General features: G+C 42.4%; 17 protein-coding genes, 4 long non-coding RNA genes and 3 gene segments (V, D, J or C); 13 read left to right on the top strand and 11 right to left on the bottom strand.

Moving 5' to 3' along the window:
- Window positions 1-16,139: 16,139 nt before the first annotated feature.
- Window positions 16,140-60,474, bottom strand: RNF31 (ring finger protein 31). Of its 2 annotated transcripts, XM_058853186.1 has the most exons (21): window positions 60,436-60,474; window positions 59,711-59,758; window positions 57,747-57,899; window positions 51,546-51,704; window positions 48,305-48,460; window positions 46,844-46,897; window positions 46,404-46,455; window positions 44,799-44,905; window positions 41,863-42,297; window positions 40,717-40,989; window positions 37,045-37,224; window positions 35,805-36,035; window positions 31,600-31,773; window positions 30,516-30,614; window positions 29,711-29,800; window positions 26,774-26,882; window positions 24,969-25,087; window positions 22,672-22,785; window positions 21,339-21,396; window positions 18,712-18,808; window positions 16,140-16,433 (listed from the first exon to the last, which is right to left on the bottom strand). In XM_058853186.1, the coding sequence occupies exons 2-21, from the start codon at window positions 59,753-59,755 to the stop codon at window positions 16,196-16,198; spliced, it is 2,943 nt and encodes a 980-aa protein (XP_058709169.1). In that variant the 5' UTR covers window positions 59,756-59,758; window positions 60,436-60,474; the 3' UTR covers window positions 16,140-16,195. The 2 variants fall into 2 exon arrangements, with proteins under 2 accessions (XP_058709169.1, XP_058709170.1); XM_058853187.1 differs by lacking the exon at window positions 18,712-18,808 and having other exon boundaries at window positions 60,436-60,461.
- Window positions 60,475-60,769: 295 nt separating this feature from the next.
- Window positions 60,770-80,606, top strand: OXA1L (OXA1L mitochondrial inner membrane protein). Of its 2 annotated transcripts, XM_058853196.1 has the most exons (10): window positions 60,770-60,852; window positions 60,951-61,034; window positions 62,822-63,020; window positions 69,738-69,881; window positions 71,223-71,308; window positions 73,412-73,576; window positions 75,180-75,284; window positions 76,160-76,337; window positions 80,281-80,361; window positions 80,455-80,606. In XM_058853196.1, the coding sequence occupies exons 1-10, from the start codon at window positions 60,793-60,795 to the stop codon at window positions 80,559-80,561; spliced, it is 1,209 nt and encodes a 402-aa protein (XP_058709179.1). In that variant the 5' UTR covers window positions 60,770-60,792; the 3' UTR covers window positions 80,562-80,606. The 2 variants fall into 2 exon arrangements, with proteins under 2 accessions (XP_058709179.1, XP_058709180.1); XM_058853197.1 differs by lacking the exon at window positions 80,455-80,606 and having other exon boundaries at window positions 80,252-80,362.
- A 1,023-nt stretch (window positions 80,607-81,629) lies between these two features.
- Window positions 81,630-89,165, top strand: MRPL52 (mitochondrial ribosomal protein L52). 2 transcript variants are annotated; one of them, XM_058853210.1, is made up of 6 exons: window positions 81,664-81,820; window positions 82,042-82,111; window positions 83,930-83,997; window positions 86,181-86,245; window positions 88,344-88,424; window positions 89,071-89,165. In XM_058853210.1, exons 1-5 carry the CDS (start codon window positions 81,721-81,723, stop codon window positions 88,416-88,418), a joined length of 378 nt encoding a protein of 125 aa, XP_058709193.1. In that variant the 5' UTR covers window positions 81,664-81,720; the 3' UTR covers window positions 88,419-88,424; window positions 89,071-89,165. The 2 variants fall into 2 exon arrangements, with proteins under 2 accessions (XP_058709192.1, XP_058709193.1); XM_058853209.1 differs by lacking the exon at window positions 86,181-86,245 and having other exon boundaries at window positions 81,630-81,820.
- A 489-nt stretch (window positions 89,166-89,654) lies between these two features.
- On the top strand, window positions 89,655-90,089 carry LOC131586374 (uncharacterized). The gene is made up of 3 exons (XR_009279122.1): window positions 89,655-89,706; window positions 89,802-89,853; window positions 89,905-90,089. It is a non-coding gene; the product is annotated as an uncharacterized LOC131586374 (long non-coding RNA).
- A 98-nt stretch (window positions 90,090-90,187) lies between these two features.
- Window positions 90,188-118,938, bottom strand: RBM23 (RNA binding motif protein 23). 7 transcript variants are annotated; one of them, XM_058853190.1, is made up of 16 exons: window positions 118,805-118,938; window positions 117,998-118,087; window positions 117,801-117,875; window positions 116,055-116,101; window positions 115,018-115,068; window positions 114,447-114,494; window positions 113,011-113,145; window positions 111,589-111,639; window positions 110,738-110,855; window positions 107,822-107,974; window positions 103,446-103,583; window positions 101,385-101,450; window positions 97,152-97,392; window positions 93,046-93,144; window positions 91,155-91,224; window positions 90,197-90,383 (listed from the first exon to the last, which is right to left on the bottom strand). In XM_058853190.1, exons 2-16 carry the CDS (start codon window positions 118,031-118,033, stop codon window positions 90,380-90,382), a joined length of 1,332 nt encoding a protein of 443 aa, XP_058709173.1. In that variant the 5' UTR covers window positions 118,034-118,087; window positions 118,805-118,938; the 3' UTR covers window positions 90,197-90,379. The 7 variants fall into 7 exon arrangements, with proteins under 7 accessions (XP_058709177.1, XP_058709173.1, XP_058709176.1 ...); XM_058853193.1 differs by having other exon boundaries at window positions 90,199-90,378; window positions 91,151-91,224; window positions 114,447-114,491; window positions 115,018-115,064; window positions 116,054-116,101; XM_058853192.1 differs by having other exon boundaries at window positions 90,199-90,378; window positions 91,151-91,224; window positions 114,447-114,491.
- LOC131586371 (uncharacterized) lies at window positions 95,608-97,057 on the top strand. Its single transcript, XM_058853208.1, has 5 exons — window positions 95,608-95,762; window positions 96,134-96,278; window positions 96,559-96,785; window positions 96,858-96,878; window positions 96,940-97,057. The coding sequence occupies exons 1-5, from the start codon at window positions 95,618-95,620 to the stop codon at window positions 97,050-97,052; spliced, it is 651 nt and encodes a 216-aa protein (XP_058709191.1). The 5' UTR covers window positions 95,608-95,617; the 3' UTR covers window positions 97,053-97,057.
- Window positions 118,939-121,448: 2,510 nt separating the features above from the next.
- Window positions 121,449-149,528, bottom strand: PRMT5 (protein arginine methyltransferase 5). Of its 2 annotated transcripts, none has more exons than XM_058853259.1 (17): window positions 149,405-149,528; window positions 147,932-148,050; window positions 146,254-146,339; window positions 144,746-144,880; window positions 143,562-143,665; window positions 141,874-141,923; window positions 140,152-140,315; window positions 139,280-139,441; window positions 137,367-137,444; window positions 135,900-135,958; window positions 133,915-134,037; window positions 132,120-132,295; window positions 128,589-128,698; window positions 127,201-127,294; window positions 125,307-125,423; window positions 123,840-123,904; window positions 121,449-121,663 (listed from the first exon to the last, which is right to left on the bottom strand). In XM_058853259.1, exons 1-17 carry the CDS (start codon window positions 149,509-149,511, stop codon window positions 121,511-121,513), a joined length of 1,902 nt encoding a protein of 633 aa, XP_058709242.1. In that variant the 5' UTR covers window positions 149,512-149,528; the 3' UTR covers window positions 121,449-121,510. The 2 variants fall into 2 exon arrangements, with proteins under 2 accessions (XP_058709242.1, XP_058709243.1); XM_058853260.1 differs by having other exon boundaries at window positions 121,449-121,660.
- Window positions 132,454-133,888, bottom strand: LOC131586446 (uncharacterized). The gene is made up of 3 exons (XR_009279148.1): window positions 133,733-133,888; window positions 132,815-133,011; window positions 132,454-132,638 (listed from the first exon to the last, which is right to left on the bottom strand). It is a non-coding gene; the product is annotated as an uncharacterized LOC131586446 (long non-coding RNA).
- Window positions 149,529-150,048: 520 nt separating the features above from the next.
- On the bottom strand, window positions 150,049-164,261 carry HAUS4 (HAUS augmin like complex subunit 4). Its single transcript, XM_058853267.1, has 8 exons — window positions 164,246-164,261; window positions 163,416-163,497; window positions 163,150-163,295; window positions 161,547-161,651; window positions 160,074-160,160; window positions 157,101-157,192; window positions 156,942-157,010; window positions 150,049-150,257 (listed from the first exon to the last, which is right to left on the bottom strand). The coding sequence occupies exons 2-8, from the start codon at window positions 163,453-163,455 to the stop codon at window positions 150,062-150,064; spliced, it is 735 nt and encodes a 244-aa protein (XP_058709250.1). The 5' UTR covers window positions 163,456-163,497; window positions 164,246-164,261; the 3' UTR covers window positions 150,049-150,061.
- A 1,362-nt stretch (window positions 164,262-165,623) lies between these two features.
- MMP14 (matrix metallopeptidase 14) lies at window positions 165,624-192,839 on the top strand. The gene is made up of 10 exons (XM_058853261.1): window positions 165,624-165,734; window positions 171,951-172,099; window positions 173,743-173,865; window positions 175,241-175,551; window positions 179,401-179,562; window positions 183,431-183,573; window positions 186,627-186,765; window positions 188,391-188,541; window positions 190,823-190,935; window positions 192,504-192,839. Exons 1-10 carry the CDS (start codon window positions 165,660-165,662, stop codon window positions 192,824-192,826), a joined length of 1,689 nt encoding a protein of 562 aa, XP_058709244.1. The 5' UTR covers window positions 165,624-165,659; the 3' UTR covers window positions 192,827-192,839.
- Window positions 192,840-196,785: 3,946 nt separating this feature from the next.
- Window positions 196,786-215,282, bottom strand: LOC131586441 (dehydrogenase/reductase SDR family member 4-like). Of its 2 annotated transcripts, none has more exons than XM_058853263.1 (9): window positions 215,096-215,282; window positions 209,745-209,862; window positions 208,744-208,803; window positions 206,818-206,919; window positions 203,367-203,428; window positions 202,659-202,710; window positions 201,308-201,442; window positions 199,849-199,904; window positions 196,786-197,030 (listed from the first exon to the last, which is right to left on the bottom strand). In XM_058853263.1, exons 1-9 carry the CDS (start codon window positions 215,215-215,217, stop codon window positions 196,916-196,918), a joined length of 822 nt encoding a protein of 273 aa, XP_058709246.1. In that variant the 5' UTR covers window positions 215,218-215,282; the 3' UTR covers window positions 196,786-196,915. The 2 variants fall into 2 exon arrangements, with proteins under 2 accessions (XP_058709246.1, XP_058709245.1); XM_058853262.1 differs by having other exon boundaries at window positions 203,367-203,437; window positions 215,096-215,281.
- A 1,879-nt stretch (window positions 215,283-217,161) lies between these two features.
- PSMB5 (proteasome 20S subunit beta 5) lies at window positions 217,162-230,038 on the top strand. Its single transcript, XM_058853268.1, has 3 exons — window positions 217,162-217,708; window positions 224,756-225,062; window positions 229,700-230,038. The coding sequence occupies exons 1-3, from the start codon at window positions 217,205-217,207 to the stop codon at window positions 229,978-229,980; spliced, it is 1,092 nt and encodes a 363-aa protein (XP_058709251.1). The 5' UTR covers window positions 217,162-217,204; the 3' UTR covers window positions 229,981-230,038.
- A 3,108-nt stretch (window positions 230,039-233,146) lies between these two features.
- NGDN (neuroguidin) lies at window positions 233,147-250,703 on the bottom strand. 3 transcript variants are annotated; one of them, XM_058853265.1, is made up of 9 exons: window positions 250,580-250,695; window positions 250,430-250,501; window positions 242,365-242,449; window positions 242,214-242,266; window positions 241,046-241,145; window positions 238,134-238,287; window positions 236,207-236,333; window positions 233,723-233,789; window positions 233,147-233,223 (listed from the first exon to the last, which is right to left on the bottom strand). In XM_058853265.1, exons 1-9 carry the CDS (start codon window positions 250,625-250,627, stop codon window positions 233,204-233,206), a joined length of 726 nt encoding a protein of 241 aa, XP_058709248.1. In that variant the 5' UTR covers window positions 250,628-250,695; the 3' UTR covers window positions 233,147-233,203. The 3 variants fall into 3 exon arrangements, with proteins under 3 accessions (XP_058709248.1, XP_058709247.1, XP_058709249.1); XM_058853264.1 differs by having other exon boundaries at window positions 241,046-241,157; window positions 250,580-250,692; XM_058853266.1 differs by lacking the exons at window positions 233,147-233,223; window positions 233,723-233,789; window positions 236,207-236,333; window positions 238,134-238,287 and adding an exon at window positions 238,644-238,996 and having other exon boundaries at window positions 241,046-241,157; window positions 250,580-250,703.
- A 2,173-nt stretch (window positions 250,704-252,876) lies between these two features.
- Window positions 252,877-299,068, bottom strand: ACIN1 (apoptotic chromatin condensation inducer 1). The gene is made up of 17 exons (XM_058853144.1): window positions 298,802-299,068; window positions 296,140-296,205; window positions 293,627-293,723; window positions 291,047-291,120; window positions 289,376-290,008; window positions 287,146-287,189; window positions 280,477-280,528; window positions 273,581-273,620; window positions 270,491-270,612; window positions 267,207-267,324; window positions 265,736-266,017; window positions 264,628-264,779; window positions 263,316-263,423; window positions 260,323-260,430; window positions 256,312-256,717; window positions 255,543-255,643; window positions 252,877-253,191 (listed from the first exon to the last, which is right to left on the bottom strand). The coding sequence occupies exons 1-17, from the start codon at window positions 298,937-298,939 to the stop codon at window positions 252,925-252,927; spliced, it is 2,808 nt and encodes a 935-aa protein (XP_058709127.1). The 5' UTR covers window positions 298,940-299,068; the 3' UTR covers window positions 252,877-252,924.
- Window positions 273,647-279,178, top strand: LOC131586438 (uncharacterized). Of its 7 annotated transcripts, XM_058853257.1 has the most exons (7): window positions 276,064-276,143; window positions 276,751-277,173; window positions 277,255-277,409; window positions 277,533-277,736; window positions 277,810-277,829; window positions 278,028-278,109; window positions 278,499-279,178. In XM_058853257.1, coding segments are annotated over exons 1-7 (930 nt in total). In that variant the 5' UTR covers window positions 276,064-276,142; the 3' UTR covers window positions 278,544-279,178. The 7 variants fall into 7 exon arrangements, 1 of the variants encoding a protein (XP_058709240.1); XR_009279147.1 differs by lacking the exon at window positions 276,064-276,143 and adding exons at window positions 273,647-274,905; window positions 275,085-275,979 and having other exon boundaries at window positions 276,310-277,923; window positions 277,965-278,109; XR_009279144.1 differs by adding an exon at window positions 273,647-274,905 and having other exon boundaries at window positions 275,085-277,247; window positions 277,320-277,923; window positions 277,965-278,109.
- A 4,543-nt stretch (window positions 299,069-303,611) lies between the features above and the next one.
- LOC131586435 (uncharacterized) lies at window positions 303,612-304,551 on the top strand. The gene is made up of 2 exons (XR_009279140.1): window positions 303,612-303,820; window positions 304,380-304,551. It is a non-coding gene; the product is annotated as an uncharacterized LOC131586435 (long non-coding RNA).
- A 2,660-nt stretch (window positions 304,552-307,211) lies between these two features.
- Window positions 307,212-338,244, bottom strand: LOC131586315 (large neutral amino acids transporter small subunit 2-like). Its single transcript, XM_058853143.1, has 10 exons — window positions 338,008-338,244; window positions 332,558-332,762; window positions 330,276-330,427; window positions 324,252-324,377; window positions 318,713-318,866; window positions 317,151-317,274; window positions 313,949-314,052; window positions 309,601-309,697; window positions 307,408-307,600; window positions 307,212-307,237 (listed from the first exon to the last, which is right to left on the bottom strand). The coding sequence occupies exons 1-10, from the start codon at window positions 338,126-338,128 to the stop codon at window positions 307,212-307,214; spliced, it is 1,302 nt and encodes a 433-aa protein (XP_058709126.1). The 5' UTR covers window positions 338,129-338,244.
- Window positions 338,245-342,703: 4,459 nt separating this feature from the next.
- PABPN1 (poly(A) binding protein nuclear 1) lies at window positions 342,704-354,182 on the top strand. Its single transcript, XM_058853256.1, has 7 exons — window positions 342,704-342,881; window positions 345,254-345,368; window positions 347,202-347,269; window positions 347,397-347,503; window positions 348,437-348,524; window positions 350,466-350,614; window positions 353,856-354,182. The coding sequence occupies exons 2-7, from the start codon at window positions 345,287-345,289 to the stop codon at window positions 353,893-353,895; spliced, it is 534 nt and encodes a 177-aa protein (XP_058709239.1). The 5' UTR covers window positions 342,704-342,881; window positions 345,254-345,286; the 3' UTR covers window positions 353,896-354,182.
- A 3,086-nt stretch (window positions 354,183-357,268) lies between these two features.
- On the top strand, window positions 357,269-380,158 carry DCAF11 (DDB1 and CUL4 associated factor 11; the record flags this gene model as incomplete). The annotated part of the gene is made up of 13 exons (XM_058853141.1): window positions 357,269-357,422; window positions 358,335-358,432; window positions 358,973-359,025; window positions 359,731-359,831; window positions 363,290-363,436; window positions 364,606-364,660; window positions 367,558-367,684; window positions 369,410-369,586; window positions 372,353-372,506; window positions 374,972-375,118; window positions 376,494-376,600; window positions 377,505-377,582; window positions 380,147-380,158. Coding segments are annotated over 13 exons (1,410 nt in total), but the record flags the coding sequence as incomplete, so codon positions are not given.
- A 1,080-nt stretch (window positions 380,159-381,238) lies between these two features.
- LOC131586432 (uncharacterized) lies at window positions 381,239-385,248 on the top strand. The gene is made up of 2 exons (XM_058853255.1): window positions 381,239-381,532; window positions 383,712-385,248. Exons 1-2 carry the CDS (start codon window positions 381,309-381,311, stop codon window positions 385,231-385,233), a joined length of 1,746 nt encoding a protein of 581 aa, XP_058709238.1. The 5' UTR covers window positions 381,239-381,308; the 3' UTR covers window positions 385,234-385,248.
- Window positions 385,249-390,721: 5,473 nt separating this feature from the next.
- Window positions 390,722-400,980, bottom strand: LOC131586313 (immunoglobulin heavy constant mu-like). The segment is given in 6 exon segments: window positions 390,722-391,078; window positions 392,457-392,581; window positions 395,262-395,612; window positions 397,843-398,166; window positions 400,642-400,847; window positions 400,895-400,980. Coding segments are annotated over 6 exon segments (1,146 nt in total).
- Window positions 400,981-401,661: 681 nt separating this feature from the next.
- LOC131586436 (uncharacterized) lies at window positions 401,662-402,093 on the top strand. The gene is made up of 3 exons (XR_009279141.1): window positions 401,662-401,724; window positions 401,757-401,932; window positions 401,999-402,093. It is a non-coding gene; the product is annotated as an uncharacterized LOC131586436 (long non-coding RNA).
- Window positions 402,094-412,062: 9,969 nt separating this feature from the next.
- On the top strand, window positions 412,063-426,511 carry LOC131586433 (Ig mu chain C region-like; the record flags this gene model as incomplete). The annotated part of the segment is given in 5 exon segments: window positions 412,063-412,198; window positions 419,317-419,601; window positions 420,537-420,869; window positions 422,306-422,626; window positions 426,075-426,511. Coding segments are annotated over 5 exon segments (1,470 nt in total), but the record flags the coding sequence as incomplete, so codon positions are not given.
- A 9,280-nt stretch (window positions 426,512-435,791) lies between these two features.
- On the bottom strand, window positions 435,792-463,052 carry LOC131586312 (Ig mu chain C region-like). The segment is given in 10 exon segments: window positions 435,792-436,385; window positions 437,321-437,653; window positions 440,142-440,471; window positions 440,916-441,059; window positions 441,523-441,666; window positions 442,494-442,637; window positions 443,767-443,910; window positions 444,997-445,290; window positions 454,897-454,985; window positions 462,862-463,052. Coding segments are annotated over 10 exon segments (2,217 nt in total).
- Between the last annotated feature and the right edge of the window lie 1,230 nt (window positions 463,053-464,282).

Raw genomic sequence — 464,282 nt, 5'->3', positions numbered from 1 at the left:
CAAAAACCCCAAATTTTACCCCCAAACCCCTCAAATTTTGCCCAAAACCCCCAAATTTTACCTCAAAAATCCCAAATTTTACCTCAAATTTTACCCCAAAACCCCAAATTTTGCCCCGAAAAACCCAAATTTTACCCCAAAACCCCCAAATTTTACCCCAAAAAAACCAAATTTCACCACAAAAACCCCAAATTTTACCCCAAAAATCCCAAATTTTGCCCCAAAAACCCCAAATTTCACCACAAAAACCCAAAATTTTACCCCAAAAACCCCAAATTTTGCCCAAAACCCCCAAATTTTACCTCAAAAATCCCAAATTTTACCTCAAATTTTACCCCAAAAACCCCATCCCCCCCCCCTTTCCCGCCATTTTCTTCCCCCCCCCTCAGCCGCCGCTCGCCGCTAAGCCCCGCCCCCCTCATTAGCATAATCTCGTTCCCTACCCAGCAGGCTGAGGCATTGCCGGCCGTAAACTCTCGCGAGACCAAAAACCAAATGAAACCCCAAAACCCCTCAATTTTTACCCCAAAAACCTCAAATTTCACCCCAAAAACCTCAATTTCCCCACAAGAAAACCCCAAAAATCCCAAATTTTGCCCCAAAACCCCCAAATTTTGCCCAAAATCCCCAAATTTCACCCCAACCCCCCCCCCTTTCCCGCCATTTTCTCCCCCCCCCTCAAGCGCCGCTCGCCGCTAAGCCCCGCCCCCCTCATTAGCATAATCTCGTTCCCTACCCAACAGGCTGAGGCATTGCCGGCCGTAAACTCTCGCGAGACCAAAAACCCAAAGAAACCCCAAACCCCTCAATTTTTACCCCAAAAACCTCAAATTTCACCCCAAAAACCTCAATTTCCCCACAAGAAAACCCCAAAAATCCCAAATTTTACCCCAAAACCCCAAATTTTACCTCAAAAACTCCAAATTTTGCCCAAAAACCCCAAAATTTACCTCACAAATCCCAAATTTTGCCTCAAATTTTACCCCACAAACCCCAAATTTTACCCCAAAAAATCCAAATTTCACCCCAAAAACCCCAAATTTTGCCCAAAATCCCCAAATTTCACCTCAAAAACCCCAAATTTTGCCCAAAAACCCCAAATTTTACCTCAAATTTCACCCCAAAACCCCCAAATTTTGCCCACAATCCCCAAATTCCACCCTAAAAAACACCAAATTTTACCCCAAAACGGCCAAATTTTGCGCCAAAAATCCCAAATTTTACCTCAAATTTTACTCCAAAACCCCAAATTTTGCCCAAAATCCCCAAATTCCACCCCAAAAACCCCAAATTTTGCCCAAAATCCCTAAATTTTACCTCAAATTTTACCCCAAAACTCCAAATTTCAACTCAAAAAAACTCAAATTTCACCCCAAAAACCCCAAATTTTGCCCCAAATCCCTCAAATTTTACCCCAAAAACCCCAAATTTTACCCCAAAAACCCCAAATTTTGCCCAAAAGCCCCCAAATTTCACCCCAAAACTCCCAAATTTCACCTCAAAAACCCCAAATTTCACCTCAAATTTTACCCCAAAAACCCCAAATTTTACCCCAAAAATCCCAAATTTTACCTCAAATTTTACCCCAAAACCCCAAATTTTACCCCAAATTTTACCCCAAAAAATCCAAATTTTGCCCAAATCCCCCAAATTTCGCCTCAAAACCCCCAAATTTTACCTCAAAAATCCCAAATTTTACCTCAAATTTTACCCCAAAACCCCAAATTTCACCCCAAAAAACCCAAATTTTACCCCAAAAACCCCAAATTTTACCTCAAAAACTCCAAATTTTGCCCAAAATCCCCAAATTTCACCCCAAAAATCCCAAATTTTGCCCCAAAACCCCCAAATTTTACCCCAAAAATCCCAAATTTTACCTCAAAACCCCCAAATTTTACCCCAAATCCCTCAAATTTTACCCCAAAAACCCCAAATTTCACCTCAAAAATCCCAAATTTTACCTCAAAAACTCCAAATTTCACCTCAAAAATCCCAAATTTTACCTCAGATTTTATCCAAAAAAAAACCAAATTTTGCCTCAAAAGCCCCAAATTTCACCCCAAAAACTTCAATTTCCCCACAAGAAAACCCCAAAAATCCCAAATTTCACCCCAAAACCCCAAATTTTGCCCAAAATCCCCAAATTTCACCCCAAAACCCCCAACCCCCCCCCTTTCCCGCCATTTTCTTCCCCCCCCTCAGGCGCCGCTCGCCGCTAAGCCCCGCCCCCCTCATTTGCATAATCTCGTTCCCTACCCAGCAGGCTGAGGCATTGCCGGCCGTAAACTCTCGCGAGACCAAAAACCCAAAGAAACCCCAAAACCCTCAATTTTTACCCCAAAAACCTCAATTTCCCCACAAGAAAACCCCAAAAATCCCAAATTTTGCCCCAAAACCCCCAAATTTTGCCCAAAATCCCCAAATTTCACCCCAAACCCCCCCCCCCTTTCCCGCCATTTTCTCCCCCCCCTCAGGCGCCGCTCGCCGCTAAGCCCCGCCCCCCTCATTAGCATAATCTCGTTCCCTACCCAGCAGGCTGAGGCATTGCCGGCCGTAAACTCTCGCGAGACCAAAAACCCAAAGAAACCCCAAAACCCTCAATTTTCACCCCAAAAACCTCAAATTTCACCCCAAAAACCTCAATTTCCCCACAAGAAAACCCCAAAAATCCCAAATTTTACCCCAAAACCCCAAATTTTACCTCAAGAACTCCAAATTTTGCCCAAAAACCCCAAAATTTACCTCACAAATCCCAAATTTTACCTCAAATTTTACCCCAAAAATCCCAAAATTTACCCCGAATTTTACCCCAAAATTCCCAATTTTTACCTCAAATTTTACCCAAAAAATCCCAAATTTTACCTCAAATTTTACCCCAAAACCCCAAATTTCACCCCAAAAAAACTCAAATTTCACCCCAAAAACCCCAAATTTTACCTCAAAACCCCAAATTTTACCCCAAAAACCCCAAATTTTGCCCAAAATCCACAAATTTTACCTCAAATTTTACCCCAAACCCCCCAAATTTTGCCCCAAATCCCTCAAATTTTACCCCAAAAACCCCAAATTTCACCTCAAAAACCCCAAATTTTGCCCAAAAACCCCAAATTTCACCTCAAATTTTACCCCAAATCCCCAAATTTTGCCCAAAATCCCCAAATTTCACCCCAAAACCCCCCCCCTTTCCCGCCATTTTCTCCTCCCCCCTCAGGCGCCGCTCGCCGCTAAGCCCCGCCCCCCTCATTAGCATAATCTCGTTCCCTACCCAGCAGGCTGAGGCATTGCCGGCCGTAAACTCTCGCGAGACCAAAAACCCAAAGAAACCCCAAAACCCTCAATTTTTACCCCAAAAACCTCAAATTTCACCCCAAAAACCTCAAATTTCACCCCAAAAACCTCCATTTCCCCACAAGAAAACCCCAAAAATCCCAAATTTTGCCCCAAAACCCCAAAATTTACCTCACAAATCCCAAATTTTACCTCAAATTTTACCCCAAAAACCCCAAATTTTACCCCAAAAAATCCAAATTTCACCCCAAAAATCCCAAATTTTACCTCAAATTTTACCCCAAACCCCCCAAATTTTGCCCAAAATCCCCAAATTCCACCCCAAAAAACCCCAAATTTTACCCCAAAAACCCCAAATTTAACCTCAAAAATCCCAAATTTTACCTCAAATTTCACCCCAGAAATCCAAAATTTTACCCCGAATTTTACCCCAAAAACCCCAAATTTTACCCCAAACCCCCCAAATTTCACCCCAAAATCCCCAAATTTTACCTCAAAAACCCCAAATTTCACCCCAAAACCCCCAAATTTTGCCCCAAAATCCCCAAATTTCACCCCAAAACCCCCCCCCTTTCCCGCCATTTTCTTCTCCCCCCCTCAGCCGCCGCTCGCCGCTAAGCCCCGCCCCCTCATTAGCATAATCTCGTTCCCTACCCAGCAGGCTGAGGCATTGCCGGCCGTAAACTCTCGCGAGACCAAAAACCCAAAGAAACCCCAAAACCCTCAATTTTTACCCCAAAAACCTCAAATTTCACCCCAAAAACCTCAATTTCCCCACAAGAAAACCCCAAAAATCCCAAATTTTGCCCCAAAATCCCCAAATTTCACCCCAAAACCCCCAACCCCCCCCCTTTCCCGCCATTTTCTCCTCCCCCCTCAGCCGCCGCTCGCCGCTAAGCCCCGCCCCCCTCATTAGCATAATCTCGTTCCCTACCCAGCAGGCTGAGGCATTGCCGGCCGTAAACTCTCGCGAGACCCAGCTGCAGCAACGCCCCCAAATAGAGCGAGCAGCGAGGGGGCGGGGCCCCGGGGGGAGGGGGCGGGACTTCCCAACCGCCTCGACCAATCACGAACGAGGTGACGGCGGCGCTGGGCGGGGCCAAGAAAAGAGCGGGAAAGCGTGAGGGGGAGAGGAGTTTTTGAGGTAAAATCGGCGGATTTTGGGGTTTTTTGGGTGGAATTTGGGGTTTTTGGGGTGGGTTTGGGGGGTTTTGGGGTGAAATTTGGGGTTTTTGGGGTTTTAAGGTGAAATTTGGGGAGTTTTAGGTGAAATTTGAGTTTTTTTAAGGTGAAATTTGAGGTTTTTTGGGGTGAAATTTGAGGTTTTTTGAGGTGAAATTTGAGGTTTTTTGGGGTGAAATTTGAGGTTTTTTGAGGTGAAATTTGGAGTTTTTTGGGGTGAAATTTGGGTGAAATTCGGGGTTTTTGGGGGTGAAATTCGGGGTTTTTTGGGGTGAAATTCGAGGTTTTTTGAGGTGAAATTTGGGTGAAATTCGGGGGTTTTGGGTTTTTGGGGTTTTAAGGTGAAATTGGGGTTTTTTGGGGTGAAATTGGGGATTTTTGGGGGGATTTTGGCATTTTTTGGGGTGAAATTGAAGATTTTCAGTAAAATTCGAGGATTTTGGGTTGATTTTGAGGGATTTTGGTGCATTTTTGGTGGTTTTTTTTAGGGATAAATTCAGGGATTCCCCTCAGGCCGCCATTTTGAATTTTATATTTTTTATATTTTTTAAAGTTTTCTGAGGGGATTTTGGGGTTTTTTGAGGGGATTTTGGGGTTTTTTGGGGTGAAATTGAAGATTTTTAGTAAAATTCGAGGATTTTGGGTTGATTTTGAGGGATTTTGGTGCATTTTTGGTGGTTTTTTTTAGGGATAAATTCAGGGATTCCCCTCAGGCCGCCATTTTGAATTTTATATTTTTTATATTTTTTAAAGTTTTCTGAGGGGATTTCGGGGTTTTTTTGGGGTGAAATTTGAGGTTTTTTGGGGTGAAATTTGGGGTTTTTTGGGGTGAAATTTGAGTTTTTTTAAGGTGAAATTTGAGGATATTTGGGGTGAAATTTGGGGTCTTTTTTGGGGTGAAATTTGAGTTTTTTTGAGGTGAAATTTGGGGTTTTTTGGGGTGAAATTTGGGGTTTTTGGGGTTTTAAGGTGAAATTTGAGGGGTTTTGGGTAAAATTTGAGGTTTTTTGGGGTGAAATTTGAGGTTTTTTGGGGGGAAATTTGGGTGAAATTCAGGGTTTTTTGGGGTGAAATTTGAGGTTTTTTGGGGTGAAATTCGGGGGGTTTTGGGGTGAAATTGGGGGTTTCTGGGGTTTTAAGGTGAAATTTGGGTTTTTGGGGTGAAAGTGGAGTTTTTTGGGTGAAATTTGAGGTTTTTTGGGGTGAAATTCGGGGGGTTTTGGGGTGAAATTGGGGGTTTCTGGGGTTTTAAGGTGAAATTTGGGTTTTTGGGGTGAAAGTGGAGTTTTTTGGGTGAAATTTGAGGGTTTTTGGGGTGAAATTTGAGGTTTTTTGAGGTGAAATTTGGGGATTTTTGAGGTGAAATTTGGGGGTTTTTGGGGCGAAATTTGGGTGAAATTTGGGGGATTTTGGGGTGAAATTTGGGGCTTTTTGGGGTGAAATTTGGGTGAAATTTGGGGAATTTTGGGGTGAAATTTGGGGTTTTTTGGGGTGAAATTTGGGTGAAATTCGGGTGAAATTTGAGGTTTTTGGGGTGAAATTTGAGTTTTTTTGGGGTGAAATTTGAGTTTTTTTGAGGTGAAATTTGAGGTTTTTTGGGGTGAAATTTGGGTGAAATTCAGAGATTTTTGGGGTCAAATTTGAGTTTTTTTAAGGTGAAATTTGAGGTTTTTTGAGGTGAAATTTGAGGTTTTTTGAGGTGAAATTCGGGGTTTTTGGGTGAAATTTGAGTTTTTTTGGGGTGAAATTTGAGGGTTTTTGGGTGAAATTTGAGGTTTTTTGAGGTGAAATTTGAGGATTTTTGGGGTGAAATTTGGGGGTTTTTGTGGTGAAATTTGAGGTTTTTGGGGTTTTTGGGGTGAATTTGGGGTTTTTTGGGGTGAAATTGAAGATTTTTGGGGTGAAATTTGGGGTTTTTTGGGGTAAAATTTGGAGTTTTTTGGGGTGAAATTTGGGGGTTTTTGGGGTGAAATTTGGGGATTTTTGGGGTGAAATTTGAGGTTTTTTAAGGTGAAATTTGAGGTTTTTTGGGGTGAAATTTGGGTGGAATTTGGGTTTTTTTAGAGTGAAATTCGGGTGAAATTTGAGGTTTTTTGAGGTGAAATTTGGGATTTTGGGGTGAAATTTGAGGTTTTTGGGGTTTTAAGGTGAAATTCGGGGGATTTTGGGGTGAAATTTGAGGGGTTTTTGGGGTGAAATTTGGGTGAAGTTCGGGTGAAATTCGGGGGTTTTTGGGGTGAAATGTGAGGTTTTTTGGAGTAAAATTTGGGGGATTTTGGGGTGAAATTTGGGGATTTTTGGGTTGAAATTTCAAGTTTTTTGTGGTGAAATTCAAGGTTTTTTTAAGGTGAAATTTGAGGTTTTTTGGGGTGAAATTTGAGGTTTTTGGGGTTTTTGGGGTGAATTTGGGGTTTTTTTGGGGTGAAATTTGGGTGAAATTTGAGGTTATTTGGGGTGAAATTTGAGGTTTTTTGGGGTGAAATTTGGGGTTTTTTGAGGTGAAATTTGGGGTTTTTGGGGTGAAATTTGGGTGAATTTTGGGTGAAATTTGGGGTTTTTTGGGGTAAAATTTGGAGTTTTTTGGGGTGAAATTTGAGATTTTTGGGGTGAAATTTGGGTGAAATTCGGGAGATTTTTGGGGTGAAATTTGGGGATTTTTGAGGTGAAATTTGAGGTTTTTTAAGGTGAAATTTGAGGTTTTTTGGGGTGAAATTTGGGTGGAATTTGGGTTTTTTTAGAGTGAAATTCGGGTGAAATTTGAGGTTTTTTGAGGTGAAATTTGGGATTTTGGGGTGAAATTTGAGGTTTTTGGGGTTTTAAGGTGAAATTTGGGGTTTTTTGGGGGGAAATTTGGGTGAAATTCAGAGATTTTTTTAAGGTGAAATTTGAGGGATTTTTTGGGGTGAAATTTGAGGTTTTTAGGGTGAAATTTGGGTGAAATTCGGGGTTTTTTGAGGTGAAATTTGAGGATTTTTGGGTGAAATTTGAGGTTTTTTGGGGTGAAAATCGTGGTTTTTGGGTTGAAATTTGAGGATTTTTGGGGTTTTTGGTGTGAAATTGGGATTTTTGGCGTGAATTTGGGGGTTTTTGGGGTGAAATTTAAGGTTTTTGGTGTGAAATTGGGATTTTTGGGGTGAAATTGGGATTTTTGGGGTGAATTTTGGGGTTTTTGGGTCCTTACCAGGTTCGGGGAACGTCCACACCCAAATATTCGCGACGGAGCAGCCGGGAGTGGCAGGTGGCTGCCAACCTGCAAAAAAACCACAAAATTCACCCAAAATTCACCAAAATCGGGCAAAAATTAACCCAAAACCATCCAGAATCTGAAATGATCCAAAATCCGAGGAAAATGACCCAAAATTGGCTGAAAATGACCCAAAATTGACTGAAAATGACCCAAAATTGGCTGAAAATGACCCAAAATCGGCTCAAAATTCACCAAAAATGGATAAAAGTTGGAAAAAAAATGGATCAAAACTCACTAAAAATGAATAAAAATGCACCCAAAATGAAGCAAAATTGACCCAAAATGACCCAAAATGGAGAATATTGCCTGAAAATGACCCAAAATTGGCTGAAAATGACCCAAAATTGGCTCAAAATGACCCAAAATTGGCTGAAAATTCACCAAAATCGGGCAAATTAAATTAATTTGGGAAAAAAATGGGGAAAAATTGGAGGAAAAAATGGGAAAATTTAGAAAAAAAAAAGGGAAAAAATTAAATTAATTTGGGAAAAATTTGGGGGAAAAATGGGGAAAAATGGGAAAAAATTCGGGAAAAAATTAGGGAAAAAATGGGGGAAAATTTGGGAAAAAATGGGAGAAAAATTGGGGAAAAATGGGAAAAAAAGGGGGAAAAAAAGGGGAAGAAATTAAATTAATTTGGGGGAAAAATGGGAAAATTTGGGGAAAAAAAAAGGGGAAAAAATTAAATTAATTTGGGAAAAGTTTGGGGAAAAAAATGGGGGAAAATTTTTTCCCCATTTTTCCCCTATTTTTCCCAATTTCCCCCAATTTTTTCCCAAATTTTCCCTCAATTTTTTCCCAAGTTTTTTCCCATTTTCCCCAAATTTCCCCCATTTTTTTCTTCAATTTTTCCCCATTTTTTTCCATTTTTTCCCCCATTTTTTCCCAAATTTTCCCCCAAATTAATTTAATTTTTTCCCCTTTTTTTCCCCCAATTTTCCCTCATTTTTTTCCCAGATTAATTTAATTTTTTCCCCATTTTTTTCCCCATTTTTTAGCAAATTTTTCCCAAATTTTCCCAATTTTCCCCTATTTTTCCCCCAAATTTTTTCCAAATTAATTTTTTTCCCCAATTTTTTCCCAAATTTTTCCCATTTTCCCCCAAATTTTTCCCAAATTAATTTAATTTTTTCCCCTTTTTTTCCCCAAATTTTCCCAATTTTTCCCGCAATTTTTCCCCATTTTTTCACAAATTAATTTTTCCCCCATTTTCCCCCCATTTTTTCCCCAAATTCTCCCAATCTTTCCCCAATTTTTTCCCCATTTTTCCCAAATTTTTCCCATTTTTTCCCCATTTTTCCCAATTTACCCCAATTTTTCCCCAAATTTTCCCCCATTTTTTCCCCCATTTTTTCCCCATTTTTTCCCCATTTTCCCCCAAATTTTTCCCAATTTAATTTAATTTTTTCCCAATTTTTTCCCCCATTTTTTCCCATTTTTTCCCACATTTTCCCAATTTTCCCCCAATTTTTTCCCAAATTTTCCCCTTTTTTTTCCCCAAATTTTCCCATTTTTCCCCCAAATTTATTTAATTTTTTCCCCTTTTTGTTTCCCATTTTTCCCCATTTTTCAACCAAATTTTCCCCAAATTAATTTAATTTTTCCCCCATTTTTTCCCATTTTTTCCCAATTTTCCCCCATTAATTTAATTTTTTCCCATTTTTTTTCCCCCAAATTTTCCCATTTTTTCCCCATTTTTCCCTTTTTTTTCCCCAATTTTCCCCCAAATTTTTTCCCATTTTTCCCAATTTTTTCCCAATTTTTTCCCAATTTTTCCCCATTTTTCCCAAATTTCCCAAAATCCCAGGAATTCTCCCCAAAATCTCTCACCAGATGGTCCCGAAGCAGCCGCTGCGACGCCGCAGAACCTCGGGGTAGTAGAACATTCCGGAAGCTCTCCCCCAAATTCCAATAAATTTGAATAAATTTGAATAAATTTAAATAATTCAAAACAAATCTGAATAATTTCAAATTATTTTTAACAAATTTTGAATTATTTTGGGGCAAAAAGAGGCGATTTTAGGCCAAAAAAGGAGAAAAATCCACTTTAAAAAAACCCTAAAAAATTATTTCTTTTTAAATATTAATTTGCATAAATTTGCATAAATTAATATGTAATTAACTGTATTTAATATATTTAAATTTTAGATCAAAAAAATGAAGTTTTGAGGGTGAGAAATGACCCCAAAATGAACCAAAAACAGCGAAAAATGGGAATAAAATTTAATATTAATTAGTAATTAATAAATAAAATAATTATTACTATTAATGTTAATAAACACTACTTTTTTAATTTAACAATTATTATTAATTGTAATAATTGAAATAATTTAATAATTACTATAAATATGTATTAAAATTAATTGGAGAACTGATTTTAATTATATTAGAATTAATACATCCAAATTAATTGCATTAATATAAATTAAAATAGGAATAAAAATATATTAATTAATATGCTATTAATTATAATTAAGTAATTAAACAAAGTCACAAAAATACTTAAATAAAAATTATTAAAATGAATGAAATGGAATTAAAAATTAATATTTTATTTGTTATTTACTAGAATTATTAAAGTTATTAAAGTTATTAGAATTAATAATTATTTTTATGGAATTAAAATTATACTCAATTAAAGTTAAATAAAATTAAAACCGAATAAAATCAAAATTATTTAAAATTAAGAAAATTATCTAAAATTACCTAAAATTGAAATTAATTAAAATCCAAATTATTTACAATTATTTTAAATTAAAATTATTGAAAATTATCTCAAATTAAAATTAATTAAAATCCAAATTATCCAGAATTATTTCTTTAATTAAAATCATTTAAAATTAAAATGATATAAAATTAAAATGATATAAAATTAAAATGATATAAAATTAAAATGATATAAAATTTAAATTATCCAAAATTTATAATTAATGAAAATTAAAACTAAACAAATTTATAGCCCCGAGATTAAACAATTAAAAACCTCAAATCTTTTAATAAACCAATAATTTAATGAAGATTAAACAATTAATTAAATATTAATTAATTAAATATTAATTAATTAAATATTAATTAATTAAAAGGGATTTTTTAATTATTTAGGAGAAGAAAAAAGAGGAAAAATTGCCCCAAAACGCCTCAAAAAAATCTATAAAAATGAAATAAAACTTTCTTTAATTTTATGTAATAATTTAATTGAATAATTAATAAATACTAAATAATTTAAACCTTCAATAAAAACTTTAAATATTTAATTAATTATTTTATAAATAGATTTTAAATTAACGCTTAAAAAGGGAATTTTTAATCTTAAAAAAGAACCCGAAACTCCTCAAAATTTGAATAAAATTTGCCAAACCTGACAAATATTAATAAATATTAATTAAGTGCTTATTAGTTATTAAATATTAATTAAATATTAATTAAATATTAATTAAATATTAATAAACTCGGCTAAACCACGGCAAAATTTAAATTATTTAAATATGAAACAGGATAAAAACTCCAAAACTTCCCCAAAAATCGAATAAATTTCGGAAACAATAAATAATTTAATACCGGTGAGTTAAATAATTTAACGCTAATAAATTAATAAATAATTTAATACAGATAAGTTAAATAATTTAATGCTAATAAATTAATAATTCAATATATCTGAAGGGAAAAATTGCTTAAAATCGAATAAACCTGAGGCGATTTGAAGAAATTTAAGGTAAAAATAAGTTTAAAATGCGATTTTAGCGCTAAAATTATTTTAATTGCTTAATAAACTTTAACGTATTTATAGCAAATTATTTAATCTATTTAATAAAACTAATTCAAAACCGGAAACCCCTCAAAAAAAAAAAAAGCGGCAAAAAAACGCCGCGATTAAACGAATTGAGCAATTAAACAATTAAGTTAATTAACGGATTAAATTTAGAAGAACAGATTAAAATTAAAAAGAGCTTTAAACGTCCCCCCCCGGATTTCCTCCTTTAAAACCCAAAATAGCCTCGAATCGCCCTCAGGGGCGCCAATTAGCGCCTTAATTGAGCTCCTCGCCGCTAATTAAGTTAATTAAATTAATTAAATGAAGAAAGGAATCGATTAAACCGCCCTTGGAGCCGCCGCGCCTCGACCGCCGCCACCTCCGGACTGAGCCTGAGGGCGCCGCGCCGCCCCTTATATCACCTCGGTAGCCCCGCCCCCTTTCCCGCCTTTCAGCCAATCACCGCGCAGCTCGCCTCAGGAGAGCCCGCCCTGTTTTAGCCCGCCTTTTTCCCCGTCAGCCAATCAGCGCGCGGCTCTCATCCCGGAGACAGGCATTAACCAATCAGAGAGGGGTTTGGAAAAGGCGGGAAACGCTGAGCCAATGGGAGCGCCGGGTGCCTCACGGCGTGCGGCCAATCAGAGCGCGGCGGCCGTGAGGGGAGAAGGAGAGGGAAAATGGCGGCCGGAGCGAACCGGGGGAGGTTTGAGGGGTCCCGGGTGGATTTTGGGGTGAATTTGGGGGATTTTGGGGAAAATCTGAGGGATTTTGGGGGAAATTCGAGGAGTTTTGTGGTTTCCGGGTGGATTTTGGGGGGATTTTGGGGAGATTTTGGGGTGAATTTCAGGGATTTTGGGGAAAATTTGAGGGACTTTGGGGTGAATTTGGGGCATTTTGGGGAAAAATTGAGGAATTTCTGTGGGAATTTGAGGGATTTTTGTGGAAATTTGAGGAATTTTGGGGGTCCCGGGTGGATTTTGGGGTGAATTTCAGGGATTTTGGGGAAAATTTGAGGGATTTTGGTGTGAATTTCAGGGATTTTGGGGAAAATTTGAGGGATTTTGGGGGAAAATATCAGGAATTTCTGTGGGAATTTGAGGGATTTTTTGTGGAAATTTGAGGAATTTTGGGGTGAATTTGTGGGATTTGGGGAAAATCTGAGGGCTTTTGGGGGAAATTTGAGGAGTTTTGGGGTTCCTGGGGGGATTTTGGGGGGATTTTGGGGTGAATTTCAGGGATTTTGGGGAAAATTTGAGAGACTTTGGGGTGAATTTGGGGGATTTTGGGGAAAATTTGAGGGATTTCCGTGAAAATTTGAGGGATTTTTGTGGAAATTTGAGGGTCCCGGCTGGATTTTGGGGTGAATTTCAGGGATTTTGGGGTGAATTTGGGGGATTTTGGGGAAAATTTGAGGGATTTCTGTGAAAATTTGAGGAATTTTGGGGTTCCCAGGTGGATTTTGGGGTGAATTTGGGGGATTTTGGGGAAAATATCAGGAATTTCTGTGGGAATTGGAGGGATTTTTTGTGGAAATTTGAGGAATTTTGGGGTGAATTTGTGGGATTTGGGGAAAATCTGAGGGATTTTGGGGGAAATTCGAGGGATTTTGGGGATCCAGGGTGGATTTTGGGTTGAATTTCAGGGATTTGGAGGTGAATTTTGAGGGATTTTGGGGTGAATTTGGGGGATTTTGGAGAAAAATTCGTGGAATTTTTGGGGTGAATTTGAAGAATTTTGGAGCTTTCGTGTGGATTTTGGGGTGAATATGAGGGATTTTGGGGAAAAATTGAGGAATTTCTGGGGTGAATTTGAGGAATTTTGGGGTTCCCGGGTGGATTTTGGGGTGAATTTGAGGGATTTTGGGGAAAAATTGAGGAATTTCTGTGGGAACTTGAGGGATTTTTGTGGAAATTTGAGGAATTTTGGGGTTCCCAGGTGGATTTTGGGGTGAATTTCAGGGATTTTGGGGTTCCCGGGTGGATTTTGGGGTGAATTTCGGGGATTTGTGGGAAAATTTGAGGAATTTCTGTGGGAATTTGACGGATTTGGGGGCTTCCCTGGTGGATTTTGGGGTGAATTGGAGGGATTTTGAGGAAAAATTCGTGGAATTTTTGGGGTGAATTTCAGGGATTTTGGGGTTCCCGGGTGGATTTTGGGGTGAATTTGATGGATTTTGGGGTGAATTTGGTGGATTTTGGGAAAAATTTGAGGGATTTCTGTGGGAATTTGAGGAATTTTTGTGGGAATTTGAGGGATTTTGGGGTTCCCGGGTGGATTTTGGGGTGAATTTCAGGGATTTTGGCGAAAAATTGAGGAATTTCTGGGGTGAATTTGAGGAATTTTGGGGTTTTCCTGTGGATTTTGGGGTGAATTTGGGGGATTTTGGGGAAAAATTGAGGAATTTCTGTGGGAATTGGAGGGATTTTTGTGGAAATTTGAGGAATTTTGGGGTTCCCGGGTGGATTTTGGGGTGAATTTGGGGGATTTTGGGGAAAAATTCGTGGAATTTTTGGGGTGAATTTGAGAAATTTTGGGGTTTTCGTGCGGATTTTGGGGTGAATTTGGGGGATTTTGGGGAAAAATTCGTGGAATTTTTGGGGTGAATTTCAGGGATTTTGGGGTTCCCGGGTGGATTTTGGGGTGAATTTGGGGGATTTTGGGGAAAATTTGAGGAATTTCCGTGAAAATTTGAGGGATTTTTGTGGAAATTTGAGGAATTTTGGGGTTCCCGGGTGGATTTTGGGGTGAATTTCAGGGATTTTGGGGAAAAATTCGTGGAATTTTTGGGGTGAATTTGAAGAATTTTGGGGTTTTCATGTGGATTTTGGGGTGAATTTGGGGGATTTTGGGGAAAATTTGAGGGATTTCCATGAAAATTTGCGGGATTTTTGTGGAAATTTGAGGAATTTTGGGGTTCCCGGGTGGATTTTGGGGTGAATTTCAGGGATTTTGGGGAAAAATTCGTGGATTTTTTGGGGTGAATTTGAAGAATTTTGGGGTGAATTTCAGGGATTTTGGGGAAAATTTGGGGGATTTCTGTGAAAATTTGAGGGATTTTTGTGGAAATTTGAGGAATTTTGGGGTTCCCGGGTGGATTTTGGGGTGAATTTCAGGGATTTTGGTGTTTTCATGTGGATTTTGGGGTGAATTTGATGGATTTTGGGGTGAATTTGGGGGATTTGGGGGAAAATTTGAGGGATTTCTGTGGGAATTTGAGGAATTTTTGTGGAAATTCGAGGGATTTTGGGGTTCTCAGATGGATTTTGGGGTGAATTTGGGGGATTTTGGGGAAAAATTGAGGAATTTTTGTGGAAATTTGAGGAATTTTGGGGTTTTCGTGTGGATTTTGGGGTGAATTTGGGGGATTTTGGGGAAAAATTCGTGGAATTTTTGAGGTGAATTTCAGGGATTTTGGGGTTCCTGGGTGGATTTTGGGGTGAATTTCAGGGATTTTGGGGTGAATTCTGTGGATTTTGGAGCTCCAAATTTCATATTTTGATCTTCATTACCATAAAGGGCGTGGCTCAACCCAGTGACCAAACCTCATTTGCATAAAAGTGGGCGTGGCTCATAAATAAACTTTATTTTCCCCCCAAAAAAGACAATTAATCACTGTTAATTAATCTCTTTTACAGCCTTTATTTGCATAAATTGTGCTGGCCCCGCCCTCGTTTCCTTTTATGGTGATTTCTGCCATATATGGTAAGTTCATTTGCATAATTGATTGGCCACGCCCTCCTGGGGGTGTGGCCTGTCAGGAAGCTCCGCCCCCAGCACTGAATCTAAAATGACCCAAAAATGACCCAAAACATGACCCAAAAATAACCCCAAAATTCCCAAAAATTAACAACAAAAAAAAAAGACCCAAAATTCCCCAAAAAAGGCCCAAAAATTCCCCAAAAATTCCCCCAAAAAATCCCAAAAATTCCCAAAAAAATTCCCAAAAATTTTCAAAAACTCCCAAAAATTTCCCAAAACATCTAAAAATTCCCCAAAGATTGCCCCCAAAATTCCCAAAAATGACCCAAAAATTCCTTTAAAAATCCCCAAAAATTCCCAAAAAATTCCCCAAAAAATTCCTTAAAATTTCCAAAAATTCCCAAAAAATCCCCCAAATTCCAAAAAAAATCCCAAAAATTCCCCCAAAAAATTCCTTTAAAAATCCCAAAAAATTCCCCAAAAAATTAAAAAAAAAAGCCCCAGAAATTCCCTAAAATTCCCCAAAAAATTCCCCAAAAAATTCCCAAAAATTCCCCCAAAAATTCCCAAAAATTCCCCAAAAATTCCCAAAAAAATTCCCCAAAATATTCCCAGAAATTGCCCAAAAATTCCCCAAAGTGTCCCAAAAATTCCCCAAAAAATTCCCCAAAATTCCCCAAAAATTCTAAATAAATTACTCAAAAATTCCCCCAAAAATTCCCTAAAATTCCTAAAAATTCCTCAAAAAATTCCCAAAAATTCCCCCCAAAAAATTCCCAAAAAATTCCCAAAAATTCCCCTAAAATTCCCCAAAAATTCCCCAAAAATTCCTTTAAAAATTCCCCAAAAATTTCCAAAAATCCCCAAAAATCCCCAAAATCCCCAAAAACTCCCCAAATCATCTAAAACCCCCCAAATTCCCCAAAATTTCCCCAAATCCCCCCAAAACCCCCCGTCAAACCCCCCCTTTCCCATATAAGCTCATTATTCCCATATAAGCTCATTATTCCCATATAAGGCAATGCTCATTAACATAGGGGGCGTGGCTTAGGCGCGGGTGGGCGTGGCCTGAGCGGCGCCTGATTGGCCAATAGGCGGCGGAGGCGGAGCTCGCGGTGGGCGGGGCTTTCTCCGGGTAAGCTCCGCCCACTTCCGGCCGGGAGGTGACGAAGAGCGGCCGCCTCAAGCTCCGCCCCCCGGTAAAAGGGGGCGGGGTCAAGGCCGTGGAGGTTGATGAGGGTGACGAGGTACTCGGTGTAGTGGGAGCTGGAATTGACCAAAAACACCAGAAATTAGCCCAAAATAAATACAAAAAAAAATTTAGAATATTTAAAAAAAATTCCCCCAAAATTCCCAAAAAAATTCCCAAAAAAATCCCCAAAAAAATCCCAAAAAATCCAAAAATTACTCCAAAAAATCACCAAAAAATCCCCCCAAAAATCCCCCAAAGAATCCCAAAAATTCCCCCAAAAAATCACCAAAAATTCCCCAAAAATCCCCAAATAATTCCCCAAAAATTCCCCCAAAAATTCCCCAAAAATTCCCCAAAAATTCCTAAAAAAGTCCCCAAAAAAATCCCCCAAAAAGTCCCAAAAAACCAAAAAAAAAATCCCCCAAAATTTCCCTGAAAAATCACAAAAAAATCACAAAAAAATCCCTCAAAAATCCCCAAAAAATTCCTAAAAAAATTCCCAAAAAAATCTTAAAAAAATCCCAAAAAATCCTAATAAATTCCCGAAAAAATCTACAAAAATTTCACAAATTTTCCCAAAACTTTCCCCAAAAAATCCCCAAAATTCCCCCAATTCCCGGTAAAAGGGGGCGGGGTCAAGGCCGTGGAGGTTGATGAGGGTGACGAGGTACTCGGTGTAATGGGAGCTGGAATTAACCAAAAACACCGGAATTTAGCTCAAAATAAATATAAAAAAATTCACAAAATTTTCTAAAATTCTCTAAATAATTTAAAAAAAAATTACTAAAAAGTTCCCCCAAAAAAATGCCCCAAAAAATTCGAAAAAAACCCAAAAATACCCAAAAAAATCCCTAAAAAAGTCCCCAAAAAATTCCCCAAAAATTCCTCCAAAAATCACAAAAAAATTCACAAAAACCCCCAGAAATTCCCCAAAAAATCCCGAAAAAAACCCCCCAAAAATCCCTAAAACAATCAAAAAAAATTCCCAAAATATTCCCCCCAAAAGTCCAAAAAAAACCCAAAAAAATCACAAAAAATTCCCCAAAAAATCCCCAAAAAATCCCCAAAAATTCCCCCCAAAATTTTCAAAAAAACCCCAAAAATTCCCAAAAAATACTCCAAAAAATCCCCTAAAAATTCCCCAAAAAATCCTAAAAAAAATCCTCCAAAAATTACCCCAAAATTTCCAAAATTTCCTCTAAAAATTCCCCAAAAATTCCCCAAAAATTCCTAAAAATTCCCCAAAAAATTCACCAAAAATTCCCCAAAAATACCCCAAATAATTCCCCAAAAATACCCAAAAATTTCCCAAAAATGTCCCAAAAATTTCCACAAAAATTCTCCCCAAAATCCCCAAAAATTTCCAAAAAATCCCCCAAAAAAATCCCAAAAATTTCCCAAAAAAATCCCAAAAAATCCCAAAAAATCCCAAAAAATTCCCCAAAAAATCCCAAAAAATTCCAAAAAAATCCCAAAAAATTCCAAAAAAAAACCCCAAAAAAGTCCTTAAAAAATCCCAAAAAAATCCCAAAAAATTAAAAAAAAAATCCCAAAAAATCCCAAAAAAATTCCCAAAAAATCCCCCCAAAAATCCCAAAATATTCCAAAAAAATCCCCAAAAAATTCCCCAAAAAATCCCAAAAAATTCCAAAAAAAACTCAAAAAATCCAAAAAAAATCCCAAAAAAATCCCCAAAAATTAAAAAAAAAATCCCCAAAAATTAAAAAAAAATCCCAAAAAATCCAAAAAAATCCCCCAAAAAATCCCGAAAAATTCCAAAAAAATTCCCAAAAAATCACAAAAAATTCCAAAAAATATTCAAAAAAATCCCAAAAAATTTCCAAAAATCCCAAAAAATCACAAAAAAAATCCCAAAAAATTCCCCAAAAAATCCCAAAAAATTCCAAAAAAAATCCCAAAAAAGTCCCCAAAAAAATCCCAAAAAATCCAAAAAAAATCCCAAAAAAATCCCAAAAAATAAAAAAAAAATCCCAAAAAAATCCACAAAAAATCCCAAAAAAATCCAAAAAAATGCCAAAAAATCCCAAAAATTTCCCCAAAAAATCCCAAAAAATTAAAAAAAAAATCCCCAAAAAATCTCCAAAAATCCCCAAAGAAATCCGAAAAAATCCAAAAAAATCCCCAAAAAATTCAAAAAAAATCCCAAAAAATCTCCAAAAATCCCCAAAAAATTCCCAAAAATTCCCCCAAAAAATCCTAAAAAATTCCAAAAAAAATCCCAAAAAATCCAAAAAAATCCCAAAAAAATCCAAAAAAATCCCCAAAAATTCCCAAATTCCCCCAGCATTCCCAAATTCCCCCCAGAATTCCCGGAATTCCCCGGGAACGCACCGGCAGAGCCCGGCGTGTCCCGGCTCCGTCTCCTTCCCGCAGGGCTCGTCCCGGAACGTCGCCCCCAGCGCCTTCTGCTCCGGAACCGGACACCGGCCTGGAAAAGAGGGAAAAATCCCGGAATTCCGGGGGAAAAAACGGGAATTTTGGGGAAAAAACGGGAATTTGGGGGGTGAGTTTGGGGGGAAAATGAGGGGTTTTGGGGAAAAAACGGGAATTTTAAAGGGGAAATTTGGGAACTTTGGGGAAAAATTGGGGATTTTGGGGGAAAATTTGGGAATTTTGGGAAAAAATGGGAATTTTAAAAGGGAAATTTGGGAATTTTGGGAGAAAAATTGGGGATTTTGGGGGAAAATTGGGAATTTTAAAGGGGAAATTTGAGAATTTTGGGGGAATTTGAAGGAAATTTGGGAATTTTGGGGGAAAAAATGGGAATTTTAAAAAGGAAATTTGAGAATTTTGGGAAAAAATGGGAATTTTAAAGGGGAAATTTGGGAAATTTTGGGGGAATTTGAAGGGAATTTGGGAATTTTGGTGGAAAATTTAGGAATTTTGGGGAAAAATTGGGAATTTTGGGGGAAAAATTGGAGTTTTAAAGGGGAAATTTGGGAATTTTGGGGAAAAACTGGAATTTTAAAGGGGAAATTTGGGAATTTTGCAAGAAATTTGAGAATTTTGGGGAAAAAATTGGGAATTTTGGGGAAAATTTGGGAATTTTGAAGGGAAAATTGGGAATTTTGGGGGAAAATGGGAATTTTAAAGGGGAAATTTGGGAAATTTTGGGAGAAATTTGAGAATTTTGGGGGAAATTTGAGAATTTTGGGGGAAAAATTGGAATTTTAGAGGGGAAAATTGGGAATTTTGGGGGAAAAATTGGGAATTTTGGGGGAAAATTTGGGAATTTTGGGAAAAAATGGGAATTTTAATAGAGAAATTTGGGAATTTTGGGAGAAATTTGAGAATTTTGGTGGAATTTTGGAAGAAATTTGGGAATTTTGGGGGATTTGGGGAATTTTAAGGAGGAAAAATGGGAATTTTGGGGGAAAATTTGGGAATTTTGAAAGGGAAAATTGAGGATTTTTGAGGAAATTTGGGAATTTTGGGGAGAAATTTGGGAATTTTGGGGGAATTTGAAGGAAATTTGGGAATTTTGGGGGAAAATTTGGGAATTTTGGGGGAAAAATTGGGGATTTGGGGGGAAAATTGGGGATTTTGGGAAAAAATGGGAATTTTAGGGGAAAATTTGGGAATTTTGAAGGGGAAATTCGAGGATTTTTGAGGAAATTTGGGAATTTTTGGGAGAAATTTGGGAGTTTTGGGGAAGATTTGGGGAAAAATTGGGAATTTTGGGGGAAAATTTGGGAATTTTGGGAAAAAATGGGAATTTTAATAGAGAAATTTGGGAATTTTGGGAGAAATTTGAGAATTTTGGTGGAATTTTGGAAGAAATTTGGGAATTTTGGGGGATTTGGGGAATTTTAAGGAGGAAAAATGGGAATTTTGGGGGAAAATTTGGGAATTTTGAAAGGGAAAATTGAGGATTTTTGAGGAAATTTGGGAATTTTGGGGAGAAATTTGGGAATTTTGGGGGAATTTGAAGGAAATTTGGGAATTTTGGGGGAAAATTTGGGAATTTTGGGGGAAAAATTGGGGATTTGGGGGGAAAATTGGGGATTTTGGGAAAAAATGGGAATTTTAGGGGAAAATTTGGGAATTTTGAAGGGGAAATTCGAGGATTTTTGAGGAAATTTGGGAATTTTTGGGAGAAATTTGGGAGTTTTGGGGAAGATTTGGGGAAAAATTGGGAATTTTGGGGGAAAATTTGGGAATTTTGGGAAAAAATGGGAATTTTAAAGGGGAAATTTGGGAAATTTTGGGAGAAATTTGAGAATTTTGGGGGGAAAATTGGGGATTTTGGGGAAAAAATGGGAATTTTAAAAGGGAAAATTGGGAATTTTGGAGGGATTTTGGGAATTTTGGGGGAATTTGAAGGAAAATGGGGAATTTTGAGGGGAAAATTTGGGAATTTTGGGGAAAATTTGGGGAAAAATCGGGAATTTTGAGGGAAAATTTGGGGGTTTTGGGGGGAAAATTGGGAATTTTGGGAGAAATTTGGGAATTTTGGGAGAAATTGGAGAATTTTGGGAGAAAATTGGGAATTTCAGAGGATTTGGGGAATTTTAAGGGGAAAATTGGGAATTTTGAGGGAAAATTTAGATTTTTGGGGGGAAAATTTGGGAATTTTAAAGAAGAAATTTGGAAATTTCGTAGGAAATTTTGGGTGGATTTTGAGGGAAAATTTGGGAATTTTGGGAAAGAAAATGGGGGATTTTGGGGAAAAATTGGGAATTTTGAGAGGTTTTTGGGGGAAAATTGGGAATTTGGGGAAAAAATGGGAATTTTGGGAGAAAAATTTGGAATTTTGGGAGAAAAATTGGAATTTTGAAGGGGAAATTTGGGAATTTTGGGGGAATTTGAAAGGAAATTGGGAATTTTGGGGAGAAAATGGGGAATTTTGGGGAAAAATTGGCAATTTTGGGGGAATTTGGGGGGAAAATGGGAATTTTGGGGCTGTCCCAGTCCAAACCAGTAAAAACCAGTTCAAACCAGTATAAACCAGTACAAACCAGTGGGGTTGGGTGGGGCCTCAGGGGGCGGCTCCGTCTCGAACTCGACGTTCCCAGCCTGGGGCGGGAGAGAAACCGGAACAGACCAGTTCAAACCAGTATGGACCAGTATAAACCAGTATAAACCGCTCCAAACCAGTATGGACCAGTATAAACCAGTCCAAACCAGTCCAAACCAGTATAGACCAGTACAAACCAGTATAAACCATTTTTCCCTGTATTTTCACCATTTTTTCCCATTTTTCCCCATTTTTTCGCCTCCCAGTCCCTCCCAGTACAAACCAGTACAAACCAGTAACCCCAACCCCCATTTCCGCCATTTTTAACCCTTTCTTCCCCATTTTTAACCCTTTCTTTACCATTTTTTCTCCAATTTTTCCCATTTTTTCCCCCATTTTTCACTTTCCAGTCCCTCCCAGTATAAACCAGTATAAACCAGTAACCCCCAAACCCCCATTTCCGCCATTTTTAACCCTTTCTTCCCCATTTTTAACCCATTTTTCACCATTTTTTCACCGATTTTTGCCGTTTTTTCCCATTTTTTCGCCTCCCAGTACAAACCAGTACAAACCAGTAACCCCAAACCCCCAATTCCGCCATTTTTAACCCTTTCTTCCCCATTTTTTCACCGTTTTTCACCATTTTTTCACCGTTTTTTCACCGTTTTTTCCCCCGTTTTTTCGCCTCCCGGTACAAACCAGTACAAACCAGTATAAACCAGTATAAACCAGTAACCCCAAACCCCCATTTCCGCCATTTTTAACCCTTTCTTTGCCATTTTTTCACCGTTTTTTCACCGATTTTCCCCATTTTTTCACGTTTTTTTCCCCGGATTTTTTCCTCCCAGTACAAACCAGTACAAACCAGTAACCCCAAACCCCCAATTCCGCCATTTTTAACCCTTTCTTCCCCATTTTTTCACCATTTTTCACCATTTTTTCACCGTTTTTTCACCGTTTTTTCGCCTCCCAGTACAAACCAGTATAAACCAGTATAAACCAGTATAAACCAGTATAAACCAGTTCAAACCAGTAACCCCAAACCCCCATTTCTGCCATTTTTAACCCTTTTTTCCCATTTTTAACCCTTTCTTCGCCATTTTTTCCCCCATTTTTCCTCTCCCAGTCCCTCCCAGTATAAACCAGTATAAACCAGTATAAACCAGTAACCCCAAACCCCCATTTCCACCATTTTTAACCCTTTCTTCCCCATTTTTAACCCTTTCTTTACCATTTTTTCACCGTTTTTCACCGTTTTTTCGCCGTTTTTCCCCCGTTTTTTTGCCTCCCAGTATAAACCAGTACAAACCAGTACAAACCAGTAGGGGACTCACCCTGAGCAGCTCCTGCAGGCGGGGCGGGGCCCAGTCCCGCAGGTAGAAGAGGCAATCGCGGGGGTGGTGCCCGTGCAGGGACCCCCCCAAAGGGCACTGGGGGGAGGGGCAGGTCTGGGGAAAATGGGGAAAAAATGGGGGAAAATGGGAAAAAAAAATGGGAAAAAATTGAACCGAAATTGGGAGAAATTCACCCAAAATTCGGCAAAAAATTGAAATAAAATTGAGCCAAAATTCAGCCCAAAATTGACCCAAAATTGAGATAAAATTGGGCCAAATTTGGCCCAAAATTGAGATAAAATTGAGATAAAATTGAGATAAAATTGAACCAAAATTGGGAGAAATTCACCCAAAATTTGGCACAAAATTGGCCCAAAATTGAGACAAAATTGGCCCAAATTCAACGAAAATTGGGATAAAATTGACCCAAAATTGCCCCAAATTCACCCAAAATTTGGCAGAAAATTGAGATAAAATTGAGATAAAATGACCCAAAATTTGGCACAAAATTGACCCAAAATTGAGATAAAATTGAGCCAAAATTGAGATAAAATTGAACCAAAATTGGGAGAAATTGACCCAAAATTCGGCCCAAAATTGACAGAAAATTGAGAAAAAATGGAGATAAAATTGAGAAAAAATTGGGATAAAATTGAGCTGAATTCACCCAAAATTTGGCCCAAAATTGAAAAAAAATTGAGATAAAATGACCCAAAATTTGGCACAAAATTGGCCCAAATTTGACCCAAAATTGAGATAAAATTGAGCCACAATTGGGATAAAATTGAGCCAAAATTGGGAGAAATTCACCCAAAATTCGGCACAAAATTGGTCCAAAATTGAGAAAAAATTGAGATAAAATGGAGATAAAATTGAGCCAAAATTCAGCCCAAAATTGACCAAAAATTGAGATAAAATTGAGATAAAATTGAGGTAAAATTGAGGTAAAATTGGGATAAAATTGAGCCAAAATTGAGAGAAATTCACCCAAAATTTGGCCCAAAATTGAAATAAAATTGAGATAAAATTGAGCCAAAATTGGCCTAAAGTCACCCAAAATTCAGCACAAAATTGAAATAAAATTGAGATAAAATTGAGATAAAATTGACCCAAATTCACCCAAAATTTGACCCAAAATTGAAATAAAATTGAGATAAAATTCTGATAAAATTCAGATAAAATTGAACCAAAATTGAGATAAAATTGACCCAAATTCACCCAAAATTGAGCCAAAATTGAGATAAAATTGGGTTAAAATTGAGATAAAATTGAGCCAAATTTGGGCCAAAATTCACCCAAAACTTGGCAGAAAATTGACACAAAATTGAGATAAAATGGAGATAAAGTTGGGAGAAATTGAGCCAAAATTCGGCAAAAAAATTGAAATAAAATGACCCAAAATTCAGCCCAAAATTGAGCAAAATTGAGATAAAATTGAGATAAAATTGAGGTAAAATTGAGACAAAATTGGCCCAAATTCACTCAAAATTCAGCCCAAAATTGACCAAAAATTGGGATAAAATTGAGCCAAAATTGGGATAAATTCACCCAAAACTTGGCAGAAAATTGAGATAAAATTGAGGTAAAATGACCCAAAATTTGGCACAAAATGGAGCCAAAATTGAGATTAAATTGAGATAAAATTGACCCAAATTGGCCCAAATTCACCCAAAATTTGGCCCAAAAAGGAGCCAAAAACACCAAAAAAAACTGAACCAAAAATGACCCAAAATTGGCTCAAATTCACCCAAAACTGAGTCCAAAATTGAGCCATTTTTCCCCTCCCAGTATAAACCAGTACAAACCAGTATAAACCAGTACAAACCAGTAACCCCAAACCCCCAATTCCGCCATTTTTAACCCTTTCCTCCCCATTTTTAACCCATTTTTTAATCATTTTTAACCCTTTTTTCACCATTTTTTCACCGTTTTTCCCCAATTTTCCCCCTCCCAGTCCCTCCCAGTACAAACCAGTATAAACCAGTAACCCCAGCCCCCAATTCCGCCATTTTTAACCCTTTTTCTCCCCATTTTTAACCTTTTCTTCCCCATTTTTCCACCGTTTTTTCCCCATTTTTCCCCCTCCCAGTCCCTCCCAGTATAAACCAGTACAAACCAGTACAAACCAGCCCCCAATTCCGCCATTTTTAACCCTTTCTTCCCCATTTTTAACCCTTTCTTCCCCATTTTTAACCCTTTCTTCCCCATTTTTTAACCCTTTTTTCCCATTTTTCCCTGTTTTTCCCCCATTTTCCCCCCTCCCAGTACAAACCAGTACAAACCAGTGCCCGACTCACCCCGGGCCGGTGGAACTGGGCCCCGCAGCCGGAGCAGAACTGGTGGTGGCACTGGGAGCACTGGAAATGCAAACAACCCCCCCGGGCCAGGGCGAAGCGCTGCCTGCAGCGGGGGCACTCTGAGACACCCAAAAAACACCAAAATTGACCCAAAATGAGCTCAGAAATGGAAAAAACGACCCAAAAAGTGTAAAAATCCACCCAAAATTACCCAAAACACACAAAATCCACCCAAAACTCAACAAAATTGACCCAAAATTAGCCCAGAAATGGAAAAATTGACCCAAAATTAGCCAAAATTGACCCAAAATCACCCAAAATTGACCCAAAATCACCCAAAATTTACCAAAATTGACCCAAAATCAGCCCAGGAATGGAGAAATTGACTCAAAATTACCCAAAATGGTCCCAAAATCACCCAAAATTTACCAAAATTGACCCAAAATCAGCCCAGAAATGGAAAAATTGACCCAAAATTACCCAAAATGGACCCAAAATCACCCAAAATTTACCAAAATCCACCAAAATTGACCCAAAATTACCCAAAAAACACCAAAATTGACCCAAAATCAGCCCAGAAATGGGAAAATCGACCCAAAAAATGTAAAAATCCACCCAGAATTACCCAAAAACCACAAAATCCACCCAAAACTCAACAAAATTGACCCAAAATTAGCCCAGAAATGGAAAAACTGACCCAAAATTAGCCAACATCGACCCAAAATCACCCAAAATTGACCCAAAATCACCCAAAATTGACCAAAATTGACTCAAAATCAGCCCAGGAATGGAAAAATTGACCCAAAATTACCCAACATCGACCCAAAATGACCCAAAATTTACCAAAATCCACCAAAATTTACCAAAATCAGCCCAGAAATGGAAAGAAATACCCAAAATTACCCAAAATGGACCCAAAATCCACCAAAATCAACCCAAAATTACCCAAAAAACACCAAAATTGACTCAAAATCAGCCCAGAAATGGAAAAATTGACCCAAAATCACCCAAAAAATACCAAAATTGACCCAAAATGAGCTCAGGAATGGAAAAAACGACCCAAAAAACGTAAAAATCCACCCAGAATTACCCAAAAACCACAAAAAATGACCCAAAACTCAACAAAATCGACCCAAAATCAGCCCAGGAATGGAAAAATTGACCCAAAATTCACCAAAATTGAACCAAAATGACCCAAAAAGCACCAAAATTGACCCAAAATCAGCCCAGAAATGGAAAAATTGACCCAAAATTACCCAAAATGGACCCAAAATCACCCAAAATTTACCAAAATTGACCCAAAATCAGCCCAGAAATGGAAAAAAGACCCAAAATTACCCAAAAACCACAAAATCCACCCAAAATCCCAATTTTTTCCCAAAAAAATCCCCATTTTTTCACTAAAAATCCCCATTTTTATCCCAAATCCCAAATTTTCCCAAAATCCCATTTTTTCCACCCAAAAAATCCCAATTTTTTCCAAAAAAAATCCCAATTTTCCCCCAAAAATTCCCATTTTTTACTCTAAAATCCCCATTTTTTCACCAAAAATCCCCATTTTTTTTTCCCCAAACCCCATTTTTTTCCCTTTTTTAATATTTTTTCCCAATATCCTATTTTTTCCACCCAAAATAATTTTTTTCCGAAAAAAAATCTGATTTTTCTCATTAAAATTCACATTTTTTGCTCTAAAATCCCCATTTTTTCACCAAAAATCATCGGGTTTTTTTTCCCAAATTCCATTTTTTTTACTCTTTCATTATTTTTTCCCAAAATCCCCGTTTTTCACCCCGTTTTTCTCTCACCGATGCCGGTGTCCCCCAGGAACGCCCCCAGCCCGGTCGGGGTCGGCTCCCGGGATCGGATCCAATCCCGGAACTCGGAGCAGGACATGGAGCCGTGCTGGGGCTCCCACTGTGGGGAATAAAGGGTTAAAAATGACCCAAAATCGGCCAAATTATCCCCAAAAATTCATCCCGAAATTACAAAAAAATCCAAAAAAAATTCGACCCAAAAATCCCCAAAAAATTCCCCAAAAAATCCCAAAAATTCCCCAAAAAAAACCAAAAAAAATCCCAAAAATTATCCCCAAAAAATCCCAAAATATCCCCAAAAAAATCCCCCCAAATCCACATTTTTTTCCCCAAAAATCCACATTTTTTCCCAAAAATCCCCATTTTTTACCAAAATTCCCATTTTTTTTCCCAAAAAATCCCCATTTTTCCCCAAAAATCCCCATTTTTTCCTAAAATTCCCATATTTTCCCTAAAAATCTCGTTTTTTACCAAAAGTTCCCATATTTTTACCAAAAATCCCCATTTTTTACTAAAAATTCCCATTTTTTATCAAAAATCCTATTTTTTTCCCCAAAAATCCCATTTTCTTACCAAAAATCTCCATTTTTCCCCAAAAATCCCATTTTTTCCCCAAAATCCCCATTTTTTTACCAAAAATCCCCATTTTTTCCCAAAATCCCCATTTTTTTCCCCAAAAATGAACTCCAGTCCCGGCACTCGGAGCAGGACATGGAGCTGTGCTGGGGCTCCCACTGTGGCAAAGAAAGGGTTAAAAATGACCCAAAATCAGCCAAATTATCCCCAAAAATTAATGCAGGAATTACAAAAAAAACCCCAAAAAAATCGACCCCAAAATTCCCAAAAATCCCCAAAAATTCCCCAAAAAAATCCCCAAAAAATCCCAAAAATTGTCCCCAAAAAAATCCCCAAAAAATCCCAAAAATTGTCCCCAAAAAATCCCAAAATATCCCCAAAAAAATCCCCCCAAATCCCCATTTTTTATCTAAAATCCCCATTTTTTACTAAAAATTCCCATTTTTTACCAAAATTCCCCATTCTTTCCTCAAAAATCCCCATTTTTTCCCAAAAATCCCCATTTTTTCCCAAAATTCCATTTTTTCCCCCCAAATTCCAATTTTTTACAGAATTCCACATTTTTTTACCAAAAAATCCCCATTTTTTCCCAAAAATCCCATTTTTTTAACCAAAAATCCCTTTTTTTTACCAAAAATCCCCATTTTTCCCCCAAAATCCCCATTTTTTTACCAAAAATCCAATTTTTTTACCAAAAAACCCCATTTTTTCCCAAAATCCCCATTTTTTACGAAAAATCCCAATTTTTTTCCCCAAAATTCCCAATTTTTACCAAAAATCCCCATTTTTTCCCCAAAAATCCCAATTTTTTTCCCAAAATTAAACTCCAATCCCGGAACTCGGAGCAGGACATGGAGCCGTGCTGGGGCTCCCACTGTGGGGAACAAAGGGTTAAAAATGGACCCAAAATTGGCTAAAATCAACCCAAAATTATTCCCCAAAAAAATCCAGAAATTCAAAAAAAATCCCGAAAAAATTCGACCCAAAAATTCCCAAAAAATCCCCAAAAATTCCCCAAAAAACTCCCCAAAAAATCCCAAAAATTGTCCCCAAAAATCCCAAAATATCCCCAAAAAAATACCCCCAAATCCCCATTTTTTACCAAAAATACCCATTTTTCACTAAATTCCCCATTTTTTCCCAAAAATTCCCATTTTTTCTCCAAAATAACCATTTTTTCTCCAAAAATCCCCATTTTTTACCAAAAATTCCCATTTTATCCCCGAAAATTCCCATTTTTTAACCAAAAATCCCCTTTTTTTACCAAAAATCCTCATTTTTTTACCAAAAATTCCCATTTTTTTACACAAATTCCCATTTTCTCCCCAAAACCCCCGTTTTTACAAAAATCCCCATTTTTTCCAAAATCCCCGTTTTTTTTCCCCAAAATTCCCTTTTTTCCCCAAAAATCCCCATTTTTTTAACCCAGATCCCCTTTTTTTCCCAATATCTCAGGTTTTCTCCCCAAAAACTCAACCAAAAATCAGCAAAAAATCCCCCAAAAAAATTGATCCCAAAAATGGCCCCAAAAACACCAAAAAAATTCCCAAAAATCCCCAAAATTTCTCCCAAAAATTTCCAAAAAATCCCCCCAAAAAAACCCAAAAAATCCCCAAAAATTGTCCCAAAATCCTCAAAATTTGTCCCAAAAATCCCCCAAAAAATTCTCCCAAAAAATCCCCAAAAAATTGTCCCAAAATTCCCAAAATTTGCCCCAAAAATCCCCCAAAAATTCCAAAAAAATTCCCAAAAATTTCTCCCCAAAATTCCCAAGAAAATCCCGAAAAATTTTCCCAAAATTCCATGAAAAGAACCCAAAAAAATTCCCAAAAAATTCAACCCAAAATTCCCCAAAAAATCCCGAAAAATTTGAACCCAAAACCCCCAAAATTCCCCCCAAAAAATTCCCAAAATTCCCCAAATCCCCTCCCAGTCCAAACCAGTAAAAACCAGTAAGAAAAACCCTCCCAAACCAGTATAAACCAGTATAAACCAGTATGGACCAGTATAAACCAGTATGGACCAGTTCAAACCAATATAAACCAGTATAAACCAGTTCAAACCAGTTCAAACCAGTATAAGCCAGTATAAACCAGTTCGAACCAGTTCAAACCAGTATAAACCAGTCTAAACCCATTCAAACCAGTATAAACCAGTTCAAGCCAGTATAAACCAGTTCAAACCAGTATAAACCAGTATCCCCAGTCCCTTCCCAGTCCCTCCCAGATTCCTCCCAGTCCAAAACCAGTTCAAAACCAGTTCAAACCAGTATAAACCAGTCCAAGCCAGTATAAACCAGTCCAAACCAGTATAAACCAGTATAAACCAGTATAAACCAGTATAAACCAGTACCGGCAGCTGGCAGCGGGGGCAGCAGCTCTGCTGGCACTGGGGACACCGGGCCGGGCCCCGCTCGGCCTCGAAGATGAACCCGAAGGAGCACTGGGGGCAAACTGGGAGTTACTGGTTTATACTGGTTTGTACTGGTTTGTACTGGTTTGGACTGGGAGGGGCTGGGGGAGGGCCGGGTTCGAACCAGTATAAACCAGTATGGGGAAAATGCCCTCCCAGTTCATCCCAGTTCATCCCAGTAACCCCTAAACCCCATCCCAGTACAAACCAGTTCAGACCAGTAACTCCCAGTATGAAACCAGTATAAACCAGTATAAACCAGTATAAACCAGTAAGGTGAAATCTCCCTCCCAGTTCATCCCAGTTCATCCCAGTAACCCCTAAACCCCATCCCAGTTCAAACCAGTTCAGACCAGTAACCCCCAGTATGAAACCAGTAAGGAGAAAGCCCAAACCAGTATAAACCAGTATAAACCAGTAAGGTGAAAATCTCCCTCCCAGTTCATCCCAGTTCATCCCAGTTCATCCCAGTAACCCCAAATTCCCATCCCAGTTCAAACCAGTAACTCCCAGTATGAAACCAGTAAGGAAAAAGCCCAAACCAGTATAAACCAGTATAAACCAGTAAGGCTAAAATCCCCCTCCCAGTTCATCCCAGTCCATCCCAGTTCATCCCAGTAACCCCAAACCCCTTCCCAACCCCATCCCAGTCCAAACCAGTAACCCCGGACCCCAAACCAGTATGAAACCAGTATAAACCAGTATAAACCAGTATAAACCAGTATAAACCAGTATAAACCAGTACATGGGGGCACCACAGGAACTGGGGGTCCCTCAGCAGCTCCAGCTCCGCCAACTTCCGGGTCACCAGGCCGAAGGTGTTGGGGTCCAGGCAGCGCCGCAGCTGCTCCCAGTATAAACCAGTATAAACCAGTATAAACCAGTATAAACCAGTATAAACCAGTACAAACCAGTACAAACCAGTATAAACCAGTATAAAGCGTTTTTACCCGTTTCTCGCCCGTTTTTAACCCTTTTTGCCCCGTTTTTTCGCCCTCCGATCCCTCCCAGTCCCTCCCAGTCCCTCCCAGTATAAACCAGTATAAACCAGTATAAACCAGTATAAACCAGTATAAACCAGTATAAACCAGAATAAAGCATTTTTTCCCCCGTTTTTGACCCTTTTTTCCCCGTTTTTTCACCCCAAACCCTCTCCCAGTATAAACCAGTAACTCCCAGTCCCCCTCCCAGTTCCCTCCCAGTATAAACCAGTATAAACCAGTAACCCCCATTTCCGCCGTTTTTAACCCTTTTTTCCCCATTTTTAACCCTTTTTTTGCCGTTTTTTCACCAATTTTTTCCGGGTTTTTTCCTCCCAGTCCCTCCCAGTATAAACCAGTATAAACCAGTATAAACCAGTATAAACCAGTAACCCCACCCCCCATTTCCCGCCATTTTTAACCCTTAATTCCGCCATTTTTAACCCACTTTTCCACCGATTTTTTCCCGGTTTTTTCCTCCCAGTCCCTCCCAGTCCCTCCCAGTACAAACCAGTACAAACCAGTAACCCCAAACCCCCATTTCCCGCCATTTTTAACCCTTTCTTCCCCATTTTTAACCTTTTTTTTACCATCTTTAACCCATTTTTTCACCGTTTTTTCACCAATTTTTTCCAGGTTTTCCCTTCCCAGTCCCTCCCAGTACAAACCAGTACAAACCAGTATAAACCAGTATAAACCAGTACAAACCAGTAACCCCAAACCCCCATTTCCGCCATTTTTAACCCTTAATTCCGCCATTTTTTACCCATTTTTCCACCGATTTTTTCCGGGTTTTTTCCTCCCATTCCCTCCCAGTCCCTCCCAGTATAAACCAGTATAAACCAGTACCGCGGGCTCCAGCGTGGACCAGTAGCAGAGGCGCTGGGCCTCGTCCCTGAGGTCGGGGCGGCCGCAGCTGGGGCAGCCCAGGGCCCCCACGCCCCTCTCGCGCAGCCCCACCGTGAAATGGAGCCGGAAACACTCGGGGCACAGCGGGCACGAGCAGCCGGGCAGCCACTGCATCTGCACCAGTACAAACCAGTGTAAACCAGTATAGACCAGTATAAACCAGTATAGGCTTTTTTTCCCGTTTTTTTCCCGTTTTTTTTACATTTTTTTCCCATTTTTTCCCATTTTTTAGTGATTTTTCCCCTTTTTTTCTGGTCCCAGTTTGGTTTCCTGGCAGAATTCAGAGAAGAAATCCCAGTATAAACCAGTATAAACCAGTATAAACCAGTATAAACCAGTATGAACCAGTATGGGCTTTTTTTCCCGTTTTTTTCCCGTTTTTTTTGCATTTTTTCCCAATTTTTGTGATTTTTCCTCATTTTTTCCCATTTTCAGTGGTCCCAGTTTAGTCTCCTGGCAGAGTTTAGGGAGGAAATCCCAGTCTAAACCAGTATAAACCAGTATAAACCAGTATAAACCAGTATGGGCTTTTTTCCCCTTTTTTTCTAAATTTTTTTACATTTTTTTCCCATTTTTTTCTCATTTTTCCCCATTTTTTCCCCAGTTTTTCCCATTTTTGGTGACCCCAATTCAGTCTCTGGGCAGAATTCGGAGAGAAAATCCCAGTATAAACCAGTATCAACCAGTATAAACCAGTATAAACCAGTATGGGATTTTTTCCCTTTTTTTTTACATTTTTTTCCCATTTTTTTGTGATTTTTCCCCATTTTTGGTGCTCCCAGTTCAGTTTCGGCAGAATTTGAAGAAGAAATCCCAGTATAAACCAGTATAGACCAGTATAAACCAGTATAAACCATTTAAATAGGAAAAACCAGTATAAACCAGTATAAACCAGTATAAACCAGTAGATCCCAGTAAGGGTTTCCAGCCCCACCGTGAAATGGAGCCGGAAACACTCGGGGCACAGCGGGCACGAGCAGCCGGGCAGCCACTGCATCTGCACCAGTACAAACCAGTATAAACCAGTATGAACCAGTATGAACCAGTATGGGCTTTTTTTCCCGTTTTTTTCCCATTTTTTTTACATTTTTTTCCCATTTTTTCCCATTTTTTAGTGATTTTTCCCCATTTTTTCTGGTCCCAGTTTGGTTTCCTGGCAGAATTCAGAGAAGAAATCCCAGTATAAACCAGTATAAACCAGTATGAACCAGTATGGGCTTTTTTTCCCCTTTTTTTCCCGTTTTTTTTCCCATTTTTTTTGCATTTTTTCCCATTTTTTTGTGATTTTTCCTCATTTCTTCCCATTTTCGGTGGTCCTAGTTTGGTCTCCTGGCAGAATTCAGAGAAGAAATCCCAATATAAACCAGTATAAACCAGTATAAACCAGTATAAACCAGTATAGACTTTTCCCTCCTTTTTTTCCCTTCTTTTTTTGCATTTTTTCCCATTTTTTTGTGATTTTTCCCCATTTTTTGCTGTTTTTGGTGGTCCCAGTTTGGTCTCCTGGCAGAGTTTAGGGAGGAAATCCCAGTATAAACCAGTATAAACCAGTATAAACCAGTATAAACCAGTATAAACCAGTATGGGATTTTTTCCAATTTTTTTTACATTTTTTTCCCATTTTTTCCCATTTTTTTGTGATTTTTCCCCATTTTTGGTGCTCCCAGTTTGGTCTCCTAGCAGAATTTGAAGAAGAAATCCCAGTATAAACCAGTATAGACCAGTATAAACCAGTATAAACCATTTAAATAGGAACAACCAGTATAAACCAGTATAAACCAGTATAAACCAGTATAAACCAGTATAAACCAGTAGATCCCAGGAAGGGTTTCCAGCCCCACCGTGAAATGGAGCCGGAAACACTCGGGGCACAGCGGGCACGAGCAGCCGGGCAGCCACTGCATCTGCACCAGTACAAACCAGTATAAACCAGTATAAACCAGTATAAACCAGTATGAACCAGTATGGGATTTTTTTCCCCTTTTTTTCCCATTTTTTTCCCTTTTTTTTTGCATTTTTTCCCATTTTTTTGTGATTTTTCCTCATTTTTTCCCATTTTTGGTGGTCCCAGTTTGGTCTCCTGACAGAATTCAGAGAAGAAATCCCAGTATAAACCAGTATAAACCAGTATAAACCAGTACAAACCAGTATAAACCAGTATGGGCTTTTTTCCCGTTTTTTTCCAATTTTTTTCCCATTTTTTCCCATTTTTCCCCATTTTTTCCCATTTTTGGTGACCCCAATTTGGTCTCCGGGCAGAATTCGGAGAGGAAATCCCAGTATAAACCAGTATAAACCAGTATAAACCAGTATAAACCAGTATGGGATTTTTTCCCATTTTTTTCTCATTTTTTCCCATTTTTTTGTGGTTTTTCCCCATTTTTGGTGCTCCCAGTTTGGTTTCCTTGCAGAATTTGGAGAGGAAATCCCAGTATAAACCAGTATAAACCAGTATAAACCAGTATAAACCAGTCCCAGTCCTCTCCCAGTCCAAACCAGTACAAACCAGTATAAACCAGTATAAACCAGTAACTCCAAACCCCCATTTTCCCCCATTTTTAACCCTTTTTCCCCCATTTTTCCCCATTTTCCCCCTCCCAGTATAAACCAGTACAAACCAATATAAACCAGTCTCCTCCCAGTCCCTCCCAGTCTCCTCCCAGTATAAACCAGTACAAACCAGTATAAACCAGTAACCCCCTTTCCCCCATTTTTAACCCATTTTTATCCCATTTTAACCCGTTTTTAACCCTTTCTTTGCCATTTTTAACCCATTTTCCCCCCTCCCAGTCCAAACCAGTACAAACCAGTATAAACCAGTCTCCTCCCAGTCCCTCCCAGTCTCCTCCCAGTATAAACCAGTATAAACCAGTAACCCTGAACCCCCATTTCCGCCATTTTTAACCCTTTTTTCCCCATTTTTTCCCCATTTTTCCCCATTTTCCCCCTCCCAGTATAAACCAGTATAAACCAGTATAAACCAGTCCCCTCCCAATATAAACCACTACAAACCAGTATAAACCAGTAACCCCATTTCCCCCATTTTTAACCCTTTTTCCCCCATTTTTAACCCGTTTTTAACCCTTTCTTTGCCATTTTTCACCCATTTTCCCCCCTCCCAGTATAAACCAGTCCCTTCCAGTCTCCTCCCAGTACAAACCAGTAACCCCAAACCCCCATTTCCGCCATTTTTAACCCTTTCTTCCCCATTTTCCCCCCATTTTCCCCCAATTTTCTCCCTCCCAGTATAAACCAGTATAAACCACTTCCCCCCCAGTATAAACCAGTACAAACCAGTATAAACCAGTACAAACCAATATAAACCAGTAACCCCATTTCCCCCATTTTTAACCCATTTTTTCCCCATTTTTAACCCGTTTTTAACCCTTTCTTTGCCATTTTTTACCCATTTTCCCCCCTCCCAGTCCAAACCAGTACAAACCAGTATAAACCAGTACAAACCAGTATAAACCAGTAACCCCATTTCCCCCATTTTTTCCCCATTTTTAACCCGTTTTTAACCCTCTCTTTGCCATTTTTAACCCATTTTCCCCCCTCCCAGTCCAAACCAGTACAAACCAGTACAAACCAGTACAAACCAGTCTCCTCCCAGTCCCTCCCAGTCTCCTCCCAGTATAAACCAGTACAAACCAGTAACCCCAAACCCCCATTTCCGCCATTTTTAACCCTTTCTTCCCCATTTTTAACCCGTTTTTAACTCTTTTTTCCCCATTTTTCCCCCTCCCAGTCCAAACCAGTATAAACCAGTATAAACCAGTCCCCTCCCAATATAAACCAGTATAAACCAGTACAAACCAGTAACCTCAAACCCCCATTTCCACCATTTTTAACCCTTTTTTCCCCATTTTTAACCCTTTCTTTGCCATTTTTAACCCATTTTCCCCCCTCCCAGTCCAAACCAATACAAACCAGTATAAACCAGTCCCCTCCCAGTACAAACCAGTATAAACCAGTATAAACCAGTACAAACCAGTATAAACCAGTAACTCCAAACCCCATTTCTCCCCATTTTTCCCCATTTTTAACTCTTTTTTCCCCATTTTTTCCCCCTCCCAGTCCAAACCAGTATAAACCAGTCCCCTCCCAGTATAAACCAGTACAAACCAGTATAAACCAGTACAAACCAGTTGCCTCGGCAGCCCCCAGCCGCAGAGGGCGCACTCGCAGCGCAGCCGCCTCCTCAGCGCCGCCCGGTCCGGACACGCCCCCACCGCCTCCACCAGTTCAACCAGTAAAGGATCCAAACTGGGAGACTCCACCCGGCCCAGTCCCAGCTCCCGGCCCAGCCCGGCCACCAGCCACGCCCGGCCCCAGCTGGCCACGGGGAGAGTGGCCAGGATCTGGCGGAGGAGAGCCTGGAAAAACCAGTATAAACCAGTATAAACCAGTATGAACCAGTATAAACCAGTATAGACCAGTATAATCTGTATTAATCACTATAAACCTCTTTCAAGCAATATAAAACAATATAAACCAGTATAAACCAGTATAGACCAGTATAGACCAGTATAAACCAGTATAAACCAGTATAAACCAGTATAGACCAGTATAAACCAGTATAAACCAGTATAAACCAGTATAAATCGCTATATACCACTATAAACCAGTATGGACCAGTATAACCTGTATTAATCACTATAAACCACTTTCAAACAATATAAACCAGTATAGACCAGTATAAACCAGTATAAACCAGTATAAACCACTATAAACCAGTATAAACCAGTATAGACCAGTATAAACCAGTATAAACCAGTCTAAACCAGTCTAAACCAGTTTATAAACCAGTCCAAACCAGTCCCTCCCACTCTAAACCAGTCCCTCCCAGTCCCTCCCAGTCCAAACCAGTATAAACCAGTTTAAACCACTTCAAACCAATCCCTCCCAGTATAAACCAGTCCCTCCCAGTCCCTCCCAGTATAAACCAGTATAAACCAGTATAAACCACTCCAAACCAGTATAAACCAGTCCCTCTCACTCTAAACCAGTCCCTCCCAGTCCCTCCCAGTCCAAACCACTACAAACCAGTATAAACCAGTTTATAAACCAGTTTAAACCAGTCCAAACCAGTCCCTCCCACTCTAAACCAGTCCCTCCGAGTCCCTCCCAGTATAAACCAGTTCAAACCAGTATAAACCAGTACAAACCAGTATAAACCACTCTAAACCAGTCTAAACCAGTATAAACCAGTATAAACCAGTACAAACCACTTCAAACCAATCCCTCCCAGTATAAACCAGTCCCTCCCAGTATAAACCAGTCTAAACCAGTATAAACCAGTCCCTCCCAGTCCCTCCCAGTATAAACCAGTATAAACCAGTCTTTCCCAGTATAAACCAGTATAAACCAGTATCCCCCAGTTACCTGCTGGTCGTCCCGGTTGAAGTCCAGCGCTGGCTCCTCCCCCCGGAAGTGACGTAAGAGGAAGGGGCGGAGCTTGAGCCGCTGCAGCTCCAGCGCCGCCTCCCATTGGTCGCCGCCGTGACGTCGCAGCGCCGGCGCCGCGGAGACTTCCGGAAAGCCCAGGCGGGATAGGAGAGCTAGCTGGGACCAGTATGGACCAGTATAAACCAGTATGGACCGGTATGGACCAGTATAAACCAGTATGGACCAGTATGGACCAGTATAAACCAGTATGGACCGGTATGGACCAGTATGGACCAGTATAAACCAGTATGGACCGGTATGGACCGGTATGGACCGGTATGGACCGGTATGGACCAGTATGGACAGGTATATACCAGTATGAACCAGTATGGACCAGTATAGACCAGTATAAACCAGTATAAACCAGTATAGACCAGTATAGACCAGTATAAACCAGTATAAACCAGTATGGACTGGAATAAACTGGTATAGACCAGTATTAACCAGTACATACCAGTATGAACCAGTATAAACCAGTATGGACCAGTATAGACTGGTATAAACCGGTATATACCAGTATAAACCAGTATAAACCGGTATAAACCAGTATAGACCAGTACAAACCAGTATGGACCAGTATGGACCGGTGTAAACCAGTATGGACCAGTATAAACCAGTATAAACCAGTATAAACCAGTATAAACCAGTATGGACCAGTATAAACCAGTATGGACCAGTATAAACCAGTATAAACCAGTATAAACCAGTATGGACCAGTATAAACCAGTATAAACCAGTATAAGCCAATCCAAACCAGTCCAAACCAGTATAAACCAGTAGGTTCCAGTTCATCCCAGTTTGTCCCAATTCCCGCCATTTTCAACCCAGTTTCCGCCATTTTGGATTTAATTTCCGCCATTTTGGATTTGATTGCCGCCATTTTGAATCCAAATTCCGCCATTTTGAACCCCAAATCCGCCATTTTGAATTTGATTTCCGCCATTTTGAATTTAATTTCCGCCATTTTGGATTTAATTTCCGCCATTTTGAATTTGATTTCCGCCATTTTGAACCCAAATTCCGCCATTTTGAACCAAATTCCGCCATTTTGACCCCAAATTTTAGACCCTGCTCCCGATTTCCGCCATTTTGAATTCCAAATTCCGCCATTTTGAATTCAATTAACGCCATTTTGAACCCAATTTCCGCCATTTTGAATCCAATTCCCGCTATTTTGAATTTAATTTCCGCCATTTTGAATCTGATTTCTGCCATTTTGAACCCAATTTCCGCCATTCTGGCACAATTTCCGCCATTTTGAACCCAAAATCCGCCATTTTGAACCCAAATTCCGCCATTTTGAACCTGATTTCCACCATTTTGAATCCATTTCCCGCCATTTTGAACCCAAGTTCCGCCATTTTGAATCCAATTTCCGCCATTTTGAACCCAAATTCCGCCATTTTGAATCCATTTTCCGCCATTTTGACCCCAAATTCCGCCATTTTGAATCCAAATTCCGCCATTTTGAATTCAATTTTCGCCATTTTGAATTCAATTTTCGCCATTTTGGACCCCAAATCCGCCATTTTGAACCCAAATTCCGCCATTTTGAATTCAATTTCCACCATTTTGACCCCAAATTTTAGACCCTACTCCCAAATTCCGCCATTTTGAATCCAAAATCCGCCATTTTGAACCCATTTCCCGCCATTTTGGAGCCAAATTCCGCCATTTTGAATTCAAATTTTTAGGCTCTGCCCTGAAATTCCGCCATTTTGAATCCAAATTCCGCCATTTTTACCCCAAATTTTAGACCCTGCTCCCAAATTCCGCCATTTTGAACCCAAATTCCGCCATTTTGAATTCAAATTCCGCCATTTTGAATCCAAATTCCGCCATTTTGAACCCCAAATCCGCCATTTTGAATCTGATTTCCGCCATTTTGGAGCCAATTTCCGCCATTTTGAACCCAAATCCGCCATTTTGGACCCAAATTCCGCCATTTTGAATTCAAATTTTAGACTCTGCTCCCAAATTCCGCCATTTTGAACCCCAAATCCGCCATTTTGGACCCAAATTTCGCCATTTTGAACCCCAAATCCGCCATTTTGAACCCAAATTCCGCCATTTTGAACCTAAATTCCGCCATTTTGGACCCAAATTCCGCCATTTTGAATCCAAATTTTGAAGCCCCACTCCCAAATTCCGCCATTTTGAACCCAAATTCCGCCATTTTGAACCCAAATTCCGCCATTTTGAACCCCAAATCCGCCATTTTGAATCTGATTTCCGCCATTTTGAATCCAAATTCCGCCATTTTGAATCTGATTTCCGCCATTTTGAATCTGATTTCCGCCATTTTGAATTTGATTTCCGCCATTTTGAACCCAAATTCTGCCATTTTGAACCATTTGCCGCCATTTTGAATCCAAATTTCGCCATTTTGAATCCAATTTTTGAAGTTCCGCCCCCAATTTCCGCCATTTTGAACCCCAAATCCGCCATTTTGAATCTGATTTCCGCCATTTTGAACCCAAATTCCGCCATTTTGAATCTGATTTCTGCCATTTTGAAGCTAAATTCGGCCATTTTAAATCCAATTTCCGCCATTTTGAACCCCAAATCCGCCGTTTTCAACCCAAATTCCGCCATTTTGAATCCAATTTTTGAAGCCCCGCCCCCAAATTCCGCCATTTTGAACCCAAATTCCGCCATTTTGAACCCAAATTCCGCCATTTTGAATCCTATTTTTGAAGCCCCGCCCCCAAATCCGCCATTTTGAATCGAATTTCCGCCATTTTGAATCCAATTTCGGCCATTTTGAATCCATTCCCCGCCATTTTGAACCCCGAATCCGCCATTTTGAACCCAAATTCCGCCATTTTGACTCAATTTCCGCCATTTTGAACCCAAATTCCGCCATTTTGACTCAATTTCCGCCATTTTGAACCCAAATTCCACCATTTTGAACCCAATTTCCGCCATTTTGAACCCAAATTCCTCCATTTTGAACCCAAATTCCTCCATTTTGAATCCAATTTCCGCCATTTTGAACCCAAATTTTAGACCCTGCTCCCAAATTCCGCCATTTTGAATCCAAATTCCGCCATTTTGAACCCAAATTCCGCCATTTTGAAAACAGATTTTGAAGCCACGCCCCCAAATTCCGCCATTTTGAATCTGATTTTCGCCATTTTGAATCTGATTTCCGCCATTTTGAATCTGATTTCCGCCATTTTTGACCCAATTTCCGCCATTTTGAATCCAAATTCCGCCATTTTGAACCCCAAATCCGCCATTTTGAACCCAAATTCCGCCATTTTGAATCCTATTTTTGAAGCCCCGCCCCCAATTTCCGCCATTTTGAACCCCAAATCCGCCATTTTGAATCTGATTTCCGCCATTTTGAATCTGATTTTCGCCATTTTGAATCCAATTTCCGCCATTTTGAACCCAAATTTTGAAGCCCCGCCCTCAATTTCCGCCATTTTGAACTCCAATTCCGCCATTTTGAACCCCAAATCCGCCATTTTGAACCCAAATTCGGCCATTTTGAACCCATTTCCCGCCATTTTTGACCCAAATTCCGCCATTTTGGAATTGATTTCCGCCATTTTGATCCCATTTCCCGCCATTTTCCGCCCCTCCAGCCCCTCTTCCTCTCACCTGCTGCCTCCTCCGGCCAATCAGAGCGCGTTGCGCCCGCTCCGGCTGCCCCTCCCCCTCCAGCCACGCCCAGGCGGCTTCGACCAATGAGAACGCTCCGAGTGAAGCCCCGCCCACTTCCGGCTCTGGCTCCGCCTCCTGAAGGGCCCTGAGGGCGGGGCCGAGGCGGCTCCGGAATTTTCGGATCCGGGAAGCGGCGTCGGAAGCTTCCGGAATTCCCGAGAGGGGGGAGGGGCCGAGAGATTCCGGGGGGAGACCTTGGGATTGGGCGGCCTGGAAAAATTCCCGGGAAAATTGGGGAAATTTATGGAATTTTGGGAATTTTCTAAAATTCAGCGAAAATTCCCATCAAAAATTCCCAACAATTCCCAAAAATCCCCAAAAATCCCCAAAAATTCCCAGAAAAATTCTGGAATTTACCAAAATTCCCGCAAAAAAATCCCCAAATTCCCAATTTTTTCCCCAAAATTCTTTAAAAAAATCCCCAAATTCCCAAATTCCCAAAATTCCCGAAATTTCCCTCAAACCCTTCCCAAAATTCCCCAAAAATTCCCACAAAATCCCCAAATTCCCAATTTTTTCCCAAAAATGCCCTTAAAAAATCCCAAAATTCCCAAAATTCCCCAAAATTCCCTCAAAATTCTCCCAAAATCCCCAAAATTCCACCAAAATTCCCACAAAATCCCAAAATTCCCAATTTTTTCCCCAAAATTCCCTAAAAAAAACCCAAAATCCCCAAAATTCCCCAAATTTACTTCAAACCCTCCCAAAATTCCCCAAAATTCCCCAAAATTCCCTCAAAATCCCCAAATTCCCAATTTTTTCCCCAAAATTCGCTAAAAAAATCCTAAAATTCCCCAAAATTCCCCAAAATTCCGAAAAATTCCCTCAAAATCCCCAAATTCCCCATTTTTTCCCCGAAATTCCTTAAAAAAAACCGAAATTCCCAAAATTCCCCAAATTTCCCTCAAACCCCTCCCAAAATTCCACAGAATTCCCAAAAAATTTCCAAATTCCTCAATTTTTACCCAAAATTCCCCAAAAAAATCCCCAAATTCCCAAAATTCCCCAAATTTCCCTCAAACTCCTCCCAAAATTCCCCAAAATTCCAGAAAATTCCAGAAAATTCCGGGGATTTTTCCTCACCCTCACGAGCTCCACCAGGCGCCGTCCGTCTTCCAGAAGCTTCCGTTGCCGCAAAGCATCACGGGAGGGGGCGGGGCCTAGCCCGGAAGTGCCTTTATCCACACCGGAAGAGGCGGAGCCACACCCGGAAGTGGTTGTGCCATCACCGGAAGGGGCGGAGCCACACCCGGAAGTGACCTTAACCTCACCGGAAGGGGCGGAGCCACACCCGGAAGTGATCGTTACCTCACCGGAAGTGGCGGGGCCAAAACCGGAAGTGTCATTTTTAAACCCGGAAGCGACCGGATTTTTGCGGGAAGTGGGCGTGGCCGCCTCGGCGATGACGTCATCGCGGTGGGCGGGGTCAGAGCCGCAGACGTCACAGCGGGGGGAGGGGCCTGGGTTGAGGAAGGTGCAGCGGGGGCAGGGCCAGGCCTGGGGGGGGGAGGGGCTTTCCTGGAACCCAAAAAAAACCAAAATCAGATCCCAAAATTCCCAATTTTTCCCAAAATTCCCAATTTTTCCCAAAATTCCCAATTTTTCCCAAAATTCCCATTTTTTCCCGAAATCCCCACTTTTTTTCCCAAAAATTCAGCAAAAATTCAAATTTTTTACCCCAAAATTCCCATTTTTTAATCTAAAATTCCCATTTTTTAACCTAAAATTCCCATTTTTTTCCCAAAAATCACCATTTTTTTCCCCATAATTCCCATTTTTCCCCAGAATTCCCATTTTTTTCCCCAAATTCCCATTTTTTAATCCAAAATTCCCATTTTTTAATCCAAAATTCCCATTTTTTAATCCAAAATTCCCATTGTTTAATCTAAAATTCCCATTTTTTAATCTAAAGTCCCTGTTTTTTAATCTAAAATTCCCATATTTTAACCTAAAATCCCCATTTTTTTTCCAAAAATCACCGTTTTTTTTCCAAAAATCTCCATTTCTGTTCCCAAAATCTCCATTTTATTCCCAAAATTCCCATTTTTTCCCCCTAAAATTCCCATTTTCTAATCCAAAATTCCCCTTATTTCCCCCTAAAATCCCCATTTTTTTCCCCTAAAATCCCCATTTTTTAATCTAAAATCCCCATTTTTTTTCCAAAAATCTCCATTTCTATTCCCAGAATTCCCATTTTATTCCCAATATTCCCATTTTTCCCAAAATTTCCTATTTTTTAATCTAAAATTCCCTTTTTTCCCCTAAAATTCCCTATTTTTTTCCCCAAATTCCCGTTTTTTCCCCAAATTCCCGTTTTTTCCCCAAAAATTCCCCTTTTTTTTCCTCTAAAATCCTCATTTTTTCCCCTAAAATCACCATTTTTTTTCCAAAAATCTCCATTTTTATTTCCAAAATTCCCATTTTTCCCCCAAATTCCCATTTTTTCCCCAAAAATCTCATTTTTTCCCCTAAAATCCCCATTTTTTAACCTAAAATTCCCATTTTTTCCCCAAAAATCTAATTTTTGACCCTAAAATTCCCATTTTTTCCCCCTGAAATCTCCATTTTTTAATCCAAAATCCCCATTTTTTTCCCAAAAATCACCATTTTTTTTTCCAAAAATCTCCATTTTTATTCCCAAAATTCCCATTTTTTCCCCTAAAATCACCATTTTTTAACCTAAAATTCCCTTTTCCCCAAAAATCTCATTTTTGACCCTAAAATTCCCAACTTATTTCCCAAAATCCCCATTTTTTAATCCAAAATCCCCATTTTTAATCTAAAATTCCGATTTTTTAATCTAAAATCCCCATTTTTTACCCTAAAATCACCATTTTTTTTTCCAAAAATCTCCATTTTATTCCCCAAATTCCCATTTTTCCCCAAATTCCCATTTTTTTCCCCAAATTCCCAATTTTTAATCTAAAATCCCCATTTTTTCCCCTAAAATTCTCATTTTTTAATCTAAAATCCCCATTTTTTTCCAAAAATCTCCTTTTTTTTTTTCAAAAATCTCCATTTCTATTCCCAGAATTCCTATTTTTTAATCCAAAATTCCCATTTTTTCCCCCTAAAATCCCCATTTTTCAATCTAAAATCCCCATTTTTTTCCCAAAAATCACCATTTTTTTTTCCAAAATTCCCATTTTTCCCCCAAATTCCCATTTTTCCCCAAATTCCCAATTTTTTCCCCTAAAATTCCCATTTTTTAATCAAAAATTCCCATTTTTTTCCCTAAAATCCCCATTTTTTACCCAAAAATTCCCATTTTTTTCCCAAAAATCACCATTTCTGTTCCCAAAATTCCCATTTTTTACCCAAAAATCCCCATTTTTTCCCAAAATTCCCATTTTATCACAAAATTCTCATTTTTCCCCTAAAATCCCCATTTTTTAATCCAAAATCCCCATTTTCTCCCCAAAAATCTCATTTTTGACCCTAAAATTCCCAATTTTTTTCCCAAAATCCCCATTTTTTAATCCAAAATTCCCATTTTTTCCCCTAAAATCCCCATTTTTTTACCTAAACTTTCCATTTTTTTTCCAAAAATCTCCATTTCTGTTCCCAAAATTCCCGTTTTTTCCCAAAATCCCCAATTTTTGCCAAAATCCCCAATTTTTCCCAAAAATTCCCACTTTTTTTCCCAAAAATTCCGCAAAAATTTAAGTTTTTTACCCCAAAATTCCCATTTTTTACCCTAAAATCCCCATTTTTTAACCCAAAATTCCCATTTTTCCCCCAAATTCCCATTTTTTCCCCTAAAATCCCCATTTTTTAATCCAAAATTCCCATTTTTTTCCCCTAAAACCCCCATTTTTTAACCTAAAATTCCCATTTTTTTCCCAAAAATCACCATTTTTTTTTTCCAAAAATCACCATTTTTTTTCCCCAAATTCCCATTTTTCCCCCAAATTCCCATTTTTTCCCCCAAAATTCCCATTTTTTCCCCCAAATTCCCGTTTTATTCCCAAATTCCCGTTTTTCCCCCAAAATTCCCGTTTTTCCCCCGTTTTTCTCACCGTGGGTCTCCGTGCCAGCCGGGGTCTCTCGCAGGCCTGGCAGAGCACGTGGGGGGAGGGGTTCCGGAATGTGCAGCTCCGACATTCCCAGAAATCCTCGGAATCCGCTGCGGGGGGGGGAGGGGAAATTCCCAAAATTCCCAAAATTCCCACAATTCCCACAATTCCCAAATTTCCCACCAAAATTCCCAAATTTCCCCCCAAAATTCCCATTTTTTCCCCCCCAAAATTCCCATTTTTTTCCAAAAATTCCATTTTTTCCTAAAATTCCCATTATTTCCCCCAAAGTTCCCAAATTTCCCACCAAAATTCCCATTTTTCCTGCCAAAATTCCCATTTTTCCCCCCAAAATTCCCCAATTTCTCCCCAAAATTCCCATTTTTTCCCGCCAAAATTCCCATTTTTTTCCAAAAATTCCATTTTTTCCTAAAATTCCCATTTTTTCCCCAAAATTTCCTTCCTTTTCCCCCAAATACCCATTTTTCCCAAAAATTCCCATTTTTCCCACCAAAATCCCCAAAATTCCCCCAAAATTCCCCAATTTCCCCCCCAAATTCCCATTTTCCCCAAAAATTCCATTTTTCCCACCAAAATTCTCATTTTTCCCCAAATCCCCATTTTTCCCCCAAAAATTCCCATTTTTCCCCCCAAAATTCCCATTTTTTTCTGAAAATTCCATTTTTTTCCTAAAACTCCCATTTTTCCCCCCAAAATTCCCATTTTTCCCCCCCAAAATTCCCATTTTTCCCTCCAAAATTACCATTTTCCCCCAAAATTCCCATTTTTTCCCCCCCAAAATTCCCATTTTTCCCACCAAAATTCCCATTTTTCCCCCCAAAATTCCCATTTTTTCCCCCAAAATTTCCATTTTTCCCCCCAAAATTCCCATTTTTCCCCCCAAAATTCCCATTTTTTACCAAAATTCCCATTTTTCCCCCAAAATTCCCATTTTTCCCACCAAAATTCCCATTTTTTTATGAAAATTCCATTTTTTTCCAAAAATTCCCATTTTTCCCCCAAAATTCCCATTTTATTCCCACCAAAATTCCAATTTTTTCCTGCTAAAATTCCCAGATTTCCCCCCAAAATTCCCAAATTTCCCGCCAAAATTCCCAAATTTCCCGCCAAAATTCCCATTTTTGCCACCAAAATTCCCGTTTTTTTATGAAAATTCCATTTTTTTCCTAAAATTCCCATTTTTTTCCCCCCAAATTCCCATTTTTTCACTTAAAACCCCCCAAAAATTCCTGAAATTCCCCAAAATTCCCATTTTCCCCCCAAAATTCCCGATTTTCCCCCCAAAATATCCATTTTTTGTTGCCAAAATTCCCAATTTTTCCCTTAAAATTCCCCAAAAATACCTAAAATTCCCCAAAATTCCCATTTTTTCCCAAAATTCACATATTTTCCCCCAAAATTCCCATTTTTTAAACCCAAAATTCCCAATTTTTCCCTTAAAACCCCCAAAAATTCCATAAAATTCCCCAAAATTCCCAAAATTCCCCCAAAAATTCCTGAATTTCCCCAAAAAATTCCCATTTTTTACCAAAATTCCCATTTTTTACCAAAATTCCCATTTTTTCCCCCAAAATTCCCATTTTTTACCGGCCGGGGGAGCCTCAGGGGGGTTGGGCAGCGCATCCGACACCAGCGGCAACTGGGGACACCAGTATAAACCAGTATGGACCAGTATAAACCAGTATGGACCAGTATAGACCAGTATAAACCAGTATAAACCAGTATGGACCAGTATGGACCAGTATAAACCAGTATAGACCAGTATAAACCAGTATAGACCAGTGTAAACCAGTATAGACCAGTATAAACCAGGGTAAACCAGTATGGACCAGTATGGACCAGTATGGACCAGTATAAACCAATATAGATCAGTATAGATAACATAAACCAGTATAAACCAGTATAAACCACTATAAACCAGTCCAAACCAGTCCAAACCAGTATAAACCAGTATAAACCAGTCCAAACCAGTATAAACCAGTATAAACCAGTATAAACCAGTATAAACCAGTATAAACCAGTCTCACCTCCTCCTCTCCCAGTAAGATCTGGGTGAAGAACTGGGGGTTGGGGTGCTGGTTCTGTGGGGGGAAGGGAGAGATCAGAGCTCACCAGTATAAACCAGTACAAACCAGTATAAACCAGTATAACCAGTATAAACCAATATAAACCAGTATAAACCAGTATAAACCAGTAAAACCAGTATAAACCAGTATAGACCAGTATAGACCAGTATAAACCAGTATAAACCAGTACAAACCAACCCCCATTTCCGCCATTTTTAACCCTTTCTTCCCCATTTTTTCTCCTATTTTTACCATTTTTTCCCCATTTTTCCCCTCCCAGTCCCTCCCAGTACAAACCAGTACAAACCAGTACAAACCAGTACAAACCAGTAACCCCAACCCCCATTTCCCCCATTTTTAACCCTTTTTCTCCCATTTTAACCCTTTTTAACCCTTTATTTACCATTTTTTCTCCTATTTTTACCATTTTTTCCCGTTTTTCCCCCATTTTTCCCCTCCCAGTCCCTCCCAGTACAAACCAGTACAAACCAGTAACCCCAAACCCCCATTTTCCACCATTTTTAACCCTTTCTTCCCCATTTTTAAGCCTTTTTTCCCATTTTAACCCTTTCTTTACCATTTTTTCCCCAATTTTTCCCCATTTTTCCCCTCCCAGTCCCTCCCAGTCCCTCCCAGTATAAACCAGTACAAACCAGTATAAGCCAGTAACTCCAAACCCCATTTTTAACCCTTTCTTCCCCATTTTTAACCCTTTCTTTACCATTTTTTCACCAATTTTCACCATTTTTTCACCGTTTTTTCCCGTTTTTTCCCCCTTTCTCCCCATTTCTCCCCCCCTCCCAGTCCCTCCCAGTCCCTCCCAGTCCAAACCAGTATAAACCAGTATAAACCAGTAACCCTAAACCCCCATTTCCCCCATTTTTCCCCCATTTTTTCCCCCATTTTTAACCCATTTTTAACCCTTTCTTCCCCATTTTTAACCCTTTCTTGGCCATTTTTTCACCGATTTCCCCATTTTTTCACCGTTTTTTCCCGTTTTTTCACCGTTTCTCCCCATTTTTCCCCCCCTCCCAGTACAAACCAGTATAAACCAGTACAAACCAGTAACCCCAACCCCCATTTCCCCCATTTTTAACCCTTTTTCTCCCATTTTTAACCCTTTTTAACCCTTTATTTACCATTTTTTCTGCTATTTTTACCATTTTTTCACCATTTTTTCACCGTTTTTCCCCATTTTTCCCCTCCCAGTCCCTCCCAGTACAAACCAGTATAAACCAGTAACCCCAACCCCCAATTCCGCCATTTTTAACCCTTTTTCTCCCATTTTTAACCCTTTTTAACCCTTTATTTAACATTTTTTCTCCTATTTTTACCATTTTTTCCCCGTTTTTTAACCATTTTTTCCGTTTTCCCCCCAATTTTCCCCCCTCCCAGTCCCTCCCAGTACAAACCAGTACAAACCAGTGCCAGCAGCTCCAGCTCGGCCCGCAGCAGGATGACGTCGGCGGTGACGGCGGCCACGCGGTGGGGGAGGGGCGCGGCGGGGGGGGGAGGGAAGCTCAGCCCCTCCCCCGACTCCTCGGTGTAACCCAGCAGCTTCAGCACGGCCCGGCCTCCCTGGGGGGGGGTTGGGGGTTACTGGTTTGTACTGGTTTGTACTGGTTTATACTGGGAGGGGGAGAAATGGGGGAAAAACGGTGGAAATCGGTGAAAAAATGGTGAAAAACGGTGAAAAAATGAGGAAAAAGGGTGAAAAAATGGCAAAGAAAGGGTTAAAAATGGTGGAAATGGGGGCTGGGGTTACTGGTTTGTACTGGTTTTTACTGGTTTATACTGGGAGGGACTGGGAGGGGAAAAATGGGGGAAAAACGGGGAGAAACGGTGAAAAAATGGGGAAAGAAGGATTAAAAATGGGGAAAAATGGTGAAAAAATGATGAAAAATGGCAAAGAAAGGGTTAAAAATGGGGGAAAATGGGGGGAAAATGGCGGAATTGGGGGCTGGGGTTACTGGTTTGTACTGGTTTATACTGGGAGGGACTGGGAGGGGGAAAAATGGGGAAAATCGGTGAAAAAATGGGAAAGAAAGGCTTAAAAATGGGGAAGAAAGGGTTAAAAATGGGGAAGAAAGGGTTAAAAATGGCGGAAATGGGGGTTTGGGGTTACTGGTTTGTACTGGTTTGTACTGGGAGGAGGAAAAATGGGGAAAAAACGGGGAAAAATGGGAAAAAATGGGAAAAAACGGTGAAAAAATGGGGAAAAAAGGGTTAAAAATGGGGAAGAAAGGGTTAAAAATGGCGGAATTGGGGGCTGGGGTTACTGGTTTATACTGGTTTATACTGGGAGGGACTGGGAGGGGGAGAAATGGGGGAAAAATGGGGAAAAACGGTGAAAAAATGGCAAAAATGGGGTTAAAAATGGCAAAGAAAGGGTTAAAAATGGCAAAGAAAGGGTTAAAAATGGGGAAGAAAGGGTTAAAAATGGCGGAAATGGGGGTTTGGGGTTACTGGTTTGTACTGGTTTATACTGGGAGGGACCGGGAGGGACTGGGAGGGAGAAATGGAGGAAAAATGGGGAAAAACGGTGAAAAAATGGCAAAAATGGGGTTAAAAATGGGTTAAAAATGGGAAAGAAAGGGTTAAAAATGGCGGAATTGGGGGTTGGGGTTACTGGTTTATACTGGTTTATACTGGTTTGTACTGGGAGGGACTGGGAGGGGAAAAAATGGGGGAAAACTGGGAAAAAACGGTGAAAAAATGGCAAAAATGGGGTTAAAAATGGGAAAAAAAGGGTTAAAAAGGGGGAAGAAAGGGTTAAAAATGGCGGAATTGGGGGTTTGGGGTTACTGGTTTATACTGGTTTGTACTGGTTTATACTGGGAGGGACTGGGAGGGGGAGAAATGGGGAGAAATGGGGAAAAAATGGCAAAAATGGGGTTAAAAATGGCAAAGAAAGGGTTAAAAATGGGTTAAAAATGGGGAAAAAATGGGGAAAATGGACTTTGGGGTTACTGGTTTGTACTGGTTTATACTGGTTTGTACTGGGAGGAACTGGGAGGGGAAAAAATGGGATTTTTGGGGAAATGAAACGGGGATTTTTAGGGAAAAATCCCAAGAATTTGGGGGAAAAATGGATTTTTGGGGGGAAAATTGTGATTTTGAGGAAAAATTGGGATTTTGGGGAAAAAAATTGAGATTTCTTAGGAAAAAATTGGGATTTTTAGGAAAAAATTGGATTTTTTGAGGAAAAAATGGGGATTTTAGGGAAAAAATGGGGATTTTTGGTAAAAAAAATGGGGATTTTGGGGAGAAAATTGGGAATTTTTTGGTAAAAAAAATGAGAATATTTGGGGAAAAAATGGGGAAAATTTCAGGAAAAAATGGGAAATTTAGATTAAAAAATTGGGGATTTTTGGGGAAAAAATGGGGATTTTTGGTAAAAAAATTGGGATTTTTAGGAAAAACAATTTGAGCGAAATAAATGGAACTTTTTGGGGAAAAAACAGGAGTTTTTGGGGAAAAATTGGTTTTTCAGGGTAAAAAAATGGGAATTTTGTGGGAAAAGAATTTGGGATTTGGGGGAAAAAAATAGGGATTTCTGGGGAAAAAAATGGAATTTTTGGGGAAAAAATGGGAATTTTTGGGGGGAAAAAATGGTGATTTTTTTGGGGAAAAAATGGGAATTTTGGGAGGAAAAAAATGCAAATTTTGGTGAAAAAAAGTCATTTTTTCACCAAAAAAAGCGGGATTTTTTCTGGGAATGTTGGGAATGTTGGGAATTTTGGGAATTTTGGGAATTCTGACCTGGATGTGGGCCAGGGTGGATCTGTAGACGGGGTTCCCGAAGCTCCCCAGGATTGGGAGGGGAAAAATGGGATTTTGGGGGAAAAATGGGGATTTTGGGGAAAAAAATTGGGCTTTTTGGGAAATAAAAGGGGATTTTGGGGAAAGAAATTGGGATTTGGGGGAAAAAATGGGAATTTGGGGGAAAAAACCAAAGATTTTTGGGGAAAAAGTGGAGATTTTTGGGGAAAATAGGGATTTTTGGGAGAAAATGTAATTTTTGGGAAAAAAATTGGGATTTCTTAGGAAAAAATTGGATTTTTAGGGGAAAAATTGGGAATTTGGAGGAAAAAATTGTGATTTTGGGGAAAAAAATGGGATTTGGGGGAAAAAAAATGGGGCAAATTTCGAGAAAAAAATGGGAAATTTTGATTAAAAAATTGGGGATTTTTGGGAAAAAATGGGGATTTTTGGGAGAAAAAATAGGATTTGGGGGAAAAAATTGGAATTTTTAGGAAAAACAATTTGAGCGAAATAAATGGAACTTTTTGGGGAAAAAGCAGGATCATTTGGGAAAAAATTGTTTTTTCAGGGTAAAAAAATGGGAATTTTGTGGGAAAAGAGTTTGGGATTTGGGGGAAAAAATTGGGATTTCTGGGGAAAAAAATGGAATTTTTGGGGAAAAAATGGGAATTTTTGGGGGAAAAAAATGGGATTTTGGGGGAAAAAAATGGGAATTTTGAGAGGAAAAAATGGGAATTTTGGGAGGAAAAAAAATGCAAATTTTGGTGGAAAAAATGCAATTTTTACCCAAAAAATGCCGTTTTTCAGCCAAAAAAAGCGGGATTTTTTCAGGAAAAGCGGGATTTTTTCAGGGAATGTTGGGAAATTTGGGAATTTTGGGAATTTTGGGAATTCCGACCTGGATGTGGGCCAGGGTGGATCTGTAGACGGGGTTCCCGAAGCGAACTCCTCTCCAGTGGGGCGGGGGCCGGGGGCTGAGCAGGTTCCGTCCGTATTTCTCCAGGATCTGCAGCGCCCTCCGGAGAGAGTCCAGACCCCGCGGGGGGCCCCGGGGATCCTGCGGGAAAACGGGAAAAAATGGGAATTAGCACGGGAAAAGGGAGGGAAAGCGTGGGGAAAGTTACAGGGAAATTCCTGAAAAAAATTCAGAAAAAATTTCTAAAATAAATTCCTAAAAATCAAAAAAAAAATGTAAAAAAATTACTAAAAAAATCCCAAAAAAATAAAAAAAAAAGCAAAAAAATTCCCAAAAAAATTACAAAAAATCCCAAAAAATTCACAAAAAAATCCCCCCCCAGAAATTCCCTAAAAATCCCAAAAAATCCCTAAAAAAATTTCCTAAAAATCAAAAAAAAAAGCAAAAAAATTCCTAAAAACATCACAAAAAATTCACAAAAAAAAGCCTCAAAAAATTCCCAAAAAATCCCTAAAAAAATTCCTAAAAATAAAAAAAAAGCAAAAAAATTCCGAAAAAAATCACCAAAAAATTCACAAAAAAATCCACCAAAAAATCACAAAAAATCCCTAAAAAAATTCCTAAAAATAAAAAAAAGCAAAAAAATTCCGAAAAAAATCACAAAAAATTCACAAAAAAATCCCAAAAATTCTAAAAAAAAAATCACAAAAAATCCCCCCCAAAAATAAAAAAAAAATCCATAAAAATCCACAAAAAATCCTCAAAAAATCCCTGAAAAATTCCCCAAAAATTCCCAAAAAAATTAAAAAAAAAAAAAATCAAAAAAATCCGAAAAAAGTCCGAAAAAATTCCCAAAAAATCCGGAAAAATCCCCAAAAATATCCCAAAAAATTCCCAAAAAATTCACAAAAAAATTCCTAAAAAATTTTCATAAAAACCAAAAAAACGTGTAAAAAAAATTCTAAAAAAATCACAAAAAATTCACAAAAAATTCACAAAAAAATTCTCAAATCCCCGTGGGGGGCCCCGGGGATCCTGCGGGAAAACGGGAAAACAGCGGGAATTAGCACGGGAAAAGGGAGGGAAAGCGTGGGGAAAGTTACAGCAAATTCCTAAAAAAAAATTTAAAAAAAATTTGCTAAAAATCAAAAAAAAAAAGTAAAAAAATTCCTAAAAAAACACAAAAAAATTCCCAAAAAATCCCTAAAAAAACTTCCTAAAAATAGAAAAAATATGCAAGAAAATTCCTAAAAAAATCCAAAAAAATCCACAAAAAATCCCAAAAAATTCATAAAAAAATTTCCTAAAAAATCACAAAAAGTCCCCAAAAAAATCACAAAAAATCTCAAAAAATTCACAAAAAAATCCCCAAAAATTCATCAAAAAAAAACCCCAAAAAATTCCCAAAAAAACCCCTAAAAAATCCCAAAAAATCCCCTAAAAAATTTCCTAAAAATCCCAAAAAAATTCACAAAAAAATCCCTAAAAAATTCACAAAAAAAATCCCAAAAAATGCACAAAAAAATCCTCAAATGCCCACGGGGGGCCCCGGGGATCCTGCGGGAAAACGGGAAAACAGCGGGAATTAGGGGGGAAAAGGGAGGGAAATCACTGGAAAAATTAATGGAAAATACCCCCAAAAATCCCCCAAAAATTCCTAAAAAAATTTAAAAAAAAGCAAAAAAATTCCTAAAAAAATCACAAAAAATTCACAAAAAATCCCAAAAATTCACCAAAAAATCCTCAAAAAATCCCCCCAGTATATTCCCTAAAAATCCCAAAAAATCCCTAAAAAAATTTCCTAAAAATAAAAAAAAAAGCAAAAAAATTCCTAAAAAATGACAAAAAATCCCAAAAATTCTAAAAAGAAATCACAAAAAATCCCCCAAAAAATTTCCTAAAAATCAAAAAGAAAATGCAAAAAAATTCCTAAAAAATACTCAAAAAAATTCACAAAAAATCCCAAAAAATTCCCAAAAAAATCCTCAAAAAATCTCCCCAGAAAATCCTAAAAAATCACAAAAAATCCCTGAAAAAATTGACAAAAAATCCCTAAAAAAGTTTTCTAAAAATAAAAAAAAAAAAGCAAAAAAATTCCTAAAAAATTCCTAAAAAATTCACAAAAAATTCCCAAAAAATTCACAAAAAAATCCTCAAAAAATTCCTAAAAAAATCACAAAAAATTCACAAAAAATCCCAAAAATTCTGAAAAAAAAAATCACAAAAAATCCCCTAAAAAATTTCCTAAAAATCAAAAAAAAAAGCAAAAAAACTCCTAAAAACATCACAAAAAATCCCAAAAAATTCACAAAAAAATCCTCAAAAAATTCCTAAAAAAATCCTCAAAAATTAAAAAAAATTCACAAAAAATCCCAAAAAATTCACAAAAAAATCCCAAAAAAATTCACAAAAAAATCCCAAAAAATGCACAAAAAAATCCTCAAATCCCCGTGGGGGGCCCCGGGGATCCTGTGGGAAAACGGGAAAAAAAATGGGAATTAGCACGGGAAAAGGGAGGGAAAGCGTGGGGAAAATTAATGGAAAATACCAAAAAAAAATTCCCCCAAAAATCCCCAAAAAATGCAAAAAAATTCCTAAAAAAATCCCCAAAAAATCCTAAAAAAAAATCCCTGAAAAATTCCCCAAAAATTCACAAAAAAATTAAAAAAAAAATAAAAAAATCCTAAAAAAGTCCCAAAAAATTCCCAAAAAATCCCGAAAAATCCACAAAAAAATCCCAAAAAATTCACAAAAAATTCACAAAAAAATTCCTAAAAAATCCCCAAAAAATCCCCAAAAAAATGAAAAAAAAAATCTAAAAAAGTCCCCAAAAAATTCACAGAAAAATCCCAAAAAAATCCCTAAAAATCCCAAAAAATGCCTAAAAAAATCTCCTAAAAATAAAAAAAAATGCAAAAAAATTCTTAAAAAAAATCACAAAAAATTCACAAAAAATCCCCAAAAAAATTTCCTAAAAATCAAAAAAAAAGGAAAAAAAGTTCTAAAAAGCTCACAAAAAATTCACAAAAAAACCCTCAAAAAATTCCCAAAAAATCCCTAAAAAAATTCCTAAGAATAAAAAAAAAATGCAAAAAAATTCCGAAAAAAATCACAAAAAAATTCACAAAAAATTCCCCAAAAATTCCCTAAAAATCCCTAAAAAAATTTCCTAAAAATCAAAAAAAAAGCAAAGAAATTCCTAAAAAAATCACAAAAAAATCCCAAAATATTCCCAAAAATTCTAAAGAAAAATCACAAAAAAATCCCCCAAAAAATAAAAAAAACCCACAAAAAATCTCACAAAATTCCCTAAAAATTCACAAAAAATCCCTAAAAAAATTCCTAAAAAATTCCTTAAAAAATTCCCAAAAAAATCCCCCCAAAAATTCCTAAAAAAATCACAAAAAATTCCCAAAAAATCCCAAAAAAATCCCAAAAAATTCTGAAAAAATAAAAAAAAATCCCAAAAAATCCCAAAAATTCACCCAAAAAATCCCAAAAAATTCACAAAAAAATCCCAAAAATTCACAAAAAAATCATCAAAAAATCCTAAAAAATCCCAAAAAAATTCACAAAAAAATCTCAAAAAAATCGTCGAAAATCCCAAAAAATTCACAAAAAAATCTTAAAAAAATCCTCAAAAATCCCCAAAAAATCCCAAAAAATTCACAAAAAAATCCCAAAAATTCAGCAAAAAATTAAAAAAAAAATCCCAAAAAATGTCAAAAATTCAGAAAAAAATCCCCAAAAAAATCCCAAAAAATGCCAAAAATTCAGAAAAAAATCCCAAAAAAAATCCCCCAAAATTCCCAAAAATTCAGAAAAAAATCCCCAAAAAATCCCAAAAAATCCCCCAAAAAATCCACAAAAAATCCTAAAAAAATCCCAAAAAATCCCAAAAAAATCCCAAAAAAACCCCAAAAAATCCCAAAAAATTCCTAAAAATTTCCCAAAAAATTCCCAAGAATTCCCCAGAATTCCTAGGAATTCCGGACTCACCCATTTTAGGTTTTCCCTGAGGATTTGTGTCCCCGGGAGGACGGCGAGTTTCCCCTGGGGGGGCAGCGGCAGCCGCAGCAGCGGGAGCAGCTCCGGGGGCTCCAAAACACCCCAAAATAACCCCAAAATAATCCCAAAATATCCCAAAATAATCCCAAAATAATCCCAAAATAATCCCAAAATAATTCCTAAAATAATCCCAAAATAATCCCAAAATAATCCCAAAAAAATTCCCAAAAATTCACAAAAAAATCCCCAAAAAATCCCCAAAAAATAAAAAAAATCCCTAAAAAATCCCAAAAATTCCCCAAAAATTCAGAAAAAAATCCTAAAAAATCCCAAAAAATCCCAAAAAATTCCCTAAAAATCCCCAAAAAAATCACAAAAAAATCCCAAAAATTCACAAAAAAAATCAGAAAAAATCCCAAAAAATTCCCAAAAAAATCTTAAAAAAATCAAAAAAAAAATCCCAAAAAATTCCCAAAAAATTCTAAAAAAATCCCAAAAATTCAGAAAAAAATCCCCAAAAATTCATCAAAAAAATGCCCAAAAAATCCCCAAAAAATTCACAAAAAATCCCAAAACTTCACCAAAAAATCCCAAAAAAATCTCTAAAAAATTCTAAAAAAATCCTCAAAAAATTCCCAAAAATTCCCAAAAAAATCCTGAAAAAATTCTAAAAATCCCCAAAAATTCACCAAAAAAATCCAAAAAAAATCACAAAAAATCCTCAAAAAAATCAAAAAAAATCCAAAAAAAATCCCAAAAAAATCCCCAAAAAATCCCAAAAAATTCCCAAAAATTCCCAAAAAATTCCCAGAATTCCCCAGAATTCCCAGGAATTCCGGACTCACCCATTTTAGGTTTTCCCTGAGGATTTGTGTCCCCGGGAGGACGGCGAGTTTCCCCTGGGGGGGCAGCGGCAGCCGCAGCAGCAGGAGCAGCTCCGGGGGCCCCAAAACACCCCAAAATAATCCCAAAATAATCCCAAAATAATCCCAAAATAACCCCAAAATAACCCCAAAATAATCCCAAAATAATCCCAAAAAAATCCTAAAAATTCACAAAAAAATTCACAAAAATTTCCCAAAAAATTACCAAAAAATTCACCAAAAATATCTGAAAAAATCCCAAAAAAATCCCAAAAAAATCCCAAAAAAATCCCCAAAATATCCCAAAAATTCACAAAAATTCACAAAAAAATCCCAAAAAATTCACAAAAAAATCCCAAAAAAATTCACAAAAAAATCTCAAAAAAATCCTCAAAAATCCCAAAATAATCCCAAAAATCCCCAAAAAAATCCTCAAAAAAATCCCAAAAATTCACCAAAAAATCAGAAAAAATCCCAAAAAATTCCCAAAAAAATCTTAAAAAAATCCAAAAAAAATCCCAAAAAATTCCCAAAAAATTCTAAAAAAATCCCCAAAAAATCCCAAAAAAATCCCAAAAACATAAAAAAAAATCCCAAAAAATCCAAAAAAAATCCCAAAAAATCAGGAAAAAAATCCCCAAAAATTCACCAAAAAATCCCCAAAAAATCAAAAAAAAATCAAAAAAAAATCCCAAAAATTCCCAAAAAATTCACAAAAAAATCCCAAAAAATTCACAAAAAAATCATCAAAAAATCCTAAAAAATCCCAAAAAAATTCACAAAAAAATCTCAAAAAAATCAGAAAAAATCCCAAAAAATTCACAAAAAAATCTTAAAAAACTCCAAAAAAAAATCCCAAAAAATCCCCAAGAAATTCTAAAAAAATCCCAAAAAAATCCAAAAAAATCCCAAAAAAATCCTAAAAAATTCTAAAAATTCAGAAAAAAATCCCCAAAAATTCACCAAAAAAATCCCAAAAAATACCGAAAAATTCCAAAAAATTCAGAAAAAAATCCCCAAAAAATCCCAAAAAATCCCCCAAAAAAACCAAAAAAAATCCCAAAAAAATCCCAAAAAAATCCAAAAAAAATCCCAAAAAATTCCCAAGAAATTCTAAAAAAATCTCTAAAAAATCAAAAAAAAATCCAAAAAAAATCCCAAAATCCAAAAAAAATCCCAAAAAAATACCAAAAAAATCAAAAAAAAAATCCCAAAAAAATCCCAAAAAATCCAAAAAAATTCCAAAAAATTCCCCAAAAATTCCCAAAAAATTCCCAAAATTCCCCAGAATTCCCAGGAATTCCGGACTCACCCATTGCAGGTTTTCCCTGAGGATTTGTGTCCCCGGGAGGACGGCGAGTTTCCCCTGGGGGGGCAGCGGCAGCCGCAGCAGCGGGAGCAGCTCCGGGGGCTCGGCCAGCGCCGGCCGCAGCCTCAGGGAACCTTCCAGAGCTTTCCGCAGCTCCTGGGGGGGGAGAGGGAAAAAAATGGGGATTTTGGGGGGAATTTGGGGAATTTTGGGGGAAATTTGGGGATTTTGGGGAAAATTTGGGGATTTTGGGGAAAAATTTGGGGATTTTGGGGGGAAATTTGGGGATTTTGAGGGAAAATTTGGGGAAAATTTGGGGATTTTGGGGGAAAATCTGGGGAATTTTGGGGAAATTTGGGGGAAAATTTGAGATTTTTAGGGGGGTTTTGGGGAGAGAAGTTGGGAAAAATGGGAATTTTGGGGAAAAAAACCAAAAATTTGGGGAAAATTTGGGGATTTTGGGGAAAAATTTGGGGATTTTGGGGAAAAATTTGGGGATTTCGGGGGGAAATTTGGGGATTTTGGGGAAAAATTTGGGATTTTTGGGGGAAAATGGGAATTTTTTGGGGAAAATTTGGGGAATTTTGGGGAAAAATTTGGGGATTTTGGGGAAAATTTGGGGATTTTGGGGAAAATTTGGGGATTTTGGGGAAAATTTGGGGATTTTGGGGGAAAATTTGGGGAATTTTGGGGAAATTCTGGGGAATTTTGGGGAAAAATCCAGGAATTTTGGGGGAAAATTTGGGATTTTTTGGGGGAAATTTGGGGATTTTGGGGAAATTTGGGGGAAATTTGGGGGGAAATTGGGGAATTTGGGGCAAAATTTGGGAAAAATTGGGGATTTTAGGGGGGTTTTGGGGAGAGAAGTTGGGAAAAATGGGGATTTTGAGGAAAAATCTGGGAATTTTGGGGAAATTTGGGGAATTTGGGGGAAATTCAGGGATTTTGGGGGGTTTTGGGGAATTTTACGGGGATTTTGGGGGATTTGAAGGGAGAAACTTGAGGAATTTTGGGGAATTTTGGGAAAAATGGGGAATTTTGGGGAAATCCTGGGAATTTTGGGGAGATTTGGGGGGAATTTTGGGAGATTTTAGGGAAGTTTAAGGTGAGTTTGGGGAAATTTGGGTGAATTTGGGTGAATTTGGGGGAATTTGGGGGAATTTGGGAGAATTTGGGTGAATTTGGGTGAATTTGGGTGAATTTGGGAGGATTTGAGGGGGAAATTTGGGATAAATTTTGGGATTTTAGGGGAGTTTAAGGAGAATTTGGGGAAATTTGGGGAAATTTGGGTGAATTTGGGGAAATTTGGGAGAATTTGGGGGAATTTGGGTGAATTTGGGAGGATTTGAGGGAGAAATTTGGGAAAATTTGGGATAAATTTGGGGATTTTAGGGGAGTTTAAGTTGAGTTTGGGGAATTTTGGGTGAATTTGGATGAATTTGGGTGAATTTGGGTGAATTTGGGGGGATTTGAGGGAGAAATTTGGGAAATTTGGGATAAATTTGGGGATTTTAGGAGAGTTTAAGGTGAATTTGGGTGAATTTGGGGCAATTTGGGTGAATTTGGGTGAATTTGGGGGGACTTGGGGGAGAAATTTGGGAAATTTGGGATAAATTTTGGGATTTTAGGGGAGTTTAAGGTGAATTTGGGGAAATTTGGGTGAATTTGGGTGAATTTGGGAGATTTGAGGGAGAAATTTGGGAAATTTGGGATAAATTTGGGGATTTTAGGGGAGTTTAAGTTGAGTTTGGGGAAATTTGGGGGGATTTGGGGGAATTTAGGGAATTTGAGGGTGAAATTTGGGGGATTTGGGGGAATTTTGGGTGAATTTTGAGGGTTTGATGGACTTTGAGGGAGAAATTTGGGGAATTTGGGAAGTCTGGGGAGACTCCAAAGATTTTTGGGAGGGGGATTTGAAGTTTTTTTCGGGGAAATTTGGGGGATTTTGGGGTTTGAGGAGAGCTCACCTGGAGAGACCCCAAATCTGGGGGGGCTTTGGGTGGGTCTGGCATCACCTGAGGAAGAGGAAAAAAAACAAAACTTGGGGAAATTTTGGGACTTTCCAGAGAATTTTGAGGATTTTAGGGAGGGCCTGAAGGTCTGAGACTCCCCCAAAATTGGATTCAGAGCGATTTTGGAAGATTTTGGGGCGATTTCAGCCAAATTTGGTGCATTTTACTTTGGATTTTTTTTAATCCTCTTTAAACCCCTAATTTTAAAGTTGTTTGCAGACTTTAGAACCTTTTAAAAACCCCAAATTTAAGGGGATTTTGGGACCCCTTTGCACACCCAATTTTAAGGATGTTTCGACGCTCTGAAGCCCCTGAACCCCCCCAAAATTTGAGGCGATTTCGGGGATGTTTTGGGGTGTCTTAAGTCTCCTCATCCCCCCAAATTTAGAACGGGTTTCCACCCCGTTAACCGCAAAAATTTGTGAAGCTTTTCGACAACTTTTGGGGCGTTTTTAGGGTGATCCGGAGCTGTTTTATGGACCTGAGGGGGCCAAATTTAATGAGATTTTTGAGGGGGGGGGGGGGTGGGGGTGATCTTTAAATGAATTCGAGGGTGAGGCGCCCCTTCACCCCCACCCCCCCTCCCCGCAAGTTCGTGATGATTTTTGGGGTGTTTTCGAGGATTTTGGAGTTTTTACAACCCTCCCAAATTTGAGGCGGGGTCGCCCCCCCGTTTTTACCTCAGGGAGCGGCGGCGGATCCAAAATGGCGGCGCCTCCTGAGGGAGGGGGGGGGAGAAAGTGGGCGTGGCTTCCCCTCTGTGACGTCATTCCCTCACTCCTGCCCTTACTTAAGATGGCGGTCGGCGCTTTCCTTGACAGTGCGCATGCGCCAGCTCAATCCGCGCTCCTATTGGCTGATTCTTTTCCCGCCTCTCTCCTCATTGGCCACGCCCATCTAAGGGCAGCCCTTCAGCAAAATGGCGTTTCCCGCCTTTCTAAACCGACCAATCAGAGCCGTCGCTTTCGGCGGGAAACGCCCCCCTCCCTCAGCGCCGTTTAAGCCCCGCCCACCTTCCCCTCATCCCTCAGGCCGCCATGATGGCGGCGGCGACCCCGCGGCTGCGGCCGCTGCTGCTCCGCTCCCTCACAATTCAGGTAAAGCGGGAGCGGGAATATTTTTTGGGAATGTTATGACGTCAAAAGGGTTTTGACGTCATCGCGTATCCCGGTTTTTTGGGGTTTTTTTTGGGAAGAGGTTTCGGGGTCCCCTTTGGAGCTGCGGAGCCGCCCCCGGGTTGGGCCCGGCCGTGAGGGGAGTGGCGAGCGCGGGAGAGCAGGTGAGGATTTAAAGGGGAAATTTTGGGGGGGATTTTGGGGTTTTTTGTGGGAATTTGAGGGAAAATCGGGATCACGTTGGAATTTTTGGGTCAAAATTTGGGGGTTTTGGTTAAATTTGGGGCGTTTGGGGTCAAAATTTGGGGTTTTGGGGTCAAAATTTGGTGTTTTGGGGGTTAAAATTGGTCGGGTTTTGAGGCTCTGAGGGGAAATTTGGGGTCTGGGGTTAAATTTTGGCATTTTTGGGTCAAATTTTGGGGTTTTTTGGGTTTTTTGTGGAAATTTGAGGCAAAATTGGGCGGTTTTGGGGTCACATTGAAGAATTTGGGTTAAATTTTGGAGGTTTTGGTCAAAAATTGTGATTTTTTGGGTCAAAATTTGGGGTTTTGGGGTCAAATTTTAGGGGTTTTGGGGGTTAAAATTGCTCGGGTTTTTGTCAAAATTTGGGATTTTTGGGTCAAAATTTGGGGTTTTTTGTGGAAATTTGAGGGAAAATCGGGATCACATTGGAATTTTTGGGTCAAATTTTGGGGGTTTTGGTCAAAAATTGGGATTTTGGGGTCAAAATTTGGGGTTTTGGGAGTTACAATTGGGCGGGTTTTGGGCGGGTTTTGAGGTCCTGAGGGGAAATTTGGGGTCTGGGGTTAAATTTTGGCATTTTTGGGTCAAATTTTGGGTTTTTTGGGGTTTTTTTTTGTGGAAATTTGAGGGAAAATTGGGCGGTTTTGGGGTCACGTTGAATTTTTTGGGTTAAATTTTGGAGGTTTTGGTCAAAAATTGGGATTTTGGGGTCAAATTTTGGGGTTTTGGGGACAAATTTTAGGGATTTTGGGGGTTAAAATTGTTCGGGTTTTGGGTCAAAATTTGGGGTTTTGGGTCAAAATTTGGGGTTTTTTGTGGAAATTTTAGGGAAAATCGGGCGGTTTTGGGGTCACGTTGGAATTTTTGGGTCAAATTTTGGGGGTTTTGGTCAAAAATTGGGATTTTTTGGGTCAAAATTTGGGGTTTTGGGGTCACATTTTAGGGGTTTTGGGGGTTAAAATTTGGGGTTTTGAGGTCAAATTTTGGGGTTTTTTGGGATTTTTTGAGGGAAAATTTGGCGGTTTTGGGGTCACGTTGGAATTTTTGGGTCAAATTTTGGGGGTTTTGGTTAAATTTGGGGGTTTTGGGATCAAATTTTGGGATTTTGGGGTCAAAATTTGGGTTTTTTGGGTTTTTTGTTGAAATTTGAGGGAAAATTTGGCGGTTTTGGGGTCACGTTGGATTTTTGGGTCAAATTTTGGAGGTTTTGGTTAAATTTGGGGGTTTTGGGGTCAAATTTGGGGGTTTTGGGTTCAAAATTTGGGGTTTTGAGGTCAAAATTTGGGGTTTTGGGGTCAAATTTTGATGTTTTGGTGAAATTTTGGGTCAAAACTTTCAGGTTTTTGTCAAATTTTTGGATTTTGGGTCAAACTTTGAGGATTTTGGTGAAATTTAGGTCTCAAATTTCATTTTTTGCCTCAAATTTGGGGTTTTTTTGGGTCAAACTTTGGGATTTTGGTCTCAAATTTGATTTTTGATCCCAAATTTGGGTTTTTTTGGGCCAAACTTTCACGATTTTGGTGAAACTTTGGTCTCAAATTTCATTTTTGCTCTCAAATTTTGTGTTTTTTGGGCCAAATTTTCGCGATTTTGGTAAAACCCGGGAGTCCCCTGCTCCGATTTTATTCTTTTCACCCCGAAAATTCACATTTTTTTGGGGTAAAATCCCCGAATTTTCTCATTTTAACCCTTTCATTTCCCCCCCCAGCCCCTCCCCCTCCCTTCCCCTCCCCCCTCCCCCTCCCCTCCCCCCCCCGCCCTTCCAGAAGCGCCGGAATTTTCTGGAAAAATCCCGAATTTGGAGGATCTGGGGCTGGGCGGGGCCACGCCCGTGGGAATGATCCAGAACCTTCTGGAATGGCTGCACCTGGAGCTGGGGCTGCCCTGCTGGGGGGCCATCGCCGCAGGTGGGGAACAAATGGAGATTTTGGGGGAAAAATGGGGGGTTTTGGGAAAAAAATGGAATTTTGGGGAAAAAAATGGGATTTTTTTGGAAAAAAATGGGATTTTGGGAAAAAAATTGGGATTTTTTTGGGGAAAAAAATCTGATTTTGGGAAAAAAATGGAATTTTTTTAGGAAAAAAATGGGATTTTTTGGGGGAAAAATGGGATTTTTTTGGGGAAAAATTTTGGGATTTTTTGGGAAAAAATTTGGGATTTTTTGGGGAAAAAATGGGATTTTTTTGGGAAAAATTTGGGATTTTTTGGGGAGAAAATTTGGGATTTTTTGGGAAAAAATTGGGATTTTTTGGGGAAAAAATGGGATTTTTTTGAGAAAAAATTGGGATTTTTTGGGGGAAAAATTGGGATTTTGGGAATGATCCAGAACCTTCTGGAATGGCTGCACCTGGAGCTGGGGCTGCCCTGCTGGGGGGCCATCGCCGCAGGTGGGGAACAAATGGAGATTTTGGGGTAAAAACGGGGGGTTTTGGGAAAAAATGGGATTTTGGGGGGAAAATTTGGGATTTTTTGGGGAAAAAAAAGGGATTTTTGGGGGGAAAATTGGGATTTTTTGGGGGAAAAATTGGGATTTTTTGGGGGAAAAATTGGGATTTTTGGGGGAAAAATTTGGGATTTTTGGGTGAAAAAATTTGGGATTTTGGGGGGAAAAATTTGGTATTTTTGGGGAAAAAATGGGATTTTTTTGGGAAAAAATTGGGATTTTTTGGTGAAAAAATTGGGATTTTTTTGGGGAAAAATTGGGATTTTTTGGGGGGAAAAATTGGGATTTTTTGGGGGAAAAAAAAAGAGATTTTTTTTGGGAAAAATTTTGGTATTTTAGGGGAAAAAATTTGAGATTTTTTGGGGAAAAAATTGGGATTTTTTGGGGAAAAATTAAGATTTTTTAGGGAAAAAAATTTGGGATTTTTTGGGGAAAAAAAATGGGATTTTTTGGGGGAAAAATTGGGATTTTTTGGGGGAAAAAAATGGGATTTTTTAGGGAAAAAATTGGGATTTTTTGGGGGAAAAATTGGGATTTTGGGAATGATCCAGAACCTTCTGGAATGGCTGCACCTGGAGCTGGGGCTGCCCTGCTGGGGGGCCATCGCCGCAGGTGGGGAACAAATGGAGATTTTGGGGGGAAAACGGGGGATTTTGGGAAAAAATGGGATTTTGGGGAAAAAATTGGGATATTTTGGGGAAAAAATGGGATTTTTTTGGGGAAAAATTTGGGATTTTTTGGGGAAAAAATGGGATTTTTTTTGTAAAAAATTGGGATTTTTTGAGGAAAAATTGGGATTTTTTGGGGAAAAAATGAAATTTTTTGAGAGAAAAAATTTGGCATTTTTTGAGAAAAAATTGGGATTTTTTGGGAAAAAATGTGATTTTTTGGGGGAAAAAATTTGGGATTTTTTGGGGAAAAGTTTGGGATTTTTTGGAGAAAATTTGGGATTTTTTTTGAAAAAATATTGGGATTTTTTGGGGGAAAAATTTGGGATTTTTTTGGGGAAAAATTGGGATTTTTTGGGGAAAAAATTGGGGTTTTTGGGACAAAAAAATGAGATTTTTGGGGAGAAAAAAATTGGATTTTTTGGGGAAAAAATTGGGATTTTTTTTGGGAAAAATTGGGATTTTTGGGGGAAATGTTTGGGATTTTTTGGGGAAAAAATTTGGGATTTTTTTGGGTAAAAAATTGGGTTTTTTTGGGGGAAAAAATTTGGGATTTTTTGGGGAAAAAATTTGGGATTTTTTAGGGAAAAAATTGGGATTTTTTGGGGGAAAAATTGGGATTTTGGGAATGATCCAGAACCTTCTGGAATGGCTGCACCTGGAGCTGGGGCTGCCCTGCTGGGGGGCCATCGCCGCAGGTGGGGAACAAATGGAGATTTTGGGGGAAAAACGGGGGGTTTTGGGAAAAATGGGATTTTTTGGGGAAAAAATTGGGATTTTTTGAGAAAAAGATGGAATTTTTTGGGGGAAAAAATGGGATTTTTTGGGAGAAAATTTGGGATTTTTTGGGGAAAAAATTGGGATTTTTTGTGAAAAAATTGTGATTTTTTGGGGGAAAAATTGGGAATTTTTGGGAGAAAATTTGGAGTTTTTGGGGGAAAAAATTGGGTTTTTTTGGGAAAAAAAAATCTGATTTTTGGGGAAAAAAAATGGGATTTTTTTGGAAAAAAATGTGATTTTTTTGGGGGAAAAATTCGATTTTTTGGGGAAAATATGGGATTTTTTGGGGAAAAAATTTGGGATTTTTTGGGGAAAAAATTTGGGATTTTTTGGGGGAAAATTTGGGGTTTTCTGGGGAAAAATTTGATTTTTTTGGGAAAAAATTTGGTATTTTTGGGGAAAAATTTGGGATTTTTTGGGGGAAAATTTGGGATTTTTTTTGAGAAAAAATTGGGTTTTTTTGGGGAAAAAATTGGTATTTTTTGGGGAAAAATTTGGGATTTTTTGGGGAAAAAATTTGGGATTTTTTGGGGAAAATTTGGGATTTTTTGGGGAAAAAATTGGGATTTTTTTGGGGAAAAAATTTGCGATTTTTTGGGGGAAAAATTGGGATTTTGGGAATGATCCAGAACCTTCTGGAATGGCTGCACCTGGAGCTGGGGCTGCCCTGCTGGGGGGCCATCGCCGCAGGTGGGGAACAAATGGAGATTTTGGGGGAAAAACGGGGGGTTTTGGGAAAAAATGGGATTTTGGGAAAAAAAAATCTGATTTTTGGGGAAAAAAAATGGGATTTTGGGAAAAAATGGGATTTTGGGGGAAAATGGGGGTTTGGGAAAAAATGGGAGTTTGGGAAAAATGGGGATTTTGGGGAACAAATGGAGATTTTGGGGGAAAAATGGGGGGATTTGGGAAAAAAAAAAAGGGATTTTTTGGAAAAAATTTGGGATTTTTTTTGGGGCAAAAATTGGGATTTTTTGGGAAAAAAATGGGATTTTGGGGGAAAATGGGGGTTTGGGAAAAAATGGGAGTTTGGGAAAAATGGGGATTTTGGGGAAAAAATGGGATTTTGGGGAAAAATGGGATTTTGGGAAAAAAATCTGATTTTGGGAAAAAAAATGGGATTTTTTTGGAAAAAATTTGGGATTTTTTGGGGAAAAAATTTGGGATTTTTTGAGGAAGAAATGGGATTTTTTGCGAAAAAAATTTGGGATTTTTTGAGAAAAAATTGGAATTTTTTTGGTGAAAAAATTTGGATTTTTTGGGGAAAAATTGGGATTTTTTTGGGGAAAAATTTGGGATTTTTTTGGGGGGAAAAATTGGGATTTTTGGGGAAAAATTGGGATTTTTTGGGGGGGAAAAATTGAGATTTTTTGGGAAAAAATTGGGATTTTTTGGGAAAACTTTGGGATTTTTTGGGGAAAAAATTTGGGACTTTTGGTAAAAAAATTGGGATTTTTTGGGAAAAAATTTGGGATTTTTGGGGAGAAAAAAATTGTGATTTTTTGGGAGAAAAACTGGATTTTTTTGTGTAAAAAATTGGGATTTTTTGGGGAAAAAATTGGGATTTTTTGGGGAAAAAAATGGGGTTTTTTTGAGAAAAAATGAGATTTTTTTGAGAAAAAAATGGGATTTTTTGGGGAAAAAATTTGGGATTTTTTGGGGGAAAAATTGGGATTTTTGGGGAAAAAATTGGGATTTTTTGGGGTAAAAATTTGGGATTTTTTGGGGAAAAAAATGGGTTTTTGGGGAAAAAATTGGGATTTTTTGAGAAAAAATTTGGTATTTTTGGGGGAAAAATTTGGTATTTTTTGTGGAAAAAATTGGGATTTTTTGGGGGAAAAATTGGGACTTTTTGGGGGAAAAAATTTGGGATTTTTTGGGGGAAAAATTGGTATTTTTTGAGAAAAAATTGGGATTTTTGGGGGGAAAATTGGAATTTTTTTGGGGAAAATTGGGATTTTTTGGGAAAAATTTGGGATTTTTTAGGGAAAAATTTGGGATTTTTTGGGAAAAAATTGGGATTTTTGGGGGAAAAATTGGGATTTTTGGATTTGTAAAATTGGATTTGTTGGGAGAAATTTGGTATTTTTGGGAGAAAGGGTTGGGGGATTTTGGGTAGGTGAAAATTTGGGATTTTTTGGGGGAAGGGGATTGGTGATTTTGGGTTGGGAAAAATGGGATTTTAGGTTGGGGTGGATGTGGTGGTGGATTTTGGTGTGTTTTGGCAGAAAATGGGGGATTTTGGTGCAAATGGTGATTTTTGTTGTCCAAGTTGTGTTTTTGGGGTTTTTGGGGATGTTTTGGGTGGAGTTTTGATGTTTTTGGGGGGGGATTTGGGAGGAGCTGGGGCTGGGCGGGGCCACGGCCGTGGGAATGATCCAGAACCTTCTGGAATGGAATTGGGATTTTTTTGAGAAAAATTTGGGATTTTTTGGGGAAAAAATTGGGATTTTTTGGGGAAAAAATTTGGGATTTTTTAGGGAAAAAATTGGGATTTTTGGGGGGAAAAAATGCGATTTTTTTGGGAAAAAGATTTGGGATTTTTTGGTAAAAAAATGGGATTTTTTGGGGGAAAAATTGGGATTTTTTAGGGAAAAAATTTGGGATTATTTGGGGAAAAATTTGGGATTTTTTGGGAAAAAAATGGGATTTTTTTGGGAAAAAATTGGGATTTTTGGGGGAAAAAAATGGGATTTTTTAGGGAAAAAAATGGGATTTTTTTGGGGAAAAAATTTGGGATTTTTTGGGAGAAAAAATTGGCATTTTTTTGGGGAAAAAATTGGGATTTTTTGGGGAAAAAATTGGGATTTTTTTGGGGAAAAAATTTGGATTTTTTGGGAGAAAAAATGGGATTTTTGGAGAGAAAAAAATTGGGATTTTTTGGGAGAAAAAATTGGGATTTTTGGGGGAAAAATTTGGGATTTTTTGGGGAAAAAATTTGGGATTTTTTTGGGGAAAAAACTTGGGATTTTTTTTGGGGAAAAATTGGGATTTTTTTGGAAAAAATTTGGGATATTTTGGGGAAAAAAATTGGGATTTTTTGGGGAAAATTTGGGATTTTTTGGGGGAAAAAATGGGATTTTTTTGGGGAAAAAATGTAATTTTCTGGGGGAAAAAATGCAATTTTTTGGGGAAAAATTTGGATTTTTTTGTGAAAAAATGGGATTTTTTGGGGAAAAATTTGGTATTTTTTTGGGGAAAAAATTTGGATTTTTGGGGGGAAAAAAGTGGGATTTTTGGGGGGAAAAAATGGGATTTTTTTTGAAAAAAAAATGACCATTTTTGGGTCAAATTAGATTAAAAAATCGAATTTTTTCCGTAACTCCCCCATTTTTTACCCAAATTCCGCCGTTTTTTTCACCATTTTTCACCAGATTTTTTTCCTTTTTACCCAAAATCCCAGAATTTCATCTTAAAATAGAATTTTGGGTCCAAAAATGCCAATTTTTGGTCTAAATTCGATCAAAAACCATAATTTTGTCCATAACTTCCACATTTTTTACTGGAATTCCGCCGTTTTTTTCACCATTTTTCACCAGGTTTTTTTCTACTTTACCCAAAATCCCAGAATTTCATCCTAAAATGGAAATTTGGGTTAAAAATGATGTTTTTTGGACCAAATGTGAGAAAAAAAATTGAATTTCGAACGTAGCTCCCCCATTTTTTACCCAAATTCTGCCATTTTTTCACCGTTTTTCGCCAAATTTTTTCCCTTTTCATCCAAAATCCCAGAATTTCATCCCAAAATTGAATTTTGGGTCCAAAAATGCCAATTTTTGGTCTAAATTTGATAAAAAAACAGGATTTTGTCCATAACTCCCTCATTTTTTACCCAAATTCCCTTGTTTTTTCACTGTTTTTAATCAGAATTTTTACTTTCTTACCCAAAATCCCATCATTTCATCCTAAAATAGAATTTTGGGTTAAAAATGACGATTTTTCGTCCAAATTCATTTAAAAAAATCGAATTTTGACCGTAACTCCCCCATTTTTTACCCGAATTCCGCTGGTTTTTTATCAGATTTTTTTCCTTTTTACCCAAAATCCCATCATTTCATCCTAAAATAGAATTTTGGGTTAAAGATGACGATTTTTGGTCCAAATTCATTTAAAAAAATCGAATTTTTACCGTAACTCTCCCATTTTTTACCCAAATTTTGCCATTTTTTCACCATTTTCCCACATTTTTTTTCTTCTTTACCCAAAATCCCAGAATCTCATTCTAAGGTAGAATTTTGAGGCAAAAATGCCGATTTTTGGTCTAAATTCGATCAAATACCAGAATTTTGTCCATAACTCTCTCATTTTTTACTCAAATTCTCTCGTTTTTTCACCAGATTTTTTTCCTTTTCACCCAAAATCCCAGAATTTCATCTTAAAATAGAATTTTGGGGCAAAAAATGGCAATTTTTGGTCTAAATTTGATAAAAAGCAGGATTTTGTCCATAACTCCCTCATTTTTTACCTGAATTCCCTCGTTTTTTCACTGTTTTTTATCAGAATTTTTACTTTTTTACCCAAAATCCCAGAATTTCATCCTAAAATAGAATTTTAGGTTAAAAATGACAATTTTTGGTCCAAATTCATTAAAAAAAATTGAATTTCCAGCGTAGCTCCCCCATTTTTTACCCGAATTCCGCCATTTTTTCACCGTTTTTCCCCAAATTTTTTTCCTTTTCCCCCAAAATCCCAGGATTTCACCCCAAATTTTGTTCTTTTTTTATCTTTTCCAGGCACGGTGGGCGCCCGTCTCCTCCTGCTGCCCCTGGTGCTGCGGGGCCAGCGCGAGGCCGCCCGTCTCTCCCGCCACCTCCCGCAGCTCCAGCGCCTCTCCCAGCGCCTGGCCGAGGCGCGGCGCGGCGCCGACGCCAACCAGGGTGGGCGGGGCTTCAGTTTTGGGGCGATTTCGCGAAGTTTTGGGGCATTTTGGGCGAAATTTGGGTGAAAAAAGACCAAAAAACGGGGTTAAAATGGCTAAAAATCGAAATAAGTGGGCGTGGTTTAAAGGATGTGGGCGTGGCTTAAGTGGGTGTGGCCTAAAGGGGCGTGGCCTTAAAATTTGGTGAAGATTTGGGACCTTTGGGGCGAAATTTGGGTGAAAAAAGGCGAAAAAATGGGGTAAAAATGGCTAAAAATGGAAATTTGGGGGCGTGGCTTAAGGGATGTGGGCGTGGCTTAAGGGATGTGGGCGTGGCTTAAGTGGGTGTGGCTTGATGGGCGTGGCCTTAAAATTTGGTGAAGATTTGGGGCCTTGGGGGCGAAATTTGAGCGAAAAAAGACCAAAAAAAGGGGTTAAAATGGCCAAAAATGGAAATTTGGGGGCGTGGCTTAAGGGATGTGGGCGTGGCTTAAGTGGGTTTGGGCGTGGCTTAAGTGGGTGTGGCCTAAAGGGGGCGTGGCTTCAATTTTGGGGCGTTTTCGTGAAGTTTTGGGACATTGGGGCGAAATTTGGGTGAAAAAAGGTCCAAAAATGGGGTAAAAATGGCTAAAAATGGCAATTTGGGGGCGTGGCTTAAGGGATGTGGGCGTGGCTTAAGGGATGTGGGCGTGGCTTAAGTGGGTGTGGCCTAAGGGGGCGTGGCCACAAATTTGGGGCGATTTCACGAAGTTTTGGGGCATTTGGGGCGAAATTTGGGTGAAAAAAAGCCAAAAAATGGGGTTAAAATGGTTAAAAATGGAAATTTGGGGGCGTGGCTTAAGGGATGTGGGCGTGGCTTAAGTGGGTGTGGCCTAAAAGGGGCGTGGCTTCAATTTTGGGGCGATTTCGTGAAGTTTTGGGGCATTTGGGGTGAAATTTGGGTGAAAAAAGGCCAAAAAATGGGGTAAAAATGGCTAAAAATGGAAATTTGGGGGCGTGGCTTAAGATTTTGGGGGCGTGGCTTAACAAAGTGGGAGGGGCTTGTTCTTAAAGGGACCTCACCCCATTTTATATTTTTTTCTTTTTTTACCATTTTTAATGTTTTTTCCCCAATTTTTTGTGGGCGCGGCTTGGTGAGAAAAGGGGCGTGGCCTCCCTTAAGTGTCCATTCCATATATGGGCACAGAGTGGGTGTGGCTTGTTCTTAAAGGGACCTCACCCCATTTTAATTTCTGTTATGTTTTTACCATTTTTTAATGGTTTTTCCCCAAATTTTTGTGGGCGTGGCCGGTCCGGGGTGGGTGTGGCTTGGTGGCCACGCCCCTTCCAGGCTGACCACGCCCCCTTTTTAACCCTTCAGTGGCCGTGGCTTACTCGGAGCTGGTGTCGTACCAGCGGCGCCACGACGTGAATCCGCTCCGGGGTTTCCTGGTGCCCCTCGTGCAGGTTTGGATAAAAATCCCCCAAAAAAATTCGGGAATCGACCCAAAAAATCTGGGAATTAACCCAAAAAAATTTGGGAATTGTCACAAAAAAAATCTGGGAATTGTTCTGAAAAAATCAGGGAATTAACCCCCAAAAAAACTGGGAATTAACCCCCAAAAAATCGGGGAATTAACCCAAAAAATTTGGGAATTAACACCCAAAAAAATCTGGGAATTACCCGCCAAAAAAATCTGGGAATTAACCCAAAAAATGTGGGAATTATCCCAAAAAGTTTAGGAATTAAGGGGTAAAAAATTAGGGAATTAACAGAGAAAAGTTGGGAATTTGCCCTGAGAAAAATTTGGGGATTAAATGAAAATAATTTGGGATTAACCCAAAAAAATTTTGGTAAAAACACTTTAAAAAAATCAAGAAAAAATGTTAAAAAAATCAGAAAAGATGAAAAAAATAATTAAAAAAAAAAATATAAAAAATCCCCCAAAATTCCCAAATTTTTCTGGATTTTTCCCTGATTTTGGGGGATTCCAGACCAAAAAAATTCCTTGAAAATTCAAAAAAACCCAGTTAAAAAATCAAGAAAAAACCACCAAAAATCAGGAAAAAACCAAAAAAAAATCAGAAAAAAATGAGAAAAAAGTCTTTAAAAAAAATTTAAAAATTATAAAAATATACAAAAAATCCCCCAAAATTCCGCAATTTTTCTGGAATTTTCCCTGGTTTTGGGGGATTCCAAACCCAATAAATCCCTTGAAAATTCAAAAAACATCACTTTAAAGATCAAGAAAAAATGTGAAAAAACCCAGAAAAAAACCCCAAAAAATCTGAAAAAAAACAGAAAAAATTCCAAAAAAAATTCCAAAAAAACCCCGAAAAATCCCCCAAAATTCCCCAATTTTTTTGGAATTTTCCCTGATTTTGGGGATTCCCAGACCAAATAAATCCTTTGAAACTTCGAAAAAAATCACTTAAAAAATCAAGGAAAAAAGTGAAAAAAAACCAAAAAATCAGAAAAAAATCAGAAAAAATTCCAAAAAAATTCAAAAAAAACCCGAAAAAGCCCCCAAAATTCCCCAATTTTTCTGGAATTTTCCCTGATTTTGGGGGATTTCAGACCCAATAAATCCCTTGAAAATTCAAAAAAATCCACTTTAAAGATCAAGAAAAAAATGTGAAAAAAACCCAAAAAAAATCAGAAAAAATTCCAAAAAAAATTCCAAAAAAATTCCCAAAAAACCCGAAAAATCCCCCAAAATTCCCCAATTTTTCTGGAATTTTCCCTGATTTCGGGGGATTCCAAACCCAATAAATCTCTTGAAAATTCGAAAAAAATCACTGGAAAGATCAAGAAAAAAAGTGAAAAAAACCAAAAAAAAATCAGAAAAAAATCAGAAAAAATTCCAAAAAAATTTCCAAAAAACCCGAAAAATCCCCCAAAATTCCCAAATTTTTCTGGAATTTTTCCCTGATTTAGGGGGATTCCAGGCCCAATAAATGCCTCGAAAATTCAAAAAAAATCAACTTTAAAGATCAAGAAAAAAAGTGAAAAAAACCCAAAAAATATCAGAAAAAAATCAGAAAAAATTCCAAAAAAATTCCAAAAAAATTCAAAAAAAATTCAAAAAAACCATAAAAAATCCCCCAAAATTCCCCAATTTTTCTGGAATTTTCCCTGATTTCGGGGGATTTCGAACCCAATAAATCTCTTAAAAATTGGAAAAAAATCACTTAAAAAATCAAGAAAAAATGTGAAAAAACCCAGAAAAAACCCCCCAAAAAATCTGAAAAAAATCAGAAAAAATTCCCAAAAAAATTCCAAAAAAGTACGAAAAATCCCCCAAAATTCCCAAATTTTTCTGGAATTTTCCCTGATTTTGGGGCATTCCTGACCCAACAAATCTCTTAAAAATTCCAAAAAAATCACTTGAAAGATCAAGAAAAAAAGTGAAAAAAAATCAAAAAAAATCAGAAAAAAATCAGAAAAAATTCCAAAAAAACTCCAAAAAATTCCAAAAAAATTCCAAAAAAATTCAAAAAAACCACAAAAAATCCCCCAAAATTCCCCAATTTTTCTGGAATTTTCCCTGATTTCGGGGGGTCCCCCAGACCCCCCTTTTTGTCTCTTTTTTCCTGGCTCTGCAGGGGATGGCGGCGGCGCCGGTGCCGTGGTTCCTGCAGGGGGGTTTGGGCTGGTTCCCAAATTTGGCAGCTCCCGACCCCCTGTACATCCTGCCCGTGCTGGTCACCGCCTCCACCTGGCTCGTCCTGGAGGTGAGAGGATTTGGGGGAAAAAACGGGGATTTTGGGAAAAAAAATGGGACTTTTAGGCGAAAAAATGAAGTTTTTAGGTGAAAAAATGGATTTTTTATGGCAAAAAATGGATTTTTTATGGCAAAAAATGGGGATTTTAGAGGAAAAAAATTGGATTTTTTAGGTAGAAAAATGGGGATTCCGAGAAAGGAGATTTTAGGGGAAAAAAATGGGGATTTTGGGAAAAAAATGGGATTTTTAGGTGAAAAAATGGAATTTTTATGGTAAAAAATGGAGATTTTAGGGGGAAAAATGGGGATTTTAGAGGGAAAAATCGGATTTTTTGGGTGGAAAAATGGGGATTTGGGAAAAGGAGATTTTAGGGGAAAAAATGGGATTTTTGGGTGAAGAAATGGATTTTTTATGGCAAAAAATGGAGATTTTAGATGGAAAAATGGGGATTTTGGAGGGAAAAATTGGATTTTTTAGGTGGAAAAATGGGGAATTGGGAAAAGGAGATTTTAGGGGAAAAAATGGGATTTTTGGGTGAAAAAATGGATTTTTTATGGCAAAAAATGGGGATTTTATTGGGGAAAAATGGGGATTTTAGATGGAAAAATTGGATTTTTTCGGTAGAAAAATGGGGATTTGGGAAAAAGAGATTTTAGGGGAAAAAATGGGGATTTTAGGGAAAAAATGGAATTTTTATGAGAAGAAATGGGATTTTTATGGCAAAAATTGGGGATTTTGGGTGGAAAAATGTGAATTTTAGAGGAAAAAATGGGGATTTTGGATGAAAATGAAATTGGGGAAAAATGGGGATTTTTGGAGAAAAAAATGGGGATTTTTAGGTGAAAAAATTGAAGTTTTAGGTGCAAAAATGGAATTTTTAGGTGAAAAAATCAGATTTTTAAGGGAAAAAATGGGGATTTTAGAGGGAAAATGGGGATTTATGAGGAGAACGGGATTGGGATAAAAAATGGGGATTTTTAGGTGAAAAAAATGGAATTTTTAGTGTAAAATGGGGTTTTTTGGGGGGTAAAATGTGAATTTTGGGGGAAAAATGGGATGTTCTGGGGCAAAAATGGGAATTTTGGGGAAAATGGAACTTTTTGGTTAAAAATGAGAATTTTGGGTGGAAAATGAGTAATTTTTGATAAAAGAAATGGGAATTTTTAGTAAAAAATGAAATTTTTGGGAAAAAAATGGGAATTTCGGGAAGAAATTAAAAGTTTTCAGGAAAAAATGGAATTTTTGGGTAAAAAAATGGGAATTTTGGGGTAAAAAATGGGAATTTTAGGGTGGGAAAATGAGATTTTGGGAGATAAAAAAACGATTTTGATAAAAAATGGGAATTTTGTCCAAAAAAAATGGGAATTTTGTCGAAAAAAAACGGGAATTTTGTGGGAAAATTGGGATTTTGGAGGGGGTGGGGTGGGCGTGGCTTAAAGTGGGCGTGGCCAAGTGGTTGAGAAACAAAAATAATTCAAAATTTGCTTAAAATATGCAAATTTTGGTTAAAAATTCCATTTTTGGGGGGGTTTTAATAGAAATTAAGCAGCAAAAAGGGGCGGGGCACCTTGTATGCAAATGAGGGGCGTGGCTGATTTGCATTTCTCCGCAGCTGGGGGCGGAGACGGGCGTGGCCGCGCCGGGGGCGGGGCCTGTCCGTCAAATCCTGAGGTTCCTCCCCCTCGTCTTCCTGCCCTTCATCATCCACTTCCCCAGCGTGAGTCGGGGGCGGGGTCACTTTAAAAGGTGGCGGGGTCACTTTAAATGGGGGCGTGGCCAAATAAAAATAGGGGCATGGCCACTTTAAATGGGGTACTGTCCCTTTAAAAGGGGCGTGGCCGTTTTAAAATGGGGCGTGGTCACTTTAAGAGGGGCGTGGCCACGCATAATGTGGGTGGGGTCACTTTAAATTGGGCGTGGTCACTTTAAAAAAAAGGAGCGCTTTAAATGGGGGCGTGGCCACTTTAAAAGGGGGTGTGGCCACTTTAAATGGGGCACTGTCTCTTTAAAAGGGGCGTGGCCTTTTAAAAACAGGGTATGGTCACTTTAAGAAGGGCGTGGCCCCTTTAAAAGGGGCGTGGTCATTTTAAAAGGGGGCGTGGCCATTTCAAATAAGGGTGTGGTCCCTTTAAAAGGGGCGTGGCCACTTTAAATAGGGTTACTGTCCCTTTAAAAATGGGGCGTGCCCCTTTAAAAGGGGCGTGGCCACCTTTAAATGCGGATGGGTCCCTTTAAGAGGGGCGTGACCACTTTAAAAGGGGGCGTGTTCACCCAAAATCTCGGGAATTACCCCCAAATCCACTTTCTGCTTTGCCACTTCCTGTTTCGTCACTTCCGGGTTCACTTCCGGGTTTGACACTTCCGAGTTCACTTCCGGGTTTTATTTCCTGATTTGGCACTTCCGGGTTCACTTCCGGTTTTTTCCTTTTTGATTTGGCACTTCCGGGTTCACTTCCGGGTTTTTCGTTCCTAATTTGGCACTTCCGGGTTCGCTTCCGGGTTTTCCCTCCCTGGTTCGGCACTTCCGGGTTCGCCGCGAGGCCCCGCCCCTTGTGGGCGTGTCCTCGCCTCTGATTGGCTCCTCCCCCCCAGGCCGTCTTCACCTATTGGCTGACGTCCAACGGCTTCAGCCTATTGCAGACGGGGCTGCTGCGAGTCCCCGCCCTCCGGGCCATGGTGGGCGTGGCCCCGCCCTTGGCCACGCCCCCGGCCACGCCCACCGGCCCCGCCCCCAAAGCCAAGGCGGGAATCCTGCAGCAGCTGCGGAAAGGTCTGGAAAAGGAGGGGAAAACGGGAATTTCTGGGGGGTTTTTTGGGAATTTTGGGGGGGATTTGGGGGGAAAATTTTGGGGGAATTTGGGGGAAATTTTGGGATTTTTGGGTGATTTTTTGGGAATTTTTTGGGATTTTTTTGGGATTTTTTGAGGTTTTTTGTGAATTTTTGGGGGATTTTTTTGTGAATTTTTTGGGATTTTTGGGGATTTTTTGGGGGAATTTTTGGACTTTTTTTGTCACTGTTTTGGCAATTTTGGGGGAAAATTTTGGGGATTTTTTTGGGGATTTTGGGATTTTGACAGTTTTGGGAATTTTGGGGGATTTTGGGAATTTTGGGGGAATTTGGGGGATTTTTTTTTAATTTTGGGAATTCTTTTTGTTACTTTTTTGGGAATTTTGAGGGGAATTTTGGGGGAAAATTTTGGGGAATTTTTGGGATTTTTTGGGGATTTTTTGGGGAATTTTTGGGGAATTTTTGGGATTTTTGGGGGATTTTTTGGGGAATTTTTGGGGAATTTTTGGGATTTTTGGGGGATTTTTTGGGATTTTTTTGTGAATTTTTGGGGGATTCTTGGGAATTTTTTGGGAATCTTTAAAGGAATTTTGGGGGAATTTTTTGGGAATTTTTTTGAATTTTTGTGGATATTTTGGGGAATTTTTGGGGAATTTTGGGGCAATTTTTTTGGAATTTTGGGGGATTTTTTTTGGAATTTTTGGGGGATTTTTTGGTAATTTTTGGGGAATTTTTTGAGGGAATTTTTGGGAATTTTCGGAATTTTTGAGAATTTTTGGGGATTTTTGGGAATTTTTTTGAATTTTTGGGGGAATTTTTTTGGGAATTTTGGGGGAATTTTGGGGAATTTTTTTTGAATTTTTGGGGATTTTTTGAGGAATTTTTTGGATTTTTTCCTGATTTTTTTCTGAATTTTTGTGAATTTTTGGGGATTTTTTTTGAATTTTTGGGATTTTTTGGGGAATTTTATGGGAATTTTTTTGGAATTTTGGGACTTTTTTTTGTCACTTTTTTAGGAATTTTGGGGCGAATTTGGGGGGAAATTTAGGGGGAATTTTGGGGGGATTTTTGGGGAACTTTTTGGGGAATTTTTGGGATTTTTGGGGAATTTTTTGGGGATTTTTTGGGGATTTTTTTGGGGAAATTTTGGGAATTTTTGGGGGTTTTTTTGAGAATTTTTGGGATTTTTTTGGGAATTTTGGGACTTATTTTTGTCACTTTTTTGGGAATTTTGGGGGGAAAATTTTGGGGAAAATTTTGGGAATTTTGGGAGAAATTTTGGGGATTTTTGGGGAATTTTTGGGATTTTTTGGCGGATTTTGGGACTTTTTTTTTCGACATTTCTGGGAATTTTGGGGGGGAAAGTTTTTAGGGATTTTGGGAATTTTTTGGGGACTTTTTGGGAGATTTTTTGGGGAATTTTTTGGAATTTTTTTGGGAAGTTTTGGGGAATTTTGGGGGAATTTTGGGGAATTTTGGGGCAATTTTGGGGGGATTTTTGTTTTGTTTTTTTTTTATATTTTGGGGATTTTGGGGACAAATATTTGGGAATTTTGGGGGATTTTCTTTGGACATTTTTGGGAATTTTGGGAGAATTTTTTTGGGGGGGAATTTGGGAATCTTGGGGTTTGGGGGGGAAATTTTGGGGGCAAATCCTGGGATTTTGGGGAGTTTTTCTTGAGAATTTTGGGGGAAAATCCCAAAATTTTGGAACTTGGGGGGGGAAAATTTGGGGATTTTGGGGGAAAATTTGGGAATTTTGGGTCGGTTTGGGGAATTTTGGGGTTTTTGGGGCCATTTTGGGGAATTTTGGGTTTTTTGGGTCATTTTGGGTCATTTTGGGTTTTTGGGGGTCATTTTTTGGGTGGATTTGGGGAAATTTTGGGACATTTGGGTCATTTTGGGGCTGTTTTATCTCATTTTGGGCTGAATTTGGGTTATTTTTCATAATTTTGGGTTATTTGGAGCATTTTGGTTCAATTTGGGTTGAATTTGGGTCATTTTGGGGCTTTTCTGCTCATTTTGGGTGGGATTTGGGCTATTTTGGATCATTTTGGGTCATTTTGGGGCTATTTTATCTCAATTTGGGTTAAATTTGGATCATTTTGGGTCATTTTGGGGTTGTTTTATTTCAATTTGTGTTGAATTTGGGTCATTTTGGGACTTTTCAGCTCATTTTGGGTGGGATTTGGGCTATTTTGGATCATTTTGGGTCATTTTGGGGCTATTTTATCTCAATTTTGGGTTAAATTTGGGTCATTTTGGGGCTATTTTATCTCAATTTGGGTTAAATTTGGATCATTTTGGGTCATTTTGGGGCTGTTTTATTTCAATTTGGGTGGAATTTGGGTTATTTTGGGTCATTTTGGGGCTATTTTATCTCATTTTGGGCTGAATTTGTGTTATTTTGGATAATTTTGGATCATTTTGGGTCATTTTGGGGCTATTTTATTTCAATTTGGGTGGAATTTGGGTCATTTTGGGGCTTTTCAACTCATTTTGGGCTGAATTTGGGTCATTTTGGATAATTTTGGGTCATTTTGGGTCAATTTGGGTGATTTTCATGCAACTTTGGCTCATTTTGGGCTATTTTGGGTCATTTTGGGTCATTTTGGGGCTATTTTATTTCATTTTGGGTTGAATTTGGGTCATTTTGGGGCTATTTTATTTCAGTTTTGGGTGGGATTTGGATCATTTTGGGTCATTTTGGGTTAAATTTGGGTCATTTTGGGTCATTTTGGGGCTGTTTTATTTCAATTTGGGCGGAATTTGGGTTATTTGGGGTCATTTTTGGGCTATTTTATCTCATTTTGGGCTGAATTTGTGTTATTTTGGATAATTTTGGGTCATTTTGGGTCATTTTGAGGCTATTTTATTTCATTTTGGGTGGGATTTGGATCATTTTGGGTCATTTTGGGGCTGTTTTATTTAATTTTGGGTTGAATTTGGGTCATTTTGGGGCTATTTTATTTCAATTTTGGGAGGAATTTGGATCATTTTGGGTCATTTTGGGTTAAATTTGGATCATTTTGGGTCATTTTGGGGCTGTTTTATCTCAATTTTGGGTTGAATTTGGGTCATTTTGGGGCTATTTTATCTCAATTTTGGGTGGGATTTGGATCATTTTATCTCATTTTGGGTTAAATTTGGGTCATTTTGGGTCATTTTGGGGCTATTTTATCTCATTTTGGGTTAAATTTGGATCATTTTGGGTCATTTTGGGGCTGTTTTATTTCAATTTGGGTTGAATTTGGGTCATTTTGGGGCTTTTCAACTCATTTTGGGCTGAATTTGGGTCATTTTGGATCATTTTGGGTCATTTTGGGTCAATTTGGGTGATTTTCATGCAACTTTGGGTCATTTTGGGCTATTTTGGGTCAATTTGGGTTGAATTTGGGTTATTTTGGGTCATTTTGGGTTAAATTTGGATCATTTTGGGTCATTTTGGGGCTGTTTTATTTCAATTTGGGTTGAATTTGGGTCATTTTGGGACTTTTCAGCTCATTTTGGGTGGGATTTGGGTCATTTTGGGTTGAATTTGGGTAATTTTGGGGCTATTTTATCTCATTTTGGGTTGAATTTGGGTCATTTTGGGGCTATTTTATTACAATTTTGGGTGGGATTTGAATCATTTCGTGTCAATTTGGGTTAAATTTGGGTCATTTTGGGTCATTTTGGGGTTGTTTTATTTCAATTTTGGGTTGAATTTGGGTCATTTTGGGGCTATTTTATTTCAATTTGGGTTGAATTTCGGTCATTTTGGGTCATTTTGGGTAAATTTGGGTTGTTTTGGCTCATTCCAACACCCCCAAACCCATTTTCCGGGTCCCCCCACCCATTTTCGGGGTCCCCGGACCCGATTTTGGGGGTTTTTGACCGGATTTTGGGGCTCCCAGACTGATTTTGGGGCTCCCCGAATCCCCAGAGTGGCGCGAGGCCCAGGCCACGCACGAGGCCGAGCAGCGCCGCTGGCGCCTCAAGAACCACCTCGACCTCGCCGCCAAAGGTGACCAAAAACCCCACAAAAACACCCCAAAAACCTCCCCGGACCCTTCCCCAACTTTAATTTATTAATTCTTTAATTTTTTTCATTTTCCAGGCCCGCTCAGACAAACCTTCGCCAAAAACCCCCTCCCCACACCCAGCACCGCCCCGGCACCGACCTCAGAAAGCCCAAAAAGACCCTGGAAAAACACTTTGGGATGAGGGGGGAGACCCCAAAAATAAAAACCGCGCGAAAAATAAAAAAAACCGAATTTTTTGGGGAAAAAACGGCGAAATTCGGCGAAGTTTGGGGTGGTTTGGTCGCTGGGGGTTGCCGTGACAAAATGGCGGCGGCCCTGAGGGGGCCGCGCATGCGCAAAGAAGAAACCGCGGTGGTTTTGCCGTACAAGATGGCGGCGCACAGTTTGCCGTACAAGATGGCGGCCGCGCATGCGCACAGATGAAACCGCGGTTGTTTTGCCGTACAAAATGGCGGCGCGCAGTTTGCCGTACAAAATGGCGGCCGCGCATGCGCAGAGAAGAAACCGCGGTGGTTTTGCCGTACAAAATGGCGGCGCACAGTTTGCCGTACAAAATGGCGGCCGCGCATGCGCAGAGATGAAATTGGGGTTGTTTTGCCGTACAAGATGGCGGCGCGCAGTTTGCCGTACAAAATGGCGGCCGCGCATGCGCAAAGACAACCTCGGTTGTTTTGCCGTACAAAATGGCGGCCGCGCATGCGCAGAGATGAAACCGCGGTGGTTTTGGCGTAATCCCAAAATCGCGATAAAATCGAGTTAAAATCGCGTTTAAATGGAGTTCAAATCGCGATAAATTCGCGGTTAAATTCGAGTTTAAATCGCGATAAAATCCCGTTAAAATCTCCTTCAAATCGCGATAAAATCGAGTTAAAATCGCGTTAAATTCGCGTTAAAATCGCGTTAAATTCGCGTTAAAATCGGGATAAATTCGCGTTAAAATCGCACTAAAATGCCGTTAAAATTGCGATAAAATCGCGCTAAATTCGCGTTTAAATCGCGTTAAAATCGAGTTAAAATCGCGCTAAAATCCCGTTAAAATCGCGATAAAATCGCGCTAAATTCGCGTTTAAATCGCGTTAAAATCGCGTTAAAATCGGGATAAATTCGCGTTAAAATCGGGATAAATTCCCGATAAATTCGAGTTAAAATCGCGTTTAAATCTCGTTCAAATCGCGCTAAATTCGCGTTAAAATCGGGATAAAATCGCGTTAAAATCGCGATAAAATCGAGTTTAAACCCCGCTTTTCCCGCCTTCCGTACAAGATGGCGGCGCCCTTCACTTCCGCATCACGTGACCACCAAAATGGCGCCGCGCATGTCTCCGACTCATTCCGTACAACATGGCGGCCGCCACCCCACTTCCGCCTCCTCCCGCAGCGTGCGTGCTGACGTCACTTCCGTCCGCCTCCAAGATGGCGTCGCGCAGGATCCTCCGGCTCGGTTCGACCTCGGGGGGTCCCTCCGGAGGGTGGGGGAGGGGCGGGGGGCGCTGATTAAAGGTGGGGGAGGGGTTTGTGGGCGTGGCCTCGGGGGTTTTTATCGCGATTCCGCGCGGTTTTATCGCGATATGAGGCGGAAAAAGGCGTGGTTTGAGGGAAAAGTGGGCGTGGCCTCGCTGAGGGGACGGGGTTTGATTGACGTGTCCGCCCCTCCCCCCCCAGCCGAGCGCCAGGCGCGATCGCTCCGCCCCTTGCCCCGCCCCCCTCCGCGGATTGGCCAATGGCGTGAGAGGTGAGCAAAGGGGGCGTGGCCTCAAAAAGGGGCGGGGCCTCATCAGGGAAAATTGGCGGGAAATTAAGGGCGGGGGGCTTTATCTTTGGATTTTGGCGGGAAATTTGAAGGGATTTGGCGGGAAATTTCGGGGTTTTCCTTGGATTTCGGGGAGCGGGATGGATTTGGAGTGAATTTTGGGGGAATTTCCCAAAATTTTGGGTTTTTTCCCTAAATTTTGGGATTTTTTCCTGAAATTTTGGGATTTTTTTCCTGAAATTTTGGGTTTTTTCCCTGAAATTTTGGGTTTTTTTCCTGAAATTTTGGGGGTTTTTTCCTGAAATTTTGGGATTTTTTTTATTTAAATTTTGGGGTTTTCCCTGAAATTTTGGGGTTTTTTTCCTTAAATTTGGGATTTTTTTTTCTTAAATTTTGGGGTTTTTCCCCTGAAATTTTGGGGTTTTTTTCCTTAAATTTTGGGGTTTTTTCCTAAAATTTTGGGATTTTTTTTTTCTTAAATTTTGAGGTTTTTTCCTGAAATTTGGGGTTTTTTTTCCTGAAATTTTGGGGTTTTTTTCCTTAAATTTTGGGGGTTTTTTCCTTAAATTTTGGTATTTTTTTCCCTGAAATTTTGGGATTTTTTTCCTGAAATTTTGGGGTTTTTTCCCTAAAATTTTGGGATTTTTTCTCTGAAATTTTGGGGTTTTTTTTCCTGAAATTTTGGGTTTTTTTTCCTTAATTTTTGGGGTTTTTTTCCTGAAATTTTGGGATTTTTTTCCCTGAAATTTTGGGGTTTTTTTTCCTGAAATTTTTGGAATTTTTTGCCTTAAATTTTGGGGTTTTATTCCCTGAAATTTTGGGATTTCTTTCCAGAATTTTTGGGGTTTTTTTCCTTAAATTTCGGGGTTTTTCCCTGAAATTTTGGGGGTTTTTTTCCTGAAATTTTGAGGTTTTTTTCCTTAAATTTTGGGATTTTTTTCCTTAATTTTTGGGGTTTTTTTTCTGAAATTTTGGGGTTTTTTCCTTAAATTTTGGGGTTTTTTTCCCTAAATTTTGGGATTTTTCCCTGAATTTTGGGGGAAATTTTGGAATTTTTGGTGAAATTCTGTGGATTTTCCCAGGATTTTGGGTTTTTTTCCCTAAAATTTGGGATTTTTCCCTGGATTTTGGGGCAATTTTGAGATTTTTGGAGGATTTGGGGTTTTTATCTTTAAATTTTGGGTTTTTCCCAGAATTTCGGGATTTCGGGGGATTTTCCCGGAATTTTGGGGTTTTTTCCTTAAATTTTGGATTTTTTTTCTGAATTTTGGGATTTTGGGTGGAATTTTGTAAAATTTTCCAGGATTTTGGGTTTTTTTCCCAAAATTTGGAATTTTTCCCTGAATTTTGGGGAAAATTTGGGGATTTTGGGGTGGAATTTCGGGAAATTTTCCAGGATTTTGGGTTTTTTCCCAAAAATTTTGGATTTTTCCCTGAATTTTGAACTCCTGAACGGATTTTGGGGAGAATTTTTGAGGAATTTCGTAAAAAATTTGGGATTTCTCCTTAAATTTTGATTCTTTTTCCCCCCAAAATCTTGAAAATTCCCCAAAATTTCGGGATTTTCCCTAAAATTTGGGATTCCTGGGGCGATTTTGGGCAAATTTGGGTCAAAATCGGGAATTTTGAGTCAAATTAATTCAGATTTTCCCCTTTTTTTTCCCAAATTTTGGCTTTTTTTCCCCAAATTTTGGGTTTTTTTGGGGGGAATTTTGGGTTTTTTGGGGAATTTTGGATTTTTGGCCGGATCTGGGCGGAATTTTGGGTTGAAATTCCCGAATTTTGGGGTTTTTTTGGCAGCTTTGGGCTCTCCCCCAGCCCCTCCGGGCCCGGCCCCCTCCGGGACCTCCCGGATTGGAGCTTCGCAGGTAACGGGGAAAAAAACGGGAATTTTGGGAAAATTTGGGGGAATTTGGGAAATTTTGGGAAATTTTAGGGGATTTGGGGAAATTTTGGGGAAATTTGGGGGAGTTTTGGGGGAAAAAATGGGAATTTTTTGGGAAAATTTGGGGATTTTTTAGTGGGAATTTTGGGGGGAAAAAAATGGGAATTTGGGGGAATTTTGGGAAAATTTGGGGGAATTTGGGAAAATTTGGGAGATTTTGGGAAATTTTGGGAAATTTGGGGGAGTTTTGGGGGAAAAAATGGGAATTTTTGGGGAAAATTTGGGGATTTTTTAGTGGGAATTTTGGGGGGGAAAAAATGGGAATTTGGGGGAATTTTGGGAAAATTTGGGGGAGTTTGGGGGATTTTGGGGGATTTTGGGAAATTTTGGGGGATTTGGGGGGATTTTGGGGAAATTTGGGGGAGTTTTGGGGAAAAAATGGGAATTTTTGGGGAAAATTTGGGGATTTTTAGGGGGAATTTTGGGGGGAAAAAAATGGGAATTTGGGGGAATTTTGGGAAAATTTGGGGGAGTTTTGGGTGGGGTTTGGGGGAAAAAATGGGAATTTGGGGAAAAATTGGGAATTTTGCCAAAATTTGGGGGTTTTGGGGAGTTTTGGGAGAAATTTGGGGGATTTTGGAAAAATTTGGGGGGAAAATGGGAATTTTGGGGAAGTTTGGGAATTTTAGGGGGAATTTTGGGAAATTTGGGGGAAATTTGGGAAATTTTGGGGGATTTTGGAGGATTTGGGGGAGTTTTGGGGAAAAAATTGGAATTTTGGGGGAAATTGGGGGAAATTTGGGGGAATTTTGGGAAAATTTGGGGGAGTTTTGGGTGGTGTTTGGGGGAAAAAATTGGAATTTTGGGAAAATTTGGGGGATTTTGGGGGATTTTGGGGGAGTTTTGGGAGAAATTTGGGGGATTTTGGGAAAATTTGGGGGAAAAAAAGGGAATTTTGGGGGAAATTTGGGAATTTTAGGGGGAATTTTGGGAAATTTGGGGGAAATTTGGGAAATTTTGGGGGATTTTGGAGGATTTGGGGGAGTTTTGGGGAAAAAATTGGAATTTTGGGGGAAATTGGGGGAAATTTGGGGTATTTTGGGGAATTTTGGGAAAATTTGGGGGAGTTTTGGGTGGGGTTTGGGGGAAAAATGGGAATTTAGGGAAAAATTGGGAATTTTGGGAAAATTTGGGGGATTTGGGGAGTTGGGAGAAATTTGGGGGATTTTGGGAAAATTTGGGGGAAAAAAAGGGAATTTTGGGGGAAATTTGGGAATTTTAGGGGGAATTTTGGGAAATTTGGGGGAAATTTGGGAAATTTTGGGGGATTTTGGAGGATTTGGGGGAGTTTTGGGGAAAAAATTGGAATTTTGAGGGAAATTTGGGGTATTTTGGGGAATTTTGGGGAATTTGGGGAAATTTGGGTGGGGTTCGGGGGAAAAAATTGGAATTTGGGGAAAAATTGGGAATTTTGGGAAAATTTGGGGGATTTGGGGGAGTTTTGGGGGAAATTTGGGGGATTTTGGGAAAATTTGGGGGGGAAAATGTGAATTTTGGGGAAATTTGGGAATTTTAGGGGGAATTTTGGGGAATTTGGGGGAAAAATTGGAATTTTGGGGAATTTGGGGGGATTTGGGGGAGTTTTGGGTGAGGTTTGGGGGGAAAAATTGGAATTTTGGGGGAAATTCTGGAATTTTGGGGGAAATTGGGAATTTTTGAGGGAATTTTGGGGAAAAATTGGGAATTTGGGGGAAAATTTGGGAATTTGAGGGAAAATCTGGGAATTTTTGGCGGGGAAAAAATCGGGAATTTGGGGAGAAATCTGGGAATTTATGGGGGGAAATTTGGGAATTCTGAGGGGGAAAAACTGGGAATTTTGGGGGGGGAAAAAACGGGAATTTTGGCGGGAAAAACGGGAATTTTGGCGGGAAAAAACCGGGAGTTTTGGTGGGAAAAAAGCGGGAATTTTGGCGGGAAAAACGGGAATTTTGGCGGGAAAAAACGGGAATTTTGGCGGGAAAAACGGGATTTTTGGCGTGAGAAAACGAGAATTTTGGCGGGAAAACGGGGATTTTGGCGGGAAAAAAGGGAATTTTGGGGAATTTGGGGAATTTGGGGATTTTTGGGAATTCTGGGATGCGGATCCGGCCCCTCCCCCCCCTCCAGACGGGCGCCCCTCCCCCCCCTGGCGGGGGCAGCTCCGGCGGCTCCGGGAGCAGCGAGAGCTGGTGGTGAGTGAGCAAAAACCAGTTCAGACCAGTTCAGACCAGTTTGGACTGGTTTGGACCCAAAATCCCCCCAAAATTCCCCCTAAAAAAAACCCCCAAAAATTAAAAAAAAAAATCCCTAAAAAATCTCTAAAATTTCCTCCAAAATTCCCAAAAAATCCAAAAAAATTCGCTAAGAAAATCCTCAAAAATTGCCCAAAAAAATTCCCAAAAAATTCCCCCCCAAAATCCTTAAAAGTTCCCCAAAAAAATCCTTGAAAATTAAAAAAAAAATCCCCAAATTTCCCTCCAAAATTTAAAAAAAATCCCCAAAAAATTCCCTGAAAAAAATTCCCCAAAAATCCCAAAATATTCCCAAAAAATTCCCCCAAAAAAATCCCCGAAAATCAAAAAAAAAAAATTCCCCAAAAATTCCCCAAAAATCGCAAGAAATTCCCAAAAAATTCCCCAAAAATTCCCCAAAAGTTCCTAAAAAAATCCCCAAAAATTCCCAAAAAAATCCCCAAAAATTCCTAAAAATGTTCCAAAAAAATCCCCAAAAATCCAAAAAAAATTCCCCAAAAATTCCCAAAAAAATCCTTAAAAATTAAAAAAAATATTCCCTAAATATCCCCAAAAAATCCCCCTAAAAAAATACCAAAAAATTCCCAAAAAAATCCTTTAAAAATTCCCAAAAAATCCCACAAAAAAATCCCAGAAAATTCCCCAAAAAATTTAAAAAAAAAACCCTAAAAAATCTCTAAAATTTCCTCAAAAATTCCCAAAAAATCCCAAAAAATTCGCAAACAAAATCCAAAAAAATTCCCAAAAAATTCCCAAAAAATTCCCCCCCGAAATCCCCGAAAGTTCTCCCAAAAAATCCCCGAAAATTAAAAAAAAAATCCCCCAAAATTTCCCCCAAAATTTAAAAAAAATCCCCAAAAAATTCCCTGAAAATATTTCCCCAAAATTCTAAAATATTCCCAAAAAATTCCCCCAAAAAAATCCGCGAAAATCAAAAAAAAAAAAATTCCCCAAAAATTCCCCAAAAATGGCAAGAAATTCCAAAAAAATTCCCCCCAAAAATCCCCGAAAGTTCCCCAAAAAATTCCCCAAAAGTTCCCAAAAAAATCTCCAAAAATTCCTAAAAACATTCCAAAAAAATCCCCAAAAATCCAAAAAAAAATTCCCCAAAAATTCCCAAAAAAATCCTTTAAAAATTCCCAAAAATCCCACAAAAAAATCCCAGAAAATTCCCCAAAAAATTATAAAAAAAACCCTAAAAAATCTCTAAAATTTCCTCAAAAATTCCCAAAAAACTCCCAAAAAATTCCCCCCCGAAATCCCCGAAAGTTCCCCAAAAAAATCCCCCAAAAATTAAAAAAAAAATCCCCAAAAAATTCCCTGAAAAAAATTCCCTGAAAAAAATTCCCCAAAATTTCAAAATATTCCCAAAAAATTCCCCCAAAAAAATCCCAAAAAAATTCCCAAAAAATCCCCCAAAAAATTTCAAAAAAATTCCAAAAAAAATCCCAAAAATTCCCCAAAAAATCTTCAAAAATTCCCAAAAACTTCCCAAAAAATCCAAAAAAAAAATCCCAAAAAAAATTCCCAAAAATTCCCAAAAAATCCCTGAAAAGACTCCCCAAAAATCCCCAAAAAAATCCCCAAAAAATTCCCAAAAAATCCCAAGAAATCCCTAAAAAATCCCAAAAAATTCCCAAAAATTCCCCAAAAAATCCCTTAAAAATCCCAAAAAATTTCCCAAAAATTCCCAAAAAATTCCGAAAAAAATCCCAAAAAAATCCCAAAAAAATCCCCAAAAAAAATTCCAAAAAATTCCCAAAAATTCCCAAAAATCACCCCAAAAAATCCCAAAAAAATCCCCCAAAAATCCCCAAAAAAATCCCCCCAAAAAATCCCAAAAAATCCCAAAAAATTCCCAAAAATCCCAAAAAATTCCTAAAAAAATCCCCAAAAAATTCCCAAAAAATTCCCCAAAAATTTCCCAAAAATTCCCAAATAATTCCCAAAAAAATTCCCGAAAAAAAAACTCCCGGAAAAAAAAAATCCCCGTCCCAGTCCCTCCCAGTATAAACCAGTAACTCCCAGTTCACACCAGTGCCGGGCCCTGGCTCTCAGCCGCTCCCTGGAGGCCGCCAAGGACCCCCCGAAGGCTCCCAGTACAAACCAGTGAGGAGAGGTGAGTGAACTGGGAGGGACTGGGGGGTTACTGGTTTATACTGGTTTATACTGGGAGGGACTGGGAGGAAAAAACCCCGAAAAAATGGGTGAAAAAACGGCAAAAAAAGGGTTAAAAATGGGGAAGAAAGGGTTAAAAATGGCGGGAAATGGGGGTTTGGGGTTACTGGTTTGTACTGGTTTATACTGGGAGGGACTGGGAGGAAAAAACCCCGAAAAAATCGGCGAAAAAACGGCAAAAAAAGGGTTAAAAATGGCGGAAACGGGGGTCACTGGTTTATACTGGTTTATACTGGGGGGGAACTGGGAGGGGAACTGGGAGTTACTGGTTTATACTGGGAGGGGGTTTGGGGTGAAAAAACGGGGAAAAAAGGGTTAAAAACGGGGGGAAAACGGGGTTACTGGTTTATACTGGTTTGTACTGGTTTGGACTGGTTTGGACTGGTTTGTACTGGTTTATACTGGTTTGTACTGGTTTATACTGGTTTATACTGGGAGGGACTGGGAGGGACTGGTTTGAACTGGTTTAAACTGGTTTAAACTGGTCCATACTGGTTATACTGGTTTATACTGGTTTAAACTGGTTTATACTGGTCCATACTGGTCCATACTGGTTTAAACTGGTTTTTACTGGTTTTTCCCCACAGGAGATCCGGCCCCGCCCCCTCCGGAGGCTCCGCCCAGCGCTGGCCCCGCCCCTTTTGCCTTATAAGGAATCGTCAATAAAGCTCAGAGTGGTTTATACTGGTTTATACTGGTTTATACTGGGAGAGGCTGGGAGGGGGTGGGACAGACCCGTTTGAACTGGTTTGTACTGGTTTATACTGGTTTGAACTGGTTTATATTGGTTTATACTGCTTTGTACTGGTTTATACTGGTTTGGACTGGTTTATACTGGTTTATACTGGGAGGGGACTGGGAGGAGGGCGGGGCTTACCTGAAGCTGCCTTAAAGGGCCAGCGGCACCTCCCAGTTCAAACCAGTATAAACCAGTAACCCCCAAAGCCCCTCCCAGTTCATCCCAGTAACCCCTGACCACCCTCCCAGTATAAACCAGTATAAACCAGTTCCCTCCCAGTTCATCCCAGTACAAACCGGTTTGATCCCAGTTCGATCCCAGTCCATCCCAGTCCCTCCCACTCCATCCCAGTATAAACCAGTCAATCCCAGTTTGATCCCAGTCCTTCCCAGTTCCTCCCAGTTCAATCCCAGTTCATCCCAGTCAATCCCAGTTCAATCCCAGTTCATCCCAGTTCATCCCAGTTCATCCCAGTTCAATCCCAGTTCAATCCCAGTTCAATCCCAGTTCAATCCCAGTTCAATCCCAGTTCATCCCAGTCCATCCCAGTTCATCCCAGTCCATCCCAGTCCATCCCAGTTCAATCCCAGTTCATCCCAGTTCAATCCCAGTTCAATCCCAGTTCATCCCAGTCCATCCCAGTTCATCCCAGTCCATCCCAGTTCATCCCAGTCCATCCCAGTTCAATCCCAGTTCATCCCAGTTCAATCCCAGTTCATCCCAGTCCATCCCAGTTCATCCCAGTTCAATCCCAGTTCAATCCCAGTCCATCCCAGTTCATCCCAGTTCAATCCCAGTCCATCCCAGTTCATCCCAGTTCAATCCCAGTTCAATCCCAGTTCATCCCAGTCCCTCCCAGTCCCTCCCAGTACAAACCAGTCCAACACCAAAATTCCAGAATTTTTTTATTTTTTTTTTTTTCCGATTCCCAAAAAAAACAAAACAAAACAAAAAAACCCAAAAATTCCCAAAAAATCCAAAAAATTCCCAAAAATTCCCCAAATTCCGGAGCCGGGAGGGGGCGGGGCCGGGAGGGGGCGGGGCCAAGGCCGAGGCCACGCCCCCTTTTCCCGCCAAAACCAGGGGGGCGGGGCCTGGGGAAAGGGGGCGTGGCTTGAAAAGGGCGGGAAAAGGAAAAGGGGGCGGAGCCAAAAATCTCACCTGGAAAAGAACAGAGGGGGGAGGGGTCAGAGGGGAACTGGTTTGAACTGGTTTATACTGGTTTATACTGGTCTATACTGGCTTGAACTGGTTTAGACTGGTTTATACTGGTCTAGACTGGCTTGAACTGGTTTATACTCGTTATACTGGTTTAGACTGGTCTATACTGGTCCATACTGGTTTATACTGGTCTATACTGGTCTATACTGGTTTATACTGGTTTATACTGGTCTATACTGGTCTATACTGGTCTATACTGGTTTATACTGGTCTATACTGGTCTATACTGGTCCATACTGGTTTATACTGGTCTATACTGGTCTATACTGGTTTATACTGGTCTATACTGGTCCATACTGGTTTATACTGGTCCATACTGGTCTATACTGGTCCATACTGTTCCATACTGGTCCATACTGGTCTATACTGGTCCATACTGGTCCATACTGGTCCATACTGGTTTATACTGGTTTATACTGGTCCATACTGGTTTATACTGGTCTATACTGGTCTATACTGGTTTATACTGGTTTATACTGGTTTATACTGGTTTATACTGGTCTATACTGGTCCATACTGGTTTATACTGGTTTATACTGGTCCATACTGGTCTATACTGGTCTATACTGGTCCATACTGGTCTATACTGGTCCATACTGGTTTATACTGGTTTATACTGGTTTATACTGGTTTATACTGGTTTATACTGGTCCATACTGGTCTATACTGGTCTATACTGGTTTATACTGGTTTATACTGGTTTACACTCACATGGTTTGGGGTGAGAAGAGCCCGGACAGGCTCAGACACTGCGAAGCCAAATTCAGCGCCGGGCTCAGGGCTGGGGGAGGGGAGAGAGAGAGGAGGGGGAAGGGTCAGGGGGGTCCCGAAATTCCCAAAAATTCCCAAAATTCCCAAAATTCCACCCAAAAAATTCCCGGAATTCCCAGAAAAAAAAAATCCCCACGAAAATTCCACCAAAGATTCCCAGAAAATTCCCGGAATTCCCAAAAAATTCCACCCAAAATTCCCCCAAAATTCCACCCAAAATTCCCCCAAATTCCCAAAATCCCCCAAAATTCCCAAAATCCCCCAAAATTCCCAAATTCCCCAAAATTTCCCCCCCAAATCCCCCGAAATTCCCAAATTTCTCCCCAAATTCACCCAATTTTAACAAATTCCCCCAAAATCGTCCAAAATTCACCCAAAATTTCCCAAATTCACCCCAAAATTCCCAAATCTTCCCAGATTTCCCCAATTTTCCCAAATTCACCCCAAAATTCCCAAAATTCCCCCCAAAATTCCCCAAATCTTAACAGAATTTCCCCCCAAACTTCCAAAATTCCCCAAAAATTCCCCAAAATTTTCCCAAAATCCCCTCAAAATTCTCCCAAAAATCCCCAAAATTCCCCGAATTCCACCAAAATTCCCAAATTTCCCCCCAAAATTCCCGAATTCCCCTGAAAATTCCCAAAATCGCCCCAAAATTCCCCAAACTCCTCCAAAAATTCACCCAATTTTAACAATTTGCCCCCAAATCCCCCAAAATTCCCCCAAAATTCTCGAAATTCACCCAAATTTCCCCTCAAATTTCCCCAAAATCCCCCCACAATTCCCAAAACTCCTCCCAAAATCCCTCAAAATTCCCCAATTTTCCCCAAAATTCCCCCAAAATCCCCCAATTTACCCCAGAATTCCCAAACTTCCCCCCAGAATTCCCGAATTTCCCCCCAAATTTTCCCAGAATTCCCGAATTTCCCCCAAAATTCCTTGAATTTTCCCAAAATTCCTCAAATTTCCCCCAAAATTCCCAAATTTTCCCAGAACTCCCCAAATTTCCCCCCAGAATTCCCAAATTCTCCCCGAAATTTCCTCCAAATTTCCCTTAAATTTCCCTAAAATTCCCCAAATTTTCCCAAAATTCCCAATTTTCCCCCAGAATTCCCAAATTTCCCCCCAGAATTCCCAAATTTCCCCCAAAATTTTCTGAAATTCCCCCAAATTTCCCCCCAAAAATTCTCCCAAAATTCCCAAATTTCCCCCCAGAATTGCCGGATTTTCCCGGAATTCCCGGATTTCCCGCAAGAATTCCCGAATTTCCCCCAAAAATTCCCAAATTTCCCCCAGAATTCCCCAGATTTCCCCCACAATTCCCAAATTTTCCCCCAGAATTCCCAAATTTCCCCCAAATTTCCCTGAATTTCCCCCACAATTCCCGAATTTTCCCCCAGAATTGCCAAATTTCCCCCAAATTTCCCCAAAATTCCCCCAAATTTCCCCAAAATTCCCCCAGAATTCCCGAATTTCCCCCCAAATTCCCTGAATTTCTCCCCAGAATTCCCAATTTTCCCCCAAAATTTCCCCAAAATTCCCCAAATTTTCCCAAAATTCCCTATTTTCCTCCCAGAATTCCCGTTTTTCCCCCCAGAATTCCCGGATTTTGCCGGAATTCCCAATTTTCCCCCCAGAATTCCCGGTTTTTCCCGTTTTTCCCCCCAGAATTCCCGTTTTTCCCCCAGAATTCCCGTTTTTCCCCCCAGAATTCCCGTTTTTCCCCCAGAATTCCCGTTTTTCCCCCCAGAATTCCCGTTTTTCCCCCCAGAATTCCCGGTTTTTCCCGTTTTTCCCCCCGGAATTCCCGTTTTTCCCGGAATTCCGTCACCTGTCAGCGCCGCCGGGTTCAGCCCCCCCAGGGGGGTCAGGGCCCCGTTCAGCTGCTGCAGCGCGGCCTGGGCGGGGGCGGGGAGCTGCAGCCCCGAACCTGAGCCAAAAACACCCAAAATCACCCAAAATCAACCCAAAATCAACCCAAAAATGGAATCAGTGACGTCAGAAACCCCAAAAACACCAAAATCCCCCAAATTGAGCCCAAAATCAGCCCAAAATCAGAATCAAAGACACCAAAAACACCAAAATTCCCCAAATTGAGCCCAAAATCGGCTCAAAATTGACCCAAAATTGACCCAAAAACACCCAAAATTAACCCAAAAATGGAATCAGCGACGTCAGAAACCCCAAAAACCCCAAAATTCCCCAAATTGAGCCCAAAATGGCCCCGTTCAGCTGCTGCAGCCCCGAACCTGAGCCAGAAACACCCAAAATCGACCAAAATCAACCCAAAATTATCCCAGAATTGAGATCAGCGACGTCAGAAACCCCAAAAACACCAAAATCCCCCAAACTGAGCCCAAAATCGGCACCAAAATTGACCCAAAATTGGAATTACAGACACCAGAAACTCAAAAAACCCAAAATTGAACCAAAAAGATCCAATATTGCCCCAAAATTTGAGTCAGAGACACCAAAAATCCCAAAAACTCCCAAAATTGACCCAAAATTGGAATCAGAAACCCCAAAAACCCCAAATTGAGCCCAAAATGGGCCCCAAAGTCAGACTCAGAAACACCAAAAACACCCAAAAAGCCCAAATTGAGCCCAAAATCGGCTCAAAATTGACCCAAAACCGCCCAAAATTAACCAAAATCGCCCAAAATTAACCCAGAAATGGAATCAGTGACGTCAGAAACCCAAGAAACACCAAAATGGGACCAGAACCACCCAAAATTGACCCAAAATTGACCCAAAACCACCAAAATTGACCCAAAATTGACCCAAAACCACCCAAAATCAACCCAAAATTATCCCACAATTGAGATCAGCGACGTCAGAAACCCCAAAAACCCCAAAATTCCCCAAATTGAGCCCAAAATCGGCTCAAAATTGGAATTACAGACACCAGAAACCCAAAACCTCCCAAAATTGACCCAAAATTGACCCAAAAAGATCCAAAATTGCCCCAAAATTTGAGTCCGACACCAAAAAACCTCAAAAAAACCCAAAATTGCCCAAAAATTGGAATCAGAGACCCCAAAAACCCCAAAAAAGCCCAAATTGAGCCCAAAATCGGCCCCAAATTGGCATCAAAGGCACCAAAAAACCCAAAAACACCAAAATTGGACCCAAAAAGACCCAAAATCGACCCAAAATCGGAGTCAGAGACACCAAAAATCCCCAAAATTCCAGTCAGGAACTTCAAAAATCTCCAAAAATCCCAAAATTGACCCAAAATCGGAATCAGAGACCCCGAAGACCCCAAAAACACCAAAATTGGCCCCAAAATTGGAGTCAAGGACATCAAAAAACCCCAAAAACACCAAAAAGTCCCAAAATTGACCCAAAATTCTCCCAAAATTGGAGTCAGAGACACCAAAAAAGCCCAAAAATTTCACCTGGGAGCTCCAAAAACCCCCCCAGGTGTGTCCAGGTGTGTCCAGGTGTCCCCAGGTGTGTCCAGGTGTGTCCCCAAACCCCTCCAGGTGTGTCCAGGTGTGTCCAGGTGTGTCCAGGTGTCCCCAGGTGTCCCCAAACCCCCCCAGGTGTGTCCAGGTGTGTCCAGGTGTGTCCCCAACCCCTCCCAGGTGTCCCCAGGTGTCCCCAGGTGTCCCCAGGTGTGTCCAGGTGTGTCCCCAAACCCCTCCAGGTGTGTCCAGGTGTGTCCAGGTGTCCTCAGGTGTCACCTGAACCTCTCCAGATCCTCTCCAGGTGTCCCCAGGTGTGTCCAGGTGTGTCCAGGTGTGTCCAGGTGTGTCCAGGTGTGTCCAGGTGTGTCCCAACCCCCCCCAGGTGTCCCCAGGTGTGTCCAGGTGTGTCCAGGTGTGTCCAGGTGTGTCCAGGTGTGTCCCAACCCCCCCCAGGTGTCCCCAGGTGTGTCCAGGTGTGTCCAGGTGTGTCCAGGTGTGTCCAGGTGTGTCCCAACCCCCCCCAGGTGTCCCCAGGTGTGTCCCCAAACCCCTCCAGGTGTGTCCAGGTGTCCTCAGGTGTCACCTGAACCTCTCCAGATCCTCTCCAGGTGTCCCCAGGTGTGTCTCAGGTGTCCCCAGGTGTGTCCCCAACCCCTCCCAGGTGTCCCCAGGTGTCCCCAGGTGTCCCCAGGTGTCCCCAGGTGAGCCCCAAACCTCTCCAGATCCTCTCCAGGTGTCCCCAGGTGTGGTTTTGGTGTCCCCAGGTGTCCCCAGGTGTGTCTCAGGTGTGTCCTGCTCTATCTCAGGTCTATCTCAAGTGTCCCCAGGTGTCCCCAGGTGTCCCCAGGTGTCCCCAGGTGTGTCCTGCTCTATCCCAGGTGTGTCCAGGTGCATCTCAGGTGTCCCCAAACCCCTCCAGGTGTGTCTCAGGTGTGTCCTGCTCTATCTCAGGTGTGTCTCAAGTGTCCCCAAGTGTGTCTCAGGTGTCCCCAGATGTCCCCAGGTGTGTCCAGGTGTATCTCAGGTGTCCCCAAACCCCTCCAGGTGTGTCTCAGGTGTGTCCTGCTCTATCTCAGGTGTCCCCAGATGTCCCCAGATGTCCCCAGGTGTATCTCAGGTGTGGTTTTGGTGTCCCCAGGTGTCCCCAGGTGTATCTCAGGTGTGTCACCTGTCCCCAGGTGTGTCCCCCCCTCACCTTCAGCCAGCTTTGCCATCAGCTGCAGCCTCCCCGCGGCCGTTCCCAGCTCGGGCTCCTCCCCGCAGGTGAGGGCGTGGCCCCAACCCCCCCCAGGTGTGTCCAGGTGTGTCCAGGTGTGACCCAACCCCCCCCAGGTGTGTCCAGGTGTGTCCAGGTGTGACCCCAAACCCCTCCAGATCCTCTCCAGGTGTCCCCAGGTGTGTCCCCAAGTGTGTCACCTGTCCTCAGGTGTGTCTCAAACTGCTCCAGGTGTGTCCAGGTGTCCCCAGGTGTGTCCTGCTCTATCTCAGGTGTGTCCAGGTGTATCTCAGGTGTCCCCAAACCCCTCCAGGTGTCTCCAGGTGTATCCTACTCTATTCCAGGTGTATCTCAAGTGTCCCCAGGTGTGTCCCAGGTGTCCCCAGGTGTGTCTGAAACTCCTCCAGGTGTGTCCTGCTCTATCCCAGATGTCCCCAGGTGTGTCCAGGTGTATCTCAGGTGTGGTTTTGGTGTCCCCAGGTGTCCCCAGGTGTGTCCAGGTGTATCTCAGGTGTGGTTTTGGTGTCCCCAGGTGTCCCCAGGTGTGTCCAGGTGTATCTCAGGTGTCCCCAAGCCCCTCCAGGTGTCCCCAGGTGTCTCCAGGTGTGTCCTACTCTATTCCAGGTGTATCTCAAGTGTCCCCAGGTGTGTCCCAGGTGTCCCCAGGTGTGTCCAGGTGTGTCTGAAACCCCTCCAGGTGTGTCCTGCTCTATCCCAGATGTCCCCAGGTGTCCCCAGGTGTCCCCAGGTGTATCTCAGGTGTGTCACCTGTCCCCAGGTGTGTCCAGATGTATCTCAGGTGTGGTTTTGGTGTCTCCAGGTGTCCCCAGGTGTATCTCAGGTGTCCCCAAACCCCTCCAGGTGTGTCTCAGGCGTGTCCTGCTCTATCTCAGGTGTCCCCAGATGTCCCCAGGTGTATCTCAGGTGTGGTTTTGGTGTCCCCAGGTGTATCTCAGGTGTCCCCAGGTGTGTCTCAGGTGTGTCACCTGTCCCCAGGTGTGTCCTGCTCTATCTCAGGTGTCCCCAGGTGTATCTCAGGTGTGTCACCCGTCCCCAGGTGTCCCCAGGTGTGTCCCAGGTGTGGTTTTGGTGTCCCCAGGTGTATCTCAGGTGTGTCACCTGTCCCCAGGTGTCCCTCACCTTCAGCCAGCTTTGCCATCAGCTGCAGCCTCCCCGCGGCCGTTCCCAGCTCGGGCTCCTCCCCGCAGGTGAGGGCGTGGCCCCAACCCCCCCCAGGTGTGTCCAGGTGTACCCAGGTGTATCTCAGGTGTATCTCAGGTGTGTCCAGGTGTGTCCCCAGGTGTCCCTCACCTTCAGCCAGCTTTGCCATCAGCTGCAGCCTCCCCGCGGCCGTTCCCAGCTCGGGCTCCTCCCCGCAGGTGAGGGCGTGGCCGGGCGTGGCCGCGGGGGCGGGGCCGGGTCCCTCGGGGAAGGCGACGTCGGCGGAGCCGTCGGGACGTTCGCTCACCTGCCCCACGCGCATCGGCCGCCCGGCCAGCTCGAAACCGTTCAGCTGCTCCAGGGCGCGCCGGGCGCACTCCGCCTCCGAGAACTGGGGGGAAAAACCGAGATTTTGGGAAAAAACAAAAAAAAATGGTGATTTTTGGTGAAAAAATGGATTTTTTATGAATTTTTTTGGGTTTTTTTATGGGGTTTTTTGGGTAAAAAATGGGATTTTTTATGTTTTTAAATGGTTTTGCGTCATGTGAGTACAAGAGAAGACGATTCTAGGGAAAAAATAGAAGATTTTGGGAAAAAAGGAAAAAAACAGGTTTTTTTTGGTGAAAAAATGGGGTTTTTAGACAAAAAAGTGGGGCTTTTTTGGTGAAAAAATGAGATTTTCAAGGGAAAATATGGTGGTTTTTTGGGGGAAAAAATGAGAATTTTTTGACAAAAAATTGGGGTTTTTTAGTGAAAAAATGTGAATTTTTGGAAAAACATTGGTGTTTTTAGTTAAAAAATGGGATTTTTAGAAAAAAAATGGGAATTTTCTCAGAAAAAAGGGGATTTTATTTGGGGAAAAAGTCGTGATTTTTTGGGAGAAAAAATGAGAATTTTGGACAAAAAAAATTGGCGTCTTTTTGGGAGAAAATCAGGATTTTTTGGGATTTTTTTGGGGTGTTTTTGGGGTTTTTGGGTCCCATCGGCCGCCCGGGCAGCTCGAAACCGTTCAGCTGCTCCAGGGCGCGCCGGGCGCACTCCGCCTCCGAGAACTGGGGAGAAAAACACCAAATTTGGGATTTTTTTAAAAAAAAATGGTAAAAAACGGACAAAAAATGGATTTTTTGTGAATTTTTTTGGGTTTTTTATGATTTTTTTGGATTTTTTTATGGGTTTTTTTGGGGTTTTTATGGAATTTTTTAGGGTTTTTAAATGGTTTTCTGTAATGTGAGCAAAATGAAGAAAATTTCGGGGAAAAAATCGGTGGTTTTGGAAAAAATGGGAAAAAAATTGGAATTTTTAGTGAAAAAATGAGGATTTTTGATGAAAAAACAGGGTTTTTAGGAGAAAAAAAAGGAGATTTTTTGAAGGAAAAATTGAGAATTTTTTGATAAAAAATTGCGATTTTTTAGTGAAAAAATAGGATTTTTTTAAGGAAAAAAAGTGAATTTTTGGTGAAAAAATGGGTTTTTTACTGAAAAAATGGGAATTTTTTGATGAAAAAATGGGATTTTTTTTGAGGAAAAAGTGGTGATTTTTTGGGAGAAAAAATGAGAATTTTGGACAAAAATATTGAGATTTTTTAGTGATAAAATTGGGATTTTTTTGGGGTGTTTTGGGGTTTTTGGGTCCCATCGGCCGCCCGGCCAGCTCGAAACCGTTCAGCTGCTCCAGGGCGCGCCGGGCGCACTCCGCCTCCGAGAACTGGGGGGAAAAACCGAGATTTTGGGAAAAAAACAAAAAAAAAATGAAGAAAAACGGATAAAAAATGGATTTTTTATGAATTTTTTTGGGTTTTTTATGGGGTTTTTTGGGGTAAAAATGAGATTTTTAAAGGATTTTTTGGGGTTTTCAGATAGTTTTGTGTCATGAGTATAAGACACAACGATTTTGGGGAAAAAAAGGAAAATTTTGGGAAAAAACAAAAAAAAAAAGGTGAGTTTTGGTGAAAAAACGGATTTTTTATGAATTTTTATGACTTTTGAATGGGATTTTTTGGGGCAAAAATGAGATTTTTAAAGGATTTTTTCTTAGGGTTTTGAAACGGATTTGTGTTGAGAAAATGAAGAAAACTTTGGGGAAAAAATGGGTGATTTTGGGAAAAAATCAGAAAAAACCTGATTTTTTTAAGCGAAAAAATGACGCTTCTTGGTGAAAAAATAAAGATTTTTTGGTGAAAAAATGGTGTTTTTTTGGGGGGAAAAACAGAGAATTTTTTGACAAAAATCTGGGATTTTTTAGTGACAAAATAAGATTTTTTTAAGGAAAAAAAGTGAATTTTTGGTGAAAAAATGGGGTTTTTACTGAAAAAATAAGATTTTTTTGATGAAAAAATTGGATTTTTTTGAGGAAAAAGTGGTGATTTTCTGGGAGAAAAAATGAGAATTTTGGACAAAAATATTGAGATTTTTTAGTGATAAAATTGGGATTTTTTTGGGGTGTTTTGGGGTTTTTGGGTCCCATCGGCCGCCCGGCCAGCTCGAAACCGTTCAGCTGCTCCAGGGCGCGCCGGGCGCACTCCGCCTCCGAGAACTGGGGGGAAAAACGGAGATTTTGGGAAAAAACAAAAAAAAAATGAAGAAAAACGGATAAAAAATGGATTTTTTATGAATTTTTTTGGGTTTTTTATGGGATTTTTTGGGTAAAAAATGGGATTTTTTATGTTTTTAAACGGTTTTGCGTCATGTGAGTACAAGGGAAAACGATTTTGGGGAAAAAGCCGGTGATTTTGGGAAAAAACGGAAAAAACGGATTTTTTTGGTGAAAAAATGAGATTTTTTGGTCAAAAAATGGGATTTTTACAGGAAAAAATGGTGGTTTTTAGGGGAAAAAAATTATAATTTTTTGACCAAAAATTGGGATTTTTTAGTGAAAAAATAGGATTTTTTTTAAGGAAAAAAAGTGAGTTTTTGGGAAAAAAATGGGTTTTTTACTAAAAAAACGGGAATTTTTTGAGGAAAAAATATGATTTTTTGGGGGAAAAATGGTATTTTTTGAGAGAAAAAATGGTGATTTTTTAGGAAAAAAATGAGAATTTTGGACAAAAGAATTGAGATTTTTTAGTGATAAAATCGGGATTTTTTGGGGGTTTTTTTTGGGGTGTTTTCGGGGTTTTTTTTGGGTTTTGGAGGAGTTTCGGGTTGTCTGAACACAAGTAAAGAAAATTTTGGGGAAAAAGTGAGTGATTTTGGGAAAAAACAAAAAAGAAAAAAAAGGGATTTTTATGTGAAAAAATTACATTTTCTTCAGAGAAAAAGCGGCAGTTTTTGGTGAAAAAATGGGATTTTTTAGGGGAAAAAATGGGGATTTTTTTTCAGGAAGAATTAAGGATTTTTTGACAAGAAATTGGGATTTTTTAGCGAAAAAATGGGATTTTTTGAGAGAAAAATGTGAGTTTTTGGGAAAAAATGGGGTTTTAGTGAAAACATGGGATTTATTTAAGGAAAAAATGGGATTTTTTTGGGGAAAAAAGGGAATTTTTAAAGGATTTTTTTGGGGGTTTTAAATGTTTTCGTATCATGTGAGTACACAAGAAGATGATTTAGAGGAAAAATGAAAGATTTGGGGAAAAAACGGAAAAAATGGCGATTTTTGGTGAAAAAATGAATTTTTTATGATTTTTTGGGTTTTTTATAAGTTTTTTCTTCTATTTTTATGAGATTTTTTGGGGTAAAAATGGAATTTTTAGAGGATTTTGGGGGGTTTTTAGAAGGTGTTCTGTCACGTGAGCAAAAGTGAGAAAAATTTTGGGGAAAAAAAGGGGAATTCTGGGAAAAAATGGGGAAAAAAATTGGTTTTTTGGCGAAAAAACGGAATTTTTATGGGATTTTTTGGGGAAAAAAATGGTATTTTTCTTGGAAAAAACAGGGACTTTTAGCGAAAAAATTGGTTTTCCCCATTTTCCCCTTTTTTTTCATTTTTCCCCATTTTTTCCCCCCTTTTTTCTCCATTTTTTCCCCATTATTATCCCTTTTTTCAATTTTTCCCATTTTTTGTGTTTTTCACCCCATTTTCCCCCCGATGACGTCACTCACAGCAATAATTCAAATTTTTCCCCATTTTTCCCCCATTTTTTCCCATTTTACCTCATTTTTTCCCCGTTTTTTTTCCAGTTTTTTCCGGGATTTTTCCCCATTTTTCCAGTTTTTTGATTTTTCCCATTTCTCATGTTTTTCACCCCATTTTCCCCCCGATGACGTCACTCACATCAATAATTAGTATTTTTTCCTGTTTTTTCCCCATTTTTTGGCCGTTTTTCCTCGTTTCTTCCCCGTTTTTTTTCCAGTTTTTTCTGAGATTTTTTTCCCCATTTTTTCAGTTTTTTGATTTTTCCCATTTTTGGTGTTTTTCAGCCCGTCTTCCCCCCCTGATGACGTCACTCACGGTGATGAAGCCGTAGCCCTTGGACTGCCCGGTCTCGGGATCGCGCATCAGGACGATGCTGTCAATCTGAAAAACATCCAAAATCACCCCAAAATCACCCAAAATCACCCCAAAATCACCCAGAATCACCCCAAAAACACCCAAAATCACCCAAAATCACCCCAAAATCACCCCAAAATCACCCCAAAAACACCCAAAATCACCCAGAATCACCCCAAAATCACCCAAAATCACCCCAAAATCACCCAAACCCACCCAAAATCACCCAAAATCACCCAAAATCACCCAAAATCACCCCAAAAACACACAAAATCACCCTAAAATACCCCAAAAACACCCAAAATGACCCCAAATCACCCAAAATTACCCCAAAATCAACAAAAATCAACCCAAAACCACCCAAAATCACCCGAAATCACCAGAAATGACCCAAAATGACCCCAAATGACCCAAAACCACATAAAATGACCCAAAATCACCCCAAAACCACCCAAAAACACCCCAAAAACACCCAAAATCATCCAAATTCACTCAAGTTCACCCCAAAATCACCCAAAAACACCAAAAATCACCCCAAAATGACCCAAAATCACCCAGAATAACCCAAAAACAACAAAAACGACCCAAAAATGACCCAAAAATGACCCAAAATCACCCAGAATGACCCAAAATCACCCAAAATGACCCAAAAATGACCCAAAATGACCCAAAATCACCCAGAATGACCCAAAATTACCCAGAATGACCCAAAATGACCCAAATTTGACCCAAAATTCCCCAAATTGACCAAAATTCACCCAAAGTGACCCAAAATTGACCCAAAATCCATCAAAAGCGACCAAATTCACCCCAAGTTCATTAAAATTACCCAAAACTGAACCAAAATTCCCATTTTTAACCCCAAAAATCTCCAAATTTCCCCTTTTTCTCCCGTTTTTTCCCAAAATCTCCTTTTTTCACCCCAAATCCACACTTTAACCCCAAAATTCCCATTTTTAACCCCAAAATCCCCATTTTTATGTCAAAAATCCCCATTTTTGACCAGAACTCCGCCATTTTTTGCTCGATTTTCACCAAATTTTCTCCATTTTTTTCCCAAAATCCCCCTTTTTCACCCCAAATCCACATTTCATCCCAAAATCCCCGTTTTTAACCCCAAAATCCCCATTTTTATGTCAAAAATTTCCATTTTTATACCAAAAATCCCCATTTTTGACCATAACTTCCCCATTTTTCCACCGATTTTCCCCAAATTTTCACCGTTTTTTTCCCAAAATCCCCCTTTTTCACCCCAAAACCCCAAATTTCCCCCCAAAATCCCCATTTTTAACCCCAAAATCCGCACTTTTAACCCCAAAAAATCCCCATTTTTATGTCAAAAATCCCCATTTTTACCCAGAACTCCGCCATTTTTTTGCTCGATTTTCCCCATTTTTTCACCGATTTTCCCCAAATTTTCTCCATTTTTTTCCCAAAATCCCCCTTTTTCATCCCAAAACCCCAAATTTCCCCCCAAAATCCCCATTTTTAACCCCAAAATCCCCATTTTTAACCCCAAAATCTCCATTTTTATGTCAAAAATCCCAATCTTTGACCAGAACTCCGCCATTTTTCCACCGATTTTCACCAAATTTTCACCGATTTTCACCAAATTTTCACCAGTTTTTCCCTCTTTCCCCCCAGTTTTCCTAAAATCTCCGTTTTTCACCCCAAAATCCCCATTTTTATAACAAAAATTTCCATTTTCCCCTCCAAAATCCCCATTTTTGACCCATAACTCCGCCATTTTTTGCTCTATTTTCCCCAAATTTTCACCGATTTTCCCCAAATTTTCTCCGTTTTTTTCCCAAAATTCCCCTTTTTCACCCCAAATCCACACTTCAACTCCAAAATTCCCATTTTTAACCCCAAAATCCCCATTTTTATGTCAAAAATCCCCATTTTTGACCATAACTCCGCCATTTTTCCACCGATTTTCCCCAAATTTTCACCGATTTTCCCCAAATTTTCACCGTTTTTTTCCCAAAATCCCCCTTTTTCGCCCCAAAACCCCCTCCTGACCTTCCCGAAGGGCTCGAAGATGCCCCTGAGCATCTCCTTGGTGATGTTGCAGTGCAGGGAGCCGACGTAGAGCCGCAAGGGGCCTCCCGAGCCCTTCTGCAGGGGCGCCGCCATGGCCGCCAGCCGGTTCTTCTCCGCCTGCGGGGGAGGGGAGGGGGGGAGGGGAGGGGAGGGGGGAGGGGAGGAGAAAAAAAAGGGGAAAAAAAATGGGGAGAAACGGTGAAAAAACGGTGAAAATCGGACGAAAAACGACCCAAAAATGACCAAAATTGACCCCAAAATGGCCGAAATCGACCCAAAAATGACCAAAATTAACCCAAAATTCACCCAAAATCGACCCAAAAAATACCCAAAATTCACCCAAAATTTGACCCCAAAATTGACCCGAAAATGGTGAAAATTGTCCCAAAAATGACCAAAATCGACCCAAAAATGGCCGAAATTGACCCAAAATTCACCCAAAATTGACCCAAAATTGACCCAAAAATTACCCAAAATTCACCCAAAATTTGACCCCAAAATGACCAAAATTGACCCAAAAATGGCTGAAATTGACCCAAAAATGGCTGAAATTGACCCAAAAATGGCCGAAATCGACCCAAAAATGACCAAAATTAACCCAAAATTCACCCAAAATCGACCCAAAAAATACCCAAAATTCACCCAAAATTTGACCCCAAAATTGACCCAAAAATGGTGAAAATTGTCCCAAAAATGACCAAAATCGACCCAAAAATGGCCGAAATTGACCCAAAATTCACCCAAAATTGACCCAAAATCGACCCAAAAATTACCCAAAATTCACCCAAAATTTGACCCCAAAATTGACCCAAAAATGACCAAAATTGACCCAAAAATGGCTGAAATGGACCCAAAAATGGCTGAATTAGACCCAAGAATGACCAAAATTGACCCAAAAATGGCTAAAATTGACCCAAAATCCAGCTCAGGTGAGCTCAGGTGAGGACAGGTAAGGGGGAGGGGAGGAGGGGGGAGGGGAGGAGGAGGAGGGGAGGGGGGAGGGGAGGAGAAAAAAAGGGGAAAAAAAATGGGGAGAAACGGTGAAAAAACGGTGAAAATCGGACGAAAAACGACCCAAAAATGGCCAAAATTGACCCAAAATGGCCGAAATCGACCCAAAAATGACCAAAATTAACCCAAAATTCACCCAAAATCGACCCAAAAAATACCCAAAATTCACCCAAAATTTCACCCCAAAATTGACCCAAAAATGGTGAAAATTGTCCCAAAAATGACCAAAATCGACCCAAAAATGGCCGAAATTGACCCAAAATTCACCCAAAATTGACCCAAAATCGACCCAAAAATTACCCAAAATTCACCCAAATTTTGACCCCAAAATTGACCCAAAAATGACCAAAATTGACCCAAAAATGGCTGAAATGGACCCAAAAATGGCTGAATTAGACCCAAGAATGACCAAAATTGACCCAAAAATGGCTAAAATTGACCCAAAATCCAGCTCAGGTGAGCTCAGGTGAGGACAGGTAAGGGGGAGGGGAGGGGAGGGGGGAGGGGAAGAGAAAGAAAGGGGAAAAAAAATGGGGAGAAACGGTGAAAAAACGGTGAAAATCAGACGAAAAATGATCAAAATAGACACAAAAATGAGAAGAATTGACCTAAAAACGGCTGAAATCGACCCAAAAAATGACCCAAATCAAGCCAGAAACGACCAGAACTGACCCAAAAATGACCAAAATGGACCCAAAAACCACCAGAATTGACCCAAAAATGACCAAAATAAACTTAAAATGGCTGAAATTGACCCAAAAATGATCAAAATCGACCCAAAAATGGCCAGAATTGACCCAAAAATGGCTGAAGTCAACCCAAACATGAGCCAAATAAAAAATGACCGAAATTCACCCTAAAATGGCCAAAATTGACCCAAAAATGACCAAATTGGACTAAAATAGACCAAAATTGACCCAAAAATGAACAAAATCGACCCAAAAATGGCCAGAATTGACCCAAAAATGGCTGAAGTCAACCCAAACATGAGCCAAATAAAAAATGACCGAAATTCACCCTAAAATGGCCAAAATTGACCCAAAAATGATTAAAATTGACCCAAAAATGACCAAATTGAACTAAAATAGACCAAAATTGACCCAAAAATGAACAAAATCGACCCAAAAATGGCAAAAATTGAGCCAAAAATGACCAGAATTGACCTAAAATGGCTCAAAGTGACCCAAAAATTGATGAAATTGACCCAAAATCCAGCTTAGGGGAGCTCAGGTGAGGACAGGTGAGGGGGGAGGGGAGGAGGGGGGAGGGGAGGAGGAGGAGGGGAGGGGGGAGGGGAGGAGAAAAAAAGGGGAAAAAAATGGGGAGAAACGGTGAAAAAACGGTGAAAATCGGACGAAAAACGACCCAAAAATGGCCAAAATTGACCCAAAAATGGCCAAAATTGACCCAAAAACGGCCGAAATCGACCCAAAATTTGTCCCAAAATCGACCCAAAAACTACCCAGAATTCACTCAAAATTGACCCAAAATTTGACCCAAAAATGACCAAAATTGACCCAGAAATGGCTGAAATTGACCCAAAAATCGACCCAAAATCGACCCAAAAATGACCCAGAATTGACCCAAAAATGGCTGAATTAGACCCAAAAATGGCTGAATTAGACCCAAAAATGGATGAATTAGACCCAAAAACGATCAAAATTGACCCAAAAATGACCAAAATCGACCCAAAATTTGACCCAAAAATGACCAAAATTGACCCAAAAATGACCAAAATTGACCCAAAAATGGCCAGAATTGACCCAAAAATGACCAAAATTGACCCAAAATTCATCCAAAATTCATCCAAAATCGACCCAAAAATTACCCAAAATTCACCCAAAATTTGACCCCAAAATGGCCAAAATTGACCCAAAAATGGCTGAAATTGACCCAAAAATGGCTGAAATTGACCCAAAAATGGCAGAATTAGACCCAAAAACGATCAAAATTGACCCAAAAATGACCAAAATCTACCCAAAATTTGACCCAAAAATGACCAAAATTGACCCAAAAATTACCCAAAATTTGATCCTAAAATGACCAAAATGAACCCAAAAATGGACCCAAAAATGGTGAAAATTGACCCAAAAATGGTGAAAATTGACCCAAAAATGACCAAAATTGACCTAAAATGGCTCAAAATGACCCAAAAATGACCAAAATTGACACAAAAATGACCAAAATTGACCTAAAATGGCTCAAAGTGACCCAAAAATGGCTGAAATTGACCCAAAAATTCCCAGAAAATTCCCAGGAATCCCCTAAAGGTCCTGAAAGGTCACAAAAACACCAAAAGGCCAACGAAAAGGTCCTGAAAGCTGCAAAAAAAAACGCTAAAAAAACAAAAAAAAAAATCTAAAAAAAATCCAAAAAAAATCGGAAAAATTCCAAAAAAATTCCCCAAAAAATTCCCAAAAATCCCAAATCATCCCATAAATCCACTAAAGGTCCTGAAAGATCAAAAAAACACCTCAAAACCACTTGGAAAAATCCTGGAAGCTACATAAAAAAAGCTAAAAAAAACCCCAAAAAATGAAATAAAAAATAGGAATAAAATTCCCCAAAAATCCCAAAAATTCCCAGGAATCCCTTAAAGGTCCTGAAAGGTCCCAAAAACACCAAAAACCCAATAATAAGGTCCTGAGAGCTGAAAAAAAAACAAACTAAGAAATCCAAAAATAAAGACAAAACAAAAACAGAAAAAAATTTGGAAAATTCCCAGAAAATTCCCAGAAAATTCCCAAAAATCCCAAATCATCTCTGACATCCGCTAAAGGTCCTGAAAGATCACAAAAACACTTCAAAAGCACTTGGAAAAGTCCTGGAAGTTGCATAGAAAACACCAAAAAACCCTCAAAAAAATAAAAAAAAAATCCAAAAGAAATGGGAAAAATTCCCAAAAAATTCCCAAAATATTCCCAAAAAAATTCCCAAAAAAATTCCCAAAAATCCCAAATCATCTCTGAAATCCGCCAAAGGTCCTGAAAGGTCAAAAAAACACCTCAAAAGCACTTGGAAAAGTCCTGAAAGCTGCATAAAAAACACCAAAAAACCCCCAAAAATAAAAAAAAAAATCCAAAAGAAATCGGAAAAATTCCCAAAAAATTCCCAAAATATTCCCACAAAAATTCCCAAAAAAATTCCCAAAAATCCCAAATCATCTCTGAAATCCGCCAAAGGTCCTGAAAGGTCAAAAAAACACCTCAAAAGCACTTGGAAAGGTCCTGAAAGCTGCATAAAAAACACCAAAAAACCCCCCAAAAAATGCGAAAAAAATCCAAAAAAAATCGGAAAAATTCCCAAAAAATTCCCAGAATTCCCAGAAGATTCCAGAAGCTCACCTGGGATGCCTGGACGATGATGGGCACCCCCAGGAGGCGCTGGCCCGTCAGGCCGATGGCCAAGGGCACCGATTGGATCTCGCAGAATTCCACGTAGGCGATGCCTTTGGAACGTCGGGAATTCCGGTCCGAGATGATCCGAACGTCCCGGACCTGGAAGGGAAACGGAACAGGAAAACAGATGGAAGGGGGTGGGAATTTTTGGGAATTTTTGGGGAATTTTTTGGGAATTTTTTGGGATTTTTTTGGGATTTTTTTTGGAATTTTTTGGGATTTTTTTGGGATTTTTTTTGGAATTTTTTGGGATTTTTTTGAGATTTTTTGGGGATTTTTTGGGATTTTTTGAGGGAATTTTTTGGGATTTGTCCGGGATTTTCTTGGAATTTTTTTGGATTTTTTTTGGATTTTTTTGAGATTTTTTTGGAATTTTGGGGGGAATTTTTTGGGATTTATTTGGGGTTTTTGGGGATTTTTTTGGGATTCTTTTTGAATTTTTGGGGGAATTTCTTGGGGTTTTTTTGGGTCTTTTGGGGATTTTTTTGGGATTTTTTTGGGATTTCTTTGGATTTTTTTGGGAATTTTTTGGGATTTTTTGGGGATTTTTTTGAGATTTTTTTTGGATATTTCAGGAATTTTTGGGATTTTTTAGGAATTTTTGGGGACATTTTTGGGGATTTTTTAGGAATTTTTGGGGATTTTTTGGGGATTTTTTTGGAATTTTCTGGAAGAATTTTTTGAAATTTTTTGGGGAATTTTTTTTGCGATTTTTTTGGGTTTTTGGGAATTTTTAAGGATTTTTCGGGATCATTCAAGAAATTTTTTGGGATTTTTGGGAGGATTGTTCTGGGATTTTTTCCGTTTGTTTTGGAGATTTTTCGGGAATTTTTAAGGACTTTTTTTTTTTATTTTCCTGGATTTTTAAAGGAATTTTTTAGGAATTCTTGGGGGGATTTTTAGATTTTTTTTTTTTGTACTTTTCGTGATTCTTCGGGAATTTTTCACGAACTTTTCCGATTTTTGGTGGATATTTAAGGATTTTTGGGGGGATTTTTTGGGGATTTTCCCAGAATTTTCCCGGCATTTCCCCTGGATTTTCCCTGGACTTTTCCGGAATTTTCGTAAAATTTTCCCGTAAGTTTTCCCTGGTTTTTTCTAGGATTTTTCCCAAGATTTTCCTGCTATTTTCTGTGGATTCTACTGGTATTTTTCCAGAATTTTCCCAGGATTTTCCCGGGATTTTCCTGGGACTTTTCCAGAATTTTCCTGGTATTTTCCCAGGATTTTCCAGGAATTTTCTGGAATTCTCCTGGGATTTTCCCGGAATTTTTTCATGATTTTCCCAGGATTTTGGAGGAATTTTTTCCCAGGATTTTCCCAAGATTTTTCCAGAATTTTCCAGGATTTTTCCAGGATTTTCCAGGACTTTTTTCTGGAATTTTCCCGGGGGATTTTATTCTGGAATGTTCCCAGGATTTTCCCTGGATTTCACCTGGATTTTCCTGGGACTTACCCAGGATTCTTCTGGAATTTTCCCTGGATTTTCCTGGTATTTTTCCCAGGATTTTCCCACCATTTCCCCTGGATTCTCCCTGCATTTTCCCGGGATTTTTCCAGAATTTTCCAGGTATTTTTCCAGATTTTTCTAGGGACTTTTCTGGAATTTTCCCGTGATTTTCCCCGGAATTTTCCCAGAATTTTTCCAGATTTTTCCGGAATTTTCCCCGGATTGTCCCTGAATTTTCTAGGTATTTTTCCGGATTTTTCTGCAGATTTTCCCGGAATTTTTCCGGAATTTTCCCTGAATTTTCCAGGTATTTTTCCAGAATTTTCCCTGAATTTTCAAGGTATTTCTTTCCGGATTTTTCCGGGAATTTTTCTGGAATTTTCCTGGTATTTTTTCAGAATTTTCCCTGGATTTCCCCTGAATTTTCCAGGTATTTTTCCAGATTTTTCTGCAGATTTTCCCGGAATTTTCCCGGGATTTTCCCAGAATTTTCCAGGTATTTTCCCGGCATTTTTCCGGGGATTTTTCCGGAATTTTCCCTGAATTTTCCCGGTATTTTCCCAGATTTTTCCGGAATTTTCCCGAGATTTTTCCCTGAATTTTCCAGGCATTTTCCCGGATTTTTCCGGGGATTTTTCCGGAATTTTCCTGGAATTTTTCCCTGAATTTTCCAGGTATTTTCCCAGAGTTTTCCGGGGATTTTTCCGGAATTTTCCCGGGATTTTTCCTGAATTTTCCCGCAATTTTCCTGGATTTTTCTGGGGATTTTTCCAGAGTTTTCCCTGGATTTTCCCGGAATTTTCCAGATATTTTCCCGGATTTTTCCAGAATTTTCCGGGGATTTTTCCCAGAAATTTCCCTGAATTTCCCTCATATTTTTCCAGGCGTTTTCCCGGATTTTTCCGGAATTTTCCCGGAATTTCTCCCAGAATTTTCCCGGATTTTTCCGGGGATTTTTCCGGAATTTTCCCAGAATTTTCCAGGTATTTTCCCGGCATTTTTCCGGGGATTTTTCCGGAATTTTCCTGGGATTTTTCCAGAATTTTCCCTGGATTTTCCCTGAATTTTCCACGTATTTTCCCGGATTTTTCCAGGGATTTTTCTGGGGAGTTTTCCAGAATTTTCCCTGAACTTTCCAGGTATTTTTTTCCAGATTTTTCTGGGGTTTTTCCAGAATTTTCCCAGGATTTTCCCTGAATTTTCCACGTATTTTCCCGGATTTTTCCGGAATTTCTCCAGAATTTCTCCCGGAATTTTCCCGGATTTTTCCGGGATTTTCCCTCAATTTTTCCAGAATTTTCCCAGGATTTTCCCTGAATTTTCCCCAGTATTTTCCCGCATTTTCCCGGGGATTTTCCCGGCATTTTTCCCGGATTTTTCCCGGGGATTTTTCCAGAAGGTTCCGCCCCCACCTTTCCGACGGCGGAGAAGAAATCCTCGAGGTCGCGGGGCCGGATGCGGGCGGCGAGCTGCATGCAGAAAACCGTCCTGGCGTCCCTCTCCTCGGGGCTCAGCGACCCCAGCGGCTCCCTGGGAAAGGGGGGGAGGGGAATTCCCAAAAAATTCCCAAAATTCCCACGGAATTCCCAAAAAACCCCGCGAGAAAAGGCCCAAAATTGACAGAAATAGCCCCAAAACTGACCCAAAATTGACTAAAATCGACCAAAATGGACCCAAAATGAACCCAAAGATTCCCTGGGAAAGGTGGGAGAAGATCCTGGGACGGAATTCCCAAAAATTCCCAAAATTCCCACAGAATTCCCAAAAAATCCCGCGAGAAAAGGTCCAAAATTGACAGAAATAGCCCCAAAATTGACCCAAAGTAAGCCCAAAAAAAGCCCAAAAATTCCGGGTTTTTTTTTCCTTTAAAAATTCTCCTTTTTTCCCCTCGGAATTCTCAACTTTCACCTCCAAATATTCCCGATTTTCCCAAAAAAAAATCCCGTTTTTTTGGGGGGCAAAAATCTCCTTTTTTCCCTTAAAATCTCCAGGTTTTGGCTCAAAAATTCCCATTTCTCCCCTAAAATTCCCATTTTTTTCCCAAAATCCCCAATTTTTTCCCACAATTCCCATTTTTCCCCCATTTCTTCCCTATTTTCCCATATTTTTTCCCAGAATTCCCCTTCTCCCCAAAATTCCCATTTTTTTCCCCATTTTTCCCCCAGAATTCCCATTTTTTCCCCATTTTTTCCCAGAATTCCCATTTTTTTCCCCATTTTCCCCCGTTTTTTCCCGTTTTCCACGTTTTTCCCCCCGTTCTCACCTCCCGGGGCTCTCCCGGTACAGGGGGCTCTTGCTGTGCCCGAAGCGGCGCCTGCGGAACCAAATTCCCGCCAAAATCCCTCGGAATTCCCGGAATTCCCGACGGAATCCCCGGAATTCCCGCCAAAATCCCCGGAATTCCCGCCAAAATTCCGGTATTTCCCAACGGAATCCCCGGATTTCCCGCCAAAAATCCCTGGAATTCCCGCCAAAATCCCCGGATTTCCCGCCAAAAATCCCCGGAACTCCCGCCAAAATCCCCGGAATTCTCGCCAAAATCGCCGTATTTCCCGCCAAAATTCCCGAAATTCCCACCATAATCCCCGGAACTCCCGCCAAAATCCCCAGAATTCCCGCCAAAATCCCCGGAATTCCCGCCAAAATTCCCGCCAAAATCGCCGGAATTCCCACTAAAATCCCTGGATTTCCTGCCAAAAATCCCCGGATTTCCCGCCAAAATTCCCGGAATTCCCGCCAAAATCCCCGGATTTTGGGGCGTTTGGGGTCGGCATTCCCGGATTTTGGGTCAGAATTCCAGGATCTGAGATCGGAATTTTGGGATTTTGGGTGAAAATTCTGGGATTTTGGGTTGGAATTCCCGGATTTCAGGGGGTTTGGGGTCAGAATTCCTGAATTTTGGGACGAAATTTTGGGATTTTAAGGGATTTTGGGTCAAAAATTCCGGGATTGTGGAAGCTTTGGGGTCGGAATTCCAAGATTTTGAGCAGGAATTCTGGGATTTTGGGTGAAAATTCTGGGATTTTGGGCTGGAATTCCGGAATTTTGGTCAATTTCGCACCAGGATCCCCAAATTTGGACCGGAATTCCAGGATTTTGGAAGATTTTGGTTTGGAATTCCAGGATTTTGGGGGATTTGGGGCAAAAATTCCAGGATTTGGGCCAGAATTCCAGGACTTTGGGTTGGAATTCCGGGATTTCGTGTCTGAACTCCCAGATTTGGACCGGAATTCCAGGATTTTGGCTGGAATTCTGGGGTTTTGGTCAATTTTGTGCTGGAATTCCCAGATTTTGGGCAGGAATCCCGAGATTTTGGGCAGGAATTTTGGGATTTTGAGCAGGAATCCCGGGATTTTGGGCAATTTCACGCTGGAATTCCAGAATTTCCAGTTAGAATTCCAGGATTTTGAGCAATAATTCCCGGATTTGGGCTGGAATTCCGGGATTTTGAGCTGGAATTCCAGGATTTTGGGCTGGAATTCCAAGATTCTGAGCAAGAATCCTGGGATTTTGGTCGATTTCGCACCAGAATTCCCAAATTTGGGCCGGAATTCCGGGATTTTGGTTTGGAATCCCGGGATTTTTGGCCATTCCGAGCTGGAATCCGGCCGTTCCCGTTGGGAATTCCGTGTTTTTCCCGGGAATTCCGTGTTTTTTCCCGGGAATTCCGTGCTTTCCCCCCCACCTGGCTCTCTCCTCGCGGCTCCGGCGTTCCCGGCTCCGGCTCCTCCGGCGTTCCCGGCTCCGGCTCCGGTGGCGGCTCCGGCGCTCCCGGCTCCGGCTCCGGCGGCGCCGATCCCGATCCCGGTCCCGGCTCCGGCTGATCCCGGGGGAAAACCAAAATAAAACCGGGAATTAGCGGGGAATTCCCGGGAAAAAATTACCAGGAAATTCCAAAAGAAATCCTGAAAAATTCCCAGAAAATTCCCAGAAAATTCCTGAAAAATTCCCAGAAAATTCCCAAAAAATTCCTGAAAAATTCCCAGGAAAACTCCCGAAAAATTCCCAGAAAATCCCTGAAAAATTCCCAGAAAATTCCTAAAAAATTCCCCCAAAATTCCCAGAAAATTCCTAAAAATTTTCCTAAAAAATTCCTGAAAATTCCCCCCCAGAAATTCCCAAGAAATTTCCTAAAACATTCCCAGAAAAAATTCCAAAAATATTCCAAAAAAAGTTCCAGAAATTTTTTTTTTTAAAAAAATTCCCCCCAAAAATTCCCAGAGAATTCCTAAAAAAATCCCAAAGAATTCCCCAAAAAAATTTCCAAGGATTCCTAAAAAAAATTCCCAAAATGATCCCCCCAAAATTCCCAGAAAATTCCTTAAAAAATTCCAAAGAAATTCCTAAAAAATTCCCAAAAAATTCCCCCCAAAAATCCCAAAATTCCCAAGAAATTCCTTAAAAATTTCCCAAAAATTTCCTGAAAAAATTCCCCCCAAAATTCCCAGAAAATTCCTTTAAAAGTTCCCAAAAAATTCCCTAAAAAATTCCCAGAGAATTCCCTAAAAAACTCGCCAAGAATTCCCAAAAAAATTCCCCCAAAAATTCCCTGAAAATTCCTAAAAAATCCCTGAAAAATTCCTGAAAAATATTCCCCCCAAAATTCCCAGAGAATTCCCAAAAAAAACCTCAAAGAATTCCTAAAAAAAGTCCCAAAAAATCCCACCCCAAAATTCCCAAAAAATTCCTAAAAAATTCCTAAAAAATTCCAAAAAATTCCTAAAAATTCCTAAAAATATCCCAGAAAATTCCCCCCAAAAATTCCCAAAAGTTTCTAAAATAAATTCCCAGAAAATTCCAAAAAAAATTTCCCCCAAAAGTTTCTAGAAAATTCTCAATAAATTCCCAGTGAATTTCCCCCCCCAAAATCCCAAAAAAATTCCCAAAAAAATTCCCAAAGAATTCCTAAAAAAACCCTGGATTGGAAAGGAGAAAAATTCCGGAAAAAATCCCCAAATTGTGGCTCCAAATCCCAAAAATTCCCAAATTTCAACCCAAAATTCCCGAATTTCCCCCAGAATTCCCAAATTTCCTCCCAGAATTCCCATATTTCCCCCAGAATTCCCGAATTTCCCCCCAGAATTCCCAAATTTCCCCCCAAAATTCCCGGATTTTCCCCACCTGTGTCTGTGCTCGCGGCTCCGGCTCCGGCTCCGCTTCTTCCGGCTGCTGAAATCCCGGAAAATCCCAGAAAATTCCAGAAAATTCCAGGGAAAAATCCCTCAAAATCCCGGAATTTCCACCCCAAATCCCCCAAAATCTGGGAATTCCCACCCAAAATTCCCAAAATTCCGTCTCAAAATCCCAGAATTCCATCCCAAAATCCCGAAATTCCCACCCAAATTCCCAAAAATTCCTGGAATTCCCACCCAAAATCCCCCAAAATCCTGGAATTCTGACCCAAAATCCCGGAATTTTCACCCAAAATCTGGGAGTTCTGACCCAAAATGCCCCAAAATCTTGGAATTCCAACCCAAATTCCAAAAAAATCCCGGAATTCTGATCCAAAATCTGGGAATTCCATCCCAAAATCCCCCAAAACCCCAAAATCCCCACACAAATTCCGGGAATTTTTGCCCAAAATCCCGGAATTCCAGCCCAGAATCTGAAAATTTCGGGAATTCTGACCCAAATTCCCCCCAAAATCTGGGAATTCCGACCCGAAATTCCCGGAATTCCGGGATTTCCTCACCTGCTCCCGCTCTCCTTCTTGGGCTCCTTCGGCTCCTCCGGCGGCGCCTGCCGGAAAATTCCCAGAAAATTCCCAAAATATTCCCAAAATATTCCCAAAAAATTCCCAAAAACTCCCAAAGAATTCCCCAAAAAATTCCCCCCAAAATTCCCAAAAATTCCAAAAAAATTCCCCAAAATATTCCCAGAAAATTCCCAAAAAATTCCCAAAATATTCCCAAAGAATTCCCAAAAAATTCCCCCCAAAATTCCCGAAAATTCCCAAAATATTCCCAAAAAATCAAAAAAAATTCCCAAAAATTCCCAAAGAATTCCCCAAAAAATTCCCCAAAAAATTCCCAAAAAAATTCCCAAAAATATCCCCCACAATTCCCAGAAAATTCCCTAAAAAATTCCCAAAAGATTCCCCAAAAAATTCCCCAAAAAATTCTGAAAAAAATTCCCCAAAAAAATCCCAAAAAAATTCCCAAAATTCCCCAAAAAAATCCCAAAAATTTCCCATAAAATTCCCAAAAAACCCAAAAAAATTCCCAGAAAATTCCCCCCACAATTCCCAGAAAATTCCCAAAAATTCCCAAAAAATTCCCCAAAAAAATCCCAAAAAATCCCCCACCATTCCCAGAAAATTCCCAAAAATTCCCAAAAAATTCCGAAAAAATTCCCCAAAAATTCCCAAACAATTCCCAAAATTACGCAAAAAAATCCAAAAAAAAATCCCCAAAATTCCCAAAAAATTCCCCAAAACTCCCCAAAAAATTCCCAAAAAAATTCCCAAAAATCCATCCCAGGCCGCCCCTCCCCTCCCCCAGGAATTCCCAAAAATCCCTGGAATTCCACGAATTCCCACCCAAAATCCCCAGAATTTCCACAAAAAACTCCCGAAATTCCAAGAAATTCCCAAAATTCCACGGAAATTCCCCAAAAAATTCTTAAGAACCCCCAAAATTCCTGCCCAGAATTCCCAGAATTCCCAAGAAATTCCCCAAAATTCCCACCCAGAATTCCCGAAATTCCCAGGAAATTCCCGGAATTCCCACCTGGGCCGGGGCCGGCTCCGCTGGGGCCTTGGAAGGGCCGGGCTGGGCCTGGAAAAATCCGGAAAAACGGGAAAATTTGGGAAAAGTTGAGGGGAAAATGGGGAAATTTGGGGGAAAATGGAACAAAAATGGGAAAATTTGGGGGAAAATTGGGAAAATTTGGGAAAAATGGAACCAAAAATGAGGAAATTTGGGAAAAAATTGAACCAAAAATGAGGAAAATGAACAAAAAAATTGAGTTAAAAATTGGGAAAAATGGGAAAAATTGGAAGATTTGGGGGGAAATGGAACAAAAATGGGGAAATTTGGGAAATTTTGGAAAATTTGGGGGAAAATGGAACCAAAAATGGGGAAATTTGAGGGAAAATGGAGAAAATTTGGAAAAAATTGGGAAATTTTAGGGAAAAATGGAGGAAAAATGGGGAAATTTGGGAAAAATGAACAAAAAAATGAGGAAAATCAACAAAAAATTGACCCAAAATTGGGAAATTTGGGGGAAAATGGAAGAAAAATGAGAAAATTTGGGAAAAATTCAGCCAAAAATTGAGAAATTTGGGAAAAATTGAGTCAAAAATTGGGAAAAATGGGAAAATTTGGGAAATTTGGGGGAAAATGGAACCAAAAATTTGGAAAATTGGGAAAAACGGAGCCAAAATGGGAAATTTTTGGAAAAATGAAACCAAAAATTGGTAAAAAATTGGAAAATTTGGGGAAAACTGGAAAATTTGGGAAAATTTGATCCAAAAATGGGGAAATTTGGGGGAAAATGGAACCAAAATGAGGAAAATTGGGAAAACTGGAGCAAAAAATTGAAATATTTTTGGATAAATGAAACCAAAAACTGGGAAAAATTGGAAGATTTGGGGGAAAATGGAACAAAAATGGGGAAAATTGGGAAATTTTGAGCCAAAAAAGAGAAAAATTGGGGAAAATGAGAAAATTTGAAAAAATTTGATCCAAAAATAAGGAAATTTGAGGAAAAATGGAACAAAAATGGGAAAAATTGGGAAATTTTAGGGAAAAATGGAGGAAAATTGGGAAAAAATGACTCAAAAATGGGGAAATTTGGGAAAAAAAACCAAAAATGAGGAAAATCAACAAAAATTGACCCAAAATTGGGAAATTTGGGAGAAAATGGAACCAAGAAAGGGAAAATTGGGACAAACTGAGCTAAAAATTGAGAAAAATTGGGAAATTTGGGGAAAATGGAATAAAAATGAGGAAAACTGGGAAAAATTGAGAAAATTTGGGAAGAATTGAGCCAAAAATGGAGAAATTTGGGGGAAAATGGAACCAAAATTGGGAAAATTAGAAAATTTGTGGAAAAATGGAGCAAAAATGAGAAAATTTGGGGAAAATTCAGTCAAAAATTGGGAAAAAATGGGAAAATGGGGAAAAAATGGAACAAAAATGAGGAAAATTGGGAAAATTTGATCCAAAAAAGAGAAAAATTAGGAAAAATGGAACCAAAAAAGGGGAAAATTGGGAAACTTGGGGGAATATGGAACCAAAAATGGAGAAATTCGGGAAAAACCGAGCCAAAAATTGGGAAAAAATTGGAAAAATTGGGAAAAAATGGGACAAAAATGAGGAGAATTGGGGAAAATTGACCCAAAATTGGGAATTTTCGGTGGAAATGGAGCCAAACTGAGAAAAATTGGGATGAAAAAAGGGGAAAAAGTGGGAAAAGCCATTCCCAGAATTCCCAGAATTCCTGGAATTCCTGGAATTTTGGGAATTCCCTCACCTCCTCCTTCTTGTAGGGCGCCTCCAGCATGGCCTCGATGACGATGTCGAAGTCGTCTGACGTCATCGCGTCGGCCTGGCGGGAATTTTTTTGGGAAAAAGAGGGGAAAAATTAAAAATTTCAGCGCCGGGAAAATTCCCCAGGGAAAAAATTCCGGGAATTTTTTTTTTTTTTGGGAATTTTTTCCGGTCGCTCACCGGGTCCGGCAGAGTTTTGGATCCCCCCGATTCCATCCCGGGGATTTTTGGGGGGGGGGAAAACCCCCGGAATCCGGGAATTTCTTTTTCCTGCGGTGACGTCACAAAGTGGGAAAAAAAAACAAACAGTGGTGACGTCAGCAATGACATCACCACAGCGAATCGATCATTTAGCCACGCCCCCTCCCTTAAGCCACGCCCCCTCCATTACCGGCAAGGGCGCAGAAGCCACGCCCCCTCCCTCAAGCCACGCCCCCTCCCATTTGCCGGCAATGGCGCTCAAGCCACGCCCCCTTCGTTAAAGCCACGCCCCCTCCCATTGCCGGCAATGGCGCTTAAGCCACGCCCCCTTCGTTAAGCCACGCCCCCTCCCATTGCCGGCAATGCTGCGCAAGCCACGCCCCCTCCCATTGCTGTCAATGCTGAGCAAGCCACGCCCCCCTCGTTAAGCCACGCCCCCTCCCATTACCGGCAATGCTGCGCAAGCCACGCCCCCTTTGTTAAGCCACGCCCCCTCCCATTGCCGGCAATGCTGCGCAAGCCACGCCCCCTTCATTAAGCCACGCCCCCTCCCACTGCCGGCAATGCTGCGCAAGCCACGCCCCCTTCGTTAAGCCACGCCCCCCGCTCCCCCCCTCCCCTCACGGCTTTGGCGCCCCCTGGCGGCGCCGCCCTCACGGCTCCGTTTCCCGCCCTTCCCCCCCCCCCACTCCCCACCCCTCCCCCTTCTCCGCTTCTCCGCCGCTTCACCCCGCCCGGAGTGACGTCACGGCTGACGTCATATCGCGACAGCGCTGCCGATCTTACCGGCCCCCCCTGAACCCCGAAGCGGCGGCGGCGGCGGCGGCGGCGGCGGCCCCGGACGCGGCGGCAAAGATGGCGGCGGCCTCCAGAACCTTCCCCCCCCTCCTCCTTCGCCCTGCCCGCGGCGCTCGCCCCGCCCACTCCGCGCTCCTATTGGCTGCGGCGCGGCGTTACCGCCTCGCTATTGGTCGGTGGATCCGTCCGTCAAAACTCGGCGGCGCTGATTGGTCAGCAGGCCTCGAAGTGTCGTCGCGGCTGATTGGTGGATGAGACGCGCGTTTTGATTGGCTGAGGGAGGGGAAAGGGGCGGGCCCCGCCCCTTTCCCGCTGCGCCGTCTCCATGGCAACGCGGCCTAGCGCGGCCTGCGGAGCCTGAGCTCGAGTAAGGAGGAACCGCGGCGTCCAAAAACTGGGGAATAAAAATGAGATTTTTGGGAATAAAATCCTGGAAATGGGATTAAAAAGCGCTGAGGGAAGCGCGGGTGGCGGCGCGGGGCGGCAGAGAAGGATTTGAGAGCGTTAAAATGAAGCGGTTTAAAAAGAGAGGGACAACAAAGATAAAATAACTCCAAATATTCCCTAAATTCTGCCTTCCCTCAAAATTCCCAAAGTTTTATCGGATATTCCTCATTTCTCCCGGTTTTGCTGCTTTGGAGGCAAACGGGCTCAGTTTGAGGGGATTTGGGAGGTTTTGGGTTCAAAATCCTCAATATTGGATCCAATTCCTTCAATTCGCCTCAAATTGGTCAAAAAATTGGATCAAATTCCTTCAAATTCACCTCAAATTGGGATTTTTGGGGATTTTTCCAGAGGTTTGGGAGATTTCTTGAGGATTTCTTTGTTTTTTGGGTTTTTTTTTGTGATTTTTGGGCGTTTATTCGGATTTTTTTTATTTTTAATTTTTAGGGTTTTTTTAAAGGATTTTTTGGGGATATTTTTGGGAATTTTTTGGGAATTTTTATTGGAATTTAGGGAGGTTTGGGAGAGTTTTTTGTGTGATTTTTTTTCTATTTTTTTGGAAGTTTAAAGGGGTTTTTTTTAGCAGATTTTTCTTTTATTTCCAGATATTTCTTTGGAATTTTCTTTATATTTTTTTAAATTTTTTTTTTTTTTTTTTATTTTTCTTTATTGGGTTTGAGGAGATTTTTTGGGAATTTTTTCCAGTTTTTCTGTGATTTTGAAATGATTTTTCCAAGGATTTTCCCGGATATTTCCACAATTTTTATTTCATTTTTTTATTTAACTCTTTAAATTTTTTTAGGAATTTTCCTGGATCCACCCAAATTTTCCCGGAATTTTCCCGTTTTTCTTGAAAATTCCATAAACTCACCCCAAATTCTCCCAGATTTTCTTCCAAAATTTCCATTTTCCTTCAATTTAACCCAAATTTCTTCATTTTTTCCCCAACTCTGCTCAAAATCTTCCAAAATTCCTCCAAATTTTGCCCAAATCTTCCCAAATTTTGCCAAAATTCCCCTTTTTCCCTCCCCTTTTCCCCATTTCTCTTCTTTTTTTCCCCTTTTTTCCCCATTTTTTAACTCACCTTGAATTTTTTTTAATTTCTTCCCGATTTTTTCAACTTTTTCCCAAATTTCTGTTTTCTCTCCAAAATTTTCCCCGTTTCCCACCAGAATTCCCCAAAATTTCCTTTTTTATTCTCATAAATTCCAAAAAAAATCCATTTTTTGGCAAATTTCCCCTTTCACCCCAAAATTTCTTCGTTTTACCCCCAAAAATCCCATTTTTCTCCCAAAATTCCCAAATTTTTTCCCCAAATTCCCGAATTTTTCCCCAAAAATCCCATTTTTCCCCCCAAAACCCCCATTTTCCCCACAAATTTCCCATCAAAATTCCCTTTTTTCCCCCCAATCCCAAATTTTCCCCCTGAAATTCCATTTTTCCCCCAAGAATCCCAAAATCTCCCCAAAATCCCTTTTTTCCCCAAAAATTCTCATTTTTCCTTACAAATTCCCAAATTTTTCTTCCAAATTCCCATATTTCCCCCCAAAATTCCCAAACTTCCCATCAAAATTCCCATTTTTTCCCCCAAATTCCCATTTACCCCAAAATTCCCAAATTTCCCCCCAAAATCCAAAAAAATTCCCCCCAAAATTCCCAAAAAATGCCCCAAAAATCCAATTTTTGCCCCAAAATTCCCCAATTTTCCCATCAAAATTCCCATTTTTCCCCCAAAATTCCCATTTTTTCTCCCAAAATTCCCTCTCAAATCTCTCAATTTTCCCCAAAAATTCAATTTTTTTCCTAAAATTCCCATTTTCCCCCCCAAAATTCCCAAATTTCCCCCCAAAATTCCCAAATTCCCCCTCAAATTCCCCAATTTTCCCCAAAAATCCAACTTTTCCCCCCAAAATTCCCATTTTTTCCCCCAAAATTCCCAAATTTCCTCCAGAATTCCCATTTTTTCTCCAAAAATTCCCATTTCCCCCGCAAAATTCCTGAATTTCCCCCCAAAATTCCCAAATTCCCCTGCAAATTCCCCAGTTTTCCCCAAAAATACAAATTTTTTCCCCAAAATTCCCGTTTTCCCCCCCAAAATTCCCGAATTTTCCATCAAAATTCCCATTTTTTTCCCCAAATTCCCATTTTCCCCGTTTTCCCCCCAAAAACACCACACCGGAGTCTCCGCTCTGCGCGGGGGAGGGGCGGTTTTTATTCCGCGCGCGTGTGACGTCACGGGTCACGTGACCGTCAGAGGCCGATGGTGTAGGAGCGGCCGCTGGGGTTGTGGAGGGCGGAGCACGCCGGTGACGTCACCGCCCACTCGTACCAAACCTTGCTGGGCGTGGCCACGCGCCAAAACGCCACCGACACTTCCTGCCCCGCCCGCACCGGCACCGGCTGCTGTGGGGGGAGGGGAAAAAGGGGCGTGGTTAGCGCGGACACGCCCGCCAAGATGGCGGCTGGTGGGCGAGGGTGTGGCCACGCCCACCAAGATGGCCACCAGGGGAAATTACCATGGCCACGCCCATCAAGATGGCGGCCAGTGGTCACAGGGTGTTGCCACGCCCACCAAGATGGCCGCCAGGGGGAATTACCATGGCCACGCCCACCAAGATGGCGGCTGGTGGTCACAGGGTGTGGCCACGCCCACCAAGATGGCGGCTGGCAAGCGAGGGTGTGGCCACGCCCACCAAGACGGCTGCTGGTGGGCGAGGGTGTGGCCACGCCCACCAAGATGGCGGCTGGTGGGCGAGGGTGTGGCCACGCCCACCAAGATGGCGGCTGGTGGGTGTTGGTGTGGCCACGCCCACCAAGATGGCGGCTGGTGGGCAAGGGTGTGGCCACGCCCACCAAGATAGCCGCCAGGGGGAAATTGAAATGGCCACGCCCGCCAAGATGGCCGACAATGAGCAAGGGTGTGGCCACGCCCACCAAGATGGCCGCCAGGGGAAATTAACGGGGCCACGCCCACCAAGATGTCCGCCAATGGTCACAGACATGGCCACGCCCACCAAGATGGCGGCCAGGGGGAGTTACCATGGCCACGCCCACCAAGATGGCTGCCAATGGTTTGTGTGAGGTGGCCACGCCCACCAAGATGGCGCCCAGGGTAAATTTGCATGGCCACGCCCACCAAAATGGCTGCCAATGGTCAATGGTGTGGCCACGCCCACTGAGGGAAATTTGCATAACCACGCCCACCAAGATGGCCGCCGGTGGTTGGTGTGGGAGTGGCCACGCCCACCAAGATGGCGGCCAGGGTTAATTTGCATAACCACGCCCACCAAGATGGCGGCAAGGGTAAATTTGCATGGCCACGCCCACCTAGAACCCTCATGGTTAATTTGCATAAACAATGCAGACCAAAGGTTAATTTGCATAACCCCACCCACCTGGAAACCGCCTTAATTTGCATAACCCCACCCACCAAAGCCTGATTTGCATAACCACACCCACCAAGAACCCACATGGGTTGATTTGCATAAACCACGCCCACTAAAGGTTAATTTGCATATCCCCACCCACCTGCAATACACATTAATTTGCATAACCCCACCCACCTGGAACTCATTAATTTGCATAAGCCACACCCAGCAAAGGTTAATTTGTATAACCACGCCCACCTGGAACCCTCGGGGTTAATTTGCATAAGCCACGCCCACCAAATGTTAATTTGCATAACCCCACCCACCTGAAACGCAGCAATTTGCATAAGCCACACCCAGCAAATGCTAATTTGCATAGCCACACCCGCCAAAGGTTAATTTGCATAACCGCGCCCACCTGGAGCCCTCGGGGGTTAATTTGCATAAGCCACGCCCACCAGAGGTTAATTTGCATAACGTCACCCACATGGTACCCATTAATTTGCATAAACCACACCCACCAAAGCTTAATTTGCATAACCCCACCCTCTAAAGGTTAATTTGCATAACCACACCCGATAACCCTCACAGATTAATTTGCATAACCCCACCCTCTTTGACCTAATTTGCATAGCCACGCCCACCACCCCCAGCCGCCATTTTCCAAGATGGCCGCCGATGACGTCACCGATTCGCTTTTTTCCCCTTTTCTCGCCCAAATTTTCCCGGATTTTTCCCGAATTTTTTTTGTTTTTTCCAGGAATTTTTGTGTTTTTGTCCCTCCCAAAATTTTTGGGGATTTTTGCTTCGGTTCCATCCCAAAAATTTTTTCGGGAATTTTTTTTTCTGTTTTTTTTTTTTTTTGGTTTTGCTCCAAATTTTTAAAAATTCTCCCAATTTTTTGGGATTTTTTTCCGGTTTTTTCCACAATTTTCCTGGAATTCTTTTGCCACAAATTCTTCCCAAACTTTTTTTTGGGAATTCCATCAAAACTTCATTTTTTTATTCCAAAAAAACCCCAAAATTCCCAAAAAAAACCCCTCCAAAAAACCCAAAAAATCCCAATTTTTTTCCATTTCCTCATCAAATTTTCCCGTTTTTTCCCCATTTTCTCCCAAATTCCAAAACTTTTCCCTCTGGGAATTCCCCCCCTTGGGGAATTTTCCCAGAATCTCCCAAAATTCCCATTTTTCCGCCCATTCCCGACTCACCTTGATGGGGAAAAAAATGGGAAACCAGGAGAACAATCCCGGGGAATGCGTCTCGGGTCGGATGCCTGGGAATTCCCAAAAAATTCCCAAAAAATTCCCAAAATTCCTGAGATTATCCCAAATTTTTCCCAGATTTTTCCCAATTTTTTTCCCCCATTCTTCCCATTTTTTTTCAGTTTTTTCCCAATTTTTCCCAAATTTTTCCCAATTTTTCCCCCATTTTTCCCCAATTTTTCCTCAAATTTTTCCCAAATTTTTCCCAAACTTTTCCCAATTTTTCCCCCTTTCTTTTCCTGATTTTTCCCCCAATTTTTTCCCATTTTTCCCCAATTTTCCCCATTTTTTCCCAAATTTTTCCCAAATTTTTCCCCAATTATTCCTCAGCTTTTCCCCCAGTTTTTCCCAATTTTTCTCCACTTTTTCCCAACTTTTCCCCAAATTTTTCCCCAAATTTTCCCACATTTTTTCCCAGATTTTTCCACATTTTTTCCCATTTTTTCCCAAATTTTTTTTTCATGTTTTCTGCCATTTTTCCCCCAATTTTTTCTCATTTTTTCCCTGATTTTTTCCCCCATTTTTTTCCCAAGTTTTCCTCAATTATTCCCAAATTTTTTCCCCAAGTTTTCCCCAAATTTTTTCCATTTTCCCCCAATTTTTTCCCCACATTTTTCCCAATGTTTTCTCAAATTTTTCCCAATTTTTCCCCCCATTTTCCCAATTTTTTCCCCAAATTTTTCCCCAATTTTTCCCCATTTTCCCCCAATTTTTTCCCCAATTTTCCCCCATTTTTTCCCCAAATTCTCCCCCATTTTCCCCAATTTTTTCCCCAATTCTTTCCAAATTTTCCCCCATTTTTCCCCAATTTTCCCCCATTTTTCCCCATTTTTTCCCCACTTTTTCCCCAACTTTTCCCAGATTATTCCCAATTTTTCCCAATTTTTTCCCCAATTTTTTCCCAGATTTTTCTCCAATTTTCCCCCAATTTTCCCCCAATTTTTCCCCTTTTTTCCCCATTTTTTTCCCCAAATTTTTCCCAGATTTCCCCCAATTTTTTTCCAATTTTCCCCCAAATTTCCCCCAATTTTTTCCCCAATTTTTCACCATTTTTTTCCCATTTTTTCCCAATTTTCCCCAAATTTCCCCCAATTTTTTTCCGATTTTCCCCAATTTTTTCCTGATTTTTTTCCCCATTTTTCCCCATTTTTTCCCCAAATTTTTCCCATTTTTTCCCCATTTTCCCCCCATTTTTTCCCCATTTTTTCCCCCATTTTTTCCCCATTTTTCTCTCATTTTTTCCCCCAATTTTTCCCCAATTTTTCCCCATTTTCCCCCCAATTTTTCCCATTTTTCCCCCCATTTTTTCCCCAAATTTTTTCCCCATTTTTTTCCCATTTTATCCCCATTTTTTCCCCATTTTTTCCCCACCTTTTCCCATTTTTTTTCCCACTTTTTCCCCATTTTCCTCACTCAGGGTGACGTCTCCGTAGAGCCGCGTCTCGAAGTATCCGGCGAATCCGTGCAGCACCGTCCCCACCTCCACCCGCCAGCTCAGCTCCGTGTAGCGGCTGTTATCCGGAGAAACTTCTGGAAAAAATTCCCAAAAAAACCCCAAAATTCCCTTCAGAAAAATCCCCATTTTTTTCCACCCAAATTTGGATTTTTTCGGGATTTTTTGGGGTTTTTTTTTGGTTTTTAATTCGAATTTTCTCATTAAATTTATCCCAATTTTCCCCCAGATTCCCGTTATTTTTCCTGGATTTTTTCCCCATTTTTTTCTGGAATTTTTCTGCATTTTTTTCCCAAATTTTTCCCAGATTTTTTCCCCATTTTTCCCACATTTTTCCCAGAATTTTCCCAGATTTTTCCACCATTTTTTCCAAAATTTTTCCCAGATTTTTCCCAGATCTTTTCCCTATTTTTTCCCCATTTATTCTGGAATTTTTTCCTGTTTTTTCCTAGATTTTCTCCCCATTTTTTCCCCGTTTCTTCCTGAATTTTTTCCCCATTTTTTTGTGGATTTTTCTTGGAACTTTTCCCCCATTTTTTCCCAGATTTTTTCTCGATTTTTCCCCAGATTTTTTTTTTTCTTTTTTTTTCCAGAATTTTCCCCCATTTTCCCCCAGATTTTTCCTGGAATTTTTCCCCCTTTTCCCTCATTTTTTCCAGAATTTTTCCCCATTTTTCTCTTATATTTTTTCCCAAATTTTTCCCAGAATTTTTCCTCCATTTTTCCCGAATTTTTTATGCATTTTTTCGCAGATTTTTTTTTCCTTTTTTTCCCAGACTTTTTCCCCATTTTTTCCAGAAACTTTTCTGGTTTTTTTCCACATTTTTCCCAAAATTTTCCCTGTTTTTCCCAGGTTTTTTCCCCTTTTTTTCACAGAACTTTTTCCCAGATTTTTTCCCACTTTTCCCGGATTTTTTCCCATTTTTCCTGGATTTTTTCCCTGGTTTTTCTCAGAAATTTTTCCCCGTTTTTCCCAGATTTTTCCCACATATTTTCCCGTAATTTTTCCCCATTTTTTCTCCATTTTTTTCCCAAATTTTTTCCAAAATTTTCCCCGTTTTTTCCCGGATTTTTTCCCAATTTTTCCCGGATTTTCCCCCCATTTTTCCTCATTTTTTCCCACATTTTTCCCCATTTTCTCCCCATTTTTTTTCTGGATTTTTCCTTCATTTTTCCCATTTTTTCCCCGTTTTCTCCCTGACTTTTTCCCCAATTTTTCCTCATTTTTCCCAAATTTTTCCCCATTTTTTCCCAGAATTTTTCCCCCATTTTTACCCATTTTTTCCTCATCTTTTCCCGGATTTTTGCCTATTTTTTCCCCATTTTTTCCCGGATTTTTTCCCCATTTTTTCCCAATTTTTCCCGGATTTTTTCCTGAATTTTTTCCCAATTTTTCCCAGATTTTTTCCCAGATTTTTCCCCGTTTTTTCCCCATTTTTTCCTAATTTTCTCCCCGTTTTTTTCCGGATTTTTCCCCAGATTTTTTCCCAATTTTTCCCATATTTTTCCCCGTTTTTTCCCGGATTTTTTCCTGAATTTTTTCCCAATTTTTCCCAGATTTTTTCCCAGATTTTTCCCCATTTTTTCCCAGACTTTCCCCCATTTTTTTCCCCGTTTTTCCCAGATTTTTTCCCCAATTTTCTCCTGAATTTTTTCCCAATTTTTCCCAGATTTTTCCCGTTTTTCCCCATTTTTTCCCAATTTTTCCCAGATTTTTTCCCAGATTTTTCCCCCGTTTTTCCCCATTTTTCCCACATTTTTCCCAGATTTTTCCCCATTTTTTCCCAGATTTTTCCCAGATTTTTCCCCCGTTTTTCCCGCCGATTCCCGGCGTTTTTCCGGAACTTTCCTCACCGGGATTGGGATGCTGGAAGGTGAAGCAGGGCAGGGGCGGAGCCACCTGATGGAAATTGTGGAGCCTCACCACGTACGGGGTCTCAAACTGCGCCTGCAAAAATCCCCAAAATCCCCCAAAATCCCCCAAAATCCCCTCAAATTCCTCCACTCCCAGTCCCAAATTCCCAATTTCCCATTTAAACCCCAAATTCCTCCTTTTTCCCCCCATTTATTCCCGGTTTTTCCCCAAAATTTTCCCAATATTCTGAATTTTTCCAGGGATTTTCCCATTTTCCCATGAATTTTCCCATTTTTCCATCAATTTTCCCATTTTTCCATCAATTTTACCATTTTCCCATGAATTTTCCCATTTTTCCATCAATTTTCCCATTTTTCCATCAATTTTCCCATTTTTCCATCAATTTTCCCATTTTTCCATCAATTTTCCCATTTTTCCATGAATTTTCCCCCCCAAATTCCCCCCAAATTCCCCCCCAAAAATTCCCAAAAATTCCCATTTTTTTCCCCATTCCCCCCCCAAAATTCCCATTTTTTCCCCATTTCCCCCCCCAAAAAATTCCCAAAAAACTCCCAAAATTCCCAATTTTTTTCCCCATTTCCCCCAAAAAATCCCAATTTTCCCCCATTTTCCCTCATTTTCCCCCCAAATTCCCCCCAAAAATCCCCCAAAATTCTCAATTTTTTCCCCCCAAAAAATCCCATTTTTTTCCCCACTTCTTCCCCCAAAATTCCCATTTTTTTCCCATTTTCCCCTAAAAAAATCCCAAAAAAATCCCAAAAAAATGAAAAAAAATCCCCAAAAAATCCCCAAAAGTTCCCAATTTTTCCCCATTTTCCCCAAAAAAAATAAAAAAAAAATCCCAAAAAAATCCCAAAAAAAAATCCCCCAAAAAATTCCAAAAAATCCAAAAAAATCCAATTCCCCATTTTCCCCCCAAAAAATTCCCAAAAAATCCCCAAAAAAATCCCAAAAAATTCCCAAAAAATTCCCCAAAAAATCCCAAAAAATCCCCCAAAAATTCCAAAAAAAATCCCCAAAAAATTCCCAAAAAACCCCCAAAAAATCCTAAAAAATTCCCAAAAAATCCCCAAAAAATAAAAAAAAATAAAAAAAAAAATCCCCAAAAAATCCCCCTAAAATTGCCAAAAAATCCCCCCAAAATTCCCAAAAAATCCCCAAAAATTCCCAATTTTTCCCCATTTTCCCCGAAAAAAATCCAAAAAAAAATCCCAAAAATATCCCAAAAAATTCCAAAAAAATCCAATTTTTTCCCCATTTTCCCCCCAAAAAAATTCCCAAAAATCCCCAAAAAATCCCCAATTTTCCCTGGTATTTTTCCCGCCCGGAATTCCCGGAATTCCGTTGTTTTTTTCCCGGGATTCACCTCGGGGTGCCGGTCGTGCTCGCGGCATCCTCGCACCTCGTTGTAGAGTTTGGAGGAGGAGACGGGGGCCAGGAAGGAGGTGTAGGATTGGGGGATGGAAACTCCGTCCTCTGCAATTCCCAAAGGAAAAATTCCCGACATTCCCGCAATTCCCGACATTCCCAAACCCCCCCAAAAAATTCCCATTTTTCCCACCCAAAATCCCCATTTTTTACCCCAAAAAATTCCCTTTTTCCCACCCAAAATCTCAATTTTTTACCCCCCAAAATCACATTTTTCCCCACCCAAAAATTCCCATTTTTCCCACCCAAAATCCCCATTTTTTACCCCAAAAAATTCCCATTTTCCCACCCAAAATTCCCATTTTTTACCCCAAAAAATTCCGTTTTTCCCACCCAAAATCCCAATTTCTTTCACCCAAAATCACATTTTTTACCCCCCAAAAATTCCCATATTTCCCCCAAAAAAATTCCCATTTTTCCCACCCAAAATTCCCATCATTCCCCAACCCCAAAATCCCCATTTTTTCCCCCAAAATTCCCATTTTCCCACCCAAAATTCCCATTTTTCCCACCCAAAATCCCAATTTTTTCCTCCAAAATCCCATTTTTTCCCACCCACAATTCCCATTTTTTCCCCAAAAAATTCCCATTTTTCTCTGACCCAAAATCCTGTTTTTTCACTGAAAAAATTCCATTTTTCCCACCCAAAATTCCCATTTTCCTCACCCCAAAATTCCCATTTTTCCCCCAAAATTACCATTTTTTCCCCACCCAAAATTCCAGGGTTTTCCCCCCCAAAAATTCCAATTTTTTCCCACCCACATTCCCAGTTTTTTCCCTCGAAATTCCCATTTTTCCCCACACAAAATGAACATTTCCCCCCCAAAATCCCATTTCAAAAAGGAAAACTTCCTATTTTCCCCACCCAAATTCCCAGATTTTCCTCCCAAAATTCCCGTTTTTCCCCACAAAATTCCCATCTTTCCCCAACCCTAAAAATTCCCATTTTTCCCCTAAAAATTCCCATTTTTTCCCCAAAAAATGCCATTTATCCCCCCCAAAATTCCCATTTTTTCCCACCCAAAATTCCCAATTTTTCCCCCCAAAATTTCCCCATTTTCCTCCATTTTTGCCCCATTTTTTCCCCGATTCTCTCCGGGTTTTTTTCCCCAGAACCCCCAGAATTCCCAGATTCTTCTCCAGAATTCCCAAATTTTTCCCATTATTTTCCATTTTTCCCCCATTTTTTTCCCATTTTTTCCCCATTTTTTCCCCATTTTCCCCCATTTTTGCCCCATTTTTTCCCCGATTCTCTCCGGGTTTTTTTCCCCAGAATCCCCGGAATTCCCAGATTCTTTTCCAGGATTTTTTCCCAAGAATTCCCAGATTTTTCCCATTTTTTCCCCAAATTTTTCCCAATTTCTTCCCATTTTTTTTCCCCATTTTTTCCCCATTTTCCCCCATTTTTCCCCCATTTTTTCCCCGATTCTCTCCGGGTTTTTTTCCCCAGAATCCCCAGAATTCCCAGATTTTTCCCAAGAATTCCCATTTTTTCCCCATTTTTTCCCCAATTTTTCCCCAATTTTTTCCCCCATTTCTTCCCATTTTTTTCCCCATTTTTCCCCATTTCTCCCCCATTTTTTCCCCGATTTTCCCTGGGTTTTTTTCCCCAGAATTCCCAGAATGTTTTCCCCAGAATTCCCAAATTTTTCCCCATTTTTTCCCCCATTTTTCCCCATTTTTTTCCCTTTTTTTTCTCATTTTTTCCCCACTTTTTCCCCATTTTTCCCCATTTCTCCCCCATTTTTTCCCCGATTCTCTCCGGGTTTTTTTCCCCAGAATCCCCAGATTTTTCCCCATGAATTCCCGGATTTTTCCAGGAATTCCTGGAATTCTCTCCCACCTTTCAGGCACCCCCTGGCCCCGTCCAGGCACTCCGGGGAGAGCTCCTTATCCCTTTATTTTCCCATTTTCCCCCATTTTTTCCCCATTTTTTCTCTGATTTACTCTGGGTTTTTTTCCCCAGAACCCCCAGAATTCCCAGATTCTTTTCCAGGATTTTTTCCCAAGAATTCCCAAATTTTTCCCCATTTTTTTCCCCATTTTTTCCCATTTTTTCCCCAAATTTTTCCCAATTTTTTCCCATTTTCTTCCCCATTTTTTCCCCATTTTTCCCCATTTCTCCCCCATTTTTTCCCCGATTCTCTCCGGGTTTTTTTCCCCAGAATCCCCGGAATTCCCAGATTCTTTTCCAGGATTTTTTCCCAAGAATTCCCAGATTTTTCCCATTTTTTCCCCAAATTTTTCCCAATTTCTTCCCATTTTTTTTCCCCATTTTTTCCCCATTTTCCCCCATTTTTTCCCCATTTTTTTCCCAATTTCCTCCGGGTTTTTTTCCCCAGAATCCCCAGAATTCCCAGATTTTTCCCAAGAATTCCCATTTTTTCCCCATTTTTTCCCCAATTTTTCCCCAATTTTTTCCCCCATTTCTTCCCATTTTTTTCCCCATTTTTCCCCATTTCTCCCCCATTTTTTCCCCGATTTTCCCTGGGTTTTTTTCCCCAGAATTCCCAGAATGTTTTCCCCAGAATTCCCAAATTTTTCCCCATTTTTTCCCCCATTTTTCCCCATTTTTTTCCCTTTTTTTTCTCATTTTTTCCCCACTTTTTCCCCATTTTTCCCCATTTCTCCCCCATTTTTTCCCCGATTCTCTCCGGGTTTTTTTCCCCAGAATCCCCAGATTTTTCCCCATGAATTCCCGGATTTTTCCAGGAATTCCAGGGATTCCCTCCCACCTTTCAGGCACCCCCTGGCCCCGTCCAGGCACTCCGGGGACAGCTCCTTATCCCTTTATTTTCCCATTTTCCCCCATTTTTTCCCCATTTTTTCTCTGATTTCCTCTGGGTTTTTTTCCCCAGAACCCCCAGAATTCCCAGATTCTTTTCCAGGATTTTTTCCCAAGAATTCCCAAATTTTTCCCAATGTTTTCCCCATTTTTTCCTATTTTTCCCCAAATTTTTCCCAATTTCTTCCCATTTTTTTCCCCATTTTTTCCCCATTTTTCCCCATTTCTCCCCCATTTTTTCCCCAATTCCCTCCAGGTTTTTTTCCCCAGAATCCCCAGAATTCCCAGATTTTTCCCAATGTTTTCCCTATTTTTTCTTATTTTTCCCCATTTTTTCCCAATTGTTTCCTCCATTATTTCACCTTTTTATTTGCTTTTTTCCCCAATTTTTTTCCCATTTTTTCCCCGATTCTCTCCGGGTTTTTTTTCCCAGAATCCCCAGATTTTTCCCCATGAATTCCCGGATTTTTCCAGGAATTCCTGGAATTCCCTCCCACCTTTCAGGCAGCCCCAGGCCCCGTCCAGGCACTCCGGGGACAGCTCCTTATCCCTTTATTTTCCCATTTTCCCCCATTTCTCCCCCATTTTTTCCCCGATTCTCTCCGGGTTTTTTTCCCCAGAATCCCCAGATTTTTCCCCATGAATTCCCAGATTTTTCCAGGAATTCCAGGGATTCCCTCCCACCTTTCAGGCACCCCCGGGCCCCGTCCAGGCACTCCGGGGAGAGCTCGTTGTCCCCGAAGGATCCCAGCAGCTCCGACACCACCAGATCCGCCGGCTCCGGCGCCGCCCAGCCCCGCATGTCCCGCGGCACCACCGACACCTGAGAGCCCCACTCCTCCCACTGGCAGTTCTCCAGCCTGCAATTAGCCCCAATTAGCACTAATTAGCTCGTTAATAGCCGTTAATTAGCCCCCCGGAGCGATCGCGGGTTAATTCCGATAAGGGATCGATGGGTTATGGGTGATCAATAATCCTCCCTGCTCCCCCTCTGCTGTTTTTCTGCTCTCAGTTAGCCTTAATTAGCTCATTAATGACCCTAATTAGCCGTAATGAGCACTAATTAGTTCATTAATAGCCGTTAATTATCCCCCGGAGCGATCGCGGGTTCAATCCGGTAAGGGATCGATAAATTATCGGTGATCAATAACCCTCCCTGCTCCCCCCAGTGGGGATTTCCGCTCTTAATTAGACTTAATTAGCCTTAATTAGTTCATTAATGGCCTTAATTAGCTGTAATTAGCCATAATTAGCTAATTAATAACCGTTAATAACCCCCTGGAGTGATCGCGGGTTAAGTCTGATAAGGGATCGATAAATTATCGGTGATCAATAACCCTCCCTCCTCCCCCTCTGCCATTTTCCTGCTCTTAATTAACCTTAATTAGGTCATTAATGACCCTAATTAGCCCCAATTAGCACTAATTAGTTCATTAATAGCCATTAATTATCCCCCGGAGCGATCGCGGGTTAATTCCGATAAGTGATCAATAAATTATCGGTGATCAATAACCCTCCCTGCTCCCCCCCAGTGGGAATTTCCATTCTTAATTAGCCTTAATTACCTTTAATTAGCCTTAATTAGGTCATAAACAGGCTTAATTAGCCGTAATCAGTGCTAATTAGCTAATTATTGATCGCTATGGGTGGGTTATCAATGGGTTATTGATGAGTTATTGATCAGTTATTGATGGGTTATTGATCACTATCGATGGGTTATTGATCAGTTATTGATGGGTTATTGATCACTATCGATGGGTTATGGATGGGTTATTGATCAGTTATCAGTTATCGATGGGTTATTGATCACTATCGATAGGTTATTGATCAGTTATCGATGGGTTATTGATCAGTTATCGATGGGTTATTGATCACTATGGATGGGTTATCGATGGGTTATCGATGGGTTATTGATGGGTTATTGATCACTATGGATAGGTTATGGATGGGTTATTGATCAGTTATTGATCAGTTATCGATGGGTTATTGATCACTATGGATAGGTTATGGATGGGTTATCGATCACTATCGATGGGTTATCGATCAGTTATCGATCAGTTATCGGTGGGTTATTGATCACTATCGATCAGTTATCTATCAGTTATCAATGGGTTATACTGATGGGTTATCGATGGGTTATTGATCACTATCGATCAGTTATCGATCAGTTATCGATGGGTTATCGATTGTGGCTCACGTGACGACGGCGTTGGGGTTTTTCTCCACGGCGTAGAGGCGCAGCCGCGCCCCGGCCTGGCGAGCGGCCTTAATTAGCTGATTAATTAGTGTTAATTAACTGATTAATTAGCGTTAATTAGTGCTAATTAGGGTGACTCACGTGACGACGGCGTTGGGGTTTTTCTCCACGGCGTAGAGGCGCAGCCGCGCCCCGGCCTGGCGAGCGGCCTTAATTAGCTGATTAATTAGTGTTAATTAACTGATTAATTAGTGCTAATTAGGGTTAATTAGGGTGGCTCACGTGACCACGGCGTTGGGGTTTTTCTCCACGGCGTAGAGGCGCAGCCGCGCCCCGGCCTGGCGAGCGGCTCGCAGCGCCGCGGCCACCAGCGGCCCCCGGCCGGCGCCCAGCACCATCACCACCCTGGGAACACCAAAAACAGCCAAAATCAGCCCAAAAACGGCCAAAAACGGCCAAAAATCACACCAAAAACGGCCAAAAACGGCCAAAATCACACCAAAAATACCCCAAATCACCATCACCACCCTGGGAACGGCCAAAAACGGACAAAATCAGCCCAAAAACGGCCAAAAACGGCCAAAATAACACCAAAAACGGCCAAAATCAGCCAAAATCACCCCAAAATCACCATCACCACCCTGAAAACGGCCAAAAACACCCGAAATCAGCCAAAATCACACCAAAAACGGCCAAAAACGGCCCAAATTCACCCCAAAATCACCATCACCGCCCTGAAAACGGCCAAAAACGGCCAAAATCAGCCCAAAAACGGCCAAAAACACCCCAAATTCACCCCAAAATCACCATCACCACCCTGGGAACACCAAAAACAGCCAAAATCAGCCCAAAAACGGCCAAAAACGGCCAAAATAACACCAAAAACGGCCAAAATCAGCCCAAAAACAGCCAAAATCAGCCCAAAAACGGGCAAAAACACCCTGAAAACACCCAGAAACACCCCAAAAACACCATCACCACCCAGGGAACACCAAAAACGGCCAAAATCACCCCAAAAACACCCCAAAACAGCCAAAATCACCCCAAAAACAGCCAAAATAACACCAAAAACAGCCGAAATCACACCAAAATCACCCCCAAAACACCATCACGACCCTGGGAACACCAAAAACGGCCAAAATCACACCAAAAACGGCCAAAAACACCCTGAAAACACCCAAAAACACCCCAAAAACACCCAAAAACAGCAAAAATCACCCCAAAATCACCCAAATTCACCCAAAACAACCCAAAATCAGCCAAAATCACCCAAAATCACCCAAATTTCCCCCCCAAAAAAAAGGATTTTTGGGGACTTTGGGGTGTTTTGGGTGGGATTTTTTGGGAATTCTGGAACATTCCAGGCGGATTTTTGGGAATTCCGGGATATTTGGGATGGGTTTTTGGGAATTCTGGGAGTTTTGAGGCGATTTTGGGTCGATTTCCGGGGATTTTGGGGCCGTTTTTGGGTGAATTTGAGGGATTTTAGGTCAATTTCGAGGCGATTTTTGGGGACTTTGGGGTGTTTTGGGTGGGATTTTTTGGGAATTCCGGAACATTCCAGGCGGATTTCTGGGAATTCCGGGATATTTGGGAGGGGTTCTTGGGAATTGCGGGGGTTTCCAGGTGATCTTGGGTCAAAATCCGGGGATTTTGGGGGGGTTTTGGGTGGGATTTGAAGGATTTTGGGTCAATTTCGAGGTGATTTTTGGGGACTTTGGGGTGTTTTGGGTGGGATTTTCTGGGAATTCTGGAACATTCCAGGCGGATTTCTGGGAATTCCGGGATATTTGGGATGGGTTTTTGGGAATTCCGGGGTTTTTGAGGCGATTTTGGGTCGAATTCCCGGGATTTCGGGGCTGTTTTTGGGCAGGATTTGAGGGATTTTGGGTCAATTTCGAGGTGATTTTTGGTGACTTTGGGGTGTTTTGGGTGGGATTTTCTGGGAATTCTGGAACATTCCAGGCGGATTTTTGGGAATTCCGGGATATTTGGGAGGGGTTTTTGGGAATTCCGGGGTTTTCCAGGCGATTTTGGGTGGAATTCCCAAGATTTTGGGGTGGATTTGAGGGATTTTGGGTCAATTTCGAGGGCATTTTTGGGCAGTTTGGGGTGTTTTGGGTGGGATTTTCTGGGAATTCCGGAACATTCCAGGCGGATTTTTGGGAATTCCGGGATATTTGGGAGGGGTTTTTGGGAATTCCGGGGTTTTCCAGGCGATTTTGGGTGGATTTTGGGTGGAATTCCCGGGATTTTGGGGCACTCACTGCACGTTCGTCTCTCGCTCCCCCTCAGGGACCCGGTCCTGGAGACACTTGAAAATGGCCTGGAGAATATGCAAATTTATGCAAATTTATGGAAATTTAGGCAAATTATGGGCATGGCCCCACCCCCAAACCTTTTCATCAACCTGCCAGCCTTAATTATCAGAGCAGCCATGCAAATTAAGGCGCTAATCACGCTTGAAATATGCAAATTAAGGGTGTGAATATGCAAAGAGCACTGTGTTATGCAAATGAGGGCAGGGCTATGCAAATTAGGCTGGTTTTTAATTGGGTTGTGTTCATTTTCATGCAAATTGAGTTGATTCTGATGCCAAATTAACAGCTAATTAGTAAGCTCTTAATTACATGTAAAAATAATAAATTAATTAATAATCACCACAATTAAGTGTTAAGATGATTTCTAATTTTATGCAAATTAGGTGATACTGAAACAAGTACAGTTGATTTATGCAAATGAATCCGTTAATCAGCTCAATATGGTAAACTCAGTTAATTAACATGCAAATCTGACAATTAGAATCATTTGCATAAAACACCGAACAATGATAATTACACAAATCCCAGAACAACTGATAATGTATGCAAATTAAAAAAAAAAATAATTTATGCAAATCACGGCATAATTTGCATAACTTTCTAACATATTTATGATGCAATTTAATTTATGCAAATTACCATTCAATTAACGGACATTGTATGGACTTCTATGCAAATTTGCAGATAATTTATGCGCAGAATTGAGTTTTATGCAAATCACTGAGAACTCCATGCAAATTAACGAGAAATTTATGCAAATTACTTGACGCTTTATACCGGTTATTGAGTAAATTATGCAAATCAGCTGCAAATTATGCAAATTTCCCATTGGTTTATGCAAATCTATGCAAATTAGGGTGGTGTCAGCCGATAACCAACAGGGGAGGCGTTGGTATGCAAATGAGATGCAAATGAGGACAGACTTTTGAGCGGGGTGTGGCGGTGTGAATGAGCGGGAAAATTGATTTAAATGATATGCAAATGAGATGCAAATGAGGAATCGCTTTTGATCAGACTGTGGGCGTCCCAATGGGATGGGAATTGAATGTAAATGATATGCAAATGATATGCAAATGAGGGGACGCCTTCAAACAGCATATGGGTGTGTCAGTGCAATGGTAACCAAATGCAAATGATATGCAAATTATATGCAAATGAGGGGACGTTTCTGAGCAGTGTGTGGGCGTGTCAACGGGATGGAAAGTAGATGTAAATGAGATGCAAATAAGATGCAAATGAAGGAACGCCTTTGAGCAGCAGGTGGGTGTGTCATTGGAATTGAATGTAAATGATATGCAAATGGCATGCAAATGAGGGAATGCTTTTGAGCGGCATGTGGATGTGTAAACGGGATGAAACATTGCATTTAAATGAAATGCAAATGAGATGCAAATGAGATGCAAATGAGCTGACCTGCTGGTACTGGCAGTATTTGATGGGATCCTTCTCGAAGACCTCGTAGGTTTGGGATTCCAGGTTGTCCATCAGGGGCTGCGGGAATTCCCGGGAAAAAATTCCAGAATTTTCCGGCATCCCGACCAAATTCCCGGGATTTTCACCAATCCCCCAAAAATTCCCGGTTTTTTCCCCCAAAATTCCATAAAAATTCCCATTTTTTTCTGTCAAAATTCAGCCTAAATTCACAATTTTGCCCTCAAAATTCCCAATTTTTGCCCCAGAATTCCGATTTTGCCCTCAAAAATCCCATTTTTCCCTAAAAATTCCCTTTTCTCCCTCAAAATTCCCATTTTTCCCTCAAAATTCCCATTTTCCTACAAAATTCCCATTTTTCCTCACAAAATCCCCATTTTTCCCTCAAAATTCCCATTTTTCCCTCAAAATTCCCATTTTTCCTTCAAAATTTAACCAAAATTCCATTTTTCCTCCAAAATTCCCATTTTTTCCCCTCAAAATTCCCATTTTTTCCCCTCAAAATTCCCATTTTTTCCCCTCAAAATTCCCATTTTTCCCTCAAAATTCCCCCAAAATCCCATTTTTTTGGCCAAATTTTCCCCAAAATTCTTAAGTTTTTCCCCAAAATTCCCATTTTCCCCTCAAAATTCCCTTTTTTTTCCCCAAAACTTCCCCCAAGAATTCCCATTTTTTCCCCAAAATTCCCATTTTTTGCCCGGAATTCCTGGATTTTCCCCCCAAAATTCCCGTTTTTCTCTTCAAAGTTAAGCCAAAATTCCCAGTTTTTTCCCCCAAATTCTCATTTGGGGTTACTGGGATGAACTGGGATGAACTGGGATGAACTGGGAGGGGATTTGGGGTTACTGGGAGTTACTGGTTTGGGGTTTTTTGTTACTGGTCTGAACTGGGAGGTCACTGGGATTGAACTGGGATGAACTGGGATGGACTGGGATGAACTGGGATTGAACTGGGAGGGACTGGGATGGACTGGGATGGACTGGGATGAACTGGGATAAACTGGGATTGAACTGGGATTGAACTGGGATGAACTGAACTGGGATTGAACTGGGATGAACTGGGATTGAACTGGGATTGAACTGGGATTGAACTGGGATTGAACTGGGATTGAACTGGGATGGACTGGGATGAACTGGGATTGAACTGGGATTGAACTGGGATGAACTGGGATGAACTGGGATTGAACTGGGATTGAACTGGGATGAACTGGGACTGAACTGGGATTGGACTGGGATTGAACTGGGATTGAACTGGGATGGACTGGGAGGGAACTGGGATAAACTGGGATGGACTGGGATTGAACTGGGATGAACTGGGATTGAACTGGGATGGACTGGGATGAACTGGGATTGAACTGGGATGAACTGGGATGAACTGGGATGAACTGGGAAGGGCTTTGGGGTTACTGGTTTGGGGTCTTTGGTTACTGGGATAAACTGGGGGGTCACTGAGCTGAACTGGGATGAACTGGGCTGAACTGGGATTGAACTGGGATTGAACTGGGATGAACTGGGATGAACTGGGATGAACTGGGATGAACTGGGAGGGGATTTGGGGTCACTGGGAGGGGATTTGGGGTTACTGGGAGTTACTGGTTTGGGGTTTTTTGTTACTGGTTTGGGGTTTTTTGTTACTGGGCTGAACTGGGATTGAACTGGGATGAACTGGGATGGACTGGGATTGAACTGGGATTGAACTGGGATGAACTGGGCTGAACTGGGAGGGGATTTGGGGTCACTGGGAGGGGATTTGGGGTTACTGGGAGTTACTGGTTTGGGGTTTTTTGTTACTGGTTTGGGGTTTTTTGTTACTGGGCTGAACTGGGAGGTGACTGGGCTGAACTGGGGGGTAACTGGGGCCAAACTGGTGTGAACTGGTGTGAACTGGGAGCTGACCTGCAGCGGGCTCTGCAGGTAATCCTCGTAGCCGCGGGCGTAGAGCTCGTAGGCCGAGGGCGGGGGCCGGTGCTGGCCCAGGTGCTCCAGGTACTGCAGGTACGCGGCCAGGGGGCGGCCGCCGTGCCTGGGGGCTCCCTGCACGATGATCTGCACGTCCAGCTGCGGGGGAAACCAGTAGAAACCAGTAGAAACCAGTATAAACCAGTATTAACCAGTACGGGCTTTTTTTCCCGTTTTTTTCCATTTTTTTTGCTTTTTTTTCCCATTTTTTCCCATTTTTTGCTGGTTTTGGTGATCCCAGTTTGGTGTCCTGGCAGAGTTCAGGCAGGGAATCCCAATATAAACCAGTACAAACCAGTATGAACCAGTATGAACCAGTATAAACCAGTATAAATTCGTATGGACCAGTATAAACCAGTATGGTCCAGTATGAGCCGGTATAAACCAGTATAAACCAATGTAAACCAGTATAAACCAGTATGGACCAGTACAGACTGGTCTCAATCCATCCCAACTGCTTTCCCAGTCCCTCCCAGTATAAACCAGTATAAACCAGTATAAACCAGTATAAACCAGTCCAAACCGGTACCAAAACCTGAATTTTCCACCCATTTTTCCCCATTTCCAACTCTTTTAACGCCCCAAAATCCCCTCCCAGTCCCTCCCAGTATAAACCAGTATAAACCAGTATAAACCAGTAACCCCAACCCCCCCCATTTAACCACTTTTAACCCTTTCTGTGCCATTTTTAACCCCTTTTTTTTGCCATTTTTCGCTCATTTTTCACCCGTTTTTCCCCGTTTTTTCGCCCTCCCGCCCCTCCCAGTACAAACCAGTACAAACCAGTACAAACCAGTACAAACCAGTACCTTGAGCAGCTGTCCCAGCAGGCGCTGGTGGCCCCGGCCCAGCACTGGGAATCCTTTCTTGTTGGTGAGGAAGAGGCGGGTGGGGAGGAGCACGGCCCGCACCGGCTCCCCCAGCCAGCGCGCCAGGGCGGGGCCAGACGGCAGGTCCGGGCCCAGTTCCAGGGCTGGAAAACCAGTACAAACCAGTATAAACCAGTATGGACCAGTATAGACCAGTATAAACCAGTATAACTCATTGTAACCCAATATAACCCACTGTAACCTATTATAGACCAGTATAAACCAGTATAAACCAGCCAAGGCGGGGCCTGAGGGCAGGTCCGGGCCCAGTTCCAGGGTTGGAAAACCAGTACAAACCAGTATAAACCAGTACAAACCAGTATGAACCAGTACAGACCAGTATAAACCAGTATAGACCAGTATAGACCAGTATAAACCAGCCAGGGTGGGGTCAGATGCCCCGCCCTCTCTCCCTTAGCCCCGCCCCTTTCCCGTTGGCCCCGCCCCCTTTCCCTCTTAGCCCCGCCCCTTTCCCCACAGCCCTACACTTTTCCCGTTGGCCCCGCCCCTTTCCCCTTAGCCCCGCCCCTTTCCCCATTAGCCCCGCCCCTTTTCTCCTTAGCCCCACCCCTTTCCCTTTAGCCCCGCCCCTTTCACTTAGCCCCGCCCCTTTCCCCACAGCCCTACACTTTTCCCGTTGGCCCCGCCCCTTTCCCCTTAGCCCCGCCCCTTTCCCCTTTAGCCCCGCCCCTTTCCCTTTAACCCCACCCCTTTTCTCCTTAGCCCCACCCCTTTCCCTTTAGCCCTGCACCTTTCCTCATTAACCCCGCCCCTTCCCCTTAGCCCCACCCCTTTCCCATTAACCCCGCCCCTTTTCCCTTAGCCCCGCCCCTTTCCCTTTAACCCCACCCCTTTTCTCCTTAGCCCCACCCCTTTCCTTTTAACCCTGCCCCTTTCACTTAGCCCCGCCACTTTCCCCTTTAACCCCGCCCCTTTCCCTTTAGCCCCGCCCCTTTCCCTTTAACCCCGCCCCTTTCTTTTTAGCCCCGCCCCTTTCCCTTTAGCTCCGCCCCTTTTCCCTTTAACCCCACCCCTTTCCCTTTAACCCCACCCCTTTCCCTTAAACCCCACCCCTTTCCCTTTAGCCCCACCCCTTTTCCCCTTAGCCCCACCCCTTTCCCTTTAACCCCGCCCCTTTCTTTTTAGCCCCGCCCCTTTCCCTTAGCCCCGCCCCTTTCCCTTAGCCACACCCCTTTCCCTGTAGCCCCGCCCCTTTCCCCTCTGGCCCCACCCCTTTCCCCTTAACCCCGCCCCTTTCCCCTTAGTCCCGCCCCTTTTCCCTTAGCCCCGCCCCTTTCCCCTTAGTCCCGCCCCTTTTCCCTTAGCCCCGCCCCTTTCCCCTTAGCCCCGCCCCTTTCCCATTAGCCCCGCCCCTTTTCCCCTTAGCCCCGCCCCTTTTCCCCTTAGCCCCGCCCCTTTTCCCTTAGCCCCGCCCCTTTCCCATTAGCCCCCGCCCCTTTTCCCTTAGCCCCGCCCCTTTCCCCTTAGCCCCGCCCCTTTTCCCTTAGCCCCGCCCCTTTCTTCTTAGCCCCGCCCCTTTCCCCTTAGCCCCGCCCCTTTTCCCCTTAGCCCCGCCCCTTTTCCCCTAGCTCCGCCCCTTTTTCCTTAGCCCCGCCCCTTTTCCCTTAGCCCCGCCCCTTTCCCCTTAGCCCCGCCCCTCACCGAGCGCCAGCCTCTTGTTGTAATCCAGGAGGGTTCGGAATTTGTGCCACCTGCAAAAGGGGGCGGGGCCACGGAATTCCCAAACAAATCCCGGAAAAAATTCCCAAAAATTCCCCAAAACCCACACGGGAATGGCCCCGCCCCCCAATCCCAAAAAAATCCCCATTTTTCCCCAAAAATTCCCTTTTTTTCCCACAAAATTCCCATTTTTTCCCACAAAATTCCCATTTTTTCCCACAAAATTCCCATTTTTTCCCACAAAAATTCCCATTTTTTTCCCCAAAAAATTCCAGTTTTTCCCAAAAAATCCCATTTTTTCCCCCAAAATTCCCAATTTTTTCCCTTAAAATCCTTGTTTTTCCCCCAAAATCGGACCAAAATCCCCATTTTTTCCTGAATTCCCTTTTTTTCATCCAAAATTCCCATTTTTCCCCAAAAATCCAACAAAATTTCCATTTTTTACCCCAAAATTCCCCAATTTTACCCCAAAATTCCTATTTCTTCCCCCAGATTTCCCAGATTTTCCCAGAATTCCCCATTTTCCCCCCAAAACTCCCAATTCTTTTCCCAAAACTCCCCTAAAATTCCAATTTCTTCCCCAAAATTCCCAATTTTTTTTCCCAAAATTCCCCCAAAATTCCCAGGTTTTTTTCCCCAAAATTTCCAATTTTTTTTCCCCAGAATTCCCAATTTTTTTTCCCAAAATTCCCCTAAAATTCCAATTTATCTTCCCCAAAACTCCCGGATTTTTTTTCCCAAAATTCCCCCAAAATCCCCAAATTTTCCCCCAGAATTCCCAATTTTTTTCCCCAAAATTCCCAATTTTTCTTCCCCAAAATTCCCAATTTTTTTCCCCAAAATTCCCAATTTTTCTTCCCCAAAATTCCCAATTTTATTCCCCAGAATTCCCAATTTTTTTTTCCCAAAATTCCCCTAAAATTCCCGAATTTTCCCCCAAAATTCCCGTTTTTCCTCCCAAAATTCCCAATTTTTTTTCCCCCAGATTTCCCAATTTTTTTTCCCCAAAATTCCTGGATTTTTTCCCAAAATTCCCCCAAAATTCCCAGGTTCTTTCCCCCAAAATTCCCAATTTTTTCCCCAGAATTCCTGGATTTTTTTCCCCCCAAAATTCCCAATTTTTTCCCCCCCAGAATTCCCAGATTTTTTCCCTCCCGGAATTCCCGTTTTTTTCCCGGAGTTCCCGTTTTTTTTCCCCAAAATTCCCAATTTTTTTCCCAAAATTCCCAATTTTTTTCCCAAAATTCCCAGGTTTTTTCCCCCAAAATTCCCCATTTTTTTCCCAAAATTCCCGTTTTTTTTTCCCGGAATTCCCGTTTTTTTTCCCCAGAATTCCCAGATTTTTTCCCCCCAGAATTCCCAGATTTTTTCCCCCCAGAATTCCCATTTTTTTTTTCAGAATTCCCAGATTTTTTCCCCCAAAATTCCCAATTTTTTTCCCAAAATTCCCGGGTTTTTTTCCCCAAAATTCCCAATTTTTTTCCCCAGAATTCGCAGGTTTTTTCCCCCCCAGAATTCCCGTTTTTCCCCCCAGAATTTCCGTTTTTTTCCCCGGAATTCCCAGATTTTTTCCCCCCAGAATTCCCAGACTTTTTCCCCCCAGAATTCCCGTTTTTTTCCCCGGAATTCCCGTTTTTCCCCGGCGTTCCGGAAGCTTCCGCCGCTCTCACCATTCCCAGGTGTTCTCCTCGTCCCCTCCCCCCGGCGCCTCCTCGTTCCCGATGACGTCATCGCGGGAATCTTCCGGAGCCACCAGCGGCACCTGCACCCAGAACTGAGCCGGGAAAAACCAGTATGGACCAGTATGGACCAGTATGGACCAGTATAAACCAGTATAAACCAGTATAGACCAGTATGGACCAGTATGGACCGGTATAAACCAGTATGGACCAGTATAAACCAGTATGGACCAGTATGGACCAGTATTAACCAGTATAAACCAGTATGGACCAGTATGGACCAGTACAAACCAGTATGGACCGGTATAAACCAGTATGGACCAGTATAAACCAGTATAAACCAGTATGGACCAGTATAAACCAGTATGGACCAGTATAAACCAGTATGGACCAGTATAGACCAGTATAAACCAGTATGGACCAGTATAAACCAGTATGGACCAGTATGGACCAGTACAAACCAGTATGGACCGGTATAAACCAGTATGGACCAGTATAGACCAGTATAAACCAGTATGGACCAGTATTAACCAGTATAAACCAGTATGGACCAGTATGGACCAGTACAAACCAGTATGGACCGGTATAAACCAGTATGGACCAGTATAAACCAGTATAAACCAGTATGGACCAGTATAAACCAGTATAACCCAGTACAAACCAGTATGGACCAGTATAAACCAGTATGGACCAGTATAAACCAGTATAACCCAGTACAAACCAGTATGGACCGGTATAAACCAGTATAAACCAGTATGGACCAGTATAAACCAGTATGGACCAGTATAAACTAGTCCAAACCAGTTCAAACCAGTCCAAACCAGTATAAACCAGTATAAACCAGTATAAACCAGTATAAACCAGTATAAACCAGTATAAACCAGTATAACCCCATTTCCCGCCATTTTGTTTCCGTTTTCCCGCCATTTTTTCCCCGTTTTTTTCCCCATTTCTCCCCATTTTTTCCCTCCCAGTCCCCTCCCAGTCCCCTCCCAGTACAAACCAGTACAAACCAGTACAAACCAGTAACCCCAAACCCCCATTTCCCCCATTTTTAACCCTTTCTTTGCCATATTTTCCCCATTTTTTCCCCGTTTTTCGCCGTTTTTTCGCCGTTTCTCCCCGTTTTTTCCCCCTCCCAGTATAAACCAGTACAAACCAGTACAAACCAGTACCTGTGTGGCGTGGTGGCCGCTGTGCAGGTGGGCGCTCAGCCCCCGGGCCAGGTTGGGGTTGTGCCCCCCCCGCAGCGGCACCAGGTGAGCGGCCAGGCCCAGGTAAGCGCCGAAATCCAGCTCCTGACGCAGGGCCTGAAAGGGTTAAAAATTTATCCCAAATTCGCCCAAATTCACCCCAAATTAATCCCCAAAAATTCCCCAAATTCCCCCCAAAAAAATCCCCGGCAAAATCGGGGGAAATTTGGGGGAAAAACGGCAAAAAACGGGGAAAAAAATCGGCAAAAAATGAAGATTTTTGGAGAGCAAAATTCCCCAAATTTATCCCAACATTTTTCCCAAATTTTATCCAATTTTCGAAATTCCCCAAATTCCCCAAAAAATCCCGAAGGGAATCGGGAAAAATTTTGGGGGAAAACCGACAGAAAACGGGAAAAGTTTGGTGCAAAACTGGCAGAAAACGAAGGTTCTGGAGACCAAAATTATCCCAAATTTATCCCAAAATTTTCCCCAAATTTTATCAAATTTCCAAAATTCCCAAAAAAATTCCCAAAAATAAACCCCATGTGGGAATTAGGAAAAATTGGGGGGAAAAACGAGAAAAAAATGGGAAAAATTTGAGGCAAAATTGGCAAAAAATGAAGGTTCTGGAGACCAAAATTATCCCAAATTTGTGCCAAATTTATCCCAAATTTTCCCCAAATTTATCCCAAATTTATTCCCAAAAAATTAAAGAGATTCCCCAAATTAATCCTGATCGGAATCTAGAAAAATTTGGTGTAAAATCGACCAAAATCGGGAAAAATTCATTGTAAAATGCTCAAAAAACGCAGGTTCTAAACTCCAGGATTCCCCAAATTTATCCCAAATTTATCCCAAATTTTCCCCAAATTTATCCCAAATTTATTCCCGAAAAATTCACGAGATTCCCAAAAAAATTTGGATGGGATTCGGGGAAAATTTGGGAAATTTGGGTTCAAAACGGCCAAAATCGGGAAAAATTTGGGGTAAAATTGGCAAAAAACCGAAGGTTTGGGAGGAAAAAATTTTCCCAAAATTATCCCAAATTTATCCCAAAATTATCCCAAATTTATCCCAAAATTATCTCAAATTTATCCCAAGTTTATTCCCAAATTCATTCCCAAAAAATTTACTGAAATTTGCTCCTAAAATTGGGTGAAAATCGGGAAATTTTGGTCAAAATTCGGCCCAAAACCCGCAAAAAATGAAAGTTCTGGACACCAAAATTCCCCCAAATTTATCCCAAAATCCCTGAAAAAAAAAAAACATCAAATTTTGACCCCAAATCCTTTAAAATTCACCCCAAAATTCCAGGAGGAGAAATCCTGGGATTTTCTTTCCGATTATCACGAAAATTCCCCCCCAAAAAAACCCCAAAATTCAAGGAAATCGCCCCAAAATTCCTGAATTTTGTTGAAATCTCTGAGGATTCCCCCAAAGTCCCTGAAAATTCCCAATTTTTCCCCAAATTTTCCCGTTTTTTTTACTTTTTGGGAGTTTTTCCGGACGTGTTCCAGCGGCGAATCCGGGCGGATCCAGGGCGAGAGTTTCCCCACGATCAGGGTGTTCCAGTCTGAGCCAAAATCCGATGAATTCCACCCAAAATTCAGAGAATTCGACCCAAAATTCATTAAATTCGACCCCAAATTCATAAAATTCGACCCCAAATTCATAAAAATTGCACAAATTTACCCCAAAAACCCCAAATTTGACCCAAAATTCGAAAAATTTGCTTGAATTGACCTCAAAATTCATCAAATTCAACCCAAAATTGACAAAAATCCCCCAAATTTACCCCAGAATTCATCAAATTCAACCAAAGTTGACAAAAATCACCCAAATTTACCCCAAAACCCCCAAATTTACCCCAAAATCCCCAAAATTCAACCTAAAATTAACAAAAATCACCAAATTCAGCCCAAAATTCACCAAAACCCCACAAATTCAGCCCAAAATTCATCAAAATTCATCAAATTCACCCCAAAATTCACCAAAATCTCCCAAATTCAACCCAAAATTTCCCAAATCCACCCCAAAATCCCCAAAATTCACCAAATTTACCCCAAAATTGACAAAAATCACCCAAATTTACCCCAAAATCCCCAAATTTACCCCAAATTAATCAAATTTACCCCCAAATCTCCAAAATTAACAAAAATCACCAAATTCATCCCAAAATTCTCCAAAACCCCCGAAATTCACCCCAAAATAAACAGAAATCGCCAAATTCAGCCCAAAATTCACCAAAATCCCCCAAATTTACCCCAAAATTCATCAAATTCAGCCCAAAATTCATCAAAATTTCACAAATTTACCCCAAAAACCCCAAATTTACCCCAAAATTCATCAAATTCACCCCAAATTTACCCCCAAAATCCCCTCCCAGTCCCTCCCAGTATAAACCAGTACAAACCACTATAAACCAGTAACCCCAAACCCCATTTCCCCCTTTTTTTCCCCATTTTCCCCATTTTTAACCCTTTTTTAACCATTTTTTCCCTATTTTTCCCCTCCCAGTCCCTCCCAGTATAAACCAGTATAAACCAGTATAAACCAATAACCCCAAACTCCCATTTCCCCCCATTTCCCCCCATTTTTAACCCTTTTTTCCCCATTTTTTTCCCACTTTTTCCCATTTTTTCCCCATTTTTCCCCCTCCCAGTCTCTTCCCAGTCCCTCCCAGTCCCTCCCAGTCCAAACCAGTCCAAACCAGTACAAACCAGTACAAACCAGTAACCCCAAACCCCCGTTTCCCCCCATTTTTAACCCTTTCTTCCCCATTTTTTCCCATTTTTTCCCCGTTTTTCCCCCTCCCAGTCCCCTCCCAGTCCAAACCAGTACAAACCAGTACAAACCAGTAACCCCAAACCCCCGTTTCCCCCCATTTTTAACCCTTTCTTCCCCATTTTTTCCCATTTTTTCACCATTTTTTCCCATTTTTTCCCCGTTTTTCCCCCTCCCAGTCCCCTCCCAGTCCAAACCAGTACAAACCAGTACAAACCAGTAACCCCAAACCCCCGTTTCCCTCTTTTTTCCCCATTTTTTCCCATTTTTTCACCATTTTTTCCCATTTTTTCCCCGTTTTTCCCCCTCCCAGTCCCCTCCCAGTATAAACCAGTACAAACCAGTATAAACCAGTACAAACCAGTATAAACCAGTACAGACCTCGTCCGGCCAGCACCAGGTCGGAGCGGGTTTGGGGTCCGGGCCGGTCCCGCGCCGGCGCAGCCGAGAATTCCCGGCGGTGCCGAGGGTGGAAGAGCGGGATGCACAGGAAATCGAACCTGGGGGAGACTGGTTTATACTGGTTTGTACTGGTTTATACTGGGAGGGACTGGGAGGGGACTGGGATCAAACTGGGAGGGGAAAAAACGGGGGGAAATGGGGAAGAAAGGGTTAAAAATGGGGGAAATGGGGGTTTGGGGGGACTGGTTTGTACTGGTTTATACTGGGAGGGACTGGGAGGGGACTGGGATGAACTGGGATGGAGTGGGAGGGGACTGGGACTGACTGGTTTATACTGGGATTGGACTGGGAGGGACTGGGATCAAACTGGGATTGGACTGGTTTATACTGGGAGGGACTGGGAGGGAACTGGGATCAAACTGGGAGGGACTGGGAGGGAACTGGGACTGACTGGTTTATACTGGGATGCACAGGAAATCCAACATGGGGGTTACTGGTTTGTACTGGTTTGTACTGGGAGGGACTGGGAAGGGAAATTTGGGGATTCCTGAGGGGAATTTTGGGAATTCCTGAGGGGAAATTTGGGAATTCCTGAGGGGAAATTTGGGAATTCCTGAGGGAAATTTGGGAATTCCTGAGGGAAATTTGGGAATTCCAGAGAGGATTTTGGGAATTCCTGAGGGGAAATTTGGGAACCTTGAGGGAAATTTGGGAATCCTGAGGGGAAATTTGGGAATTCTGAGGGAATTTGGGAATTCCTGAGGGAAATTTGGGAATTCCTGAGGGAAATTTGGGAACCCTGAGGGGATTTTGGGATCCCTGAGGGAATTTTGGGATTCCCGAGAGGAATTTGGGGGATCCTGAGGGGAAATTTGGGATCTCTGAGGGGAATTTGGGAATCCTGAGGGGAATTCGGGGATCCCTGAGGGAAATTTGGGAATCCTGGAAGGAATTCCAGAGTCCCTGAGGGGAATTTTGGGATTCTTGAGGGAAATTTGGGAATCCCTGAGGGGATTTGGGGATCCCCAAGGGGATTTGTGGATCCCTGAGGGAAATCTGGGAACCTTGAGGGGAATTTGGGAATTCCTGAGGGAATTTTGGGAATCCTGAGGGGAATTTGGGGATCCCTGAGGAGATCTGGGGATCCCTGAGGGGAATTTGGGGTTCCCGAGGGGAATTTCGGGATCCCTGAGGGGAATTTCTGGGAATTCCTGATGGGAATTCGGGAATCCCTGAGGAGACCTGGGGATCCCTGAGGGGAAATCTGGGGATCCCTGAGGGGAATCCGAGATCCCTGAGGGGAAATCTGGGGATCCCTGAGGGGAATCCGAGATCCCTGAGGGAGACCCGCGATTCCCGCCGGAGCTCCGATCCCAGCGCCACGCCCGGGGAGGATTTTCGGGGCCTTTCCCGAGGTTTTTTTTTGGGAATGTCGGGAATTCCCGCTCTCACCCCTGCCTGGCCACGGCTCCCAGCGCTCCCGCCACCTCCGGGACGCAGCTCAGGTCGCGGCCTGAGGAGACCCGAGCGGCGCCCGCCGCTCCCGGCCCCGCCGCCATCGCTGCTCCTCTGCTCCCGCCCCCTCCCTCAGGCGCCGGCCAATCCGCGCGCGGCCCGCCCCCCGCTCGGCCAATGGGGAGCCGAGAAACAGCTGTCAATCAAAGCGGAGGAGCCGCGAACCAATGGGGGAGCGCGGAGAGGCGTCAATCACGGAAAGGAGAGCCAATGAGAGCGCGGGGCCGGCTGTCAATCAAAGCGGCGGCGGCGGGAAGATTAAACCCACCCCCTTCAGCAGCGCCAGCCAATAGGAGCGCGGGATCCGCTGTCAATCAACGCGGAGAGCGCTGAGCACGCCCACCAGCGGCGCTGAGCCAATCACAGCGCTCAGCCGGCTGTCAATCACCCGCAGGGGGCGTGTCCTTTCACAGAGCCCCACTCTGCCAACCAATGGGAGCTCGCTGTCATTCACCCTCCCCCCAAGCCCCGCCCACTTCTCCCCTGTCAATCATTTTCCGGCATTCCCCAGCGGGTTTTGGCGGGAATTTCGGGAGCTGTCAATCATCCCATAGAAGGAAAGAGGAGGCGGAAGTGGGCGGTGCCAGCGATATTTTAATGAGCGTCGGTGACGTCACGGGGGCGGAGCTGGCGCAGGGCCCAGCGCTTCCGGTCGCTTTCCCGCCGGATCCGCCCCAATTCCAGCGCCAGATCCCGGAATTCCGGGCCCAGCCCCCGCAGCGCCGCAAGCTCCGCCCCCAAGATGGCGGCCTGCGCCTCGGCCGCGCGGCGCCGCTCCGAGAGACCCGCCCTGCAAGAGAAAGGGGGGCGGGGTTATGCTAATGAGGGGTGGGTTTATGCTAATGAGGTGTCCCTGGGGCGGGGTTATAGTAATAAGGGCAAAGTTATGATAACGAGGGGTGGGGTTATGCTAATGAGGTGTGTGGGTGGGCAGGGTTATGCTAATCAGGGGCGGGGTTATGCTAATGAGGTGTGTGGGCGGGCAGGGTTACGCTAATCAGGGGTGGGGTTATGCTAATGAGGCGGGTGGGCGCAATTACGACAATCAGGGGCAGGGTTATGCTAATGAAGTACATTGGGTGGGCATGGCTATGCTAATCAGGGGCGGGGCTATGCTAATGAGGTGCATTGGGTGAGAATGTTGATGTTAAAAGGGGCGGGGTTATGCTAATGAGGTGTGTGGGTGGGCAGGGTTATGCTAATGAGGGGCGGGGTTATGCTAATGAGGGATATTGGGTGGGCACGGTTATGCTAATCAGGGGTGGGGTTATGCTAATCAGGGGCAGGGTTATGCTAATCAGGGGTGGGGTTATTATAATCAGGGGTGGGGTTATGCTAATCAGGGGCAGTGTTTTGCTAATCAGGGGCGGGGTTATGCTAACGACATCTCCTGATCCCACCAACATCTCCCCACAGAAACCTCACAGATGCTCCTAGAACCTCACAGAAACCCAATGGAACCTCATAGATGCTTCTAGAAGCCCATAGATGCTTCTAGAACCTCACCGATGCTTCTGGAATCCCATAGAAACATCTAGAAGCCCATAGGACCTTCTGGAAGCCCGTAGAAACATCCAGAAACCCCATAAATGCTTTTAGAACCCCATAGAAGCTTCTGGAACCCCATAGAAACCCCATAGGGACCTCATAGATGCTTCTAGAACCTCATAGACTCATCTAGAATCCCATAGAAATCCCATGGAACCTCATAGATGCTTCTAGAACCTCACAGATGCTTCTGGAACCCCATAGAAACATCTAGAAGCCCGTAGGATCTTCTAAAAGCCCGCAGAAACATCCAGAAACCCCATAAATGCTTTCAGAAACCCATAGAAGCTTCTGGAACCCCATAGAAACCCAATGGAACCTCATAGAAACATCTGGAACTCCATAAATGGCTCCAGAACCTCAGAGACGCCTGAGGAACCCCATGGAAACCTCCAGAACCCCATAGAAACACCACAGAAGCTTCTAGAGCCCCATAGAAAGCCCACAGAAGCTTCTAGAACCCCGTAGAAACCCCACAGAAGCTTCTAGAACCCCGTAGAAACCCCACAGAAGCTTCTAGAACCCCGTAGAAACCCCACAGAAGCTTCTAGAACCCCGTAGAAACCCCACAGAAGCTTCTAGAACCCCGTAGAAACACCACAGAAGCTTCTAGAACCCCATAGAAACCCCACAGGAGCTTCTAGAACCCCATAGAAACCCCACAGAAGCTTCTAGAGCCCCGTAGAAACCCCACAGAAGCTTCTAGAACCCCATAGAAACACCACAGAAGCTTCTAGAACCCCGTAGAAACACCACAGAAGCTTCTAGAACCCCATAGAAACACCACAAAAGCTTCTAGAACCCCATGGAAACCCCACAGGAGCTTCTAGAACCCCATGGAAACCCCACAGGAGCTTCTAGAACCCCATAGAAACGCCACAGAAGCTTCTAGAACCCCGTAGAAACACCACAGAAGCTTCTAGAACCCCATGGAAACCCCACAGGAGCTTCTAGAACCCCATGGAAACCCCACAGAAGCTTCTAGAACCCCATAGAAAGCCCCTAGGAACCCCAAAGATGCTTCCAGAACCCCCAAAGAACCACCTAGAACCCCAGGGAACCACCTAGAACCACCCATAGAACGATCTAGAACCTTCTAGAACCTTCTAGAACCTTATAGAACCTTCTAGAACCTTCTAGAACCTTCTAGAACTATCTAGAACCTTCTAGAACCTCTAGAACCTTCTAGAACCTCTAGAACCTCTAGAACCCGATCTAGAACCCGATCTAGAACCTCTAGAACCTCTAGAACCTCTAGAACCTTCTAGAACCTTCTAGAACCTCTAGAACCTCTAGAACCTCTAGAACCTTCTAGAACCTCCGGAACCTCTAGAACCTCTAGAACCTTCTAGAACCCGATCTAGAACCTCTAGAACCTCTAGAACCTTCTAGAACCTCTGGAACCTTCTAGAACGATCTAGAACCTCTAGAACCTCTAGAACCTCTAGAACAGTCTAGAACCTCTAGAACCTTCTAGAACCTCTAGAACCTCTAGAACCTCTAGAACCTTCTAGAACGATCTAGAACCTTCTAGAACCTCTAGAACCTCTAGAACCTTCTAGAACCTTCTAGAACCTCTAGAACCTTCTAGAACCTCTAGAACCTCTAGAACCTCTAGAACCTTCTAGAACGATCTAGAACCTTCTAGAACCTCTAGAACCTCTAGAACCTCTAGAACCTTCTAGAACCTCTAGAACCTTCTAGAACCTTCTAGAACCTTCTAGAACCTCTAGAACCTCTAGAACGATCTAGAACGATCTAGAACCTTCTAGAACCCCTAGAACAGTCTAGAACCTCTAGAACCTCTAGAATCTTCTAGAACAGTCTAGAACAGTCTAGAACCTCTAGAACCTCTAGAACAGTCTAGAACCTCTAGAACCTTCTAGAACCTCTAGAACCTCTAGAACGATCTAGAACGATCTAGAACGATCTAGAACCTCTAGAACCTTCTAGAACCTTCTAGAACCTCTAGAACCTCTAGAACGATCTAGAACGATCTAGAACCTTCTAGAACCTTCTAGAACCTTCTAGAACCTTCTAGAACCTCTAGAACCTCTAGAACCTTCTAGAACCTCTAGAACCTTCTAGAACCTCCGGAACCTCTAGAACGATCTAGAACGATCTAGAACCTTCTAGAACCTCTAGAACCTCTAGAACAGTCTAGAACCTCTAGAACCTCTAGAACTATCTAGAACGATCTAGAACCTCTAGAACCTTCTAGAACCTTCTAGAACAGTCTAGAACCTCTGGAACCTCTAGAACCTCTAGAACCTCTAGAACCTCTAGAACCTCTAGAACGATCTAGAACCTTCTAGAACCTCTAGAACCTTCTAGAACCTCTAGAACCTTCTAGAACCTCCAGAACCTCTAGAACCTCTAGAACCTTCTAGAACCTCTGGAACCTTCTAGAACGATCTAGAACCTTCTAGAACCTCTAGAACCTCTAGAACCTTCTAGAACCTCTAGAACCTCTAGAACAGTCTAGAACCTCTAGAACCTCTAGAACGATCTAGAACGATCTAGAACCTTCTAGAACCTCTAGAACCTTCTAGAACCTTCTAGAACCTCTAGAACCTCTAGAACCTCTAGAACGATCTAGAACGATCTAGAACCTTCTAGAACCTCTAGAACCTTCTAGAACCTCTAGAACCTTCTAGAACCTTCTAGAACAGTCTAGAACCTCTAGAACCTCTAGAACCTTCTAGAACCTCTAGAACCTCTAGAACCTTCTAGAACCTCTAGAACCTTCTAGAACAGTCTAGAACCTCTAGAACCTCTAGAACCTCTAGAACCTTCTAGAACCTCTAGAACCTTCTAGAACCTCTAGAACCTTCTAGAACAGTCTAGAACCTTCTAGAACCTCTAGAACCTCTAGAACCTCTAGAACCTTCTAGAACCTCTAGAACCCTCTAGAACCTCTGGAACCTCTAGAACCTCTAGAACCTTCTAGAACCTTCTAGAACCTTCTAGAACCTCTAGAACCTCTAGAACCTTCTAGAACCTTCTAGAACAGTCTAGAACCTCTGGAACCTCTAGAACCTCTAGAACCTCTAGAACCTTCTAGAACCTTCTAGAACCTCTAGAACCTCTAGAACAGTCTAGAACCTTCTAGAACCTTCTAGAACCTTCTAGAACCTTCTAGAACCTCTAGAACAGTCTAGAACCTCTAGAACCTCTAGAACGATCTAGAACGATCTAGAACCTTCTAGAACCTCTAGAACGATCTAGAACCTTCTAGAACCTCTAGAACCTCTAGAACGATCTAGAACCTTCTAGAACCTTCTAGAACCTCTAGAACGATCTAGAACCTTCTAGAACCTTCTAGAACACTCTAGAACCTCTAGAACAGTCTAGAACGATCTAGAACGGTCTAGATCAGTCTAGAACCCCATGAGAACCTCTAGAACCCCCATAGAAACTTCTAGAAACCCCATAGAAACCCCTAGAACCCCCATAGAAACGTCTAGAAACCCCATAGAAATGTCAAGGAATTCCACGGAAACCTCTGGAAACCCCATAGAAACATCTAGAAACCCCATAGAAACGTCTAGAACCTCCATAGGAACCTCTAGAAACCCCATGGAAACCTCTAGAACCTCCATAGGAACCTCTAGAACCCCCATAGAAACTTCTAGAACTCCATAGAAACATCTGGAACCTCCATAGAAACCTCTAGAAACCCCACAAAAACCTCCAGAACTCCATAGAAACATCTGGAACCTCCATAGAAACCTCTAGAACTCCACAGACACGTCAAGAAATTCCACGGAAACCTCTGGAAACCCCATAGAAACATCTAGAAACCCCATAGAAACACCTAGAACCTCCATAGAAACCTCTAGAAACCCCATGGAAACCTTTAGGACTCCCATAGGAACCTCGAGAACCTCCATGGAAACCTCTGGAACTCCATAGAAGCCTCTAGAAACCCCATGGAACTCCCATAGATGCTTACACAACCCCCATGGAAACTTCTAGAACTCCCATAGAAACGTCTGGAAACCCCATAGAAACCTCTAGAACCACCCCAAAAACCACTGAGACCCCCAAAACCACCCCAAAAACCACTGAGACCCCCAAAAACCACCCCAAAAACCCCCCTGAGACCCCCAAAAACCACCCCAAAAACCACTGAGACCCCCAAAAACCACCCCAAAAACCACTGAGACCCCCAAAAACCACCCCAAAAACCACTGAGACCCCCAAAAACCACCCCAAAAACCCCCTGAGACCCCCAAAACCCACCCCAAAAACCCCCTGAGACCCCCAAAACCCACCCCAAAAACCCCCTGAGACCCCCAAAACCACCCCAAAAACCACTGAGACCCCCAAAACCACCCCAAAAACCCAGAGACCCCCAAAAACTACCCCAAAAACCACTGAGACCCCCAAAAACCACCCCAAAAACCCCCTGAGACCCCCAAAACCCACCCCAAAAACCCCTTTGTAATCAGGGGCGGGGTTATGCAAATGAGGTGCAGTGGATGGGCGTGGTTATGCTAATCAGGGGTAGGGTTATGCTAATGAGGTGTGTGAGGGGCAAGGTTATGGTAATCAGGGGCAGGGTTATGCAAATGAGGTGTGTGAGGGGCAGGGTTATGCTAATCAGGGGCAGGGTTATGCTAATGAGGTGCATTGGGTGGGCATAGTTATGCTAATCAGGGGCAGGGTTATGCTAATGAGGTGTGTGAGGGGCAGGGTTATGCTAATCAGGGGCAGGGCTATGCTAATTAGGAGCAATGGGTGGGCATGTGTATGCTAATCAGGGGCAGGGTTATGCTAATGAGGTGTGTGAGGGGCAGGGTTATGGTAATCAGGGGCAGGGTTATGCTAATCAGGGGCAGGACTATGCTAATTAGGAGCAATGGGTGGGCATGGGTATGCTAATCAGGGGCAGGGTTATGCTAATGAGGGATATTGGGTGGGCATGGTTATGCTAATCAGGGGTGGGGTTATGCTAATCAGGGGTGAGGTTATGCTAATCAGGGGTGGGGTTATGCTAATCAGGGGTGTGGTTATGCTAATCAGGGGTGGGGTTATGCTAATGAGGTGCATTGGGTGGGCATGGTTATGCTAATCAGGGGCAGAGTTATGCTAATGAGGCGTGTGGGTGGGCTATGCTAATGAGAGGGCGTGGCTATGCCCATGGATTGTCTTTTTTATGCTAATGAAGGCACTGTTATGCTAATGAGCCACGACCAGTGATATGCTAATGACACATGATTATGCTGATGAAGATGGTGTTATGCAAATTAAGGACATGGCTATGCTAATGAGGGAAACATGTAAATTAGGGGGTGCAGTAATAGGGCCATGTTATGCTAATGAGGGGGCGTGCCCTCCTTGCTATGCTAATGAAGGGGTGTGCCCTCATCACTATGCTAATGAGAAGACGCGCCCTTGCTATGCTAATGAGGGAGCCGTGATCACTCTATGCTAATGAGGGGGGCGTGTCCTCATCGCTATACTAATGAGGGAGCCGTGATTGCTCTATGCTAATGAGGTGGGCGTGCCCTCCTCACTATGCTAATGAGGGGGCCGCGATTGCTCTATGCTAATGAGGGGGCCACAATCATTCTATGCTAATGAGGGGGTGGCCCCTCCTCGCTATGCTAATGAGGGGGGTGTGCCCCATCACTATGCTAATGAGGGGGCCGCAATCACTCTATGCAAATGAGTTGGGTGCGTCCTCACTATGCTAATGAGGAGACCCCAATTGCTCTATGCTAATGAGGATGGGCGTGCCATCATCGCTATGCTAATGAGGGGGCATGCCCTCCTTGCTATGCTAATGAAGGTGGCATGCCCTCATTGCTATGCTAATGAGGGGGCCGTGATCACTCTATGCTAATGAGGGGGTGTGTCCTCTATGCTAATGAGGTGGGCGTACCCTCTCTATGCTAATGAGGTGGGCGTGTCCTCTCACCTGATTCGCCGGTGCGCCTCGATGGTGGGGGCAGGGTAACTGTCCAATAGGATGCGCAGCTCCTCCAGCCTGATGAATATTAATGAGCCGGTTGAGCGGCGGGGTGGTGGGTATGTAAATGAGATGCAAATGAGATGCAAATGAGATGCAAATGAGCACCTGCTCTTGAGCAGCACGGCCCCGCCCTTGGCCAGCAGGTAAAGGCCCCGCCCCCGATCCAGGTGAGCCTGGAGGGAGCCCAGGGAGCGCAGCTGGGACAGGTGAGAGAGACAGCGGCTGAGCACCTGGGGAGGAAACCAGTATAGACCAGTATGGACCAGTATGGACCAGTATGGACCAGTATAAACCAGTATGGACCAGTATGGACCAGTATAAACCAGTATAAACCAGTATGGACCAGTATGGACCAGTATAAACCAGTATGGACCAGTATGGACCAGTATGGACCAGTATGGACCAGTATAAACCAGTATGGACCAGTATGGACCAGTATGGACCAGTATGGACCAGTATGGACCAGTATGGACCAGTATAAACCAGTATAAACCAGTATGGACCAGTATGGACCAGTATGGACCAGTATGGACCAGTACGGACCAGTATAAACCAGTATGGACCAGTATGGACCAGTATGGACCAGTATAAACCAGTATGGACCAGTATGGACCAGTATGGACCAGTATAAACCAGTATAAACCAGTATGAACCAGTATAAACCAGTATAAACCAGTATAAACCAGTATGGACCAGTATGAACCAGTATAAACCAGTATGGACCAGTATGGGCCAGTATAAACCAGTATGGACCGGTATAAACCAGTATGGACCAGTATGGACCAGTATAAACCAGTATGGACCGGTATAAACCAGTATGGACCAGTATAAACCAGTATAAACCAGTATAAACCAGTATAAACCAGTATGGACCAGTATAAACCAGTATAAACCAGTATGGACCAGTATAAACCAGTATAAACCAGTATGGACCAGTATAAACCAGTATGGACCAGTATAAACCAGTATGGACCAGTATAAACCAGTATGGACCAGTATGGACCAGTATAAACCAGTATAAACCAGTATGGACCAGTATGAACCAGTATAAACCAGTATAAACCAGTACGGACCAGTATGAACCAGTCCCTCCCAGTCCCTCCCAGCCCAAACCAGTATAAACCAGTAACCCCAAATCCCCATTTTCCCCTTTTTTTTTCCCCCTTTTCAGAGCCCCAAAATCCCCCAAAATCACCCCAAAACCCCCTCCCAGTCCCTCCCAGTACAAACCAGTACAAACCAGTAACCCCAAACCCCATTTCCCGCCATTTTTAACCCTTTCTTCCCCATTTTTAACCCTTTCTTCCCCATTTTTAACCCTTCTTTCTCCCCCGTTTTTTTCCCAATTTTCCCCGTTTTTCCCCCAATTCCCCCCTCCCAGTCCCCTCCCAGTACAAACCAGTATAAACCAGTATAAACCAGTATAAACCAGTCCAAACCTGGGGGTATTTCCACCTCATCCTCTCCAGCTTTTCCCGCAGCCGCCGCTGCCGGAGCCGCTCCGCCTCCAGGAGCCCCCCGAGATTGGGGCGAATTCCGGGAATTTCGGGAAATTCGGGAATTCCGGGAATTCCAGAGGGAATTTCGGGAATTTTGGGGGGATTTTGGGTCATTTTGGGGGGATTTTGGGTCATTTTGGGGGGATTTTGGGGCATTTTGGGAGGATTTTGGGTCATTTTGGGAGGATTTTGGGTCATTTTGGGAGGATTTTGGGTCATTTTGGGTGGATTTTGGGTCATTTTGGGGGGATTTTGGGTCATTTTGGCGGTTTTTTGGGGAATTCCGGGAATTTTGGGGGGAATTTTGGGAATTTTGGGGGGTCCCAGGAGGAAATCCCGGAGCTCTTCCCGTTTTTCCCGCAGGCGCCGCTGGAGCTCCGGGAGGAGCCGGGGGAGGAGCCGGGGGGGCTGCGGGAAAAGAGGGAAAAACTGGGAATTTTGGGAAAATTCGGGAATTTTGGGAAAATTTGGGAATTTTGGGAGGAAATTTGGGGATTTCGGGGGAATTTGGGGATTTTGAAGGAAATTTGGGAATTTCTGAGGGAATTCTGGGGGAAATTGGGGAATTTTGGGGAAATTTTGGGGGGAAGTTTGGGGATTTGGGGGGAAATTCGGGAATTCCGGGGGAAATTTGGAAAAATTTGGGAATTTGGGGGGATTTCGGGGAAATTTGGGAATTTTGGTGTGAATTTTTGGGTATTTTGGGGTGGATTTTGGGGTGAATTTTTGGATATTTTGGGGTGGATTTTGGGGTGAATTTTGGGGTGGATTTTGGGGTGAATTTTGGGGATTTTGGGGTGAATTTTTGGGTGGATTTTGGGGTGAATTCCGGGGATTTTGGGGTGAATTTTGGGGTGAATTCTGGGGATTTTGGGGTGGATTTTGGGGTGAATTTTGGGGATTTTGGTGTAAATTTGGGGTGAATTTTGGTGAGAATTTTTGAGGATTTTGGGGTGAATTTGGGGTATTTTGGGGTGAATTTTGGGGTGAATTTTGGGGTGAATTCCAGGGATTTTGGGGTGAATTTTGGGGCGAATTTTTGGGATTTTGGGGTGAATTTTGGGGTGGATTTTGGGGTGAATTTTGGGGTGAATTTTTGTGATTTTGGGGTGAATTTGTGGGATTTTGGGGTGAATTTTTGGGTGGATTTTGGGGTGAATTCCGGGGATTTTGGGGTGAATTTTGGGGTGAATTTGTGGGATTTTGGGGTGAATTTTGGGGTGAATTTTTGGGTATTTTGGGGTGAATTTTGGGGTGAATTTTTGGGTATTTTGGGGTGAATTTTGGGGTGAATTTTTGGGTATTTTGGGGTGGATTTTGGGGTGAATTTGTGGGATTTTGGGGTGAATTTTTGTGTGGATTTTGGGGTGAATTTGTGGGATTTTGGGGTGAATTTTGGGGTGAATTTTGGGGATTTTGGGGTGGATTTTGGGGTGAATTTTGGGTATTTTGGGGTGAATTTTGGGGGGGATTTTGGGGTGAATTTGTGGGATTTTGGGGTGAATTTTGGGGTGAATTCCGGGGATTTTGGGGTGAATTTCGGGGTATTTTGGGGTGGATTTTGGGGTGAATTTCTCACCTGAGGGGGCGGCAGGAGCCGGGCGATCTCGGGGGGGCCCCGGCGCACCTGGGCCCAGGTGAGCTCCTGCTCCAGAGCCCGCAGCAGCTGGAAAACATTCCGGAACATTCCGGGAATTCCGGGGGATTTGGGGAATTCTGGGAGGGGATTTTGGGGGAATTTTTGTGGAATTTTTTGGGGAATTTTTTTGGGAGTTTTGTTGGAATTTTGGGGGAATTTTGTGGGGATATTTTTGGAATTTTTGAGAAAACTTTGAGGGACTTTTGTGGGAATTTTTAGGAATTTTTGATAGAATTTTTGAGAGAATTTTGAAGGAATTTTGTGGGAATTTTTGGGAATTTTTGAGGGAATTTTGGGCGGATTCTTGGGAATTTTGAGGGAAACTTTGGGGGAATTTTTGGGGAAATTTTGAGGGAATTTTGAGAGGATTTTGGGAGGGATTTTTGGGAATTTTTGAGGGAATTTTGGGGGGATTTTGGGGGAATTTTGAGGGAATTTTTAGGAATTTTTGAGCAAATTTTGTGGGAGTTTTTTGGGAATTCTTGAGGGAATTTTGAGGGAATTTTGGAGGAATTTTGAGGGAAATTTGGGGGATTTTTTGGGAATTTTCGAGAGAATTTTGAGAGGATTTTGGGGAATTTGGAAGGGATTTTGGGGAATTTCATAGGGAATTTTGGGGGGATTTTGGGAGGGAATTTCAAGGGAATTCTTGTGGAACTTTTAGGAATTTTTGAGGGAATTTTGTGGGGATTTTTTTGGAATTTTTGGGAAAATTTTGAGGGAATTTTGAGGGAAATTTGGGAGAACTTTTGGGAATATTTTTCGAGAATTGTGGGTGGATTTTTGGGAATTTTGAGGGGAATTTTGGGGAAATTTTTGGGGAAATTTCGTGGGAATTTTGAGAGGATTTTGGGGAATTTTGAGGGAATTTTAGGAGGAATTTTTCGGAATTTTTGGAGGATTTCAGGAGGGGAATTTGAGAAAATTTTTAGGGAATTTTTTTGGAATTTTGGGGGAATTTTCGAGGGAATTTTGAAGGATTTTAGGGGGAATTTTTGAGGGATTTTGGGGAATTTTTTTATTGGAATTTTAGGGGGATTTTGAGGGAATTTAGGAGGAATTTTGGGGGAATTTTAAGAGGATTTCCAGGGAATTTTTGGGGGGAATTTTAGGAGGAATTTTGGAGGATTTTAGGGAGAATTTTAAGGGAATTTTTGTGGCATTTTTTTGGAATTTTGGGGCAATTTTGAGTGAATTTTGTGGGGATTTTTTGGGAATTTTTGAGGGAATTTTTGGGAAATTTTTGGGGAATTTTTGGGGGAATTTTTGAGGGAATTTTGGGAGAATTTTGAGGGAATTTTTGGGAATTTTTGGGGGCAGTTTTGGGAGGGAAATTTTGGGAATTTTTGGGGGAATTTGGGGGTGGTTCAGAGGGAATTATTTGGGAATTCTGGGCAGGATTTGGGGACTCACAGAAGGCTCCAAATTTCGGGGGTCCCGGATCAGCTCCCCCAGAATCCTCCAGAGCAGCTCCAGGTGCAGCCACAGCGTCCGGGCCCGGCACAGGGACACCTCGGCCTGGAGGGACCCAAAAAACCCAAAATTCACCCCAAAAATCACCTCGGGGAACCAAAAAACCCCAAAATCCAACCCAAAAACCCAAAAAATCCAACCCAGGGACCCAAAAACCCCCAAATTCACCCCAAAAATCACCTCGGGGAACCCAAAAATCCCAAAAAATCCAACCCAGGGACCTCAAAAACCCCCAAATTCACCCCAAAAATCACCTCGGGGAACCAAAAAACCCCAAAAATCCAACCCAGGGACCCAAAAACCCCCAAATTCACCCCAAAAATCACCTCGGGGAACCAAAAAACCCCAAAAATCCAACCCAGGGACCCAAAAACCCCCAAATTCACCCCAAAAATCACCTCGGGGACCCAAAAAACCCCAAAAATCCAACCCAGGGAACTCAAAAACCCCAAAAATTACCCCAAAAATCACCTCGGGGACCCAAAAAACCCCAAATTCACCCCAAAAATCACCTTGGGGACCCAAAAAACCCCAAAAATCCAACCCAGGGAACTCAAAAACCCCAAAAATCACCCCAAAACCCCCAAAATCTTGGAAATTTAAAGGAATTTTGTGCTGAAATTTGGGGGAAAAAAAAAAAAGTGAAATTTGTGGCCAATTTTGGAAGAATTTGGGGAAAAAATGGGGAATTTGGGGCTGAAATCCAGGAAAATTGGGAATTTTGAGGGTAAAATCCAGGAAAATTGGGAATTTTGAGGGTAAAATTCAGGAAAATTGGGAATTTTGAGGGTAAAACCCAGGAAAATTGGGAATTTTGAGGGTAAAATCCAGGAAAATTGGGAATTTTGAGGGTAGAATCCAGGAAAATTGGGAATTTTGAGGGTAAAATTCAGGAAAATTGGGAATTTTGAGGGTAAAATCCAGGAAAATTGGGAATTTTGAGGGTAAAATCCAGGAAAATTGGGAATTTTGAGGGTAAAATCCAGGAAAATTGGGAATTTTGAGGGTAAAATTCAGGAAAATTGGGAATTTTGAGGGTAAAACCCAGGAAAATTGGGAATTTTGAGGGTAAAATCCAGGAAAATTGGGAATTTTGAGGGTAGAATCCAGGAAAATTGGGAATTTTGAGGGTAAAATTCAGGAAAATTGGGAATTTTGAGGGTAAAATCCAGGAAAATTGGGAATTTTGAGGGTAAAATCCAGGAAAATTGGGAATTTTGAGGGTAAAATCCAGGAAAATTGGGAATTTTGAGGGTAAAATTCAGGAAAATTGGGAATTTTGAGGGTAAAATCCAGGGAATTTGGAACATTAAATGGAATTTTGGAATAATTTGGGGCTAAAACTCCCAAAAAAAAACGCATTCCCGCCAATTCTTAACTCATTATTGTGGGAAAAAAAAAACCTGAAAATTCGGGGTTAAAAATCAGGAAAAAAAAAATTAAAAATAATTTAAAAAAATCGGAATTTTTGCAGAATTCCTCACCTCGGGCTCGTCCCAAAATCCCCAAAATTCCCAGATTTTTGGGAATTTTTCCCCCTCACCTGGCTCAGCTCCTTCTGCAGGGGGGGGCTCAGCCCATCCTCCCCCAGGAGCCCCCCCAGATTCCGGAGCAGCCGCGCCAGCCCCGGGTTGGCTCCCAGCTCCTGGGGGGTGGCGGAATTTGGGGGTCCCGGGGCTTCTTCGTCTGCTTCAATTAAAAACAAAATTAATTAATTAAAATTTAGGGGTTTGAATATTTTTTTTTAATTTTTTTGTGGATTTTTTGGGGTTTGTTTTAATTTTTTGGGGTTTTTTTTTTTTCCCTCACCTGGAGGCAGCGGGAGGTTCGGGGGAAGCCCCAGAGCCATCGGGGGAAGTTTTTGGGGACACCCCAAAAAATAAAAGGGCACCTGGGGGGGGGAGGTCAAAATTAAATGGGGGAACCCCGAAATTAAATCGGGGAACCCCAAAATTCCACCGGGGAACCCCAAAATTAAATCAAGGAAGGTCAAAATTAAATCAGGGAATCCCAAAACCCCCTCAGGGACCCCCCAAAACCCCCTCAGGAACCCCCAAAACCCCCTCAGGAACCCAAAAACCCCCTCAGGACCCCTTAAGTCCCTCAGGATCCCCCAAATTTCCCCACCAACACCCCAAATTCCCCTCAGGATCCCCCAAATCCTCCTCAAGGATCCCCCTAAAACCCCTCAAAAACACCTCAGAAACCCCAAAACCCCACAGGGATCCCCCAAAATCCCCCTCAGGACCCCCCAAATTCCCCTCAAGAATCCCCCCAAACCCCCTCAAGACCCCCCAAAACCCCTCAGAACCCCCAAAACCCCTCAGGGATCCCCCAAATCCCCCCAGATTTCCCCAAATCCCCCTCAAGGACCCCCTAAAACCCCTCAGAACCCCTAAAAACCCCTCAGGGACCGCGGAGCCCCCCCCACCTCCCGGCCCTCCCTCAGAACCTCCCCGCCGAGCCCACTTAAACCCGCGGATTTCCCCCCAAAAAACCCGGCGGAAAGCGCCCAGAAATCTGCCAGGAGCCCTCGGGAGCCTTTCCCGGCGCTTTCCCAGCATTTCCGGCCCCGTTTTTCCCATTTTTTCCCCCAAAATTCACCCGCGCCCCCCCCCGGCAGCCGCTTTCCCCCTCACGGCGTTCCCGCCGCGCCGCGCCCGGCCACGCCCCCCTGCCGCGCCAGCCAATGACAGCGCGCGGCGGGAAAACCACGGACCAATGAGAGCGCGGGGCGGGAAAACGCGGCTGCCAATCATAGCGCGGATAGGCGGGGATAACGCAGTGAGTGACAGCGCAAGTAACCAATGGAAGGGCGGGATAAAGAGGAGGCGACCAATGGGAAGCGAGTGGGCGGGACAAAGTCGGCCCAGTTCCTCCCAGTAACTCCCAGTTCCTCCCAGTCCCCTCCCAGTAAGTCCCAGTATGGCCCAGGCCCCTCCCAGTCCCCTCCCAGCGCCGCGTCCCGACCCCCAAAGGCTCCCAGTACAAACCAGTACGGAGAAGCGGGGACTGGGACGGGACTGGGAGGGCGTTTTGGCCTCACTGGGATGAACTGGGATGGACTGGGATGAACTGGGATGAACTGGGATGGACTGGGATGAACTGGGAAGGGGCGGAGCCTTCGAGCCGCGGGTGGGGACCATCGGGAGCGGCCTTAAAGCGGCAACGGCGCTTCTTAAAAGGGCAACGGCTTCTTAAAGGGGCAACGGTTCCTTAAAGGGGCAACGGCTTCTTAAAACGGCAACGGCTTCTTAAAAGGGCAACGACCTCTTAAAACGGCAACGGCGCCTTAAAAGGGCAACGTGGCCCCGCCCCTTTAAGCCCCGCCCACTTTCTGGGTTTAATTAGCGAGGCCACACCCCCTCCCGGTCTTTAATTAGCGCCACAAACGAATTCCCAAAAATACCCCGGGAGGGCCCCTCCCCCCTCCCCCAACCATTTCCTTCCTGGGGAATCCCGAAAGTTTTTTTTTTTCCCGCCATTTCTCCAAAAAAAACATAATTTTTCCCTCCCCCTCCCGGCCAAAATAGCGGGAAAAAAATAATTCCCAAAAATTTTGGCGGGATAACCCCCTAAAAATTCCCGAAAATTTGGCTTTTTTCCCGTTTTTTTTGGGGGGGGGATGACGTCACCGGCGGGTGACTCCGCTGAGTCAGCTGATCCGAGGGGGATGGGGGAGGGGCTGACCACATCCTGCCCCTCCCCCCACCCCCCCACCCTCCCAAACCATCCCAAAAAATCCCCAAAACCGCCCAAAAAAATTAAAAAAAGAAATAAATGATAATAAATAAATGAAGATCATTAAAAAGGATTTCCCGCCTTTTTTCCGGGGTCCTCCCGCCCGCCAGGGGGCGCCAACACCCGCGGCCTCCCCTCAGCGCCTCCTCCCTCAAAAAACCCCAAAAAAACCCCAAAAAAACCCCAAAATTCCCGGTTTTTTTTCATCTTTTCCACTCCCCCTCAAACCCCTCCCCTTCCCCCGCCTCTTCCCGGATTATTTTTTTTTTTGGGAATTGTTATTTTTTTTTCCCAGCCCGAAGGATCCCGGAGATGCTCCCGGCGCTGTTGATTTTTTGGGGGGTCCTGGCCCCACCCTGCGCCCCCCAGCCTCGATTCTCGCCCGAGGTGAGACCCCCCCCGACCCCTCCCCCCGTTCTGGGACCCCTCCCAAAAAATTCGGCGGGGTCGAAAACCCCAGAAAAAGTGAAAATTTGGGGGTTTTAACCCAAAAAATGCGAGTTTTACAGGGGTTTAACCCCAAAAATGCCGAATTTTCCGGGGGTTTAATGCTAAAAAAACCCCAAATTTCGGGGGTTTTAACCCAAAAAAAACCAAATTTCGGGGGTTTTAACCAAAAAAAAAACCAGATTTAGGGGTTTTGACCAAAAAAACTCGAATTTTGGGGGTTTTAACCCAAAAAAAAGCGAAAATTCGGGGGGTTTAACCTCAAAAATGCCGAATTTTCGGGGGATTTAACGCTAAAAAAACCCCAAATTTCGGGGGTTTTAACCCAAAAAATCCCCAAATTCCAGCGGTTTTAACCCTAAAAAAACCCCAAATTTCGGGGTTTTTAAACCAAAAAAATCCCCAAATTCCAGCGGTTTTATCCCAAAAATAACCCAGATTTCGGGCTTTTGACCCAAAAAACTCCAAATTTCGGCGGTTTTAACCCAAAAAAACCCCAAATTCCAGCCGTTTATCCCCCAAAAAAAGCAGAATTTCGGCGGTTTTAACCCTAAAAAAAATCGAATTTCAGGGGTTTTAACCCAAAAAAAGCAGAAATTTGGGTTCTTTTATCCCAAAAATCCCCAAAATTCTGGCGGTTTTAACCCAAAAATACCCAAATTTTGGGTTTTTTAACCCCAAAATCCCCAAATTTCGGAGGTTTTATCCCAGGTTTTTATCCCAAAACCCCCAAATTTCGACTCAAAATCCCGAAATTTCCCTCGGGACCCCCCAAAATCCCCAAATTTTGGGCTGAAATCCCCAAATTTTGGCTCCAAATCCCCGAATTTTCACTCGGGACCCTCCAAAATCCCCAAATTTCGGGTCCAAATCCCAAATTTTGGGTCCAAATCCCCAAATTTTGGCTCAAAATCCCCAAATTTCGACTCAAAACCCCCAAATTTTCCCTCGGACCCCCCAAAATGCCCAAATTTTCACTCAAAATCCCCAAATTTTGGATCAAAACCCCCAAATTTTCGGTTGAAATCCCCAAATTTTGGCCCCAAATCCCCAAATTTCGACTCCAAATCCCCAAATTTCCACTCGGGACACCCCAAAATCCCCAAATTTTGGCTCCAAACCCCCAAATTTCGACTCCAAATCCCCAAATTTTGGGCTGAAATCCCCAAATTTTGGCTCCAAACCCCCAAATTTCGACTCAAAACCCCAAATTCTCACTCGGGACCCCCCAAAATCCCCAAATTTCAGCTCAAAATCCCCAAAATTGATCAGAAATTCCCGAAATTGGGACCAAATCCCCCAAATTTGGTCTCAAATCCCCAAATTTTGGCTCCAAATCCCCAAATTTCCACCCGGGACCCCCAAATTTGGGCTGAAATCTTCAGATTTTGGGTCCAAACCCCAAAATTTTGGGCTGAAATCCCCGAATTTTGACTCAAAATCCCCAAATTTCGACTCAAAACCCCAAATTTCCACTCGGGACACCCCAAAATCCCCAAATTTTGGGCTGAAATCCCCAAATTTCGACTCAAAACCCCCAAATTCTCACTCGGGACCCCCCAAAATCCCCAAATTTCAGCTCAAAATCCCCAAAATTGATCAGAAATTCCCGAAATTGGGACCAAATCCCCCAAATTTGGTCTCAAATCCCCAAATTTTGGCTCCAAATCCCCAAATTTCCACCCGGGACCCCCAAATTTGGGCTGAAATCTTCAGATTTTGGGTCCAAACCCCAAAATTTTGGGCTGAAATCCCCGAATTTTGGCTCCAAATCCCCAAATTTCGACTCAAAATCCCCAAATTTCGACTCAAAACCCCAAATTCTCACTCGGCACCCCCCAAAACCCCCAAATTTCAGCTCAAAATCCTCAAAATTGATCAGAAATTCCCGAAATTGGGACCAAATCCCCCAAATTTGGTCTCAAATCCCCAAATTTTGGCTCCAAATCCCCAAATTTCCACCCGGGACCCCCAAATTTGGGCTGAAATCTTCAGATTTTGGGTCCAAACCCCAAAATTTTGGGCTGAAATCCCCGAATTTTGACTCAAAATCCCCAAATTTCGACTCAAAACCCCAAATTTCCACTCGGGACACCCCAAAATCCCCAAATTTTGGGCTGAAATCCCCAAATTTGGTCTCAAACCCCCAAATTTCGACTCCAAATCCCCAAATTCTCACTCGGGACCCCCCAAAATCCCCAAATTTTGACTCAAAATCCCCAAAATTTGGCTCCAAACCCCCGAATTTCCACTCGGGACCCCCAAAATTGATCAGAAATCCCCAAATTTTGGCTCAAAACCCCAAATTTCGACTCAAAATCCCCAAATTTCCACTCGGGTCCCCCCAAAATCCCCAAATTTTGGGCTGAAATCCCCGAATTTTGGGTCCAAACCCCCAAATTTCGACTCAAAATCCCCAAATTTCCACCCGGGACCCCCCAAAATCCCCGAATTTTGGGCTGAAATCCCCAAATTTCGGCTCCAAATCCCGATCCCAAAGAATTTTTCGGGATTTCCCCTCCCCCCCCTCCCGCCACGTCTCCCTCCCGCCCCTCCCCCACCCCCTTTTTTTTTTTCCATTTTTTCCGCTTTTTTTCCCCATTTTTGGGTTTTTTTTTTAACTTTTCGGGAATTTCCGCTTTTTTTCCCCAAAAAAAAATTCCCAAAAAATAAAGAATTCCCAAAAAAACCCCTCGGGGTGGGGGAGGGGCGAGACGTGGCCGTTCCTTCCCCTCCCCCACCCCCCTCTCTTTTTTTTTTCATTTTTAACCGAAATTGCCGGTTTTTAACCCAAATTTTTTACCGGAAAAATTCAAAATAAAATATCGGGGAAAAGGGAGGGTGGGGGAGGGGCGGCCGAGCCCAAAATTTGCCCAAAATTTGCCCCAAAAAACCCCGAAATTCACCCAAAAAAACCCCAAAAAACACCCAAAATTCACCCAAAAAAACCCCAAAATTAACCGAAAAAAACCCCAAAATTCACCCCAAAAAACCCCAAAATTCAACCAAAATTAACCCAAAAAAACCCAAAATTTACCCAAAAAAACCCCAAAAAACACCCAAAAAAATACCCCAAAAAACCCCAAAAAATACCCAAAATTCACCCAAAAAAATTCCCAAAATTCACCCAAAAAAATTCCCAAAATTCACCCAAAAAAACCCCAAAATTCCCCCCAAAAAAATCCCAAAATTCACCCAAAAAAATCCCAAAATTCACACAAAAAATTTCCCAAAATTCACCCAAAAATCAGCCAAAATTCACCCAAAAAACCCCAAAATTTACACAAAATTCCCCAAATTTCATCCAAAAAAAACACCAAAAAATAAAAATAATTCCCAAATAAATTTAAAAAAAATTAAAAAAGAAGAAAAAAAAAAATCCCAAAGTAGCCAAAAAAATTTGAAAATATTTCCCAAAAATCCCCAAAAAATGGCCAAAAAAGTGGCCAAAAAATCCCAGAAAAACACCCAAAAAACACCCAAAAAACACCCAAAAATCACCCAAAAAACTCCCAAAAAACACCCAAAAAATACTCAAAAAACACCCCAAAAATACCCAAAAAATACCCAAAAAATAGCCAAAAATCACCCAAAAAACACCCAAAAAACACCCAAAAAACACCCAAAAAATACCCAAAAAACACCCAAAAAACACCCAAAAAATACCCAAAAATCACCCAAAAAACACCCAAAAACCACCCAAAAAACACCCAAAAAATACCCAAAAATCACCCAAAAAACACCCAAAAAATACCCAAAAATCACCCAAAAGACACCCAAAAAATACCCAAAAAACACCCAAAAAATACCCAAAAAACACCCAAAAACACCCAAAAAATACCCAAAAAACACCCAAAAAATACCCAAAAAACACCCAAAAAACACCCAAAAAACACCCAAAAAACACCCAAAAAACACCCAAAAAATACCCAAAAATCACCCAAAAACACCCAAAAAACACCCAAAAATCACCCAAAAAACACCCAAAAACCACCAAAAATCACCCAAAAATCACTCAAAAATCACCCAAAAATCACCCAAAAATCACTCAAAAAACACCCAAAAAACACCCAAAAAACACCCAAAAAATACCCAAAAAATTCCCCAAAAAACACCAAAAAATTCCCCAAAAAACCCCTAAAAGTTCCTAAAAAAATCCGAAAAAATCCCCCAAAAAATCCCCAAAAAATTCACAAAAAATCCCCAAAAATCCCAAAAAATTCACAAAAAAACCCCAAAAAATTCACAAAAAAATTCCCAAAAATTCCCCAAAAATCCCAAAAAATCCCCAAAAAATTCACAAAAAAATCCCCAAAAAATCCCCAAAAAATTCACAAAAAAATCCCAAAAAATCCAAAAAAAATCCAAAAAAATCCCCAAAAAATCCCCAAAAAATTCCAAAAAATCTCAAAAAAATCCCAAAAAACCCCCAAAATCCCCCAAATCCCCCCATAATTCCGGAACTTTCCGTTGCAGGCGTGGCTGCAGCAGTTCGGGTACCTCCCCCCCGGTGACCTGCGGGTGGGGACAGGGGACAAAAAACACCCAAAAAACACCCAAAAAACACCCAAAAAATCCCCAAAAAATAAAAAAAAATCCCCAAAAAATCCCCAAAAAATCTCAAAAAATTCACAAAAAATCCCCAAAAAATTCACAAAAAAATCCCCAAAAATTCCCAAAAGAACCCCCAAAAAATCCAAAAAAATTCTGAAAAAAATCCCAAAAAATTCTCAAAAAAATCCCCCAGAAATTCACAAAAAAAATCACTAAAAAATTCCCAAAAAAATCCCCAAAATATTGCAAAAAACCCCAAAAAATCCCAAAAAATTCCCAAAAAAGCCCCAGAAAAATCCCCAAAAAATTCACAAAAAATCCCCAAAAAATCCAAAAAAATCCCCAAAAATTCACAAAAAAATCCCAAAAAATTCACCAAAAAATCCCAAAAAATCCCAAAAAAATCCCAAAAAAAATCCCAAAAAATCCCAAAATTCCCCAAAACTCCCCCAAAATTCCGGAACTTTCCGTTTCAGGCGTGGCTGCAGCAGTTCGGGTACCTCCCCCCCGGGGACCTGCGGGTGGGGACAGGGGACAAAAAACACCCAAAAAACACCCAAAAATCACCCAAAAAATCCCCAAAAAATCCAAAAAAAATCCCAAAAAAATCCCAAAAAAATCTCAAAAAAACCCAAAACAAATCCCCAAAAATCCGGAAAAAATTCCCCCAAAAAACCACAAAAAATTCCCAAAAAATCCCCAAAAAATCCCAAAAAAATCCCCAAAAAATCCCAAAAAATCCCAAAAATTCACAAAAAAAACCCCAAAAAATTCACAAAAATATCCCCAAAAATTCACTAAAAAATCCAAAAAAATTCACAAAAAAATCCCAAAAAATCCCAAAAAAATCCCAAAAAATCCCCAAAATATCCCCAAAAAATTCGTAAAAAATCAAAAAAAAACCCCAAAAAATCCCCAAAAAGTCCCAAAAAAATCCCAAAAAATCCCAAAAAAATCCCAAAAAATCCCCAAAATCCCTCAAATCCCCCGAAAAATTCCGGAACTTTCCGTTTCAGGCGTGGCTGCAGCAGTTCGGGTACCTCCCCCCCGGTGACCTGCGCGCGGGGACAGGGGACAAAAAACACCCAAAAATCACCCAAAAAACACCCAAAAAACACCCAAAAACCACCCAAAAAATCCCCAAAAAATAAAAAAAAATCCCAAAAAAATCCCCAAAAAATCTCAAAAAATTCACAAAAAATCCCCAAAAAATTCACAAAAAAATCCCCAAAAATTCCCAAAAGAACCCCCAAAAAATCCAAAAAAATTCTGAAAAAAATCCCCAAAAATCCCAACAAATTCTCAAAAAAATCCCCCAGAAATTCACAAAAAAATTCACTAAAAAATTCCCAAAAGAACCCCCAAAATATTGCAAAAAACCCCAAAAAATCCCAAAAAATTCCCAAAAAAGCCCCGGAAAAATCCCCAAAAAATTCACAAAAAATCCCCAAAAAATCCAAAAAAATCCCAAAAAATTCACAAAAAAATCCCAAAAAATTCACAAAAAAATCCCAAAAAATCCCAAAAAAATCCCAAAAAAAATCCCAAAAAATCCCAAAATTCCCCAAAACTCCCCCAAAATTCCGGAACTTTCCGTTGCAGGCGTGGCTGCAGCAGTACGGGTACCTCCCCCCCGGTGACCTGCGCGCGGGGGCTCGTCCGGCGCCGGCGTCGCTGGCGGCGGCGTTGGCGGCCATGCAGCGATTCTACGGCCTGCGCGTCACCGGCACCGCCGACCCCGACACCCTCAGGTCAGGATCGGCCATTTTGGGCTCGTTTCCAGCATTTTTGGGGTCGTTTCCGGCATTTTTGGGGTCTTTGTTGGGTTTGGGGTCATTTTGGGTCCATTTTGGGTCATTTTGGTCCATTTTGGGGTCATTTGGGGCCTTTTGGGGGTCATTTTGGGTCCATTTTGGGTCATTTTGGTCCATTTTGGGGTCATTTGGGGCCTTTTTGGGGTCATTTGGGGTCATTTGGGGCCATTTTGGGGTCAGGGTTGGGTTTGGGGTCATTTTGGGTCCATTTTGGGTCATTTTGGTCCATTTTGGGGTCATTTGGGGCCTTTTTGGGGTCATTTGGGGCCTTTTTGGGGTCATTTTGGGTCCATTTTGGGTCATTTTGGTCCATTTTGGGGTCATTTGGGGCCTTTTTGGGGTCATTTGGGGCCATTTTGGAGTCTTTGTTGGGTTTGGGGTCATTTTGGGTCCATTTTGGGTCATTTTGGTCCATTTTGGGGTCATTTGGGGCCTTTTTGGGGTCATTTGGGGCCATTTTGGGGTCAGGGTTGGGTTTGGGGTCATTTTGGGTCCATTTTGGGTCATTTTGGTCCATTTTGGGGTCATTTGGGGCCTTTTTGGGGTCGTTTGGGGAATTTTTGGGGTCTTTGTTGGGTTTGGGTCCATTTTGGGTCCATTTTGGGTCATTTTGGTCCAGTTTGGGTCCATTTTGGGGTCATTTGGGGCCATTTTGAGGTCAGGGTTGGGTTTGGGGTCATTTTGGGTCCATTTGGGTCCATTTTGGGGTCATTTGGGTCCATTTTGGGTCCATTTGGGTCCATTTTGGGGTCGTTTGGGGTCTTTTTGGGGTCTTTGTTGGGTTTGGGGCGATTTGGATCCATTTTGGGGTCATTCGGGGACTTTTTGGGTCCATTTTGGGGTCATTTGGGTCTTTTTTTGGGGTCTTTGTTGGGTTTGGGGTCGTTTGGGGCCATTTTAGGTCAATTTGTGCCCATTTTGGGGTCGTTTGGGGCCATTTTGGGGTCATTTGGGGTTGTTTTGGGGTCTTTGTTGGGTTTGGGATCATTTTGGGTCCATTTTGGGGTCATTTGGGTCAATTGGGATCCGTTTTGGGGTCTTTGTTGGGTTTGGGGTCGTTTGGGTCCATTTTGGGTCCATTTGGGGCCATTTTCGGGTCGTTTCGGGGTCGTTTCAGATCTTTTTGGGTCAGGGTTGGGTTTGGGACCATTTTGGGTCCATTTTGGGTCATTTTGGTCCATTTTGGGTCCATTTGGGCTCATTTGGGTCCTTTTTGGGATCTTTGTTGGGTTTGGGGTCATTTTGGGGTCGTTCCGGGACTTTTTGGGGTCGTTTTGGGGTCGCTTGGGGAATTTTTGGGGTCAGGGTTGGGTTTGGGTCCATTTTGGGGTCATTTGGGGCCATTTTGGGGTCATTTGGGTCCAAAAATGTGCATTTTGGGGTCCGTACTGGTCCATACTGGTCCATACTGGTTTATACTGGTTTATACTGGTCCAGACTGGTCCATACTGGTTTATACTGGTCCATACTGGTCCATACTGGTTTATACTGGTTTATACTGGTTTATACTGGTCCATACTGGTCCATACTGGTTTATACTGGTCCATACTGGTTTATACTGGTCCGTACTGGTCCCACAGGGCCATGCAGAGGCCCAGGTGCGGGGTCCCCGATAAGTTCGGGGCGCAGGTGAAGGCTCAGGTGCGGCGGCGCCGCTTCGCCCTGCAAGGACTGCGCTGGGAGCAGCCCGAGATCACCTACAGGTGAGGGGGGGACAGGTGACACACCTGGGGACAGGTGAGGGGACAGGGGACACATCTGAGATACACCTGGGGACACCAAAACCACACCTGGGGACACCTGGGGACACACCTGGGGACACCTGGGGACACCAAAACCACACCTGGGGACACCTGGGGACACACCTGGGGACACCTGGGGACACCAAAAATCTCACCTGGGGACAGCTGGGGACACCTGAGATACACCTGAGATACACCTGGGGACACCTGGGGACACCTGGGGACACCTGGGGACACCTGGGGACACCTGAGATACACCTGGGGACACCTGGGGACACCTGGGGACACCTGGGGACACCTGGGGACACCTGAGATACACCTGGGGACACCTGGGGACACCTGGGGACACCTGGGGACACCTGGACACACCTGGGGACACCTGGGGACACCTGGGGACACCTGAGATACACCTGGGGACACCTGGGGACACCTGGGAGCAGCCCGAGATCACCTACAGGTGAGGGGGGGACAGGTGACACACCTGGGGACAGGTGAGGGGACAGGGGACACACCTGGGGACACCTGGGGACACCAAAACCACACCTGGGGACACCTGGGGACACACCTGGGGGCACCTGGGGACACCAAAAACCTCACCTGGGGACAGCTGGGGACACCTGAGATACACCTGAGATACACCTGGGGACACCTGGGGACACCTGGGGACACCTGGGGACACCTGAGATACACCTGGGGACACCTGGGGACACCTGGGGACACCTGGGGACACCTGGGGACACCTGAGATACACCTGGGGACACCTGGGGACACCTGGGGACACCTGGACACACCTGGGGACACCTGGGGACACCTGGGGACACCTGAGATACACCTGGGGACACCTGGGGACACCTGGGAGCAGCCTGAGATCACCTACAGGTGAGGGGGGGACAGGTGACACACCTGGGGACACCTGGGGACAGGTGAGGGACACCTGGGGACACCAAAACCTCACCTGGGGACACCTGGGGACACCTGGGGACACCTGGGGACACCTGGACACACCTGGACACACCTGGGGACACCTGGGAGGGTTTGGGGACACACCTGGACACACCTGGGGACACCTGAGGGACACCTGGGGGTTATTGAGACACACCTGGACACACCTGGACACACCTGGAGGGGTTTGGGGACACACCTGGACACACCTGGGGACACCTGGACACACCTGGACACACCTGGACACACCTGGAGGGGTTTGGGGACACACCTGGACACACCTGGGGACACCTGAGGCACACCTGGGGACACCTGGGGACACCTGGAGGGGTTTGGGGACACACCTGGACACACCTGGACACACCTGGACACACCTGTCCCCTCCCCCCCCCAGCATCCAGAACTACACCCCCAAGGTGGGCGAGGCCGCCACCTGCGCCGCCATCCGCCGCGCCTTCCAGGTGTGGGCGTCGGCCGCCCCCGCCCTGCGCTTCCGGGAGGTTCCGTACGGGCAGATCCGCGCCGGGGCCGCGCCGGGCGCCGACATCATGGTCCTGTTCGCCGAGGGTTTCCACGGCGACTCCGCGCCCTTCGACGGCCCCGGGGGCTTCCTGGCCCACGCCTTCTTCCCCGGGCCACACATCGGGGGCGACACGCACTTCGATGGGGCCGAGCCGTGGACGCACCGCGCGGACGACCTCAGCGGTGAGCTGACAGGACCTGCCAAGAGCTGACAGGACCTGGGGGGAGCTGACAGGACCTGGATAGAGCTGACAGGACCTGGGAGCGGGGATTGGGGATTGGGAATTGGGGTTTGAGCTGACAGGACCTGGGAGCGGGGTTTGGGGATTGGGATTGAGTTTGGAGCTGCCAGGACCTGGATATGGGAATTGGGGATTGGGAATTGGGGTTTGAGCTGCCAGGACCTTCTTCCCCGGGCCACACATCGGGGGGGACACGCACTTCGACGGGGCCGAGCCGTGGACGCACCGCGCGGACGACCTCAGCGGTGAGCTGCCAGGACCTGCCAAGAGCTGACAGGACCTGGATAGAGCTGACAGGACCTGAGAATTGAGGTTTGAGCTGCCAGGACCTGGGAACTGAGGTTTGAGCTGCCAGGACCTGGTTCTGATCATTGGGATTGAGGTTTGAGCTGCCAGAACCTGGGAGCGGGGATTGAGCTGACAGGACCTGGGGGGAGCTGACAGGACCTGGATAGAGCTGCCAGGACCTGGGATTGAGGTTTGAGCTGCCAGGACCTGGTTCTGATCATTGGGATTGGGGTTTGAGCTGCCAGGACCTGGGATTGAGGTTTGAGCTGACAGGACCTGGTTCTGATCATTGGGATTGGGGTTTGAGCTGCCAGGACCTGGGATTGAGGTTTGAGCTGCCAGGACCTGGGAACTGAGGTTTGAGCTGACAGGACCTGGATTTGAGGCTGCCAGGACCTGGGATTGAGGTTTGAGCTGCCAGGACCTGGGATTGAGGTTTGAGCTGCCAGGACCTGGGAACTGGGGTTTGAGCTACCAGGACCTGGGGGGGCTCTGAGCTGACAGGACCTGCCCAGAGCTGACAGGACCTGGATAGAGCTGACAGGACCTGAGAATTGAGGTTTGAGCTGCCAGGACCTGGGAACTGAGGTTTGAGCTGCCAGGACCTGGTTCTGATCATTGGGATTGAGGTTTGAGCTGACAGGACCTGGATAGAGCTGACAGGACCTGAGAATTGAGGTTTGAGCTGCCAGAACCTGGGAACTGAGGTTTGAGCTGACAGGACCTGGGATTGAGGTTTGAGCTGCCAGGACCTGGGGTTTTGTGGGAATTGGGGTTTGAGCTGCCAGGACCTTCTTCCCCGGGCCACACATCGGGGGGGACACGCACTTCGACGGGGCCGAGCCGTGGACGCACCGCGCAGACGATCTCAGCGGTGAGCTGACAGGACCTGGGGGGAGCTGACAGGACCTGGATAGAGCTGACAGGACCTGGGGGGGCTCTGAGCTGACAGGACCTGGCTATGGGGCTGACAGGACCTGAGAATTGAGGTTTGAGCTGACAGGACCTGGGAGCGGGGATTGAGCTGACAGGACCTGGGAGCGGGGATTGAGCTGACAGGACCTGGGGGGAGCTGACAGGACCTGGGATTGAGGTTTGAGCTGACAGGACCTGGTTCTGGTCATTGGGATTGGGGTTTGAGCTGACAGGACCTGGGAGCGGGGTTTGAGCTGACAGGACCTGGTTCTGGTCATTGAGATTGAGTTTGGAGCTGACAGGACCTGAGAATTGAAGTTTGAGCTGCCAGGACCTGGGAACTGAGGTTTGAGCTGACAGGACCTGGATTTGAGGCTGCCAGGACCTGGGATTGAGGTTTGAGCTGCCAGGACCTGGGAACTGGGGTTTGAGCTACCAGGACCTGGGGGGGCTCTGAGCTGACAGGACCTGCCCAGAGCTGACAGGACCTGGCTATGGAGCTGACAGGACCTGAGAATTGAGGTTTGAGCTGCCAGGACCTGCCCAGAGCTGACAGGACCTTGGGGAACTCTGAGCTGCCAGGACCTGGTTCTGGTCATTGAGATTGAGTTTGGAGCTGACAGGACCTGGGAACTGAGCTTTGAGCTGCCAGGACCTGGTTCTGGTCAGTGGGATTGGGGTTTGAGCTGACAGGACCTTGAAAGGTTTGCTTTGATCTTCCATGACCTTCCATGACCTTCCATGACCTTCCATGACCTTCCATGATTTTCCATGCTTTTCCACGCCCTTCCATGACCTTCCAGGACCTTCCATTGACCTCAAAGGATTTCCGTTGACCTTCCATGACCTTCCATTGATGTCAAAGACTTTCCATGACCTTCCATGACCTTCCATTGACCTTCCATGGCCTTCCATGACCGCAAAGAGCTTCCATTGACCTTCCATGACCTTCCATGCCCTTCTAGACCCTTCCACGCCCTTCCATGACTTCTAAGGGCTTCCATTGACCTTCCATGACCTTCCATGACCTTCCATTGATGTCAAAGACTTTCCATGACCTTCCATGACCTCAAAGAGTTTCCATTGACCTTCTATGACCTTCCATGACCTTCCATTGATCTCAAAGGATTTCCATTGACCTTCCATGACCTTCTACATCCTTCTACACCCTTCCATGACCTTCCATTGACCTCAAAGAGTTTCCATTGACCTTCCATGACCTTCCATGACCTTCCATTGACCTCAAAGGATTTCCATGACCTTCCATGACCTTCCATGACCTTCCATGACCTTCCATTGATCTCAAAGACTTTCCATGACCTTCCATGACCTTCCATGACCTTCCACGCCCTTCTACACCCTACCACAGTCTCCCATTGACCTTCCACGCCCTTCCATGACCTTCCATGACCTTCCATGACCTTCTACATCCTTCTACACCCTTCCACACCCTTCCATGACCTTCCAGGACCTTCCATGACCTTCCATTGATCTCAAAGACTTTCCATGACCTTCCATGACCTTCCATTGACCTTCCATGACATTCCATGGCCTTCCATGACCTTCCATGACCTTCCATTGATCTCAAAGACTTTCCATGACCTTCCATGACCTTCCATGACCTTCCATGACCTTCCATGACCTTCCATGACCTTCCATGACCTTCCATTGAAGACAAAGACTTTCCATGACCTTCCATGACCTTCCATTGACCTTCCATGGCCTCCTACACCATTCCATGACCTTCCATGACCTTCCATTGACCTCAAAGAGCTTCCATTGACCTTCCGTGACCTTCCATGACCTTCCATTGACCTTCCATGACCTTCCATGACCTTCCATGACCTTCCATGACCTTCCATTGATCTCAAAGACTTTCCATGACCTTCCATGACCTTCCACGACCTTCCATGACCTTCCATGACCTTCCATGACCTTCCATTGACCTCAAAGATTTTCCATGACCTTCCATGACCTTCCATTGAAGACAAAGACTTTCCATGACCTTCCATGACCTTCCATTGAAGACAAAGACTTTCCATGACCTTCCATGACCTTCCATGGCCTTCCATGACCTTCCATGACCTTCCATTGAAGACAAAGACTTTCCATGACCTTCCATGACCTTCCATGACCTTCCATGGCCTTCCATGACCTTCCATGACCTTCCATGACCTTCCATGACCTTCCATTGAAGACAAAGACTTTCCATGACCTTCCATGACCTTCCATGACCTTCCATGGCCTTCCATGACCTTCCATGACCTTCCATTGACCTCAAAGATTTTCCATGACCTTCCATGACCTTCCATTGACCTTCCATGGCCTTCCATGACCTTCCATGACCTTCCATTGACCTCAAAGATTTTCCATGACCTTCCATGACCTTCCATTGAAGACAAAGACTTTCCATGACCTTCCATGACCTTCCATGACCTTCCATGACCTTCCATTGAAGACAAAGACTTTCCATGACCTTCCATTGAAGACAAAGACTTTCCATGACCTTCCATGACCTTCCACACCCTTCTACACGCTCCCACGCCCTCCCCCGCCGCGCTGTGACCTTCCAGGACCCGTTTCCCAGGTAACGACCTGTTCCTGGTGGCCGTGCACGAGCTGGGCCACGCCCTGGGCCTGGAACATTCCAGCGACCCCTCGGCCATCATGGCGCCCTTCTACCAATGGATGGACACCGAGGACTTCCGGCTGCCCGACGACGACCGGCGCGGCATCCAGCAGCTCTACGGTGAGGGGGAAGGTTCCGGAATGTTCCGGAATGTTCCGGGAATGTTCCGGAGTGAGGGGAATTACCTGGAGAAATTGGGTGAAAATTGGGTGAAAATTGGACAAAAATTGAGCAAAAATTGGATCAAAAATGGACCCAAAATTGACCCAAAATTGGATAAAAATTGACTCAAAATTGGCCCAAAATTGACCCAAAATTGGCCCAAAATTGACCCAAAATTGACCCAAAATTGGGTGAAATTCCCCTAAAAATTGACCCAAAATTGACCCAAAATTGACCCAAAATTGGCCCAAAATTGGCTCAAAATTGGCTCAAATTGCATCAAAAATTGGATCAAAATTGGACAAAAATTGGACAAAAATTGGCCCAAAATTGACCCAAAATTGGCCCAAAATTGGACAAAAATTGGCTTAAAATTGGACAAAAATTGACCCAAAATTGGATAAAAATTGACCCAAAATTGACCCAAAATTGGGTGAAATTCCCCTAAAAATTGACCCAAAATTGACCCAAAATTGACCCAAAATTGGCTCAAAATTGGGTGAAATTCTCCTAAAAATAGACCAAAATTGACCCAAGATTGACCCAAAATTGGCCCAAAATTGACCCAAAATTGGCTCAAATTGGGCCAAAATTGACCCAAAATTGGCCCAAAATTTGGTCCAAAATTGGTTCCAAATTCCCCATCCAGCAGCTCTACGGTGGGGACGGAATGTTCCGGAATGTTCCGGAGTGATGGGAATTACCTGGAGAAATTGGGTGAAAATTGGGTGAAAATTGGGTGAAAATTGGGCAAAAATTGACCCAAAATTGGCCCAAAATTGACCCAAAATTGACCCAAAATTGACTCAAAATTGGCCCAAAATTGACCCAAAATTGACCCAAAATTGGGTGAAATTCCCCTAAAAATTGACCCAAAATTGACCCAAAATTGACCCAAAATTGGCCCAAAATTGGCTCAAAATTGGCTCAAATTGCATCAAAAATTGGATCAAAATTGACCCAAAATTGACCCAAAATTGACCCAAAATTGGCCCAAAATTGACCCAAAATTGACCCAAAATTGGCTCAAAATTGGGTGAAATTCTCCTAAAAATAGACCAAAATTGACCCAAGATTGACCCAAAATTGGCCCAAAATTGACCCAAAATTGGCTCAAATTGGGCCAAAATTGGCCCAAAATTGGAACAAAAGTTGGTCCAAAATTGACCCAAAATTGGCCCAAAATTTGGTCCAAAATTGGTTCCAAATTCCCCATCCAGCAGCTCTACGGTGGGGACGGAATGTTCCGGAATGTTCCGGAGTGATGGGAATTACCTGGAGAAATTGGGTGAAAATTGGGTGAAAATTGGGTGAAAATTGGGCAAAAATTGACCCAAAATTGGCCCAAAATTGACCCAAAATTGGCTCAATTTCGACAAAAATTGGATCAAAATTGACCAAAAATTGGCCCAAATTGGACAAAAATTGGTCAAAAATTGGACAAAAATTGACCCAAAATTGGCCCAAATTGGCCCAAAATTGACCCAAAATTGACCCAAATTGGCCCAAAATTGACCCAAAATTGGCCCAAATTGGACAAAAATTGGATAAAAATTGACCCAAAATTGACCCAAAATTGGATAAAAATTGACCCAAAATTGGCCCAAAATTGACCCAAAATTGACCCAAATTGGCCCAAAATTCACCCAAAATTGGCCCAAATTGGACAAAAATTGGATAAAAATTGACCCAAAATTGGCCCAAAATTGGATAAAAATTGACCCAAAATTGGCCCAAAATTGACCCAAAATTGACCCAAAATTGGCTCAATTTCGACAAAAATTGGATCAAAATTGACCAAAAATTGGCCCAAATTGGACAAAAATTGGACAAAAATTGGCTTAAAATTGGATAAAAATTTACCCAAAATTGACCCAATATTGACCCAAAATTGACCTAAAATTGGATAAAAATTGACCCAAAATTGACCCAAAATTGACCCAAATTTGGCCCAAAATTGACCCAAAATTGGCCCAAAATTGGATAAAAATTGACCCAAAATTGGCCCAAAATTGGACAAAAATTGACCCAAAATTGACTCAAATTGCACCAAAATTCACCCAAAATTGGCCCAAACTTTGGTCCAAAATTGGGTCCAAATTCCCCATCCAGCAGCTCTACGGTGGGGACGGAATGTTCCGGAATGTTCCGGGAATGTTCCGGAGTGAGGGGAATTACCTGGAGAAATTGGGTGAAAATTGGGTGAAAATTGGACTAAAATTGGGTGAAAATTGAGCGAAAATTGGACAAAAATTGGCCCAAAATTGGGTGAAATTTGGTCAAAAATTGGCCCAAAATTGGGTCCAAATTCCCCATCCAGCAGCTCTACGGTGGGGACGGAAGGTTCCGGAAAATTCCGGAAAATTCCAGAATGCCGGGAATTACCAGGAGAAATTGGGTGAAAATTGGGTGAAAATTGGCCAAAAATTGACTCAAATTTCACCAAAAATTGGCTTAAAATTGACCAAAAATTGGCCCAAAATTGGTCAAAAATTGGCTCAAAATTGGCTGAAATTGCACCAAAAATTGACCCAAAATTCCCAAAAATTCCCTGAAAAATTTCCCAAAACTCCCCAAAAATTCCCCCAAAAATTCCCCCAAAAATCCCCAAAAATTCCCCAAAAAATCCCCAAAAATTCCCCCAAAAATTCCCAAAAAATCCCCAAAAATTCCCCAAAAAATTCCCAAAAAATCCCCAAAAATTCCCCAAAAATTCCCCCAAAAATTCCCAAAAAATCCCCAAAAATTCCCCAAAAAATTCCCAAAAAATCCCCAAAAATTCCCCAAAAAATTCCCAAAAAATCCCCAAAAATTCCCCAAAAATTCCCCGAAAAATTCCCAAAAAAATCCCCAAAAATTCCCCAAAAATCCCCAAAAATTCCCCCAAAAATTCCCCAAAAATCCCCAAAAATTCCCCAAAAATTCCCCCAAAAATTCCCCAAAAATCCCCAAAAATTCCCCAAAAATTCCCCCAAAAATTCCCCCAAAAATCCCCAAAAATTCCCCAAAAATTCCCCAAAAAATTCCCCAAAAATCCCCAAAAAATCCCCAAAAAATCCCCCAAAAAATCCCCAAAAATCCCCAAAAATTCCCCAAAAATTCCCCCCAAAACTCCCCAAAAATTCCCAAAAAATTCCCCAAAAATTCGCAAAAATCCCCCAAAAATTCCCCAAAAATTCCCCAAAAATTCCCCCAAAAATTCCCCAAAAATCCCCAAAAATTCCCCAAAAATTCCCCCCAAAACTCCCCAAAAATTCCCAAAAAATTCCCCAAAAATTCGCAAAAATCCCCCAAAAATTCCCCAAAAATTCCCCAAAAATCCCCAAAAAATTCCCCGAAAAATTCCCAAAAAAATCCCCAAAAATTCCCCCAAAAATTCCCCAAAAATCCCCAAAAATTCCCCCAAAAATTCCCCAAAAATTCCCCAAAAATTCCCAAAAATTCCCCAAAAATCCCCAAAAATTCCCCCAAAAATTCCCCCAAAAATTCCCCAAAAATTCCCCCAAAAATTCCTCCAAAAATTCCCCAAAAATCCCCAAAAATTCCCCAAAAATTCCCCCCAAAACTCCCCAAAAATTCCCAAAAAATTCCACAAAAATTCGCAAAAATCCCCCAAAAATTCCCCAAAAATTCCCCAAAAATCCCCAAAAAATTCCCCGAAAAATTCCCAAAAAAATCCCCAAAAATTCCCCCAAAAATTCCCCAAAAATCCCCAAAAATTCCCCAAAAATTCCCCCAAAATTCCCCTCTGAATCCCCCCAAATTCCCGATTTTTTCCCCTCTTTTCCTGATTTTTTTTTTGGGAATTTTCTCTCCTTTTCCGCAGGCTCCTCCTCCGGCCCCACCCGCCCCTCCCCCACCCCTCGCACCCCTCCCCTCCCCCCCCCGGGCCCCCCCTACGGCCCCCGGATCTGCGACGGCGAATTCGACACCGTGGCCATGCTCCGGGGGGAGATGTTCGTCTTCAAGGTGGGAATTCCGGGAGCAGGAAAAAAAATTCGGGAATTTTTCCGGAATTTTCTGGAATTTTCCAGATTTTTTTCCGATTTTTTAATGATTTTTTTCCAATATTTTTTTTTTTTAATTTTTTTTTAAAATTTTTATCGATCTTCCAGGACCTGTTTCAGGGGTGGATTTGGGGAGGGAATTCTGGGTTTTTATGGGAATTTTTTTTGGAATTTTCCAGAATTTTCCAGAATTTTTTCCCAATTTTTTCCCATTTTTTTCCAATTTTTTTCAATTTTTAAAAAATATTTTATATATATTTTTTTAAATTATTATTGACCTTCCAGGACCGTTATTAGGGGAGGATTTGGGGAGGGAATTCTGGGTATTAATGGGAATTTTTTTGGGAATTTTCCAGAATTTTCCGGAATTTTTTCCCAATTTTTTCCCATTTTTTTCTGATTTTTTTCCTTTTTTTTTTTTTTTTTTTTTTTTTAATTTTTATCGACCTTCCAGGACCTGTTTTAGGGGTGGATTTGGGGAGGGAATTCTGGGTTTTAATGGGAAATTTTTTTTTTAATTTTCCAGAATTTTCCGGAATTTTTTCCCAATTTTTTCCCCAATTTTTTCCCCGTTTTTTCCCCAATTTTTCCCTATTTTATTTCCAATTTTTCCCCATTTTTCCCCATTTTTTCCTCATTTTTCCCCATTTTTCCCCTCATTTTTTCCCCCTTTTTTCCCCCAAGTTTTCCCCATTTTCCCCAATTTTATTTCCAATTTTTCCCCCATTTTTGCATCATTTTATTTCCAATTTTTCCCCATTTTTTACTCATCTTTTCCCAATTTTTCCCCAATTTTCCCCCCATTTTTATACCATTTTTTCCCAATTTTTGGGGGGTTTTCCCCCATTTTTTCCCCAATCTTTCCCCAATTTTCCCCAAAATTTCCCCAATTTTTTCCCCATTTTTGTATCATTTTATTTCCAATTTTTTCCCCAATTTTTTCCCCAATTTTTTCCCCAATTTTTTCTCCATTTTTCTCACCATCTTTGCATCATTTTGTTTCCATTTTTTCCCCATTTTTCCCCCAATTTTTTCCCCAATTTTTTTCCATTTTCCCCCTCTCTAATCCCATTTTTTCCTCATTTTTTTCCCATTTTTTCCTCATTTTTTCCCCATTTTTTTCTCATTTTTTCTCATTTTTTTCCAATTTTTCCCCATTTTTTCCCCATTTTTTCCCCTATTTTCCCCCTATTTTTCCCCATTCTTCCCCCATTTTATTTCCATTTTTCCCCATTTTTCCCCATTTTCCCCCAATTTTTTCCCAATTTTTTCCCCATTTTTTCCCCAATTTTTCCCCATTTTTCCCCCATTTTTTCCCCAATTTTTCCCCAATTTTTCCCCATTTTTCCCCCAATTTTTTCCCCATTTTTCCCCCATTTTTCCCCTATTTTTCTTCCCCATTTTTTCACCATTTTTTCCCCCAATTTTTTCCCCATTTTTTCCAATTTTTTCCCCATTTTTTCCCCAATTTTCCCCCAATTTTCCCCCAATTTTTTCCCCATTTTCCCCCCGATTTTTCCCCTCTCTAATCCCATTTTTTTCCCGTTTTTTTCCCGTTTTTTCCCGTTTTTCCCATTTCCAGGAGCGCTGGTTCTGGCGTGTCCGGGGGGGCCGGGTGATGCCGGGGTCCCCCCTCCCCATCGCTCACTTCCCTTTTTACCCATTTCCCCCTTTTTTCCCCCAATTTTCTCCCAAATTTTTCCCCAATTTTCCCCCCATTTTCCTCCATTTTCCCCCTTTTTTGCATCATTTTATTCCAAATTTTTCCCCATTTTTTCCCCATTTTCCCCCAATTTTTTCCCCATTTTTTCCCCATTTTTCCCCATTTTTCCCCAATTTTTTCCCCATTTTTCCCCATTTTTTCCCCCATTTTTTCCCCGATTTTTCCGTTTTTTTTTTCCCTTTTTCCCCCATTTTTTCCCCATTTTTTCCTTAATTTTTCGCCATTTTTCCTCATTTTTGGTCCATTTTTTTCCCTATTTTTCTCCATTTTTCCCCCATTTTTTTCCCGATTTTTCCGTTTTTTTTTTCCCTTTTCCCCCCATTTTCCCCCCGATTTTTCCCCTCCCTAATCCCATTTTTTTCCCATTTTTTCCCGTTTTTCCGGTTTCCAGGAGCGCTGGTTCTGGCGTGTCCGGGGGGGCCGGGTGATGCCGGGGTCCCCCCTCCCCATCGCTCACTTCCCTTTTTACCCATTTCCCCCTTTTTTCCCCCAAGTTTTCCCCATTTTATTTCCAATTTTTCCCCCATTTTTCCCCATTTTTTCCCATTTTTCCCCAATTTTTTCCCCATTTTTCCCCCAATTTTTCCCCCATTTTTTCCCCCATTTTTTCCTCATTTTTTCCCCATTTTATTTCCAATTTTTCCCCCATTTTTTCCCCTCATTTTTTCCCCATTTTTCCCCCAATTTTTTCCCATTTTTCCCCATTTTCCCCCAATTTTTTCCCTATTTTTCCCCATTTTTTCCCCAATTTTCCCCCAATTTTTCCCCAATTTTTTCCCCATTTTATTTCCATTTTTCCCCATTTTTCCCCCATTTTATTTCCAATTTTTCCCTATTTTTCCCTCATTTTATTTCCATTTTTTCCCCATTTTTCCCCATTTTTTCCCCATTTTATTTCAATTTTTTCCCCATTTTTTCCCCAATTTTCCCCCAATTTTCCCCCAATTTTTCCCCAATTTTTCCCCAATTTTTCCCCATTTTCCCCCAATTTTTCCCCATTTTTCCCCCAATTTTTTCCCCATTTTTTCCCCAATTTTTCCCCCATTTTCCCCCCAATTTTCCCCAAATTTTCCCCAATTTTTCTTCAATTTTCCCCAAATTTTTCCCCAATTTTTTCCCTGTTTTTCCCCATTTTTTCCCCATTTTATTTCCATTTTTTCCCCAATTTTTCCCCAATTTTTCCCCATTTTTCCCCAATTTTTCCCCTCTCTAATCCTGGATTTTTTCCCCATTTATTCCCCTCTCTAATCCCATTTTTTCCCATTTTTTCCCGTTTTTTTCCCGGTTTCCAGGAGCGCTGGTTCTGGCGTGTCCGGGGGGGCCGGGTGATGCCGGGGTCCCCCCTCCCCATCGCTCACCTCTGGCCGGGGCTCCCCCCCAGCATCGACGCCGCCTACGAGAGGAGCGACGGAAAATTCGTCTTCTTCAAAGGTCCGGGGGGGAATTCCCGGGAATTCCGGAACATTCCGGGGAAATCCGGGTTTTTATGGGGATTTTATTGGATTTTATTGGCATTTTATTGGGGTTTAATTGCATTTTATTTGGATTTTATTGGGATTTTATTGGGATTTATTGGGATTTATTGGGGTTTTATTGGGATTTATTGGGATTTTATGGGATTTTATTGGGATTTTATTGGATTTTATTGGGGTTTTATTGGGATTTATTGGGTTTTTATTGGGGTTTTATTGGGATTTATTGGGTTTTTATTGGGATTTATTGAGGTTTATTGGGATTTATTGAACTTTATTGGTGTTTAATTGGATTTTATTGGGGCTTATTGGGATTTAATTGGATTTTATTGGGATTTATTGGAATTTTATGGGATTTTATTGGGATTTTATTGGGATTTATTGGGTTTTTATCTGAATTTTATTGGGATTTTATTGGGATTTATTGGGATTTATTGGGGTTTAATTGGATTTTATTGGGATTTATTGGGCAATTTTGGGTCAATTTTGGGTGAATTTTGGCTGAATTTTGGGCCAATTTTGGGTCAATTTTGGGCCAATTTTGGGCCAATTTTGGGTTAATTTTGGTGAATTTTGAGCCAATTTTGAGGCAATTTTGGGTCAACTTTTGGGTCAATTTTTGGTGAATTTTGGCCCAATTTTGGCTGAATTTTGGGCCAATCTCAGGTTAATTTTGGGTGAATTTTGGTGAATTTTGGGTGAATTTTTGCCCAATTTTGGCTTAATTTTGGGCCAATTTTGGGTCAATTTTGGGTCAATTTTTGGGTGAATTTTTGACCCAATTTTGGCTGAATTTTGGGCCGTTTTTGACCCAATTTTGGGTGAATTTTGGACTGTTTTTGACCCAATTTTGGCTGAATTTTGGGCCAATTTTGGGCCAATTTTGGGCCATTTTTGGGTGAATTTTTGCCCAATTTTGGCTGAATTTTGGGCCGTTTTTGACCCAATTTTGGGTGAATTTTGGGCCATTTTTGACCCAATTTTGGCTGAATTTTGGGCCAATTTTGGGCCAATTTTGGGTCAATTGTTGGCTGAATTTTTGCCCAATTTTGGATGAATTTTGGGCCGTTTTTGACCCAATTTTGGGTGAATTTTGGGCCGTTTTTGACCCAATTTTGGGTGAATTTTGGGCCAATTTTGGGTCAATTTTGGGTCAATTTCTGGTGAATTTTTGCCCAATTTTGGCTGAATTTCGGGCCGTTTTTGACCCAATTTTGGCTGAATTTTGGGCCAATTTTGGGTCAATTTTTGGCTGAATTTTTGCCCAATTTTGGCTGAATTTTGGGTGAATTTTTGCCCAATTTTGGCTGAATTTTGGGCCATTTTTTACCCAATTTTGGGCCGTTTTTGACCCAATTTTGACCCAATTTTTGCCCAATTTCAGGTCAATTTTGGGCCAATTTTGGGCCATTTTTGGGTGAATTTTGGGCCATTTTTGACCCAATTTTGGGCCGTTTTTGACCCAATTTTGACCGAATTTTTGCCCAATCTCAGATCAATTTCAGGCCAATTTTGACTGATATTTTTTTTTTCCCTTTTCCCGTTGATTTTTTCCCGATTCCGGCTCTTTTCACCCCAAACCAGGCTCCCGCCACTGGCTCTTCGAGGAGGGGCTCCTGGCCCCCGGCTACCCCCGGCCCCTGGCCGAGCTCGGCCGCGGCGTCCCCGGCGACCGGCTGGACGCCGCGCTGCTCTGGCTGCCCAGCGGACACACCTACCTCTTCCGGGGGGACAAGTGCGTCCTCGGGAACCTTCCGGGACCTTCTGGAACCTTCCGGGAATTTCTGGGAATTTTTGGGAATTTTTTCCACTCATTTTTGGGGTTTTCTATGCATCTGCCAGGACCTGTCTGCATTTCTTTGGCATTTTCTGGGCTTTTTTGCGACTTTCTGTGGCTCTTCTCTGACCTTCCAGGACCTTCTCTGAACCTTCGGGAACCTTCTGGAACCTTCTGGAACCTTCCGGGAATTTCTGGGAATTTTTGGAGCTTTCTATCCCTGATTTTCGGGGTTTTCTATGCATCTTCCAGGACCTGTCTGGCTTCATTTGGGTCTTTTCTGGGACTTTCTGGCTCTTTTATCACCTTCCAGGACCTGCTCTGAACCTTCCGGAACTTCCTGGAACCTTCTGGAACCTTCCTGGAATTTCTGGAAATTTCTGGGAATTTTTGGAGCTTTTTATCCCTGATTTTCGGGGTTTTCTATGCACCTGCCAGGACCTGTCTGGACTTCTTTGGGGTTTTCTGGGCTTTTTCTTCACCTTCTAGAAGCTTCTCTGACCTTCCAAGACCTTCTCTGAACCTTCGGGAACCTTCTGGAACCTTCCGGGACCTTCCTGGAATTTCTGGGAATTTTGGGGAATTTTTTCCACCCATTTCTGGGGTTTTCTATGCATCTTCCAGGACCTGTCTGGACTTCTTTCAGATTTTCTCGGCTTTTCCTTCACCTTCTAGAACCTTCTCTGAACCTTCCAGGACCTTCTCTGAACCTTCTGGAACCTTCTGGAACCTTCCAGGAATTTCTGGGAATTTTTGGGAATTTTTTCCACTCATTTTTGGGGTTTTCTATGCATCTGCCAGGACCTGTCTTGCCTTTTTTTGGACTTTCTGGGCCTTTTTGGGACTTTCTGGGGCTCTTTTCTGACCTTCCAGGACCTTCTGGAATCTTCCGGGACCTTCTGGGAATTTCTGGGAATTTCTGGGAATTTTTTTCCCCCCGTTTTTGGGGTTTTCTATGCATCTTTCAGGACCTGTCTTTTGGGACTTTCTGGGCCTTTTTGGGACCTTCCAGAACCTTCTCTGAACCTTTCAGGACCCCAAATTCCCCCCAAATCCCCCAATTTCCTCCCAAAATCCCCCAAATTCCCAAATCTCCTCCCAAAATTCCCAATTTTTTCCCAAAATCCCCAAAAATCCCCTAAAATCCCAAAATTTCTCTCCAAATTCCTCCCAAATTCCCCCAAATCCCCAAACTTTCCCCCAAAATCCCCAAATCTCCCCCCAAAATCCTCCAAATTCCTCCAAAATCCCCAAAATTTCCCCCCAAAATCCCCCAAAATTCCTAAATTTCCTCCCAAAAGTCCCAAATTTTCCCCAAAATCCCCAAATTTCTCCCAAATTCCCAAATTCCCTCCCCAAATCCCTCAAATTGCCCAAATTTCCTCCCAAAATCCCCGAATTTCCCCCCCAAAACCCCCCAAATCCCCAAATTTTATCCCAAAATTCCCAAATTTTATCCCCAAATCCCCAAATTTCCCCCCCAAAATTCCCAAATTTCCTCCCAAAATCCCCAAATTCCCCCCAAAACCCCCCCAAATCCCCAAATTTTATCCCAAAATTCCCAAATTTTATCCCAAATCCCCAAATTTCCCCCCCAAAATTCCCAAATTTTATCCCAAAATTCCCAAATTTTATCCCAAAATCCCCAAATTTCCCCCCCAAAATTCCCAAATTTTATCCCAAAATTCCCAAATTTTATCCCAAAATCCCCAAATTTCCCCCCCAAAATTCCCAAATTTCTCCCAAAATCCCAAAATTTCCCCCCCAAAACCCCCCAAATCCCCAAATTTTATCCCAAAATTCCCAAATTTTATCCCAAATCCCCAAATTTCCCCCCCAAAATTCCCAAATTTTATCCCAAAATTCCCAAATTTTATCCCAAAATCCCCAAATTTCCCCCCCAAAATTCCCAAATTTTATCCCAAAATCCCCAAATTTCCCCCCCAAAATTCCCAAATTTCTCCCAAAATCCCCAAATTTCCCCCCCAAAATTCCCAAATTTTATCCCAAAATTCCCAAATTTTATCCCAAAATCCCCAAATTTCCCCCCCAAAATTCCCAAATTTTATCCCAAAATTCCCAAATTTCTCCCAAAATCCCCAAATTTCCCCCCCAAAACCCCCCCAAACCCCTAAATTTTATCCCAAAATCCCCAAATTTCCTCCCAAAATCCCCAAATTTCCTCCCAAAATCCCCGAATTTCCCCCAAATTTCCCCCGTTTCCCCTCCCCCCCCTCAGGTATTATCGCTTCAACGAGGCCCTGGGGGCCGTGGACCCCGAGTACCCCAAAAGCATCGAGGTCTGGGGGGTCCCCCCCGCCCCCCGCGGAGCTTTCATGGGCCCCGACGAAGGTGAGAATTCCCAGAATCCCCCAAAATCCCCAAAATCCCGCGAAATTCCCGTCGAAATCGGCGGAATTCCCGCCAAAATCCGAGAAATTCCCGCCAAATTCCCTCCAAAATCGGAATTCCCGCCAAAAATCGGCGAAATTCCTGCCAAAATCAGGGAATTTCCCGCCAAGTTCCCGCCAAAATCGGCAGAATTCTTGCGAATTTCCCGCCAAGACCGGGGGGTTTCCCGCCAAAATCGGCGAAATTCCTGCCAAATTCCCGCCAAAATGGGTGATTTTCCCGCCAAAATCGGTGGAATTCCCACCAAAATCAGCAGATTTCCCGCCAAAATCGGTGATTTTCCCGCCAAAATCGGTGATTTTCCCGCCAAAATCGGTGATTTTCCCGCCAAAATCGGTGATTTTCCCGCCAAAATTGGGTCCTCCCGGGCAGCAGGGGGCGCTGTGGGGGGTTGGAATGGGGGAGGGGAGGGGGCGGAGTCATCCCAGTTTGTCCCAGTATAAACCAGTATAACCCAGTCCCTCCCACTCCAAACCAGTATAACCCAGTCCAAACCAGTATAGACCAGTATAAACCAGTATAGACCAGTATAACCCAGTCCAAACCAGTATAGACCAGTATAACCCAATCTAACCAGTATAAACCAGTCCCAACCACTCCAAACCAGTATAACCCAGTCTAACCAGTATAAACCAGTATAAACCAGTATAACCCAGTTCAAACTGGTATAAACCAGTATAACCCAGTCCCTCCCAGTACAAACCAGTCCCTCCCAGTCCCTCCCAGTCTAAACCAGTAGAAACCAGTCTAACCCACTCCAAACCAGTATAAACCACTATAACCCAGTATAACCTGTATAAACCAGTATAAACCTGTTCAAACCAGTCCAAACCAGTCTAACCCAGTCCAAACCAGTATAAACCAGTATAAACCAGTACAAACCAGTCTAACCCAGTCCAAACCAGTCCAAACCAGTATAAACCAGTATAAACCAGTATAAACCAGTCCAAACCAGTCCCTCCCAGTAAAAACCAGTATAACCCAGTCCAAACCAGTCCAAACCAGTACAAACCAGTCTAACCCAGTCCAAACCAGTATAAACTGGTATAAACCAGTATAACCCAGTCTAACCAGTGCCTCCCAGTATAACCCAGTCTATCCCAGTCTGACCAGTCCAAACCAGTCCAAACCAGTATAAACCAGTCCAAACCAGTCTAAACCAGTCCAAACCAGTATAACCCAGTATAACCCAGTCCAAACCAGTATAACCCAGTCCAAACCAGTCCAAACCAGTCCAAACCAGTATAAACCAGTATAACCCAGTCCAAACCAGTATAAACCAGTACAAACCAGTATAAACCAGTCCAAACCAGTATAACCCAGTCCAAACCAGTCTAAACCAGTCCAAACCAGTATAACCCAGTATAACCCAGTCCAAACCAGTATAAACCAGTCCAAACCAGTCCAAACCAGTCCAAACCAGTATAAACCAGTATAACCCAGTCCAAACCAGTATAAACCAGTATAAACCAGTCCAAACCAGTCTGACCAGTATCCCCTCCCCGCAGCCTTCACCTATTTCTACCGCTCCCACCTCTACTGGAAATTCGACAACTCCGCCCTCCGGCCCCTCCCCGGATACCCCAAATCCGCGCTCCGTGATTGGCTGGGCTGCCCCGCCCCGGCCCCGCCCACGGCCCCGCCCGCCGGCGGCGACGGCGACGTCATCGTCATCGCGGTGGGGGCGGGGCCGGGGGCGGTGGCGGCGCCGTTGGCGTTGCTGGGCGTGGCCGGGGCGGCGCTGGGCGTGGCTGCGGCGCTGTGCCGCAGAGGGGGCGGGGCCAACGCGCACCTGCGCAGGTGTCAGCGCTCGCTGCTGCCCAGGGTCTAGGGGAGGGGGGCTCATTTGCATGGGTGTGGCTCATTTGCATGGACACGCCCACTTGGACCTGCCCGGAGACCTCATTTGCATGGACACGCCCACTTGGACCTGCCCGGAGACCTCATTTGCATGGACACGCCCACTTTGACTCCATTGGACTCGGCTCATTTGCATGGACACACCCACTTGGACGGGATTGGACTTGGCTCATTTGCATGGACACGCCCACTCTGACTCCATTGGACACGCCCACTCTGATGCAATTGGACTTGGCTCATTTGCATGGACACACCCACTTGGACACGCCTCATTTGCATGGACACGCCCCCTGACTCCATTGGACTTGGCTCATTTGCATGGACACGCCCACTTTGACTCCATTGGACACACCCACTCTGACATGTCTGGACACACCTCATTTGCATGGACACGCCCACTTTGAAGTGATTGGACACACCTCATTTGCATGGACACGCCTCATTTCCATGGACACGCCCACTTTTAATTGCTCTGGAGACCTCATTTGCATGGACACGCCCACTTTGACTCCATTGGACGTGGACACGCCCACTCTGACATGTCTGGACACGCCTCATTTGCATGGACACGCCCACTCTGACAGGATTGGACACACCTCATTTGCATGGACACGCCCACTGGACTTGGACACGCCCACTTTGACGTGACTGGACACACCTCATTTGCATGGACACGCCCACTTTTAATTGCCCTAGAGACCTGATTTGCATGGACACGCCCACTTTGACCTGCCCGGAGACCTCATTTGCATGGACACGCCCACTTTGACGTGATTGGGCGAGCCTCATTTGCATGGACACGCCCACTTTGACGTGATTGGGCGAGCCTCATTTGCATGGACATGCCCACTCTGACTTCATTGGACACGCCCACTCTGACGCAATTGGACACATCTCATTTGCATGGACACGCCCACTTTTACATGTCTGGACACGCCTCATTTGCATGGACACGCCCACTCTGACAGGATTGGACACACCTCATTTGCATGGCTACACCTCATTTGCATGGACACACCTCATTTGCATGGACACACCTCATTTGCATGGACACACCTCATTTGCATGGACACACCTCATTTGCATGGACACACCTCATTTGCATGGACACACCTCATTTGCATGGACACGCCCAATGGATGTGGACACACCCCTTGACTCCATTGGACACGCCCACTTAGCATGGACACGCCCACTGGACTTGGACACGCCCACTTTGACCAGGCTGTACACACCTCATTTGCATAAACACGCCCACTCTGACAAGATTGGACACCCCTCATTTGCATGGACACGCCCACTATGACACAATTTGACATGGACACGCCCACTCTGACGTGATTGGGTGAGCCTCATTTGCATGGACACGCCCTCAGACTAGACTGGACACCCCTAATTTGCATAGCCACGCCCCTAATCTCAACTGGATGCCCCTAATTTGCATAGCCACGCCCCTCAGACTTGACTGAACACCCTAATTTGCATATCCACGCCCCCAACTCACCTGGACACCCCTAATTTGCATAACCACGCCCCTCAGACTCACCTGGACACCCCTAATTTGCATAACCACGCCCCTCAGACTCACCTGGAAACCCCTAATTTGCATATCCACGCCCCCAGACTCACCTGGACACCCCTAATTTGCATATCCATGCCCCCAGACTCACCTGGACACCCCTAATTTGCATAGCCACGCCCCCAGACTGGACTGGACACACCTAATTTGCATAGCCACGCCCTCAGACTCGACTGGTCACCCTAATTTGCATGGCCACGCCCCCCGCGTTTAACCCCTCCCTCGCTGGCTGAGCCAGTCTCGCCTGGCCCCGCCCCCTCCCATCCAGGCCACGCCCCCTTCAGGCCCCGCCCCCTCCTCCCCCCATTGATGGTGCTGCGGGCCGGGCCCCGCCCCCCATTGGGTTTATGCAAATGAGGGGGGCGTGGCCGGGATTTTTTTCATCCATTTTTTCCGGGATTTTTTTCCTCTTTTTTCTTAATTTTTTTTTTATTTTTTTTTTTTTTCCAATTTTTGGGGTTTTTTTGGGAATTCCGAGGGTGGGGGAGGGGCGGGATCCCCTCCCCCTTTTCCCAAAAAAAATTCCCAAATTTTTTCTTTTTTTTTTTTGTTTTTTTTGTTTTTTTTTTCCCGCGGGACGGGGGAGGGGCAAAGGGGGGGGGAGGGGCCGAGCTTGGCCCCGCCCCCCCTCAGATGGGAGGAGGGAGGGGGCGGGGCTTAATAATTAATTAATTGTGATTAATAAAGAGAAGAAACGGATTGGGCTGGACTCATTTGCATAACGCTGCGGTCACGCCCCCTCATTAGCATATTGAAATAGAGGGCCTTAATTAGGACAATTCACCGGCCACGCCCCTCATTAGCATAATGAGACATCACCATGAACACGCACATCTCATTAGCATAATGATTAATAGTTACTGTGGCCACGCCCCTCATTACCATAATGAAACATCACCATGGCCACACATGTCTCATTAGCATAATAATGAATAAATACTGTGGCCACGCCCCTCATTAGCATAACGAGACCAATATTACCATAGCCACGCACATCTCATTAGCTTAATGATGAATTACTGTGGCCACACCCCCCTCATTAGCATAATGAGACCATCACCAAGGCCATGCACATCTCGTTAGCATAATAATGAATTGCTGTGGCCATGCCCCCTCATTAGCATACTGACATCATCATGGCCGCGCTCATTAGCATAACACCACCCAGTTCCTATAGCCACGCCCCTCATTAGCATAATTAGGCTTGCATCACTATGGCCACACCCCTCATTAACATAACACCAGTGTCAAAGCCACACCCCCTCATTAGCATGACGTCGACCTTGGTGCCATAGCCACGCCCCTCATTAGCATAATTAGGTCAGCATCATTATAGCCACACCCCTCATTAGCATAAAGAACACTCATTTGAATGGTCACGCCCCCTCATTAGCATAACAGTGCTCCCATGCAATGCCAGTCCTCATTTGCATAACCCCGCCCCTCATTTCCATCATTTGCCCTCCCAGTGACAGTCATGCCTCATTTGCATATCCCTGCCACTCATTTGCATAATCCCACCCCCTTTCTTCGCCATCTTGGGGGCGGAGCTTGAGGAGCTCCTGTCCCATCAGGGAGCCTCAAATTCCCCTCCCAGTAAAAACCAGTTCAGACCAGTTCAGACCAGTTCAGACCAGTTCAGACCAGTTCAGACCAGTAAAAACCAGTTCAGACCAGTAAAAACCAGTTCAGACCAGTTCGGACCAGTTCAGACCAGTAAAAACCAGTTCAGACCAGTTCAGACCAGTAAAAACCAGTTCAGACCAATTCAGACCAGTTCAGACCAGTAAAAACCAGTTCAGACCAGTAAAAACCAGTTCAGACCAGTTCAGACCAGTTCAGACCAGTAAAAACCGGTATAAACCAGTCCAAACCAGCCCAAACCAGTATAACCCAATATAAACCAGTCCAAACCAGTCCACACCAATTCCTCCCAGTCCAAACCAGTATAAACCAGTATAAACCAGTCCCTCCCAGTATAAACCAGTATAAACCAGTATAAACCAGTCCCTCCCAGTATAAACCAGTATAAACCAGTATAAACCAGTCCCTCCCAGTATAAACCAGTAAAAACCAGTCCCTTCCAGTATAAACCAGTAAAAACCAGTCCCTCCCAGTACAAACCAGTATAAACCAGTCCCTCCCAGTATAAACCAGTAAAAACCAGTCCCTTCCAGTATAAACCAGTAAAAACCAGTCCCTCCCAGTACAAACCAGTATAAACCAGTCCCTCCCAGTATAAACCAGTATAAACCAGTATAAACCAGTCCCTCCCAGTATAAACCAGTATAAACCAGTACCTCCGAGTATAAACCAGTATAAACCAGTCCCCCCACAAAGCACCACTCACGCCAGCTCCGCCATCTTTAATCAACGCCTCATTTGCATACAGCCGATAAACCACACCCGGATTTCGCGCACATTTGCATAAATTTACATAAATTTGCATAGATTTGCATGTTAATGAGGGAGGGGGCGTGGTCAGAGCCTGGCCCCGCCCCCTCCGGCCACCAGCAGCGTCTGCCCGGCGATGAAGGAGGCCTGGGGGGACACCAGGAACAGCACGGCCGCCGCCACTTCCTGCGGCTGGCCCAGCCTGCGGGGACTGGGGGTTACTGGTTTATACTGGGAGGGACTGGGAGGGACTGGGAGGGGGAAAAAATGGGGGAAAAATGGGAAAAAACGGGGAAAAAATGGGAAAAATGGGGAAAAAATGGGGAAAAATGGGGAAAAATGGTGGAATTCAGGGACAAGATGGCGGAAAATGGCGGGAAATGGGGATTGGGGTTACTGGTTTGTACTGGTTTGTACTGGGAGGGACTGGGAAGGGGAAAAAATGGGAAAAAACGGGGAAAAAATGGGGAAAAATGGGACAAAATGGGGGAAAATGGGGGAAAAATGGCGGAATTCGGGGACAAGATGGCGGAAAATGGAAACAAAATGGCGGGAAATGGGGTTTGGGGTTACTGGTTTGTACTGGTTTGTACTGGTTTGTACTGGGAGGGACTGGGAGGGGCTGGGGGAGGGGGGAAATGGGAAAAAACGGGGAAAAAATGGGAAAAATGGGGAAAAATGGGGGAAAATTGGGACAAAATGGCGGAATTCAGGGACAAGATGGCGGAAAATGGCGGGAAATGCGGTTTGGGGTTACTGGTTTGGACTGGTTTGTACTGGGAGGGACTGGGAGGGACTGGGAGGGGATGGGATAGGGGGGAAATGGGGAAAAACGGGAAAAAACGGGAAAAAAATGGGGAAAATGGGAAAAAATGGGGGAAAATTCGGGAAAATGGCGGAATTCGGGGACAAGATGGCGGAAATGGGGATTGGGGTTACTGGTTTGGACTGGGAGGGACTGGGAAGGACTGGGACGGGCTGGGGGAGGAAGGAAATGGGGGAAAAATGGGAAAAAATGGTGAAAAAACGGGAAAAAATGGGGGAAAATGGGGACAAAATGGTGGAATTCGGGGACAAAATGGCGGAAATGGGGGTTTGGGGTTACTGGTTTGTACTGGTTTATACTGGGAGGGGCTGGGGGAGGGGGGAAATGGGGGAAAAAAGGGAAAAAACGGGGAAAAAATGGGGAAAAATGGGGAAAATGGGGAAAAATGGCGGAATTCGGGGACAAGATGGCGGAAAATGGCGGGAAATGGGGGTTGGGGTTACTGGTTTGTACTGGTTTATACTGGGAGGGACTGGGAGGGGCTGGGGGAGGGGGAAAATGGGGGAAAAACGGGAAAAAATGGGAAAAATTGGGAAAAATTGGGACAAAATGGTGGAAAATGGAAACAAGATGGCAGAAAATGGCGGAAATGGGGATTGGGGTTACTGGTTTGTACTGGTTTGTACTGGGAGGGACTGGGAGGGGATGGGGGAGGGGGGAAATGGGGAAAAAAAGGGAAAAAATGGGAAAAAATGGGGAAAAAATGGGGAAAAAATGGGGAAAAATGGGAAAAATGGCGGAATTCGGGGACAAAATGGAGGGAAATGGGGTTTGGGGTTACTGGTTTGTACTGGTTTGGACTGGGAGGGACTGGGAGGGGATGGGGGAGGGGGGAAATGGGGAAAAAAAGGGAAAAAATGGGAAAAAATGGGGAAAAATGGGGAAAAATGGGGGAAAACGGCGGAATTTGGGGACAAAATGGCGGGAAATGGGGTTTGGGGTTACTGGTTTGTACTGGGAGGGACTGGGAGGGACTGGGAGGAGATGGGGGAGGGGGGAAATGGGGAAAAAACGGGGAAAAACGGGAAAAAATGGGGAAAATTGGGACAAAATGGGGAAAAATGGCGAAATTCAGGGACAAGATGGCGGAAAATGGAAACAAAATGGCGGGAAATGGGGTTTGGGGTTACTGGTTTGTACTGGTTTGTACTGGGAGGGACTGGGAGGGGGAAAAAATGGGAAAAAACGGGGAAAAAATGGGGAAAATTGGGACAAAATGGGGAAAAATGGGGAAAAATGGCGGAATTCGGGAACAAGATGGTGGAAAATGGCGGACAATGGGGATTGGGGTTACTGGTTTGTACTGGTTTATACTGGGAGGGACTGGGAGGGGATGGGGGAGGGGGGAAATGGGGAAAAAAAGGGAAAAAACGGGAAAAAATGGGGAAAAATGGGGAAAAATGGGGGGAAATGGTGGAATTCGGGGACAAAATGGCGGGAAATGGGGGTTGGGGTTACTGGTTTGTACTGGTTTATACTGGGAGGGACTGGGAGGGGCTGGGAGAGGGGGGAAATGGGGGAAAAATGGGAAAAAACGAGAAAAAATGGGAAAAATGGGAAAAATTGGGACAAAATGGCGGAAAATGGAAACAAAATGGCGGGAAATGGGGATTGGGGTTACTGGTTTGTACTGGTTTGGACTGGGAGGGGCTGGAAGGGGATGGGGGAAGGGGGAAATGGGGGAAAAACGGGAAAAAATGGGAAAAAATGGGGAAAAATGGGGAAAAATGGGGGAAAATTGGGGAAAATGGTGGAAAATGGAAACAAGATGGCGGAAAATGGGAACAAAATGGCGGAAATGGGGATTGGGGTTACTGGTTTGTACTGGTTTATACTGGGAGGGACTGGGAGGGACTGGGAGGGGCTGGGGGAGGGGGGAAATGGGGGAAAAACGGGAAAAAACGGGAAAAAATGGGGAAAAATGGGGAAAAATGGGGGGAAATGGTGGAATTCGGGGACAAAATGGCGGGAAATGGGGGTTGGGGTTACTGGTTTGTACTGGTTTATACTGGGAGGGACTGGGAGGAGATGGGGGAGGGGGAAAATGGGGAAAAACTGGAAAAAATTGGGAAAAATGGGAAAAAAATGGGGGAAAATGGCGGAATTCGGGGACAAAATGGCGGGAAATGGGGTTTGGGGTTACTGGTTTGGACTGGTTTGTACTGGTTTGTACTGGGAGGGACTGGGCTCTCACCTCAGCGCTCCCAGGGCTCCCAGCGCCTTCTCCTGCACGGCCTCGTCCTGCCACAGCTGGGGAAACCAGTTCAAACCAGTATGAACCAGTATAAACCAGTTCAAACCAGTATAGACCAGTATAGACCAGTATAAACCAGTATAAACCAGTTCAAACCAGTATAAACCAGTTCAAACCAGTTCAAACCAGTATAAACCAGTATAAACCAGTTCAAACCAGTATAAACCAGTTCAAACCAGTATAAACCAGTAACCCCAAACCCTTTTTTCCCCATTTTTTCCCATTTTTTCCCCGTTTCTCCCCGTTTTTTCCCCTCCCAGTCCAAACCAGTATAAACCAGTACAAACCAGTATAAACCAGTAACCCCAAACCCCCATTTCCGCCATTTTTAACCCTTTTTTTACCATTTTTAACCCTTTCTTTCCCCATATTTCCCCCATTTTTTCCCCATTTCTCCCCATTTTTTCCCCTCCCAGTACAAACCAGTACAAACCAGTAACCCCAAACCCCCATTTCCCCCATTTTTAACCCTTTCCTCCCCGTTTTTAACCCTTCCTTTCCCATATTTTCCCCATTTTTTCCCCGTTTTTTCCCCGTTTCTCCCCATTTTCTCCCCTCCCAGTCCCTCCCAGTATAAACCAGTATAAACCAGTATAAACCAGTACAAACCAGTAACCCCAAACCCCCATTTTCCCCGTTTTTAACCCTTTCTTTGCCATATTTTCCTCATTTTTTCACCGATTTTCCCCATTTTTTCCCCATTTTTTCACCATTTCTCCCCCTCCCAGTCCCTCCCAGTCCCTCCCAGTATAAACCAGTATAAACCAGTAACCCCAAACCCCCATTCCCCCATTTTTAACCCTTTCCTCCCCTTTTTTAACCCATTTTTCCCCATTTTTAACCCTTTCTTTACCATTTTTTCACCGATTTTCACCATTTTTTCCCCGTTTTTTCCCCTCCCAGTCCAAACCAGTATAAACCAGTACAAACCAGTAACCCCAAACCCCCATTCCCCCCCATTTTTAACCCTTTTTTCCCCATTTTTAACCCTTTCTTTCCCATATTTCCCCCATTTTTTCACCGTTTTTTCCCATTTTTTCCCCGTTTTTTCCCCTCCCAGTCCCTCCCAGTATAAACCAGTATAAACCAGTAACCCCAAACCCCCATTTTCCCCGTTTTTAACCCTTTCTTTGCCATATTTTCCTCATTTTTTCACCGATTTTCCCCATTTTTCCCCATTTTTTCACCATTTCTCCCCCTCCCAGTCCCTCCCAGTATAAACCAGTATAAACCAGTATAACCCAGTAACCCAAACCCCCATTTCCCCCATTTTTAACCCTTTCTTCCCCATTTTTAACCCTTTCTTTGCCATATTTTCCCCATTTTTTCCCCATTTTTTCCCATTTTTTCCCCTCCCAGTATAAACCAGTATAAACCAGTATAACCCAGTAACCCTCACGGCAGAGCTGAAGCGGGTCTGGACCAGCCCGGGGGCGACGCCGTTGATCCGGATCCCCCGGGGCAGCAGCTCCGGGCTCAGCGCTGCCACCAGGCCCAGCAGCGCCGTCTTGCTGACGCTGTACGGGCCCAGCCCCTGTGACGTCATCACACGGACACGCCCACCTCATTAGCATAGCGGGGGACACGCCCACAGCCCGCCCCGGGGCAAACCAGTAAGCCCAGAGACCAAACCAGTATAAACCAGTAAGGGGAAATGGCGTTCCCAGTTCATCCCAGTGAGCCCTGAGCCACTCCCAGAGCCCCTCCCAGTTCAAACCAGTTCAAACCAGTTCAAACCAGTTCAAACCAGTTCAAACCAGTTCAAACCAGTTCAAACCAGTAACCCCAGAGCCCAAACCAGTAAGGGAAAAGAGCAAACCAGTATAAACCAGTAAGGGGAATCCCATTCCCAGTTCATCCCAGTAACTCTAAATTCCTTCCCAGAGCCCCTCCCAGTTCAAACCAGTTCAAACCAGTTCAAACCAGTTCAAACCAGTTCAGACCAGTTCAGACCAGTTCAAACCAGTTCAAACCAGTTCAAACCAGTAACCCCAGCCCCCAAACCAGTACAAACCAGTATAAACCAGTAAGGGGAGTCCCATTCCCAGTTCAGCCCAGTGATCCCAAATCCCATCCCAGTGACCCCAGTGACCCTCCCAGTTCAAACCAGTTCAAACCAGTTCAAACCAGTTCAGACCAGTTCAAACCAGTTCAAACCAGTTCAGACCAGTAACCCCAAGCCCCAAACCAGTAAGGGGAAACGCCAAACCAGTATAAACCAGTAAGGAAAATCCCGTTCCCAGTTCAGCCCAGTGAGCCCAGAGCCCCTCCCAGTTCAAACCAGTTCAAACCAGTTCAAACCAGTTCAAACCAGTTCAAACCAGTTCAAACCAGTTCAAACCAGTTCAGACCAGTTCAGACCAGTTCAAACCAGTTCAAACCAGTGACCCCAGGCCCCAAACCAGTACAAACCAGTACAAACCAGTATAAACCAGTAAGGAAAATCCCATTCCCAGTTCAGCCCAGTAACTCTAAATTCCCTCCCAGAGCCCCTCCCAGTTCAAACCAGTTCAGACCAGTTCAGACCAGCAACCCCAGAGCACAAACCAGTATAAACCAGTATAAACCAGTAAGGGGAAATGGCGTTCCCAGTTTGGCCCAGTGAGCCCTGAGCCCCTCCCAGTTCAAACCAGTTCAAACCAGTTCAAACCAGTTCAAACCAGTGACCCCAGCCCCCAAACCAGTATAAACCAGTACAAACCAGTACAAACCAGTATAAACCAGTATAAACCAGTATAAACCAGTCTCACCGCCATTGGCTGGTAGCCGGCGATCGATGACATCAGCACGATGGCCCCGCCCCTAAAGGATGGAGCTGTCAATCAAGGGAAGCCACGCCCCCTCCCCCCCAGTTTAAACCAGTTTAAACCAGTTCAGACCAGTAAAAACCGGTTCAAACCAGTTTAAACCAGTTCAGACCAGTTTAAACCGGTTCAAACCAAAGACCCCGAAACCCCTCCCAGTTCCCTCCCAGTATAAACCAGTCCAAACCAGTCTAAACCAGTATAAACCAGTCCAAGCCAGTCTAAACCAGTATAAACCAGTCTAAACCAGTATAAACCAGTTCAAACCAGTATAAACCAGTATAAACCAGTTCAAACCAGTATAAACTAGTGTCTCCCAGTCCCTCCCAGTCTCTCCCAGTCTCTCCCAGTATAAACCAGTCCAAACCAGTATAAACCAGTCCAAACCAGTCCAAACCAGTCTCTCCCAGTCTCTCCCAGTCTCTCCCAGTCCAAACCAGTCCAAACCAGTATAAACCAGTATAAACTGGTATAAACCAGTATGAACCAGTCTCTCCCAGTCTCTTCCAGTCCCTCCCAGTCTCTCCCAGTATAAACCAGTCTAAACCAGTATAAACCAGTCTAAACCAGTATAAACCAGTATAAACCAGTAAGAACCAGTATAAACCAGTCTCTCCCAGTCTCTCCCAGTATGAACCAGTAAGAACCAGTCACCCCCGTCTCTCCATGTGTGGCACCACCAGCCGCACCAACATGGCCGCCGCCGTCACGTTCACCTGGAACACCTGGGGGTGACGTCAGCAGAGGGGGCGGGGCTTGAGAAAGGGGGCGGGGCTTGAGAAAGGATGATGTCATTGGGGCAGGACTTGTGAAAGGGGTGGGGCTTGGGAAAGAGATGATGTCATTGGGGGCGGGGCTTGGCAAAGGGTGATGTCATTGGGGCGGGGTTTGGGGAAGGGATGATGTCATTGGGGGCGGGGCTTGGGAAAGGGGTGATGTAATTAGGGGTGGGGCTTGTGAAAGGGGGCGGGGCTTGGGAAGGGGGTGACGTCATTGGGGCGGGGCTTGGGAAAGGGGGCGGGGTTTGGCAAAGGGGGCGGGGCTTGGGAAAGGGGTGATGTCATTGGGGTGGGGTTTGTGAAAGGGGCGGGGCTTGGCAAGGGGGTGACATCATTGGGGCGGGGTCAGTGAAAGGGGGCGGGGCTTGCAAAAGGGGGCGGGGCTTGGGAAGGGGATGACGTCATTGGGGCGGGGCTTAGCAAAGGGATGATGTCATTGGGGGCGGGGTTTGTGAAAGGGGGCGGGGCTTGGCAAAAGGGTGACTTCATTGGGGGCGGGGCTTGAGAAAGGGTGACGTCATTGGGGCGGGGTTTGGGGAAGGGGCGGGGTTTGGGGAAGGGATGATGTAATTGTGGGCGGGGTTTGAGGAAGGGGTGACGTCATTGGGGGTGGGGCTTGGTAAAGGGATGATGTCATTGGGGCGGGGCTTGTGAAAGGGGGCGGGGCTTGGGAGAGGGGATGACGTCATTGGGGCGGGGCTTGGCAAAGGGGTGATGTCATTGGGGGTGGGGTTCGGGAAGGGGCGGGGCTTGGTAAAGGGGTGACGTCATTGTGGGTGTGGTTTGTGAAAGGGGGTGGGGCTTGGGAAAGAGATGATGTCATTGCGGGTGGGGTTTGGGAAAGGGGGCGGGGCTTGTAAGGGATGATGTCATTGTGGGTGGGGTTTGTGAAAAAGGGCGGGGCTTGGGAAGGGATGATGTCATTGTGGGTGGGGTTTGGGAAAGGGGGCGGGGTTTGGGGAGGGATGATGTCATTGTGGGCGGGGTTTGTGGAAGGGATGACATCATTGGGGGTGGGGTTTGGGAAAGGGGGCAGGGCTTGGCAAAGGGGTGACGTCATTGGGGTGGAGTCTGTGAAAGGGGGCGGGGCTTGCAAAAGGGGGTGGGCCTTGGGAAGGGGTGATGTCATTGGGGCAGGGTTTGTGAAAGGGGGCGGGGCTTGGCAAAGGGGTGACATCATTGGGGCGGGGCTTGGAAAAGGGTGACGTCATTGGGGCGGGGTTTGTGAAAGGGATGATGTCATTGTGGGTGGGGTTTGTGAAAGGGATGACGTCATTGGGGGCGGGGTTTGGGAAGGGGTGATGTCATTGGGGCGGGGCTTGCTAAAGGGGGCGGGGCTTATAAAGGGTGACATCCTTGTGGGTGGGGTTTGTGAATGGAGGCGGGGCTTGGGAATGGGTGACATCATTGGGGGCGGGGTCTGTGAAAGGGGGCGGGGCTTGGGAAGGGATGATGTCATTGGGGCGGGGCCTGTGAAAGGGGCGGGGTTTGTGAAAGGATTCTGTCATTGGGGCGGTGTCAGTGAAAGGGGGCGGGGTTTATGAAAGGGATGACGTCATTGTGGGAGGGGGTCTGTGAAAGGGGGCGGGGTTTATTAAAGGATGATGTCATTGTAGGCGGGGTTTGTGGAAGGGGCGAGGTTTATTAAAGGGTGACATCATTGGGGGCGGGGTTCGTAACTGGGGGTGGGGTTTATGAAAGGGATGACGTCATTGTGGGCGTGGTTTGTGAAAGGGGCGTGGTTTGGGGAAGGGGCGGGGTTTGGGGAAGGGATGACGTCATTGGCGGCGGGGCTTGGGAAAGGGGGCAGGGCTTGGTAAGGGATGACGTCATTGTGGGTGGGGTTTGTGAAAGGGGGCGGGGTCTGTGAAAGGGTGATGTCATTGGGGTGGGACTTGTGAAAAGGGGCGGGGCTTAGGAAAGAGATGATGTCATTGGGGGCAGGGTTTGTGAAAGGGGGCGGGGCTTGGCAAAGGTGTGACATCATTGGGGCGGGGCTTGGGAAAGGGATGATGTCATTGGGGCGGGGTTCGTGAAAGGGGGTGGGGTTTTAAAAGGGTGACGTCATTGTGGGCGTGGTTTGTGACAGGGGGCGGGGTTTGGGGAATGGATTACGTCATTGTGGGTGGGGTTTGTGAAAGGGGGCGGAGCTTAAGGGGGAATTTGGGGGTATTTTGGGGGAATTTTGGGGGATTTTTGGGGATTTTTGGGGAAATTTGGGGAATTTCAGGGATTTTGGGGGAATTGGGGAATTTTTGGGGAGGAAATTGGGGAATTTTAGTGGAAATTGGGAAAATTTGGGGGATTTAGGGAGAAAATTGGGGAATTTTAAGAGAAACTGGGGAAATTTTGGAGGAAATTGGGGAAATTTGGGGAATTTTGGGAGAAATTGGGGAAATTCGGGGAGAAATTGGGGAAATTTTGGAGATTTTTGGGGAAATTTGGGGAAATTTGAAGAAAATTTGGGGGATTTTGGGGGGAAATTGGGGATTTTGGGAGCAATTTGGGGAATTTGGGGGAAATCTGGGGAAATTTGGAAATTTTAGGGGAAATCAGGGAAATTTGTGGAAAAATTGGGGAATTTTGGGTGAAATTTGGGGAATTTTGGGGAAAACTGGGGAATTTTCAGGCAAATCGAGACATTTTGGGAAAAAAACAGAATTTTTGGGAGAGAATCAAGGAATTTTGGAGATTTTTGGGGATATTTGGAGGAAATTGGGGAAAATTGGGGAAATTTTGGGGGGAAATTGGGGAATTTTGGGTGAAATTTGGGGAATTTTGGGGAAAACTGGGGAATTTTTAGGCAAATCGAGACATTTTGGGCAAAATACGGAATTTTTGGGAGAAAATTGAGGAATTTTGGAGATTTTTGGGGAAATTTGGGGAAAATCGAGGAAAATTTGGGAAATTTTGGGGGATTTTGGAGGGAAATTTGGGATTTTGGGAGCAATTTGGGGAATTTGGGGGGAAATTTGGGGAAAATTTGGGGATTTTAGGGGGAATCAGGGAAATTTGTGGAAAAATTGGGGAATTTTGGGTGAAATTTGGGGAATTTTGGGGAAACCGAGAAACTTTTAGGCAAATTGAGACTTCGGGAAAAATACGGAATTTTTGGGAGAAAATTGAGACATTTTGGCGATTTTTGGGGAAATTTGGTGGAAATTGGGGAAAATTTGGGAGATTTTGGGGGGAAATTGGGGATTTTGGGAGAAATTTGGGGAATTTGGGGGGAAATTCGGGGAAAATTTGGGGAAAATTTGGGGAATTTGGGATTTTTTGGGTTTTGGCGGGAAAAAGTGGGCGTGGCCGTGTGGGCGTGGCCTGACCTTGTCCCAGACGCGCTCGTCGGCGTCGAGGGCGGGGCCCAGGTGAGGATTGACGGCGGCGTTGGAGACGAGGATGTCGATGGCGCCAAAAGTGTCCAGGGCCTGGACAGGTGAGACAGGTGAGGCAGGTGAGGCAGGTGAGGGGAAATTCCCGGGAAAAACGGGAAAAAACGGGAAAAATTGAGCCAAAAATGGAGAAAATTGACCCAAAAATGAGCAAAATTGACCCAAAAATGACCAAAATAGACCCAAAATTGACCCAAAAATGACCAAAATAGACCCAAAAATGACCAAAATAGACCCAAAATTGACCCAAAAATGACCAAAATAGACCCAAAATTGACCCAAAAATGACCAAAATAAACCCAAAATGGGGAAAATCGACCGAAAAAAGGACCAGGATTGAGCCAAAAATGACCAAAATTGACCCAAAATTGGAGAAATTTGGCCCAAAAATGATCAAAATCGACCCAAAATTGGAGAAATTTGGCCCAAAAAATGACCAAAATCGACCCAAAAATGATCAAATTTGGACCAAAAATGACCAAAAAATGATCGAATTTGGACCAAAAATGACCAAAATCGACCCAAAATTGGAGAAATTTGGCCCAAAAATGATCAAAATAGACCCAAAATTGACCCAAAAATGACCAAAATAGACCCAAAATGGGGAAAATTGACTGAAAAAGGACCAGGATTGAGCCAAAAATGATCAAAATTGACCCAAAATTGGAGAAATTTGGCCCAAAAATGACCGAAATAGACCCAAAAATGATCAAATTTGGACCAAAAATGACAAAAATTGGCCCAAAAACGGAGAAATTTGGCCCAAAAATTACCAAAATCGACCCAAAAATGATCAAATTTGGACCAAAAATTACCAAAATTGACCCAAAATTGGAGAAATTTGGCCAAAAATGACCAAAATTGGCCCAAAAATGACCAAATTTGGACCAAAAATGACCAAAATTGACCCAAAATTGGAGAAATTTGGCCCAAAAATGACCAAAATCGACCCAAAAATGACCAAAATAGACCCAAAAATGATCAAATTTGGACCAAAAATGACCTAAATTGACCCAAAAATGATCAAATTTGGACCAAAAATGACCCAGATTGACCCAAAAATGACCCAGATTGACCCAAAAATGATCAAGTTTGGACCAAAAATAACAAAAATTCACTCAAAATGGACAAAATCAACCCCAAAAATGACCAAAATTAACCCAAAATGGAGAAAATTGACCTAAAATGACAAAAATTGACCCAAAAAACGCAAAAATTGATCCAAAAGTGAAAATCGACCCAAAATGACTGAAATTCACCAAAAATGGAGAAAATTGACTCAAAATGACAAAAATCGACCCAAAAATGACCAAAATTGATCCAAAAATGACTAAAATTGACCCAAAAAATGAACAAAATCAACCCAAAATGGCTAAAATGGACACAAAATGGCCAAAATTGACCCAAAAGTGACGAAAATTCACCAAAAATGTCCAAAATCGACCCAAAATTGCCAAAATTAACCAAAACCATCCAGAATTGACCAAAATTGCCAGAATTTGCAGTTCCAGAAGTTTCCGGATGTTTCCGGATGTTCCCAAAGTTTCTGGATGTTCCAGAAGTTTCCGGAAGTTTCCGGATGTTCTGGAAGTTTCCGGGTGTTCCAGAAGTTTCCGGATGTTCCGGAAGTTTCCGGATGTTTCCGGAAGTTTCCGGATGTTCCGGAACTTTCCAGATGTTCCAGAAGTTTCCGGATGTTCCAGAAGTTTCCAGAAGTTTCCAGAAGTTTCCAGAAGTTTCCGGAAGTTTCCGGCTGTTCCAGAAGTTTCCGGATGTTCTGGATGTTCCAGAAGTTTCTGGAAGTTCCCGGATGTTCCGGAAGTTTCTGAATGTTCCGGAAGTTTCCGGGTGTTCTCTCACCTGCTGCACCATCCGCTCGCGCTCCTCGGCCACGCCCACGTGACAGGTGACGCCGCTCGCCTGCAGGCCACGCCCACTCTCAGGTCACGTGACACCCCGCCTCATTAGCCATGCAAGCCACGCCCCCTTGGCTCATTTAATATGCAAGCCCCGCCCCGATCTCATTATCTATGCAAGCCCCGCCCCTCAGGTCATTATCTATGCAAGTCCCGCCCCTCACCATCAGGCCCCGCCCCGATCTCATTATCTATGCAAGCCCCGCCCCTGAGCTCATTATCTATGCGAGCCCCGCCCCTCAGCTCATTATCTATGCAAGCCCCGCCCCGATCTCATTATCTATGCAAGCCCCGCCCCTGAGCGCATTATATATGCAGGCCCCGCCCCCTGAGCTCATTACCTATGCAAGCCCCGCCCCTGAGGTGATTATGCAGGCCCCGCCCCCGAGCTTGTTATCTATGCAGACCCCACCCCTGATCTCATTATCTATGCAGGCCCCGCCCCTCACCTGCAGGCCCCACCCATTGAGCTCATTATCTATGCAATCCCCGCCCCCTCATCTCATTACCTATTCAAGCTCCGCCCATTATCTCATTACCTATGTAAGCCCCGCCCCTCAGCTCATTACCCATGCAAGCCCCGCCCCTCACCTGTAAGCCCCACCCATTGAGCTCATTACCTATGCAATCCCCGCCCCTGAGCTCATTATCTATGCAGGCCCCGCACCCTCAGCTCATTATCTATGCAATCCCCGCCCCTTATCTCATTACCTATGCAATCCCCGCCCCTCAGCTCATTATCTATGCAATCCCCGCCCCTCAGCTCATTATCTATGCAAGCCCCGCCCCTCAGCTCATTACCCATGCAGGCCCCGCCCCCTCAGCTCATTATCTATGCAAGCCCCGCCCCTCAGCTCATTATCTATGCAATCCCCGCCCACTCAGCTCATTATCTATGCAAACCCCACCCCTCAGCTCATTACCTATGCAAGCCCCGCCCCTCACCTTCAGGCCCCGCCCCCGGAGCCGCTCCAGGGCTCTCTGCACGTTGTGGGCGTGGCGGGAACTGAGGAACACCTGAGCCCCGGCCACGCCCAGAGCCTCGGCAACGGCCAATCCGATCCTGGAACGGCCATGACGTCATCGGGGGGGCGGGGCCACGCAGCTGGGGGGGAGGGGACACACCTGGGACACACCTGGGGGGGAGGGGCACACCTGGGGGGGAGGGGAAACACCTGGGACACACCTGGGGGGGAGGGGCACACCTGGGACACACCTGGGGGGGAGGGGCACACCTGGGACACACCTGGGGGGGAGGGGCACACCTGGGGACACACCTGGGGGGGGAGGGGACACACCTGGGGGGGAGGGGCACACCTGGGGGGGGAGGGGACACACCTGGGGGGGAGGGGAAACACCTGGGGACACCTGGGGGGGAGGGGCACACCTGGGGGGGAGGGGACACACCTGGGGGGGAGGGGACACACCTGGGGGGGAGGGGCACACCTGGGGGGGAGGGGACACACCTGGACACACCTGGGGGGGAGGGGCACACCTGGGGGGGGAGGGGCACACCTGGGGGGGGAGGGGAAACACCTGGACACACCTGGGGGGGAGGGGCACACCTGGGGGGGACAGGGACACACCTGGGGGGGAGGGGCACACCTGGGGGGGGAGGGGAAACACCTGGACACACCTGGGGGGGAGGGGACACACCTGGGGGGGAGGGGACACACCTGGGACACACCTGGGGGGGAGGGGACACACATGGGGGGAGGGGCACAGCTGGGGGGGAGGGGACACACCTGGGGGGGGAGGGGACACACCTGGACACACCTGGGGGGGAGGGGAAACACCTGGGGGGGAGGGGACACACCTGGGGGGGGAGGGGCACACCTGGGGGGGAGGGGACACACCTGGGGGGGGAGGGGACACACCTGGGGGGGAGGGGACACACCTGGGGGGGAGGGGACACACCTGGACACACCTGGGGACACCTGAGGTGAATTGGGTGAATTTTGGGCTGAATTCCGGGTATTTTGGGCTGGATTTTGGGCTGGATTTTGGGGTGAATTCCGGGGATTTCAGGGTTAATTTTGTGGTGAATTTTGGGCTGAATTCCGGGTATTTTGGGCTGGATTTTGGGCTGAATTCCGGGTATTTTTGGGTGAATTTCGGGATGAATTTTGGGCTGAATTCCAGGGACTTTGGGCTGGATTTTGGGGTGAATTTTGGGGTGAATTCCGGGTATTTTGGGGTTGATTTTGGGTTTAATTCCGGTTATTTTGGGCTGGATTTTGGGCTGAATTCCGGGTATTTTAGGGTGAATTTTGGGCTGAATTCCGGTTATTTTGGGATTGATTTTGGGTTTAATTCCGGGTATTTTGGGGTTGATTTTGGGCTGAATTCCGGTTATTTCGGGCTGGATTTTGGGCTGAATTTCGGGCTGGATTTTGGGCTGAATTCCGGTTATTTTGGGGTGGATTTTGGGCTGAATTCCGGGTATTTTGGGCTGGATTTTGTGGTGAATTTTGGGCTGAATTCCGGTTATTTTGGGATTGATTTTGGGTTTAATTCCGGGTATTTTGGGGTTGATTTTGGGGTGAATTTCGGGCTGGATTTTGGGCTGAATTCCGGGGATTTTGGGATTGATTTTGGGGTTGATTTTGGGCTGAATTCCGGGTATTTTTGGGTGAATTTCGGGATGAATTTTGGGCTGAATTCCGGTTATTTTTGGGTGAATTTCGGGATGAATTTTGGGCTGAATTCCAGGGATTTCGGGCTGGATTTTGGGCTGAATTCCGGGCATTTCGGGGTTAATTTTGTGGTGAATTTTGGGGTGAATTCCGGGTATTTTGGGCTGGATTTTGGGGTGAATTTCGGGCTGGATTTTGGGGTGATTTCCAGGGATTTTGGGGTTGATTTTGGGCTGAATTCCGGGTATTTTTGGGTGAATTTCGGGATGAATTTTGGGCTGAATTCCGGGTATTTTAGGGTGAATTTTGGGGTGAATTCCGGGGATTTTGGGATTGATTTTGTGCTGAATTTTAGGGTGAATTCCAGGTATTTTGGGCTGGATTTTGTGCTGAATTTTGGGGTGAATTTCGGGTATTTTGGGCTGGATTTTGGGGTGGATTTTGGGGTGGATTTTGGGCTGAATTCCGGGTATTTTGGGGTTGATTTTGGGGTGAATTTCGGGGTGAATTTTGGGCTGAATTCCGGGTATTTTGAGGTGAATTTTGGGCTGAATTCCGGTTATTTTGGGGTGAATTTTGGGCTGGATTTTGGGGTGAATTCCGGGTATTTTGGGCTGGATTTTGGGCTGAGTTCTGGGCATTTCGGGCTGGATTTTGGGGTGAATTTTGGGCTGAATTCCGGGTATTTTTGGGTGAATTTCGGGATGAATTTTGGGCTGAATTCCGGGTATTTTGGGCTGGATTTTGGGCTGAATTCCGGTTATTTTTGGGTTGATTTTGGGGTGAATTCCGGGTATTTTAGGGTGAATTTTGGGGTGAATTCCGGGGATTTTGGGGTTGATTTTGGGCTGGATTTTGGGCTGAATTCCGGGCATTTCGGGGTTAATTTTGTGGTGAATTTTGGGCTGAATTCCGGTTATTTCGGGCTGGATTTTGGGCTGAATTCCAGGGATTTTGGGCTGGATTTTGGGCTGAATTCCGGGTATTTCGGGCTGGATTTTGGGGTGAATTCCGGGTATTTCGGGCTGGATTTTGGGGTAAATTCCGGGTATTTTGGGCTGGATTTTGGGGTGAATTCCGGGTATTTCGGGCTGGATTTTGGGGTAAATTCCGGGTATTTTGGGCTGGATTTTGGGGTGAATTCCGGGTATTTTGGGATTGATTTTGAGGTGAATTTTGGGCTGAATTCCGGGCATTTCGGGCTGGATTTTGGGGTGAATTCCGGGCATTTCGGGGTTAATTTTGTGGTGAATTTTGGGCTGAATTCCGGGTATTTTGGGCTGGATTTTGTGGTGAATTTCGGGCTGGATTTTGGGCTGAATTCCGGTTATTTTGGGGTTGATTTTGGGCTGAATTCCGGGGATTTTGGGGTTAATTTTGTGGTGAATTTTGGGGTGAATTTTGGGGTGAATTCCAGGTATTTTGGGCTGGATTTTGGGCTGAATTCCGGTTATTTTTGGGTTGATTTTGGGCTGAATTCCGGGCATTTCGGGGTTAATTTTGTGGTGAATTTTGGGCTGAATTCCGGGCATTTTGGGGTGAATTTTGGGCTGGATTTTGGGGTTGATTTTGGGCTGAATTCCGGTTATTTCGGGCTGGATTTTGGGCTGAATTTCGGGCATTTCGGGGCTGGATTTTGGGCTGAATTCCGGTTATTTTGGGCTGGATTTTGGGGTGAATTCCGGGTATTTTTGGGGTGGATTTTGGGGTGAATTCCAGGGATTTTGGGGTGAATTTTGGGCTGAATTCCAGGGATTTTGGGCTGGATTTTGGGGTGAATTCCGGGCATTTTGGACTGGATTTTGGGGTGAATTCTGGGCATTTTGGGCTGGATTTTGGGCTGAATTTTGGGGTGAATTCCGGGTATTTTGGGCTGGATTTTGGGCTGAATTCCGGGAATTTCAGGGTTAATTTTGTGGTGAATTTTGGGGTGAATTCCAGTTATTTCGGGCTGGATTTTGGGGTGAATTCCGGGGATTTCGGGCTGGATTTTGGGGTGAATTCCGGGGATTTCGGGCTGGATTTTGGGGTGAATTTTGGGCTGAATTCCGGGTATTTCGGGCTGAATTTTGGGCTGGATTTTTGGGGTGAATTCCGGGCATTTCAGGCTGGATTTTGGGGTGAATTCCAGGGATTTTGGGCTGGATTTCGGGCTGATTTCCGGGGATTTTGGGATTGATTTTGGGGTGAATTTTGGGCTGAATTCCGGTTATTTTGGGCTGGATTTTGGGTTTAATTCCGGTTATTTCGGGCTGGATTTTGGGGTGAATTCCGGGGATTTTGGGATTGATTTTGTGATGAATTTTGGGGTGAATTCCGGTTATTTCGGGCTGAATTTTGGGGTGAATTCCGGTTATTTTGGGCTGGATTTTGGGGTGAATTCCGGGTATTTTGGGATTGATTTTGGGGTTGATTTTGGGGTAAATTCCGGTTATTTTTGGGCTGGATTTTGGGGTGAATTCCGGGCATTTCGGGGTTAATTTTGTGGTGAATTTTGGGCTGAATTCCAGGGATTTTGGGCTGGATTTTGGGGTGGATTTTGGGGTGGATTTTGGGCTGAATTCCAGGGATTTTGGGCTGGATTTTGGGTTTAATTCCGGTTATTTCGGGCTGGATTTTGGGCTGAATTCCGGGTATTTTGGGGTTGATTTTGTGGTGAATTTCGGGCTGGATTTTGAGGTGAATTCCGGGTATTTTGTGGTTGATTTTGGGCTGAATTCCGGGTATTTTGGGGTTGATTTTGGGGTGAATTCCGGGTATTTTGGGGTGGATTTTGGGGTGAATTTCGGGTATTTTGGGGTTGATTTTGGGGTGAATTCCGGGTATTTTGGGGTGGATTTTGGGCTGAATTCCGGGTATTTTGGGGTTGATTTTGGGGTGAATTTCGGGTATTTTTGGGTGACTTTCGGGATGAATTTTGGGCTGAATTCCGGGGATTTTGGGATTGATTTTGGGCTGAATTTTGGGCTGAATTCCAGGGATTTTTGGGCTGGATTTTGGGCTGAATTCCGGTTATTTTGGGCTGGATTTTGGGCTGAATTTCGGGCTGGATTTTGGGGTGATTTCCAGAGATTTTTGGGCTGGATTTTGGGCTGAATTCCGGGTATTTTGGGCTGGATTTTGGGGTGAATTCCGGTTATTTTGGGGTTAATTTTGGGGTGAATTTTGGGTTTAATTCCAGGGATTTCGGGCTGGATTTCGGGCTGAATTTTGGGCTGAATTCCGGGTATTTTGGGGTGAATTTTGGGCTGAATTCCGGGTATTTTGGGCTGGATTTTGGGCTGGATTTTGGGGTGAATTCCAGGGATTTTGGGGTGAATTTTGGGCTGAATTCCAGGGATTTTGGGCTGAATTCCGGGTATTTCGGGCTGGATTTTGGGCTGAATTCCGGGCATTTCGGGCTGGATTTTGGGCTGAATTCCGGGGATTTTGGGATTGATTTCGGGCTGGATTTTGGGCTGAATTCCGGGCATTTCGGGGTTAATTTTGTGGTGAATTTTGGGGTGAATTCCGGGTATTTTGGGCTGGATTTTGGGCTGAATTTCGGGCTGGATTTTGGGGTGAATTCCAGGGATTTTGGGCTGAATTCCGGGCATTTCGGGGTTAATTTTGTGGTGAATTTTGGGCTGAATTCCGGGCATTTCTGGGTTCGTCACTCACCCGTCGGTTCCCGCTGTCACCAGCGCCACTTTCCCCTCCAGGGCTCTCGGGGACCCCCCCGAGCTCAGCGGGGACCCCCCAAAAACCGCCCGGAACCTCCCGGGGCTCCCCCCGCGCCACATCCCGGACTGGGACAAACTGGGACAAACTGGGAGGGGAGCTGCGGTCACTGGGAGGGAACTGGGAGGAACTGGGAGGGGAGCTGGGGTCACTGGGAGGAGATCTGGAGTTACTGGGAGGGACTGGGAGGAACTGGGAGGGGAGCTGGGGTCAATGGGAAGGACTGGGAGGAACTGGGAGGGACTGGGAGGGGATTTGGGGGTCACTGGGAGGAACTAGGATGGAACTGGGATGGACTGGGAGGGACTGGGAGGGAACTGGGAGGGACTGGGAGGGACTGGGAGGGAACTGGGAGGGGTTTTGAGGTTACTGGGAGGGACTGGGAGGGGAGCTGGGGTCAATGGGACGAACTGGGAGGGAACTGGGAGGGAACTGGGAGGGACTGGGAGGGGATTTGGGGTCACTGGGAGGGACTGGGAGGGAACTGGGAGGGAACTGGGAGGAACTGGGAGGGGTTTTGAGGTTACTGGGAGGGACTGGGAGGGAACTGGGAGGGAACTGGGAGGGGTTTTGAGGTTACTGGGAGGGACTGGAAGGAACTGGGAGGGGATTTGGGGTCACTGGGAGGGGAGCTGGAGTTACTGGGAGGGAACTGGGAGGGACTGGGAGAGGAGCTGGGGTCACTGGGAGGAGATCGGGAGTTACTGGGAGGAACTGGGAGGGGTTTTGAGGTTACTGGGAGGGAACTGGGAGGGAACTGGGAGGAACTGGGAGGGGTTTTGGGGTCACTGGGAGGGACTGGGGGGGATTTGGGGTTACTGGGAAAAACTGGGAGGGGATTTGGGGTTACTGGGATAAACTGTGAGGGACTGGGAGAGACTGGGAGGAGATTTGGGGTTACTGGGAGAGACTGGGAGGGGTTTTGGGGTTACTGGGAGGAACTAGGAGGGAACTGGGAAGGGATTTGGGGTCACTGGGAGGGACTGGGAGGGGTTTTGAGGTTACTGGGAGGGGTTTTGGGGTCACTGGGAGGAACTGGGAGGGAACTGGGAGGAACTGGGAGGGGTTTTGAGGTTACTGGGAGGGACTGGGAGAGAACTGGGAGGAACTGGGAGGGAACTGGGAGGAACTGGGAGGGGTTTTGGGGTCACTGGGATAAACTGGGAGGGGATTTGGGGTTACTGGGATAAACTGGGAGGGAACTGTGAGGGGATTTGGGGTCACTGGGAGGGACTGGGGGGGATTTGGGGTCACTGGGAAAAACTGGGAGGGGTTTTGGGGTTACTGGGATAAACTGGGAGGAACTGGGAGGGGATTTGGGGTCACTGGGAGGGACTGGGATAAACTGGGAGGGACTGGGAGAGACTGGGAGGGGATTTGGGGTTACTGGGAGGGGTTTTGTGGTCACTGGGAGGGAACTGGGAGGGGATTTGGGGTCACTGGGATAAACTGGGAGGGGATTTGGGGTCACTGGGATAAACTGGGAGGGACTGGGAGAGACTGGGAGGGGATTTGGGGTCACTGGGAGGGACTGGGGGGGGATTTGGGGTTACTGGGAAAAACTGGGATAAACTGTGAGGGGATTTGGGGTCACTGGGAGGGACTGGGAGAGACTGGGAGGGGATTTGGGCTTACTGGGATAAACTGGGAGGGACTGGGAAGGGTTTATGGGGGTGACTGGGAAAGGTTCTGGGGTTACTGGGAGGGGTTCGGGGGTCACTGGGAAGGACTGGGAGTTACCAGGAGGAAACTGGGAGGGACCCGGCGAGGATTTGTGGTCACTGGGAGGAACTGGGAGGGGTTCTGAGGTTACTGGGAGGAACTGGGAGGGGATTTGGGGTCACCGTGAGGGCCTGGGGGGACCGTGAGGGACGATGCCGGGATTGGGGTGACCTTTGGGGACACGGGGAGCTTTGGGGACCACTGGGAGTTACTGGGAGTTACTGGGAGGGACTGGGAGGAACCGTGACAATTCATATTTACCGAAAATCCCTTTTTTCCGCCTCATTTTCCTCCTTTAATTCCAATTTTTCCCCCCTCCTCCGAGTCATGCCCTCAGCCAAAATGGCGCCGGCGCCTTCCCGCCCTTTTCCCCCTTCCCGCTCTGCGCATGCGCCGCCGCCATTTCGCGCCCTTTTCCCTCCCTCACTCCGCCCTCAACCAAAATGGCGCCGGCGCCTTCGCGCCTCCCCTCAGCGCTTCCTGCGCATGCGCAGCCGCCATTTCGCGCCTCCGCTTGGCTTTGCCCTCAACCAAGATGGCGCCCGGCCGCCCTCACCGCCGCCATTTTGTGGCCACCCCCCCCACTCCCCTCAGCCGCCCTCATCCAAGATGGCGCTGGCCAGCGTCCTCCGCTCGGAGCTGCCGGAGTTTTCCAAAGGTTTCCCGGGATATTCCAAAGGTTTTCCAGAAGATTCTGAGGCGATCCCGGAGATTCTGAGGGATCCTCCCGGGCCTCCGCGGGTTTTGGCGGCTCCGCCGTGCGGGGTTCAGGCGGTGTTGGATGGGCCCGGCTTTGAGATGCTGCACGGAACGACCACTCTGGCTTTTAAGGTGAGGGGAAAAGGCGGGAAAATGGGGTTTTTTGAGGCGAAAATTGGCTTTTTTCACCCGAAAATCCACTTTGGGACCTAAAAATCCTACCCGGGCGCCTCAAAATTTGGTTTCTGGACCCAAAAATTCGATTTTTCGACCCAAAATTCGATTTTTAGACCCAAAAATTCTCTCGGGGCACCTCAAAATTCGCTTTTTTGACCCAAAAAATCCCTTTGGGGACCTCAAAATTCGTTTTTTGGACCCGAAAATTCCCTTTTGGGGACCTCAAAATTCGTTTTTTGGACCCAAAAATTCCCTTTTGGATCTAAAAATTCGTTTTTTGGACCCAAAAATTCCCTTTTGGATCTAAAAATCCTACCCGGGCACCTCAAAATTTGGGTTCCGGACCCAAAAATTCGATTTTTCGACCCAAAATTCGATTTTTCGACCCAAAAATTCTCTCTGGGCGCCTCAAAATTCCCTTTTTTGACCCAAAAAAATCCCTTTGGGGACCTCAAAATTCGTTTTTTGACCCCAAAAATTCCCTTTTGGACCCAAAATTTTCCTCTCTGCACCTCAAAATTCGATTTTTCGACCCAAAAATTCTCTCTGGGCACCTCAAAATTCCCTTTGGGACCCAAAATTTCCTTTTTTGGACCTCAAAATTTGGTTTTTGACCCAAAAATTCAATTTTTCGACCCAAAATTTCCCTCTGGGCACCTCAAAATTTGAATTTTGGACCCAAAAATTCGGTTTTTTGACCCAAAAATTCCCTCTGGGAGTCTCAAAATTCCCTTTTTTGACCCAAAAATTCGATTTTTTGACCCAAAAATTCTCTCTGGGCGCCTCAAAATTCCCTTTGGGACCCAAAATTTCCATTTTTGGACCCAAAAATTCCCTTTGGGACCTAAAAATTCCCTCTGGGCACCTCAAAATTCGCTTTTTGGACCCAAAAATTCGATTTTTCGACCCAAAAATTCTCTCTGGGCGCCTCAAAATTCCCTTTTTTGACCCCAAAAAATCCCTTTGGGGACCTCAAAATTCGTTTTTTGGACCCAAAAATTCCCTTTTGGATCTAAAAATTCGTTTTTTGGACCCAAAAATTCCCTTTTGGATCTAAAAATCCCGTCCGGGCACCTCGAAATTTGGGTTCCGGACCCAAAAATTCAAATTTTCGACCCAAAATTTCCCTCTGGGCACCTCAAAATTTGATTTTTGGACACAAAAATTCGTTTTTTTGACCCAAAAATTCCCTCTGGGAGTCTCAAAATTTGAATTTTTGACCCAAAAATTCGGGTTTTTGACCCAAAAATTGGGGTTTTGAACCCAAAAATTCCATTTTTGCACCTCAAAATTCTCTTTTTTGACCCAAAAATTCGACTTTTCGACCCAAAAATTCTCTCTGGGTGCCTTAAAATTCCCTTTGGGACCCAAAATATTCTATTTTGGACCCAAAAATCGCCTTTGGGACCTGAAATTTCCCTCTGGGCACCTCAAAATTCGCTTTTTGGACCCAAAAATTCAATTTTTAGACCCAAAATTCTTATCTGGGCACCTCAAAATTCGCTTTTTTGACCCAAAAATTCGATTTTTAGACCCAAAAATTCCCTCTGGGCACCTCAAAATTCCCTTTTTTGACCCAAAATTTCCATTTTTGCACCTCAAAATTTGGTTTTTGACCCAAAAATTTGTTTTTTTTGACCGAAAAATTCGGTTTTTTGACCCAAAAATTCCCTCTGGGAGTCTCAAAATTTGAATTTCGGACCCAAAAATTTGAGTTTTGGACCCAAAAATTCCCTCTGGGCACCTCAAAATTCCCTTTTTTCACCCAAAAATTCGACTTTTCGACCCAAAAATTCGCTCTGGGCGCCTCAAAATTCCCTTTGGGACCCAAAATTTCCCTTTTTGGACCCAAAAATTCCCTTTGGGACCTAAAATTTCCTTCTGGGCACCTCAAATTTCGCTTTTTGGACCCAAAAATTCGATTTTTAGACCCAAAATTCTTATCTGGGAGCCTCAAAATTCGTTTTTTTGACCCAAAATTTCCATTTTTGCACCTCAAAATTTGGTTTTTGACCCAAAAATTTGTTTTTTTTGACCGAAAAATTCTGGTTTTTGACCCAAAATTTCCTCTCTGCACCTCAAAATTTGCTTTTTGGACCCAAAAATTCGGTTTTTTGACCCAAAAATTCCCTTTTGGACCCAAAAATTCCATTTTTGCACCTCAAAATTCCCTTTTTTGACCCAAAAATTCGGTTTTTTGACCCAAAATTCTCTCTGGGCGCCTCAAAATTCCCTTTGGGACCCAAAATTTCCCTTTTTGGACCCAAAAATTCGCTTTTTTCACACAAAAATTTCCTCTCTGCATCTCAAAATTCCTTTTTTGGACCCAAAAATTCGGTTTTTGACCCAAAAATTCCCTCTGGGAGCCTCAAAATTCCCTTTTGGACCCAAAAATTCCATTTTTGGACCTCAAAATTTGGTTTTTGACCCAAAAATTCAATTTTTCGACCCAAAATTTCCCTCTGGGCACCTCAAAATTTGAATTTTGGACCCAAAAATTCGGTTTTTTGACCCAAAAATTCCCTCTGGGAGTCTCAAAATTTGAATTTTGGACCCAAAAATTTGAGTTTTGGACCCAAAAATTCCCTGTGGGTGCCTCAAAATTCCCTTTTTCATCCAAAAATTCGATTTTTCGACCCAAAAATTCTCTCTGGGTGCCTTAAAATTCCCTTTGGGACCCAAAATATTCTATTTTGGACCCAAAAATCGCCTTTGGGACCTAAAATTTCCCTCTGGGCACCTCAAAATTCGCTTTTTGGACCCAAAAATTCGATTTTTAGACCCAAAATTCTCTCTGGGCGCCTCAAAATTCCCTTTGGGACCCAAAATTTCCCTTTTTGGACCCAAAAATTCGCTTTTTTCACACAAAAATTTCCTCTCTGCACCTCAAAATTCCTTTTTTGGACCCAAAAATTCGGTTTTTTGACCCAAAAATTCCCTCTGGGAGTCTCAAAATTCGTTTTTTTGACCCAAAATTTCCATTTTTGCACCTCAAAATTTGGTTTTTGACCCAAAAATTCAATTTTTTGACCCAAAAATTCCCTCTGGGAGTCTCAAAATTTGAATTTTGGACCCAAAAATTTGAGTTTTGGACCCAAAAATTCCCTCTGGGCACCTCAAAATTCGCTTTTTGGACCCAAAAATTCGGTTTTTTGACCCAAAAATTCCCTCTGGGAGTTTCAAAATTCGTTTTTTTGACCCAAAAATTTGAGTTCTGGACCCAAAAATTCCCTTTTGGACCCAAAAATTCCATTTTTGCACCTCAAAATTTGGTTTTTGACCCAAAAATTCAAATTTTTGACCCAAAAATTCCCTCTGGGCACCTTAAAATTTGAATTTTGGACCCAAAAATTCGGTTTTTTGACCCAAAAATTCCCTTTTGGAGCCAAAAATTCCCTCTGGGAGCCTCAAAATTCGTTTTTTTGACCCAAAAATTCCATTTTTGCACCTCAAAATTTGAATTTTGGACCCAAAAATTCGGTTTTTAGACCCAAAATTTCCCTCTGGGCACCTCAAAATTTGCTTTTTGACCCAAAAATGTTAAAAAATGGGGAAATAAATAATAAAAAATGAGGAAAAAATGGGAAAAAATGGTAAAAAAATGGTAAAAAATGGGGAAAAAGATGGTTAAAAAATGGTAAAAAATTCTAAAAAAATGGTAAAAATGGTAAAAAATGGTAAAAAACGGTAAAAAATGGTAAAAAAATGATAAAAATTGGGGAAAAAGGGGAAAAAATCCTAAAAAATGGGAAAAAAATGGTAAAAAATGGTAAAAAATTCTAAAAAAATTCTAAAAAATCTGGAAAAAATGGTAAAAAATTCTTAAAAAATGGAAAAAAACAGTAAAAAAATGGTAAAAAAATGGTAAAAAATCAAGAAAAAATGGGAAAAAGATGAGAAAAAAGTGGTAAAAAATCCAAAAAATATGGTAAAAAAATCTGAAAAAAATGGGGAAAAAAAATAGGAAAAAATGGGAAAATAATGGGAAAAGAATGGTAAAAAATCAGGAAAAAATGGTAAAAAATAAAGGTAAAAAATTTTAAAAAAATGGTAAAAAATCCGAAAAAAATGGGAAAAAAATCTGAAAAAAATAGTAAAGAAATGGTAAAAAATTGGTAAAAAATGGTAAAAAAATTGGTAAAAAATGGTAAAAAAGTGGTAAAAAACCTGAAAAAAATTGTAAAAAAGTGGGAAAAAATTGGGAAAAAATGGTAAAAAAATGGGTAAAAAATCCGAAAAAGAAAGGTAAAAAATGGTAAAAAATCAGAAAAAGATGGTAAAAATCAGAAAACAAATGGGAAAAAATCTGTAAAAAATGGTAAAAAAATGGTGAAAAATGGGTTAAAAATCCTAAAAAAATGGTAAAATAATGGTAAAAAATCAGAAAAAAATGGGAAAAAAATGGGAAAAAATGGGAAAAAAATGGGAAAAAATGGTAAAAAATGTGAAAAAAATGGGAAAAAAATGGTAAAAAATGGGAAAAAAATGGTAAAAAATCATGAAAAAAATGGTAAAAAAATGGTAAAAAAATGGGTAAAAATTCCGAAAAATAATGGTAAAAAATGGCAAAAAAATCAGAAAAAAATGGTAAAAAGTGGAAAAAAAATGGGAAAAAAATGGTAAAAAATGTGAAAAAAATGGGAAAAAAATCCGAAAAAAAATGGTAAAAAATCAGAAAAAAAGGGGAAAATAAATGGTAAAAAATGGGGGAAAAATGCTAAAAAATGGTTAAAAATCCAAAAAAAATGGGAAAAATGGGAAAAAATCTGGAAAAAATGGGAAAAAAATGGTAAAAAAATGGTAAAAAATTCTAAAAAAATGGGAAAAAAATGGTAAAAAATCCTAAAAAAATTGTAAAAAATTGGTAAAAAATCCGAAAAAAACCAGAAAAAAATGGTAAAAAGTGGTAAAAAAATGGTAAAAAATTGGTAAAAAATTTGGAAAAAATGGTAAAAAAATGGGATTTTTTGGTATTTCTGCAGACGCCGTTCGGTGTCACCGTAGCCGTGGACTCTCGCGCCACGGCGGGCTCGTACATCGCGTCGCAGTCGGTGCGGAAGGCGCTGGGCATCACGCGCCACATCCTGGGCACGCTGGGGGGGAGAGCCAGGGAGAATAAAATGGGGAAAGAACGAGAAAAAATGGGAAAAAATGAGGAAAAAAATTTGATAAAAGTGAGAAAAAAATAGGTGAAAAATGGAGAAAAAATGGGAAAAAAATCGTTAAAAAATGTTTAAAAAAATATAAAAGATAGGGGAGAAATGGTAAAAAATTGGTAAGAAATGGTTAAAAAATAGGAAAAAATCTGAAAAAAAAAGGTAAAAAAATGGAAAAAAAATGGGGAAAAAAAGGTAAAAAATCTGAAAAAAATGGTAAAGAAATGGTAAAAAATCAAAAAAATGGGGAAAAAATGGTAAAAAAATCTGAAAAAAATGGTTAAAAAATGGTAAAAAATCCTAAAAAAATGGGAAAAAAAATAGTAAAAAATATGAAAAAAATGGGAAAAAAATGAGTAAAAAATCCTAAAAATAGGGTAAAAAATGGTAAAAAATGGTAAAAAAATGATAAAAAATTAGAAAAAAATGGTAAAAAAATCAGAAAAAAATGGGAAAAAATTGGAAAAAAATGGTAAAAAAATGGTAAAAAATTGTAAAAAATCTGGAAAAAATGGTAAAAAATGGAAAAAAAGTGGTAAAAAATCAGAAAAAAATGGGAAAAAATGGGAGAAAAATGGGAAAAAAATGGGAAAAAATATGAAAAAAATGGTAAAAAAATGGTAAAAAATATGAAAAAAAGGGTAAAAAAATGGTAAAAAATATGAAAAAAATGGTAAAAAAATGGAAAAAAATCAGAAAAAAATGGTAAAAAAATGGTAAAAAATGGTAAAAAATCCTAAAAAAATGGTAAAAAATTGGTAAAAAATCTGAAAAAAATCAGAAAAAAATGGTAAAAAATCAGGAAAAAATGGTAAAAAAATGGTAAAAAATTTGGAAAAAATGGTAAAAAAATGGGATTTTTTTGGTATTTCTGTAGACCCCCTTTGGTGTGACGGTGGCCGTGGACTCTCGCGCCACGGCGGGCTCGTACATCGCGTCGCAGTCGGTGCGGAAGGCGCTGGGCATCACGCGCCACATCCTGGGCACGCTGGGGGGGAGAATAAAATGGGAGAAAATGGGGAAAAATGGGGAAAAATAGGGAGAAAAAAAAATCTAAAAATTGAGAAAGAAATGGGTAAAAATGGTGTAAAAAATAGGGAAAAATAGAGAAAAAGTAGGTAAAAAATGGGTAAAAAAATGGGAAAAACATGGTAAAAAAATGGGGAAAAAATGGATAAAAAATAGGAAAAAAATGGAGAAAAAATGAGAAAAAAGTGGGAAAAAATGGGAAAAAATTGGAAAAAAATGGTAAAAAATTGTGAAAAAATGGGAAAAAATCATGAAAAAAATGGGAAAAAATGGTAAAAAAATGGTAAAAAATAATGAAAAAAGTGGTAAAAAATGGGAAAAAAATGGTGAAAAATGGGTGAAAAATCCTAAAAATATGGTAAGAAATTGGTTAAAAAATGGGAAAAAAATGGGAAAAAATGGGGAAAAAATGGAAAAAAAATGGTAAAAAATGGTAAAAAATTCTAAAACAATTCTAAAAAAATGGTAAAAAAATGGTAAAAAATCCTAAAAAATATGGTAAAAAATGGGAAAAAAATGGGAAAAAATCCGAAAAAAATGGTAAAAAGTGGTAAAAAAATGGTAAAAAATGGTAAAAAATATGAAAAAAAGGGTAAAAAAATGGTAAAAAATTCTAAAAAAATGGGAAAAAATTGGCAAAAAATCAGAAAAAAATGGCAAAAAAATGGTAAAAAATCAGAAAAAAATATTAAAAAAATGGTAAAAAATCCGAAAAAAATCAGAAAAAAATGGTAAAAAGTGGTAAAAATATGGTAAAAAAATGGTAAAAAATTTGGAAAAAATGGTAAAAAAATGGGATTTTTTCATTTTTCCGCAGACGCCGTTCGGTGTCACCGTAGCCGTGGACTCGCGCGCCACGGCGGGCTCGTACATCGCGTCGCAGTCGGTGCGGAAGGCGCTGGGCATCACGCGCCACATCCTGGGCACGCTGGCGGGCGGCGCCGCCGACTGCAGCTTCTGGCAGCGTTTGGTGGCGCGGCAGAGCCGGGTCCAGGAGCTCCGCAACAAGGAGCCCGTGTCGGTGGCCGCCGCCTCCAAACTGCTGGCCAACCTCGTCTACCAGTACAAGGGCACGGGGCTGAGCCTGGGCACCATGGTGTGCGGCTGGGACAAGCGCGGGCCAGGTACTGGGATGGACTGGGACATACTGGTTTATACTGGGAGTGAAAATTGGGTGAAAAACGGGTGAAAAATGGGTGAAAAATGAGGAAAAATGGGTGAAAAATGGCAAAGAAAGGGTTAAAAATGGGGGAAATGGGGTTTGGGGTTACTGGTTTATACTGGTTTGTACTGGGAGTGAAAATTGGGTGAAAAATGGGAAAAAATTGGGAAAAAATGGGAAAAAATGGGTTAAAAATGGCACAGAAAGGGTTAAAAATGGGGAAAATGGGGTTTGGGGTTACTGGTTTATACTGGTTTGTACTGGGAGGGACTGGGAGTGAAAATTGGGTGAAAATTGGGTGAAAAACGGCTTAAAAATGGCTTAAAAATGAGGAAAAATGGGTGGAAAATGGCAAAGAAAGGGTTAAAAATGGGGAAGAAAGGGTTAAAAATGGGTTAAAAATGGGGTTTGGGGTTACTGGTTTATACTGGTTTATACTGGGAGTGAAAATTGGGTGAAAATTGGGTGAAAATTGGGTGAAAAATGGGTGAAAAATGGCAAAGAAAGGGTTAAAAATGGGGGAAATGGGGTTTGGGGTTACTGGTTTATACTGGTTTATACTGGTTTGTACTGGTTTGTACTGGTTTGTACTGGGAGTGAAAATTGGGTGAAAAATGGGGAAAAATGGGTTAAAAATGGGAAAAAATGAGGAAAAAATGAGGAAAAATGGGTTAAAAATGGGGTTACTGGTTTGTACTGGTTTATACTGGTTTATACTGGTTTGGACTGGTTTGGACTGGGAGGGACTGGGAGCAGGAGCCCGTGTCGGTGGCCGCCGCCTCCAAGCTGCTGGCCAACCTCGTCTACCAGTACAAGGGCACGGGGCTGAGCCTGGGCACCATGGTGTGCGGCTGGGACAAGCGCGGGCCAGGTACTGGGACGGACTGGGATATACTGGGAGTGAAAATTTGGTGAAAATCGGGTGAAAATTGGGTGAAAAATGGGTGAAAAATGGGTGAGAAATGGCAAAGAAAGGGTTAAAAATGGGGAAAAAAGGGTTAAAAATGGGGGCAATGGGGTTTGGGGTTACTGGTTTGAACTGGTTTATACTGGGTGGGACTGGGAGTGAAAACTGGGTGCAAATTGGGAAAAAAATGGGTTAAAAATGGGTTAAAAATGGGAAAAAAATGGGGAAAAAATGAGGAAAAATGGGTTAAAAATGGGGTTACTGGTTTGTACTGGTTTGTACTGGTTTATACTGGGAGGGAAAATTGAGTGAAAATTGGGTGAAAAATGGGAAAAAATTGGGAAAAAATGGGAAAAAATGGGAAAAAAATGGGGAAAAAATGAGGAAAAATGGGTTAAAAATGGGGTTACTGGTTTATACTGGTTTGTACTGGTTTATACTGGTTTGCACTGGGAGGGACTGGGAGCAGGAGCCCGTGTCGGTGGCCGCCGCCTCCAAGCTGCTGGCCAACCTCGTCTACCAGTACAAGGGCACGGGGCTGAGCCTGGGCACCATGGTGTGCGGCTGGGACAAGCGCGGGCCAGGTACTGGGACGGACTGGTTTGTACTGGTTTATACTGGGACATACTGGTTTGTACTGGGAGGGAAAATTGGGTGGAAATTGGGTGAAAATTGGGTGAAAATTGGGTGAAAATCGGCTGAAAAATGGCTGAAAAAGGGTTAAAAATGGCAAAGAAAGGATTAAAAATGGATTAAAATGGGGTTTGGGGTTACTGGTTTATACTGGTTTATACTGGGACTGAAAATTTGGTGAAAAATGGGAAAAAATTGGGTGAAAAACGGGTTAAAAATGGGAAAAAATGGGTTAAAAATGGGAAAAAATGGGTTAAAAATGGGAAAAAATGGGTTAAAAATGGGGAAAAAAGGGTTAAAAATGGGGAAAAAATGGGGAAAAAAGGGTTAAAAATGGGGGTTTGGGGTTACTGGTTTATACTGGTTTATACTGGGAGGGACTGGGAGTGAAAATTGGGTTAAAAATGGGGAAAAATTGGGTTAAAAATGGGTGAAAAACGGCAAAGAAAGGGTTAAAAATAGGAAAAAATGGGTTAAAAATGGGGAAGAAAGGGTTAAAAATGGGGAAAAATGGGTTAAAAATGGGGGAAATGGGGTTTGGGGTTACTGGTTTATACTGGTTTATACTGGGAGTGAAAATTGGGTGAAAAATGGGGGTAAAATGGGGAAAAAATGAGGAAAAAATGGGTTAAAAATGGGGAAAAAAAGGGTTAAAAATGGGTTAAAAATGGGGGAAATGGGGTTTCAGTTACTGGTTTATACTGGTTTATACTGGGAGTGAAAATTGGGTGAAAAATGGGGAAAAAATGAGAAAAAATGGGTGAAAAAATGGGTGAAAATTGGGTGAAAAACGGGTTAAAAATGGGGAAAAAATGGGGAAAAAATGAGGAAAAATGGGTTAAAAATGGGGTTACTGGTTTATACTGGTTTGTACTGGTTTATACTGGTTTGCACTGGGAGGGACTGGGAGCAGGAGCCCGTGTCGGTGGCCGCCGCCTCCAAGCTGCTGGCCAACCTCGTCTACCAGTACAAGGGCACGGGGCTGAGCCTGGGCACCATGGTGTGCGGCTGGGACAAGCGCGGGCCAGGTACTGGGACGGACTGGTTTGTACTGGTTTATACTGGGACATACTGGTTTGTACTGGGAGGGAAAATTGGGTGGAAATTGGGTGAAAATTGGGTGAAAATTGGGTGAAAATCGGCTGAAAAATGGCTGAAAAAGGGTTAAAAATGGCAAAGAAAGGATTAAAAATGGATTAAAATGGGGTTTGGGGTTACTGGTTTATACTGGTTTATACTGGGACTGAAAATTTGGTGAAAAATGGGAAAAAATTGGGTGAAAAACGGGTTAAAAATGGGAAAAAATGGGTTAAAAATGGGAAAAAATGGGTTAAAAATGGGAAAAAATGGGTTAAAAATGGGGAAAAAAGGGTTAAAAATGGGGAAAAAATGGGGAAAAAAGGGTTAAAAATGGGGGTTTGGGGTTACTGGTTTGTACTGGTTTATACTGGGAGGGACTGGGAGGGAAAATTGGGTTAAAAACGGGTGAAAAATGGGGAAAAAATGGGTTAAAAATGGGAAAAAATGGGGAAAAAATGAGGAAAAATGGGTTAAAAATGGGGTTACTGGTTTATACTGGTTTGTACTGGTTTATACTGGTTTGTACTGGTTTGTACTGGGAGGGACTGGGAGTGAAAATTGGGTGAAAATTGGGTTGAAAATGAGTGAAAATTGGGGGAAAAATGGGAAGAAAATGGGGAAAAAATGAGGAAAAATGGGTTAAAAATGGGGTTTGGGGTTACTGGTTTATACTGGTTTATACTGGTCTGTACTGGTTTATACTGGGAGGGGACTGGGGGTGAAAATTGGGTTAAAAACGGGTGAAAATTGGGTTAAAATGGGGATTGGGGTTACTGGTTTGAACTGGTTTATACTGGTTTATACCCCCAAACTCACTAGCCACACCCCAGATTTGGTAGCCACACCCCCAAATTCACTAGCCACACCCCCAAAGTTGCTCCTAATGACCCCAAACTGGTTCCTAATGACCCCAAACTCGGTAGCCACGCCTCAAACTTGGTAGCCACACCCTCAAACTCACTAGCCACGCCCCCAAACTCGTTCCTAATGACCCCAAACTTGCTCCTAATGACCCAAACTCACTCCTAATGACTCCAAACTTGGTAGCCACACCCCAAACTCACTAGCCACACCCCGAAACTCACTAGCCAAACTCCCAAAGTTGCTCCTAATGACCCCAAACTTGCTCCTAATGACTCCAAATTCGGTAGCCATGCCTCAAACTCACTAGCCACCCCCCCAAACTCATTAGCCACACCCCCAAAACTGATCCTAATGACCCCAAACTTGCTCCTGATGACCCCAAACTCACTCCTAATGAACCCAAACTCGGTAGCCACGCCTCAAACTTGGTAGCCACGCCCCCAAACTCACTAGCCACACCCCCAAACTTGTTCCTAATGACCCCAGAGTTCTTCCTAATGATTCCAAAGTCCTTCCTAATGACCCCAACTCACTAGCCACACCCCCAAACTCACTAGCCACGCCCCCAAACTCACTAGCCACACCCCCAGACTCACTAGCCACACCCCAAAACTCATTCCTAACCACCCCAAACTTGTTTCTAATGACCCCAAACTTGCTCCTGATGCCCCAAACTTGGTAGCCACACTCTCAAACTCACTAGCCACACCCCAAATTTGGTAGCCACAGCCCCAAGATCACTAGCCACGCCCCCAAACTCTTTCCTAATGACCCCAAGCTTGCTCCTAATGACCCAAACTCAGTAGCCACACCCCCAAACTCACTAGCCATGTCCCCAAACTCACTAGCCACGCCCCCAAACTTGTTCCTAATGATGCCAAACTTGGTCCTAACGACGCCAAACTGACTCCTAATGACCCCAAACTTGCTCCTGATGCCTGAAACTTGGTAGCCACACCCCCAGACTCACTAGCCACACCCCCAAACTCACTAGCCACACCCCAAAACTGGTAGCCACGCCCCCCAAATAGCTTTTAATGACCCCTAACTCACTAGCCACACCCCAAATTTGGTAGCCACCCCCCCAAACTCACTAGCCACGCTCTTTTCCCCAGGTCTGTACTACGTGGACAGCGAGGGCCAGCGTGTGGCCGGCTCGGCGTTCGCCGTGGGCTCGGGCTCCTCGTACGCCTACGGCGTCCTGGACCGGGGGCTGGCGGAGCCGGTGGCCAGCGAGGAGCAGGCACTAGCCCTGGCTCGCCGCGCCATCTTCCAGGCGGCCACGCGCGACGCCTACTCCGGGGGCAGCGTCAGGGTGCTGCAGGTGGGACCCCAGGGATGGAGACAGGTGAGCTGCGACTGCGTGGCACAGCTGCAGGAACAGTACGGGAAATGAGCCAGAAAATGGGGCAAAAAAACGGGATTTTGGGCAAAAATAAAGTGGAATTTATGTGGAATTTTTTGTGATTTTTTGTGGTTTTTTGTGGTTTTTTGGGGATTTTTTCGGATTTTTTTGGGATTTTTTTGGGGATTTTTGGGGGATTTTTTGGGATTTTTTGGGGGTTTCTTGGAGGAAAAAATGGGATTTTTTTGGGGAAAAAATCAGGAGTTTTGGGCAATAAAAATAGAATTTTTGGGGAATTTTTGGGGGATTTTTTGGGATTTTTTTGTGATTTTTGGGGGTTTTTTTTCTGATTTTTTGGGGATTTTTTGTGATTTTTTTGTGATTTTTTTTGTGATTTCTTGGGATTTTTTTGCGATATTTTTGGGATTTTTTTGGGATTTTTTTGGATTTTTTTGGGGATTTTTTGGGATTTTTTTGGGATTTTTTTGGAATTTTTGGGGGATTTTTTTTTATTTTTTTCGGATTTTTTTGGATTTTTTTGGGATTTTTTGGGGATTTTTTTTAGGATTTTTTGGGGATTTTTGTGAATTTTTTGGGGATTTTTTTGGCAATTTTTGGGATTTTTTTGTGATTTTTTTATTATTTTTTTGTGAATTTTTTCTGATTTTTTTGAGATTTTTTGGGGATTTTTTTGGTGTAAAATGTGGATTTTTTTTGGGTGTAAAATGTGGGTTTTTGGGTGCCACTCCGGGGGCAGCGTCAGGGTGCTGCAGGTGGGACCCCAGGGATGGAGACAGGTGAGCTGCGACTGCGTGGCACAGCTGCAGGAACAGTACGGGAAATGAGCCAGAAAATGGGGCAAAAAACCGGGATTTTGGGCAAAAAACGGGAAATTTCGCGGAATAAAAATGGAATTTATCTGGAATTTTTTGTGATTTTTTTGTGGTTTTTTTGGGATTTTTTGGGGATTTTTCGGAGATAAAAATGGGATTTTTTTGGGGAAAAAATCAGGGGTTTTGGGGGATAAAAATGGAATTTTTTTTGGATTTTTTTGGGATTTTTTGGGAATTTTTTCTGATTTTTTGGGATTTTTTTAGGATTTTTTGGGGATTTTTTGGGATTTTTTTGGGGATTTTTTGGGGATTTTTGGGGATTTTTGGGGATTTTTTGGGATTTTTTTGCGATTTTTGGGGATTTTTTGGGGATTTTTTTTAGATTTTTTTTCTGATTTTTTGGGATTTTTTTGGGATTTTTTGGGGATTTTTTTTGGGCTTTTTTGGGGGATTTTTTTGGGATTTTTTGGGGATTTTTTGGGATTTTTTGGGGGATTTTTTTGGGATTTTTTTGGGTGTAAAATGTGGGTTTTTGGGTGCCACTCCGGGGGCAGCGTCAGGGTGCTGCAGGTGGGACCCCAGGGATGGAGACAGGTGAGCTGCGACTGCGTGGCACAGCTGCAGGAACAGGACGGGAAATGAGGTGAAAAAACGGGATTTTGGGCAAAAATAAAATGGAATTTATCTGGAATTTTTTGTGGTTTTTTTGTGGTTTTTTTGGGGATTTTTGGGGATTTTTTTGGGATTTTTTTGGGGATTTTTTGGGGGTTTTTTGGAGGAAAAAATGGGATTTTTTTAGGAAAAATTTGGAATTTTTTGGGAATAAAAATGGAACTTTTGGGGATTTTTTGGGGATTTTTTGGGAATTTTTTTCTGATTTTTTGGGATTTTTTTGGGATTTTTTGGGGGATTTTTTGGGGTTTTTTGGGGAATTTTTGGGAATTTTTTTTGGATTTTTTGTGATTTTTTTGTGATTTTTTTGTGATTTTTTGGGATTTTTTTACGACTTTTTTTTGGATTTTGGGGGATTTTTTTGGGAATTTTTTGGGGATTTTTTGTGATTTTTTGTGATTTTTTTGCGATTTTTTTGGGGGGATTTTTCTGGTATTTTTTTCTGATTTTTGGGGGATTTTTTGTGATTTTTGGGGCATTTTTTTTGTTGATTTTTGCGATTTTTTGTGATTTTTGGGGATTTTTTTGGGGATTTTTGGGGCAATTTTGGGGATTTTTTTGTGATTTTTTTTGTCATTTTTTTACAATTTTTTCTGATTTTTTTGGGATTTTTTTGGGACATTTTGGTGTAAAATGTGGATTTTTTTTGGTGTAAAATGGTGATTTTTTTTGGTGTAAAAATGTGAATTTTTTTGGTGTAAAATGGGGATTTTTAGGTGACACTCTGGGGGTAGCACAGCTGCAGGACGAGTACAAGAAGTGAGGTGAAAAACCGGGATTTTGGGCAAAAAAAAAATGAGGATTTTGGGAAAAAAACGGGAAATTTCGGGAAAATAAAATGGAATTTATGGCGAATTTTTTGTGGGTTTTTTTGTGATTTTGGGGGATTTTTTAGGGTTTTTTTGGAGGAAAAAATGGAATTTCTTTTGGGGAAAAATTTGGATTATTTTGGGAATAAAAATGGAATTTTTGGGGATTTTTTTTGGTTATTTTTGGGGATTTTTTGGGGATATTTTGGGGTTTTTTTTTGTGATTTTTTTGTGATCTTTTGGTGGATTTTTGGGGATTTTTTATGATTTTTTTTGTGATTTTTTTTGCTGATTTTTTGGGGTTTTTTTGGGGTTTTTTGGGGAAAACAACGGAATTTTTTTGGGGGGAAAAATTTAGATTATTTGGGTAATAAAAATGGCATTTTTGGGTTTTTTTTTGTGAATTTTTGGGATTTTTTTTGTTTTTCTGGAGGAAAAAATTTGGTTTTTTTGGGGGGAATAAAAATGGAATTTTTGTGGCTTTTTGGGGTTTTTTTGATGATTTTTTTGGGATTTTTTTGGGTGAAAAATTTGGTTTTTTGAGGCGAAAAAACTGGAATTTATTTGGATTTTTGGGGGATTTTCTTGGAATTTATTTGGGGAAAAATTGGGGTTTTTTGGGGGGGATAAAAATTGAATTTTTGGGGATTTTTTGGGGGGAAAAATTTGGGTTTTTAAGGGAATAAAAATGGAATTTTTGGGATTTTTTGGGAATTATTTGGGAATTTTTGGGAATTTTTCGGGGGATTTTTTTGGGAATTTTTTGGGAATTTTTTTGGAGATTTTTTGGGAATTTTTTTGGAATTTTTTTGGGAATTTTTTTTGGGCGCAAACCCCGGGATTTTGGGATTTTGGGAATTCCCGGATTCTTCCCCTCCCCTGGCGCGGAAATGACGTCACACGGATGCAAATGAGATGCAAATGAGATGCAAACGAAGCCACGGATTTTTATTGGCGGATTCAGCGGCGACGGCGGAAACCTGGGGGGGGAAACTGGGAGTTACTGGTTTGAACTGGTTTGAACTGGTTTAAACTGGTTTGAACTGGTTTATACTGGTCTGAACTGGTTTATACTGGTTTGAACTGGTTTGAACTGGTTTATACTGGTCTGAACTGGTTTATACTGGTCTGAACTGGTTTTTACTGGTTTGAACTGGTTTATACTGGTCTGAACTGGTTTATACTGGTCTGAACTGGTTTGAACTGGTTTTTACTGGTTTAAACTGGTTTAAACTGGTTTGAACTGGGAGGCTCTGGGACAGGGTTTGGGATCTGGTTTGAACTGGTTTAAACTGGTTTGAACTGGTCTAAACTGGTTTTTACTGGTCTGAACTGGTTTCAACTCAGAGATTGGTTTATACTGGTTTAAACTGGTTTTTACTGGTTTGAACTGGTTTTTACTGGTTTAAACTAATTTAAACTGGTTTATACTGGTTTATACTGGTTTTCACTGGTTTTTACTGGTTTCTCCTCTCTCACCTTTTCTCCCTTTTTTCTTCCCCATTTTGGGTTTTTTTCTCTTTTTCTGCGGCGGCTCCGACGATTCCTGGGGGGGAAAAATTCCCAAAATCCCCAAATTTCACCCCAAAATTCCCAAAATTCCCCAATTTCACCCCAAAATTCCCCAAAATTCCCAAATTTGATCCCAAAATCTCGAAATTTCCCCCAAAATTCCCGAATTTCACCCAAATTTCACTCAAAATTCCCAATTTTCACCCCAAAATTCCCCAAAATTCCCAAATTTCACTCAGAATTTCCGAATTTGATCCCAAATTCTCCAAATTTCACCCAAAAATCCCAAATTCCTCCAAAATTCCAAATTTTTGACCCAGAATTCCCAAATTTCACCCCAAAATTTCCAAATTTTTCCAAAATTCCCAAATTTCACCCAAAATTCCCAAATTTCACCCAAAATTCCCAAATTTCACCCCAAAATTCCCAATTTTCACCCAAAATTTCATATTTTTGACACAAAATTCCAAAATTTCTCCAAAATTTCAAATTTTTGACACAAAATTCCCAAATTTCACCCCAAAATTTCCAATTTTCACCCAAAGTTCCCCAAAATTCCCAAATTTCACCCAAAATTCCCAAATTTCTCCAAAATTCCCAAATTTCACCCCAAAATTCCCCAAAATTCCCAAATTTCACTCAAAATTCCCAATTTTCACCCCAAAATCCCAAAATCCCCAAATTTCACCCCAAAATTCCCAAATTTCACCCCAAAATTCCCAAAATTCACCCCAAAATCCCTGAATTTCACCCAAAATTCCCAAAATCCCCACATTTCACCCCAAAATTCCCAAAATCCCCAAGTTTCACCCCAAAATTCCCCAAATTCCCAAATTTTACCCCAAAATTCCCAATTTTCACCCCAAAATCCCCAAATTTTACCCCAAAATTCCCAAAATCCCCAAATTTTACCCCAAAATTCCCAATTTTCACCCCAAATCTCCCAAAATTCCCAATTTTCACCCAAAATTCCCAATTTTTGTCCCAAAATTCCCAAATTTCTCCCAAATTCCCAAATTTTTACCCCAAAAGTCCAAAATTTCTCCAAAACTCCAAAATTTTGACCTAAAATTCTCAAATTTCTGCAGAATTCCAAATTTTTGACCCAAAATTCCCAAATTTCACCCAAAATTCCAAAATTTTCACCCAAAAATCCCCAAATTTCACCCAAAATTGCCAAATATCTCTAAAATTCCCAATTTTTACCCCAAAATTCCCAAATTTCACCCAAAATTCCCAAATGTCTCCAAAATTCCAAACTTTTGTCCCAAAATTCTAAAATTTTCCTCCAAAATTCCCAAAATTCCCAATTTTTTCCCCAAAATTCCCAATTTTTCCCCTAAAATTCCCAAATTCCCGTTTTTTTTCCCCAGGAATTTTCCCACATTTCCCCAAATTTTTTCCCCCCAAATTCCGGAATTTTTTCCCCAAATTCCCGTTTTTTATTCCCAAATTTTTTCTTTAAATTTTCCAATTTTTTTTCCTTTCTTTTTTCCCATTTTTCCCAATTTTTTTTAACTTTTTCCTCCCAAATTTTCCCCAAAATTCCCTCAAAATTTTTCCTCATTTTTCCCCAATTTTCCCTCATTTTTCCTTAATTTTTTCCCGTTTTTTTTCCATTTTTTACCTTTTTCTGCTCAAATTTTTCCCAAAATTCCCTCAAAAATTTTCTTCGTTTTCCCTTCATTTTGCCTCAATTTTTCCCAATTTTTTCCTTATTTTTCCTTCAATTTTTCCCCACTTTTTTCCCATTTTTCCCCCCAAATTTTTCCCAAAATTCCCTCAAACTTTTCCCTCATTTTTACCAATTTTTCTCAATTTTTTCTTCATTTTTTCCCATTTTTCCTTCAATTTTTTTCCCATTTTCCCCCTTTTTTTCCCATTTTTTTCAACTTTTTCCCCCCAAATTCTTCCCAAAATTCCCTCACAAATTTTCCTCATTTTTCCCAAATTTTCCCTCATTTTTAATTTCATTTTTTCCCATTTTTCACCTTTTTCCCCCAAAATTTCCCCCAAAACTTTTCCCTCATTTTTCCCAATTTTCTCTCATTTTTTCCTTCATTTTTTTCCCATTTTTTCCATTTTTTCTTCCAATTTTTTTCCCATTTTTTCCTCAAATTTTTCCCCATTTTTCCCCCAAAATTCCCTCAAAACTTTTCCTTCATTTTTCCCAATTTTCCCTCATTTTTTCCTTCATTTTTTTCCCATTTTTTCCCTTTTTTCTCTCAATTTTTTCCCCCAAATTTTTCCTTTTTCCCCAATTTTTTCCCATTTTCCCCCCAAAATTTTCCCAAAATTCCCCCAAAACTTTTCCTTCATTTTTCCCAATTTCCCCCAATTTTTCCTCATTTTTTTTTAATTTTTTTTCTCATTTTTTTCCCATTTTTTCCCATTTTTCCCCCATTTTCCCTTTTCCCGCCATTTCCCCCCCAAGCCCCGCCCCCCTCTCACCTGATTGGCTCCCAAAAGGGCGGGAAAAGCCCCGAAGTTGGTGACGTCATCGAGGCCAAGCCCCGCCCCCCGGCGCCGCCGGCAGGGGGCGCTGAGGCGCTGCAGCATCGACTCCTCCCAGCGCCGCCTGCGCCCAAAAAAACCCCAAAATCGCCCAAATTTCACCCAAAATCCACCCTGAAACCCCCAAATTCTGATCCGGGAGGGTCGAATTGACCCAAAATGACCCAAATTCCGCAAAAATTGACCCAAAATTGACCAAATTTGACCCAAAACTGACCCAGAAATGCCCAAATTTTGCTGGAAATGGGAGAAATTGACCCAAAATTGACCCAAAATCGCCCAAATTTCACCCAAAATCCGATTCAAAAACCCCAAATTCTGCTCTGGGAGGGTCGAATTGACCCAAAATGACCCAAATTCCGGAAAAATTGACCCAAAATTGACCAAATTTCGATCAAAATTGACCCAAAATTGCCCAAATTTTGCTAGAAATGGGAGAAATTGACTCAAATTTGACCCAAAATCGCCCGAATTTCACCCAAAATCGATCCCAAACCCTCAAATTCTGATCCGGGAGGGTCGAATTGACCCAAAATGACCCAAAATCCGCAAAAATTGACCCAAAATTGACCAAATTTAACCCAAAATTGACCCAGAAATGCCCAAGTTTCACCTGAGTTGTGGAAAATTGACCCAAAATCGCCCAAATTTCACCCAAAATCGACCTCGAAACCCCCAAATTCTGATTCGGGAGGGTCCAATTGACCCAAAATGACCCAAATTCCGGAAAAATTGACCCAAAATTGCCCAAATTTTGTAAAAATTGACCCAAAATGACCCAAATTCAGCCCAAAATTCTCTTAAAATTTCCCCGAAAAAATCCCGGAAAAATTCCCAAAAATTCCCCCAAAAATTCCCAGAAATTTCCCTCCAAAATTCCTGAATTTTTTCCTGGAATTCTTGAACTCCCAAATCCCCTCAAAATTCACCCAAAAAATCCCAAAAAATCCCCAAAAAATTCCCAAAAAATTCCAGAAAATTCCCAAAAAATTCCCAAAATTTTCCCAAAAATTCCCCCAAAAATTCCCGAAATTTTCCTGGAAAATTTCCAAAAATTCCCAAAAAAATCCCCAAAAAAATCTCAAAAAAATCCCCAAAAAATCCCAAAAAATTCTTTAAAAAATCCCAAAAGTTCCCAAAAAATTCCCCAAGAAACTGCCACAAAATCCCAAAAATTCCCTAAAAATTCTCAGGAATTCCTGAACTCCCAAATTCCCTCAAAAAATTCCCCAAAAAATTCCCAAAGTTTTCCCAAAAATTCCCAAAAAAATCCCCCCAAAAAATCCCAAAAAATTCCCAAAAAATTCCAAAAATTCCAAAAAAATTCCCCCAAAAAAATCCCCCAAAAATTCCAAAAAAATTCCAAAAAATTCCAAAAAACCCCAAAAAATTCCAAAAAAAATCCCCAAAAATTCCCCAAAAAATTTTCCCAAAAATTCCCAAAAAATCCCCCAAAAAATCCCAAAAATCCCTCCCAAAAAAATCTAAAAAATTCCCAAAAAATTCCCCCAAAAAATTCCAGGAAAAATTCCAAAAAAAATCCCCAAAAAATCCCCAAAAAATCTCCAAAAAATCCCAAAATTTTCCCAGAAATTCCCAAAAATTCCCCCCAAAAAATTCCAAAAATCCCCCCAAAAAACCTCAAAAAAATCTCAAAAATTCCCAAAAAATTCCCAAAAAAATTCCAAAAAATCCCAAAAAATTCCCCAAAAAATTCCAGGAAAAATTCCCAAAAAAAATCCCAAAAATTCCCCAAAAATCCCAAAAAAATCCTAAAAAATTCCCAAAATTTTCCCCTAAAATTCCCAGATTTTTCCCGGATTTTTCCCGGGTTTTTCCCGGATTTTTCCGGAACTTTCCCCACCTCTGGATCTCCTCCCGGTGCGGGGGCTGCAGCCCCTCCCCCTCCTCCAGGGGCCCCTCCCCCAACTCCTGGCGCAGCTCCCGGAGCGCGGCCGAGTTCAAAGCCCGGAGCCGGAGCCGGGAGCGGGATCGGGATTCGGGATCCGGAGCCGGATCTGGAAGAGAAAGGGTTAAAAAATGGGGTTAAAAATGAGGATTTTGGGAAAAAATTGGAATTTTCTGGGATAAAACTCGGATTTTTGGGGACTTTTGGGTGTAAAATCGGAATTTTTAAGGATAAAATTTGGATTTTTTGGGAAAAAATTGGGAATTTTGGGATAAAACTTGAGATTTTTTGGGGTTAAAATGTGAAATTTTGGGAAAAAAATGGGAATTTTGGGAGGAAAATGTGGAATTTTGGGATAAATTTGGGATTTTTTGGGATTAAAAGGGGATTTTTTGGGGTAAAATTTGGATTTTTTGGGATAAAATTCGGAGTTTTTAAGATAAAATTGGGAAATTTAGGAAAAAATTGGGATTTTTGGGATTAAAATGGGATTTTTGGGATAAAATTTGGGATTTTTTTGGGATAAAATTTGGGATTTTTGGGGATAAAGTTGGAAATTTTAGGAAAAATTTGGGATTTTTGGGTTAAAACTAAGATTTTTTGGGAGGAAAATGTGGAATTTTGGGAAAAAATTGGGAATTTTAGGAAAAAATTGGGATTTTGGGGATTAAAATGGGATTTTTGGGATAAAATTCGGGATTTTTTGGGACAAATTTGGGATTTTTTGTGATAAAATTTGGGGATTTTTGGGGTTCCCGAGTTCAAAGCCCGGAGCCGGAGCCGGGAGCGGGATCGGGATTCGGGATCCGGAGCCGGATCTGGAACAGAAAGGGTTAAAAAATGGGGGTTAAAAATGGGGATTTTGGGAAAAAATGGGATTTTTGGGAAGAAATTGGGATTTTTGGGGATAAAATTGGGATTTTTGGGGTAAAATTGGGATTTTTTGGGATAAAATTTGGGATTTTTGGGGATAAAGTTTGGATTTTTTGGGGTAAAATGTGAATTTTTGGGGAAAAAATTGAGATTTTTGGGGATTTTTGGGTGGAAAATGTGGAATTTTGGGATAAATTTGGGGTTTTTGGGATAAAATTCGGGATTTTTGGGATAAAATTTGGGGATTTTTGGGGTTCCCGAGTTCAAAGCCCGGAGCCGGAGCCGGGAGCGGGATCGGGATTCGGGATCCGGAGCCGGCTCTGGAACAGAAAGGGTTAAAAAATGGGGTTAAAAATGGGGATTTTGGGAAAAAATTGGGATTTTTGGGATTAAAATGAGGAATTTTGGGATAAAATTGGGAATTTTTGGGATAAAATTTGGATTTTTTGGGATAAAATGGGGAATTTTGGGATAAATTTGGGATTTTTTGGGATTAAAATGGGATTTTTTGGGGTAAAATTCGGGATTTTTTGGGATAAATTTGGGATTTTTTGGGATAAAATGAGGAATTTTGGGATAAAATTGGGATTTTTTGGGATAATATTTGGGGATTTTGGGAAAAAATTGGGATTTTTTGACATAAAATTTGGATTTTTTGGGGTAAAATGTGAATTTTTGGGGATAAAATTGAGATTTTTGGGTGGAAAATTGGGAATTTTGGGATAAAATTGGGATTTTTGGGGATAAAATTTGGGATTGTTGGGGTTCCCGAGTTCAAAGCCCGGAGCCGGAGCCGGGAGCGGGATCGGGATTCGGAGCCGGCTCTGGAAAATACCGGAAAAATTTGGGTTAAAAATGGGGATTTTGGGAAAAAATTGGGAATTTTAAAGGAAAAATTGGGATTTTTGGGATTAGAATGGGATTTTTTGGTGGAAAATTTGGATTTTTTGGGATAAAACTGGAATTTTTTGGTGGAAAATTCGGAGTTTTTGGAATAAAATTGGGATTTTTGGCATAAAATTTGGATTTTTTGGGATAAAATTTGGGGTTTTTGGGATAAAATTGGGAAATTTAGGAAAAAATTGGGATTTTTGGGAAAAAATCGGGATTTTTTGGGGTAAAATTGGGAATTTTAGGAAAAAATTCGGATTTTTTGGGATAAAATGTGAATTTTTGGGGATAAAATTGAGATTTTTGGGGAGTTTTGGGTGGAAAATGGGGAATTTTTGGGGTAAAATTGGGATTTTTGGGGTTAAAATGGGGAATTTGGGGTAAAATTTGGCAATTTTGGGAGGAAAATGGGAATTTTGGGGTTAAAATGGGGATTTTTGGGATAAAACCGTTTCAAATGGATTTTGGGTGGTTTTGGATAAATTTTCGCAGATTTTTGACAATTTTAGGTTGATTTTTCCAGGTTTTGGGTAATTTTGGGTGAATTTGTGTGGATTTTGTCCAATTTTGGGTAAATTTGGGTCAATTTTGGGTAATTTTGGGTTGAATTTTCCAGATTTTGGTTCTTTTTGGGCGGATTTTGGGTGGATTTTGTCCAATTTTGGGTAAATTTTGGGTCAGTTTTGTCCAATTTTGGGTGGATTTTGGCCAATTTTGGGTCGAATTTTCCAATTTTGGTTCATTTTGGGTGAATTTTGGGTGGATTTTGTCCAATTTTGGGTCAAATTTTGTCCAATTTTGGGTCGATTTTGGGTAATTTTGGGTCGAATTTTCCAGATTTTGGTTCATTTTGGGTGAATTTTGGGTGGATTTTGGGTGGATTTTGTCCAATTTTGGGTAAATTTGGGTCAATTTTGGCCAATTTTAGGTCAATTTTGTCCAATTTTGGGTAAATTTGGGTCAATTTTGGGTAATTTTGGGTAATTTTGGGTCGATTTTGGGTAATTTTGGGTCGAATTTTCAAGATTTTGGGTTGATTTTTGCAGATTTTGGGTGTTTTTGGGTGTTTTTGGGTGAATTTTGGGTGTTTTTGGCTCACTCACCGCAGCTGACCGGCACCAGCCGGGGCGGGACGTAGCGCCGCCCTCCCCCCAACCCCGGGGCTTTGGCTCCGCCCCCTTGGCCTTGCTCCTCCTCTTCCTCCTCATCTTTATCCTGCGGGACACGCCCACTCAGGCCACGCCCACAAATCCCACAAACCACGCCCACAAATCCCTTAAGCCACACCCACAATCACAATAAACCACGCCCACAAAGTCCTTAAGCCACGCCCATTTTACCCCTTAAACCACGCCCCCAAATCCATCAAGCCACGCCCATTTTACCCCTTAGACCACGCCCACAAAATCATCAGGCCACGCCCACTTGCTACTCAAAACCACGCCCCTATTTGCATTAAGCCACGCCCATTTTTACTCTCAACCCCCGCCCATTTAACCCCTTAAATTCCGTCCATTTAACCCCTTAAATTCCATCCATTTAACACCTTAAACCCCGCCCACTTTTCCCTTAAGCCCCGCCCATTTAACACCTGAAACCCCACCCACATCTTCTTAGGCCACGCCCACTTAACCCCCTAATCCCCGCCCATTTAACCCCTTAAACCCCGCCTACTTTGCATTAGACCACGCCCATTTAACCCCTTAAACCCCACCCACTTTCCCATTAAACCACGCCCATTAAACCCCTTAAACTCCACCTATTTATCTTTAAGCCACGCCCATTTAACCCCTTAAACCCCGCCCATTAACCCCTTAACCCCCACCCACTTTGCCCTTAAGCCACACCCCTTTAACCCCTTAAGCCCCGCCCATTAACCCCTTAAACCCCACCCATTTAACCCTTTAAACCCCGCTCATTTAACCCCTTAAGCCCTGCCCATTTAACCCTTTAAACCCCGCCCATTCCTATTAGGCCACACCCATTTAACCACTTAAACCCCGCCCATTTCCCCTAAGCCACACCCCTTTAACCATCACCCATTAACCCCTTAAGCCCCGCCCCTTTAACCCCTTAAGCCCCACCCATTTTCCCCTTAAGCCCCACCCACTTAACCCCTTAAGCCCCGCCCATTTAACCCCTTAAGCCCCGCCCATTTAACCCCTTAAGCTCTGCCCATTTAACCCCTTAAACCCCGCCCCTTAACCCCTCAAGCCCCACCCCTTAACCCCTCAAGCCCCGCCCCTTTAACCCCTCAAGCCCCGCCCTCACCTGCGCCGCCATGTTGGAAGGGGCGGGCCGGAAGCTCAGGGGATCCTCGGCGCCTGCGGGGATTGATTGACAGCTGTCAATCAAATCAAAAGGGAGGTGGGGGATGGGAAGGGGGCGTGGTCAGGGGGAAGGGGGCGGGGCCAGCACTGACCACGCCCCCCCGAGGCCGCCGCCCTCAGGAGTTTCTCCAGGTGGTATTTGAGGCGCTGCTCAAGGGGGCGGAGCTTCTCCAGCACCTGGAAAAAGGGGCGGGGCTTGGGAGATTATTCACCACAAACAGCGGAGTTTAACCCAAAAAAAATCCTGAATTCATCAAAAAAAAAAAAGATAAATTTTGTACCAAAAAATCCCAAATTTAACCCAAAAAAATTCCCAAGTTTTGTCCTGAAAAATCCCAAATTTTGTCCCAAAAAATTCCAAATTTTGTCCCAAAAAATCCCAAATTTTGCCCCAAAATATTCCAAATTTTACCCAAAAAATCCCAAATTTTCACCGAAAGAAATCCCAAATTTTGTCCCAAAAAATTCCAAATTCTACCCAAAAAAATCCCAAATTTAACCCAAAAAAATCCCAAATTCACCAAAAAAAATTCCTGACTTTTGTACCAAAAAATCCCAAATTTTACCCAAAAAAATCCCAAATTTTGCCCCAAAAAAATCCCAAGTTTTGTCCCAAAAATCCCAAATTTTGTTTCAAAAATCCCAAATTTAACCCAAAAAAATCTTGAATTCACCAAAATAAAATTCATGAATTTTGTACTAAAAAATCCCAAATTTTACATAAAAAATCCCAAATTTTGTCCCAAAAATCCTCAAATTCCACCCAAAAAAATTCCCAGAAAAAAAAAATTTTACCCAAAAATTCCCAAAATTTACCCAAAAAAATCCCAAACTTTGCCCAAAAAAATCCCAATTTTGTCCCAAAAAATCCCAAATTTTGGCCCGAAAAATTCCAAATTTTGCCCAAAAAATTCCCAAATTTTACCCAAAAAATTCCAAATTTTGTCCCAAAATACCCAAATTTTGCCTAAAAAATCCCAACTTCTTCCCCCAAAAAAATCTCAGTTTGCCCAAAAAATCCCAAATTTCCCCAAAAATCCTCCTAAAATTCCCCCCATAAATTCCCAAAAAATCCCCCCCCAAAATTCCCAAATTCTTCCTAAAAATCCCCAAAAAAATCACAAAAATTCCCCAAAAATCCGCCCCAAAATCCCCCTAAAATTCCTTAAAAAAATCCCAAAAATCCACCCAAAAATCCCAAATTTCCCCCCAAAAATCCCCCTAAAATTCCCAAAAATATCCCAAAAATTCCCCCAAAAATTCCCAAAATCCCCCTAAAAATCCCCAAAAAAATCCCCCTAAAAAATCCCAAAAAATCCCAAAAATCCCCGATTTCCCCCGGATTTTCCCGAATCCCCGTTTTTTCCCCCCAAATCTCACCACTCGCGTCTCCAGCAGCCGCTCCCGGGCTCCCCCCGCGGCCCCCAGGGACCCCCCCCGGGCCTTGGCGCAGACGAGCAGGGCCAGGTCCTGCAGGTAGCCCAGGAGGGACCCCGAGCGCAGCTCCAGGAGAGAAACCCCCTGCGGGAGGAACCCCAAAACAGCCCCAATTCACCCCAAAAATACCCACAAAGGATCACAGAAACCGCCCAGAAAATATCCCCCAAAATACCCAGGAATCGCCCCAAAAAAATCTCAAAATTTGTCCCCAAAAAGTCCCAAAAATCCCCCAAAATCGCCCCAAAAAAATCCCCAAATTTGACCCCAAAATACCCAGAAATCGCCCCAAAAAAGTCCCCAAAATACCCAGGAATTGCCCCAAAAATATCCCCAAAATCCCCCCAAAAAATCCCAAAATTGGACCCAAAAATCCCCAGAAATCGCCCCAAAAATATCCCCAGAATCCCCAGAAATCACCCCAAAAATCCACCCTAAAATCCCCAGGAACTGCCCCAAAAATCCACCCCCAAAATCCCCAGAAATCGCCCCAAAAATATCCCCAGAATCCCCAGAAATCACCCCAAAAATCCACCCTAAAATCCCCAGGAACTGCCCCAAAAATCCACCCCCAAAATCCCCAGAAATCGCCCCAAAAATATCCCCCAAAATCCCCCCCAAAAATCCCAAAATTGGACCCAAAAATCCCCAGAAATCGCCCCAAAAATATCCCCAAAATCCCCAGGAATTGCCCCAAAAAATCCCAAAATTTGACCCCAAAATCCCCAGAAATTGCCCCAAAAAAATCCCCCAAATCCCCTCCAAAATCCCCTCCAAAATCCTCCAATTTCAACCCAAAATTCCCCCCAAAAAAATCACCCAAAATCGACAGAAATCGCCCCAAAAGAATCTCAAAATTTGACCCCAAAAGACCCAGAAATCGTCCCAAAAAAATCCCCAAATTTGACCCCAAAATCCTGAAAAATCGCCCTAAAATAATCCCCAAATTTGACCACAAAATCCCCAGAAATTGCCCAAAAAAATCCCACAAAATCCCCCCAAAAAATCACCAAAATCCCCAGAAATCGCCCCAAAAAAATCCCAAAATTTGACCCCAAAAGCCCCAGAAATCGCCCCAGAAACGGCTCCAAAAAAATCCCCAAAATTCCCAAAATTGTCCCCAAAAAAATCCCAATTTGGGGCCCCCCCCGGGCCTTGGCGCAGACGAGCAGGGCCAGGTCCTGCAGGTAGCCCAGGAGGGACCCCGAGCGCAGCTCCAGGAGAGAAACCCCCTGCGGGAGGAACCCCAAAACAGCCCCAATTCACCCCAAAAATATCCACAAAGGATCACAGAAACCGCCCAGAAAATATCCCCCAAAATCCCCAGAAATCGCCCCAAAAATATCCCCCAAAATCCCCAGAAATTGCCCCAAAAAAATCCCAAAATTTGACTCCAAAACAACCCCAATTTCATCCCAAAATCCCCAAAAATCGCCCCCAAAAAATCCCAAAATATCCCAGAAATTGCCCCAAAAAGATCCCAAAATTTGACCCCAAAAATCACCCCCAAAATCCCCAAAAATCGCCCCAAAAATCCACCCCCAAAATCCCCAGAAATCGCCCCAAAAGAATCTCAAAATTTGACCCCAAAATCCCCAGAAATCGCCCCAAAAAAATCCCAAATTTGACCCCAAAATCCTGAAAAATCGCCCCAAAAAAATCCCCAAATGTGACCACAAAATCCCCAGAAATTGCCCCAAAAAAATCCCAAAATTTGATCCCAAAATCCCCAGAAATCGCCCCAGAAACGGCTCCAAAAAAATCCCCAAAATTCCCAAAATTGTCCCCAAAAAAATCCCAATTTGGGGCCCCCCCCGGGCCTTGGCGCAGACGAGCAGGGCCAGGTCCTGCAGGTAGCCCAGGAGGGACCCCGAGCGCAGCTCCAGGAGAGAAACCCCCTGCGGGAGGAACCCCAAAACAGCCCCAATTCACCCCAAAAATATCCACAAAAAAATCCCAACGTTTGACCCCAAAATCCCCAGAAATCGCCCCAAAAATCCACCCCAAAATCCCCAGAAATTGCCCCAAAAATATCCCCAAAATCCCCAGAAATCGCCCCAAAAATATCCCCAAAATCTCAAAAAATTGGCCCAAAAAAATCCCCAGAAATCACCCCAAAAATCCACCCCCAAAATCCCCAGAAATTGCCCCAAAAATCAACCCCAAAATCCCCAGAAATTGCCCCAAAACTATCCCAAAATTTGTCCCCAAAAAGTCCCAAAAATCCCCCAAAATCGCCCCAAAAAAATCCCCAAATTTGACCCCAAAATACCCAGAAATCGCCCCAAAAAAATCCCCAAAATCTCCAAAAATCACCCCAAAAGAATCCCCAAAATCCCCAGAAATCGCCCCAAAAATCCACCCCCAAAATCCCCAGAAATCGCCCCAAAAATATCCCCAAAATCCCCAGAAATTGCCCCAAAAATACCCACAGAAGAATCCCAACGTTTGACCCCAAAAGACCCAGAAATCGCCCCAAAAATCCACCCCAAAATCCCCAGAAATTGCCCAAAAAAAATCCCCAAAATCCCCAGGAATTGCCCCAAAAAAATCCCAAAATTTGACCCCAAAATCCCCAGAAATCGCCCCAAAAAAATCCCCCAAATCCCCTCTAAAATCCTCCAATTTCAACCCAAAATTCCCCCCAAAAAATCCCCCAAAATCGACAGAAATCGCCCCAAAAAATCCCCAAAATTTGACCCCAAAATACCCAGAAATCGCCCCAAAAAAGTCCCCAAATTTGACCCCAAAATCCTGAAAAATCACCCTAAAATAATCCCCAAATTTGACCACAAAATCCTAAAAAATCGCCCTAAAATAATCCCCAAATTTGACCACAAAATCCCCAGAAATCGCCCCAAAAAAATCCCCAAATTTGATCCCAAAATCCCCAGAAATCGCCCCAGAAACAGCTCAAAAAAAATCCCCAAAATTCCCAAAATTGTCCCCAAAAAAATCCCAATTTGGGGCCCCCCCCGGGCCTTGGCGCAGACGAGCAGGGCCAGGTCCTGCAGGTAGCCCAGGAGGGACCCCGAGCGCAGCTCCAGGAGAGAAACCCCCTGCGGGAGGAACCCCAAAACAGCCCCAATTCACCCCAAAAATATCCACAAAGGATCACAGAAACCGCCCAGAAAATATCCCCCAAAATCGACAGAAATCGCCCCAAAAAAATCCCCAAAATCTCAAAAAATTGGCCCAAAAAAATCCCCAGAAATCGCCCCAAAAATCCACCCCCAAAATCCCCAGAAATTGCCCCAAAAGAATCTCAAAATTTGATCCCAAAATATCCCAGAAATCGCCCAAAAAAAATCCCAAAATTTGACCCCAAAATCCCCAGAAATCGCCCCAAAAATCCACCCCCAAAATCTCCAGGAATTGCCCCAAAAAAATCCCCAAAATCCCCAGAAATCGCCCCAAAAATCCACCCCCAAAATCCCCAGGAATCGCCCCAAAAATATCCCCAAAATCCCCAGAAATTGCCCCAAAAAAATCTCAAAATTTGACCCCAAAATCCCCAGAAATCGCCCCAAAAAAATCCCCAAAATCTCGAAAAACTGCCCCAAAAAAATCTCCAAAATCGCCCCAGAAATTACCCCGAAAAAATCCCAAAATTTGACCCCAAAATACCCAGAAATCGCCCCAAAAAAATCCCCAAAATACCCAGGAATTGCCCCAAAAAAATCCCCAAAATCCCCAGAAATCGCCCCAAAAGAATCTCAAAATTTGACCTCAAAATACCCAGAAATCGCCCCAAAAAAATCCCCCAAATCCCCTCCAAAATCCTCCAATTTCAACCCAAAATTCCCCCAAAATCGATGGAAATCGCCCCAAAAAATCCCCAAAATTTCACCCCAAAATCCCCAGGAATTGCCCCAAAAAAATCCCCAAAATCCCCAGAAATTGCCCAAAAAAAATCCCAAAATTTGACCCCAAAATCCTCAGAAATTGCCCCCAAAAAATCCCACAAAATCCCCCCAAAAAGTCACCAAAATCCCCAGAAATCGCCCCAAAAAAATCCCCAAAATTTGACCCCAAAATCCCCAGAAATCGCCCCAGAAACGGCTCCAAAAAAATCCCCAAAATTCCCAAAATTGTCCCCAAAAAAATCCCAATTTGGGGCCCCCCCCGGGCCTTGGCGCAGACGAGCAGGGCCAGGTCCTGCAGGTAGCCCAGGAGGGACCCCGAGCGCAGCTCCAGGAGAGAAACCCCCTGCGGGAGGAACCCCAAAACAGCCCCGATTCACCCCAAAAACATCCACAAAAGAATCTTAACGTTTGACCCCAAAATCCCCAGAAATCGCCCCAAAAATCCACCCCAAAATCCCCAGAAATCGCCCCAAAAAAATCCCAAAATTTGACCCCAAAATCCCCAAAAATCGCCCCAAAAAAACCCCCAAAATCTCGAAAAATTGGCCTAAAAAAATCTCCAAAATCCCCAGAAATCGTCCCAAAAATCCACCCCAAAATCCCCAGGAATTGCCCCAAAAATCCACCCCCAAAATCCCCAGAAATTGCCCCAAAAATATCCCCAAAATCCCCAGGAATTGCCCCAAAAATATCCCAAAATTTGACCCCAAAAGACTCAGGAATTGCCCAAAAAAAATCCACAAAATCCCTCCAAAAAATCCCAAAAATTGACCCCAAAATTCCCAGAAATCGCCCCAATAATATCCCCCAAAATCCCCCAAAAAAATCCCAAAATTTGACCCCCAAATCCCCAGAAATCGCCCCAAAAATATCCCCAAAATCCCCAGAAATCGCCCCAAAAATATCCCCCAAAATCCCCCCAAAAAATCCCAAAATTTGACCCCAAAATACCCAGAAATCGCCCCAAAAAAAACCCCAAAATCTCGAAAAATTGGCCCAAAAAAATCTCCAAAAATCCCCAGGAATTGCCCCAAAAATCCACCCCAAAATCCCCAGAAATCGCCCCAAAATAATCCAAATATTTGACCCCAAAATCTCCCAAAACCACCCCCAAAATCCCCAGAAATCGCCCCAAAATCCACCCCAAAACCCAACCCAAAATCCCGCCAAGATCCCCAAAATTCGCCTCCCAAAAAATCCCAAAATTTGACCCCAAAAAAGTCCCAAAAATCCCCTCAGGATCCCCCAAATTCCCATTAAAATTCCCTTAAATCCCCTTAAAATTCCCTTAAATCCCCTCGGGATCCCCCAAATCTCCTCAGGGATCCCAAAAATCCCCTCAGGGATCCCAAAAATCCCCTCAGGGATCCCAAAATTCCCTCAGGATCCCCCAAAATCCCCTTAAAATTCCCTCAAATTCCCTCAGGATCCCAAAATTCCCTCAGGGATCCCAAAATTCCCTCAGGGATCCCCCAAATTCCCCTCAGGGATCCCAAATTCCCCTCAAGATCCCAAAATTCCCTCAGGATCCCCAAAAATCCCCTTAAAATTCCCTTAAATCTCCTCAGAGATCCCAAAATTCCCTCAGGATCCCCAAAAATCCCCTTAAAATTCCCTCAAAATCCCAAAATTCCCTCATGGATCCCAAAATTCCCTCATGGATCCCAAAATTCCCTCAGGGATCCCAAAATACCCTCAGGATCCCCAAAAATCCCCTTGAAATTCCCTTAAATCCCCTCAGGGATCCCAAAATTCCCTCAGGATCCCAAAATTCCCTCAGGATTCCCCAAAATCCCCTTAAAATTCCCTCAGGGATCCCAAAATCCCCTCAGGATCCCAAAATTCCCCTCAGGGATCCCAAATTTCCTTCAGGGATCCCAAATTCCCCTCAGGGATCCCAAAATTCCCTCAGGAATCCCAAAATTCCTTCAGGATTCCCAAAATTCTCTCAGAATCCCCAAAAATCCCCTTAAAGTTCCCTCAAATTCCCTCAGGGATCCCAAAATTCCCTCAGGATCCCCAAAAATCCCCTTAAAATTCCCTCAGGGATCCCAAAATTCCCCTCAGGGATCCCAAATTCCCCTCAGGGATCCCAAAATTCCCTCAGGATTCCCAAAATTCCCCTCAGGATTCCCAAAATTCCCTCAGGATCCCCAAAAATCCTCTTAAATCCGCTCAGGGATCCCAAAATTCCCTCAGGATCCCCAAAAATCCCCCTAAAATTCCCTTAAATCCCCTCAGGGATCCCAAAATTCCCTCAGGGATCCCAAAATTCCCCTCAGGATTCCCAAATTCCCCTTAAAATTCCCTCAAATTCCCTCAGAATCCCAAAATTCCCTCAGGATCCCCAAAAATCCCCTTAAAATTCCCTTAAATTCCCTCAGGGATCCCAAAATTCCCTCAGGGATCCCAAAAATCCCCTCAGGGATCCCCAAATTCCCCTCAGGGATCCCAAATTTCCTTCAGGGATCCCAAAATTCCCTCAGGATCCCCAAATTCCCCTCAGGGATCCCAAAAATCCCCTCAAGGATCCCAAAATTCCCTCAGGGATCCCAAATTCCCTCAGGATCCCAAAATTCTCCTCAGGATTTCCAAAATTCCCTCAGGATTCCCCAAAATTCCCTCAGGATCCCCAAAAATCCTCTTAAATCCGCTCAGGGATCCCAAAATTCCCTCAGGATCCCAAAATTCCCTCAGGATTCCCAAAATTCCCCCCTCAAGATCCCTCAAATTCCCCTCAGGGATCCCAAAAATCCCTCAGGGATCCCAAAATTCCCTCAGGATCCCAAAATTCCCCCCTCAGGATCCCTCAAATTCCCCTCAGGATTTTCCCAAATTCCCGCCCCTCCGGTACCTCCTTGGTGTCGAGCTGTCCTCCCCTCACTCTCCGCAGCATTTCCCGCCCGTGCGCCGCCACTTCCGCCACCTGCAGAGACCCCGGAGCGTCATTTTGGGGCAATTTCGTCCAATTTTGGGGTTTTTTGTTGGGATTTTGGGGCCTCACCTGAGCCCGCAGCGCCTCCAGCAACGCGACCGCCTCAGCCGCCGCCATGTTGGAAATGAGCGTGAGGGGAGGACGCCGCAGCCAATCGGAGCGAGGCGCGCGAAGCCTCGACCAATCAGAACGCGAGAAGCGCGCACATAGTCCCGCCCATAAGTCCCGGAGGAATGATTGACAGGCCCAAGAGCCAATCAACGCGCGGAATCGCTGAACGCTGACCAATGAGATTACAGAAAGGCGGGAAACAGCGCGTCCAATCAGGACGATCAGCCAATGGCAACGCGCGAAGCGATGATTGACAGGCGCGGCAGCCAATGAGAAGCCAGAATTGACCCCGAAGCGGCTCCAGCGCTTTAAAGCGTTCGGGACCGCGAAAATTCCATTTTTTCACCAAAATTTCGTTTTTTCCACCCAAAAATTTCCCTTTTCACCCCCCAAACCCAATCAGGACCCTCTAAATTATCACCAGGACCCTAAAAATTCAATTTATTTCTCTCAATTAATTTAAAATTCCGAATTTTTCCTCAATTTTTCCCCCCAAAATTTCCCATTTTTACCCACAAAAAAAATCCTCATTTTTTCCACCCAAAATCCCCAATTTTTCCCGCCAAAAAAATTCCATTTTTTGTCCTAAAAAATCCCTTTTTTCCCCCCTAAAACTTCTAATTTTTCCCTCCAAAAAAATACCAATTTTTCCCCAAAAAACCCTCGATTTTCCCCCCAATTTTCCTGCCAAAAAATTCCGTTTTTTATCCTAAAAAATCCGCATTTTTTTTTAACCCAAATTCCCAATTTTTCCCCAATTTTTTCCCGCCAAAAAATCCCCAAAAAATCCCATTTTACCCCGTAAAAAAATCCTCATTTTTTACTCCAAAATCCCCAATTTTCCCCTAATTTTTCACCCCCCAAAATCCTCATTTTTTCCTAAAACTCCCAATTTTCCCGCAAATTTTTCCCGCCGAAAAACCCCCAAAAATTCCCAATTCCCCCCTAAAAACTTTACTTTTACCCCAAATCCCCAATTTTTCCACCCAAAAATCCTCATTTTTTTCCCCAATTTTCCCCCCAAAAAACCTCAAATTTTTCCTTCATTTTTCCCGCCAAAAATTCCCAAAAAATTCCCATTTTCCCCACTCATTTTTTCCTCAAAACCTCCAATTTTTCCCGCCAAAAAATCCTCATTTTTTCCCCCAAAATCCCCAATTTTCCCCTTAAAAAATCCTCATTTTTTACCAAAAATCCCCAATTTTTCCCCCCAAAATCCCAATTTTTCCGGCCAAAAAATCCTCATTTTTACCCCCAAAATATCCCCAAATTTTCCCCATTTTTCCCCCCAAAAAATCCTCATTTTTTCCTCAAAAATCCCCAATTTTTCCCGCCAAAAAAAATCTCATTTTTTCTCCCATAATCCCCAATTTTGCCCCTTTAAAAAATCCTCATTTTTCACCCAAAACCCCCAATTTTTCCCCTTAAAAAATCCTCATTTTTCATCCAAAACCCCCAATTTTTCCCCCAAAAAATCCTCATTTTTTCCCCTAGAAACCCCAATTTTTCCCCCCAAAAAATCCTCATTTTTTCCCCAAAATCCCACCAAAAATCTCCAATTTTTCCCCATTTTTCCCCTTAAAAAAATCCTCATTTTTTCCCCCAAAATCCCCCCAAAAAATCCCGAATTTTTCCCCTTAAAAAATCCTCATTTTTCCCCCAAAAATCCCCAATTTTTCCCCATTTTTCCCCTTAACAAAATCCTCATTTTTTTCTCCCAAAATCCCCAATTTTTCCACCCCAAAAATCCTCATTTTTTCTCCCAAAATCCCCCCAAAAATCCCCAAATTTTTCCCCAAAATCCCCAATTTTTCCACCCCAAAAATCCTCATTTTTCCCCTCAAAATCCCCAATTTTTCCCCCTAAAAATCCTCATTTTTAACCCCCAAAAATCCCCAATTTTTCCCCTTAAAAAATCCTCATTTTTTCTCCCAAAATCCCCAATTTTTCCCGCCAAAAAATCCTCATTTTTTCTCACCAAAATCCCCAATTTTTTCCCAATTTTTCCCCCCAAAAAATCCTTTTTTTCCCCAAAAAATCCTCATTTTTTCCCCAAAAAATCCTCATTTTTTCCCCCAAAAAATCCTCATTTTTTCTCCCAAAATCCCCCCAAAAATCCCCAAATTTTTCCCCCAAAATCCCCAATTTTTCCCCAATTTTTCCACCCCAAAATCCCAATTTTTCCCCCAAAAAAACCACAAAATTTTCCCGTTTTTCTCTTTTTTCTCTTTTTTCCCCCCATTTTTTATTCCCCTTTTTCCCGCCGCCTTCCGGAACCTTCCGCCCCTCCCCCTCTCCGTGCTTTAACGCCGGCCCCGCCCGGGCGGGCTCCGACTCCGGCTCCGCCTCTTCCGGGATCCCCCCGGCCCCGCCCTCTGCGAGGCCCCGCCCCCACCGGAAGTGCGCGAATGGGCGGGGCCGGAAGTGGAGGAAGCCCCGCCCCCTCCGGCCACGCCCCCTCCGGAAGCTCCGCCCATCTGGCGCTGCCGGAGCTCCTCCTCTTCCTGTTCCTTCCGGCGCCGCTCCCGTTCCCGCGCCCGCGCCGCGCGCTCCGCCTGCTTCTGCAGCAGCTAAACATGCAAATTTATGCAAATTAGGGGTCGTTTCATACGCAAATTAGCAAAATTTAGTGTTATTTTTTTGGGGGAAAAAATTGGGGTTTTTTTGGTTAAAAATTCACTTTTTTGGAAAAAATTTGCGTTTTGGGTAGAAAATTCTGCAGCTGTTTATGCAAATTTATGCAAATTAGGGATCGCTTCATACGCAACTTAGCAAAATTTATTTTTGGGGGGGAAAAATTTGGAGTTTTTTGGTTAAAAATTCGCAGTTTTTGAGTCATTTTAAAGGAAAATCTGGAGAAAAATTATCCGGTGATGCAAATTTATGCAAATTAGAAACCATTTTATATGCAAATTAACAAAATTTGGGATTAAGGAATTTTTTGGGGGAAAAAATTGGGGTTTTTGGTTAAAAATCCACATTTTTTGATTTATTTTTAATGATAACGAAACAAATTGTGGAGAAAAATTTACCTGATTACACAAATGTATGCAAATTAGAAACCATTTCATATGCAAATGAGCGAAATTTGGAGTTAAAGGATTTTTTGGGGGGGGAAATTGGGTTTTTTTTGGTTAAAAGTTCACTTTTTTGGGAAAAATTTGTGTTTTTAGAAAAAGGTTCAGCAGCTGGTTATGCAAATTTATGCAAATTAGAAATAATTTCGCATGCAGATTAACAAAATTTGGGATTAATGAGGGTTTTTAGGGAAAATCTGGAGTTTTTTTGGTTAAAAATTCACATTTTTTGAGTCTTTTTTAATAAAAATTGAATTTGGGAGAAAATTGTACATGGTTATGCAAATTCATGCAAATTAGAAACCACTCAGATGCCAAATTAACAAGATTTGGGGTTAAGGGATTTTTTTGGGGAAAAATTTGGAGTTTTTTGGTTGAAAATTCACATCTTTTGAGTCATTTTAAAGAAAATCTGGAGAAAAATTAGCTGGTTATGCAAATTCATGCAAATTAGAAACAGTTTAATATGCAAATTAACAAAATTTGGGATTAAGGGATTTTTTGGGGGAAAAAATGGGGTTTTTGGTTAAAAATTCACATTTTTTGAGTCATTCTTAATAAAAATTAAAGAAATCGTGGAGGAAAATTTACCTGGTTATGCAAATTTATGCAAATTAGAAATAAATTGGATCCCAAATTAACAGAATTTGAGGTTAATGAGGCTTTTTTGGGGAAAAAATTGGGTTTTTTTGGTTAAAAATTCACGTTTTTGGAAAAAATCAGCGTTTTGTCAGGAAATAAAGCCACTGGTTATGTAAATTTATGCAAATTTATGCAAATTTCACCTAAAAAAACTCAAATTTCCTCCCAAAATCCCCAAATTTCACCCCAAAATCTCAAATTCCTCCCCAAAATTCCCAAATTTTGTCCCAAAACTCCGCACTTTTCCCCCAAAATCCCAAAATTTTCCCCCAATCCCAAATTTTTCCAAAATCCCAGATTTTCCCCCAAAATTTTCCCCAAAATTCACAAATTCCAACACAAAATTCCCAATTTTTCTCCCAAAATTCCCAAATTTTTCCCCGAAATTCCCCAATTTCCCCCCAAAAATCCCAATTTCCCCAAAATCCCCAAATTTCCCCCGAATTCCCCCAAAAAACCCCAAAAAATCCAAATTTTCCCCCAAAATCCCCAAATTTCACTCAAAAATTCCCAATTTTTTCCCAAAATCCCCAATTTTTTCCCCAAAATTCCCAAATCTTTCCCCGAAATTCCCCAATTTCCCCTCCAAAAATCCCAATTTTCCCAAAATCCCCAAATTTCTCCCAAAAGTTTCCCAAAATCCCCAAATTTCCCCCGAATTCCCCCCAAAAACCCAAAAAAATGCAAATTTTCCCCCAAAATCCCCAAATTTCACTCAAAAATTCCCAATTTTTTCCCCAAATCCCCAAATTTCGCACAAAATTCCCAAATTTTGTCCCAAAATTCCCAATTTTTTCCCCCGAAATTCCCAAATCTCTCCTCGAAATTCCCCAATTTCCCCCCTAAAATCCCAATTTCCCCAAAATCCCCAAATTTCCCCCAAATTCCCCCCCAAAACCCCAAAAAATGCAAATTTTCCCCCAAAATCCCCAAATTTCACTCAAAAATTCCCAAATTTTTCCCAAAATCCCCAATTTTTCCCCCAAAATTCCCAAATTTCTCCCCAAAAGTCCCAAAAATTTCCCCCAAAATCCCCAAATTTCCCCCAAATTCTCCCCAAAAACCCCAAAATCCCCACAAAAAATCCAAATTTTCACCCAAAATCCCCAAATTTTCATCTTTTAACCCCAAATTTTTTTCCCCTTTTCCCCTCCCCCTCTCCGAACGTATGCAAATGTATGCAAATATATGCAAATGAGCACCTGGGAGTCGGTCAGCGGCAGCCAATAGATGCACGGCGCCGCTTTGGTTTTCCGGAACAAATCGTCCAAGAGTTTGGCCGGGGGCTCTTCCGGAGGCTTCTCTGAGAGGGGGCGGGGCCAGGAGTGAAGGTCACGCCCTTGTGACGTCACAGACCACGCCCACCCCGCTTTGATCCCGTTTGGCCACGCCCATTTTTGTTAAATGCCCATATATGGTCATTAAACCACCTTACTTCCTGTTTAGGCCACGCCTACCCTCCTAAACTCCTCCCACTTTTGTTTTATGCCCATATATGGTCATTCTATACCATAAGGCCACGCCCACTCCTTTAAGCTCCTCCCACTGTCACTCAATGCCCATATATGGTCATTAAACCCTCCTACTTCCTGTTTAGGCCACGCCCACCCACTGAAACCCCTCCCCCTTTGCTCCAATGCCCATATATGGTCATGAAGCCCCGCCCACTTCTCTTTAAGCCCCTCCCATTGTCATTTTATGCCCATATATGGACATTAAGCCCCTCCCACCCCAAGCCCCGCCCCTTTTATGCCCATATTTGGTCATTAACCCCTCCCACCCCCAAGCCCCGCCCCCTTTATGCCCATATATGGTAATTAAACCCCTCCCACCTTCAAGCCCCGCCCCTTTATGCCCATATATGGTCATTAACACCTCCCACCTTCAAGCCCCGCCCCTTTATGCCCATATATGGTAATTAAACCCTCCCACCCCAAGCCCCGCCCCTTTTATGCCCATATAAGGTCTCACCTTTCCTCTCGGGCCGCGCCTCCCGCTGGCCCCGCCCCTTCTCCTTGTCCCCGCCCCCTTGGATCCTGCCTCGGTTTCCCCGGCCGTCGCGGGGGGCGTGTCCCGGGGCGGCCCCGCCCCCCGCCGGAAGTGGGCGTGTCCCGGAAGGGGCGGGGCTTTTCCCCCGGTCCCACTCGCGCTGCTCGCGGGCGCGCTCCCGCCGCGAACGCTCGCGCTCCCGCTCCGCCCACTGCCAGGGCTCCGCCCCCCGGGGGGCGTGGCCGGGTGAGGACACGCCCCCAGCGAGGGAGGAGGAAGAGGAGGAGCCGGGGGGAGGGGCCACGGGGAAAGGGGGGGAGGGGCGGGGGGTTAAAGGGGAGGGGGAGGAGCCGGGGGGAGGGGCCAGGAGGCCGCGGTGGAAATCCAGCTGGGGGAGGGGCAAAAGAAAGGGGGCGGGGCCATAGGGAAAAGGGGCGGAACCGAGGAAGAAATGGGTTAAAAGGGGCGGGGCCAAAAGAAAATGGGCGGGGGCAAAGGGGAAATGGGCGGGGCCAAGGGATTAGTGGGTTAAAAGGGGCGGGGCCAAGGGAAAAGGGGCGGGGTCAAGGAAGAAATGGGTCAAAAAGAGCAGGGAAAAGGGAAAAGGGGCGGGGCCAAGGGAGAAATGGGCAAAAAGGGGTGGGGCCAAAAGGAAAAGGGGCGGGGCCAATGGAGGAAAGGGACAAAAGGGGCGGAGGCAAAAGAAAGGGGGCGGGGCCAATGGGAAAAGGGCAGGGATAAAAAGGGAGGGGGAAAAATGGGAGGAGCAAAAAAAGGGGAGGGGCCAGGGGAAAGGGGGAGGTGCCAGAAAGAAGTGGGGCCAAGGGAAAAGGGGAGGGGCCAAGGAAATGGGGCGTGGCCGAGGGAAAAGGGTAGGAACCAAAGGGAGAAAGGGGCGGGGTCAAAGGGAGAAAGGGGCGGGACCAAAAGAAAGGGGCGGGGCCAAGGGAGGAAAGGGGCAAAAGGGGCGGGGCCAAAAGAAAGGGGCGGGGCCAAGGGAGGAAAGGGCCAATGGGAAAAGGGCAGGGGCAAAAAATGGGAGGAGCAAAAAAGGTGGAGCCAGGGGAAAGAAGGCGGGGCCAAGGAAAAGGGGCGGGGCCAAGGGAAAAGGGGGAGGGGCCAGAAATGGGTGGGGCCAAGGAAAGGGAGAGACCAAAAGGGGCGGGGCCAAAGAAGAAGAGGAGCCAAAAGGAAAAGGGGGAGGGGCCAAGAGAAAAGGGGAGGAGTTTGTGTTGGGAATTTGGCGGGGAAAACTCCGGGAGTTTCCCAGGAAAATTCCCAGAAAATCCCAGGAAAAATTTCCCCAAAATTCCCAAAATTTTCCCCAAGAATTCCCGAAATTTCCCGTCAGGAATTCCCCGAAAAAATCCCAAAATTCCCTGAAAAATCCCCAAATTCCCAGGAAATTGCCCCAAAATCCCCCCCAAAAAACTCCTTGAAAATCCACAAAAAAAAAAAACCCCCAAAAATCCCCAGAAATTCCCAAATTCCCAGAAAATTCCCAAATTCCCAGAAAATCCCCAAAACCCCCCAAATTATTCACCAAAAGTCTGCAAAAAAAATCTCAAAAAAATCCCTAAAAAAATAAAGTAACATAAATAAAAATAACAAAGAAATCCCAAAAAATCTCCAAAAATTCCCAAAAATCCCCAAAATTCCCAAATTCCCCCCGAAATTCACGAAATTCCCAGAAAATCCCCCCAAACCCCCAAGAATTCATCGAAAATCTATAAAAAAATCCCAAAAAAAATCTTTAAAAAATCCAAAAAATTTCAAAAAAAATTCCAAAAACATTACCACAAAAATCCCCCCAAAATCCCCATAAAAATCACAAAAAATTTCCAAAAAAATAAAAAAAAACCCCAAAAAAATCCCCCAAAAATCCCCAAAAAGTTCCCAAAAAAATTCCCAAAAAAATTCCCAAAAAATCCAAAAAATCCCAAAAAAATCACCAAAAAATTCCTAAAAAATTCCAATAAAATCCCAAAAAAATCCCCAAAAAATCCCCAAAAATCCCAAAAAATTCCAATAAAATCCCAAAAAAATCCCCAAAAAAATCCAAAAAGTATCAAAAAAATCCCAAAAGGATCCCAAAAAAATCACCAAAAAATCCAAAAAATCCCCTAAAAAAATCCCCAAAAAATCTCAAAAAAATCCCCAAAAAATTCCCCAAAAAGTCTCAAAAAAATTCCAAAAAATCCTCTAAAAATTCCTAAAAGAATGCCCAAAAATCCCAGAAAATTACCAAAAAATCACCCAAAAATAAAAAAAATAAATCCAGAAAAATTCACAAAAAAATCCAAAAAAATCCCCAAAAAATCCCCAAAAAGTCTCAAAAAATCCCCCCAAAAATCCCAAAAAATTCCCAAAAAATCCCCTAAAAAATCCCCAAAAAATTCCAATAAAATCCCCACAAAAATCCAAAAAAAAATCCTCTAAAAATTCCTAAAAAAATGCCCAAAAATTCCCAAAAAAAGTCCCCAAAAATCCCCAAAAAATCCCAAAAAATCCCCAAAACTCTCAAAAAAATCCCCAAAAAAAACCCGGAAAAAATCCCAAAAAAGTCCCAAAAAATCCCCCAAAAATTCCAAAAAAAGTCTCAAAAAAATCCCCAAAAATCTCAAAAAAATCCCCAAAACCCCAAAAAAACCCCAAAAAGACTCAAAAAAATCCCAAAAAATCCCCAAAAAGTCTCAAAAACCCGAAAAAAAAAAACCTGAAAAAATCCCCCAAAAAACCCCAAAAAATCCCAGAAAATTCCCAAAAATTTCTAAAAAAATCCCAAATAATTCCCAAAAAAATCCCCAAAAAATCCCCAAAAAATCCCAAAAAAATCCCAAAAAATTCCCAGAAATTCCCTGAAGTTTCCAGAAGGTTCCGCAGCGCGGAAAAATCCCAGAAAGTTCCAAAAAAATCCCCAAAAAATCCCTAAAAAAATCCCAAAAAATTCCCAAAAAATCCCAAAAAACCCCCAAAAAATTCCAAAAAATCCCCAAAAAATCCCAAAAAATCCCCCAAAAAATCCTCTAAAAATTCCTAAAAAAATGCCCAAACATTCCTAAAAAAGTCCCCAAAAATCCCCCAAAAAATCCCCCAAAAAATCCCCAAAAAATCCCCAAAAATCCCAAAAAAATTCCCCAAAAAATCCCCAAAAATTCCCCAAAAATCCCAAAAAAATCCCCCAAAAAATCCCAAAAAATTCCCAAAAATTCCAAAAAATCCCCCAAAAAAATCCCCAAAAAGTCTCAAAAAATCCCCCCAAAAATCCCAAAAAATTCCCAAAAAAATCCCTAAAAAGTCAAAAAAATCCCCAAAAAAATCCCAAAAAATCCCCAAAAAAATCCCAAAAAAATCCCAGAAATTCCCCGAAGTTTCCGGAAGGTTCCGCAGTCTCACCTCCTCCTGCTGGGCGAAGTCGGCCGCGAAAAAATCCCAGAAAGTCCCAAAAAAATCCCCAAAAAATCCAAAAAAATCCCCAAAAAATCCCCAAAAAATCCCAGAAAATCCCCAAAAAGTATCAAAAAAATACGAAAAAAACCCAAAAAAATCCTAAAAAATCCCCAACAAATCCCAAAAAAATCCGAAAAAAAACCCAGAAAGAATCCCAAAAAAATTCCAAAAAAATCCCAAAAAAGTCTCAAAAAAAATCCCAAAAAATCCCAAAAAATTCCTAAAAAATCCCAAAAAATTCCCCCGAAAATTCCCCAAAAAAATCCCAAAAAATCCCCCAAAAATTCCCAAAAATCCCAAAAAATTCCCCAAAAAAATTCCCCCAAAAATCCAAAAAAATCCCCCAAAAAATCCCTAAAAAAATTCCCAAAAAATCCCCAAAAAATCCCCCAAAAATTCCCCAAAAAATCCCCAAAAAAATCCCCAAAAAAATCCCCAAAAAATCTCAAAAAATCCCCAAAAAAATCCCCAAAAAAATCCCCAAAAAATCCCACAAAATTCCCAGAAATTCCAAGAAGTTTCCAGAAGGTTCCGCCGTCTCACCTCCTCCTGCTGGGCGAAGTCGGCCGCGAGCACCTTGGGGTTGGACTGGGGCCACTTGACGCCGTGCAGGGCCTCGCGCGTGGCCACCGCCTCCTCCACCGAGCAGTACTGGGGGGGAAAATCCGGGAAATTCCGGAACGTTCCGGGGGTGCCCGGAATTCCCGGGGTCCCCGCGGGGGCGGGGGAGGAGAAAACCCCGCGAAAATCCCCAAAAATTTGGGGTTTTGGGGGCGAAAATTGAATTTTTTGGGTCTTTTCGCGGTGAGTTTTGGGTATTTTTGGAATAATTTTGGGGATTTTGGGGAAATTTTGGGGATTTTGAGGGAATTTTGGGGATTTTAGGAAAATTTAAGAGATTTTGGGAAAGGATTTTGGGCAGTTTTGGTGAAATCTGGGAATTTTAGGGATGAAAATCCAATTTTTTGGGGTTTTTTTGGGTGGGTTTTGGGGTATTTTGGAGAGTTTTGGGAATTTTGGGGGATTTTGGGGATTTTGGGGCAATTTTGGGAATTTTAAGGATTTTTGGGAGAAAATTGGGGGGGTTTGGGTGAAATTTGGGGGTTTTGGGGGTAAAAAATGACTTTTTTTTTGTTTTTTTGGGGAAATTTTGGGGATTTTTGGAGAGTTTTAGAAATTTTGGGGGAATTTTTGGAATTTTGGGTGAATTTTAAGGATTTTTGGGAAAATTTAAGGGATCTTGGGTAAAGATTTTAGGTGAATTTGGTGAAATTTAAGGGTTTTAGGGGTGAAAATAGAATTTTTGAGGTTTTTTTTGTGTATTTTCGGATATTTTTGAGATTTTTGGGAAAAGTTTCAGAGAATTTCGGGAAAATTTTGGGAATTTTGGGAAAAGAAATTTTACAACAAAATTTTGGGCGATTTTGGTGAAATCTGGGATTTTTAGGGAGTTTTGGAGGGGATTTCGGGGGGAAAAATTAATTTTTATGGTTTTTTTGTAAAATTTTGGGATGTTTTGGGGAATTTGGGAGAATTTTGGGAATTTTGGGACAATCCGGAAAATATTCTCCTAAAAATCCACATTTTCTTCCCCAAAATTTTAATTTTATCCCTAAAAAAATTTCTCTTTTTAACTAAAAATCTACCCAGCAGTACTGGGGGGGAAAATCCCGGGAATTCCGGAATGTTCCGGGGCTTCCCGGAATTCCCGGGGTCCCCCCGGGGGCGGGGGAGGAGAAAACCCCGCGAAAATCCCCCAAAATTTGGGGTTTTTAGGGTGAAAATTGAATTTTTGGGGGTTTTTTTGGGAAAATTTTGGGAATTTTGGGGAAATTTTGGGAAAATTTTGGGAGAATTTTCTGAATTTAGGGGAAATTTTGGAGATTTTGGGAAAACTTTGGGAATTTTGGGGGGATTTTGGGAGTTTTAGAAAATTTTAAGGAATTTTGGGAAAGGATTTTGGCGAAATTTGGGGGTTTTGGGGGCAAAAATCGAATTTTTCGGGTTTTTTTGTATGAATTTTTGGAAAATTTGGAGAGTTTTGGGGATTTTGGGGAAATTTTGGGAATTTTGGGGAAATTTTGAGAGCTTTAGAAAACTTTAAGGAATTTTGGGAAAGGATTTTGGGTGATTTTGGTGAAACTTGGGGTTTTGGGGGTAAAAAACGAATTTTTGGATTTTATTTGGTGTATTTTGGGATATTTTTTGCGATTTTTGAGGTAATTCAAGGAATTTCGAGGAAATCTTGGGAATTTTGGGAAAAGGAATTTTGGGAGAAAATTTTGGGCGATTTTGGTGAAGTTTGGGGTTTTTGGGGAGATTTTAAGGGTAAAAAGTGAATTTTTGGGGCTTTTTTTTGGGTGGATTTTGGGGCATTTTCTGGAAAATTTTGGGAATTCCAAGAAAACGAATTTTGGAAGAAAATTTCGGGCGATTTTGGTGAAATTCAAAGTTTTTAGGGATGCAAAGTGAATTTTTTGGTTTTTAGGAAAAAATTTCGGGATGTTTTGGGGAGTTTTTGGGAATTTTGGGAGAATTCAAGTTTTTTCCCTAAAAATCCTCGTTTCTCCCTAAAAAATCCAATTTTTGCCCCCAGAAATTCACATTTTTCCCTCAAAAATTCACATTTTTCCCCTTAAAAAATTCGGGTTTTTTTCCTCAAAAATTCACATTTTTCTCCTAAAAAACCCAAATTTTATCTGCAGAAATTCACATTTTTCCCTTAAAAATCCACATTTTTTCCCCCCAAAACCCCGTTTTTTCCTCAAATCTCCCATTTTCCACCCCGTTTTTTTTGCTGGATTCAGTTTTTTGCCCAAATTCCCGTTTTTTCAGCCCGTTTTTCCCCGTTTTCTCACCGTGACGAAGCAGTGGGATTTGATGCGGTCGATTTTTCCCAAAAATCCCTCAATTTTCCCCCAGAAAATTCCAATTTTCTCTCTAAAACCTCCAATTTTACCTCTAAAATTCCACATTTTTACCCAAAAAACCCCAATTTTTTTCCTAAAAATCGACATTTTTCTCCCCAAAATTCCATCTCTAAAAAAATTCATTTCATCTCTCAAAATATCCAAATATTCAAAAATATTCAAATTTTTTCCTCCAAAAATTCACGGTTTTCCCTTAAAAATTCACATTTTTCACTTAAAAATTCACATTTTTCCCCAAAAACCTTCATTTTGCACCTAAAAAACTCGACATTTAACTCCTAAAAAAATCAAATTTTATCCAATAAAAATTCACATTTTTCCCTTAAAAATCCACCTTTTTCCCCCTAAAAAATTTGGGTGTGTTTCCTTAAAAATTCACGTTTTACCCTAAAAAAAAACACATTTTTCCCTTAAAAATTCACATTTTTATCTGCAAAAATTCAAATTTTTCCTCCAAAAATTCACATTTTTCCCTTAAAAATTCACATTTTTTCCCCAAAAAATCCCGTTTTTTCCCCAAATCTCCCATTTCCCGCCCCGTTTTTTTTGCTGGATTCAGTTTTTTGCCCAAATTCCCGTTTTTTCAGCCCGTTTTTCCCCTCTCACCGTGACGAAGCAGTGGGATTTGATGCGGTCGATCCAGAATCCGTCGTCCTTGAGGCGCCCGGTGCGGCCCAGGAGCTCCTTGAGCTGCCCCAGGGTGAAGGGACGCACCTGGAAACGGGGCAAAAACGGGGGAAAATGGGAAAAAATGGGGGAAAATTGGGAAAAAACGGGGAAAAACGGGGAAAAAATGGGAAAAAATGGGAAAAAACGGGAAAAAACGGGGAAAAAATGGGGAAAAAATGAGGAAAAATGACCCAAAATTGATGTAAAATGACCCAAAAATGAGCCAGAAATTTCACGAAAAAATTCCACAAAAAATTTGCCCAAATTGGCACAAATTAGCCCCAAAAATTGGCCAAGAAATCCAAGGAATTCGGTAAAAGTTGCCCAAAAAAGCTCAAAAATTTATAACAAAAATTGAGCAAAGATATTCCCCGAAATTCCCAAAAAAACCCCCAAAAAATTCCAAAAAAATTCAAGAAAAATTCCCAAAAAATCCCCAAAAAAATCACAAAAATTCCCCAAAAAAGTCCCCAAAAAATTCCCAAAAATTCCCAAAATATCACCAAAAAATTCGCAAAAAAAATGCCCAAAAAATCCCCCAAAAAATTCCAAAAAATTCCCAGAAAATCTCTGAAAAATTCCTAAAAAACTCCTGAAAATTCCCAAAAAATTCCTGAAAAATTTCCCAAAAAATACCCAAAATTCCACCAAAAATTCCCCAAAAAAGCCCAAAAATTTAAAACAAAAATTGAGGAAAGACGTTCCAAAAAATTCCCCCAAAAATCCCAAAAAAATTTCAAAAAATTTCCAAAAAAAATCCCAAAAAATCCCCAAAAAGCCTCAAAAAAATCCCAAAAAAATCCCAAAAAATCCCCCAAAAAGTCACAATATATCCACAAAAAATCCCCCCCAAAATCCCCCAAAAAATCCCCAAAAAAATTCCTAAAAAAATCCCCAAAAAGTCTCAAAAAAAATCCCAAAAAAATCCCCCCAAAAAATCCCCAAAAAGTCTCAAAAAATCCCCAAAAAAATCCCAAAAAAAAAAAAAAAATTTCCCAAAAAATTCCAAATAATTCATTAAAAAATCCTAAAAAAATTCTCAAAAAAACCCCCAAAAAATCCCCAAAAAATTCCTAAAAAAATCCCCAAAAAAATCCCCCCCAAAAAACCCCAAAAAGTCTCAAAAAAATCCCAAAAAACTCCCAAAAAAATCCCAAAAAGTCCCCAAAAATCCCCCAAAAATCCCCAAAAAATCCCCAAAAAATCCCCCCAACTCCCCCTCCCCCCCCTCCCCCCCCCATTGACTCACCAGGTTGCAGAGGTGCACGATGGGGGAGGGGCGGTGGCGGGGGGGGGAGGGGCGGGGCGCCGCCCTCACGGGTTCGTCCACGGGCAGCAGCAGCAGCGCCCCCGGCCGCCAGGGGGGGCCCTGGGAACGCCGGGGAGGGGGCGGGGCCTCGGCTGAAAATGGGCGGGGCCAAGGCGATGACGTCATCAATTCGAATTTGGAAAAAAACCCCAAATTTTTACCATTTTTTAATAATTTTCTAGGATTTTTAAAAGGATTTTCAAAGGGGTTTTTGCCCCTCCCCCACCCTTTAAGCCCCTCCCCCAACCCCTTTAAGACCCTCCCCCACCCTTTGAACTCCTCCCGCTATTTTGAGAGCCCCTCCCCCACCCTTTAAGCCCCTCCCCCACCCATTAAAGCCCCTCCCCCACCCCTTAAGCCCCTCCCCCAACACCTTAAGCCCCTCCCCCACCCCTTTAAGCACCTCCCCCTTTTTTTAAGCCCCTCCCCCACCCTTTAAGCCCCTCCCCAACCACTAAAGACCCTCCCCCACCCCTTAAGCCCCTCCCCCAATTTTCAGAGCCCCTCCCCCACTCCTTAAACCCCTCCCCCACTCTATTAAGCCCCTCCCCCATTTCCCCCACCCCTTTAAGCCCCTCCCCCACCCCTTTAAGCCCCTCCCCCACTTTGTTAAGCCCCTCCCCATTTTTCCCCCACCCCTTTATGCCCCTCCCCCACCCTTTAGGCCCCTCCCCCACCCCTTTAAGCCCCTCCCCCACTCTATTAAGCCCCTCCCCCATTTTCCCCCACCCCTTTAAGCCCCTCCTCTACCTCTCAAAGCCCCTCCCCCACCCCTCTAAGCCCCTCCCCGTTCTTCAGGCCCCTCCCCCACCCCTTTAACCCCTCCCCCTTTAGGCCCCTCCCCCACTTTTTAAGCCCCTCCTTCATCCCTTAAGCCCCTCCCCCACCCCTTTAACCCCTCCCCCTCAACGCCCCTCTCCCACTTTTCAAGCCCCTCCCCCTCCCTTTAAGCCCCTCCCCCAATCTTTAGAGCCCCTCCCCACCCATTAAAGCCCCTCCCCCACCCTTTAAGCCCCTCCCCCTTTCCCAGCCCCTCCCCCTCACTCACCCCCTCGCCCCTCCCCCTCCCCCGAGGGGGGCGTGGCCGTCGTTGCCGCAGTCGCCGTTGGGGGCGGGGGAGGGGCGGCCCCTCCCCCCGCCGATGACGTCACCGGGGCGGGGGGGAGGGGGGGGGCGGGGCTTGTGGCTGTCCAGGCCCCGCCCCCCGGGCCCTGCCCCGCCCCCTCCGTCGCTCTCCTCCCCCTCCTCTTCCTCCTCTTCCTCCTGCCCCTCCCCCCGGCCGTTCTCGCCAGGGACCACCTGGGGGAGGGGCCAGAGAGTGGGGGAGGGGCTTAGAGAGGTGGGGGAGGGGCTTAGAGAGAGGGGGAGGGGCTTAGAGAAAGAGGAGGGGCTTAAAGGGGGAGGCATTAAAGGGGGAGGGGCTTAAAGAAAGGGGAGGGGCTTAGAAAAAGGGAAGGGACATAAAGGGGGAGGGGCTTAAAGGGGTGGGGGAGGAGCCAGAGGAGGGGGGGGTTAAAGAAATGGGGAGGGGCCAAAGGGGGAGGGGCTTAGAGAAAGGGGGAGGGGCCAGAGAGGAGGGGCTTAAAAGGGGTGGGGCTTAAGGAAAGGGGGAGGGGCCAAAGGGGGAGGGGCTTAAAGGGGGTGGGGCTTAAAGGGGTGGGGGAGGGGCTTAAACAAAAAGGGAGGGGCCATTGGGGAGGGGCTTAAAGGGGGGAGGGGCTTAAAGGGGAGGGGCTTAAAAAAAGGAGGAGGGACCAGAGTAAAAGGAGCTTAATGGGGGAGGGGCTAAAAGGGGTGGGGGAGGGGCTTAAAGGGGGAGTGGCTTAAAAAAGGGGGAGTGGCTTGAAGGGGGAGGGGCTTAAAGGGCAGAGGGGCCAGAGGGGGAGGGGCCAGAGTCTGGGGGAGGGGCTTAGAAAAAGGGGGAGGGGCTTAAATAAAGGGGGAGGGGCTTAAATGGGTGGATAAGGGGCTTAAAGGGGAAGAGCTTAAACAAGGGGGTGGGGCTTAAAGGGGGAGGGGCTTAAAATAGGAGGGGCTTTAAGAAGGGGGAGGGTCCAGAGAGGGAGGGGCCGGAGGGGGAGGGGCTTAAAGAAGTGGGAGAGGTCTAAAGGGGGGAGGAGCTTAAAAAGGGGAGGGGCTCTAAAAGGGGGAGGGGCTTAAATAAAGTGTGGGAGGGACCACAGGGGGAGGGGTTTAAAAGGGGGAGGGGCCAGAGTGAGGGGGAGGGGCTTAAATGGGGTGGGGGAGGGGCCAAAGTGGCTTAAACGGGGTGAGGGAGGGGCTTTAAAGGGTGGGGGAGGGGCTTAAGAAAATGGGGGAGGGGCTTAAAGGACTGGGGGAGGGGCTTTATAGTGTGGGGGAGGGGTTTAGTGATTGTGGGCGTGGCCTGACCTGCGTCACCGTCCTGCAGATCTTCAGCCCCGCCCCCCCGTGGTGGTGGTGGGGGGAGGGGAGCAGCAGCGGGGGGTGGGGCAGGGGGGCGGGGCCGGAAGGGGAGGAGGAGGAAGAGGAGGCCACGCCCCCCGGCTCCCCAACTTCCGGCCCCTCCCCCTCAGCTCCGGCCACGCCCACCGAGGCTTCCGGGGGAGGATCCGGAGGCTCCGCCCCGGCCCCGCCCCGAATGTCCGGGATCAGCCCCTGGGGGGAGGGGAGAGAGAGAGAATTGGGGCGAAATCTGGGGATTTTGGGGGAAATTTGGGGATTTTGGGGAAATTTTTGGGGATTTTGGGGAAAAATTTGGGGATTTTGGGGAAATTTTTGGGGATTTTGGGGAAAATTTTGAGGATTTGGGGAGAATTTTTGGGGATTTTGGGGTAAATTTGGGGATTTTGGGGGAATTTTTGAGGATTTTGGGAAAACTCGGGGATTTTGGGGAAAAATTTGGAAATTCTGGGGAAAATTCGAGGATTTGGGGGGAAAATTCGGGGATTTTGGAGGAATTTTGGGGATTTTGGGGGAAAATCCGGGGATTTGGGGAAAATTCGGGGATTTTGGGGAAAATTTGGGGGATTTGGAGAAAAATTTGGGAATTTTGGGGGAAATTTGGGGATTTTGGGGGAAATTTGGGGATTTTGGGGGAAAATTTGAGAGTTTTGGGAAAAATTTGGGGATTTTTGGGGAATTTTCAGGGATTTTGGGGGAATTTTTGGGGATTTTGGGGAAAAAATTTGGGGATTTTGGGGTAAATTTGGGGATTTTTGGGGGAAATTTGGGGATTTTGGGGAAAAATTTGGGGAATTTGGGGAAAAATTTGGGAATTTAGGGGGAATTTTTGGGGATTTTGGGGGAAAATTTGGGGATTTTGGAACAAATTTGGGGATTTTGGGGGAATTTTTGGGGATTTTGGGGGTAAATCCAGAGATTTTGGGAAAATTTGGGAATTTGGAGAAAAATTTGAGAGTTTTGAGAAAAAATTGGGAACTCTGGAAAAAATTTAGAAATTCTGGGGAAAATTCGGAGATTTTTGGGGAAAATTCAGGGATTTTGGGGTAAATTTGGTGATTTTGGGGAAAAATTTGTGAGTTTTGGGAGAATTTGGGGATTTGGGGAAAAATTTGGGGATTTTGGGGAAATCTTGGGAATTTTTGGGGGAAATATAGGAAAAAATTAGGTATTATGAGGAAAAAATTTGGGAATTTTGGGAAAAACCCAAAAATTCCTGAAAAAAATGTGAAATTTGACGGAAAAAAAATCAAATTTTTATCGTAAAAAATGCGAATTTTGACCAAAAATCGCCGGATTTTCACCCAAAAAAAAACTTTAAAAAATTCCAGGAATCTTTTCCCAAATTTTGGGGATTTTTGGGAATTTTTGGGAATTTTTTTGGGTGGAATTCTCTCACCTTGAGGGAGTCGGTGCTGATGTTGATGGAGACCCCCCATAGAGATAAAAATGTGAATTTTTGGGCCAAAAATTGGGGGATTTCGGGTAATTTTGGGCTAAAAAATGCGGAATTTCAAAGAGCCGGGATTTTTGAGGGAAAATCTGGGAATTTTGGGGAAAAAAACTAGAATTCTGGTAAAAAAAAAGGGGAATTTAAGGGGAAAAAATCTATTTTTTATCGCAAAAAATCCGAATTTTGACCAAAAATCGCCGGATTTTCACCCAAAAAAAAACCTTAAAAAATTCCAGGAATCTTTTCCCAAATTTTGGGGATTTTTGGGAATTTTTGGGAATTTTTTTGGGTGGAATTCTGGTCTCACCTTGAGGGAGTCGGTGCTGATGGAGACCCCCCCATAGAGAAAAAAATGTGAATATTTGGGCCAAAAATTGGGGGATTTTGGGCAATTTTGGGCTAAAAAATCGAGAATTTCAGAGAAGATCTGGAATTTTCCAGGAAAACTTGGAAATTTTGGGAAAAAAACCGAAAATTTCGGAAAAAAAACGTGAATTTTGATGGAAAAAAATCGAATTTTTTATGGTAAAAAATCCGAATTTTGACCAAAAATCGCCGGATTTTCACCCAAAAAAATTTTAAATTTTGAATTTATAAATCTGGGAATTTTTTCCCAAATTTTGGGAATTTTTGGGAATTTTTTTGGGTGGAATTCTCTCACCTTGAGGGAGTCGGTGCTGATGTTGATGGAGACCCCCCCATAGAGAAAAAAATGTGAATTTTTGGGCCAAAAAATGGGGGATTTTGGGCAATTTTGGGCTAAAAAATCGGGAATTTCAGAGAAGATCTGGAATTTTCCAGGAAAACTTGGAAATTTCGGGAAAAAAACCAAAAATTTCTGAAAAAAACGTGAAATTCGACGGGAAAAAATCGAATTTTTATCGCAAAAAATGCGAATTTTGACCAAAAATCGCCGGATTTTCACCCAAAAAAAATCCTTAAAAAATTCCAGGAATCTTTTCCCAAATTTTGGGGATTTTTGGGAATTTTTTGGGAATTTTTTTGGGTGGAATTCTGGCCTCACCTTGAGGGAGTCGGTGCTGATCGAGAACCCCCATAAAGGAAAAAAAAATGTGAATTTTTTTGGCCAAAAATTGGGGGATTTTGGGAAATTTTGGGCTAAAAAATCGGGAATTTCAGAGGACATCCAGGATTTCCATGGAAAATTCAGGAATTTTGGGAAAAACCCAAAAATTCCTGAAAAAAAAGTGAAATTTGACGGAAAAAAATCGAATTTTTATGGTAAAAAATCCGAATTTTGACCAAAAATCGCCGGATTTTCACCCAAAAAAAAAACCTTAAAAAAATCCTGGAATTTTTTCCCGAGGTTTCCCTGGATTTTGGGAAAAAACCCAAAAATTCCTGAAAAAAACGTGAAATTTGACGGGAAAAAATGGAATTTTTATGGTAAAAAATCCGAATTTTGACCAAAAATCGCCGGATTTTCACCCAAAAAAAAACCTTAAAAAATTCCAGGAATTTTTTCCCAAATTTTGGGGATTTTTGGGGATTTTTGGGAATTTTTTTGGGTGGAATTCTCTCACCTTGAGGGAGTCGGTGCTGATGTTGATGGAGACCCCCCCCATAGAGATAAAAATGTGAATTTTTGGGCCAAAAAATTCGGGATTTTGGGCAATTTTGGGCTAAAAAATGTGGAATTTCAAAGAGCTGGGATTTTTGAGTGAAAATCTGGGAATTTTGGGGAAAAAAACGGGAATTCTGGTAAAAAAAAAGAGGAATTTAAGAGGAAAAAATCGATTTTTTATGGTAAAAAATCCAAATTTTGACCAAAAATCGCCGGATTTTCACCCAAAAAAAAACCTTAAAAAATCCCAGGAATCTTTTCCCAAATTTTGGGGATTTTTGGGAATTTTTTGGGAATTTTTTTGGGTGGAATTCTGGCCTCACCTTGAGGGAGTCGGTGCTGATGTTGATCGAGGGTTTCTTGGGGGTCGTGGCCCCCCAGCGACGCTTCCGGGGCCCCCCCGCGCTGGCCCCGCCCCCCTCGGGCTCCAGGCTGCCCCTGGCCGCTGATTTGCATAAATTTGCATTAATTAGCATCACTAATTTGCCCTTAATTCATCAATTATTCCAATATTATTAGTACAAATTATTAGTGACTTATTATTTATTAATAAAATATTAGCCCAGCCCTCCTCTGGCTTCAGGCTGCCCCTGGCCGCTCATTTGCATAAATTTGCATCAATTTGCATCGTTAATTTGCCCTTAATTCATTGGTTAACCCAATATTATTAGCACCAATTATTAGTGATTTATTATTTATTAATAAAATATTAGCCCAGCCCTCCTCTGGCTTTAGGCTGCCCCTACCCGCTGATTTGCATAAATTTGCATAAATTTGCATTAATTAGCATCGTTAATTTGCCCTTAATTCATCGATTACCCCGATATTATTAGCACCAATTATTAGTGATTTATTACTGATTAATTAGAGATTAGCCCAGTGCCCCTCTGGCTTCAAACTGCCCCTGACCGCTCATTTGCATAAATTTGCATAAATTAGCATCGTTAATTTAGCCATAAACCCACCCTAAGGGATTAATTACCATAATCATCCTACTAATAATTAATAACGTCTAATATTCTAATTATTTCCTTTTAGCTCCGCCCCCCTCGGGCTCTTGATTAGCAGCTAATTTGCATAAATTAGTATTAATTAGTCTAATTTACCAGTCAACCCACCAGAAATTAATTGCTGCAATTCCTTTCCTATTAATTACCGCCAATATTAATTAAGCCCCACCCGCTCATTTGCATATCTGAACTTCTTTTAATTAAAACTCCCCCTTAATTTGCATACATTAACATTTCCCACTTGAGCCGTGTTGTTTCATTACCCTCATTTGCATATTTAAACCCCTCCCACAACCACTCAAATGCAAGCCACACCCCCTCATTTGCATATTCTAGCCCCTCCCTTTTCCATTGATCCACCTCAATTAAGCCCCACCCCCTCATTTGCATATTTAAAGCCACCTCAAATCCACCCCGCCCCTCATTTGCATACCCAGACCCTTCCCACCTCCTCATTTGCATACCCAAACCTTTCCCGCCCCCTCATTTGCATATCCAATCCCCTTCCAGTGCCTCAAACCCCTCCCAACTTAAGTCCCACACCCGCATTTGCATACCCAGACCCTTCTAATCCCCTCATTTGCATACCCAAACCTTACCCACCCCCTCATTTGCATACCCGAACCCATCCCACTCTCACCAAACCCTTCCCAACTTAAGTCCCACCCCCTCATTTGCATACCCAAGCCCCTCCTAATGCCTAATTTCCATACCAGAACCCCTCCCACTCCCAATAATTAACCCAAACTTAAGCTCCACCCCCTCATTTGCATACCCAAACTTTTCCCAGCTCCTAATTTGCATACCCAAATTCTTCCAACCTCCTCATTTACATACTCAGACCCCTCCCACTTTCTCGAACCCCTCCCAACTTAAGTCCCACCCCCTCATTTGCATACCCAAACCTCTCCCACCCCCTTATTTGCATACCAGGACCCCTCCTACCACCTCATTTGCATACCCAAACCCCTCCCAATTCAATCACCACCCCCTCATTTGCATACCCAAACCCCTCCCACCCCCTCATTTGCATGCCCAGACCCCTCCCACTGCTCAAAACCCCTCCCATTTCAAGCACCACCCCCTCATTTGCATACCCAAACCCCTCCCAGGCCCTCATTTGCATACCCAGACCCCTCCCACTTTCCATAACCCAACTCACCTCAAGCCCCACCCCCTCATTTGCATACCTGAGCCCCTCCCACCCCCTCATTTGCATATCCGCCCCTCCCAGCTCCTCATTTGCATACCCAAGCCCCTCCCACCCCCTCATTTGCATACCCAGACCCCTCCCAATTCAATCACACCCCCTTATTTGCATACCCAAACCCCTCCCACACCCTCATTTGCATACCCAAACTTCTCCCAACTCAAGCCCCACCCCCTCATTTGCATACCTGAACCCCTCCCACACCCTCATTTGCATACCCAAACCCCTCCCAATTCAATCACACACCCTCATTTGCATACCTGAAACCCTCCCACTTCCTCATTTGCATACCCGAACCCCTCCCACCCCCTCATTTGCATACCCGAACCCCTCCCACTCTCACCAAACCTTTCCCCACTCAAGCCCCACCGCCTCATTTGCATACCCAAACCCATCCCACCCCCTCATTTGCATACCCAAACCCCTCCAACCTTGTCATTTGCATACCCGAACCTTTCTATTCCCCTCATTTGCATACCCGAACCTTTCCCACCCCCTCATTTCCATACCTAGACCCTTCCCACCCCCTCATTTGCATACCTGAACCCCTCCCACCACCTAATTTCCATACCCAAACCCTTCAAACCCCCTCATTTGCATACCCAAACCCCTCCCAATTCAATCACCACCCCCTCATTTGCATACCCAAACCCCTCCCATTTAGGCCCCACCCCCTCATTTGCATACCCGAACCCCTCCCACCCCCTCATTTGCATACCCAACCCCCTTTTAACACCTAATTTGCATACCAGAATTACTCCTACTGCCTAATTTGCATACCAGAACCCCTCCCAGTCCCAATAATCAACCCAAACTTAAGCTCCACCCCCTCATTTGCATACCTGAACCCCTTTCACCCCCTCATTTGCATACCCAGACCCCTCCCACTGCCTTAAACCCCTCTAAACTCAAGCCCCGCCCCCTCATTTGCTATTCAAGCCCCTCCCACGCCCTCATTTGCATACCCAAATTTTTCCCACCCCCTCATTTCCATACCCAAACCCCTCCAACCCCCTCATTTGCATACCCAGACCTTTCCCACGCCCAATAACCCACCCCAATTCCAGCCCCACCTCCTCATTTGCATACCCAAACCCCTCCCAATTCAACCACACCCACTCATTTGCATACCCAGCCCCCTCCCACCCCCTCATTTGCATACCCCGCCCCCTCCCTCGGCCCCGCCCACTCACACAGCACCGCAATCTTCCTCTTGAATCCCCTGGGCGTGGCCTGGCGAGAGACGGGGGCGGGGCCAGAGGAGGGGGGAGGGGCGTGGGGGAAAGGGGGGGGGATGACGTCAGCACAAAAGGGGCGGAGCCTCAAGCTCCTCCCCCTCCCATTTTCCCGCCTTTTTCCAAGCCACGCCCACCCCCATTCACAAAAGCCCCTCCCACACTTCCATATTTGGCGTTTAGGGGGCGGAGACTTCCGGAAAGGGGGCGGGTCCGGCGGCTGCCCCACAAGTCAAGCTCTGGGGGGGGTTCAAAGTTCCTTTTTCTGCCCCAAAAAACCCAAATTTTGGGGTCTTGAAAGTCCATTTTTCAGCCCCAAAAATGGCAAATTTTGGGGTCTTAAAAGTCCATTTTTCTGCCCCAAAAATCAGAAGTTTTGGGGTCTTAAAAGTCCGTTTTTCTGCCCCAAATATTTGAATTTTTGGGTCTTGAAAGTTCCTTTTTCTGCCCCAAAAATCGGAAATTTTGGGGTCTTGAAATTCCATTTTTCTGCCCCAAAAATGGCAAATTTTGGGGTTTTAAAGTTGATTTTTTCTCCTCTAAAAGTTGAAGTTTTGGGGTCTTAAAAGTTCCTTTTTCTGCCCCAAAAATGGCAAATTTTGGGGTCTTAAAAGTCCATTTTTCTGCCCCAAAAACCAGAAATTTTGGGGTCTTAAAAGTCCATTTTTGTGCCCCAAATATTTGAATTTTTGGGTCTTGAAAGTTCCTTTTTCTGCCCCAAAAATCGGAAATTTTGGGGTTTTAAAGTCAATTTTTTCTCCTCCAAAAGTTGAAGTTTTGGGGTCTTAAAGTTCCGTTTTTCTGCCCCAAAAATGGGAAATTTTGGGGTCTTTAATTCGATTTTTCTGCCCCAAAAATCACAAATTTTGGGGTCTTAAAAGTCCATTTTTCTGCCCCAAAAAACGCAAATTTTGGGGTCTTAAAAGTCCATTTTTCTGCCCCAAAAATCGGAAATTTTGGGGTCTTAAAAGTTCATTTTTCTGCCCCAAAAATCGGAAATTTTGGGGTTTTCAAGTCAATTTTTTCTCCTCCAAAAGTTGAAGTTTTGGGGTCTTGAAAGTTCCTTTTTCTGCCCCAAAAATCGGAAATTTTGGGGTCTTAAAAGTTCCTTTTTCTGCCCCAAAAAACGCAAATTTTGGGGTCTTAAAAGTCCATTTTTCTGCCCCAAAAATCGAAATTTTTTGGGTTTTAAAGTCAATTTTTTCTCCTCCAATAGTTGAAGTTTTGGGGTCTTAAAGTTGCGTTTTTCTGCCCCAAAAATCGGAAATTTTGGGGTCTTAAAAGTCCATTTTTCTGCCCCAAAAATCAGAAGTTTTGGGGTCTTAAAAGTCCGTTTTTCTGCCCCAAATATTTGAATTTTGGGGTCTTGAAAGTTCCTTTTTCTGCCCCAAAAATCGGAAATTTTGGGGTCTTGAAATTCCATTTTTCTGCCCCAAAAATGGCAAATTTTGGGGTTTTAAAGTTGATTTTTTCTCCTCTAAAAGTTGAAGTTTTGGGGTCTTAAAGTTCCTTTTTCTGCCCCAAAAATCGGAAGTTTTGGGGTCTTAAAAGTTCATTTTTCTGCCCCAAAAATCAGAAATTTTGGGGTCTTGAAAGTTCATTTTTCTGCCCCAAAAATCAGAAGTTTTGGGGTCTTAAAAGTCCATTTTTGTGCCCCAAATATTTGAATTTTTGGGTCTTGAAAGTTCCTTTTTCTGCCCCAAAAATCGAAATTTTTTGGGTTTTAAAGTCAATTTTTTCTCCTCCAAAAGTTGAAGTTTTGGGGTCTTAAAGTTCCGTTTTTCTGCCCCAAAAATCGGAAGTTTTGGGGTCTTAAAAGTCCATTTTTCTGCCCCAAAAATGGCAAATTTTGGGGTCTTAAAAGTCCATTTTTCTGCCCCAAAAATGGCAAATTTTGGGGTCTCAAAGTTGATTTTTTTGCCCCGAAAATCCGAAGTTTTGGGGTCTTAAAAGTCCATTTTTGTGCCCCAAATATTTGAATTTTTGGGTCTTGAAAGTTCCTTTTTCTGCCCCAAAAATCGGAAATTTTGGGGTCTTGAAAGTTCCTTTTTCTGCCCCAAAAATCGGAAGTTTTGGGGTCTTAAAAGTTCCTTTTTCTGCCCCAAAAATCAGAAATTTTGGGGTCTTGAAAGTTCATTTTTCTGCCCCATAAGTGAAGCTGGGGGTCGCTGGAGTTTGGTTTCTGCCCCACAAGTGGATTTTGGGGTCTTAAAGTCGATTTTTCTGCCCCACAAGTGAATTTTTGGGGTCTTAAAATCCATTTTCTGCCCCACAAGTGACACTTGGGGGTCGCTGGAATCCGTTTCTGCCCCATAGATGAAACTTTGGGGTCTCAAAGTCCATTCTCTGCCCCACAAGTGAAACTTGGGGGTCTCAGGCTCCATTCTCTGCCCCATAAGTGAAACTTGGGGGTCTCAGGCTCCGTTCTCTGCCCCATAAGTGGAACTTGGGGGTCGCTGGAATCCGTTTCTGCCCCATAAGTGAACTTTGGAGTCATTGGAGTCCTCTCTCTGCCCCATAAGTGGAGTTGGGGGGTCTCAGGCTCCGTTCTCTGCCCCACAAGTGGAACTTGGGGGTCACTGGAATCCGTTCCTGCCCCATAAGTGGAGTTTGGGGTGGTTGGAGTCGATTTTCTGCCCCACAAGTGGAAATTTGGGGTCTCAAAGTTCATTTTTCTGCCCCATAAGTGAAAGTTGGGGGTCACTGGAATCCGTTTCTGCCCCATAGATGAAATTTTGGGGGTCTCAAAATCCATTTCCTGCCCCACAAGTGGAACTTGGGGGTCTCAGGCTCCGTTTCTGCCCCACAAATTGAATTTTGGGGGCCTCAAAGTCCATTTCCTGCCCCACAAGTGGAACTTTGGGGTCTCCAGGTGCCCCACAAGTGAATTTTGGGGGTCCAAGTCTCGTTCTCTGCCCCACAAGTGGAACTTGGGGGTCTCAGGCTCCGTTTCTGCCCCATAAGTGAAACTTGGGGGTCACTGAAGTCGATTTCTGCCCCATAAGTGGAATTTTGGGGGTCTCAGGCTCCGTTTCTGCCCCATAGATGAAACCTCGAGGTCTCAAAGTCCATTCTCTGCCCCACAAGTGGAACTTGGGGGTCACTGGAATCCGTTTCTGCCCCACAAGTGGAACTTGGGGGTCTCAAAGTCCGTTCTCTGCCCCACAAGTGGAATTTTGGGGGTCTCAAGGTCCATTTCCTGCCCCACAAGTGGAACTTGGGGGTCACCGAAGTCGATTTCTGCCCCACAAGTGGAACTTGGGGGTCACTGGAATCCGTTTCTGCCCCACAAGTGGAACTTGGGGGTCTCAAAGTCCATTTCCTGCCCCACAAGTGGAACTTGGGGGTCACTGAAGTCGATTTCTGCCCCACAAGTGGAACTTGGGGGTCACTGAAGTCGATTTCTGCCCCACAAGTGGAACTTGGGGGTCTCAAAGTCCGTTCTCTGCCCCACAAGTGGAATTTTGGGGTCTCCAGGTGCCCCACAAGTGAATTTTGGGGGTCTCAAGCTCCGTTCTCTGCCCCACAAGTGCAACTTGGGGGTCACTGCAGTCGATTTCTGCCCCATAGATGAAATTTTGGGGGTCTCAAAGTCCGTTCTCTGCCCCATAAGTGGAACTTGGGGGTCCAAGTCTCGTTCTCTGCCCCACAAGTGGAACTTGGGGGTCTCCAGGTGCCCCACAAGTGGAACTTGGAGGTCTCAGGTTCCATTCTCTGCCCCACAAGTGAATTTTGGGGGGTCCAAGTCCCGTTCCTGCCCCACAAGTGGAACTTGGGGGTCACTGAAGTCGATTTCTGCCCCACAAGTGGAACTTGGGGGTCACTGGAATCCATTTCTGCCCCATAAGTAGAACTTGGGGGTCTCAAGGTCCATTTCCTGCCCCACAAGTGGAATTTCGGGGTCTCAAAGTCCGTTCTCTGCCCCACAAGTGGAACTTGGGGGTCTCAACGTCCGTTCTCTGCCCCACAAGTGGAATTTTGGGGGTCTCAAGGTCCATTTCCTGCCCCACAAGTGGAACTTGGGGGTCACTGGAATCCATTTCTGCCCCACAAGTGGAACTTGGGGGTCTCAACGTCCGTTCTCTGCCCCATAAGTGGAACTTGGGGGTCTCAGGTTCCATTCTCTGCCCCACAAGTGGAACTTGGGGGTCTCCAGGTGCCCCATAAGTGAACTTTGGGGGTCTCAGGCTCCGTTTCTGCCCCACAAGTGGAATTTTGGGGTCTCCAGGTGCCCCACAAGTGAATTTTGGGGGGGTCCAAGTCCCGTTCTCTGCCCCACAAGTGGAACTTGGGGGTCTCAGGTTCCATTTTCTGCCCCATAGATGAAACTTTGGGGTCTCAGGTTCCATTTTCTGCCCCATAGATGAAATCTTTGGGGTCTCAAGCTCCACTTCTGCCCCATAAGTGGAATTTTGGGGGTCTCAGGCTCCGTTCTCTGCCCCATAAGTGGAACTTGGGGGTCACTGGAATCCGTTTCTGCCCCACAAGTGGAACTTGGGGGTCACTGAAGTCGATTTCTGCCCCACAAGTGGAATTTTGGGGTCTCCAGGTGCCCCACAAGTGAACTTTGGGTGTCCAAGTCTCGTTCTCTGCCCCATAAGTGGAACTTGGGGGTTTCAGGCTCCGTTTCTGCCCCATAAGTAGAACTTGGGGGTCTCAAAGTCCATTCTCTGCCCCATAAGTGGAATTTTGGGGGTCTCAAGGTCCATTTCTGCCCCATAAGTAGAACTTGGGGGTCTCAAGGTCCATTTCCTGCCCCACAAGTGGAACTTGGGGGTCACTGAAGTCGATTTCTGCCCCACAAGTGGAATTTTGGGGTCTCCAGGTGCCCCACAAGTGAATTTTGGGGGTCTCAGGCTCCGTTTCCGCCCCATAGATGAAATCTTTGGGGTCTCAAGCTCCACTTCTGCCCCATAAGTAGAACTTGGGGGTCTCAGGCTCCATTTCTGCCCCACAAGTGAAATTTGGGGGGTCCAAGTCCATTCTCTGCCCCACAAGTGAAACTTGGGGGTCTCAGACTCCGTTTCTGCCCCACAAGTGGAACTTGGGGGTCTCCAGGTGCCCCACAAGTGAATTTTGGGGGTCCAAGTCCATTCTCTGCCCCACAAGTGGAATTTTGGGGGTCCAAGTCCCGTTCTCTGCCCCACAAGTGGAACTTGGGGGTCACTGAAGTCGATTTCTGCCCCACAAGTGGAACTTGGGGGTCTCAAAGTCCGTTCTCTGCCCCACAAGTGGAATTTTGGGGTCTCCAGGTGCCCCACAAGTGAATTTTGGGGGGGTCCAAGTCCCGTTCTCTGCCCCACAAGTGGAACTTGGGGGTCTCAGGCTCCGTTTCTGCCCCATAAGTGGAAATGGGGGGGGTGGATCCGTGGGGGGGGTTCCGGAAGGTTCCGTGGGGCGGCGCTGGGTGCCCAAAAAAGAGACGTGTGGGGGGTCCGGGGGGGCTGGGGAGGGGTCCCAGATCTATGGGGCAGCCCCACAAGTGGGGTTTGGGTCAAAAATCCCCGATTTTGGGCAAAAATCCCCAGATTTGGGTCAAAATTCCCAATTTTTTGGGGTTAAAATCCCAATTTTTTGGGTCAAAATTCCCAATTTTTGAACCGAAATTCCCAATTTTTGGGGGTCCCAGATCTATGGGGCAGCCCCACAAGTGAGGTTTGGGTTAAAAATCCCCGATTTTGGGCAAAAATCCCCAAATTTTCCGTAAAAAATCCCAATTTTTGGACCGAAAATACCAATTTTTTGGGTGGAAAATCCCAATTTTTGGGACTAAAATGCCCAATTTTGGGGTAAAAATCCCAATTTTTGGGGGTCCCAGATCTATGGGGCAGCCCCACAAGTGGGGTTTGGGTTAAAAATCCCCAATTTTGGGTAAAAATCCCAAATTTAGGGTGAAAATCCCAATTCTTGGACCTGAAATCCCCAATTTTAGTCCAAAATCCTCAATTTGGGCCAAAACCCCCAATTTTGGGTTAAAAAACCCCAAATTTGGCTCAAAAAACCCAAATTTTGAGTCAAAAACTCCAATTTTTGGGCTAAAAACCCCAATTTTGGCTCTAAAAACCCCAATTTTGGGTCAAAAAACCCCAATTTTGGGTCAAAATCCCCAAGTTTTGGCCTAAGAACCCCAATTTTGGGTCAAAAAACCCCAATTTTGGGTCAAAAGCCCCAATTTTTGGGTCTAAAAACCCCAATTTTGGTCTATAAACCCCAATTTTTGGTCAAAAACCCCAAATTTGGCTCCAAAACCCCAATTTTGGGTCTAAAAACCCCAATTTTGGGTCTAAAAACCCCAATTTTGGCTCCAAAACCCCCAATTTTGGGTCTAAAATCCCCACTTTTTGGGTCAAAATCCCCAATTTTGGGTCAAAAAACTCCAATTTTGGGTCAAAATCCCCAATTTTGGGTCTAAAAACCCATTTTTTGGGTCAAAAAACCCCAATTTTGATTCCAAAACCCACCAAATTCTGGGTCAAAATCCTCCATTTTTGATCAAAAAACCCCAAATCTAGATTAAAAACCCCAATTTTGGGTCAAAGCCCCCCAAGTTTTGGTCTAAAAAACCCCAATTTTGGGTCAAAAACCCCAATTTTAGATCTAAAATCCCCAATTTTTGTTCAAAATCATCGATTTTTGATCAAAAAACCCAATTTTTGGCTCCAAAAACCCCAATTTTGGCTCCAAACCCCCCATTTTTGCCCCCTTCCCCCCATTTTTGGGCTCAAATCCCGGGATTTTGGGGCTGTTTTTTTCCCCCTCCCCCCATCCCTGGGGGTTTCCCCTCCCCCCTCCCCCCACCCCTCCCCCACCCCCCGGGGGGGTCCCGCCCCTCCCCCACCCGCAGGGGGCGTTACCTCGGGGGGGGCGGGGCTGGGTCCGGGCTCCATGGGCGGGGCCGAATCCGGGCTGGGAAAGTTCCGGAAGGGTGGGGGAGGGGAGAGAGAAAAAAGGGGAAAGAATCGGGAATGAGGGAGAGGAAAAAAACCAAGGGAAGAGTTTTGGGGGGAATTCAAGGGATTTTGGGGTTTTTGGGGATTTTTGGGAATTTTTGGGGATTTTTTGGGGATTTTTTTGGGGATTTTTGGGGATTTTTTTGGGGTTTTTTTGGGCATTTTTGGGGAATTTTTGGGACTTTTTTTTATTTTTTTAGGATTTTTTGCGAATTTTTTTTGGATTTTTGGGAATTTTTGGGGGATTTTTGGGGAATTTTTGGGGGATTTTTTTGGATTTTTTTGGATTTTTTGGGGGATATTTTGGGGATTTTTGGGGATTTTTTGGGGATTTTTTTTTTGAATTTTTGGGGATTTTTTGGGGATTTTTTTGGGTTTTTTTGGGGGATTTTTTTGAGAATTTTTTTTATTTTTTGGGGATTTTTTGGGGATTTTTTGGGGAATTTTTGGGGATTTTTTGCGAATTTTTTTGGGATTTTTGGGAATTTTTGGGGGATTTTTGGGGATTTTTGGGAATTTTTTTGAATTTTTGGGGATTTTTTGGGGGTTTTTTGGGATTTTTTGAGGGATTTTTCTGGAATTTTTTGGACATTTTTTGGGGAATCTTTTGGAGGAATTTTGGGGATTTTTGGGAATTTTTTGAGGATTTTTGGGGAATTTTTTCGGGGTTTTTTGGGATTTTTTTGGGGAATTTTTTTGGGATTTTTGGGGATTTTTTTGGGGAATTTTGGGGATTTTTGGCGATTTTTTGGGGACTTTTTTGGGAACTTTTTGGGGGTTTTATGGGATTTTTTGGGGAATTTTGGGGGATTTTTAGGGGATTTTTTTGGGGATTTTTTGGGATTTTTTAGAAATTTTTTGGGGATTTTTTGTGGATTTTTTGGGGGTTTTTTGGGGGAATTTTGGGGATTTTTTGGGAATTTTTGGGGGATTTTTAGGGAATTTTTTGGGATTTTTTCGGGATTTTTTGGGGATTTTTTGGGGATTTTTTTGGGATTTTTGGGGGAATTTTTGGGTATTTTTTTTAAATTTTTTTGGATTTTTTTTTTACTTTTTGGGTTTTTTTGGGGGGAATTTTCGGGAATTTTTTGGGGTTTTTTTAAGATTTTTTGGGGGGATTTTTGGAATTTTTGGGGGGGATTTTTTGGGGAATTTTTGGGCGTTTTGGAGATTTTTTTTTGATTTTCTTTTCATTTTTTTTTAATTTTTTGGGGGGAATTTTTTTTTTTAGGTTTTCCCGGGATTTTTCCTGAGAATTTTTTAGGATTTTCTTGGAATTCCCAGGATTTTTTTTTTCATTTATTGGGATTTTTTTTCAGGATTTTTTGGGAATTTTCCTGGGGTTCTTGGGTGAGAATTTTATCCCAAAAAATCCAAATTTTGGAAAATTTTTATGGCATTTTTAAGGAATTTTGGGAATTTTTGGGATATTTCTGGAAAAATTTTATCCTAAAAATCCCAATTTTCGAAAATTATTGAAATTTTTGGGCAGTTTTGGGGGTTTTTAGGGAGATTTTTGTCCTAAAAATCCAAATTTCGGGGATTTTGGGAGGGTTTGGGGAATTCCAGGGATCCAAAATTTTCCCCTCAAAAAAATCCCAAATTTCCCCCCCGAAAATCCCCAATTTTCAACCCAAAAATCCCAATTTTCCCACAAAAACCGCAATTTTCCTCTCAAAAATCTCAATTTCACCCCAAAAATCCCAATTTTCCCCCAAAAATCCCAATTTTCCCCCAAAATTCCGCATTTTCCCCTCAAAAATCTCAATTTCACCCCAAAAATCCCAATTTTTCCCCAAAATCTGCATTTCCCCACCCAAAATCCGCATTTTCCCCTCACAAATCCCAAATTTCCCACAAAAATTCCCATTTTTGCCCCCAAATTCCCAATTTTCCCCTCACAAATCCCCATTTTCATACAAAAAAAATCCTCATTTTTCCACCCAAAATCTCCCTTTTCCCACAGAAATCCCAATTTTTCCACCCAAAATCCCCATTTTCCCCTCAAAAATCCCAAATTTCTCCTCACAAATTCCCATTTTCTCCCCTAAATTCCCATTTTTCCCCTCACAAATTCCCATTTTTCCACCCAAAATCCCCATTTTTCCCCTCACAAATCCCGAATTTCCCCTCACAAATCCCCACTTTTCCCACAGAAATTCCCATTTTTCCCCTCACAAATCCCAAATTTCCCCTCACAATTCCAACTTTTCCCACAGAAATCCCCATTTTCCCCTCACAAATCGACACTTTTCCCACAAAATTCCACATTTTCCCCTCACAAATCCCAAATTTCCCCTCACGAATCCCCATTTTCACACAAAAAATCCCCATTTTTCCCCCAAAAATCCGCATTTTCCCCTCACAAATCCCAAATTTCTCCTCACAAATCCCACTTTTCCCACAGAAATTCCCGATTTTCCCCCCCAAATTCCCAATTTTCCCCTCATAAATCCCCACTTTTCCCACAAAAATCCCCATTTTCCCCTCACAAATCAACATTTTTCCAACAAAATTCCACATTTTCCCCCTCAGAAATCCCAATTTTCCCCTCACGAATCCCCATTTTCATACAAAAAACCCCCATTTTCCCCCAAAAATCCCCATTTTCCCCTCACAAATCCCAATTTTCCCCTCACAAATCCCAAATTTTCCCTCACAAATCCCACTTTTTCCCACAAAATTCCCGTTTTTCCCCCCAAAATTCCCAATTTCCCCTCACAAATTCCCAAATTTCCCCCCAAAATCCCGACTTTTCCCACAGAAATTCCCATTTTCCCCCAAAAATTCGCACTTTTCCCTCACAAATTCCCCATCTTCCCTCACAAATCGACATTTTCCCCACAAAATTCCCAATTTTCCCCTCACAAATCCCAAATTTTTCCTCACAAATTCCCCGTTTTCCCACACAAAGCCCTCAATTTCCCCTCATAAATCCACATTTTTCCCACAAAATTACCCATTTTCCCCACAAAAATCCCAAAATTCCCCTCACAAATCCCACTTTTCCCACAAAATTTCCTGGTTTTCCCCCCAAAATTCCCATTTTTCCCACAGAAGTCCCCATTTTCCCCTCACAAATCGACATTTTTCCCACAAAATTCCTCATTTTCTCCTCACAAATCCCAAATTTCCCCCCAAAATCCCCACTTTTCCCACAGAAATTCCCCTTTTTCCCACAAAATTCCACATTTTCCCCTCACGAATCCCCATTTTCACACAAAAAATTCCCATTTTTCCCCTCACAATCCCCACTTTTCCCACAGAAATCCCCATTTTCCCCTCAAAATTCCCATTTTCCCCTCACAAATTCCCCATTTTCCCACACAAAACGCTCAATTTCCCCTCACAAATCCGCATTTTTCCACACAAAATCCCCATTTTCCCCTCACAAATCCCAAATTTCCCCTCACAATCCCCATTTTACCCTCACAAATTCCCACTTTTCCTCACAAAATTCCACATTTTTCCCTCACAAATCCCAAATTTCCCCCCAAAATCCCCACTTTTCCCACAGAAATTCCCATTTTCCCCCCAAAATTCCCAAATTTTCCCTCACAAATTCCCGGTTTTCCCACACAAACCCCTCAATTTCCCCTCAAAAATCCGCATTTTTCCCACAAAATCCCCACTTTTCCCCCCAAAATTCTGATTTTTCCACCCAAAATCCCCATTTTCCCCTCACAAATCCCAATTTTTCCCCACAAAATTCCACATTTTCCCCTCACGAATTTCCATTTTCCCCCCAAAATTCCCAATTTATCCCACACGAATCCCCATTTTCATACAAAAAATCCCCATTTTCCCCACAAAACCCCCAATTTTCCCCTCACAATTCCAACTTTTCCCACAAAAATTCCCATTTTTCCCCCCCAAATTCCCATTTTTCCCCCCCAAAATCCCAATTTTCCCCTCACAAACCGCGCTCCCCCTCCCCCCTCACCGGAGACCCCCCCCCCCATTTCCCCCCCGGATTCCCGCCCTTTTCCCCCCCCGATTCCCGCCTTTTCCCCACCATTCCCGCCCTTTTCCCGATTTTTTTCCTTATCCCGGTTTTTTTTTTCCCCTTTTCCCGATTTTTTTTCCCGCCTCACCCCGCGCCCCCTCCCCCCCCCGCTATTGTGCGGGGCGGCCGCAGCCGGGCGGGGCCGCCATCTTGCCGCGATCCCAGCATGCCCCGCGCCGCCCAATGGGCGTGGCCTCCCCTCCCGACCAATCAGCGGCGCCGCTGGGGGAGTGGCGCCAAAACCCCGCGGCCAATCAGCGCCCAGAAGGGGCGTGGCCAAACCCCCTATTGCCAGCAATGAGAGGGGCGTGGTTATGCCCATATAAGGTAATGAGAGGCGGGGTTTATGCAAATGAGGGGGGTTTGATTGATGGGGAGGGCACGCCCAGGGAAGGGGGGGAGGGGCGGCGCTCGGGACCCCGAAAAATTCCCCGAAAATTCCCAAAAATGCCCCAAAAATTCCCGAAATTTCCCCAAATTCCAGCCCCGGATTGGATTTAGGGATCCCAAAACCCCAAAATCCCCCAAAATTCCCCCAAAATTCAAAAAAAATCCCCCCAAAAATGCCAAAAAAAATGCCCCCGGAATTCCCCAAAAAATCCCAAAAATTCACCCCAAAATCCCGAAAAATTCCCCCAAATCCCCGCCCAAAATTCCCGGAAATTTTCCCTAAAAAATCCCCCCGAAATTCCCCAAAATCCCCCCAAAATTCCCCCAAATATTCCCAAAAATCCCCCCAAAATTCCCCCAAAAATTCTCCCAAAATTCCCAAAAAATGCCCCAAAAAAATCCCAAAAAACCCCAAAATCCCCCCAAAAATCCCCCCTAAAAATTCCCCAAAATTCCCTAAAAATTCTCCCAAATTCCCCTCAAAAATCCCCCAAAAAATCCCGAATAATCCCCAATAAAATTCCCTAAAAATTCGCCCCCAAAACCCCCAAAATTCCCTCGAAAAATTCCCACAAAAATCCCCCAAAATTCCCGATAAATCTCCCTTAAAAGTCTCCCCAAAAAACCCCAAAATTCCCCCAAAATTCCCATTAAAAAAACACAAAAATTCCCTAAAAATTCCCATGAAATTCCCTTAAAAATCCCCGTAAAACTCCCCTAAAATTCCCGATAAAAATTTCCCAAAATTCAAAAAAAAATCCCCAAAAGAGCCCCAAAAAATTCCCATAAAAATCCCCCAAAATTCCCAAGAAATTCCCATAAAATCCTCAAGAAATTCCCTAAAATTCCCGATAAAAATTCCCTAAAAAATTCCCATAAAACCCCCCAAAAAACCCAGAAAATTCCCATAAAATTCCCCAAAAGTTCCCTCCCAAAATTCCCAAAATACCCGGAAAAATTCCCATAAGAAAGTCCCCAAAATCCCCTAAAAATTCCCCAAAAAATCCCCCAAAATTCCTCAAAAAATCCCCCCAAAATTCCCAAAAAAATCCCCAAAATTTCCCATAAAAATTCCCCAAAATTCCCATAAAAAACACCAAAAAAATCCCTAAAAATTCCCAATAAAAATCCCTAAAAATTTCCCCAAAATTCCTAAAAAACTCCCATAAAATCCCCTAAAATTTCCCCTCAAAATTCCTGATAAAAATTCCCAAAAATTCCCTGAAATTAAAAAAAAAAAAATCCCCAAAATAATCCCAAAAAATTCCCATTAAAAAGTCCCAAAATTCCCCCTAAAAATCCCCAAAAATTCCATAAAAATTCCCAATAAAATTCCCCAAAAATGCCCCAAAATTCCCTAAAAATTCCCTCCCAAAATTCCCAAAATCCCCTGAAAAATTCCCATAAAAATCCCCAAAAATTCCATAAAAATTCCCAATAAAAATCGCTAAAAATCCCAGAAAAATCCCAAAAAAATCCCATAAAATCCCCCAAAAATCCTTTAAAAATTCCCGAAAATTCCCCCAAAAAAATCCCCAAAAATTTCCCAAAAAATTCCCATAAAATCCCCAGAAAATTCCCTGAAAATTCCCTGGGAAATCCCCTAAAAACTCCCATAAAATTCCCCAAAAACTCCCTCACAAAATTCCCAAAATCCCCTAAAAAATTCCCATAAAAATAAGAAAAAAACCCCAAAAATTCCCTAAAGATTTCCATAAAATCCCCTCAAAATTCCCGACAAAAATTCCCAAAAATCCTCAAACTTTCCCCACAAAACTTCCATAAAAATGCCCAAAACTTCCATAAAAATTCCCAATAAAAATCCCTAAAAATCCCCCAAAATTCCCTAAAAATTCCCTCCCAAAATTCCCAAAATCCCCTGAAAAATTCCCATAAAAATCCCCAAAAATTCCATACAAATTCCCAATAAAAAACCCTAAAAATCCACGATAAAATTCCAAAAAAATTCCCATAAAATCCCCCAAAGTTCCTTAAAAAATTCCCAAAAATTCCCCCAAAAAATCCCCAAAATTTCTCCAAAAAATTGCCCCAAAATCCCCCCCAAAAATTCCTAAAAATTCCCATAAAATTCCCAAAATTCCCACGTGAAATTCCCGTTTTTTCCCCTCCCGGAATTCCCGTTTTTTCCCGGTTTTTTTTTCCCCTCCCCCGCTCACCTGGGCTCCTCCTCGGGGGGTTCCCGGCGCTGCCCCTCCCCCTCCTGCGGAACGAACCAAAAACCGGTCATGGGGGGGGGAAGGGAGGGGCTTGGCCACGCCCCCTTTAAGCTCCACCCCCTTAAAACCCCATCCACTTTAAGCCCCGCCCATTTAAATTTAACCCCCTTTAAGCCCCACCCCTTTAAGCCCCGCCTCTTTAAGCCCCACCCCTTTAAGCCCCTCCCATTTAAACCCTGCCCCTTTAAGCCCTGCTCCCTTTAAGCCCCGCCCCTTTAAGCCCCACCCTTTAAACCCCACCCCTTTAAGTCCCACCCTTTAAACCCCGCCCCTTTAAGCCCCACCCATTAAACCCCACCTGAATAAGCCCCACCCCTTTTAACCTCACCCCTTTAAGCCCCGCCCTCTTAAACTCCACCCTTTTAAGCCCCACCCTCTTTAATTCCTGCTCTTTAACCCTTTGCCCGTTCTAAGCCCCACCCCTTTAAGCTCCACCCACTTAAGCCCTGCCCCCTTTAAGCCCCACCCCTTTTAACCCTGCCTCCCTTTAAACCCCACCCCTTTTAAGCCCCACCCCTTTTAATCTCACCCCCTTTAAGCCCCATTCCTTTAAGCCCTGTCCCTTTAAGCCCCACCCCCTTTAAGCCCCGCCCCTTTAATTCTTGTCCTTCTGAGCCCCGCCCCTTTAAGCCCTGCTCCTTAACCCCGCCCCTTTTATCCCCTTTAAGCCCCGCCCCTTTAAGCCCCACCCCTTTAATCCCTGTCCCTTTAAACCCCACCCCTTTAAGCCCCACCCCATTTAAACCTCACCCTTTTAAACCCTGCCCTTTTAAGCCCCACCCCCTTTGAACCCCACCCCCTTAAGCCCCTCCTCTTTAAGCCCCGCCCCCTTTAACCCTGCCCCCTTAAGCCCCACCCCTTTTAACCCCACCCCCTTTAAGCTCCACCCCTTTAATTCCTGTCCCTATTAAACTCTGCCCCTTTAAGCCCCGCCCCCTTTAACCCCTTTAAGCCCCGCCCCCTTTAACTGGACCCCTTAAGCCACACCCCCTTTAATCCCTGTCCTTTTAAGCCCCGCCCCTTTAAGCCCCACCCAATTTGGCCCCTTTAAGCCCCACCCCTTTAAGCCACACCCACTTTAAGCCCCACCCCCTTAAACCCCGCCCCTTTAACCCTCATCCCTTTAAGCCCCGCCCCTTTAATTCCTGTCCTTTTAAGCCACACCCCCTTTAAGCCCCGCCCCCTTTAAGCCCCGCCCTAAGGGGAGAATTTTGGCGGGAAATTTTTTGGGGGAATTTTGAACAAAATTCTGGGGATTTTGGGGAAAAATTTGGGGAAATTTTGGGGGAATTTTGGGGATTTTGTGGAAATTTTGGGATTTTTTGGGGAATTTTGGGGATTTTGGGGAAATTTTGGGGATTTTGAGGGAATTTTGGGGATTTTGAGGCAATTTTGGGGAAATTTGGGGGTTTTTGGGAATTTTGAGGGAAATTGTGCGAATTTTGAGGGAATTTTGGGGATTTCGGGGGAATTTCGGGGATTTTGGGGGAATTTTGGAAATTTGGGAAAAATTTGGGGAATTTTGGGGGGAAATTTTGGGGATTTTGTGGAAATTTTGGGGATTTTGAGGGAATTTTGGGGAAATTTTGGAGATTTTTGGGAATTTTGAGGGAATTTTGGGGATTTTGAGAGAATTTTGGGGATTTTGGGGAAATTTTGGGTATTTTGAGGAAATTTTGGGGATTTTGAGGGAATTTTTGGGATTTTGAGGGAATTTTGGGGATTTTGTGGAAATTTTGGAATTTTTTGGGGAATTTTGGGGATTTTGACGCAATTTTGGGGAAATTTTGGGGATTTTTGGGAATTTTGAGGGAAATTCTGCGGATTTTGAGGGAATTTTGGGTATTTTGAGGAAATTTTGGGGATTTTGGGGGAACTTTGGGGATTTTGGGGAAATTTTGGGGAATTTGAGGGAATTTTGGGGAATTTTGGGGGAAATTCTGGGAATTTTTGGGGAATTTTTAGATTTGGGGAAATTTTGGGGGATTTTGGGGCAAATTTGCAGAATTTGGGGAATTTTGAGGAAAATCTTTGGTGATTTTGGGAAAATTTTGGGATTTTTCTGGGAATTTTTTGGCGGGAATTCTTTAGCCCCTCCCCCCTTTAAGCCCCGCCCCCTTTTCCTTTCCAAGCCCCTCCCCCTCTTTAAGCCCCGCCCCCTTTTCCTCACCTGAGCTCCCCCCGCGGGCGAGGCCGGCGCGGGGTGGGGGGAGGGGCAGGAGGAAGAGGAGGAGGAGGAGGAAGAGGGGGGGGAGGGGCGGGGAGGGGGCGGAGCCTCAGCGCTGAGCAGAGGGGGGAGGGGCTCCCCCTCCTCTTCCTCCTCCTCAAGCCCCTCCCCCTTTTCCGGAAGCCCCTCCCCCTTCTCCGGAAGCCCCGCCCCTTGCAGGGGGGGAGGGGAGGGGCTCCCCGTGCCGGTTTCCTCCACTTCCGGTTTTGGTGACGTCACTTCCTGTTTTGCCGGCGGAACTTCCGGTTTAGGCTCCGCCTTTTCCGGTGTCGGCGATGTCGTTTCCTGGTTCAGAGACGCCACTTCCGGTTTTGGTGATGTCACTTCCGGTTTTGGTGAGGTCGCTTCCTGTTTTGGCGATGTGACTTCCGGTTTTGGTGACGTCACTTCCTGTTTTTCCGGTGGGGGTTTGGGGGTCTCTTCCTCTTCCTCCTCCTCCTCTTCCTCCTCGTCTTCCTCTTCCTCCTCCTCCTCTTCCTCTTCCTCCCCGGCCACGCCCACCTGGGGGGCGGGGCGGCGGCGCCGGGGGGCGGGGCCGGGCTCGGGGGCGGGGCCGGGGGGCGGGGCCGAGCGGGTCTGGCGGGAAAAGGGGAGAGAAAATGGCGGGAAATCAGAAAATGGCGGGAAATGAGAAAGTTTTCCCAAAATGGAGAAATTTGACCCAAAATTGGGAATTTTGACCCAAAACCGGGGAAATTTGACCCAAAATTGGGAAATTTGAACCGAAAATGAGGAATTTTGACCCTAAATTGTAAAATTTGAACCGAAAATTAGAAAATTTGACCCAAAATTGCGAATTTTGACCCAAAATTGAGGGATTGGACCAAAAATTGGGAATTTTGACCCGAAATTGAGGAATTTCACCCAAAATGGAGGATTTTGACCAAAAAATGGGGAAATTTGACTCGAAAATGAGAAAATTTGACCCAAAAATGAGGAAATTTGAGCCAAGATTGGGAATTTTGACCCAAAATTGAGAAATTTGACCCAAAAATGGGGAAATTCTTCCCAAAAATTGGGAAATTTGACCTAAAATTGAAGAATTTGACCCAAAATTGGGAATTTTGACCCAAAACGGGGAATTTTGACCCAAAATTGAGAATTTTAATCCAAAAATGGGGAAATCTGACCCAAAATGGAGAAAATTTGACCCAAAATTGGGATTTTCAACCAAAACTGGGAATTTTGACCCAAAAATGGAAAAATTTGACTGAAAATGGGAATTTTGACCCAAAATTGAGGGAATTTGACCCAAAATTGAAGAAATTTGATCACAAAATGAGAGATTTTGACCCAAAAATGGGGAATTTCAGCCCAAAATTGGGAATTTTGCCCAAAATTGACAAATCTGATCCCAAAACGGGGAAAAATCACCAAAAACAGAAGAATTTGACCCAAAACCGAAGAAATTCGACCCAAAAAATGGAAAACTTGGACCCAAAATTGTGAAAATTCCCAAAATTTTCCCCCAAAATTCCCAAATTTCACCCAAAATTCCCAAATTTCCCCCAAAATTCCCGAATTTCCCCCAAAATTCCCAAATTTTTACCCAAAATTCTCGAGTTTTCCCCAAAATTCCCGGATTTTCCCCCAGAATTCCCGGGATTTCCTCACCATCCTCCTCCTCTCCTTCCTCCCGGCTCCTTCCTCCTCTTCCTCCTCCTCCTCCTCCTCGCCCGGCTCCGAGGCTGCCCAGGGAAAAAAAAACGGGAATTTGATGGGAATTTTTTTTGGAATTTCTTGGTAATTTTTTTGGAATTTTTTGAGAATTTTTTGGGAATTTTTTGGGAATTTTTTGGGAATTTTTGGGAATTTTTTGGGGATTTTTTGGGAATTTATTGGGAATTTTCTGGGAATTTTTTGGGAATTTTTGGGGGATTTTATGGGAATTTTTGGGGGATTTTTGGGGAATTTTTGGGAATTTTTTGGGGATTTTTGGGGGATTTTCCGGGAATTTTTTGGGAATTTTTTGGGAATTTTTGAGGGATTTTTTTGGGAATTTTTTGGGGATTTTTTGGGAATTTTTCAAAAACTTTTTGGGAATTTTTTCAAAAATTTTTTCAGGAATTTTTTGGGAATTTTCAGGGATTTTTGGGGGGAATTTTTGAGGGAATTTTGGGGATTTTTGGGGAATTTTGGGGAATTTTTCAGGAATTTTTTGGGGATTTTTTGGGGATTTTTGGGGAATTTTTTGGGAATTTTTGGGAATTTTTTGGGAATTTTTGGGAATTTTTTGGGGATTTTTTGGAAATTTTTTGGGAATTTTTGGGGAGATTTTGGGGGATTTTTTGGAAATTTTTCAAAGAGTTTTTGGGAATTTTTTGGGATTTTTTTCGGTAAATTTTTGGGAATTTTGAGGGATTTTTGGGGAATTTTTCAGGAATTTTTTGGGGATTTTTTGGGAATTTTTCGGGAATTTTTGGGAATTTTTTCAGGATTTTTGAAGGATTTTTTGGGAATTTTGGGGGAATTTTTGGGGAATTTTTTCGGGATTTTTTTGGGAATTTTCAGGGGTTTTTTGGGGGAACTTTTTGAGGAATTTTTGGAATTTTCGGGAATTTTTCGGGGATTTTTTGGGAATTTTTTCAGGAATTTTTTGGAATTTTCAGGGATTTTTGGGGGGAATTTTTGAGGGAATTTTGGGGATTTTTGAGGAATTTTTGGGGAATTTTCCGGGGATTTTTTGGGGACTTTCTGGGGAATTTTGGGGAATTTTTTTGGAATTTTTTGGGGAGTTTTTGGGGATTTTTTAGGGATTTTTGGAGAATTCTTTGGGAATTTTTTCGGGAATTTTTTTGAATTTTTTAGGGATTTTTTTGGGGAATTTTCGGGGATTTTTTTGGGGAATTTTTGGGGATTTTTTGGGAATTTTTCAGGAATTTCTTGGGAATTTTTTTGGAATTTTCGGGGGATTTTTTGGGAATTTTTTGGGGAATTTTTGTGGGATTTTTTTGGGAATTTTCTGGGAATTTTTGAGGGATTTTTTTGGGAATTTTTCAGGGATTTTTGGGGGGAATTTTTTGGGAATTTTTTGGGGATTTTTGGGGGATTTTTTTGAAATTTTTTGGGGATTTTTTGGGAATTTTTCAAAAATTTTTTGGGAATTTTTTCAAAAATTTTTTCAGGAATTTTTTAGAATTTTCAGGGATTTTGGGGGGGAATTTTTGAGGGAATTTTGGGGATTTTTCGGGAATTTTTGGGGAATTTTCCGGGGATTTTTTTGGGACTTTCTGGGGAATTTTGGGGAATTTTTTTGGAATTTTTTTGGGAGTTTTTGGGGATTTTTTTAGGGATTTTTTGGGAATTTTTTCGGGACTTTTTTGGGAATTTTTTGGGAATTTTGAGAGGTTTTTTAGAAATTTTTCAGGGATTTTTTTGGGTTTCTTGGGAATTTTGGGGGGATTTTTTGGGAATTTTTTCAGGAATTTTTTTGGGATTTTCAGGGAATTTTTAGGAATTTTTCAGGGATTTTTTGGGAATTTTCAGGGATTTTTGGGGGGAATTTTCGGGAATTTTTGGGGAATTTTCGGGAATTTTTGGGGAATTTTGGGGGATTTTTTGGGAATTTTTGGGGATTTTTTTTGGGAATGTTTCAGGAATTTTTGGAAACTTTTTGGGAATTTTTTGGGGAATTTTTTGGGAACATTTGAAGGATTTTTTGGGAATTTTTTGGGAATTTTTTGGGGAGTTTTTTGGGGAGTTTTTCTGGGATTTTTTTGGAATTTTCTGGGAATTTTTGAAGGATTTTTCAGGAATTTTTTGGGAGTTTATTGGGAATTTTTGGGGGATTTTTTGGGAATTTTTTCAGGAATTTTTTTGGGATTTTCAGGGAATTTTTAGGAATTTTTCAGGAATTTTTTGGGAATTTTTGGGGGATTTTTTGGGAATTTTTCAGGGTTTTTTGGGAGGAATTTTTGGGGAATTTTGGGGAATTTTTGGGGGAATTTTGGGAGATTTTTTAGGAATTTTCAGGAATTTCTTGGGAATTTTTTTTGAATTTTCTGGGGGATTTTTTGGGAATTTTTGAGGATTTTTGGGGGGAATTTTTGGGGGAATTTTGGGGAATTTTTCGGGAATTTTTCGGGAATTTTTGGGGAATTTTTTGGGATTTTTCGGGAATTTTTGGGGAAATTTTTTGGGATTTTTTTGGGAACATTCCAGGAAATTCCCTGGGAATTTTCTGGGAATTCTCACCTCGAGTTTCCGGAGGGTCCCGGCGCTGCTGGAGCAGCTCCTGCTGCTTCTCCAGGTACTGCTTGATGATGCTGTTCTGCCCCATGGCCTCGCCCATCTGCCGAAATTCCAGCAATTCCCAAAAAATTTGGGATCCAATCGGGAATTTTTGGGAATTTTTCCCATTTTTTTCCCTTTTTTTCCCCATTTTTTCCCATTTTTTTCCCATTTTTTTCCCATTTTTTTGTGATTTTTTAAATGATTTTTTGGGATCAAGTGAAGCTCTTCCACCCCCAAATCCCAAAAAATTGGGAATTCCCAAAAATCTGGGATATTTTCCAAATTTTTGGGAATTTTTTCCCATTTTTTTCCCATTTTTTCCCATTTTTTTGGGATTTTTGCTGATTTTTTTGGGGATTTTTTGGGTGATTTTTAAACATTTTTGGGATCAAGTGAAGCTCTTCCACCCCCAGATCCCAAAAAATTGGGAATTCCCAAAAATCCGGGATCATTTCCAAATTTTTGGGAATTTTTTCCCATTTTTTCCCCAATTTTTCCATTTTTTTCCCATTTTTTGGTGATTTTTTTTGTGATTTTTTAGGGATTTTTTAGGAATTTTTTGGATATTTTTAGGGATTAATTGAAGCTCCTCCACCCCCAAATCCCAAAAATTGGGAATTCCCAAAAATCCGGGATCATTTCCGAATTTTTGGGAATTTTTTCCCATTTTTTTCCCATTTTTTTCCCATTTTTTTGGGATTTTTACTGATTTTTTTAGGGATTTTTTGGGTGATTTTTAAACATTTTTGGGATCAAGTGAAGCTCTTCCACCCCCAGATCCCAAAAAATTGGGAATTCCCAAAAATCTGGGATCATTCCCAAATTTTAGGGAATTTTTTCCCATTTTTTTCCCAATTTTTTCCCATTTTTTTCTGATTTTTTGGTGATTTTTTTGTGATTTTTTTATGATTTTTTGGGATCAAGTGAAGCTCTTCCACCCCCAAATCCCAAAAAATTGGGAATTCCCAAAAATTCGAGCTCACTCCCGAATTTTTGGGAATTTTTTCCCATTTTTTTCCCAGATTTTTCCCAATTTTTCCCATTTTTTGCTCATTTTTTTGAGATTTTTTTAAATGATTTTTTGGATTTAATTGAAGCTCTTCCACCTCCAAATCCCAAAAAATTGGGAATTCCCAAAAATCTGGGATCATTCCCGAATTTTTGGGAATTTTTTCCCATTTTTTTCCCACATTTTTCCCAATTTTTTCCCAATTTTTTCCAGTTTTTTCCCATTTTTTCCCCATTTTTTTCTAATTTTTTTGGATTTTTTTGTGATTTTTTGGATTTAATTGAAGCTCCTTCACCCCCAAATCCCAAAAACCGGGAATTCCCAAAAATCTGGGATCATTTTGGAATTTTGGGGAATTTTTTGTCCATTTTTTTCCCATTTTTTGGTGATTTTTGGGATTTTTTTCCCATTTTTTCCCCCATTTTTTGGTGATTTTTGGGAATTTTTTCCCTTTTTTTTCCCAATTTTTGGGAATTTTTTCCCATTTTTTGGTGATTTTTGGGAATTTTTTCCCATTTTTTGGGAGGATTTGAAGGAATTTCGGAATTTTGGGGATTTTTTTGGGGGAATTTTGGGCAATTTAAGGAAAATTTTGGGGGAATTTGGTGAAATTTTGGGAGAATTTTGTTCATTTTTGGGATGATTTGAAGCAATTTTGAATTTTTGGAATTTTTTTCGGGCAATTTGAGGAGATTTTGGGCAATTTAATGAAGATTTTGGGTGAATTTTGTTAATTTTTGAGCAAATTTGAGGCAATTTTGGAATTTTGGGATTTTTTTTAAATTTTAATCAATTAAATTAAGATTTTTTGTGAATTTTATTAATTTTTGAGCAAATTTGAGAAAATTCTGAATTTTTTGGGGATTTTTTTTGAATTTTAATCAATTTAATGAAGATTTTTTGTGAATTTAAGTGAAATTTTGGGAGATTTTTGGGGAGAATTTTGAATTTTTGGGGATTTTTTGGGGGAATTTTGGGCAATTTAATGAAGATTTTTGTGAATTTGGGTGAAATTTGTTGATTTTTGGGATGATTTGAAACAATTTTAAATTTTTTGGAATTTTTTGAGGCAATTTAAGGAAATTTTGGTCAATTTAAAGAAGATTTTGGGTGAATTTGGGTGAAATTTTGAGAGATTTGGGGAAAATTTGAGAAAATTTTGAATTTTTGGGGATTTTTTGGGGTGATTTGAGGGGATTTTGGGCAATTTAATGAAGATTTCGGGTGAATTTTGTAAATTTTTTAGCAAATTTGAGAGAATTTTAGGGGTTTTTTTTGAATTTTAATCAATTTAATGAAGATTTTTTGTGAATTTAAGTGAAATTTTGGGAGATTTTTGGGGAGAATTTTTAAATTTTCGGGATTTTTTTGGGGTGATTTAAGGAAATTTTGGTCAATTTAACGAAGATTTTTGTGAAATTGGTGAAATTTGGGTGAAATTCGGGCGATTTTGGCCAATTCTCACCTGGGAATTGGGCTGGAAGGTCGGGTGGGGGCTCGAGTGCTTCTGGAGGTTCTCCAACATCAGCGCCTGAATTTTGGGTCAAATCACACAAATTTCAGTCAAAACCAAAAAATCTCCACTCCCAAACCCCACAAATTCCTTTTCCCTCAATTTCCAGCCCCAAAACCCCCGGAATTCCCCCCAAAATCCCAAATTTCCCACCCAAAACTTGCCCAAAAATCCAATTTTTTTGCCCCAAAACCGCCATTTTTCCCCTCAAAACCTCACCAAAATCATCATTTTTTACCCCAAAACCGCGATTTTTACCTCAAATCCCTCACAAATCCGCCAAAATTCACATTTTTCAACAAAAACCCCCTCAAAACAACCCCGAATCACCCCAAAAATTCATTAGAAAAGCAAAAAATCCTCAATTTCACCCCAAATTCCTCCCCAAAACCGCGAATTTCGCCCCAAATTCACCAAAAATTGGGTTTTAAAACTTAAAATCGCTTCGGGTTTTTTCACCCGAAATACATCAAAATCGGGAATTTCGCCTCAAATTTCCTCGCCAAGCTCCCGAAATCGGGATTTAAAACTCGATTATTTTAATTTATTTCACTGGAATTGGTCAAAATCCCGATTTTTACCCCAAATCCCCTCGGAATTTCCTTTAAACTCACAAAAATCGCGATTTTTACCCCAAATCCCCTCACGAAAACCCCAAAAGTTTAAAATCAAATTTTTTCCGATTTCTCCTTAAATTCATCAAAACCGCGATTTTTACCCCAAATCTCCTCAAAAAAACCTCAAAATCGGGGTTTTAAACCCAAATCTCCTCAGAATTTCATTTAAAGTCACAAAAACCGGGATTTTTACCTCAAATCCCCTCACAAACTCCTCAAAATCGGGGTTTTAAACCCAAATCGCCTCAAACTTCTCCTCAAATTTATCAAAATCGCGATTTTTACCCCAAATCCCCTCAGACTCCTCAAAATTGGAGTTTTAACCCCAAATTTCCTCAGACTTTTCCTCAAATTCATCAAAATCGCGATTTTTACCCCAAATCCCCTCACGAAAACCCCAAAAGTGGAATTTTAAAATCAAATTTCCTCCGATTTCTCCTTAAATTCATCAAAACCGCGATTTTTACCCCAAATCTCCTCAAAAACTCCTCAAAATCGGGGTTTTAAACCCAAATCTCCTCTGAATTTCATTTAAAGTCACAAAAACCGGGATTTTTACCTCAAATCCCCTCAAAAACTCCTCAAAATCGGGGTTTTAAACCCAAATCGCCTCAAACTTCTCCTCAAATTTATCAAAATCGCGATTTTTACCCCAAATCCCCTCACAAACTCCTCAAAATTGGAGTTTTAAACCCAAATTTCCTCAGACTTTTCCTCAAATTCATCAAAACCGCGACTTTTACCTCAAATTTCCTCCTATTTCTCCTAAAATTCATCAAAACCGCGATTTTTACCTCAAATCCCCTCACAAAAATCTCAATCCCGGACCTTTAAATCCAAATCGCCTCAAACTTTTCCCCAAACTCACAAAAACCGCGGATTTTACCCCAAATCCCCTCACAAACTCCTCAGACTCACAAAAATCGCGATTTTTACCCCAAATCCCCTCACAAACTCCTCAAAATCGAGGTTTTAAACCCAAATCGCGCCACGCTTTAACCGGAACTCACAAAAACCGCGATTTTCACCCCAAATCCCCTCACAAAAACCTCAAAACCCGAGTTTTAAACCCAAATCCCCTCAGAATTCCCTTCAAACTCACAAAAATCGCGGATTTTACCTCAAATCCCCTCACAAACTCCTCAAACTCACAAAAATCGGGATTTTTACGCCAAATCCTCTCACAAAAATCTCAATCCCGGACCTTTAAATCCAAATCGCCTCAAACTTTTCCCCAAACTCACAAAAACCGCGGATTTTACCCCAAATCCCCTCACAAACTCCTCAAACTCACAAAAATCGCGATTTTTACCCCAAATCCCCTCACAAACTCCTCAAAATCGAGGTTTTAAACCCAAATCGCGCCACGCTTTAACCGGAACTCACAAAAACCGCGATTTTCACCTCAAATCCCCTCACAAACTCCTCAAACTCACAAAAATCGGGACTTTTACCCCAAATCCCCTCACAAAAACCTCAAAAGTGGAGTTTTAAACCCAAATCACCTCAGGCTTTCACCGGAACTCCCAAAAACCGCGGATTTTACCCCAAACCCCCTCACAAAACCCCCAAATCCCGCACTTTTCAACCCAAACCGCCTCACGCTCGACCTCAACCTCCCAAACCGCCACTTTTACCCCAAAAAACCTTTATCTTTTAACCCCAAACCCCAAACCCTCCCCTCTCACCTCAACCCTCCCCTCACCACCGACCCAAAATCGCCTTTTTTCACCCCAAACCTCGGCTCGATTTCTGTGAGGGGGGGTGATGATGATGGTGGGGGGTGGGGGGGGGTCTCTGTTTTCCCTTCCCGCCTTTTTCCCCCCCTCACGCGTTGGCGGGAAAACCCTGAGGGGGAGAACCCCCCTCACGCACCCCGCGCATGCGCCGCCATTTTCCCGCCCCCCCCTCCTCCTTCATCCTCCCTTCCCCTCACGGCGGCCTCCCCCTCAGCGCCGCCGCCATTTCCACCCCGTTCCCCCCCTCCTTCCTCTCACCCCTCGCAGCCGCTTGATCAGGGCGCTCTTCTGGCCGCTCTTGGCGAGGCCTCGCTGCTCCAGGGCCGCTTTGAGGTCGGCGACGCGCAGCAGATGGAGCGGCCGCCCGTCCAGAGTCACCTCCTCCCCGTCCGCCATCTTGGTGTGGCGCCGCTTAAGCGCTGCGCCTTTCGGACGCTTCCGGCTCTTCGGCAACTTCCGCAAGGGGAGCTTCGGGTATTTCCGGCAACGTTCGGGAGTTTCCGCTGCTCTTCGGGTGTTTCCGGCAGCGCTCGGGGGGTTCTGGGGCTCTTCGGGTGTTTCCGGCAGCGCTCGGGGGGTTCTGGGGCTCTTCGGGTGTTTCCGGAGCTCTTCGGGTGTTTCCGGAGCGGGGGGGGGCAAAGGCGGGAATTTCTGTGGAGAGTTCGGATGTTTCCGGTAAAACTCCGTTAAAATGAGGGGAAAAAGTGAAAATTTGGGGGATTTCGGGTTAAAAAATCGCGTTTTTTTGAGGTAAAAGTGGGAGGGGATGTGGGGGAAATAAAAAAGGTGAGGTTTTTTGGGGGAAAATCGCGGTTTTTGGGGAAAAATCGAGGGTTTTTTGGGGGGAAAATTGGTGGTTTTATGTGGGAAAATCGCGATTTTCTGTGGGGAAAAAATCGAGGTTTTGGGTTAAAAGTCGGAGATTTTCCGTGAAGAAAACATAATTCGCGATTTTTCGGTTAAAAATCGGGGTTTGAAGTAAAAATTTCGCGGTTTTTAGTGAAAAAATCGCGATTTTGAGTGGAAAAAAATCGGTGGTTTTGTGTGGGGAAAATCGCGATTTTCTGTGGGAAAAGTCGCGGTTTTCAGGGAAAACAGCCCCAAAAATCGCGGTTTTGGGTTAAAAATCGGAGTTTTTAGTGAAAAAAAAAATAATTCGCGGTTTTTCGGTTGAAATTCGCGATTTATGGTGGAAGAATCGCGATGTTCGGTGGGAAAATCGCGATTTTTAGTGGAAAAAATTGGAGGTTTTCGGTGGAAAAATTCGCGGTTTTAAGTTTAAAAAATTCGTGATTTGGAGTGGAAAAAAAATTCGCGATTTTTAGCGGAAAAATTAGGGATTTTCTGTGGAAAAAATTCGCGATTTTCCGTCAAAACCGCGGAAAAGTCGAGGGAAAAATCTTCGGGATTTCGGGAAAAACAAAATAAAACCTTTTAAAATAAAACAAAAAGGAAAAAACGCACAAAGAACTTTATCTTCTTTATTTTTTGTTATTTTTATTTATAATTTTTTTTATTTACAGGTTTTTATTTATTTTTATGCAATTTTTATTTGATTTTTATTTATTCTTTTTTAATTAAAATTTTTAATTTGTTTTTTATTTATATTTTATTTACGCTTTACTTATTTTTTTTATGTTTTTATTTCGAATTTTCTCATTGGCCAGCGGGGTTTGATTGACAGCCCCGACCACACCGAGGCCACGCCCCTTTTTCCTTAAAGGGGAAAAGGGGCGGAGCCTGCTCTGCCCCGGTGACGTCATAAGACAAAAAAGGCGCCATTTTGAAGCCCCGCCCCTTTTCGGGCGGGGTTTTTTGGGGTGGGGGCGGGGTTTAGGGGTGGGGGAGGGGCTCGGGGGGTTTGAGGGGGGGTTCGGGGGTGGGGGAGGGGCGCTGAGGGGCCCCTCCCCCACCCGGGTAAACCACGAGGAGCAGGCGCTGCCAGAAACGGCTCCAGGAGGCTGCGGGGGGAGGGGGAAAAAAACACCCAAATTATCCCAAATTCACCCCAAAATTGTCCCCAAATTATCCCGAAATTATCCTGAAATTATCCCAAATTCACCCCAAAATTATCCCAAAATTATCCTGAAATTATCCCCAAATCCCCCCAAAATTTTCCCAAAAATTAACCCAAAATTGTCACAAAACTATCCCCAAATTATCCCGAATTTACCCCAAAATTGTCCCTAAATTATCCCAAAATTACCCCAAAATTTTATCCCAAAATAAACCCAAAATTACCCAGAAAATATCCCCAAATCCCCTCAAAATAAACCCAAAATAAACCCAAAATTATCCCCAAATTATCCCCAAATCCCCCCAAAATAAACCCAAAAATTATCCCGAATTTACCCCAAAATTGTCCCCAAATTATCCCCAAATTCACCCCAAAATTATCCCAAAATTATCCTGGAATTATCCCGAATTTACCCCAAAATTATCCCCGAATTATCCCAAATTTACCCCAAAATTTTATCCCAAAATAAACCCAAAATTATCCAGAAATTATCCCCAAATCCCCCCAAAATAAACCCAAAAATTATCCCGAATTTACCCCAAAATTGTCCCCAAATTATCCCCAATTTACCCCAAAATTTTATCCCAAGATTATCCCAAAATAAACCCAAAATTATCCCCAAATTATCCCAAAATCCCCCAAAATTATCCCAGATTTCCCAAAATCCCCCAAATTCCCCCCAAATCCCCTCAAATTTCCCCCAAAATCCCCAAATTTCCCAAATTGTTCCCAAAATCCCCCAAAATTTTTCTGAATTTTCCCCAAAATCCCCCCAAAATCAACAAATCCTCCCCAAAATTCCCAGATTTTCCCCAAAATCCCCCAAATTTCCCCCAAATTCCCAAATTTCCTCTGAATTTTCCCCAAATCCCCCCAAAAGTCCCAAATTTTCCCCAAAATCCCCCCGAAATTCCCCAAAATTTCTCCAAACTTCCAAATTTCCTCCAAAATTCCCAAATTTCTCCCGAAATTTCCGAATTTCCCCCAAGATTTCCAAATTTCCCTCAAAATCCCCCCAAAATTCCCAAAATTCTCCCAAAATCTCCCAAATTTCCTCCAAAATTCCCAAATTTCGCCAAATTTTCCCCAAAATCTCCCAAATTTTCCCCAAAAATTCCAAATTTTTCCCAAAATTCCCTCAAAACCCCCCAAAAATTCCCAAAAAATTCCCCAAAATTCCTCCAAAAATTCCCGAATTTTCCCCCAAAAATTCCAAATTTTCCCCCAAATTTTCCCCCAAAATTCCCCCAAAATTCCCCAAATTTTCCCAAATTCCCCCAAAATCCCCCAAAAATTCCCAAATTTTCCCCAAATTCTCCCAAATTTTTCCCAAAAATCCCCAAATTTTCTCTGAAATATCCCAAATTTTTCCCCAAAATTCCCAAATTTCCTCCAAAATCCCCTTAAATTCCCAAATTTTCCCCAAAATCCCCCAAATTTTCCCCCAAAATCTCCCAAATTTTTCCCAAAATTCCCTCAAAAATTCCCCAAAAATTCCCCAAAATTCCCCAAAAATTCTCCCAAATTTTCCCCCAAAAATTCCAAATTTTTCCCCAAAATTCCCCCAAAAATTGCCCAAAAATTCCCCAAAAAATCCCCAAAAAATCCCCCAAAAATCCCAAAATTCCCCCAAAAATTCCCAAATTTTTCCCAATTTTTTTCCCCAAATCCCCCAAATTTTCCCCAAAAATTCCCAAATTTTTTCCCCTTCCTCACCCATCCTCTTCCTCATCCCTTGCAGGGGGCGTGTCCGGCTCTGGCCCCGCCCCTTCCTCAGGCACAGCCAATAAACCGGAGCTCCCGAGGCCGTGATGGCCACGCCCACCCCGCACACCACGGGCTCCGCCCACAGCGAGAACAGCAACAGCCCCGCCCAGAAGAGGAGGAACAGCAGCGGCAGCACCAGGGGAACCTCGGGAAGAGAAAATTCCCAAAGTTTTGGGTGAAAATCCCGCGATTTTAGGCAAAAAAATGAATTTTTTACGGCGAAAAAATGAGATTTTTATCACTAAAAATGGGATTTTTTTACCAAAAATTGTGATTTTTTTAAGCAAAAATTTAGATTTTAGGATGAGTTTGGGGTGATTTATGAGAAATTTGGGGATTTTGGGTGAAAATTTGGGGATTTTAGGTCAAAAATTAAAGTTTTTTACGGCAAAAAACCCATTTTTTAATGGAAAAAATTGGGGTCTTTTTTTCTAAAAATTCAAATTTTTTTGGGGTGAAAATTGAGGTTTTAGGATGAGTTTGGAATGTTTGGGAAAAAATTCTGGAATTTTAGGTGAAAATTTGGGGTTTTTGGGTGAAAATTTGGGGATTTTAGGTCAAAAATTGAAGTTTTTTTAAGCACGAAGATGCCATTTACAGGAGCCCCAAAATTGAGGATTTTTACCCCAAAATTTGAGATTTTTTTTGCGAAAATTGAGAATTTTAGAGCAAAAATTGGGATTTTAGGATGAGTTTGGGGTGATTTCTAAAAAAATTGGGGATTTTGGGTGAAAATTTGGGGATTTTAGGTCAAAAATTGAAGTTTTTAGAGCGTGGGAATCCAGCAGGGGGCGCCAACTACAGAAGCCCCAAAATCGAGGAATTTTACCCCAAAAATTCAAACTTTTTGCAAAAAAATGAGGATTTTTCCCCAAAAATTGGGATTTTAGGTGGATTTCGAAGAGTTTTGCAAAAAATTTGGGGTTTTTAGGTGAAAATTTGGGGTTTTTGGGTGGAAATTTGAGTTTTTTCCGCATAAATTTGCATATTTAATGAAGGCCAGGCTGGCCACGCCCACCCCGCACACCACGGGCTCCGCCCACAGCGAGAACAGCAACAGCCCCGCCCAGAAGAGGAGGAACAGCAGCGGCAGCACCAGGGGAACCTCGGGAAGAGAAAATTCCCAAAATTTTGGGTGAAAATCCCGCGATTTTAGGCAAAAAAATGAATTTTTTACGGCAAAAAATTCATTTTTTTTAGTAAAAAATTGGGATTTTTTACCAAAAATTGGGATTTTTTTAGCGAAAATTTGGATTTTAGGATGAGTTTGGGGTGATTTATAAAAAATTTGGGGATTTTGGGTGAAAATTTGGGGATTTTAGGTCAAAAATTGAAGTTTTTTTAAGCGCACAGATGCCATTTACAGGAGCCCCAAAATTGATGAGTTTTGCCCAAAATTCAGCGATTTTTCCCCAAAAATTGGGATTTTAGGTGGGATTGGGGGTGATTGACAAAAAATTTGGGGATTTTGGGTGAAAATTTGGGGATTTTAGGTCAAAAATTGAAGTTTTTTGGAGCGTGAGAATGGCACCTTCAAGAGCCCCAAAATTGAGGAATTTTACCCCAAAAATTCAAACTTTTTGCAAAAAAAAGAGGATTTTTCCCCAAAAATTGGGATTTTAGGTGGATTTTGATGAATTTTGCAAAAAATTTGGGGTTTTTAGGTGAAAATTTGGGGTTTTTGGGTGGAAATTGGAGTTTTTTCCGCATAAATTTGCATATTTAATGAAGGCCAGGCTGGCCACGCCCACCCCGCACACCACGGGCTCCGCCCACAGCGAGAACAGCAACAGCCCCGCCCAGAAGAGGAGGAACAGCAGCGGCAGCACCAGGGGAACCTCGGGAACACAAAATTCCCCAAATTCCCAAAAATTCCCGGGATTTTGGGTGAAAATCCCGCGATTTTAGGCAAAAAAATGAATTTTTTACGGCAAAAAATGAGATTTTTATCACTAAAAATGGGTTTTTTTTACCAAAAATTGATATTTTTTAGCAAAAATTTGGATTTTAGGATGAGTTTGGAATGTTTGGGAAAAAATTCGGGAATTTTAGGTGAAAATTTGGGGATTTTAGGTCAAAAATTGAGGTTTTTGGAGCATGGAGGCGCCACCTATAGAAGACCCAAAATTGACAAATTTTACCCCAAAAATTTGGGGATTTTTCCCCAAAAATTGGGATTTTAGGATGAGTTTGGAATGTTTGGGAAAGAATTTGGGGTTTTTGGGTGAAAATTTGGGGATTTTAGGTCAAAAATTGAAGTTTTTAGGAGCAGGGAGACGCCATTTACAGGAGCCCCAAAATTGAGGATTTTTACCCCAAAATTGGGATTTTTTTAGCAAAAATTTGGATTTTAGGATGAGTTTGGGGTGATTTATGAAAAATTTGGATTTTTTGGGCGAAAATTTGGAGTTTTTAGGTGAAAATTTGGGGATTTTAGGTCAAAAATTGAAGTTTTTTTAAGCGCACAGATGCCATTTACAGGAGCCCCAAAATTGATGAGTTTTGCCCAAAATTCAGGGATTTTTCCCCAAAAATTGAGATTTTAGGATGAGTTTGCGGTGATTTATGGAAAATTTGGGGTTTTTAGGTGAAAATTTGGGGATTTTAGGTCAAAAATTGAAGTTTTTTGGAGCGTGAGAATGGCACCTTCAAGAGCCCCAAAATTGAGGAATTTTACCCCAAAAATTCAAATTTTTTGCAAAAAATTGAGGATTTTTCCCCAAAAATTGGGATTTTGGGCGGAATTCGAAGAGTTTTGCAAAAAATTTGGGGTTTTTAGGTGAAAATTTGGGGTTTTTGGGTGGAAATTTGAGTTTTTTCCGCATAAATTTGCATATTTAATGAAGGCCAGGCTGGCCACGCCCACCCCGCACACCACGGGCTCCGCCCACAGCGAGAACAGCAACAGCCCCGCCCAGAAGAGGAGGAACAGCAGCGGCAGCACCAGGGGAACCTCGGGAACACAAAATTCCCCAAATTCCCAAAAATTCCCGGGATTTTGGGTGAAAATCCCGCGATTTTAGGCAAAAAAATGAATTTTTTACGGAAAAAAAATTGAATTTTTTATCATAAAAAATCGATTTTTTTAGTAAAATTTTGGGGTTTTTTGGGTGAAAATTGGATTTTAGGATGAGTTTGGGGTGATTCATGAAAAATTTGGGGATTTGGGGTGAAAATTTGGGGTTTTTAGGTGAAAATTTGGGGATTTTAGGTCAAAAATTGAAGTTTTTTACGGCAAAAAATCCATTTTTTTATGGAAAAAATTTAGGGTTTTTTTACCAAAAATTGCATTTTTTTGGGTGAAAATTGAGGTTTTAGGATGAGTTTGGGGTGATTTATGAAAAATTTGGGGTTTTTGGGTGAAAATTTGGGGGTTTTGGGTAAAAATTTGGGGATTTTAGGTCAAAAATTCGAGGTTTTTTACAGCAAAAAAATCCATTTTTTAATGGAAAAAATTTAGGGTTTTTTTACCAAAATTTGGGATTTTTTCCCCAAAAATTGGGATTTTAGAATGAGTTTGGGGTGATTTATGAAAAATTTGGGGATTTTGGGCGAAAATTTGGAGTTTTTAGGTGAAAATTTGGGGATTTTAGGTCAAAAATTGAAGTTTTTGAAGCATGGAGGTGCCACCTAAAGAAGACCCAAAATTGAAGACTTTTACCCCAAAAATTCGGGGATTTTTCCCCAAAAATTGGGATTTTAGGATGAGTTTGGAATGTTTGGGAAAGAATTTGGGGTTTTTAGGTGAAAATTTGGGGATTTTGGGTGAAAATTTGGGGATTTTAGGTCAAAAATTGAAGTTTTTTTAAGCACGAAGATGCCATTTACAGGAGCCCCAAAATTGAGGATTTTTACCCCAAAATTGGGATTTTTTTAGCAAAAATTTGGATTTTAGGATGAGTTTGGGGTGATTTATGAAAAATTTGGGGGTTTTAGGCGAAAATTTGGGAATTTTGGGTGAAAATTTGGGGATTTTAGATCAAAAATTGAGGTTTTTAGAGCACGGAGGCGCCACCTAAGGGACACCCAAAATTGAGGAATTTTACCCCAAAAATTCAAATTTTTTGCAGAAAAAAAGGGGTTGTAGAGCAAAAATTGGGATTTTGGGTGGGATTCGAAGAGTTTTGCAAAAAATTTGGGGTTTTTGGGTGAAAATTTGGGGATTTTAGGTCAAAAATGGAAGTTTTTCGAGCACGGAGCCACCATTTACAGGAGCCCCAAAATTGAGGATTTTTACCCCAAAAATTCAGTTTTTTTGCAAAAAAAAGGGGTTTTGGATCAAAATTGAGATTTTGGGTAGGGTTCTAAGAGTTTTATAAAAAATTTGGGGTTTTTGGGTGAAAATTTGGGGTTTTTAAATCAAAAGTGGAGTTTGGCCCAGAAGAGGGCGTGGTTTATGGGCGGAAATGGGCGCGGCTTAACCCGGAAGTGGGCGTGGTCTGTGACAGGAAGTTGGTGCGGTTTGACCCCATAGTGGGCATGGTTTCACCCGGAAGTGGGCGTGGTTTAGCCCAGAAGAGGGCGTGGTTTAATCCGGAAGTGGGCGTGGTTTAACTCGGAAGTGGGCATGGTCTGTGACAGGAAGTTGGGGTGGTTTAACCCCAAAGTGGGCGTGGTTTCACCCGGAAGTGGGCGTGGTTTAATCCGGAAAGTGGGTGTGGTTAAACCCAGAAGTGGTTGTGGTCTAACTTAGAAATGGGCGTGGTTTAACCCGGAAGTGGGCGTGGTTTAACCCAGAAGTGGCCTCAGTTTCCCCGGAAGTGGGTGTGGTTTAACCCCAGAAGTGGACTCAGTTTCCCCTTGAAAGTGGGCGTGGTTTTACCCGGAAATGGGCGTGGTTTCCCCAAAAGTGGGCGTGGCTTTACCCGGAGGTGGGTTGTGTTTTCAGACCGGAAGTGGGCGTGGTTTAACTGGAAGTGGACTCAGTTTCCCTGGAAGTGGGCGTGTTTTCCCCGGAAGTGGGCGTGGTTTAACCCAGAAGTGGACTCAGTTTCCCCAAAAGTGGACTCAGTTTCCCCGGAAGTGGGCATGGTTTAACCGGAAGTGGCCTCAGTTTCCCCGGAAGTGGGCATGGTTTAACCCGGAAGTGGCCTCAGTTTCCCCGGAAGTGGGCGTGGCCTCACCCTGATTGGCCGGGGCAGTTCCGGCTCCCTCCAGCGCAGCAGCAGCAGCCCGGCCACGGTGACGCCGTACCACAGGTAATTAACGAACCCCACGTAATTAATCAGCGTGTAAATGTCGCCCGTCACCAGCATCAGCAGCGTCGACGCGCACTGGGGGGAGGGGAGGGGAGAGAGGGGGCGGGGCCAAGGCTCAGGCCACGCCCACTTCCGGACACGCCCCTCCCCCACCCCACAAAACCAAATTTGGGCTTTTTTCCCCATTTTTTTCTCATTTTTTTCAATTTTTTTCCCATTTTCCCCCATTTTTCCCCATTTTTTCCCTTTTTTCCCATTTTTTTCTCTTTTTTTTCCCTTTTTTTCCTCATTTTTCCCCATTTTTTTCCCCATTTTTTCCCCATTTTTTTCCATTTTTCCCCATTTTCCCCCATTTCTCCCCCACTTTTTTCCAATTTTTTCCCATTTTTTCCCCATTTTTTTCTCATTTTTTTTCTTATTTTTTCCCCATTTTTTCCCATTTTTTCCCATTTTTTCTCATATTTTCCCCATTTTTTCCCATTTTTCCCCATTTTTTCTCATTTTCCCCATTTTTTTCTCATTTTTTTCTCATTTTTTTCCCATTTTTACCCAATTTTCCACATTTTTCCCCATTTTTTCCCATTTTTTCCTTTTTTTCCCCATTTTTTCCTTATTTTTTATCATTTTTTCCCCATATTTTCCCCATTTTTTCCCATTTTTTTCTCATTTTTTTCATTTTTTCCCATTTTAACCCGTTTTTCTCCATTTTTCCCATTTTTTCCCCTTTTTTCCATTTTTCCCATTTTTCCCATTTTTTTCCTCATTTTTCCCATTTTTCCCATTTTTCCCCATTTTTTCCCCATTTTTTCCCTCAATTTTTTGCCATTTTTTCCCTTTTTTTCCTCATTTTTTTCTCAGTTTTTTCCCCATTTTTCCCCCATTTTTTTCTCCATTTTCTTCCCATTTTCCCCCATTTTTTTCCCAATTTTTCCCCATTTTTCCCCTTTTTTTCCCCATTTTTTCCCTCAATTTTTTCCCAATTGTTTCCCTTTTTTCCTCATTTTTTTCTCAAATTTTTCCCCATTTTTTTCCTTTTTTTTCCCTTTTTTTTCCCTATTTTTCCCCCATTTTTTCCCTCTATTTTTAACCCTTTCTTCCCCATTTTTTCCCATTTTTCCCCATTTTTTCACCGTTTTTTCCCCGTTTTTTCCCAAATCCCCTTTTTTCCCAAAATCCCCATTTTTTACCCCAAACCCCCATTTTTTACCATTTCCTCCCCATTTTTAACCCATTTTTAACCCTTTCTTTTCCCCCATTTTTCACTCTATTTTCCCCATTTTTCCACCGTTTCTCCCCAAATTTTTTCCCATTTTTTCCCAAAATCCCCTTTTTTCCCAAAATCCCCATTTTTCACCCCAAACCCCCATTTTCACTCACAAAAATCCCCATTTTTATCTCGAAAATCCCCATTTTTCGCTCTATTTTCCCCATTTTTCCCCCATTTTTCCCCATTTTTTCACCATTTTTTCCCCCCTTTTTTCCCAAATCCCCTTTTTTCCCAAAATCCCCATTTTTTACCCCAAACCCCCATTTTTTACCATTTCCTCCCCATTTTTAACCCATTTTTAACCCTTTCTTTTCCCCCATTTTTCACTCTATTTTCCCCATTTTTCCACCGATTTTCCCCATTTTTTCACCATTTTTCTCCCCAAATTTTTTCCCAAATTCCCATTTTTTTGCCCAAATTCCCCTTTTTTCACCCCAAAATCCCATTTTCACCTTCAAAAATCCCCATTTTTACCACTTCCTCCCCATTTTACCTCCTTTTTAACCCTTTCTTTTCCCCCATTTTTCCACCGATTTTCCCCATTTTTTCACCCTTTCTCCCCAAATTTTTTCCCCTTTTTGCCCAAAATCCCCTTTTTTCACTCCAAAATCCCCATTTTTAACCCATTTTTAACCCTTTCTTTTCCCCCATTTCTCCCCCATTTCTCCCCCATTTTTCCCCATTTTTTCACCGTTTCTCCCCAAATTTTTTCCCATTTTTTCCCCAAATCCCTTTTTTCCCAAATTCCCGTTTTTTTCCCATTTTTCCCAAAATCCCGTTTTTTCCCCCCAATCCCCCCTCCCCTGACCGTGATCAGCAGGGCGGGGACGGGCGTGCGGCGCCGCAGGTGGATCATGGCCAGCAGGGCCGGCAGCTGCCCCGCCCGGGCGCCCGCGTAGAACAGCCTGGGGATGACGTCATCATCGGCAAATGGGGGCGTGGCCCAGTGACGTCATCATTGTCATCGTTCGGTGACGTCATCGTCCGGTGATGTCATCGTCCGGTGATGTCATGGGAAAAAAAAAGGAAAGGTGGGAAAATGAGGTGGGAAATGGGGGCGTGGCCGAGTGACGTCATCGTCATCGTCATCATTGGGTGACGTCATCGTCCGGTGATGTCATCGTTGGGTGATGTCATGGGGAAAAAAAGGAAAGAGGGGAAAATGAGGTGGGAAATGGGGGCGTGGCCGAATGACGTCATCGTCGTCGTCGTCATCATCATCATTCGGTGACGTCATCGTCCGGTGATGTCATCATTTGGTGATGTCATGGGAAAAAAAGGGAAAGATAAAAAAATAAGGAAAAAATTGGGATTTTGGGCGGAATTTGGGAGATTTTTCGGGGAATTTTGAGAGTTTTGGGGGGAAATTGGGATTTTGGGGAAAATTTGGGAATTTTGGGGGAATTTGGGGATTTTTGGAGGGGAAAATTCAAGAATTTTGAGGGGAATTTGTGGTTTTTGAGGGAATTTAGTGGAAAATTGGAATTTTTGGGGGAATTTTGGGATTTTGGGGAAGTTTTGAGGGAATTTGGGGAAATTTTTCGGGGAATTTGGGGAGTTTTGGGGGGAAATTGGGATTTTGGGGGAAATTCGTGGTTTTTGAGGGAATTTAAGGAGATTTTGGGATTTTTGAGGGAATTTGGGGGATTTTTGGGAGGAACATTGGGAATTTTGGGGGTAAAATTGGGGATTTTGGGGTGAATTTGAGAAAATTTGGGGGTTTTTGGGGGGTAAAATTGGGAATTTTGTCATCATTCGGTGACGTCATAATTTGGTGATGTCATCGTTCGGTGATGTCATGGGGAAAAAAAGGGAAAGAGGGGAAAATGGCGGAAAATGGGGGCGTGGCCAAATGAAGTCATCATCATCATTCGATGACGTCATCGTCCGGTGACGTCATCATTCGGTGACGTCATGGGAAAAAACGGGAAAAGAAAAAAATAATGGAAAAATTGGGGATTTTGGGGGGAAATTGGGATTTTGGGGAAAATTTGAGGGAATTTGGGTAAAATTTGGGGAAATTTGGGGAAATTTGGGGAAATTTGGGGAAATTTGGGGGGTTTTGGACGAAAAAATTGGGATTTTGGGGGAAATTTGGGAATTTTGGGGGAATTAGGGGAAATTTGGAGGGAATTCGGGGGAAAATTTGGGGATTTTGGGGAAAATTTGGGAAGTTTGGGGGAAATTTGGGGGAAATTTGGGGATTTTGGGGAAAATTTTCAGGGTTTTGGGGAAATTTGGGGGAATTTTGGGATTTTTTGGGGGAAATTTGGGGATTTGGGGGAAAATTGGGGATTTTGAGGGAATTTTTGGATTTTGGGGAGAAATTGGGATTTTATGGGGGAAAATTTGGGAAATTTGGGGGTTTTGGGGGATTTTTGGGGGGAAAATTGGGAATTTTGGGGAGAAATTTCAGGGTTTTGGGAAAATTTGGGGGAATTTTGGGATTTTTTGGGGGAAATTGGGAAAATTTGGGGAAATTTGGGGGGTTTTGGACGAAAAAATTGGAATTTTGGGGAGAATTTGGGAGATTTTTTGGGGGATTTGGGGAGTTTTGGGGGGAAATCGGGAATTTTGAGGGAATTTTGAGGGATTTGGGGATTTTGGGGGGAATTTGGGAATTTTGGGGGTAAAATTGGGGATTTTGGGAGGAATTTTAGAAATTTTGGGGGGTAAAATTGGGAATTTTGTCATCAGGGGGCGTGGCCGAGTGACGTCATCATCATCATTCGGTGACGTCATCGTCATTGGGTGATGTCATGGGAAAAAAAAAGGGAAAGAGGGGAAAATGAGGTGGGAAATGGGGGCGTGGCCGAGTGACGTCATCGTCGTCGTCATCGTCATCATTCGGTGACGTCATCGTCCGGTGATGTCATCATTGGGTGACGTCATGGGAAAATAAAGGGAAAAAAGGGAAAATGAGGGAGGAAATTGAAAATTTTGGGATTTTTGGGGTAAAATTGGGGATTTCGGGGGCAAAAATTGGGATTTTTGGGGAGAAATTTCAGGGTTTTGGGGAAAATTTGGGGAAATTTTGGGATTTTGGGGGGAATTTGGGAAAATTTGGGGAAATTTGGGGTTTTTGGACAAAAAAAATGGGATTTTGGGAGGAATTTGGGGAAATTTGGGAAAATTTGGGGAAATTTGAGGGGTTTTGAACGAAAAAATCGGGTTTTTGGGGAGAATTTGGGAGATTTTTTGGGGAATTTGGGGAGTTTTGGGGGGAAATCGGGAATTTTGAGGGAATTTTGAGGGATTTGGGGATTTTGGGGGGAATTTGGGGGGATTTTGGGGAAAATTTGGGGATTTTGGGGGAAATTTTGGGGATTTTGGGGGGTAAAATTGGGAATTTTGTCATCAGGGGGCGTGGCCGAGTGACGTCATCATCATCATTCGGTGACGTCATCGTCCGGTGATGTCATCGTTCGGTGATGTCATGGGGAAAAAAAAGGGAAAGGAGGGAAAATGAGGGAAAAAATGGGGATTTTTGGGGTGAAAAATTCGGATTTTTGGGGGAATTTTGGGAAAATTTGGGAATTTTGGGGGAAATTTGGGGGAAATTGGGATTTTGGGGGAAATTTGGGAAATTTGGGAAAATTTGGGGAAATTTGGGGAAATTTGGGGGGTTTTGGATGAAAAAATTGGAATTTTCGGGGGGAATTTGGAAGATTTTTGGGGGAATTTTGGGATTTTGGGGGGAATTTTAGGGAAAATTTGGGGATTTTGGGGGGAAATTTCAGGGTTTTGGGGAAAATTTGGGGAAATTTTGGGATTTTGGGGGGAATTTGGGGGGTTTTGAAGAGAAAATTGGGATTTTGGGTAGAATTTGGGGGAATTTTGGGGAATAATTGGGGATTTTGGGGAAAATTTGGGAATTTTGGGGGTAAAATTGGGCATTTTGAAGGTATTTCGGGAAATTTGGGGTTTTAGGGAAAAAATTGGGAATTTTGGGGGAAATTTGGGGATTTTTGGGGAAAATTTTCAGGGTTTTTGGGAAAATTTGGGGGAATTTTGGTATTTTGGGGAGAATTTTGGAAATTTGGAGGGAATTTTGGGATTTTTCGGGGGAAATTGGGGATTTTGAGATTTTTTTGGAGGAAAATTGGGAATTTGGGGGAATTTTGGGGGAATTTTCGGGATTTTTTGGGGAAATTTGGGGATTTTGGGGAAAATTTGGGAAGTTTGGAGATTTTTGGGAGGAAATTGGGATTTTGGGGGGAATTTGGGGAAAATTTGGGGATTTTGGGGAAAATTTGTGAATTTTGGGGGTAAAATTGTGGATTTTAGGGGGAATTTTAGGAATTTTGGGGGGTAAAATTGGGAATTTTGTCATCAGGGGGCGTGGCCGAGTGACGTCATCATCGTCATCGTCATCATTCGGTGACGTCATCATTCGGTGACGTCATGGGAAAAAAGGGAAAGAGGAAAAAATGAGGGAAAAATTGGGAAATTTGGGATTTTTGGGCGGAAAATTGGGAATTTTGGGGGAAATTTGGGAAAATTTGGGGATTTTGGGGTAAAATTTGGGGATTTTGGGGATTTTTGGGGGGAAAATTTTGGAAGGAAAAGTTAGAATTTTTCAGGGTAAATTTGAGAGGATTTTGAGATTTTGGGGGAATTTGGGGAAATTTGGGGGGTTTTGGACAAAAAAATTGGGAAAAAAACGGAAAAAAAATCAGAAAAAAACGGGAAAAAAAATCAGAAAAAAATCGGGAAAAAAAGGGAAAAAATGGGAAAATTTTGGGGAATTTTTGGGAATTTCGGGCATTTTACCTGGAGCAGGTGAAGAGGGGGAGAGGGAGGAGAAAAATTGGGATAAAAATGACAAAAAATCAGAAAAAAATCAGAAAAAAATAAAAAAATGGGAAAAAATCATAAAGAAATGGGAAAAAATGGGAAAAAAATGGGAAAAAATGGGAAAAAAATGAGAAAAAAATGGGAAAAAAATTTGAAAAAATGGAAAAAATGGGAAAAAAACGGGAAAAAAATGGGAAAAAAATGGGAAAAAATGCGAAAAAAATGGGAAAAAAATGGGAAAAAATGGGAAAAAAATGGGAAAAAAATGGAAAAAAAATGGGAAAAAATTGGGAAAAAATGGGAAAAAATGGGAAAATTTTAGGAATTTTGGGAATTTTGGGAATTTTGGGGAATTTTACCTGGAGCAGGTGAAGAGGGAACCGTTGACGCCGCCGAAGGTGGAGAGGGCGACGGCGAACGGCATCACCCAGGCCATGGGGCCCAGAACCTTCTCCCCGAACGTCTGGAGAGGGGGAAAAATGGGGAAAATCCCGGAATTCCCCACGGGAACGGAAAATTCCGGGAGTTTTTACTAAAATTCCCGGTTTTTACCCCAAAATTTGGCTTTTTTCCCCCCAAAATTTCCCTTTTTTTGACCCAAATATTCCAATTTTTCCCTCAATTTTTATCATTTCTTTCCCTTTTTATTCCCAAATTTTAAAGGTTTTTCCCCAAATTTTTGAGATTCCCCAAAATTCCCAATTTTTACCCCAAAATTCGGCTTTTTTCCCCCCAAAAAATTCACATTTTTACCCAAAATATTCAAAATTTTCCCATAATTTTATCATTTTTTCTCTTTTGATTCCCAAATTCCCAAGATTTTTCCCCAAATTTCTGAGATTTCCCAAAATTTTCCCAAAATTCCCAATTTTTACCCCAAAATTTGGCTTTTTTCCCCCTAAATTTCCCTTTTTTTATCCCAAATATTCCAATTTTTCCCATAATTTTATCATTTTTTTCCCTTTTTATTCCCAAATTTTAAAGGTTTTCCCCAAATTTTTGAGATTTCCCAAAATTCCCAATTTTTACCCCAAAATTTGGCTTTTTCCCCCCAAAATTTGCCTTTTTTTATCCCAAATATTCAAATTTTTCCCTCAATTTTTATCATTTTTCCTCTTTTTCCCCAAATTTCTGGAATTTCCCAAAGTTTTCCCAAAATCCCAAGAATTTCCCTGAAATTCCCACTTCTTTTACCCAAAATTCCCATTTTTTAACCCCAAAAATTCCATTTTTTCCCCAAAATTTCACTTTTTTTACCCCAAATATTCAAATTTTTCCCTCAACTTTATCATATTTTCCCTCTTAATTCCCAAATTTCCAAGTTTTTCCCAAAGTTTCCCAAAATCCCCAGGTTTTATCCCAAAAATTTGGGTTTTTTTTTTCCTAAAAATCCCCATTTTTAACCCCAAAAATCCCAATTTTTAACCCCAAAAATTCCCCATTTTTTTGCTCAATTTTTGTCATATTTCCACCGATTTTCACCAAATTTTCACCGTTTTTTCCCAAATTTCACCTTTTTCACCCCAATTTCCAGCCCCAGGTGACCCCAAAACCCCCAAAATCCCCATTTTTAACCCCAAAATCCCCATTTTATCTACAAAATTCACATTTTTCGCTCTTTTTTTGTCATTTTTTCACCGATTTTGACCAAATTTCCCCTTTTTAACCCCAATTCCAGTCCCCAAGTAACCCGAAAACCCCCAAAATCCCCATTTTTAACCCCAAAATCCCCTTTTTTTTTTCCCCCGAAATTCCCCATTTTTCGCTCTATTTTTGTCATTTTTTCACCGATTTTCCCCATTTTTCCACCGATTTTCACCATTTTTTCACCGTTTTTTCCCGTTTTTTCCCCTTTTCGCCCCAATCCCCGCCCCAGGTGACCCCAAAACCCCAAAATCCCCATTTTTAACCCCAAATCCCCATTTTACCTCCAAAATTCACATTTTTCGCTCTATTTTCCCCATTTTTCCACCGATTTTCACCAAATTTTCACCGTTTTTTCCCAAATTTTCCCTTTTTCACCCCAATTCCAGCCCCCATTGACTCCAAAACCCCCAAAAACCCCAAAATCCCCATTTTTAACCCCAAATCCCCATTTTATCTCCAAAATTCACATTTTTCGCTCTATTTTCCCCATTTTCCCACCGATTTTCACCAAATTTTCACCGATTTTTCCCAAATTTCCCCTTTTTCACCCCAATTTCCAATCCAGGAATCTCCAGGTGATCCCAAAACCCCCAAAATCCCCATTTTTAACCCCAAATCCCCATTTTATCCCAAAATTCACATTTTTTCCTTGATTTTCCCCATTTTTCCACCGATTTTCACCAAATTTTCACCATTTTTTCCCAAATTTCCCCATTTTTCTAATTTTTTACCTCATTTTCTGCCCCAAAAACCCCAAAATCCCCATTTTTAACCCCAAATCCCATTTTATCTCCAAAATTCACATTTTTCCCTCTATTTTCCCCATTTTTCCACCGATTTTCACCATTTTTTCACCGTTTTTTCCCGTTTTTTCCCCTTTTCGCCCCAATCCCCGCCCCAGGTGACCCCAAAAACCCCAAAATCCCCATTTTTAACCCCAAAATCCCATTTTACCTCCAAAATTCACATTTTTCGCTCTATTTTCCCCATTTTTTCTCTATTTTTGTCATTTTTTCACCAATTTTCACCAAATTTTCACCGTTTTTTCCCAAATTTCACCATTTTTCCCATTTTTTACCTCATTTTCTGCCCCAAAAACCCCAAAATCCCCATTTTTAACCCCAAAACCATTTTTCGCTCTATTTTCCCCATTTTTCCACCGATTTTCACCATTTTTTCACCGTTTTTTCCCGTTTTTTCCCCTTTTCGCCCCAATCCCCGCCCCAGGTGACCCCAAAAACCCCAAAATCCCCATTTTTAACCCCAAAATCCCATTTTACCTCCAAAATCCCCATTTTTTGCTCTATTTTTGTCATTTTTCCACCGATTTTCACCAAATTTTCACCATTTTTTCCCGAATTTCCCCTTTTTCACCCCAATTCCAGCCCCCATTGACCCCAAAACCCCCAAAAACCCCAAAATCCCCATTTTTAACCCCAAAATCCCATTTTATCTCCAAAATTCACATTTTTCGCTCTATTTTCCCCATTTTTTCACCGATTTTCACCATTTTTTCACCGTTTTTTCCCAAATTTCCCCTTTTTCACCCCAATCCCCGCCCCAGGTGACCCCAAAACCCCAAAATCCCCATTTTTAACCCCAAATCCCCATTTTACCTCCAAAATTCACATTTTTCGCTCTATTTTCACCATTTTTCCACCGATTTTCACCAAATTTTCACCGATTTTCCCCAAATTTTCCCATTTTCCCCCCACTTTCTCCCCCAGGTGACCCCAAAATCCCCATTTTTAACCCCAAAATCCCATTTTATTTCCAAAAATTCACATTTTTCGCTCTATTTTTGTCATTTTTTTCTCTATTTTCGTCATTTTTTCACCGATTTTCACCATTTTTTCACCGTTTTTTCCCGTTTTTTCCCCTTTTCGCCCCAATCCCCGCCCCAGGTGCGCTCACCACGGCCACGGCGTCGCTCTGCAGGATCTCCTGCGGGCTCATGGCCGCCAGGTACGCCACGTTGGCCGCCACGTACAGGAAGGTGACCAGCGGCAGCGAGATGGAGATGGCCAGGGGCAGGTTCCTGCTCGGGGGAGCCCGAAATCACCCAAAATGACCCAAAATTTGGAAAAAACGACCCAAAAAACCCCAAAATTGACCCAAAAATCAGAAAAATTGACCCAAAAAAACCCAAATTTGACCAAAAAACCTCCAAAACTGACTCAAAAAACAAAAAAATCCCCATTTTTTTCCCCATTTTCCCCCACTTCCCTCCGAGGTGGCCCCAAAATCCCCATTTTTTACCCCAAAAATTCCCATTTTTAACCCTTTCTTTCCCCCATTTTTTTCCCATTTTTTCCCCATTTTTCCACCACTTTTTGTCATTTTTTCACCAAATTTTCCCTTTTTTTTCCTCAAATTTTTTCTCTTTTTTTCCCCAATTTTTTCTCATTTTTTCCCTTTTTTCCCCCAATTTCCCCCACTTTTTCCCTCAATTTTTCCCTTAATTTTTTCCCATTTTTCCCCTTTTTTTCCTCATTTTTTCTCAAATTTTTCCCCTTTTTTTCTCCATTTTTCCCCATTTTTTCCCATTTTTTTCCCAAATTTTCCCCATTTTCCCCCCATTTTTTCCCTCAATTTTTTCCCATTTTCCCCCATTTTTTCCTCATTTTTCCCCATTTTTTCCCCAAATTTTCCCCATTTTCCCCCCATTTTTTCCCTCAATTTTTTCCCATTTTTCCCCCATTTTTTCCCCATTTTTTTTCCCATTTTTTCTCAAATTTTTCCCCATTTTTTCCCATTTGTTTCCCAATTTTCCCCATTTTTCCCCCAATTTTTTCCCATTTTTCCCCTTTTTTTCCTCATATTTTTCCCCATTTTTTCCCCAAATTTTCCCCATTTTTTCCCCATTTTTTCCCTCAATTTTTTCCCATTTTTCCCCATTTTTCCCCCATTTTTTCCCTCAATTTTTTCCCATTTTTCCCCCATTTTTTCTCCCATTTTTTTCCCCATTTTTCCCCAAATTTTTGTCATTTTTTCACCAAATTTTCCCCATTTTTCCCCCATTTTTTCCCATTTTTTCCTCAATTTTTTCTCTTTTTTTCCCCATTTTTTTCCCATTTTTCCCCATTTTTCCCCATTTTTTCCCTCAATTTTTTCCCATTTCTCCCCTTTTTTTCCTCATTTTTTTTCTCAAATTTTTCCCCATTTTTTTCCCATTTTTCCACCAATTTTCCCCAATTTTTCTGCATTTTCCCCCATTTTTTCCCATTTTCCCTCATTTTTTCCCCATTTCCCTCTCAGGTGACCCCAAAATCCCCATTTTTAACCCAAAAAATTCCCAATTTTTAACCCAAAACATTCCAAATTTTTAACCCCAAAATTTCCCATTTTTCCCCATTTTCCCACCGATTTTCCCCATTTTTTCACCGATTTTCACCAAATTTTCACCGATTTTTGTCATTTTTCCCCATTTTCTCCCGTTTTTTCCCAAATTCCCGCTTTTTCCCCCCATTTCTCACCTCTCGGGGTCCCGCAGCTCCTCGGTGACGTAATTGAGGAAATTCCAACCCCCGTAAGCGAAGGAGCCCTGGAGACAGGCCAGGAACAGCGGCCCCGCCCCCGGCCCCGCCCAGAAGGTGAAGGCCTGCGAGGGGCGGAGCCAGAAGTGCTCACCTGGTTCGGGGAAAATTTCGGGAGTTTTGGGAAAATTTTTGGAATTTTTTCGAATTTTTTTCGAATTTTTTTCGATTTTTTTCTGATTTTTTTCGGAATTTTTTCTGATTTTTTTTGAATTTTTTTCGAATTTTTTTTTTATTTTTTTCAAGATTTTTTTGAGATTTTTTTGAGATTTTTTTCTGAATTTTTTTGAATTTTTTTGGGAATTTTTCCCAATTTTTTCTGATTTTTTTCGAATTTTTTTCGGATTTTTTCGATTTTTTTCTGATTTTTTGTGAATTTTTAATGAATTTTTTGGGGATTTTTTCAGATTTTTTTTAGATTTTTTTCGGAATTTTTTCAGATTTTTTTCGAATTTTTTCTGATTTTTTGGGGAATTTTTCTGGAATTTTTCCCATTTTTTTCTGAATTTTTTTGGATTTTTTCAGATTTTTTGGGGGAATTTTTTGCGAATTTTTGGGGAATTTTTCCCATTTTTTAGATTTTTTTTTTGTTTTTTTTTTCTGATTTTTTCTGAATTTTTTCGGATTTTTTTTCAGATTTTTTGGGGATTTCTTTGGGGATTTTTCCAGGCCAGGAACAGCGGCCCCGCCCCCGGCCCCGCCCAGAACTGGAACGCCTGCGAGGGGCGGAGCCAAAAGTGCTCACCTGGATTGGGGAAAAATTGGGAATTTTTGGGAAATTTTCCCTTTTTTTTTCCTTTTTTTTTCGATTTTTTTCTGATTTTTTTCGATTTTTTTCTGATTTTTTATGGAATTTTTTCTGAATTTTTTTGGATTTTTTTTCTGATTTTTTTCTGATTTTTTTTGAATTTTTTCTCAATTTTTTTTGAATTTTTTTGGATTTTTTGGGGAATTTTTCCCAATTTTTTCTGATTTTTTTTAGATTTTTTTCAGAATTTTTCTGGATTTTTTTCAGATTTTTCCTAAATTTTTTGGAATTTTGGGGAAATTTTTGGGGGATTTTTTGAGGATTTTTTTGGGATTTCTTTGGGGATTTTTCCAGGCCAGGAACAGCGGCCCCGCCCCCGGCCCCGCCCAGAACTGGAACGCCTGCGAGGGGCGGAGCCAAAAGTGCTCACCTGGATTGGGGAAAATTTCGGGAGTTTTGGGAAAATTTTTGGAATTTTTTCGAATTTTTTTCGAATTTTTTTCGATTTTTTTCTGATTTTTTTGGGATTTTTTTCTGATTTTTTTCTGATTTTTTTCAGAATTTTTTCTGATTTTTTTCGAATTTTTTTCGAATTTTTTTCGATTTTTTTCTGATTTTTTTTTTGAATTTTTTCTGATTTTTTTCGGGTTTTTTTTGGATTTTTTTCGGATTTTTTTGAGATTTTTTATTTTAATTTTTCTAAATTTTTTCTGAATTTTTTGGGGATTTTTTTGGGAATTTTTTCCAATTTTTTCTGATTTTCTTTATATTTGTTTCTGAATTTTTTCTGAATTTTTTTCGGATTTTTTTTGGCATTTTTTCAAATTTTTAATGAATTTTTTGGGGACTTTTTCAGATTTTCTTTTGGATTTTTTTCGGATTTTTTTTCGGATTTTTTTTCTGAATTTTTTCGGATTTTTTTCGATTTTTTTCTGATTCTTTTTTGGAATTTTTTCTGAATTTTTTATTATTTTTTTTTATTTTTTTTGGATTTTTTTCGGAATTTTTTTTATTTTTGGGGAATTTTTTGGGAATTTTTCCCATATTTTTTTGGATTTTTTTTCGATTTTTTTGAGATTTTTTTCTGAATTTTTTTTTAATTTTTCTGGATTTTTTTCAGATTTTTCCCAAATTTTTGGGGGATTTTGGGGAAATTTTTTGGGAAATTTTTTTGGGATTTTTTGGGGATTTTTTGGGGATTTTTCCAGGCCAGGAACAGCGGCCCCGCCCCCGGCCCCGCCCAGAACTGGAACGCCTGCGAGGGGCGGAGCCAAAAGTGCTCACCTAGATCGGGGAAAATTTGGGGAAAATTTGGGGGTTTTTGGGAAAATTTCCCATTTTTTTCGGATTTTTTTTAGAATTTTTTCGAATTTTTTCCGAATTTTTTTCGATTTTTTTCTGATTTTTTTCGAATTTTTTCCGATTTTTTTCAGATTTTTTTCGGAACTTTTTCGGATATTTTTGAGATTTTTTTTTATTTTTTTCCCAACTTTTTCTGAATTTTTTTAGATTTTTTGGGGAATTTTTCCCAATTTTTTCTGATTGTTTTTAGATTTTTTTCTGAATTTTTTTTAAATTTTTTGGGAAATTTTTCCAAATTTTTTCAGATTTTTTTTAGATTTTTTTCTGAATTTTTTTGGATTTTTTTCGATTTTTTTCTGATTTTTTTTGGAATTTTTGCGAATTTTTAATGAATTTTTTGGGGATTTTTTCAGGTTTTTTTCAGATCTTTTTCTGATTTTTTTTTGGATTTTTTTCGATTTTTTTCTGACTTTTTTCTGATTTTTTTCTGAATTTTTTTGGGGAATTTTTTAGGATTTTTTATCAGATTTTTTGGGGATTTTTCCCATTTTTTGAATTTTTTTCTAATTTTTTTCCGATTTTTTTCTGATTTTTTTTCAGATTTTTTTGGGGAATTTTGGGGGATTTTTCCCATTTTTTGGGGATTTTTTGGGGGACTTTTTTAGGATTTTTTTTCTGATTTTTTTTTTAAATTTTCTGGATTTTTTTCCGGATTTTTCCTGAATTTTTGGGGATTTTTGGGGATTTTTTGGGGATTTTTGGGGGATTTTTGGGGGATTTTTGGGGATTTTTTGGGATTTCTTTGGGGATTTTTCCAGGCCAGGAACAGCGGCCCCGCCCCCGGCCCCGCCCAGAAGGTGAAGGCCTGCGAGGGGCGGAGCCAAAAGTGCTCACCTGGAAATTTTGGGGAAAAATCGGGAAAGTTTGGGAAAATTTTTGGAATTTTTTCGAATTTTTTTCGAATTTTTTTCGATTTTTTTTCGATTTTTTTCTCATTTTTCCCCATTTTTTTGTCATTTTTTCCCATTTTTCCCCCAATTTTTTCCCCATTTTTTCCCCGTTTTTCCCCCATTTTTTCCCATTTTTCCCCCATTTTTATTCCCCATTTTTATTCCCCATTTTTTCCCCATTTTTCCCCATTTTTTCCTCAAATTTTTCCCATTTTTTCTTCCATTTTTATCCCATTTTTTCCCATTTTTTTCCCATTTTCCCCCATTTTTCCCCAATTTTTTCCCCATTTTTTCCCCAATTTTTTCCCCATTTTTTCCACCCATTTTTTCCCAAAATCCCCCATTTTTTCCCCCCATTTTTAACCCTTTCTTCCCCATTTTTTCCCCATTTTTCCCCCATTTTTTCCCCATTTTTCCACCGTTTTTCCCCGGGTTTTTTCCCCAAACTCCCCCAAATTCCCGTTTTTTCCCAAATTCCCGTTTTTTCAGCCCATTTCTCACCTCTGCCCACGATCAGCGCCAGCGCCAGCAGCTTCCCCCCCGTGAAGGCGTCCTGGAGCCCAATCCCCAAACTCCCCAAAATGCCCCAAAATGCCCCAAATTCCCCCATTTCCCACAACATTCCCGACCTTTGCCCGCTCACCCAAATTCCCACTTTCTTCACCCATTTTTAAACACTTTTGCCCCAATTTTTAACCATTTTTTCCCATTTTTATTCCCATTTTTTTTCCATTTTTTTCCATTTTTTTACCCATTTTTTCCTCAAATTTTTCTCATTTTTTCTCTCATTTTTTCCCCATTTTTTCTCATTTTTTTCCCATTTTTCCTTCAATTTTTTCCCCATTTTTCCCCATTTTTCCCCATTTTTTCCTCAAATTTTTCTCATTTTTTCTCCATTTTTTTTCTCATTTTTCCCATTTTTCCCCAATTTTTTCTCATTTTTTCCCCAATTTTTTCCCATTTTTTCCCCATTTTTTCCTCAAATTTTTCCCTCATTTTTTCCCCATTTTTTCCCCAATTTTTTCCCCATTTTTTCCAATTTTTCCCCATTTTTCACCATTTTTTCCTCAAATTTTTCCCATTTTTTCCCCATTTTTCCCCATTTTTTCCCCATTTTTTCCCCATTTTTCCCCATTTTTATTCCCCATTTTTTCCCCATTTTTTCCCCATTTTTCCCCATTTTTTCCCCATTTTTATTCCCCATTTTTTCCCAATTTTTTCCCATTTTTCCCCCAATTTTTTCCCCATTTTTTACCCGTTTTTTCCCAAATTCGCAGAATTTTCCCCCATTTTTTCCCCCCATTTTTAACCCTTTCTTCCCCATTTCATTCCCATTTTTTCCCCCATTTTTTCCCCATTTTTTCCGATTTTTCCCCATTTTTTCCCCATTTTTCCCCCGTTTTTCCCCGGGTTTTTTTCCCCCATAATCCCGTTTTTCCCCCCAAATCGCCGTTTTTTCCCAAATTCCCGTTTTTTCAGCCCATTTCTCACCTCTGCCCACGATCAGCGCCAGCGCCAGCAGCTTCCCCCCCGTGAAGGCGTCCTGGAGCCCAATCCCCAAACTCCCCAAAATGCCCCAAAATGCCCCAAAATGCCCCAAATTCCCCCATTTCCCACAACATTCCCGACCTTTGCCCGCTCACCCAAATTCCCACTTTCTTCACCCACTTTTAAACAGTTTTGCCCCATTTTTTTCCCATTTTTTCCCATTTTTTCCCATTTTTTCCTCAAATTTTTCTCTTTTTTTTCCCCATTTTTTCCCATTTTTTTTCCATTTTTTTCCCATTTTTTCCTCCAATTTTTTCCCCATTTTTACCCATTTTTACCCAATTTTTCCCCAATTTTTTCCCCATTTTTTTCCAATTTTTTCCCCATTTTTCTCCATTTTTTTCTCATTTTTTTCCCATTTTTTTCTTAAATTTTTCTCAATTTTTCCTATTTTTTCCCCCATTTTTTGCCATTTTTTCCTCAAATTTTTCCCATTTTTTCCACATTTTTTCCTCAAATTTTTCCCCATTTTTTCCCCATGTTTTTCTCCATTTTTTCCCCATTTTTTCCCCAATTTTTTCTCATTTTTTTCCCCAATTTTTTCCTATTTTTTCCATTTTTTTTCACCATTTTTTTCCATTTTTCCCCCAATTTTTTCCCAATTTTTTTCTCATTTTTATCCCCATTTTTCCCCATTTTTTCCCATTTTTTCCACTTTTTTTCCCCATTTTTCCCCATTTTTCCCCATTTTTTCTCAATTTTTTCCCCATTTTTTCCTCTTTTTTTTCCCCATTTTTTCCCATTTTTCCTCATTTTTCCCCCATTTTTTCCCCCCATTTTTAACCCTTTCATTCCCATTTTTTCCCCATTTTTCCCCATTTTTCCCCATTTTCCCACCGTTTTTCCCCGGGTTTTTTTCCCCCAAATCCCGTTTTTTCCCCCCAAATTCCCGTTTTTTCCCAAAATTGGATTTTTTCAGCCCATTTCTCACCTCTGGCCATGAGCAGGGCCCCGGCGCCCACGATCAGCGCCAGCGCCAGCAGCTTCCCCCCCGTGAAGGCGTCCTGGACCCGCGTGGCCCAGCGGGCGCTGCCGCAGTTCACCCACGTCAGCAGAACTGGGGTGAAAAACCACGATTTTGGGAAAATTCGGGAAAAAAAATGAGATTTTTAGCAAAAAACCCGAAATTTTTAGCAAAAAAAATGGATTTTTTAGGGCAAAAAATGGATTTTTTAATGGCATTTTTTGGGGAAAAAATTGGATTTTTAGGGGGAAAGTGGACTCACATGAGATTGGGAATTTTGGGGAAAAATTCGAGGATTTTCGGAAAAAATTAGGGAATTTTAGGAAAAAATTTGTAATTTTTAGAAAAAAAAATGAAATTTTTAGGTGAAAAAATGGATTTTTTAGGGCATTTTTTAGGGAAAAAATCGGATTTTTTAGGAGTAAAATGGACTGGAAAATTGGGGGAAAAAAAGAGGATTTTGGGAAAAAAATTTGGGATTTTTGGGAAAAAAATGGGATTTTTAAGTGAAAAAATGGAGTTTTTATGGCAAAAAATGGAATTTTTAAGGGATTTTTTGGGGAAAAAATTGGATTTTTTAGGAGTAAAATGGACTTGAAAATTGGGGAAATAAATGGGGATTTTAGGAAAAAAATTTGGGATTTTTGGGAAAAAAATGGGATTTTTAAGTGAAAAAATGGAGTTTTTAGGGCAAAAAATGGATTTTTTAGGGCATTTTTTTGGGAAAAAATCGGAATTTTTAGGGGGAAAATGGACTCAAAAAATTGGGAGAAAATTTGGGGATTTTGGGAAAAAAAACTTCGGAATTTTTGGGAAAAAAATTGGGATTTTTTAGGGAAAAAAATGGAATTTTTGGAGCATTTTTGGGGTAAAAAATGGGATTTTTAGGGGTGGGAATGAGGTTTGGGAAGGGCCCAGCGGGCGCTGCCGCAGTTCACCCATGTCAGCAGAACTGGGGCCAAAAACCGCGATTTTGGGAAAATTCAGGAAAAAAAACGCAATTTTTAGCAAAAAAAATGGAATTTTTAGCAAAAAAAATGAAGTTTTTAGGTGAAAAAATGGATTTTTTAGGGCCTTTTTTGGGAAAATAATTTGATTTTTAGGGCTAAAACCGACTGGAAAATTGGGGAAAAAACCGAGGATTTTGGGAAAAAAATTTGGGGATTTTAGGTGAAAAAATGGGAATTTTAGGAAAAAATATGGGATTTTTAGCAAAAAAAATGGAGTTTTTAGGGCATTTTTTAGGGAAAAAATAGGAATTCTTAGGGGGAAAATGGACTCAAAAATTTGGGGAAAAAATTGGGGATTTTGGGAAAAAATTTCGGATTTTCAGGTGAAAAAATGAAATTTTTAGGTGAAAAAATGGAGTTTTTAGGACAAAAAAATGGATTTTTTGGGGATTTTTTAGGGCATTTTTTTGGGAAAAAATCGGAATTTTTAGGGGGAAAATGGATTCAAAAAATTGGGGAAAAAATCAGGGAATTTGGGAAAAAAATGAAGTTTTTAGGTGAAAAAATGGATTTTTTAGGGCAAAAAATGTGATTTTTAAAGCAAAAAAGGAGATTTTTTGGGACACAAAATGAGCTCGAATGAAAATTTGGGGTGAAATTCTGGGATTTTGGGAAAATTCTGGAAAAAATGGGATGTTTAGCAAAAAAAATGAAATTTTTAGGTGAAAAAATGGATTTTTTACGGCGTTTTTTGGGGAAAATAATTTGATTTTTAGGGGTAAAAATGGGCTCAGGTGCGAGGGAAAAAATTGGGGAAAAATTTGGGGATTTTGGGAAAAAACTCGAGAATTTTAGGAAAAAATTTGGTATTTTTAGGAGAAATTTGGGGATTTTTAGGAGAAAAAAGGGATTTTTTAGGGCAAAAATTGCAATTTTTAGAGCACAAAATGGGATTTTTTGGGAGGAAAAACAAACTCAGAAAATTGGGGAAAAATTGGTGATTTTGGGAAAAAATTTGGGATTTTTAGGTGAAAAAATGGGAATTTTAGAAAAAATATGGGATTTTTAGGTGAAAAATGGATTTTTTAGGGCATTTTTGGAAGAAAAAATGGGATTTTTTAGGAGTAAAATGGACTCAAAAATTTGGGGAAAAAATCGGGGATTTTGGCAAAAAAATTGGGGAATTTTAGGAAAAAAAATGGGATTTTTAGGTGAAAAAATGGGATTTTTTAGAAAAAAAAACGAAGTTTTTAGGGCAAAAAATGGAATTTTTAAGGGATTTTTTAGGGAAAAAATTGGATTTTTAGGGGGAAACTGGACTCAAATATTTGGGGAAAAAATTGGGGATTTTGGGAAAAAATTTGGGATTTTTGGGAAAAAAATGGGATTTTTAAGTGAAAAAATGGAGTTTTTAGGGCAAAAAATGGAATTTTTAAGGGATTTTTTGGGGAAAAAATTGGATTTTTTAGGAGTAAAATGGACTTGAAAATTGGGGAAAAAAATGGGGATTTTAGGAAAAAGATTTGGGATTTTTGGGAAAAAAATGGGATTTTTAAGTGAAAAAATGGAGTTTTTAGGGCAAAAAATGGAATTTTTAAGGGATTTTTTAGGGAAAAAATTGGATTTTTTAGGGGTAAAATTCACTCAAAAAAATTGGGGAAAAAATTGAAGATTTTGGGAAAAAAAAATTGGGAATTTTGGGTGAAAAATTTGGGATTTTTAGGGTTAAAATTGGGATTTTTTGGGAGCATTTTTCGGTTACAAAATGGGATTTTTAGGGGCGGGAATGAGGTTTGGGAAGGGCCCAGCGGGCGCTGCCGCAGTTCACCCACGTCAGCAGAACTGGGGCGAAAAACCAAGATTTTGGGAAAATTCGGGAAAAAAAACGCAATTTTTAGCAAAAAAAATGGAATTTTTAGATGAAAAAATGAAGTTTTTAGGTGAAAAAATGGATTTTTTATGGTGTTTTTTAGGGGAAAAATTGGATTTTTAGGGGGAAAGCGAACTCAAATATTTGGGGAAAAAATTGGGGATTTTGGGAAAAAATTTGGGATTTTTGGGTGAAAAAATGGGATTTTTAGCAAAACAAATGGAGTTTTTAGGGCAAAAAATGGATTTTTTATGGTATTTTTTTAGGGAAAAAATCAGAATTTTTAGGGGGAGAATGGACTCAAAAAATTGGGGAAAAAATCGGGGATTTGGGGAAAAAAATTGGGATTTTTAGCAAAAAAAATTGGGATTTTTAGAAAAAAAATGGAGTTTTTAGGGCAAAAAATGGATTTTTAATGGCTTTTTTTAGGGAAAAATTTGGATTTTTTAGGGGGAAAATGGACTTGAAAATTGGGGAAGAAATTGGGGATTTTGGTAAAAAAAAATTGGGGGATTTTGGGTGAAAAAATGGGAATTTTTGGAGCAAAAAATTGGGATTTTTAAGGGAAAAAAATTGGAATTTTTGGAGCCATTTTTGGGTCAATTCGAAGCTGTTTTGGGTCATTTTTTTTCCCCATTTTTTTCTGGATTTTTTTGGGAATTCCAGGAATTTTGGGAATTCTGGGATCTCAGGTGAATCCCAGTTAAATTTGGACCCAATTTTGACCCAATTTGGGTCCATTTTGAGCCATTTTGGGTCAAATTTGGTCAATTTTGGTCATTTTTTGACCATTTTCACCATTTTTTCACCATTTTTCCCATTTCTTCCCCGTTTTTTTGGGGAATTTTGGGAATTTTGGGAATTCTGGGATCTCAGCTGAATCCCAGTTAAATTTGGACCCAATTTGGGTTCATTTTGAGCCATTTTGGGTCATTTTGACCCATTTTTGCAATTTTTTGACCGTTTTTCGTCATTTTTTCACCATTTTTCCCATTTTTTCCCCATTTTTTTTGGGAATTCCGGGAATTTTGGGAATTCTGGGAATTGTGGGATCTCAGGTGAATTCCAGGTGAAATTTGGGTCAATTTGAGTCCATTTTGGGTCAAATTTGGTCAATTTTGGTCAATTTTGGTCATTTTTCACCATTTTTTCACTATTTTTCCCATTTTTTCCCAGATTTTTCCAGGAATTTTGGGAAATTTGGGAATTCTGGGAATTGTGGGATCTCAGGTGAATTCCAGATGAAATTTGGGCCCAATTTGGGTCCATTTTGGGTCAATTTTGGTCAATTTTGCTCATTTTTTGACCATTTTTTACCATTTTTTGCCATTTTTCCCATTTTTTCCCAGATTTTTCCAGAAATTTTGGGAAATTTGGGAATTCTGGGAATTGTGGGATCTCAGGTGAATTCCAGGTGAAATTTGAGTCAATTTTGGGTCAATTTTGGGTCAAATTTGGTCAATTTTCGCTGTTTTTCGTCATTTTTTCACCGTTTTTCCCATTTTTTCCCCGTTTTTTTTGGGAATTCCGGGAATTTCGGGAATTCTGAGAACTGAGGTGAATTCCAGTTAAATTTGGGTCAAATTTCAGTCAACTTTGGGTCAATTTTGGGTCCATTTTGGGCCACTTTAAGCCATTTTTCGCCGTTTTTTGACCGTTTTTCGCCGTTTTTTCGCCGTTTCTCCCCGGATTTTTTTTGGGAATTCCGGGAATTCCGGGAATTTTGGGAATTCCGGGAATACTCACGCAGGCAGGCGGCAGCCAGGATCCTCTGGGCGCTCTCGGGGGTGGGGCAGGAGGGGAAGAGGAGCCAATTTGGGGCCATTTGGGCTCATTTTGGGTCAATTTGGACATTTTGGGTCATTTTTTCCCATTCTCTTCCGGATTTTTCCAGGAATTCCGGGAATTTTGGGAATGTTGAGAACTGAGGTGAATCCCAGTTCAATTTGGACCCAATTTGGGTTCATTTTGAGCCATTTTGGGTCAATTTGGGTCAATTTTGAGTTAATTTTGGTCATTTTTTGACCATTTTCACCATTTTTTCACAATTTTTCCCATTTTTTCCCCGTTTTTTTTGGGAATTCCGGGAATTTTGGGAATTCTTGGAACACAGATGAATTCCAGTTAAATTTTGACCCAATTTTGACCCAATTTGGGTCAATTTTGGGTCAAATTTGGGTCAATTTTGGTCATTTTTTGACCATTTTCACCTTTTTTTCACCATTTTTCTCTTTTTTTCCCCGTTTTTTTTGGGAATTCCGGGAATTTTGGGAATTCTGGGAACTGAGGTGAATCCCAGTTAAATTTGGACCCAAATTGGATCCATTTTGGGTCCATTTTGGGTCATTTTTACCCATTTTTACCATTTTTTGACCGTTTTTCATCATTTTTTCACCATTTTTCCCATTTTTTCCCAGATTTTTCCAGGAATTTTGGGAATTTTGGGAATTCTGGGATCTCAGATGAATCCCAGTTAAATTTGGACCAAATTTGAGTCCATTTTGGACCCATTTTGGGTCATTTTGACCCATTTTTGCCATTTTTTCACCATTTTTCATCATTTTTTCACCATTTTTCCCATTTCCTCCCAAATTTTTTTGGGAATTCCGGGAATTTTGGGAATTCTGGGAATTGTGGGATCTCAGGTGAATTCCAGGTGAAATTTGGGTCAAATTTCAGTCAATTTTGGGTCAAATTTGGGTCAATTTTGGTCAATTTTGGTCATTTTTCACCATTTTTTCACTATTTTTCCCATTTTTTCCCAGATTTTTCCAGAAATTTTGGGAAATTTGGGAATTCTGGGAATTGTGGGATCTCAGCTGAATCCCACTTAAATTTGGACCTATTTTGAGTCAATTTTGGGTCAAATTTGGTCGTTTTTTGCCATTTTTTGACCTTTTTTGCCGTTTTTTCACCGTTTTTCCCATTTCCACCCAAATTTTTTTGGGAATTCCGGGAATTTTGGGAATGTTGGGAATTCTGGGAACTGAGCTGAATCCCAGATGAAATTTGGGTGAAATTTCAGTCAATTTTAGATCCATTTTGGGTCAATTTTGGGTCGATTTTAGCCATTTTTTGACCGTTTTTCGCCGTTTTTTCGCCGTTTTTCCCCGGATTTTTTTTGGGAATTCCCGGAATTCCAGGATTTTCAGGATTTTTGGGAATACTCACGCAGGCAGGCGGCAGCCAGGATCCTCTGGGCGCTCTCGGGGGTGGGGCAGGAGGGGAAGAGCGGCTGCAGGACGTAGTTGGCGAAGGTGAGGGCGATGACGGCCTGGTTGGTCGGGTAAATCACCAGCAGGGAGATCCAGAGGCGCAGGAAACTGGGAATTTGGGGAAAAAAACGGGAATTTTGGGAATTCTGGAAGGTTCCGGAAGGTTCCAGAAATTTCTGGGAATGGGGGGAAAAAAAACGGGGAAAAAAAATGGGAATTATGGGCGAAATTATGGGGAAAATTGGATTTAAAATTCAATTTAAATTCAATTTAAAATTCAATTTAAATTCCATTAAAATTCCATTAAAATTCAATTTAAAATTCAATTTAAATTCCATTAAAATTCCATTAAAATTCAATTTAAAATCCCAATTAAAATTCCAATTAAAATTCAGTTTAAAATTCCAATTAAAATTCAGTTTAAAATTCAATTTAAGTTCCATTAAAATTCCAATTAAAATTCCAATTAAAATTCAGTTTAAAATTCCAATTAAAATTCCAATTAAAATTCCAATTAAAATTAAATTTAAATTCCAATTAAAATTCAGTTTAAAATTCAATTAAAATTCAGTTTAAAATTCAATTTAAATTCCATTAAAATTCCAATTAAAATTCAATTTAAAATTCAATTTAAATCCAATTTAAATTCCATTAAAATTCAATTAAAATCCCAATTAAAATTCCAATTAAAATTCAGTTTAAAATTCAATTTAAATTCAATTTAAATTCCAATTAAAATTCAATTTAAAATTCAATTAAAATTCAGTTTAAAATTGAATTTAAAAATTCCATTAAATAAAAAATTCCCAAAAAAATTCATTAAAAAAAATTCCCCAAAAAAATTTCATTAAAAAAAAAAATTCCCAAAAAATTCCAATTAAAAAATTCCATTAAAAAAAAAATTCCAGGAAAAAATTTCCATTAAAAAATTCCACTGAAAATTCCAGGAGAAATTTGGGGGAATTAAATTAAATTAAATTGAATTAAATTAAATCAAATTAAATTAAATAAAATTAAATTAAATTAAATCGAATTAAATGGAATTAAATTAAATTAAATTAAATTGGATTAAATTGGGTCGGGTAAATCACCAGCAGCGAGATCCAGAGGCGCAGAAATCTGATAAAAAACGGGGATTTTGGGAAAAAATGGGAATTCTGGAAGGTTCTGGAAGGTTCCAGAAGGTTCTGGGGGAATTTTGGGAGAAATTCCTGGGAAAATCGCCCGGAAAATTCCATAAAAATTCCATAAAAACTCCATTAAAATGAAGAACGGCCCAAAATGGCGGGAAAACACCCAGAAAATGGCGGGAAACTGACACAAACTGGCGGGAAACCGGCAGAAAATGGTGGGAAACTGCCAGAAAATGGCGGGAAACTCCCAGAAAATGGCGGGAAACTCCCAGAAAATGGCGGGAAACTGCCAGAAAATGGCGGGAAACTCCCAGAAAATGGCGGGAAACTGCCAGAAAATGGCGGGAACCTCCCAGAAATTGGCGGGAAACTGGCAGAAAATGGCGGGAAACTCCCAGAAAATGGCGGGAACCTGACACGAAATGGCGGGAAACCTCCAGAAAATGGCGGGAAACTCCCAGAAAATGGCAGGAACCTCCCAGAAAATGGCGGGAAACTGCCAGAAAATGGCGGGAACCTGACACAAACTGGCGGGAAACGTCCAGAAAATGGCGAGAAACCTCCAGAAATTGGCGGGAAACCCTCAGAAAATGGCGGGAAACTCCCAGAAAATGGCGGGAAACCCCCAGAAATTGGCGGGAAACCGCCAGAAAATGGCGGGAAAACACCAGAAAATGGCGGGAACCTCCCAGAAATTGGCGGGAAACTGGCAGAAATTGGCGGGAACCTCCCAGAAATTGGCGGGAAACCTCCAGAAATTGGCGAGAACCTCCCAGAAAATGGCGGGAAACTCCCAGAAAATGGCGGGAAACCATCCAAAATGGCGGGAAACCTCCATAAAATGGCGGGAAACCTCCAGAAAATGGCGGGAACCTGACACAAAGTGGCGGGAAACCGGCAGAAATTGGCGGGAAGCTCCCAGAAATTGGCAGGAACCTGCCAGAAATTGGCGGGAACCTTCCAGAAATTGGCGGGAACCTGACACAAACTGGCGGGAAACCGCCAAAAATTGGCGGGAACCTGCCAGAAATTGGCGGGAAACTGTCAGAAATTGGCGGGAAACGGGCAGAAATTGGCGGGAACCCCCCCAGGAGCCCCCGCTCACCCCGTGAGGGGCCCGAAGGCGTGGCTGACGTAGGCGTAGTCGCCGCCGGGGAGGGGCAGGGCCACGCCCAGCTCGGCGTAGCAGAGAGCCCCGGCCGCCGTCACCGCCCCCGACAGCGCCCAGACGATGAGGGAGGGACCCACGGCACCGGCGTGAGCCAAAACGCCACGGGGAGCCACGAAAATGCCCGAGCCGATGATGTTACCTGAGGGGAAAGGGAAAAAAAATGGGGGTTTTAGGGGTTTGGGGAAAAAAAAAGGGATTTTTGGGAGAAAATTTGGGGTTTTTAGGAGAAAAATTGGATTTTTTTAGGAGAAAATTTGGGGTTTTTAGGAGAAAAATTGGATTTTTTAGGAGAAAATTGGGATTTTTTTCAGGAAAAAATTTGGATTTTTTTTAAGGAAAAAATTGCGGATTTTTGTGAAAAAAAATGGAGATTTTTAGGAGAAAATTTGGGTTTTTTTAGGAGAAAATTTGGATTTTTTTAGGAGAAAATTTGGGGATTTGGGGGAAAATAAATTGGGAATTTTAGGGAAAAAAATTGGGGATTTTTAGGAGAAAATTTGGATTTTTTAGGGAGAAAATTTGGAGTTTTGGGGGAAAAAAAAATGGGGATTTTTAGGAAAAAAATTTGGATTTTTAGGAGAAAATTTGGGGATTTTTTTGGAATTTTTAGAGAAAAAATTTGGATTTTTAGGAGAAAATTGGTGATTTTTTTGAGGAAAAAATTGGGGATTTTTAAGAGAAAAATTGGGGTTTTTGGGGAAAAAAATTTGGAATTTTTAGGGGAGTTTTTTGAAAAAAATGGGGATTTTTAGGAGGAAATTGTGGATTTTTGGTGTTTTTGGGGTGAAATTGGGGATTTTTGGGGGTTTTGAGGCCCCAGACGATGAGGGAGGGACCCACGGCCCCGGCGTGAGCCAAAACGCCACGGGGAGCCACGAAAATGCCCGAGCCGATGATGTTACCTGAGGGGAAATAAAGGGAAAAAAAATGGGGTTTTAGGGGTTTTGGGAAAAAAAATGGGGTTTTTGGGAGAAAATTTGGATTTTTTAGGAAAAAATCGGGGGATTTTAGGAGAAAATTTGGGGTTTTTTTGGAATTTTTAAGGAAAAAAAATGGGATTTTTAGAAAAAAAATTGGGGTTTTTAGGAGAAAATTTGGGATTTTTTAGGGAGAAAATTTGGGGATTTTTGGAAAAAAAATTAGGTATTTTTAGGGAAAAAAATGAGATTTTTTAAGAGAAAATTTGGATTTTTTAGGAGAAAATTTGGGGTTTTTTTGAATTTTTAGGGAAAAAAAAAGGGGTTTTTAGGAGAAAACTTGGATTTTTTAGGAGAAAATTTGGATTTTTTAGGAGAAAATTTGGATTTTTTAGGAGAAAATTTGGATTTTTTTAGGAGAAAATTTGGATTTTTTAGGGAAGAAAAAATGGGATTTTTGGGGAAAAAAATCGGCTTTTTTAGGAGAAAATTGTTGATTTTTTGGAGAAAAAAAATGGGATTTTTAAGAGAAAAGTTGGATTTTTTAGGAGAAAATTTGGATTTTTTTAGGAGAAAATTTGGAATTTTAAGGACAAAATTTGGGGATTTTGGGGAAAATAAATTGGGATTTTTAGGGAAAAAAAATGGGGATTTTTTAGGAGAAAATTTGGGATTTTTGGAACAAAATTCGGATTTTTTAGAAGAAAAAAATGGGGATTTTTAGGATTTTTTGGGAAAAAAAACGGGGATTTTTAGGAAAAAAATGGGGTTTTTAGGAGAAAAAATGGGGATTTTTAGGAGAAAATTTGGGTTTTTTGGGGAAAAAAATTGGATTTTTTTAAGGAAAAAATTGGGGATTTTTGAGGAAAAAATTGGGAGTTTTTAGGAGAAAATTTGGGATTTTTAGGACAAAATTTGGGGTTTTTGGGAAAACAAATTGGGATTTTTAGGGAAAAAAAGCGGGGATTTTTTAGGAGAAAATTTGGGATTTTTGGAACAAAGTTTGGATTTTTTAAGAGAAAAAAATGGGGATTTTTAGGGGTTTTTGGGAAAAAAAACGGGGATTTTTAGGAAAAAAATGGGATTTTTAGGAGGAAAAAATGGGGATTTTTTAGGGAGAAAATTTGGGTTTTTTGGGGAAAAAATTTGGGGATTTTAGGGAAAAAAAATGGGATTTTTAGGAGAAAATCGGTGATTTTTTGGAGAAAAAAAATGGGGTTTTTAGGAGAAAAATTGGGGGTTTTTTTAGGAAAAAAATGGGGATTTTTAAGAGAAAATTTGGATTTTTTAGGAGAAAATTTGGGATTTTTTCATAAAAATTTGGGATTTTTAGGGAATTTTTTGGGGAAAAAAATGGGGATTTTTAGGGAGAAAATTTGGATTTTTTTAGGGGAAAAATTGGGGTTTTTGGGAGAAAATTTGGATTTTTTTTAGGAGAAAATTTGGGGTTTTTTTGGAGATTTTTTTCATAAAAAATTTGGGATTTTTAGGGATTTTTTTGGGGAAAAAAATGGGATTTTTAGGAGAAAAAAATGGGGATTTTTAGGAGAAAATTTGGGGGTTTTGGGTAAAAAATTTGGGATTTTTAGGGAAAAAAATTGGGATTTTTAGGGGTAAAAAATTGGGATTTTTAGGACAAAATTTGGGATTTTTGGAGATTTTTTTGGGGAAAAAAAATTGGATTTTTAGGGAAAAATTGGGGATTTTTAGTAGAAAATTGAGGATTTTGGGGGAAAAATGGAATTTTTGGGGGTTTTGGGAAAAATGGGGATTTTTAGGGTTTTTTATGGAAAAAAAAAGGGAATTTTTGGGTGAAAATTGGGGATTTTTGAGGGAAAATCGGGGAATTTTGGGGTTAAATTTTGAGGGGATTTTGGGATTTTTTGGCTCCAAAAAAATCCGAATTAATTTGGGGCAAAATCCGGGGATTTTGGGAGGGGTGGGGGAGGGGAGGGGGATCCCGAGGGACGAAAAATTTGGGAATTTTTCATTAAAAAAACCCAAAAAAAACCCCCAAAAAATCAGAAAAAAGTCCCAAAAAAAAATCCTAAAATCCCAAAATTTGATTTTTTCACCCCAAATTTATTTTTCCCGATTTTTTTTATGGGAAAAATCCCAAAAAATCCAAATTAGGGGGGTTCCCGAGGGACAAAAATTTGGGAATTTTTCATTAAAAAAACCCCAAAAAATCCGAAAAAAATCCGAAAAAAATCAGAAAAAAATCCCAAAAATCCCAAAATTTGAATTTTTCACCCCAAATTTATTTTTCCCGATTTTTTTTAGGGGAAAATCCCGAAAAATCCAAATTAGGGGGGTTCCCGAGGGACGAAAATTTGGGAATTTTTCATTAAAAAAACCCAAAAAAAACCCAAAAAAAATCAGAAAAAAATCAGAAAAAAATCACAAAAAATGCAAAAATCCCAAAATTTGAATTTTTCACCCCAAATTTATTTTTCCCGATTTTTTTTTAGGGGAAAATCCCCAAAATTCCCTTTTTGGGGGGGATCCCGAGGGACAAAAAATTGGGAATTTTTCATTAAAAAACCCCAAAAAAAACCCAAAAAAAATCAGAAAAAAATCAGAAAAAATCCCAAAAATCCCAAAATTTGAATTTTTCACCCCAAATTTATTTTTCCCGATTTTTTTTAATGGGAAAATCCCGAAAAATCCAAATTAGGGGGGTTCCCGAGGGACGAAAATTTGGGAATTTTTCATTAAAAAACCCCAAAAAAAATCAGAAAAAAATCAGAAAAAAATCCCAAAAATCCCAAAATTTGAATTTTTCACCCCAAATTTATTTTTCCCGATTTTTTTTAATGGGAAAATCCCAAAAAATCCAAATTAGGGGGGTTCCCGAGGGACGAAAAATTGGGAATTTTTCATTAAAAAACCCCAAAAAAAACCCAAAAAAAATCAGAAAAAAATGCAAAAAAAATCAGAAAAAAACCCAAAAATCCCAAAATTTGAATTTTTCACCCCAAATTTATTTTTCCCCATTTTTTTTTAGGGAAAAATCCCAAAAATTCCCCTTTTGGGGGGGATCCCGAGGGACGAAAATTTGGGAATTTTTCATTAAAAAAACCCCAAAAAAACCACAAAAAAAATCACAAAAAAATCCAAAAAAATTCCTAAAATCCCAAAATTTGAATTTTTCACCCCAAATTTATTTTTCCCGATTTTTTTTTAGGGAAAAATCCCAAAAATTCCACTTTTTAGGGGGGTTCCCGAGGGACGAAAATTTGGGAATTTTTCATTAAAAAACCCCAAAAAAAATCCGAAAAAAATCAGAAAAAAATTCAGAAAAAATCACAAAAATCCCAAAATTTGAATTTTTCACCCCAAATTTATTTTTCCCGATTTTTTTAATGGGAAAATCCCAAAAAACCCAAATTAGGGGGGTTCCCGAGGGACAAAAATTTGAGAATTTTTCATTAAAAAAACCCAAAAAAATCAGAAAAAAACCCAGAAAAAAATCAGAAAAAAATCAGAAAAAATGCAAAAATCCCAAAATTTGAATTTTTCACCCCAAATTTATTTTTTCCCGATTTTTTTTTAGGGAAAATCCCGAAAAATCCAAATTAGGGGGGTTCCCGAGGGACGAAAATTTGGGAATTTTTCATTAAAAAAACCCAAAAAAACCCAAAAAAAATCAGAAAAAAATCCAAAAAAATTCCTAAAATCCCAAAATTTGATTTTTTTACCCCAAATTTATTTTTCCCGATTTTTTTTAGGGGAAAATCCCAAAAAATCCACATTAGGGGGGTTCCCGAGGGACGAAAATTTGGGAATTTTTCATTAAAAAAACCCCAAAAAAAATCCGAAAAAAACCCAAAAAAAATCAGAAAAAAATCAGAAAAATCACAAAAATCCCAAAATTCGAATTTTTCACCCCAAATTTATTTTTCCCGATTTTTTTTAGGGAAAAATGCAGAAAATTCCCCTTTTGGGGGGGATCCCGAGGGACGAAAATTTGGGAATTTTTCATTAAAAAAACCAAAAAAAATCAGAAAAAAACCCAAAAAAAAATCAGAAAAAAATCCGAAAAAATCCCAAAAATCCCAAAATTTGAATTTTTCACCCCAAATTTATTTTTCCCCATTTTTTTTTTAGGGAAAATCCCAAAAAATCCAAATTAGGGGGGTTCCCGAGGGACGAAAATTTGGGAATTTTTCATTAAAAAATCCCAAAAAAATCAGAAAAAAACCCCAAAAAAAATCACAAAAAAATCCAAAAATCCCAAAATTCGAATTTTTCACCCCAAATTTATTTTTCCCGATTTTTTTTTAGGGGAAAATCCCAAAAATTCCCTTTTTGGGGGGGATCCCGAGGGACGACAGGAAGGGAAAAACGGGCGGGAAAAATTCCCAAAAAATTCGATTTTTGGCGGGAATTTTGGGGGTGAAAATTTGGGGGATTTTGGGCAATTTTGGGCGATTTTGGGGCTTTTTGGGGGTTTTTGGGACTCACCCACGATGATGCCGCAGGCGCTGAGGAGCCCGATCTCCTTCTTGAGGGCGACTCCTTCATCTTCCTCGGGTTTTTCTTCGTTTTTGGGGAGATTTCCGCGGGTTTTGGGGGCGGATTTCATTTTTTAGAATTTTGGGGGGAAAAAGGGGAAAAAAGGGGAAAAAAAGGGGAAAAAATTGGATTTTTTTTGAGGGAAAAATGGGGGGAAAATGGGGAAAAAAGGGGAGAAAAAATTGGATTTTTTTGAGGGAAAAAATGGGGGGAAAATGGGGAAAAAAAGGGGAAAAAATTGGATTTTTTTTGAGGGAAAAAAGGGGAAAAAATGGGAAAAAAAGGGGGAAAAAGGGGGAAAATTGGATTTTTTTTTAAGGGGAAAAAGGGAAAAAATGGGAAAAAAAAGGGGGAAAAAATTTGGATTCTTTTGAGGAAAAAAAAGGGAAAAAATTGGATTTTTTTTTGAGGAAAAAATGGGGAAAAAAAGGGAAAAAAAGGGGAAAAAAGGGGAAAAAATTGGAATTTTTTTTTAGGGGAAAATGAGGAAAAAAGGGGAAAAATTGGGGAAAAAAATGGATTTTTTTTTAGGGGAAAATGGGGAAAAATGGGAAAAAATGGGGAAAAAATTTGGATTTTTTGGAGGAAAAAATGGGGAAAAAAGAGGGAAAAATGGGAAAAAAAGGGGGAAAAATCAAGAATTTTTTGAGGAAAAAAAGGGAAAAAAATGGATTTTTTTTGAGGGGAAAAAGGGAAAAAATTGGATTTTTTTTTGAGGGAAAAATAGGGGAAAAATGGGAAAAAAAGGGGAAAAAAGGGGGAAAAAAATCAGGATTTTTTTGAGGGGAAAATGGGAAAAAAAAGGGGAAAAAAATTGGATTTTTTTTAGGGGAATATGGGGAAAAATGGGGAAAAAAAGGGGAAAAATTGGGGAAAAAAGCAGGAAAAAAGAAATAAAAAAGGGAATTTTTTTGAGGGAAAAAAGGAGAAAAAAGGGGAAAAAATGGGGAAAAAAATGGAAAAAAATGGGGGGAAAAAGGGGAAAAATGGGAAAAAAAGGGGGAAAAATGGAAATAAAAAGGGGAAAAAAAAGGGAAAAAAATGGGAAAAAAATGAGAAAAAAAATGGGAAAAAAAGGGAAAAAAAGGGGAAAAAAAGGGGAAAAAATGGGAAAAAAAGGGTTAAAAAAATGGGATTTTTTGGGGGATAAAAGGGGTGGAAAATTGGGATTTTTTTTGGTGGAAAATGGGGATTTTTGGGGCAAAAGGAGGGAGGAAGAGCCGGGAATTGGTCCCGGGATCCTTGGGGGTGACCTTCGGCCTCGGCGGGGCCGGGCTTGGACGGGAGGAGGAGGAGGAGGAGGAGGGGGAGGGGAGGGGAGGGGGGAGGAATGGGGGGAAAATGGGGAAAAAATGGGGGGAAATGGGGAAAAAATAATGGGAATAAAAGGGGGGAAAATGGAAAAAAATGGGAAAAAAATAATGGGAATAAAAAGGGGAAAAATGGGGAAAAAAAGGGGGGAAAAATGGAAAAAAAATGGGAATAAAAAAGGAAAAAAATGGGGAAAAAATGGGGAAAAAATGGGGAATAAAATGGGGAAAAAATTGGAATAAAAAGAGGAAAAAAATGGGGAAAAAATGGGGGAAAATGGGAAAAAGTGGGGGGAAATAATGGGAATAAAAGGGGGGAAAAATGGGAATAAAATGGGGAAAAAATGGGGAAAAATGGGGAGAAAAGGGGGGGAAAAATGGGGAATAAAATGGGGAAAAATAATGGGAAAATGGGAATAAAAGGGGGAAAAAATGGGGAAAAAATGGGGAAAAAATTAGAATAAAAAGAGGAAAAATATGGGGAAAAAAATGGGAATAAAAGGGGGGGGAAATGGGGAAAAAATGGGGAAAATGGGGGAAAATGGGGAAAAAATAATGGGAATAAAAGGGGGGAAAATAGGGGAAAAAATGGGAATAAAAAAGGAAAAAATGGGGGAAAAAATGGGAAAAAAATGGGGAAAAAATGGGGAATAAAACGGGGAATAAAATGGGGAAAAAATTGGAATAAAAAGAGGAAAAAAATGGGGAAAAAATGGGGGAAAATGGGAAAAAATGGGGGGAAATAATAGGAATAAAAGGGGGGAAAAAATGGGGGAAAAGGAAGAATAAAAAGGGGGAAAAATGGGAATAAAAATGGGAATAAAATGGGGAAAAAATGGGGAAAAATAGGGGAAAAAAATGGGGGAAAAATATGGGAATAAAATGGGGAAAAATAGGGGAAAAAAGGGGAAAAAATGGGAATAAAAAGGGGAAAAAATGGGGAAAAAAATGGGAATAAAAAGGGGGAAAAATAGGAATAAAATGGGGAAAAAATGGGAATAAAAAGTGGGGGAAATGGGGAAAAAATGGGGGGGAGAATGGGAAAAAAAATGGGAATAAAAGGGGAAAAAAATGGGGGGAAAAAAGGGGGGAAAATAATGGGAGAAAAAAAGGGAAAAATAGTGGGGAAAATAGTGGGAAAAATGGGAATAAAATGAAGGAAAATGGGGGAAAAAATGGGAATAAAAGGGGGGGGAAATGGGAATAAAATGGGGGAAAAAATGGGGAAAAAATGGGAATAAAAAAGGAAAAAAATTGGGGAAAAATGGGGGAAAAAAAGGAAAAATAATGGGAATAAATGGGGGGAAAATGGGAATAAAAATGGGGAAAAAAAGGGGAAAAATGAGGGAAAATGGGGGAAAAAATGGGGAAAATAATGGGATAAAAAATGGGAATAAAAAGGGGGAAAATGGGAATAAAATGGGGGAAAAAGGGGGGGAAAAATGGGATAAAAAAATGGGAATAAAAAGGAGGAAAAATGGGGAAAAAATAAGGAAAAAAATTGGGGTTTTTTACTTGTTTTTTCGGCAGTTTTTTAACCAAAATTTCCAATTTTTCACCCAAATCTTTCCCTTTTCCCCCTCAAAACTCCCCATTTTTCCCCTCAAATTCCCGGTTTTTAAACCAAAATTCCCCAATTTTTCACCCAAATTCCCATTTTCCCCTCAAAACTCCCCAATTTTCCCCTCAAACTCCCCGGTTTTTTAACCAAAATTCCCCTTTTTCCACCCAAATTCCCATTTTTCCCCTCAGAACTCCCCATTTTTCCCCTCAAATTCCCGGTTTTTTTAACCGAAAATTCCCCAATTTTCCCCTCAAACTCCGCGGTCTTTTAACCAAAATTCCCCAATTTTTCACCCAAATCCCCATTTTCCCCCCAAAACTCCCCAATTTTCCCCTCAAATTCCCGGTTTTTTTACCAAAATTCCCCTTTTTCCACCCAAATTCCCATTTTTTCCCCCCCTCCCCTCACATTTTCCCGCCTCGCCGCTTTCCCGCCATTTTTCTCCCCCTCAGCGCTGGCTCCGCCCCCTTCTCGCGAGACGCTTTTTCCCGCCTTTTTTCCCGTCAATCAAACTCCGGCCACGCCCCCTCAATTGAACCCCACGCGCCTTAAGCCCCGCCCCTTTCTTCCTTATAAGGAATAAGCCACGCCCCTAATGCCCATATAAGGGATTAAACCCCTCCCCTTGCGTTGGCCCCGCCCCTTTTTAAGCCACGCCCCCTCTCCCCTCACGCTCCCCCTTCCCTTCCCCCACCGCAATTAACGCTTCATTAATTACCCCCCCTCGTTCCTCGTTAATAGCTGACTAATTAACCACCCCGCGCCCTCATTAGCGGGTTATTAATTAACCCCCTGGGGCCTCCGCGGGGGTTTCTAATTAACCCCTTCCGCTAATTGAGCTTCGAGCCGCCCGCTTCGCCGCTAATTGAGGCCCTCCGCAATTAGCGACGCAATTAATGGATGTTTAATTAACCGGCTGCGTCGTTAATTAATGGGTTGGATGCTAATTAACCCCCACCGCGCGCTGTTTAACCCCCGTCCGCGCGCTAATTAACGCTAATGAGCCCGATGGACGCGTCCCCCGTTACGCGCGGCGCTCGCCGCCGCTTAATTAATTTATTAATTAGCGTAATTAAGCCTCGCTCGTTAATTGACGGCGCTGAGGGAAGCGGCGGAGGCGCCTTTAAGAGGAAGCCACGCCCCCCGCGCCTTCCTATTGGTCGGTTTCGACTGAGCCCCGCCCCTCAGCGCTGATTGGCTGAAGCCTGAACGCGTTTCCGCCCTTACGCGCCTCGCTATTGGTTGTCTGCTCTTAGCCACGCCCATTCCGCCGAAATGCGCGTTGCTATTGGTTAGATGCCGCCAAGCCACGCCCCCGCCTTTCGCCGCCATTGGCTGCCGCTCTTCCCGCCTCCTCTTTCTATTGGCCGCCCTCCTCTTTGTCCCGCCCTCCTTTAATCCCATTGGACGACGCCGCGTAGAGCATCCGCCGTTTTATTGGTTGCTCCACCCGCCTATCAGCGGTCCCCGTCGCTGATTGGTTGTTTCGCGCGAAGTCCCGCCCACGAAGCCCCACCGCGCTCTGTGATTGGCCGCCCCCTCACGGCCTCTCACGGCGCGGGCGGGCGGCCATGGCGGCCATGGCGGCGGCTGCCGGAGGAGCCGCGGCCGGAACCGGGGCGGGCCCGGGGGGTCCCGGAGGAACCGGGGATCCTTCCCCGCCTTACGGCAACGGCCTGGGGGCGGCGGCGGGGCCGGAGGAGGCGGCGCTGGGCGAAGGGGGGAGCCGGGGCCGGGGAGGGAGCGGCCGCGGAGGGGCCGGGGGAGGGTCGGGAGGGGCGGCGGGGGGAACCGGGGCTGGAGCCGCCGCCGCTGCCGCCGCCGCCGCCGCCGCCGCCGCCGCCGCCGCCTCAGCGCCGGGGCCGCCTCACGAAGCCAGCGGGGAGGAGCTGGAGGAGGAAGCGGGGCTTGGGGAAGGCGAGGCGGGAGAAGCCGCCATTGAGGACCCGGTGAGTGAGGGGAGCGTGAGGGGATGGGGGGGGGGGGGGCGGGAAGGAAAAAGGCGGGAAAGGGATGGGGGGGGGTGGGAAGAGGGGAAAGGAGTTTGAGGGAAAAATTGGGAATTTGAGGGGAAAAGTTGGGAATTTGTGGGGGAAAGTTGGGAATTTGAGGAGAAAAGTTGGGACTTGGGAAAAAATGGGACTTCAGGGGAAAAACTGGGGATTTGAGGGGAAAAAAGGGAGTTTGGGAGGTGAAAGGAGAATTTGAGGGGAAAAAAGGAAATTTGAGGGGGAAAAATGGGAGTTTGAGGGGAAAAATGGGGATTTGAGGGGGAAAGTTGGGATTTGAGGGGAAAAAATGGGGATTTGAGGGGAAAAAAGGGAGTTTGGGAGGTGAAAGGAGAATTTGAGGGAAAAAAGAAATTTGAGGGGGAAAAATGGGAGTTTGAGGAGAAAAGTTGGGATTTGAGGGGAAAAATGGGAGTTTGTGGGGATAAAGGAAGGTTTGAGGGGAAAAATGGGAATTTGAGGGAAAAATTGGGAATTTGAGGAGGAAAGTTGGGACTTGAGGGGAAAAATGGGAATTTGAGGGGAAAAATTGGGAATTTGAGGGGGAGAGTTGGGATTTGAGGGGAAAAAATGGGAATTTGAGGGGAAAAAAGGGAGTTTGGGAGGTGAAAGGAGAATTTGAGGGAAAAAAGAAATTTGAGGGGGAAAAATGGGAGTTTGAGGGGGGAAAATTGGGAATTTGAGGGGAAAAAGTTGGGAATTTGAGGGGGAGAGTTGGGATTTGAGAGGAAAAATTGGGAATTTGAGGGGGAAAAATGGCAGTTTGTGGGGATAAAGGAAGGTTTGAGGGGAAAAATGGGAATTTGAGGGGAAAAATGGGGATTTGAGGGGGAAAGTTGGGATTTGAGGGGAAAAATGGGAATTTGAGGAGAAAAGTTGGGATTTGAGTGGAAAAATGGGGGTTTGAGGGGAAAAATGGGGATTTGAGGGGGAAAGTTGGGATTTGAGGGGAAAATTGGGAATTTGAGGGGAAAAATGGGAGTTTGAGGGGGAAAATTGGGAATTTGAGGGGGAAAATTGGGAATTTGAGGGGGAGAGTTGGGATTTGAGGGGAAAAAGGGAGTTTGGGAGGTGAAAGGAGAATTTGAGGGGAAAAAAGGAAATTTGAGGGGGAAAAATGGGAGTTTGAGGGGAAAAATTGGGAATTTGAGGAGAAAAAGTTGGGGTTTGAGGGGAAAACTGGGAGTTTGAGGGGAAAAATTGGGAATTTGTGGGGATAAGGAAGGTTTGAGGGGGAAATTGGGAATTTGAGGGGGAAGGTTGGGATTTGAGGGGAAAATGGGAATTTGTGGGGATAAAGGAAGGTTTGAGGGGAAAAATGGGGATTTGAGGAGAAAGTTGGGATTTGAAGACAAAAGTTGGGATTTGAGGGGAAAATTGGGAATTTGGGTGATAAAAATGGGAGTTTGAGGGATAAAAGTGAGATTTTGATGGAGAAAAGCAGATTTTGCCTGATAAAAATGAGATTTTTGGGGGAAAAAAGCAGATTTTGAGGGGAAAAAGGGGGGAATTTGGGGATTTTTGTTTTCCAGGTGGATTTAATGAGATTTTGATGCATAAAAGGGAGAATTTGAGGGAAAATGGAATTTGGGGATAAAATGGGAATTTGAGGGAAAAAATGGAATTTGAGGGACAAAAATGGGAATTTGAGGGAAAAAATGGGAATTTGAGGGAAAAAATGGGAAATTGAGGAGAAAAATGAGATTTTGAGGGATAAAAGAGATTTGGGGGGAAAAAAGGGAGAATTTGATAAAAATGGGAATTTTGGGGAAAAAAAGCAGATTTTGAGGGAAAAAAGGGAGAATTTGGGGATTTTTGTTTTCCAGGTGGATTTTGGGGATAAAAATGAGATTTTGATGCATAAAAGGAGAATTTGAGGGAAAAAATGGGAATTTGAGGAATATAAGCACGATTTTGATGGAAAAGAAGAGAATTTGACTGATAAAAATCAGATCTTGGGGGAAAAAAAGGGATATTTTGAGGGAAAAAATGGGAATTTGAGGGAAAAAAGGGGAATTTGAGGGAAAAAAGGGGAATTTGAGGGAAAAAATGGGAATTTGAGGGAAAAAATGGGAAATTGAGGGGAAAAATGGGAAATTGGGGGATAAAAATGGGAAATTGAGGGGGAAAATGAGATTTTTGAGGGATAAAAATGAGATTTTTGGGGGAAAAAAGGGAGAATTTGAGTGATAAAAATGGGAATTTTGGGGGAAAAAAAGCAGATTTTGAGGGAAAAAAGGGAGAATTTGGGGATTTTTGTTTTGCAGGTGGATTTTGGGGATAAAAATGAGATTTTTTTGGGAATTTTGCAGGAGCTGGAGGCGATCAAGGCCCGGGTGAGGGAGATGGAGGAGGAGGCGGAAAAGCTGAAAGAGCTGCAGAACGAGGTGGAGAAGCAGATGAACATGAGCCCCCCTCCGGGCAATGGTGAGAGGGGAAAAAATGGCCCAAAATGGCACAAAATCACCCCAAAAATGGACCCAAAACGGCCCAAAAACCCCAGGGGGAAAAAATTGACTGAAAATGGGGGAAAAATGGGATTAAAATGGGGGAAAATTGAGGAAAAATGGGATTAAAATGGGGGAAAATGGGATTAAAATGGGGGAAAATTGAGGAAAAATGGGGGAAAATGGAAATAAAATGGGGAAAAATGGGATTAAAATGGGGAAAAATGGGATTAAAATGGGGAAAATTGGATTAAAATGGGGAAAGTAGAAATAAAATGGGAAAAATTGAATTAAAATGGGAGAAATGGAAATAAAATGGGGGAAAATGGAATTAAAATGGGAAAAATGGGATTAAAATGGGGGAAAATTGAGTAAAAATGGGGAAAAATGGAATTAAAATGGGGAAAATGGAACTAAAATGGGAAAAATGGGATTAAAATGGGAAAATGGAATTAAAATGGGGAAAATTGAGGAAAAATGGAAAAATAGAATTAAAATGGGAAAAATTGGTTTAAAATGGGGGAAAAATGGAACTAAAATGTGGAAAATTGGATTAAAATGGGGGAAAATGGGATTAAAATGGGGAAAAATGGAAATAAAATGGGAAAAATTGAATTAAAATGGGGAAAATGGAAATAAAATGGGGGAAAATTGGATTAAAATGAGGAAAATGGGGGAAAATGGCACAATAATGGGAAAAATGGAATTAAAGTGGGAAAAATGGGATTAAAATGGGGGAAAATTGAGCAAAAATGGGGAAAAATGGGACTAAAATGGGGAAAAATGGGACTAAAATGGGGAAAATGGAATTAAAATGGAGAAAATGGACCTAAAATGGGGAAAAATTGGGAAAATGTTCCCAAATCCCCAAAATTCCCAAGAATCTTCCAAAATCCCCAAAATTAAAAGAAAATCCCCATAAATTCCCCAAAAGCCCCAAAAAATTCCTGAAAATTCCCCCAAAAATTCCCAAAACTCCCCAAAAATTCAGAGAAATCCCAAAAATTCCCAAAAAATTCAAAAAAGATCCTCAAAAATCCCCAAAAATTCCTCAAAATCCCCCCCAAAAAAATCCCCAAAAAATCCCAAAAATTCCCAGAATTTTCCAGAAATCCCAAAAAATTCAAAAAAAATCCTCAAAACTGCCCAAAAATTCCCCAAAATCCCCAAAAAAAAACCCCAAAAAATCCCGAAAAATTAAAAAAAAATCCTCAAAAAAATTCCTCAAAATCCCCCCAAAAAAATCCTCAAAAATCCCCAAAAATTCCTCAAAATCCCCCCAAAAAAATCCCCAAAAAATCCCAAAAATTCCCAGAATTTCCCAGAAATCCTCAAAAATCCTAAAAAAATCTTCAACAATCCCCAAAAATTCAAAAAAAATTCTCAAAATTCCCCAAAAATCAAAAAAAAACCCAAAAATCCCCCAAAAAATCCCCAAAAATTCGAAAAAAAATCCTCAAAAATCCCCAAAAATTCAAAAAAAATCCTCAAAAATCCCTCAAAATCCCCCCAAAAAATCCCCAAAAAATCCCCAAAAATTCAAAAAAAATCCTCAAAAATCCCCAAAAATTCCCCAAAAATCCCAAAAAATACCCCAAAATATCCCCCAAAAAATCCCCAAAAATTCAAAAAAAAGTCCTCAAAAATTCCTCAAAATCCCCCCAAAAAATCCAAAAAAAATCCTCAAAAATCCCCAAAAATTAAAAAAAAAACCCAAAAACCCCCCAAAAAATCCAAAAAAATCCCAAAAATTCCCAGAATTCCCAAAAACCCCCCGAATTCCCAAAAAATTCCCATTTTTTCCCCCTCACAGCCGGCCCGGTGATCATGTCCCTGGAGGAGAAAATGGAGGCCGACGCTCGCTCCATCTACGTCGGCAACGTAAGAAAAAACCCCAAAAAAATTCCCAAAAAACCCCCAAAAAAATCCCAAAAAATTCCCAAAAATTCCCAGAATTCCCCAGAATTCCCCAGAATTCCCAAGGAATGTTCTGGAATGTTTCTTGCAGGTGGATTACGGCGCCACGGCCGAGGAGCTGGAGGCGCATTTCCACGGCTGCGGCTCCGTCAATCGCGTCACCATCCTCTGCGACAAGTACAGCGGGCACCCCAAGGGGTAATTTATGCTAATTAATGCTAATTCATGCTAATTAATGCTAATTAATGCTGATTTATCAGTGTTTGGGCAGGGTTGTGGCGATTTATGGGGTAAAAAAAGCAGGAAAATGGAATTTTTGGGGGTTTTTGAGGGTTTTTTTGGGGTTTTTTTTTAAGTTTTTTTTGGGTTTCTTGAGGGGATTTTGGGGCTTTTTGGGGATTTTGAGGTTTTTGAAGGAATTTTGGGATTTTTTGGAGGTTTTTATCGGGGTTTTTGAGGGCATTTAGGGATTTTTTGGGGGGTTTTTTTTAAGGGTTTTTAAGTTTTTTTGAGGGTTTTATTTGAGTTTTTTGGGGCTTTTTTTGAGGGGATTTTGGGTTTTTTAGGGATATTTCCCAAATTTGGATTTTCCCAAAAAATCCAAAAAAATCCCTAAAAAATCCAAAAAAATAACCCCAAAAAAATCCCCAAAAAATAAAAAAAAACCCCCAAAAAAAACCCTAAAAAAATTCCAAAAAAACCCCCAAAAAATCCCAAAAAACCCAAAAAAAATTTCCAAAAAAACCCAATAAAATCCAAAAAAAATCCCCAAAAAACCCCAAAAAATCCCAAAAAAATCCAAAAAACCCCCAAAAAATCCCAAAAAAATCCCCAAAAATTCCAACACCCCCCCCCAAAATCCCAAAAAACTTCCAAAAAAAAACCCAAAAATCCCCAAAAAACCCCCAAAAAAACCCAAAAAAACCTCAAAAAAATCCCAAAAAATTCCCAAAAAAACCCCAAAAAATCCCCAAAAAAATCCAAAAAAAATCCAAAAAAATCCCCAAAAAACCCAAAAAAATCCCCAAAAATTCCCCTGAACTCCCCACCCCTCCCCCACTCTTGGAGGGTCTCTCCAGGGCTGGAATTTTCCCGGAATTCCCCCCCTGACCTCGTCTCCTCCCCTGTCAGCTTCGCCTACATCGAGTTCTCCGACAAGGAGTCGGTGCGAACCTCCATGGCGCTGGACGAGTCGCTCTTCCGCGGCCGACAGATCAAGGTCAGAGCCCAGAATTCCCAAAATTCCCGACATTCCCGACATTCCCAACATTCCCTGATTTTTCCCCATTTTTTTCTGATTTTTCCCCATTTTTTCCCATTTTTTTCCCATTTTTTTCGATTTTTTTTCGATTTTTTTCTGATTTTTTTCTAATTTTTTTCGATTTTTTTCCCAATTTTTTGCCAATTTTTCTCAATTTTCTCCACTTTTTCTTCCTGATTTTTTTTGCCCAATTTTTCCCAATTTTTCATGATTTTTTTTCCTGTTTTTTTTCCCAATTTTTCCCCAATTATTTCTCTTTTTTTTCCCAATTTTTTTCCCATTTCTCTCAGGTTTTTCCCATTTTTTTTCCATATTTTTTGCTCAATTTTTCCCAATTTTTCTAAATTTTTTCCCGGTATTTGTCCCATTTTTTTCTGATTTTTTTCCCAATTTTTCCTGATTTTTCCCATTTTTTTTCTGATTTTTTCCTGATTTTTTCCCAATTTTTTGCTGATTTTTCCCAATTTTTTTTCCAATTTTTCTCAATTTTTTCCCCTTTTTTTTCCTGATTTTTTGCCCAATTTTTCCCAATTTTTCCTGATTTTTTCCTGCTATTTGTCCCAATTTTTCCTGATTTTTCCCCATTTTTTTCCTGATTTTTCCCCATTTTTTTTCTGATTTTTCCCCAATTTTTTTCTGATTTTTTCCTGATTTTTTTCCAATTTTTTTCCAATTTTTCTCAATTTTTTCCCCCTTTTTTTTCCTGATTTTTTCCCCAGTTTTTCCCAATTTTTCTTGATTTTTTCCCGGTATTTGTCCCATTTTTTTGTGATTTTTTTCCCAATTTTTCCTGATTTTTCCCCATTTTTTCCTGATTTTTCCCCATTTTTTTCTGATTTTTTTTCCGATTTTTTGCCAATTTTTCTCAATTTTTTCCCCTTTTTTTTCCTGATTTTTTGCCCAATTTTTCCCAATTTTCCATTATTTTTTCCTGGTATTTGTCTCAAATTTTTCTGATTTTTTTCCCAATTTTTCCTGATTTTTCCCCATTTTTTTCTGATTTTTCCCCAATTTTTTTCTGTTTTTTCCTGATTTTTCCCAATTTTTTTTTAATTTTTCTCAATTTCTTCCCCTTTTTCTTCCTGATTTTTTGCCCAATTTTTCCCAATTTTTCTCGGTTTTTTCCCGGTATTTGTCCCATTTTTTTCCTGATTTTTCCCCAATTTTTTCCAGATTTTTCCCCATTTTTTTCTGATTTTTCCCCAATTTTTTGCCAATTTTTCTCAATTTTTTCCCCTTTTTTCTCCTGATTTTTTTGCCCAGGGTCAGAGCCTCAAATTCCCAAAATTCCCAGAATTCCCAACATTCCCAACATTCCCAACCCTTTCCCAGTTTTCCCAAATTTTTTTTGGATTTTTTCTGATTTTTTTCCTTTTTTTTTTCCAATTTTTTTTCCATTTTTTTCCCATTTTTTTCCCCCATTTTTTTTCCTAATTTTTTCATTTTTTTACCGTTTTTCCCCATTTTCCCCCCATTTTTTCCCAAATCCCCTCTTTTTCACCCCATTTTCCCTCCCAATTTCCCCAAATTTCCCCTTTTTCCCCCATTTTCCCCCTTTTCCCGAAATTTTCCCTTTTTTTCCCACTTTTCCCCTATTTTCCTCATTTTTTCACCGATTTTCACCATTTTTTCACCATTTCTCACCATTTTTTCCCCATTTTTTCCCAAATTCCCTCCTTTTCTCCCCAAATCCCCCTCATTTCTCCCCAAAATCCCCAAACTTCTCCCAAAATTCCTTTAAATCCTTTTTTTTCTCTGTATTTTCTCCATTTTTCCCCCTATTTTCCCCATTTTTTCACCGATTTTCCCCAAATTTTCACCGATTTTCACCAAATTTCCCCCTTTTCTCCCCATTTTTTCCCAAATCCCCCCTTTTTCCCCCCGTTTTCCCCCCTCCAGGTGATCCCCAAGCGCACCAACCGCCCCGGGATCAGCAGCACCGACCGCGGATTCCCCCGGGGACGATTCCGGGGCCGGGGGGGGGGGTTCGGCTCCCAGCGCTCCCGCTTCTACAGCGGCTACGCACGGCCCCGCGCCAGAGGCTACAGGTAATTCCGGAAAGTTCCACAAGATTTGGGATTTGGGAATTTTATGGGAATTTTTGGGAATTTTTGGGAATTTTTCCGATTTTTTTTCGATTTTTTACGATTTTTTTCTGATTTTTTACGAATTTTTTTCGGATTTTTTTCGGATTTTTTTCATTTTTTTTTAAGGATTTTGGGGGGTTAATTTGGATTTTTTGGGATTTCTCAGGGTTTTAGGGGTTTTTAGGGATGTGGGATTTTTTGGGGAATTTTTTTGGGATTTTTGGGAAATTTTCTGGGATTTTTTAGGATTTTTTTGGGATTTTTTCTGATTTTTTTTCTGATTTTTTTTTTATTTTTTTCTAATTTTTTAGGAATTTTTTGGGGATTTTTTTCTATTTTTTTTTATTTTTTTAAAGGTTTTTGGAGGTTAACTTAGGCTTTTGGGGATTTATCGGGGATTTTAGGGATTTTTAGGGATTTGGGATTTTTTGGGATTTTTTGGGAATTTTTCGGGATTTTTTTGGATTTTTTGGGGATTTTTTCCGATTTTTTTTCGATTTTTTTCTGATTTTTTACGAATTTTTTTGGGGATTTTTTTTCGATTTTTTTTAGGTTTTCTGAGGGTTAATTTGGGTTTTAGGGATTTTTAGGGATTGGGGATTTTTTGGGGACTTTTTGGGAATTTTCTGGGATTTTTTGGGATTTTTTGGGATTTTTTTCGATTTTTTTCTAATTTTTTACGAATTTTTGGGGGATTTTTTTCGGTTTTTTTAAGGATTTTTGGGGGTTTATTGGGATTTTTTAGGGGTTTTAGGGATTTTGGGGAGATTTTTAGGGATTTGGGATTTTTTGGGATTTTTTGGGATTTTTTTGGGTTTTTTTAGGAATTTTTGGGAATTTTTGGGGATTTTTTAGGATTTTTTGGGGATTTTTTGGGGATTTTTTGGGGATTTTTTTAGGATTTTTTGGGATTTCTTTGGGATTTTTTGGGGATTTTTTGGGGATTTTTTTGGGATTTTTTGGGATTTTTTGGGATTTTTTGGGGATTTTTTGGGATTTTTTGGGGATTTTTTTAGGATTTTTTGGGGATTTTTTTAGGATTTTTTAAGGATCTTTGGGGATTTTTTTAGGGGTTTTTTGGGATTTTTTGGGATTTTTAGGAACTTTTTGGGGATATTTTGGGGGATTTTTGGGATTGGGATTTTCTGGGATTTTTTAGGAATTTTTTGGGATTTTTTTCAGATTTTTGGGGATTTTTTAGGGGTTTTTTCGGGTCAATTCTGTCGCTTTTACAGCGGCTACGCACGGCCCCGCGCCAGAGGCTACAGGTAATTCCGGAAAATTCCGGCAATTCCGGGATTTGGGAATTTTATGGGAATTTTTAGGATTTTTTTGGGATTTTTTCCCATTTTTTCCGATTTTTTTTGATTTTTTTTCGATTTTTTTCTGATTTTTTATGAATTTTTTTCAATTTTTTTGAGGATTTTTTTAGGGGATTTTTTGGGATTTATTGGGGGTTTTAGGGATTTTTAGGGATTTGGGATTTTTTGGGAATTTTCTGGGATTTTTTAGGATTTTCTGGGAATTTTTTGGGATTTTTTTGGGATTTTTTTCGATTTTTTTTTGATTTTTTTTGGATTTTTTTCGGATTTTTTTTGGTTTTTTTAAGAATTTTTGGGGGTTTGGGTTTTTTGGGATTTACTGGGATTTATAGGGGTTTTTAGGGATTGGGGATTTTTTGGGAATTTTTTTGGGAATTTTCTGGGGTATTTTTAGGATTATCTGGGAATTTTGGGGATTTTTTTTGGATTTTTTTTTATTTTTTTAAGGATATTTTTAAGGATTTTTTAGGGGATTTTTGGGATATTTTGGGGTTTTTTGGGATCGGGAATTTTCTTGGATTTTTTCAGAATTTTCTGGGATTTTTTTAGCATTTTTTAGGGAATTTTTGGGGATTTTTTTGGGGATTTTTTTGGAATTTTCTGGGAATTTTGGGGGGATTTTTTTGGGAATTTTTTGAGTTTTTTGGGGAATTTTTTGGGAATTTTCTGGGATTTTTTGGGGATAATTTTGGGATAATTTGGGACAAATTTGGGTCATTTTGGGTCAATTTTGGGTCATTTCAGTTCAATTTGGGTCAATTTAGGTAAATTTTGGATCAATTTGGGTCATTTTGAGCCAATTTTGGGTCATTTTAGGTCAATTTTGGGTCATTTTGGGTCAATTTTGGAACATTTTGAGCCATTTTAGGTCAATTTTGTATCAATTTGGGTCATTTTAGGCCATTTTAGGTCCATTTTGGGTCATTTTGAGCCAATTCTGGGACATTTTGGGACAATTTTGGGTCGTTTTAGGTCAATTTGGGTGATTTTAGGTCAATTTTGGGTCATTTTGGGTCAATTTTGGGTCATTTTAGGTCAATTTTGGGTCATTTTACATCAATTTTGGGTCATTTTCAGTCAATTTTGGGTCACTTTAGGTAAATTTAGGTCAATTTTGGGTCAATTTTGAGTAATTTTAGGTCAATTTGGGTCATTTTGAGCCAATTTTGGGTCAATTTGGGTCAATTTTGAGCCAATTTTGAATAATTTTGGGTCAATTTTAGGTCAATTTTGGGTCATTTTGAGCCAATTTTGGGTCATTTTATGTCAATTTGGGTCAATTTGGGTCATTTTGGACATTTTAGGTTCATTTTGGTTCATTTTGAGCCAATTTTGGGTCAATTTGGGTCATTTTAGGCCATTTTAGGCCATTTTAGGTCCATTTTGGGTCATTTTGAGATAATTCTGGGACATTTTGGGTCAATTCTGGGTCATTTTGGGTCAATTTGGGTCATTTTAGGTCAGTTTGGGTCAATTTTGGGTCATTTTGGGTCAATTTCGATCAATTTGAGCCAATTTTGGGTCATTTTGGGACAATTTGGGTCAATTTTAGGTCAATTTTGGCTCAATTTGAGCCAATTTTGGGTCATTTTGGGCAAATTTGGGTGAATTTGGGTCATTTTATGTCAATTTTGGGTCATTTTAGGTCAATTTGGGTCATTTTGGGTCAATTTTGGAACATTTTGAGCAATTTTAGGTCAATTTTGGGTCAATTTGGGTCATTTTAGGCCATTTTAGATCCATTTTGGGTCATTTTGAGCCAATTCTGGGACATTTTGGGTCAATTTTGGGTCATTTTAGGTCAATTTTGTGTCAATTTTGTATAATTTTCGTTCTTTTTTTCCCAAAATCCTGATTTTTCTCCCCATTTCTCTCCACAGGGGCCGATCCCGAGCCACCTCCTGGTACTCCCCGTATTAAAAACAAAAACAAACAAAAAAAAAACCCCAAAAAACCCCAAAATCACCCCAAAAACCACAACCCGCCCCTCCCCCACCCACCAAAAAAAAAAAACCCAAAAACCCCAAAAAAAACCCCAAAAAAAATCCGAAAAAAATCCCCAAATTTTATTTTTCATCCTAATTTTAAATTTTTCATTTTTCTTTAATTTTTTTCCCCTTTTTTCACCCCAAAAAAAAAATTCCCGAGTTTGTTTTTTTGCAGGTGGAGCCGAGGACGGAAAAATAAAAAATAAAACGTCAAAAAAAGGGGGGGGAGGGGGAGGATTAAAAAAAAAATTAAATTAAAAAAAAAATTTTGGGGGATTTTGGGTGGGTTTGAAAGGTGGGGGAGGGGTTGGGAGGTTTTTTTGGGGGGTGGGGGAGGGGTAAAAAAAAAAAAAATTAAAAAAAAAAAGAAAAAAAAATTTAATTTTTTTTTATTTTTTATTTTTTTTTTTTTTTTGGAGGGGTGGGGGAGGGGAAAGGGCCCCGGGGAAAGAAAAAAAAAAATTAAAATAAAAATAAAAATAATTAAAAAAAAATATTTTAAAAATTTTTTTGGAGGTAAATTTTTATTAAAAAAATTTTGGGGGAAAAAATCCCGAATTTTAAATTTTTCCCGCAAAATTTTCCCATTTTCTGATTTTTTCTCCCCAAAATTCCCATTTTTTCCCCCAATTTTCCCATTTTTCCCCCAAATTTCCCTAAAATTCCCCAGATTTTCCCCGTTTTTCCCCAATTTCTCATTTTTTCCCCCAAAATTCCCATTTTTTCCCCAAATTTCCCATTTTTTCCTCATTTTACCCCAAAATTCCCCAATTTTTCCCAAATTCCCCCAAAATTCCCCGATTTTCTCCACAAATTCCCCAATTTTCCCCAAAATTTCAATTTTTGACCCAAAATTCCCATTTTTCCCCATTTTCCCACCAAATTTCCCCTCAGATTTCCCCGTTTTTCCCAAAATTCCGCATTTTTGCCCAAAATTTCAATTTTTTACCCAAAATTCCCATTTTTTCCCCATTTTCCCCTCAAATCTCCCATTTTTTCCCTTTTTCCCCCCAAATTCCCCCAAATTTCCCCAAATTTCCCCTTTTCCCCCAAATTTCCCCTCAGATTTCCCCATTTTTCCCAAAATTCCACATTTTCACCCAAAATTTCAATTTTTACCCAAAATTTCCCTTTTTTTCCCCGTTTTCCCCTCAAATTTCCCATTTTTTCCCGTTTTCGCCCCAAATTTCCCCAAATTCCCCCAAATTTCCCCTCAGATTTCCCCATTTTTCCCAAAATTCCACATTTTTTTCCCCAAAATTTCAATTTTTTACCCAAAATTCCCATTTTTTCCCTTTTTTTCCCCAAATTCCCCCTTTTCCCCCCAAATTCCCCCAAATTCCTCCAAATTCCCCCTTTTCCCCCCAAATTCCCCCAAATTTCCCCTCAGATTTTCCCATTTTTCCCATTTTTCCCGTTTTTTCCCCATTTTTTCCCAAATTCCCCCGATTTTCCCCCAAAACCCCCCCAAGCCCCGCCCCTTTCCCGCCTTCCCCTCTCTCCACCAATCCCCGCCCTCCTCTCATCTCTCCCCTTCCCCCTCCACCAATCAGCGCCGCGCTTTCACCCATCCCCCACCACGTGACTCCGCCGACCAATCCCATCCGCGCATTCAAGCCACGCCCCCTTCCCCTCACACAAACAACCCTGAGGGGAAAAAGGGCGGGAAAGGGGCGTGGCCTCAACGCTCGCTCCTGATTGGTCGGCACGGCGGGGAAAGGGGCGTGGCCTCGCTGTGATTGGCTGAGGGGGGGGGAGGAGCGCGGGGAGAACCCGGAAGTGGCGGCGGCGGCGGCTGAGGGGGTGGGGGAGGGGATTCGGTGGGGAATGGGCGGCAGGAGCGGAGGGGGAGGGGGAGGGGGAGGGGCGGGGGGTGGGGGGAGGGGTGGGGGAGGGGAGGGGAGGAGGGGGGAGGGGCTGGAGCTGCAGGAGCTGCGGGAGCTGCTGAGGAGGTGAGGGGAGAGCGGGGGGAGGGGGGGGAGGGGAGGGGGAGGGGGAGGGGCGGCCCTGAGGGGGTGGGGGGGGAGGGGGGGGGATTTTCCCGGGAATTTTATTTTTTTGGGAATTTTTTGGGAATTTTTTGAGGGGGTTTTGGGGACGCGGGGGGTGGGGGAGGGGCCTGGGTGGGGGGAGGGGCGAGGAGGGGGAATTTGGGAATTTTTGGGAATTTTTGGGAATTTTTTTGGGAATTTTGGGGGTTTTTGAGGGGTTTTCCCACGGGGGGGGGAGGGGCAGGGGTTTGGGCGTGGGGGGAGGGGCGGGCAGGGGGATTTTTGGGATTTTTTGGGAATTTTTGGGGAATTTTTTGAGGAATTTTGAGGGAATTTTGAGGGAATTTGGGGGAATTTTGAGGGGATTTTGGGGGAATTTTTGGGAATTTTTGGGGGAATTTTGGGGGAATTTTCGGGGAATTTTTGGGGAATTTTGGGGGAATTTTTGGGAATTTTTTGGGGAATTTTGGGGGAATTTTGGGGGAAATTTGAGGAAATTTTGGGGGAATTTTGGGGAATTTTTTGAGGAATTTTAGGGGAATTTTGAGGGGATTTTGAGGGAATTTTCGGGGAATTTTGGGGGAATTTTGGGGGAATTTTTGGGAATTTTTTGAGGAATTTTGAGGGAATTTTTGGGGAATTTTTTGGGGAATTTTGGGGGAATTTTTGGGAATTTTTTGAGCATTTTTAGGGAATTTTTTGAGGAATTTTGAGGGAATTTTGAGGGAATTTGGGGGGAATTTTTCCAGGATTTTTTTCTGGGGTGAATTTCCGAGAATTTTGGGAAAATTTTGGGGGAATTTTTTAGGATTTTTGGGGCGAATTTCAGGGAATTTTGGGGAATTTTGGGGGGGAATTTTCGAGGAATTTTGGGGGATTTTTTGCGGAATTTTCAGGGGATTTTTTGGGAATTTTTGGGGAATTTTGGGGGAATTTTTTGGGAATTTTGGGGAATTTTCTGGGGAAATTTTTGGGGAATTTTTGGGGAATTTTTTGGGGAATTTTGGGGGAATTTTTGGGAATTTTTTGAGCATTTTTAGGGAATTTTTTGAGGAATTTTGAGGGAATTTTGAGGGAATTTGGGGTGAATTTCAGGGAATTTTGGGGAATTTTTTGGGGAAATTTTTGGGGAATTTTGGGGTGAATTTTTGGGAATTTTTGGGGGAACTTTCGAGGAATTTTTGGGGAATTTTGGGGATTTTTTGGGGAATTTTCTGGGAATTTTTGGGGGGAATTTTCCAGGAATTTTTTTGGGAATTTCCGGGGAATTTTCTGGGGAATTTTTGGGAATTTTCCGGGATTTTTGGGGGAATTTTCCGGAACTTTCCAGGGCCCGGCGGGGGGCGGCTCCGGGAGCCCCCCCCGGACTCCGAGGGCTCCGAGTCCGACCCGGAACCGGAACCGGAAGCGGAAGAGGAGGAGGAGGAAGAGGAAGGAGATGGGGGAGGGGCCCAGGAGGAGCCCGCGGGTGAGGGGGCGGGGCCTAAACCCAGGGGGCGGGGCTTGAATGGGAGGGTGAGGGGCTTAAAGGAGAGGCGGGGCTTAAAGGGGAGGGGCGGGGCTTAAAGGGGAGGGGCGGGGCTTGAATGGGAGGGGGCGGGGCTTAAAGGGGAGGGGGCGGGGCTTGAATGGGAGGGGGCGGGGCTTGAATGGGAGGGGGCGGGGCTTAAACCTGGGGGGCGGGGCTTAAACTCGTGGCAAGGCTTGCCTGGGAGGGGCGGGGCTTAAACCCGGGGGGCGGGGCTTAAAGGGGAGGGGGCGGGGCTTGAAGGGGAGGGGCTTAAAGGGGTGAGGGAGGGGCTTAAAGGGGAGGGGGGGCTTAAACCCGGGGGCGGGGCTTAAAGGGGAGGGGCGGGGCTTAAACCCGGGGGGCGGGGTTTGAATGGGAGGGGGAGGGGCTTAAACCCGGGGGGGGCTTAAAGGGGAGGGGGCGGGGCTTAAAGGGGAGGGGGCGGGGCTTAAAGGGGAGGGGCGGGGCTTAAACCCGGGGGGCGAGGCTTTAAGGGGAGGGGCTTAAGGGGGCGGGGCTTAAAGGGGAGGGGCGGGGCTTAAAGTGGGCGGGGCTTAAAAGGGAGGGGAAGGGCTTCAACAAAAGGGGCGGGGCTTAAACAGAGGGGGCGGAGCTAAAGGGGGAGGGGCTTAAAGGGGGAGGGGCTTAAAGGGGGAGGGGCTTTGAAAGGGGCGGGGCTTAAATGGGAGGGGGAGGGGCTTAAAAGGGGGAGGGGCTTAAAGGGAGGGGGAGGGGTTTAAAAGGGGGAGGGGCTTAAAGGGAGGGGGAGGGGCTTAAAAGGGGGAGGGGCTTAAAAGGGGAGGGGGCGGGGCTTAGTCCGAGGTGGGCGGGGCTTCACTCACGGCCCCTCCCCCCCCTTTTCTGTTTCAGCCGCCCCTCCCCCACCCGGCCCCGCCCTCCAGGAGCTGCGGGCGGAGCTGGGGGGAGGGGCAGGGGCGGAGCCCAACCTGACCCGGCTGCTGCGGCAGGTTCCCACTGGTTTATACTGGTTTATACTGGTTTATACTGGTTTGGACTTGTTTGGAGTGGTTTATACTGGTTTTAACTGGTTTGGACTGGGTTAGACTGGTTTATACTGGTTTGGACTGGGAGGGAGAAAAAAAACGGGAAAAAAATGGGGAAAAAAAGGGTTAAGAAAGGGTTAAAAGGGAGGTTGGGGTTACTGGTTTATACTGGTTTATACTGGGAGGGACTGGGAGGGGGAAAATGGGGAAAAAATGGGAAAAAAACGGAAACAAAATGGCGGGAAATGGAAACAAAATGGTGGAAAAATGGCGGGAAATGGGGGTTGGGGTTACTGGTTTATACTGGTTTATACTGGGAGGGACTGGGAGGGGGGAAAGGAGGGAAAAAACGGTGAAAAAACGGGAAAAAAAGGGTTAAAAATGGGGGAGAAATGGGGGGAAGTTCGGGTTACTGGTTTATACTGGTTTATACTGGTTTGAACTGGTTTGAACTGGTTTGAACTGGTTTGGACTGGGACTGACCCCGCCCCTCCCCCTTCCCAGCGCGAATGGGGGCGGAGCTTCTCCCGGCAGGAGAGATCCCAGCTGAGCTCCCAGTAAGTGACTGGTTTATACTGGTTTGTACTGGTTTGTACTGGTTTGGGTTGGTTTATACTGGTTTATACTGGTTTATACTGGTTTGTACTGGTTTGTACTGGTTTGGGTTGGTTTATACTGGTTTATACTGGTTTTGAACTGGTTCGGACTGGTTTGAACCAGTTTGGATTGGTTTGAATTGGTTTATACTGGTTCGGACTGGTTTGAACTGGTTTTAAACCGGTTTAAACCAGTTTGGGTTGGTTTATACTGGTTTATACTGGTTTGGACTGGTTTGGACTGGTTTGAACTGGTTTGAACTGGTTTTGAACTGGTTTGGACTGGTCTGAACTGGTTTATACTGGTTTGGACTGGTTTGGACTGGTTTGGACTGGTTTGGACTGGTTTATCTGGTTTATACTGGTTTATACTGGTCTATACTGGTCTATACTGGTTTATACTGGTCTATACTGGTCCATACTGGTTTATACTGGTTTATACTGGTTTATACTGGTTTGAACTGGTTTATACTGGTCTATACTGGTCCATACTGGTTTATACTGGTTTATACTGGTCTATACTGGTTTATACTGGTCTATACTGGTCTATACTGGTTCATACTGGTTTATACTGGTTTATACTGGTCTATACTGGTCTATACTGGTTTATACTGGTCTATACTGGTTTATACTGGTCCATACTGGTCCATACTGGTTTCTCCTCAGCTTCCTGCCCAATCACGAGGCGGCGCTGGAGCCCCACCCCCAGAAGGTTTTCTGCGGAATCTTCTCGGAATGCGGCCGGAAATTCCTGACGGCCTCGCAGGGTGGGCGGGAATTCCCGGAAAGTTCCGGAAAACCCCGGAAAGTTCCGGAAAATTCCGGAAAATTCCGGAAAATTCCGGGAAAAATCAGGGAAAAAATGGGAATTTTGGGGTTTTTTGGGGTTTAGATTTGGTTTTTTGGGGGTTTTGGGTGGTTGGGGTGGATGGAATTCCTGGAATTTCTGGAAAATCCTGGAAATTTCTGGAAAATTCCGTAAAAATTGGGGATTTTCAACCAAATTCCCAGATTTCCCCCCAAAATCCCAAAAAAATCCCAAAATTTCCCCAATATCCCCAAATTTCCCCCTAAAATCCCAAATTTTTCCCCGAAAATTCCCAAAATTTCCCAAAATCCCCAGATTTTCCCAAAATCACCCAAATTTCACCCAAATCCCCCAAAAATCCTGAATTTTCCCCCAATTATCATCCAAAAATTCACAAAAATTCCCAAATTTCACCCAAATTCCCCCAAAAATTCCCCAAATTTCCCCCAAAATCCCCAAATTTCACCCAAATCCCAAAAAATTCCCAAATATTCCCAAATTTTCCCAAAATCCCCCAAATTCCCCCAAAATTCCCAAAAATTCCCCAAATTCCCCCCAAAAATCCCTGAATTTTCCTCGAAAATTCCCAAAAATTCTCAAAAATTCCCAAATTTCACCCAAAAAACCCAAAAATTCCCGAATTTTTCCCAAAATCCCCCGAATTTCACCCAAATTCCCCCAAAAATTCCCAAAAATTTGCCAAATTCCCCCCAAAAATCCCCGAATTTTCCTCAAAAATTCCCAAAAATTCCCAAAAATTCCCCAAAATTTCCCCAAAAAATCCCAATTTTTTTCCCCGATTTTTACCCAAAAATTCCCAAATTTCACCCAAAAATCCCCGAATTTTCCCAAAATCCCTCAAATTTCACCCAAATCCCCCCAAAATCCCAAATTTTTCCCCAATTTTCACCCAAAAATTCCCAGAAATTCCCAAAAATCCCCAAATTTCCCCAAAAATTCCCCAAATTTCCCCCAAAATCCACAAATTTCACCCAAATCCCCAAAAATTCCCAAAAATTCCCAAATTTTTCCCTAAAATCCCGAATTTTTCCCAAAAATTCCCAAAATCCCCTGAATTTCACCCAAATTCCCCCCAAAATCCCCAAATTTCACCCAAATCCCCTCAAAAATACCCAAAAATCCCCAAATTTTTCCCAATATCTCCCAAATTTCACCCAAATCCCCAAAAATTCTCAAAAATTCCCCAAATTTTCCCCAAAAATCCCAATTTTTTCCCCAATTTTCACCCAAATCCCCCCAAAATCCCCGAATTTTCCCAAAATCCCTCGAATTTCCCCAATTCCCCCCAAAAATCCCCAAAAATCCCCAAATTCCACCCAAAAAATCCCAATTTTTTTCCCCGATTTTCACCCAAAAATCCCCAAATTTCACCCAAAATCCCCGAATTTTCCCAAAATCCCCCGAATTTCACCCAAATTCCCCAAAAATTCCCAAGAATTCCCCAAATTCCCCCCAAAAATCTCTGAATTTTCCTCGAAAATCCCCAAAAATTCTAAAAAATTCCCAAATTTCACCCAAAACCCCCAAAAATCCCCGAATTTTCCCAAAATCCCCTGAATTTCACCCAAATTCCCCAAAAATTCCCAAAAATTCCCCAAATTCCCCCCAAAAATCCCCAAATTTTCCTCAAAAATTCCCCAAAAACTCCCCAAAATCCCCGAATTTTCCCAAAATCCTCCGAATTTCACTCAAATCCCCCCAAAACCCCCCAAAAATCCCCGCATTTTCCCAAAATATCCCGAATTTCACCCAATTCCCCCCAAAATTCCCAAATTTCACCTAAAAAAATCCCAAATTTTTCCCCGATTTTCACCCAAATCACCCCAAAATCCCCGAATTTTCCCAAATCCCCCGAATTTCACCCAAATTCCCCCAAAAATTCCCCAAAAATTCCCCAAATTCCCCCCAAAAATCCCTGAATTTTCCTCGAAAATTCCCAAAAATTCCCCAAATTCCACCCAAAAATCCCAATTTTTTTCCCCGATTTTCACCCAAAAATTCCCAAATTTCACCCAAAAATCCCCGAATTTTCCCAAAATCCCCCGAATTTCACCCAAATCCCCCCAAAATCCCAAATTTTTCCCCAATTTTCACCCAAAAATTCACAAAAATTCCCGAATTTCACCCAAATTCCCCCAAAAATTCCCCAAAATTCCCAAAAATCCCCAAATTTCACCCTAAAATCCCCCAAAAATCCTGAATTTTTCCCAAATTATCACCCAAAAATTCCCAAAATACCCAAATTTCACACAAATCCCCAAAAATTCTCAAAAATTCCCCAAATTTTCCCCAAAAATCCCAATTTTTTCCCCAATTTTCACCCAAATGCCCCCAAAATCCCCTAATTTTCCCAAAATCCCCCAAATTTCACCCAAATCCCCCCAAAAATTCCCCAAAATCCCCAAATTCCCCCCAAAAATCCCCGAATTTCCCTCGAAAATTCCCAAAAATTCCCAAAAATTCCCAAATTTCACCCAAAACCCCCAAAAATCCCCGAATTTTCCCAAAATCCCCTGAATTTCACCCAAATTCCCCAAAAATTCCCAAAAATTCCCCATATTCCCCCCAAAAATCCCCAAATTTTCCTCAAAAATGCCCAAAAATTCCCAAAAATCCCCAAATTTCACCCAAAAAAATCCCAATTTTTTTCCCCAATTTTCACCCAAAAATCCCCGAATTTTCCCAAAATCCCTCGAATTTCACCCAAATTCCCCCAAAAATTCCCAAGAATTCCCAAAAATCCCCCCCAAAACTCCCCGAATTTTCCTCGAAAATTCCCAAAAATTCCCAAAAATCCCCGAATTTCACCCAAAACCCCCAAAATCCCCGAATTTTCCCAAAATCTCCCAAATTTCACCCAAATCCCCAAGAAGTCTTAAAAATTCAAATTTTCCCACAAAATCCCAATTTTTTCCCCAATTTTCACCCAAATCCCCCCAAAATCCCCGAATTTTCCCAAAATCCCCCCAAAATCCCCAAATTTCACCCAAATTTTCTCAAAAATTCTCAAAAAATCCCGAATTTCCCCAAAAATTCCCAAAAATTCCCCAAATTCCCCCCAAAAATCCCTGAATTTTCCTCAAAAATTCCCAAAAATTCCCAAAATTCCCGAATTTTCCCAAAATCCTCTGAATTTCACTCAAATCCCCCCAAAACCCCCCAAAAATCCCCGCATTTCCCAAAATCCCCTGAATTTCACCCAATTCCCCCCAAAATTCCCAAATTCCACCCAAAAAATCCCAATTTTTTTCCCCGATTTTCACCCCAAAATTCCCAAATTCCACCCAAAAATCCCTGAATTTTCCTCAAAAATTCCCCAAAAATTCCCCAAAATCCCCGAATTTTCCCAAAATCCCCCGAATTTCACCCAAATTTCCCCTCCCCTCCCCCCCCCAGACCACACCCTGCGTCTGTTCGAGGTGTCGGGGGAGGGGCTGCGGCTCCTCCGGGCCAGCAGGGGGCGCCAGGTGGGCTGGAGCATCCTGGACGTGGCCTTCAGCCCCGACGGCCGGCAGGCGCTCTACTGCTCCTGGGCCTCGGCCGGTAACTGGGTTATACTGGTTTGGACTGGGAGGGGACTGGGAGGGACTGGGAGGGGGAGAAATGGGGAGAAAACGGGAAAAAATGGGGAAAAAACGGGAAAAAACGGTGAAAAAATGGCGAAAATATGGCAAAGAAAGGGTTAAAAATGGCGGAAATGGGGGTTTGGGGTTACTGGTTTATACTGGTTTATACTGGGAGGGGGAGAAATGGGGAGAAATGGGGAAAAAACGGGGAAAAAATGGGGAAAATATGGCAAAGAAAGGGTTAAAAATGGGAAAGAAAGGGTTAAAAATGGGGGAAATGGGGTTTAGGGTTACTGGTTTGTACTGGTTTGTACTGGTTTGTACTGGTTTATACTGGGAGGGGACTGGGAGGGGGAGAAATGGGGAAAAAATGGGAAAAAATGGGGAAACAAAATGGCGGGAAACGGAAACAAAATGGCGGACAATGGGAACAAGATGGCGGGAAATGGGGGTTGGGGTTACTGGTTTGTACTGGTTTATACTGGGAGGGACTGGGAGGGGACTGGGAGGGGGAGAAATGGTGAAAAAATGGGAAAAAACGGGGAAAAAATGGGGAAAAAAGAGTTAAAAATGGGGAAACAAGATGGCGGAAAATGGGGACAAAATGGCGGGAAATGGGGGTTGGGGTTAATGGTTTATACTGGTTTATACTGGTTTATACTGGGAGGGACTGGGAGGGGGGAAAATGGGGGAAAAACGGGAAAAAATGGGAAAAAATTGGTAACAAAATGGTGGGAAATGGAAACAAAATGGCGGAAATGGGGGTTACTGGTTTATACTGGTCCATACTGGTCTATACTGGTCTATACTGGTCTATACTGGTTTATACTGGTCTATACTGGTTTATACTGGTTTATACTGGTTTATACTGGTTTATACTGGTCCATACTGGTTTATACTGGTCTATACTGGTTTATACTGGTCTATACTGGTCTATACTGGTTTATACTGGTCTATACTGGTTTATACTGGTCTGGACTGGTTTATACTGGTTTATACTGGTTTATACTGGTCTATACTGGTTTATACTGGTCTGGACTGGTTTATACTGGTTTATGCTGGTTTATACTGGTCTATACTGGTCTATACTGGTTTATACTGGTCCATACTGGTCTGGACTGACCTGGCCCCGCCCCCTTTCCCCAGTTCACGTCTTTGACCTCGACGGCGACGGCGACGCCCACACGGCCCTGGAGCTCAGGTGGGATTTGCATCATTTGCATAATTTGCATATTTGGGGGCGTGGCTTGGGGGGGTTTAAGGCGCTAATTTGCATATTTGGGGGCGTGGTTTAGGGGTCAAAGCTCTAATTTGCATATTTGGGGCGTGGCTTTGGGTTTAAGGCTCTAATTTGAATATTTGGGGGCGTGGCTTTGGGTTAAGGCTCTTATTTGCATATTTGGGGGCGTGGTTTGGGGTTTAAGGCTCTAATTTGCATATTTGGGGGCGTGGTCTGGGTTATTAGGCTCTAGTTTGCATGTTTGGGGCGTGGCTAGGGATGTTTAAGGCTCTGATTTGCATATTTGGGGGCGTGGTTTGGGGTTTTGGCTCTGTTTTGCATTTTTGGGGGCGTGGTTTGAGACTTAAGGCTCTAATTTGCATATTTGGGGCGTGGCTTGGGGGGGTTAAGGCTCTAATTTGCATATTTGGGGGCGTGGTCTGGAGGTTTAAGGCTCTAATTTGCATATTTGGGGGCGTGGCTTGGGGTTTAAGGCTCTAATTTGCATACTTTGGGGCGTGGCTTGTGGTTAATTTGCATATTATGGGCATGGTTCTGCGCCTAATTTGCATTTTTATTGTGTTTGGGCTCTAATTTGCATATTCGGGGGCGTGGCTTTTATCCGGATTGTGCTTGTGGGTGTGGCTTGTAGTTAATTTGCATTTTAATGGCGTGGTTTTGCTCCTAATTTGCATTTTTGGGAGTGGTTCGGAATCTTATTTGCATATTTGGGGCGTCATTTGATAATTAAGGCTCTAATTTGCATATTTGGGGGCGTGGCTTTGTTTCCCGTAAGGCTCTGTGTTGGGCTTCATAAAGGGGGCGTGGCTTATGGCTAATTTGCATATTATGGGGCGTGGTTCTCCTCCTCATTTGCATTTTTACTGTGTTTGGGGCCTAATTTGCATATTGGGGGTGTGGCTCAGATTGGGGCGGGATTAAAATTTGTGGGCGTGGCTTAAACCCTGTTATGACCATAAAAGGCAAAGTGGGTGTGGCTTAAACCCCCTTATGACCAAATATGGCAAAGTGGGCGTGGCTTAAACCCCCTTATAACCAAATATGGCAAAGTGGGCGTGGCTTAAGCCCCATTAGACCCAAATATGGCAAAGTGGGCGTGGCTTAAACCCCATTATAACCTTATATGGGGAAATGGGCGTGGCTTAAACCCCATTATAACCAAATATGGCAAAGTGGGCGTGGCTTAAACCCCGTTATGACCAAATATGGCAAAGGGGGCGTGGCTTAAACCCCCTTATAACCAAATATGGCAAAGTGGGCGTGGCTTAACCCCCGTTATGACCAAATATGGCAAAGTGGGCGTGGCTTAAACCCCCTTATAACCAAATATGGCAAAGTGGGCGTGGCTTAAACCCCGTTATAACCAAATATGGCAAAGTGGGCGTGGCTTAAACCCCCCTTATGACCAAATATGGCAAAGTGGGCGTGGCTTAAACCCCGTTACAACCAAATATGGCAAAGTGGGCGTGGCTTAATCCCCCTTATATCCATATAAGGCAAAGTGGGCGTGGCTTAATCCCCCTTATAACCAAATATGGCAAAGTGGGCGTGGCTTAAACTTTATTATAACCATAAAAGGCAAAGTGGGCGTGGCTTAAACCCCCTTATGACCAAATATGGCAAAGTGGGCGTGGCTTAAACCCCGTTACAACCAAATATGGCAAAGTGGGCGTGGCTTAAACCCCCTTATGACCAAATATGGCAAAGTGGGCGTGGCTTAAACCCCCTTATGACCAAATATGGCAAAGTGGGCGTGGCTTAAACCCCGTTATAACCAAATATGGCAAAGTGGGCGTGGCTTAAACCCCCTTATGACCAAATATGGCAAAGTGGGCGTGGCTTAAACCCCATTATGACCATAAAAGGCAAAGTGGGCGTGGCTTAAACCCCCTTATGACCAAATATGGCAACGTGGGTGTGGCTTAAACCCCGTTATGACCAAATATGGCAAAGTGGGCGTGGCTTAAACCCCGTTATATCCAAATATGGCAAAGTGGGCGTGGCTTAAACCCCCTTAGTCCCAAATATGGGAAAGTGGGCGTGGCTTAAATCCCCCTTATAACCAGATATGGCAAAGTGGGCGTGGCTTAACCCCCCTTATGACCAAATATGGCAAAGTGGGCGTGGCTTAAACCACCTTTTAGCCAAATATGGCAAAGTGGGCGTGGCTTAAACCCCCCTTATGACCAAATATGGCAAAGTGGGCGTGGCTTAAACCCCGTTACAACCAAATATGGCAAAGTGGGCGTGGCTTAAACCCCCTTAGACCCAAATATGGCAAAGTGGGCGTGGCTTAATCCCCCTTATGACCAAATATGGCAAAGTGGGCGTGGCTTAAACCTTCTTATAACCAAATATGGCAAAGTGGGCGTGGCCTAAACTTTATTATAACCAAATATGGCAAAGTGGGCGTGGCTTAATCCCCCTTACAACCAAATATGGCAAAGTGGGCGTGGCTTAAACCCCCTTATAACCAAATATGGCAAAGTGGGCGTGGCTTAAGCCCCATTAAACTTAAATATGGAGAAATGGGTGTGGCTTAAACCCCCTTATAACCAAATATGGCAAAGTGGGCGTGGCTTAACCCCCCTTATAACCAAATATGGCAAAGTGGGCGTGGCTTAAACCCCTCATGACCAAATATGGAAAAGTGGGCGTGGCTTAATCCCCCTTATAACCAAATATGGCAAAGTGGGCGTGGCTTAAACCCCCTTATAACCAAATATGGCAAAGTGGGCGTGGCTTAACCACCCTTATGACCAAATATGGCAAAGTGGGCGTGGCTTAAACCCCGTTATAACCAAATATGGCAAAGTGGGCGTGTCCCCGCCCCTCACCAAGCCCCGCCCCCTCCCCAGACCGGAAGAACGCCGCTTCGCCGTCTTCTCATTGGCTGTCGGGCCGGACGGGCGGGACGTGGTGGGCGGGGCCAACGACGGCTGCCTCTACGTCTACGACCGGCAGGCGCAGGAGCGCGTCCTGAGGGTGAGAGCGGTTCAAACCAGTCCAAACCAGTTCAAACCAGTATAAACCGGTTTGGACCAGTTTGAGCCATTTTTTCCCGTTTTTTCCCATTTTTTCCCTTTTTTTCCCTTTTTTTCCCATTTTTTCCCATTCCCAGTGCTCCCAGTTCATCCCAGTTTGATCTCCCAACACAGCTCAGGGAGGAAATCCCAGTTTAAACCAGTCCAAACCAGTTCAAACCAGTATAAACCAGTTTGGACCAGTTTGGACCGGTTTGTGCCATTTTTTCCCATTTTTTCCCATTTTTTCCCATTTTTTCCCATTTTTTCCCATTTTTTCCCATTTTTTCCCATTCCCAGTGCTCCCAGTTCATCCCAGTTTGATCTCCCGGCACAGCCCAGGGAGGAAATCCCAGTCTAAACCAGTTCAAACCAGTTCAAACCAATATAAACCAGTTTGGACCAGTTTGAGCCATTTTTCCCCATTTTTTCCCATTTTTTCCCATTTTTTCCCATTTTTTCCCATTCCCAGTGCTCCCAGTTCATCCCAGTTTGATCTCCCAACACTGCTCAGGAAAGAAATCCCAGTCTAAACCAGTTCAAACCAGTTCAAACCAGTTCAAACCAGTTCAAACCAGTATAAACCAGTTTGGATCAGTTTGTGCCATTTTTTCCCTTTTTTTCCCTTTTTTTCCCATTTTTTCCCCATTTTTTCACAGTTTTTTCACCGTTTTTCCCCATATCCTCCCATTTCCCTTCTCCCAGTATAAACCAGTATAAACCAGTAACCCCAACCCCCATTTCCCGCCAATTTCCGCCATTTTGTTTCCATTTTCCGCCATTTTGTCCCCATTTCTTCACCATTTTTTATTTCCATTTTTTCTCCATTTTTTCCCCATTTTCCCCCTCCCAGTACAAACCAGTACAAACCAGTAACCCCCAACCCCCATTTCCGCCATTTTTTCCCCATTTTCCGCCATTTTGTTTCCATTTTTCGCCATTTTGTCCCCATTTTTAACCCTTTTTCTGCCGTTTTTTCACCGTTTTTCCCCGGTTTTTCCCCATTTCCCCCTCCCAGTATAAACCAGTACAAACCAGTACAAACCAGTAACCCCAAACCCCCATTTCCGCCATTTTGTTTCCATTTTCCGCCATTTTGTCCCCATTTTTAACCCTTTTTCCGCCATTTTCCCCCTTTCTCCCCATTTTTCCCCCTCCCAGTCCCTCCCAGTATAAACCAGTACAAACCAGTATAAACCAGTAACCCCAAACCCCATTTCTCGCCGTTTTCCACCATTTTTTCCCCATTTTTTCACCATTTTTTATTTCCATTTTTTCACCATTTTTTCCCCATTTTCCCCCTCCCAGTCCCTCCCAGTCCCTCCCAGTATAAACCAGAACAAACCAGTAACCCCAAACCCCATTTCCCGCCAATTTCCGCCATTTTGTTTCCATTTCCACCATTTTGTCCCCATTTCTTCACCATTTTTTATTTCCATTTTTTCACCATTTTTTCCCCATTTTTCCCCTCCCCGTCCCTCCCAGTATAAACCAGTATAAACCAGTAACCCCAAACCCCCATTTCCGCCATTTTGTCCCCATTTCCGCCATTTTGTTTCCATTTCCGCCATCTTGTCCCCATTTTTTCCCCGATTTCCGCCATTTTTTCCCCATTTCTCCCCATTTTTCCCCCTCCCAGTCCCCTCCCAGTATAAACCAGTACAAACCAGTCCCTTTCCCCCCGCAGGTCCCCGCCCACGAGGACGACGTCAACGCGGTGGCCGTGGCCGACGCCTCGGGCCAGCTGCTGCTGTCGGGCGGCGACGACGGCGTGGCGCGGGCCTGGGACCGGCGCTGCCTGCCCGAGGGGCCGGCGGTCACTCTGGCCGGACACCGCGACGGGCTGACCTTCCTCCACGCCAGGGTGGGGTTACTGGTTTATACTGGTTTGGACTGGGAGGGACTGGGAGGGTGAAAAAACGGGAAAAAACGGTGGAAAAATGGGGGAAAATTGGCAAAGAAAGGGTTAAAAATGGGGAAGAAAGGGTTAAAAATGGGGGAAATGGGGTTTGGGGTTACTGGTTTATACTGGTTTATACTGGGAGGGACTGGGAGGGTGAAAAAATGGGGGGAAATGGTGGAAAAATGGGGGAAAAATGGCAAAGAAAGGGTTAAAAATGGGTTAAAAATGGGGAAAAAATGGGGGAAATGGGGTTTGGGGTTACTGGTTTGTACTGGTTTATACTGGTTTATACTGGTTTATACTGGGAGGGACTGGGAGGGTGAAAAAATGGGGGGAAATGGTGGAAAAATGGGGGAAAAATGGCAAAGAAAGGGTTAAAAATGGGTTAAAAATGGGGAAAAATGGGGGAAATGGGGTTTGGGGTTACTGGTTTATACTGGTTTATACTGGGAGGGGAAAAATGGGGAGAAATGGTGAAAAAATGGGAAAAAAGGGTTAAAAATGGGGAAGAAAGGGTTAAAAATGGGGGAAATGGGGTTTGGGGTTACTGGTTTATACTGGTTTATACTGGGAGAGACTGGGAGGGTGAAAAAATAGGGGGAAACGGTGAAAAAATGGCGGAAATCGGGGAAAAAATGGGGACAAAATGGCGGAAAATGGAGACAAAATGGCGGAAATGGGGTTTGGGGTTACTGGTTTATACTGGTTTATACTGGTTTATATTGGGAGGGACTGGGAGGGGAAAAATGTTGAAAAAATGGGAAAAAATGTGTGAAAAATGGTAAAGAAAGGGTTAAAAATGGGGGAAATGGGGAAAAAATGGGGGAAATGGGGGTTTGGGGTTACTGGTTTGTACTGGTTTATACTGGGAGGGGAAAAATGGGGAGAAATGGGGAAAAAATGGGGAAAAAGTGGCAAAGAAAGGGTTAAAAATGGGGGAAAATGGTGGGAAATGGGGTTTGGGGTTACTGGTTTATACTGGTTTATACTGGGAGGGACTGGGAGGGGAAAAATTGGGAGAAAGGGGGAAAAAATGGGGGAAAATGGGGAAAAATGGGTTAAAAATGGGGGAAAATGGGGAAAAATGGGGGAAAGGGGGATTTGGGTTACTGGTTTGTACTGGTTTGTACTGGTTTGTACTGGGAGGGGAAAAATGGTGAAAAAATGGGAAAAAATGTGTGAAAAATGGCAAAGAAAGGGTTAAAAATGGGGGAAAATGGTGGGAAATGGGGTTTGGGGTTACTGGTTTATACTGGTTTATACTGGTTTATACTGGGAGGGACTGGGAGGGGGAAAAATGGGGAAAAACGGTGAAAAAATGGCGGAAATCGGGGAAAAAATGGGGACAAAATGGCGGAAAATGGGGAAAAAATGGGGGAAATGGGGTTTGGGATTACTGGTTTTTACTGGTTTGTACTGGTTTATACTGGGAGAGACTAGGAGGGGGAAAAATGGGGAAAAATGGTGAAAAAATGGGAAAAAATGGTTAAAAATGGGTTAAAAAAGAGTTAAAAATTGGGGGAAATGGGGAAATGGGAGTTTGGGGTTACTGGTTTGTACTGGTTTATACTGGTTTATACTGGGAGGGACTGGGAGGGGGAAAAATGGGGAAAAAATGGGAAAAAAGGGTTAAAAATGGGGGAAATGGGGAAAAAATGGGGGAAATGGGGTTTGGGGTTACTGGTTTATACTGGTTTATACTGGGAGGGACTGGGAGGGGGAAAAAATGGGGGGAAATGGGGAAAAAATGGGGAAAAAATGGGAAAAAAGGGTTAAAAATGGGGGAAATGGGGAAAAAATGGGGAAAAAAGGGTTAAAAATGGGAAAAAAATCAATAAAAAATGGAAAAAAAATTGGAAAAAAATGCAAAAAAAAAAGGGAAAAAAGGGGGGAAAATGTCAAACTGGTTTATACTGGTTTGAACTGGTTTGAACTGGGATTTCCTCCATGAATTGTGCCAGGAGACCAAACTGGGAGGGCTGAAAATGGGGAAAAATGGGAAAAAATGGGAAAAAAATGTAAAAAAAAATGCAAAAAAAATCTTAAAAAAATCCAAAAAAATCCAAAAAAAATGGGGAAAAATGTCAAACTGGTTTATACTGGTTTATACTGGTTTGAACTGGGATTTCCTCCTTGAGTGGTGCCAGGAGACCAAACTGGGAGGGCTGAAAATGGGGAAAAATCGGGAAAAAATCCAAAAAAATGCAAAAAAAATCCAAAAAAATCCAAAAAAAAATCAAAAAAAAATCCAAAAAAAATCCGAAAAAAATGGGGAAAAAAGTCAAACTGGTTTATACTGGTTTATACTGGTTTGAACTGGTTTGAACTGGGATTTCCTCCATGAGTTGTGCCAGGAGACCAAACTGGGAGGGCTGAAAATGGGGAAAAATGGGAAAAAAATGGGAAAAAAATGGGAAAAAAATCCAAAAAAATGCAAAAAAAAATGCAAAAAAAAATCCGAAAAAAATGGGAAAAATGTCAAACTGGTTTATACTGGTTTATACTGGTTTGAACTGGTTTGAACTGGGATTTCCTCCTTGAGTGGTGCCGGGAGACCAAACTGGGAGGGCTGAAAATGGGGAAAAATTTGGAAAAATTGGGAAAAAAATGGGAAAAAAATGGGAAAAAATGCAAAAAAAAATGGGAAAAAAATGGGGAAAAAATGGGGAAAAATGTCAAACTGGTTTATACTGGTTTATACTGGTTTATACTGGTTTTTACTGGCAGGGGGACGGCCGTTACGTGGTCTCCAACTCCAAGGACCAGTCGGCCAAGCTCTGGGATTTGCGGCGCCCCTCGGGCGCGGCGGCGCTGGCGGCGGCGCGGAGAGCGGTGGCGCGGCAGAGCTGGGACTACCGGTGGCAGAGAGCGCCCCGGAACGGTGACTGGTTTATACTGGTTTATACTGGGAGGGGACTGGGAGGGGGAGAAATGGGGAGAAACGGGGGAAAGTCGGGAAAAAACGGTGAAAAAATGGGGAAAAAAGGGTTAAAAATGGAAACAAAATGGCGGAAATGGGGGTTGGGGTTACTGGTTTGTACTGGTTTATACTGGGAGGGGACTGGGAGGGGGAAAATGGGGAGAAATGGTGAAAAAACGGTGAAAAAATGGGAAAAAATGTTAAAAATGGGGAAACAAAATGGCGGAAAATGGGGACAAAATGGCGGAAATGGGGGTTGGGGTTACTGGTTTATACTGGTTTATACTGGGAGGGACTGGGAGGGGGAAAAATGGGGAGAAAATGGGAAAAAATGGGGAAAAACGGTGAAAAAATGGGAAAACAAAATGGCGGAAAATGGAAACAAAATGGCGGAAAATGGCGGGAAATGGGGGTTGGGGTTACTGGTTTATACTGGTTTATACTGGGAGACGCTGGAAGTGGATTTTGGGCTGATTTGGGTCAATTTTGGGTGAATTTTGGGTCATTTTGGGTCAATTTGGGTCAATTTTGGGTCAATTTTGAATTTTTCTCAATTTTGGGTGAATTTTGCTCAATTTTGGTCAATTTTGGGTGAATTTTGGGTCAATTTTCCTCAATTTTGAGTTTTTCTCAATTTTGGGTGATTTTGGGTGAATTTCCCGCAATTTTGGGCCATTTTGAGTCAATTTCATTCAATTTTGGGTCTATTTTGAGTGAATTTTTCTCAATTTGGGTCCATTTTGCTCAATTTGAGTCAATTTGAGTCAATTTGGGTCAATTTTGGGTCAATTTTGATCAATTTTGGTTGAATTTCTCAATTTGAGTCAATTTCACTCAATTTGGGGTAAATTTTGGGTGAATTTTGCTCAATTTTGGGTCAATTTGGGTTAATTTTGCTCAATTTTGAGTCTCTCAATTTGGGTGAATTTTGGGTGAATTTCTCTCAATTTTGGTCAATTTTGGCCAATTTTGGGTCAATTTTGATCAATTTTGGTCAATTTGGGGTCAATTTGGGTCAATTTTGGGTGAATTTTGTCAATTTGAGTCAATTTTGGTTCATTTTGGGTCAATTTTGGGTGAATTTTGCTCAATTTTGGGTCAAATTTGGGTCAGTTTGAGTCAATTTGGGTCAATTTGGGTCAATTTGAGTCAATTTGGGTCAATTTCTCTCAATTTTGGTTGAATTTTGCTCAATTTTGGGTCAATTTTGGGTCAAATTTGGGTCAATTTGAGTCAAGTTTGGGTAAATTTGGGTTAATTTTTCTCAATTTTGGTTGGATTTTGCTCAATTTTGGGTAAATTTGCGTCAATTCCGCTCAATTTTGGTGAATTTTGGTCAATTTTGGGTCAATTTGACTCAATTTGGGTTCATTTTGCTCAATTTTGAGTTTCTCTCTATTTTGGTTGAATTTTGCTCAGTTTTGGGTAAATTTTGGGACAATTTGGGTCAATTTGAGTCAATTTTGGGTTAATTTGAGTCAATTTTGCTCAATTTTGGGTCAATTTGGGTCAATTTCGCTCAATTTGGGTTCATTTTGCTCAATTTTGAGTTTTTCTCGATTTGGGTGAATTTTGGGTCAATTTCGGTCAACTATGGGTGAATTTGGGTCAATTTTGGGTAAATTTGGGTTAATTTTGCTCAATTTGAGTCGATTTTGGGTAAATTTAGGTCCATTTTGTTCAATTTTGGGTCAATTTCGCTCAATTTGGGTTCATTTTGCTCAATTTTGAGTTTTTCTCAATTTGGGTGAATTTGGGTCAATTTTGCTCAATTTTGGGTCAATTTTGCTCAATTTTGGGTCAATTTTGGGTCAAATTTGGGTCAATTTGGGTCAATTTGAGTCAATTTTGGGTAAATTTGGGTCCTTTTTGCTCAATTTTGGGTCAATTTTGCTCAATTTTGGGTCAATTTGGGTCAACTTTGGGTGAATTTGGATCAATTTTGGGTGAATTCGGGTCAATTTGGGTCAATTTTGGGTCAATTTGAGTCAATTTCACTCAATTTGGGTTCATTTTGCTCAGTTTTGAGTTTCTCTCAATTTTGGTTGAATTTTGCTCAATTTTGGGTCAATTTTGGTCAAATTTGGGTCAATTTTGCTCAATTTGAGTCAATTTTGGGTCAATTTCACTCAATTTTGCTCAATTTTGGGTCAATTTGGGTCAATTTGGGTCAATTTGTGTCAGTTTTGGGTAAATTTGGGTCCATTTTGCTCAATTTTGGGTCAATTTGAGTCTATTTTGGGTCAATTTGATTCAATTTTGCTCAATTTTGGGTCAATTTTGCTCAATTTTGGGTCAATTTTATTCAATTTTGCTCAATTTTGGGTCGATTTTGCTCAATTTTGGCTCAATTTCACTCAATTTTGGGTCAATTTCCTCCAATTTTGCTTCCAACCCCTCCTGAGCTCTGTCCCCGCCCCCTCCAGCCCGCCGGGCCACGCCCCTTCCGGGCGACGCGTCGCTGCTGACGTTCCGCGGTCACGTGGTGCTGCACACGCTCCTGCGCTGCCGCCTGGCCCCGCCCGGATTCGCCCCCGCCCTGGCGGCCGGGAGCGCCGAGGGAGCCGTGCTGGGTAAACTGGGTTATACTGGTTTATACTGGTTTATACTGGGAGGGGGGAAATGGGGAAAAAACGGGAAAAAACGGTGAAAAAATGGCGGAAAAAAGGGTTAAAAACGGAAACAAGATGGCGGAAAATGGGGACAAAATGGCGGAAATGGGGGTTTGGGGTTACTGGTTTATACTGGTTTATACTGGGAGGGGACTGGGAGGGGAGAAATGGGGAGAAAATGGGAAAAAATGGGAAAAAAATGGGAAAAACTGGGGAAAAAATGGGGAAACAAGATGGCGGAAAATGGGAAACAAGATGGCGGAAAATGGCGGGAAATGGGGGTTGGGGTTACTGGTTTGGCCTGGTTTATACTGGGAGGGGACTGGGAGGGGGAGAAATGGGGAGAAAATGGGAAAAAATGGGAAAAAATGGGGAAAAAATGGAAAAACAAAATGGCGGAAAATGGGAAACAAGATGGCGGAAAATGGCGGAAATGGGGGGTGGGGTTACTGGTTTATACTGGGAGGGACTGGGAGGGGAGAAATGGGGAAAAAATGGGAAAAAATGGGGAAACAAAATGGCGGAAAATGGAAACAAAATGGCGGAAAATGGAAACAAGATGGCGGAAAATGGCGGGAAATGGGGGTTTGGGGTTACTGGTTTATACTGGTTTGTACTGGGAGGGACTGGGAGGGGGAGAAATGGGGAGAAAATGGGAAAAAACGGGAAAAAATGGGGAAACAAAATGGCGGGAAACGGAAACAAGATGGCGGAAAATGGGGACAAAATGGCGGAAATGGGGCTTTGGGGTTACTGGTTTGTACTGGTTTATACTGGGAGGGGACTGGGAGGGGAGAAATGGGGAGAAAATGTGAAAAAATGGAAAAAAATGGGGAAACAAAATGGCAGGAAATGGAAACAAGATGGCGGAAAATGGCGGGAAATGGGGGTTGGGGTTACTGGTTTATACTGGTTTGTACTGGGAGGGACTGGGAGGGGGAGAAATGGGGAGAAACGGGGGAAAAACGGGAAAAAATGGGGGAAAAATGTGGAAACAAGATGGCGGAAAATGGGAAACAAGATGGCGGAAAATGGCGGGAAATGGGGGTTGGGGTTACTGGTTTATACTGGTTTGTACTGGGAGGGGGAAATGGGGAGAAAACGGGGAAAAATGGGGGAAAAATGTGGAAACAAAATGGCGGAAAATGGGAAACAAGATGGCGGAAAATGGCGGGAAATGGGGTGGGGTTACTGGTTTATACTGGTTTATACTGGGAGGAAAAAAACCCGGTTAAAAATGGTTAAAAACGGGTTAAAAACGGCGTTTTTGGGGCTTTACTGGTTTGAACTGGTTTAAACTGGGACCTTTGGCCCCGCCCCTTTTTCCCCCCCTCAGTCTATGACGTCACCAGTGGGCGGGCCCTGCGCCGCCTGACCAATCACAGCGCCTGCGTGCGTGACGTCAGCTGGAGCCCCGAGGGGGCGTGGCTCGCCAGCGCTTCGGTGGGCGGGGCTTCAAAAAGGGGGCGGGGCTTCAAAATGGCGGGAAAACCAAAGGGGGCGGGGCTTCAAAATGGCGGGAAAACAAAAGGGGGCGGGGCTTAAAATGGCGGGGAAACCAAAGGGGGCGGGGCTTCAAAATGGCGGGAAAACAAAAGGGGGCGGGGCTTAAAATGGCGGGGAAACCAAAGGGGGCGGGGCTTCAAAATGGCGGGAAAACCAAAGGGGGCGGGGCTTCAAAAATGGCGGGAAATCCAAAGGGGGCGGGGCTTTAAAAATTGTGGGAAATCCAAAGGGGGCGGGGCTTTAAAAATGGCGGGAATTGGGGTCAAACCGGAAGTGGGCTTGGCTTGGCTACATTTGCATATTTAAATGAGTGGGAGGGGCTAAAGGAGAAGGGCTTAGATGAGGAAGTGGGCGTGGATAAGCTTAATTTGCATATTTAAATGAGTGGGATGGGCTTAAAGGGCAGGGCTTAAAGGGCAAGGATTTAAAATAGAGGTGGGCGTGGCTTAGCTTAATTTGCATATTTAAATGGGTGGGAGGGGCTAAAGGGGGCTTAGATGAGAAGTGGGTGGGGCTTAGCTCAATTTGCATATTTAAATGAGTAGGAGGGATTTAAGGGGGTTAAATGGGAAGTGGGCGTGGCTTGGCTCAATTTGCATATTTAAATGAGTGTGAGGGGCTAAAGGGGGCGGGGTTTATAAAGGGAAGGGGCGTGGCCTGACCCGGAAAGGGCGTGGCTTGGCTCAATTTGCATATTTAAATGAATGGGCGGGGTTTCTAAAGGGGAGGGGCGTGGTCTGACCCAGAAGGGGGCGTGGCTTGGCTCAATTTGCATATTTAAATGAGTGGGCGTGGCCTGACCCGGAAGGGGGCGTGGCCTGACGTGGCCCCTCCCCCGCAGTGGGACGGCACCGTCCGGCTCTGGGATTATCGCGACGACGACGACGACGACGACGACGGAGGGGGAGGGGGAGGGGGAGGGGCCTCGGGGGGGAGGGGGAGGGGCAGGAGGAGGGGGAGGGGCGGGACACGGCCGGCAATAAATGATTGACGTGTGGTGTGGCCACGCCCACTGTGCTGGGGGGGAGGGGAGGGGAGGGTGTGACCCATAGATCTGGGTCTGCCCCATAGATCAGTTCTGACCCATAGATCCGGGTCTGCCCCATAGATCCGAGTGTGACCCATAGATCTGGGTGTGACCCATAGATCAGTTCTGCCCCATAGATCTGGGTCTGACCCATAGATCAGGGTGTGCCCCATAGATTTGGGTGTGACCCATAGATCCGAGTCTGCCCCATAGATCAGGGTCTGCCCCATAGATCAGTTCTGCCCCATAGATCCGGGTGCGACCCATAGAGCTGGGTCTGCCCCATAGATCCGGGTGTGACCCATAGATCAGTTCTGCCCCATAGATCCATCCCTGCCCCATAGATCCATCCCTGCCCTATAGATCCGGGTCTGCCCCATAGATCTGGGTCTGACCCATAGATCAATTCTGCCCCATAGATCTGGGTCTGCCCCATAGATCTGGGTCTGACCCATAGATCAATTCTGCCCCATAGATCTGGGTGTCACCCATAGATCAGTTCTGACCCATAGATCCAGATGTGACCCATGGATCCATCCCTGCCCCATAGATTTGGGTGTGACCCATAGATTTGGGTGTGACCCATAGATCTGGCTCTGCCCCATAGATCTGGGTGTGACCCATAGATCCGGGTCTGCCCCATAGATCCGGATGTGACCCATAGATCTGGGTCTGCCCCATAGATTTGGGTCTGCCCCATAGATCTGGGTCTGACCCATAGATCCGGGTGTGACCCATAGATCAGTTCTGCCCCATAGATCTGGGTCTGACCCATAGATCCATCCCTGCCCCATAGATTGGGGTGTGCCCCATAGATCAGTTCTGCCCCATAGATCAGGGTCTGACCCATAGATCTGGATGTGACCCATAGATCAGGGTCTGACCCATAGATCCAGGTGTGACCCATAGATCTGGGTCTGCCCCATAGATCTGGGTGTGACCCATAGATCCGGGTCTGCCCCATAGATCCGGATGTGACCCATAGATTTGGGTCTGACCCATAGATCAGGGTCTGCCCCATAGATTTGGGTGTGACCCATAGATCCGGGTGTGACCCATAGATCTGAGTCTGCCCCATAGATTTGGGGTGTGCCCCATAGATCAGGGTCTGACCCATAGATCCGAGTGTGACCCATGGGTCAGTTCTGCCCCATAGATCTGAGTGTGACCCATAGATTTGGGTGTGACCCATAGATCAGTTCTGACCGATAGATCTGAGTGTGACGCATAGATCAGGGCCTGCCCCATAGATCCATCCCTGCCCCATAGATTTGGGTGTGACCCATAGATCTTTTCCTGCCCCATAGTTCAGTTCTGACCCATAGATCTGAGTGTGACCCATAGATCTGGATCTGACCCATAGATTGGGCTCTGCCCCATAGATCAAGGTCTGACCCATAGATCTGGGTGTGACCCATAGATCCAGGTGTGACCCATAGATTGGGCTCTGCCCCATAGATCAGGGTCTGACCCATGGATTGAGTTCTGCCCCATAGATTCGGGTGTGACCCATAGATCAGTTCTGCCTCATAGATTTGGGTCTGCCCCATAGATCAGGGTCTGACCCATAGATCTGGATCTGCCCCATAGATTTGGGTCTGACCCATAGATCCGAGTGTGACCCATAGATCCGGGTGTGACCCATAGATCCGTCCCTGCCCCATAGATCAGTACTGACCCATAGATCCAGATGTGACTCATGGATCCATCCCTGCCCCATAGATTCGGGTGTGACCCATTGATCAGTTCTGCCCCATAGATCTGGGTGTGACACATAGATCAGTTCTGCCCCATAGATTTGGGATCTGCCCCATAGGTCCGGGTCTGCCCCATAGATCTGGGTGTGACCCTTAGATTGGGCTCTGCCCCATAGATCAGGGTCTGACCCATAGATCCGAGTATGACCCATAGATCTGTCCCTGACCCATAGATTTGGGTGTGACCCATAGATTGGGATCCGCCCCACAGATCCGGGTGTGACCCATAGATCAACTCTGCCCCATAGATCAGATCTGCCCCATAGATCTGGGTCTGACCCATAGATCCGGGTGTGACCCATAGATCAGGGCCTGCCCCATACATCTGTCCCTGCCCCATAGATCTGAGTGTGACCCGTAGATCTGTCCCTGCCCCATAGATTGGGATCTGTCCCGTAGATCAGTTCTGACCCATAGATCTGTGTTACCCATAGATTGAGTTCTGCCCCATAGATCTGAATGTGACCCATAGATCTGTCCCTGACCCATAGATCTGGGTCTGCCCCATAGATCCGGGTGTGACCCATAGATCCGGGTCTGACTCACGGATCCATTTCTGCCCCATAGATCTGGGTGTGACCCATAGATGCGAGTCTGCCCCATAGATTCGGATGTGACCCATGGATCATATCTGACCCATAGATCCCTCCCTGCCCTATAGATCCGGGTGTGACCCATTGATCTGGGTCTGCCCCATAGATCCGGGTGTGACCCATGGATTCAAGTGTGACCCATGGATCCGTCCCTGCCCCATAGATCCAGGCCTGTCCTATAGATCTGAGCTTGACCCATAGATCCAGGTCTGCCCCATGGATCAATTCTGCCCCATAGATCTGGATGTGATCCACTGATCACTTCTGACCCATAGATTTCTCCCTGACCCATAGATTCCACTTCCAGCCCCATAGATCCCATTCCCAGCCCCATGGATTTTTCTCTGCCCCATAGATTCCACTGCCAGCCCCACAGCTCCACTCCAGCCCCATGGATTGACCCATAGATCCCATTCCCAGCCCCACGGCTCCTCCTCCGCCCCACAGATTCCACTCCAGCCCCATAGATCCCATGCCCAGCCCCATGGATCGTTCTCTGCCCCATAGATTCCACTCCAGCCCCATAGATCCACTCCAGCCCCATAGATTGACCCACAGATTCCATTCCCAGCCCCATGGATCTTTCTCTACCCCACAGATTCCACTCCAGCCCCACAGATTGACCCATAGATCCCAGTCCCAGACCCACAGATCCTCCGCCCCACAGATTCCACTCCAGCCCCATAGATTGACCCATAGATCCCATTCCCAGACCCACAGATTCTCCTCCGCCCCAGAGATTCCACTCCAGCCCCATAGATTGACCCATAGATCCCATTCCCAGCCCCATGGATCGTTCTCTACCCCACAGATTCCACTCCAGCCCCATAGATCCACTCCAGCCCCATAGATTGACCCACAGATTCCATTCCCAGCCCCATGGATCTTTCTCTACCCCACAGATTCCACTCCAGCCCCATAGATTGACCCATAGATCCCATTCCCAGCCCCATGGATTGTTCTCTGCCCCATAGATTCCACTTCCAGCCCCATAGATCCACTCTAGCCCCATAAATTGACCCATAGATCCCATCCCACCCCCATGGATCATTCTCTGCCCCATAGATCCCATTCCCAACCCCACAGATCCCATCCCCCACCCCCCCCAACCAAACCCCTCCCCCCCACCCCTCCCCCTCCCCCCACCTGTCCCCATCCATCCCCGCCCCTCCCCCCCCCCCTTTGCCCTTGGGCCGCGTCCGCGCCGCTCCCGCCGTGGGGGAGGGGAGGAAAGACCCCCCCCCCACCCCCCCACAACCTCAGGATCTATGGGGCAGAGCGGATCTATGGGGCGGGGCCTGGCTATGGGGCAGCGCTGCTGTGGGGCGGCCCTGACCGGGCTCTGCCGTGGGGCAGCGGCGCTCCTGGGGCTGCCCGGCTTCCCCCGGGCCCACGCGCTGCTCCTGGGGGCACTTGTGGGGCTGGGGCCGCTGCTGAGGGGGAGGGGGGACCCCCACAGCGTGCTGGCCTCGCCCCATAACCGGCTGGAGGCGTGAGTGGGGAGATGGGGGGCTGGGGAGATGTGGGGCTGGGTGTGGGGAGATGGGGGGCTGGGGAGATGTGGGGCTGGGAGTGGGGAGATGTGGGGCTGGGGAGGGGGAGATGCGGGGCTGGGAGTGGGGAGATGTGGGGCTGGGGAGGGGGAGATGGGGGGCTGGGAGTGGGGAGATGGGGAGGGGGAGATGGGGGGCTGGGAGTGGGGAGATGGGGGGCTGGGGAGGGGGAAGTGTGGGGCTGGGGAGGGGGGAGGTGGAGATGTGGGGCTGGGAGTGGGGAGATGTGGGGCTGGGAGTGGGGAGATGTGGGGCTGGGGAGATGTGGGGCTGGGAGTGGGGAGATGGGGGGCTGGGGAGGGGGAGGTGTGGGGCTGGGGAGATGTGGGGCTGGGAGTGGGGAGATGGGGGGCTGGGAGTGGGGAGATGGGGGGCTGGGAGTGGGGAGATGGGGGGCTGGGGAGATGTGGGGCTGGGGATGTGGGGCAGGGGAGATGTGGGGCTGGGAGTGGGGAGATGGGGGGCTGGGAGTGGGGAGATGTGGGGCTGGGAGTGGGGAGATGGGGGGCTGGGAGTGGGGAGATGTGGGGCTGGGAGATGTGGGGCTGGGGAAGGGGAGGTGTGGGGCTGGGGAGGGGGGAGGGGAGATGTGGGGCAGGGGAGAGGAAGGAGAAATGTGGGGCTGGGAATGGGGAGATGTGGGGCTGGGGTTGGACAGATGTGGGGCTGGGAATGGGAAGATGTGGGGCTGGGGAGGTGTGGAGTGGGGAGGCGGAGATGTGGGGCTGGGAGTCCCCGCCATGGGGCAGGGATGGGATCTATGGGGCAGGGATGGGATCTATGGGATGAGACGGGATCTGTGGGTCAGGGATGGGATCTGTGGGGCAGGGAGGAGGGATCTCTGGGGCTGGTGTTGGATCTGTGGGGCTGGGGTGGATCTATGGGGCTGGGACTCCCCGACATAGGGCTGGGATGGGATCTATGGGGCAGGAATGGGATCTATGGGGCAGGGATTGGGATCTATGGGGCAGGGATGGGATCTATGGGGCAGGGATTGGGATCTGTGGGGCTGAGACTCCCCGCCATGGGGCAGGGATTGGGATCTGTGGGGCTGAGACTCCCCGCCATGGGGCAGGGATGGGATCGATGGGGCAGGGATTGGGATCTATGGGGCTGGGATGGATCTATGGGGCAGGGATTGGGATCTATGGGGCGAGATGGGGATCTGTGGGGCTGCGATGGGATCTATGGGGCTGGGCGATAATAACCAATACCCGATAACCAATCCCTGATAATCGATCCCCAATAACCAATAATCAATACCCAATAATTAATTGCCAATAATCAAATCCCGATAATCAATCTCTGATAACCAATCGCCGATAACCAATAATCAATCCCTGATAATCAAACCCTGATAATCGCCGATAATCGATCCCTGATAATCAATCCCTGATAATCAAACCCCGATAATCAATCCCTGATAATCAATCCCCGATAATCAATCGCCGATAACCAATAATTAATACCCAATCCCTGATAATCGATAACCGATAATTAATAGCCAATCCCCGATAATCAATCCCTGATAATCAATCCCAGATAATCGATCCCCGATAATTGATCCCCGATAACCAATAATCAATACCCACCAATCAATCCCTGATAATCAATCCCTGATAATCAATCCCTGATAATCAAGGCCCGATAATCGATCCCCGATAATCAAGCCCCGATAATCAATAACAAATAACAAATAACACATAACAAATAACTAATAATTAATAATTATTAATTAATAATGAATAATAATCAGTAATCTATAACCGATAATCAATCCCTGATAATCAAACCCCGATAATCGATCCCCGATAATCGATCCCCGATAATCAGTAACAGATAATTAATAATTAATGATTAATGAGTAACAATTAATATTAATTAATAATTAATGATAATAATTAATAATCGATAATAATCAATAACCGATAATCAATAATCAATCCCTGATAATCGATCCCTGATAATCAGTAACAAATAATTAATGATTAGTGATTAATAATTAGTAACAATTAATAATTAATGGTTAATAATTAATAATAATTAATATAATTAATAATTAATGCTAATAATTAATAATCAATAACCGATAATCAATAATCAATGCCCCTCCCGCAGCCGCCTGACCTCCAGCGCCGCCGCCTGGACCTGGCTCCTGATTGGTTCCCTCCTCGTGGCCTCCCAGCCTTGGCTCCGCCCCCCTTGGGGCTCCGCCCTTCGCGCTCTCGCCCGATTGGTCGTCGCTCTGACGCTTTCCCGCGCCGGCCACGCCCTCGGCGCCGCCCTGGAGGCCGCCACGGGCTGGTGCCGCAGCCCCGCCCCCCACGGCGTCCTCCTCCTCCCATTGGACGATCCCGGGGCGTGTCGGGGGGCGGGGCACACCTGGGAGGGATTCGGCCCCGCCCCCCAGGCCTTCGCCCTGGTGCATTGTGGGCTGGGATTGGCCGAGGAGGCGGCGGCGCTGGGGAGGAGCCTCTACGGGGGGAGGGGCAAGATGGCGGCGCGGGAGCGCGGCAAGATGGCCGCCGGGTATGAGGAGTTCAAGATGGCGCCCAGATCCAAGATGGCCGCCGGCTATGAGGAATTCAAAATGGCGCCCAGATCCAAGATGGCCGCCGGGTATGACGAATTCAAGATGGCTCCCAGATTCAAGATGGCCACCGGCTATGAGGAATTCAAGATGGCGCCCAGATCCAAGATGGCCGCCGGGTATGAGGAATTCAAGATGGCGCCCAGATTCAAGATGGCCGCCGGGTATGACGAATTCAAGATGGCGCCCAGATCCAAGATGGCCGCCGGGTATGACGTAAGCGAGGAATTCAAGATGGCGCCCAGATCCAAGATGGCGGCCGGATATGACGTAAGAGAGGAATACGGCGCGGCGCCCGGATCCAAGATGGCCGCCGGATATGAGGTGGGAGAAGAATCCAAGATGGCGGCCGGAAGGGGCTGGGCGTGGCCTCCGTATGCAAATTACGGCTGGGGCCGCCCGCTGACGCCGGAAGGGGCGGGGCCTTCCTATTACGGCTGGGGCGGCCATCTTGGACGGCCATTTTGGGGCAGGGGCGGCCATTTTGAACCCCAGGGCGGCCATTTTGAAAGCGGCCATCTTGAACCTCACGGCGGCCATTTTGAACCTCACGGCGGCCATTTTGAACCTCACGGCGGCCATTTTGAACCTCACGGCGGCCATCTTGAACCCCGAGGCGGCCATTTTGAAAGCGGCCATTTTGAAAGCGGCCATTTTGAAAGCGGCCATCTTGAACCGCGCCTCAGCCGTTTCGACGTCGGCCATTTTGACCGCGCCGGCGGCCATTTTGCCTCCGCCCAACTCCCACGCCGCGGCCGCCATCTTGTCCGCCGCGGCGGCCATTTTGACGCTTCCGGCGGCCATTTTGAAAGTTCCGGCGGCCATTTTGGAGGGGAGGAGCGCACGCCGCCGGCGGCGCTCTCGGTGCTCTACTTGCTGGCCTTGCTCCTCCTGGTCACGTGGCACTTCCTCCTCATCGTCACCCTCACCTATCGCAACACGTGGGCGCGCAACGCCGCCGGCGCCGCGCTGGGCTGGGCCGCGTGGGCCGTGACCTATCGGGGGTGGTACCGGTGGGCGTGGTCACCGGGGCCGCCGGGGTGGGGCTGAGGGGGCGGGGCCGAGGGGGAATGATCGGGGATTTGGCGGGAAAAAATTGGCGGGAAAACGGGAAAAGGAAATGGCGGGAAAAGGGGAAACAAAATGGCGGAAATGTGGGAAAAATGGCGGGAAAAATGGGGGAAAATGGGGAAAAAATGGGAAAAATGAGGAAAAATGGAGAAAAATGGTGGAAAATGGGGAAAAAATGCGGGAAAATGGGGAAAAATGGGAGAAAATGGGAAAAATGGGGAAAAAATGGGAAAAAATGAGGGAAAATGGGGAAAAATGGGGGAAAAAATGGTAAAAAAATGGTGGGAAAAGGGAAAAAATGGCGGGAAAAGAGAAAACAAAATGGTGGAAAAAGGAAAAATGAAATGGCGGAAAAAGGAAAGAAAAATGGCGGAAAAAATGGGGGAAATTTGGGGAAAAATGGGGAAAAATGGGAAAAATGGGGAAAAATGGGGAAAAATGGGGAAAAAAATGGAGAAAAATGGTGAAAATTGGGGAAAAATGGTGGGAAAAGGGAAAACAAAATGGCGGAAAAAGGAAAGAAAAATGGCGGAAAAAATGGGGGAAATTCGGGATAAAATGGGGGAAAATGGGAAAAATGGGAAAAAAATGGTGGGAAATGGGAAAAATGGGGGAAAATGGGAAAAATGGGGAAAAATGGAGAAAAATGGGGGAAAATGGGGGAAAATGGAAAAAAAATGGTGAAAATTGGGGAAAAATGGTGGGAAAAGGGAAAACAAAATGGCGGGAAAAGGGAAAAAATGGAGGAAAAAATGGCGGGAAAAAAACGGGAAATTTGGGATAAAATGGGGGAAAATGGGAAAAATGGGGGAAAATGGGGAAAAATGAGAAAAATGGGGAAAAATGAGAAAAATGCTGGGAAAAAGGAAAAAACAAAATGGCGAAAAAAGGAAAGAAAAATGGCGGAAAAAATGGGGGAAATTTGGAATAAAATGGGAAAAAATGGGAAAAAATGGCAAAAAATGGGAAAAAAATGGTGGAAAATGGGGAAAAATGGTGAAAATTGGGAAAAAAGGCGGGAAATTTGTAAAAATTGGTGGAAAATGGGGAAAAATAGGAAAAAAATGGAGAAAAATGGTGAAAATTGGGAAAAAAGTGGTGGGAAATGGAGAAAATTTGAATAAAATGATGGAAAATGGGAAAAATGGGGAAAAATGGGGAAAAGATGAAGAAAAATGGTGAAAATTTGGGATAAAATAGTGGAAAATAGGGAAAAAATGGGAAAAATTGGTGGAAAATGAAATAAAAAGGGAAAAAATGGAGAAAAAATGGGAAAATTTGGGGAAAAAATGGTGGAAAATGGGGAAAAATGGCAAAAAATGGGAAAAATCTGGAAAAATGGTGGGAAATGGGGAAAATCTGTAAAAATTGATGGAAAATGGGAAAAATGGGGAAAAATTGGGGCAAAAATGGGGGAAAATTGGGGAAAAAATGGGGAAAATTGGGGAAAAAATGGGGAAAATTTGAAAAATTGGTGGAAAATGAGAAAAATGGGAAAAAATGGGGGGAAATGGGAAAAAATGGGGGGAAATGAGGATAAAAAATTGGAAATTTGGAATAAAACGGGGAAAAAATGGGGGGAAAATGGGGAAAATAGGGAAATGTTTAAAAAATGGGGTAAAAATGGGATTTTTGGTGGGAAAAATTCAATTTTTTGGATTAAATTTGGGATTGGGGGAGGGGAAAATGGGCGTGGCCTCGGGGTGGCTCCACCCCCAAATTTTGATGCCCTAAAAAAACCCCAAATTTGGGTTTTTTTGAGGTTTTTTCATCATTTTCCACAAGAGGGAGCCCCAGGAAAGGATTTTGGGGCGAATTCGGCAAATTCGGGGTTAAAAAGAAAAAGTCGATGGGGGAGGGGCCAAAAATGGAAATTTTGGGGCAGAAACGGCAAATTCGGTCAAAATTGGAGGTTTTTGGTAGAAAATGGAGGTTTTTTGACCCAAAATTGAGGTTTTTGGACCCAAAATCGGGATTTTTTTGGAGCTAAAAATGAAGATTTTTTAACCCAAAACAGAGGTGAAAAAAGCGGATTTTTGGCGGGAAATTCGGGGGGTTTTGGAGCCGAAAATTTGGGATTTGGGGGCGGAAAAAATGAGGATTTTTAGGCAGAAAAATGAGGATTTTGGGGTGGAAAAAAAGTGGATTTTAGGGTGGGAAAATGAGGATTTTTGGGTGGAAAAAAGGTGAATTTTGGAGCGTTAAAATGCAGATTTTTTTGGGCAGAAAAAGGCGAAGTTTAAGGTGGAAAAATCAGGATTTTGGGGCTTTAAAATTGAGATTTTTGGGGTGGATTTTAAAGCAAAAATTGAGGAATTTTGGGGTGAAAAATCAGGATTTTCGGAGCTTAAAAATGAAGATTTTTGGAGGCGATTTTGGGAGGAAAAACGTGGATTTTAGGCTGGGGAAATGAGGATTTTTGGGTGGAAAAGCAGCGATTTTGGGGGCTGAAAAATTCGGGATTTTGGAGCCCAGGAATGAAGATTTTTTGGGGTTAAAATCTGCAGGAAAAATGAAGATTTTGAAGCAGGAAAATGAGGAATTTTGGGATGAAAAAAGGAGATTTTTGAGGAAGGAAAACGAGGATTTTTGGGTGGGAAAAAAGCGAATTTTGAGGGGCGGAAAATTAAAGTTTTTACGCCAAAAATCCGACGATTTTTCCGCCAAAATCCGGGAATTTGGGATGGAAACGAGGTGAAAACGGGGATTTTTGGAGGATTTGGGGGGAAAAATGGGAATTTTGGGGTTAAAAGGGAATAAATGGTAAAAAATTGATTTTTTTCCCCCCAAAAATTGTGGAATTTTGCTGTGAAATGTGGAATTTTTGCCTTAAAATGTGGGATTTTAACTTAAAGTTGATGATTTTTAATAAAAATTTGGGAATTTCGCCTTAAAATTGATGAATTTAATTAAAAATGTGAGGATTGTGCCTTAAAATTGATTATTTTAATTAAAAATGTGGAAATTTTGCTTTAAAATTGATGATTTTAATTAAAAACCCAGAATTTTTGTCTTAAAATCGATGAATTTTAATAAAAATGTGGGAATTGTGTCTTAAAAAGTGAGATTTTAATTAAAAATGTGAAAATTGTGCCTTAAAATTGATGATTTTTATTAAAAATGTGAAAATTGTGCCTTAAAATTGATGATTTTTATTAAAAATGTGGAAATTTTGCCTTAAAACTGATGATTTTAATTAAAAATCTGAATTTTGCCTTAAAATTGATGATTTTAATTAAAAATGTGGAAATTTTGCCTTAAAATCAGAATTTTTATTAAAAACGTTGAATTTTGCCTTAAAATCACTGATTTTTATTAAAAATTTGTGAATTTTGGTCTCCAAACGCCGAATTTTGACCCGAAATTGTTGAATTTTACCTTAAAATAAAGAATTCACCTCAAAAAATGGAATTTCGCCTCTGAATTTGTGATTTTTTTCCCCAAGAAAATTCCCCATTTTTTATTCTCCCTCTGACTCATTTTCCCTCCCAAAAATGTGAATTTTCCCCCCAAAATCCGCATTTTTTACCCCAAAATTCGCGATTTTTGCCGATTTCCCTGTTAAAAATCACATTTTTTAACCCAAAACGTTCAAATCCCCCCCAAATTCTCATTTTTTTCCCCTAAATCAGATATTTTTACCCAAAAAATGCAAATTTCACCCCAAAAAAATTTGGTTTTTTACCCAAAACCTTCGGGTTTTCCCCTAAAACGGGTGGAGGGCCCCAAAATTCGTATTTTTAACCCCAAAATTTGCATTTTTCACCCCCAAATTTGCATTTTTTCCCACCCAAAATTTGCATTTTTTCCCCCCCTCAGCTCCGGCGCTTTTTGCCCAAAATCTCCTTTTTCCCCCTCAAAATTCAGATTTTCACCCTCGACCTGAATTTTTAACCCAAAATGGGGATTTTTTACCCCAAAAATCCGAATTTTTTCACTCCAAAACGAGAATTTCAATTTTTTTGCCCAAAACCCGGAATTTTTCCCTCCTAAAAACGAATTTTCTCACCCAAAAAATGAATTTTTTTGCCCCAAAATTTCACATTTTCACCCTAAAATTTCACATTTTTCCCCCTAAAATTCACATTTTTCCCCCCTCTAAAATGAGGATTTTTTACCCTAAAATTTAATTTTTCCCCTTAAAACCTTTTTTTCCCAAAATCAGGAATTTTTACATAAAAGTCTCAATTTTTTTTCCTTAAAATTCCCATTTTTTTCCCAATTTTTACCCCTCAAAACCCCAAATTTTTGCCCCAAAATTCTCATTTTTCGCCCCCAAAATCCTCATTTTTCACCTCAAAATTCTCTTTTTCACCCAAATTTTCACATTTCCCCCCCAAAATTTGCTTTTCCCTCCCCAAATTTCAACTTTAACCGAAAACCGCGATTTTTTTTCACCCCAAAACCCCCAAATTTGCCTAAAATCGCTTTTTTTTAACCCCCAAAATTTGCATTTTTCGCCTCAAAATCGACCCCGAAAAAAACCCAAAAATTTCGAGGTTAAAAAACAGAAATTTTTCGCATTTTTCACCCTCAAAAATTGAATTTTTTGGCCTCAAAATTCAGCTCCAAAAGCCGGAAAATTCCAATTTTTTCACCCCAAAATTCCCAATTTTTACCTCCCCAAAATTCGCATTTTTAGCATCAAAAATTAGGTTTTTTCCCCTCAAATTTTCACTTTTTTCCCCAAAATTTTCACTTTTTCCCCTCAAATTTTCCTTTTTCCCGATTTTTCCCCTTTTTTCCCCGAATTCCCAAAATTTCCCCTCCCAATTCCCGTTTTTTACCCCAAAATTCCACAAATTCCACTCCAAATCCGCTTTTTTTTTTTACACAAATTCAATTTTATTGCCACAAAATTTGGGATTTTTTACCCCAAATTCCCCCTTTTTTTACCCCGAATTCCCAAATTTCCCCCCAAAAAAATCCCAATTTTTGCCCCCAAAATTCCCAAAATTTCCTCCCAAAATTCCCAATTTTCCCCCCCAAAAATTCCCAATTTTTGCCCCAAAAATTCCCAAAAATTTCCCCCCAAAAATTCCCAATTTTTGCCCCCAAAAATTCCCGATTTCCCCCCAAAAATTCCCATTTTTTACCCCAAAATTCTCAAATTATTCCCCCCAAAATTCCCAATTTTCCCCCCAAAATTCCCAATTTTTGCCCCCAAAAATTCCCGATTTCCTCCCCCAAAAAATCCCAATTTCTGCCCCCAAAATTCCCAAATTTCCCCCCCAAAAATCCCAAAAATTTCCCCCCAAAATTCTCAATTTTTCCCCCCAAAATTCTCGATTTTCCCCCCCCAAAAATTCCCAATTTCTGCCCCCAAAATTCCCAAATTTCCCCCCCAAAAAACCCAATTTTTCCCACCAAAATTCCCGATTTTTTCCCCCAAAATTCCCGATTTTTTCCCGCCCAAAAATCCCAAATTTTTCCCCCAAAATTCCCCCCAAAATTCCCAAATTTTTCCCCCCCAAAATTCCCCCAAATTTTTCCCGCCAAAACTGAGAATTTCCCCCAGTATAAACCAGTATAAACCAGTATAAACCAGTATAAACCAGTATAAACCAGTATAAACCAGTATAAACCAGTCCAAACCAGTTCAAACCAGTATAAACCAGTCCAAACCAGTCCAAACCAGTTCAAACCAGTATAAATCAGTTCAAACCAGTATAAACCAGTATAAACCAGTATAAACCAGTTCAAACCAGTCCAAACCAGTCCAAACCAGTTCAAACCAGTATAAACCAGTATAAACCAGTAAGAACCGTTCTCAGGCCCCTTGCTGGACGCTCAGCCTCAGGAGGGAGCTCAGCACCCACTGCACCTGCGGGGCCCAGTTCAAACCAGTACAAACCAGTATAAACCAGTATAAACAATATAAACCAGTACAAACCAGTACAAACCAGTACAAACCAATATAAACCAGTACAAACCAGTAACCCCATTTTTCCCCCATTTTTCACACTTTTTTCTCCGCTTTTTCCCCGTTTTTTCGCCGTTTCTCCCCATTTTCCCCCTCCCAGTCCCTCCCAGTATAAACCAGTATAAACCAGTAACCCCAAACCCCATTTCCGCCATTTTTAACCCTTTCTTCCCCATTTTTAACCCTTTTTTCCCATTTTTCCCTGTTTTTCCCCATTTTTTCACCATTTTGTTTCCATTTTTTCCCCATTTTCCCCTTCCCAGTCCCTCCCAGTCCCTCCCAGTACAAACCAGTAACCCCAAACCCCATTTCCGCCATTTTCTGCCATTTTGTCCCCATTTTTCCCATTTTTTCCCCGTTTTTCCCCATTTTTTCACTGTTTTTTCCCATTTTTTCCCCATTTTCTCCCATTTCTCCCCTCCCAGTCCCTCCCAGTCCCTCCCAGTATAAACCAGTATAAACCAGTAACCCAATCCCCATTTCCCTCCGTCTTCCACCATTTTGTCTCAATTTTCCACCATTTTGTTTCCATTTTTTTACCATTTTTCCCATTTTTTCCCCATTTTTTCCCCATTTCCCCCCTCCCAGTCCCTCCCAGTATAAACCAGTATAAACCAGTAACCCCAAACCCCCATTTCCGCCATTTTCCGCCATTTTGTCCCCATTTTTAACCCTTTTTTCCCCATTTTTCACCATTTTTTCCCATTTTTTCCCCTTTTCTCCCCATTTTTTCCCCTCCCACCCCCTCCCAGTATAAACCAGTATAAACCAGTAAGCCCAACCCCCATTTCCCGCCACTTTTAACCCTTTCTTCCCCATTTTTAATCCTTTTTTCCCATTTTTCCCCATTTTTTCCCCATTTTTTCACCGTTTTTTCCCATTTTTTCCCCATTTTCTCCCCATTTTCCCCCTCCCAGTCCCTCCCAGTCCCTCCCAGTATAAACCAGTATAAACCAGTAACCCCAACCCCCATTTCCGCCATTTTCCGCCATTTTGTTTCCATTTTTAATCCCATTTTCCCCATTTTTTCACCGTTTTTTCCCATTTTTTCACCATTTTTCCCCGTTTTTCCCCCATTTTCCCCTCCCAGTCCCTCCCAGTATAAACCAGTACAAACCAGTAACCCCAACCCCATTTCCCACCATTTTCCGCCATTTTGTTTCCATTTTCCACCATTTTTTCACCGTTTTTCCCCATTTTTTCACCGTTTTTTCCCCGTTCCTCCCCACTTCCCCCCCCTCCCAGCCCCTCCCAGTATAAACCAGTCCAAACCAGTTACCTTGCAGAGGGTGACGGTGGCTCCGTAGCCCACGCTGAGGAGGAAGAGGGTGATCACCACCCCCAAAGTGTCCCAGGGGTCCCCTCCGGGCTCCTCCCGGCAGAGATCAGGGGGCAGCTGCAGCTCTGGGGGGGTGGGAATCCCAGTCAAAACCAGTTCAAACCAGTATAAACCAGTATAAACCAGTTTGACCCAATTTTCCCCATTTTTTCCCCATTTTTCCCCGTTTTTTCCCCATTTTTTTTCAATTTTTTCCCATTTTTTCCCATTTATTTCCCATATTTTTTCCATTTTTCCCCCTTTTTTCCTGTTTTTTCCCAGTTTTTCCCCATTTTTCCCCATTTTCCCCGTTTTTCTTATTTTTCCCCAATTTTTCCCATTTTCCCCCGTTTTTTCCCCATTTTTCCCATTTTTTCCCCACTTTATTGCCATTTTTTCCATTTTTCTCCCATTTTTCCCCATTTTTTCCATTTTCCCCCCATTTTCTTCCCATTTTCCCCCATTTTTCCCCCATTTTTCAATTTTTCCTCAATTTTTCCCCATTTTCCCCAGTTTTTCCCATTTTGCACCAAATTTTCCCCATTTTTTCACCATTTTTCCCCCATTTTTCCTTATTTTTTCTCAATTTTTCCAATTTTTCCCCAGTTTTTCCCCCAATTTTCCCTCAATTTTCCCCCAATTTTTCCCATTTTTTCAATTCCCCCCATTTTTTCCCCATTTTTCCCATTTTCCCCATTTTTTTCAATTTTTTCCCCATTTTTTCCCCATTTTCCACATTTCTCTGCATTTTTTCCCATTTTTCCCCATTTTTCCCATTTTTCCTTCATTTTTCCCCCATTTTTCCCCATTTTTCCCTTTTTCCCCATTTTTCCCATTTTTCCCTTTTTTCCCCCATTTTTCACCATTTTCCCTCAGTTTTCCCCCCATTTTTTCCCCAATATTTCCCAATTTTTCCCCATTTTTCCCATTTTTCCCCATTTTTTCCCACTTTATACCCATTTTCTCTCATTTTTCCATTTTTTCCCATTTTTTCCCATTTTTTCCCCGTTTTTTCCCCGTTCCTCCCCATTTCCCCCCCCCTCCCAGCCCCCAAATTTCACCAAAAAAACTCGGAATTTCGCCAAAAACTCAAACTTTAATCAACCAATTACCGCTAATTAACACTAATTACGTTAATTACCGGAGATTAATTAATAAAATTGATCCCAAACCCCAATAGAGGACCCAAAATCCCTCAAAAAATCCCAAAAATCCCATTTTTCACCCAAAATTTCACCAAAAAAAAGCCAAAATCTGCCAAAAAAACAAACTTTAATCAACTAATTAACACTAATTAACCTAATTACCAGTTTTTAATTAATAAAATAATCCAAGATCCCAAATCCAGGCCCCAAAACCCCAAAAAATTCCCATTTTTCACCCAAAATTTCACCAAAAAAAAGCCAAATTTCGCCAAAAAAATAGAACTTTAATCAACTAATTACCACTAATTAACTTAATTACCAGTCTTTAATTAATAAAACTGATCCTGAACCCAAATCCAGACCCCAAAATCCCAAAAAATCCCATTTTTCACCCAAATTTCACCAAAAAAAAGCCAAATTTCGCCAAAAAAATCGAACTTTAATTAAGCTAATTAACACTAATTAAGCTAATTACCAAGGATTAATTAATAAAATTGATCCCAAACCCCAATCCAGGCCCCAAAACCCCAAATTTACCTCCCAAAATCCCATTTTTTCCCCAAAAAAACTCCAAATTTCGCCAAAAAAATCGAACTTTAATCAACTAATTACCACTAATTAACCTAATTACCACACTTCAATTAATAAAATTGATCCCAAACCCAACCCAGGCCCTAAAAAAGCCCCAAAATCCCATTTTCCACCCAAAATTTCACCAAAAAAAAGCCAAATTTCGCCAAAAAATCGAATTTTAATCAACTAATTACCACTAATTACGTTAATTACCGGTCTTTAATTAATAAAATCGAACCAGAACCCAAATCCAGGCCCAAAAAAAGCCCCAAATTTACCTCCCAAAATCCCATTTTTTACCCAAAAAAACTCCAAATTTCGCCAAAAAATCGAAGTTTTAATTAACTAATTACCACTAATTAAATTAATTACCAGAGATTAATTAATAAAATTGATCCAGAACCCAAATCCAGGCCCTAAAAGCGTTCAAAAAATCCCAAAAAATCCCATTTTTCACCCAAAATTTCACCAAAAAAAAGCCAAATTTCGCCAAAAAAAATCAAACTTTAATCAACCAATTAACACTAATTAAAGCTAATTACCAAGGATTAATTAATAAAATCGAACCAGAACCCAAACCCAGGCCCCAAAACCCAAATTTACCTCCCAAAATCCCATTTTTTAACCAAAAAAACTCCAAATTTCGCAAAACAAATTCCTTTAATTAACTAATTAACACTAATTAGCACTAATTAATTTAATTGCCAGTCTTCAATCAATAAAATTGATCCCAAACCCAAATCCAGGCCCCAAAACCCCTCAAAAAAATCCCCAAAATTCCCATTTTTACCCCCAAATTTCACCAAAAAACCTCGGAATTTCGCCAAAAAAAAGCACTTTAATCAACTAATTAACACTAATTAAGCTAATTACCAAGGATTAATTAATAAAATCGAACCAGAACCCAAATCCACCACCCAAAACCCAAATTTACCTCCCAAAATCCCATTTTTTAACCAAAAAAACTCGAAATTTCGCCAAAAAAAAGCACTTTAATCAACCAATTAAGCCTAATTAACGCTAATTAACGCTAATTAACGCTAATTACCGGGCTGGCGGGCGATGCGGCGCTGCAGGAAGCGCAGGGGCAGCGCCTCGTGCACCACGGTGCAGACGAAGGAGGCCCCGCCCTCCCACTCCTCCCGCGTCACTTCCAGGCGACTGTACAGGAAGTAGCTCCCCTCCCCCCCCCGCTCGCGTCGCGCTTCCCACGGCGTCACTTCCGGTTCCGGCGCGGGGCCGGAAGAGGAAGGGGCGTGGCCGTCGCGGTGCCATTGGATGTCGATGGCTTCCGGGAAGAAGCCGCGGGCCAGGCAGGTGAGGCTGAGGGAGGGGCGGGGGCCGGAAATTTCCTCCGGGGGAGGGGGGAGGAGGAAGACGGAAGGGGGGAGGCGCGTTCCTGGGGGGAAAAAACGGGATTTTGGTAAAAAAGTGGGAAAAAGAGAAAGTTTGGGGGAAAAAATGGGGATTTTGGGGAAAAAATTTGGGGAAACTGAGGCAAAGTTGGGGGGAAACTGAGGCACAAATGGCGGGAAACTGAGGCACAATTGGGGGAAAATTGGGGGAAACTGAGGCAAAGTTGGGGGGAAACTGAGGCAAAGTTGGGGGAAAATTGGGGGAAAAATTGGGGGAAACTGAGGCAAAATTTGGGGGAAACTGAGGCAAAGTTAGGCAAAATTTGGGGGGAAAATTGGGGGAAACTGAAACAAAATTGGGGGGAAACTGAGGAAAAATTGAGGGAAACTGAGGCAAAATTGGGGGGAAACTGAGGCAAGATTGGGGGGAAACTGAGGCAAAATTGGGGAAAATTTGGGGGGAAATTGGAAAAAATTGGGGTTTTTAGGGGGAAAATTTAGGGGAAACTGAGGCAAAGTTGGGGGGAAACTGAGGCACAAATGGGGGGAAACTGAGGCAAAGTTGGGGGGAAACTGAGGCAAAATTGAGGAAAATTTGGGGGAAATTGGGGAAAAATTGGGGGAAACTGAGGCAAAGTTCGGGGGAAACTGAGGCAAAATTTGGGGAAAATTGGGGGAAACTGGGGGAAAAATTGGGGGAAACTGAGGCAAAATTGGGGGAAAATTTGGGGGGAAAAATGGGGATTTTGAGGGAAAACTGGGGAAAAATTGGGGTTTTTAGGGGAAAAATTGGGGGAAACTGAGGCAAAGTTGGGGGAAACTGAGGCAAAATTTGGGGGAAATTTGAGGGAAATTTGGAGGGAAAAAACCCGGATTTTGGGGGAAAAAATTGGGTGAAAAATTGGTAAAAATTGGTGAAAAATTGGGTGAAAAATTGGTCAAAAATCGGGGGTGAAAAATTGAGGAAAAAACGGGGGATTTTGGGCAAAAAGCGGAGGTGAAAATTCGGGGGGAATTTGGGAAAAAATGGGGTGAAAAATCGGTAAAAAAATCGGGGAAAAATTGGGGGAAAATTGGGGGATTTTGGGGCAAAAACGAGAGGGGAAAACTGGAGGGGGCGGGGCTGGAAGGGGCGGGGCCGGAAGGGGCGGGGCCGGAAGGGGCGGGGCCAGGCAGGTGAGGCTGAGGGAGGGGCGGGGGCCGGAAATTTCCTCCGGGGGAGGGGGGAGGAGGAAGACGGAAGGGGGGAGGCGCGTTCCTGGGGGGAAAAAACGGGGATTTGGTGAAAAAATTAGAAACTTAAAGTTTGGGGGGTTTGGGGGGAAAAAATGGGGAAAAAATTGGGGGAAATTGGGGGAAACTGAGGCAAAATTTGGGGGAAACTGAGGGGAAACTGAGGCAAGATTGGGGTGAAGTTTGGGGGAAAAAATTGGGATTTTGGGGAAAAAATTGGGGAAAAATTGGGGGAAACTGAGGCAAAAGTGAAGGGAAACTGAGGCAAAGTTGGGGGGAAACTGAGGCACAATTGGGGGAAACTGAGGGGAAACTGAGGCAAGATTGGGGCGAAGTTTGGGGAAAAAAATTGGGATTTTGGAAAAAAAATTGGGGGAAAATTGGGGGGAAACTGAGGCAAAGTTGGAGAAAATTGGGGGAAATTGAGGGAAAAATTGGGGGAAACTGAGGCAAAATTTGGGGGGAAACTGAGGCAAAAGCGAGGGGAAAATTGGGGGAAACTGAGGCAAAATTGGGGGGAAACTGAGGCAAAATTGGGGGGAAACTGAGGCAAAGTTGGGGAAAATTTGGGGGAAAATTGAGGGGAAACTGAGGCAAAGTTGGGGAAAATTTGGGGGAAATTGGGGGGAAAATTGGGGGGAAACTGAGGCAAAGTTGGAGGGAAACTGAGGCAAGATTGGGGTGAAGTTTGGGGGAAAAAATTGGGATTTTGGGGAAAAATTGGGGGGAAACTGAGGCAAAGTTGGGGAAAAATTGAGGAAAAAATTGGGGAAAAATTGGGGGAAACTGAGGCAAAGTTGGGGGAAACTGAGGCAAAGTTGGGGAAAGTTTGGGGGAAATTGGGGGGAAAATTGGGGAAAAATTGGGGAAAACTGAGGCAAAATTGGGGGGAAACTGAGGCAAAATTGGGGAAAATTTGGGAAAAAAAATCAGGAAAAACCAGGAAAAATCAGGAAAAACTCAGAAAAAAATTGGGGAAAAATCCGGGAAAAATCCCGGAAAATTCCAGAACCCGCCCCCAAAACCCCATTTAACCCTTACCTGGCCGCCTCTGCAGCCGCCTCTCCCGCGGCGCCGGCAGCTCGGCGTGGCTGACCCGGCAGACGAAGGCGGCGCCGCTCTCCCAGTCGCCGGCGGTCAGCGGCAGCTCGCTGGTGGCCGAGAAGGTCCCGTTGAACTGGGGGGTGACCCGCAGGGGGAGGGGCGGGCTGAGGTGGCCGGCGGGCTCGCGGCTCCAGGCCACGGCCAGGCCATCGTCGCTGGGCAGGCTGGTGACCAGGCACAGCAGCTTGGCCTCCTGGGAGATGTAGAGGTCCGAGGGGGAGGGCGGGAGGACGAAGGTGTTGATCAGGCTGGTGGTGGGGGCTGGGGGAGAGAGAGGGAACGGGGGTTGGAGAAGACGAAATTCCAGGTGGGAACGGTGGGAGAACCCAAAATTTGGGTTTGGGGTCTTGGAGAACCCAAAATTTGGGTTTGGAGTTGGGTTTGAGGTCTTGGAGAACCCAAAATTCGAGTTTTTGTTGGGTTTGGGGTCTTGGAGAACCCGAAATTTGGGTTTGGGGTCTTGGAGAACCTCAAAAGTTGAGTTGAGGTCTTGGAGACTCCAAAAGTTGAATTTGGTTTGAGTTTGGGGTCTTGGAGAACCCGAAATTTGAGGTGGGAACAGTGGGAGAACCTCAAAAGTTGAATTTGGGTTGAGTTGGAGATCTTGGAGAACCCGAAATTCCAGGTGGGAATGGTGGGAGAACCCAAAATTTGGTTTGGAGTTGGGTTTGGGGTCTTGGAGAACCTCAGAACTTGAGTTGAGGTCTTGAAGAACCCAAAATTCGAGGTGGGGTTGGGTTGGAGGGGTTGGAGAACCCAAAATTTGGGTTTGGAGTTGGGTTTGGGGTCTTGGAGAACCTCAAAAGTTGAGTTGGGTTGGGGTTGGAGAGGTTGGAGAACCCAAAAGTTGAATTTGGGTTGGGTTGGAGATCTTGGAGAACCCAAAATTCGAGGTTGGGTGGGGTTGGAGGGGTTGGAGAACCCAAAATTTGGGTTTGGGTTGGATTTGGGGTCTTGGAGAACCTCAGAACTTGAGTTGAGGTCTTGGAGAACCCAAAATTCGAGGTTGGGTGGGGCTGGAGATCTTGGAGAACCCAAAATTTGGGTTTGGGTTGGATTTGAGGTCTTGGAGAACCAAAAATTCGATGTGGGAACGGTGGGAGAACCCAAAATTTGGGTTTGGAGTTGAGTTTGGGGTCTTGGAGAACCCAAAATTTGGGTTCGGGGTCTTGGAGAACCTCAAAAGTTGGGTTGAGGTCTTGGAGACTCCAAAAGTTGAATTTGGGTTGAGTTTGGGGTCTTGGAGAACCCGAAATTCCAGGTGGGGTTGGGCTTGAGGGGTTGGAGAACCCGAAATTCCAGGTGGGAACGGTGGGAGAACCCAAAATTGGGTTTGGAGTTGGGTTTGAGGTCTTGGAGAACCTCAAAAGTTGAGTTGGGGTCTTGGAGACTCCAGAAGTTGAATTTGGGTTGGATTTGGGGTCTTGGAGAACCCAAAATTTGGGTTTGGGATCTTGGAGAACCTCAGAACTTGAGTTGAGGTCTTGAAGAACCCAAAATTTGAGGTTGGGTGGGGTTGGAGATCTTGGAGAACCCAAAATTTGGTTTGGAGTTGGGTTTGGGGGGTTGGAGAACCCAAGACCCCAAATTTTGGTCAATTTTAGGACCTTGAAGACCCCAAAACCCCAAAATTTGGTCAAATTCAAGTTCTTGAAGACCCCAAGACCCAAAATTTGGTCAAATTGAAGTTCTCAAGAACTTTGAAGATCCCAAACCCCAAAATTTGGTCAAATTCAGGTTCTTGAAGACCCCAAACCCCCAAAATTTGGTCAAATCGAAGTTCTCGAGAACTTTGAAGACCCCAAACCCCAAAATTTGGTCAAACTGAAGTTCTCGAGAACCTTGAAGACCCCCAAATCCCAAAATTTGATCAAATTCAGGTTCTTGAGGACCCCAAACCCCCAAATTTTGGTCAAATTGAAGTTCTCGAGAACTTTGAAGACCCCAAATCCCAAAATTTGGTCAAATTCAGGTTTTTGAGGACCCCAAACCCCAAATTTTGGTCATTTTAGGACTTTGAAGACCCCAAGACCCCAAAATTGGGTCAAATTGAAGTTCTCCAGAACTCTGAAGACTCCAAAACCCCAAAATTTGGTCAAACTGAAGATCTCCAGAACTTTGAAGACCCCAAAACCCAAATTTTGGTCAAATTCAGGTTCTTGAAGACCCCAAACCCCAAAATTTGGTCCAACTGAAGTTCTCCAGAACTTTGAAGACCCCAAACCACAAATTTTGGTCAAATTCAAGTTCTTGAAGACCCCAAACCCCCAAAATTTGGTCAAACTGAAGTTCTCGAGAACTTTGAAGACCCCAAACCCCCAAAATTTGGTCAAACCAAAGTTCTCCAGAACTTTGAAGACCCCAAACCCCAAAATTTGATCGAATCGAAGTTCTCCAGAACTTTGAAGACCCCAAAACCCAAAATTTGGTCAAATTCAGGTTCTTGAAGACCCCAAACCCCAAAATTTGGTCCAACTGAAGTTCTCAAGAACTTTGAAGACCCCAAACCCCAAATTTTGGTCAATTTTAGGACCTTGATGACCCCAAAACCCCAAATTTTGGTAAAATTCAGGTTTTTGAGGACCCCCAAACCCCCAAAATTTGGTCAAATCGAAGTTCTCAAGAACTTTGAAGACCCCAAATCCCAAAATTTGGTCAAACCGAAGTTCTCCAGAACTTTGAAGCCCCCAAACCCCAAACTTTGGTGGTTCCAGGACCACGAAGCCCCCTCCTCACCGGCACAGCTGCGCGCCGTCACCTCCTGGAAGCTTCCGGAAGCGGCGTGTCCCACCCGGCAGGAGAAGCTCTGCTCCCTCCACTCGGCCGCGGTGACGTTGAGGCGCGAGGTGACCCGGAAGGTCCCCGGGGCGTGGTCGGGCGTGGCCTCCTGGGTGTGGGCGTGTCCTCCCAGCAGGGGGAAGCCGTCCACCAACCAGGTGAGGCTGAGGGTGGGCGGGGCGAAGCCACCGGCCAGGCAGAGGAGCTCCACCAGGCCGTGGTCACCGCAGGTCTGGAAGATCTCCAAGGTGGGCGGGTGGACCTTGGTGGTGGCTGTGGAGGAGGTGGTGAGGTCATGGGTGAGGTCGTGGAGAAAGGGGCGGGGTCTCGGAGGTGTGGGCGGGGCTTGGAGGACCTACCTGGGGTGGTGGTGGTGGTGGTGGTGGTGGTGGTGGTGGTGGGGGTGGAGGTCACGGGAAGGTCGCGGGCCGGTGGGAGGAGAGGCCTGGAGGTGCCTGATGTGGGGTGGGGGGAGGAGATGGAGGGGTGGGGTGGGACCTCCTGAGGTGGAGGGACCTCGAGGTTGGAGAACCTCAAGGTTGGAGAACCTCGAGGTTGGAGAACCTCAAGGAGGTTGGAGAACCTCAAGGTTGGAGAACCTCAAGGAGGTTGGAGAACCTCAAGGTTGGAGAACCTCAAGGTTGGAGAACTTCAAAGTTGGAGAACCTCAAAGTTGAGGGACCTCAAAGTTGGAGAATCTCAAGGAGGTTGGAGGACCTCAAGGAGGTTGGAGAACCTCAAGGTTGAGGGACCTCAAAGTTGGAGAACCTCAAAGTTGGAGAACCTCAAGGAGGTTGGAGAAACTTGAGGGTGGAGGAACCTCAAAGTTGAGGGACCTCAAGGTTGGAGGAACCTCAAGGTTGGAGAATCTCAAAGTTGGAGAACCTCAAAGTTGAGGGACCTCAGCTTTGGAGAACCTCGAGGTTGGAGGACCTCAAGGAGGTTGGAGGACCTCAAAGTTGGAGAACCTCAACTTTGGAGAACCTCGAGGTTGGAGGACCTCAAAGTTGAGGGACCTCAAGGAGGTTGGAGAACCTCAAGGTTGGAGAACTTCAAAGTTGGAGAACCTCAAGGTTGAGGGACCTCAAGGTTGGAGAACCTCAACTTTGGAGAACCTCGAGGTTGGAGAACCTCAAAGTTGAGGGACCTCAAAGTTGGAGAACCTCAAAGTTGAGGGACCTCAAAGTTGGAGAATCTCAAAGTTGAGGGACCTCAGGTTTGGAGAACCTCAAAGTTGAGGGACCTCAAAGTTGGAGAACTTCAAGATTGAGGGACCTCAAGTTTGGAGAACCTCCAGGGGTGGAGGAACCTCAAGGTTGGAGAACCTCCAGGAGGTTGGAGAACCTCAAAGTTGGAGAACCTCAAAGTTGAGGGACCTCGAGGTTGGAGAACCTCAAGTTTGGAGAACCTCGAGGTTGAAGAACCTCAAAGTTGAGGAACCTTGAGGTTGGAGGACCTCAAGGAGATTGGAGAACCTCAAAGTTGAGGGACCTCGAGGTTGAAGGACCTCAACTTTGGAGAACCTCGAGGTTGGAGGACCTCAAGGAGGTTGGAGAACCTCGAGGTTGGAGAACCTCAAAGTTGAGGGACCTCAAGGTTGGAGAACCTCCAGGAGGTTGGAGAACCTCAAAGTTGAGGGACCTCAGCTTTGGAGAACCTCCAGGAGGTTGGAGAACCTCAAGTTTGGAGGACCTCAAAGTTGAGGAACCTCAAAGTTGGAGAACTTCAAGGTTGAGGGACCTCGAGGTTGGCGAACCTCAAGGAGGTTGGAGAACCTCGAGGTTGGGTCAAGTTTGGAGAACCTGGAGGTTCAAGGACCTCAGTGAGGATGGAGAAACCTCAGGTTTGGAGAACCCCAAGGTTGGAGAACCTCAAGGTTGGAGGAACCTTGAAGAAACCTTGGAGGAACCTTGGAGGAACCTTGGAGGAACCTTGGAGGAACCTTTGAGGAACCTTTGAGGAACCTTGGAGTAACCTCAGAGTAACCTTGGAGGAACCTTTGAGGAACCTTTGAGGAACCTTGGAGGAACCTTGGAGTAACCTTTGAGGAACCTTGGAGTAACCTCGGAGTAACCTTTGAGGAACCTTGGAGTAACCTTTGAGGAACCTTTGAGGAACCTTTGAGGAACCTTTGAGGAACCTTTGAGGAACTTCTGAGGAACCCTGGAGGAACCTTTGAGGAACCTTGGAGGAACCTTGGAGGAACCTTTGAGGAACCTTTGAGGAACCTTTGAGGAACCTTGGAGGAACCTTGGAGGAACCTTGGAGGAACCTTTGAGGAACCCTGGAGGAACCTTGGAGTAACCTTTGAGGAACCTTTGAGGAACCTTTGAGGAACCTTTGAGGAACCTTTGAGGAACCTTTGAGGAACCTTGGAGGAACCCTGGAGGAACCTTTGAGGAACCTTTGAGGAACCTTTGAGGAACCTTTGAGGAACCTTTGAGGAACCTCAGAGTAACCTTGGAGGAACCTTTGAGGAACCTTTGAGGAACCTTTGAGGAACCTTTGAGGAACTTTTGAGGAACCTTTGAGGAACTTTGGAGGAACCTTGGAGTAACCTTGGAGAAACCTTTGAGGAACCTTGGAGGAACCTTGGAGTAACCTTTGAGGAACCTTTGAGGAACCTTTGAGGAACCCTGGAGTAACCTTGGAGTAACCTTGGAGGAACCTTTGAGGAACCTTTGAGGAACCTTTGAGGAACTTTTGAGGAACCTTTGAGGAACCTTTGAGGAACCTTTGAGGAACCTTTGAGGAACCTTTGAGGAACCTTGGAGGAACCTTGGAGTAACTTTTGAGGAACCTTTGAGGAACCTTGGAGGAACCTCGGAGGAACCTTGGAGGAACCTCGGAGGAACCTTGGAGTAACCTCAGAGTAACCTTAGAGGAACCTTTGAGGAACCTTTGAGGAACCCTGGAGGAACCCTGGAGGAACCTTTGAGGAACCTTTGAGGAACCTCGGAGGAACCTTGGAGTAACCTTGGAGTAACCTTGGAGTAACCTCAGAGTAACCTTAGAGGAACCTTGGAGTAACCCTGGAGGAACCTTTGAGGAACCTTTGAGGAACCTTGGAGTAACCTTGGAGTAACCTTTGAGGAACCTTTGAGGAACCTTGGAGGAACCTTTGAGGAACCTTTGAGGAACCTTTGAGAAACCCTGGAGGAACCTTTGAGGAACCTTTGAGGAACCTTTGAGGAACTTTTGAGGAACCTTTGAGGAACCTCGGAGTAACCTTGGAGTAACCTTGGAGTAACCTTGGAGTAACTTTTGAGGAACCTTTGAGGAACCTTTGAGGAACCTTTGAGGAACCTTTGAGGAACCTTTGAGGAACCTTTGAGGAATCTTGGAGGAACCTTGGAGGAACCTTTGAGGAACCTTTGAGGAATCTTGGAGGAACCTTGGAGGAACCCTGGAGTAACCTTTGAGGAACCTTTGAGGAACCTTGGAGGAACCTTTGAGGAACCTCTGAGGAACCTTTGAGTAACCTTTGAGGAACCTTTGAGTAACCTTTGAGTAACCTTTGAGAAACCTTTGAGGAACCTTTGAGGAACCTTTGAGGAACCTTTGAGGAACCTTGGAGTAACCTCAGAGTAACCTTAGAGGAACCTTTGAGGAACCTTTGAGGAACCTTTGAGTAACCTTTGAGTAACCTTTGAGGAACCTTTGAGGAACCTTTGAGAAACCTTTGAGGAACCTTTGAGGAACCTTTGAGGAACCTTTGAGGAACCTTGGAGTAACCTCAGAGTAACCTTAGAGGAACCTTTGAGGAACCTTTGAGGAACCTTTGAGGAACCTCGGAGTAACCTTGAAGGGGGCGTGGTCAAGGAGAAGACCACGCCCCCTCTCCTTTGATGGGGTGGGCGGGGCTTGGACCTACCTGGGGCGGAGCTTTGGGAGGTCCCGGTGGGGGCGGGGCTGGAGGTCCCAGGGGTGGGCGGAGCTTGGGGGGGGAGGGGCGGGGTCAAGGCCACGCCCCCTTCCCCTCCCCCAACGGATTTTGGGGGGATTTGGGGCGTTTTGGAGATGGGAAAATTCCGATTTTTGGTCAATTTGGGGACACCAAAAAAACCCAAAAAAAATCCCCAAAAATTCCCAAATTTTGGTCAATTTGGGGACACCAAAAATTCCAAATTTTGGTCAATTTTAGGACCAAAAAATTCAAAAAAAACCCCAAAAAATCCCAAATTTTGGTCAATTTTAAGACACCAAAAACTCCAATTTTTGGTCAATTTTAGGACCCCAAAAATTCCAAATTTTATTCAATTTTAGAACCCAAAAAATTCCAAATTTTGGACAATTTTAGGACCCCAAAAATCCCAAATTTTGGTCAATTTGTGGATCCCAAAAATCCCAAATTTTGGTCAATTTTAAGACCCCAAAAATTCCCAATTTTGGTCAATTTGGGGACCCCAAATATCCCAAAAAATCCCAAATTTTGGTCAAATTTAGAACCCCAAAAATCCCAAATTTTGGTCAATTTTAGGACCTAAAAAATCCCAAGTTTTGGTCAATTTTAATACCCAAAAAATTCCAATTTTTGGTCAATTTTAGGACCCCAAAAACCCCCAAAAATTCCCAAATTTTAGTCAATTTTTGGTGAATTTTAGAACCTCAAAAATCTCAAAAAAAAAACCCAAAAATTCCAAATTTTGGTCAATTTTGAAACCCCAAAAATCCCTCCCAAAAAAATCCAAATTTTGACCAAATTCACCCCAAAAAACCCAAATTTTGGTCAATTTCACCCCTAAAAACCCAAATTTTGACGAATTTCACCCCAAAAACCCCCAAAAAAACCCAAAAAACCCCAAAAACCCGAAAAAAACCCCAAAAATCCCCAACCCTGCCTCAGTTTCCCCCCTCCCCGCCCCTCCCCCACTCACCCGCCACCTCCACACTTCCGGTTTTCCCCGTGGCTCCGTGCCGGAAGTGACATCGGTAACTTCCGGTGGCCGCTTCCGGGATCCGCAGCCGACTTCCGGTGAGGAAAGTTCCGGAAGCCGCTCGCACCTGGGGGAGGGGGGAGGGGCCGGAAGTGCGGGAGGGACCGGAAGTGGGGGAGGGGTCCCAGCTGAGGCTGAGGGGGGGAGGGAAGAAACCGGAAGCGAGGCAGATGACGTCACTTCCGGGGGTGGAGCTGCAGGAAGTGAGGGAGGAGAGGGAGGGGGGGGAGGGGCGGACTGAGGGGGGGGGGGAGGGGAGAGAGAAAAAAAAAAGGGGGGGGGGAGGGGAGGGGTTAAAATGGGGGGAGGGGCCCCGGGGAAAATTCCAGAAGGAATTTCCGGCCCCATAGAAAATTCTCTGCCCCATAGAAAATTCTGGAAGGGATTTCCTGCCCCATAGAAAAGGCTCTGCCCCATAGAAAATTCCGGAAGTAAATTCCTGCCCCATAGAAAATTCTATGGGGAGTTTCTGCCCCATAGAAAAGGCTCTGCCCCATAGAAAATTCTCTGCCCCATAGAAAATTCTCTGCCCCATAGAAAGTTCCAGAAGGAAATTCCTGCCCCATAGAAAGTTCTAGAATGGAAGTTCTGCCCCATAGAAAATTCTCTGCCCCATAGAAAGTTCCGGAAGGATTTTCCTACCCCATAGAAAATTCTATGGGGAAGTTCTGCCCCATAGAAAATTCTGGAAGGAATTTCTGCCCCATAGAAAATTCTATGGGGAGTCTCTACCCCATAGAAAATTCCAGAGGGATTTTCCTGCCCCATAGAGACCCCTCTGCCCCATAGAAAATTCCAGAAGGGATTTTCTGCCCCATAGAAAAAGCTCTGCCCCATAGAGAACCCTATAGGGAGTCTCTGCCCCATAGAAAATTCTCTGCCCCATAGAAAATTCTCTGCCCCATAGAAAGTTCCAGAAGGAAATTCCTGCCCCATAGAAAATTCTATGGGGAGTCTCTGCCCCATAGAAAAGGCTCTGCCCCATAGAAAACCCTATAGGGAGCCTCTGCCCCATAGAAAGTTCCGGAAGGAATTTCCTGCCCCATAGAAAGTTCCAGAAGGATTTTCCTGCCCCATAGAAAATTCTCTGCCCCATAGAAAACCCTATAGGGGACTTCCTGCCCCATAGGGAGGCTCTGCCCCATAGAAAATCCGATAGGGGAATTTCCTGCCCCATAGAAAAACTCCACAGAGACCTCCCTGCCCCATAGAAAATCCCATAGGGGATCTCCTGCCCTATAGGGAAATTCTGCCCCATAGAAAATCCTCCAGAGGTCCCCCTGCCCCATAGGAAGCAGTCGGACCCATAGGAAAGTCTATAAGGACCCTCCTGCCCCACAGGTTGTGTCCTGCCCCATAGATCTTCCCACCCTATAGATCCTCCTGCCCCATAGATCTTCCTGCCCCATAGCAAACCCCCCTGCCCTATAGATCCTCCTGCCCTATAGATCCTCCTGCCCTATAGATCCTCCTGCCCCATAGCAACCCCCCTGCCCTATAGCAAACCCCCCTGCCCCATAGATCTTCCCGCCCTATAGATCCTCCTGCCCCATAGATCTTCCTGCCCCATAGCAAACCCCCCTGCCCCATAGGTCCTCCTGCCCCATAGATCCTCCTGCCTCATAGATCTTCCCGCCCTATAGATCCTCCTGCCCCATAGATCCTCCTGCCCCATAGATCTTTCTGCCCCATAGATCCTCCTGCCCCACAGCAAACCCCCCTGCCCTATAGATCCTCCTGCCTCATAGATCTTCCTGCCCTATAGATCCTCCTGCCCCATAGCAAACCCCCTGCCCCATAGCAAACCCCCCTACCCTATAGATCCTCCTGCCCTATAGATCCTCCTGCCCTATAGCAAACCCCCCTGCCCCATAGATCCTCCTGCCCCATAGATCCCCTGCTCTATAAAGACCCTATAGCACAGCTTGGGGCGACCCTGCCCCATAGCAAACCCTGCCCCACAGATCCTGACCCACAGATCCCCTGCCCCATAGCGACCGCCCTGCTCCATAGGGAACCTGCAGTACAGCTTGGGCACCCCCTGCCCCATAGATCCCCCTGCCCCATAGCGACCACTGCCCCATAGAGACCACCCTGCTCTATAAGGACCCTGCAGTACAGCTCAGGGACCCCCTGCCCCATAGATCCCATCCTGCCCCACAGATCCCATCGTGCCCCACAGATCCCATCCTGCCCCACAGATCCCCTGCCCCATAGCAGCCCCCGTACTCTATAGGGACCCTATAGTACAGCTCGGGGAGACCCTGCCCCATAGATCCCATCCTGCCCCATAGATCCCCTGCCCCATAGATCCCCCTACTCTATAAGGACCCTACAGTACAGCATGGGGAGACCCTGCCCCATAAATCCCATCCTGCCCCATAGATCTTCCTGCCCCATAGATCCTTCTGCCCTATAGCAGCCCCCCTACTCTATAGGGACCCTACAGTACAGCTCAGGGACCCCCTGCCCCATAGATCCCATCCTGCCCCACAGATCCCCTGCCCCATAGCAGCCCCCCTACTCTATAGGGACCCTGCAGTACAGCTCAGGGACCCCCTGCCCCATAGATCCCATCCTGTCCCATAGATCCTTCTGCCCCATAGCGACCGCCCTACTCTATAGAGACCCTACAGTACAGCTAGAGGAGACCCTGCCCCATAGATCCCATCCTGCCCCACAGATCCCCTGCCCCATAGCAGCCCCCCTACTCTATAGGGACCCTACAGTACAGCTTGGGCACCCCCTGCCCCATAGATCCCATCCTGCCCCATAGATCCCCCTGCCCCATAGATCCCCCTGCTCTATAGAGACCCTACAGTACAGCTCAGGGACCCCCTGCCCCATAGATCCCCGTGCCCCATAGCAGCCCCCCTACTCTATAGGGACCCTACAGTACAGCTCGGGGACCCCCTGCCCCATAGATCCCATCCTGCCCCATAGATCCCCCTACTCTATAAGGACCCTACAGGACAGCTTGGGGACCCCCTGCCCCATAGATCCCATCCTGCCCCATAGATCCCATCCTGCCCCACAGATCCCCCTGCCCCATAGCGACCCTCCCTACTCTATAGGGACCCTACAGTACAGCTTGGGCACCCCCTGCCCCATAGATCCCATCCTGCCCCATAGCAGCCCCCCTACTCTATAGGGAGCCTATAGCACAGGTTGGGGAGACCCTGCCCCATAGCAAACCCTGCCCCATAGGTCCTGGCCCACAGATCCCCTGCCCCATAGCGACCACCTTGCTCTATAGGGACCCTACAGTACAGCTTGGGGAGACCCTGCCCCATAGATCCCATCCTGCCCCATAGATCCCCCTGCCCCATAGATCCCATCCTGCCCCATAGATCCCATCCTCCCCCATAGCAGCCCCCCTACTCTATAGGGACCCTACAGTACAGCTCGGGGACCCCCTGCCCCACATCTCTGCCCCACAGATCCCACCCTGCCCTATAGAGATCCCATAGATCCCCCCCACCCCATAGATCCCCCCAGCTCCACAGATCTGCCCCATAGATCCTTTCTCTGCCCCATAGCCACCCCAAAACCCCCGCCTCATAGCTCTGCCCCACAGATCTGCCCCACAGATTCTCCTGCCCCACAGATCTGCCCCATAGATCCTCACAGCCTCACAGATCTGCCCCATAGATCCTTCCTCTGCCCCATAGATCCTTTCTCTGCCCCATAGATCTGCCCCACAGATCTGCCCCATAGATTCTCCTGCCCCACAGATCTGCCCCATAGATCCTCACAGCCTCACAGATCTGCCCCATAGATCTGCCCCATAGATCCTCCAGCCCCATAAATCTGCCCCATAGATCTGCCCCATAGATCCTTCCTCTGCCCCATAGATCCTTCCTCTGCCCCACAGATCCCCCCCATCCCCTCCTCACCTGCCCCACTCTCGGCTCCTTCTGCCCCACGGCGGCTCCGGCTGCTGCCCCTCCCCCACCCCCACCCCTTCCCTTTCCCCTCCCCCCTCCCGCCCCTCCCCCACCCCCAACTTCCCCTTTCGGGGGGGGCCCCAAAAAAACCCAAAACCGATCCCAGAGCGCCCCCGGATGGCAAAATCTGGGAATTTCCCCCCAAAATTTCCCAATTTTTCACCGTTTTATCCCAAATTTTCCCTCCCAAAATTTCCCAATTTTTCACCGTTTTATCCCAAATTTCCTCCCCCAAAATTCCCATTTTTTTCTGTTGCTTCGTCCCAAATTTTTCCCCAAAAAATCCAAATTTTCCACCATTTTTTCCCAAATTTTCCCCTCAAAAAATTCTCATTTTTTCACTGTTTTTATCCCAAATTTCCCCCCAATAATTTCCCAATTTTCCCTGTTTTTCCCCCAATTTTCCTCCCCAAAAATTCCCATTTTTTCACCATTTAATCCCAATTTTTCCCCCCCAAAAAAATCCAATTTTTCCCCATTTTTATCCCAAATTTCCTCCCCCAAAATTCCCATTTTTTTCCATCCCTTCATCCCAAATTTTTCCCCCCAAAAATTCAAATTTTATCCCAAATTTCCTCCCCCAAAAATTCGCAATTTTTCCCCGTTTTTATCCCAAATTTTCCCCCCCCCAAAAATCCAAATTTTCCCCATTTTTATCCCAATTTTCCTCCCCCCAAAAATTCCAATTTTTCACCGTTTTATCCCAAATTTCCTCCCCCAAAATTCCCAATTTTTTTCCGTCCTTTCATCCCAAATTTTTCCCCAAAAAAATCCAAATTTTCCACCATTTTTTCCCAAATTTTCCCCTCAAAAAATTCTCAATTTTTCACCATTTTTATCCCAAATTTCCTCCCCCAAAATTCCCATTTTTTTTCCATCCCTTCATCCCAAATTTTTCCCCCCAAAAATTCAAATTTTATCCCAAATTTCCCCCCCAAAATTTCCCAATTTTTCACCATTTTATCCCAAATTTTCCTCCCCAAAATTTCCCAATTTTTCACCGTTCTTATCCCAGTTTTCCTCCCCCAAATTCCCTTTTTTTCCGTCCTTTCATCCCAAAGTTTTCCCCCAAAAATTCCAAATTTTCACCGTTTTTATCCCAATTTTCCCCCCAAAAATTCCCATTTTTTCACCTTTTTCCCCCCAATTTTCCTCCCCCAAAATTCTCATTTTTTTCCTCCCTTCATCCCAAATTTTCCCCCCCAAAAAATCCAAATTTTCCCCGTTTTTATCCCAATTTTCCTCCCCAAAAATTTCCCAATTTTTCAGTTTTATCCCAAATTTTTCCCCCCAAAAAATTCAAATTTTATCCCAATTTTCCCCCCAAAAATTCCCATTTTTTCACTGTTTTTATCCCAAAGTTTTCCCCAAAAAATTCCAATTTTTCACCGTTCTTATCCCAGTTTTCCTCCCCCAAATTCCCTTTTTTTGCGTCGCTTCATCCCAAATTTTTCCCCCAAAAAATCCAAATTTTCACCGTTTTTATCCCAATTTTCCTCCCCAAAAATTTCCCAATTTTTCACAGTTTTAGCCCAAATTTTTCCCCCAAAAAATCCAAATTTTCCCCATTTTTATCCCAAATTTTCCCCCAAAAAATTCCTAATTTTTCCCCATTTTTATCCCAATTTTCCTCCCCCAAAATTCCCTTTTTTTCCATCCCTTCATCCCAAATTTTTCCCCAAAAAAATTCCAATTTTTCACCGTTTTTATCCCAATTTTCCTCCCCAAAAATTTCCCAATTTTTCACAGTTTTATCCCAAATTTTTCCCCCAAAAAAATTCAAATTTTATCCCAATTTTCCTCCCCAAAAATTCCCAATTTTTCCCCAAAAAATCCCAAATTTCCTCCCCCAGAATTCCCATTTTTTTCGTCGCTTCGTCCCAAATTTTTCCCCAAAAACTCCAAATTTTCCACCATTTTTTCCCAAATTTTCCCCTCAAAAAATTCTCAATTTTTCACCATTTTTATCCCAAATTTCCTCCCCCAAAAATCCAAATTTTCCCCATTTTCATCCCAATTTTCCTCCCCCAAAAATTCCCAATTTTTCACCGTTTTTATCCCAAATTTCCTCCCCCAAATTTCCTTTTTTTCCGTCGCTTCATCCCAAATTTTTCCCCAAAAAAATCCAAATTTTCTCCGTTTTTATCCCAATTTTCCTCCCCAAAAAATCCAATTTTTCCCCGTTTTTATCCCAAATTTCCTCCCCAAAAATTTCCCAATTTTTCACCGTTTTATCCCAAATTTTTCCCCCCAAAAAAATCCAAATTTTCCCCGTTTTTATCCCAATTTTCCTCCCCAAAATTTCCCAATTTTTCACCGTTTTATCCCAAATTTTTCCCCCCAAAAAATTCAAATTTTATCCCAATTTTCCCCCCAAAACTTCCCAATTTTTCACCTTTTTTCCCCCAATTTTCCTCCCCCAAAATTCCCATTTTTTTCCCTCCCTTCCTCCCAAATTTTCCCTCCCCCGAATTTCCCAATTTTCCCCTTTTTAATCCCAAAATTTCCGGGTTTTTTTTCCTTCTTCCGGTCCAAGCCCCGCCCCCTCGGGGGCCGCAGCCAATCAGGAGCCGCCGGATCCGCCCGGGAGCCAATCGGGAGCTTCGGTCCAGCAGGGGGCGGAGTCTGCGGGTAAAGGCGGGAATTTGGGGGAATTCTGGGAAATTTGGGGAATTTTGGGGAATTTTTGGGAATTTTTTGGGAATTTTGGGGAATTTTGGGGGAAATTTGGGGGAATTTTGGGGAAAATTTGGGAATTTTGGGGAATTTTGGGGCATTTTCGGAAATTTTTGGGAATTTTGGGGAATTTTGGGGGAAATTTGGGGGAATTTGGGGGATTTTGGGGAATTTTTGGGATTTTGGGGGGAAATTGAGGAATTTTGGGGGAATTTCGGGCAATTTGGGGCAATTTTGGGGGAATTCTGGGAATTTTGAGGGAATTTTGGGGAATTTTCGGGAATTTTGGGGGAATTTTGGGCAATTTTGGGGAATTTTGGGGGAAATCGAGGAATTTTTGGGGAATTTTGGGCAATTTCGGGGAATTTTGGGGGAATTTCAGGAATTTTGAGGGAATTTTGGGGAATTTGGGCAATTTTGGGAATTTTGGGGCAAATTTGGGAATTTTTGGGACTTTTGGGAGATTTTTGGGAATTTTGGGGAATTTTTTGGGAATTTTGGGGGAAATTTGGGGAATTTTGAGGGAATTTTGGGGAATTTTTGGGATTTTTAGGAGATTTGGGGAAAATTTGGGCAATTTCGGACAATTTCAGGGAATTTTGGGAATTTTTAAGCATTTTCAGGGAGATTCGGGAAATTCGGGGAATTTGGGGAATTTTGGGGGAAATTTGGGAATTTTGGGGGGAATTTTGGGGCAATTTTGGGCAATTTCAGGGAATTTGGGGGGGATTGAAGAAAATTTGGGGATTTTGGGGAATTTTGGGGGGATTTGGGGAATTTTGGAGCTGGGACTGGTCCAAACTGGTTCTGACTGGTTTGAACTGGTCTAAACTGGTCTAAACTGGGAATGGCGGGGCTGGGACTGGTCTGTACTGGTCTAAACTGGTCTAAACTGGTCTGGACTGGTTCTGACTGGTCTGAACTGGTTTAAACTGGTTTTGACAGGTCCGAACTGGTATGGACTGGTCTAAACTGGTTCTGACTGGTCTGAACTGGTCTGGACTGGTCCGGACTGGTCTGAACTGGGAATGGTGGAGCTGAGACTGGTCCTGAACTGGTCTGGACTGGTCTAAACTGGTTTGGACTGGTCCGAACTGGTTTGGGCTGGTTTAAACTGGTCTGGACTGGTTCTGACTGGTCTGAACTGGTTCAAACTGGTTTAAACTGGTTCTGGACTGGGAATGGTGGAGCTGGGACTGGTTCTGAACTGGTTTAAACTGGTCCGGACTGGTTTGAACTGGTTCTGACTGGTCCGGACTGGTCTGAACTGGTTTAAACTGGTTCTGACTGGTCTGGACTGGTCTATACTGGTCTGGACTGGGAACGGCAGAGCTGGGACTGGTCCGAACTGGTTCTGAACTGGTTAAAACTGGTTTAAACTGGTTCTGACTGGTCTGAACTGGTTTAAACTGGTCCGGACTGGTTTGAACTGGTTCTGACTGGTCTGAACTGGTTCTGAACTGGTTCTGACTGGTCTAAACTGGTTTAAACTGGTCTGAACTGGTTTAAACTGGTCTGGACTGGTCTGAACTGGGAGCTCAGGGCAGGGAGGGGCCTCGGCTCGAGGGACCCCAAATTCGGGCGTTTTCAGCCCAAAACGGAGCCGGAAACTCCCAAAAAAATTCAACCCCAAAATCCCCCAAATTCAACCCAAAAAATTCAACCCAAAATCCCCAAAATCCCCCAAATTCACCCAAAATCTCCCAAATTCAACCCAAAAAATCCCCAAAATCTAAAAAATTCAACCCCAAAATCCCCAAAATCTCCCAAATTTAACCCAAAATTCCCCAAAATCCCAAAAATTCCCCAAAATCCCCAGAATTCCCAAATTCCCCCAAATTCAACCCAAAAATTCCAAAATTTAACCCAAAATTCCCCAAAATTCCCAATTTCAACCCAAAATTCAGCCCAAAATTCCCCAAAATCCCCAAAATTCCCAAATTCAGCCCAAAATTCACCCAAAATCCCCCAAAATCCCCAAATTTCCCAAATTCAACCCAAAATTCACCAAATTCAGCCCAAAATTCACCCAAAATCCCCAAAATTCCCAAATTCAACCCAAAATTCACCCAAAATTCCCCAAATTCAACCCAAAATCCCCAAAAACCCCCAAATCCCCCAAATTCAACCGAAAATTCACCCAAATTCCCCCAAATTCAGCCCAAAATTCCAAAATTCACCCAAAATTCCCCAAAATCCCCAAAATCTCTCAAATTCAACCCAAAATCCCCCAAATTCAACCCAAAATCCTGAAATTCCCCAAATTCAACCCAAAATCCCCAAAATCCCCCCAAATTCACCCAATATTCCCAAATTCAAACCAAAAATTCCAAAATTTAACCCAAAATTCCCCAAAATTTCCCAAATTCAACCCAAAATCCCCCAAATTCAACCCAAATCCTCAAAATTTCCCAAATTCAACCCAAAATTCCCCAAATCCACCCAAAAATCCCAAGTTTTTCCCCCAATCCCCCCAAATTAATCCCAAATTCCCGAAATTTTGCCCAAAATCCCCAAAATTCCACCCCAAACTTCCCAAAATCCCCAAAGTTCAGCCCAAAATCCCCAAATTCACCCAAAACCTCCCAAATTCAGCCCAAAATTCGGCCCCAAATCCCCCAAATTCAACCTGAAAATCCCAAAATCCCCAAATTCGGCCCCAAAATCCCAAAAATCCCCAAATTCAGCCCAAATCCGAGCCCAGACACCAAAAATGCCCAAATTTCAACCAAAAAAACCCCAAAATTCAGGAATTTTACCTCAAATCTTCTCAGGTGAGTCCAGACCAGGTGAGGATTTGTTAAATCTGAGTTTAAATCCCAAAATTGCCCAAATTTACCCCAAAACTGAACCTAAAAATGCAAAAATCACCCAAAAAAGCCCAAAATTGCCCAAAATTGCACAAATTTGACCCAAAATTTGGTTTTTTTAACCCAAATTTCCTCAGGTGAGTCCAGACCAGGTGAGGATTTGTTAAATCTGAGTTTAAACCCCAAAATTGCCCAAATTTACCCCAAAACTGAACTTAAAAGCTCAAAAATCACCAAAATTGCCCAAAATTGTCTAAATTTGACCCAAAAATTGGAGTTTTTAACCGAAATCCTCTCAGGTGAGTCCAGACCAGGTGAGGATTTGTTAAATCTGAGTTTAAACCCCAAAATCTCCAAAATTTACCCCAAAACTGAACTTAAAAGCTCAAAAATCACCAAAAAAGCCCAAAATTGCACAAAATTGCATAAATTTGACCCAAAAATTGGAGTTTTTACCTCAAATCTTCACAGGTGATTCCAGACCAGGTGAGGATTTGTTAAAACTGAGTTTAAACCCCAAAATTGCCCAAATTCACCCCAAAACTGAACTTAAAAGCTCAAAAATCACCAAAATTTACCCAAAATTGCCCAAAATTGTCTAAATTTGACCCAAAAATTGGGGTTTTTAACCCAAATCTTCTCAGGTGAGTCCAGACCAGGTGAGGATTTGTTAAAACTGAGTTTAAAACCCAAAATCTCCAAAATTTACCCCAAAACTGAACCTAAAAGCTCAAAAATCAATAAAAAAGCCCAAAATTGCCCAAAATTGCACAAATTTGACCCAAAAATTGGGGTTTTTAACCCAAATTTCCTCAGGTGATCCCAGACCAGGTGAGGATTTGTTAAAACTGAGTTTAAGCCCCAAAATCTCCAAAATTTACCCCAAAACTGAACCTAAAAGCTCAAAAATCACTGGAATTTACCCAAATTTACCCAAAATCTCCCAAATTTACCCCAAAATTGAACCTAAAGCACTAAAATTACTTAAAATCACCTGAATTTGCCCAAAATCTCCCAAATTCACCCCAAAACCAAACTTAAAAACTCAAAAAGCATCAAAATCCCCCAAAATTGCCCAAAATCTCCCAAATTCACCCCAAAACCGAACTTAAAAACTCAAAAATCACCAAAAAATGCCAAATTTTACCCAAATTTGCCCAAAATCTCCCAAATTCACCCCAAACCTGAACTTAAAAATGGAAAAATCACCAAAAAATGCCAAATTTTGCCCAAATTTGCCCAAAATCTCCCAAATTCACCCCAAACCTGAACTTAAAAATGGAAAAATCACCAAAAAATGCCCAAATTTACCCAAATTTGCCCAAAATCTCCCAAATTCACCCCAAAACCGGACTTAAAAACTCAAAAATCACCAAAAACGCCCCAAATTTACCCCAAAACCGCCCCAAATTTGCCCAAAATCACCCAAATTCAGCCCAAATTCTCCCACCTGAGGCTCTCCCGAGGGAGGGGGCGTGGCCGCCGTGACGTCATCGATGACGTCACTCCCAGACGGGGCGTGGCCTGGGTCAAAAACCGCAATTTCCGGGAGTTGTTTTTGAGGTTTTTTTTGGGGAAATTTTGGGGTTTTTTGGGGTTTTTTGGGGGGGCGGGGCTCGTTATGCAAATTAGGCGGGGTTTTCCCGCCAAAATAAGCCACGCCCACACCCGGTTTTCCCGCCTTTTTTCGTGAGGGGAGCGGCGGCCATTTTGAATTGAATTTTTTTTTGGTTTTTAATTAAGGTTTTAATTAAGGTTTTAATTAAGGTTTTAATTCAGATTTAATTAAGATTTTAATTCAGATTTTAATTATGATTTTAATTATGATTTTAATTATGATTTTGATTCAGATTTAATTAAGATTTTAATTCAGATTTTAATTCAGATTTTAATTCATATTTTAATTTAGATTTTAATTAAGACTTTAATTCAGATTTTAATTAGGACTTTAATTCAGATTTTAATTCAGATTTTAATTAAGGTTTTAATTCAGATTTAATTAAGGTTTTAATTAAGGTTTTAATTAAGGTTTTAATTCAGATTTTAATTCAGATTTAATTAAGATTTTAATTCAGATTTTAATTCAGATTTTAATTCAGGTTTTAATTAAGACTTTAATTCAGATTTTAATTCCAATTTTAATTCAGATTTTAATTCAGATTTAATTCAGATTTTAATTAACATTTTAATTCATATTTTAATTCAGATTTTAATTCAGATTTTAATTCCAATTTTAATTCAGATTTTAATTAAGACTTTAATTTGGATTTTAATTCAGATTTTAATTCAGATTTTAATTCAGATTTTAATTCAGATTTAATTAAGATTTTAATTCAGATTTTAATTCAGATTTTAATTAAGGTTTAATTCAGATTTTAATTCAGATTGTAATTCAGATTTTAATTCAGATTTTAATCAAGATTTTAATCAAGATTTTAATTCAGATTTTAATTCCAATTTTAATTCAGATTTTAATTCAGATTTTAATTAAGGTTTAATTCAGATTTTAATTCAGATTTTAATTCAGATTTTAATTCAGATTTTAATTCAGGTTTTAATTAAGATTTTAATTCAGATTTTAATTCAGATATTAATTAAGACTTTAATTAAGATTTTAATTCAGATATTAATTAAGATTTTAATTCAGATTTTAATTAATATTTTAATTCAGATTTAATTAAGATTTTAATTAAGACTTTAATTCGGATTTTAATTCAGATTTTAATTCAGATTTTAATTAAGGTTTTAATCAAGATTTTAATTAAGATTTTATTCAGATTTTAATTAAGATTTTAATTCAGATTTTAATCAAGATTTTAATTCAGATTTTAATTCAGATTTTAATTAAGGTTTTAATCAAGATTTTAATTAAGATTTTATTCAGATTTTAATTAAGATTTTAATTCAGATTTTAATCAAGATTTTAATTCAGATTTTAATTAAGACTTTAATTAAGATTTTAATTAAGAGGCGTGGCCTCCTTTATGCAAATTAACCCCCTCCCCCCCCTGAGGTTTTCCCGCCATTTCTCTGTGGGGGTTGTCGGCCATCTTGGATGGATTTTCCGCCATCTTGGATGGAATTTCCGCCATCTTGGATTTGATTTCCGCCATCTTGGATCGAATTTCCGCCATCTTGGATCGATTTTCGGCCATCTTGGATCGAATTTCCGCCATCTTGGATGGAATTTCCGCCATCTTGGATCAATTTTTGGGAGTTTTTTTGGGGCAAATTTGGGCGATTTTTGGTGTTTGGGGTTTTGCCGCCATCTTGGATCCAATTTCCGTCATCTTGGATCGATTTTCCGCCATCTTGGATCGAATTTCCGCCATCTTGGATCGGATTTTTGGGGTTTTTGGGTCAAATTTGGGAGTTTTTTAATTGGGATTTTTTTCCCCGGATGTGGGCGTGGCCTCCCTTATGCTAATTACCCCCCCCCTTGGTAATTTCCCGCCATTTTTCTGTGGGGTTGTCAGCCATTTTGAATCCATCTTGGATGGATTTTCGGCCATCTTGGATGGATTTTCCGCCATCTTGGATCAATTTTCGGCCACCTTGGATCAATTTTCAGCCATCTTGGATCAATTTTCTGCCATTTTGGATCGAATTTCCGCCATCTTGGATGGATTTTCCGCCATCTTGGATGGATTTTCCGCCATCTTGGATGAAATTTCAGCCATCTTGGATGGATTTTCCGCCATCTTGGATCGATTTTCGGCCATCTTGGATCGATTTTCCGCCATCTTGGATCAATTTTCGGCCATCTTGGATGGATTTTCCGCCATCTTGGTTTGATTTTCGGCCATCTTGGATGGATTTTCCGCCATCTTGGATCAGATTTTTGGGGTTATTTCAGCGTTTTTGGGTGTTTTTGACCAGGATTTTTTTCCCCGGATGTGGGCGTGGCCTCCCTTATGCTAATTACCCCCCTCTCCCCTCAGAACCCTCCCTCTCCCTTGGTATTTTCCCGCCATTTTCCTGTAGAGCTGTCGGCCATCTTGGTCAGCCATCTTGGTCAGCCATATTGGTCGGCCATCTTGGTCGGCCATCTTGGTCGGCCATCTTGGTCAGCCATCTTGGTCGGCCATCTTGGTCAGCCATCTTGGTCAGCCATTTTGGTCAGCCATCTTGGATGGATTTTCGGCCATCTTGGATCAGATTTTTGGGGTTTTTCCGGCGTTTTTTGGGTGTTTTCCACCGGAATTTTTTCCTCCAGGAGTGGGCGTGGCCTCCCTTATGCTAATTACCCCCCTCTCCCCTCAGAACCCGCCCGCACCCCGGAGCTTTTCCCGCTCTACACCTGCCAGGACTGCGAGGATCAGGTGACCTTCGGCTGCCTGGCTTCCGGATTTTTCCCGTCGCCGGCCGCCATCACCTGGGAGGGCGTGGCCGAGGGCGGGGCCAGCCGGGAATTCCCGGAAGTGCTGACGGGCGCCGGCCGCTACGGCCGCAGCTCCCGCGTCACGCTGGGCGTGGCCGAGGCCGAGGGGAGAAACTTCCGGTGCCGGGCGGAGCATCGGGGGAGCAGCGTCAGCATCGACGTGGCGGGTGAGCTCACCTGGAGATTTGGGGGGAAAAATGGGGATTTTGGGGAAAAATTGGGGATTTTGGGGTTAAAATTGGGGATTTTGGGTTAAAATTGGGGATTTTTTGTGAAAATTCGGGATTTGGGGTGAAAATTGGGGATTTTGGGTAAAAATTGGGGAAATTTGGGTTAAAATTGGGGATTTTGGGTGAAAATTGGGGAAATTTGGGTTAAAATTGAGGATTTGGGGTTAAAATTGGGGATTTTGGGAAAAAAATGGGGATTTGGGGTGAAAATTGGGGATTTTAGGAAAAAATTGGGGATTTGGGGTGAAAATTGGGGAATTTGGGTGAAAATTGAGGAAATTTGGGTTAAAATTGGGGATTTTAGGTGAAATTTGGGAAATTTGGGTGAAAATTGGGGAATTTGGGTGAAAATTGAGGATTTGGGGTGAAAATTGGGGATTTGGGGTTAAAATTGGGAAGTTTGGCTTAAAATTGGGTATTTTGGGTGAAAATTGGGGAAATTTGGGTTAAAATTGGGAATTTTAGGGTTAAAATTTGGGATTTTGGGTTAAAATTGGGGATTTGGGGTGAAAATTGAGGATTTTGGGAGTTTTGGGGTACCTGGAAGAGGAAAATGAGGATAAAGTGGGGAAAATAGTGAAAAAATGGGGAAAAATTGGGAAATTTGGGTTAAAATTGGGGATTTTGGGGCATTTTGGGGAGACCTGGCAGGGATTTTTTTGGGACACCTGTCCAGGATATTTTGGGATTTTTTTGGGACACCTGTCCGGGATATTTTGGGATATTTTTGGCACACCTGTCTGGGATATTTTGGGATTTTTTTTGGGACACCTGGGTGGGATATTTTGGGATTTTTTTGGCACACCTGTCTGGCATTTTTGGGACACCTGTCCGGGATATTTTCCTCACCTGTCCCCTCCCCCCCCCCACAGCCTGCCCCGCCCCCCCCCGCCCGGATTTCTCCGTCTCCCTCCTGAGCGACCCCCACCTGTCCCACCTGGAGCTCCCCCAGGTGCTCCTCCTCTGCCAGGTGAGGGGGCGGGGCTCCGAGGAGGCCACCCTCACCTGGTTGGTCAACGGTGACGTCACCGAGCTGGGGGCGGAGCTCTCCACCTGCCAGGAGGGCGGGGCCGGGGAGGTGACGCTGAGCGGCCGCGTCAACGTCAGCCGGGAATTGTGGGAGGCGGGAGCCACCTTCACCTGCCAGGCCGGCCACGCCCAGCTGGCCACGCCCCAGAACGCCTCCATCAGCACCTTCTGCAAAGGTAGGGATTTTGGGGGGGAACTTTGGGAAAATTTGGGGGAATTTTGGGGGGAATTTTGGGGGGATTTTTTGGGGAATTTTGGGGGATTTTTGGGGCTTTTTTGGGGATTTTTTGGGGAATTTTTGGGGATTTTTTTGGGGTTTTTTTGGTATTTTTTGGGGCTTTTTTGGGGATTTTTTGGGGGTTTTTTGGGTCTTTTTTTGGGATTTTTGGGGGGATTTTTTGGGGATTTTTAGGAATTTTTTGGGATTTTTGGGGGGGATTTTTTGGGGGATTTTTTCGGGTTTTTTTTGGGAGTTTTTTGGAATTTTTGGGATTTTTTTGGAATTTTTTTGGTATTTTTTGGGGCTTTTTTGGGGATTTTTTGGGGGTTTTTTGGGATTTTTTTTGGAATTTTTGGGGATTTTTGGGGGGGGATTTTTTGGGGATTTTTAGGAATTTTTGGGGATTTTTTGGGGGGGGATTTTTTGGGGATTTTTAGGAATTTTTGGGGATTTTGGGGGGATTTTTTTTGGGATTTTTGGGGGGATTTTTTGGGATTTTTTTTAATTTTTTGGGATTTTTTGGGAAATTTTTGGGGATTTTTGGGGAGAATTTTTTTGGATTTTTTGATAACTTTTTGGGATTTTTTGGGAATTTTTTGGAGGAAATTTGGTGAAATTCGAGAATTTCCTCTTTCCCCAAACCCCGTTTTTCTTCCCTAAAAATCCCATTTTTCCACCTAAAAATCCCATTTTTCCACCAAAAAAACCCCAAATTTTTCCCCAAAAATCTGGTTTTTCACCCAAATTTTCTCTTTCCCCGAACCCCATTTTTCCACCTAAAAATCTCATTTTTTCCACCTAAAAATCTCATTTTTTCCACGTAAAAATCCCATTTTTCCACCTAAAAATCCCATTTTTTCACTTAAAAAACCCATATTTTTCCCCAAAATCACATTTCTTAACCAAATCCCATTTTCAGCCAAACCCCATTTTTCTTCCCTAAAAATCCCATTTTTCCACCTAAAAATCCCATTTTTCCATCTAAAAATCCCATTTTTCACAAAAAAATTCCTATTTTTTCCCAAACATGCCATTCTTTAACCCAAATCCCACTTTCAACAAAAACCCATTTTTCTTCCCTAAAAAATCCCATTTTTCCACCTAAAAATCTCATTTTTTCACCTAAAAACCTCATTTTTTCACCTAAAAATCCCATTTTTTCACTAAAAAAATCCAAATTTTTTCCCAAAATCCCCGTTTTTTCACCCGAATTTTCTCTTTCCCTGAACCCCATTTTTTCACCTAAAAATCTCATTTTTTCCACCTAAAAATCTCATTTTTTCTACCCAAAAATCCCATTTTTCCACCTAAAAATCCCATTTTTTCACCTAAAAACCCCAATTTTTTTCCCCAAATCCCCGTTTTTTCACCCAAATTTTTCTCTTTTCCCAGCTGCCCGCCCCTCCCCTTCCATCTTCCTCATCCCCCCCTCCCTCCTTGACCTCTACCTGTCCACCACGCCCAACATCACCTGCGTGGCCACCAACCTGAAATCCCCCGAGCCCAAATTCACCTGGAGCCGCTCCTCGGGCGGGGCCCTGGGCGTGGCCACTTCCGGCCCCGCCCAGAAACTCCCCAACGGCTTCTACGAGGTGCGGAGCCACCTGGGGATCTGCGCCGAGGATTGGAACTCCGGCGACACCTTCACCTGCGCCGTCACCGCCGAGGAGCTGGGGCCCACCCCCATGGTCGGAACCATCCGGAAGGACACGGGTCAGTGAGGGGTTGGAGGGAATTTGGGGGGATTTGGGGTTTTTTGGGAATTTTTTGGGATTTTTGGGGTTTTTTAGAGTTTTTTAGGGATTTTTTGTGAATTTTTTGAGATTTTTTAGGGATTTTTTGGGGATTTTTTTAGATTTTATTGGGATTTTTTTGAGATTTTATTGGGATTATTTTGAGATTTTTTAGACATATTTTGGGGATTTTTTGGGATTTTTTTAGAGATTTTTTAGAGATTTTTTAGAGGTTTTTTTTGGGTTTTATTGGGATTTTTTGTGAATTTTGTGAGATTTCTTAGAGATTTTTTAGAGATTTTTTGGGGTTTTATTGGGATTTTATTGGGATTTTATTGGGATTTTTTTGAGATTTTTTAGGGATTTTTTAGAGGGTTTTTTTGGGTTTTATTGGGATTTTTTTGAGAATTTTTTGAGATTTTTTAGAGATTTTTTGGAATTTTTTGAAATTTTTTGAGATTTTTTAGAGATTTTTTGGGGGGTTTTATTGGGATTTTTTTGAGATTTTTTTGAGATTTTTTAGAGATTTTTTAGAGATTTTTTTGAGGATTTTTGGGGATTTTATTTGAATTTTATTTGGATTTTTTGTGAATTTTTGGGGATTTTTTAGAGATTTTTTGGGGATTTTATTGGGATTTTTTGAGGATTTTTTGGGATTTTTTAGAGATTTTTTTGGGTTTTATTGGGATTTTTTAGAGATTTTTTTGGGATTTTATTGAGATTTTTTAGAGATTTTTTTGAGATTTTTTAGAGATTTCTTTAGGATTTTTTTAGGATTTTTTTAGGATTTTTTTAGATTTTATTGGGATTTTTTTGAGATTTTTTTGAGATTTTTTTGAGATTTTTTTTAGAGATTTTTTGGGGATTTATTGGGATTTTTTGGGGATTTTTTTTTTATTTTTTTAGGATTTTTTTGAGATATTTTGGGGATTTTTTGAGATTATTTAGGTATTTTTTTAGGATTTTTTTTAGGATTTTTTGGGGAATTTTTGGGGATTTTTTGGGGATTTTTTGGGGATTTTTTGGGGATTTTTTGGGAAGATTTTTTGTGATTTTTTGGGGAATTTTATTGGGATTTTTTGGGGATTTTTTGGGATTTTTTGGGGATTTTTGGGGAATTTTTTGGGATTTTTGGGGGACTTTTTTGGGATTTTTTGGGAAGATTTTTGGGATTTTTTGGGAAGATTTTTGGGATTTTTGGGGGACTTTTTTGGGATTTTTTGGGGAATTTTTGGGATTTTTGGGATTTTTTGGGGATTTTTTGGGATTTTTTGGGAATATTTTTGGGATTTTTTGGGGGGAATTTTTGGGATTTTTGGGATTTTTGGGAATATTTTTTCTGTGGGATTTCGGGGAATTTGGAGCCGTTCATTCCCGGGTTTGGGGCGGTGATTTCGCGGTTTTGGCGTCGAAATTCCGGATTCTGGAGTCAAAATTCCCAATTTTGGGGTCAAAATTCCCAATTTTGGGGTTGGAATTCCCAATTTTGGAGCTGGAAACCCAACTGGTCCATACTGGGACCCAACTGGTTCATACTGGGACCCAACTGGGAATGGTTTATCCCAACTGGGAATGGTTTATCTTAACTGGGAATGGTTTATCTCAAACTAGGAATGGTTTATCCCAACTGGGAATGGTTTATCCCAACTGGGAATGGTTTATCCCAACTGGGAATGGTTTATCCCAAACTGGGAATGGTTTATCCAACCGGAAATGGTTTCTTCAACTGGGAACCCAACCGGAAATGGTTTCCCCAAACTGGGAATGGTGAAGTCAACCGGGATCCAACTGGGAACCCGACTGGGATTGGTTTCTCCCAACCGGAAATGGTTTTTCCCAACTGGGAACTTAACTGGGATTGGTTCTCCCAGCTGGGAGACCCAACTGGGAATGATGGTGAGTATAACTGGGACACCCAACCGGAAATGGTTTCCTCAAACCGGAAATGGTTTCTTCAACTGGGAACCCAACTGGGAACCCAACTGGGAATGATTTTCCCAAACTGGGAATGGTTTATCCCAAACTGGGAATGGTTTATCCAACCGGAAATGGTTTCTTCAACTGGGAACCCAACCGGAAATGGTTTTCCCGAACTGGGAATGGTTTATCCCAACTGGGAATGGTTTATCTTAGGTGGGAATGGTTTATTCAACTGGGAACTCAACTGGGAATGGTTTCTCCCAACTGGGAATGGTTTCTTCAACTGGGAATGGTTTATCTTAACTGGGAATGGTTTATCCCAACTGGGAATGGTTTATTCCAACTGGGAATGGTGAGTATAACTGGGACACCCAACCGGAAATGGTTTTCCCAAACTGGGAATGGTTTATCCCAACTGGGAATGGTTTATCCAACCGGAAATGGTTTCTTCAACTGGGAACCCAACTGGGAATGGTTTATCCCAAACTGGGAATGGTTTATCCCAACTGGGAATGGTTTATCCCAAACTGGGAATGGTTTATCCCAAACTGGGAATGGTTTATCCCAACTGGGAATGGTTTATCCCAACTGGGAATGGTTTATCCCAAACCGGAAATGGTTTATCCCAACTGGGAATGGTTTATCCCAAACTGGGAATGGTTTATCTTAACTGGGAATGGTTTATCTTAACTGGAAATGGTTTATCCCAGCTGGAAATGGTTTCTTCAACTGGGAACCCAACCGGAAATGGTTTCTCCAAACCGGAAATGGTTTATCCCAAACTGGGAATGGTGAAGTCAACTGGGATCCAACTGGGAACCCAACTGGGAATGGTTTTTCCCAACCGGAAATGGTTTTTCCCAACTGGGAACTTAACTGGGATTGGTTCTCCCAGCTGGGAGACCCAACTGGGAATGATGGTGAGTATAACTGGGACACCCAACCGGAAATGGTTTTTCCCAACTGGGAATGGTGAAGTCAACTGGGATCCAACTGGGAACCCAACTGGGATTGGTTTCTCCCAACTGGGAATGGTTTATCCCAACCGGAAATGGTTTCTTCAACTGGGAACCCAACCGGAAATGGTTTTCCCAAACTGGGAATGGTTTATCCCAACTGGGAATGGTTTATCCAACCGGGAGTGGTTTCTTCAACTGGGAACCCAAGTGGGATTGGTTCTTCCAACTGGGAATGGTTTATCCCAACTGGAAATGGTTTCTCCCAACCAGAAATGGTTTCCCCAAACCGGAAATGGTTTTTCCCAAACTGGGAATGCTTTTTCCCAACCGGAAATGGTTTTTCCCAAACTGGGAATGCTTTTTCCCAACCGGAAATGGTTTTCCCCAAACCGGAAATGGTTTCCTCAAACCGGAAATGGTTTCCCCAAACCAGAAATGGTTTCTCCCAAACCGGAAATGGTTTCCCTGAACCGGAAATGCTTTTTCCCAACCGGAAATGCTTTTTCCTCCCCCACACCTCTTTTTCCCCACCCTCCACCCTCCCCGCAGGCGCCCCCGCCGTGGCCCCCAAGGTCTTCGTCTTCCCTCCGCCGCCGGAAGAGCTGGCGCTGGCCGAGACGGCCACCTTGACCTGCCTGGCCAGCGGCTTCTTCCCCCGGGACATCCTCCTCACCTGGACCCGCCAGGACGCCCCCCTGGACCCCCGCGACTACTCCCTGCTGGGCCCGGAGCCGGACGCCGGCGCTTCCGGAACCTTCTCGCTCTACTCCAAGCTGGCGGTGCCGGCCGAGCAATGGCGGCGCGGCGACGTCTTCACCTGCGTGGTCGGGCACGACGGCGTCGCCGTGAGGTTCATCCAGAGGAGCCTGGACAGGGCGGCGGCGCGGCCGGCCAGCGTCAACGTCTCGGTGGTGCTGGCCGACTCCGACCTCGTCTGTTATTGACCAGGAATTTTCCGGAATTTTCTGTGATTTTTCTGGATTTTTCTGTGAATTTTCTGAGATTTTTCTGGAATTTTCTGTGAATTTTCTGGGATTTTCTGTGAATTTTCGCAAATTTTTTGTGAATTTTCATCAATAAAATCAGATTTGGAGAAACTGAAATGTGGTTTTGGAGATTTTTTTCCCGGGAAAATGGCGGATTTGGGGTGAATTTGGTGGATTTTCGGGAGGAAAAAGTGGATTTTTGGAGGAAAACGTGGATTTGGGTCGAAAAATGTGGATTTTAGGAGTGAAATGTGAATTTTAGGAGGAAAAAGTGGATTTGGGGTGAAATTCGTGGATTTCGGGAGGAAAATGGCGGATTTTAGAAGGAAAAAGCAGATTTGGGTTGAAATTTGAAGATTTTAGGAGTGAAATTTGAATTTTTGGAGGAAAATGTGGATTTGGGGTGGATTTGGTGGATTTTAGGAAGAAAATGGTGGATTTTTGGATGAAAATACGGATTTTAGACAGAAAAACACGGATTTGGGCTGAAATCCCCAGATTTTACCATGAAAATGTGGATTTTTGGATGAAAACGTGGATTTTTGGATGAAAACGCGGATTTCAGGCAGGAAAAAGCAGATTTTGGGGTGAAACCCGTGGATTTGAGGGGCGCCGTCAGGTTCATCCAGAGGAGCCTGGACAGGGCGGCGGCGCGGCCGGCCAGCGTCAACGTCTCGGTGGTGCTGGCCAACTCCGACCTCGTCTGCTATTAATCGGGAATTTTCCGGAATTTTCCAGGATTTTTTGGAATTTTTTCTGGAATTTTCTGTGAATTTTCACGATTTTTCTGGAATTTTCTGTGAATTTTCTGCGAATTTTTTGTGAATTTTCGCGAATTTTCTGGAATTTTCACCAATAAAATCAGATTTGGAGAAACTGAAATGTGGTTCTGTCTTTTTTTTTCACCGGGAAAATGTGGATTTGGGGTGAAATTGGTGGATTTTAGGAGAAAAATGGGATTTTTCCAGAATTTTCTGTGAATTTTCACAATTTTTCTAGAATTTTCTGTGAATTTTCTAGAATTTTCTGTGATTTTTCTAGAATTTTCTGTGAATTTTCTGGAATTTTCTGTGAAATTTTTTCTGGAATTTTCTGTGAATTTTCTGTGAATTTTCTGTGAATTTTCTAGAATTTTTTGTGAATTTTCATCAATAAAATCAGATCTGGAGAAATCAAAATGTGGTTTTGGAGATTTTTTTTTCCCGGGAAAATGGCGGATTTGGGGTGAAAAATGTGGATTTTGGGAGTGAAATGTGAATTTTGGGAGGAAAATGTGGATTTGGGGAAAAATCCGTGGATTTTAGGTGTGAAAAAATGTGGATTTTGGGAGGAAAATGAAGATTTGGGTTCAGATTCCCAGATTTTTTGGAGAAAAATTTGGATTTTAGGATAAAAACGAGGATTTGGGGTAAAATTCCCAGATTTTAGGAGGAAAATCGGGATTTGGGGTGAGAAAAATTGGAATTTTTGGGTTTTTTTTTTCATTTTTTGCGTTTTTTTTTCCACTTTTTTGGGGCTTTTTCACTTTTTTGGGTTTTTTTTTAACCTTTTTTGCTTTTTTTAAATTTTTTGGGGTTTTTTTTCCCCAATTTTTGGGGCCTTTTTCACTTTTTTGGGGTTTTTTCACCTCTTTTGGTTTTTTAAAATTTTTTTGGGTTTTTTTTTCACTTTTTGGGGTTTTTTTTCACCTATTTTGGTTTTTTATTTGAATTTTTGTGGTTTTTTCCCTTTTTTGTGTTTTTTTCCCTTTTTTTGTGTTTTTTTCACTTTTTTGTGTTTTTTTCACTTTTTTGGTTTTTTTAAAATTTTTTTGGTTTTTCTTTCCACTTTTTTGGGTTTTTTTCACTTTTTTTGGGTTTTTTTTTTTCACTTTTTTGTGTTTTTTTCACCTTTTTTGGGCTTATAAAAATATTTTGGATTTTTTTTCACTTTTTTGGGTTTTTTTCACTTTTTTGCGGTTTTTTCACCTTTTTTGGGCTTATAAAAATATTTTGGATTTTTTTTCACTTTTTTTTGGTTTTTTTCACTTTTTTTGGGTTTTTTTCACCTTTTTTGGGTTTATAAAAATATTTTGGATTTTTTTTTCACTTTTTTTGGGTTTTTTTTCACCTCTTTTGCTTTTTTTATTTAAATTTTTGCGTTTTTTCTCTTTTTTTCCGTTTTTTCATTTTTTTGTGTTTTTTCCCCTTTTTTTGGTGTTTCTTCCACTTTTTCTGTTTCTTTTTCATTTTTGGTTTTTTTCCCACCTTTTTTGAGATTTTTTTTAAATTTTTTGGGATTTTTTTTTCCCCTTTTTTCCCATTTTTTCACCTTTTTCCCAATTTTCCCTTTTTTCACCCCAGATTCCCGCCCCGGCTGCCTGGCGGTGGCGCCGGCCCCGGATCCGGATCCGGAAGATTCCGACCTCTGGATTTCCGGAACCTTCATCGTCCTCTTCCTCCTCAGCCTCTTCTACGGCACCGGCGTCACCCTCTTCAAGGCAAATTTATGCAAATTTATGCAAATTTACCACTAAAACATCACATTTATGCAAATTCCTGGTTAAAAAGTTAAATATTTATGCAAATTTCCTGTTCAAAATTTCAATTTTCTGTAAATTTCTGCAAGATTCCCCCTAAAATGTCACATTTATGCAAATTTATGCAAATTTATGCAAATTTACCACTAAAACATCACATTTCTGCAAATTCCCCGTTTAAAAGTTAAATATTTATGCAAATTTCCTGTTCAAAATTTCAAATTTCGGTCAATTTATGCAAGATTCCCCCTAAAATGTCTGGTTTATGCAAATTTATGCAAATTTTATGATAGAATGTCACACCTATGCAAATTCCCCGTTTAAAAGTTTCATATTTATGTAAATTTTCGGTTAAAAAATTCAAATTTCTGTAAATTTCTTAAAGTTTCCTGCTAAAATTCCATGTTTATGCAAATTTATGCAAATTTCCCGTTGATATTTTACATTTATGCAAATTTCCCTTTAAAAAGTTTAATATTTATGCAAATTCCTTGCTTAAAAGTTTCATATTTATGCAAATTTCCATTTAAAAAATTCAAATTTCTGTAAATTTCCAGCTAAAATTCCATATTTATGCAAATTTATGCAAATTTCACATCAGTGCTTCCCATTTATGCAAATTCCCCGTTAAAAAGTTTCATATTTATGCAAATTCCCCATAAAAAATTTCACATTTCTGTAAATTTCTGCAAATTTCCAGCTAAAATTCCATATTTATGCAAATTTATGCAAATTTCCCACTAAAATGTCATTTTATGCAAATTTCCCTTTTAAAAGTTTCATATTTATGCAAATTCCCTGTTAAAAATTTGACATTTCTGTAAATTCATGCAATTCTCCTGCTGAAATTCCATATTTATGCAAATTTATGCAAATTTCTGCCCAAAATCTCACATGTATGTAAATTTATGCAAATTTCCAGTTAAAATTTATTAATTCCACTCATTTATAAAAGTTTTCTGTTAAACTTCACATTTATGCAAATTCCTGTGAGTTTCCAGCTCAAAACTACTCCCAAAATTTATGCAAATTTATGCAAATTTATTCAAGATTGCAGTTTTTAAAACTTCTTCCTTTATTTTATGCAGATTTATGCAAATTTCCAATTAAAAATATCAAGTGTATGCAAATATATAAAATATTTCTGTAAAATGTTGCACGCATATGCAAATTTATGCAAATTTATTGCCATAAATATAGATTTTAAAAATATTTATGCAAATTTCTTATTTATGCAAATTTTCCAATTTCAAACCCGTCAACCTTTATGCAAATTTATGCAAATTTCCTGTTTATTATTAGAAATAAACCATACCTATGCAAATTTCCTGCTTTAAAGTTTTGTAATTATGCAAATTTATGCAAATTTATCTTTAAAAATATAATTTTTGTGCGTATTTATGCGAATTTGTCATTAAATTATGCAAATTTATGCTAATTTTTTCCATGTCTTTGCAGGTGCTGTGAGGTCCCGGAATTTGGAATTTTGGGGAATTTTGGGGAATTTTGGGGAATTTTGGGAAATTTGGGGAATTTTTTATAATTTTATGGAATTTTTTTGGGTCAATAAATTCGAGTTTTGGTTGTTTGGTGTCAAAAATTCACTTTTTTTGTTCAAAAATCGCCGTTTTCGGTAAAAAATCCGAATTTTCTGTCCGAATTCCCAAAATTTTGGGAATTTTGGGGGATTTTGGGGCGATTTCATCCAATTTTGGGGCGTTTTGCCCAATTCTGGGGATTTTTCACCCAATTTTGAGGCGTTTGATCCCAAAAAAATCTCCCAAAATTTTACCCAAAATTCGGGAATTTTCCCCCAAAATTCCTCCCCCCCTCCCCTCCCAAATTCCCACAAATCCCGAGGGAAAAAAGTCAAAATTTGGTAAAATTTTTGTAAAAAATCTTTATTTTGGTTTTTTTGGGGTTTTTTTGGGGGGATTTTGGGGATTTTTGGGGTTTTTGGGGATTTTTGGGATTTTTGGGAATTATTTACAAGGAAAAGGAAAATTCCAGAGGGGGAAGCGGCTCCGGATTTGGGGCGAAATCCGTCGGATTTGGGTCATTTCACCTGGAATTGGAGGGGGAAAAAAAACGGGGTTAAAAAGAGGGGATTTGGGAAAATTCGGGGAATTTGGGGGGAAATTGGGAATTTTGGGGAAAATTTGGGAATTTTTGGGGTGAAATTCTGGATTTTTGGGGGGAAATTTGGGGATTTTGGGGAAATTTGGGAATTTTGGGGTGAAATTCTGGATTTTTGGGGGAAATTCGGGAATTTTGGGGAAAAATTGAGAATTTTGGGGTGAAAATTGGGAATTCTGGGGAAATTTATGAATTTTGGGGAAAATTTATGAATTTTGGGGTGAAAATTGGGGATTTTGGGGAAAAATTGAGAATTTTGGGGTGAAAATTGGGAATTTTGGGGAAATTTATTAATTTGGGGTGAAATTTATGAATTTTGGGGTGAAAATTGGGAATTTTGGGGGCTGTGAAACCAGGAGGGGGAAAAAATGGGAATTTTTGGGTGTAAAAATGGGTGAAAAATGGGGATTTTTGAGCGGGGATTTTGGGTCGATTTCGGGTGATTTTGGGGTTGATTTTTGGTGGATTTTGGGGTTGATTTTGGGTCAATTTCGGGTGTTTTTGGGTACCTTGATGAGGGCGAATTTCAGGTTTATTTTGGGTTTATTTTGGGTGATTTTGGGTTGATGATTTTGGGTCAATTTCGGGTGATTTTGGGTCAATTTTGGGTCAATTTCGGGGCTGATTTTGGGTCAATTTCAGGTGATTTTGGGGTCAATTTTGGGTCAATTTCGGGGTTAATTTTGGGTCGATTTCGGGCGATTTCAGGTACCTTGATGAGGGTGAATTTCAGGTTTATTTTGGGTTTATTTTGGGTGATTTTGGGTTTATTTTGGGTGATTTTTGGGTTTATTGTGGGTGATTTTTGGGTGATTTTTAGGTTTATTTTGGGTGATTTTTGGGTTTATTTTGTGTGATTTTGGGTTGATGATTTTGGGGTTATTTCAGGCGATTTTGGGTCAATTTTGGGTCAATTTCAGGGCTGATTTTGGGTTTATTTCTGGCGATTTCTGGTACCTTGATGAGGGCGAATTTCAGGTTTATTTTGGGTTTATTTTGGGTTTATTTCAGGTGATTTTGGGGTAATTTTGGGGTTGATTTTTGGGTGATTTTGGGTTGATGATTTTGGGTCAATTTCAGGTGATTTTGGGGTCAATTTTGGGTCAATTTCGGGGCTGATTTTGGGTCAATTTCAGGTGATTTTGGGGTCGATTTTGTGTCAATTTCGGGGCTGATTTTGGGTGATTTTGGGTCGATGATTTTGGGGTTATTTCAGGCGATTTCGGGGTTATTCTGTGTGGATTTCGGGGCTGATTTTGGGTGGATTTCGGGCGATTTTGGGGTCAATTTTGGGTCAATTTCGGGGCTGATTTTTGGGTCAATTTCAGGTGATTTTGGGGCTGATTTTGGGTCAATTTCAGGTGATTTTGGGGTCAATTTTGGGTCAATTTTGGGGCTGATTTTGGGGTTATTCCGTGTGGATTTCGGGGCTGATTTTGGGTCAATTTTGGGCGATTTCGGGGCTGATTTTGGGTGGATTTTGGGCGATTTTGGGTACCTTGATGAGGGCGAATTTCGGGTTTATTTCAGGTTTATTTTGGGTGATTTTGGGTTTATTTTGGGTGATTTTGGGTTGATGATTTTGGGGTTATTTCAGGCAATTTCAGGTACCTTGATGAGGGCGAATTTCAGGTTTATTTTGACTGATTTTGGGTTGATGATTTTGGGTCAATTTCAGGTGATTTTGGGGTTGATTTTGGGGTAATTTTGGGTTTGATTTTGGGTTTATTTTGGGTTTATTTTGGGTGATTTTGGGTGATTTTGGGTTGATGATTTTGGGGTTATTTCAGGTGATTTTGGGGTCAATTTTGGGTCAATTTCGGGGCTGATTTTGGGGTTATTTCGGGTGGATTTCTGGCGATTTCTGGTACCTTGATGAGGGCGAATTTCAGGTTTATTTTGGGTGGATTTTTGGTGATTTCGGGGCTGATTTTGGGGTGATTTCTGGCGATTTTGGGTACCTTGATGAGGGTGACGGTGGCGCTGTAGAAGAGGCTGAGGATGAAGAGGACGATGAAGGTCGAGGCCGTGGCCCAGAGGTTGCCCAGATCCTCCTCGTCCTCGCCCGCGGCCGCGCCCGCCAGGAGAGCTGGGGGAAAACAGCGGGAAATCGGGGTTTTGGGGCGAAAAAACGGAATTTTGGGGTTTTGGGGGGAAAAAACAAAATTTTGGGGGAAAAAATTGAATTTTTGGGGGAAAAAATTGAATTTTTGGGGGGAAAAAATTGAATTTTTTGGGGAAAAAACGGAATTTTGGGGGGATAAAACAGAGGGAAATCGGGGTTTTGGGGCGAAAAAACGGGATTTTGGGGTTTTGGGGAAAAAATTGAATTTTTGGGGGAAAAACCGGAATTTTTGGGGGAAAAAATGGAATTTTTGGGGGAAAAAACAGAATTTTGGGGGAGAAAAAACTGAATTTTTGGGGGAAAAACAGGATTTGGGGGGATAAAACAGAGGGAAATCGGGGTTTTGGGGTGAAAAAATGGAATTTTGGGAAAAAACCAGAATTTTTGGGAAAAAATGGAATTTTAGGGGGTTTGGGGGGGAAAAAATTGAATTTTTGGGGAAAAAAAATGGAATTTTGGGGGATTTGGGGGGAAAAAAACCGGGATTTGGGGGGGAAAGAGCGGGAAATTGGGGTTTTGGGGCGAAAAAATGGAATTTTGGTTTTTTTTGGGGAAAAAACGGGATTTTAGGGAAAAAAAGGAATTTTTTGGGGGAAAAACGGAATTTTTGGGGCAAAAAATGGAATTTTGGGGTTTTTGGAGGAAGATAAACGGGATTTTGGGGGGGAAAAATGGAATTTTTGGGGGGGTTGGGGAAAAAAACCGGATTTTGGGTGGAAAAAACAGGAATTTGGGGAAAAACTGGGATTAAAATGGGAATTTGGGGTTTTGGGGGGGATAAATTGGGATTTGGGGCAAAAAAATGGGAATTTGGGATCGGGAGAGGAAAAAAAAATGGGATTTTGGGGGGGTGAAGGGAATTTTGGGCCAAAAAATACGGGAATTTGGGATTGGGGTAAAAACCGGGAATTTGGGAACCCGAGCAGGGATTTGCCCCAAATTTTGGACTTTTTTTCCCCAGAAAAAAAGCGATTTTTGAACCCAAAATTGGGGATTTTGGCCCCAAAATCCCAACTTGAGATCCCCCAAAAATCGGGGAATTCTGGCCCCGAAATTCAGGAATTTTTTTGCCCCCAAAATCCCGGATTTTTCCCCCAAAATTCAGAATTTTTCCCCCCAAAATTCTGATTTTTTTTTCCCCCCAAATCCCGATTTTTTTTCCCCCAAAATTCTGATTTTTTCCCCCCAAAATCCTGAATTTTCCTGCCCCAAATTTAACATTTTCAACCCCAAAATTCGGGATATTTTTTACCCCAAATCCCGAATTTTTTACCCCAAATCCCCTCCCAGTTTTGGGGGAAAAATCCTCAATTTTTCCAGCGTGAAAAAAGAGGGTTTTGGGTCTAAATTTGCCCTTTTTTTTGAACAAAACCTTTATTTATTTAAGCAATCCTAAAAATCGCGGTTTTTGGGGAAAAAAACCAAAATTTTGGAGAAAAAATTCGAATTTTGGGGGAGGAAATCGAAATTTTGGGGGGGAAAATTGAATTTTTTGAGGGGAAAAAATCAAATTTTGGGCAGGAAATGGAATTTTTGAAGGGAAAAAAAAATTACATTTCTGAGGAAAATTGGATAAAAATGGAGTTTTATGAGGGGAAAAATCCAAATTTTGGGTGAAAACCCCACATTTTCTGGCAAAAAAAGGATTTTTTTGGCTCCAAAATCGCAGTTTTTTTGCAAAATCTTTATTTCTCGCCAGAAAATTGCGGGTTTTTGTGTAAAAAATCGAATTTTGGGTGGAAAAATTCAAATTTTTGAGTGAAAACCAGGACAAAGCAGAATTTTTTGAGGCGAAAAAGCCGATTTTGGGGGAAAAAACCCTCAATTTTCAAGCAAAAAACTGAATTTTTGCGTCTAGAGCCGCCATTTTGTTTTTGCAAAAAATCACTTTATTTTTGTCTAGAAAAGTGGGATTTTTTGGGGGTAAAAATCAAATTTTTGGGCATAAAGTGGGTCAAAATGAATGTTTTTGAGTAGAAAAAGTCAGATTTTGGTAAAAAAACCCCTCAATTTTCAAGCTAAGGAAACCGAGCTTTGCGTCTAGAGCCGCCATTTTGTTTTTGCAAAAATCACTTTATTTTGGTCTAGAAAAGTGCGATTTTTTTGGGGTAAAAATGGAAGTTTGGGCATAAAGTGGGTCAAAATGAATGTTTTTGATGGAAAGAAGCCAAATTTTGGTTAAAACCCCTCTATTTTCAAGCTAAGAAAACCGAGTTTTTGTTGTAGAGCCGCCATTTTGTTTTTGCAAAAAACGCTTTATTTTTGTCTAGAAAAGTGGGATTTTTTGGGGGTAAAAATCAAATTTTTGGGCATAAAGTGGGTCAAAATTATGGGTTTTGAGTGGAAAAAATCAGATTTTGGGAAAAAACCCTCCATTTTCAAGGTAAGGAAACCGAGCTTTGCATCTAGAGCCGCCATTTTGTTTTTGCAAAAACCACTTTATTTCGGGCTAGAAAAGTGCGATTTTTGGGGGGTAAAAATCAAATTTTGGGGGAAAATGGGGTCAAAATGGAACTTTTTGAGTGCAAAAAGCCAAATTTTGGTTAAAACCCCTCCATTTTCAAGGTAAGAAAAACCGAGTTTTTGTTGTAGAGCCGCCATTTTGTTTTTGCAAAAACCACTTTATTTTTGTCTAGAAAAGTGCGATTTTTTGGGGGAAAAGTGCCGTTTTTGGGGTAAAAAGCGGGGATTTCAGTAGCAGGCGGCGGCGGAGTCGCTGAGCACCAGGGACACGTTGAGGTGGGCGGGGTTACCGGCGGATTTATCCAGCGATTTCTGCGCCAGCCGCAGCGGCAGCCGCTCGTGCCCCACCAGGCAGGTGTAAACATGGCCGCCCTCCCAATCCCGCGCCGGCACCGTCAGCGTGCTCACGCTCTGGTGGGCGTGGCCGGAAGGGGCGTGGCCGGCTTGGGGGCGGGGCTTCCAGGTGAGGGCGTGGCTGGGGGGGAGGGGCTGCCCGTCCTTCAGCCATTGGACGAGGAGGTCCGGGGGGTTGAAGTCGAGGATGAGGCAGGTGAGGGTGGCCCAGGTGCGGCGGCGCAGCTGATCCGGGGGCGGGGCCAGCAGGTGCACGGTGGGCGGGGACGCGTCCGCCACTGCGAAGAGGAAGGAGAGGGGTTTTGGGGTGAAATACGGGAGTTTTGGGAAAAAATTTAGGCAAAAATCTGGGATTTTTGGGCAAAAATTTGGGATTTTTCGGGTGAAATTTGGGGGGATTTGGGGAAAATTTGGGTTTTTTGGGGGGATTTTTCAGGGGATTTTTGGGGTGAAATTTGGGGGGTAAAATTTGGGATTTTGGGGGGGAAAGTTTGGGATTTTTGGGCAAAAATTTGGGATTTTTCAGGTGAAATTTGGGGGGATTTGGGGAAAATTTGGGATTTTTTGGGGGATTTTTCAGGGGATTTTTGGGGTGAAATTTGGGGGGAAATTTGGGATTTTTGGGGGGAAATTTGGGATTTTTTGGGGAAAAAATTTGGGATTTTTCGGGTGAAATTTGGGGGGATTTTGGGGAAAATTCGGGATTTTTTGGGGATTTTTTGGGGGATTTTTGCGGGGGAAAATTTGGGATTTTTGGGGTGAAATTTGGGGTGAAATTTGGGATTTTTGAGGGGAAATTTAGGATTTTTGGGGGGGAAAATTTGGGATTTTTGGGGGAAAATTTGGGATTTTTGGGGTGAAATTTGGGGATTTGGGGGGATTTTGGGGAGATTTGGGGAAATTTGGGGATTTGAGGGATTTGGGGGAAATTTGGGGCATTTTGGGATTTTTGGGGGGAAATTTGGGATTTCCACACCCCGCCCCACTTTCGGCCATCTTGGATTCCCACCCCAACTTTCGGCCATCTTGGATCCCCACTGACCCCAACCTTCGGCCATCTTGGATTCCCAAAACCTTCCACCATCTTGGATTCCCACCCCAACTTTCGGCCATCTTGGATCCCCACTGACCCCAACCTTCGGCCATCTTGGATCCCCACTGACCCCAACCTTCCGCCATCTTGAATCCCCCTTTCCCCACTTCCGGAACTCACCCGTGCTCTTCCTCATGGTCACCTCCCTGGGGAAGAGCAGCTCGGGGTGGGACACTCGGCACGTGAAGACCTGGCCGGACTCCCAGGCCTCGACGCTGACCGTGGCCACGCCCTCGGCCGCCAGGAGCCCGTTGGACTGCAGCGCCGGCGCCGCCATCTTGGTGGCCAGGGCTTCACCTTCCTCGTTGAGCCACGTGACCTCCAGGCCCTCTCCGCCGGCCGCCAGGTTGGAGACGCGGCAGGTCAGCCGCGCCGCCTGGTCCCGGAAGATGTCGGCGAAGAGCGGCGCCGCCGTCTCCACCCGGATGTCGCTGGCGCTCAGGGGTTGGTCATCTGTGGGGCGGGGTCAACGGGGTGAGCTTGGGTGGTGGTTTGGGGTGGTTTCCACCCAAAATGACCACTGGAGATGGTCAGTGGTCAACTGGAAGATCTTTGATCATGGTTTGGGATGGTTTCCACCCAAAATGACCATTGATGATGGCCATTGGTCAACTGGGAGATCCTTCTTGATGATTTTTGAAGGTTTCCACCCAAAATGACCATTGATGATGGTCAGTGGTCAACTGGAAGATCTTTCTTGATGATTTTTGGAGGTTTCCACCCAAAATGACCATTGGGGTTGGTCAGTGGTCAATTGGGAAATCTTTGATCATGGTTTTGGGTGGTTTCCACCCAAAATGACCATTGATGATGGCCAGTGGTCAACTGGATGACCTTTGATGGTGGTTTGGGGTGGTTTCCACCCAAAATGACCATTGGGGTTGGTCAGTGGTCAACTGGGAGATCCTCAATGGTGGTTTGGGGTGGTTTCCACCCAAAATGACCTCTGGAGATGGTCAGTGGTCAAGTGGAAGATCTTTGATCATGGTTTTGGGTTTTTTCCACCCAAAATGACCATTGATGATGGTCAGTGGTCAACTGGAAGATCTTTCTTGATGATTTTTGGAGGTTTCCACCCAAAATGACCTCTGGAGATGGTCAGTGGTCAACTGGAAGATCTTTGATCATGGTTTGGGGTGGTTTCCACCCAAAATGACCATTGATGATGGTCAGTGGTCAACTGGAAGATCCTTCTTGATGATTTTTGGAGGTTTCCACCCAAAATGACCATTGATGATGGCCATTGGTCAATTGGGAGATCCTCAATGGTGGTTTGGGGTGGTTTCCACCCAAAATGACCATTGATGATGGTCAGTGGTCAACTGGAAGATCTTTGATCATAGTTTTGAGTGGTTTCCACCCAAAATGACCATTGATGATGGTCAGTGGTCAACTGGAAGATCTTTGATCATAGTTTTGGGTTTTTTCCACCCAAAATGACCACTGATGATGGTCAGTGGTCAACTGGATGAACTTTGATGGTGGTTTTGGGTGGTTTCCACCCAAAATGACCTCTGGAGATGGCCATTGGTCAATTGGGAGATCCTCAATGGTGGTTTGGGGTTTTTTCCACCCAAAATGACCTCTGGAGATGGCCACTGGTCAACTGGGAAGATCCTCAATGGTGGTTTGGGGTGGTTTCCACCCAAAATGACCATTGATGATGACCAGTGGTCAACTGGATGAACTTTGATGGTGGTTTTGGGTTTTTTCCACCCAAAATGACCACTGGAGATGGTCAGTGGTCAACTGGGAGATCCTCAATGGTGGTTTGGGGTGGTTTCCACCCAAAATGACCATTGATGATGGTCAGTGGTCAACTGGAAGATCTTTCTTGATGATTTTTGGAGGTTTCTACCCAAAATGACCATTGATGATGGCCATTGGTCAACTGGGAGATCCTCAATGGTGGTTTGGGGTGGTTTCCACCCAAAATGACCACTGGAGATGGTCAGTGGTCAACTGGAAGATCTTTGATCGTGGTTTTGGGTGGTTTCCACCCAAAATGACCATTGATGATGGTCAGTGGTCAATTGGAAGATCCTCAATGGTAGTTTGGGGTGGTTTCCACCCAAAATGACCATTGATGATGACCATTGGTCAACTGGAAGATTCTTCTTGATGATTTTGGTAGGAAAAAATTTGATTTCTGGGAATTTTGAGGTGCTAAAACCTGAAAACTTGGATTCTTTTGGGGAAAAAAAATTGATTTATGGATATTTTTCAATTTTATGGGAATTCTGAGGTGCTAAAACCTGAAAATTTGGATTATTTTAGGGGAAAAAAAGGATTTTATGGGAATTTTTCAATTTTATGGGAATCTTGGGATGCTAAACCCTTAAAATTGGGATTATTTTAGGGGAAAAAAAGAATTTTATGGGAATTTTTCAATTTCCTGGGAATCTTGAGGTGCTAAAACCCAAAAATTTGGTTTATTTTAGGGGAAAAATTTGATTTCTGGGAATTTTATGGTTTTCTGGGAATTTTGGGATGCTAAAACCTGAAAATTGGGATTATTTTAAGGGGAAAAATTTGATTAATGGAAATTTTGGGATGCTAAACCCTTAAAATAGGGATTATTTTTGGGAAAAAATTGATTTATGGAAATTTTATGGATGTCTGGGAATTTTGAGGTGCTAAAACCTGAAAATTTGGATTCTTTTGGGGAAAAATTTGATTTATGGAAATTTTGAGGTGCTAAAACCTGAAAATTTGGATTCTTTTAAGGAAAAATTTAATTTCTGGGAATTTTGAGCTGCTAAACCCTTAAAACCGCGGAACATTTTTGGTAAAATTCGGGGATTTCCAGCAATTTTTTGGGGAATCTCTCCAAAAAAACCCAACTCAACCCAACCCCCATTCCTCCACCTCCCCCAACGGGGAATTCACCCCCCAAAAATCCCAAAATCGGCGTTTTTCACCCCAAAAAATCCCAACTCACAGCCGCACTCCATGGCCTTGCTGGTGTTCCTGCTCTCCTCCCCGGCCTGGCAGGTGAAGACGTCGCCGCGTTCCCACTCGGCCTCGGTCACCACCAACCGGCTGCCGACCACGAAGGTTCCGGAAGCTTCCGGCGCCGGCGCTTCCGGGGTGGCGCCGTCGCTCCAGGGGGCGCCGTTGCGCAGCCAGAGGATGGGGGCGTGGCCGGGGCGGGGCCGGGAGCCGCGGATCCGGCAGAGGAGGGTGGAGTTCCGGTAGGGACCCTGGAATTCCTCGCGGGACGGGGGGTGGAGGGTGAGGAAGGTGACGGGAGGGAGGAGGGAGCCGGGACCTGGAGGGGGGAAAAATGGGAATTTTTGGGGTTTTTTTGGGATTTTTTTGGGATTTTTTTGGCCATTATTAGGGCTATTATTAGTGTTATTAGTGCCATTATTAGTGCCATTATTAGTGTTATTAATCTGGGATTTTTTGGGATTTTTTTGGGATTTTTTGGGCCATTATTAGGGCTATTATTCGGGTTATTAGTGCCATTATTAGGGCCATTATTAGGGATTTTTTGGGGGGATTTTTTGGGCCATTATTAGGGCTATTATTCGGGTTATTAGTGCCATTATTAGAGATACTTATCTGTGATTTTTGAGCCGTTATTAGGGCTATTATTCGTGTTATTAGTGCCATTATCAGTGCCATTATCAGGGTTATTAATCCGGGATTTTTGGCCATTATTAGGGCCATTATTAGTGCCATTATTAGTGCCATTATCAGGGTCATTAACCCGGGCTGGGGGCGTGGCCGGGGCGGGGCCGGGAGCCGCGGATCCGGCAGAGGAGGGTGGAGTTCCGGTAGGGACCCTGGAATTCCTCGCGGGACGGGGGGTGGAGGGTGAGGAAGGTGACGGGAGGGAGGAGGGAGCCGGGACCTGGAGGGAGAAAAAAATGGGAATTTTTGGGATTTTTTTGGGATTTTTTGGGGATTTTTTGGGGATTTTTTGGGGATTTTTTGGGGATTTTTTGGGGTTTTTTTGGGATTTTTTGGGATTTTTTGGGGATTTTTTTGGGATTTTTTGGGGTTTTTTGGGGGTTTTTTTTGGGATTTTTTGGGCCATTATTAGGGCTATTATTAATGATATTAGGGCCGTTATTAGTGCCATTATTAGGGATATTTATCTGGGATTTTTTGGGCCATTATTAGGGCTATTATTCGGGTTATTAGTGCCATTATTAGAGATACTTATCTGTGATTTTTGAGCCGTTATTAGGGCTATTATTCGTGTTATTAGTGCCATTATTAGTGCCATTATCAGGGTTATTAATCCGGGATTTTTGGCCATTATTAGTGCCATTATTAGTGCCATTATTAGTGCCATTATCAGGGTCATTAACCCGGGCTGGGGGCGTGGCCGGGGCGGGGCCGGGAGCCGCGGATCCGGCAGAGGAGGGTGGAGTTCCGGTAGGGACCTTGGAATTCCTCGCGGGACGGGGGGTGGAGGGTGAGGAAGGTGACGGGAGGGAGGAGGGAGCCAGGACCTGGAGGGGGAAAAAAATGGGATTTTTTGGGATTTTTTGGGGTTTTTTTGGGATTTTTTGGGGATTTTTTTTGGATTTTTTTTGGATTTTTTTTTTATTTTTTTGGGGATTTTTTGGGATTTTTTGGGAATTTTTTTTGGATTTTTTGGGATTTTTTTGGGATTTTTTTGGGATTTTTTTGGGATTTTTTGGGGGATTTTTTGGGATTTTTTTGGGGATTTTTTGGGATTTTTTGGGGTTTTTTTGGGGGGATTTTTTGGGGTTTTTTGGTATTTATTTGGGGATTTTTTTTGGGATTTTTTGGGATTTTTTTGGGATTTTTTGGGATTTTTTGGGGATTTTTTGGGATTTTTTGGGGATTTTTTGGGGATTTTTTGGGGAATTTTTTGGGGATTTTTTGGGGATTTTTTGGGGGATTTTTTGGGATTTTTTGGGATTTTTTTGGGATTTTTTGGGGAATTTTTTGGGGATTTTTTGGGGATTTTTTTGGGATTTTTTTGGGATTTTTTTGGGATTTTTTGGGGGATTTTTTGGGATTTTTTTGGGGATTTTTTGGGATTTTTGGGGATTTTTTAGGGATTTTTTTGGGATTTTTTTTGGCCATTATTAGGGCTATTATTAGTGTTATTAGGGCCATTATTAGTGCCATTATTAGTGTTATTAATCTGGGATTTTTTTGGCCATTATTAGGGCTATTATTAGTGTTATTAATCTGGGATTTTTTGGGCCATTATTAGGGATATTATTCGGGTTATTAGTGCCATTATTAGGGATATTTTTTTGGGGATTTTTTTGCCATTATTAGTGCCATTATCAGGGTCATTAACCCGGGCTGGGGGCGTGGCCGGGGCGGGGCCGGGAGCCGCGGATCCGGCAGAGGAGGGTGGAGTTCCGGTAGGGACCCTGGAATTCCTCGCGGGACGGGGGGTGGAGGGTGAGGAAGGTGACGGGAGGGAGGAGGGAGCCGGGACCTGGAGGGGGAAAAAAATGGGAATTTTTTGGGTTTTTTGGGGGATTTTTGGGGGATTTTTTTGGGATTTTTTTGGGATTTTTTGGGGATTTTTTGGGGATTTTTTGGGGATTTTTTGGGGATTTTTTGGGTTTTTTTGGGATTTTTTGGGAATTTTGGGGGATTTTTTTGGGATTTTTTGGGATTTTTTGGGGGATTTTTTTTTTATTTTTTGGGGGATTTTTTGGGGATTTTTTGGGATTTTTTGGGGATTTTTTTGGGATTTTTTTGGGATTTTTTTGGGGATTTTTTGGGATTTTTTTGGGATTTTTTGGGGATTTTTTGGGGATTTTTGGGATTTTTTGGGGATTTTTTGGGGGTTTTTTGGGATTTTTTTGGGATTTTTTTGGGATTTTTTGGGGATTTTTTGGGGATTTTTTGGGGATTTTTTGGGATTTTTTTGGGATTTTTTGGGGTTTTTTTGGGGGGATTTTTTGGGGATTTTTTTGGGCATTTTTTGGGATTTTTTTGGGATTTTTTTGGGGTTTTTTTGGGGTTTTTTTGGGCCATTATTAGGGCTATTATTAGTGTTATTAGTGCCATTATTAGTGCCATTATTAGTGTTATTAATCTGGGATTTTTTGGGATTTTTTGGGGATTTTTTTGGCCATTATTAGGGCTATTATTAGGCCTATTATTAGTGTTATTAATCTGGGATTTTTTGGGGATTTTTTTGGGGTTTTTTTTGGCCATTATTAGAGATATTAGGACCATTATTAGGCCTATTATTAGGGATATTTATCTGGGATTTTTTGGCTATTATTAGGATTATTATTAGTGCTATTATTCGAGATATTAGTGCCATTATTAGGGCCATTATTAGGGATTTTTTTGGGATTTTTTTGGGCCATTATTAGGGCTATTATTTGGGTTATTAGTGCCATTATTAGAGATACTTATCTGTGATTTTTGGGCTATTATTAGTGCTATTATTTGGGTTATTAGTGCCATTATTACAGCCATTATTCAGGTTATTAGTGCCATTATTAGGGATATTTTTTTGGTATTTTTTGGCCATTATTAAAGATATTTGGGACATTATTAGTGCCATTATTAGTGCCATTATTAGTGCCATTATCAGGGTTATTAACCCGGGCTGGGGGCGTGGCCGGGGCGGGGCCGGGAGCCGCGGATCCGGCAGAGGAGGGTGGAGTTCCGGTAGGGACCCTGGAATTCCTCGCGGGACGGGGGGTGGAGGGTGAGGAAGGTGACGGGAGGGAGGAGGGAGCCGGGACCTGGAGAGGGAAAAAATGGGAATTTTTTGGGATTTTTTGGGATTTTTGGGGGATTTTTTGGGGATTTTTTGGGGATTTTTTGGGGATTTTTTGGGGATTTTTTGGGGGGTTTTTTTGGGATTTTTTTGGGATTTTTTGGGGATTTTTTTGGGATTTTTTGGGATTTTTTGGGGATTTTTTTGGGATTTTTTGGGATTTTTTTTGGATTTTTTTGGGATTTTTTTGGGGATTTTTTGGGGATTTTTTTGGGATTTTTTTTTTATTTTTTGGGATTTTTTTGGGATTTTTTTGGGATTTTTTTGGGATTTTTTGGGGATTTTTTTGGGGATTTTTTGGGGATTTTTTTGGGGTTTTTTGGGGCCATTATTAGGGCTATTATTAATGATATTAGGGCCATTATTAGGGCTATTATTAGTGTTATTAATCTGGGATTTTTTTGGCCATTATTAGGGCTATTATTCGAGATATTAGGGGCATTATTAGGGCCATTATTAGGGATTTTTTGGGGGATTTTTTGGGCCATTATTAAGGCTATTATTCGGGTTATTAGTGCCATTATTAGGGCTATTATTCGGGTTATTAGTGCCATTATTAGGGTATTATTCGGGTTATTAGTGCCATTATTAGGGATATTTTTTTGGGATTTTTTGGCCAATTATCAGAGATATTAGGACCATTATTAGGCCTATTTTTGGGCCATTTTTAGGGCTATTTTTCTGGGATTTTTGGGGTATTATTAGAGATATTAAGACCATAATTAGGCCTATTTTTAGGGCTATTACTAGGGCTATTTTTCTGGGATTTTTTGGCCATTATTAAAGCCATTATTAGAGTTATTAATATGCTATTTTTGGGCCATTTTTAGGGCTATTTTTCTGGGATTTTTGGGGTATTATTAGAGATATTAGGACCATTATTAGGCCTATTTTTGGACCATTTTTAAGGCTGTTTTTCTGGGATTTTTTGCCATTATTAGAGATATTAGGACCATTATTAGGCCTATTTTTAGGACTATTTTTAGGATTATCAATCCGGGATTTTTGCCCAATTATTAGCGATTATTAGCACCATTATTAGCCCTCTCACCTGGGTTGTAGACCTGCACGCTGCGGCTCCCCTGGCCGTGCTCAGCCCGGCACCAGAAGGGCTGCCGTCCCTTTCCCTCCTCCAGCTCCATCCCGAGTCTCGACGCCGCCAGGAAGGTTCCGGAACTCCTGACCGCGGGGAAGATGGCGGCTCCCGGCGCGCTGCGGTTGTCGCGGTCGCGCCAGGCGAAGCCGAGGGTGGGCGGAGAGAAGCCCAGGGCCAGGCAGCCCACGGAGAACTCGGAGCCGGAGCCGCAGGGGGAGAGCGGGAACAGCTCCGGGGCCCGGGGGGAACCTGGGGGGAGAGAAAATTCCAGAAGGTTCCATCAGGAAAAAATGGCGGGAAATTCGTTTTGGCGGGAATTTTTTTTTTCCGGGAATTTTCTTTTTTTTTTTTTTTTTTTTTTTTTTTTTTTGGCGGGAATTTTCTGGTTTTTGGCGGGAATTATTTGGCGGGATTTTATTTTTTTGGGGATTTCTTTTTTTTGGCGGGAATTTTTTGGTTTTGGCGGGAATTATCCGGAGGGAAAATGGCGGGGATTTGGCGGGAAAAGCGTCAGGATTTGGAGTGGTACGGACCAGTATAAACCAGTATAAACCGGTCCAGACCAGTCCAGACCAGTCCAGACCAGTATAAACCAGTATAGACCAGTCCAAACCTGTCCAAACCAGTACAAACCAGTTAAAACCAGTACAAACCAGTATAAACCAGTATAAACCAGTACCGGCACCCTCAGCCACCCCAGCTTTACCATTATAGACCAGTACAGACCAGTCCAGACCAGTACAAACCAGTCCAGACCAGTATAAACCAGTATAGACCAGTACAAACCAGTATAAACCAGTATAAACCAGTCCAAACCGGTTCAGACCAGTACAGACCAGTGCAAACCAGTCCAGACCAGTATAAATCAGTACCAGCACCCGCGGCTGCCCCAGCTTTACCAGTATAAACCAGTATAGACCAGTCCAGACCAGTATAAACCAGTATAGACCAGTATAGACCAGTATAAACCAGTCCAGACCAATCCAGACCAGTTCAGACCAGTACAAACCAGTTCAAACCAGTACCGGCACCCACAGCCGCCCCAGCTTTACCAGTATAAACCAGTATAGACCAGTCCAAACCAGTCCAAACCAGTCCAGACCAGTCCAAACCGGTTCAGACCAGTCCAGACCAGTCCGAACCAGTCCAAACCAGTAAAAACCAGTTTAAACCAGTCCAAACCAGTCCAAACCAGTCCAGACCAATCCAAACCAGTTAAAACCAGTTTAAACCAGTATTAACCAGTACCAGCACCCGCAGCTGCCCCAGCTTTACCAGTATAAACCAGTATAGACCAGTCCAGACCAGTCCAAACCAGTCCAAACCAGTTAAAACCAGTATAAACCAGTTTAAACCAGTACCGGCACCCTCAGCCACCCCAGCTTTACCAGTATAGACCAGTACAGACCAGTCCAAACCAGTCCAAACCAGTCCAGACCAGTCCAGACCAGTACAGACCAGTCCAGACCGGTTCAGACCAGTCCAGACCAGTCCGAACCAGTCCAAACCAGTAAAAACCAGTTTAAACCAATACAAACCAGTGCCAGCACCCACAGCCGCCCCAGCTTTACCAGTATAAACCAATATAGACCAGTCCAAACCAGTCCAAACCAGTACAGACCAGTACAAACCAGTACAGACCAGTACAAACCAGTCCAAACCAGTACAGACCAGTACAAACCAGTTAAAACCAGTTTAAACCAGTACCAGCACCCACAGCCACCCCAGCTTTACCATTATGAACCAGTATAAACCAGTATAAACCAGTCCAGACCAGTATAAACCAGTATAAACCAGTCCAAACCAGTCCAGACCAGTCCAAACCAGTTAAAACCAGTTTAAACCAGTACAAACCAGTACCAGCACCCGCAGCTGCCCCAGCTTTACCAGTATAGACCAGTCCAGACCAGTATAAACCAGTCCAAACCAGTCCAAACCAGTCCAAACTGGTCCAGACCAGTACAAACCAGTACAAACCAGTACAAACCAGTACCAGCACCCACAGCCACCCCAGCTTTACCAGTATAAACCAGTACAGACCAGTCCAAACCGGTTCAGACCAGTCTAGACCAGTCCAGACCAGTATAAACCAGTAAAAACCAGTCCGAACCAGTCCAGACCAGTCCAGACCAGTCCAAACCAGTATAAACCAGTATAAACCAGTACCAGCACCCTCAGTAACCCCAGCTTTACCATTATAAACCAGTATAAACCAGTCCAGACCAGTCCAGACCAGTCCAAACCAGTCCAAACCAGTCCAAACCAGTCCAAACCAGTACCGGCACCCTCATCCACCCCAGCTTTACCAGTATAAACCAGTATAAACCAGTATAAACCAGTCCAGACCAGTCCAGACCAGTACAAACCAGTACAAACCAGTACAAACCAGTACCAGCACCCTCAGCCACCCCAGCTTTACCAGTATAAACCAGTATAGACCAGTCCAAACCAGTACAGACCAGTCCAGACCAGTCCAAACCAGTATAAACCAGTTTAAACCAGTACCGGCACCCTCAGCCACCCCAGCTTTACCAGTATAAACCAGTATAGACCAGTCCAAACCAGTCCAAACCAGTCCAGACCAGTTCAAACCAGTACAGACCAGTCCAAACCGGTTCAGACCAGTCCAGACCAGTCCGAACCAGTCCAAACCAGTAAAAACCAGTTTAAACCAATACAAACCAGTGCCAGCACCCACAGCCGCCCCAGCTTTACCAGTATAAACCAATATAGACCAGTCCAAACCAGTCCAAACCAGTCCAGACCAGTACAGACCAGTCCAGACCAGTACAAACCAGTACAAACCAGTACAAACCAGTACAAACCAGTACAAACCAGTACAGACCAGTCCAAACCGGTTCAGACCAGTCCAAACCAGTCCAGACCAGTCCAGACCAGTCCGAACCAGTCCAAACCAGTATAAACCAGTACCAGCACCCGCAGCTGCCCCAGCTTTACCAGTATAAACCAGTATAGACCAGTCCAAACCAGTCCAAACCAGTCCAGACCAGTACAAACCAGTATAGACCAGTATAAACCAGTTCAAACCAGTACCGGCACCCACAGCTGCCCCAGCTTTACCAGTATAAACCAGTAAAAACCAGTTCAGACCAGTATAAACCAGTATAAACCAGTACTGGCACCCCCAGCCACCCCAGCTTTACCAGTATAAACCAGTACAGACCAGTACAAACCAGTCCAAACCAGTACAAACCAGTACAGACCAGTTCAGACCAGTTAAAACCAGTCCAAACCAGTACAAACCAGTACAGACCAGTTCAGACCAGTTAAAACCAGTCCAAACCAGTACAAACCAGTACAGACCAGTTCAGACCAGTTAAAACCAGTCCAAACCAGTAAAAACCAGTCCAAACCAGTACAGGACCATTCCAGACCAGTTCAGACCAGTTCAAACCAGTAAAAACCAATTAGAACCAGTTAGAACCAGTAAAAACCAGTAAAAAACAATCCAAACCAGTTAAAACCAGTTAAAATCCTAATAAATCTAATTGAAACCAATTAAAACCAATTAAAACCAATTAAAACCAATTAAAAGCCTAATAAAGCAAATTAAAACCAAATTAAAACCAATTAAAACCCAATTAAAAGCCTAATAAATCAAATTAAACCAAATTAAAAGCAATTAAAACCAATTAAAACCTTAATAAATCAAATTAAAACCAATTAAAACCCATTAAAACCAATTAAAAGCCTAATAAATCAAATTAAAATTAATTAAAACCAATTAAAACCAATTAAAACCCTAATAAATCAATTAAAAGCCAATTAAAACCAATTAAAAGCCTAATAAATAAAATTAAAACCAATTAAACCAAATTAAAACCAATTAAAAGCCTAATAAAGCAAATTAAAACCAATTAAAACCAATTAAAACCAAATTAAATCAAATTAAAAGCAATTAAAACCAATTAAAACCCAATTAAAACCAAATTAGATCAAATTAAAACCAATTAAAACCAATTAAAAGCCTAATAAATCAAATTTAAACCAATTAAAACCAATTAAAACCCTAATAAATCAAATTAAACCAGATTTAAACCAATTAAAACCAATTAAAAGCCTAATAAATCAAATTAAAACCAAATTAAAACCAATTAAATCCAATTAAAACCAATTAAAAGCCTAATAAAGCAAATTAAAAGCAATTAAAAGCAATTAAAACCCAATCAAAAGCCTAATAAATCAAATTAAAACCAATTAAAACCCAATTAAAAGACTAATAAAGTAAATTAAAAGCAATTAAAAGCAACTAAAACCCAATTAAAAGCCTAATAAATCAAATTAAAACCAATTAAAACCAATTAGAACCCAATTAAAAGCTTAATAAATCAAATTAAAACCCAATTAAAAGCCTAATAAATCAAATTAAAACCAATTAAAACCAATTAGAACCCAATTAAAAGCTTAATAAATCAAATTAAAACCCAATTAAAAGCCTAATAAATCAAATTAAACCAAATTAAAAGCAATTAAAACCAATTAAAACCTTAATAAATCAAATTAAAACCAATTATAACCCATTAAAACCAATTAAAAGCCTAATAAATCAAATTAAAAGCAATTAAAACCAATTAAAACCGAATTAAAATCCTAATAAATCAAATTAAAAGCAATTAAAACCAATTAAAACCCAATTAAAACCAAATTAAATCAAATTAAAACCAAATTAAAACCAATTAAAACCAATTAAAACCCTAATAAATCAAATTAAAACCAATTAAACCCAATTAAAACCAATTAAAATGAAATAAAATCGATTAAATCGAAATAAAACCGAGAATTAGTCATTAAATGAAAAACGAATAAAATTAATTAAAGCCAATTAAAAGGAGTTAAATTCAATTAAAATTCAGTTAAATCGGAATTAAATAATTGAAAGCGAATTAAACGGAATTAAATTCAATTAAAACTCATTAAAAATTCAATTAAATCTCAATTAAATCTCAATTAAATCTCAATTAAATCTCCATCAAAATTCAATTAAAATTCAATTAAAATTCGATTAAATCTCAATTAAATCTCTATTAAATCTAAATTAAATTTAAATTAAATCTCAATTAAATCTCAATTAAATCTCAATCAAAATTCAATAAAAATTCAATTAAAATTCTATCAAATCTCAATTAAATCTCAATTTAAAAAATCCCTGAAATCTCAATTAAATCTCAATTAAATCTCAATTAAATCTCAATTAAATCTCAATTAAATCTCAATTAAATCTAAATTAAATCTAAATTAAATCTCAATAAAATCTAAATTAAATCTCAATTAAATCTCAATTAAAATTCAATTAAAATTCTATTAAATCTCAATTAAATCTCAATTAAATCTCAATAAAAATTCAATAAAATCTCAATTAAATCTCAATTAAATCTCAATAAAATCCCAATTAAAATCCCAATTAAAATTCAATTAAAATTCATTTAAAATTCAATAAAATCTCAATAAAATCTCAATTAAATCTCAATTAAAACCCAATTAAAATCCCCCGCATTAAATAAAAACCCCAAAACTCGAATTTCTCTCTTAAAAAATCTTTTTCCCCCAAATCCCCCCCAAAATTCAACTTTTTTCTCCAAAAATCGAATTTTTCAGCACAAAAATCTCTTTTTTACCCCAAAATTCGATTTTTTCCCCTTAAAATCCCCCAAAATTCAATTTTTTCTCTTAAAATCCCCTCAAAAATCAAATTTTTTCCTCCAAAAATCTCATTTTTACCCCAAAATTCAATTTTTTTACCCCAAAAATTCAATTTTTTCCCCAAAAATTCAATATTTCCCTACAAAAATCTCATTTTCCCCCCAATTTCCACCCCAAAATTCAATTTTTTTCCTTCAAAAGTCGATTTTTTTTGCACAAAAATCTCATTTTTACCTGAAAATTCACAAAAAATTTCAATTTTTTCCCCAAAAATTCAATTTTTCCCTTACAAAAATCTCATTTTTACCCCAAAATTCAAATTTTTTCCCCAAAAATTCAATTTTTCCCTTAAAAAATCTCATTTTTACCCGAAAATTCACCAAAAAAATTCAATTTTTTCCCCAAAAATTCAAATTTTTTCCTACAAAAATCTCAATTTCCCCCAATTTCCACCCAAAAATTCAATTTTTTTACCCCAAAAATTCAAATTTTTTCCCCAAAAATTCAAATTTTTTCCCTAAAAATTCAAATTTTTTCCCCAAAGTCCCAAAATTTGAATTTTTCTCCCTCCCAGGTGTTGTTTTCCAGCCCAAAAAGGGGAAATTTGACCCAAAAAGCCCCAAACTTCTCCTTTTTTTGTTGTTTTCGAAACCTCCCCGGGGTTATTTTGGGGGGGAACCGAAAGAATTTTGGGGCCAAATTTCCCCTTTTTGGGTCGGTTCCACTTTTGGGGGCGATTTTTAATTTTTGGGGTGAAAAAAATGGAATTTAATTGGATTTTTTAATTGATTTTTAATTGTTTTTTGTTTATTTTAAAGTTTATTTCTCTGGTGCTTTTAATTTAATTTAATTTAATTTAATTTAATTTAATTTAATTTAATTTAATTTAATTTAATTATTTATTTTATTTTATTTTATTTTATTTGAATTAATTTAATTTATTTTATTTAATTTGATTTAATTTAATTTTTATTTAACTTTAATTAAACTTTAATTTAACTTTTTAATTCGTTTTAATTTAATTTATTTTCTTTTCTTTTACTTTATTTTATTTATTTTAATTAATTTAACTTAATTTGATTTAATATAATTTAATTTAATTTTCATTAACTTAATCTATTGTTTTATTTTATTTTTTAAACTAAATTAAATTAAATTAAATTAAAAGAAATTAAACTAAATTAAATCGGATTAAAATAAATTAACTTAAATTAAATCGAATTAAATTGAGTTAAATCGAATAAAATAAAATTAAATTAAATTATATTAAATTAAATTAATTTTTCTCCATTTTTTTCTCATTTTTATCACATTTTTTCCTCAATTTTATCTCAATTTTTTATCATTTTTTTTCTCATTTTTTCTCCATTTTTTCTTTATTTTTTAATCATTTTTTCCTCCTTTTTATCTCAATTTTATCTCAATTTTATCTCAATTTTATCTCAATTTTATCTCAATTTTATTTCAATTTTTTCTCAATTTTTTCTCATTTTTTTCTCCATTTTTTCTCCATTTTTTTATCATTTTTTCCTCAATTTTTCTCCATTTTATCTCAATTTTATCTCCATTTTTTCTCCATTTTTTCTCATTTTTCCTCAATTTCTTAAATCATTTTTTATCAATTTTATTTCATTTTTTTCTCCATTTTTTTCTCATTTTTATCACATTTTTTCCTCAATTTTATCTCAATTTTTTATCATTTTTTTCTCATTTTTTCTCCATTTTTTCTTTATTTTTTAATCATTTTTTCCTCCATTTTATCTCAATTTTATCTCAATTTTATCTCAATTTTTAAATTATTTTTTCTCATTTTTTTCATTTTTGTTCTCCATTTTTTCTCCATTTTTTTACCATTTTTTCCTCATTTTTATCTCAATTTTACCTCAATTTTATCTCAATTTTTAAATCATTTTTTATCAATTTTATTTCAATTTTTTCTCAATTTTTTCTCATTTTTTTCTCCATTTTTTCTCATTTTTTACCCCATTTTTGTCCATTTTTTACCCATTTTATCTCAATTTTATCTCAATATTTTCTCCATTTTTATCATTTTTTCTCAATTTTTTCTCCTTTTTTTAAAACCATTTTTTACCAATTTTATTTCATTTTTTTCTCAATTTTTCCTCAATTTTAACTTAATTTTATCTCAATTTTTTCTCCATTTTTTCTCATTTTTATTTCATTTTTTCCTCAATTTTATCTCAATTTTTTTACCATTTTTTGCCATTTTTTTCTCCATTTTTTTCTCCACTTTTCTCTATTTTTTAATCATTTTTTCCTCAATTTTATCTCCATTTAATCTCAATTTTATCTCAATTTTTCCTCAATTTAATTTCATTTTTATCTCAATTTTATCTCAATATTTTCTCAATATTTTCTCCATTTTTTCTCATTTTTTTCTCTTTTTTAATCTCATTTTTTTTCTCAATTTTTCTCCATTTTATCTCAATTTTATCTCAATTTTTTAATCTTTTTTTATCAATTTTTTCTCAATTTTTTCTCATTTTTTTCTCATTTTTTCCTCAATTTTATCTCAATTTTTTCTCATTTTTTCTCCATTTTTTCTCTATTTTTAAAAATATTTTTTATCATTTTTTATCATTTTTTCCTCATTTTTATTTCAATTTTTTATCATTCTTATCTCCATTTTATCTCAATTTTATCTCAATTTTTCTCATTTTTTCTCATTTTTTCGTCATTTTTTCTTTATTTTTAAATCATTTTTTCCTCATTTTTATCTCAATTTTATCTCAATTTTTTTGTCATTTTTTATCAATTTTATTTCAATATTTTCACCATTTTTTCTCATTTTTTCCTCAATTTTATCTCAATTTTTTAATCATTTTTATCTCATTTTTTTTCGCATTTTTTCCCCAATTTTTCTCCATTTTTCCCCAATTTTTTTATCATTTTAATCTAAATTTTATCTCAATTTTATCTCAATTTTATCTCAATATTTTCTCCATTTTTTGTCATTTTTTCCTCATTTTTTCCTCATTTTTATTTCATTTTAATCTAAATTTTATCTTAATTTTATCTCAATTTTATCTCAATTTTATCTCAATTTTATCCCAATTTTATCTCAATTTTTAAACCATTTTTTTATCAATTTTATTTCAATTTTTCCCCATTTTTTCCTCAATTTTATCTCAATTTTTTAATAATTTTTATCTCAATTTTATCTCAATTTTATCCCATTTTTATCTCAATTTTTTCTCCATTTTTCCCATTTTTTACCCCATTTTTTCTCCATTTTTTCCTCCATTTTAACCCAAAAAAAAATCAAATTTTCACCCAAAATAAATCAAATTTACCCCAAAATAAATCAAATTTTCACCAAAAAAAAATATCAACTTTTAACCAAAATAAATCAAATTTTAACCGAAAAAAAATTTCAAATTTTAATCCAAAATAAATCAAATTTTAACGAATAAAAAAATCAAATTTTCGCCAAAAAAACACCGAATTTTCACCAAAATAAATCAAATTTCAACGATTAAAAAATATCAGATTTTAACCAAAAAAATTCAAATTTTCGCCCCCCCCAAAAAATCGAATTTTAACCAAAAAATATCAAAATTTTAACCCAAAATAAATCAAATTTTCACCTAAAAAATACCAAATTTTTAACTCAAAAATACCAAATTTTAACCCAAAAATATCAAATTTTAACCAAAAAAAATTACAAATTTTCCCCCCCCAAAAAATCGAATTTTAACCAAAAAAAAAATCATCAAATTTTAACCCAAAAATAAATCAAATTTTAACCCAGAAATATCAAATTTTAACCCAAAATAAATCAAATTTTCAACCAAAAATATCAAATTTTTAACCCAAAAATATCAAATTTTCCTCCAAAAAAAAACCCCAAAATTGACTTTTTTCACCCCAAAACCCCTCGGGAATTTCCCTTAAAATCCAACTTTTAAAAAAAACCCCAAAAACGCCGAATTTTCACCCCAAAAAAATTTAAATTTTGGGTCAAAAAATTAAAAAAAAACCAGATTTTTTTTCCCGCCAAAACCCCCGATTTTCCCGCCGGGGAACCCCGGGATTTTCCCGCCAAATCCCCGATTTTCCCGCCAAAACCCCCGATTTCTCCCGGGGGGGTTTTTGAGGGTGAAAAATGCGAATTTTGGGTGAAAAAATGCGAATTTTGGGTGAAAAAAAGGCGATTTTGGGGTCGGGACTCACCGCTGGACACCGTGACCGTCGTTCCGCTGCCCCAGGCGTCAATAGGAGACCCACGGTGGGCGGGGCCCGCGGGGAACCCGCGCAAAAACCTCCAATTTTGGGGTAAAAAACCCCGATTTTGGGCAAATTGGGGGAAAAATGGGGAAAAACGCGATTTTTTGAGGTTTTTTTTAAGGGGTTTGAAGGAGGAGGAAGAGGAAGGGGAGGGAAGGGGGAAAATGGGGAAAAAAATGGGATATTTGGGAAAAAAATGGGGAAAAAATGGAAATTTTGGGAAAAAAATCGTAATTTTGGCGATTTTATTTTTTTTTTCTTAATTTGGGGTGAAAAAGGGTAAAAATGGGGTTTTTTAGGGGGGTTTGGGGGAGGAGGAAGAGGAGGAGGAGGAGAGGGGGAAAATATTGGGAAATTTGGGAAAAAAATGGGGAAAAAATTGAAATTTTGGGAAAAATCGGTGATTTTGGTGATTTTTAATTTTTTTTTCTTAATTTGGGGTGAAAAAGGGTAAAAATGGGGTTTTTTAGGGGGGTTTGAGGGAGGAGGAAGAGGAGGGGGAGGGGAGGGTTGAAGGAGACGAAAAAATGGGGAAAAAATTGGGAAATTTGGGGAAAAAAATGGAAATTTTGGGAAAAATGGTAATTTTGGTGATTTTGGGGAATTTTTTTCTCGTATTTTGGGTGAAAATTGGGATTTTTGGGGGAGGTTTTGAGGGCGGGAAAATGGAGGGGGAGGGGAGGTGGAAAGGAAGGGAAAAAATGGGGATAAACGGTGCAAAAATGGGAAATTTTGGGTAAAAAATGGGAAATTTGGGGTTAAAAATGGTAATTTTGGCGATTTTGGGGAATTTTTCCCTCATATTTGGGTGAAAAAAGGTAAAATTTGGGTTTTTAGGGAGGTTTGGGGGCGGGGGAAAGAGAAGGGGAGAAAAATTGGGAAAAAAGTGAAAATTTGGGTGAAAAACGAGGAAATTGGGAGGGAAAATGGGGGAAATCGTGATTTTGGTGATTTTGGGGTGAAAAAGGGGAAATTTGGGGTTTTTTGGGGGCGGGAGGGGGAGAAAAAATCGGGATTTTGGGGGAAAAAGAGGGAAAATCGGGATAAAAGGGAAATCGGGGGGAAATGCGGGAATTGAGCGATTTTGGGGGGAAAAAATGAGATTTTTGGTGATTTTTTTTTGAGGTGGAAATGGGGGAAAATGAGGAGATTTTGGGTCAAAAAGAGGGAAAAGTGGGAAAAATGTGAGGGGATTTGGGGGAAATGAGGAAAAAAGATAAAATCAACCCAAATTTGGGGTGAAAAGGGGCAAAAAGAGGAAAAAAAAGGAAAAATTTGGGTCAAAAAAGGCAAAAAATAATCGCGGGTTTGGTAAAAATGTTAAAAAAACCCGAAATTGCCCAAAATTGAGGTGGAAATGCGACAAAAACTCGAAATTTCCCCAAATTTTGGGCAAAAATACAAAAAAAAACCGGAAATGACCCAAATTAGAGTGAAAAATGCTTTAAAAAAACAAAATTATCCAAAATTTGGTGAAAAATGATAAAAAACAGAGAAATTACCCCAAATTCGGGTCAAAACCGCTCCAAAAAACCCAAATTCGGGTGAAAAATGCTCAAAAACCCCGAAATTACCCCAAATTCGGGGCAAAAATACTGAAAAACTCCGAAATGACCCAAAATTTGGTGGAAAATGCTAAAAAAACCCAAAATTACCCAAAATCAAGTGAAAAATGGTCAAAAAAATGGAAATTGCCCCAAATTTGAGGCAAAACTTTAAAAAAAAACCCCAAATAATCCAAATTTTGGGCAAAAATGCTCAAAAAAACCCAAAATTACCCAAAAATGCTCGAAAAATCAAAAAATTTGGGTCAAAAATGCTCAAAAATATTTAAAAAATCGCAAATTTGGGTTAAAAATGCTGAAAAAACCCGAAATTACCCCAAATTTGGGCAAAAACGCTCGAAAACATCGAAATTGCCCCAAATTTGGGTCAAAACCGCTCTAAAAATCCCAAATGCGGGTGAAAAAACTCCAAAAAACCCGAATTTAACCAAAATTTGGGTAAAAAAAGACTCAAAAAACCAGAAATTACCCCAAATTTTGGGTCAAATCCGGGGATTTTGGGGGGAAATTCGGGGATTTTTGGTTAAAATTCGGGGATTTTGGGTTGAAATCCCGGCGGGATTTTGCGCTGAAGTCCCGGGGTGGGTTTTGGGGTGAAATCCGGGGATTTTGGGTTAAAATTCGGGATTTTGGGTTTAAATTCGTGGATTTTGGGTGGAAATCCTGAAATTTTAGGGAGAAATTTGGGATTTTGGGATGAAAATCGGGGATTTTGGATTAAAATTTGTGAATTTTTGGGTAAAATTCGTGGATTTTGGGGAAAAATTCGTGGATTTTGGGAGGAAATCCCGGGATTTTGGGGTAAAATTCGGGGATTTTGGGGTCGAAATCCCGGGAGGATTTTGGGGTGAAATTTCGGGATTTTGGGGCCGAAATCCCGGGTGGATTTTGGTGTGAAATTTGTGGATTTTGGGTTAAAATTCGGGGATTTTGGGTTGAAATCCCGGCGGGAATTTGGGCTGAAGTCCCGGAAAGGGTTTTGGGGTGAAATCCGGGGATTTTGGGTTAAAATTCGTGGATTTTGGGTGGAAATCCTGAAATTTTAGGGAGAAATTTGGGATTTTTGTGTGAAATTTGTGGATTTTGGGGTAAAATTCGGGGATTTTGGGTTGAAATCCCGGCGGGATTTTGCGCTGAAGACCCGGTGCGGTTTTGGGGTGAAATCCGGGGATTTTGGGGTTTTTGTGGCCGCGCGAGCCCCCGGGAGCAGCAGCAGCGCCCGCGCCGGGGCCGCTCCCACGGTGACACCGAGAGCGCAAAAAACCCCGGCCCGGTTTGGGGCGAAAAACGGCGGAATCGGGAAAAAACGGGATCGGGGAAAAATAAACGGGATTTGGGGGAAAAAAAAGGGAATTGGGGGAAATCGGGAATTGGGGAAAAATAAACGGGATTTGGGGGGAAAAAACGGGAATTCGGGAAAAAGCGGGAATAAAAAAAAAAGGGATTTGGGGGGAAAAATGGGAATAAAGAAAAAAAAAACGGGAATTGGAAAATAAACGGGAATTGGGGAAAAAATGGGATTTGGGGGAAAAAACGGGAATAAAGAAAAAAAACGGGACTGGAAAAAAACCGGGAATGGGGGAAAAAACGGGAAAAAAAATGTCGGGAATTGGGGAAAAAATCAGGGAATAAGGAAAACAAAATAAATGGAAATTTGGGGGGAAAACCGGGAATTGGGGAAAAAAACCCAACAATCCGGGAATAAAAAAAATCCCGGGAATTGGGAAAAAAAACAAAATAAAAACGGGAATAAAGAAAAAACCGGGAATTGGGAAAAAAAGGGGAATTAGGGGAAAAAAGGGGAATCGGGGGAAAAAACGGGAATAAAGAAAAAAACGGGAATTGGGAAAAAAACGGGAATTGGGAAAAAAAGGGGAATCGGGGGAAAAAACGGGAATAAAGAAAAAAACGGGAATCGGGAAAATAAAACGGGAATTGGGGAAAAAAGGTGGAATCGGGAAAAAAAATCGGGAATAAAGAAAAAAACGGGAATCGGGGAAAATACGGGAATTGGGGGAAAAAAAGGGAATAAAGAAAAAACCGGGAATTGGGAAAATAAAAAGGGAATAAAGGAAAATCGGGAATTCTTGAAAATCCCGGGAATCGGGAAAAAAAACGGGTTTTGGGAAAAAAAAACGGGAATAAAGAAAAACCGGGAATTGGGAAAAATCGGGAATCGGGGTAAAAACCGGGAATAGGGGAAAAATAAAAATAAATGGAAATTTGGGGGGAAAACCGGGAATTGGGGAAAAAAAACGGGAATTGGGGAAAAAACAACAAACCGGGAATAAAGAAAAAACCGGGAATTTGGGGGAAAAAAACGGGAATAAAGAAAAAAACGGGAATAAGGAAAATCCCGGGAATCGGGGGAAATAAAGAAAAAAACGGGAAAAAAAAACCCAAACCGGGAATGAAGAAAAAAATCCGGGAATCGGGGAAAAACCGGGAATAAAGAAAAAAAAAGGAATTGGAGAAAAAAACGGGAATAAAGAAAAAACCGGGAATTGGGAAAAAAACCGGGATTTGGGGGAAAAACCGGGAATAGGGGAAAAATAAAAATAAATGGAAATTTGGGGAGATAAACGGGAATTGGGGAAAAAAACGGGAATTGGGGAAAAAACAACAAACCGGGAATAAAGAAAATTCCGGGAATTTGGGGGAAAAAAAACGGGAATAAAGAAAAAAACGGGAATTAGGAAAAAGGCGGGAATAGGGAAAAAAACGGGATTGGGGAAAAAAAAAGGAATAAAGAAAAACCGGGAATTGGGAAAAAAAGGGGAATTGGGGAAAAAAAACCGGGAATTGGGGAAAAATCGGGGAAATCGGGGAAAAAACCCGGGAATAGGAAAAAAATGCGGGAATGGGGAAAAATCGGGATTTGGGGGAAAAAAAAGGAAATTGGGAAAAAAAACGGCAATAAAGAAAAAATGGGAATTGGGAAAAATCGGGAATAGGGGAAAAAATAAAAGGAAATTGGTAAAAAAAACGGGAATAGGGAAAAAAAACCGGGAATTGGGAAAAAACCGCGGGAATCGGGGAAAAACGGGAATTAAAAAAAAACCTGGAATTAAAAAAAAAACGGGAATTGGGGGAAAATCGGGAAAAAAGAAAAAAAAACGGAAATAGGGGAAAAAAATCTGGAATTGGGAAAAAAAACGGGAATAAAGGAAAAAAAACCGGGAAAAAAAAAACGGGAAAAAAACCCCGGGAATTTAAAAAAAACCCGGGAAATTGGGAAAAAAAAAAGGGAAATTGAGGCCAAATTTGGGGTGAAAACGGAATAAAATGGGAAAATTTGAAGGAAAAAATGGGAAAAAAGGAGAAAATTTGGTGGGAAAACCGAAAAAAAAAAGAGGAAATCTGAAGAAAAAGGGGAAAATTGCAAAATTTGGGGGAAAAGTGGAAAAAAAAGGAGAAAATTTGGGATAAAAATGGGAAAAAAAGACAAAATTTGATGGAAAAGTAGAAAAAAAAGAAAATTTGGGATAAAAATGGAAATTTTTACCCCAAATCTTCTCCTTTTTTTCACTTTTCCCTCAAGTTTTATTTTTTTTCCCATTTTTATCCCAAATTTTCTCCATTTTTTCCACTTTTCCACCAAATTTTGTCACTTTTTTTTCACTTTTTCTTCAGTTTTTCTCTTTTTTTTTCGTTTTTTCCCCCAAATTTTCTCCTTTTTCTCGTTTTTCCTTCAAATTTTCTCATTTTCTTCTTCCAGAAGGTTCTGGGTCCATCCTGAGGAACTTCCAGAAGGTTCTGGGTCCATCCTGAGGAACTTCCAGAAGGTTCTGGATCCATCCTGAGGGTCCTGAGGCTCTTCCAGAAGGTTCTGGATCCATCCTGAGGAACTTCCAGAAGGTTCTGGATCCATCCTGAGGGTCCTGAGGCTCTTCCAGAAGGTTCTGGATCCATCCCGAGGTTCTTCCAGAAGGTTCTGGATCCATCCTGAGGGTCCTGAGGAAGTTCCAGAAGGTTCTGGATCCATCCTGAGGGTCCTGAGGTTCTTCCAGAAGGTTCTGGATCCATCCTGAGGGTCCTGAGGAACTTCCAGAAGGTTCTGGATCCATCCTGAGGGTGCTGAGGTTCTTCCAGAAGGTTCTGGGTCCATCCTGAGGAACTTCCAGAAGGTTCTGGGTCCATCCTGAGGCTCTTCCAGAAGGTTCTGGATCCATCCCGAGGGTCCTGGGGCTCTTCCAGAAGGTTCTGGATCCATCCTGAGGGTCCTGAGGAACTTCCAGAAGGTTCTTGACCTTCGTGGAAGGGTCCCCATGGCCATGGGAGGGTCTCCAGCTCCATCCAGAAGGTTCCAAGAGCTTCCGGAACTTTCCAAGTGGTGAGGAACCGAAACCAAACCAACCCAAACCAAAACCAACCAAAACCAACCCAAAACCAACCAAAACCAACCCAAACCAACCAAAACCAACCCAAACCAACCCAAACCAACCAAAACCAACCCAAACCAACCAAAACCAACCAAAACCAACCAAAACCAACCAAAACCAACCAAAACCAACCAAAACCAACCAAAACCAACCAAAACCAACCAAAACCAACCCAAAACCAACCAAAACCAACCCAAACCAACCAAAACCAACCCAAACCAACCAAAACCAACCCAAACCAACCAAAACCAACCAAAACCAACCAAAACCAACCCAAACCAACCAAAACCAACCCAAACCAACCAAAACCAACCAAAACCAACCAAAACCAACCAAAACCAACCAAAACCAACCCAACTCAACCAAAACCAACCAAAACCAACCAAAACCAACCCAAACCAACCCAAACCAACCCAAACCAACCCAAACCAACCAAAACCAACCAAAACCAACCCAAACCAACCCAAACCAACCAAAACCAACCCAAACCAACCAAAACCAACCCAAAACCAACCAAAATCAACCAAAACCAACCAAAACCAACCAAAACCAACCAAAACCAACCCAAAACCAACCCAAACCAACCCAAACCAACCCAAACCAACCAAAACCAACCCAAAACCAACCAAAACCAACCAAAACCAACCAAAACCAACCAAAACCAACCAAAACCAACCCAAACCAACCAAAACCAACCAAAACCAACCCAAAACCAACCAAAACCAACCAAAACCAACCAAAACCAACCAAAACCAACCAAAACCAACCCAAACCAACCAAAACCAAACCAAACCAACCAAAACCAACCAAAACCAACCAAAACCAACCAAACCAACCAAAACCAACCAAAACCAACCCAAACCAACTCAACTCAACCATGACCAACCAATCCTCCTCTTCCTCTTCCACCCAACCGTGACCAACCCAAAACCAACCCAACCCAACCCAACCCAACTCGACTCAACCAACCCAACTCAACCAAAACCAACCCAACCAAAACCAATCCAACCCAACCATGACCAACCAATCCTCCTCTTCCTCTTCCAGTCAACCATGACCAACCCAACTCAACCCAACCATGACCAACCCAACTCAACCCAAACCAACTCAACCATGACCAACTCAACTCAACTCAACTCAACCCCCTCTTCCTCTCCCACTCAACCGTGACCAACCCAACCCAACCATGACCGACCAATCCCCCTCTTCCTCTTCCACCCAACCATGACCGACAAAACCCAACTCAACTCAACCCAACCGTGGCCAACCCAACCGTGACCAACTCAATCCAACCCAACTCAAATCAACTCAACTCAACCTCCTCTTCCTCTTCCAGTCAGCCATGACCAACCCAACTCAACTCAACTCAACCCAACCCAACTCAACCCAACCCAACCTCTTCTTCCTCTTCCTCTTCCAGTCAACCGTGACCAACCCAACTCAGCCGTGACCAACCCAACTCCACCCAACCCAACCATGACTGACCCAACCCCTTCTTCCTCTTCCTCTTCCTCTTCCACCCAACCATGACCAACCCAACCCAACCGTGACCACCTCAACCCCTTCTTCCTCTTCCTCTTCCTCTTCCTCTTCCTCTTCCATCCAATCCAACCCAACCCAACCCAACCCAACCCAGCTCAACCTCTTCTTCCTCTTCCATCCAACCGCGACCAACCCAACCCAACCATGACCAACCCAACCCAACTCAACCCAACCCCCTCTTCCTCTTCCTCTTCCAGTCAACCATGACCAACCCAACCCAACTCAACCTCTTCTTCCTCTTCCATCCAACCGCGACCAACCCAACCCAACTCAACCCAACCCAACCCCCTCTTCCTCTTCCTCTTCCTCTTCCGTCCAACCATGACCAACCCAACCCAACCATGACCAACCCAACTCCACCCAACCCCCTCATCCTCTCCCACCCTCCCCCTCCCCCCCTCCCCCCCCCCCCAGGGGACCACCCCGAGGTTTTCCTCCGCCCGTCCCCGGCGCCGGCGCCGCCGTGAGCGGCGCAGAAATAAGCGCCGGAATCCCCGTCCCGCAGCTCGTCGGCGCTCAGCGTCACCGACCCGCCGCCATCCTCCTCCTCCCGCCCCACCCGGAACCTTCCGCGCGCCCACGGCGCCGCCGGGCCGCCGATCCCCGCCAGCATCTCCAGGCCCCTCCCGGCGCCCTGCCGCACCCAGAAGATCCGGGATTGGTCGAAGTCGAGGCCGGAGGCGCGGCAGAGGAGGCGCAGGGACCCCCCGGGGGGCTGGAGGTCCCCCCCGGACTCCAGCAGGGTCACGGCCGCCCGGAGCCCTGCGGGAAAAAGGGGAGATGGGGATGAGGCAAAGCCGGATCCGGGCGTGGTCCCCCCACCCCGGGAGGTTCCGGAAGGTTCCGGACGCACCTGGAAGGGCGGCCAGCAGCAGGAGGGCCAGGAACGGGAGCGAGGTGGTGGCCATGGCCGGGATCTGCCGAGTCCGGGGACCCCCGGGGGGTTTTTATGGGGGAAAGGGGCGGGGCTTGGGTGGGAAAAGGGGGCGTGGCTCAGGGAGGGGGCGGGGTTTAGAGTGGAGGGGTTTTGGCGGGAAAAGGAGGGCCGGAGGTGATTAAAGAAAGGGTTAATTGGGTTGGGGTGAAAGGGTTAATTGGATGGCTAATTAGCCTGGCCTGGTGGTAATTGCAGGGGTCATTAATTGCAGGGTTCGTTAATTAACGGGTTCGTTAATTAACAGCGGTTGGTTGTGGGGGCCCCATGCCTTAATTAATGGGCCCAGAGTAATTGCACAAGTCTGATTCATTAATTAATGGGTCTAAAATAATTGCAAGAGCCCAATTCATTAATTAATAGGTCTGAGGTAATTGCACAAGTCCGGTTCATTAATTAATAGGTCCAAGATAATTGCACAAGGCCTATTCATTAATTAATAAGTCTGAGGTAATTGCACAAACCCAGTTCATTAATTAATAGGGCTGAGGTAATTGCACAAGTCTGGTTCATTAATTAATAAGTCCGAGATAATTGCACAAGTCCGGTTCATTAATTAATAGGTCCAGGATAATTGCAAGAGCCTCATTCATTAATTAATAAGTCCAAATTAATTGCAAGAGCCCCATTCATTAATTATAGGTCTGAGGTAATTGCACAAGTCCTATTCATTAATTAATGGGTCTAAAATAATTGCAAGAGCCCAATTCATTAATTAATAGGTCCAAGGTAATTGCAAGAGCCCCATTCATTAATTAATAAATCCGAGATAATTGCACAAGTCCTATTCATTAATTAATGGGTCTAAAATAATTGCAAGAGCCCAATTCATTAATTAATAGGTCCAGGATAATTGCAAGAGCCCCATTTATTAATTAATAAGTCCGAGATAACTGCACAAGCCCAGTT

This window comes from Poecile atricapillus, chromosome 19 (assembly GCF_030490865.1).
Source record: "Poecile atricapillus isolate bPoeAtr1 chromosome 19, bPoeAtr1.hap1, whole genome shotgun sequence".
Classification (NCBI taxonomy): Eukaryota; Metazoa; Chordata; class Aves; order Passeriformes; family Paridae; genus Poecile; species Poecile atricapillus.
The sequence above is the reverse complement of the archived record's forward strand: the minus strand, read 5'-3'. Positions and strand labels throughout refer to the sequence as shown.

Bases quoted from the DNA above. Each gene is read 5' to 3' on its own strand.
- RBM23 (XM_058853190.1), bottom strand. From the start codon at position 118,033: ATGGAATCGGGGGGATCCAAAACTCTGCCGGACCCG. The intron at 117,876-117,997 runs GTGAGCGACCGG...AATTCCCGCCAG, and splicing joins CCAAAACTCTGCCGGACCCG to GCCGACGCGATGACGTCAGA. The intron at 103,584-107,821 runs GTGAGCTTCTGG...CCTCCCCCGCAG, and splicing joins TCATCGTCCAGGCATCCCAG to GCGGAGAAGAACCGGCTGGC.
- LOC131586441 (XM_058853262.1), bottom strand. From the start codon at position 215,217: ATGTGGCGCGGGGGGAGCCCCGGGAGGTTCCGGGCGGTTTTTGGGGGG. The intron at 206,920-208,743 runs GTGAGAGAACAC...TCACCTGTCCAG, and splicing joins GCGAGCGGATGGTGCAGCAG to GCCCTGGACACTTTTGGCGC. The intron at 202,711-203,366 runs GTGACTGGTTCT...TCCATCCTTTAG, and splicing joins CCACACATGGAGAGACGGGG to GGGCGGGGCCATCGTGCTGA.
- LOC131586371 (XM_058853208.1), top strand. From the start codon at position 95,618: ATGTCCCCAGGTGTGTCCAGGTGTATCTCAGGTGTCCCCAAACCCCTC. The intron at 95,763-96,133 runs GTGTCCCCAGGT...GGTGTATCTCAG, and splicing joins TGTGGTTTTGGTGTCCCCAG to GTGTCCCCAAACCCCTCCAG. The intron at 96,786-96,857 runs GTGTATCTCAGG...GCTCTATCTCAG, and splicing joins TGTGGTTTTGGTGTCCCCAG to GTGTCCCCAGGTGTATCTCA.
- ACIN1 (XM_058853144.1), bottom strand. From the start codon at position 298,939: ATGGCGGACGGGGAGGAGGTGACTCTGGACGGGCGGCCGCTCCATCTG. The intron at 296,206-298,801 runs GTGAGAGGAAGG...CCCAAAATTCAG, and splicing joins TGATCAAGCGGCTGCGAGGG to GCGCTGATGTTGGAGAACCT. The intron at 287,190-289,375 runs GTGAGGAAAAGG...TTCGTTCCGCAG, and splicing joins CGCCCGCGGGGGGAGCTCAG to GAGGGGGAGGGGCAGCGCCG.
- LOC131586315 (XM_058853143.1), bottom strand. From the start codon at position 338,128: ATGAAATCCGCCCCCAAAACCCGCGGAAATCTCCCCAAAAACGAAGAA. The intron at 324,378-330,275 runs GTGAGTATTCCC...TTTTCACCCCAG, and splicing joins CCTGGCTGCCGCCTGCCTGC to TTCTGCTGACGTGGGTGAAC. The intron at 307,238-307,407 runs GTTAAACCATGC...GTCCACTTCCAG, and splicing joins GAAACTGAGGCCACTTCCGG to TTAAACCACGCCCACTTCCG.
- PSMB5 (XM_058853268.1), top strand. From the start codon at position 217,205: ATGCCCTCAGCCAAAATGGCGCCGGCGCCTTCCCGCCCTTTTCCCCCT. The intron at 217,709-224,755 runs GTGAGGGGAAAA...ATTTTTCCGCAG, and splicing joins CGACCACTCTGGCTTTTAAG to ACGCCGTTCGGTGTCACCGT. The intron at 225,063-229,699 runs GTACTGGGATGG...TCTTTTCCCCAG, and splicing joins CTGGGACAAGCGCGGGCCAG to GTCTGTACTACGTGGACAGC.
- RNF31 (XM_058853186.1), bottom strand. From the start codon at position 59,755: ATGCCAGACCCACCCAAAGCCCCCCCAGATTTGGGGTCTCTCCAG. The intron at 46,456-46,843 runs GTGAGACTGGTT...TGGTGTCCCCAG, and splicing joins TCTTACTGGGAGAGGAGGAG to TTGCCGCTGGTGTCGGATGC. The intron at 21,397-22,671 runs GTGAGTCCCCTA...CTCCCGCCCCAG, and splicing joins GCCTGCAGGAGCTGCTCAGG to GCTGGGAACGTCGAGTTCGA.
- NGDN (XM_058853264.1), bottom strand. From the start codon at position 250,627: ATGGCGGCGGCTGAGGCGGTCGCGTTGCTGGAGGCGCTGCGGGCTCAG. The intron at 242,267-242,364 runs GTCAGTGCTGGC...CAATCCCCGCAG, and splicing joins GGCGGCCTCGGGGGGGCGTG to GCGCCGAGGATCCCCTGAGC. The intron at 233,790-236,206 runs GTGAGAGGGGGG...TTTCCCCCCCAG, and splicing joins CCCTTTTGGGAGCCAATCAG to GAATCGTCGGAGCCGCCGCA.
- PRMT5 (XM_058853259.1), bottom strand. From the start codon at position 149,511: ATGGCGGCGGGGCCGGGAGCGGCGGGCGCCGCTCGGGTCTCCTCAGGC. The intron at 139,442-140,151 runs GTACTGGTTTGT...TTTCCCCCGCAG, and splicing joins TGCTGGGACAGCTGCTCAAG to CTGGACGTGCAGATCATCGT. The intron at 132,296-133,914 runs GTGAGCCACCCT...GGCTAATTGCAG, and splicing joins AACCCCAACGCCGTGGTCAC to GCTGGAGAACTGCCAGTGGG.
- PABPN1 (XM_058853256.1), top strand. From the start codon at position 345,287: ATGGAGGAGGAGGCGGAAAAGCTGAAAGAGCTGCAGAACGAGGTGGAG. The intron at 347,270-347,396 runs GTAAGAAAAAAC...TGTTTCTTGCAG, and splicing joins GCTCCATCTACGTCGGCAAC to GTGGATTACGGCGCCACGGC. The intron at 350,615-353,855 runs GTAATTCCGGAA...TTCTCTCCACAG, and splicing joins CCCCGCGCCAGAGGCTACAG to GGGCCGATCCCGAGCCACCT.
- MRPL52 (XM_058853209.1), top strand. From the start codon at position 81,721: ATGGCGGCCGCCACCCCACTTCCGCCTCCTCCCGCAGCGTGCGTGCTG. The intron at 83,998-88,343 runs GTAACGGGGAAA...AGTTCACACCAG, and splicing joins CCCGGATTGGAGCTTCGCAG to TGCCGGGCCCTGGCTCTCAG. The intron at 88,425-89,070 runs GTGAGTGAACTG...TTTTCCCCACAG, and splicing joins GTACAAACCAGTGAGGAGAG to GAGATCCGGCCCCGCCCCCT.
- LOC131586432 (XM_058853255.1), top strand. From the start codon at position 381,309: ATGGGGCAGAGCGGATCTATGGGGCGGGGCCTGGCTATGGGGCAGCGC. The intron at 381,533-383,711 runs GTGAGTGGGGAG...CCCCTCCCGCAG, and splicing joins CCCCATAACCGGCTGGAGGC to CCGCCTGACCTCCAGCGCCG.
- MMP14 (XM_058853261.1), top strand. From the start codon at position 165,660: ATGCTCCCGGCGCTGTTGATTTTTTGGGGGGTCCTGGCCCCACCCTGC. The intron at 175,552-179,400 runs GTGAGCTGACAG...CCCGTTTCCCAG, and splicing joins CCGCGCGGACGACCTCAGCG to GTAACGACCTGTTCCTGGTG. The intron at 190,936-192,503 runs GTGAGAATTCCC...CCCTCCCCGCAG, and splicing joins TTTCATGGGCCCCGACGAAG to CCTTCACCTATTTCTACCGC.
- LOC131586438 (XM_058853257.1), top strand. The intron at 277,410-277,532 runs GTCGATTTCTGC...GGGGTCTCAAAG, and splicing joins GGAACTTGGGGGTCACTGAA to TCCGTTCTCTGCCCCACAAG. The intron at 277,737-277,809 runs GTTCCATTCTCT...TGGGGGTCTCAG, and splicing joins GTGGAACTTGGGGGTCTCAG to GCTCCGTTTCTGCCCCACAA.
- OXA1L (XM_058853196.1), top strand. From the start codon at position 60,793: ATGATGGCGGCGGCGACCCCGCGGCTGCGGCCGCTGCTGCTCCGCTCC. The intron at 60,853-60,950 runs GTAAAGCGGGAG...TTTTTTGGGAAG, and splicing joins TCCGCTCCCTCACAATTCAG to AGGTTTCGGGGTCCCCTTTG. The intron at 61,035-62,821 runs GTGAGGATTTAA...TTCCCCCCCCAG, and splicing joins TGGCGAGCGCGGGAGAGCAG to CCCCTCCCCCTCCCTTCCCC.
- HAUS4 (XM_058853267.1), bottom strand. From the start codon at position 163,455: ATGGCTCTGGGGCTTCCCCCGAACCTCCCGCTGCCTCCAG. The intron at 160,161-161,546 runs GTGAGTCCCCAA...AATGTTTTCCAG, and splicing joins CCCGAAATTTGGAGCCTTCT to CTGCTGCGGGCTCTGGAGCA. The intron at 157,193-160,073 runs GTGAGAAATTCA...CACCTGTCCCAG, and splicing joins GGCTCCTGCCGCCCCCTCAG to CTGCGCTCCCTGGGCTCCCT.